Source organism: Synchiropus splendidus, chromosome 6, assembly GCF_027744825.2.
Source record: "Synchiropus splendidus isolate RoL2022-P1 chromosome 6, RoL_Sspl_1.0, whole genome shotgun sequence".
NCBI lineage: Eukaryota > Metazoa > Chordata > Actinopteri > Syngnathiformes > Callionymidae > Synchiropus > Synchiropus splendidus.
The window spans coordinates 9,649,865-10,219,731 of NC_071339.1; the positions used below are offsets into that span (position 1 = coordinate 9,649,865).

General features: G+C 43.0%; 29 protein-coding genes and 1 long non-coding RNA gene across 108 annotated transcripts; 15 read left to right on the top strand and 15 right to left on the bottom strand.

Moving 5' to 3' along the window:
• Window positions 1-4,139: 4,139 nt before the first annotated feature.
• On the bottom strand, window positions 4,140-13,314 carry suox (sulfite oxidase). The gene is made up of 5 exons (XM_053869059.1): window positions 13,214-13,314; window positions 8,601-8,671; window positions 8,094-8,256; window positions 7,518-7,790; window positions 4,140-6,616 (listed from the first exon to the last, which is right to left on the bottom strand). The coding sequence occupies exons 2-5, from the start codon at window positions 8,657-8,659 to the stop codon at window positions 5,399-5,401; spliced, it is 1,713 nt and encodes a 570-aa protein (XP_053725034.1). The 5' UTR covers window positions 8,660-8,671; window positions 13,214-13,314; the 3' UTR covers window positions 4,140-5,398.
• A 4,178-nt stretch (window positions 13,315-17,492) lies between these two features.
• mcrs1 (microspherule protein 1) lies at window positions 17,493-22,088 on the bottom strand. Of its 2 annotated transcripts, none has more exons than XM_053868497.1 (14): window positions 21,864-22,088; window positions 20,848-20,999; window positions 20,616-20,754; window positions 20,335-20,469; window positions 19,304-19,413; window positions 19,111-19,219; window positions 18,880-19,018; window positions 18,617-18,692; window positions 18,510-18,538; window positions 18,351-18,443; window positions 18,200-18,282; window positions 18,045-18,132; window positions 17,847-17,974; window positions 17,493-17,787 (listed from the first exon to the last, which is right to left on the bottom strand). In XM_053868497.1, the coding sequence occupies exons 2-14, from the start codon at window positions 20,997-20,999 to the stop codon at window positions 17,701-17,703; spliced, it is 1,368 nt and encodes a 455-aa protein (XP_053724472.1). In that variant the 5' UTR covers window positions 21,864-22,088; the 3' UTR covers window positions 17,493-17,700. The 2 variants fall into 2 exon arrangements, with proteins under 2 accessions (XP_053724472.1, XP_053724471.1); XM_053868496.1 differs by having other exon boundaries at window positions 20,335-20,499; window positions 21,864-22,087.
• Window positions 22,089-24,127: 2,039 nt separating this feature from the next.
• LOC128760637 (25-hydroxyvitamin D-1 alpha hydroxylase, mitochondrial) lies at window positions 24,128-30,314 on the bottom strand. The gene is made up of 9 exons (XM_053868197.1): window positions 30,034-30,314; window positions 29,248-29,438; window positions 28,888-29,078; window positions 27,893-28,093; window positions 26,142-26,305; window positions 25,895-26,061; window positions 25,747-25,828; window positions 25,449-25,646; window positions 24,128-25,014 (listed from the first exon to the last, which is right to left on the bottom strand). Exons 1-9 carry the CDS (start codon window positions 30,250-30,252, stop codon window positions 24,901-24,903), a joined length of 1,527 nt encoding a protein of 508 aa, XP_053724172.1. The 5' UTR covers window positions 30,253-30,314; the 3' UTR covers window positions 24,128-24,900.
• A 12,255-nt stretch (window positions 30,315-42,569) lies between these two features.
• mettl1 (methyltransferase 1, tRNA methylguanosine) lies at window positions 42,570-53,022 on the bottom strand. Its single transcript, XM_053868332.1, has 6 exons — window positions 52,834-53,022; window positions 51,458-51,585; window positions 51,200-51,384; window positions 45,820-45,933; window positions 44,062-44,163; window positions 42,570-42,909 (listed from the first exon to the last, which is right to left on the bottom strand). Exons 1-6 carry the CDS (start codon window positions 52,911-52,913, stop codon window positions 42,793-42,795), a joined length of 726 nt encoding a protein of 241 aa, XP_053724307.1. The 5' UTR covers window positions 52,914-53,022; the 3' UTR covers window positions 42,570-42,792.
• A 508-nt stretch (window positions 53,023-53,530) lies between these two features.
• On the bottom strand, window positions 53,531-59,449 carry LOC128760776 (E3 ubiquitin-protein ligase MARCHF9-like). Of its 2 annotated transcripts, none has more exons than XM_053868432.1 (5): window positions 59,363-59,449; window positions 58,325-59,153; window positions 55,928-56,083; window positions 55,408-55,600; window positions 53,531-54,142 (listed from the first exon to the last, which is right to left on the bottom strand). In XM_053868432.1, the coding sequence occupies exons 2-5, from the start codon at window positions 58,652-58,654 to the stop codon at window positions 53,829-53,831; spliced, it is 993 nt and encodes a 330-aa protein (XP_053724407.1). In that variant the 5' UTR covers window positions 58,655-59,153; window positions 59,363-59,449; the 3' UTR covers window positions 53,531-53,828. The 2 variants fall into 2 exon arrangements, with proteins under 2 accessions (XP_053724407.1, XP_053724406.1); XM_053868431.1 differs by having other exon boundaries at window positions 58,325-59,239.
• A 735-nt stretch (window positions 59,450-60,184) lies between these two features.
• cdk4 (cyclin-dependent kinase 4) lies at window positions 60,185-69,173 on the top strand. 2 transcript variants are annotated; one of them, XM_053869047.1, is made up of 8 exons: window positions 60,185-60,387; window positions 63,397-63,641; window positions 63,720-63,855; window positions 63,919-64,086; window positions 65,476-65,585; window positions 67,383-67,433; window positions 67,499-67,634; window positions 68,511-69,173. In XM_053869047.1, exons 2-8 carry the CDS (start codon window positions 63,424-63,426, stop codon window positions 68,604-68,606), a joined length of 915 nt encoding a protein of 304 aa, XP_053725022.1. In that variant the 5' UTR covers window positions 60,185-60,387; window positions 63,397-63,423; the 3' UTR covers window positions 68,607-69,173. The 2 variants fall into 2 exon arrangements, with proteins under 2 accessions (XP_053725022.1, XP_053725021.1); XM_053869046.1 differs by having other exon boundaries at window positions 63,422-63,641.
• A 2,968-nt stretch (window positions 69,174-72,141) lies between these two features.
• Window positions 72,142-98,230, top strand: LOC128760679 (arf-GAP with GTPase, ANK repeat and PH domain-containing protein 2-like). Of its 5 annotated transcripts, XM_053868277.1 has the most exons (21): window positions 72,142-72,860; window positions 73,185-73,255; window positions 73,332-74,385; window positions 82,795-82,853; window positions 82,920-83,007; window positions 83,070-83,155; window positions 83,242-83,383; window positions 84,567-84,701; window positions 84,783-84,904; window positions 86,483-86,644; window positions 86,887-86,970; window positions 87,781-87,885; window positions 87,954-88,113; window positions 92,311-92,439; window positions 92,505-92,642; window positions 92,716-92,778; window positions 93,008-93,159; window positions 93,379-93,469; window positions 94,928-95,150; window positions 95,217-95,520; window positions 97,009-98,230. In XM_053868277.1, exons 3-21 carry the CDS (start codon window positions 73,476-73,478, stop codon window positions 97,291-97,293), a joined length of 3,438 nt encoding a protein of 1,145 aa, XP_053724252.1. In that variant the 5' UTR covers window positions 72,142-72,860; window positions 73,185-73,255; window positions 73,332-73,475; the 3' UTR covers window positions 97,294-98,230. The 5 variants fall into 5 exon arrangements, with proteins under 5 accessions (XP_053724252.1, XP_053724250.1, XP_053724251.1 ...); XM_053868275.1 differs by having other exon boundaries at window positions 73,185-74,385; XM_053868276.1 differs by having other exon boundaries at window positions 73,185-74,385; window positions 92,719-92,778.
• Window positions 98,231-99,275: 1,045 nt separating this feature from the next.
• On the bottom strand, window positions 99,276-106,880 carry LOC128761103 (phosphatidylinositol 5-phosphate 4-kinase type-2 gamma-like). Of its 2 annotated transcripts, none has more exons than XM_053869024.1 (10): window positions 106,501-106,880; window positions 106,315-106,412; window positions 104,849-104,945; window positions 104,426-104,575; window positions 103,896-104,042; window positions 102,951-102,989; window positions 101,103-101,216; window positions 100,785-101,034; window positions 100,608-100,711; window positions 99,276-100,480 (listed from the first exon to the last, which is right to left on the bottom strand). In XM_053869024.1, the coding sequence occupies exons 1-10, from the start codon at window positions 106,645-106,647 to the stop codon at window positions 100,400-100,402; spliced, it is 1,227 nt and encodes a 408-aa protein (XP_053724999.1). In that variant the 5' UTR covers window positions 106,648-106,880; the 3' UTR covers window positions 99,276-100,399. The 2 variants fall into 2 exon arrangements, with proteins under 2 accessions (XP_053724999.1, XP_053725001.1); XM_053869026.1 differs by having other exon boundaries at window positions 106,497-106,622.
• A 1,343-nt stretch (window positions 106,881-108,223) lies between these two features.
• igfbp6a (insulin-like growth factor binding protein 6a) lies at window positions 108,224-111,121 on the bottom strand. The gene is made up of 5 exons (XM_053869184.1): window positions 110,859-111,121; window positions 109,292-109,603; window positions 108,806-108,834; window positions 108,621-108,740; window positions 108,224-108,551 (listed from the first exon to the last, which is right to left on the bottom strand). The coding sequence occupies exons 2-5, from the start codon at window positions 109,566-109,568 to the stop codon at window positions 108,447-108,449; spliced, it is 531 nt and encodes a 176-aa protein (XP_053725159.1). The 5' UTR covers window positions 109,569-109,603; window positions 110,859-111,121; the 3' UTR covers window positions 108,224-108,446.
• spryd3 (SPRY domain containing 3) lies at window positions 110,884-124,885 on the top strand. Of its 3 annotated transcripts, none has more exons than XM_053869181.1 (11): window positions 110,884-111,004; window positions 111,734-111,880; window positions 112,043-112,118; window positions 113,922-114,046; window positions 114,980-115,112; window positions 115,184-115,372; window positions 120,088-120,237; window positions 123,098-123,155; window positions 123,226-123,345; window positions 123,417-123,544; window positions 123,637-124,885. In XM_053869181.1, exons 2-11 carry the CDS (start codon window positions 111,753-111,755, stop codon window positions 123,769-123,771), a joined length of 1,242 nt encoding a protein of 413 aa, XP_053725156.1. In that variant the 5' UTR covers window positions 110,884-111,004; window positions 111,734-111,752; the 3' UTR covers window positions 123,772-124,885. The 3 variants fall into 3 exon arrangements, with proteins under 3 accessions (XP_053725156.1, XP_053725157.1, XP_053725155.1); XM_053869182.1 differs by lacking the exon at window positions 110,884-111,004 and adding an exon at window positions 111,063-111,495 and having other exon boundaries at window positions 123,608-124,885; XM_053869180.1 differs by lacking the exon at window positions 110,884-111,004 and adding an exon at window positions 111,223-111,495.
• Window positions 124,737-144,861, bottom strand: LOC128761156 (LIM domain and actin-binding protein 1-like). 6 transcript variants are annotated; one of them, XM_053869135.1, is made up of 10 exons: window positions 144,775-144,861; window positions 140,436-140,578; window positions 139,291-139,336; window positions 133,210-133,623; window positions 130,149-130,203; window positions 129,989-130,080; window positions 129,541-129,619; window positions 127,793-127,824; window positions 127,586-127,719; window positions 124,739-126,229 (listed from the first exon to the last, which is right to left on the bottom strand). In XM_053869135.1, exons 2-10 carry the CDS (start codon window positions 140,555-140,557, stop codon window positions 125,266-125,268), a joined length of 1,938 nt encoding a protein of 645 aa, XP_053725110.1. In that variant the 5' UTR covers window positions 140,558-140,578; window positions 144,775-144,861; the 3' UTR covers window positions 124,739-125,265. The 6 variants fall into 6 exon arrangements, with proteins under 6 accessions (XP_053725111.1, XP_053725109.1, XP_053725113.1 ...); XM_053869134.1 differs by lacking the exon at window positions 144,775-144,861 and having other exon boundaries at window positions 124,738-126,229; window positions 140,436-140,597; XM_053869138.1 differs by lacking the exons at window positions 140,436-140,578; window positions 144,775-144,861 and adding an exon at window positions 140,165-140,287 and having other exon boundaries at window positions 124,738-126,229.
• znf740a (zinc finger protein 740a) lies at window positions 140,417-162,793 on the top strand. Of its 35 annotated transcripts, XM_053869140.1 has the most exons (20): window positions 140,418-140,652; window positions 140,728-146,143; window positions 147,465-147,633; window positions 147,797-147,979; window positions 148,185-148,301; window positions 148,840-148,960; window positions 149,175-149,258; window positions 150,937-151,020; window positions 151,969-152,052; window positions 152,341-152,424; window positions 152,777-152,860; window positions 153,127-153,210; window positions 153,507-153,590; window positions 156,122-156,205; window positions 156,454-156,537; window positions 158,541-158,624; window positions 159,009-159,092; window positions 159,650-159,733; window positions 160,089-160,207; window positions 160,286-162,793. In XM_053869140.1, exons 3-20 carry the CDS (start codon window positions 147,589-147,591, stop codon window positions 160,457-160,459), a joined length of 1,767 nt encoding a protein of 588 aa, XP_053725115.1. In that variant the 5' UTR covers window positions 140,418-140,652; window positions 140,728-146,143; window positions 147,465-147,588; the 3' UTR covers window positions 160,460-162,793. The 35 variants fall into 35 exon arrangements, with proteins under 35 accessions (XP_053725116.1, XP_053725115.1, XP_053725124.1 ...); XM_053869141.1 differs by lacking the exon at window positions 147,465-147,633 and having other exon boundaries at window positions 140,417-140,652; XM_053869149.1 differs by lacking the exon at window positions 159,650-159,733.
• A 186-nt stretch (window positions 162,794-162,979) lies between these two features.
• smug1 (single-strand-selective monofunctional uracil-DNA glycosylase 1) lies at window positions 162,980-164,707 on the top strand. Its single transcript, XM_053869183.1, has 2 exons — window positions 162,980-163,845; window positions 164,174-164,707. Exons 1-2 carry the CDS (start codon window positions 163,549-163,551, stop codon window positions 164,702-164,704), a joined length of 828 nt encoding a protein of 275 aa, XP_053725158.1. The 5' UTR covers window positions 162,980-163,548; the 3' UTR covers window positions 164,705-164,707.
• A 1,728-nt stretch (window positions 164,708-166,435) lies between these two features.
• calcoco1b (calcium binding and coiled-coil domain 1b) lies at window positions 166,436-174,306 on the top strand. Its single transcript, XM_053869178.1, has 14 exons — window positions 166,436-166,578; window positions 167,040-167,188; window positions 167,273-167,375; window positions 169,515-169,729; window positions 169,828-170,040; window positions 170,102-170,250; window positions 170,315-170,384; window positions 170,459-170,713; window positions 171,515-171,607; window positions 171,897-171,971; window positions 172,224-172,254; window positions 172,328-172,416; window positions 173,640-173,707; window positions 173,791-174,306. The coding sequence occupies exons 1-14, from the start codon at window positions 166,536-166,538 to the stop codon at window positions 173,816-173,818; spliced, it is 1,581 nt and encodes a 526-aa protein (XP_053725153.1). The 5' UTR covers window positions 166,436-166,535; the 3' UTR covers window positions 173,819-174,306.
• A 1,396-nt stretch (window positions 174,307-175,702) lies between these two features.
• Window positions 175,703-241,365, bottom strand: LOC128761190 (retinoic acid receptor gamma-A-like). 13 transcript variants are annotated; one of them, XM_053869224.1, is made up of 18 exons: window positions 241,296-241,365; window positions 240,073-240,281; window positions 239,526-239,612; window positions 232,247-232,493; window positions 224,320-227,006; window positions 224,107-224,242; window positions 223,105-223,272; window positions 222,676-222,866; window positions 221,854-222,583; window positions 218,565-218,655; window positions 197,897-198,251; window positions 180,421-180,569; window positions 180,048-180,189; window positions 179,811-179,974; window positions 179,564-179,740; window positions 179,283-179,487; window positions 179,047-179,205; window positions 175,703-178,443 (listed from the first exon to the last, which is right to left on the bottom strand). In XM_053869224.1, the coding sequence occupies exons 11-18, from the start codon at window positions 198,063-198,065 to the stop codon at window positions 178,136-178,138; spliced, it is 1,473 nt and encodes a 490-aa protein (XP_053725199.1). In that variant the 5' UTR covers window positions 198,066-198,251; window positions 218,565-218,655; window positions 221,854-222,583; window positions 222,676-222,866; window positions 223,105-223,272; window positions 224,107-224,242; window positions 224,320-227,006; window positions 232,247-232,493; window positions 239,526-239,612; window positions 240,073-240,281; window positions 241,296-241,365; the 3' UTR covers window positions 175,703-178,135. The 13 variants fall into 13 exon arrangements, with proteins under 13 accessions (XP_053725199.1, XP_053725206.1, XP_053725204.1 ...); XM_053869231.1 differs by lacking the exons at window positions 239,526-239,612; window positions 240,073-240,281; window positions 241,296-241,365 and having other exon boundaries at window positions 221,854-221,941; window positions 222,105-222,158; window positions 222,288-222,583; XM_053869229.1 differs by lacking the exons at window positions 239,526-239,612; window positions 240,073-240,281; window positions 241,296-241,365 and having other exon boundaries at window positions 221,854-222,446; window positions 222,563-222,583.
• On the top strand, window positions 229,890-239,103 carry nr1d4b (nuclear receptor subfamily 1, group D, member 4b). Its single transcript, XM_053869221.1, has 8 exons — window positions 229,890-230,423; window positions 234,586-234,897; window positions 234,976-235,064; window positions 235,174-235,318; window positions 236,678-237,246; window positions 237,325-237,510; window positions 237,595-237,805; window positions 237,935-239,103. Exons 1-8 carry the CDS (start codon window positions 230,405-230,407, stop codon window positions 238,129-238,131), a joined length of 1,728 nt encoding a protein of 575 aa, XP_053725196.1. The 5' UTR covers window positions 229,890-230,404; the 3' UTR covers window positions 238,132-239,103.
• Window positions 241,366-245,306: 3,941 nt separating the features above from the next.
• Window positions 245,307-251,771, top strand: faim2b (Fas apoptotic inhibitory molecule 2b). 2 transcript variants are annotated; one of them, XM_053867957.1, is made up of 12 exons: window positions 245,307-246,012; window positions 246,152-246,194; window positions 247,046-247,113; window positions 247,178-247,242; window positions 247,306-247,359; window positions 247,424-247,474; window positions 247,553-247,592; window positions 248,374-248,411; window positions 248,494-248,581; window positions 248,650-248,745; window positions 248,938-248,991; window positions 250,766-251,771. In XM_053867957.1, the coding sequence occupies exons 1-12, from the start codon at window positions 245,998-246,000 to the stop codon at window positions 250,913-250,915; spliced, it is 762 nt and encodes a 253-aa protein (XP_053723932.1). In that variant the 5' UTR covers window positions 245,307-245,997; the 3' UTR covers window positions 250,916-251,771. The 2 variants fall into 2 exon arrangements, with proteins under 2 accessions (XP_053723932.1, XP_053723931.1); XM_053867956.1 differs by having other exon boundaries at window positions 245,308-246,012; window positions 246,149-246,194; window positions 250,766-251,770.
• A 652-nt stretch (window positions 251,772-252,423) lies between these two features.
• LOC128760507 (RNA-binding motif, single-stranded-interacting protein 2-like) lies at window positions 252,424-283,961 on the bottom strand. Its single transcript, XM_053867955.1, has 14 exons — window positions 283,819-283,961; window positions 267,757-267,920; window positions 262,986-263,044; window positions 261,632-261,723; window positions 257,945-258,102; window positions 257,730-257,809; window positions 257,500-257,609; window positions 257,326-257,369; window positions 257,087-257,180; window positions 256,963-257,013; window positions 256,780-256,890; window positions 256,628-256,708; window positions 256,442-256,529; window positions 252,424-255,985 (listed from the first exon to the last, which is right to left on the bottom strand). The coding sequence occupies exons 1-13, from the start codon at window positions 283,888-283,890 to the stop codon at window positions 256,449-256,451; spliced, it is 1,197 nt and encodes a 398-aa protein (XP_053723930.1). The 5' UTR covers window positions 283,891-283,961; the 3' UTR covers window positions 252,424-255,985; window positions 256,442-256,448.
• Window positions 283,962-299,006: 15,045 nt separating this feature from the next.
• On the top strand, window positions 299,007-377,962 carry LOC128761168 (low-density lipoprotein receptor-related protein 1-like). Of its 4 annotated transcripts, none has more exons than XM_053869190.1 (90): window positions 299,007-299,525; window positions 313,262-313,384; window positions 322,741-322,878; window positions 325,298-325,417; window positions 325,784-325,912; window positions 325,986-326,249; window positions 332,373-332,535; window positions 333,001-333,223; window positions 334,745-334,934; window positions 335,703-335,846; window positions 336,635-336,871; window positions 337,546-337,726; window positions 339,062-339,284; window positions 339,498-339,687; window positions 339,792-339,917; window positions 340,097-340,237; window positions 341,181-341,306; window positions 341,388-341,504; window positions 341,872-341,952; window positions 342,755-342,922; window positions 343,120-343,302; window positions 344,431-344,628; window positions 344,771-345,016; window positions 346,078-346,275; window positions 346,613-346,817; window positions 346,901-347,065; window positions 347,134-347,378; window positions 348,218-348,349; window positions 349,018-349,245; window positions 349,498-349,672; window positions 351,155-351,249; window positions 351,329-351,478; window positions 352,042-352,182; window positions 352,337-352,462; window positions 352,547-352,678; window positions 353,158-353,292; window positions 353,469-353,598; window positions 353,684-353,810; window positions 353,897-354,048; window positions 354,478-354,602; window positions 355,095-355,469; window positions 359,158-359,347; window positions 359,420-359,624; window positions 359,721-359,913; window positions 360,668-360,793; window positions 361,061-361,189; window positions 361,253-361,372; window positions 361,457-361,570; window positions 361,659-361,808; window positions 361,904-362,026; window positions 362,107-362,223; window positions 362,618-362,746; window positions 362,824-362,946; window positions 363,016-363,156; window positions 363,422-363,609; window positions 363,684-363,867; window positions 364,281-364,366; window positions 364,446-364,565; window positions 364,634-364,821; window positions 364,885-365,090; window positions 365,204-365,392; window positions 365,465-365,613; window positions 365,674-365,767; window positions 365,848-365,964; window positions 366,041-366,160; window positions 366,825-366,947; window positions 367,474-367,599; window positions 367,668-367,784; window positions 368,261-368,367; window positions 368,439-368,571; window positions 368,760-368,882; window positions 368,955-369,077; window positions 369,151-369,288; window positions 369,363-369,500; window positions 369,567-369,686; window positions 370,667-370,932; window positions 371,012-371,193; window positions 371,262-371,368; window positions 371,449-371,568; window positions 371,636-371,812; window positions 371,876-372,016; window positions 372,101-372,274; window positions 372,737-372,898; window positions 372,975-373,158; window positions 373,370-373,477; window positions 373,552-373,625; window positions 373,985-374,078; window positions 374,288-374,326; window positions 375,905-376,049; window positions 376,716-377,962. In XM_053869190.1, the coding sequence occupies exons 1-90, from the start codon at window positions 299,429-299,431 to the stop codon at window positions 376,854-376,856; spliced, it is 13,707 nt and encodes a 4,568-aa protein (XP_053725165.1). In that variant the 5' UTR covers window positions 299,007-299,428; the 3' UTR covers window positions 376,857-377,962. The 4 variants fall into 4 exon arrangements, with proteins under 4 accessions (XP_053725165.1, XP_053725166.1, XP_053725167.1 ...); XM_053869191.1 differs by having other exon boundaries at window positions 368,763-368,882; XM_053869192.1 differs by lacking the exon at window positions 374,288-374,326.
• Window positions 377,830-381,333, bottom strand: LOC128761169 (uncharacterized). The gene is made up of 7 exons (XM_053869194.1): window positions 381,285-381,333; window positions 380,854-380,889; window positions 380,359-380,551; window positions 380,074-380,216; window positions 378,837-379,868; window positions 378,550-378,767; window positions 377,830-378,340 (listed from the first exon to the last, which is right to left on the bottom strand). Exons 2-7 carry the CDS (start codon window positions 380,881-380,883, stop codon window positions 378,271-378,273), a joined length of 1,686 nt encoding a protein of 561 aa, XP_053725169.1. The 5' UTR covers window positions 380,884-380,889; window positions 381,285-381,333; the 3' UTR covers window positions 377,830-378,270.
• Window positions 381,334-382,383: 1,050 nt separating this feature from the next.
• esyt1b (extended synaptotagmin-like protein 1b) lies at window positions 382,384-400,704 on the bottom strand. Of its 2 annotated transcripts, XM_053868621.1 has the most exons (52): window positions 399,964-400,704; window positions 399,286-399,327; window positions 397,012-397,146; window positions 396,862-396,935; window positions 396,715-396,787; window positions 396,473-396,562; window positions 396,284-396,339; window positions 396,088-396,208; window positions 395,843-396,019; window positions 394,534-394,616; window positions 394,353-394,401; window positions 394,185-394,274; window positions 394,027-394,122; window positions 393,522-393,593; window positions 393,370-393,456; window positions 393,155-393,304; window positions 392,842-392,946; window positions 392,596-392,772; window positions 392,434-392,519; window positions 392,304-392,352; window positions 392,103-392,192; window positions 391,936-392,031; window positions 391,787-391,858; window positions 391,614-391,700; window positions 391,399-391,545; window positions 390,856-390,959; window positions 390,591-390,786; window positions 390,336-390,512; window positions 389,496-389,578; window positions 388,456-388,504; window positions 388,299-388,388; window positions 387,926-388,021; window positions 387,766-387,837; window positions 387,131-387,214; window positions 386,788-386,934; window positions 386,608-386,729; window positions 386,415-386,508; window positions 386,153-386,238; window positions 385,966-386,062; window positions 385,681-385,857; window positions 385,520-385,602; window positions 384,956-385,004; window positions 384,804-384,893; window positions 384,651-384,746; window positions 384,503-384,574; window positions 384,342-384,428; window positions 383,937-384,083; window positions 383,732-383,874; window positions 383,288-383,419; window positions 383,119-383,221; window positions 383,010-383,059; window positions 382,384-382,793 (listed from the first exon to the last, which is right to left on the bottom strand). In XM_053868621.1, exons 1-52 carry the CDS (start codon window positions 400,300-400,302, stop codon window positions 382,766-382,768), a joined length of 5,397 nt encoding a protein of 1,798 aa, XP_053724596.1. In that variant the 5' UTR covers window positions 400,303-400,704; the 3' UTR covers window positions 382,384-382,765. The 2 variants fall into 2 exon arrangements, with proteins under 2 accessions (XP_053724596.1, XP_053724597.1); XM_053868622.1 differs by lacking the exons at window positions 399,286-399,327; window positions 399,964-400,704 and adding an exon at window positions 398,013-398,374.
• Window positions 400,705-401,356: 652 nt separating this feature from the next.
• zc3h10 (zinc finger CCCH-type containing 10) lies at window positions 401,357-404,712 on the bottom strand. 2 transcript variants are annotated; one of them, XM_053868273.1, is made up of 3 exons: window positions 404,607-404,698; window positions 402,951-404,200; window positions 401,357-402,130 (listed from the first exon to the last, which is right to left on the bottom strand). In XM_053868273.1, exons 2-3 carry the CDS (start codon window positions 404,076-404,078, stop codon window positions 401,618-401,620), a joined length of 1,641 nt encoding a protein of 546 aa, XP_053724248.1. In that variant the 5' UTR covers window positions 404,079-404,200; window positions 404,607-404,698; the 3' UTR covers window positions 401,357-401,617. The 2 variants fall into 2 exon arrangements, with proteins under 2 accessions (XP_053724248.1, XP_053724247.1); XM_053868272.1 differs by having other exon boundaries at window positions 401,360-402,130; window positions 404,581-404,712.
• On the top strand, window positions 403,836-406,212 carry LOC128760677 (uncharacterized). The gene is made up of 3 exons (XR_008414857.1): window positions 403,836-404,902; window positions 404,969-405,170; window positions 405,923-406,212. It is a non-coding gene; the product is annotated as an uncharacterized LOC128760677 (long non-coding RNA).
• Window positions 406,213-406,561: 349 nt separating this feature from the next.
• Window positions 406,562-413,254, top strand: si:dkey-28n18.9 (sorting nexin-6). The gene is made up of 14 exons (XM_053868619.1): window positions 406,562-406,688; window positions 408,041-408,151; window positions 408,235-408,342; window positions 408,426-408,486; window positions 408,545-408,669; window positions 409,285-409,368; window positions 409,438-409,512; window positions 409,675-409,705; window positions 409,796-409,883; window positions 410,650-410,689; window positions 410,764-410,850; window positions 410,912-411,001; window positions 411,475-411,540; window positions 411,602-413,254. The coding sequence occupies exons 1-14, from the start codon at window positions 406,683-406,685 to the stop codon at window positions 411,740-411,742; spliced, it is 1,113 nt and encodes a 370-aa protein (XP_053724594.1). The 5' UTR covers window positions 406,562-406,682; the 3' UTR covers window positions 411,743-413,254.
• Window positions 413,255-439,849: 26,595 nt separating this feature from the next.
• LOC128761101 (leucine-rich repeat neuronal protein 1-like) lies at window positions 439,850-453,569 on the top strand. Its single transcript, XM_053869022.1, has 2 exons — window positions 439,850-440,169; window positions 450,567-453,569. Exon 2 carries the CDS (start codon window positions 450,726-450,728, stop codon window positions 452,856-452,858), a length of 2,133 nt encoding a protein of 710 aa, XP_053724997.1. The 5' UTR covers window positions 439,850-440,169; window positions 450,567-450,725; the 3' UTR covers window positions 452,859-453,569.
• A 197-nt stretch (window positions 453,570-453,766) lies between these two features.
• Window positions 453,767-457,786, bottom strand: sumf1 (sulfatase modifying factor 1). Its single transcript, XM_053869023.1, has 9 exons — window positions 457,493-457,786; window positions 457,173-457,346; window positions 456,933-457,007; window positions 455,906-455,988; window positions 455,645-455,767; window positions 455,374-455,488; window positions 454,980-455,093; window positions 454,635-454,694; window positions 453,767-454,455 (listed from the first exon to the last, which is right to left on the bottom strand). Exons 1-9 carry the CDS (start codon window positions 457,727-457,729, stop codon window positions 454,354-454,356), a joined length of 1,083 nt encoding a protein of 360 aa, XP_053724998.1. The 5' UTR covers window positions 457,730-457,786; the 3' UTR covers window positions 453,767-454,353.
• A 349-nt stretch (window positions 457,787-458,135) lies between these two features.
• On the top strand, window positions 458,136-525,280 carry itpr1a (inositol 1,4,5-trisphosphate receptor, type 1a). Of its 8 annotated transcripts, none has more exons than XM_053869240.1 (62): window positions 458,136-458,399; window positions 458,822-458,936; window positions 464,739-464,809; window positions 472,032-472,141; window positions 472,628-472,714; window positions 473,422-473,580; window positions 474,540-474,638; window positions 474,834-474,917; window positions 475,751-475,897; window positions 475,981-476,076; window positions 476,770-476,814; window positions 477,303-477,457; window positions 477,995-478,094; window positions 478,382-478,542; window positions 478,618-478,759; window positions 479,859-480,017; window positions 480,245-480,417; window positions 480,642-480,761; window positions 482,298-482,492; window positions 482,571-482,822; window positions 482,894-483,035; window positions 483,108-483,261; window positions 483,338-483,528; window positions 483,610-483,742; window positions 483,816-483,870; window positions 483,945-484,110; window positions 484,242-484,415; window positions 484,535-484,609; window positions 484,695-484,832; window positions 484,892-485,017; window positions 485,095-485,295; window positions 485,374-485,625; window positions 486,402-486,527; window positions 486,590-486,718; window positions 487,036-487,053; window positions 487,281-487,307; window positions 487,539-487,659; window positions 487,741-487,925; window positions 487,997-488,145; window positions 488,955-489,066; window positions 489,434-489,469; window positions 498,882-498,929; window positions 500,181-500,313; window positions 502,223-502,410; window positions 509,065-509,248; window positions 509,319-509,572; window positions 510,780-510,980; window positions 511,045-511,155; window positions 511,220-511,315; window positions 511,378-511,521; window positions 511,849-511,956; window positions 512,055-512,247; window positions 512,782-512,904; window positions 516,666-516,841; window positions 517,848-518,012; window positions 518,295-518,484; window positions 518,578-518,670; window positions 519,660-519,802; window positions 520,495-520,660; window positions 523,260-523,420; window positions 523,883-524,044; window positions 524,555-525,280. In XM_053869240.1, exons 2-62 carry the CDS (start codon window positions 458,845-458,847, stop codon window positions 524,639-524,641), a joined length of 8,283 nt encoding a protein of 2,760 aa, XP_053725215.1. In that variant the 5' UTR covers window positions 458,136-458,399; window positions 458,822-458,844; the 3' UTR covers window positions 524,642-525,280. The 8 variants fall into 8 exon arrangements, with proteins under 8 accessions (XP_053725215.1, XP_053725216.1, XP_053725217.1 ...); XM_053869241.1 differs by having other exon boundaries at window positions 498,885-498,929; XM_053869242.1 differs by lacking the exon at window positions 487,281-487,307.
• A 2,623-nt stretch (window positions 525,281-527,903) lies between these two features.
• On the top strand, window positions 527,904-531,151 carry LOC128760578 (class E basic helix-loop-helix protein 40-like). The gene is made up of 5 exons (XM_053868070.1): window positions 527,904-528,248; window positions 528,324-528,387; window positions 528,558-528,665; window positions 529,098-529,221; window positions 529,290-531,151. Exons 1-5 carry the CDS (start codon window positions 528,175-528,177, stop codon window positions 530,201-530,203), a joined length of 1,284 nt encoding a protein of 427 aa, XP_053724045.1. The 5' UTR covers window positions 527,904-528,174; the 3' UTR covers window positions 530,204-531,151.
• Window positions 531,152-532,272: 1,121 nt separating this feature from the next.
• ttll3 (tubulin tyrosine ligase-like family, member 3) lies at window positions 532,273-538,954 on the bottom strand. Its single transcript, XM_053868390.1, has 12 exons — window positions 538,792-538,954; window positions 538,630-538,733; window positions 538,384-538,543; window positions 536,838-536,893; window positions 536,644-536,772; window positions 536,454-536,568; window positions 536,254-536,370; window positions 535,689-535,848; window positions 534,953-535,101; window positions 534,648-534,891; window positions 534,090-534,525; window positions 532,273-534,019 (listed from the first exon to the last, which is right to left on the bottom strand). Exons 1-12 carry the CDS (start codon window positions 538,796-538,798, stop codon window positions 533,405-533,407), a joined length of 2,292 nt encoding a protein of 763 aa, XP_053724365.1. The 5' UTR covers window positions 538,799-538,954; the 3' UTR covers window positions 532,273-533,404.
• Window positions 538,955-541,017: 2,063 nt separating this feature from the next.
• Window positions 541,018-564,214, top strand: slc4a8 (solute carrier family 4 member 8). Of its 5 annotated transcripts, XR_008414779.1 has the most exons (26): window positions 541,018-541,258; window positions 549,901-549,982; window positions 550,728-550,880; window positions 552,143-552,278; window positions 552,470-552,630; window positions 553,144-553,305; window positions 553,418-553,506; window positions 554,714-554,871; window positions 554,957-555,044; window positions 555,122-555,268; window positions 555,363-555,463; window positions 557,443-557,617; window positions 557,702-557,835; window positions 557,915-558,160; window positions 558,507-558,612; window positions 558,726-558,887; window positions 558,954-559,067; window positions 559,153-559,314; window positions 559,382-559,633; window positions 559,710-559,778; window positions 561,311-561,484; window positions 561,554-561,685; window positions 561,755-561,852; window positions 561,931-562,036; window positions 562,137-562,339; window positions 564,016-564,214. XR_008414779.1 is itself a non-coding variant. In XM_053867091.1 (25 exons), the coding sequence occupies exons 1-25, from the start codon at window positions 541,220-541,222 to the stop codon at window positions 562,140-562,142; spliced, it is 3,252 nt and encodes a 1,083-aa protein (XP_053723066.1). In that variant the 5' UTR covers window positions 541,018-541,219; the 3' UTR covers window positions 562,143-564,214. The 5 variants fall into 5 exon arrangements, 3 of the variants coding, with proteins under 3 accessions (XP_053723066.1, XP_053723068.1, XP_053723067.1); XM_053867091.1 differs by having other exon boundaries at window positions 562,137-564,214; XM_053867093.1 differs by lacking the exon at window positions 561,931-562,036 and having other exon boundaries at window positions 562,137-564,214.
• Window positions 564,215-569,867: the final 5,653 nt, after the last annotated feature.

The window sequence follows — 569,867 nt, forward strand, 5'->3', positions numbered from 1 at the left end:
AAATTCATCTTTTATCCCACCTGATTGACTGAATGTATCATCCATCATATCGTAAATCATTAGACTAAAATGGAGCACGATTTTATACACAAAAAAAGTCCTAAATTGTCATCATTATTTGCATTGTATTCATTGCAAAGTTATGGAATGCCAGGAGTGCCGGAATTATAGAGATTTATATAGAGATTTACTGGAAACAAAGTGGAAATATATTTTGAAATTTGTAATATTTGACATAAATATTGTCATCTACTAGGCTATAAGGACCTAAATACACACAGAAATAGATAAGGAAATGCATATATCCAAGTTTTTTTTCGCACTTCCAACAAGTCAATTCCCAACAACTCTTTTACTGACTCCTCTTTTTCCTCCCCACATATTTCCAACAAGCCGGAATTATCGCCAGAATTATATATGTATTTATGTCCTTCAAGGCTATTAGATGACTATATTTATGTCAATTTTCATGTATTTAGAAATATATTTCCACTTTGTTTCCAGTTATTGTCTCTATTTCCAATCCCTTCTGTATCATTTAATTCTGGCATTCCATACTATACAGAGTATACTTCTCGTTTTATTTAAAAAAAAAAAATTCTCGACAAATGATGTTAAGCAGAAACCAGAATTTGGCTAACTGTTTTGCTAGCTTGCGAGTGCTACACGGACATCATCATTTTAGCCATTGCATCTCAGAGGAGCATTTTCACATGATGTGTTTGAGTTGATAAATGTCTCCACAGCCGCACAGTTGCCTTCACATGTTTGGAATTTTGCTAGGATTAATAACGCCTAGCATGCTCTCTTGAGTCCAGCTGTGAAGTTTATGTATAAACAGAAGTCCAGCAGAGGTTCGGCCCAATTGGGGAGTCCGAGAGTCACAGCAGGATGGTGTCAATGTATCACTGTCAGTTGAACACACAACACATGGAGTCAAGACGACACGGCCGATGTCCTGAGACTAAACTCTCAGAGAGGCTGGTTGCCAGCAGAAGAGCTTCTGCCAAGCTTCAAATAGCGAGAAAAATCACATTTCCATTCCACATCTTCCACAAGAGAGAAGAGAAATGCAGAGCCCATGTAGCTGGGGGAACATCACTGGAGCCCGCAGGAGGAGGCTTCCAACACAGCCGACCAGGGTTCTACCTACAGCTTTGGTTGCATTCATCCACCCAATGTTTGACATTCAGTTAGTTCATTCATATTGCGATCAGTCAGCGGTTTCACAGCGTTACATCAAGTGAATCACAGTGCCTCAGTACTTTTAAAATACCCTGTGATGCAGCCGGTTCTGGGATATTAAAGTAGCATCGTGACCCAGCTGGAGTTATTAATAAAAAGAGGGACGGAAGTGAAAGCAGGAACAAGTGAGACACATTGTCGGGGAGCGGGACTTTAGGATGTAGCATCATCACTGACATCCTGTGGGTCAGCTTTTTTCCAGCATCTTCGTGTTGCTCAGTTTCCAGGATTTACAAAATAATACTTGAGCCTAAAGAAACAGGACGCCGTCACAATGGATTTCACAGTTAAGTTCAAACTAAGTTAAAAGTAAGTGAATTTGAAAGTCAAAAATTCAAAACAAAAACTCACAAAAAATCCTAAACTATTCTAAGCTTGGCGGTGGATTCAATATTGTTTCACCACAGTATGAACAAGGATCTTGGTTTATTGTTCCATCAGCGGTTGCCACAGCAAGTCAGCCGTCTCCGCCTTTCCCAACCTAGTTAGTGCATCCTCCCTGGCCACACCTGTCTTCTTCATGGGCTCCTTCATGCACCTCATTAGTCTTCTTCTCCTTCTTATGCTCGCCACTTCATTCTCCATCCAACACGTTCCCTGTCTCTCCTCTGCTCAGGTCCAAACCCTCTGAGTCTGGCCTTCATAACTTGGTCTCCGGTCTTCACCATGAGTTGTCCCACTCATATTCAGAATCAGAATCAGAAAACTTTATTAATCCCTAGGTAAATTGTGTTCGTAACATGCTCTGTACACAACATATCACAGTAAATGAAAAAGAAATAATATTAGTGAAAAAAAAAGCAATACTAAAGAGCTTAGAAAACAAGAAAATGCAGTTCATGAAAAACATGACAAAGAATCCTGCATTGTCATTTTTTCAGGGATGAACTGTACAGTTTTATTGCTCGGTCTTTGAGTTGGGCAGTCTCAGTCTGTTCATGTGCATGTGCTTCTGTATTGGACCAGGAGTGGAGGGAGGGGGTGGGTGATGTTGTCCAGGATGCTCCTTAGTTTATAACCGTCTCCAAGGAGTCCAGTTTCACCCCACATCACCAGCTTTGCGGATGAGTCTGTTGAGTCAAAGCTGGTTCCTAATGAAGTCCTGAGTATCTTCAACTTTGATGAAAGATCTGCGCTTGTCTACTCACCTGACTTAATAAAAACCAATCCAATTTTTTATTTTTTTTAACGCCGACTTGCCATTCGGTGGCTGGATGGGTGAGAAGATCTTGTTTCTTAACAGGCGCCTCCTTGCGGTTGCGGGAACCTGATTTGGAAGCTCATCCTCAGAAGATGAAGATTCTTCTCGGACACTGGAGCCAGTCACTTTCCAGTGTGTCCTTCAAAACAGGCTCAGAAATGCTAAAATAAGTTCATAAATGTAGCAAGCTTATTGTTAATGTTCTGTTGTGACATTAACACAGACTATGGAAGAAATATTTTATTATTCTAGCGCAATAAAAATAATTGAAAAATCATAGTTCTACTATAAAAAACATTTAAAATATCAAAAAATATATTTATAATGAAAAACGTACACATTGATCGTTTCAGAAAATCTAAAAAAAAATCTACTTTACATTTTTTTAACACTGTATTGCAGTTACAATAAACTCTGGGCAAATGTTAAAGTCATAAATAAAATGGGAGGAAACTCATGATATACCCAAGATAAAAAGATTTTTAAATCATGACTCTGAACCAATCCACCAACAAAATAAATGGTTTCCTCCCTCAGTGCAAAATCTAAAAGCAACAGCTGAAGAGCGCAGTAATAACAGGACTGCACTCCTCCAGCGCTTCAAGAGCAACAAGTAGATGAGAAATAGAGTGAAACCACTCACTCTGACTCAACCATAAAGGCTCACAGCTCTCATCCTCCATCCAAGCGTGAGCAGATGTGTGGTCTTCTTGCTGACTCTGCATTCCTACTGCAGTCATTTCTCTGAAATCCTGGCTGTGCCTCCCCCAACTTTGTGTCACAAAACATCTGCATCTACTGCAGAATTCACTTGTGTTTTCCGCTGTTTACGCATTTGCTGGCAAATGGGAAGGAATGAAATAGGCCCACAGCGACGATGGTAAAGTAATTATTCCCACTTTTTTATTCACAGGGAGACAACTCAAGTCATCGCTGGCGGCTTAGCTCTTTAAGTTACACTACAATCACTACATTAACAGCGTCGCATGACCATAACATGTTACAGGAGGTTGTTCCCTCCAACAGCACTCAAGCTTTTCAACAAAGCGACCTGACTTGGGGCTGCACCACATCTTGTTTCTATTGTTGTCGTTGTTTTTGTTTTATTGTACATTAACCGGAAACGCCAAGAAGACAGTGGAGATGATCATGGACTTTAGGAGAGTCACAGTTTCTCCATCCCCTCTCATGTTGGCTGGTTTACCCACTGTGGACTCCTTCTGCTTCCTAGGAACCACCATCACTGAGGACCTCAAATGGGAGCCAACCATCCGGTCCCTCACCAGGAAGGCCCAGCAGAGAATGTTCTTCTTGAGGCAGCTACGATAACTAGGGCTGCCGACGAAGTTGCTGGTGGAGTTCTACATGCAGCCATCATCCAGTCCATCCTCACCTCCTCCATTACTGTCTGGTACAACAGCGCCACCTCTTCAGGACCTGTCTGTCTCCAGGACCCAGAGACATGCAGGTTGGATCAGAGCGGACCCTTCTCATCCTGGTCATGGACTGTTTGTTCCTCTTCCCTCTGGCAGGAGGCTGCGGTCCATCCAGACCAGAACCTCCCGTCATAGGAACAGCTTCTTCCCCTCAGCCGTCAGACTGTTGAATTCATGATCAGCATTTGTTTATTTTATTTTATTATTTATTTTATGTGAGCACTTTATTCCAAAGCACTTGTTGATCATGGCAATACATTGGATTCTGATTAACATTTGTATTTATTGCACTTTATTTGTTCTCTTATTCAATAATGCGGTGGTGTGATCATCAAATCTAATCTAAAAAATACACAGACGTTGTATAAGGATCTAAAAACTCCAGTTTGTCTCTTCTTCATGTTCAGTTCTCGCCGAAACATCAACCTCGCCGCAATAACGCAGTCACAGCTGAAGGTGGCGCTGCCTGCGCTTCAGCTACCGACCTCGACAGCGTTCACTCTCCAGCAGCAGGGGGCGCACTGGGTCAGATATGATTGAATTGACCTTGAGGAACATTAGTAATTATGCGAGGCAGCCAATCTAAATCTTTCACATTTCGGGAGGTGTGAAAATGATTTTAGGTCACGGCTCATCTGGAGCTTATTTCTTTTTTAACACAGTAAAGTGTCCTGGTGACCATAACCGCTGCTGTTCAGTACCGGAGCAAACAGTGTGACAGGTTCGACCCCTTGGCAGAAAGGAGAGCAAGTCAGGTAACGAAAAGGTAAACATCACACTGTCTCCACGACCAGCTGTCAGCAAACCGCTTTATTTTCATTAAAAAAAAGAAAAATCCAGCTATTAAACGTTCTGTTCCCTTCTTTTCTGAACGCATGTAGTTTGCGTTCTGTCGCTAGAAACCATCTGTACTCACCTGCCCGACCCACTACTGTAATCTTCATGGAGGTTCAACAACGTCACGTGTTGGTGGTTAGGGTTTCACCCACAGCCTCGTAGCTGGACGATGCTAACAGCAGCGGTATGTCCTCATGACATATTCCATATTAATTCAGACTGATGATGATTTGTTCAAGTGCAAACATGATATAGAAACATGAGACGGAAATAAAATGTGCATGGCAAACATGATGCTACACAATAGACTCGGGTAAGATCAGGGAGTTTGAACATGCTCTCATTCTGAAAACCTCAGACCACACTATGAGCAAAGCTTGCTGTGTTTTTCATTGAAAATACATCCTAAAATGGCAGCTAGTCATTCCTCTGCTGGGCGCCAGATCAGACTCACCAGCGATCATTCAAGTCATGTGCATCTCTCAATCAGGAGCTTCTCATGTCACACATATATGGAGGTCGTCACCTCACGTCTCACAATATGTTCAATGTACTTAATTCACCCACTGCTGTATCCACAGCATTTGGTCGTGCTCAATCATAAGACCTGAAGAAAAAAATCTCATTCAAATACACTGCAGTTTTTCTTATATGTTCTTCATTACTGACTGAAAGGCTTTCAGTTTGTGGTGTCTCGGACCTTCACCCTGACTCGGTGCCATGCGTTATTCAGGACGCCCCGTAGGTTCCAAATGGGGGCGATGGTGTCCGGCTGCATGTTGTAGCTGTTGTCCACTGCCTTGCAGATTATTTCCAGGTCCTGGGCTTTCGCAGGAAGAGGAGCGGTCACCTCCCACAGCTTCCAGGCCCAGGCCTGCCCCAGATGAGGAGAAGGTTCTGGATCCTGACCCTTCTCCCCACTCCTCAGCTCAGCCACATGCCACGTCTTCCCTCCATCCAGGGAGACGTCCACTCGTACCACCTCACGACCCCCTCCGCTCCAGGCGTAGCCCTTCACCGTCACCTCCTCCTCACTTCGGTCCACCATGGCGCCATCCACTGGTGTGGTGATGGCAGACTGGATGGGGAGCTCTTGGATGGCTGGTGCAGACCTGAAGTCCACCGTGTCCCAGTCCGTGCCAGGGGAGAAGCCCTTGTAGTCGTTCTGCTGCCAGTGGCTGTTGCTCTCCTCCGCACTCACAACGATCTTTCCCAGCCACTTCACACTGCGGGCCCCCACTGTTCCGGGGACCACAGCCCGGACGGGGAAGCCGTGATCTGCCGGGATGGGCTCGCCGTTCATCTCATAAGCTAAAATGACCTCGCCCTCCTCCCTCACGGCTTTGCTCAGAGGAATGGAGGCCCCATACATCGTCCCCGTCACGTCCTTGTCAAGTCCCTCAAAGTGAACATGATGAGCCCAGTGGGCCACGTCTGGACTGTAACCAGCAGCCAGAAGAACGTCTCGCAGCCTGGCACCGCTCCATGTTGCCGTGCTGATGGCGGCGATATCCCAGTTCAGGCCCTTCACCTGCTTCACCTTGTTCATCTCAGAGCGCCGGTTCCCGGCACACTGCAGCGTGACAGTCACTGTGTGTTTGGGGAAGCGGGTCTTCAGCTCCTCTAGTGAGAGCTTTGTAGCCCCCGAGGGCAGGCCCTCCACCTGCAGCTGGTATGTGTCCAGGTCCACTTGAGGAACAGGCAAGTGGTTCCTTTTGAAGAACAGAGCTGAAGGAGTGATGTAGCTGTCAGTCAGGATTTCGGGAGGCGGTTCGGCGTTGAAGGGCTTCAGGCTGTTGATGCGCAGGACAGGATGGCGCTCGGGGTCCGTGGAGTACGGGTCCAATGTCTTGACAGCCTCCTGCTTTTGCTGGTCCTCTGCCCTCAGCTCACCCACCTGAAAGAGCAGAAGTGTTTCAGGTAACCTTCATATTCATGTGTCTTCTCAAACCCCTCACAGGAAACAATTCTCAGTGCACCTCACGATACAATGTGATGTCAACACCATCAACGACAAAGGAGACGAATGAGACTGTGACTGGTAAATTTAAATTGGTAAATTCCTCCTTGATGTTTAAGGTGATGCGCACTTCAGTGTCAAAATATCAAAGTGTAATTAAATGTGGTAAGTTTATTTTTTATGATCATATTTTTTGTTGAATTACCTACCAGTAGGTCTGAGTTTCAAAATCAATTAAAAAAAATCAATAGATTTTCTTTGCTTGACCTGACATTGTTCCATGAAATCCTCAAATCGATTGTTGAACACAGCATCAGCAGGTACAGCGTGGAGCTTGAACCGGGATGTTAAAATCAATACTTCCACATCATTGGTATCAAACAGAGGGTTCTTCTACAGCATGAGACAATCCCTCCCACAGTCAAGGAAAAGTGCAATCGTGACTCATATCTTCAACCAAATCCACATGAAATCGGATCGCGAATCAAACCAAATCTGAATCAACCCCAGCTCCACCAATGTGAAGCTACACAATTGTGAACGAATGCATATAAGACACTCAAGTAGGAGATTTCATTTTCATGAGGAGGCTAGAGTTTCGCTGAGGAAATGCTTCCCAGAATATTCCCAGGGAAACACGCTGCATCATATGCAGGTTACGCCACCAATATTTACCCAGCAGATTAAGTTGTTGTCTGATCAGATGACTATCCTTAAAGCGCTGTCTCTTCCTCTCCCTCCCACTACGTCAACACAGTGGGTCGAGTCATCAGTAGCCAAATGCCAACACGTTTACATAAAGCTGACGTCTTCCTGGCAGGACTTCAAACGCTCCCACCTTGTACTCCGCCAGGATCTCCAAAACATGCTCCTGGTTGTGCACAGCGTACAGGGACCAAAAGGGTTCCAGAGCGCCCCCTGCTGCCAGCATGATCTTGCTACCACCGGGATGGACGCTGACAAAGTCGGTGATGTCATACACACCACCCTGGAAGGTGACCCACACCCTGTCTTCCAGGGAGCGGTGCTTGGTGACCTCCTCCTGGCTGAAGACTGGGAGAACAGAGGACTTCCGCACCATGTCAGGGGCCATGCTGTGGGACTGCTCCGCCTGTTTTGGAAGACAACCTTGTGTTAGTGTACTTCTGCAGCAGGGGATAGAGCTTATCTTCTCTGAGTGACTCCAACTACTGTGTCAACAACACACAAACATAAAACGCTCCATTCATAACAATAAATGACTGCATTTGTGTTCACTTATATTATTTGATATTTAATATTATATTTAAAAAAACAGAACACCACACCACTGTTTGCCTACTCAACTAGCACTGATGAGTCAGCAGAAATCATTGACGTTTTATTTAAGGGATAAAGTTCTTGAACCACACATGTAACACATGCGCAGTTTCACCTTGTGTTGGCAAAGGCCGTACGCCAGAACCACTCCAGAACCAGCCAGCATCCCGGCCACTAAGCCTCGTCTCCATCGCTGCCAGGAGTCTGACCGCTGGTGTTCAGTACTGTTGCTCCAGAGGCGGACAGCGAAGGACGACACCGCCGGGGTCACTGGATGTCTGCGAAAAGATTTAGGGGCAAAAAAGACATCAGGATTTTTCTTATTCTAATGGGTGTGACCACAGTAAACCTCTAAGTCACCACTATTCTGATAGTTGACCAGTTACCCACTACCTTTACGACTAGTCGGCATACGTGTGTGTTTTTAACAACAATGTATTATTGAGTCAAAAGGAACCACAAGTTTTACGGTCAAACACCTCAGCTGAGGAAGACGCTGAAACTCAAATAAAAATTTGAGCCTGAATGTCTGTATTTCTCACATTCTATCCTGATCTGAGGAAACTGATCTCTGACATGATGGAACTTCAAATGACCCTAAAGGTTCTCTTTAATAAAGTACCTTTGGGTGTTGAGCACCCCAAACTGGATCAGACATTTAGAGCGCCGGAGCAGCAGCATCGCATTAGTGTTCTGTGGACAAAAAAGAAAGTTCATACATTCAATTCTAATCACAAATATCTCAGTTCACACTTTTTTTCTGATGGCAACCACACAGAAGAACCTAAATTATTCTTGTTGACCCAAACCCAAGTAGCACCACATGCTCCAGCACAGAATCAGTTGACATCAGCTGAAGAATGAAGCAGGCCCCAGCAGTACAAAGCACTGCAGTAAACCATATTGTGTCAACCTGTGGCCCTAACAGTGGATTGGCAAGCAAAGACAGAGTTACAACGATGAGACGCCATTTTAATGAAACACTTCTGGGAATGATTAACAGTCAAACTGCTTATCTTTACAAAAATGCTTACTACAGAACCCAGTCCGGCACACTGTGGCCCCTGACAGTAAAAATAGATCCTGTTGTGTGTCGAGCCGCTTGAGAAATTCAGCCTTAGCTACTGCCCTTTGTAAAGCCAGTTCTTGTCCTTGGGACATAAAAGCACTTTTATAGAAACCCAACCGCCCTGTTAAACCTCACTGCACGTCCTAATCTGACCAGGGGCAGAGGAGGCCCCTGGCTGAGGAGGTGTAAACATGAGGGGGAGGGGGCTCTTTTGCAGTAGCTCCACGAGCTTTGTGCAAACATAAGTTGATCTTCAATGGGACTGATGCTACGGCAGATAGCAGACTGCATTCGCTTTAGTTTAGTTAGCTGAAAAAAGCACTTAAATGTAGGATGTGTGCCCCTTGTGAGAACCAGTGGAGAGTATATGCCACAAGAAGGCTGGCTTGGTCACCGAAAATTCCCACTCCAGGCCCCATTAGTTGGGCAGTGATGTTGCAGTCACAGCGTACAGAAACACTGCATCCAACACTCACTTAACTGTTCTTGGACCTGTGCAAATGGCACTAACAGGTCGAGTCAAACTAGCTCAATGAGACCAGTCTCTTCCTAGTAAATCTATTCCACTGTTTGCAGACAGCAGGGAAGCACTGAGCTCCTCTGGGGCTAACCAACCACAACATGTCAACTGTGTGGAAGTAGTTGACACTAAAAACAGACAGCAATGTGCAATGTTTGCCAAGCCATAGCTCTGAGAGAAATTCCACCACAAACACTTGAAAAAGCACCACATACTAGAGCAGGAGAATAGCCAGGCGCCAACAGATGTTAGGAGCAGAAAGAAGGGGTCTATCAAAATGAAAATGTGCAGGTGAGGAAGACCACTCTTTCCAGTGTGTGGGGTGAAGTCTGAAAAAAACAACTTAAACATGAATGGGATATGGACCGAAAAACATGATAAAACCTTGCAGCTCTCAGGAACTTATTTACTTGAGCTTGTTATCTGGGAAAAGATGAGCTGGTTTCTGATCATTCCCCTCTTGGTTGACCACTGTCTTATTGTGTGGTCGACTGTGGAGCAACAGCAAAATCTCTTGATGATGCCTTTTCATAAAGAACCACACTTGTCAGAGCGACAGGGTCTGACTGAAGTCCAGATATCCAGTTAGGAGGTTTCACATGTCCCTATAATGTTGGGCAAAATGATCCACTCTAAACTTCAGTCCCTGAGTTAGAAACAGCAACTTTTTATGTTTCGATAATCCGTGCACTGTTTTTAGCACTTTGTTCTTCGGTTGACAGCTTGTATTGGTGGAGTTACAGAGTTGCTCTAAAGAGTAGGGATTGACAGACCCATGGATGAGTGTAAAGCAAAAGCATGTCAGTGACCTCAGTTGGTTAAGTTATGAAAACAGCAAAATAAAACGGCCTCCTTTTTCACTGACATCAACGGAACACACTGAAATGGAAGATGTACCATCTTGGCAAGACGTTACTGTATTTCAAGCTAGTGTAACATGGAAACAGGGTGACGTGACACTACCCAGCAAGACAATGATTTGAGGAGCCCTTACACAGTTCCGATGTGTGTCCTTATTCCATGGCAACATTCCATGAACAGACTTTCATGATGTCAATTTTGTTATGCAAAAGGAATCAGCGAAATGGAGCAATTTGTGTTTGTTCTTTATAAAAGATCAAGAACATCATTCTGTCACACTTGTGTACGTTAAGGTGACGTTTCATCTTGCTAACACTGGATAACTCTCAAAACATAGGAAAAAAAATCAAATATGGTGGGCCTGCCAATGTTCCAGTAAAATGAATTGAAGTTTATCACTCCTGCAATGTTTACTTATTGATAGTTACACAAACACAAACCTTCTGTCTACGTCAAAGCCTAACCTTCTACTACACTTGGTATTTGCAGTTTTTACTTATCGAAACATTTGACACTGGAATACCTCGATTTGCTGTTGCTAGAAGAGAAATTCTTTTTAATTTGTGCTGCAGATGACATGTGGACTTGCTAAATATTGACAGTCAATTTGAAACCTTTACAGTTACATATTTGTTTTCAGGATGGGATTTCCTGTCTTTGTGACCTTTGAGTTTGTTACCGCCTCATACTAAAAATGAACCCATTTCATGACGTATATTTTTATAAGAAGAAGTCATAATCAACTGTTATTTCCTGTCTAGCAAGTGTTCAAAGCGATAATTCCCCCCTAATCTTTGTACTTATCTCTACAAGAAAATGCATAAAGCAAACTCTCGTTCAAAATAGCCCCGATGGTCATTGTCTATGAACAACAAAACAAACTGTGAATGGCTGTTGAAGACGAACTGAGAAAGAAAAGCTCTGCAATTACACTTATATGACCGCCATTAAGTCAGGGCTATCACAGGGGGTCATATAGGTTTATCAGCTGATTGATAAACCTATCAGAGTCATTAAAGATAAGAGGGGTTATCTTACATAAACCTTCCCACTGCTACTCCTAGTTTGAGTCCCGGTAAAATTTGAAAAAAAAAGTCTGAGCAAACGGTCATTTAAAGAGTGGTAGTTAGCCACAAGTACGCACAGAAGACATGTCCAAATACAATACGGACTTAAATGATAATAAAAAAAAGACAGCAGATAGAAGTAGCAGTGTCAGGTAGGACACCAGTGTCTCCCTAAATACAAGTTCTGAGGTCCTTCAAAGAAGCAGCTGGTGACTCATGAGGAAATCAAACCTCACTCTCAAGTCCAAAGAGTCTACAAGTTAACAAGACCTTCATCATGTGAAACTTTAATATGGAAAATATCAGTCTTCTTGTAAACTTGTAGCAGCCACAGTTTAATAGATGAGAAAATTAACAGAACATAACCATAGCAGTAGTTACAACACGACAACACAATAGACTTTTATGACTATAAACTGCTATTTTTTCTCATGATCCGAACCCTGAAGGTTACACGACTACACGTCTAATATATGGATTTTTACAACCTAAAGAATGTCATGCTGCCAAAATATTGAGCCTCACCACATCAAACCGAAAAAAAAAAACTGAAATCAAAGGTGTTTTATTTACCTTCGAGTAGTCAAAAGGCGCCATGTCTGCAGCTCGGCAGCAAAAAAAAATGCAAATAAAAGTTGTGAAGAGTTTGTGTCTCAAGTTCAGAACATTGTCGAGTTTGTCTCATGAGTCAGTCTTGATGCTTGGACTCCGTTTTCAAAACTAGTTTACAAGTGTTCCTCATTCATTTTTAAAGCCAGGTGCACTAGTAACATTTCTATAGTGCAGACAGGACCACTGCACCCTTGGCTTAAATCTGGGACATACATATCACAGGAGCTGTCATGAGTTTGAAGATACAAAAGAGATAGAGCCAGATAAAGGCGATCTAATCTAATCTAGATGGGAAAACGGACAGAACAGTCTCAGTACTTAATAATATCACGACACAGATTTTCCCACCGATTTATCCATCTGTTAATATAGATGTCATTTATATTACCTGGTAAACTGCATAAAAAGAGAAGAATGACTGAAAATCTCAAGGTCTGGTCATTTATTTAGACTTAATGTCATGTTAAACTTGCTTTATGTGTTGAATCCACAACAGAGGAATGAGCTTTCCGCCTTAGCTGTAGGACAAAAATGGGCTCAAACTAACTTTTAAAGTCAACAGAAAAAGTCGTTTTTCTGCCACAACGCATCTCGCCAGTGAACAGAAGGAACAGATTCATTCATCAATAATTCACCAGAAGTAAATACACTTAAAAACACAAGTTGAATATTGAATTTAACTCTTTGACGTCAACGACGGTGTTTCATAATCGTTGAATATGCGTTGCTAACTACCTGCGTAAACGCTATCTTTTTCAGTTAGCATGCTTCCTTTGGATGATGAAATTGAATATTATTACATTTCTTCTTGTAAAAGCCAAGTACTAATTTGACTTGTCACCATCTTATTAAGTATTAATTAATTTAAGTATTTCACCGCACGATATCATTGTGTTATTTGCTGTAGTTTATAGACGCTATATCACTGCACATTGTATATTTTCAGCATGTAACCCATCCAGCTAACGTAGCTAACAGGTTAGCGAACGCAGTGCGAATATAAAGCAACCACACAGCAGCTTGCGGCCCACATATCACCGCAAAAGACGCGTGTTGCATGACTCAATTACATAAATTAAATGCGGATACAAAATGTAAACACTCACATTCCAAGAAGCGGTTGCTCAGTTGTCGCCAACACCTCCAACAAGAAGCACAAGTGAAAGAGCCGAGCTGCGCTGAACGTCACATGCAGCCAATTGGAAAGTTATATGTGATGCGTTCACGGACGCCGCCGCTGCCTCGGTCGTGAAGCGGCAACAAAGTAAACATTGACTCTTCGTTCGAGTGACTGCAACATTCTGTATTGTGTTTGAAATCAATCGTATTCTGAGTAGCAAAAAAATGTTTTTTTATATGTTTTTTTAATCTCATGCATTACAGTAATTTAATTATAATATGTTGGAAATAAAATCCATTCACTCCCAGGAAAATGTGTTGTATTAAATCAATTTGTCCTCGAAACAGATGAAGCAGTACCCATAAATTATCTGGTGACACAGATGTTGAAAACCAAGTCAGAAATCTTTTGGAATCTTGTTTTCCCTGGAGTTCTGTTCATACAGTTCATGTGTTGTATATAATGCAGCAGTGGATGTTGAAAGCATCCTGCTTCAGTGTAATTTAATTCCAAGACAAAGGTGGCTGCATCATGAACTTGAATGCAGCATTTGGTTTTTGAGATCGGCTGGAGTTTGTGAGTAACTTACCGAGAGTCTGGCAACCACATATCAAGTGCATTACACTTCATTTTCCAGTGACAGTTTTACTGCACTTGAATAAACTTTGTAGGCTTTTCCAACTGCACGTCACCAGAGAGCACAAATCACTTACTATAGGCAAGTGTCAGGTGCACAGAAGATGACTGAAGCTTGCTATTGTGGCAGCAATATCATCTTAACATGTTCTCAGTGTTGCATAGGTTGTGCAGACATACTGTATTAGTAGCTCACTTGCCCTATCTCTCCAGAGGGACGACACTTATTTGGGGCTCACCCAGGTGGAGAACTAGTGGACGGGTGCTGCTCAACAGTGACAGAAGATAAGCAACGAGTTAGAAGCAGAAGTGAGTAATTCCAACTAAACAAAGAAAAAGAAAGATTTTCAATCGACTGATGGGTTTGAGCCTCATCTAAAGCCTCACATTTCAGAACTGTGTACCCGATGATTTCATCTTAGACATGCTAACAAAAGCGGTGAGGGAAGATCCTGAGGGACAAAGCGGACAAGACAAAACTGTTGGTGTCAACACAGTACAGCAGGTTATAGGGAAGGAAGCAGCTGGTCAGATGCAGAGGGTCTTCACGCTGTTGCCATACTACAAAAACAAAAAGTAGACCAGATATCATGTGTCAACAGAGTATAGCACTAGGAAATGAACTGCACACACTTTCTGATGTGGGCCAATGAACAACAGGATGTTGAGCAACTCAAAAAGGTCTCTAAGGAGGGACGGATGCATTGACTCACAACTTGGAATAAAGACGATCGACAACGAACAAAACATTTGCAATGCCATTCCCTTCACACGGAGAGAGAAGACTATGGACAGAACCTTGTGGAGAGAGGGTGGCTCAGCAAGTCTGTGTTGGCACTTTCATCCCCAGTGGTGTGTGAGAGCTTTGCATCCCTGTCTAAAGTAAGCAAATGTTTTCTAGAACACATTAGCTGGATAAATACACCAAGAAGAGACAAATATCTGTATATGAATAAGACTCATTTACTTTCTGTTTGGCAGTGAACCTGAACAAAGACATTAAATTCACCGGGGCTTGATCTCTGAAACCTTTACAGCGGCTTTATGAGTTGATAGTCCTGCCATCGCCGAGCGCTGACATGGCAGCTGGGTTATGGTGTCTGATCTCACATTGGTCACCATGGAACACACACAGGGTGCAAATTCCCTCTTTATAACCTGAGGCCACTCCAGACATTGTCCGATGGTACATCAAATAGGCCTCTAAACAAGTGACTGTTTGAGGTGGTGACATGATCTGATGGCACCAAGGACAGTTCGTTTTGCTCAGAGTTTGTTTGAGTTTTTGTTTTTCCTGCCACTCTTTCCGCCAAAAAGAAACCCTTTCAAGACGTTGACCATCTTGAGGCACCCTATACAGATGCAATCACCCCAGTAAATGAATGAATGACCATTCTTGTGTCCCTTCTGGTTGGTATGAAAGGCTGTTATCTGCTATTCTATGAGGGCCTCCGAGTTGGTTCAAAATGCTATAATCCTTTTCCCTTTTCATGAGTCTCTGGTTGGGGTTATGTCTTTCATGCCATAAGTTCATTTGACATGTCATGAATTTGTTTGATGTCAGTAGTTATATACGTTACCTACGTATACGTGTTGGATACATCATCATAATTGACCAGACGCCACCAATCCGGCAAAGTATGTTTTATGACAATATGATATTCCCTATTATTATATTCCTCTATTAAGAAAAAAACACCCGCCCCATAATTCACTGCAGCAAAACAAAACTCATTCCTCTCTCATTGAATTGTGTGATCCGGACCAACCCTACCAACTAGGAGGCTCATTTGTTTGCGTACGGGTACGATAGAAACTGTCCATTAAATGAGTTGCTTTAGTCTGTATCGGGTGCTCGAGGGCAACAGAGGATTTTTGAGATTTGCTGCAGAGTTATTGGTTAATCCCAAACTTCGATGTCTTGTAACAACCGTTGAAGAGAATTGTACTTCATTTTGCAGTGACGACTTTATTACATTCAAATAAACTTTATAGTTGTCGATGCGGAATGGTTCATCTGGCTCACAGACTAGTTAAACATTTGTTATCATAAATATATAACAGTCAGTATAACAGTCATTCAGATTATTGCAGTTTACCTTCATTTGTTTGATTTAATGGATTCCATTTGTTCACGATCGCTGAGGTCAAGGGCAATTCCGAATGAAGGTCGCTAGACGGTTGTGATGAGTACCTCAACGTGCAAGTCCGCCTCATCATTCTCCCCTCATACATTGTAATTACATTTATATGACCTACACCCCCCATATTATATATACAGTCAACGTTCCCTATTTTCCAGAACAGTAGTCTATTCTTGTGTCTGGTCCTTCATCGTAGTGTTTTGTTTGGCTGTCAGCTGCTTGTGATCTTTGAAATCTCTGTAGCTCTTTGGTCACATCACAACAGAGGACAAACAAGTTATTTTTTTCTCTAACATTTTTTTCCAAAATGTTTTTTAAATGGATTTGACACATTTATTTTCCGCTGTTTGTTACTTCTCCCTGTCCCCTGTGCAGGTTCCTTTTTTTCCTCTCAAAAATCCATTCAAAAACCATCCATGTAGTTTCATGCTTTAGTCAGGTATAAACCTGGAGCAAAGAGTGACATCCCTCTCCTGCGGACCTCCCATTCTCCATGGGAAATAACAATGGGCCAACAAACCCATCTTATGCAGCATGTGCTGGGTCTTGCCACTCAAACAGCTGTTAATGATGTTGATAGTGGTGCACTGCTTAATACTGACCCCTAAAAACACCACAACTGGATCACACCCTGATAAGGCTGATGCCCAAAGCTAATACTGTTGTTTGAATGTCAAGTGACTGAAACATGGCCAGCATTGTAGGAGAGTCAGCGAGCCGTGTTTTAGGAATGCTGCCACAGTTTCGGTTGCTATGGTGACAACTGAGTCATTCACCACACATGAATATTTGGATGTTTGCCTGTGTGGGGGGCCAGAAAGGAAACTGCAAATGAAGGGATGTCAGTGGAAATAAACTTGATTGACTGAAGATCAGCAATGCATTGTTGGTGCCGGAGCACTTTCAGTCCAGAGTAGAACGTCCCACACGGTAACAATGAACTTCCTTCCAACTTCCTTGCTGGCATCCGCTTGTGAGCAACTCATTTTTATTTTGTCAATTTCAATTTTCCTTCAACCTTTTCTAGTCACGGCATCGACTTGCTCCGAGGTTTTGTATTTGGACTCTGATTCTAACTAGTTAATTTGTTGTCAAAATAACTCACAAATGGACGAACGTATATCACTGAAAGTAAAAATGTACTATCCAAGATCCTCGGTCGTTCTGCTGTGTTTTGACGGTGCTCCGTTACGCTCTGCCACCTGCTGTCTAACTGCGGACATACATACAGCCATCGTTAGTTAACCACTAGGCCCCCACCTGTAGGACAACGACTTTAAAATCTGTTGTGTGGCCTGGTGGGGCCATACACAGTCCTGGTGCCTTACTAGTTTCATTAAGTCAAGCTGTACAAGTGGACGTACAACAGCTGTGCTTTCATTTCAAATTAAAACTTACATAACTGCATGTCTTTTCTGAATTACTTTAACTTTTTAAGAACGTGATGGGCTATAAAAGCGGAACACAGCCTCACATGTACCGAACTTATTTCAAAAAGCTTTATTTCAGAATTTAAATACAACTCTGATCACTGGAAAAAATGTGGCTCTACCAAGAGAGAATCTACATCACAACATGGAAATGACAAGACACCAAAAAGAAGAAGCAAGTCTTGGCAGCAGAGGCAGGACCCGGCCTGTGTAAGGCTCAGAGGTCAGTCTGACTCTGGCACAGTTTGAGGGGTGGCGAGGGCTCACTGCTGCGCCATCTTGGCTGCTTCTGCTTTGATGAGCGAGATGAGTTCAAGGTTGATCAGAAACACAAATCGAAGTCCTGCGATCTGTAGGAAGACAGGAGCGGTCAGATGTCATCACCACTTTTTTGGCTGTCGTCACTCACCTCCACCACCGAGTTGTTGTTTAGCTTCCATTTGTTTCCTGTCAGAACCGGTCGACCATCGATGTACATAGGTCTTCTGCCCTCGTTGGCAATGAAGAAGTCCCCGTTGTTCTTCAGCTTTATTATTCCTGCGGAGCAGCAAGACAGTTCAGCACACACAGAACATCCTGGGAATACACTTTTGCCTTATGTTATGACCTTGTTTTCTTGAGATTTTCCAGGCCGGTCCCTCTAAGGACAGATCTACATCTATCTGTTTGTCCTTGGTCGCTCGTCCCAGCGTGATCTGAGTGAGACGATGATCAGCGTCACAGGTGAGAAGCCCTCTGGGAGAAACCTGCATCACGACTCACCTCACGAGACCTCATCAGGTAGCGGACCATCCGCCCTCGAAGGGCCGCCAAAGTCTGGTTGTCAAAGTCCGGCATGCTCATCCCTGGAGACACGAGCCACTTCACTCTCAGGGATTTGGAACAGTCAACCCACAGAACACATTTAGTTTACCTGTGATGGTGTCGACCAGAACCTGCCAACGAGGCAACTCCTGCTCCAGCTGCCTAATCTCTTTCTTCTGGTGACGATCAGAAATCATCAACTCTAGAAACAAACACGTAAATTCAAAACCTGACATAGCCGGATCCTGGATCTCCTGGTGGCTCTTACCGTGTTCCAGCACTTCGTCCCTGCTTTCTCTGTGGGCATAAACACAAGCTGGTGAGTTTAAAACTGCTACTGCCCCCTGCAGTTCCTGAGAGGGAAGAAGTCCTTACTTCAATTTGACTTCTTCAACAATCTGCTCTGCATCAGAGAAGTTGAGGACCTGGTCTCCTTTGGGAAGAGGCTGGACTGTATGAAAATAGGTCATTAATGTTGACAGACCTCCCACCAACTATAAGTCGCTTAAGACATTGACATTCTCCAAACACAGAGGTTTCATTTCCTCAGGGGCCAGGTTATATAGTGTGACCGTTGGGGGCTGTCAAACCCAAAGAAAGGAAGGGAAGATATAATCAACCAACTTATCTCAACTCACCGCTCTGGTCATCCAGAAGGTAGTATTGTTTCAGTAGCTGCCAGTGGACTAGCAGACTTTTTGGGGTGCGAGACTGGTGAAAGACACTTGGGTGTTTGCTCAGAAGATCCTGGAACACATCCAGTTTGGGCTGACTAGTCTGATTGAAAAAATCAAGCAAACAATAAAGAAAGAAATGATGACATAATTCCATACAACTGCAGTAAGTGTTTAAGGAAATGAGATATTTACAGAACCAATCTTGGCAAGTAAGGCTTCCTCTGCTTGACTGAAGAGAGCTTTGCTTTGGATTGCTGCTATGGCTTCAGGGTGAAGCTGGCGCATCGCCTGCCAGGCCAGTCTGGGGGGTGGTGAGGACAAGAAGCCTCGTGTTTAGGCGGGAATCAGTGCAGGATCTGTGAAGGGTGTGTCGGCAGTTTCTTACTTTGAGATGACAGGATCGTAGAGGAGAGCATACCAGCGCTCCTTAATTTCCCGAAGGGTGAAACGACAGCTGAACTTGACTCCTAAATGAACTGAGGTGAGGTCTGTTGTCTGGAGACAGAAGAGGACACACTATTTAATGATATTCTTCCTGCATATGGACAGTACACATATAAAAAAATGTAAACTTAGATCGCATTACATAAATACATGAGAAAAAGATAAGTACCAGAGATTGTTATCGATACAGATTTTGACAGCCGACTAGTCACAGACAACCTTAAAGATTAGTCAACTGCGTATGACAACAACACACGCCAACCTGTCTGATTGTAATGCTGTAAATAGTAACAGTAAATATGGATGTAAATTGTTGTAAGTGTTTGTATTGACTTAAATATTGTTTTGAAACATTAGATTTGAATTGCTCAAAATGTGGCGTGAAATGTACAAGTCCTGCTTCGACAGCGATGACGTCACAACTAAGTTGACTCACTCGCCGCCGACTATTTTAATAGTTCATTATAGTCGACTGTGTCGACCAGTCGTCGCCGCCCCAATAGTCCAAAATAAAACCTACTAAAATGAACTTAAAGTGGCCTACTCACCAATCTGGAGTATATATACTATTATTTTACATAATAAAAATATAATAATAATTATAATGACAATAACTTACCAAAAAGTAACCAAGTTATCCATTTGCTCCATATTGATCCATATAGAACAATAACATAAGGATGTGTATTGTATATGAAATTGATTACATGTACAATATAGATGAGACCAAAATAAATATATCAATTTTAGGAATTAGGATTCTACCACCTTTCGGTCATCACGTGAACTACATTACTTATGAAACCGGCCATGGTTCATCATTGAAATTATGACAGATAATCCAAGGCATTCAAGCACCCAGCCTAGGGCCAAAACTAAACATTTTACACCACCCCTATATTTATTCCATTCATTCTTGCAGCTGCTTTGGTCACATGAGTTACTGTACAACACACTGGCTTTCACACCTACCTGTAGCACAGCATTTATAAGCAGGAGATCATCAGTGGGCTTCCATCGACCCAAATCTTTCGTGATATGTAGTGGCTGTTTACTTTTCTTCACTCTCTTGGCAAGAGGAGTGGGGTTCATCATCATCATGAGGGGCTGCGACAAGGACGTACCCGTTTTTGTCAACTGTTGAAAACAGAATATGAAATATAGAATGTACCGAAGAATATATAGATTAGAACAGGATAGTAAAGCACTAAATTCTACTTGCTTTTGAGTATCTACTTCAGTCGAAAGTATACCTTCTTTTTCTCGCTGGAAGAAGGTTCACTTCCTGGACAGCGGATGGGCTCCATGACAGGAGGACCTTTGACTCTGGTGGAGGACTTGACAAGGCTGCTCTCCACTAACTCATCATCAAATTTCTTTCTCTTTATCGACCTGAGGCAGAATTGAACTCAAAGTCAGACCTCACTGAAATACCCAAGGTACCCAAAATGTATCCAAGAAGAAGAAAACATGGAATCATCCTACCTGGACGAACTTCTGCGTTTGGGCACCACTAGTCCAAAAGCTTGTGTTGCTGTTCTCTTCACATCTTTAACTCCTAAAGACTCTTCATCCTCAGACCGACTTTGAACACCAGCTGCTATTTGTGCACCGACACCAGGGTCACCGGCCTGCATCTGCCCATCAACAAAATGAGACGGATAAGTTAGAAATGATTGTTTTAGTATTTTTTTAAACATACCGTCAGTCAGTGCATTTTTTTTTATCTAGGAAGAGCAGAAGAGTAGCGGCTGCATGCGTGATTAAATAACAGGACACTTCATTGTTGGACATAGAAAAGCCAGCATACAATTTGGACTGAATTAAAAAAACATACTGTAGTGCAATATCAATGTAAAGGTCCCAGAAATAAGCATAACGTGGGACGTTTTTGAATTTTAGAGGAAGAGAAAGGTGGTAAACATCGCAGCGTAAAACATCCCCAGGTTTCGCTTATAATGAAACACAGAACATACAACATTTTTCATCTATTCTACTAATATTACATCCCAAAAACACGGAAATAAAAGTGACCACTAACTGCTCTGTACGATCTGCAAAGCAGTCGAACAAACGTAAACATTCACCCTGCTGTAGCTGCAGCACGGGGCCGAAAACAAACCCTAGAAATTGCCTCGGACAGACGAAGAAATAACGTTCATTAATGAATACAACCAGCATAAAAACACTGATTTGACATTACAAATTAGAAAAAAAATGCATACAAATATGCATAATAAATGAAACAAAGCCTAAGAGAGTTGACAGCCCTCTCTGTTTACACTTAGCATTAGCAACGAGGCCTGAACTGCTACCTATCACACTTTCTACATTAATAACAGTTAAGGAAGGCCTGAAAAACACACAGGCGTTGCTATAATGTGTACTGCACCTCCCATTCCACTAGAGTCTCGCTATATTAACTGCAGATTGGCAACATTTATCTTTAAACCACTGGCGTAAGTAAGCTAGCAAAACCACCTTTAGCAAAAACGACTCACTTTTTCTCATTAAGTCTCTCGATGGTGTTATTTGGTTGTCAGAGACGAATCTGTACTGTCTTGAACTGGCCCTTGATTACACACAATATCGCTTCTTCGACTTGTTTTTGACAGTCCTTCAAAACCCCATTTCTAAACGACACGAACAATGCTAGCATTAGCTCCGCAGCTCCATGCTCGCTCGCCTGGGAAAATCATAGCGATGTCACGCAGCTGTGGCGCAACATCGCCATCTTTAGGTTAGGAGTGAATTTGCATGTCCTCTTATACATCCGTCCCCTGAAGTCTACGTCTAATAAATCCACTGCCTTTCCTCCCAAGTGCACCACGGTTGACAGGGAAATGTAATTCCAATGCTGTGTGTGACACTGAAAAACTGATCATCTTAAATCTTCATTTCGTCCTTCAGTCTCAATTGAGCCATTTGTCATTGGAGGTCTCGCACAAGGCTGTAGAAGAGTGCGCATGAAGCCACTGGGGCCCTTTGTGGAAAGGTTTGCACATCCCTGACTTCTTCTAAAGTAAATCACAAGGCCCGATATCACTTGTGTCAGAACATAATGCATGAAATCAAATGGTGGTGTAATAAAATACAAATTAAGCCAGGACCCAAACTGTCTCAACATCACATTAATACTGTATACACGACATTATTCATATAATTAAAGGCACATTCTATTGGCTAAGCGCCATTGTTTAAACACTTTTGTATAGGTATAATCTTTTATGAGCAGTCAGCGGTGCTGGTTTCACTTCCCAAAGTTTAACAGGAGCCAAGTCAGGACATGCTGTACACAGTGCGCTGACTAATAAACTCCTCCGCTACAGATCATTGAAGTTTACTTTACTATAATAGTGGCTGTGGCTGTGATCGTATTAAACTGTTTCGGAGCGAGCAGCATTACCTCTATTCTATATTAAAAGTAGAGTCTGAACCCATGCCAAAGATAGAGTAGACTGGAAGGCGCCTATGTATATGCTGGGGATTATTTTGCCTCATTACCTGCGAGGATAAAGACAACTGAAGTGACGTCACACTTTCAGCACTTGCCCTGCATCTTGGTTTGGTTAAAGGCACAATAATGAGTAGAAGGTGTTCCCCAGAGTTGGTAGTGCTAGGAGATATTGTGCATGCACCTTACTGCTATGGTCAGCATTGAAGTCAAGGCGAGTATCAAGATGTGACATTCTAAAAGGCATAAACAAGGCATAGTTGTGAAAGACGTGTATTTCAATCGCAGATCAAACATATAACTACAACACTCCTACTTCAATGTGATATGAGGGATCGAAAAGTAGAAGAGAGCAGAATGTATCTTAAATCTGCTCCATTCTTCTCCCTTTTTCTCCTCTGTATGAAGTCCACCTTGAAGTAAGCTAAAGTAAAGCTTGTTAGATAAAGTAGAAGCATATATTGAATTACAGTGGTGCCTCGGTTTTCGAGACAAGTCTGGGACAGAGCGTGACTTGGTTTATGACTTTGTCACAGCCAAACTGCACAGAAGCGCACATTCAGAGCTGGACACGCACCGGGCACCTCTTCACTTCTGGAGAGACGTCACTCACTCGGCAACCCCTCCCACATGCAGCGGCCACACACATAGAGGAACAGCGCACCTGCAGCAGACGCTCTACATTCACTCCTACAAAAGACTATTTTAAGGCTTGGAACGCATATATATTATATACTCATTGTAATGGGAAAAATCGATTCAGATTCCGAACAAATCGCTTCTCAAACAGCCGTCTGGAATGGATTGTGGTCGAGAACCGAGGTGCCACTGTACTTTAAAAGTATGAGTGAAGAGAAAGAAATAAAGACAAGAAGTGATATCAAACTGGAGCTATGACGTTCCCACAGACCATCACGTGTAAAAGAAACTATTGCTGCTACTATTCCTCGTTTACTTCACAACAATCAGCTTAAGCAGCTACTGGTTGATCTACGGTGGCCTGCAGTGGACAAAAATAAGTCACATAAGACATGTAATAAGCCTGTATCACAGAAGCCTATTCTAAAGTTATATAATCATGGCACTCCCCACTTCTCAAAACAGGCGGAGGCCCTTGTTGGTACATTTCCTCAGCAGGGAAGCTTGCATCTGCCTTCACTTCCAGGAATTTCTTTCTTATTGTCTCTGTTCTCTGTGTTTACAGACATTTTTTCTGGGTAATTGTGGTCGAATGCTGATCCTTCTATTTTCGCTCTTATCATTGTCTTGTTCGAAACACAGGCTTCAAATTTTTATTCACAGGTATTAAATTAGAATACACAGAGAATTACAACATACGTGAAGACAAAGGCAACGGTCAAACATAAAAATGATAGCGTACGGTGTCACAGATGCATCTCAAAAACCTTGATAGACAAAGTGCAGGAAAGATTCAAAGCTGCCATTTTGTGAAGATTTAAAAACACCTATGTAAGTCTTCTTCAGTATTTCAGTGAGCCAGCTGGACATTTCAAAAGAGAATGATTCAGAAACATTTTCAAGACCCAAACAAAAGCCCAGTTGCCGTGTAAAATCCAGCACATTCCTGTACTCTGCTGTTACGAGACTTTACTTCAACAAATGAAGGTTAAACAGAATGCCAACAATCAGTCCACTTGAACCTAAAACCTTCAGTTAATAGAGAGTTACTGCTCCGGTTTATACCAGCACAATCAAGCACTGTAAAGGCACAATCGTCCAATTCCTTCGACTCTCAAATACAATGGCGAAACAACATCAAAAACTAACATCAGTGACAAAAATACACTTGGAGGAATATATTAAGGAGTCTTCTGGCGTGCTCCTCATTGTGCAAATAAGCAATAAAGGGGCAGAGGGGTAGGACTTTAGGGCTCGGTCCTCGGTCCTGTTCGGGCAATTGCAGCGCCTATAAACTATACACAAAAGGCCTTTGGTCCCCTGTGAGTTGAGATATATCTGCTCGGTCATGATCCAGCAAGTGTCACAGTTCCTTTGTGAATGGCTGCTCCTGTCCGGGTCCACAGAGGGGCTCACGTTCATTTCACCAGAACTGAACGGGCGGGTCATCGTTCAACAAACTGCAGGTTAATGACATTTGCAGGAACTAGAACCATCCGTGTCATGGGTTTCACAGTCGCTCCTTCTGGGTCTGGCCTGACGTCAAACTCCATTAGAATCTAAAAAAAGCAAAAAATGGGACAGGGTTAGTTTTAAAAGACTTCCTGACATCTACTTTCATTAGAACAGAGAGCCTTATTTCCTATCGAGGCGAAACCCTTGTTTGAAAAAATGGGTTAGGTCACATATTAACTATTACTTGTTTGTTTACAGTTAATACTTGATAATTACGGTGTAATTTAGAGCAAACGTAAGTAAACCCAGCAAAGTTACCCAGATATTCATTCATTTATTTATTCATATATATATATATATATATATTCTGACATTCCCGAACGCACCATCCGAGACAGGTAGGTCAGCGCTTCACCTGAGAGAGCGAAAGATGAAAAGCTGCGGAAGCTAAAGAAACCTATTCCTTGTTTATTTCAGCCTGACCAGTTCAGGCAGGTAGCGCTAGCGGCTTGACCTACGGGTGTTGAACAGAGCTCACCCTGGCAAGAGCGAGGTAGAGCTCCAGCTCTGCGATGCGACGGCCTATGCAGCTGCGCTTCCCCACACCAAAGGGAAGAGAGGCGTAGGGGTGATGCGTCTGGTCCTTATTTAGCCAGCGCTGGGGCTGGAACCGGTCTGGGTTTGGAAACACAGCTGGATCTCGTGATGTTGCAAATTGGCAAAGAGTAATCAGAGTCTGGGGGAAAGATTTGACAGTCAGATCACTGTTTTATAATGAAGTGTAAAATAAAGCTCACACGGCAGCAGGAGTTACTTCACCCTCCCCTGTGACTCACGTTTTTAGGGATGAGGTAGCCTCCAACCTGGATGTCTCTTTCACTATTGACTCTTCCATTGGCAGGAATGACTGGATACAATCTGGAAAATGACCATTTTAATGCCTCAATGATCCAGAAAGGAAGCAGGGAATACATGAAACTGTACCTCAGCACTTCTTTGACGGTGGCCTTGAGCAGAGGCATTCGTGCTACGTCTGCGGCAGCTGGCACACGTCGAGACTCCAGGACATTTAAAACTTCCTCTCGGATGGAAGCCTGCAGCTCGGGGTGACGGGAGAGTTCATACAGCGACCAAGTCATGGTGCTGGAGATCTGACAGCAGGAAACACAACATTCATTTACAGGCATAAGTCAAGTCCAACAACAGCAACATGTGGAAGCATTCAGCTCACAGTGTCAACTCCAGCCAGCAGCAGCTCGGTGACGTTGCTGTAGACCGTCTTCATTGGCAGCTCAGTCTGGGACAGAAAGTAGGTGAGATAGCGGCCCTCCACTTTCTCCCCACGATTGATTCTCTCCGCCTCTGCAGTCAGACGTTGATCAATATGTCCCTTAGCTGGAGGTGCAGAGAAGACGGAATCAATAGAGTGGAGAGCCAGCAGAAGCTCACTCACTGATGGTTTGAAACAGGCCACTCAGCCAAAGGTCTTCTGAGGTGATACGTTTACCCTACCGGCAACTGCACTAACCAGTCACTAAACGCCAGAGATGAAGATTGTTTAAACGGCAATTTACCCCTTTTTATGAACTGACCACAGGGGGGGCCAAACTCACTCACAGCAGGGGCTGAAAGATAAACTATGAAATAAACCCCTTTCATGGGAAATGTGTGACATATAGAGTGTGGCTCCTGGCTCACATGCTGCACTTTACCCTCATTTATTTGGACCTCAAAACTGAAATTTATTTTGTACAGACTTTCATTTATTACTAATTTAATAGTAACGCATTAGCTATTATTTTTAGCTTCTAGCAAAATGTTACAACAAACTCACAATTCAAGAGATTCATATTGAGATTAAAATGCATAAAAACTGCAATAAAATGTCATCAAATAACAATGTATGTAATGCATAAGTATGATTTTTGTTTTAGTTTTATAATAATCTAGTAAAGCTTAAATTCAAGAGTTTTTTTTCTTCTGTCTGTCTTTTGGCATGACAACCTCCCACTATCATCACACTTGAGAATACTGTATAAGTGGCCCCTTAGAACGTTTAATGGCACTTAAAATTCTCATAGGATTCAATGTTGAGTCAACTATGTGCATTTAAAGGTTTTGCAGGGGTCTAAAATTCAACATACCAGACGTTGAAGCCTTGGCTTGGCTGGGCCACAGACCAGAGTTGTTTTGCAGTTGTTTTTAAACCAACTGAAGTGTTAAATGCAGTTGAAGAACAGGAGGCTTATTGGTCTTCTGACACCACATCTTACAGGATCATAATCTGCACCTTCAGTTCAGGGATTAAACTCACTTTTTTCATCGGTTTTCTGACATCTCGCTTTGGATAAAAAGGCTGGGGCCACACCCATACTATAATTGGACAACTAGTGGCGGGCCGTCGAACTGCATCCTGAAGCCAACAAATGGCCCACGGGCCGCGAGTATGAGATCCATGGATTAGCCCATAAAAGTGTATGTTGCTTGTAACAGCTGGGTTAACCTCGTGTTTGCTCACACTCACCAGCACGGTCACACATCTTTCCGGACTGGGTCTTCAATTAATTTGGATACAGACAAAAATAATGAATTGACATATATGGTAAACAGTTTATTCTCATATAAGCTGTGTTTTTGTAGTTTTCAGTGCAATAATTCCAGGTTCTCCGCATGACACAATGTGATGCTATAACCAAAACATCCATGATGGAGACGAAATGAGATTGTGCTGATGGATGGAAAATAATTAAAAAAACTACAGGAGCGTAGCTGAAGAGAAAAGTGTCAGTGGAGCACTCCACGCTACGTGAGCAGATCCAACTTAAATATGATCATTCTGATGTCAAATACTTAAATGTGATTCATTTAAATACTTTTAATCGAGTCCCAGCCCAAATTTAAACATCCCACCAGGATGTTTGTGAAGATGGATGTAAAGAGAGAAGAAGATCATTCAGGATTCGCAGAGGAGGATCCACCTACCGAAGTTAAATATGCAGTCCCAGCTCTTGCAGAAGCGGTCCCAGGGTCTAGGGAAGAGCTGGTGGAGCCATCGCGGCATCACCATGGTTGGAAGCGTCATGCAAAACATGTTGTTGATAGAACTGATGAAATGCTTGGTTTCTTTGGGAACAACCGGATCCAGACACCCAATTCTGGACTCAAAGAGCACCGAAGAAATACCTGAGGAGGAGACAGGCGTCTGTGTTGGGTAGGGCACGAAATTTAAACAGGAAATTGACTCAAGCTGATAAAAGCAGTAGTACACTCATAGTACCTGGGGATTAAATGGTGATGTGATACATTGAGTTATTATAAGAGGTGTTACTTGAGGTCAGGATGAGAGGGGATGAGAGGGGAAATGTCATGTATGGGAGGGAGACTTGTGTATGACTAGAGGGCAGTGGTCAAGTTTACTGTAACTGATGTACAGGTGACTGTAGTGTTTCTCACGATGGTGCAAATAATAACTTTCACTTCAGCCTCAAAAAATGTTAAATAAATATTGCAGATTAACTCATAATTGTTGACAATTTAAGACAGATTTCCATGTGGAAAACTTGGTGAGACCCGGGAGTTCCAGGTTCAAATGGAGCACATTTTGAAAGGCAGATCTCTGCAGGTGGGGAGGAGGAGGAGAGAGGGGAGGAAAAGTAGCAACCTGTTTAAGGTCCAAAGGGACACATAAAGCCATTTTCTTGTCTGCTTGCTTAAGACTATGGTGGATGGCTTTGGATAGAGCAAGAGAAATGGTCGAGTTTCATTGATGAAGGTAAATCAAAATGACGTTGTAGGTGTGATGATGTGGTGTCTGGACGAGTGAGTCATTTGTGGAGTTTCATTCATGGAAAGTAGAGTTGTAAAAATCCGTCTGGTGGACAGGAGAACCTGATTCTGATTACCCAACCCGAGTCAGAGCAGCACAGTGATACACGACACCCCACAAGCCCACAGCGCCTGAATTCACTGAAACTCACCCTCAAGACCAAAGTAATAGAATTCGCTGGCGATGTCCGTGATGAGGCCTTGAGGTTGTCTGCGGAGGCGAAGCTTGCTTATGAGGTCACTGACCACGGCATTTAAGGTATGATCGTAGGCTTCCACTGCCTTGGGCCGCAGCATGTGCTTCCCCAAGAGACTTCTCACAGCCTGCCACTCCTCTCCCTCACTGTACACACAAATCAAACACACATGTGAGGACATCTGTGCACACGTCTGACTGAATACATGCTCCGTATCCAGGACAACCACGGAGCTAGTCAAAATTCATCTGGATTTTTTTAAGTTGCATCAAGTTCTGAAGAATGCTTCCTTCAATAAGAAGGCGGGACACGTACGACGTCAGGAGTCCATAGTGCTGCCCTCTGAGCTGCCGGTAGTCCTTCCAGGAGGAGAATTCAGAGCGCATGGGGTGAAGACCTTCCTGCCTCATGACCTGCTCGATGAGAGCCGGATCCGCCACATGAACTGTCAGGATGGGACCAAACCGCGCCTTCCACATGGGGCCGTACTTCTGCAAGCCATTCACCTGAAGCAGGAGAAATACATCTCAACATGAGGCTGGATGCAAGTTAGCACGGGATGATCTAAGCCATAAATTGATGGGCATTTCTGAGACAATATTTTTGTGAGAGGAAAAAAAAAAATTCTCAGTGGCAAGGTTCCCATCCTTGACTTAAATGCATGTCAGTTCCACAATTACTTGCTCATAAATAATTTTCGTCTTTTTAAACATATATTGATTCACAATACAATCTTTCTTTTTCCTAATTTAATAGAATAAAGTGACAATGATAGAGAAAGAAATAAAAGATGCATGCATAGCAAGCCCCTGAATGAAGACATTGACATTGTACATACATTCAACATCTACAACTTCAATTCCATGAATATTTAACATGACAATATGGTCGATTTATTTGATATGTTCGGCTCCTATAAATGTTTTCTTTAAAAAAAAACAAAACAGGAACGTTCTGCGCATGTTCAGTGGTTCAGGCTTTCACGACTGAAGAGTCTAAGCGTAGAATGATAGTTGAAAAGCGCGACACCGTGAGAGACAGTGATGATGCGTGAAAAAGTTGATCTCTGCTGTAAAGAGGAGAGTTCGCTGGACGTCCTACCTGTAGCTGATGCAGCTTGGTCATCCCTCCTCTGGCGAACAAGTCCCAGGCGAAGCTGGCGATTGACGGTCCGGGCATTTGGTCCAGGGTCCTGAGCACGGTCCCCTCCGGACCCCTCGCTGCGCTCTCGGCCCACTTCTCCATCCACTTGAGCAGGGGGGAGGCGGTTCTGCCGGACACTCGGAGAGCTTGCTGCAGCATCTTTCTCACTGAGCTCATGGAGCGATGCCGACACCCGCTGCCATCCTGCTCTATTTATAACACCAGACCTGCGGTTCGAACCCTCCGAGATAAAGCCCTGGAACCCTGCCATTCTGGGCCGATGACGGGTGCTGGGTCCCGCCCCCTCGTGAGCTCGGATGGACGGAAAGGTGTGTCCAATCAGAGAGCAGAATGCGGACCATCCCCGAGTGGCAACACGTGGAGCTGCAGGATAAATAACACTTGCCTCCCGCGGTCTGGTCCGGCCTTATCCAAGCACTTTGCCCTCTGGACCCACTTATTCGGGGCCGATCACGCACTTGGGGATGTGTCTTGAGCTTAAAGTGGACCACTTGCCCTCAAGGCCAATGTTGTCGTGGATCCTCCATGTCAAAGTGGGGAAATCGGTTCTGCTGATAACAGGGTCCGAAAAACACTGAAACAAAATCATTGCTCCATGATAGCAACTAAAGGCGTCACTTGCGACACTTATTACATGGTTTAACTGACCTACAACTTTCTTTTTTTTTACTTCTGTAAATTTCATGGATCCCTCTTTATTGACACCTTTTGTCCACTTCAGGCCACCATAGCTCAAGCTAATTGTTCTACCCGTTTGAGCTGATCCGGATATAAATGAGGGTTATGTTTCTTTTACATAACTTTGATGTGCTTTTTATCATTTCTTTCTTGCTCAGCTGAAGTGCTGACCTACTATCTCAGATGCCTCTGGATGCGTTCAGGAGAGTCGGAATTTTCTTTACTACTTAAAATAACTGTGGATTCGATAACTTACAGGTTTGTGTTTGATCAGATAGCAAGACAAACTCTCATGCTTAAACTGTCTCTTAAATGCGGTCAATGAAAACAAGCAGACTTCACATGTCCGGAATGAGTTCAGTATGAATCAGAGTCAGAATCAGAATAGGATTTATTGCCATGGTCAGTGGGGGTTCCACCAACTAGGAAAGTGCTCCGAAATAAAGTGCTGTTAATTTAAATAAAATAAAATAACAAAGGCTGATCACAAATTCAACAGTCTGACGGCTGAGGGGAAGAAGCTGTTCCTGTGATGGGAGGTTCTGGTCTGGATGGACCGTAGCCTCCTGCCAGAGGGAAGAGGAACAAACAGTCCATGTCCAGGATGAGAAGGGTCGGCTCTGATCCCACCTGCATGTCTCTGGATCCTGGAGACATACAGGTCCAGAAGAGGTGGCAGGCTGCAGTGAACGCTCCGTTGTGCAGTTAATATTGTAGCGCAGAGAGAGACTTGTCCAGAAAGAAAAGCAGAGTCACAGTCACATGCATGCCTTCATCCTAACTGGATCCATTCATCCCTTTCAGACAATCCTCAGAGTGTGGTTTGAACTTCAAGATGCACACAAGCATGAGGTATGACTGTCTCATTGCTGCTTTGGAATGCAGAAAAAGATACCACATTCTCATGTTTGGATTATGATTTTGTCGAGTCAACAATTTTAAATACAACAGTTGAAATATACTTGAGATGTTTCTACAGGCTTAAGCACCATGTGAGGGGAAAGCAAGACGTGGTGACCCCAAAAGAAGAATAAGTGAAGGCGATCACCTGACTAAGAATGAAATCAAGACAAAGCGAATGAATGCATTTGGCCATTCAGTCCGCTGATCTTCACTTTGGTTGGTCAGTTTACTAGGTATCCAGAAAATCATGACCTGATTTGAGGTGGAAGTTGTCCAAAGCACCATGTGTGCGGACTGTTAAGTAACGTTTGCTTCCATCCTCTGTGTGCTGGGAGCTGAAATCTCAGGTCACCCGCTTTCACTGGGACACAGAAGATTGACTGGTAATGGCAGCTTTGCAGTAATGAGCTCCGAATGGAAGGAGCGGTTTTTTCTTCTCTTTTCCATGATTTAATACGCCACGAGTGAAGCGCTCCTGCTGCCGTTTATGATGTTTGCATAGGTGGATGGGTAATGTAAGACTAATAGCCACCCTTCAAGCTTATATGGGCTGTATATTATGTCGAATTATAAGCTATGATGACAAAGTTCCAGCCAAATGTTCAAATCCCATAGGCGAATGCACGAATATATGAGGCCTGAAGGTGTGAGAAAAATAAATGTGGGTTTGAAACTGAGCCCAGAAGCCCAGTGAGGCCTGTGCCAAACATTACATACTGGCTTCAGTGCTGCTGTGCTGATTTGAAGTGCACCAGCTGAGCGCTGGGAGCAGAGCCAGTCCAGTTCGCAGATGGACAGTCCTGCGAGCGTGATGAGAGCATGACAAAATAAAGTCGGACACCATCAGAAACTTTTCAAAAAATTCCTTTAATGTTGCGAAGGGCTTTCAATACACTCATGAAAGCGTATTAGAGCTTCTGGTCTGTTAATGTCTGGTATTCTTCTGTGGATCTTTTGGTCTGCAGTGTTGATATTATGATGAAGCACAGGGTTCAGTTTTGCTGATATTCGGGAGAATAGAATTGTGGTTCACTTGTAGGGCTTCTGGTCGCAGCTGCTAATGTGCCAAGCTCTGCTCAGAGCTAACTAAAGATGGTGTATAAAACAGCCAATAATGGAGCCTCTAAAATCAATAATTTAGTGCGATTAATTGAGATTAAAAATTGAAATATATTGATAGCCCCACGTTGAACAGTGGGGTAACTTTGCTACAGCAGTGTCACTTGAGGTCCAGAAACCTGCTGTGACCTCAGTGTCTTGGGTTCCAATCCAGTCCTGTGAACTTATTGAATTAAAAAAAAAAATTTTTGCAGATAGGCAACGCCAAACTTGTAAATGTAAATGAATAACTAGTTGAAATAACTTGTCGCTGTGTATTTAAAGTCATGTGAAATCCGCTCCTTGGTAGGCACTGTCTCGCTGCAAAGCTTGTTTCAAAGTGTTTCAAAACACAGTTAGTCAGGAAAGCACTGAAGGAATGGACATGTTTCATGATATGCCATATATGTGAAATGTGTTCATGCGGCGGGTGACAGTTTGGCCAAGATAAGAGGACTGATCCTCAATAGTCAATCAGGGGTACTGGCAGTGAAGGCATCACTCATCCATGTCGACACACACACTGGCAGGTCTGTGTTCATTTAGGAACCAAGAAAAGGTCTGACTGTCAGTTCCTCACCAGCGCAGGCATCAAACTGAATCATAGAGAATAAAACTACCAAATTTAAACCTCTGGCCTCGTAACTCCCATCATGAGAAACTTGCTATGAGTGGCTGCGGTTGCTTTTGACCATCGGAAATGACATTATAAAATGATGTCACGGGCCTCGTGTTTCTATATTTTTGTCTAAATGAGTGCACAGAAAGCAGCATTGCAGCATTCAGAACGCAACAGTTTTGATCACATGCTTCAATGTGGTTGTATCAGAGGATAGTACGCCACCCGGGGCAGAGTTTCCTGATTTATATGACTGATATATCATTTTATTATATTGGTTTTCTTTTGATCAATGAGGACAGAAATGGCCTGCAGCAGGTGCAACATGTCATCACCTGACAGCGTTACATTATGTTTCACAACATCACCAATGAAATCAATGGAAACACTTGACCACGGCTTCACGTGTGAGGATGAACTAGTCACGTGGCACAATTATTGCATTCATTTTTAAACATTTCAATGAAAAACGGGGTCACTGTTGAGATGTGAGGGTGCGAGTGAGGCACAGGGCGAAGATCAAATCTGACCCTTTCTGAAAATGTCTATAGACGAGACACAGTTCCGCGGGACTCCAGGGAAGAAGACGCTGAGTTATCTGACTCCAAGATAAACACTGACCTCTGAAATTTACATGAACACATAAACAGCTTTTTAACAAGGTCACCCATGAAGAGTCTGTGCTTGCAACAGACAATTCAAATACAGCTATTGACGGGATTACGCAAGTACTTTTCCATGGAGCAGGAGTTTGTAAAATTAAGTGTTTAAATTCTACTGTTCTACACCACAATATTCGGGCTCATTGTCACCTTTTCACCTCGCTCGCTGAAGCTGGAGGCCACACAGGAAGATGAGCCCCTCAAATCAGAAGTGTTCGAGAAAGGAAGATTAATATTGATTTTGAAAACCAAAGCAATAAGAAATCAGGTGAAAGGAAACTCTCTTTGTCATGTGGTGTGTGGTGAACTGATGTGGCTCAGTTGCAGATCATGCAGGGGGATCGCTGGAGAGGTATTTTCCCTCACCGTGCGGGCACCGAGCCAAAAGGGAGGGCTGCTATACTGCAGACTAGTATGCTAAAGTTCATGGTTGCAGACTGTCTGTCTGACTGGACTCAGCACTCAGGTCCTTTGTACACACGCACACACACACGCACGGGCATGTGTGTACGGTGGTTGTCTTTCCTCTGTGTCAGCAGGCTGGTGATGATGTGAATTCACACCAGTAACTTCTCATTCAACAGAGATATTGTTTGGAAACATCTACATGATTATATAAGAACAGTCCATCCATGTGGATAGTCCTTAGATGCCACATTTCATAAGAAGTCAAGCCAGAAGTCAAGCAGGGAAGGCCACTTCAAGTTCAGCAGGAAGCAACGGTTGCTTGCTTTGGTTTCATTTTTGAATGCATCTCTACTGTCTGCACTTAAAGCATCTTAAAAAGCATTTTACTCCCGGACTACAGAGCGCACCAGAATATTAGCCCCATCCACTACATTTAAGAAGGAAAATAGATTGTTCATACATAAGATGTGTCGCGGATGCAGAGGTTCCCGTCGGCACCGTAGAAAGGTCAGTGGTGCATCTGGCTTAAAAATGCATGAGTATCACTTTGAAAATGGGGTCCAGCATGGAGACTGACTGATGAAACAAACTGGGCAATGTTCTGAACTTGAACCATGAACTCATCACATCTTTTTTTGACATTAAAGCACTTTTTCACCAGTGTGTCAGACGTTCCAACACCACAGCTGGTCTCAGCTGCTGCTTCTCGTCTGTGGTCCTCCAGGAGATTGGCTCTGTTGGCACATTTAAGCTCTTTAAGGTCAATAAAAGGCCTGTGGTTGAATTGGCTTGATGTGACGAGGCTCAATATTTTGCCAGCATGACGCTCTTTAGTCTGTAAAAATCCATATATTAACCGCATCGTATAAGCTGCAGGGTTCAAACCGCAAGAAAAAATGAAAAAGATGTTAAACATGACTTCATTCTGCCGGCCAGTCTGTGACATCACTCTGCGGAGCAAAAGCAGCGTTAAAGTACAGGACAAGCCACTGAAAAAAGTTCTTTAGAAAAGGCTGACACAGGCTCCTAGCCCTCACAGGTAAAAAGACGCTTGCTCACAATAAAGTCTGCTCAGAGCGTCACCAATCCCATGATCCTTTTCGCGACATCACAAAGCGAACGGTGGGGTAATGTATCGCACATCTTATTTTTACAGCTAAATGACTGAAATGGATGGACATGGATCTTTCTGTCTTAGATAAGGTGACATTTCATCTTGCTAAATCTCAAAGCACAGGATGCCGTACGTGGTCCTCTTTAAGGTGCAGTGAGGAGTATCTGCTGAATAGAAACACATCTGGGCACCACATGCAGGAAGGAGCGATGTACGTCCTCCGCGGTGGGAGCGAATACCGCTGACAGGCAGCCACGGTCTCTTTGTTCCTCCACCATGTGTTGATACACTCACTGTCTCAGATGGATGACTAAACTGAAGTGCAGCGATGATTCTCTGCCCGGTTGTTCACTGAAATGTGTAATAAGATGGCAAGGAAACAAACAGTTGTGACTCAGCCGTTTGTTCATTCACCCGGCAGTAATGCGGTCAGCTCAGTGGATGTGTTGTTTAAAATATGCCACCGCGAGAACACGTTGAGCCGTTGCACGTCAATAATCTTATAAAAGCCAGATTAGCATTTCCTTCAACGTTCTGTTAATCAGATCCACTTGTTTTCTATCCCCCCCCGGCTCACTTTTTTTCTTCTGCTGACAGAGCTGAGGACGGACTTCTCTGACTGACTGTGTCCCAACACTGCTATCACCTTCCTGTCCACACACCCGTGCCTTTGTGTGGACGTCCTCCTTCACTTGCTGGTGACTGGACCTCATCTGAATGTTGTTCCTGAAAAGCTGCTGAAGCTCAGCAGAGTGACAACAGATGTATCCATGAGCAGCCAATTTTTTTATATGGGCTGATCTTAAATAACAAAGCTGTTATGATGTCACTGGCAGCAGGTGCGAACAGTTAAGGGGGCTGCAGCTGCTCCGCGCTCCCAATAGTTTTCTCACGCATCACTTTAAAAGGCTTGAGATGACGACAGTTCCCTCCACGTAATGCATGGAGCTGGGACGAAAATGGAGTGTTACAGCTAAAGGGTAGGGTTCTCTTTAACAGCAACAAAGCATTAGACTAGTTGGACATGTAAAGAAAAGAGCCATGGGATGCGACCAGAAAATGAGGAAATAAAGCCAATTGTTTTCCCCACAATAGTAGCTGAAGAGAAACTCAGACATAAAGAAAAGATTGATCGGGTTGATAGAATGAAAAGGCCATAAGGCCTACAGAGAAATTACATTTATGTGCTGAACAATGCTGAAAATTGTGGATAAAATAACCAAAATATAGATAGACATGATCAATATAAAGGAATAAATGTGAAAACAACATGAGGAAAAGTGACAGCTATTAAGACAAAAATTGACAAAATGTAAGTTTTACAATAACAATGTGAAGAAACTGACAGAATAGAAGAAGAAATTGAAACCGCGTGTAACAATATATTAAAGGAACAACAGAAAGTAAAAAAATACTGGAACTAAAGGTTGTTGCACTCTGATGGACATGCCAATAAACGGCCGGAAATTGTGAAAAATTCTGACGTGAATATTGACTGGCAGCTATTCTCCTCCAAATGTTCATAATCGTCATTCTACTTTTTACACTTGGCCTCAAAAAGATTCATTTCCCATGAAAAATGTACAAACATTTACATACATACATACATTTACAAAACCAACAATACTGGTATTTCTGGAGTATCGTATGGCTTCTCATTACTAGGCACAAACCCACATATAAGTTGCTTAACTTGACTTCCGCAAGTAGATATATGGCTAGAAGTTGAGGTCTCCACAAGAAGAAACATCTGGAGGCTGGTCTGGCCTTTGCTAGAGATCATCTGAAGCAGGATCCCAGACAGACGAGCCTCCAGATGTTTCTTCCCGAGGAGACCTCCGCTGTGCTTGACCTGTTTGGTGCTAGAGCGTGATACCTTTGTCCCTGCCTGGTGAAGTGATTCAGTCAAGGCCTCGGTTGTTGTCCTGGGGTTGTTATTGACCTCTCGACAGATTGTCCTGGCTACTCTGGGGGGCACCTTGCGCATCCTGCCACGAGGGTTTTAAGAGTGTGGAACTTCTTGTGCCTGTTGATGATGCTCTGTTTAGCCACTCATTTGTGGGTTTGATGCCTAAGATGCGCAGGAATCAACAGTATAATGTTTGTTGAAGAATCTAAAATACAATGCTTTTGTCATTGGGTATGGATATTTTTGAGGCAGAGTGCATGTGTTCTGTTGTAAAGAACCGGGTCTGGGATTTTAGCACAATCAAGCATGATGAATATTTTGGTATGTGACGCGTCAACAACTTTGACATGAAACATGAAACATACATGTCTGATATGCAAGGACCTTAAAAACCAAAAAATGAAGGAAGAGAATCAGGTTTGCAACTTAAGAAATGACAACGAGAAAGAGAATTAAGACGACATCGGTATAAAAAAAAAAATCCCAGAAAAATCAAAAGTATCATTGTTATATCCTTGAAAACGTGGTGACAAGACGAACACAAGTGGAGGTTTTTTCCCCCCCCACTGCAAAGTGCACCCTCCAGCTGACGGAGGAAAACCACAACCTGTTTAAATGAGCAGACCAGGATCACATTTGATCACGGTTTCCTCATAAGGTCTATCACGAGAGAAAGAAACAAGCGGCAATTGAAAGGAAATTCCTGGAAGCACTGGCTTGTATGAAACTTGTATGAGCTCAAGATAGAGGTGAAACTTGCTAAAATCCAAGTGTATGCTCTGCTTCATTCAGAATGCTGAATCCCCTCAGCACTGATCGGTAAAGTGAAACCACTGAGGGAACCAGTTTCAGTCCTCCCATTAGTGAACATGACCCCAATATTGTGGGAGAAGAGAGTGTTCCCTTCTCTTCCCATTGAGGCTCGGAGGTCCTGATCATCATCATTGCCAAACTTCACACTCCGATAGAGAGCGTCCTGTGAGGGCTGCAGACCACCTACTGCGGAGGTTAACAGGACCTAACCATCTGAAAAAAGTACAATCGCGTAATCAGATCCCCGAACTACAAGCCACAAATGCATCCAGTTACAACAAGAGTGAGTCCCACCGCGGGTAAATATAAAGCAGGTAACAAAAGACACTTCAAAGTAAGTCTTCACATCAGACCCTGAGAACACGGCCGACGCCCTTCCACACAACCTACTAAGACTAGGGTGACAGTACTGCCACTGTTTCTCAGAGTACTGTATATGTGTACTTAGAGATGGTTCCCTATGTTCAACATATAGCCTTAGGCGACTTAACATAAGCTGCCTGACCTCCCAAAAAGCACTTGACATTGTCACATTTTTCTAAAAGAGCTTTCCCGATTCACAGTTATTGCCATTCTTAATATTCCCCATAAACCGGGGTTAAATGGGGGCAAATGTAAAGGAGATTAATCTTAAAGTGGTAATCCCTTCATTATAGCGAGTCAACAAAGGTCGCTGACTGTAGTAGGGTCTTGAGGTTAGGGTCATGAATAATCCCAGGAAGGATGTTGAGATGATTTGGTCGAGAAAACGCGTGAAAGTAATTCACTGATAAAGGTTTTTGAGGTGATCACTTTATGTTGGTTTAGATTTTAAGCAGTCCAGCTTCAGGCAAGTTTTGGGGTGAAAGACTAGTGGCCTGTCCTGGGGGGTCCCCCAGCTCTTGCCTCGAGGAGTCATGACATGCCTCCCGCTCCATTAGGGGACGAGGCAGAGTCTTCATGCTCAATAAAAGAGCCAAAACACACCAATTGTGTTTCCCTTCTTTCATAATTTAAGTGGTCATTTTAACTCATATCATGCTTATTTGGGTTCAGGATATCAACCCATCCTCACTCCGATGGAGTTGTACCGGGAAATTCCTAGCTATGCCCCCTCCCGACATGTAGCTTCCCAGTCAGAAGGTGGGCAACTTCTCACCACCCTGAGCTTGCATTCCAAGATGGATGCCTGCAGTGTCAACAGCGAGGAGACCTCCAGTAGTGTTGCGTATATATATTCCATTTCTAGCTATTATTTCTTTCTGTTCCTGACAGGGAGTGTTCCTCGTACAAGGACCACAGTGTGCTGGACAGCATGGGGTGGGAAGACGTTTGGAAGCTCTCTTGCCTGAATGACATTGGATGTCAGTTGCTATACATCTAGAATATATGTATATAAAACTTGTTACATGGCTCTTGGCTACACGGCGGCTTAGTGGCCTAGCACTCTCACCTGTCCAGGGTGTATTCCTGCCTCTCGCCCAATGACTGCTGGGATAGGCTCCAGCACTCTCCACTACCTTGAACAGCACTAAGCGCTGGTTAACTTACGACGTATGTATGTACATGGCTCACCTCCTTACAGACAATGACTGAAACGCACAGCCGTTTGGGGTGTTTTAAAAAGCAATTGACAGGTTTAACATTTAGAACGAAAGCGGCGCCATCCCATGGCTTATCAGACTCCAGTGTGCCGCCCACTGCGTCAGGATATGCCACGGCAGGCAGAACACGTCCTTCATGTTCCCATTTTCATTTTCCTCAACTTTCCCAACATCAATATCTGGGTCTCAATTCCACTTTTAAAAACTCTTTTTAGTAATTTTTTACCCACTTGTATTGTAACGTTTACCTACTGCTACCTGTACAGCACTTTAGTCAACTTTGATGTGTAAAATACCCCTCATAAATAAAAAGCATCAGATTTGACATGCCTTTATTTTTATTTTTCAACCAAGAAGGAATGAGGTACTTTTGTGTAGTTTCAGAATATCGATTCAAAGAATGGGCTGCTTGAAAACAAAAAAGTTTGGTTACCGACTAGCGACTTTGAACAATACGTTTTCTTTCTTGTTGCTCCTTGCAACTCAAAGCACAGCTATTTCAGAAGACACAAGGTCTACATTTGCCCCAAACAGTCTTGACTTATGTGCATCTAAGTGTGAGCTATTGATGCACGTGGTGGAATTGGAAGGTGGTTCTAGTTAAACGCTTGTTTAACTTGTGAACATTTTGTACTGAACTGAGGCTCCTTGGTGCAGGTCTTTCCCAGGGAAGTCCTGAGGGAAGGGGGTTCTATCTTCGCAACACTGCTCGTAAATCTGACGACAAATAAATGCGAATCAGACTGAGATGTGATTAGAGGGGAACCACATGGAGACCAGCTGATGGTTTAAGTTGGCGCCTATTAAGTTTGACACATTATACTGTGCGGCCTTGATAACATGTACACTCCAGTCCAGCTGGAGCAGCATACCTGCAGGGCAGACTGGAGATACTTTCTCCCACGATCAGTCACCAGGATTCATGCAGAGTTGAAGACAACACCGACACACTTTCTTCATGATGGGATCGCAGCTCATACCGAGTAAATCAGCGCTGAATGAGGGTGTTGGCTTGTCGAGGCGGACATCCAGATGAAGCGATGGACCTTAATAAATGGTTAGACGGTATTTTCATGATACACCACCAACAAAGCAGGACAGCTGCCTCAATAAAAGCCAGTGAGAAGAACCAACTTTAACCTGACGTCCAGATGCAAGAAATGCTTTTCACATGAAACACAAGGAAGCACCCGGATCTCTCTACAAGCCGCCTCAAATGCTAGTCATTAGAAGCTTTTTTTCCTCCAGCGAAGCCTCAACAGCGCATTTAATGAAACCATTGTTTGATGACGTGATGGAAGTAAAATGTTCTCACACCATCTGCACATGAATGAAAGTAACAGATCAGCAGCTGACAAAACAATTATGGCCTATTTCATCTTCAACGAACAATGCATGGTGAACCAGCATGCTGACCCTCAGCAAGAGGGCCATGGGTTTGAATCCCACGTGAGGCACTTGTGAGTGAAACCTTTTTGTGTGGAGTCTCTACAGTCTCCCCGACAGATTTCTTTGAGCACTCCGATTTCCTCCCACGGTCACACATGAATAAAAAGATGGAGGTTAACTGATGACTTGAAGACGTGACGCGCTGTTCATCCGTGTGCGTCCCTAAACTTTCCACTGCATTTTAACACTAGATACAAGTATGACATATTGTCTCACCTAAGTTTTGTACTGGTAACTGCTTAGACGTAAATGATTTCTTGGATGCTCATAGATTTAGAGGAAAAATACATTTCTAGTTCTTAGAAAGGTTTACTACCTGATACTAGGCCATTTAACCAATTGTTCATTCCAACATTGAGTTGTTCCCGATATGCGTCGTCGTACAAAAATCATCAGATTCTTAACTTAGAATAAAGTGACGTGCAGTAGATAGCAGATCGCTACTGTTTGACAGGGAATAACTTCATATTCTCATGCAACCCCCTCACTATTTCACAGGATCACACACACTGCCTCACTCTGCCGTGAAGTTGCCCAGATGTAACTTGCTTATTTCCATTTTCATATAAACAATCTAACTCACACACGATAACAATAACACACACATTTCAAATGCTTTTTGTTGAGGAAACATGACTCATATGAGAAATCTGTGGTCCTGAATATCTCACGTGCGCCAAGCCAAGCACAGCTCCAGACAGAGAAGTCAGATCTCAGATCCAGACGGCTGATATGCTGACATTTACATCTCTCTTGAAAAACCGCTACCTGACTGGAGTCGGTGAACACGAGCCGTAGCGGGACGATCCAAACTTCTGTCAGACTCTCTTCCCACCCCAGAGTAATCCACCCCGGACTGATCCAATTGTAGATTAATATTTCAACATGGTGCTTGATGAAATTCACGGTTAGATCTCTGGCCCTGATGGAAAAGGCTCCATCATCCTGAGGTCAGCAGTTCTAGTCGGCACCAGGACAAGACAGGCTTTAAAAGTTATGAATGAAATAAAAGTCGAAAGTGGACCGGGAGCCGGTGGTTCGTTCCTTGCCACCCAGGTGAGTTCTGAACCAGCATATCAAATGATGAACAAAACCGACCTCCTCTACAGAAAATTAAAAAAGCTTTCCACACATTAATGGAACACGGTACCGACCTAAACCTATCAATTATTGCCCCGAACCGATGGGGGAAGTGTTAAAAATGTGAAAAAGCAAGCAGAAGAATGAGCACAGCAAATAAATCTCAATCATTTTACTAAAATGTCATTTGTCTGTACAGCCCACGGTAAACAACAATGTATGACACAAGGGTAATTTAAAAAGAGAAAAACACGTTGAAATGAAATGAAAGAACAACAAAATTCCTCATTGACTGAGGTGAGGCTGAACTAGAAAATAATCTGGAGGTAAAAATAGAATTGTCCCAGCATCATGGCCATAGCGGATCCAGACTTTTTATCCTAGTTTAAATCATCAATCCTCCTAAAAACAGCCAGAAAATTCTTTCCACCATTTCTTTTCACTTTCTTGCCTTCTTCGGTGCAAGTGCCCAATCGACTTATGATGATGTCATCAACCTGCAACACAAAATGGATTCATCTACATGTTAATGGAGCGACATCACGTAGGCATAACCATCAATTGGACTGAACTTCAAGGGAGTAGCATTTTCGACCCTTGTCGACCTTGTTGCTGACATAATAGCTATCATGGGCTCATTGAAAATTTGGGAGGAAAAGAAACTTTCCTAGATACTATCTCCGTTTTCTATCATTTAATATAGTTGATTTAACAACACCAACACTGACACAAGCAAGAAGAGAAGAGGGAGGAGAAACCAGAAAGCTGCTCTCAGCCAAATTTACATTTCTGGTTTCCAATCGATCCACTCCACTGGATGATCATGGATTGGCTACAGGAACATGAACTACAGGGCCACGATTGGATTATAGTTGAAGGATGAGATATGGCCATTGAATACGCAATATCCTGTATGTTGCTAGGCTACATGTGTCAAGCAGTGAATGGTTTATTGATGACTTCAGTTATCGATAAACTGATGGCCAGGACACCCTGGCGGCCCTGGGCAGCACCTCGGCAGGCTCATCCACCCTCGCTGCACCACGGAGCGATTTCAGCGCCCCTTTCTGCCCGGTGCTGGCAGGTGTACACTAAAAGCTAAAATCTAGATGGGACTGACTGTCCATTGTTGACTGTTGACCATTTGTTTATTTACTTTTTTATACATGTTTTACATAATTTCTTATCTGTGTGTTATCTATTTACTTATAACATTTTTTAATGTATAACTTATTTTATTTATAACTATTTTATATTAGTAAACATTTATTATTATTCATAACTTTTTATTGATTTACTTTATGTATTTTATGTATATACATAATATTTGACTACATATTACTGGTGTTTGTGTTGCTTGAAAGCGTGATTTCACTTTATGTTTGCTGATGCTTTGTGGACGTGTGTGATGTTTGTTGTGCATCTTTAATGTCTATGGTATGTGTCTTTGGCTGCGTATGTGTCTTTGGCTGCTGTGACATGTTGAATGTCCCCACTGTGGGACTAATGAAGGCCATCTTATTTAATCTAACCTAAATATTTGTAAGTAACTGCAAGTGAATTACTTTATCCTGTATGCTGGGGATATTTAAGTACTTCTTTAAAGGCCCAAATATCTCCACACTATTCTTGTTCAAAGGTTGACGTACCAGCTCGTCGTCCTGCACACGTGCGAAGAGTGGATGTTCTGTGAAGTGCTTGACCATCCACAGGTGAACTTCCTCCACATCAGTGATGGTATAGACCAGACCCTGACAGGAGCAGACAGACACAGGCAGGTCAGTCGCGCCACTGCTCCGTGCCGTTACCAAGTAATGATAAAAGGAAGACTAGGATCAGAACTTTTCATGTGGATGAGGGCTTATCACATCTGAAGCGCCATGCAAATGTAAAAATAACACAAATGGGAGACACAGAGGTCGCTCACCGCTGTCGCTGGAGTTTGCTCAGAAGCTAAACAGATAATGTTACTAGAACGAGGAATTCCCAGAAAACCCAACATTGGCACATATTTCAACATGTCTCGGCTGGAAACATTCTTTTTCTTCTGCAGAGCCAGGATTAGAGCATGTCATCTGGGTGCACATTAATGTGTTCGGGTAAATGAACGGGCGGCCTGTCGTGCCACCGGCTCTGTTGTGGCACTGCGCCAATTCCCAATGTCCTTGTAAAGCCGCACACACACACACCTTGGGAAAAATGCCAATTTTAAGTTCAAATTTAGACACAAGGCCTTTCATTGTTCCTTCGTGAGAGCTCACACCATAAGTGGGCCGCTGCTGACGTGATGGCTGCGACAGGCAGCTGTGGGCAAGTACAGACATCGACCAGATGCATGACGGCCGGCTTGCTCAACCTAGCGTCCCTGAAATCATAGATTAACTCACACGGCCGCAATCGTTGATCATAGTTGACTGGTAGGAAAGAGACTGCAGGTCAAGAGCTTCGGACAAAAGTGAAGCTACACCTTCATAATGATATTCACCTGACTGCTTACACACTGGATGACGTGTTCGAGGGCTTTTTAAAATCCAAACCAAAGAACAGGGCGATGTGAGAAACGATGTGCCTTTTTGGATGCTGGAGAAATCAGTAGTTTTATGTGACTTCTCATGACTGGGAACCGACAGTTTTGAAGTACTAAGCACAAAGATTAAAGGACTGGCTCAACCAAAGAAGACCAAGGGAACCAGGGGCGCAAGGGTAAACAAAAACTTTCAGACTTCAGTTGAAGACTTCAGTATTTCTTGAAGACAGATTCCAGTGATGCTGAGACCACTGACTGCTGCCTCCATGCTCACTGTTATGCATTTGTAGTGTGTCTCGGTGGCTGAGGTGACGCCACTCTTCCATCAGAGTAAACACATGCTCTGTGTGGATAATGACTGATCTGGTTTGGAGTATGTATGTTAGATTTATCACACCATGGGTAGCTGCAAATTGAGGTCCGGTGACATGGGGAGATGGTGACACAGTGAACTGCTGCTATTGAGAAGTGTCCTGGTTTTATCGACAACACAAACAATACTGATAACTCTTGTCATGCACCTCTCTCAGCTCTGCCACCCACACACATGAACACAACTCATCCAGTGGACATGCACTCAAACGGTTTCCAAAAAGCTGGTTTACAGTAGCCTTTCAATGCCCATAGTGCACCAACTACCACGCAATGTTGCAATCCTTGTGTGAACTGGGCTCAGTCACTGTAAGAGAGCGTCTTGAGTGGGGTTAACCTGTTATTACATTGACGTTACAATCATCTGAAATGTTACTTTGATGCGAAGCTACAATATCAGTACGTGACATGTGATCTAGGGGCCTTAAAAGTGAATTTTGCATCACCTCTTTGATGCATGTTCTAAACAAACTACCTACCAAGGTAGAACCCAAGATTCCGTACGTACCCCAATTCTCAGCGTGTATGCATATTCCGCCAGAAGTGTGGAACTAATGATCCTCCACTTGTGTTTGGTCTTCTTAAAATGTGGGTCTGGAAAGAGGAAGAACATCTTACTGAGCTGAAAGACAGAAGGGAAAAAAAACAGTTAGCGAAACACTCAATATCTCTCAGCCGCACAATGTTCGGACCATGGAACATTTTCTATTTTTACCCACTGATAGCATCAAAATAAATGAACATCACCACCCAAAAGAGCTTCACATAATAATTTGTGTTTGGGGCTGAACGTTGCGGTTTTGAAAAAGTGGAATTTCCCTCCCATTTTTCTTTCTTCCATAAAGTTCCCGTGTCTCTGTCTTTGACAGTGGCGGCTCCATTGACACCCGTCTGGCTGATGCATTAAAAACAATCCCAGTGACTTTTTATTAGTTAAAATAAATAACGTCAGGTACAGACTGAACGATGTGGGGATAATAACTGGGGGGTGCTGCAGCCTCGGGGGCTGGTGCACTGATGATGGAAGACGGAAAATCTTAAACACTTTCAATTATTATTTGGGATGGGGGGGAGCAGAACATATTAAAGAGGAAAAAAATACTTGAGGTCGTGAAAATATGCCTACTCAGCATCTGAGGACCGCCATGCGTGGGTTTAAAAAAAAAAAAAATAAAGGCAGGTTTGGCAGCAGTCTAGGTGTGGGTCATTTTATTATGTAATCACGTGCTAACCACACGGACGACAATTTCATCAAAACTCCCAGCTGGATAGAAAACTCAGTGTTTGCTTTAGATTATTAGAAAATACAGTCGTGTTTGTGGGACTGAGCTCGTCTGAACATCAACCTCTTAAGTTCAACTGTGTTGTATCACCCTCCCGTTTCATCCCATAGAACAGAAAGAAAAGAGCTTTCCATCAATCGTGCCTTTCACCTTCACCATGGTGATGAATATAATGGCTAACTGAGAGGGTTCTAGATAATGGCTGTACACTTACAATTAGGTTTCACACTGAACTTTATTCATGCAAAACTGGTTTACTGTTCCCTTCGTGCCCACACGGAGTATCTCTCAATCACCATGTGATCTGGAGAGATCTTGGCTGTGCGCGGTGCTGTGTGGCCCTGCATGCCACCACTGGTGGGACAGGGTGTCAGCTGTCATGGCTCCACGCAGCATGGCACTAGTGGAAATGAGGGGTAGATTTCGGGCTATAACTCTTGAAATCTCGCTGTCCAACTTGACTTTTGACCCTCACATTAAAATCACATTCCAGTCCAAGTCCAGTCCTGTTTCCTCCAGTTGAAAATGATCTCTAAAATCAAACCCAAACCAACCTAATTCACGTCTTCCTATTCTCCCCCCAGAGTACTGTATCCTCACTGGCTCTAAAAGATGGCAGCACATCTCTACACTTGTTCCATGTCCACTTTAGAATCTACTTTAAGATTCCATTGATAACTTTTAAAGCCTGTCTCGACTATATTGTAGAAGTGCTGAGCCCCTATGAGCCAGCCAGGTGGGTCTCTGCTACTTGTCCTAGAGGTGACCCAGCCTTTTCTGTGAGGGCTTCTCCACTCTGGAACAGTCTGCCTGAGGAGATCCCAAACACAACATGCAACACCGCCACCTTTAAATTGCTGCTAAATGTTCACGTTTATAGGCTGGCATTTGTCTAATATCCTAACATTTTCTCAGGTCTAGTCTCTGAAGGTCTAGTTATCTACCTTGGTGAACAAGCAAGTGCAAACATTCGTCACTGTTTTGCCTGGAAAGCACTTTGTAAACAGCGTAACCAGAAAGTGCTATATAAATAAAGCTTTATTATTATACATTTTGAGCCTTTCTCTGCAATCTTGAATCGTGAATGTCTAAAACTACAGGGTTCTGAGGGTAACTCCCATCAGAGGAAATCCAAACAGAATCAAGGTGAGAGCACACCTTGCTGGGTGAATTTGTCGCTCACAAAATGCACTGTTTATGGTGCACAGGATCGGCGTGTAGTGTTGTAGTCAAGACCACACCAACCGAGAGTTAGACGTTACCAAGACTGAGACAAGACTAAGGTATGTGGAGGCTGCGACCGAGACAAGACTAAGAGAGGATATATAAGGGGTCTCAAAATGAGCTGTAGTGGATGCAGGCACACATTGGCTAACCAATCAGGTGTCAGCAGAAACAGCAGCAGTCTGACAATTCAGACACCTTATTGGTGTTTGGGTGTCCTCCTGTTTAGTTGCAACAAAACCCGGCACCCACTGTGGACCGTTTGTGGACCAGTTTTAGATAGATATCAAAGGAGAAATGCAACAAAACTAAACAAACCTTCACGGTGTTCGATCGGTCTTGAATACAGATCCTGAGAGTCCGCGACTGAGACCAGACCGAGTGAAAATGAATTAGAGACCAAGACTCCAAAATAGTGGTCTTGACGCTGATCTTGAATACAACAACACTAGCAGCATGGATACCCTGGCTCACTCGTGATCACATGACCACAGCATCCCAGCTACATCAGTCTTTCAGATGAAGCTAGTTTCAGGAGGACATTGAGGTGCTGTACCAGGAAAAAGAGAACAAGACTGCACCGACTGCAGTTCAACAGTGAAGTGCATCAAGTCGTACATTACGCGAGAGAAAGTCAAATCTGACCTGCAGCTTCAGACTCCTGGATAATGTTAAATACCAGCCACGGTATGTGATGTTTTCAGGCCAATTCCCAGCTCTTAGATCTCTTGGTTATTTTATGTCAATTGGACTAAAGCTTAGCCCGGTTCAAAACTGTTGGTGGCCTCTGGACCTCCCAAGTTTGGATTAAGCCTTCTTATGTTTTTAAATGTCTGGCTCCAGTATGAAAGGCAAAAAAGAGATGATTCCTTGTACATATATAAACAGAGCTACTTAGATTTATTTGGTGTAAAAATTGCAAGAGAGCACAACGTGATACTTGTGTAGTGTGTGACAATGTATGACCCTGGCCTTGTTCAATTCAGCGTCCACACATACAGAATGTAGTGGGCAGAAAATAACAAAAATTAAAGCAGAGTTTCAGCAAACACACAGGTGGCCCCAGACTTCCGCCACTGCAAAAGCGTGACTAACAAATATGAGTGACCTGCATGATGCATGTGATTAGTGAATCACAGTTGGTCACTAAGACACTTGTGTAGTTGCTCTGGCACGCCTCAGCAGTAAACAAAAATTTGCTTCACAACACAACAAACACTGAATGGAGTCGAGAGCGAAAACAAATACGAGTAATTAGATTCAAGTGAACTGACCTAAATCAAATAGGTTCTGACTCAAGAGTTGGTCTCAAGAGATCAAACAAAATTTCATATTTCAGGCTTCTCCGCCAAATTTGTTTTGGTCGACGTCCAGATGAAAACAATACCCACCACACGCCATCAAGACCAGGAGCACAGATTTATATTGTGAAACACAATTTTTTAAAAATTAACCCGTTTCCTTTTGGCACTTTGGGCATCTGAGGTGAGCCTTTTGTGCCGGGGCACTAAATTAACCCCAGTACAATAAGTCCACTGTGAGGCCTGCTGCAAAGTCATAGTATACGCAGCTAATTGGAACGAGGGGATCAAAATTTGGCTCCCACTCAGCTGATGTGATGCCTGAAGTGTCCATCAATGACCCCATTGTTGGAAAAATCCAGGATTTATTAAGCAATCCCTATAAACTAATTTAATCCATATGTTAAACATGGGGAGTAATTCTTTTGAGAGTGAAGGTCAAGGCTGAACTCACTTCCCACCTTGGCACTGCCAGCAGACTCAGACTCCAACACATGAGACGGACCTTTGAGGATTGAGGTTCCTCGGGGTCAGCACAACATTTCGTATGTATGCTGACTTTTAGGGAATTACAGATGCACTAAGAGTTCACATTAAATAATCTTTTTCATTTTACTTGGTGAGAGAACTGTTGTTAACATGAAAGATATATATATATATATATATATATATATATATATATATATATATATATATATATATATATATATATATATATATATATGCACTTGCTTAAATTGCCCACCCCTTTCTGGAGACATTTCAAACAAATACATTTTCTGCCACGTTTCTGGAAATAGCATGTATATAATAGCCTAGTGTCAGTAGCCACTATTTTTCACAAATTAAAAGGGATTTGCTGCAGGAAAGGAAGCACAATAGTGCTTTGGCCAAGGTTCCTTTGGTGGGCTGCCTCTGGATTTTTTTCAGTGAACGAAGTCTGCCGTGTCTTTAGGTGGAAATACACTGAAATAGACATTGTGATGAAGCACAATGCAAGTTTTGAATCGCACAGGCTGCAACTTAAACAAAAAAAGGTAATCCTGGCAACCCACCCCACAAGATGTCTGGCAACCCGCTCCACCAGTCGCAGAGTGACTTCAGCAGTGACAGCACCCTCTGATGACCAAGCAGCAGCAGTTCAACAACAGGATTTTCAGAACCCATGTCTCACATGGTAGTTCTTTATCTGATATCCTCCCTTGTTCTCCGTTGCGCCAACCATCAATCGCGGCCGACTCCGTGGCCACACTTTAGTGTAAAGTTTGATTCAAAGTCTGCATACAGTGTTAAACTTTACAGTTCAATAGCACAAAGAAACAAAAAGTGTTATTCATATCAATATATGGATCAGTTCATTGCATTTCATCAAAGTATGTAAGGAAAAAGTGTGTTTATATGTACTGTAGCTTGTATCAGCTTTCTGTTTTGTTGTATTACTATAGAATGACTTTTAGTGGAAAATACAAAAGAAACAAATAAAGAAAACTAAAATTGAATGGCTGTACTGTTACGGAAATAAATCCCAATTCAATTTCTTCATGAAATGTTAAGTCCTATTCTCTATAGCAGTGGTTCTTAACCTTGTTGGAGGTACCGAACCCCACCAGTTTCATATGCTCATTCACCGAACCCTTCTTTAGTAAAAAATAAAATATGATACACTAACTGCAGACTAGACTGAGGGGTGGACCTCTGCGGCGGAGGCTCCACCGAACCCCTGAGACCGACTCACCGAACCCCTAGGGTTCGATCGAACCCAGGTTAAGAACCACTGCTCTATAGATACCACACATTTGCAGTCGGCCTTGTATTCTCTTCCTGATTATTGTTTTGGACCAAGTGAGCTACTTTGCTGACTGAGCTGACCTACCAAAAGGTTTAGCATCTAGTTTTTCTTAGTTATCATAACACAGGCACAGCAGATATATGGTGCAAACACAATAGGCGCCAGAGGAAACTGCATTTGAGTGATAAACTAATGTGTTTGAAAATCCATGTCTTACTGGCACTTACATACAATTGACAGAGACATTAACAAAACATTCTGTTCCTTATATTAAGCTGTCAGATAACTCACCTGCCCTTTACTGAAAAAGTTGGGGAGGTACTTCATTGCATTGCTGCGGAGACAGGCGATGTTCTGGTAGCCTCCTGGTTGAGATTCTCGTAGCGATTTGATACGATCCTGCACATAGTCCGAAACCTTCACTCGAATTTCTAAACCTAGCATGAGCTTATCTGGAAAAAGTGGAGAAAGCTCCACTACAAAGACAAATAATGAAGTGAAACAATGCAGCAATGAACAATGTCAAACGATGAGTTTTGAAGTACCGACCTAAAAGACCTCCATAGCCACAGCCAATGTCTGCAAACTCCACTCGTGGTGTCGCCTTTTCAGGGGGGAAGTTGGCAAAGAATTCAGGGTACAGCTTCGACCAGTCCATTTCGTCAGGACACACCGGGCTGAGCAGAGACACAATGGATAACAGAAAACCAGCGCACCGTTGGAATTGCAATTGACACAGAACAAATGTGATGCTTTATCATGACGGACAAATCTATTAATATATTAAAAGACATTCACCAGCACGTGTAAAATGTTGAGGGTCCGCTGGCTGTCACAAATAAGAAAACCTCATCAGACAAAGCTCACAAACATGACATTAAATGGAGATAGTGAGCAAAACTAAATTGATTATATAGTAACTCTTTTCTTATAGGAGTAAAGCCACAGTTTAAATCAAATTTGATACTTTTCATTGATTCTGCATACATTTATTTACATTTTTAGGTACATATACGGGTTGTTGTAAGTAGTCCCTGTATACACTGCTGTGAGATTAAATGTGCCTTACTAAATCATTGTTGGGTCACATGCATCTTCCACACAAAAAGGCCTAATACAAGGCCAACATACATAGGATGGAGTAGGGAGTGAAACATACAGGTATAGGATGGAGTAGGGAGTGAAACATACAGGTATAGGATGGAGTAAGGAGTGAAACATACAGGTATAGGATGGAGTAGAGAGTGAAACATACATGTATAGGATGGAGTAGAGAGTGAAACATACAGGTATAGGATGCAGTAGAGTGTGAAACATACAGGTATAGGATGGAGTAGAGAGTGAAACATACAGGTATAGGATGGAGTAGGGAGTGAAACATACAGGTATAGGATGGAGTAAGGAGTGAAACATACAGGTATAGGATGGAGTAGGGAGTGAAACATACAGGTATGGGATGGAGTAGAGAGTGAAACATACAGGTATAGGATGGAGTAGAGAGTGAAACATACAGGTATAGGATGGAGTAGAGAGTGAAACATACAGGTATAGGATGGAGTAGGGAGTGAAACATACAGGTATAGGATGCAGTAGAGAGTGAAACATACAGGTATAGGATGGAGTAGGGAGTGAAACATACAGGTATAGGATGGAGTAGGGAGTGAAACATACAGGTATAGGATGGAGTAAGGAGTGAAACATACAGGTATAGGATGGAATAAGGAGTGAAACATACAGGTATAGGATGGAGTAGAGAGTGAAACATACAGGTATAGGATGCAGTAGAGAGTGAAACATACAGGTATAGGATGCAGTAGAGAGTGAAACATACAGGTATAGGATGCAGTAGAGAGTGAAACATACAGGTGTAGGATGCAGTAGAGAGTGAACCGCGTGAGAAACGTGGCGAGATGTCCAGCACTTACTAGTCAAACGAGTGATGTGCCATCGGATTAGAATGTGCTCTCTGTCTGTAGTAGCGCTTCTGCGGCATCGTTGTAGTCATCTTGACGTCGGGGCGAACGAATTCACTCAGAATTGTGGAAATACAAGGAAAGCTCTCCGGTTTAAGTCAACATCAGGAGTCACGCTGGTTACTAGGAAGTTTAGCAGCAGACAGTCGCAGCGTTTATACGTCATCGTACAATGGCCGAATCCGGTTTGTTGCTGTAAATGACGTCACGCACATACTCCAAAACTATAGGACGATTTGTTTTTATGTTTTGTAAAATTAGCGAATTATTTTTTTGATATGAGCATGATGTTTTCTTCCACATTCAGCTCTGCACACTCTACATGCCTGTCGAATTCAAGGAAGGGAACTAAACGGGCTTTTCAATGTACTTTATGTTATTGCCAAGAAACGCTTTTACAACAAGGAAAGTATCAACCAAACACAAGTTCTTTTTCCATTTGTTTCATTATGATTCCTGTGCTGTTTCCGCAAAAATATTTATGGGAGGTTTGTCTGTCTTATTTAAGACACATGAACATTTTAATGGATTAATATTTTAAGTGTTATTATTATTATTACTATTTACATGAATTTACATGAAAACAGCTAATTGGAAGGCTTGAAATAACAGTTGTCATTCCAATAATATGCACTATGTTTTGGGTAATGAGAACAACAAACGATCCAGAAAATAAACAAAAGAAACAGTTTCATACTCTTAGGACAGTGAGGGAAACATGAAACTTTTATTTAGTTACAATCACAAAATCAGGATCAGCGGCATCATCTTAAGTATCAAATTTAATTCAGTTTCCATAGAAAAGAAGAGCAGTAACGTGGAAGTAGAAACCTTGAAGATATAAAGCTGCAGTCGAAGTCCGAATCCAAATATCTTTTCCGACGAACATGGTGGAGAAGATAGTAGAATTTGGATTGGATGGATCTCAGGCGAGGCTGAAGTCGCGCTCAGACAGTGGTAACTCTCATGACCATCTCACTGTTGTTGCTGTGAAGGTTGTTTGTCCTCAGCTGGCTCAGGATGTGTAGGATGGTATAAGCACAGTGCTGGTTCAGAAAAGTCCTGACGTGACGGCTCATGTTTCGATCAGCATTTATGGCAACGCGCGGGGAATTCCTCTCCTCCACACTCTTGCCACTGAAGCCCAGCGTGTCGCCAAAGTCTTTCGTCTTGTCATAGTTCAGAACCTTCCACTGCTGGTTCACTGCCTGCCATCGCTTGAATATCCGGTACACAGAAGAGCCTTCGTGTACTATAAGGCCTGGAGCAAAACACAAGAAGAAGGCATGGTTACAGGACTGTTGTGGGAGAGACAGTGAAAAAGAATGCCTACGTGAAAGTGTATGTATTCATGCAAAGGTGGGGATGAAACATTGAGCGGTACAGATAAAAGGTTTTCATAGGAAAGAGCTAATTTATCTATTAATATTCATTCATACAAGAAAAAGGTTTGATAAATTGGGTGAAAATATAGAGACATACAATAAAATATTTCATTTGAAGCTGTGGTGCAGAATTACATTTCCACATTATATACTGGCAAGAGAGGCTGTAAAAATAATAACTAAAAGAATAAAGGGTCCAAAAGCTGTTTTTTTTTCTGTCACAGAAAATTGATTGAAAATAACAGTATATATAAAAATGACAATTAATACTCTAATGCTAAGACTTTATATATGGTTAAATGATTGTAAACATAAATAAACAAGGTGTAAAAAAGCAAACAATATAGAAGAAAAAAAATCTTCCAAAACAAAAGAAAAAAAACAAAATCAAGATAATTAAAAAAAATGTTTTCTGAGATTAGATTATTTAATATTTGATTGATATCGTGGAATAAACATGAAAAGACTTAGAAAAGAAATATAAGGGACAAGAATTCATAAAAGGGTCAATAAAAAATATTTGGAAAAAAGTTAAGTCTTCATAAAACTGTTGTAAACGTTGCAATATATGCACAAAATAATATTGAACAAGAGTCAAATAAAAAAGAAATCATCAAGATCTTAACTATTTATATTGATAATTCTATATATTAATGTACCCAGAAATATTGACTGAATTATGTGCCATCTAACAATCATGAAGCCTCCTACATTAATAGTTTTGCCCACCTCTCATTTAAATAATAAATATGTATCGCAGTAAAAAATAAATATAAAAAGTGCTTGTAATCCCAGAAACTAACCAGAAATGTCTGACCTGGTCATCTGATATCTGGTCATCAATTCTCCTGGAGTGTCAGACAGTGGATTGGCACATTTCCAGGTCATAATGCATGTTATGGTGAGTGTCTGACGCTACTGGCAACCTCGCACAAGAATGTCATACTAGAGACCATTTACAATAAAATGCAAATAGATAAGTTAATTCAAAGTATGTTATTCGTGGATCTGTAATCTTGAAATCCTATCAAAATATCTCGCTCTGTTATTTCATTCAGTCTTGTCCATTGAATGATTCAATAGACACGAGTGATACATTCAAAATTGTGATTTATGAAATGCAGGGTCAGTTCAGTCTTACCCAAACAGACTATGTCCATGAAGCCGTACATGCCGTAGCAGATCTGGAAGAGGAGATCCTGCCTCTGCCACTTTGCTGACGGGCTGAGTGAAGACCACACCAGCCAGGAGATGCTCGCCAGAAGGAACAGGGAGCCCAGGACGATCGCCGCGATCTGCACCCTCTCGATCACCGTCAGAGAAATCGTCCGCCACTGCAAGAGTCAAGGGAAGGAGTGTGAACTGGAGCCGCAGGTACAAAGAGATTGCTGACTGATGATGTTCTCGCAACTATACTCATGATTCCATTGCAAATTGAAAGAGATACTACACGTCCGTGATGGAGAGCTCGATGTCCCATCAAATGAAAATATTAAATGCAGTATGATACACGTGATTTAATGTTTTTATCCAAATCTATCTAGGAGAAAATCAACTTTACTCGTGTACTTAGGCAATATTAATCCACTGCGGTTGTTTGATATGAATTTGACCTCTCATCGCAATGATGTCTCAGAGAAGAAGACCAGCAGTTAGTGCACCTGCAGCGGGTTCTTGGTGCTGATGGCCAGGACCTGGTACTTAAAAAGGCAGAGCTCGCAGCTCCAGGAGCCCCTCTCACTGATCCAGCGGATCAGACAGGTCTGGTGAGAGCAGCGAACCGACCCGGCACATCGACATGGGCTCAACAGCTCCCCCTGCAAGACAAATGAGAAACTGCAATGAGATGGAAAAAACAACTGCTTTCTTTGTTTTAGGGTTGTTTTTTAAATAATATATACTCTCATTATCACGTTCTTCTATAAGTATGCACAAATAAAAATCCACATTAACAATCTTGACTAAAACTAATTATTCTTGTTACAGTATGGACGTTTTATAATTCATTCAAACATTGAAATTATAATATTTTTTGTAATTATTTTACAGAAAATTTTTTCGACACCATTAAAAATGCATAGTCACAAAAAGCCGAATTGTAATTACAATGCACAAACAAATAATAATAATTTTGTCAACTAACAATAACATTAAAACAATATTTAGGAAAAAGCGACTGTACGACAAGTGTATTTCCAACATGACAGACTTGATCTAACCAATATAAATAATAGCAGTCGATAATAATAATAATAATAGCTATCTATAATAATAGTAATAATAATAACAATAATATTAATAATAATGTTTTGGTGAGTGCTGGATAAAACCGTGAGGGACATCACACTGATCGGTCCCAGATTTGCTCCAAACCCCCGAGTTAGAATGAACCCGAGACAACTCTGTGGAGTGAGGCAGCAGCACCAACCACATCATCATTTTCACACCAAAATCACACTTAACTCGAGCTCTTCATAGAATAAGATCTTCCATTATAAATGACGATCTCTTGTTTTATGATCTAAATTTAATTATCAGAAAGATAAAGGGGACACTATTCAGGCGAATCATGAAACTGCATTTCTATCTATAAACACGTGCTTTTAGGAATTGGGAAGCACACTTTTATACACATGAATTCCTATTCTATTGCTTTAACTGGAGCAATTGAGCCACAAGGGGACATTTTATGTGACTATCCGCTGGCATGCAGCAATGACGAGGGATCAGGGCCGCATCGATCTGTTGTGGTGAAGAAACAGCTGACCCAAAAGGTTGTGATTTACAAGCCCATCTTCCTTCCTGCTCTCACCTGAGGACATGCCTTTCACATACCCATGCTCCTTCAACATCCATGTTCACAGCAGCATCACTGAAATTGAATACACGGAGTCCTCCAAAAACAGAATGTATCGATATGTGGAAGGATTTCACAGCTTAAACAGCTCAAATTATTCGAGAACCATCACCGCAAATGGTCAATAGAGGATCATCTAGAGAAACTGAAATGCAACAAGAGAGCAGCATTCATAGCTGAATTTCAACACTGAAATAAAGGACACTTCCTGCAGCCTGAGGCGTTCATCTGGACATAATCTGTTTCCCCAGAGACGTTGCTGCTGCTAGAAATCACAGATTGTGATATATAAAACAATGGCATTGTCATTGCTATAATTCGTCTTTGTAATTCATCCATTCCATTGGTGATACGCACATTAGTCCTTGATCCACAGCAAAACACGTTCCACAGTGTCACCCTCCATTTACACCCACATAGACAGCAGAGAATTATTCAACATATTGAGCAGGAGAGGCAGCACCTCTGACAGATTCAGTTATGATCATAAGTGAGATCGGGAAAGATTGTCTCTGATGTTGGTTCCTCTGCATGCTTCTGTGTTCTGTCTCCCTCGGACGAGTAGACTTTGACTTGCACAAGGCAATACAATCTTTTGACTCCTTTTGTTTCCATTGTTGATCCCTGAGTTGTCATGACACAAAACTCCGGGATATGGATCTTGCACCATGAAAAAGGATGTTATGGAGATAAATGTACGCGATAGCATGATAGTTAAAAAGACAATAACTTATGCCGGCCAGTACAGTATTATTTTATGGACACACTAGCAGAAAAATAAACTGAATAAGCACATTTGGACGAGATGCAAGATTTTATCTTTCACTCAGAAAAAAAAGGTATTTAGGGAAAAATATTAATAAACGTGGAGCAAAGCTGAGACTGTGGGTGGCACCCATTAAGAATGTGTTAAATAGTCTTCACCACATATTTGTTTTTCTGCCATTCACTTTGGTTGTAGTTTCATTTTCATCACATATCTTGTCATTTTAAATATTCTAACAATGTATTTTGTCCAAGCAATGATTTAAATCTCACTGTTTTCTTTGAAAGGGAATATTTATTTTTTGGCTTTCAAAATACGGGTGAATCTCTGGTTTCAAACTGAAAAACAGTGTTTCAATTTGAAGGCTTTCTAACTTAGTCCGGCTGTTGCGTGCCATGTTTCCAGCTGTCAGTGAACTGTCGGGTGCTTGTTTACCTTCTCTGGTCCCTGGAAGCAGATCCGACACTGGGGCGACCTGCTTCCGCTCTCAGCCAGACTGGGCAGTGAAGCTGACTCCAAGCTCCTCTGGTAGCTCTCTTTGTCCTCAAAGGCAAGGCTTCTCGGCCTGGACTCAGAACCATAATATTCCTCGGCGTCATCGCTTTGAGAGCAACTCAGAGGGGGCCAGCCGCAACCCCCGAGCCCGAGCTCGCTCCCACTGGAACCAGGCTCCGTCCCAGGTTGGGTCCTGCCACTGGTTCCGGAACGCATCAGGAGCAAAACTTTAAGTTCATTAAAAAACAGCCTGATCCGATATTTGAGCATTCTTCAGCAGCGTTGCTCTCCTGGTGAGTCAAATGGCAGCATCATACTCCGAAGTTGGTGGTGATTCATTTCTCCATGGTGGGTGCATGTTATTGTTTTGTCAGGTCTGGAAGGCTGGCATTCATCACATACTGGTGAACCTCCATCCAGCGAACACGGAGCCATCACCTCCACAGACCAACGTGAGTCGCACAAATACCACTCAGAAAAACAAAAACAGCACAGGCTGAGGTGATAACCCTCCTGTCACACCTAAAGTCCAGAGCGAGGACCTGTGCTTTCAATTGAACTCATAAAAAAGGCATCGACGGTTTGGAAATTCAACATTTAAAGGAGTCAATGAGGTTTAGCCACGAACCAGGTGGGACAAGAGCTGGAACGGCGAGCATCTTTTGTTGTCTGGCACCATCACTTCGGCAGCCTTTGTTTCTTCTTCTCCTTCTTCGATGCCTGGATGAATTGCGCCCTACATCTTCCTCCAGCCGGCGGACTCGGAACGCTTCGTTGACAAAGTTAACGGTTCATCAGCCGGTGTCGGAGACAAAAAGCAAAGTTAAACTGGCAGGTGTTGTTTTCAGGTCGTGCCTGCGACATCCATCAGCAGAAGAAGAAGAAGAAGAAGAGCAGGAGGAGGAGGAGGAGGAGGAGGATGTGAAGATATGCAGCGAGAGAAGACGTCCCCTTCCCGTTCTTAAACCAACACCGTACCTGGCATCATTGGTGACAAGAATACACGCACTGCTCATCCGCATGTCGAACCACTCCGTCCTTCTCCATGTTCCTTCAGATCTAAACGACACTACAAGCAGAGGCGGATGTCCGACGTGTCGGTGGTCACGTGACCGGTACACCATGTGTTCAAAATACCTGCAGAAAATATAAACGTACTGTCTTTTATCACACACGTGTATTAAAAATACGCCGACCTTTGAGTCATGATAAGAGGAGTATCGAACATTAACATCTATCTTTTAATCAAACGAAGTAACTAAACAAAGAGGCGTAAAATCCAAGCAGAAAATACAGTTATTAATTAATGTTCAATTGTCTGGTCTAAGAGCATAATAAAGAGCAAAGTGATTTATTAAGACTACTTTTCCCCGTTCTTATATAATAAATTATACCCAAGAAATTAATTAATTAACTTAATAAATTCATCAAGTTTATACACATCTTTTTCGTATAAAATATATAACAAATAATCGCTGTCTAATCTTTTTAATTGTAGCAGTTCACGCATGAAATAACAACAAACAAAAAACAGCATTTTCTAGGAGCAACTTGACAACACGAATAATTTCGTTGTATATATACATTTTTTTTAAATTGGAGTAACTCTTTCGCATTCGAGTATAAAACAACTAATTCATTAAAATAAAATTTAATACAATTTAGCGAATTTTCTCGCTTATTACAGAAGTCGACAAATCCCAGTGAACGAAAGACGCGCTCGAGTCGACAGAGCATCTTGACTCAAATCAAAGCGAGTGTATTTGACGCGCTACTGAGGAGGGACAGTTGAGGCTCCTCCCACACTGAGGCAACAGGAAGCAGCGACAAACCCCAAAAACTGTCCAGACTGGAGGTGGAGGAAAGAAGCGCTGGAGGATCAACGCTTCCTGTTGAGTCTTCAGAACCAGAATCTGCCCGATTCAGCGCAGCGCCTCCTCGACCATGCCCTTCTTTTGAAGTGGACAGGAAGTTTACCTGCCTCAGAAACGCAGCCGTGCGAGGTAAGTGGGCCAAAGTTCTCGAGCTGGACGTGACAGCGAGACGAGTGGGTTCTGCTCTGTGTTCCTCATGTGGAAGTGGAGTGAGTTTCCCCTTGCTTCTGTGAGAGATTGTCGCCGCCACGTCAGTGGCCATGTGGCCGCGCGGGAGCTCGTGTCTGGCCTGCTGGTTCCATCTCCTTCTGGCCTGTTTAATTAACAAAGAGGCGCCGTGGAGGAGAACCACGTGTCCGGACGCACGGAGTCCATCTGTCGGCTCCTCCCGCCCACCGGGGCCCAGAATCCGCGGGTGCTTTCATCAGAATCCAAGTGCGGATCTGTCGCGTCAACAGTGTCAGGCCGGTGACCTGTGTCTTGACTGGACAATAATAAACTGACCAAGGAAGTGGGGGAGTCAGGGGCCTTCCTGTTGGAGCCCCCTTGACAGAAGAGCCGCCGCCCCCAACAGGCAAACTACATTGCAAAGGTGGAAGTGCAACCAAAAATAGACCCTGAATGAAAAGACCACAAATGACATGTCTATTCATTTTAGCATAGGCGTCAGTTTGGGGGGGACAGAGTTTTGCCAGTGGTTGTTTTGTCCCCACCACACACAAATCCTGTAAACCATCATAAACCTGCTCATTTATAGTAGTTTAGACAATTCAAACACTCCTGAAAGCACCATCCGCATGGATCCGAGATGGCTAGGTCGGCGCTTCACCCTAGGGAGAAGAACAGGAGCAGACATCATAGCTATGACGTGCGTGGACCTTCACGTGTAAAAGTAACATTGTTTATTTCAGCCTGATCAACTTGAGCTGCTCGCAAGTAGCTTGATCTATGGACAAAAAAATATTTACTGAAGTAAAATAAAGCTATATTTCACTGTATCACAGATACTTTAATACGAAACGAAGCACATAACCTCCACCAGGTAACTTATAATAACTAATAATTTCCTTCTTGACATTCTAAATAGTTATGTATTTCCTTGTCGTCTCTTTTTCCCCAGTAACAGAAACAAATATCTGTATATCTTTTTTGAGTTTGAACGAGCCAGGTGTTGACATTTCCATATACTGGCATCTGCAACGCAATATTATTTTTTAGAAACCAAAGCTGCTGAACATCTAGTCTAAGTGCCCCTCTGCTGTAATAGAAGTTTCCTGAACCACGGCAGGTTATAGTGTTTTCCATCAACGTCCTCATCTGGGGTGTAACTTGAATGTACTGATCTAAAAGGTCATATAAGTTTCATCGTCTTCCCTGCTTTTATTCTCTCATCTGCAGACGTTGTCCAAACTCACACACACCTGTGTACGTGTCGTCCTTTCCTCCCTTCAGTTTTCTTCAATTGGAGCAAGGTTTATCAGGACAGGTGCTCATCACTGTTTGTGACTAAAGGCTAAACGTCAAATATGGATACAGACAGAGCCTCCTGCATTAACTTAGCACCACTGGAAACCAGTGCTGTTGCTATTACTACCCAATGTGAGGCACAAAGAAGACATAACTGGCAGAAATTCTCCATCCTCCAGTGGAGATATATTTCACAGTCTCACTGACCCCATCCTCCTACAACGCTGCCTTCGTTTTCCTCTTTTGTGCTACATGATCAATACTGACTGTGGGCTGCTCCCCCTGATGGATATAGTGGTGAACAGCAATACTAACATGAAAAGCGCATGGGAGCATGTGATCAGTGATGGTGACTTTGTTTGAAACGTACATGAACGGAGCATACAGCTTGCATGCTGTGACCTTCTGTGGGATGGTCTGAGCTGGTACATGACTCAGTCCTGAATGATGATGCAACAATCTTTCACAAGGTCTGCAGCAGACAAGATGTTTGACTTTCTGTGTGCTGTGAGCTCTACTACCCAGCATTCTTTGATTAATGAGTGTTGCGTGAATTGGGTTTACTGCTCGCTCTCATTCATCTCACCGAAAAAGATAAGAGGAAACTCAGACAATCCCTAGTGACACATAGTGAGAGGCTGGTGCTGTCTTGACAGATCGGCTGCCCATAAAAGTAGTGAATGAGGCCAAAAACGGAATCTTCTTTTGTGTTCACAGGGTTGTTAGATGGAGCGTCTAGTGACTTGGCACACGTAGTTGGGAGGGTGAGATCGTGATGAATAGCAGTCATGGGCATTATAATAAATTTGTATAAATTACTGAATGGATGACGAATGTATTTCTTGGCACTGGTGAGAACGTGTGAAGGCGTGATGGAAGTATAATTTCTGTGAAGATGATATAGAAGTTGTTTTTTTCTTGTCAAATGTTACAAAGCTAGAAGTTGTTTTTTTTCTTCTCAAATGTTACAAAGCTTGTCTGGATCATACAGACAAGCCCGAATGTGTGATCTGTGGTGTAACTAAATGAACAGCAAACAAAAGGAAGACAACCTTGAGCAGTGAGAAGAAGTGAGACGGTGAAACCCAAATATACTCAGAAGGCGCTGAAACAACCAAGCCTCTCATCGCCTTACACACCTTTCTTTCTTTATTTTTCTACCCACCAGTATCACCCTGCATGTGTTATAGCTGTAAAATTCATGATAAAAATGTCGCGATGACCTCAAATGGACAGCAGGTGGCAGTATCGTTAAGTAGCGCCCATGTAACACAAACAGGGGAGGGGTGAAGAAGAAGCTGCACAGCAAGGAAGAATTAGATAACCTTTATGAATGACAAGACTTTGGTCAAAACATTGTTTAAATTACATTTCGTCCCCATCATCTCATGAAAGTTAATTTGTACAGTGATGTGATTGTATGCTATGACGTGTGTAAAGTTAAAATGTTCACCTTGTTCTCGACTCACCTGCGTCATGTGCTGAGGAGGAATCGGTGGGAATTTTTCAACAAGACTTGCCTTTTTTTCGTGGTGAAATTTGGTGATGAAATGATACAGTTATAATTCTGACTCAGCAGTGCAACTGGTGATGGATAAGCTTTTTATCTAAGGGATGTAAATATTGTGTATCACTGTGGTGATCTCAGAATTGATGCCTGTCCCCCTACAGTTACGTTCTGGAATTGTGCTTCCAGTCATGGCTCAGGGCGCCAGCATCCAGTACGAGCGAGTGGCCGAGATTGGAGGAGGGGCCTACGGGACGGTTTATAAAGCCCGGGACACTGAGAGTGGGAAGTTTGTGGCTCTGAAGAGTGTTCGGGTCCAGACAAACCAGAATGGACTCCCCATCTCCACGGTCAGAGAAGTGGCTTTACTGAAGCGGCTGGAGCAGTTCGACCACCCAAACGTGGTCCGGTATGTTGCATGCGTGACGACGTTCAGTGCCTCACTGTGGTTCATGTCCTTACAGATCTGGGTCTTCTTGCTTCACAGGCTCATGGACGTCTGTGCCACTCAGAGGTCAGACCAGGAGACGAAGGTCACACTCGTGTTTGAACATGTGGACCAAGACTTGAAGACCTATCTTGAAAAGGCCCCCGTTGCTGGTCTATCCCCCGACCACATTAAAGTGGGCATCAATAAACGTGCTTGTCTCAGACCGGTCAGTTGATGAGGGACTCTTGTTTTGCAGGACCTCATGAGGCAGCTGCTGTGTGGACTGGCCTTCCTGCACTCTAACCGCGTGGTACACCGAGACCTGAAGCCGGAGAATATCTTGGTGACCAGCAAAGGACAAGTGAAGCTGGCTGACTTCGGACTGGCTCGCATCTACAGCTGCCACATGGCTCTCACGCCCGTGGTGAGACCCTTGCTCTCTTCATTATTTACTCTCTCCGTTAATTATCACCTAGATACTGGCGCCAGGCGCTTCACAAACTTGACTAACAGCTTCATGCATTAAATGTTAAATGTTGCTCAAATACACGGGTGGGAAGTTAAGACTTGACTTCTCCTGATACCAAGCCTGCCATATGTGAGGGTATGTGGATTTGTTTTGATTTTCTGGGGCACGAGATCAAAGTGTATCAACAGTACAGTTACAGCTTTTGTCTGCTGCTAAAATGTTACTGAGAGGTGGGGATGGGCAATAACTTATCGTACACGATATACCGCCAAACAAAATCTCCACGATGATTCTGCATCTGACGATGAATTCAATAAACGCGCGGCTCACTCTCTGCATTGGACTTACACTCGTGAACATGACGCGACTATGGCGGTGCGCTGTGCTCTCCGGCTCCACCAGCGTGTGACAGTTGTGGCACTGGTCGACTCGGAGTCTCTGGATCCGTGCTGGCGCCGCGGCGAAACACCGTAGGGTTCACTGATCTTGGACACACTCTCATAGGCAGCGCTAATGCTGCAACCTGGCATCAGTTGGGGACCATCAACAAATTCTAAAACGGTGAAACTGTTAGTGAAATCTTCAATATGGCAATGGAAAACAACTGTTTTAGGTTTTTCATCACACAAGACAAAGGACTGACATATAATGATTTGGTTTCTATAATGATTTGGAGAATAGAATATGACTAAATGATTATTTCTTCACATGATTTCTAATATTTCTTCAATAGCATCTAGGAAATGTGTCCAGACTGGTCCGTAGTTCAAGTCAACTGTTAAGAAACATGAGATACAGCAGACCGATGGTTCAATTTAACCCCTAAATAAAGCTGGCAAAGCAGTCTGTCAGACACCAGAGACGTGAAACATTGAATTTCTCATCTCTACACATAGTTAACTATTATATTGAAACATACACAAATGATGATGTTGGAGACAAACTCCACTAATACGTTTCATCATAAAGCTGTTTCAAGAGAGACTGTAGTGTCCAACACATGGAATAAAATGAGAATGTATTTATTGTGATAATTATCGCCAAAATTACAACATTTGCCCATCCCTACTTAGAGGCCTTCTATCGTTCTGACACTCCTTGTGTTGCGTATGATGCACTTGATATATGATGCCTGACATCATCTGAGTCATCTAAATTCACAGGCATTTTCATCCAACGAAACAGCATTACATCCTTTTTTTCTCTCTCAAAAAGTGTAATTCTTGGGTTTTGTTATGTGTCATTGATGTCAGAGCTGCAGTCATGTCTTCGGTAGAGCTCAAAGTCTCTCGACCTAAAGCGTTATTGACAATTTAATCCGTGATCATTGGTGTTTTTTGGTAGGTGGTGACTCTCTGGTATCGACCTCCTGAAGTTCTGCTCCAGTCCAGCTATGCCACCCCTGTGGACATCTGGAGCACAGGTTGCATCTTTGCAGAGATGTTCAGGCGCAAGTGAGTTCATGAAGGCATTGACAAAGTTAGAGTTTGTTGTTTTGGGTGTACATGAAATATTCAAATTCCTGGAACAAAAGGAAAACTGAGGGATGATTCTCAACTCAGAATGTAGTGTGGTAGCCCTACTCGTACTGTCATCCCACTCGTGTCCATGAAAAGGGTGTTTCTGTCCGGTAATTTCACTGAATATGATCGCAATTCGCCAATTCTCAACCTTTTGCTCTCTGTCTCAACTCAAGTGTGGAGTTCTCCACTACAGAATGGCCTGCCACGATAACAGTTTTTGCTGGTCCTAATAATCGTCTCAGAAATTATTGCAGATAAACGTTATTATAGTCAACGTTTGAGATCAAATTAACCAATAATGTAATGATGTTATTTCTCATCAATAGAAAGAGTTTGACTTTAACTACTGTGATTCATTGACTTTTTGATTATTGTGAATTAAAATCTGATATCTTTGAAATATATACAATGGTACCTCGGTTTTTGAATATCCTGGACTTCGAACAAATCGGAGTTCGAACAAAAATTTCAAGATTTTTTTGCTTCTGATTTTGAACGAAAGTCCAGAACTCGAACGCCTCCGAAAAAAGCCGGAAAAAACATAACGTGCGCGGAGCGATCAGCTGACCCACGACTCGCTCCGTTATTATGTATAACGCAGCCTCTGTATGCAGACGTGTCCCGTTAGCTACATTTACTGACTGTTCTTTCTTCATATTGAGGTGTAAAACCTTTCCTGTCTCTGACCGTGGTAGAGTGTCACAGGGGAGGTGCTCGCTCTCTACACCTCCGAGGCTGGAGCGCTCACTCCAGGGTTTGACCAGTTAATTGCTCCATAGCATGCGACTTATTGGGACTATTAAAATAATATATAGTTGCCAGTTGAACACTGTACTAGGTTTCAGAGAATGTAGTTTCATGGAGCGCTTTTCTCCACCCTTAATATTGTATTGTGATTAGTCAGAAGTTGAGTGCCTTTTCTTGCTCACCAATCTGTCAGGATGAAGTTATCACGATTGTATTATCGACATGCCAACAACTGACAGCACTTGCTTTTTCTGCAGTTCCTCTGCCTTGGTCTCATCGATAGGTCATGTTTTTGTTGCCCACTTTCATGTGAAAGACAGACGCAGTCAAAACAACTCTGTTGGAACCTAAGTGCATGACATTATTAAGTTGACATCCACTAGGAGAGAAGTGAACTGTAGATCTTCCCAGATTCAGAAGGCATTCTGAATGCAAAGTTGAGGGGAAACAAGTGATCAAGTTTCAGTTCTGCATTCACTGGTTGAATAAATGACTCCTAACGGATGTCTCGTCTCCACGGCGGAGACTGAAAAGTTTCCTCTTCTCAAGGTCAATCCGCAGGGTCAGAAAGTTTCGATGATGACAGAAGTGAGCCTCTCCGCTGCCACACTCTTTCAGAAGAAGTTTGGACTCAGATGTGCAGGGCTGACACACGTCAGTCGAGGGAGACCAACAGGCCCGTGTTTAACATTGACTGGGTCCTATCAACAGGGAGTTCATTAGCTTGGTGTCATTGACCTTTGCGGCTTGATCTGTGGCATTTAATTTCTCAAATATCCAAACCGTATAACAAAAGTATTTAATATTACTATGTATTAAATTGCCCAACCAAACCTTAAGATGCCATGGTGAGACCAGGCGGTTTCAATAGACACTGCCCAGAGGAGCGTTTCTTCCTTGCGCCCTCTGGTGGTAATATAGGCGCATTGCATGTCATTTGGCTGTGAAACAACCAAACCGGCAGCGATCTCTGTGTTTCAGACCGTTATTTTGTGGCGAATCAGAAGTGGACCAACTTGGAAAAATATTTGAGTGAGTACAATTTGTTTCTTCAAAGTCAGACATGCAACAAGCGTCATAATTCATTGTGTTTCCAGGTTCATTGGCTTGCCACTCGAGCAGGAATGGCCGACTGATGTTACACTGTCCAGGAAGAACTTCCCCCCAGTCACGCGCCGGCCTGTGTCAGACTTTGTCCCAGAGATCGACGAGCAGGCGGAGCAGCTGCTGCTGGTGAGACACGGGCTACACTTATCAGTGCAAACGCTTGTTGTGTTGCTGTCTGCAACGGGCAGCACGCGCTGTCCTGCCTCAGTCCATCTGGCACTGACTGGAATTTGAGTTGCTATAGAAACAATATCCACTTCATCATGCTCCCACTTCGCAACCAAATACTTCTTCAGTCAAATAATTTTTCAAAACCTTGCATCAAGTGTTTCCTCGAATCGTTTGATGCCATCAATCTGGCTTGTAAAAGCTTGGAATACATTCCCCTCTGCAACTCTGACATGGTGACCACATCTAAAATGAAATGTAATGACATAAACTCTTAAGTCTATGAGCATCCGCTCCCCTCGGGTGTTTGACATGAAAGCCAGAGGGGTGAAAGTGTCTGTCTGATAATGACCCTATGAGGGAGGCGGTAAACATCGGTCACATTGATGCACCAAACTGTTGCTGTGTTTGAACTGTAAATACTGAATTGAAGCGTGGTCTATGTTGCAGTTTTCATTCCCTTCCTGTCCACGGACCTGGCGTGTATAGGCAGCTAATTCCACAGGGGTTCAACTGCAAAATTGCATTTTTGAAAGAGAGACATCTCTTCCCACAACTGTATCATATTTTAACATTTCATTTTAACTGATAACAGCGTTGGGGTAGCAAGAAAATGAACAGAAAAGGAAGGCATGACAGGGAAATGGACTGTAGGGATGTTAACATATTTGAACAGAATTTCCTGGTTTCAGTTGTCGAGTGACTGCACCTCCTTGTTTGACCAATGATTTTTGACTGGTTTCTTGCTTGTTCAAGTGACCTTGAATGTTGAAAGGAAATGCTGCTTGGTTTTGTTGCCGCTGCCTTCATTTCCCCTTTGTCTGTCTTTGACAGAAAATGCTTACCTTTGACCCCTACAAGCGAATATCTGCACTGAATGCACTAGACGATGCATATTTCCACGAGGACGAGACACCGACGAAAAGCTGAAACGATGCTGAGGAAAGTACCGTAAAAGCGTCTCAGTTTGGAGCCGACCTTGATCGATGACCTTCACTGTGTGTATCACTTTACACAAGATGCCGTACACTGAAACGGAGCAGCTTCTGCTGCATGGCTGGGTGTGGAAAAGAAGGACCAGACTTGAGCGTCACTGCCATTTTTTGTATCCCACAGGACCAACGTTTGTAACTTTAAAAATGTTTGCTTGCTGTCATCATTGTCAGCAGGGATTTTACTGGCACACAAGCAGAGCTGTTGACATAATGTCAAATACTCAAGAAACAGTAGCCAGTCTCTGCCGAGAGAGGTGTTAAATTGTATTTTTTAAAACTGATTTTTTTTTTTTACAGTGAAAACGCTGCCACAAGCTTTAGCCTTCAGACATAAAGAATAGGTGAGAACACACAAGAAACAAATGCCTTCAGAAAGTCGGGAGAGAAATCCGAGTGTCTGTTTTTAGATGACTGAAGGTGTGTTTGTTTCATGTTTGGTCTTTTTCATGTGCCAAAACCATCTTCACTCAAGAGTATAAATAAACCTCGAATCACTGCTGAAGTCTGAACTGTGTGCTTTTGTTCAGTTGGTTGTGAAGGGACAAGCTGCTGCAGCGGGTGGACCAGACACTTTCATTTCTTTTTTTCACTGTGGAGGTCTCAGCATTTGATTTACCCTTCAAATGTAAGCTTCATCGTCTCAATTCACTCCCAACACTTTGATAGAAACATGCCCTCAAATGCAGTTCAGAGGCGTGTGCTATTTACTGGTGCAAAGTAGCAACTACATCAGGGTCCATATTAGGAGCTTGGCTTGTTTATATGCCCTCACGTTGCCTGTTGCAATTTTTTAAGGCGGGTGACTAAAGGGTTAAAGAGCTCTTATTTTAGAAGCAGACACTTTGCCCGCGTGCAGCGTCTCTTGTCTTACAAGACCACTTTGTCCCAGTTTCTGAGGCACATAGTGATCACCATTAAGTAACTGCTCTCAGAGAGCAAACGTGTCTGAATTAAAATGATTTAATGGTTCGTTTTTTTCACATCATGTACACAGGCGGTCGCATCATTTTGAGAGTGTTATATATAAATATAATGATGGACCCATACATACATTTAAACAACAACATATTGTTTATTTTGCATCAAGTTTTTATATCACCTTATTTAAACTAAAGCTCTTTTAGTGTCTTGAAACCATTGGTATAATAATTTCAATTTTATTAGAATTTCAAATCTCCCTGAACAAAAGCAAACAGAAGCGTTTGTTTGCTTCTGTTCAGGGATTCCTCCATGTTTGTTGTTGTTGTCATCATCCTAGCTGCCACGTGTCTTGTGCATCAGTGTGATCAGTGGACCAGGAACTCCTGCACTTACAAAGGTTCCCTGTTGTCTGGAGAGCAAATTTAAATTAAATTAAAATAAAACGATTAAATGCAATTAAAGTAATGAATGTTTTTTTACGATTAATTGTGTGTGTGTGTGTGTATGTGTGTGTGTGTGTGTGTGTGTTACAAAGGTGGAAGCCGTATTAGATTACAGATTTCTTCCTACGTTGATACCTGAGACATTATCCGACATCATCAATTTGACATTTCAGGAAATGTCATCATTTGGTCCCCTGCTGATGTCAAAAGAACGTCATCTGTTGGAAACCATCCGTCGTCTGCTGCTTCTCACACGTCACCAAACTTGATTATCTTGGAAATGAACCTCGATTTGCGTGTCACCGACTGCCATTTTAAAGACACATCCTTTTATACAAGATGATCTTACGTTCAAGTCCAACTATGATCCTTTGTTCAACAGGTATATTAGTTAGGGCAGTCAATCGATAAAAATCTTAATCTCGATTAATCGCACTGGGTTAACTGGCGACTAATGGTGAATGAATCCTAGATGTTGCATCTGCTCTAAATGTTGCTTAAAGGAAGCTGCTATCAACACCAGAATGGCCACATGTTGAGCCTCTTCAGAGCCTCTGAGGTGATGCTAAAGCACGGGTGTCAAACTCAACTTGATAGGTTGGAGCAAAAATCCACACCCACTGTGGCCCTTTCTAGCAGTATGGAGACCCCTGTCCTTGAGAGTATCTGTTCTGTTAAACTGAGGGAAGCATTATGTACGTGTGTTGAAGCTAGGGATGCTCCAATCAGGATTTTTGCTGCCTATCACTGATACCCATCTCATGGATTGACAATGAATTTGTAATCCAAATAATGGGACCTCCAGAGTGCGTAATGTGAAAAAAATGAACTTTACATCATTTTAATTCAGGCATGTTTTTGTATACCGCTGCATTACTCTTGATCTCATTTGTGACCAACAACCATATTTAATCTACTTGCACATAAACAAACCAAAACCTCATGAAATGACATGAAACCATGTGATCAGTGCAAAGATATTTATTTGTCATCGTCATGTCATGTTCGTCAAATTTACTAAAGAAAAAAAATACACTTGATGCAAAAATAAAAATAAACAAAAATAAAATTCTGAACAAAAATAAATATAATTAAACCATGTCTAACTCATATATATATATATATATATATATATATATATATATATATATATATATATATATATATATATATATATATATATATATATATATACATATATATATATATATAATTATTATTTTTTATTTTTTATTTTTAGTTTTATTTTTTTACTGTTGGGGGAAGCATCACTTTATCATTTTTTTCTTCTCAAGAACTTCTCCATAGTTGTTAACTGTCACAGATTTGCAGCTGTCAAGTCAATTCACTGACACACTAGTGCCACCATATGTAGCTAATTTATTAAAACAGAACGTCTGGTGGCCCAAAGGTGTAAAACTGAAAAACCTTTAGCCGTCTAGGAGGCGCGTGCAGGTCAACCATTCGGTCCATCCGGTCCTATGGTTAAGAATCACTGCTCTAAAGGTCCATAATGGAGAACAAACCGTCATCACAGTCACAAAACTGCTGTACACTGCAATAAAGCAGCACTTTCTGAATTTAGATTTCAACTGTGTGTGTGTGTGCTGTGGTTGCTGGATGTACCTATTTAGTTTATTTTATTATCTTATTATTCAAGTGCCACATTTTCTGCCATGACAAAACCATGATTCCAGCACTGTTTTTTGGAAGTGCAAACCATTGAAATACTGCGTCTCCAGCAGCTTCACCAGTTTCTAACCGTACATCTTGGTACAGCGCCTGCACTCTGTGGTTCCGGCCTCTGCTGTGCAGAATTTAATGTGATCTCTGAAGTGCACTCAAACGGGGTGGTTAAAAATATTCAGTCTTGTTGATGCCCTTCCAAAGAGACCTGTCTTGGTGGTTTCGTAAAGGTGAACGACAGGCGTCTAAAACCAATCTGGCTTCTCTCCTGCATCATGGTTTGATGCCAAAGTGCACCATGCAGCTGTTGCTTTTCCTTGTGTCGATCAGTACCATGGCTGGAGTGATGCTGAGGCAGAGCGAGGGGGGAGAGAGAGCCGATCATAAATCGCTTCAGAAGGATAGAGGAGAGACAGAGCTGGCGACGGAGCAGGAGCACTGGCAGCAGCAGAGCTGGAGGTTTTTTTTTCCTCCTCTTCTGCCTTCCTTCTGCCTCTTTTGTTGTGTCGGCATCGATAAGAATCTGATGAGCGAGGATACGGACCACCGCCGGCTTCGCTGCAAGGCTTCATTTCCCTGCTCGGTTTACCGGAGCAGCATCCGGTGGCTGTGCGGCAGGATCACCGCTGTCTGGCTGTTTCTGAGGGGGTGAGAGACGAAGGGCTGCAACGCAAAAGGAGGCAAGAAAAAAGGCTGCGGGGAGGGGCTGTGGTGAGCTGGTGGGCTTCCTCAGCCTCACAGACACATTTTATTGACTTGCTAATTGGATGAGGCACTCGGAGGAAGGGATGCAGTGACCGAGAAGAGCTGCTACCTACAGGAAGGATCCGGGCAGCGGGAGGTTCCGCTGGGATCGCTTCACATCATTCGATCCTTTTTTTTTTTTTTTTTTTTTTGTACATGACAGCAGATGTTTGTGCATCTCCGTGACCCTCACTGTGCGATCTCATAATTTCATGCATGACATTGTCGAATGGAGGCTCCGGCAGCGTGACGCTTCGTGACAAGTGAATGATTCCTCCTTTTCAGACCTGATTTTTTGTACTCCCTTTTCCAATGGACCGTCCGTCTCTTCTTTGTATGAAGTGCCATTCCGTGTTTTGAGCGCAGATGGGAAGGATATTCATCTGAAAAAGGAGGTATGTTCTGCGAGGTACACAGTTGGGATCTATCGACTGTTGCATAATTCCACCCAGTATATCGGCCTGAGAACCAGCCAAGACGTCGTTTGCCCATAAATACGCATGTTTCATTGGACAAATATGATATATCAACGGATGTCGAGAGGAGGTCTTATGAATGGAGCAGTGGTGAGCAGTAGTAGTGGCCTGCATGGGTGAGGAATAATGGAGGTCTTTGAAAAAGATCAGTCTAGACTTGCATCAAGTGAAATTCCATTTGTGTTGAACGTGTGGATGATTCTGAGTGGAGGATGATGGTGTCATGTGTCTTCTCTTCTCCAGTCTTCTCCGGGCTGTCATGACCGAGACTCAACAGTCTGACCAGGTCAAAGTTCAGCGACCCTCGTACTGAGGTCAGTTGTACCAATGAGCAACACGGTGAACCCACCGAAACGCACCACCTACCTCATTTCCCTCACTCTGGTGAAGGTTGAAGCCGTGCCAGAGGATGTTGAGGAGGACCAGGCAGAGAAAGACACCCTTCCTGAGGGGGAAGGGAGCCCTAAAAGGGAGGAGGATAGAGAAGAAGAGGAGGACGGAAGGGAGGCCAAGAGGGAAGAGGAAAGACAACTCATGAGCAAAGAGGAAGTGGAACAGGTGCTGGTGAAATATGGCAGCCCCAAAGAGAGCCAGGGGACGTCAGAGCGGAGGGAAGCTCTTGAACTGGCTCGGGAAATAATACAGAAAGACAGCATGCTGGTCAGCAAGGGGAAAGACACGTCTTTTATGCATCAGCCTATGAAGCAGATGGTGAAAGTGTATGGAGGGACGAGCTTCGATGGCACGGTGCGCAGAGAAGGTCCTCGCTCCGAATCCCTCCGGCCAAAGACGGAGCTCTACCGTGAGCCGCCCATGCACTTCCTCAAGGGTGACAACGAGCTGGGCAGCCGCTCTCGCACCAGCCTCCCCTTCTCTGTCCCCTCCCAGGCCAGCGTGAGGCCGGAGGTCATGATGAGGTCACACTCAGGAGCCAACACTGCGTGCTGGAGGGACAACAGAGAGGCCAACACCAGCTCCTACCACTCTGCCAAGACGCTGGACAGGAGAGATAATCGTATGGGGGATCAGTCCCCCCTCATGGCAGCGACGACTCTGGGCCCCTACAGGGCGTCCTGGGCTGACAGTGAAGGCAGAGGAACGCTGATCCGTCCTGGAGTTCCCAGCAGCGGAGGGTTTTCCGGCATCATGTCGCGGGAGGTCTCTCAGGGGGACAGATTTAAGATTGTCCTGCCAGCCAGTGACACGGCCAGAGGCTTGAGGAAGGACACAAATCGTACTCTGGACAACAGCGACCTGCAGTCTCCCGCTGAGGAAATGAAGAAGGCCAGAGATGGAGCGACAATCCAGAGAGCTCCTCCCAGGGACCGCAAGATGCTCAAGTTCATCAGTGGAATTTTCACCAAAAGTTCACCTGCACCACCTCCTGTCACCACGCCACCTCCGCTCTACCCGGCTCTTGAGAGAGCCTCCAGTGAGGAGGAAGGTAAGCCGCGGAATCACGTTCAAAATGATTTCACAACAGATGAGATGAATCCTCAATCTACATGGTTATGACTCCTGAGTGCAGATGACAATCCACATCTAGTATTCAGCGTGGAAAGATGCTGCTACACTACTTCTACATCACATGTTGGATTGTTCCACCAGGATCATTTAACATCTAATTTAAGTCTTAACCCACTGATGGAATGTTATTCAATGTGGTTACACAGCATTACATATTAATTGCCTTTTGCAAACCCCCTCCTGAGTCTAAGTAAGACCAAAACCGAGTCTCCTCTAATGCTCTTACTTTAATTGACTCAATATATCTCTTAAAAAAACACAGCAAATGAAGAAGTATTTGCTCATGTCTTGAGGCTTGTTTTCTGCAGCTCTATTTTTATTCACCGCTTTAGTCAAATGGTGCAGTTTTGGCGTACTTTGTGATTGTAGCATTTATTTAAGAGTATTGCACTTTGGGGTTACCGGATACAAGCTGCTCTGTTAGGGCATGTATCAGAAAAAATACTCACCATTATACTATAAAAAGCATCTCATGAATCATGTAGTTTTTCTGTCTCACACCCGGATCAAAGTTGTGTGGCTCCGCATTAGCCACGCAACACATTTTTAACTGGATGTCTAACATATCTAACTGGACTCATTGTACCCGGTCACACCTCAAGTATTGAAAAATAATTTTCGGAACCCATTATTAATTTCCGATTGTTCCTTACTTTGGCTAATTATCAACATCCCTAATGAGTTTGAGGCCAAACAACAGCCGCAATAATACAGTAATAATACAGTGGTACCACGGTTTTCGAACGTCCCGGAATTCGAACTAATCGGAGTGTGAACAAAAATTTCTAGATTTTTTTGCTTTGGATTTTGAACAGAAATCCAGAACTGGAACACCCCCGAAAAAAGACGAAAAAACATACCGTGCGCAGATCGACCAGCTGACCCACGAGGCGCTTTGTTATTGTGTATAACGCAACCTCTGTATGCAGACGTGTCCCGTTAGCTACATTTACTGACTGTTTTTTCTTCATATTGAGGTGTAAAACCTTTCCTGTCTCACTGGACCGTGGTAGAGTGTCACAGGGGAGGTGCTCGCTCTCCACACCTCCACTCCAGGGTTTGATGTCCTGTTGTGGGCTGGAGCTGGGACAGGGATGAGGCGAGTCTGGGACAGAGCGTGACTTGATTTATGACTTTGTCACAGCCAAACTGCACAGAAGCGCACATTCAGAGCTGGACACGCACCGGGCACCTCTTCACTTCTGGAGAGACGTCACTCACTCAGCAACCCCTCCCACATGCAGCGGCCACACACATAGAGGAACAGCGCACCTGCAGCAGACACTCTACATTCACTCCTACAAAAGCCTATTTTAAGGCTTGGAACGCATTATTTCTTTTTCCATTCATTGTAATGGGAAAAATCGATTCAGATTCAGAACAAATCGCTTGTGGAACGGCCGTCTGAAACGGATTGTGGTCTAGAACCGAGGTACCACTGTATATGGATTTGGTGTCAGTCCAACTCCGCCACATTAACCTCCTGCTGATATGCCTGACCTGCTATGTCACTCCCCATGAAAACCGCAGCATCCTCAGCTCTGACACTTCCCTCTCACTCTCACTCTCATTGCCACCCATTACTCCATCTGTTCCACCCTGCCTGCACTCTCCCCTTCACTTCTCTAATCGCTGTAGTGACTGATGCCAAACTCAATTCCCTGCATCATCTCAGCAGTGGATGCTGTGGCTTCCTTGCCCTTGTTTTCAGTTTCTTCTATCTAAAACTTACTCTGCTAACAAAGAACTTCTACCTTCTGACAGCAATTCATCAAACCTCTCGGAGGTCTTACACATTAACACAATGGCTGACTGCTCCTTAAGAGGAGAGCTACAACACTTAACTGTGCTGAGAAGATTCATCGTGACATAATAGCTTATGATATAACAGTCCGAAGGACTAAGTGCAAAGTTAGCATCTTTCTAGTCACCGGTTTCATTGCCGCACTAATCCCACCTGAGGGAGCTGCTTAGCAACTATAACTACAGTCAGAGCGGATCTAATGAAATGGAAACATTGAAGTGCAAAGGTCCACCAATCTACAACTGGCCACCAGAGGGATTTTCTCTTCTGCTTTCTCAAACAACCTGCTGAGGAAGTTAAGCTATCTAGCCGAGGAGGAGCCATGATACCATTTTTTCCTGGAATATAGGAGATATTCCAGTGGGTCTGGAGTTGCGTTATACTGTTGAACAGCCGGTGAAGTTGACAGCGTGGTAATGTCAGACAATGATGATGTCTGGTCCGAGGTTGAGCTATGCATGGTTTAGCTGGGGAGAGGTCAGGGTCTCTTTCAAATACAGAGATCAATATGTCACTATTTGCAACACCATCTGCAACATCTGGCATTATTAACCAGATAGAAAAATACTCACTAAGGGAGACTGTTAAGTATTTTTCTAGAGGGGTGAATGGGATAGGCTCCAGCACTCCCTGAAACCCTCAGCAGGACTGAGTGCTGGGTAACTGACGGTGTATGTATGTATGTTGTTCTCTTCCTATGACATGTTTTTGTAGGTTACATTTCACAAATCCAGAGTTATGAACAGAAAGGACAGTAGTGTTACACTACATGTGTGCGTGTAGTTCTCTATACCCAGCTCCAGTACCAGTACAAACTCCATGACTGATCTGTGAGTCGCTTCTCTTCTTTACAGTAGGTTTGGATTTTCTGGGTCAGACTTTTTTTTAATAAACACCATCTCTTTAGTTGGCTGTTTCATCTCCCTTGTTAGTGAGTCCCGCATTTTCACTCTAGTCATTTGTCTGAAGGTGGTCCGAGCAAGTTGGAAGCTCTCTCTCCTTCTGTGATCTTACCTTTGTGCATTTCCTGGGAGTGCTCCATTTTCTGGCTCTGGACATGGAAGCCACGTCTCACTTGCTGGTTGGCACACAGGACTCTCCAAACCTAGGACAGGATGATGGCTATACTGTAGATGATGTGGCACAGCAGAGGCTGTTGCTCTTGAGATTCATACGGACTAATCACAAGTGTGGATCAAACCTCGAATGAGTTCAGTGAAACTGCCTTCGGTGGTGGATATGAACTACAACAACTCTGTGAAAATAGAACTCACCCAACACTTGTTTACTGGGGTTAAAACTTGGTGAGACTAAAAGAAACAACTGACTTCTTGTATTTTTGTGCTGAAGTCTCCATCTTGATTTGAGCACTTGAAGAGTCAGCAACCTTGAGTTAAAAAAAAAGGCTTGTTATTGTCTGTACTTGAATCATGAATGGCGATGATGAATGGCTTACGTTTTTACCTCCTCAGAAGAGGTTACGATTTCAACTGCATTGGCTTGTCTGTCTGTGTTCAAAATGGCTCGAAAAGTTATGGATGAATTTGGATTAATTTTCAGGAAACTTGTGAAATTGGACAAGGAACAAATGACTCAATTTTCAGATATATATAGATATACGGTATATTAACATCTATGGAGATCATTGCTTGAATTCTCCATGTATTAATTCATGTTCATTGAAGCAAAGCAAACACACAACAGGCTGCTGTTACTTTGCGTGTTTTAGGAGCAGATCACAGTTCTAGTTTGGAGAAAGGAGGCGGTGAAGATTTGATCGGTTGAACATACTTCCGATGAGGGACTCTGCTTGTTTTCAGGATCAAAGATCATCGGAGTTAATCACAGCTTTGTTAGCCAAAAATGATGGATGGCACCCTGGACGACTGCAGACGTTGGAGCTGTGAACAGAAATGCGCTGTGGCACTTCACTCCTGAGGGCTTTGATGAGACGTGAGATTTAATGATGAACAACTCTTGAGCTGTGACCGAACTAGATACATCAGGGGTTCTATTGACTTTTGAATTGAAATCGGAAAAAGAGAAAAACCGGTTGAGATTTCACAATACCCTGAAAATTATCCCAGTTGTGCGTCAGATAAACAGATTGAGAGCACATGAATCTCAGGAAAAATTATCACGGCAATTTCAAACAAACATTTCAAAGGCTGTTACACGCTCCTCAGATTTTAGGAATCCATTTCAGACAGTTTCCGACTTCATTTCCACATTTATTGAATTAGCTGAGAAAACTCTTCATGCATTATTCGTTTTTAAAAAACACGCTTTTTAGAAAAGAAAAGAAAAAAAACAAAGCAGCTTTCACCGATCTTTGATTTTCTACTAAAATATTCCAAAAATGATTATCTCTGACAAGAGATGTGGGATCAGAGTAAGCTCTGAATAATTTGTCACAAGTAAGTGGGACATGAATAATTAAGTTTGGGATACACAGAGCTGTGTTGTGGCGTGGGGGAACCTGCCACTTCCTGCTCTGTGCGTGTGTGTGTGAGTGCGTGCGTGAGGCAGCCTCCCAATGGAGCCCTTTCATTCTACGCTATATTTGTGGGAGTCAGGGATCGCATGAACCCCTTAACTTAAACATTGCGCTCATTAGTATTCCAGCAGTGGATGAACGCAGCTGAGGAAATTGAGAGACAAAAGGGGGTCATCGATCTGATATCCTCTCCCGTAAACAGGTGGCCGTCATCATCTCGCTGCAGGAGCATTTATTATATAGACACCAGGAAGCTTCTGGAAACTGTAGTTTCCATGGCAACAGCAAGCTGTGAGAGATGCTGTTGGGTCTGTGTTGTGACCATGCCGATGTGGGTGCGTGAATAGAGCAGCTCTCTGACAACTGAAGGTTAAATTCTTTGTCCCTCAGGAGGCGTCCCTGTTCGCCCCAAGTCACAGAGCAGCGTGAACCTGTGCGTGACATGAAGGGTCATCGGCGTCACAGGGCTTTAAAGACTCTGTTTTTTTTTAAAGTCTGCCGAGCATCTGGCGGTTCTGTCTGCAGCAGGTTCAGTGATCTATTCTGGATGTTTTCACCTTATTTGCCATTCCATTGTATTTGATGTTTACAATGAAATGTGGAATCGACAGAACTAAAAAGCAGAACTCACTATTGCAGCGCCTTCACCACTATAGGGGGCGGACGTAAGCAAACATGTCTGACTGTGACACTCTACATCGTGACCCTGTGGAACATGTCAGCGGTTTAAATGAGCTGCTGACCCCACCTCTCAGACATTTTTTTTAATTTCTTGTGTACATTTTTTAGGGAACTTTGCGCCTGAATTACTTACTGCATTTTACAAATAAACATTATTTGTTAAAATCATTTCAGCCTGGAGATTTTTTAGGATTAAAAACTATTTTTTACAAGCTGATTTGCTAAGGTCCATATTTCCTGTTGTCAATCACAACTTTCACCACAATTTTCTTGTTTTAGAAGTACCACCAAATCAAGTATGTTTGACTGCAATCGTTTTAAAAACATGAAATAATGTAATTTTCTTTTCAAATACTCAGAATCTTGCATTTTGCTCACACATTTCCCGTATTCAAATTCAGTTCCAAATATTCACTGATAAAATCATCTTGTCTCCCATCTCTTCCACGAGGGGTTTCAACATTTGGACTGTATTTTCCTGTTGCACATTATTTCCAATTGAAAAGTCAACATGATGCATTTTTAATCATGCAACTTTTGTGTTGAACTTTATGCCAAAAATACACTCACGCAGTGGCATTAGCATTTCTTGCCGCTAATTGCGTTTTTCAGCGCACAAGCTTTGTAGTTCATTTCATCATGCAGGTTAAAAATAAAGATCAGATATTGGCGTGGAGAGCGGTTCTCTACGCTGCATAGCAACACAGTCTGTGCGCGCTTCCTCCAGGCACTCCGGTTTCCTCCCACAATCCATAACTCTAAACTGCAATATCTGTTACCACTTTCCACATTGAACTGGGATCGACATTTTTTCTTCTTACTGTTTCATACAGTATTCATTTAGACAGACTAATTTAGACTCTGAAGCTGAAGCCCCTGTTCTAAAAATAAATTCCATGTCTCACTTCTAATTATGTTTTTTGACAGACACTTCGTAGGTTCTGTTTGTTGGCACCCACTATTGGAGACAGGTTGGGTTCATTGTTGTGGCTGCCGGCTCAAAATAGAGAAAAGATCTGATGCAAATCCAAGGTTGGGCCAGAGGGCCGGCAGAAAGAACCAGAAGAATCTTCATAGTAAACACTCCAAGCTCTGTAATACCAAGGCGTCCTCAGAAAAAGCATGACGTGTAATCCTTCCAATCTATCCTGAGGCGTTATCGGAGGGCCCGGCGTATTCGACAGTCACGCCTGCGAAACACATTGGCCAATACATACTTGTTACAGACCAGATGCCTCAGACACAGTCGTCTTCTATGTCTCCTCATCATCAAAAGGACTGCATCATTGATTTTTGGATGAAAACAAATACTTAAAATAAAGCCACAAACCCTATATCGGTGCGACTTGTTATGTTACCGGTGTGTTGTTTATTCCATGGGCTGATTTGCTAGAGAGCACCGAGGTTCTTCCAAAACTGCCCTAGTTCCAGCAGCACAACGCTGTGAAAGCCCTTGATCTGAAGAGAGTCCATGTGTTTTCTGGCTCCCCACCAAAAATAGGGTCGGAAAATAGATGGATTTGTGAGGTTTGCAACTTGCTGAGTCTTTCTGTCAGCTCAGTCCGGGACAGACTCATACAGGGTGCATTTGACTTGCAACACAGCACCAATCTCAGACTGCCTTTCACTAAGCAATGGAAGCCGTAGAACATGGGTCACCAGGACTGCATCATCTGCAAAAGGCAGCAATGAGACCATCCAGTCACCGGCGAGCAAGACGTGTCCCGTTAGCTACATTTACTGACTGTTTTTTCTTCATATTGAGGTGTAAAACCTTTCCTGTCTCCACACTGGACCGTGTCAAAGGGGAGGTGCTCGCTCTCCACACCTCCGAGGCTGGAGCGCTCACTCCAGGGTTTGATGTCCTGTTGTGGGCTGGAGCTGGGACAGGGATGAGGCGAGTCTGGGACAGAGCGTGACTTGGTTTATGACTTTGTCACAGCCAAACTGCACAGAAGCGCACATTCAGAGCTGGACACGCACCGGGCACCTCTTCACTTCTGGAGAGACGTCACTCACTCGGCAACCCCTCCCACATGCAGCGGCCACACACATAGAGGAACAGCGCACCTGCAGCAGACACTCCACATTCACTACTACAAAAGCCTGTTTTAAAGCTTGGAACGCGTTGTTTCTTTTTCCATTCATTGTAATGGGAAAAATCGATTCAGATTTCGAACAATTCGCTTGTCGAACGGCCGTCTGGAACGGACACCACTGGTACCACTGTAGTTGTAGAGGATGTGACAGCCAGCATCAAGAACTAGATGACAGTTGAATTTGAGATAACTTTTCCACATTTCTCCACTGACCCTTGAATAATGTTAAAGACAATGATCCTGTCATGACTCCCACACAAAGTATAAACTCCAGCAAGAAAGCTTCTTGCCTGCGTTGCAGTGGCCGACCCTCATTTATTTCAGTCTCATCAGTGTCACACCAGATGAAGCTTCACTCAATAAAGTGACAGAATCGGCGAATGAATCCAAACAGCTGGAGGATCATTAGAGTAACAACTGCGCTATGAGCTGGAGACTCGGCACAACAGCTATTTATCAACATGACACTTGCAGCATAATGGGATTTTTTAATATTAACACCCAGTCATCATCTACAGCGCAGGCGTTTTTGATGAAGACAAATACGCTGAAGAATATGAGCTGTTTTTCGCTACAGTAAATGATTCCCCGGGTGAAATCGTCTTTTATATTTACCTTTCCGTAAACAAGTTACCACAGTGGAAGAGGCTGTTAACAAAATTTCACATGACGCAGATTAAATCACATTAATTTAACAACCAGGACGCAGGTATGCAGCCCACATGAGAACAATATGGCGGCGTGAAACTACATTGTATTATGTTGACTTTTATGGCTTATGTTACTTTTATTTAATGGCTATTTGGTGTCACTGGCGCCAGATGAAAAAAAATATAGAGGGCTCTAAGCCAGTTTCACATTGAAAACATCTCAATACATATAATTTAACACAACACCAACAAACAACTAAAAAGTAATTATTAAGAAGTTAAACAGAGTAATTATTTCGTCTATGACGAATATTTTCTGTCCACCTCCCGCAACCTGACCTGTCAGTCAGCCACACACGCTCCGACTGAGTCGTGAGAGAGGGGTGATATGTAAATCCAACTCTATTCTGGGTGCAGGTCATGACCCCGGGGACCCCGCCAGCTTTTGTCGTGATTAAGTTTTGAATCAAGTACAGCAACAAAAAAAAAGAGTGGTGATTGAACAGGATTTACTTGATATGTATATATATATATTCAAGTTGAATATTTGAAGGTGTCAAATGACTCTGCTTTCTTCATCTGTGTCCTGCTGTAGTGACGTGCACCAGCAGTCAAGAGTGGCCCATCAGCCAAGCCGTCCAGGAGCTTCACTTGGTGAGTATGTTCAGCCTGACACGACACATTAACATGTATTCCTGCTAATAACTGTGGATTTTTCAGGGTGTTTTGGGCGGTCTTTGTAGCGGCAAGTCTGCTCTGGTCCACAGGCACCTGACAGGAAGTTACCTGGCTGTGGAGAACGCTGAAGGTCAGTGGACATTACTAACTCAAGTGTTTTCTTATATCCTTCTCACTCACCGTGTCCTTCAGGGCGCCAGTACATTAAGGACGTCCTTGTTGATGGGCAGAGTCACCTGTTCATTATCCAAGAAGAGACCGAACTCCCGAGCGCTCAGGTGAGAAGAGAACAGACCACGGCCGGGAGAGTGTGGCTCACTACCGGAGAGTATTTCCACGCGCTCTTTTTCTGGCTTCTCCTCAGTTTGCCAGTTGGGTGGATGCGGTTATTTTGGTCTTCAGTTTGGAAAATGAGGCCAGTTTCTTGGAGGTTTACAAACACTACCACCAGCTTGCAATCCACCGACCCATCAATGAGATTTCCTTTATTGTGGTTGGCACACAGGGTAAGTCACATGGTAAACACACATGGCAACCTACAACTACAACCTGCTACCATGCGACTATAAAGACATGCTAAAACGACTCATCATTAAAAAAAAAAAGACAGAAATGAAAGGCCATTATTACATGGCTAAATACCAATAAAGAGAGTCGCCCTGAAGATAATAAAAAATGATGTTGTTAAGTCACAAAGAGGCAAAGTCACAAATACTGCTCTGTAGAGCATCATGTCAAACGCAGGACACTTTCATTTGAGGGTACACATTTTGTGCTACCGAAATTCCAGACAAGGTAGTGGTGAATATTTAACATATTCCTTTAGTTTGTCAAGAGTTCAGACTTGGAACTCGCTGATTCACCGTCAGAGTAGCTGCAATTCAAGCATTGTTTGTATTAATAATGAATATGACTCAAAACATGTTTAACACCCACCCACCAAGCACTGACTCCTTCTTTAAATCCTCTAGATAGTTTTTTTTTTCCTGTCCTGACATAACTGACTTTACCTTTGCAAACAGCTTGCAAATTTTATCTGCAAAAATTGTACTACAGTACACTTCTGATTTACTGTACTGAAACTTTATTGATGCTGAGTCCACGGTGAGAAAACCCACACACTAACCCTGATCTATTTAGCAAAAGAAACAATTTTAATGTCATGCAAATGGGTCTTGGGTAGTCAGTGCTGCCAGTCATGTGACCAGCTTCAGGTAAATATTGTTTTAACAACACAATAAATGTAGGGCAATAATCTTTGGTTAAAAACAGTCACAATGTGGCTGAAAGTTAGTGGTTAATTTCAGTACCGTACAAGTTGTTTTACTTTAATGTAGAATGACAGATAGGTGGAAATATAGATGACTAGGTGCTGCAGAGGTGCTGAGCCTGTGTGAGGATGAACATTATTCAGACACTCATGTGTCTCTTGTGTTGTGAGAAGCTCATGTGGACAGGACTGACTCTTCCTCCTCTGTTAAGGCTCAGACTGACCACATCTCTGTAGATCACTATGTTCGCTAAAGTCCTCTCATTCAATTGCTGTTTCTTCATAAATATAAAAACAAATCAAAAAGTCAGAATATTGCTTTGTATTTAGGTGATATGTCTTGACTTCAGGTGAAGTTTTGGTCCCGAGGATTTTGAAATGCGGCTCAGTGAAAGTGACAGTGCTGTGTTGTGGTGCAGATAAGATCAGCAGCAGTAACCCGCGGGTCATCGATGATGTCAGAGCCAGACAGCTCTGCTCCGACGTGCGGCGCTGCACCTACTACGAAACCTGCGCCACTTACGGCCTCAACGTGAACCGAGTCTTCAATGACGGTGTGTGCCACTTTCAGACCCAACACCTCACCGGATCGCTGACATTTCTGAGGGCATTATGTGTGATTGTTGTTTTGGCAGCTGCTCAGAAAATCATGACTGCCAAGAAACAGGCTGCTCTGCTGGCTTCCTGTAAGTCCCTTCCCAACTCGCCCAGTCACTCCGGAGGCTCCACACCAGTGTCCGGCATCTTTCCAGGACAGGTACATCAGCAGGGGGCGGAATGTTCCAGGCACACACTTCGCAGTGTTTCTCCTATACACAAAACACTGGAACAAAACGCACACCCACTCGCACTCATGAGATTCACACTCAGACAAACTTCCCTTTTGACTTAGCAGAGCTGGAGCTTCTGTGACTCATAAATAAAACCCAAACACACACAGCGCTTTTATATGTCTGGTTCGAGCGACTGTTACATGAATCATAACACTTCAGCTAGATTTTCTTTTTTTGTCTTCCTATCTTAGTGAGGACCGTCATTGACATACATTGACATAACCCTTTCCCCAGCCTCTCCCCCTAAACCTAACCATCTAAAACAAATGGCTTAACTGAAACCCAATTATAATAACTAATAACTAAAACTGAGGCTTGACAAAGCGAGCACCAACCAAAATGTCCTCACTTTGCGAAAATGTCCTCACTCTGTTGATTATAAACAGGCTCTCACAAAGATAGAAGTGCAAGAACACACACACACCATTTGTATTTCTATCCCTGTGGGGACAGTGTGAGGTTTCTCATTGCCATATCCCTTTCCCCAGCCTCTCACCCTCAACCTAACCCTCCAAAACACATGGCTCACCTTAACCAGGACTCTGAACCAAACTGAAACCCAATCATAATGACAGTTATTTTGAAGTCCACACAAGCCCACACACACATATCATGTCAACACATACAGCACATTACAGCTTCTGCATAAGTCAATATACATTCATTTTCCATTCTTTTTTAGTCTAAGTTTAAGTATTCAGAAGCCTCAGCACGTCCCTGTGTGTTTCCTGTGGGAATGTTTGATGGACGTGCGCAGGATGGTGTTGCTAGGCGACAATCAGAGGCGCATGGCATGGCCCTGGACAATCCAGGATGAAAGATATTTCTTTTTAGTTTTTCTAGCCGATACAGTGTTAGATAGTGTGCCGCCATGCAAGAGAACACATGGAGGAAACCATCCACCATCATGAGCCGGCTTCTTGTTCTAGACTTGGTTGTTCACACCAGAAATGGCTGTTTGTGTATGTTTTTTTTCCCCCACACCTGCTGTGGCCTGCGCAGCTCCAACACACCCGCTGCCAATGGGTTGGTTCTGAGTTAGATAAAGACGGAGAGATTATAAGAGCACAAACAAGCGGCTACTCGCATCAGTGCACCAGCTGGTTGTCCTTATTTGTCACTGTTGGACCAGCTGTCATCTCATCGACCCTGGTTCTAGGAAGCTTCATTAATATCATTTAAATGTTGCTTTGGGAATATCAAGCGGGACTGTTTCATGTCCTCATTTTAACATGGTAATAGAGCAGTAACGCTGTGAAGACTTAATCCTCCCTTTTAACCTGAACAGTCTGGATTTGACGGAGGACTCGGTTAGATCCCTCCAATTTTGGCTGTTAATCTGAACAGCATTGTCCTTTAATCTGAGCTCTTTGACAGTCTTCATGCTGCTGTTAAAGCCCCAATGTCTCCACCCAGGGGATCAATACAGTCTTATCTCCTCCTATCTTAATCACCTCCGCGCTTTGCTCCATCATCACTCTCCACTTCCTCTCGTCTTGCAGGCCAGTAACGGTGGGCAGAGCAGCGACTACTCCTCGTCGCTCCCCTCCACTCCCGTCATTAGTCACAAAGACATTGGCAGAAGTGCAAGAGGGGAGAAGCAGGACGGCACCACGCCTGGATCTGTGAGCGGCGGCACCCGAAGGTGCAACACCCGGTTCGCGGTAAATAAAAATCCCATGCAAAACACTCCTATCATCTTTTAAACCGCCTGCTCAACCAAATCCCAGAGTGAATTTCCTGCTCAGAACCGTACCCCAACTGTTTGAGGCATCTCCACCATGGAGTTGACGTGCGTATTGCTTAAAAAGATTCTTTAATGCAGCAGTGTATCACAACATATTGTGATGAATCAGTTTCGTAATGGATCATAGCATATCAAGTGTTATTTCATGGATGTGCGCAGGGCCGAAGAGGCAGCGACTCCAACAGGCGGAGCGACGACTGCAAAGGTGACCTCGGGAGTGGTCGCTCCATCCCTATCAAACAGGTACACACTTCTCCTGGGTCACAATGAGCATGTTCACATGGCAGCTCAGAAAACCGAATTGTTGCATTGCGAAATTTCTATTTGTCTTAGTCGGACTACACAACTTGGATAATGACGTTAATAGCTTGACTATGGTAGCATATAGCTGAGTAGCTCGACTATGACTGGACTCGGTGATGTGTGGCGGCGCGAGCTTGAGCTGAGCAGCAGAAGTAAACAAACTCCAGGACTAATCATGGTCTACTGGTGTCTAATACCTTCTATACAATGGAAAAGTCATGTCGATGTCAGGTGTCAGCCATTCAGGCAGGCCGTTTTGATTGTCTGTTCTCACGAGAAGATTTGAGGATGTGATTCTTTGGTTTTAGGAGACGACATTACCTCCATGTTAGCAACCGTTAACATGGTGGATAAGCTAGCTCACGCTGGTGATCAAAAGCGCTTTAGTTTACTGAACATCTATCATTCTTGCGATACAAAAACAGAATCTCTTGAACATTTCATTTTACTCAGAAACTTACAATCACTCAATCGCTGTGTACGGAAGACAATGTAACAGTCTGAAACGGCTCCTCGCTACCTGTCAGCTTTTCTTGTGCTTCTTCTACTGAACTCCCAGCGCCACCCCTTGTTACAGAGGTGCATTGCTGAGTAATTTGACTTACCTCCACTGCATGTAAACAGGGAGAACATGACACAATAGGACTCGCCGTCTTTATCGAGCTATTGCCTTAGACGGGCTGCGCTCTGCATGTAACCGTCACTCACTGTTGTGGATCTCATCACAAACATGTCGGCTATTTTCACCAGGGGATTTTGTTGAAGCGCAGTGGGAACTCCCTCAACAAAGAGTGGAAGAAGAAGTATGTCACTCTCTCCAACGACGGCATCCTGTCTTACTACTCCAGCGTCAATGTGAGTTGGTCCTGCGCTCCGATGGGAATTGGTGATGACAGCTGCTTGATGCTGTTGTTTTTTGGCAGGACTACATGTTGAATGCTCCGGGGAAGGAAATGGACCTGCTGAGAGTGACGGTGAAGGTGCCGGGAAAGAGGCCACCTCGAGCTGTGCCAGCCGGCGGCCCTCCAGTGGGACTCAACGGACGAGTCAAAGATGTCCAGGGCTCCGATGGTGCCAGCTTGGGTCAGACCATATTTTAATATTGAAGACTTCCATCTCATTTCACTGAAAAACACAACCCACCATAACAGAAAAAAAGTTCAGAGTTGAAGTGCAGTTATACATTTTTATAATAAAATCCAATGCTGTTCATGTGACTGCGTCCCATCAGATTTCAAGTGTCATCTCACCTTCACATGTTGGCTCTTTCTACTGTCGGAGCCAACTGTGGTCACGAGGTCGGACTTTGATACTAAAGCCACAGTAGATCACCTCCATTTGATGCCAACATCCTGGCTCTCAAAGATAGCAGTATCTTTGCTTCTGCTCCTGACAGGCTGTTTTCCAGCAAGCCCAGATTCTAAATGTCAACACTTGATCTGCAGTCAGTGATACAGATGGATGGTAATTTGATGAAAGACCTGTGTGGCCACTTGTGTTATGAGTCAGTGACCAACCTCAGATTTATTCTACCTCAGTACAAAATGGGCATTTACCCACTGAGAGACTGTAGTTCTGATGAGTGTCTATCTTATTTCCACATTAAATTAGATTGGATTAGACATCCTTTATTGGTCCCACAGTTGATAAATTTGACTTTTATCTGAAATTTACAAAACATATCTTAACCCTTGTTTATATCAGGGATACCATTATGTCACTTGGTGCTTCTGGGTTCTTTCCTGGGGGATTCTGGCCCTGGTCTTTCAAGATCCATTGAGGTCTGAAAACAACCTTTGTTGAATGCTCTCTTGGAGGTCCTTGAAGAATAAACTGCTCTAGTCCCTCATAGCAGAATTCATCTAAACTTAGAGCTCTTGGGGCACAGAGATGTTGCTTGCACTTGGTAAAGAAGGGTCAAGTTTTCAAAACAAACCACATGGCTCCCACTGTCAAGCATGGAGGCGGGAGCATATTGCAGGGGGGTTGTTTCACAGCGAGAGGGACTTGGCATCATGAGGAGTGGCAGCACATCAATAGAGTACCTCAAAGAAAACATCTAACTATCTGCTGCGGACTTGGTCTGGGCCCACATTGGATCTCTCAACAAAACACAAAGACAAAATCAAATGTTTTGATGTGGCCCAGACCGAGCTCTGATCTCAACCCTGTCGAAAATCTGTGATGGGAATAGAAGGTGGAAAAAAATGGAAAGGAACTCAGCCAGTCAAGAAGAAAGACAGAGGAGCGTTTTGTCACTTACTGAACCAGTGACGGAAAAATGCAAATTTTTAATCATGAGAAGTAAATCTGCCTCCAACCCAAGCTGTGCATCTTTTCATATGTATGGCCGGAATGTGCGACTTGAGTTCTGCAAGCAACGGACTTCAGTCATTATATGATGTTTTTTGGGGGATTTTTCCACGAATTGCACTGCGATAACAGTTACGTTCAAAACCACATCCATGATGTGTTATCCATTTGTTTCAATGTTTCCTCATCATTTTAATACGTTTGATCACGTGAGATCAAACGTATTAAATGACAGATCATTTTTCTGCTCTCATTTAAGCCGCAGTGCACCGACACGCTAGTTTATATGTGGCGGAAACCCTCATTTGCAAAGTCACATTTTCTGTGTCGGACAGACTCAAACAAGACATTTTGCAGACAGCGGCACAGGAATCTTGTCTCTTACCACAATCACACAGCTGCGCCATTGTGCCCGTCATAAACATATTAAACGTGCAACATTTGCACTCACCAAGGGCTAAGACTGCGGTAGTTGTTTGACTGGAACAGGTGAACAAATCCGTTCTCCGTCAGGCAGGGCAGAGAACTTCGCAATAAGCGGTCGAATGTCGCTAAACATCTGTGATGTCATTGGTCGGAGGCTTTTTGACCATCAAAATGTTTAAGACACTGGGTTCAGAGAGCAAGAAAAAAAGTTGTGGTTAGTCCGGAAATGGCTGGTTAAGTACAGTATTCATTCACAGGATGCGTACAAGTCACGTTCAACGTGAGGCCTGCTAGAAGGCCTCGCTGTCCCCAACTCGTGATCTGATTGGTTATCACAACTATCCATCAACTACATGTGGCCATTCACTCAGAGGGCGCCTGCGCCTGCGCTGTTGATTCTGAAGGCCTTGGACTGATTTCATGCAACCTGGCAACACAAGCTGCTGTTGCTGAATTCTGTTTGCATAAAAACTCTAACCTAGAAAAACAACACTGGGATGCACTATTACATGAATATGATTATTATATATACTATACATAATATTTGGGATGCTCCGATTGATCGGCCGATTTCAGCGTGACCAGTGCCTGATGATCACTACCTGTCACTGCCGAGCACAACAACTGATCACGTGTGACAGCCAGCGCTCTGATGAAGCCCCGCTGGTTGTGATGTGTCCGCTCCTCCCGACTCGCTGCTCACTGGGCAGTGGCATGTCTTCTGTGGAGCTTTTTTCAATCTCTTATGTAAAGTTTGCATCCTGCAGCACATGCACGGGAAAATGCTGTGAAGCGTGTTCAAATTAAATACACTATTTAAAGCATCAGCACGGAGCACAGAGAGTTTTCTGGGCTCATGAAAGTGAGACCGCTGGTTCCTCAGCAGCAGGCTGTAAGCACAGCTGACACTTAGCTACACCCACCGGTCCGAGCGTAATAATCATTAATTTCACCTAGCTAGATGAGCAGCCCTTTTCAGGTGTCGTTTTTGTGGAGACGAAAACGACCGAATCTGTTGCTGTGTTGGAGTCGGGTGGCAGGTTCGTCACCCACCTGAGCCAGAAAATTTTGAAAAAGTCCGGAGTGGAAACTTTCATAAATGCAGTGCTCTCTGTCTCAGAGTCCCGCTAGAAGCAGCTCGTATGTAAATACTTCACTGACATATCAGAGTCACAAGAGATTCACCAAACTGTGACGTCTCGCATCAAATTAAATGTTTTTCACTTGTCCTTTTGACAGAATGGTTGCTGCATTCTGCAAGGTTTTTTCTTCTATTTTTTGCCTCCTTGAAGAGGAATATTGAAGTGTGTCTCAATTAAAATGAATGCCCTGGTGGCTCACCACTGATGTAACAAGATAAAATGCCTCTGAACACAATGTTTTTTGCAAATACAGCGGTACCTCGGTTCTCGACCACAATCCATTCCAGACGATTTTTCCCATTACAATGAATGGAAAAAGAAACAACACGTTCCAAGCCTTAAAATAGGCTTTTGTAGGAGTGAATGTAGAGTGTCTGCTGCAGGTGAGCTGTTCCTCTATGTGTGTGGCCGCTGCATGTGGGAGGGGTTGCCGAGTGAGTGACGTCTCTCCAGAAGTGAAGAGGTGCCCGGTGCGTGTCCAGCTCTGAATGTGCGCTTCTGTGCAGTTTGGCTGTGACAAAGTCATAAACCAAGTCACGCTCTGTCCCAGACTCGCCTCATCCCTGTCCCAGCTCCAGCCCACAACAGGACATCAAACCCTGGAGTGAGCGCTCCAGAGGTGTGGAGAGCGAGCACCTCCCCTGTGACACTCTACCACGGTCCAGAGACAGGAAAGGTTTTATACCTCAATATGAAGAAAAAACAGTCAGTAAATGTAGCTAACGGGACACGTCTGCATACAGATGATTGTTATTGTGCATTATGCACAATAACAAAGCGCGCCATGGGTCAGTCCGCATTTTTTCCGCCTTTTTTCGGGGGCATTAGTTCTGGATTTCCCGTCGAAATCCGAAGCAAAAAAATCTCTGGGACGTTCGAAAACCAAGGTACCACTGTATATGAAATGCAGCAGAAATACTTGTAAGCTTTTGATTGAATTTGTTGAAGAATGCAAAAGAAAGATACTGAGGAAGCCCCTGAATAGAGTTCACAGACTAAGGGAGGGGCAAGGAAGAAAACAAAATTCAAGGAATCTTTAATAAGAGCTCCTCCATACTCCACTATATAGGCTTCTTCTTCTGTCCTCTTAATCCCTTGAGCTGCCTGACATCTGTCCAATCCATCTAAACCCATAATGTATCAGAAACAGTCCTAGTGTATCAGAAACGGCCCAGTTATTGACTCGAGAGAATTTGAGTCCGGTAATATGGCTTCCTGGTAAAATGTACTTTCCCTCCAGTGGCCTTGTTCCTGGACCTCACGTCTCCATTGACTTCATTCTTGTGATTCATTATTCTAGTAACTAAACTTGAGTGAAGCATTATGGTCCAAGAAACCTTGTGTCTTTATTTGACTGATACTCCGTTAAAAGCAAACACCCTCCATCTGGCTGCTTCAGTGCCGGTCAGTGCGAGCGGGCTCCTGCAGATGGAGGACATGGAAGGAATGGGCGGCCCACTCTTCCTCCGGACGAGTCGAGGAGTTCAGCGATGTGCATCGACGCTGTCCAACAACGCCCAGAGTGTTGGTGAGCGGAACTCACTAGACCTGTGATGCACATATCTGTGTTTAAAATATCAACTCCTTTTCCAGACTCAGCAATTGAGGGCTTGTCCAGCTCTTCTTCCACCAAAGAGGTAGGCTCCGCCTCCCCAGTGGCTGACAGGAAGAAGCAACGGCGAAAGAAGAACATGAACCAGAAAGGAGATGCAACGATCGTCCAAGCTGATGGTGGATACCCCTCTTCTTTTCATAGCAAAATCTATTTGTATTTATTAACTTTGTGTGTGATGTTTGTCTTAAGCAGCCAAGAGAAAAATGTGGAAACTGAAAACATTTGGCAGCTTACGAAATGTCAGCAAGACAGGTAACACATGTTGCTGTTGCCAGGATGAATGTAGTCAAAGCAGCAAGATGCTTTTTGAGAGATGTCACATATATTTATGTAAATTTAAGCACTTAGCATAAAAGAGATGTTTGTTTCTAGTTTAAAGACGCTGTGAATTTTTAATGCACAAGACGCTTTTAAGTTGTTAATGACTGCTTTCACTGAAACATCTGCGTCGGGCTGACTTTCTCTCCTCCACTCCTCCCAGATGAGGATAATTTTGACTTCCTGGTTGTGTCGAGCACTGGCCAGACGTGGCACTTTGAAGCCCCCAGTGTGGAGGAGAGGGACTCGTGGGTCCAGGCCATCGAGAGCCAGATCTTGGCCAGTCTGCAGCTGTGCGAGAGCAGCAAGAACAAGGCAAGAAGCACACGCAGTCTGTGATGCTATACTAGTGTTGCCATCAATTGGCATCAGTTGCTGCTGTGCTATATTTAGGCCTTCACAAAGTGATGGTGTCTGACTTCTGAGGCCATTCGCAGGGTATATATTAGCATCTGAAAACTGCTCTAGTATCAGTCAGCTACCAACAGACAAAAGCATGTTTGATGAACTGGGGTTTTGTTTTTTCTTTTTCAGACTCGAAAGAACAGCCAGAGTGAAGCAGTGGCTCTTCTGGCCATTCGCAACGCAAAGGGCAACAACTTCTGCGTGGACTGTGACGCTCCAAGTGAGTTGAGCAAGTAGTCCAGTTGTAAAAAGACATTCAAGAGGGATGGTCAATTTTTTTCACATCAAAAAAAGGGTGGGGCCTGCGATCCTGATGTGATGGGACAAACACAGATATGACACCGAGTCTTGCTCAAGCCCTTTTTCCCTCTTTTCCTTGAACCTTGAACCCATCAGATTTATGAGAAAAGAAAGATACTCTCTTCAGTTCCACGCATTCATTCTAAAAGTCTCAGGCAGGACGCAAACTGGAAACATTTCGCTTTCCATCCGTCATATGCAAGTGCGCTCCACATGGCGAAATAAACACATTAAGGTTGATGATTTCTGTGACCACGACAACAACAGTGTTTGTTCGTGACGTGTGCCGTTTCTTCTGGCTTCACCGTCAGCAGTTGTCAGGGTGTGTTTTCAGCGGGCATTTGTGTGCAGTGTTACTGAGCCTCGCGCGTTGCTGTGTTGAGTCGATTGATGTTGATAATTGTCGCTACAGTTTGCCGTGCGGAGTACAAGGCGTTGGAGCGATAACAGACAACCGCTTGTGTTGATTCCTTTTTTCATCTTGAAGATTGCTACAATATATTTCCAGCATTTATTATAAAACATGGAGGTATCCAGGCACCGATGATAGACTTTTGGAGGTGTTCTGGAGTTTCATCTGGACCCAGGAACCTTTTTCGTCTTCACTTCTACTGTACATCCGTGTGTTGTACAAGCAAGTTCTCACACTGCCACCTGCTGTCACTTTCAGTTTATTGCAATCATCAATATTTGCAAACAAGTGGGCCCTTTCCTTGTATTTAGGCCGGAACAAAACTACAATAACAGTTTCATTGCTACTTGACATCTACAAACAATCATTTAATATCATTATTTTTTTAGGTCCGTATGTTCCCTGTTTCGTATTTCTGTTTTCCCTTCCTTGTAGTGACTAATAACTATACTGACAAGTTAAGTAAAATACATTTATTGCCCCTCAAAGTAAATAAATATATGATGCCTGGTCATAAAGAGCCTTCCTTTAAGTGTTAGTAGTGTAACTAAGATTTATCACTGGAAAAAGATCTTCCTTTTGTGAGAGGTTGGTAAGAAGTGAATATAACTAAATAACATATTGTTATTGCAATGTCAGGGCGTGATTACATTTTTCCCATTTCCTCCTTGTTTTATAATATTTTTGGGGCAAAATTTAAGAGACATTGCTAGACACCCTTCTGTTTTTTGGCTTGCCAGCCCCTACACAACAGTCACAGTCGGTAGTGTGGCCCCTTAGGAAGTTTAATAGTCGTGATCATGGACAATAGTGAATACTTTTCTACAGTTCATAAAGAACGACAACTGTTTGTGTTCATCCTTTCCGAGTGAAAATGAATGAGTCCAGCTTATTTTCCAGCTGTTTGGTGAATAAAATGTGAGTTCTTTCTGTAATGCAATGGTCCTTTCTGTGCTCCTCTGGTAGATCCCACCTGGGCCAGTCTCAACCTCGGAGCTCTCATATGTATTGAGTGCTCAGGAATCCACCGAAATTTGGGGACCCATGTGTCTCGCGTTCGCTCCTTGGATCTGGACGATCTTCCACGGGAACTCACGCTGGTCCTCAGTGCCATAGGGAACCACATGGTTAACAGTATATGGGAGGCTCGCGCCCTCGTTCACCGGAAGCCCACACCGGATGCCACAAGGTGAGATCCTCCACGCCCGTTGCTGAAAGAATGAAAGGGTTCATCTGAACTGCTGTTTTGCCACAGAGAGGAGCGGGAGTCATGGATCAGGGCCAAGTACGAGCAGAAGCTCTTTGTAGCACCGCTGCCTCCGCCCACGCCCAACGAGGGCCCAGACCTCACGCTGTCTGGCCGCCTATTAATGGCGGTAATGGATCACAACCTCCCCAAACTATTGCTTCTTCTGGCCCACTGTACCAAGGAGGACATTAATGCCCCGGTCAGCTTTGCACTCTCCTCGAGGTCCCTGTTAGCGCTGCGGCTGCCAGGCTGCGCTCTGCACGCCGCCTGTCAGCAGGGCAACGTGGTGATGACGCAGCTTCTGGTTTGGGTGGGTATCTTCCTTTTTCATCATCATGGTATGGGGTTTTCACTTGTGATCCCCGCACGATCAAGCTCATATTTTAGTGCTCTGCTTTTCAAAAAGAAAATGTGGAGCTTTACCAATGGCTTGTGAGGGGAAACAATAACGTGACTCAGCAAACTGGGATGATATTTCTGTCACACTTTGTTGAGATCATTGGCTTCATGAGCTTCCCTGCAGATGCTGACTGTTTGAGCTCCTCAGTTGCTTTGTTGTGGTACTGGTATCACTGCTCCACCAAAGTGAACATGAATACCAAGACAATGTTCACGTCTAATGCATCAAAAAAGCCAATGTAACAAACTGCTAAATATCTTTTTTTTTCGGCTGAACTTCAGGTGGTCTATTAGCAAACTGACCACGTTATAATGGAAGCTTCATGAAACGTTGCGAATAGGACTTAGAATTGATGACTAAATTGGTATGGCGCTCTAGAGCAGGGGTTCTTAACCTTTTGGATGTCGGGGCCCCACGTTTCCCAGAACAAATGGTCCTAAGGCCCATTCAATAGAACCAGCAGCAGAACCAGGTGCAAGTCACAATCATCAAGTTTACTTAAGAAAAAAAATACATACTTGATGCAAACTGTTGGGAACGTTGAAAAAATATAAATAAAATATATATAAAATAAATAAAATTCTGAATAAAATAAAACCATGTCTAAATATTATAAAATAAAAATAATCTATTTTATTTAAACTCCCAAGAAGATATAAGTGTAAATGACAGCATCGCCATAAAATGTTCTCATTCAACTGCTTCAACAGGTGCTTTTATGAACAGTGTTTACTGTTGGGGGCGGCATCGCTTTCTTTATCATTTTGTCTGTTCAAGAACTTCTCCATAGTTGTTAACTATCACAGATTTGCTCCAGTCAAGTCAATTTAGTGACACACTTCTGCCCTCGTGCCCCAAAGGTGTAAAACCAAAAAACTTCTAGTGACCCTCTAGGGGGCGCTAACAGTCGAACCATGGGCCCTGGTGCTGTGGTTAAGGATCACTGCTCTAGATTACCATCTGGATCCACATGGAGTTCTCTGTGTACAGAGGCCTGTGGCATCGGCTCTCGTCTTGTGTTGTGCTGGCAAGTTGTGGAATATTCCTGACCCCTGCTGTCTCATTGAGCACATTGAGCTTGAAGTAGTTGGACTCCATGCCCAACGCTGCGGTCAGGATGGCGGGGTCCTGTGTTAGCGTGAGCGCTAACAGAGCTAGCTGAAGACTGCTTCCACCAGTTTGCTGCTCTGTGAGCTACGTGTCTCTGTAGACGTTGCTGCCATCAAGTGAGCTCTTGTAAACTGTGAGAGATTTGTTGATCTAGCAGGGGTGGGCTGTTTTAAAAATCAGAAATGCATCAGATATTCTTGCAAGAAGGCGTCCTATAGAGCTGGTGGTGCACTTGCCTTATCTCAAGCGCTTTGAGATAATCAGTTTATCTGACTCTCTTCTCCTCAGTATGGATGTGATGTCCGATACCGCGACGCTCAAGGGCAGACGGGTCTCACCCTGGCCCGCCTCGCCGGCTGCCAAGAGTGTGCCGACATCTTGCTTCAGCACGGGTGCCCCAACGAGCCACTGCCCTCCAACACCAACACCACTGTGGGCTTCGCCTCAGCATCGACCGCCAGCTTCCCTGTTGCCATGGCGCCCAGCTTGACCATTTCCACCACCATGAAGATCTCCAACAAGAGCGCCGGCACCACCTTGAGCTACAGCACTTCCAGAAGAGCCGTGTCGTAATCACATGGCGTGAGTGAGTGCACGTGTCGGCTGGTTCTTCTGACTGATGGGGCTCGAAATCCCGAACAATCAGATGTTGCACTCCCGAAGCCTGAAGAGATGTGGTCGGAAGAATGTGCGTTGAAGAGAAGAACAAGAATGGTTTAACCAAATTAAAAATATATGTTTTCCTACGAAACGCTTTTTAAGTAGAGTTTAAAAAAATGGACTTCAAGACGCAGCTCTGGTGGATAGTGAAGTACTGCGCTGCGTACCGTCCGGCATCGTCATCAACATGCGTTAATATTTATTCCCCCGCACATTTTCTGAAAAATAAAAAGGCTTTTCTGAGCATCCAAGGCTCAGGAACTGCAATAAGTTTATGATAGTATCGACTGATCATCTTCATCTGCTTCTCACCGTCACGACATTGTCACTTTTGTTGAAAGAGAGTGTCTCATGTTTGAACACAGCTGAGCTTCAGCGAGCTGTTTATAGAAAATACTGCATTTGTTGATTATTCAAAAAAAAAGTACTGTGGCTGTTTTTTTAGGAGATAAAAATAAGTGGTACATAGAGAAGAGAAGGCAAAGGTTCTATAATTAGCAAAATAATTGAAAGTGCTTCGATTTATTGAATGTTCTTGTATGGTTTGTATTGTTGGTTCTGCCTCAAGAGGTTACTGTGAGATTGAAAGCTTCTTTTTAAACAACGACCCGAAGACTGATATTTCTACGATGTTTTGCTTGTATCACTGTGTGCGACATAATCACTGTATATGTGTGGGTCCGTTTCCGCAGACTTGAAGCTGTTGACATGTACATGAGCAGAAAGAAATGCCTTGATCATGACTGAATGTATAAAAGAACGATTGTTAAAATGTTCTGATCCTGTGTTATCCAGGGCTGTGTTCCCTCCATATTTCTGTGGAGTGTCAGGGCCAATAAATTATATAATTTCTGTCATCGCTCGATAGTCTCGGTCATTCGGGCCTCGGGATTTGCAGCTGCCTAACTTTGCAATACGTAGTTCTTTATTTAAACAGCCGGAGACAGACGTATTTCAGGGGGAGTGGGCACAACACCCTCATTCCCATGGTAAAATGGATGGAAAGTTGCCTTTTGCATCTTATACTGATGCCTTCAGTGTTGCATGCTGACACACTGGCAGCACGACGCGAAAAATGAAGATGGAAGTTGCGGTGAGACTGCGTTTTAGTCACGGTGAAAACTGGACTAGTGGGTGGTCTGGGTGTAACCCTAGATCTATGAGTTCATGCTTCGCTTACTGTTGGTGCTTCCCTTTCAGACGTCCCAAAAATCTTCATATACCCTCAACATCTTCACATATGCTCAACGGGATGAATAAGGTTAGCCCCTTATAGAAACCCTCTGCAACCACAAATCACCCTTCTTTTTGAAACTTAACAATGGAGAGCTGGGCAAACAGTTTTATTATATATATATATATATATATATATATATATTCAAAGGAAGCCAATAATTCATGTTCTCAGACTCCCATTTTAGATCAGAATTTTTTTTTGTCAGCGTTGTTGTCTGTAAAGTTTAGGATCTTATTATTTTGAGTCATGATGGGCAGATGAAGCTTCATGCAGTAGTGCCCTATGTAGATTCATTCGTTCATTCGTTCATTTATGCTATCTTGCTTCTCAACTCAGTTATGACGCGGATCTAATTAATAGTCGAATAATTGATGAAGTTTCTTTCACACTGCGGCAGTACTGGGGGTGAGGGGTAATATGTTGCGTTCTGATGACTGTTTGATGTATATTGAGGATGGTCTGGTCGCTGATCCATCACATGAAGTGGAAATGCCACAACAGTGATGTGAGACAAGGATGGATGGAAACTCTCTTTGATCAAGCGTGGTGAGTTTTCTGATGACGCAAGCCTGTGCAGCTCAGTCAACACAGACCAGGGGAAAATAAAAACTGCAGTATTGTAGTAGATGAAGCTGCAGAGTCCATATTTAAACATGTTTACGCTTTTATTCCATTTGAATCACTTCAACATCTGAAGATCATGCTTCTGGTTTTATCCCAATGCAGGTGAACTCTTTCAAATCGTAAGCTCTTACAGGACCAAGCTAGATTTTCCTTCATGAAATTCATTTCATGAAGGAAAATATACATTTCAAAGAGTTGAAATACTACAGTTTTTAAAAAGATGCAACTTTGATGGTATATACTTTGGGGCTTAAAAAAAGAGAATCAAAATATTTGATGAAAAAAACGGTTTCAGTTCATGTAGTTGTAGTTGATTTAGCATTGAAAACAGTTTCCAGATAAAAGTCCATGTCTGAATTATTAAGAGTTTGACCAGCTAAGCCTAATGATAAGACAGTGCATAGTTCAAAATGCTTGATTCATATAAATGATGACAAAACATCACCAGTAAAGATCCTGATGGAAAAACAAGAATATTATTATCCACAAAAACAAGAAAAGCATGTTATTTTTGTTTGTTTCAAAACTCAAAACTCAAACTGATTTTGTGGGTTAAAACATCTAAATAGTTGGATTTAAGTTTTGGTCCTGGTTAAGGTCAGCCATTTGTTTGGATGGGAAAGAGTTACAAAGATAGCGTGACAAACGTGTGTGGGTGTTTGTGTGTGGGCGTGTTATGCCAAGTCTTTACAAGCCACCTTCTTGTGAGGACCTTTGGCCTGTCCTCACAAGGTTTGGAGGGTTAAAACATCAGTAAAAGTAGTTCATTATAATTGGGTTTCAGTCTAGTTCAGTTAGCCATGTGTTTTGGGTGGTTAAGTTAAGGGTGAGAGGCTGGGGAAAGGGTTATGGTAATGACAGGTCCTCACATAAATAGTGAAAAACGGTCATAATATTTGATCTAGAATGATAGAATGGAGCACCAAGAAACGTTCAGTTCAACTCAAGTCACCCTAATATGGAAATTATGTGCGGAAGGAGAAGAGTTTGTCTGCTGCTACCTGTGTATTTCCCACAGTACCAAAGCAACATTCATGAATCTTGAACACAAGTCATTGCTGTCTTGTGTTAAATGGGCGACACCAACATGTCTTTTGAATTCGATTCATGGCCATTGCGAGTCTGGTTCTTTGGCTACACCTTGCTATTGGCCAGCATCTAAGCAAATATGCTGGCGATGAACTCCTTGAAGCGTTTGGCGTACTGCTCCGGGTGCACCGTGGAGATCTCTGCTCCCGTCTGCAAAAACACAAACAAACGCAGCAATATCTAAAGCAGAGTTATGAAAGATAATAAATCATTCATGGTGACAAACATTGGGAGTGAAATGTAGCAACGCTAATGAATCCGGAGTCTTATCTCTCACCCCATGTTTGACAGCTTTGGCAGCGTGAGCCGCTTTCTTCTTGGCGTCGTATTGCGTCAGCACATCGATCAGACCCATGAAATACACTTCTCTCCGCGGCGCCCCTGTTTGATGACACTTTCGATTTCAGGAGCTATCCGGCTGACACGAAGCGCTCGCGCTTGCCACCCGTCTCACCTACAGCACTCTGAACAGCGTACATGTCCACGTACGGGTCGAACTCCCCCGGACCCATGGGTTTGAAAGAGTTCATGTAGCCAGCTATGCCCTCTGGTGAAGTAGAGCCAAGAGGCGGGCTGCCTTCATCCTCCTCTTCTTCATCACAAGATGACTCAACCTCCTCCTCTTCCTCCTCCCTCTCAGCTCGATCCACATCGTGGATGCCCAGCAGCAGACTGTAATCCATTATCCGCATGCGAACTAAAAACTGCAACGAGAAAAAAACTCTTGACCAAAACGCATATGATAGACATTTGTTTCTGTGACTTGATTTACCTCGAGGTCTCTGCTGAGATGATCCATGAATCTCTCTTTCTCCTCGTCGCTCACGTGGACTTTCTGCATGTTATTCTTGAAGTCTACATCCTTGAAGGTTGGAAGTTCCTTCACCTGGAAACACAGACTAATTCGCACCTAGCTCATGTCCCTGACTTCCTCTTTGGAAGTCTTTCAACCTCAACATTTATTTCCTTCTTCTTACTCCTGTTCTCCATGGTGTGAGAGGAACCCGGCACAGTCCGTTGCAGGGCGCCTATTGTACTAAGACAAATCTTTAGGGTCAGTATCTTAAAGACAGAGGACCCAACACTAGGGTTACATGCAGAGCATAGCCCGAGTGAAGCAATAGCTTGATGAAGCCGCCAAGTCCGATTCCGTCACGTTCTCCCAGTCTACATGCAGCGGAGAGTTGGTCGAATGATAATCGAGTAATGCACAACTGTGATGAGGGGTGGCGCCAGGGAGCTCTTCAGTCCTTCAGCTCTCAGTAGAAGAAGACCAGGCAGAGCTGACAGGTAGTGAGGAGCCGTTTCAGACCGTGACATTGTTCTCTGTATACAGCGATCGTGTTGACAGATCAACTAGCTTAACTTAAGAGCCAGGAACAGAGCATGCATTTTCATGCATGAGCTGTCACGCATGTTAGAGTTCATGCCTCTAATTTCAATGCAAACATGCACATTGCCATGCTTTTCCAGCTATGTTTTGCTAGTTTAAATGTTTGTACAATCGTCTCATCAACACTAAGTTACATCAGTCGATTGATGTGGAGCTAAAAACATATTTTCTGACTCCATAATTGACTTCATCAATCCAAATAAAAATCTAGTCTTCATTCTTGAGGTTTACTTTCATGCTCTACTGCTTCAATTATGTAGACCTATTTGTTTACATATCAAATGACTAAACACCCTCTTGAGTCTGACAACTCTTCCACCAGGAGGGTTGACACCAGACTCAGCTTCCCATCCATCGTCATTAAAACTTGACTCAGAATAACTGATTCCCACTCATTTGTCATTTAAACAAGCTCAGCGACAACAGCGTTTCCGCCGGGATGTCAGACTTGGTGTTTATATTATGGATGCGACAGGGCTTGGCATCATGGATCTTTAGTCTTGCACCTCTTGATATCTGGGTCACAGAAACAAAAGCGCCGCCAGAGAGATCGTCATGAGGTTTCTGTTGTTCAGTGACGTGACGAACGTCAGCAAGACTGAAGTCACATTAGGCTCATAGCAGGAGCATAAACATGGCTCGCTCTGATCCTCATTCTGTCAGTTCACATGAAACAGTGGGGAGACTTTCATGCGTCTAGACAGAAGCATTGATGTCGGCCTGAAATACAGCTGAACACGTGCGGCATGCAGTGCGAATGTGCACCTCCACTCTGCTTTACATGTAGCTTACTAAATGCAGCACTATACAGAGCTATGCTGGGCTTTCACTCCTTTGAGTTAGTACATGGCGAAAGTGAAGAGGCTCACAAGAAAGGTGATTTTCAGGTTGTTGTTTTTTTCAATTGTTAATGTAGAAGGAAGGGTTGGGCGATCTGCTACCACCGAGAGGCCAATAAAGCTGTTCAAATTCACACTATTACTGGCTGTGATATTAAATCAGGATCAGAATCAAATGTATTGTCATAGTCAGTGGGGATGCCACCAACTAGGAAAGTGCTGTCAACAAAATAAAATAAAATAAAATAAAATAAAATAACAAAGGCTGATCACAAATTCAATAGTCTGACGGCCAGGTAAGTATTTTGTACTTGGAAATTAAATCATTTCAAGCTGCCGTGTCTCCACTCTGCCTTGAAAGTCAAATTAAATGTGGGGCTAAGCTTACCTTCTCCTTACAGCTCGCTTCGCGGGAAACCAGAGAACCCTGCCAGAGGAAGAAGATCAAAACATGATGTTGGGATGTGGACTTTTGTGTCTTATACTGACACGGGTAGTAACCTTCGGCAATGCACAGTGACGCATTAAGCTGTTTCAATTGTGTGTCTCAGTCATGGTGACTCTGTGAAGACAGTGTCTTAATGCCTTTGGTGTCAGTACAGGACATAAAAGCCAACTTTCCCAACATCAATATATAACTCCATGGGAGTGAGGATAGGTTGAGAAGATAGGTCACAATTTCAAGAACCAGAAACAACACTCATAGTCAATGTTTACATCCCATAGAAAAACTTGATGTGAACATGTTTTCAGTCATATGAATACAAGCATCAGAAAGCTGACATTGCACACGACTCCAATACAATCATGTTGTCTGAATCTGAAGTTAAAACATATCTTCATATATTCAAAGGAAAAATGAAGCTGATGCATAACTATGACTGAAGATTGGGTCGTTTTAGGAACATAAAGTTCAAGATAATAATGTAGTTTTTAGCATTTAATCGCTACCCCCGCCGAGGAGGTGATGTTTGATTTGGTTTGTCTGTTTTCAAAATAACTTGGAAAAAAACATGGATGGATTTAATGTGCATGAACTGGAACAGGGCACAAGTCAATTTTAGGAAAGGACTTTGATTCTGCCAAAACAGTTCAGTTAGAGCGTTAGATAGAAGATCTAAAGGTCCCGGGTTTCGCCAGTATCGCTGTGGATCAGTTTGGTGTAAGCTCTTTGGGTAGAGTTTTGCACTCTCTGGGTGCTTTTCTAGTTTAATGAACATGTTCCTACCTTAATGTTTGCGCTCTCTTTGTTTTGTAGTCCAGCATTTTTGAATAAGCAAAGCCCAAATCAAAGAGGTCAATGTTGGAACGAGCCAGCTGGACCTGCCGCTACCTTCAGATCGTACTTCCGGTGGACGCCCAGTCTGTGACTGAACATGTTCCTCATCACCAGCAGGTAGGTGTCCTCGCTCTCCACTGTGACTCTGTACATGGCCAGGAACTGAGGCAGCAGCGTTCTGCCGTGACAGGTGACAATGTGCTGCAAGAGAAGAACGGCGACAAAATGAGGAGGAACATCGGCGCTGCTCGACACTGTGCTTCAGTGAGTCTGCTGATGGCTGCTTGAATGCTCCCTGCTGACAACTGTCAACATCACAGACAGGTTGTCCGTCACTCGTTCATACTGTTCCCTGCCAACTGAATAAATACTCCAAAAAGGACCATATACTGTTTTAAATAACTGACACAATCATCACCAGCAATCCATGATTCAGGACCAAACTCTACCTCCAGTTATGTGGGATGCAGAACTTGAATCTCAGCCTCAATATATGCAGTCTATGGCATATAGTTACAGATGACTGAGAAAGACAAGTGTCAGTCATGAGGCGGCAACAGAAGGGACACCTAGCTCCTCCCCACCTGGTGATACTCAGACAGTATGTTGTGCATTTCTTCCACTTCCTCGCTGGAGATTTCTTTCAGCACCAGAGTGTGGTCATACGAGGTCAGCAGCAGTCCCACACAGTGACCCTCCTCAGCTCTGAGTGGTGGACTCTGAGCCAGAGACACCTGCAGATGTATGTGAGTCATCAGCGGCACAATACATCACCTCATTTGTGTTCCCTTTTAAAATGCAAAACACTTTCCCCCACAGAATCAAAGTCATGCAAATCTGCAACAGAGTCTGAAGCTCTACAACTGAACCTGAAAACAGCAGTTTCTCACCAGCATTTAGTCAACAGAGCTGTCAGAATCTTCTGCACATTGTGATAAAGATGTTGTGAGCTGGATCTTCAGAGACATACAAATGCACCAACATGGCAATCATGACAGAGTTTTTACCCGGTAATCCTGGTCTTCTATGCCAAAGCGTTCTCTCAGGTTCCTGAAGACTTGTGGACAATATTCTTTAAACTTAAACTGTCCAGGAAGATTCTCCCTGAGAGGTAGAACGGATTCATTAGGTACTGTGGATAACTGATGCGTTACAAACTTACATGCACAAATAAATATCTATTAGTTTCATATAGAGCTGGTAAAGAGATTTATTAAATTAAATTATTAAATTACATCATAGCAAAACCGCAATAAAAAACAATGTGCTTTTATACAACTGTACTTACATATTACCTTATTATTACCTTATTTATGAACATAAATGGAGATCAGAACCATTATACAATAGTTATTAATAGTTAATATGGATACGGATATATATATATATGTGTGTGTGTGTGTGTGTGTGTGTGTGTGTGTGTGTGTGTGTGTGTGTGTGTGTGTGTGTGTGTGTAGATATAAATAATAATAGTTGGCTCTTATGATGTGAAGCCAGTCAGACAATAATGCTGCATCCTTAATTATAACAGACTAAAAAAAGGTTTATAAAAAAATGGCTGCTGAGGTCAAAATCTGTCTATAATATCTATATTTTCTCACGAATCCCGGTTGAGTGAACCATACTTTTTGTCCACTTCAGGCCGCCGTAGAGTAGGGTACTTGTGCTACCCGTTTGAGCTGACCAGGTGAAAAAAGAAGAATGTGTATTCTTTCACACGAAACGCTGTTATCACTGTTAAATTTGTCTCAGTGTAGCTGCTTTCGTTGCTTTTATCCATTTGTCTCACTCGGTGAAGCACTGAACCGGGTTTCTCGGACGCTCGCGGATGGTGCGTTCAGTAGCATCGGATTTTTTGATACTGCTAAAAACCGGGCTTACAATTTCTTGCAGGATTTGTGTTGGGGACAAAATCTGAATATCTAGGCCAACAAAATTAATTTAAACTTACAACGATAGTTATGTAGCCCAAGATTATTATCAGAGATATACAATTGATCTTGACAAGCTCAAATACTCAACCGTGTTCAGATAAATCACATGCCAAAACAGACATGTAAAGCTCAAATGTACTATTCACACAAATAAAACTGTTGACAGTTGAAGACATCTGATGATTATATGGACATAAAACAAATTTAACAGCTACGTGTCCGATGGTATACCACTAGAAAATGATCATATACTATTATTGCCATTTTCCTTGTGCACAGCTTCAACTTAATAAAAGGTTAAAAACAAAACTTGCCAACCACAGAGGGGTATTTGATTGTTCTCCTGCTAAGTCTTGACATGACCTGCATTCTTGGATGGATTAGAGGATTATTGAAAGCCACTCCGTTTTCAGAACTTGGGCTATATAGAAAGTTCATGACACAAACTTTTAACCGACTTCCTTTTTCCCCAGTGCACAGTATAAACTAGCAAAAGCAGAGACGTGAGAGCGGTAGTTTGAGTATCGAGGTCGAGGTACTTGTTGAAGAGATGGTTGTTGACTTTGATCTTGGTGCTGGCTCGGAAGTCGTCGGGCAGCAGCATTACAGGCACCGGCAGCTGACACAGGTCGTTGATCTGATCACAACAACAACAACAACGCACCGTTCATTTGGACACACGCGGACATCATTGTCCATGGACACCGAGCATCTCACATACCCACCGAGTGATTGACCCCCCAGATGAGGACGCTGACCACCGGCTCGCTGGCTCGGAACACCTCAACCTTCTGGTGCACAAAGTGTTTCTTCTTGGTTTTCCTCTTGTGCGTCCGGGAGCGGACCGGGATGGTTGCCCCAGCAGAAGACATGGCTTTCCTTCCTGGGGGGGTCTACTCACTGTTTCATGAGAGCAGATCAGTGCGTGTGAAAGTGAGAAAGGTCCGCTGCTGCAGCAGAGCAACACCTCCCGCTCCGAACGTGTCTGCGCCTTCTGCGTAAAGCGCGCAACCGAGCTGCGCTCAGCAGGATTGTTGACTAATAAAGATCATGTGAAGCTCGAGAAATTGGATTATCAAATTGTTAAACGCGAAAAGTCAAACTGGGTCACAATCTGTGAGTACCGCGACATTTACAAACAAGTTTCCTTTCACTATCTGTCTGAGTTAAGGTGCGAATGAAGAGTATAAGAGAATAAAGACACTCAAAATAGACTCAACATTCTCTGCTTACAACAAAAACCTGTGTTAAACCAGCATCCAACTTGAGGTCCACAGGCTTAATTTTGTTGTCCTTGGTGACATGTTGTCAAGCACCTGATGGAACAATATATTTGGGTAAAAAAGATAAAAAGAATTCAAATAAAATGAAATATTCCCTTTTGATATCACTATTTCAAAAGGCTATGGTTAGAAATGAAAGCATACTGCAAATCCGAAGGATTTTCAGCGTGACCCAAAGATTGGGATGGGGGTAAATTCACTCATTTAATTTCTATATTATGACGTCCCCATAGTGCATTACATAACTTTTACAGATGTTTATCCTTAAGAGACATTTCTCCTCATTCCCCAAGCATCAATGATGATGATGATGCATGGATGATTTCAACTTGATGGTAGTAAAGTATGAACTTAACCAATCCTATGCTGCCGGCGCAGTCCATTTTCACTCCAGCGGTCCTTGGAACTCTGAGGTTTTTATTGACAGCGCAGGTCCAGTGGAATCTGTCACTGAGCTGGACCCTGTCTCTGCCCTTTCAGACTGCTGAAGGGTGAAGATGAAGCGGTAGAAAGAGACATGGGAGTACAAGCTGTAGATGGCTTTACTGTCGTGATCCTTCACAGTGGAAATATTTTGTTTATGATGGCTACAGCTGAGATTAATTTAAACTCGATACACAGAAATTCTTTCGGCACATCAAAATCAGGGTGGACTACCAACAGACAAAAATGCCACGTTGTTTTTTTTTTCTTCCCAGCCCTGGTTTGTAGTATAATGTACATCATTGTGGCAGCAATATTCTTTTCTTACCCTTAAAGTAAAGTTGTCACAGAACCGCCTAAAGTTGTTGCCACAACCATGTAAGACAAGTTTATTGAAGGTAATTTAATGCCATCATAAAGATTACAAACGACAAGTAGTGATTTGTGCGTTCATTTTACCATGACATTGAAGTATTTACTTTTATTTTCACCTGTGTAGAAAGTATCTTAAAATGGAACATTTATAGTCGAAATGATTGCTCACACAGCGTTCATAAATCATAGCAATGCTGCAATAAAATAACAATGTGCTTTTACACAACCGTAGTTACATATTACCTTGATTGAAGTCAAACAACATAAATGTAGATACAGAACCATTATACAATAGTTTTAAATATGGCTACGGATTAATATATATATATATATATATATATATGTGTGTAGATATAAATAAGAATATTTGGCTCTTATGATGTGAAACCAGTCAGACAATAATGCTGCATACTTAAATATAACAGACTAAAAAAAAGGTTTATAAAAAAATGGCGTTGTTGGTTCAGTAGAGGCTGCTGAGGTCAAAATCTGGCTGTTGAGGTTTCCAGAGAAGTATTTATGATGTCATTCTCTCTGGCTCTGTGATGTTCCTTCATCATGATTACGCAGTTCGTAGATGTAAAAAAATCTTAGCACGCCAAGGTTCCTTTATGTTTGCTGGGTGAGGTCACTGGCGTTCCATCCTCGTCCACACACCAACACTTTCCACGTTGCTTCCCTCGGGACGACCAGCACTGCACACACACGCAGTCTTGGATGTGAATGAAACATCTTCTGTATCATAAACCTCGCTGCCAACGTACCTGCTTTTTTTTGAAGAAACCTTGCTTGTCACAGTTTGGGAGGTAAACTTCATGATGGGGTTTAAATAATTGACCGTCGAATCCTTTGAGAAGCGCCATGAGCGCTTTCCGACATGGAGCCTGTAATGAGAACCATTAGGGATCAGAACTGAGTATCATTCTCTTACAAAAGCATAGATCCTTACCTCTTCTGGCACCACGGTGGTTTCTGAATCTGAGACAAGAAAACATGAATTAAATCGTGCCTTCAAGTCCAACTATGAAAGAGAGCACAAAGCAACAGAAAATGCCCTGAAGCAAGGCAGTCTTTTTTTTTGTAATGATTCAAAATCTTATACTTCTCCCTTCACAGCTGAATTCCAAGAGTTTATCCTAACACAGATGTAAATGCTTGATGGACACCTCAACAAGAGAGGACCTCGATTCAACACTTTGCTTTGAAGTTTTTATGTTAAGACACTTCAAAGGAAGGGAGGCATGTCGTGCCAGGACCTTTCACTCGACACAGTTGCCCTGCTGTTAGGAAGCTATTTTCTTTCAAGTGATTGAGAAGCAGTGGAGTTGCCATATTAAACCCAGCATCATTCCACTCATCAATGAATGCTTCGATTTGATGTGACTATTGTTACATACACAAAATGAAAAGTGAATTCTTCACAATGGCACCGTACCTTCAGTGAGGACCGCTGCTGTTGACTCTATGCTGCTGATGTTCCTGCAGGATCCTTTGCCATCCAGCAAGCTGCGGAGCGGTCTGGGGTCATCTTCAGGAGGGACGCAACGCAGACCTCTGGCACAGGTCTGAGTGTAGACCCCGCATGGCTCTCCATCAGTCAACAATGATGTGTCCAAGTCTACATCCTTGTCTTTAGTAGACACTAGAGGTTTTGCCTTTCCGAGGTTTGCCAGCAGGAGCAGCAGCAAGATGGAGCCCAAACGCAGCAGCATGTCACGAACAGCCAGCGTATTGACTTGATCTAACTCTGAGGGCAGGACAGACAGAATGTTAATGAAGTGCAACTGCCAGCGACTTTTAAAGAGCAAAGGGAGGAAAGGTGTGGAGGGAGGGAACGGCATGGAGAATATTAGTTTTCACTTCTCATTTCCAGACAGCGCAGCACGCCCTTTTAGTCAGTGACACACACGGGCGCACACACGCACATGCTCAAAGCACAGAAGCGAGCACAATGACGAGGAATTGCCTGGACTTCTCTGAGTCGAACCACATGCTTCTTTTTTTTTGACCAAACTTCCTTCAAATTAAGTATGAAAACATTCATTTTAGCGTTCATGCTCAAGAGTAGAGATGTCATGCCAGAAAAACATTAAGGAAATTCAGTAACCTACATCAAATGGATCCTTATCCATATAAGATTTTTTTTCTCACTGTTGTTGTATTCTTATTCTTATTCCTTCAGTCACGAGTGGCAGCTCACGGGTGGCTAAAATAGTATGATAAATGAATGATCATTACCCTATTGTTTGAGTCTTTTTAAGGGCAAAGACTGAAGTGACAGTTTCTTGCATTGCCATGTAAGTATTTTATCTAACTGATCTACTCAGATGATCTCAAGTCTGCAGTCAACTGCTTCTTATCAGATGGGTATCAGGGTTGGCAGACTTGCACTGAGGTTTGCGGCAGGTACAGACATCCAGGTCTACCACACACCTCCACCGCAAAGTCACTGACTACACTGCACATTAACATCACATTTTAAAAACAGGCAAAAGGTGCTCTTCATGTTGAAGACACTTAGGTTTTGGGGAATAGAGGGATGCAATTGAGGAGCAGTGAAAGAGACAAAGGAGTGCCACTCAAGTTGGATGACTCAGATAGCAAGCGCCACCCTGAAATTCCTGTGGTTGTGACTCATGAGCAAATCTCCAAATACTGATAACGTCTTACAACTTGAGACAAACATTAATCTTCCACCTGGCATAAATTCTGAACTACAATGGGAACTCCTCTGGTATCTGCCAGTAATGATGCCAGACATATGTGGATACCAACAAGGAACTGAAGATGGTGTAAAATGTTACAATTATTTTTGATCCATCTATATTTACTTCTGATATATATTAGATGGTTGTAATATATAATGTTTCAAAACAAGTTTTCACATATAAGCACGTCTAATTATGTAAATTATAATGATTCGTTCACATTTTACTTTGGTTATAAACAGCATAAAAAAACCAATAGAACTGAAGGCGCTTCACAAAGATCCGGCAACGCACAGGTTAAACGCTCCACTTGCTGCTGTGATGTGATTGGCTGAGGAGGCGGAACTTCCGGCTGCGCAGGTTGAACGCAAAGTGACAGACTTCGCCGCTTAAAATTTGGAGTAAACACCGACGAACCTTGCGTAACATCACATTACACAGTAAGGACAAAACGACGTTTGTAGTTATAGGACAGTCAAACGGGCGTGTGTCGTGTTTACGGTGTGTTTTGCCCATGGTTGAGGTGTCCCTCTGAACTAGCTAGCCGACCAGCACTGTCCTCTCTGCGGTCTGGGAAGTGCTTCGGCGCTGCGTTTGGGAATGTTCGTAGTTACGACATCCTCGGAAGTTACGCTTAAAATACCTTTATTACCGACCACTATCTAGGTGCTAGTTCTGTGACGCAATGACAAGTGACTGTTCGTTACGGGCGTTCTATCTGCTGTAGCTTTTGTCATCTGCACCTGTGTTTTCGCGCAGTCACCGGTGTCACCGGGGAAATCGGCCGCTCTACACTGTTGTTGTTGTTCATGGCGTTCGGCCGTCACTGAACCTGATGAACTCGAAAAGCATCACTTGGAAACTACCTGAGTCACCGGGATTGCACAACCTTCCTCCAGAAAAGTAGAAGTAGCTGTACGGACATGTTAAGGTTAAGCTGGAACGTGACAAATCCTTCCATTAATGAGGCCCTGGACAAAACAAAGGGAAACTGTCGCGTCTTGAGTCAGTTCCCTGCAGGCATCAACTGTCTTTCACCGCGGCTGATTTGTCAACGACTACTCACTCAGGATATACTTGGCAACTTGTTAAGCAATGAAATCTGGCCTTTGATGCCCCAATCTGTTTTTGGATGGTGGAGCGCTCATTTCCTTTTATATCTCTTTCAGAGTGTAATGATTTTCCAACATGGACGACATCAATCTCCACTATCGCTTTCTGAACTGGAGGAGACGTATACGAGAGATTCGTGATGTTCGAGCTGTAAGGTATCGGGATCGGATAAAAAGAATGCTGAGAGATGGAGACTGTCTCAGGTAATGCTGATGAAAGTTTGGAATTTCAGCTCTCATTATTTTTATCATTACGTGCCATTGTTTATGTATCTGAGGAGTAATATGCATGATAATGACAACTATGTCTGCTGTTACCGTTCCAAGGGTCTACAGTACATTGATCACATGACACTCTTGTTGTAGGTATCATGGAAACTCCGATGAAGTCGGCTGTTTTGTGGCAGCGAGACCGTTCTCCAAACGAAACCGTTATTTTGAGGTTAGTGGCTGTTGTTTTCTTTGTATTTAGAAGTTAGCACTTCATTGAATATAATAAATGTCTTTATTGCGTCTCTATGTCACTTTTATAAAGTAAAAACAAATGATGTTGCTTTAATTTCAGCGCCTGAGAACCCTGAAAAACATTTGTTATCCTCAGTTATCTAGTGTGTTTTAATCATTTTTCTTCACCTGAAACTGGAGTGTTACTGAGTCATCAGCCAGGAAGTGGATAATAGATAAGGGCGCTCCGGGTTTCTTCTAATCAAAGACTTAAAACCATGTCAAGTCTCCTGTTGGTGAGATTGGTGAGACCACTTATCTGCTGACTACCCGAAACAGGCAGGAAGTGAGTCTTAGTTTCTTCATGTTTTATTTACATGGTGACTCAATCCCAGTTCTCTCATGTCAATCTGATCATTTCAGTCTGCTGCAAACTGCTATCAGCTCCAGATGATAATGTTTTTTTTTTTTTTTTTGGTTCCTTGTATCGAGACAGAAATATTTCGAGACTCAGTCAGAATTGGATTTTATTTCAGCTTCAAAATGTATTTTGAGTCTCTTCTCTTCTATCATTTTCTCTTATATATTTACCAGTGTGGTCAATGACTTCTTGGATTCAGCACTTGTTGTGTTACTTTTTCTTCCTGTCTTGTATTTACCCCCACTCAGCTGGGCCTTTTCGCATTTAATAATGACATATATCTGGTGACTGTGGCGTGAATGTAGTGAGTTCTTTTCATTCTTTGATTTCTCTTTGTTTTTATTTACGTGTATAGTTGAAATCTGCGTCTGGAGAGACACAAATGTGATTCTAAAAAATTTGGTGTCTCACTCACTGGTGACATCATTATTTAGTCTTTCTTGTATTTGGATATGTTCAAAAATATATTTTATGTTTCCTCTGAGAACAGCCTCTGTAGAGCAGTGTGGATGGGTTCATCGCTGAATGGGCAATGGTTTCAGGCCAACGTCCGTGTGTCATGTGAACATGATATGTTCAGTGTGTGTGACTGGGGTGGATGGGGTTATTGCTCAGCTGCTTTCAGTGTGCTGTCAAACACTCTGGAAGTTTTGTTTCATCTAATGGTGTCAAGTGGTTGGTCATACCATTTACTGGATTTTGCAATAAAACTGTGAGGCAACCGTATGATGTGGTCCTTATACGTCATTTAGCGCAAGACATGAACAGTTATTCAGTAACAGTAATTTCCCTTATGCTATGTTATTATCTGGTTTTTTTTTTTAGAAATGACTGAATTATTATATCTGGTATTTGGTTTGAAACCATTTCCTCATGTCTGTTCATCTTTTATGATGGGCTGTGAGCTGTTTCCAGCCGCTCATATTAGGTGGTCCCCAAGTCTGAATGCACCCTGTCGATTGCTTTTATGAACGCTGATAAATATTTTCAAGGGTAAGGCCAAGCTCCAGCAGAAAGGAACACTCCCTCTCAAACCTGACAAGCAGTGTTGATGTCAGGGGAAAGAACCTAAAGTTTCCTCTTCCTCTTTCTCTGCATTTGCCAAACGTATGTTGGTGAAGTGCTCTACAGGGATGATGTCAGTTGTGATAACAACATTACAGGCCAGTTCTGGCCGTGTGGGTTTAACCCATTATGTAATGTTGTACAAATACGTACTTGACGGCTGTATGTTATTCGGAAAAAGAAAACCAGCGTCAACCCAGAAGCGTAATTCCTTGGTGTGTAAGTCACATGATGGGGGCATTCGGGGACAGAAGGGAGGAATCCAGTTCTGTTGGAAACGCTGTTGTGTGGTTAACAATGTTTGTGTTTTTGAAGGTGACCATCATCGATACGGGAGTGCGAGGGATGATTGCTGTTGGTTTAGTGCCTCACAACTACAAGCTGGATCATCAGCCGGGATGGCTCCCAAATTCCGTGGCTTTCCATGCTGATGATGGAAAGTAGGTGTTCCTGACAGATGTTTTCATTGACACCTATTAAAACGATGCCTCACATGATGACTATCATCCTCGGAGACAGTGGAATGTCCTGTTATCTACCTCGTGCATAGTTGCATGAAGTTCATCGTAAGGATGTCCCGACACCACTTTTTGCCGACTTACTCCCGAGTACTTTCCCAGCAAAATAACAATAGTTAATAACACCATAACAACCATTTTAAAGTATGATGTTGTTCAGCGCGTGCTCCCTGAAGCATGACAGTAGTGCCACAGATTTCACTATGGTCATTTCCAATTTAGCCTAGACAACCCATGTATATGCTGATAGAGAATATCTAAAGTCCTGGTACTGCATACCCGTCTACATCGTCCCCTCATTTATCACAGGGGTTACGTTCAGGGATCACAGGCAATAGTTGAAGCACCAGTATGGTCTGAAGGAGCAGCACCATAATGTAACCCCAGGGTTAGCGCGGGCTAGAACACATCATCATATCAAATGAGCCTTTTTCTTGAATTAAAACACACTATGATCATGATAATAAATCCTCCAGTAGCTGATCTCTGATCGGCTATGGTATTACACAGCGCCGATCTGCAGTCCATGCCATCATTTTCCAGTTGCTCTCTTGCAGTAAACGGCGTCCAATGTCTCCACATTGTGTTTTATTATCGCATGTTCCTGGATTCACGTCACTTCTAATGGCTGATTTTCTGTCTGAACGTCCTCTGTTGTGGGAGGAGCTCAGTAAAAACCTTGACCATGCAAAGTACCAGCCGATGATACGATATGATGCTGGTGGAGCTGGGGCATCCCTGTTTCTTGGACTGTAATGAAATCCAAAAGTCAATCGCTATGATATAATATATAGTTTTTTTTTTTAATCTGCAGTACTTTCTTGCCTCTGAACCTGTCCCCTTTTACTTGTTAAGGCTGTATAACGGAAACACTGTTGGGCAGCAGTTCGGTCCAAAATGCTGCAGAGGCGACAGAATTGGTTGCGGAATATCCCTGGACTCCGATGACGGACAGCTAGTTGTATTTTTTACCAAAAATGGGAAAGAAGTAAGTGTTTGTGTACAGTTTACCCACGTAGGCGTTGCTTGTCTCACCAAGTGCTATGACTGTGTGTTCAGGTGGGCTCTGTTGAGATCCCGGGCTCACCTGAAGCCCTCTTCCCTGCTGTGGGGATGCACTCTCTGGGAGAAGAGGTGCTGCTAGACCTGAATGCTGAGTGGGGCACGGATGAAGAAGAGGGGCAGATGATCGTGGACACGCATGAAGAGGACTGGGCTCGTCTGCATGGTGTTAAAGTCACTGGCACGGTGAGTGGACTGTGGGGCCTTCTAGACCTGATAAAATAATGGGACGCAGCAGTTCAAAATAATCAATGTACAAAAACTATTAAAGTGTCAATGTGGCCGACATCCCTTAATGTAAAACATGTTAAATATTAACAGTGGAAACACCTGTGTGTGTGGCAAACCGATTAAGGAGTACATCTTACACCCCTCTGCCACCATCTTAACTGCGCTCAACTTCCACTTCTGTTTCGTGAGCGGTGCTTGTGTCCTTCATCATGACGCAAACAACTAGGCCATCATGTGACCCACTCTTCTCCCTCTTTAAATGAGCGATCATCTCTGGAAGCAAAAAAGATGCTCAGCAAATGCTTCTCTTGTGAATTATGATGCCCAGAAGAAGACATCCAGAGCACACTTCATTGGCCCCTCAGCTTCACAGGACAGTTGGTATGCAGTGTTGCTGTTTGACTCAGACTCCAATGCACATTTAAACACGTGTTGATGGATGGTCTTCAGGTGGAAGATGCCCCGAGGCGAGAGGAATGATTCTCCTCTTGTCATAAGCTCATCTAATTACCCCCTTCTTGTATTCTTCTTGTGCTGTGAGTGAAATGTTTGGTGCTGTCAGACTTGCAGACAGTTTTACGATGTGTCATTTCCAGCTAAATGAGAATCACTTGAATTATAATACATTAAAGTGATGTGTTTGCACAAAGCAGCGTATGACGGGGCCGGCTTTCTCACTCCCACTGGGAATGTAGTTAGGATTCGACTTTGTTAGCGTTATTTGGGTTACCCAGTCAAGCTCGCGTCCTCATCACTACCCAAGTGTTTTGAGTGTAAAAAGAAACATGTGTATCTAATGCTAAGTCTTTATTCACTATCACTGCTGGTGAGTTGTTGTGGCAAGTACTGAATTTACTAAATTACCTGAATTATAACTAGTTTTTTTACTTCAACATAGTCTGCCTGTTTGATGCCGTAATTGTAGTGAAATACTTCAAATGAGGGTTCTCTGTCATGGTATTTAAAAAATACATTGAATATTTTAGGTATTTAGAGAAATAACGCAAACGTTAAATGCATATGTTCCCAAAAAAACAAATCATTCTTTACTCTGAATCTCATATGTAGGTCATAATATATTATTGAAACAGATCATTTTTGATAAATAATGAATTCTATAGAACTTATACAAAGCCAAAGAGTTTCTCTTTAAATAAGGGATTTGTACCACAAACACATACTCAAGCCTCTGCATCGCTGATTCTCAAAAAAGAAACACTAGTCTTTGCTCTTTGTACCGACCCATTTCGCTTCTTATTGTTGATGTGAAAACCTTCTAAAGCACTCTCAAACAGAATTGAAAAAATATTGCCTTCAGTTTATTTATTTAGGATTCATCAAAATTCGTCATCCCATCACAGATGTAGGTAGATTACTTGGCATCATACATTCTCAGAAAACTTGGATCAGTCCTGAAATGACTTCTTTAGATGCTGAGGAGGCACTGAGTGGAGTGGGGACACTTACTCTGCACACTTTTGGGAAACAATTGTTTGTTGGATACGTTCACTTCACTCTTCCCAAAAAACATGTGTGATGACTGGTAGCCAACAAACTACCTTCTCCCCCCCATTTAGAGGGAACTCATGGTTGCTGACTGCCCCCCTGTTCTTTTTGCCATTGGAGTTGAACCGTTATGTCTCCCTAAATGTAATGCTTTTTTCTCTGATGTTTAAAAGAGGGAGCACTGGCCATAAAACATCCCTATATGAAGACCACCTTTGGCTCTGTTTCTGACCCATTATAGTCTCATCCCTTAATCTGACATACACTTAAGTTGACTTTAGTTAGTTGTTAGTTAAATATACTGCGGAACAGTAAATACTTCCCTTTAAACTACCCATACATAGATTTACTTTTTACACTAGCAACTACATGAATGAGTAGCTAAGATGGTTCCTCAGGACACGTTGTTGTGAAGTGATGCTCGTAAGCTCAGCAACCATAACAGATAATGGAAACTCTGATCTCAGACCCAAAATATGCATCAGTGGGGCTGCATTCCAGATCATGGGAGAAGGCACCATGTAGACATGCCACTCGCGCTGTAAACGTGACTTTCACTTGTGTATTAAATGTTCAAGAAATAAAAGCTTTAAGGAGATGTATACACTTAAATGAATACCCAGAGTTCAGTTGTCCATTCAGGTCTTCCCACACTATGTTCCATCTAGTTTTTGTGTGACCATGTTTCCATGGCTAATAGTTTTCCTTCTGCCAAGTGAGGTTATGTTTCTGTCTGTGCTTGTCTGTGTGTTGTTAGCAGATAGTTCTGCGCATGTTTTCGTCCCATTTTTCTGGAAATGCTGATGACAGGACAAGGAACAGGTTGAGGTAGAGCACGTTTGAGAGAGTGTGTGTTCAGGATCCCTAAAACCTGCGCTCCCTGATTAATGTGATTAGACTAATACGGCTCAATCTACTCAGGATGAAAGGCCGCTCAAATTAATCGTGGATGCATCAAGCCATGCTCTGCTGCTTGATGCACGACTTAATCTGTCACGGACCTCGGAAGTGAAACAGAAAGGATGTTAATGTTGCTGCTCCACTGTAGGGAACTGTAGGGACGCGTCTCCTCTCAGGTCTTCTTTGGTCATGTTATAGCTGCTAGCCTCATAGCCTTCCTCTCTACAGGACAAGTGCTGGGGTCAAATGTCACCTGTACTCACATAGTGCAGGGTTCTTAACCTTTTCTGATCTTGGGGACCACCTTTCCAAGCACAAATGGGCCCCAGAACTGATTCATTACAACCATATTTAATCTACTTACACGTAAACAACCATGTGACATGAAACCATGTGATCATTGCAAAGATATTTGTCATCAAAAGTCCAAGTCATATTCATCAAATTTACTAAAGAAAAAAAAGACACTTGATGCAAACTGTTGAGGACATTGGAAAAAACTTATAAATAAATAAATAAAATGCTCAATAAAATAAATATAACATAAATAAAACCATGTCTAAATATTCTAAAATAAAAATTATGTATTTTATTTAAACTCTAAGAGATATAAGTGAAGTGTAAATAAAAGTATCACCATTTCAAAACTGCTTCAACAGGTGCTTTTCATGAAGTGTTTTCTGTTGGGGCGACGACATCACATTTTTTTTATCACTTTTTCTTCTCAAGAACTTCTCCATAGTTGTTAACTCTCACAGATTTGCAGCTGTCAAGTCAATTCAGTGACACACTACTGCCACCATATGTAGCATGTGTAATAAAACTGAGCGTCTCGCAGCTCTCAGGGCCCCTAGGTGTACAATAAAAAAACTTCTAGCAGCCTTCTAGGAGGCGCTAGCGGCCCAACCATGGGCCCCGGCCCCATGGTTAAGAATCACTGACATAGTGTGTGTGTGTTATAGTTGAGCTCCAGATGTGCATCAGTGAGCCTTGCTGACCAGTCTCTGGGCTTCATTCAACCTCTTTGATGGCATGTTGACCACTCTGGAAAAGCTTGGACCAGCGCTGCACTTTTGTCCCGTCAACTTTAGATAGCTACCTTTTTTTTTCATGCAGTCCTATATGGACTGTGGAAACATTGAAACAAGCGGATGACACAGAACGCACTGTGGAGGTGGACAGGAACGTAGAAGGTTTTCGATGTGTTTTTCATTAAAGAAATCCAAACAGAAACGGAATAGAAACAGAAACGTCACACTTTCTGCTCAGACTTATGTTGTTGTCTGGTAGTGTGTGACCCCGATATAAACCTGAGCTAGATACCTTACGTCTGTCTTTTGCTTAAAAAAGAAAAGGAGAAGTGCAGTTACACCACCACTGGCACGTATTACATCACACCAGGGTCTGTCAAAGTGTTCTATATTAAAAGTTATGAAAATACCTCTCTATATGTGCAGCTTATGTAAAGCCTGGGTGATTTACTTATGGACCAAGTGATGTAAGGTGTATTGACGCGCCATTTTCCGTGCAGTGACCACTCTGATGTCCCTCGTTCATACGCAGAGAGTTGAGATTCGCTGTTGATGCCGCCTGTTCTCACTCAGGTGACAGTTCTGTCCCAGTTTCACAGAGCGCCGTGCGACCTATTTTTCATCTCCTCATCTTACGTCCCTATTAGGCTGATCTGTGAATAAAACATGCTCTTCTTGTTGGAGCCCTTGGTTTTCCAAACCATTGAAGGTAGAAGTCCCCGCTGATATTTAAACTTCAGGATTTCACAACCTTTCAAAAGAGCTGTAAAACTCATGATAAAATGTACACAGACACTTCATCCATATCCATGTTTTCCATGTCATTATTCATGATTATGTTGCACATATTATGAATATGTAGAAGGCTGTAAGCATTAACTAGTATAACTTGTTCATTTGTTGATAGGTATTTGTACACTATTACGGGGACAGCAAGTAAAACAAATAGTCTCCTGTTCAGTAAACCCGCAGTCATTTCGTGTTGAGCGTTTCATTTGTCAGAGTTATCTTTGAGCACGATGAAATAAAAATCTCCTGTTTGTTGCACACTACATCAATAATGCTTCACAAATGACGTAGACAAGCAACATCATGGCGTGAAGCTAAATCTCAATTTAATATACTGTCTATATATATACATGAATGGACAATAAGCTTGTGGAAGAAAGCGGCTATATGAATACACGAGTGCATGTTCAGTTCCATGATGTAGCCTTGTGTCTTTCCCCTCAGTTGCTGGAGTACATTGGGAAAGGGAAGGGCATAGAGGACGTAGGTCTGGCTCAGGCTGTCCGACCCCTCAACACTCGCTTCCACTACTATGAGCTGGAGATCACAGACGCTGGAGAGAAGTGCTACATTGCTCTGGGGCTGGCACGCCGGGTAAGATTCCCCTGCTTTATAAGTCGTCTTGGTGTCACCACGCTTTAACAATGGATATAAATATGCCGTCTGAAATGATCATATAACTTCTACAAAGGTGGTTCTGCTAAATGGCAATGCAAATAAGTGTCAATCTAGTTCTAAGTGAATCAAATTCAGAGTGATAAGAACCGGAACCAAGCCTTTTATGAGGTCGCTGGAGGTGGATCCTGTCGGCGCCTGCATTAAACTGCAGGTCAAAAAGCTCTTCAGCCTCAGGATCAGAGGAGAAATGGCGAAGCGTTGCATGACAGCTGGATGCTCCAATGGAGCCGGTGAGCAGGGAAGCTGTTCTTCTAACCAGAAGATGGAGAGCGTCATAAGAAACGGGTGAAGCAAGTTTAAAGAATGAGGGACAAGTGGCAACCGTCTGTGATTGGCTGCTTTGCAGGATTGTTTTGCCCTGAAAGTTTGAAGAAAGATTTGAAACCAAGTTCAAATGCCCAGGGTTTTCCAATGTAAACACACGGCAAGTCATGATAGCGACCTGTCAAAACAGCAGAGAAGCTGTCAAAAACATGAGTGAGGAGGTGCCAATACTTCCCACTGTCACTCCCACTGTTGACCCAAACACATGACCCTGTCTGGTACTGCTGACCCTTCTGAGGAGAGTTGTATATTCCTCCTACATTAGTGTTCAGTGTTGCCATCCGTCTCTGATCCGTTCAGACACTTCATCCTCTCACAATAGTCCGAGTCCTCGCTTCCACACTGATGTGGTTGGAATCAAAACAAGTCCTTGGTTTACATGAACCTGCTCTTGAAAAACTGTTGACAAATCCCTCATTATTGGCTGATATTGCTGCTACTTCCACCGCTTCGGTGCAGAGTACACTGGTGTTTTGTAGCTCCAGTGAGGTCACAAGATGGCGCCGGCGTTTCACCCACTGATTAGAATTTTATGGTTGGAGATGGAAACAAATTCTATTGAATGATGTTATGTCCATGTCATGGTAACCCAGTATTTTCCCTTCTAAATATGTGGGTGCTGGTGTCGGTGCCTGCTCTATCACAAACACCATTTCATAGTGTTGACTAAAGTCACCACGTCCTTCCTGTGGCTCACGCCTCCTTATTCCTCCATCGTGTGCTGGCTCACTGTTTCCAGTTGAAGTGACGGATGGCCTGAAGAGGAAAAGCTATCAGCAGAATAAATATTGTCTCATTTTACCCCCACGTCTGGTTTTCCATGGAGGCTGTTTCTCCATTCACACCTTCATCTTCCACAATAAGTTCACACTCGCTTTAACTCGCGCTTGATTCTTCACCAGTTTTTAACCATGCAGCTTTTCTTACAGCTCGTGCAGCGTTACAAGGAACCAACTTGGTTCATGACAGTTCATGACAGGGCATCCTGCTCTTGATGCCGACTCGCTGCTGCCCCTCCGACGCTGGGTTACTGTGACCTGGGCGCCGTCCCACTCGACCTTCTCACTCTTCCTTGAGCTACTGCTGATAAGCTGGTCACTGCAGCTGTCTGAATCGCAATTCTGCAACAACATCAAAATGATTTAGGCAGGGATATATTTCATAGTTTGAGCTTGGTGTCCTGCACTAAAATCCAACTGAAATCCAACTGGATTTTCAAGTCTTCAAACGAGTCCCTCCTGAGATTTTCTCAGACTCTGTCAGTGAAGCAAAGACTCTTGATCTGCGATTCTGCCAATCTTGGGGAGAGCGAGCCTCAGGAGTTCTTAGGGTTCACTGGGTGAAACTTGATCCATCTTCTCACAGGAAACTTTGGTGGGTAGCAGAAGCAGGCCACTCAGGAGCAGTGTAATAAAAGGATGTGTCTCATTTTAGTAGGTGTAATTGGATCCAAACTGATGGAGCTTTATTTGGATATTTGGACATATCGACTTCGGATGAACAACATTCCAAACCAGGCCTACCATAAATACTGGACTGTAGAGCGCACCGGAACATTAGCTACACCCACTAAACTTAAGAAGGAAAATAGATCTTACTCATACATAAGTGGCGTCGGTCTATAAACCGCGGGTGCAGTGGTGCTGTCTGCACCGTAGAAAGGTCAGTGGTGCTTAAGGATGCATGGGGATCACTTCTAAACTAGTTTGGAAAACGGGGTCCAGCATGGAGACAGACTCATGAAACAAACTGGGCAATGTTCTGAACTTGAACCATCAACTCCTCACCTCTTTTCTTTACACTAACTTTAAGTTAAATAAAACACCGGTGATTTCATTGGTTTGATGTGATCCACACATATCTGCTTAGTTGTTGTATAAGTCGCAGAGTTCCGACCGCGAGAAAAAAAGTAGCAGCTTATATACCTTGACTCTGGATGGTGTGAGTTCCCCTGTTGTGTCCGTCATGTGGATGTTGAGTCCACAATCTTCAGATGGAGTCACAACTACAAGTATTCTATTACTAATTCGCATCAGTTAGTTGGAGCACTGTAGGACGAGTGTGACACCAAGGTGCTGCAGCTTGCAGTGAGTCATCTGTGTTGGGATTTATCAGCCAGTCACTGGTACTGCTATGCTTGTGGGGACCTCTCATGGCCATAACCCTTTCCCCAGCCTCTCACCTTATACCTAACCATCCAGAACACGTGGCTCAGCTTAACCAGGACTCTGAACCAAACTGAAACGCAGTTATAATGACCTGGTTATTTTGAAGTCTTCATCCTCAAATTGAGGCTTGGACTTGTGGGGACCGGCGTTAGTCCAACATCTAATTTGCATTATTTTCAGAGCTTGTTTGATCATGTTTTGAAGGAAAGAATGTCAATTGTCCAACTGAAGCTGCCTTAATAAAGCCTGTTGATGCTGAGTTCACTGTCGCTTCCGTCTCCCAGGACTACCCTAAAAACAGGCACCCGGGCTGGAGCAGAGGCTCCATCGCGTACCATGCCGGTGAGTGTGTTGCTCAGTCTCTGCCCCCCCCTGCTCTCCACTTGGATCTCAAGGCAAAACTTTTTTGCAGACGATGGCAAGTTGTTTCAAGGCAGCGGCGTGGGCGACGCCTTCGGACCACGCTGCTTTGAAGGAGACATTATGGGGTGCGGGATCATGTTTCCGCGTGACTACAGTCTGGACGCTGGAGGTGAGTTTGGTTTCCAAGGAGGTCAGAATATGGCCTTCTTACCCGGAGACTTTAACCTCCCGTGTGTCCAGACGACCCGGAAGACGTCGACCTGGACATGGGTCCAAAGCCCCGACAAGTTCAGAACGAATTGTATGCAAACTACCAAGATGAAGACGAGGAGGATGAGGGAGAGGAAATAGACACGACCAAAGTCACGGTGAGTCTGCAGCTCCTCTGACACAACGTCTGTGTAGCAGTGCACGGATTTACTCAACAGCAGGGCCACTCGCCGCCCTTGTGGTTGGACAGGTGTTCTTCACCAGGAACGGAAAGGTGGTCGGTCGACGGGAAGTTGCCGTGCCGCTCGGCGGCTTCTTCCCCACCATTGGAATGATGAGCTCCGGAGAGAAGGTCAGAGTGGACCTGCATCCTCTGAGTGGCTGAAGATGAGGAGCGAAACACGTGTTGCCTCCACGCTCACAAGCCTTGGATACTTGAAACATTGTCAACATAGGAATGTTAAAGAGGCCTCTGTCTGATCCAAACTCTATATTCCAGTGCCAAAGCGCTCAAGAATGTTTGGTTGTTTTGAACAAATTCAAGATTTAAAAAAAAAAAAATTTGACAATCATTCATCGCTTAGGTGGTGAACTGATCCAAAATAGTTGGAGCGTGCAGCTTATCAACAACACATTGTTGTTTGTTCTTTACTGACACCTAGTGGAGAGTGTCGCTTCCTGCAGCTGAGCAAGAGAAAAAACAGGCCCCTTAAAGATGCTTTTTTTTTTTTTTTTTAAGTGAGGTCAATCTGAAGTTTTTAGCTTTGATCAAATGGAGTTAACGGTTTTAAAAAGGGAAGTGGAAAACTGTATTGGAATGAATTCAGAGCTGAAGCCATATGAAACGCTGCTGCTCTCAGGTATATTTAAATGTACAAGATGATTACTTTTAGGCTTTTATTTTTTTACTTTGATCACTTTCCCCAAATCATTTCAGTCACCGTCGACTCATGCTGCCCTCAAAATCTCTGGTGCAATTCTGCGTCATGCAACCTCAAATGACAGGCAGGCGCAACCTTTGCCTGCTTTCGAATGTCACTTTGGAATATTATATTGCTTTATTGATATTCGGTTATGTAAAGAATGTAAGTTGAACTGGTCATGACCAAAGTGCCTCACTGGGTTTGTCATGGACTGAGCACCTGGCAGAAGGTCGGTGCTGGAGCTGAGGAGGGTCACCTGGAAACACAGCGCCACCTGTCGGTCGGCAGACCCTGATCCTGGAGGAGCATTTATCCAAACCTCTGAGGCTGTCCAAAGACTCCTGATGTGAGAATCACTGCTGCTAAAACACATTCACATCAGCTGTTCTGTTCTCTCGTCATTTTCACTCCAGATTTGCCAAAAAAAAAAAGGCCACCAGATTTGTTTCACATTTGTGTTTCAGGATCTTTAATGGCATATGTGCAACCATGTACTTAAGAGAAACCCTGGATCTGGGTTGTAAAACGTATCATGAGATGTAAGGTTTACACTAATAAAGGTGATTTATATTTTAACATTCCTCTGTGGACGCCATTATTTTACAGGTCGATTTCTTTCACCGGCTGTGCTGGCGGTGGGAGGGGACACCCTGGAAAGGAGCTACACCATGAAGCCGTAGCAGCCAGGGAATACTGTGACTGGAGCCAATTCCCAAACAAAAATTAGCGTTTTATTGCGTTTAAATCATCATATACGCGTCCAGTGTTGAAGGATAATCTAAAGGCCAGTACATACAGAGACTGAAGTGAACCCCTCCCTCCACTGTAGAGATGAACGGCACATGTAAAACAGAGTGGGGAATCAAGGCAGCTATTGCGACAAACAGCACGTATAAACCTAAAAAGTGGCATCTCCTTTAAGACAGTAAAAGGAAGCGTATGGAGACCGAGGAGGTTTAGGAGTCGGAATCGTCCTCGTAGTAGCGGTTCCTCTTGATGAGGTCCTCTGCACTCACCCCCTCGGTGTCGCTCTCCTCCTTGTCCTCCTCCCAGAAGCCCACGTCTTGGGAGGTGCGCTTCTGCTCCGGCTGCAGAGGAGGAGATGGTGAGCTGTAGATATCCGGGGAGGGGCTTCGAAGAGACCCCTCTTCCACCGCCTTCTTGTACGCAGAGACGTTCTTGACGATGGCGTCGCTCCTCTGCTCTTTGCGTTTCGTTTGCTGGTCGGGTTTCTTCTCCTCTGTTGGTTCTTCAGAGGAGTTCCTCTCCTCCAGGGATGCTCTCCACTCCAGCAGGGGCTTGCGAGGGCGACGGGGCTCCAGGCTGGGAGCAGGGCTGGGCTTGGCTGTCAAGGTGAAAGGTCGACTGCGCTCCTTCAGGGAGGAGCTCCTCCTCAGGCTTTTCAGTTCCGCTCTCTCTGAGCTCTGGAATGAGGACTGTGGCACTTCATCCTCGGGGGGCCACTTGGCCTTCCAGGCCCGGACCGCCGGGACACCCTCGGTCAGCGGACTCAGCTCTCCTGTCGCGGCTCTGCCTTCGTCGCTGGAGGGAGGAGGCCAGGCCACCCTGAGTCTCCGTGTCTCAGCTGGTTTCTCTGAAGCTGGCAGCTTCTCACCCACGTGCCTCTGCACCCGGGTCTCCAGTTTGGCGGTGATATCTGTGACCTTCACCGGGCTGGAGTCTTCCTCAGAGGTGGCATCGGCACAGAGATCAGCTGGCCGTGTCAGCGCTGCCGGTTTCACACGCTCTGATCCGGTTTTCACCTCTTCCTCGCCGTCCTCTCCGTCAGCTCGGGGCTCCCACAGCTCCTTGTGGGGCCGATGGCCAAAACCTTCATCATAGTTTCCTTTGGCTTTGAACAGCTGACTGAAGTGAGGTTTGCAGTAGACGCTGCCGTGCAGGGAGGCGTAGTTCCCCAGGCTGGAAGCACAGAACAAAAACAGTCAGGGCTGCGTGCCCATCCTTGTCTGGACCTCAGAACCGCGAGACATTCTGGAAATGCACCGAGTTGCAAGAGTTATTCCTGAAATCATGAGTGAAATCTCATTAGAAATATAGACTGAGGCTGATCCGAAGCATCTCCGCTGTCACCACGTTTAAATCTCAACTAGGGATCGATCCTTCGATCGGGGTTTTTGCTGCCCATCTTCGATACCAATCACATGGATTGACAACGAATTTGAGATCAAAATGATGAGACCTTCTGTGTACATGATGTGAAAACATGAACTTTAAATCATTTTAATATTCCTCTTCAAGACGGCAAAAAATAGAAAAAAAAACCTTGCAGAATGCAGCAACTATTCTGTCAAAAGGACAAGTGAAAAACATTTAACTTGATGTGAGACGTCGCAGTTTGGTGAATCTCTAGAGACTTTGCGATGCCCATGAAATATTGACAGACTGTAGCAAGACTCCGAGACAGAGAGCACTGTATTTATGAAAGTTTCCACTCTGGACGTTTTTAAAGGTTTCAGATTCAGGTGGCTAATGAACGCTGCACCTGACTCCAAAACGGCGACAGCTCCAGTCCTTTCTGTCTCCCTTAGAAAGACTGGTCATCTCGCTCGGTGAAATGAATAATTATTTCTTATCATTCTGAATGTCACGCTCAGACCGGCTGTTGCCAAGCGTCAGCTGTGCTAACAGCCTACTGCTGAGGAACCAGCGATCTCACTTTCATGAGCCCAGAAAACACTCTGTGTTCTGTCAAGTGCTGGAGCTTTAAATGGTGTGTTTAATTTGAAGGCGCTTCCCTACACAGCATTTTCCTGTGCATGTGCTGCAGGATGCAAACTTAACACGACGGATTGAAAGAAACTCCACAGCAGACATGCTGCTGCCGAGTGAGCAGCGAGAAGGGAGGAGTGAACGCATCACAACCGGCGGGGCTTCATCAGAGCGCCGGCTGTCACACGTGATCAGTTGTTGTGATCGGCACCGATCGATCAGAGCATCCCTAATCTCAACTGAATATTTCGATATTATTTGCAAACAAAGGACTAGGTAACTCGTCTCCAGCGCTCACGCCACTCCTTCCCTCCAGAGTGACACGGAGCTGGCGTGTTCCCTGCAGTCATGGGAGCTTCACCTGCTATTCACATTCTTCATTATTGGTTTAAGAACGCTGAGCACAAGGTGGGATGACATTTACCGTCACAACACAGCCTGTTGACAGACGCCTCATTTAAATGGCAGCGAGAGTAAATATGTGTTTTCAGACGAGACAGCTGATCCACAAGATTTAGTCATCGCCAGTGTGTTTCCAAGACGCACCTCAACTTGGCGCTGCAGTGAACACAGCGGAAGCAGCTCTTGTGGTAGACCTGCTTGTGCGCCACCAGTCTCTCCAGGGGATACACCGTCTTCTGGCAGGCCACGCACGACTCCTTCACCAGCGGAGAGAAGGTCTGTGGACGACAGAGACGCCGTCAGTTCCGCAGCACGTGTGTGTGAGACCGCACTCTGCCCCGGTGAACTCACCCTTGAAGCCTTGGGCCGCTCATTGCCGTCGTCTGTAACAAACAGAAAAACACTTTTTCATCCAGCTAGAACTAGGACTGGCCATGCTGCAGTGTGGACACATCAACTGAGCAGATCAATGAATGAAAAAGAGGATTTCAAGGGTCTCGCAATCTCAGTTTATGCAAGAAAATCCAACACAAAATACTACAAATACAAAAATGGATTTTGGACCTCGGTGGGTTCACACAGGATAATGGTAAAATGAGAGCTTCAAATCAAGTTGACAAGTTGATAATTCCTTTTTAAAAAATATATTTTATTCCAAATATTTTTATTGTGTATTAATAGTCATCGAATACAAAAATGTATGTATTATGTCATGCTTTTTTCCTTTTTTTCCCCTTTACAACTTACAATAAATAAAATAGAATAATAATAATAATAACAACAAAATAGATAAAAATACAATTACAAAAACTATAAAACTATAAAAAACTAATATCAACCCCAAAACAACCCCTGCAATGTCACTGCCGGTCTATCCACCATGAAAGTTAATATCTGCACCGGTTCCTCGGGGTCTTAAACAGTTCCATATTTCATGGAAGGTTTTCTGGGATTTAGTTACAGAACATCCGATTATGTAGACGGGGCAGCGTCCTCACACCTGAGCAGAATCGCCCTCCTGGGCTCCATGTACAACTTTAAACTGAACTAAACTGTGCCGTGCACAAAACAATGTTTTCTTCACCAATTTTAAAGTGGAGTTCCAAATGTTTTCATTTAAGGAAATGTCTAGATCCTAGATAATTCCTCTTTCAGGTTAGGTTTTCAATAATCCATTTATCTTAAGCACTGAAGCCATTGTGCTGAAACTGATATATGTTGGAAAACACAATCGTTCCTGCAGCAATCCTGAAAGTAGGGTTGCCACAAGAACCGATCCTTTGTGCTAATTCGTAACAAACATGAAGAAAATACAATGAAATACAACAAACTCTTGAGTACAGAAAGTAATTCTGCCATCTTTGCCGCTTCACAGCACACGCTGTGTGCGTGTCCACTGAAACATTCGCACCAAAGAAGAAGGCCGACCGTCTTAGAAAAACAACGGAGGTGCGGTGAAAACACTGCACTTTGGCTTATCCATAAACCAGGTTGTAGGATGTGTGTGTAGAGAAACTTTACACTCATAGGTGGATGGATGCAGAGCCTTTTTCTTTCCACCAAAAGATGGCAACCATGGCTTCAAGGTGAGCTGGTTTCAGTCTATTATCACCTGCTAAGTTAGGCTTAGCAGGAACAAACGTTCTGCTGTATATATATGATGGTCTTTGTGCTCGTCATTTGTATTACACTTTTTTTTTGTTTCCTTTGCAGAATCAGTCTGAGGACGTCTGTGACCAGAAGAGTCATACAATAACACAGCCAAAATGACATTTTTGAAAGGAAAAGAAAACATGTTCAAATGGAGCCGTACAGCCAAATATGAAGGGCTATCTCAAGTTACACCTGTGTTGGGAACTGGCATCTCCACACGATGAAGGCACAGAATGACTCCACACTTATTCTAATAAGTAGTGAATTTGAAGTCTTTTTGTTTTGTGGTGTTGAACTGTTGTGAAAAAATCACAGGTATTGGTATGAACAACTCAAGTTCTGGTATTGTGACAACCCTACCTGAAATAATAGCTGGAAGGAAAAAGTCTCTCAAGCCTCTCAAGTCTGCCTGAAACTTGGCTTAGTGACAAGTGGCTGTTACTCACTGACAGCGTCGGGTGCAGGTGTGTGGTTCTGGCTGGCAGGAGCTGATGCTTTGGTCGGTGCCACGTCTGGAGCCACGCCCTGCAGGGAAGACGTGGAGACAAAAGAAGGGTCACGTGATGGCACTGTGCCGTAGAAATGAGTGTAGAAGACTATAGATGAGGACTGCGGATGATCTCACTGGCCACCACATGAGACACAAGTCAAATGGAATCGTCTCAGCCCAGAACTGCTCAGTACCTTTTGGCTTAGACACAGCTGAAGTGCAGGCTGTCAAGAGTTAGTCCAAGCTTATTATATTAACCTAAAACAAGGGAAGTCACGGGGGGATCATCCCAAAACTTCTCGTGTGGTCTCATCTCATCATTATTATATTTCTTGATGTCATACAGGAAACATGAGCAGCCACTCCGAACACAGTCAGTCACGAGTGTCTCGAGCCAAACTCACAGCTCGGGGAGGTGCTTGTTTGGAGGCAGCAGCCTGGTACTTTGCCATCTTCTCCTTCAGCGACAGCTTCTCCAGAGCCCTGTCAGACAGACCTGAGGGGAACATGGTTGGCTGGGTCGCATGACGTGTGTGTGTGTGTGAGGGTGTGTCTGTTTCTCACCATGTTGTGGCTCCATGTCGTCGGAGGAAGTGCTGCGCAGTATGGTCCTGCCAGCCTGGGGAGAGGACGCCGATGATTAGTCCACCATTTATCATTGTGAGCTCAGTACTTCATCACTGTGGGCCTCAGCTTTACTGCTTTCCTGCCATTCACACATGCACAATCCTCACTCTGAACTCAACACTCCCGTGCAACACAGACTGAAGCCGATGACCTCAAGTGACCCAAGAGTTTGCCAGGGACATTACTTCTACACAATGAAACCCAGATGACTGAGAACATGAATCAGTTTGTTTTACTACCATCTGAGTCGTCCTTATGTCCTGGCTGTTAGTATCTCACTTCTGCTCTGATAGATCAGGAAACTCTTATCACGCTTGACGTCGCAGGGACAATGCTACTGTGATAATTCATTGGCTATCAGGGAGGATCACTCCTGGCCATAGACCGGTCTGGCCAACCACATTAGACACTTCTGAACCTTTAAACAGAGCGAACACTGAGCTACCTCATTTGCTTACATTTCCATTCATCTCTTTCTCTCTCTGTTGTTGTTTGACTCGGGACGGAGTTTCAACAGGAAGTGATCCAGTCATTTATCAATGCGCATCAATTTTCACCAGAATCTGTGGGGGCAACTCACGACACGCCTCTCTCCCCTCACACGAACTCAAGTCTCACACTCTCCAGCGCAGCAGTTGCCAAAACTTAAGTGTGTCTGTCCAAGTGTCAGCAACGTTTGGGGTGAGCAGTTCTGAGTACTACATGTACTAGAGGTAAATGTCCACTTGTGGTTTTCTGTCTCGCCATGTTGCCGCAGCGAGACAGTTTTTCCTTCATAAAACGTTGCAGCTTGCCGGGGCGGGCGACAAAGAGGGGAGAAGAGATAAAGGTGGTCTGAAGAATGGAAGTGAGGAATGTGCGAACATTCCTGAGTGGCAGAAGGTGAGAAGAGAGAGGCTTGTTGTTGTGAGGAGGAGGAGGAGGCGGAGGACTCAAAGGGCCAGGATGGATTCCTACAGAAAATGACATCACAGATGAAGCGCTAGCGCCGTGTCCCTGAGCAAAGTGAGAAGAAAAATCCCACTTTTAGAGAAATATTTCAGCAAAATTTCACCTTAGTTTAGCGTAACAGCATATCTGGTTATTTTGTGAACAAAGCTCAAACTAAAACGTTTATTCTCACTTCAATTTATCACCTTGAATCTATTAACATTCCTGTATGGGACGGACATTTCCTTTATGATCATGACAGCATGCACATTATTTCAAAATATTTCAGTAAATGTTGCTTATATTTTCATTTAATTTCTACACTGCTGAATATTTTAGTTCTTCAAAATATTTCCTGTATTTCATCTTCTTATCTTCTCATCATGTAACATCAGGGATGTTATTTTCATGTAATAATAAATGTTTAGTAAAAGGACAATAATAATTCCTGTATCCTCCGCGGCGACCCATGCTATAATGCCTGGAACACAATCAAAGAAACAGCACTGTGAATAAGGCTGCAGTATCAGCGGAAGGCGCTGGAAGTACATATTTCACAGCACACGACCATGAGTTTGACACAAAGGACTCGTTGTGATTTGACAGAGGTTTTTGCATGTCCTGTGATGTCATCAGCCACACTGAGTCATGAAGAAATTCCTCCTCATGCGTGCTAGACTTCCCACCATCCTCTACATCTCGCAGTCAAAATGGGCGAGGTCAGACTCGCAGATGCTGCTTGATCTTTAATGAGTGAACCTCCATGAGCAGAAAAACCTTTGGTACATTTAAGTCATTGTTTAAATGAGAACAGTCTTCCTCAGAGAGTGTTTCTGAGACGCCAGTTGCTGGAAGGAATAAATACATCACTAAAACACCACTTGGAGGAAGTGACTGCACATGGTGAATAGAGAAAATAGAAATAAAAACTTACATCTGGAATAAAAGTGAAATATTTTCAGGGTTGAAACCTTTGCATAGAACTACTTGCATATGGCATGATAGTGACTTCTGGGACACAATACCCTTTGGTCATTTAGTGCTTAAGCAATGAAGTTGGGACAAACAACATTGTGGCATTTAAACAAGCCAAGCTGCAAATATGGAGCCCGATGTAGTTGTAACTTCAATCTGAGCAACATTTGTGGACATGTTCCTATCGAAGTTTTTGGTAAATTCAGTTTGAAAACTGGCCTCTAGTCGAGGAGGCGAGGGAAGCTGTGATTGATAAAAGGGAGCAAGAGGGCAAATTTAACTGACTCAGATTCAGAAGACGAATAAACTAACGTAGATATGTAGACCAGAACCGTGTTCAGGGGAGCTCTTATTTGGAAAAACAGAACGGAAATTTGGGATTCTGTGGAGGAAGATATTGAGAATAGCGGTGAAGACAGTGCAGGTCATTGCTTGAGAGATGAGGAAGAATATCACGAGTGGATCATGTAAGCGTCTGTAAAAGTTATGTAATTCAATATGACCGCCACTTGGTGACGTCACAAGTTACAAATTAGATGAGTGAACTTTGTATCTCTCACCATTTTGAAGCTACAGAGCTTTGAAAGAGTGACACTAAAGTTGAATATTTTCAGTGTAAGAACTCTGGCTACTGATAACACTCTCTGTCCCATCATGCACTGCAGCTGTTGAAGCTCTGACTGTAGTTAAATTTGGCAGAGATACAATTGTTTCAGTCACTTAAACTGACCCCTGGGACCCAGGTGAAGCAGAACTTTCAGAATACCTTGTAACATTGAAAGATGAGCGCACACATAGGAAAACAACAGAAGCTCCTCCTGTTTCCCAGCTGTCTCACAAATGATTTAATCTAACTCCAAGCACAGACCTCATTCATTAGAATGCATGACTGTTGTGTGAACCTGAGTCCAACTCTTTGTACATAACATCTGATCTGGACTAATGTGCTCTCCGTGTGTCTTGGTGGGAAGAGGGAAAATGTAAGATTAGGATCTGTCTGGACTGTCGACTATGGCAAGCCTGTTCATGTGGATCTTTATTCAGTGAGCTAAAAGACCCGGACTGTGGTTTTGAAATATAAAAATGTCTTCACCTTGCCAGCTGTTTCCTCTGTCTTCTCAAACCTCATCTTCAGGTTGTTCAGAGGAACTTTGGGTTTTTCATAGGATCCGCGTGGACTTGTCGGAGCTTGCTCCTCAGGCTTTTCAGGTCTGGTGTTGTGAGTCAGCTCATCTCTGTCCATCCCTCTTCGGTCCAGCCTGTCTGCAGAGTGCCGCTGGACACCGTTGGCCTGAGGAGGAACCTCCTTGACAGTGGGCAGTCCTGGACTCTTCATTGGTGGGGGCTGGTCACCATTGGACGCCTGTCTGGCCAGGGCTGAAGAGCCTCGAGAACCAGCATAAGCAGGAGAGGGCTTGCCTTGCTCGAGGTTGCCTGCCTGCTCCCAGCGCTTCTTCAACGCATTCAAGTTGCTGGACCTCATGGAGGCTGCAGATCCCTCGTATGACTGTAGGAAAGAAAGACGTGTCAAGACAAACTGTTCATTTGAATCACACACTGCACAGACCAGTCCACAGTCACATGGAAGTCACTGACCTGACTATATGTATATTGTAATGTATAAGAGGGGAAAACAAAACTTCAGAACAGTTGAACTGATACGTCACAAATGTATTCGGTGGAGATCAACAGGTGGAACTGTACTATAACACTTCACTGGAACTTGAACTTAATATGTAGCATATTAGTTGGATCACATGATTATTTCAGGTTGGAACTGGGCCACTGGGTTTGAGACAACAGGTGAAAGAATAGACCGGTTACCACCTACATTGACAAAAACACACACACTAGAGTAATGTGTTTTCCACATGTGACAAGACAGTTTTTTCAGGAATAGGAGGAAGGTGGATGGATGTGATGTGAACCTCCATGGTCAATAATATAAACTGAGAAGATCTAAAATGGACTTTCTTTCATATCTTCTCACCACATCTGACCGTGTCTGTTCTAGACTACTCACCAGAATGAGTGGTTGCACCTGAATCAGCTAACCCACATCTGTCTATAACCTGACCAGCAGCTCATATGTTTTCCCTAGAGGCTAGTGACTAGTCTTCCTGACAGATTGCTGAGTCAGCCATAGTGACTACATGTCACTGAGCGACTAATCATTCTGGACTGTGCTTTATCACTGATTTCAACCTCACCAGCCACCCAAGATCTGAAAAGTCTGCTTACTACCAGCTGAGGATATTTCTAGAAGCTGATCATATCCTCAGCCCAAACAAGATCTTCATCTGAAGCAGCTGAGATCGTTGACAGCACATTTTTCACAGGAGTGAATTAAAGCAGATCAGAAGACTTCAGAACTGAGTCTTGCCTCACAGCAGGAACCACACCACATCGCTTCTTAAATCTCTTCACTGGCATCCTGTGAGTCACAGATCACACTGTTGCTCAACCAAGCAGCTCTGAATGGCTTGGGACCTTGATGATGTTCGAGTTACTTATGAGATGCCCAAGGCACTCTGGCTGTTTCCACAGACAAAACAAGTAAAGCAACACTCAGGCTCAAATACGGAAGAACCTTCTGCAAGACACCAGTTCAGCATGTGTTTTTATCATTCAAAATAATGAATCGAATTCGCCCACAAATGTTGCCAAAACAACGAGCGCTCACTTCACGCTGTCAGCCCCGGACACTACTCACTGAACATCGCCATAAAAAAGATGGACTTATTTTATGGTCATTATTATTTATATACACTCTTATTTGTGTTCTTTGCACTTGAATTACTAGTTGCCTTTTTGCACTTTTTATAAGGGAATTTGCAAGGTCCTTATTTCATGTCACGTTGTTCCAAACCATAAATGATCGTAACTTGCAATGCATTTTTTTCCTCAACACTGGCTGCAATCTCAGATTCCAGATTGTTTTCATTTCATAATAACAGCAACAACAATAATAATAATAAGAGATTGAAGGCTAGACTTGGTGACTACGAGTAGAGATCCATCTGAGGATCTGAGGAGCCTGGTTGGCTTGCAGGGGATCAGCAGTTCTACAATGTGGTCTGAGGTCAGGCCTAGACTGGCTTTAAAAGTTTTCAATGAAATCTGAAAGTATATTCTAAGGTGGACAAGGAGTGAGTGCAGAGAAGATAACACTGGAGTGATTTGTTGCTGTCTGCTAGAGGCTGTGAGAAGTCTCACTGCTGAGTTCTAACTAGCCGGAGGCGCAAGACAGTCTTCTTCTTCTTGTTACTTCTGAGAATCATTTGCAAAGACAGTGCACAGCGTAGGAAATGAATGAGTCCCAGCTAAGTTGAGATGATCTTAGCAGCTGCTCGGAACTGGTTGTGACTCCGGTTGCTGGCATGGCTGAGCTTGCAGGCAGATATTTGAGCAACATTCCAACAACTTTACCACTTCTGAAGACCCAGAGGACGTGTCTCTTGACCAGTCAGAATAGGGCAACAGGAGGCAGCTCATTGCTGCTGTGTATCCTGCAAACACTTCCTTTATTCGGCAAAAAGAGAAATGACAAATTGAAAGGGGATCTACATGTGTGAGTAAGTCACTCCAACTTCAGTGGAAAAAGTCACTGCTTCAGCTATTTAAGGAGAGACGAATTCTGAATGAAACAATCAAAGCACAATAAAGGACTCATCCGAGATTTCAAATTTTGCCTCGACTAGATTAACGTTTCTGGCACACAGTTCACATACAAAAAACCCCAGAAATGACTCAACAATTTGATCCCAGCATGGATAAAAAAGCACAATTACAGCCTTTGTGACCAGAAAGAATTGGACACAGACTTCATTGTCCGCTGATCCAGCCATAAAAAAAAGAACGTCACCCCTGGAAATAAGAGGAAATGACCAGATGAGAAATGAATTCTACGTCACCAAAGAAGCCAGAGTCCACTGGTGTGTCCTCCTTAGCTCGTCTGCGTCTTGACAGTCACTGAGGGAAAGAAAGTTCTCCCAGATGTTCGGCCTGAATCTGCTCTTAAGTCCAGCCCCTTTAACACCAGGACACAGCCAGAATACCCATAAAGCAGAGGAGGAAATGATACACGTAGGAGGAATTAACTCTTTGTTTACTGCGCATTAACGGGTGACCTGCTTGTCTCAGTGAAAACAATGCTCCTGATACTTCCTCAACAAACTTCTGTTGCTGACACACCTAAAAAAAAGGTTTATGAGATTAGCTCGCAAGAAAGAATATTTTTTTAACTTTGCATCGCAGACAGCGTCAAACCCCGGGCACCACAATAACCTCTGTGCTGAAAAACCACACGCAACAGATAAGGCATTTTTCTCTCTTGACCAACTTCCTCACTCAAATGTTAAATAGTCCACACTTTAACCCCTTCAGTAAAAATGACAGCACAGGACGGAAAAATGGCGGTTGCTTAACCATTTTCTCAGTGATCTGTTGGCAGTCTGCTCAGAAATGGATTTCAATCGAAAATATTGTGAAATATACACAAGCCTGTTGCCTTGCAACAGGAATACACAGAAGAAAATTAAATTGCTGGATTTTTTTATTAAATTGTGACTTGGCTCTGCGTGGCTTAATGTTCAATTTCATGTTTAATGGTAATTAATGCTATGATGTAAAAAAAATGGAATGGAATGGAAGCCTTCATATACATTATAGACAGCAAAGCCAGTTGTATTTGGGATGATTCAGCTGTGTGTCACTGGATTTAGTATTAGAAGTTACGTGTCACTCAGCAGGGTTTCCGCTACATGTTAAGGATGGTGGCGAGCCGCCATGGCTTAAATGACAGCTTCCATGCCTTCAGAAAAAAAATTCTTTTTTAAAAATTGCAATCTTATGCGATCAAACATATAAAAACAAGGTGGAAACATCGGAACTAGCGGATAATACAGAGCGCACCATGGCGGCGAACATGAACATGGCGGTTTTCTGCATGTTTTTCACTGAAAATCGAGAAAGAAACTCCATAATGACTGAGGTCTGCAGCTTGCGGAACTAAAGTCACACATTCCGGCCGGACAGATGAAAAGACAGACTTCTGTCTTTACTTCTCATGATTAAAAACTAGTGTTGTATTGCCACTAATTCAGTAAACGTGAAATCAATGATTTGTTTAAAACATTTTACTATGCGACCGACTCCAAGGTTCAATGAACTCACTCCACACTTGTCTTTGGAAACGAATCACATATTGTCTCATGTGTTTGAGGAAATCTTTGGGTCTTGGTAGGTCCAGCGCACAAATTCTCTTCCCATCCAACTGCGAGTGCCATTTTGCAGAACAAATATTGACTGCATCAGACTGCAAATGGAGCCTAGGCCTCATATTGCTTTGTTTGTTTAGACATAGTCCCATTTTCTCATTTTAGGAAAACATTTCACTTTATCATCTGCCACCATTTTTCAGACCAGTGTGATGTGGTATCCTGTCTAGTCATCCTTTATCCTAAAAATCTGTTTCCATAAAAGTCTAAATTTCCTTTTATCGATACTCAATCAAATCCTCCACTTCCAAAAAAATTCCAACCATTTTGGGGCTGTAACAGTAACCACAGTTTGCTGTCCAGATACTACAGTAAGGACATCGGAAGAATTACTGGTTGCTTCTATGTATACAGTAAGCTCGGGGTTTTCCGGTCGATCGGCCACCGATGATTATGGGCCAATTTCAGCATGATCGGTGGACGCCAATCACTACCTGTCATTGCCGATCACAATCAATCACGTGTGACAGCCGGCTCTGATGAAGCCCAGCAGGTTGCGATGCGTTCGCTCCTCCCTTCTCGCTGCTAAATCGGCAGCAGCATGTCTGCTGTGGAGGTTCTTTCAATTTGTCATGTAAAGTTCACATCCTGCAGCACATGCACAGGAAAATGCTGTGCAGGGAAGCGTGTATAAGGGCTTCCTCAGCAACAGGCTGATGCTTAGCAACACCTGCCGGTTCGAGCGTGACATTCAGAACGCTAAGCAAATTGCCCAAAAAAATATTATTAATTTCACCAAGCTAGATGACCATCCTTTCTCAGGTGTTGTTTATTGGGTGCAGCGTTCGTCAGTCACCTGTGGAAACTTTCATAAATGCAGTGCTCTTCCAGTGCTCAGTGTTATTACTGCATATTCATGGACATAGCAAAGTATCTAGAAATTTGTCAAACTGTGACGTCTCACATCGAATTAAAGGTTAATGCATTCTGCAAGGTTTCTCTGTTTTTTTCCTCTTTTAAGAGGTATATAAAAATATATAAATTTTAAAATATATAAAAATTTTATTTTTTCATATCATGTACACACACAGCATTCTGATTACAAAATCACAGTCAATCCATATGATCGGTATCAGTGATCAGCAGCAAAAATCCTGATTGGAGCATCCCTACAGTAAGCTCATCATCTTTGCGTCCCGACAAGGCTTTTCCCAGATTGTGCTACAGAGATGTCCTAACTAATGCTGAAACAAAGTGATATGACAAAGAGCGAATCATGCTCCAAGACTATCAGAACCTTGAGTTTCCTAACTTTAAATTGGTCCATGGCGGTCTTGTCTGAAGTCCCGCACTAAAACTTCTGCCATCACTTCTGCGCACCCACACCCATACACACAGTCAACACCGTCCCTGTGGATGTGAGACTACCGCCTCACTCAGAATTCTACAGCACACTCACCCGCACCCGTGTTACACCTCAGCTGGCATCACAACAAAGACTCCACCGTCTGTCGTCGGCACCCAGAACATTAAACAACGACAGAACAAGCTTTCCGCCCTGCTGCCTCACGCAAATAACACATGATGGAGTAAACACTCGTTCAAACATTACCTTCAGTGCCTTCATGAAATGAGCAGATCAATTATACACTTAATCTCTTTTCGGTGACTTTATCAGTCTTATCTGTGACAAAGGAGATTGCCTTCTGCGGGAACTACGCAGACAATTGCAGGGGGATTACATTCAAGCAGGATTACAGCAACAAGTGGCCAATGGGATGGCAGGGCAAAGCATTTTAGCCAGACAGTATGTTCTTAACATGGGCTGCATGTTTGTGTGTGTTGAAGCATGAAAGGCAGAAACCAATTTAAGCAGCAGAATGTTCAGTTAAACAATAACGTTGTCCTACACTGCTGTTGAGAACTCCATTGCTCCTTGAAGGAACAGAACTTACTCCTTTCTTCCTTTCTGCACTGGACTCCTCAGCAGCTTTCTGGTATCTGGGAAAACATGAAAGCAGAGTTAAAGCTGGACCTAGGGCCAAGTGTCATTGCAGACATTCATCTGCTGAGATTGCAAACTCCTTCCCTTCACAAATGACCAGATTATAATAATTCCTTGAGTCTTTCATGAACTCAAACAAGTTTGAAAGTTGAAATCATTTGAAACCAACTGAACTTGCATTTTTCATGATATATGTTATTAAGCGAGCAGACTTCTATTCTAATTGTCTATCTGTGAGCAAAGCAACTTGGAAAATTGTAATTCATTTAAATGAAATACATGAGTACATTCAGATCCAAGGATTTTTTCAAGTAATCAACTGACTTGTATTTGACAGGTCAGACTGTATGTTATACATGGAAGTGCCAGGGACCACACGCAGGACAGACTCAGGTGGAGGAGGCTGACTTGCAGTGACAACCTCTGATGCTAAATTACCAGGCGGAAACACCCTTTTCATGGAAACCAGTGTGATGACACTACAGTATGAGTAGGTCATGATACAGGCACTAATAATCTGGAATTTAGGTCGCCCTGCTGAGAAAAACGGGGCGTCCATTTTTTCATGTTTTGAGGTAAAAGGTGTCTCCAAGATGCCCTCCTGGCTAAAAGCCTGATGCCCATCATTCCTGTCCATTACAGAAGGCGTATCATGACCTGTAAATGATACAGTAGCACTGAAGGTGACGCACCAATACGCTCATACTGACAGTCATTCCTGACGCTACATGTCACCTAGCAGACCTTTTCAATATGAAGATCAGATCAGCAAGATCGGCCGAAGCACCAATTCTGGTTACCTCACTGGGATTCAAACTCCTTACCTTACGTCCTACTCTATTGCCCAGTTAGTGAGATGATTGTTCACTTGAGCAGTAATAAAACAAGAGTTTAGTCTGCGCATTTCACATCAAATACTCAGAAGGTTACGACAGAAAGATAGAAATAAAACAGTTCACCAACAAAGCAACTAGGTTGCAAACCTTTATAATAATTCCTTTTCTGAAATGTCCACAGCATTAAAGGCAGCTACTGTTCTGGATTTGTTCTATTCATCCTCCACAATCTCACAGAGCCCCACATAGTTCGACTCACTTGGAGAAGCGCTCAGCAATGGCATTGCTTCTTCCTTTGCCGCCCACCAGTGACAGCTCTTTGGCAGTGACGCGTAAAGACTGTGTCGCCCAGGCGCGTCGGTTGAAAGGGCCGCTTTCCATCTCAGTCAGTGTCGTGGATTCCTGGTGCACAAGCACAGAAAAGGCTTCAATATCATTAGTCAAAAACAGAAGACAGACTGAGAAGATTCAGGCAAGTTTCCTCTATGTTTCTCTCAAATGTCACCTGAATACTTGAATTATATGGCACTATGGCTTTCTCTTTCAGTCAGAAGAAGAGAACAAAGAACAACGAACTTTCAATTGAATCAGGACTTTATGGCATTTCAGATTACAAAATTTAGATAGTAAAATCATGTTGAAACCAAAAGCAAGTCTGATTTTGTCCCGTCACCGGACCATAGGGGTTTTATGTAGAGCCATATGTAATTGCGCAACAAAACATTGGTTGAAAATGATGAACAAAAGAGGAGAAAACTTCAGGGCGTGGCTCTCCGCGTGAGGCTTTATGACTTCATCTGAAATGTTGACTAAGTGATTGCAGCCTTCCTCCAAGATTAACACTTGTGATAGTTGTGAAACATGACGTGTAACCCTGTCATGACCCTACATGACCCAGTTGCAACACTCAAGCCCGTCATCACAGCATCCTCACTCCTTCTCACTGAATCTCTCTCTGATCTGTACATAGTAGATTGTTTCAAGAGCTCTTACATTTAGAAATCCAACATCAACAGGGCTGTGTATTGGCAGGTGTCCTGCGAAATGATACGTATCCCAATACAGGAGTGGTGACTCGATACATTGTGATACATTGCCATATTGTTGGTTCAGCAACTCTGATAATGCAGTACAATATTAAGTGCATGAAAACAGGTTTATTCTTATGAACTCAGTTTAGTTAGACCAAAAATCCAGCAGTAAATGAACAGCTCCCTTAATCAACAGCATAATTCCAGTGTCCAAAAAGAAAACGTTATTAGTACTAAACACGTCACAAATGTAGCAGCATATCTAAGTATCTAAATCAATATAGCTGACTTCAAATATTAAGACAATGTCACAGAATCAAGTGTTGTGACATTTGATTATATCGACATTTCCTTACACATCAAGATCACTTCAGTTTTTGTTTCAGATACTCATTGTTTCTGAGGAAATTAGAGTTGTTATTCCCATCAAGCAGTTTTTGAAGTTTACTTTGAGCTGTGTGATTATGAGCAAATCTGATATCAGCCGATATTTGTTAATGTGTAACAGAAACACGACCCATAAACAGGTGAAATGGCTCAGAGCATCATTTCCTGTCCAGGTTTGTAGAAATTCATCAACATGAAGAGTCGCAGTGAGACTACATTCATAAATATGTAGCTGTTCACCTTCAAATAAGCTGCTGGCAAAGAGTTCCCAACATTCCCAGGAAAAGATGAGTGACCTTGGGCTGCACATACCTGTGCACTTGTGCATGAAAACATACACAAGAACAGAAACTGTAATTTACAAACCAAAGCCTGTATTCCAACAGGTCCGAGCTTGAACTGTGATATTACTACACCACAGAAACACTAAGTCGCGTTAAACAACAACAGATAATGAGACAAACTGCCAAAGACAAAAATACCTATCTGTCCACTGTATTCAAACATTTTACTTATCAGAAGCTCATCAGCCAGGAAATGTACTGTAGTGTTTTTATTTGATAAAATAACGATGATGACATAGAATGTTCATGAATTATCAGCCGGTATTACAGGACGCCATGGTGAGCTTCTGCTTGACTGCGGCATTAGCATGATTCCTTTAATTGTCTTAAGCCTTGAAGCACTTCTAAAGCTCGACTTGTTTAAAATCTCTGGATTATGGACCACATTTACTCTCTTATTGTCTAATCTGGACAGATTTGTAAAGTAGTACAAGACTACTAAACATAATAATTTGCTGCAAACTATATCACATCCGAGTAAATTGCCTGACTTAGATATAGATTATAAAGCAAGATGTGAGTTTTGGTTACAAAATGTCCCAACAAGCAGCAGTGAGATCACACTGCTGGCATGGCTTGTTTAGTAAAAGCTACTAAAGAACCTACACGTGTTGCGTTGACCTAAAGCCAAACCACCATGACTTTTTTAACTATTCATGAAAAACAAAACATAATTTTTTGATAGTTGTATATATCAAAACTTAATAGATATGTATTTGCTACTGCATTTGTGGCATGTTTAATACTACCTTTTCTTTGTTTCTGGATACACACTGGCAAATTTAACATTGAGAAATTAATATTTCATTGCTTCAGCGTGACATTTTTGATGAATCTGCAGCTGATTATGTGTCATCAAAACTCATGTTCTCTGACTTGTTCTGTGATGTGTCACATGATGCACCTCCAAGCATCACAGTGAGGTCACAAAGTGGAGGAGCCGAAATGCTGAATAGTGGGTGGAGTACAGTTTTCAGGTGAGTCCAAAATAAAGCCCAAAATAATTTGGCTTATACAGTCGCTGCTAGAAACTATGACATGCTAAGAAAAAAATAGGTAACAAATCTTAGCACCTTTCTGGCAGAAAGACACAAGGTGCGTTAAATAGACTCAGAATTAAAATCAACATGAAGGATGTGACATTCAGTAAAAAAAAGCACAAAAAATAGATCAAAACCAGGGAAATACTCAGAGAAACAAATGAGAATAAAATGTTGCGTGCCAGTACAGCTGAGAAAGTAATATTCCCATCTATAAATTCACTATGACATCACAAAAACGCCTGTAAAATGTGTTTTTACAAGAGATTTAAAAGAAGTATGTTGATCTCCTAAAGTAAGAAACCACAGCCAAAAAAATTAACAGTACGCATATGTCAAGATCCAATGCAGAAAGTGTCAGAATTCTTATCAAAACAGAGAAACATCGAGCCTAAATAAATACTACTTCTCCTGGTCCTTATCTTATTCGGGCTTGTGAAGCAGCTAGATTATTTCAGGCATCATTGACATACAGTATTAAAAACCATGTGTGGTATTAACTTGCACTAAGGACATTTTCACAGGAGAGTGTACTCTTATATAATCTATTAGATGCAAAGTGATTTTGCAGATGACCGATCGTGGACTTTGAACTGTAGCAAAAGAACATTTTACTTAAAACACAGCACAGTTCAGATACAGCTCTCACCTCAAATGAGTACAGAATTCAATACATTTATTTTTATTCTCAGTATCTTCATCTTCAGAGTGTTGATATTGCTGAGAAACACAATGCCCTTTCGTTATCTTCACGCGCGACACTGTTGAAACTTCATTGTGATGTAGATTTAGATACCTTCAGGTGAACTGGTTTACACTGACTATTGATCTGCTGTAATGTGTAAACAACTGAAAGTGCATCAGGTTGGACCACAAAAACACTCAAGACAGTAATCATGACTCAGATCTGGATAAGAATAACCACTTGTTTCACCGGGATTTAAAGCATGGTTCCTCGACAATATTCTTGACATAATAACAACATGACAAATAAATGCTTAGCTTTTTTTAAACAAGGTGTATATTCAATATGCATTCCATGCTTAATATTTTGGCCACATTTTCTTAAAAGACCTGGAGTGTGAGACGGAAACGCAGTGACAGAAAACATTTCACTGGGAGAGTAATATAAGATCATGTAATCTTATCTCACATTATCAGTTTCATTCAACTCTTTCAGGCTCATCAACCCCACGCCTTTCGACAAGTCATTTTATGTTTCCTATATTATCCGGTTCAATCCCGAAGACAACGTAAACATCAATATACTAATAATAGTGTTGGATTATATTATATATTTCACGTGGAAGTTGCTTCAACCGATAAGATCAAATAAAACCTGTCACTTTTTAATCATAAAGACAGACAGCCTAGTAACCTTTAACCCCCACTGACAGTTCCCGGATGGCTGACAAAGTCTACCGTGAGAAGAGGTCACAAACATGAAATTCTCACAGATATTTTTCCTCAACTTTATATCAACACTACTCAAATCGACGACGGAGCACCTAAAAAGTGAAACCAGGCGAACGAGCCATGACTTCAGTTGACGAATGTCTCAAAACTTTAGCTGACATAACGTGCCCGAGGAACTATTTCTGGGATAGTTTTGTATGTTATACACACGGAGTTAGAATATCTGAGCATGCGCACATCCCGACCGTATAAACCACTGTAACATGGTTAAAAGCAGCATTCCCTGCGCTCTACTTCTAAATAAGTCACTTTTGACTTTGGCAGTGAGTTCCAGAGATGACTTTAGACGCCTAATTAGCGTTTTCCGAGTCGTGTCTTACCTGCGCGTACTTCCGTGGGACCTCTTCTCAGGTAAACCAGAAGACACCTGACACTTGCCGCCAGTCAGTCGCCGCCCGGTGTCCCTTGAAGGAGGCGGGGCTTGCCGAGAGCCCGCAGGTTATTGGCTGAGCGTGATCACATGGTCCCTCGTCAGCAGTTACACACTAACCCTAAGTGATACTGTGCCATCCTCCGACGCTCCTTAGTGCTTTGTGTGTTCTCTGTCGCTTATTCTGCAGAGAAGAGTTCAGCTCCGAGTGTTTTTGGTCAATTTGATATGATTTAAAGAAAATTGGAAGTTTTTAGAACTGGATTGGGATTGGCAACGAAACACACCAATAACTATTGTTGGAAAATATATTATTATCGCTCCCATAACTAAAATAGCACATAAACCACCACTATTGAGTATGATTATTGATCACTTGTTACATATTACAAATATTCAGCTTTTTTTCAACTGTTAAACAAGCTAGAAAAAAAGTATTATTTACGATTCAGGGTTCAATGATTTTCTAAATATCACAACATAAATTAATACACAATAAGACACAATAATAAGACACAAATATATAATATTTTAACAAATATATAGATTAGACAAATATGGACAAGGACATTTTAACAATTCTGTGCATAAAATAAACATCTCCAACTGTCCAATTTTTGCAGATAAATTACCCTGTTAACTTAAAAAAATAAATCCGCAATGTAATGATAAGCATACAGTACATTATTTGTTTTCTTGTAGGTGACAATAATAAGACAGAACTGGATGATCCATCCTTAACAGTGTAACTGAATGAATAAGTATGCTGGATCCACTGCAATAATTGTCCCATAAAATATTCTTTGGACAATAGCGACACAGTTCATTCTTAATTATTATTTTGAGTACTAGATCGCAAACGAGTACTTCATTTTTTGGTGTTCATCTTATAAATATTGGCGATAATTAATACCAATACAATCAACTATTACTGTATTGTTGTGTAACAACAACAATAGCAATCCCAGTAATTCAGCCAATCAGATACAGATGCAGCCCCCATAGCAACCGCCAGAGCTAATGCTGAGCGCCCACTCCTTTTTCATCGTCGTTCCTTCGCACGTCGAGTGATCTACATCGGCACCTTGGCCATCTTCTCCCCATAAATATGTTTTCGTAGACGCCTGATATGCTTTGGGGCATGTTGTTCGCCGGCCAACGCTCAGTGGAACCAGGAGCAAGTGGCAGAAGATGAGCGTTGTCTCTCCGCTTGAGGAGGCTGTACGGCTGCTGTGTGGGGGAGTGTAGAATATCCTGTGGCGTTTCCTGTGTTTGTAAACTGCATGGTTTACCAAACGTTGGACCACTGAAGGAACACGGTAAATACATGTACTTATTCACGAATTCAATGCGATGCAACGAAAGGCCGGCGTATGCAAAAGCTGTATGTAGCAGTGAAAAACTCGGAAAAAAGGCTCGTAAATTGTGGAAGCTAATACATTAGCAATGTTAGCTCGATTGTCAGGAGGGGGAGGCACTCGACGGCCATCACGAACGTCTTTATCTCGGTGTTTCTAAACGCCTGCTCTGATATAAAGTATAACACAACGAGCGCGTTTGGTTATCTACAAAAGAAAGCGCATTTTACTTCGTTTATTTATTCTGGAATCGTGCATGGAACGGCCCGGTTTGTCCCGTGCTAAACATTGTAGAGGGCGAGGGCGCCAGCAAGCGGCTAACTAATGTTAGCATTATCAATACAACTAGGGTGAGAATTTGGCCCACCGACCGTGGAGCAATAAACAACTCTTAAGGGTCACACTTGAATGAATACGCTACTCAGACTCCAGTTAGCTCATATTGTTATTGCACTTTATGGCAAGGTTGTTTTTGATCGTCTGCAACAGCGTCAATTACCGATTCACTTCAGCCTCATACAACAATCGAGCTTACTGTTCTGATTTTATTTTACTTGACTTAAACAGATGTATAATTCAGATTTTAATAGACCTAAAAGAAATTATAATCTCCAGCTGCAGGTAAAATGAAACGCTGCGGAAAAAGTAAAATAATTGGGGATTGCATATATTGTAGCTATAAAGAAAGTGCACCGTGCTTAATTTAACTTATTGGTTTGGTTAAATGAACGCACCTAAGTTGCATTTTTGCACAATTTCTGAGACGAAATGATTAACTGCAAATGTGATAAAACCAAATGTACTTTTTGAAAGTGATGATTTGTTTTTCTACAAACTGCTGTATCCGTAAACCAAATTACATTCTTTGAGAGGTTGTCATAGTCATTTTAATTCCACTTTTCAAATTTGGGCATGTCGATAGACACGCAGTTAGAGCTAGAGCTTTATTCATTTTTGTGAAATGTCACCTCACAGCACCATTTCATACCCATGCTGTCTGTTATCTTTTTATTGACGTTTTTAAACTAGTTTTCAGTCTTGCGGTGGTTATTACAAAGCATTGAAAGTTTGGGTTAAACATCTGTGTGACATTTTTCAAAATGAACTTCTGTGATATTACACCAAAACTGATGTATCGTTCTTTTATATTTCAAGGAATGCATATAATTAGACACTTTTGTGAGGAATACAAAATACTTTTTATTTATTTTAACAAATGCATCATGTGACAGTGTAGTAATTTCATGTTTGTCTGTTTCATCCACATCTTCCTTTCCTTCAGTTTTAATACTAGATGAGTGAGGTGGGTGTGGCTTCCCACCATCCTGACCATCCTGACTGACGGATCTCTGGATGACCTTGTCCCTACCCCTCTCCCTGAGCTCACACACACGGTTACCACAGCCATGTCACATCTGCCCAGCAGCTCAGTCCGCGACCATATGAAATGGGTTTGTTTTTTAACAACAGCAACCTTAAAATCAATCTTATTTACAGTTTTTTGTCACTCAGGATGTTGTCGTTGAAGTCTAGTTTAAGATATTTTGTTTGAAGAGAATTTTTTGTCCATTGTAAGTATAAAATTGTTAAGAAATCTTTTCTTTATTTTTGTAGGCGGGTCTGCTTGGTTGCGAGGCTGTCCTCTCCAGCATGGCTTTAATGCAGGCTAGCACCATGGCCGCACCTCCCAAAAAAATGATGGCTCCACTTGGCCATGGCCCGCCACAGAGAGAGGGGCCTGACCGACCTCCGCAAGGGCATATGATCCTCCCATCTGGAATGAGCTGTCCACCACTGGTTAGGACGTGTTTGTGAATTAGATTAGATTTAATGATGGAACAGAGATGACGTCCTACCACCTTAGTATTTGATACTTTGTCAAGATTATAGTCAGCATGTTCTGTCGTTATATTATTTTCTGGTTATTAGTAGCATAAAGTATTTTTTTCTTTTCATCTCCTAATGTTAATGTATTGATTACAACCTTTTGTTTTGTGTTTAGCTAATTCGAAAGGAAGGCGATTTCCAGGCTCCACGCTTGCTGGATGAGAAGGAGATGAGGGCCAATGAGGACATGCAGCAGAAAAAAAAGAACAGGAAAACAGTGACGCCCTGTAAAGTGAGCGAACAAGAGGGAAGGGGAGGGAAGGTCAGTGGCTGTGATTGTAATGGGGGGATAAGTCTCGTCGGTGCCTGTTCCTCTGCCGTTGCACAAGATGAGGCTGGTTGGACAGTTTTTTCACATCTTCCTTTTGAAAGAATGCTATCCCTCATGTGGGGCCTAGTATTTGGTGGCTTGCACACTTTGTTTGTATGGAGGTGGGGGGAGGAGCCTGGAGAAGATGTGGAGGGGGTGGAGGATCTCTTGAGAGGGAAGAGGGGGAGGGGTGCAGAAGAAGCGGAGCACAATAACTGCAGTTGTGTGCATAACAGGGGGTGTAGTAACATGGGGGCAGTGGGCCATTAAAAGTGGGTGTAGGCCTTAATTTAGATTTATGTGATTAAGCCACTGCTTGTTCAGTGAGACTCAAAGTCCTGTTGTAGATCCATAACATTACCTTACATTTACAATACCTCAGACATACTACTTCTGTTCAGGGCTGTTTTTGTACGTTGGGTGCATTAATAAAGTGTTTATCTGTTCTTGTCCACTCTAGGGGACAGGCGGGGATGAAAACGGACCTTCATCGAAAGTGCAGAAAAACTTCATTTGTGATCATTGTTACGGGGCATTTAGGAGTGGATACCACCTTAAGAGACACATCCTCATTCATACAGGTATGAATCATGCTTGGAGCAGGCTTGAGTTTACTGCCTCAGCAGCTGTAATTGCTTGAATTAAATACATGACTTGTTGAATTCTTGAATCCATAAATGTTGTTTTGCATTACTGTCAGCTTTATAAATGGCCTAATTCATCATAGCTTTTGCCTCGCAGATTAAAGGTGGCATCTGTGAGTATATGAACTAAAACTGGTGCTCTTCGGTTTAGGGGAGAAGCCGTATGCTTGTGCCGTTTGTGACATGAGGTTTATTCAGCGTTACCACCTGGAGAGACACAGCCTCATTCACACGGGTATGCGTCCTTTAACCGTACCCATATGTCATATCTGACTGAAGTTTGACTGTCCAATCAATGGTCAAATGCTCAGGTTCATCTTGTCAGTGGACAGTTTCCAACAAAGCCCCAAAATTTACTTAATTCAAAGATCAAACAAAGCATTTGCAATGCATTCCAGTTCTGCAGTCCAAAGTCCACTATTAAGTCTCTTGCTTTGTTGAAATTTGATGTCCAGTCGTGGTAATATTACATATGAAGATTTTATTGATTTTTACATTAATCTTTATATTGATTCAGTTTTGTTTGTGTTAGTAGTACAAACCATTATCATGAAAACAAATTATTGAGCAGCAGAGTTTGACTCATGGTTTCTGTGTGTTAAAAATGTGTGCTCCTGCTGGAAAATGTATAAAGAAATTTTATCTGAAGGGTACACAATTATTTGTCTATTTCAAAGGAGCAAATTATAGCACTATCCACCAGTTTGTCTGTTAGGTTATGCAGTAGTTTGGTGCCTTAACTATAATGAAGTGTGTTTTCTCAGGCTAATATTAAATAGCTAGAAATCTTTTTTTTTTTTGTGCCTTTTCAAATGTAGGTGCAAATAGATGAAATGTGTTGTGTCAGGAATTTTTAGTGTCACTGTGTCTATAAACAGGAGAGTCCCTAAATAAAGCATTTGGAGTCTGGAGCAAAACATTAAAATGCCATGCACCATAATTTGAATAGGAGTGTCTCCAGTGTTTTACACCGGTTCCACAGTGTTGGGACAATCTTGGTAAATTATCTTATCATAATCTGTGGTTCACTCCCTAGAAAAAAAATCCTAGATCCGAGTCCGCTATTTATTTAGCATGCAGAAACAGGGACCTTTGACTGTCCGAAGGATCCTAGTTCCCTTAGTAGTCTTCAGAATCAAGTTATTGTCCTATATTTTCATTCCTGATGGGTTCACAATCAAGGTATTACCTACATGTCAGAATTTGCTCCTGGTCGTAATTGTATTTTAGTTTAGTTTTTTTTTGTTAATATGTTTCAGTGAAAAAATGACGACTGAGGAATGAAATGGAATTTAATATGTGGTACGAGAACGTATTATCAGTTTAGGTGGACCGACCACAGAATGAAGTAGCTGAAAAATCCTGGTATTATTCCTGGTAGAGTAAGACTGAGTTTGATAGGGTGGGTTGACATTGACATGTAAAGGAAATGGGATTTCTATACAGATGAAGAGTAAAAGTTGGAACCCTTTGTTGCTTAATTTTCTGCACGCTCTTCCTCTTTATGTTACCTGTTATAAAGGAAGCTATATAGGATATGATATGTGACTTGAGCAAGTTTGACTCAAGTCTTTTTTATTAGTTTTTAAATGTCTGTGCTATGATTTTTTTTTATCCATCCAGACTTTTTTTTGCAAGTACTCCTGATAGTGGACTTGACAATGGACTTCCACACTTGGACTTCACTGTGTGGGACATGAAACACACTCCAATGTGACATAAATAATGGTAATAGGGACATCAAAGGACTATGGTGAACGGGATCAAAATACATTTCCCACATCAATGACACGGCAGAATATTTTCCCATGTGTAAATTGGGTCATCATGCTTTTATTCTCTGTCCTTTTTTTGTAAATGAAATCTCTTTCAAATTAGCTGGTAGCTAATTATGTTATGCTCTGTGTGTGTAGGGGTGAAGCCGTTCGCTTGTTCCATGTGTGACATGAGATTTTTCCAGCGTTACCATCTGGAGAGACACAGACTCACTCATACGGGTATGCGTCTTCTCACGGTACCCTGTCTGACCTAAACTTTATGTACAGATAATCCTATCAATATAGTTCACTACAAACCTTATAAATTACCGCTCACAGTCTTCTGCTTTTTTGTGTTTAAAATTGACTTTCGCAGTAAAATTAAAATGATTAAAATGATTCATAATTATCATAGTTCCAAACAACACCCAATGCTTTGAAGCCAATTTTGTGCAATTAATTTTTGTAGCTGTCTACATCAGTGTGTAAATTGAGTATTGAACAGCCTCTGGTTGTTGCATACCGTGAGAAAATATCAGATGAATTTCTAAGGCCAGATACTCATAGATTTCTGCAAAACATCAACATGGAATCAAGGACATTTTTTTTGACTTATTTTGTGTTGCTCTCTGCTACTATTCTCTCGCTTCTCAATACCATTGTTGTTGTCTGATTTGGCAATAGTCCTTTGATGTCCGCGCCTTCATCGTGTGCACCACATATGCTTATTTGTATTTTTGAATAATCCAAATATTATTTTGCTTTCAAATGTAAGGGAGTTGGTAATTATACAAGCAGCCTTTCCTCATGTTGTGCTTGGAAGCAAAGCTCATCACCACTGGATCAACATTGTGCTTATATTCTGCATCCATCATGCTCACATAGAAAGTGGTGAACTATGCAGATGTATGTGCTTCTGCTGCTGTGTGATCACCTTCTCTGGCATCTACATTCCACTTTGTCGTTTTGTCTTAATCATGCTTGGCTACTTCATTGCTTCTGGGTGTCATGGTTTCACTGTTGAGCCAGTTTAAACATATGCGCTCCATACCAGAAGGCACTTGAGCCATTTAGTGTGAAAACAACTTATCGCATGAAGCTTCAGCTTCTCCATGTGATCGTTTGACTATAATTGTTTCGATGCCAGCAGAGCATCTTAGCTAACGTGATGATACTTTGTGTATGTAGGGGTGAAGCCGTACGCTTGCTCCATGTGTGACATGAGGTTCTTCCAACGTTACCATCTGGCAAGGCACAATCTCACTCATACTGGTATGCGTTCGTCTGAACTAGGTAGTTGAGTCTGATGAATCTTTAACATTAGTGGTGCAGATGGCCTCCATTTTCAAATAATTCATGTATCCAGACATGTTAGAAGGAATAATACATTTATCTTAAACACCTCCTCTTCTTGTTCATGTGTAGTGTGGTGTGCCGTCTCACTCAAGATGAAATTTTATATTTTCACACTGAATTTTACCATGGTTTCAAGGGAAGAGCTGATGGATGTTTTGGGACGTTTCTCACTACTGTTTCTAGCTAACACTTCTATGTGTGTAGGGGTGAAGCCATACGCTTGCTCCATTTGTGACATGAGGTTTTTCCAACGGTACCACTTGGCAAGACACAGCCTCACTCACACGGGTATGGGTCCTCTATTATTTACTTACTACAGCGAAGCCCGACTACCCATTGGCCGTTCAGTTTTTGTGCAGGAGTCAATATGATGTTTACTTTGATTCCACTTCAGTCTGGATTTTGTATGAACAGGGCTTTATATATTTTCCTGTTCCAGCTTTTCCATCTACTGTTACCGCTGGGTTATTACCCAGCTTGAGTTGGAAGGATAGTTTGAATGATGTCTGAAAGTGAGCAACAGTTAAATAAAACCCAAAACCAAACCCATGTCACTGTGTTTGGCATGTCTGGATACATAAGTGATTACTGTTCACTCTATTTAATCATATTTCTCAAAAGTCGTTCTATGTGTGTGCAGGGGTGAAGCCATATGCTTGCTCCATGTGTGACATGAGGTTTTTCCAACGATACCACCTGGCGAGACACACACTGACACATACGGGTACCCTTTTTTTGCTTGATTCCTCCTGCTGTAGGCCTCTAGAAATTCAACCCTGTTTAGCCATAAAAGTCTTGTAGTTATCAATGTGGAATTAGACTTCTTCTTTTTGAAAAGGAAGTAAAAGCTCATTCCTAATATCTTGTTTTTATTTCTTTATTTACATTTATGTGTATAATTTAGTTCTTATGCATCTAGGTAGTGCCGTGTATCATTTGTGTTCAGTTGTCTGGAACAGTTTACTAAAGCCTGACACTCTATACGTTTAGGGGTGAAGCCGTACGCTTGCTCCATGTGTGACATGAGGTTCTTCCAGCGTTACCATTTGGCGAGACACAGCCTCACGCATACTGGTATGCATGCATTAATTCACAATTCACATGCTGACAAACTCTCGACAACTGCAGTGGAAGTCTAATGCTAAATTTTCCAAAACAAACATTTTCAATTGATTCTAGGCTTTGTTGGAAAACTGTCCACTAAAAATGAGATTATGGATTTATGCCCACTAGTGTAATGTTAGTTCTGCATGTTCAGTGTTGCATATTCAACATAACTTGTTTGAGTAATGTCTGCATGCTTTTTCCAAATGTGTCTCCTTCTTGATGTTCACTGTTAAAATGCTGAGAAATATATTTGCTTTCTTTAGGGGTGAAGCCATATGCTTGCACAATGTGTGATATGAGATTCATACAGCGCTACCAACTGGAACGACACAGCCTTACTCATACAGGTATGTTCTTTTTCATATTGCGAATGATTGCAGTCTGCACTCGTTTAGACAACTGCTCCAAAGTCAGGTGTACAGTTGTCAATGTGATGATTGTGTGCGCTGCTCAGTAGCCTCATGCTCTGTATATGCTATGGTATACAGTGCATGATGTAAATAAACTTCTATTCGTCAGGTGTGAGTCAGGTTTCAGCTTGTTGACCATTATATCTTGACATCAAATATTAATGCCCCACAACATGACGACTGCTACAGAAGGGGCTTGTTCATGAATAATTGGCAGACAGAAATTTGGTGGAGCCGATTGTGTCTACAAACTCTTTCTTTATGTGTAATTTAATTCCATTGCAGTGCTGAAACGCTGCTTGGGCTGACAGTAACTTCATATTAACTACGACACAACACTGTAGGTGCATCACATTTGATGCTAGAAGTTTATTGAATCCATGCTGCAATGATTGTGAATTGTCTCTGATGGTTCCATGTCCTCTTTCTCCTGACATTATTAATCTTTCTTGATGACATCTGGTTGAAGTATTTTTGATATGGTAATATATGGACCCCCCTTTGCATACAAACTCTGTCATCTCCCTGTCTCTAGTCTCTAGTTTCTAGTATCTTTTCTATGCTGACGGTTATAAAGCACTTTGTGAACAGCATTCTGAAGTGCTACATAAATAAATTAAATACATAAAGCCTTACTACTATGTTTTTTATCTTTATACTTTTATGTTCACATTCAGCGTATTGTTATCATTTCTTTTTGTTCTTTCCTAATTCAGCAGTAGATGTCTGTGTCACACAGTTTACTGAAACGGATTTTGATTGGCAGGTAATATTTAGAACTGAAAACCTGGCCGCATGAAAACAATTATAAATGCTGATTTTATTGACTCAGCATTGTAGTTTGGGCGAATGAGGCATCCAAAATAATTTATCTAATTTTTTTATTAATTTTTATTTCTTTATGCCAATTCAGTTGTTCTTTGCCAATTTTTCAAACAATGCTTTACTTCTCCCCTTTTCTTTCTTCCTGCTCTGCTGGTTATTTTCATCCTTGATGTCGTTACATATACATCTTTATCGTTTATTCTTGTTGACTCGCCCCTTCTCTGTATGTAAAGAGGGTCTTTGTTAATGCATCACAACATTTGCAAAATGTTTTAATTTCAAATTCATAGTTACTAGGAGCAAATTATTACAGTTTAAATGGTTGGATGTTTTTGTTTTATGTTCAGTTATCTATCCAAGTTATCTTATGGTTTGCAATTTCATGAGCTGTTTTTCCAGCTATGGAACATTAAAATCCTAATACTCAGCTCAATCGCAAATATGCCTATAAATGTATGACATTCTGTGCAAAGCTGTTTACCAACTGCCTAAAATTGACTTTTATGGGATCAGCGTGGCAAATTTAGTCAGATATTCACATGAGCTCGAGTTTTTGTTTGGATCGGCACCAGAAATGTGGTTTATTTAGGGCTTTTTATTCTTACTGTAAACTTTTGAAGTAGGGCTGAACGATTTTGGGAACAAATTGAATCGCGATTTATTTTGATAATATTGTGGTTCAGAATACAATTTTTGGGGGCGACGGGGTTCAGTAAGAGCATTAAATCATTCTATAGTATGGAAACACGCAATCTGATACAGTCCTCCTTCCTGTAAGCCAGGCCCACCAATTATCATGAAATGAGATGAATTGATACATGTATTGAAATTAATATCTAAAACTATTGATCTGTAAAATTAAATAAATGAATAAACATTCAAACTTTAATTGCTGTACAATATTGACTTCAAGCCTTGTACATGTAGCATAGTTATCATTCCCAAAGGAAAAAAAACAGTGTTATGGGGAAACCAATCCCCAGACATGTGGAACTTCTATTTATTCTTCTTTCGCCAAGACTTGGTACCTGGTAAGATAATGGCTGTGGTAGAAAGTTCAACAGCATATGCAGACTTTGCGCCACACTTCACATTGAGTCGTCACCATGACGATGCAGGCTGCGCTAGATACTTAACACCATGGACACTGAGGAAAGTGATCAAATAAAGATCCAACATGAGAGTCGTGTGTCGGGCAGTCTAGGTCATCTTGACTCTTGCAACCGCTCCTGCTTGGTCATCAAACGGCGCTGAGCTCACTGCACTGTGCCTCTGATGGAGCGGGTTGCCAGTTGGATTACCGCTGAAACGAGCATTACATCGTGATGTTGATTTGAATTGAAAAAAAATCGTTCAGGCCTATTTTGAAGATATTAGATTTTGGTTTTTGGGATGGGGTATTTTGGTATCCACCAATTCTCCCAATTTGGACATTGGCTCTTGACTTCAATAAAAAAAGATGAACCTGCTTCAGACAGAAGTTTGGTACAAGCAGATGTAGACAAAAAAACTCTGACGAAATTCCTCTGCAAACAAAGCGCTGATGAGTGCATCCAAACTTTACTAAGCATTTAGTAAAGTTTAGCACCAATAGTTTTTGGCAGTTGAGTTTTTATGCTAAAGCTGGTACTTTGTGTGTATAGGGGTGAAGCCGTACGCTTGCACCATGTGTGACAAGAGGTTTTTTCAGCGCTACCACCTGGCGAGACACAACCTCACTCATATGGGTACGCCTCTGCCAATCCTAACCCTGCAGCCAGATTAGGATGTCGTTGTGTGTTTGATCTGATCTTTCGCTTGATTTTTCTGGATGAGCTACATCTTATTGTCAAATGCACTTCTGAGATTTCAATACTGTTGCGGCAAACGGCAGCAAAGATGGGGTGTCTCATTGGTTATTAACCACAGGTCAATTTCTGAAATGGTGTTTTCATTCATTACCATATTAATAACATTCTCGATGCTCTGCATTTAGGTGTGAAACCTTATGCTTGCAACATGTGTGACATGAAGTTTTTTCAACGTTACCACCTGGCGAGACACAGCCTCACTCATACTGGTATGGGTCCGCTCATCGTGCCCTGTGCATTCAGTTGTAGAAGTCATCGTGCACATTTCAGCTTTGTGTTCGGACTTATTAGTTTAAGAGTCAAGCATGACAGAAGGATTTACACAATGTCATTTTAGCTTGGTTATCTTTACATTTGTTTTATTTATGTCTAAAAATGCTAAGCAGAAATAGTTTTAGTTTGCATGTCAAACATGTGGTTAATAACCAATAGGTTAGACATGTAGCCCTTCGCAAAACTCAACACAGAGGCAATACGACATTAGTAGTTAGGTGTGAAACCTTTTGCCTGCACCAGGTGTAACCAGCCAACCTCACTCATATGGTGATGTGCCAGCCTACGTTACCAGCGCGCACCTTGATCAGGTCATAAACAGGACTGTCAGATTTTCCAGTCAATTGGAAGAAGTAGAAATATCATCAGCTCATATGTGTTAAGCTGTGGATTTGAAAATGATAACGCAATCAATCAATTTGACAAGTAGAAGTTGAGCAAGTGCAATGTGGTTAACAACCCATCAACCTTTAAAATAGTCCATGACCATCATTATTAGAGAAGAAAATATTTATGTTGAGGAAAGAGATTCTTCGGGGAAACCGGTTGACAACACAAGGTTTGTTCAGCACTACCAGCTGGTAAACCAGCCTCACCCGTCAGTGCACCTGCCCCTCGTGATGTCCAACAAGACGCCCTTTGTTGTGATGTGCTCCGACACCAGCTGATTAAAACTGATGTCATGACAACCACACAGTGGCTGGAGTTAAATCTGATCCCTTGCCACAGGTGATCTCCGTATGAGATGAGCGAAAATGAAGCACTTAGTAAAGTGATAATATGACACATTTCGAGTGCTTTTTGAAGTTGTCCACTGTTCCTCTGCTACATAGTGTTTATTCTCAATGACGAGTAGACTCAGTGCACTTTGCCGTATGATGTAGTGAAAACATGTCAGAACAGTCATATTTTTCTGAATGTTTCAGGTGAGCAGCATGTGGCGCTCAAACTATAGAGTGACCTGAGAGGAGCAAAGAAGTAGCTCCAGATAGGATTTTGTTTAATTATTTTTATAGTTTAGTTATTTTCTATAATAGAGTCATTTTAAGAACAACATGTTTCCCTCTTATTTAGAATAATTACAATCGCAAACAAAATTGGCCATGTCAGCATTAACCCAGGGTTTTGTGTTTAACTAGCGTTGGGTGTCGTTTGAGTTTTAACATTTCCGGTTCCGCATGTCGATATATTCTGGGTCAAACCAGATCAAATAACACAAAACCTTGTCAGCACGAGTAGTTTACCGTATTGCATATAACTGTCACATGAAACAAGGTCTTGTTTAGAACATGAGCTTCCCTGTCGTCCTAGGCAGCACAAGGACATTCTTCTTCTCTAGTTGCACTAATTTGTCCAACAGATTTTGAGTTAAGATTATTCAAAACAAGTGTTTCTACTGCCTCCAACAATACAAAGCATGGCTAACTGCTATCTGAGCAACGAGCAGCAAAATTAACCCATGGCCTAACCGCTGAAACACACTTGACCATTCCTTCATTTCTGTGCCATGCTGGCTCAAGGTGTTGTTCAAAGCGTCTTCGAGGACAGTGTAACTGGCAACAGGCAGCACTAGGGCTGTCCTCATCTTGTACTGCACATGCCCAACCCTAATATCTATTTACTGTGCGCATTGCTTCTATGATTATGTTACCCCATCTGCCGAAACTGATTAGAAATCCACCTGATAGCTGACATGATTAATGACCCGAACCTTAAGTCCTTGCACATTTTACATCAGTTTGAGTGTGACCTAGTTATTTAAAGTGACACATTAATAGTGTCAATAAGTTTTCCCCGAGAGTCGGTTCAAAATTAATTGTGCATGATGTAGAATGCAGCAAACATTTTTGGATAAGTCAGCAAATGTGTGGTTAATAACCAATACGGTGTACTGTCAAGTGAAAATGTAGGTGATGTAATACTGCGACTCTGCGTTTAGGTGTGAAACCTTATGCTTGCACCATGTGTGACAAGAGGTTTTTTCAGCGCTACCACCTGGCGAGACACAGCCTCACTCACATGGGTATGCGCCCGCCCACCTTGCCCACGTCACTGACATCAGACTGCACCTTCAGCATGTCTTAAACACCTGCCTAGTTGTTGTTTAAAGTGAAGGCTGCGTATAGGGCCCTTTTCCTCTCAATCTGCTGAAAGCTTTCTAACAATAGGTGCTGTGTGACATCATCAGCTCATGCAATGTGTTTAGCTGTGGATCTGAACTGATGTTTTTCCTCATTTAATTTGCTGAAGGTTTTATAAAAAAGAAAAGCGAGTAAATACAACCCACTAATTGGAACAGCGGTGAACAACCCATCATTTCCTGATCCATGTCAATCAAACAGTAATCTCAGAGATGTATGGCCGTACCAAAGTCTTTGAAAATAATGTATTGATGCTTTGCATTTAGGTGTGAAACCGTTTGCTTGCAACATGTGCGACATGAGGTTTGTTCAGCGCTACCACCTGGCCAGACACAGCCTCACGCATACGGGTATGGGTCCGCCCACCTGCCCTTCTCACCAGTCACCACTAGGGCTTTATTTGGCGCACTCCTTCAGCCCAGTCTGGCCTGAAACATCTGATTTGATAAGTCACCTGCTAAGTTTGCTAAGTTACCTGTAAGTCCTTGGCATTGTTAAGTTTTGTTTTGTTTGTTAAAGGCTTGGTACAAGTGTTTGTAAAAGGATTTATTTCACAGTTCATGTAGCATTTTAGCAATTAATAGTGTACAAGATGATACAAAGGAGAGGGCATTTGGCTATCAGAAGTTGAATTTTCATTTCAACAATATGATGTATAAATTGTTCACAATACTTGAGCTCAATTCCTGTCCTCAAATGTGTCTAAAAATGTTGATGGAGCACATCTCTGCTTAGACATAACTCAAATATACAATTTTTTTTCTCATATTTTAATGTTTTTGCTTTTACCATCTATAGTCACACTGACATAGTTGCATGTTTCAACCGAGAGTTTTATAGTGATTGTATTTTAGTGGTACTTTGATGGGCGGGGTTAATATATTGCTGTGTGTGTGCGTGTGTGCAGGGGTGAAGCCGTATGCTTGTTCCATGTGTGACATGAGGTTTATTCAGCGTAACCACCTGGAGAGACACAGCCTCACTCATACGGGTATGAGTTCTTTTACCGTACCCTTCATGTGAGAAAGGCTCAAGCATTGAAAACTCTAGTTTGGGTTGCCAAGTCATTTGATGGGATGTTGAACCAAAAAACCCCGACTTTTGGGGGGCTGCTGTTTGTTTTAGATCTGGGCCGTGAAAAAGAAATTCCACTCTGATCTACACATAATGAGTTGATGACAAGGCCTTTAACATGATGCTGAGCTACTGGTTAGAGTTTAGCTAACTCATTGTGTAGTGTTGCTGTAGCTGTTGAAGAGGTAGACGTCAGGATAGATGTAAAACACTTCTCCTTGTTTATGTTGCCCCCTCTGCCTGAACTGATTATACATCGATGTGCTTTTTAGGAGAGAAGCCATTTGCTTGTGACATGTGTGACATGAGGTTCATCCAGCGCTACCACCTTGAGAGACACAAACGTGTCCATAGTGGGGAGAAGCCGTACCAATGTGAACGCTGCCAGCAGGTTGGTACCACATTCGTTTACTGATGTGTAAAATACATGCAAGTGACGTCATCTTCTAAATATGCTCTCTTCCTGAAGAACTTCTCGCGGACAGACCGGCTACTGCGGCATCGGCGATTGTGTCAGGGCCGCAGCGTGGCAAAGGTGGAGAACCAGCCGTGCTGCGAACCACGGCCCTACCAACAAGAGCCCCCACCCGCGCCCCCCACCTGGAGTCCTATGCACCCTGCTCCAGGTCGGCTGGCCGTCTGACATTCCCTCCCGTCCTCCACGCAAGCAGAGACGGGACAAGCAACTGGTTCTTCTCAGCTCCATGTGGAGTGGCGCCACACTCCAGCACAGTCGGATCTCTGCTCTTTGGATCGTAAATGACTGAGGGCGGTTTTTCTTTTAACGTTCAGATGTTTCTTTTGTGTGCCCTCACATATTTTTTATAAGAAGACATTTCAGTGATGTCCTTTTTTGTACTTTGTTTATTTTTCTGGGGTGGGGGATCAGTCATTTTTTACTGTTAGAATATATCTAAGTTTAGTGGTACTTGGGTAGGTCCAGCGATGGGACCTGTCCAACCTTGCAGCAAAAAAAACGAAAAACAAAAAAAAGATGCAAACGTGAGAAACCTTTTTTGTATTCTTACTTAATTGGCATATTTTGTCACTAAATAGTTGCCACTTAGGTCTACGTTGAACTGAAATCTCAACTATGGTCGTTTGTCCAAACCAGATCTTGTTGGCCTTCATAGGTGTCTGTGAAGCACTGTATGCTGTCACATGTTGAGACTTTCTTCTTGGCCAACGGTCTGGTCCTGGAGCAGGGTGTGTCTCTGAGCTGCTGTTCGGAAGAATCTGTAAATAACAAGGTCTTAACTGGCACAGTGGACGAGCCAACAAAAGGGTTTGTCTGCGATGCAGAACTCTGAAAAAGGACGATAGCCAAAGTCCCGGACTTCCAAGGAACGGACGGTGCTGGCGATGGGACTGGCTCCGCCCGCTCGCTTGAACAAGACACTGGTTTGATTCTCTCTCCCATGTTCTCTCATGTCGCTTGTACAGATTTCTCACGTTGTGATTTCAGTGAGGAGTGAAACAAAATCTTGTGACCTTAAACGTGCTTCTTTTGCCTCTTGCCTTTTATCTCAACTGTTTATTATTGTGGATCAGACATACTTCCCTGGAGAACATTTTCTATTGCTTTTGTCTCCTGCCAAGCCGTCACCATTACGGAATGCTGACGGCCGCCGCCGCGACACTCGAACTGAATCTCCCATCTGGAGAGCCTTTTTGGTGAATTTTTTTTTTTTTTTTTTTGGTTGTTGTTACTGATTAAATTTTAACACATTATAGATATATATGATATATAGATAGATATATATGAGGAGCCCTCAGAGTCCTTGTGAGAGGTCAGTCGTGCTGAAATGTTCCCACTGCAGTGCTTGAGCCGATCACAGGCCACAGCAGAATCCACACTCTGCTGCTCACTAACAATTGCCTTCTTAATGCCGATCTTTTGTGGTTGTATAATGGATGTCTGTCATGTCAATGGGTCTAGCCTTAAATGCAGATACACAAATAATTGTGGAAGATAATGCTGTAATGAATGGTCTGTTTTAACTATGATGATCAAACAGTAGACAAAGTCTTGGACTGTCTGGAAGCGAAACGCAGCTGGAACCATTTCTGATCTTGAGCAAAAACATGCTTGTTCTGAAAATGTGTGGTGACGATGCACCAATTGGAGCCTTAGACTGAATGTGGAGGTGTTTTTTTTTCCCTTGTGTGATTATTCAAAATGTTCAATATTATTTTTAATTGACATTTTCTACCAATGGTACCAGCCGTACTATCCTAATGTTCAGATAAGACAGGAGTCAATGACGTGTTCTGGTAACTGCAGAAGAAACAAGCACCGTTGAGTTAAGGGCGACAGTATATACTGAATATCACGTGTCTATAACGTTGTTTTACAATTCTCAGTCTTTGTTTAAATGCAATAGAATCTTGTCGATAAGATTGAGGTGCGATGGGTCAAATTGGTGAGTCTGAGACTTAACCATTACATTTTTGATTGATCCTTGGATATATTTTCTGATACAATTGTAAACACTGGAGTGAAAGGAAAAAAAAAATACTTCGGACTGTACCACGTTAAAGATAAAGCCTGATCATTTCTCCTGCAGGACCATTTGGATCAGGACCGCCCCAGTAAATGTGCTCGATTTGGACACGGGAGCCACAAGAGAATACTGTCCTGTTCTCGTACAACGTCCCTGGTTTTGTAATAACTTCTATGGCCAATTGTACTAGACGAGCAACAGCGTATCAGTAGCTGTCACAGACTACTTCTATTCTTTTCTTTCCTTTTTTTTTTTTTTTTTTCTTAGTCTTGCATGCAGAGTTCCGGTCCTTGGTTAAAAAGGGATCTTGATTTTGTGTAGGAAAACGAGAAGAGTAATTTCCTAATTTAAACGCAAAAGTGACAACATTGTGAAATGGGCGAATTAAAGTGTACCCTTGTGATCCAAATAGTTTCAACTGTAAGAACAACAGGAGAGGCTTCTTACTATCATGCTAAAATAAAAGACTTTGTAATGGACTCGATGTTGACTGTGATGATTTGGGGGGTTTAAACAGAGAACTTTGGTGGAGAAATCCATCTCTAAGCACTAGGATTAAAAAAAAAACGAGCACGTTTATTATCGCGAAACTGGACATCAACACAAGGTTGAAGCTATGTTTATTTTGCTTTGACAAACAAACACGATTTCTAAGAATTATTTAATTTTCAGTAAACATTCAATTGTATAGACAATTGGTGAGCTGCGACAATTGCGTTGGGTTTGGAAGGAAATTAGGCTTTTTTTATACGTGAAGTAAATGTTATTGCCGTTTAATCCTCAACCACGAAATGTTTTTCAAACATTTAAACAAGACTCTGTTTGAAAAAGGCCGATTTATGATCAGTTAGCTAGTAAACAGCTAGTTAGCAACACTAAGAGCTGTGGGGATTGACACTCTCAGCGAAATTTAAATACAATTCCTAAGGGGTTAAAACTCCTGTAAAATCGAGAACACCTTCTCAATTTACTGGCGACGATTGTCTAAACGTATGAAGCGAGAATAATTCAAGAATTGTTTTTGTTTTCAAGCGGCTCTGACCGCGTCAATGAGCTCCAGTCCAGTAGGTGGTGCTCACACACTTGCTTGTGAAACTGTCATTCGAATCGTTTCAAAACAGAAGAACGAAGAAAGGGAAGGAAAATATGGCTTATCTTCGAATATTGATCTAAAATATGAGTTCGTTGGGTTTTTATTTGAGAAAATACGATATACTGCGGACCTAAAATGCTGAACGGCACCTCTGCTCGGGTGAAAATGGAGGAGAGCACTCCGTCTTGTGGGGGATTTAAACCCGCAGCTGAGCTCGGCTTGTCTCCCACCGCCAGGTTTCTGCAGGTCGAGCTGGAGTTGAACCTCCTCCTTCGCCAGCTGAAGTTCAGTGACCCAGTACAGTATATTTACTCGCCGCTGGAGTACGCCTGGGACACACACCGGTGCTTCGTGGAGAAGTACTGTCGCGCCGGACAGAGCGTGCTATTCCTGGGCATGAATCCGGGACCCTTCGGCATGGCTCAAACCGGGGTGAGCGTCACTCATTGATGGTGTTTTTTGTCTTCTTCTAAAAAGGACAAAGTCTCTTCCATAATGAACGGTCAGATACGTTCTGTTCCTGTAGTTGTCTCTTTCATTTTGATTTATTTTGTGAATTTGGAGACGGGGGCTTTTTATGTCTGTGTTGTGAAATGTTCAAATGAAAATAGAATACATTTTACAAAAAAAATGCAAACATAACACAACTATTTATGATAATTTATAGTAGTAAACTACTTTGTGAGACTTTCCTCCATCTGTCAAATTTAGAAATGTGCTTTTTCCTGGTGCAGTAAATGTACAGTATGTGTTGTCTCAGGTCCCCTTCGGTGAGGTGAAGTCAGTGGTGGACTGGCTGCAGGTGACAGGGGAGGTCAGTCGACCTGCTGTGGAGCATCCAAAGAGAAGGATCACTGGACTGGCCTGCACTCAGAGTGAAGTGAGCGGCGCACGCTTCTGGGGATTCTTCAGGAAGCTGTGCGGTGAGCCTGAGCTGTTCTTCCGCCACTGCTTCGTCCACAACCTCTGCCCTCTTATCTTCATGAGTGCCAGTGGGAAGAACCTGACCCCCCCGGAGCTGCCTGCAGGTGAGCGGGAGAAGCTGCTGGGACTGTGTGACGCTGCTCTGTGTCAGGCCGTGCAGGCTCTGGGGGTTTCCATGGTGATCGGGGTTGGACGGGTTGCAGAGCAGCGGGCACGCCGTGCGCTCTCTGCTGCAGGTGTGGATGTGCGAGTTGAAGGTGTCATGCATCCCTCACCCCGAAACCCACTGGCCAATAAAGGCTGGGAGGCTGTCGCTAGAGCCAAGCTGACAGAGCTTGGTGTGTTGACACTGCTGAGCGACACGTGAGGGTTTCTTCTTCACAATCCTGTGACTCTTTATCTTCATTCAGTGATTCCTGTTTTCAAATGAGAGACCAGAACTCTGACGCACCACTTGGAAAGACCTCCGGATTGAAAGCAATGACTCTTACAAGATTCCATTATTAGTAAGGAAATGTTAAAAGCAGGGTATTTTATCTCATTTTGTCTGTGAACATTATTTAATTCAGAATGTACGACTCTTCTCTCATCTATTCATGGATAATGTTCATTTTACCACTGTTTTCTGAAGTGTTTACATTTACTCACCTTTGCGAGTTGCAAAACATGATTCAAACATGATTTGAATTTGATTCAGTTGAAGTTCATAATGTTTCCACAGCGCAGTAAAACCATCCTTGTAGCAACATCACTTATTGTTCTATACTCTTGGGTGTTTCCTGGGGCCCACATGTGGCCTGCTACATCAACTTATCTGGCTCACGTGAGGTCTTTTTTGTATTGATTTCTTGGTACAATAACTTTAAGTTTGTGGACAAACTTGAAGTGTGTATATATATATATATATATATATATATATATATATATAAGTACAAGCACGCGGGGACTGCAGGAAAATTACTTACAATATATTGAATTGGACAGTGGCGGTAGTTCCATCAACACACACTGCCAGCAACTGCCAGAGCAGCCATGGACGACTGTGAAAGCCTCTGAAACATTGATAGTTTGTGACATGAAAGTTGATGTACTCCCATGACTCGCTGCTATGTTTTAGAAAGGCTGGATTTCTGTTGCTCGACTGGCGCTGGTTATGCGAGCTGAGCGTAGCAATAGACATTTCTGGTTATGTTTGACCAGCCTAATAGGTTTCTGTCCCACCACTGTATTTACTGTTAAATATTCCAAGAGCAATAACCTCAAATGGACAGCAGATGGCAGCGCTAGGACAACTGTGAGGCGTGTAGAAGAACCCTCTACACTGGGAATGATTGAGAAAACATTCACAACAAATGTCCCCTCAGTCACATGGAAGTTGGTTTACTACGGTGATTTACTTGTATGTTGTATCAATGAAAACGTCAGCTTGTTTTAACTGGAGCAGGTCATGTGACCGGATGTACTGCCCAGTAATAATCTATGGGGTAATTATAGAATACTTGTATACCCTATGTTTGTTCTGTGGTTACTCTGTTTACAAACAATCATTCAAAGTCCAATAATTCAGATAAATAGTTGATGGATGAAGGAAGTGTTCATACATGCGTATATAAGAGGGTTTCCCTGCAATCTGATCGATTAGTATCCTCAAAAATCCATAATCACAACCTAAAAATTACGATGGCTGAGAAGTGCATAACACATTTACAAATTTTAGAAAGAAAAAATTGAAATCTAGAGGAGCAAGTCTGTGGTCAATATGTGTAAGAGTTGAAAATGCAGTATGTTTTTCTTCCAGTATTGCAGGAGGCAACATTTGGGGGGGAAATGGGAAACGTGAACAAAGTGCTGCTTTATTCTTACAATCATTCCTAGACTTGTTATTATCTCTGAGGGTGAGCTCAGTAATGTTCGTCCTATGATGTTCTTGTTGCCCTGCTGGTTGCTTGTATGACCTTGATTTTGATGTCTACTTGCTGAATCTATCTCTTGAGTTTTTGGTTTTAGAAGGAGGGGAATGGGATGTTCAAGCTTTCTTGGATTGTGCTGAGTGGACAGTCAAACACATGTGTGTCACCGGTGATGTACTGTGACTTTAAAAAGCTTGCTGCAGCGAACCCACGAGTCAGCCGGCATTATAGCACACGAGGTGTTGCGAAACTCTTCTATCTGACAGGATTGTTGTCAAGCCTGCACACATGGATGAAGTGCTCAGCGACACTGGGACGTCAACACAACCAGGTCAGAACTTCTCAGACCTTTCACACTGAACTAGTTTTCTCTGATGATATCTGCGTTACTACACTGAGTTTGATCTTAAGTGCATGTGTAGCCCTAGATATTTTCCAAATATTGTATGTAAATGAGCTGCACGTCCACCAGACTGTTCATGACGTTGCTTGGTTGTAGAATTAGTCTGTAATTCGTGTGGTTGATGAGCAAATCCATCATGTTATGCTGCTATATTTAAACTTGAATTGTTTCACTGTGTTCCCCTGCAACAAGCCGGTTCTTCTTGTTCACGTTGCCCTGTCCAACTTGACTTGTTATTGAGTGAGGTTTCTAAGAGCCATAGGCGACAGCAGTGGGGACCACGCTACATTCCTCTAACAACATTGCGAGATCATGTTTCTTCAGCTGCCGGGGTCCAGGACCAAACCAGAGCTCATCTCAAAGGACTTGTGTGTTTGCCTCTTTGACAGCTCGTCTTACCTTCGCCATGGATAAACACACCAGTGTGGTGTTTCGAAACGTGGGGCAACTTTATTTCCCCCAGATCAGGGTGGAGTGTCACTACAGCCTGACCTCAGAGCACCAGTGGAGCAGCAGCGATTGGATTGGCATTTTCAAGGTTCGAATGGTTCTGAAATCGTGCCCCTAAATGAAGACCACTCTGTGTTTTGGGCTGTTTTAAAGTGATCAAATGATACTGCAGGTGGGCTTCTCCTCCATCAAGCAGTACCACACGTACACGTGGGCCCAGGTTCCTGAAGGTTACACGGAAGGAACTGCCGTCAACTGCTGCACACTCTTTTATGGTAAGTCATCTGCCGCCCCGTCAAAGTCACATTGTTTTTCAGTCGATCAGAGGCATCACATCTCAGGCACGTGTCCAGACAGTGCTCCGACAGAGCCGCTATATAGCCCGAGGTCAAGACCACAGCGGTGATAAGACTAGTGTGTTGCAGGGGCAGCTATGAACCAACGACAGGTTCATAGGCAGACGCACGTGCACAGAGCTGGAATATTGATACTGTATTTCAAGCCTGTTTGTAGCAGTCGGAAACGGAACTGAAGTAAATCACTGACCAGCTAGTTTTCATTGTACTGTTCTACCACTTTCAATTAAACACACTTCACATCACATATATATATATATATATATATATATATATATATATATATATATATATATATATATATATATGAACACCCTGCGATTTTGCAAGTTCTCCCACTTAGAAATGATGGAGAGGTCTGAAATTTTCAATGTAGGTGCAACTGTGAGACATGTGATCTAAAAAAACCCTCCAGAAATCACATATGATTTTACTATCAATTTCTTTGAACACCTGAGAAAATCAATATTAGCCTTTGGCCTACAGTAGCCAGTCAGTCAAACATGTGCTTTGGGTCATCGTCATGTTGGAAGACCACAACCAAACTTTAATCTTCAGTCATGTTTTCCATTTTCTAATAATTGCTCCAACAGTGGACCTTTTTTCACCAAGCTCCTTCCTTTTGCCAACCCCCTTCCTGCCTTGTGGAGGTCTACAATTGTGTCTCGGGTGTCTCTGGACAGCTCTTTGGTCTTGGCCATGTTAGTAGTAGTGTATGGGACGGACAGGTGTTTTCATGCAGCTGACCACCCCAAACAGGTGCTTCTAATTTAGGAGAATAAGTGGAGTGGACATGGGCTTTTTCTCTTTGAGGCTCACAATTCTAGCTAACAAACACATGTTCAAATACTTATTTGCAGCAATATCATACAAATAAATTGTTAATAAAATCATACACTGTGGTTTCTGGATTTTTCTTAGATGATCTCTCTCACAGTGGACATACACCTACGATGAAAATTTCAGAGCCCTCCATCATTTCTATGTGGGAGAACTTGCAAAACTGTGGTGCAAAAAGTGGTGGGACTTAAACGAGTTAAAATATTTTAATTGCATTTAATCTTTATGATTTAATTAAGTTATGTTTAACAGTTTGCTCTCCAGACAACAGGGAAGCTTTGTAAGTGCAGGAGTTCCTGGTCCACTGATCACACTGATGATGCACAAGACACGTCGCATGCTTTTCTCTACACAATGGCCAGGGTTTCCACTACTCTCAATGTACTTGAAATTCTTATAAAAGTGAAATTCTTGTACCAATATTTTCAAGACATTAAAAGAGCTGTAGTTTAAATAAGGTGATATAAAAACTTGAATATCGCCACCATCGTGATTTATTGTCAAACTGATGCAAAGTAAACAATATTTTGTTGTTTAAATGTATATATGGGTCCATCATTTGATTCAGTAATATACCAAATTCATTCAAGTTTGCCGCACCGTCTTTGGGGTCCGCTCATTGACATAATCCTTAGCACAATCTTTCATCATAAAACGCTCCCACTAATGCCTAAGGGCCACACAGGGGGGTGTTTTCCCCGATATTGGACCTCACTTGGATAGATATGCTTTTACACACACAGACCTGTTTGTATTGCTATCCTTTTGTGGGGACAATGTGAAGTTTCTCATTGACCTCCAAGCTTTCCCCACACTGCGCCCCTAAACCACACCAAGCAAAACACATGGCTCACCTTAACCAGGACTCTGAATCAAACTGAAACCCAGTTATAATGACCCAGTTATTTTGAAGTCTGAATCCTCAAATTGAGGCTTAACTGTGTGGGGACCAGCAAGAGGTCCCCATAAAGCCAATGCTCCCCACAAGGATGTGCGTGTTTTTCCATTAGTTGTTCTCCTGACGTATAGCTATACTAGTTTACCACACTCACACACACATTTTATATTTCGAGTCGGACACGGCAGAATGTCTGCTTATTAAATGTTAAGATGATTTAATTATGGTTATCAAAGACATTGTTTTTTCTGGTCCATTCTTGTGCAAAGCCGATCTGTCTGTCTATATCCTTAATAACGTGCAGTTGACGTTCGTTGCAGCGTTCTTCCTGCCTCGACCCAGTTCTGACGAGTACCAGTTTGTCTATGTTGACAAAAATGGAAAGATTTGTGCCCAAAGTCGCTCCTTCACCTTCTGTGCTCCGAAGCCACTGGAGGAACTGGAGACGCTGAAGGAGGAGCGGGATGAGGAGGAGGACGAGCAGCGGGAGGAGGAAGAGCTGCTTCTGGTGATTCCCAGAGCTCAGCTGCTGCAGGTAGGACCTCTGCGTGAAGTTGACTGGAGAGCAGACCTGGATGTGGCCTGACTGGCCTGAAGATGAAGCATGTGAACAAGGTTGCTGTTGATGTGCAGAAACACCTGGAGGAGTCTGTGAGAGATCGGGCCAAGCTGCAGGAGGCTCTGACCTCTGCACAGAAGGAGACGGAGAGACAGCATGAGCGCTTCAGAAGAGAGAAGGTGGCATGGGATCGAGCAAGACAGGCCTTGAAGGAGGACATTTCTGAGCTTCAAGGACAGCTGACGATGAAGAACGGCATGCTGAAGAAAATCGAAGGAGAACACAATGTAGGCGAATATCTCGCGCTGCCAATTGTGACCTTATAACTCCATCTTCTCTGTATTCAAGGATGTGAAATTCAGCCAGGAGAACCTTAGCAGTGAGCTGAGTAAGCTATTGGCTGAGAAGGTGGACAGTCAACAGAGAATCACAGACCTGGAGGATGATGTCAGGCTTCTGTCCGACCGAGAAGAGGAACAGAGGGTGGAGCTGGAGAGGTGAGGGGGGGCAGTGGCTCACAGGAAGGTGATGGATCAGTTCAGTGATGAAGTTTCTCTGCAGGCTGAAGGAGAGACTGAGGAAAACCGTCACTCAGATGAAACATGAGGAGGAGAAGAGGAAGTCTCTGCAGGTGAGCTGGGACCAGCCAAAGAACAGGCAGGAGCTCCCCACCCCTGCTAATCCCCTCTCCCTCCATCCACACAGACGGAGATGGAAGCCAGCCAGTCTGAAGTCCATGTCCTTCAGGAGCGTCTGGACGCAGGAGACCACTCGTCCGAGGGTCTGCGGCGGGAGTTGAGGGAGCTCGGAGCCCGGGAGGCGCAAGTCCACACTGAGCTGCACCAGGCCCGGCTGCAGGTGGCCCAGCTGAGTCTGCAGTTGTCAGAGGAGAACCTGGTCCTGAGAGAGGAGCGAGCCAGCTGGGCTGTGGAGAGAGACGCCTACAAGCACGCGGCTGAGGTGAGAACACAGCTGACGCGTGCAAAACTCATCATGATGCAAGAGGTCAGAGGTTATGTGTATTATATGTGCTGTATATTCTCAAACTAGAAAAGAAGGCTGCACTCCTTCAAACTTCCACACCATGACATTATCATCATAAGCCATAGCACCCCAGAGAGCCTCTGACGGTCAAGGAACTCACTCCACAGCTTTGAATTTGGGGCCAATAATGTTCATAGTTTCTTTTGAAATCATTGTTAATATAGACCCACAGACCTATCATCTCACTATCTGGCATGGACATTGAGTTGTTGTCGCTCACTCACTCTTTTTTCCATTTGTATGGAGACTTTGGCTGAAGCACTTCCTCAAAATGTGGAATTATAAGGAATAAAAGATGAAAAACAAGTTGTTAGACTTTTCGACGCTTATATAATCTGTTTTTTTACAAGGACAAGAAACAAGTATCCATAAAATCATAAAACAGATGGAAATGTATGGGGATTACTCTGGCTAAAACTAAACTGAAGAAAAATACAAATTCTGACATTGAATGTTGTCCTTGATGAAGTGGACCTGGCGGTGACATATGGCTCAGCTGTTCTCCAGGTCCAGCTGTTGCACGACTCCCTCTGCACTGTCCAGGAAGGCTTTGGCTCAATAAGGTGTTAGTGGCGTGGAACACCTCACCACACTGTATCAGTGGACTTCAAGCAGACATGAAACAAGAAGAGAGAAATAAAAGCACTGAAAAAAAGACAAACAAATGCATACATACATACACCTAACAACAAAAGGGGGGGTTCTGTTTTCCTGCAGATGGAGAAGAAACGAGTGCAGGAGCTGAGCGCTGAAGTGCAGAGGAAGGACGAGTGGCTGCAGGACGAGAGGATGGAGAGGGAGAGGCTGGAGGTGAGTCCGATTTTCTTAGTGAATATGAAGGGAGGGCACTTGTAAACAAGCTCGCGCTGGGGAGCTGATAAACGTCTCGGGTGACGCTGAGGTAAATGGAGGAGTGGGCCAAAGTTCAGTGACCTTGTTTTTGTGCTCCCAAGACACAAATAGAACAGACATCGAAGAAAGTGAGCAAACATTTCCCTGTCTCCTCTCTGGACATGAATAAACGGAGCCAGTTTAAAGTTCTGACATGTGTGATTTTGTACCTGTTCCCCTCAAACGTGCGGCCGGTTCTGACCCACAGGTTCTGCTGGACGACACCAGATCGGAGCTGCAAGGTCTAAAATTAAGTCTGAGGAAACATCACAAGCAACAACAGGCAGGACTTTTCTTCCCTTTAATTCATCAACTGTGACATCAGAGGAGGAAAACTCTGATCCTGCCTTGAGCTGTCTCGACCTTTTAATCATGACTTCCTGCCTGAGCAAAGATCAAACCACAACGCAGACAAGGCTGGAGAGCTTGACTTTCTAAAGTGTGTGAAAAATAACACGGTTGTGCTGTGACTGGTGAACACTTCCATGGAGTGAGAATAAAAAAAAATATTAAAATGTCTCCATCTGCCCTTCAGCCCGAACACAACTCGGAGTCGGAAAGTTCTTGTGAGTAGTTTACGTCTTCCACTTGGTCTGCTGTTCCAGGTCACATGACGTGAACTCTTCTCTTCTGTTTCAGCTGTGAATGAAGAGCAGAGTGTCACTCATCTGGATGGATTCACCGATGAGGTCCACACCGAGGAGAACACACCGGACTTGGACACAGAGGTGGGAATGTGGCAGTAGGGGAGCGGACGAACTGTGTCAAAGTCTTTATAGTTTGAAGAGAGATGTGACCTGACACTGGACTGGCATGAAACCCGTCTGTGTCTGAGGTGCCATGGTGTTGAAACACATGCAGTGGCATCAGTCAATCTCATGGCATGGCGCGGACATTGAAAAAAAAAAAAAAAAGCTACCTTACACGTAGACCTTCAGGGGGCGCTCAAGAGCTGCCAGAGTGAAAATGCATGTAAACGTATAGTGCATAAATAGAGTACAGGATATGTAGTTAGTTATTGTGACACTTTATCTCCTGGAACCTTTGTGATATGTAGTGATGACAAAGATCCAAGCTTCAGTTCTTCAGTTGAAAGCACTATACAGTGGTGCCTCGGTTTTCGAACGTCCTGGACTTTGAACAAATAAAAAATTTCGAGATTTTTTTGCTTCTGATTTTGAACGAAAATCCAGAACTGGAACGCCCCCGAAAAAAGCCGGAAAAACCGTAACGTGCACAGACCGATCAGCTGACCCACGACGAGCTTTGTTATTGTGTACATTTACTGACTGTTTCTTCTTCATATTGAGGTGTAAAACCTTTCCTGTCTCTGCACTGGACCGTGGTAGAGTGTCACAGGGGAGGTGCTCGCTCTCCACACCTCCGAGGCTGGAGCGCTCACTCCAGGGTTTGATGTCCTGTTGTGGGCTGGAGCTGGGACAGGGATGAGGCGAGTCTGGGACAGAGCGTGACTTGGTTTATGACTTTGTCACAGCCAAACTGCACAGAAGCGCACATTCAGAGCTGGACACGCACCGGGCACCTCTTCACTTCTGGAGAGACCTCACTCACTCGGCAACCCCTCCCACATGCAGCGGCCACACACATAGACGAACAGCGCACCTGCAGCAGACAGTCTACATTCACTCCTACAAAAGACTATTTTAAGGCTTGGAATGCATTATTGCTTTTTCCATTCATTGTAATGGGAAAAATCGATTCAGACTTCCAACAAATCGCTTCTCAAACGGCCGTCTGGAACGGATTGTGGTCGAGAACCGAGGCATCACTGTATATTAATGGTGTTCCTCTCAAATACTTGAGATAATTTTGGTGTAGCACAAAAAAAGCTGCTTCAACTGCTCTCCGCCCCCTGGTGGCCGCTCTCTCACACTCAGATGGGCCCTTAATAAGCTAATGTGTCTTCTCTGGTGTTGCTGTGTTGAATCAGGAGCAGTTAGAGGAGCCCACTGTGGGGAAGCCCTTGGTCCAGCCTGAGCTCATCCACATGGTCCTCAGGTGAGTGTGGGGAGGCGGGAGGGGGCAGGGCTTCCCAACAGAAACAACCCTGGAGCTTTGCTTTGTTCCACTTCCCTCTTCAGTGATTTGTCCGGCTCAAACATGTGGTAACGCTCCGGCTCCACCCAGAGGCAGCGACAGGAAGCGAAGTGACATCTGTGTTCTTTTTATATCATTGTGTTCCATGTGCTAACGTTGGCTTGCTCACCCCGACGAGAGTTCCTCGCATGTCGCCAGCGCCGGCAGATATTTCCTGCTCTCTTAGTACATGTGTGTCCTTTAGTTGATAAATGGAGGCGTCGGCCTTCAGGTCAGCGGCTCTTGTTTTTGTGGCACACAAGCTCTGCATGTGAGCGTGAGAGTGTGTAAAGTGGGTGGGTGTGAGTCACAGACACGTGTGAGATGTTCCAGGAATCCAGACTGTATTTATTTGTCAAACGTCCGTTTGTTCTGCCTCTTTAATAAAACCTTGGTGATCTTGGTGGGCTTCATACTTTCAAACACTTTCTTTTCTGCCTCCATCGCGCCAAATTTAAAACTGTCAGCTGAGCTATTTAATGCAGAGTGAAACTGGCAGTGAAGAAGAAACAGGAAGTGGGAGTCTAAATAGAACGCGACATTAAACTGTTTTTTTATTTTGAGAGATTGATATTAATGTGAAACATGTCTGGCTAGTTTCAATGCAGAGAAAGGGCTCATTCCTTTCCGCCCCCACGGAAACCTACCCATTTGTCAAAAGTTTCAAATGTATTTTGTTCAGTTCCCAGAAGCAGTTCCACTATCAACACCCACTGTCGGTGCCACACTCTCAAGGCATCAAATAACAACTATTTTCTTGTGACCTTTGTGTCCTATAACATGGTTTCTGCAGCAAGTAAACTCTCACTTAAGTGAAGGCCACCTCACCTTCAGGACCTTCAGAATGATCCCTTTTTTTAAGATGATATCTCACGTGATACACGTGAAACTGCCGGATAACACGCAGCGCATCATGGAGATGGACATGAACATGATGGTTTTCGGCGTGTTTTTCACTGAAAAATGCCAAAAGAAGCATCATAATGGCTTTTGTTGCTCGCAGAACTCAAGTCCCGCCAGACAATATAAGAGGCGGACTGTGCGAGGACTCTGGAGATTGGAGCGGTTCACTTCTCATGATTTCAAAACTAGCGTCTTTATTGTCACCAATTCAATAAATGTCCAAACTTCCTCCCCTTCTTTTGCCTACTACTTCCATTTTTAACATTCTCCGCCCGCCATGTTTCCTGTCTCTCCTCTCTGTGTGTCAGAGCCGCCTGAGTCTGTTCTCTCTCTGCACAGGGGAGGAACGTGATGTGAAGCTTGAACTCCACCAGAGTTGTAGCTGGAAACAGAGTGGACTCGCTGTAGTGTCACAAGACAGATATCAGAATCATGTTCATTGGAGTGTCTTTAGTGATGCATGTGGACCTAAGACCCTTGGCAGGATTCAACCTTTCACAGAGGACATTTTCAACTATTTTCATGTACTTGGTATAGTACATAAAAATGCACTTGAGGCCTCGCCTGCGTGTAGTTTCTTTCAGTGCCATTGTCGTGGCACAGTTTAAAAAGATGCAGAGGTGACACTAAAACCCGTCTAGAGCTGTGAGTGTTTGTGTATTGTTTTCCTCATGTCTTTTCCCACACATAATACGGAAGCTCTGAACTGCCACGGTAAGTCCCGTCATCCCACATTGGACGCACAAATGTGTTTTTTTCTCGTCCGAACGAATTTTTTTCTTGTACCGTGTTTTTTTCTCGTCCGAACGAGATAATACATAAGTAAAAAAAAACCTACCATGGCAGTTCAGAGCTTCTATATTACACACACACCACAGTGTTTAGCTAAATAGGACTTGTTGCAGTTCTAAATTAAAGTGGGCCAGAGGTAGATCCTTGAGAACCCCACGTGACTGAGCCGGACGCTTTCCCCACCCAATCAAAACACAAGACATATGAGAACGAAAAGCGCCTTTATCAAAATACAAGAACATCAAATAACTTGTAAACAAATCATCAAGCAACAAATAAGCAAAATAGTATTTTAACTTGGAATAACCATCGTAACAGATGCGCTCGGCCGGTCGGAGCGTGTGTTGGACCGAACCTTTGCTACAACTCAAACATGAAGGAAAGGAATAAAATAAGGCACAATGTTTGAGACAACGCTTCCAGCTGTGAAAGTTCTTTGAGACACTTAAATATCCTCCACTACAGACGATTCTGACTCGGGTGTTTGTTGACCTCTCGCGCACGTCTATGTACAGAGCCTCGGCCGCGGCTTGTTTATTGCACCAGCTCCAACCCAGAACCAGAAACACAGACCGTAAACAGGAGTCCAAGCGAGAGCAAGTTTGGAAATCCAAGGACGACGGGAACGTCCGAGACACACGTGACGAGGACTGAGAGCACTTTGGCTGAAGACTTCTTCCTCCATCCTCACTTTTATGGCTTCAAAACTTCCTTTGATTGCAGACTCAGCACCGCGCCAGAAACGATGGACTACAGACAAACAGAACTACTTGATGGCTTCACATCGCGTCGGTCATTTTCACTGCATCCACAGCTCCCTTTCATACCATAATATATAGCTTACATTCACAATTCAAAAAATGTCTTTTGCAGATGAACTGTCACGGAGCACGGCATCCATCCTCCGATACACAGCGGGTGGGATGAGTGACGGAACGCTGGATCATGTGACCTCTTTCTAGGGATGGAACCAGTTGGGTTTATTCCTCGATGCTAACAGTCACCATCTTTTCACTTGTGCACAGAGTTGGTGAGTTGAAAGCTAATGCTAAGACAATGTGCTTCCAACGGGGAGATCCATACGCTAGTGCTCCGTTTGCTAGAGAAGATGCCGAGACGCTGGGGTGGAGGTGGGGTGTGAGCTGCTTCCAGGCTTCTGAATAGCCGGACAGTTTAAATGTCCACTATATGTTTGACCTGCCATAAAAGATCCAGCAGGAATCAGCTAGCTCGGAATGTAGCATCAATTGATCGGCTAGCTGTTGAGTCAACGGTTAAATCCCGACTGCCATCTGAAACAACACGTTTATCAACGACCAAACAGCAGTCAGTCAAATTTAACAAAGCTAGCAACAAAATAACAGTCATTTTAATGTTTGGATAAAAAAGTCTGGAAGAATCGTCTGTATGTGTGTGACGTGACGTTGACAAATCAGAGTTTTTAGAGTGTTGTCCAGGGCGTTACGATGCGTCGTAACAATTGCCGATGTAAACAAAGCTGCTCACCCGATAGCAAAACGTATCTGGACGTACTATGGGATCCTTTTCAGATCCGGGCCGGTTGCCGGATCCAGAGCGGATGTGGGCTGGATCTGGCCCGGAGTAGCAAACTCAAGTGAATATAGGGCCCAGAACCAGGCGAGATTCCAGAAAGCAGCACGAGTGAATGCTCAGCGGCTCTGACGACTGGTCGCCGGACCGGCTCTGACTGCTACCGGGCCATGCTTTGGGAGCGTCGCCGGATCTTTGCCACCCCCTCTAACACTGCCGGTCAACATCGGAACAAGCTAACAGATTTTAAACAACAAGTATAGCAGAGGGTTCACTATTTGGCAAGCAGCACTATAATCCCAGACTATAACAGACTACAAAGAGCGCTGACCTTGAGTTCATCTCAACTGTGTGCTTCTGAGTGTGAAAATACTCCCAATGTCACACCATGTTTCCGAGGACACGCGCGCGCGCACACACACACACCTGAGGTTTCCTGTGGTGTAAATATGTTTTTACAACTAATGTGAAGCTAAAATACTGAAGTGAGCCGTGACCCTGATAGAATCGACCTGAGATTAGACGTTAAATCTACCCTGCAGATTCTTTAGTCCGCCTTTTTGTTTCAATGTTTCATTTTAGTGCATTTGGTTAAAGAGACTTTTTTTTTTTTGGATCGAAGAAGCACTGGTGTCCGAAATGACGTGCTCCTCTGGCTCTTAATCTCCCAGCATGTGCTTGTGAAGTTGCTAGTTTGAGTCCTGCTCTGTCAGTCATGTTGCTTTTCACCGCGTCAAACAGAGGAAATGCATCGAAAATAAAACAAGAAACACGGGAATACGTCCAGTTACAATTGGTACTAAAACGACACAGAAAGGACAGAAATGTTTACATGCTTAGAAAAACAATACCATACAAAAATAAGTAGAATATCTTGGAGCTGTAATAAAAGAAATTCTGAGAGGGTTTGTGGGCGACCACATATAGTTCTGCTGTAACATTTGACTATCCATTTTGTACAAAGCCGAGCCCTTATGAAGCGGAGGAGTGTGTTTCCTTCTGTCCTCCGGCGGGTCTGAGCGGACCAAACACGCCCAGTGATGCTCCATCGCGCGCTGGTGTTTAGTGCTTCAGAGTCTTGGTCTAAGAGCCGGATTCTCTATCTCATTGGCTTTTCCCGGTCACTCCTTTTTTAGGTGGCGTGTCTCCACCAAGCTCCCCGTCACTGTCCACCGCGCGCTCCTTCTCCTCGTCCCAGTAGTCGTCCTCCTCCTCCTCTTCCTCCTCCACGGCCGACTCGTCCGTCCCCTTCTCCTCCTTCTTGATGGCCTGGATGGCGGGCGGAGCGGCGGCCGCGCTGTCTCCGGAGTCGCTGCTGTCTTCAAAGGCTTCTGGGTTCTCCAACATCTCCCGGATCAGAGGAGGCATGGGACCGGGAATCTCTGTCTTCAGAGTGACAGCCCGCTCTGCGCCTGCACACCCACACACGACAGGTTGGAATATGGAACGAAAGCCAGCAGGCTGAACTTCAGTGAATGAGGTTTCATGACACAGTGGCTTCATTTTCAGCGGCCACTAGAGGGCCCTGCCTGCTGTAAAATGTTTGGATCTCGACACCATATTGATGATGTTTTTTTCAAACATCGAGAACCACCCGGCCCTCCGAATACAGGCATGAAGCTTCACCAGCGCATCAATGTTTCTGAGGTTTCATGACACAGTGTCCTGATTTCCAGACGGCACTGTCTGCTGTATTATGCACTAGGACTTGAACTAACTAATACTGTGCCTGGCGAGACCCTTGGTCTTAGGAGTATTGGGACACACTGCACAGACACGTGATGCGAAAAACGTAGTGTTAAGGTGAGAAATTGGACACAGCCTAATGCTAAGAACTGTCATGTCATTTCCAAACCAACAGCACCATCTAGTGGCCTCTGAAAATTAGGACACTGTTTCATCAAGACTGTTTCATGATACCTTGTCTACCCATCACTATATCACATATTTCATTCTATTTTAGAAATAAATAATCTAAATAATCATTATACAATTTCAATTTTAAAAAAAAGTACCTTTAGTGCTGATTCCTCTGAGGTCGGTGACTTTCATGAGCATGCGAGGGAACATGTGCGGCTTGTTTGGGCGTCTGCGACGAGTGTAGATCTTCAAGGCCTCCAGCAGCGGCTCTTGCAGCTTGTCCACCTTCTCCGGTTCCTCCAGATCCATGCGGTCTGAGGGCCACACGAGACCGGTGAGTATATTGACTCGGAGTGATGTTCCCGGAGGTTCATGTTGTTTGGGATCTTACCGCCACAGATGAGGCAGATGGCGCTGAGGAGCCCAGTCTCTGTGTCGTCCATCTCCAGCGGCAGCAGCTGACCGGCAAAGGCGAACACCAGATCCGTAAGGGGTCCGAAGCCAGCGTTGTGCATCTGAGTTCTGTTGAGGGTCAGACCGTCCGAGAAGGTCATGGTGTCCTGCTCCGGAGTGTAGCGAGTGCATATCCTCAGCATCTGGACAAGTGGTGGTGAGAGTGAGGGGAGTGCAGGAGGAGCATGAGAAGGGAAGGAAGGCGGCCGGAGCACTTACCAGGATGTCCAGACAGGCGGACTTGAGTAGGGTGATCTGGTCAGCGATGGTCAGCGTGGTGAAGCCCGGCAGTCGTTTGGCAAACTCCACGATCTTGATGATGCACTTGGTAGACAACTCACTGAACTTGTCCCACAGACCCAGATCCAGCTGCACCCTGTGGTCCGCGCTGGAGTTCTGAGGGACGCACTTGTCAGTGTCACATGACCTCACCGGCAGAGGAGGAGGAGGAGGAAGATGCACTCACTGTGGTGTACTTGCCCAGCTGACAGAGGGAGGGAAAGGTCTCCTGGTGGGCTTTGCTGACCTTGTTGACCAGCTCCTCCAACTCCCCGCTCAGCTCGTAGTTCTCCGGCAGAACCACCTCCTCCTTCACCTCTTTCTTCTTCTTGTTCCTGTCGTTACGCACCGCTGCACACACACACACGCCGGGTCACAAGACCGCACAAACAATCAGGCCGAGGGAAGAGACCCGGGTTCTCACCTTCTTTGGACATTCCCACCTCGAAACACTTCTGCAGCCGGCAGTACTGACAGCGGTTCCGAGTCACTTTGTTGATCTGACAGTTCTTGTCTCGGTGGCACGTGTACACCATGTTCTTCTGGATACTGCGGCGGAAGAAGCCCTGTGAGGGCAGAGCAGAGACAGTCTGATGAAGACGGTGACACACACAAACTGACAAGCTTCACCTTAACTGTTGGCAGTGGCTCAGCCACTCACACAAGTTTAAACTGCTTCACACTTGTTCACCTATCACTTCCAGATGTTCCTCCTCTCTCTGGTGGGTAACAACGCCACTGCTGTACACTAGGGGGCAGCACGCCGCTGTCAGGGGGGGCGGTCAGCTGATCCTTACCTTGCATCCCTCACAGGAGCTGACTCCATAGTGATATCCGGAGGACTTGTCCTGGCACACAAAGCAGGGCTTGTAGACCCGAGGAGGAGGAGGAGGCGATGGAGAGCTGGGCACCATCTCCTCAGAGCTGGTGCTCTGAGTCTCCACGGCTGCAGAGAGACAGAGACAGAGAGAGAATCAAAGATAGAATTCACACGGCTCATCACAGAGGTGGTCAGCAGGGCAGCCCTCGCTCCCTCAAAGAGACTTTTAAGAGGAGAAGGAGGGGGACGCTGACTGACAGGGACTTAAAAGACACACAATTAGCTGATGGCCAGATGGCCCTGATGATAAAACGCTGATTGGCAGCTGAGATTTGATTGGCTTCTAGGTTTACTGGTGACCAGAGGGGTGAGGGAGGAGGGGGGGGTCAGCATTCCTCTGTTGACTTTGAATGACATCTGAATTTGGTGTGTGTGCGCAGCCACAAGTTCAGGTTTTTATTTGAAGGGCAGTGCAGCCAGACTGGCCGTATAGCGCCAGCTCCATGTGAACAAACAAAGGCGGGATGTTTATGAGGCTCTGCTGTCTCTCTTGGGCGCTTCTCACCGCCGCGCTAAAGAACATGGCACATTGTATCACACCATTTGCTGGCCACAAGCGCCCACTGCCAATAAAAACATTCACACAAACAGTCCGAAATAGACGCGGCGGGCCAGCGCGCCCGAGTCCTACAGGTCGCTCCCCGCGTGAGAAACGGCCCGCATTCAAAGGTGACGACTGAGGAGCAACCAGATTCCCTGGAACATGCCTTTCAACTTTCACCTTCAGTCACCCCAACTTCACCTTCCTCTGCCCAGTCACACCCCCACCCCCTTGTTTCCTGGCCCTAAATTCCTCAGTGCAGGCTGGACAGAGTTTAATAGTGGCCCAGGCTCATAAGCGGCCCTATAAAGGCCGTGTCCAGGGTGGGGGCAGCGCCCCGGCCCGGCTGACGGCCTCTTTATTGGGATCCAGTCACCTTGGGCAGCTATTCACGTCAACAGCGCCATCCTTGGATCCTTGCCTTGTAAAAATAAAGAATTCAGGGTCAGAAACTCAAAGTCACTGACCCTCTGGTCACGTTCAATTGATACCACAGGATCGGACCAAATGTTGCCCCCCACCCCAGGCCCAGCGAAGCAACCCCAACCTGAACCCGCAGCCTGTCCTTAACAAGAGCGCTAGGGTTTCACAAACAGAAGGAACGGCACAAAGGAATAATCTAATAAAAACAGAGAGCTGGGCAAAAGAGAACGAGGTGAACAGAAGGACAGAAACTTCCCAGTGGACGAGAGGTTAAATAAAACCGGAGCATTTAACTTTGACCTTGACTGAAGATGAGCCACGCAGATACAGGCTTGGAAAACAAAAAAAGAAAAGTCCACTCCAATATAAAACAGATTTTTCCCCTTCAGGTTGTGACGGCACCATTCCTGACTCTCCCTCCAGTCTGAACCAGTGATCAGGCGACTCGAGTGATCAATCTGTCTGAGCGTCTCTCGGCTGATGGTCCAGCCTCCTGCTTGCAGTCAGCTGATGGTTTCCTCACACAACACATGGGAGAGGAGCTGTGCCACCTACTGAAGCTCGGTGCAGAACCATCATGAGGCTGTGACTGCATCTTGTAGTGCCTCCTTCCCGTGAGTGAAGCCCAACAGTTTTAGTGTTTGGACCCCAGCCACAGAGTCCCTTCACCAGCATGACTCATGTGAATTTGGGCCACTTGGGCGAGACTAGGATGCAGGGTTATAATAGTTTTTGTTGTTTGTTTTTGTGATTCTAGAGTTCGTTGTTCTTTGAAAAATGGTTAGTTTCAGTTTGTTTTTTCTTCTTTCAATATGGGGTATTGAAGATGGGAGTACGTCACAAAAAAATACTCAGTAGTGAAAACACCATTGAAACATGTACGACGACACCTTCTGCCGACTTCCACCATCACGCTAGTCAGCGTTGTCAGGTCGCCTACACAAATGATGTCACGGTCCCTGACGCACCGTACCTGTCTGACAGCTGTTGTGAAATCAACTCTGCAAGAAAAAAGGATTTTAAATAGATCTCAAAGTGCTTCTTTATCAAATAAACAATGACAAAAACAAAGGAAATTTGGCTCTAATTTAAGTTTGCTCAGCTTTGCAAACAACACATTTTCAGTTGTCATTTTTTTTAAAGACTTTCATTTATATTTTTACGTCAGTTAACAAAAGGGATTCACAATTCTAGTTTTGCTTTTTTGTGAGTTTTTGTCAACTATAATAACCGCATCGTATGTTGACGCATTTCATTTGAAACACATGTTCCAGGATGGAGGTTGGCTTTAGGTAAGTCATGGGATGGAGCTGCTTTGCATATGACAGTCTGTCAATTGCGATTAAAAGCCCCTCAGATGGCTATGCATTTCAGCGACGGTGACTTTCTGGGGGTTAAATAGCAATAGCAAGTGAAATCCTAGGTAATTCGGTGAAGACAACTTTTACTCCATTGAAATGCCTATGCATCGACATGCAATGCTGAAGGCTGCCTGTGGCGGCAGTATTGGACGCTAAAGTCCACTTTCGCAACTCCAGCATATGACGCCATGGGAGTGAGGATTGGGTTGCACATTGAAGTAGTCGAAAAGAAGTCAGTGAAACTTGACTGTCAAACTCATGGAGCTTTGGAGTTTGTCTGCAAAACAATGGCCACATTTGTTTTTCATTTATCTGCTGTGTGACCCAAGACACAAAGAACGCCGCGAGATGCTTGACATCCAGTCCCTGCTGAGGTTTTCATTGTCTGTGGCGGAAAACAAAGCAGCAGATTTGGGATCTCATGGGTAAAAGCAAGTCACTGAGGTCTGTTGGAGGCGCCAAATGATTCATGGGCGATTAACACATCATGGAAATGTCTCCGTAAAAGCCTGCAGGTGAGAGCGAGCTGTGAGCTCCTGAATTGTTTGGCATTTATAGGCCAGGTGATTCTGGAGGGTGGAGCCCGCTGAGTGCCTTCGTAACTGGATCACTGTTTTGTGTTTGTGTAGTAACACTGACATTGTTAAAGCGTTCCTGCGAGAACAAGTGGAAAATAAAAGCTCCTATTGAAATGGAGCCAGTGCATCTGGCGCCAGCACAGGGGTAGTGACTGACAGCGTCTGAGAACGGCGAGAGAAAGGGGCGAGCTTCTCAGAAACATGACGGAGGGGCAGGGTGACGGGGGGATGAAGGTGCTGAGAGAGCAGGCGGGGGAGGAGGGGTGAGGCTACCTGGCGTGGAGGAGTACGGAGAGGAGCCAAAAAAGTGTCAGCGGCTGTCATCACCCTGAACTGAGCTCAGCCTCTGAGGCTCAGGAAAAAAAATACCGGTCCCTTCTTAACCCGGCAGTCACCCCGCAGCGTGTCACAACATCAATCAGCACACCTCGGCTACACAGCACACAGACAACAGCCGCCTGTGAAGCCTCCGCTCATTCAGACATTATCTGCTTACAACCGAGTCACAACACACATCCATTTACATGGGGATCCTGGCAGCCTCTCAAAGAATCCTGGGCTCCAATATGAACTCTTTCTTTGTTTCTCACTAACATTCCTTTCCTGTCACTGTTTGGGCCATAAATCATCCCAGATATTGCCTCCAATCCCTCTAGAAATATGGGATTCAAGAGCTGCTTTCAGAGCAGCGAGGTCCGGCGAGTAAAGGGAAAGCTTCGGGACGGTTGTGTTCCCAGGATTCCCGTTCCCAACTGAGGAATGGGGAACCTGATATCTCTCCACCTGGTGTGGGGTCGTGGTTTCCCTCAAGCTGGATGCTCAGGTGAGCCAGACAGAAGACTTGAGAAGCAGAGACTTTTCTGACAGTGACTACCGTCCTATTGGCTGTTTATACCACATGTAAATTTTGTTTCGATTTTTAGATCACCGAGAGGTTCTCCTCTTCTTGTGCAAAATGTCTGTCATCATTTGTCAGAAATTGATTTGTCTATTAACAATAAACTGAGCGGATATTGACACTAAAAAAAACAATGGTTGGCTGGCAGAATGTGACAGGAATATCAGGTGATATTTCTGTCCCTCTCATCATAAGCAGTGAAGAGCTGCCACAGGGACTTGTGACAGCGGGGCTGATGAGTCTGCAGGATCGGACCAGCCTGTCACTCCGAGTTCACAAATGTATGAGAATGAAAACACAGTGAGTGACGCCATGTGTCACTGAGCTGCTGAAGTCCGTACACAGCACACAGGCCGGCTGCACACCCAGCAAGCGGTTTGTTTCGCCTCGATATTGAGGACTCGCGCTTGTCTGCTGTGGACTCGCCGTGACATATGGCCTTCAGAGCCTGCAGCCAGCTCCAGCTGCCAACTTCACACATTTCAGCGGACTGTCCTCTCTCCTGAGGCTCCACACTGTCTCACACTGCACCGGGTTGGAAGTTGAAGAAGTCTGTCTCCTTCCAGCGACGCTTTCAGTGAGACCCTCAGTCTAAGAGAGGAAACCTTCGGCCAGATATTCACAGGCATAATAAATAATCTCAAAATCAAAACCAATGGAATGTTCAGCCTTTCCATGAGCAAATGTTCCCACACAAATTCAAATGAGTTTGCAGGTAGAGAGGATAAGAATCATCTCCATCCAAGAAGATCAACACAAGTATCAGTGATCACACGCTCCACCAAAAAACTAGCAGAAAAATACTGTGAAATTTCAGTTTTTAAGGCAGTCCAGACCAATACGCCTTATAGAATGGCAACACTCCAAACAAAATACAAAACACTCCTCCTCACTCAGCAATAGCTAATAATCGAGATGACGGAAATCTCAAGTTTGGTCCTTTCATGTGGCTCGTTTGAACTTGAAAATGCAACTTGTTCATTCCAAATTCAACTCAAGTGTGTGTGTGGGCATGTTTTGCCATACTTGTGAGAACTAAGTTGTGACAAGCCACCTTCTTGTGAGGACATTTTGGCCTGCATTCACAAGGTTTAGTGCACTAAAAGGCCCATAAAGGTCAGCGGCTTTCAGTTTGGTTCAGAGTCCTGGCTAGGCTGAGCCATTTGTTTTGGATGGTTCGGTTAAGGTTGAGAGGCTGGGGAAAGTATTATGGCCATGAGAGGTCCTCGCAAAAATAGAAAAACATGAGTGAGTGTGTGTAATGGTATAGGTATCTTTGTGGGGACTAATTATAGGAAACACAAGTACTTGCTAGGACATTTTTCTTTGTGGGGACCTGTCCGTGTGTGTGTGTGTGTGTGTGAAATACAAATGTGTGATTTTGTGTGGTGGTGTGTGTGTGCATGCTTGACTCAAAATTGGGGACATTTTTCAGAATACAATTAGATAAGCTTCAAATTGAGGCACCAAACTTCAAAATAACTGGATCATTCCGAGTCCTGGTTGAGGTGAGCCACGTGTGTTGGATGGTTAGGTTCAGGGTGAGAGGCAGGGGATGAGAAACCTCACAAAAGGAGGAAGACAAACGTGTGTATTCAAATGAACTGTCTTTTTCAGTTACTTTAATACGGTTCAAAACAGGCTACATGGAGCCCCACTTGAACCGCTGCGAGAGCTGCTCCCAGACGTGAGCTGGACCAACGCAAAACAGAGGAAGTGATGAAACCGTGACATGACGGATCTAGAAAACTATCAACATACATGGCTACGTCAGAGTGGTCTGAGTTATGAAACCGGTGGGTTGTGTAATGTCACTTCGCAGGTTGAGTCTGAGCTGCATTCTCTAAGTGCCAATTCTGAGCCTCCTCAGAGTCCAGAAGTACAGTGTGGAATGCGTGTGCACATGTGAACGCAGGGCTGTGTGTGCGGAGCAGGGGGGCGGGGGGAGGTCCTCACAGCCAGGACGGCGGTATTGTCATGAAATGTGTGCTTCCAGATAAAAGTTACTGTATCATGTTGAGATTCATGAGCCCAGAGTCGGAGGGGGTCCGCAGCCTCAAGTATGCTGAGTGAGTAATTACCACGACAGCAGGGAAGAGATGGGGGAGATGCAAGTGACGATCCCTTTCATCAGCTGTTCTAAGTTCAATACCAACTCCCCCCCCGTCCCTCACTAATAACCCTCTTCCCCCTCCGCGCTCTCCTGCCTTCCTGCCCTGACAGGAGGAGGAGTCCTTCCTGTCACTGGCTGAGTCTTTGAAAAGACAAGTTACTGTCCAAGATGGTTCCATAAAATCTGGAGCACCAAACACTTGAAAAGGAAGTAGACAATCTACACGCACACACACACACACACACACATCCTAAAAACAACAACTGCCAACAAACCCTGCCATGTGCGAACTCCACCACCAAGGACGACATCCTGCTTGAAAGGCTTTTCCAAATGACCCGCAAACCAAACGTCGTCGTGGGATTCAAGTCCAAGTGTGAGAGCGAAAACTGGATTCCTGCGTCATTTTTAACAAAGGCTTCAGAATTGAGGATGTGACCAAGGTAGCGTGGGGGATGGTGTTTATGGGACAAGTAGTTAAATGTGGCCTTGTCCCTCCTATTCATCGGCATGCATACAATACATCCTCTCTCTTTTATAACAGCCAATAAAAACAGCAGCAATACATGAGATTACACTGAGAGCCGAACCGTGGGCCTGAGAACACGCGGTGGAATATGAAGGCTTCAAACTTTAGAGAGGAAAGTCAAGCAGTCCTGACCTGAAGTGGTCACATGAGCTCTGCTCTTAAGTTCAATTTTGATCTTCAGCTAAAGTCTACCAAATGCAACCTTCTACTCACTCTGCCTGTGACACCACAACATAGTTTAGCTCCCCCAAGCTCCCTGGGTGAGAGTATGCAGTGGAGATTTGTGCTGCTGCAAGAGGTGCGCAACATTTGAATCGTACTAGTTATAAAGCTTGGAAAATACAAGACTGTTTCGCTAGATCATTTGCTAAATCGATTGAGGAGATGACGGCGCTGTGGCAACACGATAATTCGGAATTATTCAAAGTAAATGTGGAATGTTGGAGACGTGACTCCGAGCAGGAACAGTCCCAGACAAGTTGCAACAAGACTCCCAGAAGCTCTCCAGCCGCTTCAAGAGAACAAACCGACCTCGATTCAGAATCACCGTTCAGCTCACTTGAACCACCTACAAGCTGCTCACCGTGACGGCACCAACCAAGGAGGTCACGCGTTGTTCAGAAAATCCAGAATGTGGCATGACAGGTTTTTATTTTTACAACTCCGGCGTCATGAGGGAATGTTGCTGCTCAGAAACCTCACTTGTGAAGCCAGCAGCATCACAACACACTCTTTTACCTGACAAACTGTAACCAGAAACCCACTCATTTGTTACCCCCCACCACCAGAAAACAAAGATAAACAGTGAAATCTTTTTAGCCCCAAGTGAATGCTGCGGTTCACGTGAAAGGAAACCCACAGTTCCACGGAGTGAAACAGGGCTTTGTGTCAAGATAGAACGCAAGAAAGTCTTATCTTCTGGAGTCTAAATTCTAAGAGCTGCGGACAATAGCACAGCACATGTGATACTGGTACCACAGTGGTAATCGGCGTGTTTAATTCTAAGAAACTGTGAACAGGAGCTGTGGCTGTGAAAACCATGGGCACATGCTCTGTGGGTCTACAGCTCCTCTCCCGAGTCACCAGAGTCTGGCTGCATTGTGGAAGCTGGTGTTTCAGAAAAGAGTGTCCCATTGAAATCAGATAACCACTGAATGATAAGGCCCAGAGTGTTTCCCCTCCAGGCCTGAAACACCAAGGTTCAAGGGGTTCCAGTGGGGGGTTTAATCCCCCCAAACCCATCCACCATGCACCTCTGCAGCGCATAATCTCTTAATTGAGCCTTTGTAATTGTAATTGAATCATTAAAAGCTCTTGGTTACACAACACAATGCATGTAAACCGAGCCATGTGTGAGCAGAGCACAAACACACTATAGCTGCGGGAGGAACTCACACACACACACACACACTCCTGGAGGGGCTGATGGAAGGATTCTTCAAAAGAGGGGAGAGACAAATGTCGCAGAGGGGAACGCTCCCCCTGAAATCCCTCTGACACGCCGGGTGGACAGACTTTGGGCCCTAATCTCTTCTGACAAGGTGTTGATCTCTTCCAAAAAGTAGCGGTAATAGTTGTTAACACACACCTGAGGGGTCGTGTGTGGAGAGAGAGGCGCTGAGTGCGAAGCTAAAAGTGATCAAGAGAGGACAATTTTGTGTCGGCTCGACAAGAATAGCAGGAGCCCCTTGGATCATGTGAGAGTTTTTGCCTCTTAAATGTGATAAAAACACAGTTTAAATGTGATTTTTGTAACATAACCTTCCCCTTTAGTGATCAATATATATATATATATATATATATATATATATATATATGGGGGACTGTTGAAATCAAATAAGAAATCTGTGTTATTGCGCTGCACAAGTTTCAGTTTGTGGTCATTATCGTGTGGAGCCTAATATTTTGTCACTCACTACAGCAACACATAGTTCCATGAGCCATTAGTCCATTCAATTGAGTGGTGACTACTGAGGCACTTGAAGGTTCAAGACCTGTGTCCCCTCGTGCCTGGCTGCTCTTGTTTTCCAGGAAACATTGAGATCCTTAAAAGCGTGATCGATACTGCACTCCAAACCTCTCTAAACTGGGGTGTGTGTGAGGGGGGGGGAGAAACCTGAAGAAAACAGTTTGACGAGCGCGTGATGAATGGTATTTTGGGGGTATTTGTCTTTTCGGCTGGCATCTGGTGAAGCTCCTTAGCGAGTTGAAACAGGCCCTGCTGTGGTGTTTGTCATCCTGACTGCTCATCTATCACCATTAGTGAGTGGCCGGACACCAGGCCGCTGCATGGCTGCGTATCGAAGTGATTATGGAGGATTAATTGACATTAGGTGCGTCTCTGAAATGTGACTCTCACATGAAGCGGTTTAGCAAACAAGCTGGCTTTGGTCGAGACGCCTCGATCCTCCGAGTTGCCGCACTCCATCTTGAGAAATCTCTGGTGAAATGTTCGACAGCCTCTGTCATACGTCGGCCAGCGCTTGGACGTCAGCTGATTTATCGTGACTTCTTTCGCCTTGGTGTCATCCGCTCCTCGCAGATGAATTGAGATCATTTCCTCCAATCATGGGAGCATGAGTATAAATCACACGGGACATGTCAGCGAATCGCTGTATCTGCGAGCAGGATCAGCCTGCCAGCATGTTGAAGTCATGTCCACATTTTGCTGAGAATGATTTACAGCCAGCTCCAACCAAGACCAGACAGAAACTGGATCAGTGACAAACCCGCGAGCACCTGCTCTCTGTCCCGCCTCTCACCTGGGATCACACCCCCGTGAACTTCTCAAGTGAAATCAAGTCTGTCCTTTCCAGCCTCCTGTGTTTGGGCCAGAGCGGCTGCTCTCAGGACGCACGGCCGGGTCAGGTCCCTTATTGTTTAAAGGGGCTGTCAATCATGTGAAGTCATTCATAAAGAAAACAAACACGATGATGTATAAATACACACTCCCCGGCTCACTCACTCACACTCACAAAAGCCCACTAAGCACATAAACAAACAAACGGCAGGGTGAGAACGGCGACACAGAATCGAAAGGAATCTGCCTCTTCCTGTGGAGAGAGCTCAGAGATAACAGAACCAGCCCTCCGATAAGAGCGCACGCAGCCCCGCTGACGGACAGGAGGTACTCACACTGAATGCTGCCCGTCCCGGCCCAGGCGAAGGGGTCCAGGCCAGAGAAGTAAGGGGTGGCCTTGGCCAGCATGCAGGACCCTTGTCCGGACACATCGAAGAGGGGCCTCGGGGCCAACCCCAGAGCCTCCATGCAGTCGAACATCTCCAACAACACCAACTGAAAAGTAACTCAATGCCTTCTCCAGGTGTTCCCTGTCTTCTCCGTGGTCCTGCTGCTGACCCTCTGGCTGTCCTGTCTCTGCAGCTCCTCCTCTGTTTTTCTGCTTCACTCTCTGCTCTGCCTTCCCTGCTGTAACTGATCTCCCTCTCAGCAGCTCTCCGGGCCTCTCACACCAACTCTCTGCATGCTCTTGGGCTAGGAGGAAGAAGGGGGTGAGGTCCGGGGGAGAGAGGGAGGGGCCTCACAGTCACACAGAGGGTGTGTCCGGGCGCTCTCATTGGTCACGCAGCTGACTTTCTCTCCGGCCCTCCATACTTTTTCCTTCAACTTCTCCAAGTGGCCTCTTCATATTTCATATTCAGCAAATGAAAACAAACGACCTCACCTCCTCTGCTCCCTCCTTTTCATCTTCCTCCTCTCCTCTGCATTTTCTCTCTTTTGCTCCTGACACGGGTGAAATATCACCTTTTGATCTACAATTCAAATGACCAGATGAGATTTATGTGTTGCAATGCACATCGGCTCCAATTCCAGACTAGATCATCAATAGATGCACTAGAACAAAGACAGAGGACGTGGAAAACACTTTATATTTTCCTTTCTTTGACATAAGTTAGAGGGAAAGACGGGCTCATTTATTCCAATAAATCATTGCTAAAGGTGTTGTTTGCTACGGCTCACTGCATCCTGAGGTGAGGCCACCATACATAGGTGACTACTTGACCCGGCTATAAATCTTTCCTTTCATTGTTGCTCCATGTTATTTTGTATCACGGCCTATTTTAGTTCTCCTCTCTGGCTCATTTTCTTGGCTCCTCTCCAGTGTATCATCAGGGCAGATGTTCGCTCCACACAATGGAAGTCTGGTTTTTCTCAACGTTTCTTCTTCTGCTGGTTGCTGGTTTGATTTCTCGGCAAATGATTGAAAACAACTTGAAACTAAAAGGTTCAGTCGCTGGCACTGCATTGAGTGCTTGTGTGAACATTTAGTTCCTGAATCCTATTTGGATTTTTGTTTTGTTTAGAGCCAATAAAGTAAATGTTAAATAAAATGTAAATGTTGAGCAGCTGTAATAACTTGCCTATTTAATAAACCTATTTTAATTTTTCGCACCTGGACAGTTCCTCACGTTCATGAAGGATCGCCTTTCATTCATGATGTGTGCTGGTTTCAAAGCAGAAGTGGATCAAGGAATATGTTTGCCAAGTTTAAGAAGTCATTAGGCAACAGACTGATTCTGGTGTCACAGACTTTCTTTTAACATCCTGTGTTGCATCATGCATTATTAACATCATTCACATTCTACCATTTATTTTCAAGGTATTGTAACCTATTCAAGAGCGTGTGTGTTTTGTACATGGTTTAGCTGCACCAATTTTTGGAAATACCTCCTTGTGGGGGCATTTTTGCAGGTCCCCACAAGGTCAAGTCAGAATTTGAGGGTTGAGACGTCTAAATAACTACATTATTAAAATTAGGTTTAATTTAATTAAGAACCCTGGTTTTTATGTGTGTGTGTGTCTGGTTTATCGTCACTTGTGAGGACCAATTCTTGATGAAACACCTCCCTGTGAGGACCATTTGGCCGGACCCCACGAATCCAAGCCTCAATTGGAGGATGAAAACTTCACAACAACTGGATTAAAATTGAGTTTCAGTTTGGTTCAGAGTCCTGGTTAAGGTGAGCCATTCATTTTGGATGGTTGGGTTCAGGGTGAGAGGCTGGGTAAAGGGTTATGTCAATGAGAAATCTCACCATGTCCCCACAAGCATATAAATACATCTGTCTGTGTGTGCATTAGTGTACAATTGTGTGTCTTGAGTTCAATTGATAATGTCATTGTAATAATACAATTATACATGTTTATTATGACGAACATGACATTGTTTTGTGACTTACACGAGGTTAAAATGATACATCATGAGATTCCAATTTTTGCTCCGAGATATCATGATGTGACGGGAAACACGGGGCCTCAATCACTCACATTTATCATTGAATTGACCGAGACTTTAACAGAGTTGAATGTTAAATAAAACAGATATTAACTGGTGGAGACAGTCTTTAACAGAGTTGAATGTTAAGTCGAACAGATAGTATTAACTGGTGAAGCAATATTGTGCAGCTTTGGTTATGAAATATAACATTTGATCCATGATCCACCATTTTTTTATTATGTTTCATCCAAACGCCTTTAACCCAGCAGATGAAGCAGTTGACTACAGCAGGCCTGTTGTCTGTTGGATCCATGTAGTTCAGTGGATCTTTCATGGTGAGACTCATCACTATAAGGATCCCCACACACAGCATGTGACCAGAGGAAGCTCCCTCGCCTCCTGGGATAACAGGGGCCAGTAAACATGGAGCAAATAAAAGCACTAGACCTCAGAATAAAATCATGAATAAATATTGTCCACATCTATTGGCTCCACTAATTGGGTCAATTAATGAATAATGCACTTCCCCTATTCTTTGATTCTTTTGATACAAGCCTTCCCTCCTCCAGTTATTTGTTCGGAGCGAGATGCATTTCTCACCAAGCACGATTTATTTCCACAGTGGGCTGACATGTGCAGCTAATTAAATCCTTTCATCTTGGTTCAAATGGATAAAGTTCTTGGATATTTCAGTCAAACAGACGTGTGACTCCGCTGCAGGCGAATCACATTGACCGGAGTCGCGCTGGTGTGTATATTAGACAGCTCCGCTCCCCTGCCCTCCTCCCCTTCCTTCCCTCGTTCAAGAGAGATGAACTCTGGAAGAAACCCCCACTGGGGCTCTAACACCCCCCTTCACACACACACTGACTTCCAACTTGTCCTGCCTTTGGCTTTGCACACGTTTGGAGTTTTACAATTCCATTTTTTTTTTGTTTTGTTTTGCAGCTTTTGTTTGTTCCCAGCTTGTGTTTGATCCCGCGCCGGAATCCATAACTTAACTCTTGATGGTTGAAAGATAATGCCGATGTCTTGCTCAGATACTTTCATGGAAAACTACAGAAGGGCCTCTGTTGGTTCTTCTGATCGGTTGCTTACCTGTCCCCACACACACACCTCGCCGACACACACGGCAGGGAGCAGCGCTGCACAGTATCAGCCTGCTGGGGTCTGCCCACACCTTGAGACAATTACGCCCCCCACCCCCACCTCACTCCGCGGCAGTGGCCCCCTGTTGCTGCTTTCTCAATACATACACAGAAATGAAGGGGAATTTAAAATGAAAAAGATCTATGTGTTTCCCTTGTTTTCCACAAAACATCATCTAGATTCTAGCTATTAGGGCAAATTATAGAGGGTGTTCTTTGAAACCGAAAACACGGGACTCTCCAGCCGGACACTTTCTTCCCTCTCTCCCTCTCACACACACACACAACTGGAGCGAGTCACATTACAAGAACTCACAATCAGGTTCTTCAGCTATTCATCCTGTCGTCATGTCTGACACAAACACAGGGACCAACAATGGCTTCTCTTTCAGTCTCGCCCTGTCTCTCTACCGGCGGCTCCTCCGGCTCAGCCGCAGACATTTGCACACGGTCGCGCCGCTCTGGCTCTCCAGCAAAGTGTGCACATAAGTCACAAATATGAGGCGAAGAGCAGGAGGCTGCTGGTTTGCGATATTCATGGGTGTTGGAATGTGCAGCCTACAGAGTGGAAATATGTGTGTTAGTGTGTGTGTGTGTGTATAATGGCGCACAATTATGTGTGTATGTGCTTCAACAGAGTGCCTCTGATGACAGACGCAAAGAAAAACACACAAGTTCCACTCCGTGCTTTTAGGTTCAAGTTACTAGCATCACACACATGCCTACAGCCGCACACACGGTGAAATGCTGTTCGTCCAGGAGGTTGTTTAAATGTCTCCTGATTGTGGAGGAAATAGAACTACTTAAATACCAATCGCTCTACCGCACTTTTGTGAGTAAGAGAGAGCTGAGCCAAACCCGATCCACCGATCAGTTTTGGCACCGGCCCTTAGCTATAGGTCATGATGGAAAGAAGGAGATCCTGGAAATGAGTTTCCTTCGACGGGTGGCAGCGTCTCCCTTTGAGATAGGGCGAGTCACTTGGGAGAGACTCCGAGTAGAGAAGATGCTTCTCTGTGTTAAACAGATGAACAGGGATGACACCAGAGCGCCTCCTTTTGGAGGGGTTTCAGGAAGCTCAGAGGAGACCCATGGGTCGACCCAGGACCAGGTGTAGAGATCAGAGCTCTTCACTGGCCTGCGAGCTGCTGCCCCAGCGACCCAGCTCAGCCAAGCCCAACACATTCAGGTCAGACGAATCACTCAGTATATTTCTGGACAGTGGGAGGAAACCGGAGCAGCTGATGAAAAGAACTGGGAAAAGATGCAAACTTGACAATCTAAAACTGTCAGACCCAAGTGACTTGCCACATTATCTTTGCTTTACTCTGCATTGCAAACAAATGGAATTTTGGTGTGAAATAAGCATTAGAATGTCAACAGGGTGCAACATGTGGAGAATGAATGAAAAGTGCAGCGCGGTGAGGAACATTATGTCTTGGATGAGGCTCTGTCAGAAACACAACAATGAGACGGGAGACTATATGAACGCTGTGGCCGTGCGTGAAGGAAATGCAGATGTTGTCGCACTAACTGCTCCAGAACTGAGGCTTTAATTTCCCCCGCAGCAAGCGTTTGAAGTGGAGATGCACTCATTTTAAGTCCACTAACGTTTTCTGCTTCCTCTCATTGGGAAGCAGAGCGCCGCGTTTGACTCGTGCTGATTGGAACCTGGCTTGAATTAATTTGCTAAATAACAGAAGATTAGTCATCATTGAAGTTCAAGAGCAAAGCTGCTTATTTACAAGGTCGTTTTCCTACTGAACATAATCAGCAGTGAAACCGTGGCTGTGGGTTCACAGGAGATGTGACAAGCAATATCAGAGGGAAGCAATCACAGCCACCAGACTCCACCAACGGGCCTCCGCAATCTGGAGTCACAGTTGCAGCTGCTTCAAGTGCCGCACACTACGAAACTGTTAGCAGCAAACATGTAATGACAATGCATGTACTTGTCCTTACATCTTCAGTTGACCACGACTTACTCCTTAGCAGCTTAGTCCATCGCAGGGCGAACACACACACACACACCTATGTTAGAGTGTCTGTGGGAGGAAACCAGCGTATCTGGAGAAACCCCACACAGGCACAGAGGGACGACACAGGAATCAAACCCGCAAACCTCTTGCTGCAAGACCAAAAACCACTGTTCATTTCAATGACTCAACTAATAATCATGTTTTAATAGCAATTCACAGCTAAAAACGTGTATTTTATACATTTTTATTATCGTATTATGTGGTTCTTTACATAATAATAAGAATGTTGTGGGATGCAGTGGCTGATCCATGCGTTATATTCTGTGTTTTATTTTCTTCTGTGTGTGAAACTGCAGCATCAAACACCAAAAAAAAATCTCACACAAACACCTGGATTGTCTACATGCAGCCACTGGATCACGCAACTCATTTCACTTTCTTACTGTAAACTTCTGTGACAGTAAGAAAGTTGTAGTGGCCCAGCTGTCGCGGGATGCAGTCAAACCTCTCAGGATTCCCTTGTTATTTCTCATTAGTCACACATTAGCGGCGCTTAAATTGAGTGCTATCTACTGTGAAAGTAAATAAGTGGCTACAACCGATTTTCTTTTCTTTCACAAGTGGAACAATGTAGGAAATAAGGCTCTGGGTCACAAGATCAGTATCAAAAGTGCTCGACTTGACTTCAGCTCAGCGGAATCTGTCACTTGAAGAGCGACAAATAGATGTTGAAGAAATGCATCAGCACTTTATGCGCCTCAACTGGAATTTCGTGGCTGGAATAAGAACGGTGACTAATATCAACCGGACTTCTATTCAAATGCAAGCAGCCCAGGTTGCTCAAGGAAAGCAGCAGACCAACCCATGAATAGAAAACAAGGTACATTTGAACAGGAAACCAGCATTCTCTCCCACAGCAGTTTTCTTTTTGCATGAAGAGGAACTTCATCTAAGTGTTATTTTGCTATGCAGTACTCAAGTTAGTTCCAGATTATTCATTAGTTGTTCAGCATTCTGGCTGCCGGAATGTTTCAGAATGACTTCACCATCCGAGAAGACAGCATGTATCACATGTGGACAGATGTGTTGATGGTTTCAGACTGATGGACGCATCTAGAATCATGCACAAATGACTCTCTCTACTTGCTGCACAGTCTCTGTTTTGTAAAGGAATGTGATCTGCAGCTTTGTTCATTTCACTTGCATTGCTTTGAGGGTTTTAAATGCTACTACTATTCTCGAGGAAAGACTCTCTTGGTGAGTGCAGACACTGCAACGTTGCCTGAAGTACTCGACAAGAAAACCAATTGCAGACTTGGTTATCCTAAAGGTGGAAGTTATTCTTGACTTATCCTTTCTAAAACCTCGGCTCCGCTAACATCATCAGCAGCTAAAGAGTCTTTGGGGAGTCTTAGTGAAACAAATGCCTCAGTTACCGCCTTATGAAACACCTCCCAAACCAAAACACACAACTGTGACTCCACCACAGATCTGTAGATACACGAACATAGCTTTAATTTTTCACAGGCCTCATTGTCATCTCTTGTGACTGACATAAAGCGAGGGCCTTGAATCTTCCTGTCCATGTGTAATAAAATCCCAGAGGCAGCATGTCACAGATGTAATCGCACGTTGAGTGCTACTAGCCGCCTCAGCTATACGCTGTTACAGGCTGCAGAGGGACTGGAGATCAACTGATAACTTCAGCGCATAGAACCCACAATCCCTGCACACTCACACGCACCCGGGGCAGAGTGTGTGGCAGAAAGTTGCTGAGTCAAATATTTGATTTGGACATTGCACAATCTCTCACTTTAATGCAATCGTGTTCAACCCATTTATAAAATGTAGTAGAAATACTGCAACACGACTCCTGCAGCCACTTGATCTGCCTGATAAAATAAAGTGATGACTGGAAATGAACAGGAAATAACAACACAACCTCATTTCGAATCTTTGAAACCCACAATCTAAGCAGAGATCCACACTCTAAATAAAAAAAAAACAATTTGATATGCACCTTTTTTTCATATCAAGTGACTCAATTTAGTTTCTGTGACGTACAATATTTTAGATGTGAAAATAGGACATTGCTTCATTCAGTTACAGCAAAGGCTTCTTTTTACATTCTATTGAATGGTCTTTAAATGAAGATCCACCAAATAGGTGAAAATACAACAAAACTATGAGTAAAAATGTGTGTTCTTTTCTTCAATTTTCAGCAATGAGGATCAGCAGTCACTTCTCACCAACAAAGAAATACAACAGCGCCGCCTGTGCCTCAAATGATGAACTACTCTGCACCCAATTAAAGAACGTGTAATATCCCACCAGTGTCTGGACCATAAAAGGAGTAATGCCCGCTTTGTTGTTGTCAGGCTTGTTTCCCTCTGTTATTTGAACTGTTTCCAACAGGCCTCTTGTTCTTTGAAACCCGTTACACTTGGGGCAGAAGTTATTGACTTCCAATTAATTGAAGAAAATGCAGCGATTATCTGTCCTACTTTAGCCTGCCATGTGACACGGAGCTTCAGAGTGGTCTTTGTGTGCTCATGCAACAGAAATATGAAGAGAGTGATGACTCACACAAAGCGGCCATCTCTTTGGGAAGATCCGCTCCAAAACGACCAAAGAGGTTGCTGCTGGCCAGAAGGTCGAAGGGCGAGTGGCTCCGCATGGAGTTGAAGGTGAACGGGTACATGGCACGGGGGAAGCCAGTCATGTGACGCAAGTGATGCTCCCTGTTGGTGGCCATGTCACAGGTGATTCTGATCTCAGCGTCTCACGGTGGCTCTGTTCTGTCGCGCTGTCCTGGGGTGGGGGTGGGGTGTCAGAGGCCTCTGATGTGGTCGGGAAGGGCTGCTGCCATTCAGCCCCTATCACCAGCTGGAACTCTCTCGCTCTGCAGCTGATGCTGAGGAGATGCAGACAAGTCCTGAACCTGCAGATGACAAAGAGACACCAGTTCACAAGTTTGACAGCGACAGCTAACCGACGCTGTAGTTGAAAGATCCAGGATCGGCTCGGGGACGGACACAAGGCATGCGGAAGAGTGAAAGAGAAGCGGGTGCACCGCTACGCCAAGTGCTGCGATGATTTCAGGCGATGCCATATGATTACAATCAGCAGCACTGTATTATAAAGGCTCTCTGTGTTCCCTCCGCCAGCTTGACTCTAGCCAGCCTGCCAGGAACAGCCAGCTACAACACGGGTGGAATTAACCCTTGGTAACAACAAACAGCGACCGACACTCCGACGGTGTCTGAGGGACGGTTTGAGCGCTCATCCCACCGTCTTGGCTCGGAGGATTCACGCTGAGCTCCTGTGACCCTGTCAGAAAGTTATACGAGGGCAGCCCTCTCTTGTTTCTCTATCACGCTCTCCTCCACTTCACTGACTTCATGAGTGGGTGGAGCTTCGCTCTCTGTGGTAGAGCTGTGGTAAAATACTGCGCGGCCAAAGAATGTCTTGTTGTTTTGGGCCGGGTTCAGCGAGTGAATCCGACACACAAAGTGGACGACCGGTGCACTGATTTGTATTTATAAAGGTCTTTCAGCGAACTAATACCAAGGCCGTGCCAGCTGGGCAAAAACACACACTAACTTTGGAGTCAAAGCATCATTCATACAGGAATCAGTGGGCCTGACAGCCATTTGTGCTCTTACACAAACTCACTCAGTACCTACAGCAACATACAGTCTGTCATATATACTTGTCAATTACAGCGCTGCAACTCAGAGTCGCCCCGTACCTGATTCAAAGTAAACTGTTCCACATGTGGAGAAATATACTAGCCAGACCAGAGCCCCTTTATAGAGTCTCTCTCTCTCACACACACACACACACACATGCACATGCACACAAAACCCTTTCATTAGAGAACTATTGTTAACCAGCTACGGATCCATCACCGTGTGCTGCACTCAAACTCATAAAACTGGACATATATGTTGTGCAAATAGGTTATTTTGAGGTAAATAAGAAGTAGATTGTCAATAAACAAATAATCCTCTTACACAGGCAATGATGCAGGGTGAAGCTATGCTGTGTTTCTAATGTCGTCATTCGGGTTACATTGAAGAAAAACTACTGTGAAACTGGGCTCATTAAACACCACTGCAGTGGATACAGCGGAGCCCTCTTTCTTTAGCTCCTCTTAACACAGATGCAGCACCTGAGTCAGACTGGGGGGCGAATGTGGCCCTCCTGGAGTCTGGAGAGTAAAACCTAACATCGGAACTTTTCTGACAATTTCATTCTGTGCATTTTGTTCCTTGTTTCATTTTTTAAATTGTCTTCTCAGTTGACTATTTCAGGAGTCTTTCTTGGCCTTTAAAATACATCTATTGTGGATATTTTCTCATAATGCAATTTCATAATTACACATAATATGCTGGCTGGCGTCTCCCTCAGAGATGGGGTGAGGAGCTCTGTCACTCAGGCGAGACGCTGCTTCTACATGAATGAAGCCAGTTGAGGTGGTCTGGGCATCTATGAGGATGTGCCTCCGTTTAGAGGGGTTTCAGAGGAGACCGAGGGACCCAGGACCAGGTGGAGGGGTTATATCTCTTCACTGGTCGCGGAACATCTCAGTCCCTCAGTCAGAGCTGGCAGACGTTGCCTGGGAGAAGGACGTTAGGTGCTCCATGTTGAAGCTGCTGCCCCCACGACCCGGCAACAGATAAGGGGGCGAGGACAGATGGATGTTTTCTCGTTCCCTCCTTTCTTTGGGCTTTATTATATGAAGTGCCCCCTGAGAAAATTAATAAGTGAATGCAAAGGTAGTTGGATAGAATAGCCCCAAAACAACAGAAAGCCTTCGTCCCAGTGTTGCTACTCTAAGTCTCAGGGGAATGGAGGCCCCTCACCAGTAATATGTGTTCCCTTCCACAGAACCGTACTCCGTGTAAACTCCCTGTTCCCCTCCCTTTACGGCTTATGCATTGAATCAAACAACTTCACAGGAAGTAATAGTGCTTGTTAATAAAAAGTGATATGAATCATGGTTGTGTCATTCCCGTCATATGCATCCTTTTATTGGAGAGGTGTGACAGAGATGATTCAGGCCAACGTCACTGAACCTCATGCTTGCTCTGTATTATAAACAGACTCCAGTTTTGCAAGTCTTTAAAGGAGAGTCAGAAAACAAGCTCTCTGTGTTTCAGATCCTCAGCTGAGCTCGAGCGTTCTGCTGCTGTAGAGGAGGGTTTGAATCCCAGCTAAATGAGGTAGACTGGATTAGGCATCAACCTGGAGCGCTGGCGGAAGGAGTGAGAGCCAGAAACACATCATGACGCCTTCTTTGAAGTCTTCTTCAGCACACAGAGGAGTACAGGTGCTGGTTTGTGTTTGTATAAATAACACCTAAAATGCAGCTGTTCACTAGTTAATGGCTGGCGTGGTACTGGCTTAAAAGCCCTGAATATCGGATGTCTAGAGGCTTGAATTCCGCATCATATATGAATCTCAAATTTGGTTTCTTGTCAGCTCTGTAGCTTGATTCTAATCCTTCACAACTGAAGAGGACGCAAGACAGTGCTTGAACAAACAAACTGCCGTCCCATATTTACTGGCACTTGACGTCATGCTCACTTGTTTACCTTAAACTCCAACCAGGAGTCACGCCACCTCTCTTCGTCACCTATACTACTCGGACAGGAAGTGACTTCAAAACACTTGCACATTCTTCACTCCTATTCAGCGCTGAGTGACTTTAGCGTCTTGAGAGCTTTTGACGCTGAAAGGCAGAACGAACAGGGCTCAGCTTAAGAGGGGAAAATCACAACCTGGCAACTGTAATGTAAACAGGAATTTGGTTTAAGGCAATTTGACAAAGATTTTATTTTCTTCATCCATGTCTGCTAAGCCTTTTTGTATATCATGTTGCACACGTGGCCCAAGAAGGTTGTTTTTTTCTTCCTCATAGTGCCGCTTCTGTTTTTACCATCCTCTTCAAACTTCTCAATTTTGCAACAAGTTGGTTGTCCATTTACATTTGAAAATATTGACGTCTATATGGGTGAAGCGAAAACAGAGAGATGACTGGCTCATTCACATTAGAAAGTGAAGATGTGGAGAAATGCGTGACACATTCAAAGTTCGTCCACAATTCTGCTATGCTAATGTTTTAAAGCAAGAGTCGCGATGGGTCGCACTGTTTTCAAACGCTAAATCTCGCTTCAAACTTTGGGATAGCACTTTCATTTCACACTGGGTTTCAAAAGTGGCACAAGACAAGAATTCTAAAACACTTCTGAAAGCAAATTAAAATCTTAGTGACAACAGATTTGAAATCCAGCGAGACAAATGCTTTCATGTGTTTGAAACTGAAACTGTCTTCGTGCAGGCTGTTAGAAAGTCTAGCAGCTTTGCTCACTTTTACATTTAGACGATGATTGCAAAAAGTTCTAACTGACATATTTGTACTTTTACATCTCTAAACTCAGACAGTCTCCTTATTTGCACTTCATTGTTCTTTACTGTTAATGTGTGCCAATATGTGGGACAATGGAGTGACATGGAACATCTACTGTAAGCCCTTCTGCAAAGTTGTTGTGATATTTGCTCTCGTCTAAGTCCACTATATTCTGCACTCTCACCGTTTACACACACACACATGCTCACACACGCCACATGCTGAAAGCCTTCTCTGTTTCTCAAGCCGTTTCTCGAGATCAGACCTGGGCAAAGTGCGGCCCGGGGGCCAAATGCGTCCCTTTGTCTGTGTTTTTGCAGCCCTCAAGAGGTCAGACTATAAAACTAATAACTAGGTTATTTTTCTTGTAATGTTTCTTTTTTGGCCATTACTAGTACAACAGGCAGTATAATGGAAGGTTACTTAATGTAATGAATGAAGATTTTCTTCTTCCTCAAAATAGATAAATGACTTTTTATCTTTGTTAAACTTCTGTTCCATAGTTTTGATTTATATTGAAAAATAAAAAAACATAAAATGAAACATTTCAATTGGTTTCATGGCTTATTTACACTTCCTTATGTACTTTTTTTCAGTGCATTTTGTCCTTGTTAAGTATATATTTTGGATTTTCTTCTGTCATGTATTGGAGTCATTGCCGTCTTTATTTTGGCATGAAGCCCCCTCACAACAGTTGCAGTTTGTATTGTGGCCCTTTAGGGACTCTAATTGCCCACCTCTGCTCTGACTACAATACATCGCTGAACTTCTGAATTCTACGGAACTATTTTTCAGAATTGACAATATACTTTAAACTGGCTTTGTTCTCTAACTTCCCCTAAACAAATGCCACGGACTCAGTCTCACTGAAAAACAATCAAGTCGCCCGTCTCTCCTTGTGTTATTTTTTGAGTCGTTTCTTCCCATAACATACACACACACACGCAAATACATATTCCACATTCACACACAAAGCCACAAAGTCAGCACTGTGAGTGTTGTTTTTAAAGTCATATTTCCCATATTGACATAATTTCTGTTACTGCTCAGCGAGGCTGTGGTTTTTCTTCACTGTGAGAGCCAGTCGGGGAGAGTCCCGGCCACTATTTTCACAAAGAGCGCTTGTGTTTTACGATCAAAGTATTTTAAACACAGGTTGCACAGAGCAGGCGGTGATTAAAAAGTTCTCACATACATGTTTCTCGCTGGAATGTCGCATTGAAAAAAAAAAAAAAAAAAAAACATCGACAGACACATGGCCACATAAAAAAGGCAGAGCCGTTCAAGCACAGACACGTAGCTGGCAAAAGTGAGCGCACACAGATGTTCCGCGACTTTAATCATGTTCATGGGCGAGCAATCAGTGGAGTCCACGCCGCGTTCACACACGCTGAAGCGCCAATGAAGGCTGCAATTGACCTTGAAGAAGGGAGGAGTAAATATAGGATGGAGAATCCTTCCACAGATGGAGCTTCGGGGTCACTCTGCTTCAAGTTTGCTCTCCGACCAATCAAAAGCCACCGAGCGAAAACAGCAGTATGAAAGCCAGATGTATAAAAGGCTCACGACGAGGGGGAAAAAATAAGGCTGAAAACAGGGATGGAAAAAGAAAGAAAGAGACATAGGAAGTAGTTTAAGGCATCTGGCCGGCCATGTGTAAAGAGTGAACCGAGAACTATTCATTAGAGCCATACTGGAAACTCGGCTATTAGAGGAAAGAAGAAAACACTGGTACAGCAGCAGGGCGGGAAAGAAAGAGAGCGCTGCTCAGAAAACATACACTAAAATAAAGAAAGGCTTTGATTTCCCCTAGTAAACTATGAAACAACGCGCAGCAGGCGGAGGAATGGTGCGTTGCTCTCTAATGAGTAACACCCTCCTCCGCTCCCTTGCTTTGCCTCCAGGGAGAATACACCTTGGGCAGGGCAGCACAAGCAGCGCTGTGTCTCTGGGCCTCAATGCTACTTTTATGAGACCAGGCTGGGTTAGGTCAGACTGGGTCACCTGGTCCTGCTTCCACTGACATACACACACGTTGCTTTTTCTCAGACAAAGGGGATTAAAAGCAAAAGCGGGATCACCGTCGCCTTCGCATGAACAATACAGTCCTTTACAGCTCGTGTCTGAACGTTTGTTGGAAACCGTCTGGCGTGCGTGTAAATGGGATTCAACTTTACAGTCTTTTTTTTTTTTTTTTGAAAAATCAAATTAGCTTGAGGTTGCAGTTATGAAACCACACACGCCAGCACACGCACACAAGTAATTACAGCGAGTCACACTGAGTTGGCGATGTGTGCCCCTCTGGTGTTTCAAGTTGTTTTCATAGAGCTCCACGATGAGTCACCCGATTTTCCGACATTACTTTACATTTCTTGGCAGACATTTTGATTCCTAAAAATATGTTTGATGGCGACGTTCAAGGACAAGGACACTTTGTACTTTGTACCGTCAGGAGGGGGCAGTAATCAAAGACTCAATGAGACTTTCTGGGATCAACTTTAAAGCAAAAAAAAAAAAAAAAACTGCGGTCTGGTTATTCTCAAATGCTAATTGGGTGGTTCTGGTTTTGGTCAATGTAAACAAATAAAACAAACCTTTCTGTTGAACCTTTTTTTTTAGGCTGGAAAATTATGACAAACATCAAACTGTTTTCTGAGATAAATAAATGGACCTGATTAAGAAGACCTGCAGCGTGATATTTTTAACATATTTTCAATTCAACTTTGATGACTCCAGGCGCCGTGCACGGATTCTAGGAGCCTGCAGTTCATTAGATACATTTGGAATCATCTTGTGAGGACTGAGAGTCTGCTGTTGATGGTCACTGGATGGAGGCGACTCCAAAATGTGCAGGTGAACTCAGTAGCTTGTAGGGACGGTGGTGTCTGACGGGGATAGTTCAACCAAGTCTCAGTCTCATGAAGCACAGCATGAAAGAGGCTCTAAAGTGTTAAATGTCAAGATGGAAATGCTGAAATCGCGTCAAAAGCAAAAGCACTCAAGTGACTTTTAACAAGATTGAGCTGTTATGAACGCTCCGCTCCAAATCACACAATGGTGCCCATTATCTTATTTGATCATGTGGTTGATAAGTTCCAAATGTTAGCGTATCAGATGGATTAGAAGATGATGTTCCTCTGTCCTCAAAAGTCTGTTCAGCACTGTGCTTGTGAAGAGCTTTTGTCTGCAGAAGCGTCTGCAGCTCCTGTCTCCGTTTGCCCTTAAAGAAACGGCTGAACTTTTAATGCATTTAATGTTCCAAATGTACAGCTGTGTGTTTCGAATGACTCAAGTGGAAACTAGGCAGAGCTTCATAGTAAGGTGCTAGATGCCTCCAATTCAAATTCACTTTTTCCGCCGTCCAAGATGTTACGTTTTAATAGCTGTTTGTCTGTTTGTGTGTTTGAACAGAGCAACCACTGAGCTCAGTTTCAAGAATCCAAGTGAAGTCATGGAGCAACGGAACACGGAAAGCTTTTTTGGTAAATGAACCCTGACAGAGGGCTTTCGGTGTACACAAAGATTTGAGTGTTTAGAAATTTTTACTGTTGTGCCGCTTGTTGTATCTTTTCCATCATGAGACCAAGCAGTTTGACTTACAGTACTTTTTAAAATTTTTGTCTCAGAGTCAGGGTTGAGTCTGGTCACCAACCCAATGGTATGAGGTCTAGTGCATTTCACTCGCAGTACACATCAGTTTAATAAAGCTACATAGGATTGTAGTTTGTAGTTTATCTGGTAAAGAATAAAAGCAGCCCATCCTTACAACAATATAATGACACAAAGACAGCGGCCTTTTGCGTCCTATACTGACGTCGATGGCAGCCTTCAACGTTGAGTGTTGACGTATTCGGTCTTCAAGTGAAAAACACATTCAGACAGCGCGGCAGCGCGTCACGTCAAAGAAGGTTGGGGTTAGAAAAGCCATGGGATAGCGCTTCTTTGGTTGTACCTGTCCCTATTTAAAGCACCTCAAACAGCCGTGTATTTCAGTCACGTTGTCAGTCAGTAAGTCACTGGCAGCAAAGAAGAGAGCCATATTACAGTAACACATTTTACTTCATTGAAATGACTATGTGTCAACACACAGCGCTGAAGGCTGCCTTTGGCGTCAGTAAAGGACGCAAAAGTCCACTTCCCCACGTCAATATATTACACTACAAGAGGGAGGATTAGTGGACTATCCGCATGCACGTGAAACCCCTCAGTCAGCAACTACCAATACAACTTTGAATTAACCAGTTATGAACTTATGACTCTCACAACTATTGATTAGGAAACAGTGTGATCATTTAATTCCTAAATAATGAAATGAAATGTCGTTGTTTGAATTTAATAACCAACCATAATAACAAAAGAGGTTTGAGTCAGTTGAGTCAGTCATACAAGAAACTCTATTAGTTTTGTTGTATGGATATCAACGCAACTTGCTGAACGTGACAATGGTTGCAGTTATGACCAACCAAAGTTACTTCTTCTTCGAAACACTTGCAATTGCACACTTACAGTTAGTGACGTGTCATGCTCTCTCTATCGCATTAAAGTTAAAATGGCAAAACCCATCACCCATGTTTGCAGTTCTGTATCATTCTTGCCGATCATTCAATGTAAACGGAGCGAGGAAGCTATTTTGCAAACTCCAACTTGTTATAACGATTAGCTTTCACGCATTTTAATCTTTATTTATGGTGTGAAGCAACTATTAGCATGTGAGATTTGATAACTGCAGAAACAAAACTGGACGATGGATTTCCTTCAAAGTCCTTACAAACAAAGCAGTGCTGTATACTATAGCTTAAAGTGGTGTTCAACACACTGTATCTAAAGCTGTTGTCAGTAAAGCTACTGAGCAACACTTCCTGGTTGTACAACACACACGCCAAACCTTTATTGTTGCTCTCAAAAAAGGAGACAGATTTCTCCTCCCATGGCTGACTTCAGGATTAAGCAATGCTATACAATTATAAAACACAAATGACTCACTGACGCACTGTTTCTGACACTTGTAGTTTCAGTTTACAGCCACAGAATGAACCTAAAGACCCTTTCCAGTCCAGTGGATGAATGAAGAGAGACAACCAAAGACATGACTTCAGATGGGACTGTAAATTGTAAACCATAAAAACCACAATTCAATTGGGACGAGGTCCACAGAACTATAGAAAGAGGAAAATCTTCCCTGGAACATTTCAGATAACCAAACTCCTCCACGCACGTAATGGCAAGAAATGAAACCAGTGAGGGAATCTGAAAATAGTTATGTCAGTTTAAACACAAATGACTGCGCTCCTTACCCGATCTTGATCATATGTGGTCTGTTTGAAATGTGTCTTTAACAGTGGTTTTGCATTTATACTTTCAGGTGCGCATCTATAGTTGTTAGCTGAACACTGTTTACCTTGTTGTCCTCTTACGAATCTGACCAAACTTAAATTAGCATTAGTTATATTTGCTGCAGAGAACTCATATTCTCTGAAAGTTTCATGTCCAGCTAGAACACTCAGTTCCGTCAAATCCACTACTAGGAATCTGTTGCAGAGTTTTTTTCCCCCAATAAATAAAGTGGAACAAATTATCCATCCACTCTTTGAATTAGTCTTTCTGCTGCACGGCTGGAGCCAAACCCACCTACACGCCATAATGACTGGACTCCAGTCAATTACAGGGAAGGAAACAATTAACCTCTATGCTTTTTGGAGAAGGCAACGCTGGGATTTGTGAATAAAAAAGTTAAATGACTTCAGCCCAATTGAAACACAACAGACAAAGAGCGCTGTGTTCCAGTGTTTTAAAACGTAGATGGTTTTAAACCGTTTCACAAGTGTCAGGTTTCATTTCATCGCTGCCAACATGTTTGTGACACTGGTCATCTATACCCCAAGTATAGCATATAGATATCCTAGCAGTCTCATACATTTCCTTTAACCATTATATAATCAGAATAAACGGAAGAAGCAATGACCAACTGATGCTGCAACAGATTTGGACGACTGAGAATTGGAGAAAGGAGCTTTAGAAATTGAAGTTATTCTCAGGTTCTCTCACCCTTTTAAAGTGCCGGGGCCAGATATGTCGGTTATGAGATTAATATAGTTTTAATAACACACACCGGCTCATTGCGAAAACTGATTTTGTGTGCGTTACGTTTCATAAACACACAATGTTGTCATTATGTGGGGCAAACTCTGTGGGTTCCTGGAGGTCCCCAGGTCGACGTCGGGGTCAGCCACTGTCGCTCTGGGCTCAGGAGTCTGACCATGGGTCAGCACTAATTGTGGCATTTGGAAGGCAGCTTTTCATTTAGCAATTAAGTGAAAAGTGAGTCCAAACCCCTCCGAGCTATCTTTCAGCTCACATACAAACACAAAGATGCCCACATACACACACACACACACACACACACACACACACACACAGACTCAGTGGGATGAGCAGCATCCCCAGGCGAGGATTAAACGCAGTGAAAGAACCTTTAAATACTGAGACACATTCAGCCTTGAAGTTTCAGAGCAACAGTATGAAATAAGACTGTGACTGTTGCAGGGACATTCCCACAAAAGCAGAAGAAAAGGACAGTTAACTTCTGTTGACAAAGTGTAAGTGAGAGAAACACAACTTTAACAACTGATATGCATCACAAGAGTGAGAATATTCTTCTCTGGAGAAAATAAAGGAGCAAATGAGCCACAGACAGTGAGAGGAGCCAGACAGAGCGTCCAGCCTGGGGCTCTGCCATTCTTTCCAAGGCCGAAACAAAGATGGGGCTGCAGACTTCTAATAATAATGAATGAAGAAATGCAACATTTTTAAGATGCAACGTGTCAAACAGAATTGCTTTGAGCTCCACCTTAAAATATACGTCTTTGACTAGAGGCAAACAATGCTCCACGTCTCTGTGTCTTAAGAAGCCCTACAATTAGTTGCAGCAACACAAAGTCACAAGTCAACAGACATTTCTTGCAGCCTCTAATTTGGGCCACTCAACTTGTCATTTATGTCACAGCACCTGAGTTAACTGGCGGAAATGGACCTGCATCATGCAATCTTCAAAATGAACTTTAAAATGCTAATAACACCTCTTATGGTCAAAACCTCCAAACCGAAAGCAGAATTATTGATGTAAATACGGAAGACAGCAGTTGCAGTGAACAAACATCACTGCACACAGATGAACAAATATAATTCCACTCGATAGCTGTTTACTGAACATAATTAATCCACACACACCAAACAAACCCACAACTACGACCAGTTTCTACCCTTATACTTCATGGTTGGCATCAGAAACACAGACCAACCAGGTTCTATGGTTGGAGCGTGTTGTGGATCCAAACCACTGGGCGTCCTTTCTGTTGGTTTAGTGAGGTCAAGCACAAGTTGGTTGGGCCAGAAAGTCTAGCTGGGCCAGTCACGCAAAATGAGAAATTTTAAGTTAAAACAAACAAATGTTTCCATTTTAAACATCTTTGCATGTACACACTTTCAAAGTCTGACGTAATATACAGTCCCTCCTTAATTTCACTGACTTTTTTATCGATTATTGTGGGCCTAAAATGGTGAAATTGGCAGGAAAGTCGCAGCGATTGGACAAATTTGCAGCGCCTCGCAGAACTCACGGCAATTGAATCGCCATCTCCTGGAGGGACTGAACAGACTTCTTTCCATGAAAGACATCCCGGAACACCGTATGATAAACATACCCTGCCATGAAGTAAACTGTCAGTTAACTGATACTAGATTCCATTTAAATATAGTGTGGCAAGCCACCTTTAATACAGCATAGAGCAATGAAAAAAACTTGCCAGAGAAAGAGCTGTTATTCCAGTAAAAACAAAATGATTCAGAGCTGTGGCCAAGTTTGGCATAAACTGTCCTGTAGGCAACTGCTGTCTCTCACTTTCTACATACACAGTTTACATGGAGCCGTGGATTTCCTTCGTATCAGCTCACCTCCCGTTCTCCTACCAAAAAGCATTCCATCTGGCATTGAGGGAAAATTAATCAGAAATATTTTTGTCTGCCGTGTCAGAATAGCCTGTGGCGTGGACCTAGCGTGGCATAGAGAGTCACAGTCAAACCACTCGACAGTGTGGTGTTAGTGGTCGGCCTGAAATAGAACATCATCTGGGAAGAAGCATTTCACATCTTTATCATGGTCATTCAACAAAAATACTATAGTTACGTGTCACATGTCGCACAATCGGTGCTACACGGAAACATTTGTGGACAAAATGTGCAGACACATCCACAACTCCGGGCATCAGCAACGACGACGCACAACAAGTCTTGTGATTGTTCCAGCAGGCCTTTTACCGCTTACTGTCTCTTATGCAATTGTGAGGATGGAAACCTGTTTACATAGTTATTCAGGAGTAAGAGTGGTAATGGCGAGCGTCGAGCGTGTACATACTGGGCTACACCAGAGCTCCTCAGCCATTTGTGAAGCTGATGGAGTGATCCATCAAAGCTGACAGCCAGCCGGTTGGCAGAGAGCCTGTGAGCTAAAGCAACCACTTTGTCTGCTGCTGGAAAACTCCGATGCTTCCCCAGCTCACCTGTCGTGTTGATGGGATGTCAGGGCTGCGTTGAAAAACGGTCATTCATGAGCTGTTTGGTTTTGCACTTCTGGGAATATTGTAAGAAAAAACCCAGGATGACTGGAAGGTGAATGAATCGATTTTGGACTTTCCATGAGAGGCCTGAACGGATATGTTTTTATTCTGTCTCTTTTGTTACGGTCTGATTCATACCTTAATATGAAAACACTTCCTAGACTAAAGAAAATCTTCCACTTAAACCAACTTTTGAATCCCTGAGATGACTAGCTTTCAGGATTCATTCTACCCAGACAGGAGCTGAGCTCCAAGTCTCAAACTGACGTCCAAGCTCCCCTCCTACTATCAATACTTCTGATATTACTGATAATAATGAACATTGTAGTTATTGTACATAACTACATATATCTTTAATCTCTAATGGCTAATACCTACAATTTAAGAGGGGCATTTATAGCACAAACTATGCAAATTTGATGCTACACACTACTTCGCATGCTTCCAAAGAAACACAAAAACACACGCCTTCATATGCTGATATATTCTGAAGCATCAATCATCCTGTGGAACAACTGAGGAACTTCTCACAAACACACACGTAAGTGTTCATCTTCTCCCATGGAGCAGCGCTGGAGCACATGCAAGAAAACTCTGATCAATTTTGGTTCCCCTCCTTAGCCGTTTCTGTTGTTCTTTAGCCCTCTCTTGAAATCTCTGTTCTCAATTAAAGCTGTCCTCAGGAAACTCAATCTCTCCGCTCATGCTGTCCCACAAACACATACACATATGGGGCGAGCAGCAGAGGGAGAGAAAAGGAGAGACATCTCACTCATGCTCTGACATGTCTTCTGTCTTCCCCTACGTGCCACAAAACGAAGAGAAGTTAAATAAAGTTCTAGGAAACGCGAGGAAAGGAGGACTCACCGGCTCTTTCGGGCAAGGCTTGGCACAGTCCAGCGATCGGTGAAGGCAAGTGAGTGAAGAAAGGAGCTGAGAAGTTTATGTTTGTCAGTCAGAAGTCCCTCTCACAGCGACGACTCAGTTCAGCCTGTTGCATTCCGACTCTCTCTCCTTTTCCCAGTCTGCCTCTCTCTCTAGCATAAACCTCCCTCTCTCTCTCTCTCTCTCTCTCTCTCTCTCTCACTCACTCATCCTGAAATCATTGTGTACTTTGATTCACAAACCCTGCCTTTGTCACGTGATCCAGCACTTCAAATATACTGCACATTTTTACCAGCCACAGAATGCCCGTAGGAAGGGAAAAACAGGGTCCAGAAAGCTTAGGTTTCAACTTGCTACCCCCCTCCTTTTCCCAACTCTCTCTCGCTCCCTCTCTCTCTCTTTGTCTCACTCTTTACCTCCACTCCTCTACATTGTGCTCACAGTCAACAGTCCTTTGTTGCATTTCAACTCTTTGACTGTTTGTTTTGCATTTGTGAATTTGTTCCTCCACAGCTCACCATCAACAGACTGGCCTGCACCAACACACAAGCTGAACACACACTCGTGAAACACACCGCCACGCTAATGAAACAGTCATTAACTTACAGACATACACAAACACACATGCGGCAGGAGGCTGCACACCTATGGGGATATCAGTAACAGCCCTTGGCTGTTGCTTTGTATTTTCAATGCCTTGACTTTCAAACTGCCAGCCAATGTGGCAGTCTGGGGCCTGGAGCCAATCAAAGGCCACGTGGGTCTTTTTGGTACCAGCCGGGCTCTACAGCACAATGGGACAACTGAGTAATTTGACAAGACAGCAGCAAACCCATCAAATTTCATGCCATTGCACCCATGAGGAAAACGTTTTAAGATGGAGGAGGAACTGCTGAATTGGTTGATAGATGAGTCGGACCACCCTTAATGGACTATGATGTTTATGTATGATATAGTGATGTGAAACACAAGTAAAGAACGGGTTGAGACAAGCCAAGACAGCATCTTAGCAGAGAGCACAGGAGGATTTTTTTCAAACGAAAATCAGCAGAGGCTTTAGAGAAAAAAGGCTGCAGAAGAACTGAACTAGCTATTGACTTTTTCTCGAACAAAGAACTTTTTACAGGCCAATAGTCTAGTGAAAAGAGGATACTTGTTACCATATCATCTTGTAATTGGGCCACACAGAAGAAAACAGAACCTTAGGTGTCTAATTTAATGACAAAGAAGGATGAAAATAATAATCTAGGACACGCTATTGCCCTGTGTTCATCCATACAAAAGTCTAGGAATCCTGTGAGTCCCGAGTCAGGTGACAGACTGATCCAGAAGTCAATTATGGTGTGAGAAAGATTAATAAAACTCAAGGACAAGTAAACATTCAAAAATCAATCACCATTAACTGTATGTAAATTTGAAATGCTTATAGATAGAAATGTATTGAAATCCAAAAACACAGCATGCCAACAACTCATCAGCTAAATGTACAACACACTATGAATGATTACATTTTCGGTCAATTGAGAACTTATTTAAATTCTGATGATAAAAATCAACATTGTTGACAGTTGAACTGGTTTAGCAATCGTTCTACACTTCACTGTTCACTGTCAGGATCTGACCTCCTGATGGTGACCTGGATAATGGCCTGAAGATAAGCAAGACCACCAAAAATATAAAGGTCATGTTCTTGTAATTTTGTTTCAATATTACACCCATGCAACTCTGTATCTTTAAGTATGTAAGCATTGACGTACTTACACTTCCTTCACTTGTGTGTATCTGACGTTCCAAGCCATAGCTCAATTCAAGTCATGGACAAGCACTGAAGTGTATCAACTCTTGAATGTAGACACCTCATCCAGAAAAGACCTCCAAATGGCAGATGAGCTTTGGAAATTATGGATTTATTTGCATAATTGTGCGGAGAAAAACAAAACTGATCTGCCTCATGTGATGTGAGAGCAACACAAAGAAGGTTTTGCTTTCACGTAAGAATGGAAAATAATGAGCATAATCTATAAGGCGTAATAATCCATTTGAGAGGTGCGCAAAATATGTTTTCCATTCTAAATCCCAAATATAAGATTGTGTCAAGGAATGTTCTTGAAAACCTCTGGAATCATGTGACTCAACCCAAACGCTTGGAACTCATGCTTAACAACGGGTGAACAGCAAAGTGTCAGACAGTGACACTGGCAATATCTCAGAAGGGCAGGAACCATCTTTCATTACTCTCATCACTGCTTTGAACAGATGGAAGATGACAAAGAGGAAGAGATTCGATTTTAAGTGCCATAGACAGTTGAGCCAAAAATGATGCTTGTCTTGACTGCTGCAGTGACCAGGACACTGGCGTGACAGAGACAGTTGGAGGGGAATTTCTCTCTTCACAAAAAGGAAATTGGACGGGAATTTAATAAAAGAACACAAAGACTGGAATATTTTTACTGGCCACTTAAATATAAAGCTATACACACTCATGTAATGTGTGCTCCGAGACTGACAAAATGCCAATTCATGACAAAAACAAAAGTTTTAGGGGCAACTAGATGATATATATCTGAATCTGGATTTGAGACCAGCACATGCCTCTCGGGATACAGTTATCCACAGGCAATGTATATCAGTCCTGACTCAATTTACATTGAAATGACTGGAGCAGAGATACACTAGCAGAATGTAAATGCAACATGCCACAAGTCATTTCCTCTATGGCTGCAAACTATACATGTACATGCACACAGCAGAGAGTTGTGGAAGCAGACTCACTTTGGCTTGGTTCTTCAGTATAAAAACCAAAAGATCAACCAAAAAGGCTTTTAATTTTGCTCACATAAGATGGTGCAGAGTGATGAAAAACAGACATAAAATCAAGACCATCATGATAGATACGCAACAGATTTTCAGAGTTTCAACAGATGATGTGTTTTGTCACCGTACATTTTGTATGCTAAACTTCTGTCAGACTGAAGCTGTCTGTGATTTTTTTATCTGATAGGTTTGGATTCCTCATCCACATGCTAAACCATGTGATGGCATATAAAAATACAAGATCTAGGTATTGAAGTGGGCGCAATCCATCTGACCAATTATATGGGACGGAAATATTGCTAAGTCTTTCACATCAATTTCTTATTTATAATGCCATTAGACCGTCTTCATGTCTGAAGAACCGTTCCTTCCACTGCGTAGCTGAAGCTCGAGCAGCCACATGTCACCCAGTCTGGTCACAGTCATGCTACATCCAGCTATTAAACCCATTCTCAAGGTTGTGCAGTCTGACTAAGAGACATTCCAATTTCTCTCCAGTAGTCAGACTTGTCTTTCTAAATGCATATTAGAAGGCCCAACCTAGCTGGACTAACATGGTAATTCAGTTTTCTGGGCTGTCGTGGGTCTGCACTCAACAACAGAAAGAGGTGTAAATGGAAAGGATATGTCTCCAACTTATTATTAATTTCCCTTTTTTTTATAATCAAACCTCAACAGGTTACTGCAGCTAATCGCAACAAATCAACAGAAAAGGTCAGTGGACATCTCATAAATCCTCATAAATCTCTACTTTGGCCCTAACATGAATCCATAATTGGACACATCTTCTTATTGTTTATAATCTGAGGAATTGCAAAGCAATTTTTTCCACACTTTGCTATGTCACGTATCCCTCTCGACTCACCTACATCATAAAACGTTGAATAACAATTTTTTGCCGAAGCTGCATTTACGGGAAGCACTTGTAATTACAATATTGTGGGATAAAATTTGAATTCCGAGCAACAGGCCGACTTTTGGGTTGTTTTAATTGGAAGTTTTAATAAGCCGAAGCAGTCAAACACCTTGATGGTTAGTTGGCTGGAAACACTGAATAATCAAACAAAGTGTGAAGCGGGAGTCCAGCAAGCTATTGATAAAATCCAGGAAGAGTTGGAAGAAGGAACAGGATGAAGCCAAAAGACGCCCTGTTAGTCTCTAATATGACCCAATACGTTGTGCATGTTGGTGTTGAGTGTCATTGCGCCCAAAGCCAGGCCTGAGGCGACCCTCGCGAGCGCTGCATTCCAGGATGGCTAGCAGACATTTCCCGGGCAAAAAAAGAAGACGACGCAGCTAGCAGTGCATCACAGTCTGAGCTTTCAGCCCCAGGGATTCCTGTCTTTTTTTAAACTTACTATTAGCCACACTTAACGACACTGCCTGCACCCTCTTGTTGTGCTATCACAACATTACCAGCAACTGAATGAGAAAAGGATGGCAGTAAAATCAGCCATAGACTACAATAGCACCTTAAGGAAAACCAAGCCAGATAAGAAAAGCAAGGCAACAAAGTTGACATGGCAACCTCATTCAGAGGAAAGGGAACAAGACTCCGGCGCATCATCCGCCATCTTTTGCAACGAGAAGCTAACTTGACCGCTACAGATGATTATTTGGAAAATAGTCTGAGGATCTACCAAGTGAATAAATGATAAAAAAAAAGGATGCGGAAGTCCACCATTCACCAACCATCACCGGGAATGAACTTCCTAATAGAGAGAGAGCACATTGAGCAACAACTGCCAAGCTGAGGAGCCCTGACTCCACACTGAGATGGTGGTTACGTTTCTGGACTTTTCCACCAAAGAAGCTGTAATTAAACAAGCTTGCAACCAAAGAAGAGTCCTACATAAGTACATTCAGTATCTACAATATCTCCAGCTTCACATGTCATAGCAGTAACAACGCTAATAATATCAGCTGTATTCATAAGATCACTGTCCACAAACAAGGCCATTAACATCTACTCGTATACAGACAAAGTTCAGTTTCTTTATCACGTCCTTCTGATGCCATAGAGCAAAAAGAAAATCTCACCTAAAGCCCCGGTGTTCAGAGGTCAAATGCCATGTTGTGTATACAAATTGAAAGGTTTTGTATTATGCACATGAACAGTCACAGCAAGGGCAGTCTTTAAGGAACCAAACTGGGACATGACGCCAAAGCAGCAATTAAATAACAAGACGAAAATCTTGTCTTGCTGTCTGATTCAGATTGTTTGTTTTTTTTAACCTTCACCGGAATACATTTATTGGGATTTGGAAAAAGAATGTGCAAGTAAGTTCAGCATTAAATGATGTACACTATGACTCTTATTGTATATATATATTCTTTATATGTGTAAGTGTCTATACATGTTCAAAACGAGAGGACTTTATTGTTCATCAATGTTTTTTTCTCTCTCTTCTTGTTGGCTGCTGAGTTGATGAGCAGCAGGGATGATAATTCTGACCACATTCAACAGGATGCAACAATTTGAAAAGAATCTGTGTAAAGGCAGGTCAGTCTAGATCACAGGTACACGTCAGTGTCTGCGAGTGTGACACAATGCCACTGCTTTTGTTTGTGTACCTCCGACAGAGCAGCATCACCCTCAGCGATACTGTGATGTGTGTGTCCACACTGGTATTTATATCCTCATAATGTTGAGTTACTTGAAAGAAGAATCATCTGAGGAACTCCAGAACGGTGTTGATGATCCCTGTAGGGAAGTTGATGGAGGTTTAGCTTCAGTTAAAAATAGTCTGAAGATGCACAAAGGAGACGAAAAGCACAAAATGAAGAGGGAAAACTGACAGGGAAAAATAGGGGAGCTTATAAGTTTCTGCAGCGCTCGAAATGGGGCCCTTTTTGGCAACAAGCAGCGGAGAAACCACAGAATGGTGCGACTCTGGAGTTAGGGGTAGGGAGGCTGGAAAGAGGGGGTGCCGAGGACAAGGAAGCAGGCGAGTGCAGCGAGGAGGAGAAGAAAGAGCGAAGGGGGTGCAGACGGCAGGTTTTAATCAGCAACAGGCTGTTGGTAATGAGATCACTATCCCACTGCTCTCAGATTGATGTCATGTGAGGCTCTGTGATGCACGGAGAGGCATGCAGAAGATGACAGGCATGCTTGACCAACTCACTCACTGACTTCGGCGCACACGGGACGGCAAAGACAAAGTTATACTCTTATGAAAACGGGTAAATACCAACACGCCTATAAACTGGCACCAGAGTACGCGCACACACACCACACAAATGCAGAGGACACAAAGAACCTTTAATGCACCACAGCTCCCTGCTGTTAATTTTCTTGAAGCGAAAAAAAAAAAGAGCTGACACAAATATACTCACAGCCGCACATGCACCATAAACACATTTTGGGTCCCAGGGCTCCTTTATGTCTTTTCTGTCTCTCAAACAGCTAAACATGCCTACACACAAAGAACATACTGTACCAGTGGCGAGGGCTGGCTAGACTTGCAGGCAAAAAATAGGGAGCAAGGAGGGAGAGAAAATACGGGCGGAGGGGGAAAAAAAGAAATAAAAGCGGGAAGAAGAGACACTCTGGTAGCAGTTGTCGAGCGGGGTTATAACGTTTAACGCACAGAAATGAAAAGGGCTCTTTCACAGAGACAGGCGGAATATGGGTAAATCATATGCATAAACAAAGTTGCGCTGACGATAACACAGGCACCCAAAGAGAAATACAAATTTGCATATTTGTGTTTATTGTGGGCAAGTTCAGAAAGAAACAAATAGGGTGTGAGAAGAAATAATAAGTGGAGGTACACATGTGCAGCCAATGAATAGTGAATAATTTTCCTATATAAATGCTCCCCAAAACTCAACGATGATGTCACCATGAACCTGTCGTGAACTCGACACTGTCAACTACCATTACCGTCTCCTTCCCCCCCCGCTCCCCTGCCGCCCCCACCCGCCTCACCGCACCACACCACCTCTCTAACTCCATCCACCGTGTCCCCATCGTGTTCTTGGACTTCTACCCTTTATCTTTCACAATGTGGTGTTGTCTGACTACATTTTTCTTTTCAACAAAAACTTTGCGTGGCCTCGTGTGTATCAACCCCCAGCCCTTCTCGCTGCTCGCAAGCCACTTGGAAAGTTTCTGGTTATAACAAGGACAGTTTTAATCAGAACAAGCTGGCATATTTTGGCCAAGACCTGCACTTATGGTAATTCAATCAGAAAGAAGGGGGAGAGAGGGAGAGAGAAAAGTGTAAAGGGGCACACAGAGTGTGAGACGGGGAAATAAGAAAAACAGAGGGAGGAAAAAGGAGACAGTGGGTGGATAGGAGGGTGAGGTAGGGGTTGAGTGGTTGAAGGAGTTTGATCCACATGTGGAAGTGATTGTCTAATTACGGGAGATATGTACGAAAGTTGCTGCCTGCGGGACAGATGGTGATTGGAGGGGGCAGCATTACAGAAATGAGATGATTGGATGAGAGAGAAATCAAGACAGGTAACTGGAGGCGGAAAGCATGATGAAGAAAGAGTCATGGTGCCTCCTGCATAATCTCACCGCTTCCTCTGTACCACCACATGCATGTTCCATTCGGGGCAGAGTGGCACAGTCAACGGAGCAGCTCGACACAGTTTCAAATCTTTGTTTCCTGAAACAGAACTTTACGTTAACTGAGAAGCAAAAAGCCGGCGGTAAAACTAGGGAATGCTCAAGGCGTTATTAGGAATGATACACTGGTGACCTGGCCACTGTGTGGCATCGGGAGTATTGGGTTCAAGATGATGGAGAAATAAATACTTTTACTTTTGGCATACTTCGCTGCAGATGAATTTAATGAAACTATAACAAATGTCCAAATCCTTCATTCTTAAAATGGTTCCGAGCAGATTTTGTTTTGTGTCAAGCTAAGAAGCTACAGACTCCAAGAACAATGGAGTCACTGAAAGCAGAGTCATTGATGTGGAAAGTCCTGATGGATAAAAGGAATCTGTTTTCATCTTAACTTGTCACAGATACTATAAAGAGAATAAAACCACACAAGGATGTGTAATTAATGCAGAAAGACTTAATATAAGGAGCCAATTTTTCCCTTCATTTAATGCACTGTTGCAGTCAAAGAGACACAGACATATGAGAAGGGTGAGACTCAGACCAAACTGAATACAGAATACAGAAGTATAAGTCCATCAATATATTGTAATTTTTTTCCAAAATAAATCAGCAACTGAATACTATCACTGCAACAATTTTTGGTTTTATTCCTGGTCTCTGTATGTTCTGGAATGGACACAGTCTTGGCTGCAACACAAATGTAATATACGTATTTAAGACAATTGTAGTATTCATAAAGTGTAAACATAAACATAATATGTAGTGTAATTGAAGTAACAGTATTGAAAAGTCCATGGCAACCATACCTAAGCACAAGCAGACAAGGAGTGACTGTCGTGGGCACTTCTCATCCTCACTCTACATCGCTGAATAAAATCTTTTAGATCATACTGCAGATTTCAATTTATAGTTACAGATAAGCCCAAAACCTTCTGGGTACAGGGCAGTAAAATGTTTTTATGGACAGAGAGAGAAATCCACGAATTTGACTGGGATTCCAGCCCTATAAACATCAGATTAGGATGTGGTTATGAGCGGAATTGATAAAAGATCACTCATTGTGACTCGCCTTTTATACGTGGCTATCTATTAGATTATCCAATCTGCAGCGTCCTAAAATGTAGCCTGGTAATCACATGGGAGTTGTTAAATGTTGGGGCGTTACAAACTTCTTTTCCGCATCTGCTGTATCAAGATGTTGTAGTCAATGCTCCACTGCCTTGTGAACTTAGCTCTCTGCTGTATTTGAGTCACTGGCTGGAGGAATTTGTGTGTAACAAGGTGGTGCAGGAAACAGCAGGTATGTGCTGTGCCTGTTCACCACTCTGCCTGTTGGTGATGGAGCCAGGGGGGTAATGTCAGTGGGATGATATTTGGGAGAGGTGTGAGAGTCGAGTGGGCCATTCCTGGCACGGTTATGTAGCACTGTTTGCTAAGGAAAAATCAGGTACAAGGTGAGGGCAGGGGAACTAGCTGATAATAAAATTGTATTAAAAATGGCCACTGTGATCGAAGAAGGTCCATGGAGGACCTGAAACAAAGATGACAGAACTTACTTTTGCTGCATCTTAAAATCACAGAAAATATATTACATATATTACTTCTATTGCACACACAAACATACACACACACATATATATATATATACATACATACATTTATGTATATATATGTATATATATATATACATACACACACACATATATATATATATATATATATAAAAACATACATACATATATATACACACATATATATATACATACACATATATATATATATATATATATACAGTGGTACCTCGGTTTTTGAATGTCTCGGACTTCAAACAAATCGTTCAAACAAAAATTTTGAGATTTTTTTGCTTCGGATTTCAAACGAAAATCCAGAACTCGAACGCCCCCGAATTGCATAACGCACAATAACAATCATCTGTATGCAGACGTGTTGAGTTTGCTACATTTACTGACTGTTTTTTCTTCATATTGAGGTGTAAAACCTTTCCTGTCTCACTGGACCGTGGTAGAGTGTCACAGGGGAGGTGCTCGCTCTCCACACCTCTGGAGCGCTCACTCCAGGGTTTGATGTCCTGTTGTGGGCTGGAGCTGGGACAGGGATGAGGCGAGTCTGGGACAGAGCGTGACTTGGTTTATGACTTTGTCACAGCCAAACTGCACAGAAGCGCACATTCAGAGCTGGACACGCACTGGGCACCTCTTCACTTCTGGAGAGATGTCACTCACTTGGCAACCCCTCCCACATGCAGCGGCCACATACATAGACGAACAGCGCACCTGCAGCAGACACTCTACATTCACTCCTACCAAAGCCTATTTTAAGGAAGGAGGAAAAAACAATTCAGATTCCGAACAAATCGCTTCTTGAACGGCTGTCTGGAACGGATTGTGAAGAACAGAGGTGCCACTATATATATATATATATATATATACACCATTAAATATTCTGTGTCAATTAGGATGGAACAGAGAAAAAAAGAAAAGCGAGGTGACAAAAATTCTCTTCCTGTCGATTTTTATCTGGTACTGGTTATGCAATGACGGCTCTGAATCAAATCTATTCTCCCCAAAACAGCAAGCCTTTTCATATGACCATAAAATCAATAAAGGGATGAGAGAAGCACAGTTTAAGAAAATTTTTAAAAAGTTGCGCTTTCAGATGTGAAAACAATGGCTCTGATGAATATTACTTTGTGGTTATTAGCTGGTTAACGTGCCTGTGTTACGCGTACAAAACAACTATTTACATGGAAAATAACAGCTGATCCTGTCTGAACTCGTTTAATAGAAAGTACCGAGACAGAAACATCACTGAGGAGTTTGACAATAATCCACGTGATATATCTTAACACAATGTCATGCATGCTGTCTTAGTTTAAGAGATAGTTTTTTTTTGCCATAAAGATAAATACTCGATAATCATTTGTTTTCCGACACTTTTAAAGTGCATTAATCACAAATTTCCATCATTTATGGCACGTTTGGTGCCATAGTGAGCAATAGTAATAGTTAGCAATCAATTAAACAAGTTTAAATTAATTTGAAAAGAATAATTGTATCTAAATTGCTCGTGGTTCCCAAAAGTTACTGTTATGTTAATGTGCAAAAAGAAATAACGATAACAATTTGAGTGATTCAACTTCAAAATTATACGCAATAATCGCGTATTATGTTCCTTTTAAAAAAAAAAAAAAAGCATTTCACATGAACATACTCACCTGGCCAACACCGCCACCGTCTGGACAAAAGCGCTCCAGCAACACGCCAAACATCGATGGAGATTGCTGGGATTTGTTGACTGTCGTCCTGAAATAAGTAATTAAAAGAGATTCAGCTGTAGAAATACTGCCCTGTCCTTCGATAACAATGGCAATATTAGTACAAACATATTCATTGTTCAGCTGACCCATTTCTAAATCTATTATTCCTAACAAATGCAGACATAGAGTTGAGTGTAAATAAAACTCACGTCCATTCATTCATCTTCTACCTCTGATGTCTGGTTCCTTTAATGAGATTGTGGCTACAAAGAAAATAAATTAAGAGTGCAAATGGTCTGGATTTCTGTCAGTTGTTTTGCTTCATAAAATAACTTGTAAATGATGTGCTCTTTTATTTGTGCTAGCAACATCTGCATTAAAGGAACCAGGACCTTCAAAACTGTCCCATCTTCTGAGCTGGGTTTGTGGAGAGACTTCATTAGTAGATGCTTGAACTCAGCATCAGCATCCGGCGACACCTTCCTCCGTTGCTTTCTTCCTTCGGTCAGCACATAATGAAAGTTGAGTTCCATTACCTCCCGTAGAAAAATCTGTATGGGACAGCACTAGAGTTAACCTTAACCTAAAGCAAGGAGGAAGGTCCATCAAGAGAAGTTCCCTCCTCCTCCTCCTCCTCCTCCTCCTCCTCCTCATATACATCACCAACATCATGAGTGGATCCATCCTCCTATCATTAATGACAGCATAGCATGACTACATTATTGTACAAGCTATACAGAAAAAAAAACAACACAGCAAGCTACATACATACAAACCTACCTGCTACCTTGCTGCTGCTGCAACTGCTGCATCTGCAGACATGCTCGCCGAGGTCTCTCTTGGACATGAAGGGCTCCAGAAGAGAGAGGACGGCGAACAACGGTCACTTCACGGCACTAGATAGCGCTGACCATTCCGCTCCTCGGTCACCATCCTCCCCTCATATAAACAGACCCTTCAGGACGTTTCATCTGAATTATATTAAATCAGAAACAGTAATTATTTACCTCGTCGCCATTCATACGTAGTTTCTACAGTCGCAGCAGTACGTTTGCCTCGTAAACTAGCTAGACATTGCGGTTAGGCGAATATAACTTAAGAAAACTTAAGTAAATAACGGTCTCAACTCGCCACCGTTGTGGCGAACTTTCCCTCCGGACAAGATTCTTCCTATTTATATTCCAGTGGAAATTTTAAAAAATCACTCACGACAGGATGGCGGAAAGTCTGCATGTAAACAATTGCAGCGAATAGCTTCTCATCCTCCTGCACATGTCAGTCGGGGATCTGGTCTCTGGTTGGTCAACGAACGGGGATCTGGTCTCTGGTTGGTCAAAGAACCGTGACTGGCCGCGTCTCCTGGGACTCCAGGGTTTTCTGCTGACATAGTAGCGAGTCTGTAAGAAGAAAGTTAAGGAGGAGCTGGAAGTACAGTAGCAGCAGGAGGTGAGAGGAATCAAAGTGAACCACGAACACGTGAATAAGAGAGCAGAATGGAAGTTGAGAGTATGCAGATTATTTCGATTCCTTTTTTTTATGGGAGTGATGGATTAACAAGAACCAGTATATCAGAGGGACAGTTGCAGATTGGTTGGAGGCCAATTTGGGGAGGCCAGACTCAAATTGTTTGGAAATTAGGTGAGGAGAGACAGGGAACATGACAGAAGATGAGGACAGAAGCGCAAGACTTGATGTGCTCTTACTATAGCAACCCATAATGGAACGTGACAAAAAAATATTAAAATGTAAACATACAATTTACTAATAATAAGAAATCATAATAAGAATGAAATGCTTAAGAGAACACTGCCCCAAGTGTTAGGGTGGTTCTCATTATTAACATAATAATAATAATGTGAGCAGAATAAACGTAAGTTCAGCAACCAACCAGCAGGTGGTGCTGCTGTACCATCGATGGCAGCTGGTTCGTGGCGCATATCCCGCTCAAAAGATTCATATCATTTGGGTTTGTTCAAATTTTATTCATCGGAACCTCCTCCCCGTTTGTTCGTGAATACGACCATACATTTGCTGGTCAACAGAAATAGACGCAGTAACTCAACCGCTACGAGCAATAATGATTCATTGATCGATGTACCTCGTCCTTAAATGTAAGCTGGGTGATTAAATTAGTGCAAAATGGCGGCTCTATCTTGAAATGGTGTCAACACAGCACAGAAAGTAGGTCATATATCAGATGAATGCACATACTTGTGAGGCTAAACTGTACACAGGCCTGGCTGGAGAGAAGCCCCGTGGTACAAATGGCGTGGACGCAGCATTTTGAAGCCTTGGACGTCGGGGTCACGTCAGGTGATGCGCCATCACGGCGCCTTGGCCCCGATTCCTGAAGTTTACACGGGCAGATGTTTGATGCAGCGCACCTACCAAGAACAACAAACAGGTCGGGCTTTAAATACGCACCAGCCTCCAGCGTTAACAACGTGACCCATATTCAAGTTGGGATGCGCGTTTCTATGCGGACGCGAAGATTTTGGGCTCATTTGGGGTTCTTTTTTTTCAGGCGCTCATGTTTGTTCAAACAGCTTCTGACCTACATTCACGCAGCTCCAGCCAATCTGCAGCGATAGTTGTGTCTTAGCAAACACAATCTGGAAGAGAAAGGAAACGTGACAGAGGGGGGAGGGGGAGGGAGTCACGCTGAGCACCGCCCACTCCACACGTGCCAGCTCCGGCGGACAAAGATCGTATAGAGACGGAGAGGGGTCGCACTCCTTCGCTTCGAGGGAAACACCTATTCATGCAAACGTCTCGCTTCTAGAGCAAAACACAAACGCATATATACACACACATGCATCTATATGTACGTGTTTCAATACAGCTACTCGAAAACACTCGACAAAAACACCTCGATGACACAGTTCACAGCTTCTCGGAGCTGTCAGCATAATGAGCTCTTTAATGATCTTCAATGTAAATCTACTCCTTTTCTAGGGAGCAAAGATTCTACTAAAAATTAAATCACAAAATCAAAACAATACAGTCATCAGTTGGAACAATGATGCTAATATGGTTGCTGAGAAGTAGAAACTAGCAGCGCTGATGATATGATTAGACATAGAGTTCATTGTATGAAAAGTAAAGTCACAAGATTAAAAAAAAAATGGCAGAGATGATTTTGGCAAGTGACACATAACCTCTGTTTAAAGGTCGAACTGTAATCGAGGATATCTGTCAGTCATTTTCACACCTCCACCACACGTTTCAGAAGACGGAAGAGCAGATGTAACACACCTTTCATTCTAGCAAAACATTCTGGCGACAATGAGACACAAAAGGAACATGTAATAAATTACAATGACTGGCTAAGATATTATGTTCCAGACTAGCAAGCTGCCATCTTTTATTTGGTCGGGAAAATAAATGTAAGTGGCAATACTTTGGCAGAAAATAAACAGAATGAACAGAGCACGAACATCCACCTTTCCTGGATCCAGTCCGTGATCTGGATCACTCCCAAAATTGAATACGTAGGTCCTTGCCCGATTCCACACATTTCATCCCATCTTTAACTTTCACGTTATTTTAAACACAGGCAGACAGACAGCCAGAGGAGATTAAAAAGGTGTCTGTTTTAATTATTAGAGGTTTAATTAAACGCATTTCCATTTTTAGTTTTAAAATATACCGTCTCATCCTTCACCGGTGACTTCACATCCTAACACCTGCATTTCAGGTTTTCAGTTTCCAGATTGTTGACATTTACAATCTCCACTCGAGAGAAAACACAATGTCAAGAGACCAAACTTCTTCATGGCGTTCCCCCACAAAAATATCATGCTTTATGTTAATTTTAATTATGACTATCTTTATTAAAAGAAAGAAGTTTTTTTAACATTGAAATAATCTCTGTGTAATTAAACTTTCAATGAGCAAACTGAAAGGCAAAGTGTGTATGTCTGCAAAAATCATTTAAATGGCCACAGTTAAATGGCCATCTCTGTGACAATAAAGTCTATTGTGGCGTTGGTGATGGCAGCGTTTGTTTGTTTTACTTTATGGCTTGCGAGTTTCTTATGACTCAGCGGGTGTTTGGTTGTACTACAGCATATCTTTGGAAGAGGTTTTTGTAGCGGAGCCATGCAGCACCACATCTTCACTGTGCTCCTCTGTGTGGCTGTTACACATCACCTCCATGCGAGGGTTACACTGACCCAGGGCCTTAGTTTGTTTAAGAAGAGGGGGGGACAAGGATTATCATGGGTTTTACTTCACTGTAAAAGCATCAGCGACGCAGGATCACTGCATGTTTTCAGTGAAGTATAATTTTCTGTAAATATTCATCCTTGAATCCCTTGTCAGATAGACTTTTTGTCCACTTAAGGCCTCCATAAATCAAGCTACTTGTGCCACCTGCGTGAGCTGATTTGGTTTGTTTTCGCTGCTGGTCTTTATTTCTACCTCTCTCTTGAGTGAAGTGCTGATCTATACATCCTGTAATGCGCAGGGATGATGCATTCAGGAGCGATGGAATTTTCTATACAACTGAAAATAACCAGGTTTATGATGGCTGCTGGATTTGTGTGTGATGCGGACAAAATGCCCCTTGCCATGTTTGATACAGGTGTGTTAAGCATGTAGAACATGATACAGGTGTGTTAAGCATGTAGAACAGTTACATGGTTGTGTATATCTGAATAAATATATTCACACATGTTGGACGCTGTGAATTGCCTCCATGGAGGCTGGGAAAGCTTCAGGAATAATAAATGAGACAGAGACATGGTATTGATTTATGATCAAACCAATAATATGAAACAACAGAATTATTTTTTGCTGAGACATTCGTTATTTTCCCTTGAGTTTTCTTCCATTTAACTTCCATTCTTGCCGACCATCACATTTTTCACACAACCTTTCTCATGACCTCCCCAAAGCAGACGTTCCATTTACCATTTACTCCCTGGCAATGCTTTGTTCCACGTGGAAACACGTGACAAGATGTGGTGCAGACGTTTTTGTTGAGATGGATTGATTCATGCCGAGTTGTCACCATCCCAGTTTGGACTCTTGATCACAATGTTTGACTCACGGGCTGGGGATAATCATTGATTGGTCTGTGAAATAAAGCCATCCGTTCAACTGCCAATCTGTCAACACAGAGAAGCAATAAACTTTAATCTCTGTGTAAATAAATCTGTTTTTTAGGAATATAGTCAACAAATAAGACCAGGACAAGACCACCAGACTTCCAGGTAGTAACAGTATCATGATAATTTTACTTTTAACTCACAGAACTCAGCCACAATATTCCGCCCGAGTGGAGAGGGTTTATGCTGAGTGGACACAAGCAAACTGTTTTATTGTTTCTGTTTTTATGAACCCAATAAATGACCCATAACTGTCGCCATATTAAACAGTTATCTAATACAAACAAAGGCTAAGTTTCAGGTTAAAATTAGAAGTTTACATAACTGACTTCTTCCTAAAGGTAGTTGTTTATTGGTTAACATCTACCTTTCCCTCCAGGAGATGTTGCAATCGCAACTATTAACACAAGTCCAATCCCTTCAAGTTCTGTGAGGCGCTGCAATTTTGTCCAGTCACCGCAACTTTCCCGCCAATTCCACCAATCATTTTAGTCTCCTTTCGCTCACCCCTCTACGCGGCATGTGCGGCATCATATCCCCTCCATTCTTGTTGAGATGAAGGAGCTTTTCACACTGGGAACTCTGCGTTTTGCTCAAAAATCCGATAGGTGAACACAATTGGTGTGGACTTGATCCCGTCTGAAGAGCTGCACCTCGTCCGGGGAAGCCGGGGGGTGAGCTTGTCGCCTCAGGCGACTCGGAGGTAGATGCCGGAAAATCAGTGGACAGCGCAACTCACACAAACATGATAAATGCGGAGCAGTAAAGCTTCTGATCGCTGTCTGGGAAGACAAGATCATTCAAAAACCGATTTTATTGACACACAAATTAAAGTACATGAATAATGTTGGGCTCTAACTGCTTTTACTGCTGTGATCTTGTGGTTGCGCAACTGTCATCACGAGGAGAGCAGTGAGGAGGAAAGATGCAGTTTTTTCTGAAGTTACTGATGATCACCAGACTAGTCAATGATCATTTTTGATGTCTGCATCTGTACCTTCTCTGATTAAAATTGTTCTCGATCGCCAGTAACCTCTCTCACTTTGTTTTCTACGTGATGCGAGAGTAGTGTGGATAAAAGATGGTCCATATTGCACAGCATGTTTTCCCTATATTCTTCAAAAATAAACATGATAAATCTCTTTCATGTTTACTTTTGGCTGTGAAACTACACATTCTGTTAGAGCCAAGGCGGAGGGCCATCATCAGTTAACATCTGAGGTGACGATGACTCGTAATGTCAAGAACTGACAGAGAACGGGGGTGGTCAAGCTGATTGTGGTAAATAGGTTCGGGCTGGTGTTGCTCAGCTAATGACGACATCCTTATGACGTGCTTTGTCGTGGATCACCAGCTAATTTGCGCAGAGCACCGCCAGCTGAGAAGGAAAAAAAACAACGTCGCCTGTAGCGCTGTGGTACAAAGCTGCACAGCGGAGTGCGACTTGGACTCAGGCCACCTCAGACAAAAAAATCTGCAGTGTGAAAAGCCCTGAAGTCATGTGTGACGCCAAACGCTCACATTTCCCCACAAATATTGTTGCCAAGGGTTCAGATTCAGATGTGAACGATTCTGAATCCATTCATAAATGTCCAAATTCCCATGACTGAAATGTTGAAGACTAGCAGACCGTCACCCGAACACTATACGGGGCGGACGTAAACAAACATGGCTGACCGCGAGATCCATCACTCTCCACCCCAATTCTGACGCTCTATATCGCGACCCTGTGGAACATATCTGCAGATACTGTTGTTATTGGCTGCATTAATGTGCCAGAGAACAACTCCGGTCACACACATTCCCCACCTTTACCTCTCAGACTCTGCCCATCCAAACGTCTGTTAATGTCCGCCCTTGTGAGGAGCTCCGTAACAAAACAATGAGCACTCACTACACGCTGTCAGCCCGGAAACTACTCATGGTACACCATCATGAAAAATATGTATTTAATCTATCTAATCAACATTTTTTATTTAGCATGTACATGTACATGCATGTTTATTGTGTGTGGTCTTTGCACTTGAAACTTTGTTTTTATAATAATTCTGGAACCATAAATGATCTAAATTTTCACCACTTTTTTTTATCTGCCACAAAATTAGGCATTTTTGGCTGCAACAATCAAAACAAAAAGTCTGCAGGCACTGATGGACACGCAATAAATCTGTTTACCAGAGATCAGAGTTAGAGTTTCATTTGAGCTCTGATGGCATGGAATGGATGACGCAAGGGTGATAGATGAATCATCTGAAACATATCAAGGCTAACCCGAGGCATAGGAAGCAAAAAGGAACAGCCAAACAGTTTTTTTTTTAAATTTAATGAAATGACCTCTGTAGAACCAATACTTCCATCTCTTACTTCACTACATATTTATTTGACAAGTACTTGTGAATTTAGTGAATTTTAGCTTTAATAATCCAAGAATCATATTCAAATAAATGTTGTTTTAACAGAATGATCCATTCGGTATCTAACCTAGCGAGAATGAGGTTCATCTGAGGCCAACCAGATGGTTTGGGGATTTCGAACGTTGAAGGAACATGACAGACCCAGAGTCACACTTGAATCATGATGATTCATCCCTAGAATTTATGCCTGCTCGCGCTCAACTACAGCGGACGCAACAACGAGTGAGAGCTCTCGCCGAACGTTCCCATCACTCCCTCGCTTCCCCGCTCACAGCGGCGCCCCGACAGCACATTAGCATAAAATGTGTGTCAGTAGGGCAGCGAGCGCTCACATGCCATGCGCACATGCAGCGGAGCTCACAGCAGCATTCCACAGGCGAGCGAGCCCAATGTGCCGAGTCCACGCGGGCCCGCCAGCCAATCACAGCGCGAGGAGCGCTTAAACGCGCGGGTGTGTGTGTGTGTGTGTGTGTGTGAGGCGGAAGGGGCAGTTCCGAGAGAGACAGCTTTGATACACAAACAAACAGGCGGTTGAAGCGACACACAGAGGGGGGAAAAAAACCGGTCACATTTCTCAGGCACTCGACAACGTGCTGGTTATTTTAGGACGCGTGTTGCTTATTGATGAGCAGGCAGGGGGCGTGTTTAAACTACTTCCACTACTGACATGTTTTCATGGTGACTGGCAGAACGCTCTGTGGGACTCTCTGAATCGGTCAGCACCTGACTGTCTTTTCTGCTCCCGTGGATCCACCTCAAGACCTTTTCTTGATCGATCAGCTCGCTCTTTTTCTCTCGAGACCTCCGATGCCCAGCGCACAGTCCAGCTTGTCTGATCTGTGGGATTCGCTCTCTATGCCTCGGCAGTTGAGGACTCTTTCACCTGTTTCTACCAAACTCCTCTGTGGTGAGCGCAAGCAGCTCGCGAACACCCGCGACTAGAGACCGCACAGCAGAAGACAAGCGCAGCAAACACTGGACAACATGGACAACAGCCCTGGAGGTGAGCCGGCTCCATTCTTTAGACAATAGAAAACAGTGGAACAAACAGTGTTCAGCTCCAGTGTTCAGTTGTAATCGATCATTCTGATGAATGTTTGTGTGCGGGTATTGTCCTTCACTGGGATCGATCTGTCTGCGTGTGGCGTGGATCTGGCTCGTGCAAGACAGTGAAGCGCCACCAGGGTGAGTGAGGGAAGTCCTCCTGTCAATCTTGTTGGCAGCGCTTCCCATTCTTGACATGTAAACAAACTCACGTGAAGCGCGGCCCATCTATCTGGCAGGACCCCTTCAAAAAGCACAGCCCCCCCAATCCTGGCGCTGATACACGCTCCGCGGACGGTGACGTTTGCGTGACAGGGGCGAGCAACACAGCGGCGGTGAAATGCCAAATACACACTACTACAACAACACGCTGTCACGGGTTTGAACTTCCACCACACCTGATCGCCTTGAACAAAGGCTTTTCTCCCGGTGATCCGGGTGAATAAGAATGTAATCTACTGTATATCAAACGGTGTTTGAGCGTTTCACCGTTATAGCAGCGCGGACGGCGACGCGATCCCGGTGCGAGAACAGTAAAGGTAGTCTCATCATTTCAGAATATAAAGAATCATGATAAAGCTGGACTCGTGCGCCCGGTTATTATCGCGCAGGCGCCCAGCCTCGAGATGACGGCACGTGTAAACAGCCTCAATGTCCACGTGCCGCGCATGATTCTGCCCCCGCCCCGCCCCTCCCCGCCTCCTCCGATTGGCTGCTGCGGATGCCTGCTCCCGCTCCGCACGGGGATTCCTCTGGATATAGCCTGGTCAGTGGGTCAGAGAGCGAGAGTCTCTCTCCTGCGACACAATGTGACTGCCTTTAAATCCCGGCAGCACTCGGCGCCAAGCTGAAATTAAAAAAAAAAAAAGTCTCTTCCATCGTACGCATAGAAAATATGAAAATATAAAAATATTCTTTCATAAGGCAATAGTTTTCAGATAAACATAGGCCAAATATGCAGCCCTATTATATATATATATATATATATATATATATATATATATAGATCATTTTTGATTTGACAGTTTAACACGTTCACCTGGAAATTCACAGAAAAGGGAATTGGTTTTCCAAGGATGCAAAAACAATGTCTTTTGGCAGGTGAAGAAGCATCCTTTGAATAGTTTTGGCAGTCTCCTAAGTAAGTCACCTGGTCACCTTCGCTTGGTGGTTTACACACGAACTCAACTCTGGAGCGCGAGTCATCTTAGCACCAAATAGAGAGAGATGACTCTCACGTTGGCCTCCTCTTATTTCAGATACCTCAGGTGGTTGAGGTGTAAATTGTGTAAAAGGAAGTCTGTCGCAACCAAACTGATCCTCAGAGATTTGCGATGAAGATACTGACACTAGGTGTTGCATTTCGGAATTACATTGTCACTTCTTGTTCTCTGAAACCCTGCTTTTTTTTGGTTGCTTGATGGAGCGTCTATTGGACTGAACCAAGAATTCCACCAAGACTTCACAAAAATCTTACATCAAGAATTTTGGGTCCAATATTATTGGTATGAAACCATTGTGATGCTTGTAAAAAGAGGTGGTCACAGTTGTCTGTCGATGAGTGAACAGAGGGAAGACCTGAGCCTGGTCCTGTCTATTTTTAACCGTCCATGATTTGTTTCATTTTGCCATCACATGTTTAGGTTCGCTCGCAAACGTGTCGCAGCTCCGTTACAGGGTGCAGGCAGGTGATCTAGCTAAGTCAGCTGTTAGTCCTCCCCCAACATCCTAGTTAAAGGTTAATCTTATTTAATTACTAAAGTGAGTGTGTGGCTCTCTTACCTCAGTATTGTGCCTGCTGGAGGGATGATGAGCGTGACTGGTGTGGCAAGTGCTTTTGTGGAAAGGTCACAGTGACCCCGCTCTTGATGTACATACAAGTTTGATGGATGGTCCTGTGAACTCCCTCTGACAAGGAGGATGTTGGAGCCTTGCTCACCTGGTCAAGTTTGACAGTGCTGCATGATAGACGTCAGCAGGATCGAGGGGAACCTGAAGTATGAGGTCTGGCTGAACTCTGGTGTCAGTCCTGAAACAGGAGAAATTCTGGCCGTCAGCATCGTAGACACCAGATCACACTTGAACAAGCTTGATTCAGATGTCAGATAGTGTTTCTATGCAAGGATCAAGTGCAGCACACTTGGTTTAGAACATTATATATGTATGAATGTACCCATAAGACCTTTTCTAATATCACCTACTGTATCTTGATAAAACTGGCACATGAGCCCAGTATCTTCACGTGGAGCTGCCCTCACTGCCCATGCACAGTTGTAAACGTTCACATGAGAACGGGACGAAATGAGGTTAACACGGGGCAGACATGACATGAACATGATGTTTGTACAGTTCGCCTGCCATGTATGGATGCCCGGGGTTGGCTATCCATGAGGGGGGAGGCATGGATGACTTTCAAGGGGAGGGCAGAGCAGAACTTTGTTTATACAGTAGTGCTTATAGTCCCGGTCACATGTTTCAACCTGTGCTTGGACGATATTCCCAGAGCTCTGTTTGGCACCCTGTCTGACTGGATTCCTGGAAATGTTAACATGGGGGATATGTGGTGTTTATACAGCTGAGCAACAAGGATGTGATGGTGAATGTAGGGGCGGGTGTGGATTCCGTGTGACAACAGGGTGTGACCTCCACAGGTGACTACACATGACCATAAAACCTAACCCAGTCATAGAGAGACGGCGGAAACACATGCACATGCAACTCTCAGGGTAGAAAAAAAAAAAAAAGTTGGAGCCTGTCTGTCACTGAGCTGCAACACACGCACACATCAACGACACGTGTTAGTAGTATTATGAAGCACTTAAGGGCTGTGCAGACATGCAGCACATGTTTGCTCAAGGTGAGTGCACAGGAGCAGAGATGATTCAAGGATTTAAGTGGAACCCTAAACAGAAGGCTATTATAAACAATTCAAGGGTAGTGGAAAACATTTGCATGAGAGCGCACTCTCTGAAGTCACAGTATGAAAGTTTCAAGAATGTCTGACAGTTATGATATTTACACCAGTTCTGACATTCTCATTTCCTACAAACACACACGTAAGGTTTTTATGTTCAGGTGTTCAGAGATTCTTTTTTATTATTTAAATATTTTCCCTGTATTTTCTATTTAATATTAAGAGCTACTATAATTTTGTTTTTCTACCACCGACTCTGGTTTGATGAAGTCACTCTGATTCTATTGAAGAAGAATTTCAGTGAGATCCGATGGCAACGTGACTGTCCCGCTTAACCTACTGCAGGCCTGGCAAGTGAAAGTATCTTTGCCCTGCTTGCCATCCTCTGTGTCACAGCATTAAAGCCCTCTATTCCAAACGTGATCTACCCCACAGCCTGTTATTATACTGCTGCTGTTGTCTACACGAGACTGCAGCAAAGAGCCTTGTGAGCCGGGCGGGAACTGTGTCAAGAGTCCATGTGAGCTCGCGGTCAGGTGGCTGGCGGATAGATGGGTTTGTGAGCCTGAAGCCACAGAGGGGAGGGAGGAGGTAGGAGGGGAGGATGATTGAGAAGAAGGGAGGGGGCAGGAGAAGAGAAGCGTTGGAGCAGAAAGCAGCAGACAGGGAGTTGGCTGCCTCGGCCTGCACGTGAGGGGGAGTCTTTTATCTTGCACGGAAGATTGCTGTGTGCAAAACAAGGGGAGGGAGGGGGCTCGGCGGGTACTGTATTGATGGGTAATAGGGCATTTCCGAGATGATGTGACAGGCCCTAACAAAGACTGAATTGTGACAGCAATATGCTGAAGTAAAAGTACTATTTATTATAGTGCCTTCAAGTATGCATTTAGTATCTTAGGATATTTAAGGTAGGAAACAGCTCTGCCTATATTAAAGCGGAAATCCTCTTCACCATATTGCAAGACGCATGTTGTCAGGGCTTTCGCTCCGGTAATCAGGTCAGTTTTCTTATCGTCGACACTATCCTTTATTTCCAAATATTTTCACAAGATCACATTTCTGTTGATGCTACCAGGAGCAAGATTATGAGAGAGAGTCTGCCACTCAATTGAATGGAAGTGGAGCAGGACGGCACACCAAGTGCATGAGAAAAGGTGACTGGATGAGGATGAGTGAATTAAGTTTTTGTCCCATTGTGTTTATCCAGGTGGTGTTATCCTGTACGCCGGCTCGTCTGGCAGTGCCAGCCCAAGTCCTGGCAGTCCCTCAAGTGGATACCAGACGCAATCGCCCTCCTCCCACTCACAGCCCTCATCCCCAGAGGGTGTCTCCTTTCAGGAGATTGGGGCCCTGAAGCAGGGAGGGGAACAAAGAGGTGGAACGCCATCTCCGAAAATGGTCTTCCAGTTTCCTGAAGTAAACAATGCTCCAGTTGCCCAAATTACAACTGCATCATCAGCAACCTACAACCATCCCACTGTTGCCAAAAGACCTTGTGGGTTCACCGGAACCTTCACTAGTGAGTTCAAGCGAATACCGTCTATGTTTACCAAACATTGTTTGCAAGCGCTGACAACTTTTTCTGTTTGTCTCCCAGAAACTGGGGGCATGGTACTCCTGTGCAAGGTGTGCGGTGACATCGCCTCTGGCTTCCATTATGGCGTGCATGCCTGCGAGGGCTGCAAGGTGAGACTGCCTAAACTGACAGAGCATCAGAAGTTATTGATTTTTTTTGTTTGTGGTATGTTAATGTTGCCAGAAAATGTGCTACAAGTTTAACTCCTTCTCTATTCAGGGTTTCTTCAGACGCAGTATTCAGCAGAACATACACTACAAGATGTGTGTGAAGAATGAAAACTGCCTCATCATGCGCATGAACCGAAACCGATGCCAACACTGCCGCTTCAAGAAGTGTCTCTCCGTGGGCATGTCCAGAGATGGTAAGGAAGACTGACCACAGATCATCAATTCTACTACACAGGCTGAAGTGGGGTTCAGCCCTGATTTCTTCAAGGATCTTAGAACAGACATTGCCAATCGACCAAGTGGCACAGCATGTCGCTGCTCTGACCAACACCCGGGAATTATGATCATGCCCACTTATGTCAAAGGTGCATGAGTCACAAAAAAAAACAACAGAATTTAAACTCCCAGGAAGCGCTTTTAAAAATATGCTGTACAAAACACAATGTTTTATTGTTGGGCTATAAAGGAGCTGCATGTAATTTTCCAGAGCAGGTGTCCACTTGTCTTGCCTCTATTTTTAGAACGACCCTTTGTGTCTTTTGTTCTCCTCTGTCTCACCCACCTTTGGTGTGATTTATGGCAAAAGCAGATTGCGAGTCCCTGTTGTCATCAATCAAGAAGAAAGTGTGTCTTATATTTGGACAATTGGGGCACAAAAAGTGGCTGATTTATGCGCTCACAATAAGGCACAGTTAAACCCTTTATTTACATGTAGAATTTGGGGCACGATTTTATTCTGTCCTATAAATCATTGAACTGATCCGCCTTGCATCGAAAACTCGTGGAACCTATATTATTCAGCGAAGCTGCGCAGCAGCAGCAGCAGCAGCAGCACCTCACCGCTGGGCCCTGATCTCAAGGGATGTTGACGTGTAGGTGATAATAAATCATCTGGATTTTTTGGGGGCAAGCATTTTTTTCACTAACCTAAAAATGTCTAGATGTTGGATGTGCCCCTTGCAGAAGGTGTAATGCTCATCACATCATACTGGGGTTACTCAGGTTTATGAGTCGCTTGAGGTCAGGAACCCAAAGTCAAGAAAATGTCCTTCAAAAGTGCACCACAACTTTATCTTTAAATTATGTAATTTTCTCTGTGTCCCGGTTGTTCGACAGACACTGGTACCTGCCTCTCATCCTCATGACCTTATCCACATATGACCAATCTGTCACTTTACTAATGACATCATGCTTAGTGTTGACCCAGTGACCTACTTCCATGGAAAGAGAGAGCAGGAGCTAAACAGAGAGAGGAAAGGAGCTTGGGGGAGGTGGTGTAGCATAGAGCATACTATAAATAGGACTGTCAGTGGAGGTGCTGTATTAAAAAGGGGGAAGGGAGAAGGAGGCTGTTTGATGAGTTTTCTGGCTTTACAGTCCATATCGCAGTCATGCAGCAGGGACTGTCAGAAGAGGCCGCAGTGGTCTTTAATCCTCAGTCCTGTCGCCATTGTTAAAATATGATGCATATCCTGTCGTTGACAGTCTACCATGAATGGAAAGCTTGCATTAGAAGGAAAGATTTTAACCTGGATTTTCTCAATTCTCCTCAGCTGTGCGTTTTGGCCGTATACCCAAACGGGAGAAGCAGAGGCTTCTGGATGAGATGCAGAGCTACATGAACAGTCTAAACGAATCAGCCTCGATGGAAATGGAGATGTCGCCAACCACCGACACTCCCTGCAGTCCACAGAACCAGTCCAGTGAAGGAGCGGGCTCCATGTTGTCGTCTTACCACAGCAACCTAATAAACCCAGATGAGAAACCATTCAAGATGGCTGCCAGCAACGGCAACATTGCCGCTTCGTCTTTCCAGACCAGCTCTGTGCAGGAGGCCTCACCTTCACACACTACATCCCAGGCACAGCACACAGTCCGGTCCGAGGTGACACCAAACTACCCCGTACACCCCACCTGCCCCAATGCCCCCACCAGTAATGAAAGCTCCAGTAACGCCAACTCTGCTGCCTCAAAGTACCACCTCTCCGGTCAAAGTCAGTGTCCCGTCACTGGCAGCTCCTCATCTCAGTCCTATGCTGCCAATCAAAACAGTTACAGAGATGCTACTTTCCAGAACCAAAACTCCTGCCCTTGGAAGCTGAGCGGCGGAGCCAAAGTGCTGGTGAGTTAAAATTACTTGACGAACCTGTGTCTAGCATGGACAATGGAAGATCCTGAAGTATGCTTCCTCTCCACTCAGGCATGCCCGCTCAACTCGTGTCCAGTGGCACCAGCCAGCCGCTCCAGTCAGGAAGTGTGGGAGTCTTTCTCCCAGTGCTTCACCCCAGCAGTTAAAGAAGTGGTGGAGTTCGCAAAGAGCATCCCAGGCTTCCAAACCCTCAGCCAGCACGATCAAGTCATGCTGCTCAAGTCTGGCACTTTCCAGGTACGTCTTCTGCTCCTGAGGTCACACAAGAGCTCTCTGAAGAGTTTGTCAGACGCCAACATGTTTATCATCCATTTCCAACAGGTGCTGATGGTGAGGTTCTGTTCATTATTTGACCCCAAAGAAAGGACAGTGACCTTCCTGAATGGACAAACCTACTCCCTGGCGTCACTAAGAGCTCTGGGCATGGGCACTTTACTGGACAACATGTTTGAGTTCAGCGAGAAGCTGTCGTCTCTAGGGCTGGAACCAGATGAGATGGCTCTGTTTATGGCTGTGGTGCTGGTTTCTGCTGGTAAGCATAATAAGGTTTAAGACAAAGTGAAAACAAAAGTCATCTTTGGCTCATCTCAGATGTCATTTCTCGACGGGCTGGTTTGAGAGCGACTAATAACAAAGGACGTGTGCCTTTCTCTCCCCGTAGATCGCTCCGGTATTGTGGACATGGGCGCAGTGGAGCAACTGCAGGAGAACCTCATAAAAGCCCTGCGCTCCCTCATCAGCAGTCGCCGCCCTGACGACAGCACACTCTTCCCAAAGTTGTTGCTCCGCCTCCCGGATCTGCGGACTCTCAACAACCAGCACTCTGACAAGCTTTTAGCATTCCGCATAGATCCTTGAGCGAAGACGGCTCATTTCTCTCGTTGTCACGGATCTTCCCAAGCAAGCCAGGTCAGCCAGGTTGCTGGTCTCGGCGTGACGGACCATTCTTGTAGGAGCTGGGCCAAGTTAGACGAAGCGCAGTCTGAAGTGGACGGGCGATATCGAAGCAGAGGAGGAGGAGGCCCTTGAACTCAAGCCGATCCCTCCGGGTGCTTTCAGGATTGCCAAATTACTATTACAAACCTAAACTGAGTTCTTCCTTCCGTAATCATCATCATAGCACCAAGTCATCACCTCACCTTTGACATCCTCTGGAGACTTTGACCCCATGCACATGCTCGGAGAAAACAATGGCGAACTTGCACCAACTATGATTTCTTTCATGCTTCGAGTGTAAACAGCACTTTCTATACATTAAACAACCTCTTAAGTCGATGTGTATAATATAGCAATAGAAATGTCTGAGCTCTGAGAACAGTGTATGTACGCCCTGTTGATAAGACATTAGCTATTTTCATAACATGTCATTATGAAATCTTTATTAAAATCACCCATTTGTGATTGAGAAATGTATAACATTTTCAGAAATGAGAGTAAGTTGCATTGTATTGGTATGCGGTAATCAGGGAGAAAATAGTGGTCATTTTCGACCATGCCTGGTGGATTTTATTTTAAGATGATCTCTGTAAAATATGTAAATATATATACACTTTATTCTTGGTTGGTACCTATGTTAGTTTGCCGAGTCTTGGATATGTAAATGAAGTACTGAAAAAAATGTATATGTCAGCATCATGGATGACAACTTAAATTGCTCTACAGACTGCAAATAGATTGCAGCCTTTGAATTGTGCACTCTGAGTATGGACTTTTTATTGGAGAATATATAATTGAAATAAATGTATTGTCAAATGACTGTATCACCTTGTGAATATTTTGTAACTGTTTTGTGGTTACACATAGAAAACCATTATTAAATAATGTTAATTACTAAATTCCATTTCCTTGTTTTGTTTTTTTTTTTCTTCCTCCGAATGTGATGCTGGTACCAGTATCACAGCAGAACACGTTGTGTTACCTAGCAACAGGGACACTCGGAGGATCAGTTGCCAAGTCTGAGAGGCACCAGGGAAACAAAGGCCCTCTAGATGCTTGAGGGAGTCATTCATAACAAACTGTCATTTTCAAGGGTTATTACTGAGTAAAATACACAGGGCAAATGTGCGCACGGCACCTGCGTCGAGTGCTGCATTTGGATGCCAGAAAGGAAGAATGTTAGTCCAGTTCCATGTACAATCGCTTTTGCCAAGGCCTGGAAAAATGTGTAAACTGAATAATTTGGAAACAAGAAAAGGCAAAAACACCACCGCCTGACCCCAGATGACCTTTCTGAGCATCCACCTTCAACAAACCTTATTCTGCTCCAGATTGGCATCAGACCACACGAACCAAACAGCAGCCAGTTTCACAACTTACAAACGTGATCAGCGAAGGCATTTCTGAAAAAAAAAAAGGTATAATCACATTGTGCAATATTAACGACGCACTCTAAATTATGTTGTCATAAACAATGGTAATTAATGAGGCACGTAAGTGATAAGTATCAACTCGCTCCCATTAGGTCTCACACGGAATGATTCTTCTGACACCTGCTGGTCACATTGATAACTGCAGACGCATATGTGGGCCACCTAATTTCACCTTTTTTTCTTGCTAAAATTAGAAACAGACTCACTGGGTAAGCTGGAAGGGCTAAATCACGCAGCGGACAAGGAAGTAGAGTCAATGACAGTGTCAGTCTAATTCTGTGGCCCCAACACTAAGAACACTTCATCCTTCAATTGATGAGGATGTGAAGCACCTTCAGATGGAAGGAACCAACTGGTGAAAACCCTTGCCCTTCGTTGTTATGGTGGGAAGAATACAACGTACCAGCATGAACAAATGAGATGCACGTACGTTCTGCTGAGAAGGTGATCAGTTGCAGCCTGCCACCTCTTCAGGACCTGTATGTCTCCAGGACCCAGAGACGTGCAGGTGGGATCAGAGCCGACCCTTCTCATCCTGGACATGGACTGTTTGTTCCTCTTCCCTCTGGCAGGAGGCTACGGTCCATCCAGACCAGAACCTCCCGTCACAGGAACAGCTTCTTCCCCTCGGCCGTAAGACTGTTGAATTTGTGATCAGCCTTTGTTATTTTATTTTATTTTATTTTATTAACAGCACTTTATTTCGATGCACTTTCCTAGTTGGTGGAACCCCCACTGACCATGGCAATAAATCCTATTCTGATTCTGATTCTGAATGCTAGTTTGATCGTTCCCACAGTGGTAGTGGATCACTACTTCTGGGGATGGAGAACCAGAGGGCTGCTATATTGTGTCCCCAAATAGTCCTTTAAATGGATCTCTGGAGCCAAGTTCTCACATCCTGAGCCCTGTTTAGGTCCGCAGGAAAACAAAAATCAGCAATATCATCTAGTATTTTCTTTTAAACCTATAAGTCTAGCGTTGTTACAATGTGCACTATATAATTGTACAATTATGCATTTACACATCCTAAGGCAACAACCAACTTCTACTATTGTAGGGTAAAATAGAATAACATTTTTGGGCTACAAGATCAGGTGAGATAGCCCCAAGAGGTTATGAGTGGTTATCTATAAACAACAAAAAAAAAGCTTTGCTTCGTTACAGTTTAAAAAATAATTTGCAACTCGGGGCCAAGTGACTATAAAGCAAGGTCAAGTGGAATGACAGTTCTGACGCGTCAGAGCTGTGGCGGGGATGGAAATGTTGCCCTGTGCTGCCATCTAGTGGCGCATACTTAAAAAAACTAAACTACAGTGTTGCTCAGTCGAAAAAAATGAATAATTTAAATGTTTGTTATTTTTGTATTTTAAAACTACAGGTTGTTTAAAATCGATGGGGAATTAGTGAGAATTCCACATGGTTTGATTCCAGAGTAGAATTGCGTTTATCAAACACCTGGTTGATAAAATGGACGACTGAACACGTAACAATAATAAAACAGACTGTGAAACCACAGGCTGTTTTGCTGGAGTTCAAGTGCCTCTTCTTGTCAATTCAGACTTGCTCGATGCTCCAAAACTAAACCAGCAACATGAGCTAACTTTAGAGGAAATTGTAAAGACGTGAATAATCCTGGAGAAAACGACTCACGTATCAACTCAGCGGAATTCGACATGTATCCTTCCGCATGGCTCTTGTCTTCCGTGCCTGTTGGTTGGGTTCCAAACTGCGAGTGACAGCGATGGATTTCCCAGAATCCACTGCGGCCAAGCCGACAACAGTGGGGGACAAATACCGACCACTGAAGGTAAGTCTTGTCAAGTGGTTGACGATCAGAAGAAAGCGCTACATTGACAAATGTTGATCAATTACTTTGTTGTTTTATATAGCCGTTCTCTCTCTCTAGCTTAACTTGGCTCCTTTACAAGATGTACACCATGTAGTGCAGTTTCCAACTGTGCATCTTGTCAGGTTCCCTTCATACCTGTAGGTGGAACCTCAACAATGGCAAACACATTCTGTAGGAATTAGACGCATGTCGCAACATGCACGCCGAAGTTTATTTTTGTTGGACTAGCTTACAACGCCATGTTTCTGCCGAGCATCCAGGTAACTCGGTCAGGATCAAGTCTTGATCTACGTGCAGCGGCTCCGTCAGAACAAGGCCAAACACACGTGGACTTTGTGTATTACACTTGGCAGTTTATTACAGGCGCAGGCACAAACAACCAAGTCTAAACAAGGAGCCTCTAACTTTGACGCATGGTCGAGGAAAAAAAAAACCCGCAGGAAACCAATGGAACCAGAACTCATCCACTTTTCATCCAGTCTATAAATATTTCTGTGTTTTTCTGTTGTTTTTTCCAACAACAGCAATAAGGACTGAGCCGTGCCACGAGGCATAGTTGGCACGGTTGAGTCCCTCCTTTTCTGTGGAGCTTGATGGAGTGCATAGACATAATACTGTACAAAACATCATCTGTTTAGAAGTGCCACAACCTGGAGTAAATCACAAGTTATGCATCATTAAATCTAAAATACATAAATCATATATAAATCAAAACCAATATATAAATCAAAATAGCATTTGAAATAGCTTTATTAGTTATTTAGTTTTTAGTTAAAAAAACTGACTAGTCGACAAAGACACACAATCCCACAGGTCATTGCAGATATGTAGCGACTCCTATGTTCCTGTTTCAACTAGGGATGGACAATGTGGACTAAGATGATACTCACCACTTACCATCGGCTATGTATCATTCTAAAGTACCACGTAACTCGTGCACGACTAGTTATCATGTATTCCTAGTATCAACAGTTATTCATAGCTGGGACTTATGAAATCCAGAAACACACTTCCTCATTTTTCCGGAAAAAAAAATTAAATTTAATATATGTCTTCCCTTGTTCTTCATCAGGTTGAGCCATCAAACCCATGTTCCTGTACTTCAGTTACATGAACCACCTTGGTCCAAGTGACATCACCACTACTGTACTCCAGCAAACAAAGCGTTTTGGGTTGTCGTATGTTTAAGGATTGTTTTAAAAGCTAAATTATTCTTCAATGCACGGGCAAGTTTTATATCCTGATGACGGCGAAAAGGATTTTTGAATGCAACACATCCGTGAAGTATTAACTTATAGACGCCCACAACAGACTGAAGACGCTACACTGTTGACTAACTGAAACACCAGCCAGAGATCATGAGCTGGAGTTCTTGGCACATCATCCTGTCCTCTGTGAGCAATGAAACAGAAGCAATAACAAGTGTTTGGAGCGTCAGTAGCTGCTAACAACTATTTTGAAAGTTGACTAGTTACTATTTTAACAATTAGTGGACTTGTCAGCATACGACGAGCGCCACTGATTGTAGAGTTGTAAATAGTTAAAAAAGGTAAATATGTCTATGTAAAATGTTATAAACACTTGAACAATTTAAAAGTCGATTGTAGACAACCATGTTGAATAGTGTTTGCAGCCCCATTTGGATCCATCAATTGAGAAACATTAACGCTGTCCTCAAAACAGCAGTGTATTTTGTTTTCCCTTGTTACAGTTTAGAAATATGAATCAATGTGACTCCGCTATCCCTGATACATTCGCTTGTTGACCCTTTATTCAAATAAAGTAATATCATTGCAAGTGTGTAAAAGGTTTTAAAGTGATGAGCAGTTCATGTTTTATTCAACTGAGTGATGTAGACAACTACTGCCTCCCTTTACAGCAGTGCTGCTCCATTATTTTCTGTTGTGCCCCACCCAGGAGGAAGTAAACGTTTGCACCCCCAACCCCTGATGCCTCTGTAAATATATCATTTAGTAAATAGTATAATTTATGGTAGAATCATAGAATTAAGTACTCCTCTGCATAACATCGCCTAACAATCACACGGAAGAGGATTAGGGCCAGTGAATTCTGACTTTTAAAGTGAGAATTCTGACTTTAATCTCAGATTTATGACTTTGATCTCAGAATTATGACTATGAATTGTAGGGAGGGGAAACATCAGACTGCTGCGTAGCTGTGAGGAGACAACATGTCATCATGTAGTGAAGTTCATAACTAACACAACACCATAAGTGAGAACATCATTGTTTACAAAATATATCATATGTATACTTTTTGTCAGACACTACATTATTTCAGTAATTGTAAAATATGATTGGTTTCTTTATTTTCTTGTGCAGATAAAGTGACCACAACTCAACACAGTGTTGGCTGAAAAGCCAGATTTGGATGACTTCATCAAGTTGTGCCTTAGACTTTCACTTAGTAATAAAGTAATACAGTTGCACCTCGGTTTTCGAACATCCCGGACTTTGAACAAATCGATGTTCGAACAAAAATGTTGAGATTTTTTGGCTTCGGATTTCGAACGAAAATCCAGAACTCAAACGCCCCCGAACGCAGCCTCTGTATGCATACGTGTCCCGTTAGCTACAATTACTGACTGTTTTTTTCTTCATATTGAGGTGTAAAACCTTTCCTGTTTCAGCACTGGACCGTGGTAGAGTGTCACAGGGGAGGTGCTCGCTCTCACTCCAGGGTTTGATGTCCTGTTGTGGGCTGGAGCTGGGACAGGGATGAGGCGAGTCTGGGACAGAGCGTGACTTGGTTTATGACTTTGTCACAGCCAAACTGCACAGAAGCGCACATTCAGAGCTGGACACGCACCGGGCACCTCTTCACTTCTGGAGAGACCTCACTCACTCTGCAACCCCTCCCACATGCAGCGGCCACACACATAGAGGAACAGTGCACCTGCAGCAGACACTCTACATTCACTCCTACAAAAGCCTATTTTAAGGCTTGGAACGCATTATTTCTTTTTCCATTCATTGTAATGGGAAAAATCGATTCAGATTTCCAACAAATCGTTTCTCAAACGGCCGTCTGGAACGGATTGTAGTCCAGAACCGAGGTGCCACTGTAGTTGCAGTAGTGGCACATCATGCTCAGACTGTTATGTGTATTCTGACTCTGAAGAGAATACGTCGAAGACTTGGTTTGTATCGAAGAAAGAACCTCAGAATTCTGACTAAAAGATTAAAGTCAGAATTCTGAGATTTAAAGTTGGAATTCTGCCATTTAGTTTTTTTTTCTTCACTGGCCCTAATCCTCTTCCAAATTCCTCTGTACAATCATAAGTTGAACTTCACAAAAAAGCATGCCACATGTGCCCCTCGTCTAGTGAGGCTATTACTTGAGAAGGACTGCTTCACAGGGACCTCTCCTTCCCATCAACATCGAATACTGAAAGGCGTTTTCCAGGGGAGACGAGAGCTGCTCAGGTCAAGACAAGTAAACTGTGCTCCGCTATGCCGCCATCTTGTGGACGACATTTCGTTTACCATGAAGTAAGCGAAGTGGCCGAGACACTCAACAGGTGAATCGGGATCTCACCCCTGAATGTTTCCGCTGGTTATGAGTAAGCACACCTTTTCTCTCCTTGGAAATGTAGTGACTGTCATCATGATATCACGATATATATATATATATATATATATATATATATATATATATATATATATATATATATATATATATATATATATATATATATATATATATATATATATATATATATATATATATATGAGTTACTGCTATCACTGCTATCACTGTAATTCTAGAAATGTGATTAAAAAGTTACAAAACTCAACAACAGTCCACCAATTTTCATAACTATAACCTGAACCTTCCTTCACTTGCAGCAATGAGCTTTAAGATGTCAACACCTTGTGAGAATCTTTATTAAAAAATTAAAAGAAAACACACAACAGCACAACAAGAATAGTGGTAAAGGTCAGCCCCCTTTGGTACATCCCATTATTGAACAGTGTGTGCATCTTAATGGTCTTAACCTCCATCTCATTAGCCTGGAGAGTCTGTTACCAAACTTATGAGTTACCAAACACAAAAAGATGATGTCATGCTTCCAGAACATGCCTGTAATCCATGTCGTCTGGAAGCAACTGTCAGTAGTGTACACCAATGGATTGCTGCGCTTTCTTATTTTGGGAGGAGCCAGAAGAGAAACACCCCAGTTTCTGCTCCTCGGTGGTTTTTGCCGGCCGGTCCAGACTACCTGGACATGACCAGAAGAGATTCATCCTCCAGAGGGGGAGGGGAGATCAGGGCTAGAGCGAGATTAACCTCATGGAGGTCTTTAAAAGCTGCAGCGTAATCCTCGCACTGAATACAGACTGTGAGCAGCAGCTTGCCACTCTCTGTTTGAGGACACATCCAGCAAAAGAGTTTGGAATCCGACCGCCTACTCTTAGTGAATAACAAGACTCAGGTCCTCGGGATTACGTCTGAATTCACAGGGGAACACCGGGGGACAAGATGAAAAAGGGAAAGGTATGTGCTTCGGAAGCCTTCTTCATCGTATTTCTGACCTCAAAAGAATTTCATGATAGGCTTTGGGTCATGTTGGTGAATATTTTATGATGTTTGCCATGTAGCAAGTAACAGAATTTAAGGCTTCTAATCTCAGCAGGTGATGGACAATGAACCTCCCAGCTATCAGGAGGCGACTGCAGGTAAATGTAACCCCTGCCCATCATCATAGACGCTCCATTTGGCCTTCTAGCCTTCATACACAAAAATGTCCTGTATAAAGATGGATTGATGTCAGTTCGACACAATGTGAAATTATATTAATGGAGTCATGGTGATATTTTTGAGTGGTTGTAGTCGAGCTTTTAAATTCTTCAATAGTCATATTGTAGGATTGAACTACATATGTAAAACACATAGAAACAAAGAACACACGCACACTTGTGTGTGTGGTAAAAATCCTCACCACATTTCAGCCCCTTCAAGAATTCATAGACCTTTTTTGCCGTTGTTGTGGCCCAAAATGCGTGATTTTGCATAACTTTTTTTTTTAATTGCGGTGAAAGTTGCGAGCATTTATGGTTCTACAACAGCATAACGGGAATAAGGAACTAAAAAATATGCACACAAAGAGAATAAATAAATATACGTACTATTTTTATGGTGATGTTCTGTGAGTAGTTTCCGGGCTGACAGCGTGTAGTGAGCGCTCGTTGTTTTGTTACGGAGCTCCTCACAAGGGCGGAGTCTGATGGACGAAGTTGCTCACGTCCGTCCTATATAGTGTTTGGGTGACGGCGTGCTGCACAAGTGAGTTCCGCTTTTTTAGTTCCGTCTATTCTACACATCAATGCATCGCCATTTCCTGCAGGGACCGACGTATGTACAGTTGGTTGAAATATCCCCCACATTTTATTTTGGGATTACAATGGTTAATTTCATTCACTACGGGAAGTTGGAATGGCCTCAAGTGTCCATAAAGATCTTGAATCAACCTTTCATCTTTCAAATTGATGTTTTTGCGAGAGGTTTGTTGACATAATGTGTGTTTCAGGGTACGAGGAGATGGAGGCTCAGTTTGTGTGGGATGACAAGAACATCAGACGGACCTTCATCAGGAAGGTAAGCCTTCATCAAGTCCCTCTTCTCACAGGAACTTCCCTCAACAAAAGCCATCACCTTGCAGGTCTACGCCATCCTCATGGTCCAGCAGCTGGTGACTGTAGGAATCGTTTGTCTCTTCACGTTCTGGTAACGTCTTATTCACAAGTCTCTTTGGTAAAAACGCCCTTCGAACATGCTCTCTCTTTACAGCGGACCAGTGAGGTTTTATATTCAGACCCATCCAGGCTTGTACATGGCTTCTTAGTGAGTATAAAACACACCACAAACACGCCATTAACCCATTGACTGACCGTGTGTCTGTCTGCAGCATCATGTTCTTTGCCACCTACATCGCTCTCTCCTGCTGCGGGGAACTTCGGTAAATGTCCTTCACCAGCTCCAGCTGGAGCTGCAGCGTGACTTTAAAGCGGACATCATTTCTCTTCCTTCTCAACAGGAGGCAGTTTCCTTGGAACGTGATTTTGCTGGTCCTTTTCGTGAGTATCCCGCTAGTCTTTACAAGCGCTGTTGTGACAGGGCACCATTTTATCTTCGATTATCAAACAGACACTCAATAAATCTGAGCGTGAAAACTGAACCACACCTTTTACTTCAGCCTGAGCTACTAAAGTTGAAGGCAGTACTTTATAAAAATCCAATCTGTTGGAGAAAATAAAGAAAAAAAAACTTTATTTTTCAGTAGGAAATAAATACACATAAGTAATCTCTAATGTTTGTGAGGATAGATGCAAAAATCCGAATCACTATTATCAGACAGTAGTGATCGTCCTCTATGTCTGCTGTGAAAGGTGTTTAACTTATCATCTCTAGATCTGCAGGTGGGCGAATGTGGGGGCTGGAGCTTTGGTTAGTTCTGGGTGTAGGAACGTTGACGTTGGGGAGCAAATGCACGGTCGAACCTCCAAAGCTGCTCAAGTAGCTTGATAGGAACAAGTCAGTGCAGGTCTGGTGAGTGAGCGTGTTGCTGGTCGGTTGGTATCTTGGGTTAGAACAGGAGAGGGATCCCAGGGCTCAGAACCACAGCTGCTCTACGGCGCCTGGAGGAGCTGTGGCTCTTTTTGAAATACGTCTAAAAACTACTGAACCCAATAAAAAATGAAGTGAGACTGGCAACACAACACATCTCCATGTCCACTGAACCCTGCGGACTACAGTGACCACAGTGTGAAAGCCCGTAACTGTGAGGAGAAATGTCACTTAGAAACGGTGTATTGTGGTCAGAGCAAAGACCTGAGCTTTTCCTTCCTCCTCCTGCAGACGCTGAGCATGGCGTTCATGATGGGCTTTGTGTCCAGGTGGGTGAGAACCAGAACCAGCTTTTAATTCAATGTTTGTTTTGTATTTTTTTAACCTGAACATTTTGTCTTCCGCTTTCAGTTTTTACAACACAAAGTCAGTCATCCTGTGTTTAGGAATCACGGCGCTGGTCTGCTTTTCGGTCACGGTCTTCAGCTTCCAGAGCAAAGTGAGCGAGACATCACTGTGATGAGCGAAGCTCTCGCCAGGCTCATCGAGCTGTTGCTCTTGTTTCAGTATGACTTCACTTCCTGTCAGGGAGTCCTCTTCTCCTTGTGCATGGTCATGCTGCTGTGTGCCATCACCATCTCCATCGTTGTTCCTTTCGGATACGTAAGTTCCTCGGAATGTTTTGGAGACAGTCCAAAATAGCCGCCACTGTGTTGAACAACAATTGCAGGATTATTCCTTTATAGCAACCAGTAGAGCTCAGCTCGGCACATAATCCACTCTGGCAATGTCTGTCTGAAAATAGCCGCTCACCATCCGTCTTAACGGAGTTTTGTAACACTCCTCCATCCACAGGTTCCCTGGTTACACGCCATTTATGCAGTACTGGGCGCCATCCTCTTTACCCTGGTGAGCTGACTCATCGCTCTGATGCATCCTGGTTTTGCTTCTTCATGCTTCATGGTTCAACAAAACTGACCCTTTTAAACTTTAAGATATGATTTCTAACAATGAGCTGCCGAGTTTGGTCATGGCTTTAGATCAGAGGTGGGTAAAGTGCGGCCCAGGGGCCACATGCGGCCCATGGCCTGCATTAATGCGGCCTACACCAGCGAAACCACTAAGACATTCTAAATAGACACTCATTCTTTTTTTTTTTTAATTGAATGAGAGAAGCTAATTTAAATCCTTTTTTTTTTTGTCCCGGAAAAAAATCGATGTATATAATATTGTTTCACCCATAGTTTCCAAAATGTTCACCACTCCAAAGGAGCCTCCAAAATCTTCTCAATTTACTTTGAGAATCTTTCAATGAAATGTACACAAAATAAGAAAATCTATATAATCCAATAACATATTTTAAGCATAGAATGTCCTGACATAATACACTTCTTTATAATATAAAGAAAAAATCTAATTTGCGTTTCACGTTATTTAAATGCAAATTAAAATAGATGAAAATTCATCCACATCAACTGACAAAGGATCTGTTTGCCTACTAACCCTGCAAAATTATAAATAAAAAAAATATTATATTATATCATATTATATTATATTATATTATATTATATTATATTATATTATATTATATTATATTATATTATATTATATTATATTATATTATATTATATTATATTATATTATATTATATTATATTGTATTATATTATATTATATTATATTGTAACGATCTTGAGCGAGGAATTCGGAACATCAATTTGGAGGTTTTCCTACATCTATTAGAAAATTTAATTCAATCTATTGTATGTTCTAGATAAAGACTTGATATGGATAATAAAAAAAAAAAAAAAAAACAATGAACACAACACAACACATAACTAGGGCTGTCAATGGATTACATTTTTGATCTCAGTGAATCACACTAATGCAGAGTTAACGTGCGACTGATGGCAAATGAATCCCACATGTTGTGTCTGGTCCAGATGTAACATAAAAGAAGCTGTTGTCAGCAGCAGAGTGGCCAACAATGCTTTCCTCATGCAAACGTTTGTTTCCTCCAACAACATAACAGAACAGATACTGTCCAGAACATTCTTCAGAATAACCTCAGAAGAGGCTCAACAACATGTTCACAGCAGAACGTTGGAGACATTATTGGCCACTCTGGTGTTGAGAACAGCTTCCTTTAAGCTACATTTAGAGCAGACATGTGAGATTCATTCGGCATTAATCGCGAATTAAGTCAGCTTTAGTGCGATGAAATAAAAACACAAACCTATTGACAACCCTCTTCATATAATAGGTAATTGACTTGAAAATTCTTATTGCTTTTTTTCTCATTGACTTTAATTTGAGGGAGAGAAAATCATGTGAAAAAGAAACAAGAGAAAACCAGGACATTAATAAGTGTTTAGTGCTGAACTAGTGACGTGTCACTCCAAACGAAACGTGCCTGTTAGCATGGGCCGCAGCCTCAGAGCTCAGTTCCATCTCACAGGGCCAGATTTTGTTGTTCTAGTGTGAGGTTTACTTTTGTGTTTGATCCAGTGTAAGAACAGAAAACAGTCTTCTTCTCCTTTAATATTCCTCTATTGATCTACTTGGCTGTATATTCACGTACGATAGCACGATTGTTCTATATTGGTGTGAGAGAGTTCCGCGACACAGAACGGATGCTCTCTGTTTTTAACCCACTCATGTGGCTCGTGCTTTGGTTGTTGCAGTTCCTGGCGTTTGACACTCAGCTGCTGCTGGGAAACAAGCGTGTGAGCATAAGCCCTGAGGAGTACATCTTCGCCACCCTCAGCATCTACCTGGACGTCATCTACCTGTACACGTTCATGCTGCAGATCCTGGGCGGAGGGCGGGACTGACCTGCCCTGCTCTCTTCCCGTGCGAACGCTGAACTCTGAATCCTGTTGATGTGTCTGCAACACAGAGCACTGCAGCAGCTGGAGTTTGCTTTTGACTTCACAGGGATCTCCCAACGCAGGCAATGTTCAATGTGACACGTTTATTTGACTCACTGTTGGGAAGAGAAATGCTCCCATTGGGTGTGTAGCAACAAACCAACGTTCAGGGAATGTGCACTTTGAAACTCAGCAGGATTGAGTACTTTTTAACTACCGGAGTTGTACACAGCATTTCTGTATTGTTTTATACTTATAGATCGTCATCGCTGGTTTAACATCATAGGTTTGTAGACTTCAATTCCTTCACCCACCTGGTTTCCTGTACATGAGTGAAGCATTGCAAAAAGAATGTCTCTTGAAATGTGTACAATTAAACCTGACTTCCAAAGTATGATGATGTCATTTGATCAGAACACTGTTTGTCATGTTGCAGTCACGCAATGAGGGTCAGAATTAGCTTGTTGTACAACACAGTCTCAGAGTGGTCCACAGAGAATTATATTTCTGGTCACTGTTTTGACCCCAAACACTTGCCGCTCTTATTTTGTATCATTCAGTTTAATGATAATATGTTTGCCTTTGTGACGGAGCTGGGACGTGCAGTGCTACACTGTGACTGATGGGGTTGAATGCCAAGAGAAATATTTGACGAGAAGAGAGGGCAACATTTTATGCTGTGAAAAGTTTGAAAACTTTATGTTAATAATAATTATATTATTATTATTATTATTATTATTATTATTATTATTATTATTATTATTATTATTATTATTAATAATAATAATAATCATAATAAACTGTTTAATACTCTCTACAATGCAAGAAAGTATTTAATAGAACGAAAGTTGTATAGAAGGGAAAAATGTTTGGTCAAGTTCATGTCTGTTAGGTTAAGTTTTGAATGGTGCCAACATACAACATCGCATCACTGTAATAAACCAGCCTTATAACGTGACTATAGTAAATATTTTTCCATGGTTTGGAGGTTACGAGTGCCAGCCTCTCTGAGACATGGGAACGCTATAGCGCTACTGCCATTTGCTGTCCGTTAGATCATTACACTGGGAATATTTAACACGAAATATATTGCTAAAATATGTGTAAGACTATGATATTTGGTGACAGAAAATTTGGGTGGCTAGAAATGGGAGTCGAGACATAGTAGCTATATTGTAACGTTTGATATTTCAAATGATCTGTCATACTTATATGCATACAACATATGCGTTGGGATTCTGTGATTCAAGTAGTAGGTACCAAATTCCTTGCTGGATGACATTCTGAATTCAAATAGGACAAATAAATATATTTTAAAATAGTACTATAATATTAAGACATTATAAAAAGTGAATGAAATTTGAGTAGTGCTACAGTACACGTAATTGAGACAGATAAATCAGCATCCTGCTCATGACAGTATGCGACTTTACTCTTTGATGTTGTGGTCATGAATGACAGAGATGCAACCATTAAAACAAGGCTTTTATTAAAAAAAGGAAAAAGACATATTGAAATCCAAAGAGAAAAAGGAAAAATATTCTGAATCAATCAATAAAAAACATAAAAGTCATAGACAATTTAGAAACTCTGGCACAGGAAGACAAAAGTAGCCACGTGGCTTTGCAAAATAACCAAATATCAAAACCTCTTTCCTCTAACAAATCTGTACAAAATGAGTTGTATAAATAAGAAAACTTTCCAAAAGTGAGATGAGCCGGCGGCATTTTCAGAATGTCCGAGATTCACAACAAACTTGGTTGATACAGTGTTAAGCAGTGAGACAGTGAAGCGTTGTAAAACCTACAGATCAGCACAGTAGTTTTCCACTTCAAACTCGACGTTCACTGCGTTAACCAAATTTTTCAAATGACATTTTGAAAATCCTTAATTGACAACATCCAACCGCGCATTTGGAAATCCTGTTTTAGCAGCAAAACATTTTGAAACTACGAAACAAACCATGAAATCTGCAAGCGATCAGAATTGTCGCGCTTCAAAAACACCTCCACGGACGTATCGTAAGTGCATGGACGACAGTTACAGCGGGAAACTAGCTCCTGGTGATGTGCAGCTCGGTGAAACCCTGCTTTCTCAAAGGTGTCTTGAACATACAGGTCATCAATGCTGACTTGTCTGACCAAATAAATAAACACTGCACTGTAACAAGGGTCATTTCATAGTTTCAAAATCCTTTTAGAGTTGTGTTTAGTGTTACAAATGATGGCTGAAACATGGAATATCATTTCTCTCAATATAATATATCAAACAATATCCATGACAAATTCCTTCATGGCTCCTCTGCTCCTCGCTCTGATATCTGGACAGACTTTGAATTTAAAAAAAAAATGAAATAAAAAAGAATTTGAAACTCACAAAAAACAGAAAACAAACAAATAAAAAAAGTGTGAAAGGTGGAAGAAAAGTCTATTTACAAAATCAAGTGTTGCATTCTGTGTGTGTGTGTGTGTGTGTGAATGTTGGCTGAGGCCGAACCTCTGCACCTTGAGTCGGGTTACATGGACCCCGCCCTCTGCACCGACTCTACATCCACGTAACTTTGACCAGTTGACCGTGTTCCTGTAAAAATATTGTCACTGACTCCAGTCAGAGAAGGCATCTGATATTAAAGGACAGACTGGTTCACGGCGGAAACATTCACAAATGAGTCCAAAAGGAAACTGAAGAACCCACTCAGGCACGAGCAGAGCACGAGCGCACCACTCACGGCCGCTTGAGGGAGCGATGGCCGGGGTTCTTCTTATCGACGGGTGGATCAGTCATTGTACTAAAGCAGTTGGAGAGAAGTGCCACCACTTTGCAGCGTGTCTACAGAGATAGCCGAGGTTGACCAATGCCAAGTCGCTGTGACTGGAATGCTCACTTGAACAAGATGCACTTTAGAGACGCCTTGCTGCCGCGGCTCAGGAATTCTACGCAGAGCAGGAATGTTGACTACGAGCTAACGCCGGCAAGTGATCATTTTATTTAGGGCTGGCTCCCACAGGCCTGACTCACTTCTTCGCTCCTGGTCATCAGAAACACAGCTACTTTTGGGCTTCACAACCAGGAAAGGAGGGGGAAGAACTATCCAGTTAATTGGTCAGTGTTCACTTGACGTTTTCTATGCCACTGAACGCACCACACCTGTTCCGATGGTACTTGTGAATCAAGCCTGAACAAGACATGGTGCTCTTGACCAACCCCAATATCTTCCCTCATGCCGCTGCATCCAGTTGAATTTCTAGGGACACCTCTCCTGTACACCTGCCCTGTCTACCTCTAGAGGGACTGTACAACCGGAGTCTGTGGTTAAAGGCAGCCTACCTTGCCTAACTGTCTTAAGTTGGACTGGCTAAACTGGTGAGGCATTGGTCAACTCTATAGCTGCACCTGAGCAAAGTGGCGGCCCAGACTCCTGACACAGTGCCCGCACCAAGAATCGACGTAGTGTGTAGGTTGGTCATGTCTCGAGTGTTAAGGCTTAAGGATTGGTTTTTGCATGATTCGAGATGCCTCACGAGTTCAAGGAAACTGTGACAGGTTCGTCTTTAATGGCACTTCCAAGCTCAAATGTGAAGTATCGCGGTAAAAGCACTGACTCTTATCTACATATCTACAGCATCTTGGTGAGCGTGTAAAAGATATTTGGACTCTGTGCATGAGGTGATTGTTTTGGGTGAGGCATGGTTTGGTGAACTGAAGTGACACAGATGAGTAGAAAACAGAATGTGCACTACAAAAACAACAGCGTCAATCTGTACAGAGTGAAAACTAAACTAAAAGAATCTACGTTTTTACAGCTAAAATCTACCTCAAAGGAAATCAATAATAAGGAAAAATGAAGTGACAGACAAAAGATCCAAAAATAAAAATCACAACTTTCTATAAAATCAAAATCAAAGAAGGTGACAGCAGCAGCATTGAACCAAAGACTCACAGTTCCCATTCAAACAAACTAATCTCAGGGAATTTGTTTGTCTTCTCCTTGATTTCCCGAACCTCTCACTAAACTAATTCATCTAGTCACTGCACTGATCTTTGTACATAGAATCGAACTGCTCACATCAACAACAAGTTCACCTGGTCCCCCAGCAGAGGGACGACTGAATGATCTGAAGAAATGCCACAACAAAAACCGCTTAAAACCACTTCTCATGGACGTCACGCCAACAGTGTGAAGCTTTCCTACGGTGCAGTCGGGAACTTGGAGGCTCCCAACATTCAGCTTATTGATCCAAACCTCTTCATTTTTACTGGTATTTATATACTACAGTATTAAATAGTGTTTCTTTAGTAAATGTAAGTTTCAATGTCCTATAAAGGTTCAAAAATAGAACTTTAATTCAAATATAAATAGAAATGATTGATTGTCTTCTCTTCACTTGTGAAAGAATGTTTGACTTTGAGTAAACTATGAGCATGAACATATGTCTCCGCAGCAGCCAGAGGAAGAAGTAGCTTTAAACGGTTTGCTTCCAGCGCTCACGTTACCTCCGTACGCCAGACCAGCAAGAGTTTTTTTAAAAACTGTACAAGAGAGACCCCCACTGCTGCAAGCAGGATGTGGACAACAAGAAGTCAAAACAAACGTTTGCATATTTTACAAAGACAAAAAGACACTTCCTTAGTCTCACTCTGTAACATCCAGAACATGTTTTATCACGTGCACACAAACGTTTTGTGTCTCGTCCTCCTTTTTTTTTCCTCAAAGCATCTGGTTTTGTTCCTTATTTTCAGATATCAAAATAGAAGAGGACTCCCACCTTTGGTTATGAAACTCTTGAGGATGCGAGTAAAGGTCCTGAAGACAAGTCTCAAAAACAGAAGAAGAAGAAGAAAATAAAAACACAAACATGCGCGCACACACATTCAACCCTTGAAGACAGGAACACACACACACACACACTCATGATCCTTTTGCCATCCATGTTCAAGTCCATGTACTTGGTGATGGTGTGGAGTACAGTTCTGTTTCAGCCTGAATCCTCTTTGGTAGGATTCATGTTGCGCCCTCGGCCCGCTGGGCTGGAGCTGGAGACACAAAGGAGCTTGTCTCCATTTAGAAACTCAAACATTTTAGCATCTTTACATAGACTTTTTAAAAATACGTAGTTTGTGTTTAAAGGTCATCGCAGATGATCATCGCATTGACACTCTCTCTGCCTTTCACCATCAGCTGCCTTAAATCTACAGAGCTACTAGCACAGCAACGCAGTTGTTGCTAACCTCATGACAACAAAACAATACTGCACGGGTTACATCTTTTTGAAAAAAACTACAACACAGAATCCAGTCAATGACTGTAAATGCACTATGCATCCAGTTAAAAACAAATGATTCGGTCCAGGTCACGCTAAAATTGTAGATGAGAGTTAAATGCTCTGCACTTAAGAGAATTGTATTATCGGACATGGCTTCAGTGGTACAAGTGAGCCATGAGCCGGTATCTAGAAGGTGAAAGATGAGTGTCGACCAAAGACCCAGTACCTTAGCTTCACTTGGTGTGTTGGTACGTGTAGTTTGTGTGCTCGGTGGGAGTCTCCATGGCAACCTGTTGCTGTTGACTGCCGTTCTCCTGAAACCAAACCAGGTTGGAATATCCATAGGTGAAACAGATGGTATGCATAACAATAACTCAATTGCACAATGAAAGATGATCTTGACAGCTTGTACCTCGACTGGGACACTGGAGGGAGGCACTGGGGTGTACTGAGGGATGTAGGTCCCCTGCATAGTTGTGTTGGCCGGAATATACTGTTGAGAATAGTGTCATTTTTAATGTATTTTTTGGGGTCAATATGAGCTGCAGTGTGACCAAGACTCACTGTGCCCGCGCTGCCCAAGGACAGGTGACTTAGCTGCTGGGTGAGGGGTCCCATCATGGACGTGGGCTGGATGGACATGGCGTGCTCCATTGTCGGGGTGAGAACTGTACCCTAAAAAACAAGTATAAATGGAATCCCAAATTTAAGCCATGTGCATCACAAGCAGAATGGGTGTCTACTCACTGCTGGCTGCATGAGGTATGACTGGTGGTGCATCCAGGATGGACTGTGTACCTGCAGGTGAGATTACAGACGTCGTAGCTGGAAGATTTCATCACCCACAATTCTGAAGCCACAGAAGCCTCACCTGGTACGATGAGACGGGAGAATGCATGTACGGCGAGAGGGAGGTCTGGGAAATCATTCGGTTGGGAGTGAGGCTGTAGGGTGAGGAGTAGAAGCTGTCAAGGAGAAAAAGGCAGAGTGAGGAGGACGCATGGGGCGTATCTTCCACGACCATCCAGCAGAGGGCCGTCATGGACCAGAGTAGGAGAATCCCAAGAGCGCTGGGGCTGTTTTCTGTCTGAGCATGCATAACACTCTCACCCATTTTGCAGGGCTGCGGGGTCATACGCGAGTGTCATTCCTCCCTGGCAAAACAATACACAGAATTCAGAACCAGTGAGGTCATGCGGACCCCAGCAAAGACTTGAGTAAGCCTTTGAATAAATCTCATATGAAACGGTAACGTGTTGGAGTTGATGCAGGAAAGTCACTCACGGTTTCCCCATCTCTGGCCCAGGGCCTTCCATTCTGGAGGTACTTCCCCTGGTTCTGTCTCTTCTTCTGACCCCCGTCTGCAAACTTACATAATAATGGCTCGGTGGGCACTGCAGAAGATCAAACAGGAGAGTGAGTTGTGTGACCTCAGCCGGGGGCCCAGAATCCGATTTTGGCGCCAACAACAGCAGTATCAAGTTTCTATAGTCCAAAGTAAACATTCCACACACCAGGTACTCCCGGGGGAATCTTGATAAATTTGCCATTGAAATGCTGAATTATGGCCTCACACTTCTCTGTAGATTCCATTCTGCAACACAATCAATCACAACATGCAGTGTTAGTTTTGGATTCTACTGCAACTCAAGAGTACGTGAGCATTATGAACTACGCTAATGACGTCCACTCCAAATGAGAGGAGAGAAATCTGACATTTGGCTCGGACCTGGCAAAGCCCACACCGCGGCTGGTCCCATTAGCGTCCCGCAGGATCCGCGTGGAGATGACCTGGCCGAAAGACTTGAGCATGCTTTCAAGCTCTTGCTCGTCCATAGACACTGGCAGGTTTGAGATGTAGAGGTTGGTGGGATCCTGCTCTTGTTGCTGCACAAAGGAAGCAGAGTAACGTCAGCTTTTTATGTCACAGATAAATGTAATCTCCTTGCACACATTGCCCGCAGACACATGAAAGAGAAGTCGAGGCAGAATAACACAGTCATCATTTGAGCATGTATTTAAGTTTAAACATGAGTCACTGGTCCTGAGATGGTACACTCACGATCACACACATGCATTTGCACCGCTATCTTTGTGAGGACCGCCCATTGCAAAAACCCTTTCCTGTTTCTCACACTAAACCTAACCAGCCACAACAAATGGCTAAACTTTACCAGGACTCTTAACCAAATTTAAACCCATATATGACTCAGGTATTTCGAAAGTTTAATCTGTCCTCCAAAGGAGGAGTGTTTTCAAGAAATAGTTCCCACGTGGGTAGCTATGTAAATGCACACACACACGCACGCACACACACACACAAACACATACACACACAGTTACGCTTGGACTAAATCATATTTGAAAACACACATCAGGTAGACACACTACTATGGTCTTGCAACAGACCATAATACACAAGATCATGATCTCATCACGTGAATGTGAATGGGTAGGGCTCTGTAGGCTTGTGGCTGACGGTTGTCAGATTCATGAACGCATCATTAGTGTCCATGTTTTCATCAGCGTTGCTATGGGAACACACAAACATGAATGCTAAAAGTCTCGGCGTCACATCTCAACAATTTCCTCGTTCCTGCAACGATTTAAGTCCTTTTTTGGAAAGCTTCATTTTTCAATGATCGGACTGAAGCCTCTTGTTGGCTACAGCACATTTGAAAAAGCTCAGACAAATATTAAGACAGTGAAAAGCCTTGTTTCATCTGTGACAACAAGCAAACAACGATCACTTTAGAAAAGCTGTGATGTTAGTACTGCATTTTTCTTATGCTGTGAACATAGTACTACAGGGAGAAGACTAAATGTTTACAATGTTAATATTCCTAATGTCATTCGTCGAGAGTCACAACCCTGATATTAATAAAACTCTGCAGGGATCTAGCGAGAAAAGCTGATGGCAGACTTCGTATGGCAAATGTTTAGCCTCATTTCTTCAGGTAGTGTGAAAGTGAAACCCAGTGAGATGAGGCAGACAGGAAGCCGGGGCATTAGGTTAAAGAGTTCATGCAGCAACAGGAACCTGGCAACCAGGAGGAAAGAGGCCGGGCTAGAGGAAAGGAAAACAAGAAGCAAGAAGGAGGAGAGGAGTCATGGAAGGTACAATATGTTTATGGGTGAGGGAGGAGTGGATGAGATAAGGAGTGGAATTCGAAGAATCAGAGTAAAGAAAGGAAAGTGGAGCAAGCTCATTCTTAAAAGAGTGAGGTGACAGCGCCACCCTGCTGCAGGTGCCCAGTCAAATAGAGACGTTGCCTCTGAAAGGTCATCTGATGGGGAGTCTTCGCCAAATCAAACATGTGGTCCGGCTTTTTGGCAGAGGTACTACTTCGATCTGTTCTTGCAGAGGGTTTTCAAAGCGGAGCAAAGCAGTTACCATTGGGCAACATCTGCATTTGTGACGACCACTTTTAGGGGGCATCCTAACCAAAAGATTGGGGTCAAGCTCCTTCTTTGAAGCATCCTAAATTCTGCATTATATGGTTGTTAAGTTGTTGTCCATATACTGGTCCTGAGTCATGATGATGTTACCTCTAGAATCATCTCTTCAGTATGATTCTAGATGATGATTCTCCCAGTGGATCACAGTACTAAATAGCCTTTAACAATATATATGTAGCCAATATGCAAACAAAGAAAAAAAAGTACATAGCTAAGGTGTGTTAAACGTGGTGTGGTTTGTTTGTCCTATCCTAAATTAAGCAGTTATTGACTACAGTTTCACAGCAGGGTGAATGAGGGTCTCATACTGAGCTGTGTACTGGGCCATTTGGCAAGTTGTTTTGTGTCCCGGTCGTAAACATATTCCACAGAAAGCTACACGTTTTACAACATGAAATGTGACTCAGTGCCCCAATTAGTCATTTAAAAGTGAAAAGAAACGAAAGAGATCACACTGATCACAGTTATTCATCAATATTCATATCCGATATTCATCCGATATCCATGGTAATTGAGCTTGATAGGGGACATTAAAATGAGGTAGCTCAAGTCACACACTGTGGGACCATGAACGACCAAAAATACACGAACAATCTAAATTTAGAAATGACAGTTAGCGTCAAGAAACACAAATATTAGTGATGAGGGAGAAAAAAGTTTACATCAAAAGGTTCACAAAACATAACAAACGTGTTGCGTGATGTAATGCAATATATGGGGCAATTAAAGGTTCAATTAAAAGCCCAGTGGCTCCAACAATACATAAACTATCATATTTTGTGGCGAAGCACAGAGAAGCCGTGGAGGCTGCAGCCCTGATCATGTGAGAGGGATTTACTCCGGCACATTTAGCAATGTCTGCTGAGGTGTGTCTGTGTGCTTTAGAGTGTGGAGCATGTTAGCTGACATCTGAGTATGAACAGGGAGGTGCTCAGAAGCAGGAAGGCTTCTATTTTTAACAGGCATTGTTCCCCTGGCGTACACTGCTGCTGCTCCGGGCACGCCGCCTGGAGGCTGGGGTGGCCCGTCCAGGGAGTCCACATTCGCTACAGAGGGCAAGGTGTGGCTTTTTGTTTGTTCACAACACTGTCATTGTGAAGGCGTGCACAGTCAGAGGTGGCCTGTCGATTGCTAAAACTCCTACAAATATAAGCGTGACCTGAAATAACCCAGAGGCAGCTGTGTATATTTAGGGCTTTATGGTGGTGATCAACACCACTGACTGAGCACATGTTGTCCGGGGGTAGTCAGGGTGTCTGGTTGCGCTGGTCGGGTATTGAGATATGTGGGATTGTGTGGCACTCTTGCGGCATAGACGCACAGCTTTGGTTGCACCAGACTGGTCCAGGTCAGTTGGCAATGGAGATCTGTTTCAGTTTCCAGGCCTGAGCAGCGAGCCCAGAGTGTTACATTGCACGGGGTCTGTTTGGGTGCAAGACGTAGGAGAGGCGGGGACACTTGGGTAGAGGGTATTAAATGGTTGGTGTCAGCCCCAGGCCTAGACCCAGACGATGGACAATGCCAGTCCATTGTGCCTTCCCCATTGACACTTGGTGTAGTGGCACCCTCCCCTGGGTTCCCTCAATGGGGATCCTGAGAGCCAGAGGGATCAGCTTAATGGGCCGACAAGGGTTGCTTTGACTGCAGACACTTGGACAAAGCACTCGGAACAAGTGCTACAACAGGAGCAGGTTAGCAACACGTACAAGCAAAGAGGGGAGGCGTGTGGGAGAAGGAGAGGGGAAGGTCTTGCCAAGGTCGACGGAGAAAGAAGAGACAGATGATCAGTGAAAATGGGGCTGAAACCAGACCATGACTGACAGGTACAGTATGAGGGCTATAAATTCTTCATGGATGAGCAGCACAGCGTAGAGAGCTGTGACTGGACAGAGACCAAGATGATTCTCTACATTTGGGAGGTCACTGGGAGAAAATATTTCAAGTTCAGAATACTCACTTTGGCCATCTGAGCCTGGACGCCACTGGACTTCAGCGCTGTTACAGCTTTCTGTGCTGCTGCCGGACTGTCGAAGTCCACGAATCCATAACCTAGAGACACAAGTGTCAGACTTCAGGGAGATACTAATGGACATGATAGTTTGCCAATGTGCTTGAACCATGTGTTCAATTTCAACTTCAGGATCAATCAAAAGAGGTCTGTGGAAACAGCTACCAAGGTCATTGACCCTGGCCCGTGCACATCAACTTGCACTGAAATGTTACCTCATAATTGGAGTTACAAATCAACTTCATCAATAAGGCTACATTCAGACAGCAGGGCTTGATACTTTTTTCTTTGCATAAATCATATTTTTTTAGTGGTCATTCTTATTTCCAATGAAATGTGACTTGTATGTGTCTCCAGTGTGAACTCAAAGCGGCCCCAAGTGTCCAGCATGTCCATCGGAGGACACAACGATGTCACACACAGCAAGCGTGACGTGTTTGTCAACAAGGATGGTAGAGGTGGTGCCTGTCCAGCCATTTTTATGGTTTTTTTTATTATACTTTTATGTACGTTAGTGAGCGCTCTATCATGTGTAGGTCAGATGGATGCCACCTGGTCGTTCAGACTGAGGTCGCATGTCAAAAGACTGGATTTAGGCCCACATATCCAGGTGGCTTGGGTAGCATTTGAAAAAAAATGGATCTGGTTCAGACAATTAAGGGGCTCACATGTGATGCTAATAGCTAAGTCATAATGTTAGTCATGCAGCTGTTTACCTCGAGATTGTTCATATCCAAAGGCCCAATACTTATTGGTGCTGTCTCTGATTCCTGGTCTGCTCCTGACATTTCGGCCAGTCAGACTGATCTCCTTTAATTTTTAAACATGTTCATCTATAATACACTCTTCATGTTTATCCCCATAAACAGCTCAGCAGATGAATGAGACCGGAGGCTACATCTACATGGAGTCACAACTTTTCCTATCCGATATTTTGTCCGGATGGTAACAAGAAGAAGCGGTCCGTAAAAATGGTGCCATGTCAGGCGTCCAGAAAATTGAGCGTGAAGTGACGGAAAACAATGTGTTATTACACATGCCAAGCCTGCATGAGGCATTGTAATTGTCACAAAACAAAGGACATAGACGGCTTGAGCCCTGTGCTACAAAAACGCGAGCCTGGAAATGGATGTTGCCGAGTTGGAGCTCAACTCAAGCATAACTATAAATCAATGTGTTTCTCAGGTATTTCATTCACCCAGTTTCAAAAGGCTCAGGATCCAGTAACATGCAAGACTTGTGTGGAGAATTTGCCTGTCCGGAATGCAACTTGTGTGGATGTCTTCGACGTCATTCTGCTCACCTTTGCATTTGTTGGTGGTTTTGTCCAAGATGGCCTTGGTTGACACGATCTTGCCATACCTGCGTGGAAACAGCAAAAGCACCTCAGTTACAAGTGAAGTGACTGCGGGGCAAATGCAAGAATTTGCTTCCACCGCTTGCATACTGATCTCGCCACACTTCCCTCTGACAAGATGACTGCAGGTGTAAACATGAATGCCTGCACATTCAGTTTTGTGTTGTGAATGGAGAGTGTTAATTAGGTGTCACTGAAGACTGTCTGCCTCCGCCCTTGTGTCTTTGTACACTTTGTCTCTTCCTTTATGTCCTTTTTGACAGGAGACGTCAGGCTTTGGCTGTTCTGTCTACACGAGGCTGCAAATAGATATTTGTACGGATGCATATCAAGTATCTTTGCCCTGTTTGGCTAAACAAAAAGAGGAATCTAAGCAAACGCAACTCAATCCTTCATCTGAAGCTTTCTCGTCTGCAGCGCAGACGATGAAAACTTGACGCACAAATAGCAGTCAACTGGTGTAGATGCAATCATAAAACATTCATGGAATGAGATTGAGCTAAAAGCGGTCAATGGTAGGCGTTATGCAAGACGCCTGTGCTAATGGAATGTTGTGCTATACCACATCAGCACTACAGTGGTATAGACCAGCCCTTGTCTGGTGAGTTCAGCTCAGAGAGCGAGAGAGAGAGGCAGGCTTAGCTGAGCCTGGGCGACATGACGTCTGGGTGGAATGTAACCTGACGCCTCTTCCCTTCCTTTCCACATCCCTCGCTCTGTTTTTCTTTCCTCACATCCGCGCACCGCCGGGTCCTACACTCCAGACCTGTTTCAGCAGACATCTGCTCGGATGACTCACACTGTACACGCCTGTTATATCAATGATGTTTGTGGTTGATATATGGGTGTCTACACAACCTAAATGCCTGGTCTATTGCGAAACATAACAAATATATTCCACAAAAAAGCCTGCGTCAAAAGTCGAACGCTGATTGTCTATGAATTTATGGGAATACACTCAACTATACAGCACATCTTTTAAAAGAGGCACTTAAACATTGCACTTAAACTAGTCCCAGGGTAAGGATATGTATAACCATATTGGAAAAGGAATCCCTTGTTTAAAAGATAGCACTGGACATTCAACTTGGTTGCACTTCATTTAAAGGTCTCATCTGTGATGCATTTATAAGGCTTTACAGAAGACATTATGAATGTTTAGAATCACAGATGACAACAAGGTTTATTAAATATTATAAGGTGCAAAATTTGGGAGAATTGTGTTTTTGCAATACTGTTTATTGTATTCAGCTTGGTTAGGTTAGGGGTTCAGGTTAGGAACTCTTGAGTCTTTAGAACTAGTTTACGTTAAACTTATAATACTTAATAAACCTTGTCATAAGTTATTATACATGACTATAAATTTAGCGTTATAATGTCTTCAGAATGTACTAATAATTCATTACAGATGAGACTTTTAAGTACTACCCAACATGTATGGAAAGAATCAAAACATTTTGCAGCATAAATGCTAACACACTGCTGAGAGGACTGCAGGCCTTCTCTCTGGCAGTAGCCTTACTATTAAAGTAATATTGAATACTAACTCCTTGCCTGTACTGCTAATGGATTGGCACCATTAAGAAGCATAAACACCTATAAGCCTGGAGAAACAGCAACCACACCGCTCAGGGAATGGTTTTCCAAGGAGATTCCCAAACCATATGTAAACATCTCAGTTTGAGACGAAGGTGCTACGTGTGTGACTCATGTATGAGGTTTCTGTGATGCTGTCACCAAATATTTTGTTTTTGTCCAATTAGAGTATTTGTGTTTGGAGTGTATTTTCCAACCCAGTTATATCTGTATGTTTGCATGGCAGCCCAGACAGCACAGGACAAACATGAGGCTTTCCTCAAGACAAACACACTCTTGGGAAAATAATGGCTTGTGACTGCCCAAACCAGAGTCTGTCGCGGAAATACTTTTGAAATACATTTGAAATGCTTAAGTCATCTCCAGTATTTCAAATCAGCAGTTACAGTGCAGCTTAACTAACTTCAACTTTAACTCTTTCTACAGTTTCCTCCTCACGTTGGTGGATCATAATCACGAAGCCAGCCAATTCTCATATGGATTACCCGCATCGAGAAATGGACGTTAATGGCTGTTTTCTTGCTGTGGTCCCAGAGCGGAGCATGTTATGGGAGGTGTCAGTACTAAATGTTGGTTAACATCTCCTGAGAAGAATGAGGGGGGTCCTTCATTTTGAATAAAATCTCTGTGTCTCCAACTTGAACTTGTACTTCATACATCTCGACTTAAGTTGGGATTACTTTTTACGTAAATCTGAACAGAAATATTTGGTGTCTACCACTAGATGCTGAGGAGGTTGTCAAGACGTTTCCCGATACATATAAAAGGCACAATAACAAACAAGGAAGGAACCAGCATTCAGCACAACAGAACTTTTGCCATCATGAGCCACCATTGCAGTGACAATTAAAACATTAGATCCCTTATTTAATCAGACATATTGACATAAACTTCATCAGTTCTTCTTGATTTGTGACAGAGCAAAGGGAAACCTAAGCCGTGTTTAATGTGCGTGTTTCCCTCAGCAGTCACATCAAGCGGGTTCAAAGGTTTGCGAGCGTTGACTGTGTGACCCTTCACTTACCTCTGCAGCCGTGCAGCGGTGCACATCGCTGCTGAGGCCAAGGACTTAAAAGACAACTATGACCCACATACGACTGCCTGACATTCTTTCTCAGTGGGCCGCACTACTCTTTTCCCACTCATTTGAGCTCCCCCCTTCAAGACGCCACCCCACCACCCACCCACATTCATCCGCCCCTTCTCCACAATAACCTCTCTGTCATTCTCCCTTCTTCACCCTAATGTTCCTGCGTCCAGATAAAACAGGACCACTTGACTTCAACGACACAACGTCAATGTGAAACACTCCATTATGGTAAACCGAAATGTACATGTGACTTCCTGAGTTCTGGAACACTGCAACACAGTAAGCTGTGGCATGTGATCACAAATCAGATCAGTGGCATAACAGTGCTGCATGCACAGTGTACATGTCGAGTGATTGATGGCTGTCGTCACTGTAGTTGGAGGCGAGTTTGCTTCTGCTGAGCCAATCCGGACTCACCAGGAGGAGGGTTAGATCAGGACATGACGAGACAGCATGTTCTACCCTTCCTGGGCCTCCTCCCTCCCCTCCTTCACGCTTCTTTTTTCTGTTCAAAGGCTTTCGATGTATACTTCTCTCTGATGTTGTTGGCACTGACCCAGATTTCTAGCAATGCGTTTCTTGCATGCCGCATTCCAGTTGTCCTTGGAACTGGGAAATTCCCAGCTCTGCCACCATCAGACGTTTAATATCCCAGTCCCAAGGTGGGTGAATTGTCATCACCCTGAGTTTGCATTCTTTCTCTAAATCGGTCTAACATATAGCAATGTTTGACGCACATATAAAGAAAATTTCCTCCCTTGTAACTTTAAATGCTCATGCTTGTATACCCAAACTACAATGGTGGCTATCGCTAGCCTGGTCAAGCTCTGCAACATTGTTTATGGAGTGTCTTCCTTTGGTAACGTCCGGCGTCATTCCCAGCTCTGACATCATCTGAAACGCAGCAGAGATTCCACCGAACGTACCACATGTTAGCAACATAGGTAACGCTCAGCCATGTGATGCAAATCCTTTAAATCAACAATCAGTCTTGTTTGAGAGAATCCGAAGACCGAACTATATGACGGTGGTTGGGACTGAAATTTAAGCATCTGCAGATCACAGCCATCCCAAGCAACAACATGACAGAGGACAAGTTTGTGTCTTCACCATAAACATAGACAAAGACTTGCAAACTAATGCAGCATCATAATAATAATAATACACGTAAGACATTATTCGATCGGTTCTTTACAACCTGAGGTCTATACGCGCTGCAGACACTAAAGCAGGCACAGATTACCTGGTCCAGTCGTAACTGCCCAATTAGATGGATTCACAAAAAGACATCTGAAGAGGGAGCTGAGTCACAAGACAAAGCTCTCGATTTACCGATCGATCTACGTTCCCACCCTCACCAATAGTCATGAGCTTTGGGTAATGACCGAAAGGATGAGACCGCGGATACAAGCGGCTGAGATGAGTGTCCTCGGCAGGGTGGCTGGGCGCACCCTTAGAGATAGGGTGAGGAGTTCGGTCATCCGGGAGGAGCTCGGGGTGGAGCTGCTGCTCCTCCACATCGGGAGGAACCAGCTGAGGTGGCTCGGGCATCTGATCCGGATGCCCCCTGGAAGCCTCCCTGGGGAGGTGTTCCGGGCATGTCCTACCGGGAGGAGACCCCAGTGAAGACCCAGGACTCGCTGGAGAGATTATGTCTCTGATCTGGCCTGGGAACGCCTCGGGATCCCCCGGGAAGAGCTGGAGGAGGTTTGTGCGGATCGGGAAGTTTGGGCTTCCTTGCTCCGAATGCTGCCTCCGTGACCCGACACCGGATAAGCGGCAGAAGAAGGTGAAGATGAAGGTGACACCTGAAAGGACTGTGGTACTGAAATGCCATTCAAAACTTATTCTTATTCAGCTAACAAGCTAAATATGAAAATCCTATTCCGCTTCTGTGGAAGGAAAGTAGCATACCACACGACATCATGGAAAACAGAAGTCAATATTTGTGTTTTCAAAGTATCACACTGTGAAACTAAACTGTTAACTTGTTTCTTGATTTCTAGACCTTAATGTGTCTTGTTTACTTACGGTTGACAGAGCTTGACCAGGTCCTGGTCTGTAGTCCCCGGGTGAAGTCCTCGTATATAGAGGTTAGTTTTACTCAGCTGTTCCCCTCCTCCACTACTGTTGCTGCTACTGTTGGTGTTGGGACTGGGGGGCGCCATCTGATGGCTGGGGGACACATAGGCCTGCTGTGGGAAAGAAAGAGCAAATGTGATGTTGTGGACAACTTCACATGTGTATCAGCGCAAGATGGCCACAAACAATTTCAAAATGAAATCAAACAAAAAGAGTAAATGAGTAAATAATACATATTTCAGAAAACTGGAGGTCAACTTGTTATTTGAGATGCTGTATTACCATAAACAACTGACTCTCGAGTGCTGATGGGATGAATTTCTGTGCCATGTGACAGTTTCATGTCTGTGTCTCTCACTAGTGCCACCGACTGTCCCATTGAGCTCATTGATATCAATGATTGTTTTAATGCAGGGTTCTCAAACTTGCAGCCTACGGTCCAATTGCAGCCCTCTGTATGCAATACTGCAGCTGGCCACTAGTTGTCCAATCTCAGCATGTGAGATGGTTTGAAAACACTTCCTCTGAATCGTTCAATAATAATAATAATAACAACAACACAAATGTGTCAAGGTGCAAATGAGTGGCTTAGCAGACATCATTCCTAGTCTCATTATTTGATCGCAATACAATGCAGTGAAAATCATTGTTGAGTAATATCCACAGTCAATACATATATTACATGGATTAGCCAAAATACAGACTACAGAGTTCTGACTTTTCATTTAAATGAACCTCACTTCAGCTAAATCTAAAGGTGGGCCGACTTCAGAAGGGAGGGATGGTCACAAAGCAAAGACTGAGGAAGGTGAATGCAGATCTGACAAATAAGTTAAGAGCATTGAAGACCAAATCCTGAATGTCAAATCTTAAACTCAATTATGAAAGACAGAAGCAGTCAGTGAACGATGTGCTGTTCTTCTGGACGAGAGCAGTCTGAATCCCAGTGGAAACAAAAGGGCACATACATAAACAGCAGAAACCAGACTCCATAATACAGTATTGCTAAAAAGAAATAATGCATTGTGACGCTTTTTAGAAACAAATGACGACTCAAGGAACATAAAACATGGAAAATAAAAGTCATATTAGATATAAATATGTATATAAGTATAATGATATTTTTGATCAATGACCAGATGTGTTTGACTAAGAGACATGCAGAGACAAAAACACTTTTTCAAAAAAGAAGGAAAACGATAACTAAAATCTGAATGAGACAATGTGGTTGCAGCGAAAAATGATATCGCACAGGCCTCATGTCAACACTCCTCAATACTGCATTCTGAGGGGAATGTGGGGCCTCTTGGCTCACGGCTCCATATAGGGAAAAAGGGGGCCTCTTACGGTTTCACCATGTTGTGACGGGTAACTACTATTTCACTACGGGAACCACAGGACGATCTTGTGGTGCATACCAAAACCAAAAATTGAAAGAGGCAACAGCAATATTTATATAGTTTCATTGACCTGAACTGAAACTGTCTCAGTACATTCGGACGACGGCAGGTAACGTTCCCTCCATCAGGTTCAAAGTGAGCACAGAGAAAGAGCCAATGAGTTTAATCACCAAGGAAAGTCGAGTTATTAAAGCCACGCAGAGACAAGCAGGAATCAAACGGCAGCGCAGCAGGAATTCATTTGACTCATTAGATTACAATGTTCATCAACATTCTCATGTTGCAGCCATCTGCCAGGATCAGACCGCTCAATGAGCGGCTATCTTGCACAGTGGAGCTTTGAAGATTTCTGGATTACACAAGCGAGATTCTGAACCAAAAAAAAAAAGAATACTCAGGAGTCATCTTTGTATTACAAGATGTGCAATAACTAAAGCAACAAGTCGCGCTTTAAATCACCAGAATGAGCCTTGTCTAATTCAGCAACTATGCTAACGGTTGCTAACGTGGTGGTAATGTCGTCTCCTTAAACCAACAAATCACATCTTATCTTCTTGTGAGAACGATCAAAATGACGACAAGCGAAGGTGGTTGAAGACAAACGTACACATCTGCAGATAAGCATCGTTGCAAGTGATAAGTTGATGTCAGGTTTGCGCTTCTCAATTGTATAAAATGTTATTCACGTCTGAGGAGCAGTTTGTTGACTTCCACTGCGTAGCTGATGCTCGCGCAGGCGCACATCACCCAGTCCGGTCATAGTCGAGCTACTCCGCTACATGCTAGCTTAGTCCAGCTTTTAACCACATTACCCAGGCCGCACAACCGACTCTCCAGTAGTCGCCCGATGCTGTTTACATGCATTTTAAAAGTCGGAACTTAGCCGAATTAAGGCAATAATTCTGTGTTCTGGGCCGTCATGTAACCACGCTCATCTTCTCTTTTCATTTCAATGGTAATTAGTTACATTTGCATCACCATAGACTCCATCTCCATCAACTTTGATGACAAAAACATTGTACATATTTTTCCATAATACCAGATGTAAAAAAAAATAACCGGCCCCATAGTACATAATTCAGTCTTGTGGTGCTAACCAATTGATCACATAAAATAAAGTCAGTGTTTTTTTTACTTCTGCATGAAAAGATTTATATGTTATATGCAACTAATATTTCTGCGCCTAGGTAGCATTACCTCCACGACAACAGCCACTCGCGTTCTTTAGCTGAAACACACCGCTTTGACCAGCAAGTGAAAGTCGTCGAGTTTCTCTCTTTATATACTGTATTCTGCATCAGAAACGTCGGTGATAAGTTTTGACATTCTCTGCTGCAACGCCGAGCTGATGGTTCCTTGACAGCAAGTAAGCGTTTCAAGACAACAGTCATCTCTTCCTCCAGGAATGAATCTGCTGGCGGTTCTCCAAACTAGACGGAGGCAATAAAGCGCTACGCTGCAAAGAGCGCCAGCCCACCAGGAGAGGAAGATTGTTGCTCTGTGTGAGTGTTTGCTCGGGGGGAGAGTTTACGCCATTCAGCTAACAGCCAGATGTTTTAATCTGTCTGCATATGAAAGGATGGGAACACGTCTGCTGGCCGTGGGGGTGCGACTGGTGTTTCACTCTAGCGAGGTGACAAGAGGGACAATGGGTTAATGAAGGTACAGATGAAAGGGTCACTGATTAGACTGCTGTTTAGGAAAAGCCCAGCAGGGGACCGGAGTCACACCAGGACCCCCGGCAACATCAAGCCATCCTGCTAATTAGACACCGTCCACGAGGAGCCCTGGCCCGTCAGCGGGGAACCTCTGACCTGTGTTTTGCCAGCAGATTTAACAAAAGCACAGCTCAACCCTGAAGGATCATCTGGTGGGTCACATTCATGCCTGACACAGGACAGAAAAGTGTTGGCCGTCTGCTTTTTTAAAAAGTACTTTTTGACCTCTACCTTATGGCTAAATGCCATATATGCACCCCCTTCAAACCAATGGCTAAAGAAGAATATGTATTATTTAAAAAACACACTGGCTCATATAATGGAATGTCCTCTTCGTTGCTAGAAAGCATTGATGTTTGATAGACGGACATGTCGTGACTGAAGTACTCAATCAGGAAACAGCCTGGGCAGCGGGCCAGAGCTGCTGTCACATAAAAGTGCTGTGTCCTGTTTGGCTAGAAGCTGGCAGTCTCCAAGCACATCAGCTTGGGTCGCCTTTCAGTTGTAACCCACAAGTGGAAAGTCAGACAGGAACATGCAAACCTTTATCAAGCCAAGTTCATGGGCTGAGGTGATAGAGTGAAAACATTGTACAACTTATCAAAATACTGACAAGAAATGGGTCAAAACTTAAATCCAAAATTTCCAGTAAAACAATCAGCAGCAGCACTGGAAGAGTCACAATGTTTGAGTTCAGTTGAGTTCACAAGAAGAGATTTTGGAACAATTGATCAGTGTGATTCCCAGACTGTTTCACATGCAAGGGGAACTCTACCGCCCACAAAAATCCCTCCTCTAGTACAGCCTGCGGGTGCATCAGTCCACGCATAATAACACAACAACTTTTTAAAAATCCTTCTCAACACACTTAAAATATCCACAACTTTGTGTCACATACTTTTTACATTATCCATGTGCGTTCCAAAGTGTCAGACAGAATACCTTTTTTTCAAAATACGGAGAAAGATCAGAAAAAGAGAGAAATATCTTCATCAGAAATGAGTGATACTATATTTACTATCATAATCAGATGAATAATTAATAATAATCTATCTAATCTCTTATTTATTTATCTTTGTTAACAAGGCTAGGAAAAAAATGGGGTTGCCTAATGATATCACAGAAGTTGTTAACCGCAGTTCCATTTTAATTTTATTTATTTTTGGGGGGAATTGACTTTTCTCTTAGCTTATATTGCTCTGATGTGTTCATAATTCGTTCGAGGCAAATTCAGTAAAAAGATCATTGAAAGAAACAATTATGAGCAATCTTAATAAATTGAAATTACATTGTGAGGTGTGTGATTTCACCACATATTAACTAGTAAACACATTAATAATGGCTAATAAATATCACACATTATTATTATTATTAACAATAATAATAACAATAATAATCCAATATAGCTGTGGAAATTGTCAGCTATTCAGGAGTAGAAGAAAAAAAATGTAACTAATATAGTGCTTTATTTGAGCTGACATATGCTTGTATGCTGGCATTTTATATCTATTTGATTTACTACAATTATATTACTTATATTTGATTATTTCATTTGGTTATTGCCAGGTGATTTCTTATTCCATTTTTCTAGCTAACCTTTGTTGCCTTGTGTTTTTCGTGTGTTCATCTATTGTTAATCATGTGTTCAACTGTTGTTAATCATGTGTTCATCTGAAAATTAAAATACTATTTGAAAAGGATATAGGAATTATGAAATAGTCACATCTAAACACCAAACGAGTGTATCAACTCACAAAGGCAGACATGGAGGAAGCACTTTGGCACGACTGACCACATCAGTGACCAGATCAGAGCGCTGACCAGGGGGCGCACCAACCCAGACAGCAGCACTGAGGTGAGCATAGGCAGCGTCGCCCCTGTCAGCAGCACCAGACCGGGCCCAATGTGGGTGGCCCCAAGTCAGGAAACACCAGAGGAAAGATAGAACCGGACTAAGTCGTACTGTAGTGCTGATCGACCGACTGGCACGATGTTCAAACCCAATGATGGAAAGTGTTTGTTTAACCTTGTCCGACTATTTAGCCAGTATCCTGCATCCTTGTGATATAAGCTACAAATAAAACCAAGGAAACTAAATGCAAAGCATTTCCAGTACTGTCTGTGAACACAATTGCTAGTTATTACAGATGAAAGTGTTACTTACATAATCACACCTAAAGATGTGTGAGAATCCTGCTGGCTGATTTAAATACCTCGGTGTTTGCAAATCTCCTTTTGTTTCTTAAAATTCAACTCTTCACTGAAACAAAGAGCTGAGTTCCAGTGGAAAATGCAAAAGGTGGCTGGCCAGCGTTTTCTGCCTGCAAGTGTTTATGTCTGTGATGAAAAAGGATTTGGGGGCGGCTAATTTGTGAATGAGAGAGCAGGACAACAGAGACCCGTAATCTGGTTCATGAACTTCTTTACTAGAGTGCCAACTTCCAATCAAGCTCCTGACTCGACTGGGACCCGGTGGCAGCAACAACACGCCTTAATGACCAGTCTACAACCACACAGGCCTTCAGAGTAAACACACACGTCCACACAACATTCTGACAGGACTAATTGTGACAACACAGCAGCATTTATCTCGTGTTAGTGAAACCTGTTTGGGAATATAATTGGGTGTTTATTTAGAATCACATGAGATCGGTTGTCCGGGGTTTATGACATTCACCCCGCTCTTGGATGGGCCAAAATTATTTGCATAGAGTTGTGGTTAAGTCGTGTTAATGCAAATTCCGAGAGGTGCTGCACAAACGTTAGGACAGTGACAATGGTTCAGTGATCACATCTCTTGACATGACGTGTTAAAATCACAACACACAAGTTACTGTTGAGTCCAAGGTTGAATGCTTGACACATCCATATTTCAATTGTTGTGTATTATTTATGCAACAGATCATAAATCAAAGGCGATATGGTTATTACCATCTACTAAATGAAGCATGACCTTTAGAGCCCAGCTCCACTGTTCAAGCTCGAATAAAGCGCTACCTTTGCACCCAACGTCATTTGTGGACAAACAAGGCACGTAGGCCATAAAACAAATCGCTCTATACTGTTTTAATTTGGACAGAATATCAGAGAAGGTCTTTGATCACATCAACCTGCATTTCATGTGGGGTCTGAAGAGCTTGCTTATGTCTCTCAGGTGCACGTGACAGCGTTTGAGAAAATGCAAGGACCGACTTGAAGAGACAGGGACGAAGGTCGGTGGAGTGAGGGATCTGGTGGTTTTGCCACTTCTCATTTGTCATTTTGCTTCATCCAAGGGACATATTTGTTGGCATATAAATAATACCGGTAGGTAATTCCACCTAATGTCAGTGGGAGCCTCTTGAAGATCTATAGAAAAAAAACGCCTTTAAAAAGTCCTAACACAAACATCTGGTGTGGTCTCCAGATGTCCCATCATGCACTGCAGGACTGAAAGGTTGCACTAGACGTCTGTTTGTTTTCTATCCTTCTGTATGGACATCCAGCTCAGATGGGGTAAGAATAGCAGTGTTTTGATGCCGTTAATAGCAATAATAATTGGTGTTTTTGCACTGTAGTCAAGGTGCTCCCAAGGTGAAGCCAACTGTCCTCCGTTGGAATGCACTTATACAGTGTCCTCTAAACATCTAACTTTGGGGGGAGATCTCAGAGGGGGCGCCCCTTCAAGGCCACTCCCAGGCTAAAATTTGGCAGGTCGCATAACTGCACCCAAGGGCTGCAAATGGCCTTTGGGCCGCAATTTTGAGACCCCTGACCTACATGAATAATCCTGAACAGAAGCATTAATAAAAGAAATTAAAAATATCCACAGGAGCACACTATTTTCTGTTGATATATATATATATTCACTGCTTAGATGCTGATTACAAACGTAATGTCTCTATTGTTAATCTATTGCCACTATGTAATGTGCTATGACTTCATATCACTGGTGAGATTGAGACCACACGATTTATTATGTGTATATTTTGCCCTACAGCTGACCCCCAGTACTGTTTACAAAGACATTTTGGACACTCAGAACATTTCTGATACAACCGCACACAACCAACTCAAAAATACCTAGTGTTATTTATGGAATCAGACTACAGCTAAAAATGAAGTCAGTTATAAATAAATTCACCTCTCGATATAAACTTAATGGACTTTGAAGCTGCCTGTCGTGCAGCTTTAGAACCTGCAACTCCATCAATACGATTGATGATAAAAGGCTTCAACTCAGTGTCAACTCAGGCGTTGCCCAAGAATAAGACTTCCACTGCGCACATAACCCCTTCTCCTCGACTTCCGCTTTCATCGACGTCCTTCTGCTCTGACTGACCCTTGTTTGACCTTACAGAATTACATGGATTTCCTCTCTGTTGGGGAGTCCACTTATGTGGCATAATGCAGGAAACACAAACAGATCAGCAGACCAACAAGTGAATCAGATTTATAGACATGCCGACAAGAAGTGGAACACCATGCATGTGGTCTCTGGTGACACCACAGCTGCTCCAAATATCAAGAAACATGACCAGAGAATGACCAGTAACTGCAATCACTCACAAGTCTTAAACAAAAGACTAAAATACAAAAACTCTCAAGGAAGATGAGCTCACTTCCCCGACATAATGATTCATTGTCTGGATTTACCTTTTGAGAATGGCACGCTTGGACATGCAGAGATTAGAATAGTTAGTTGGGCTAGAAAATATGCTTGACTTTATCCGTAAAGAGTGGACAAACCATGCCATCCTCACTCCCATGGAGTAATATATTGATGGTGGAAGAGTGGACTAGACTGACATTTTTAGCGTTGCATGTTGATGCATTAGGCTCTCAGTTAAAGCACATGTTCTGCCTTCAGCGGCATGTCCTGATGCCGTGGGCAGCGCGTCACGTAAAAGAAAGATGGAGGTTGGATTAGGTTAGCCAGACGCTCCTTTCGTTCCACACTGCTATTTAAAGTCCTTCAAACAGCCGTGCCTTTCAGTTACGGTGTAGTAGGAGGATCAGAGCCACATAAGGGGGCATAAATAGCAAGTGACATTCAGGGCTCATCAGTGAAGAGTGTCTCCTGTGGCATTTTGAGTCAACATAGGATTCAGAAGGCTGCTTTTGATGTCGGTACGCACAAGTCCACTTTCCCAACATCAACATATTGCACCATGGGAGTGAGGATGGCTCGAGATTGGCACACCTCTGGCACATCTCAACATGGAGAGATGACCACCTCTGTCAAACTAAAACTCCCGGGAGAATGAATGGGGCATGCAACACCAAAAGAAAAGGTGTCTCTGAATTGTTTAGATACCTTAAGATGGTCAGGACTAGTGCCTGACTAAATGCTGTGAATAACAATATTCTCACAAATGTGGAATACAGACGAATAAAAAATGAACCTGGTTTTGCACAGTTTTGCTGTCCATGGATACTTACAAAAAATACATAATAATAATAATAATAATAATTCACATTTTAATGGAATATTGAAACAAATAAGGCATGAAGTTGATGATTATATCCAGATATTGGTTTCATGTTCATGTCAGTAGAACAAAATGAGCACTCACTATTTTAGCAGTCACACTTGAGGGAGTGGAATATGGCAGCAGACAGGAAATCCTCTGTTTCTGGTGCAGATCTTATCAGACAATTTGTGCGAGGAGCTCTGCATTCCAACCAGGTGACAGGGACACTAAACTCACGTCCAGACTCGTCCATGAAGCCTCTCTGCTCTATCTCTCGGCTCCTTTTGTCTTTTCTATTGGCAGACTAATGCATCCTTCAGTCTCTGGGAGCACACCGACATTGCAGACTCACATGTGCACCTAACTTTCATGGCGGCTCAGATGGCAGAGGCTCAAAAACAGAGGGAAGGTAAAGAGACTCCGGCCTACAGCTGAGCCGGAGAACAAAATGTGTCTGGCATCACTGCAGTATTCGGTGTCAAATTTCAGCAAAGGTGCTTTCCTCAAGGACTTTGTCTCCCTTGATACCTGTTTACAGCAGCTCTCTCGGTAGAAGTGATAGCTTTTATTGAGACATTTTCTCATTGAAACCTGTGGATGTCCATCCAAAATATCAGTAATAAACAGCACCACAAAAAATGTAGTGATCTACTGACAGCACTCACAGACTGGTACTATAATTAGAAGTACACACACATTAACAGCATGCCATTACAAATGCATAGGGAACACGTTTTTAATTACACAAGTAATGTTTTCACAGAGGAAGCCATCGCCAAATCCTGATACTTTACCACACATATTGAAAAATAACCTTTCACTAGGAATGCTTCGATTCGGTTTGATGCCACTGATCAGCCACAGTCGCTTACCGATCACATGGATTGCATATCAATTTGTTTTGAAGATCCAGTTACGGTGAGTGCTATTAAATACATAATGTGGAAAAAATAACCACAAAAGCTCCTCACTTTATACAATCACAAGTCCCAATGTACACAGTCTTTATGATCTTTTTTGTGCCATTCTACACAATGACTGTCTCCCTGCATCTTGGTCGAGCAAACTGTCACATTATACGTCGTTCACGATTGACGTTTATGATACACCATGTCACACTGTGCTTTTAAAGACTTTCCATGTTAGTTGAGCACATCACCCGCACAACATGTCATCATGACAACATGCCAACCAAGTTCCGGTGTTTCACTATGCAATGGACTCTGCACTAGTTGTCATGATAGCTGTCTTCTGTGCGGAGAAAGGGAAGCAAGATGACAGTCGGGTATCCTCAGTGGGCAGCTGCAATAACTCCACTATCTCTTGTCTACATCAGTCCTTATGCAGCACAATTTGCCAAACGTGTCACTTGGAACGCAGTATAGCTGCAACCTTGACGCCCTAAATGTGTCACAACGCCCTTCCATACTATAGCGATAGTTGCACATAATCGCAGCGCTATATTACATTTACCTTCTATGTAAATCAGGCTTGGATCATGTTTAGTGTGGACGTAAACTTATGACTGGCAGTTTGAATATAATGTCCATGTCTCCTTCATAGAAAGAAATTGGATTTCGAACAGCTGGATGGTTAACTGGAATCAGTGGATTTCTCACGTTGGTCTGATGTACACAAATCATTAACCAGCAACCATAGTTCCATATCTCACGTTGATAATATTCTTGTGAAAGTAACGTGTGTCTCAGAAAAGCAAAAAGAACATTTTAATTAGTTAACATTTTTTTTATGTTGTTTCAGGGTTTTGAAAGCTGTTGTGGGTAAATACACATGGAAAGTAGACTTGTAACTCACATACCAAATCTATTATTTATAAATCCTATAGTAGAGTAATGATCCAGAGATTCCATGTTTTCAGATCCAGAGGATCACATGGAGCACATACTTCATACAAATCAAGTCAAACCCCAAGTTTCACAGAGCCACTTCAGCAGCATGATTAAATATGAAAGATAGTTGTTCCAAGTTCAGTATGCTTCAGTTGTAAACTTTAGAAAATCTTGATATAGCAGTGGAATATCCTGCATTTCCACTGTTTCTCTTCACACAAACTGAAAGTGCTGATAAAAAACCAGGTCGACAGACTTATTCCAGAGTAAGGGCTTGGTTGTGTTTAAAAAAGCCTGCTTCATATGATGTGCTGTGTTTATCGCCGCCCGACACAAACAAACACACTTGAGGGAAAATCCTGTCGTCACAAGCTGGGCGATTTTTCTTAATGGCTGAATATGCGAATAATGGCTGCATTTACTGGCAGACTCTTTCCTGGAAGGAATTTATAGCATGGCACATCGTTACGCCGCAGCAGAAGCTGTTGTGTCCTGAATGAAAGCAGGATTTTAAGGAAAAGTTGCTCCTCGCCAACCTCCTAACCTTTACATGACAGACACATGATGTCACGTCTGCATCGAGGACTCACTGTTACGAGGACAAACTTTAGTTGCACTATTCAAATGTTCAGGATTTTTCCACTTGATCTTGTAATTCACACGAAAGCAAAGCCTTGGTGATGATCCACCTTAATTATATTTGGTGTGACTTAAACGTGAATTTGTGTCTTGCTTCAAGCTCTCTACTGACTCCGTCAGGTCAGGTTTGTTAAAGAATAACTATGGTGGCAAAGTAGCTTGAGCTGTGTCAAAAATAAAATTGGATCAGGACTCGACACTAGAATGAAGCAGTGAGTAGCCTTCACAGGACGAGTCACCATTTCCTGAACATAGTGTTTGTTGTTCTAAACATATAAATAGTTCTGCGACTAAGATATCTGTAACATTCCATTGAACCATAACACCCTTTGACACACTATTCAGAGTGGATTAGTAATCTTAACCACACAACGTCCGTCTGGGAAAATGACCCCAGGTGATACTACTGAACATGGGCAGATTTACTGTTTCCAACCTCCGGAATAGGGCACTTCTTACTTACTGTACATATCCAGCCAAATTTTGGATTGAGTAGTAGTAGTTTCACTGGCACATTTTTCTATGGGAAAGTAATGTTCCCCTCCAAATGTAATAGGGGTGCAATAAGGCATCGATACACTCAAATATCGAGATACTTGATTGCACAATATTGTATAAATATTTTAGCAGAAACATAATACATAATAATATTGAATTGTGAAATATTGTCTCGATAATTTCAGTCTCATATATCAATATTCAATACATAAATAATCACTGTATTGGTGAGGTGTTTAATACTAATACTACATTTTCTTTCTGTTCTCTGTAGTTATTTTGTTGATTACGGAAGAGTTAATATACTAATATACTAATGGAGGTGTATACATTCTGCAACAACTGAATCTTCAACACAGCGATCCATTTGTTCACACTATCTAATAATCAGAGCGTAAACCTCATTTGAACATGTGATGAGTGAAAGGGAAGCTCCGTAGTGAGACGCTGTATGGCTGAGAGATGGCAGCTCTGGCACTAAAGCAGGAAGCAGAGTTGGAGATGCTCAGGTTGAGGGAGTGACTAAGAAGGACAGGAAACCAGAAGGCACATGAAGAAGATAGAAGAGAATCGGGCCGATGAGCAAGATGGTTTTGGACGACTTGCTTTGGCAACCTCTGACGGGAATTGCCAAATGATAAAGAACAATCAAAAAAGTTTGGATTACAAAAGTAACAGGCTTCTTCACCACAGCTGCCATTTTGTAGCAGTTTTTTTGTAGCACACGAAAAACGCAACACACTTTTCACTGGCTCTTAATATCTCATTGCTCCTGTTATCTTCGGATCAACTAAACTTTCCTCGCACCTCGCACATGATTGACGCCTAAAATTCCAGTTTCCATTGCAGACGACAGTAGACTGTAGCAACAGGTTGATTATCTCACACAAGCATATTCTACACTTTCAATGTGTTAACAGGCTGGAATATATTTGCTACACTACACTGCTCACTACAAATCATGAATGTATTTAATGGCTGTCTTTATTTAATGAAAAATATTTTCAGTGTAGCCATGAGCACAACTGAAGAGCGACATACAGTTTTGATATTAGCTTAAATCTGAAGGAAAGCACCAGTAGGAGGCTACGCCGAAGCCCTGAACCAGACACATGATGCCTTGTGAGGCGACAGACCGACTCCTGTTACTTTTCCATTCAGGAAGCTTTACACAGAAAAGACCAAATTGAATTTCGGGACATTAATTCTTTCTATTTAAGGCAGGAAATGAGGTGCTGAGTCAGGGGCGGAGTCGTCAGCTTTTGGCGCGACAGAAACCAAACGTCTGGCTCCTAATCACACACACTCAGAGACGTATAAGCACAACCCCTTTCTCATCCCACAATGTGTTCTCTTTGTGTTGAGAGTTTGGTTTGTGTACCTTTGTGACTCAGGTATGACAGAATGTTAGCGGGAGACGGATAGAATGATGTGGGAGGAGGAAATGTAGGAACCACAATGGAGCAGATAAACCTCACTGGGAACCTTTTAGCAACAAATTCCTGAACAATTTATTGTGTTCAGTCTGTCTTTTACTTTATCCCAAAACAAGTTACATTTCAAGTGACCTAAATATATGACACAACACATGTCAAGTCAGCATTCTTTTGTGTGTGAGAATCAAACTCAGCAGCTGATGAATCAGTCTAAAGTCATGCGAAAAACACAATCTAGTAACAACAATATTAGCTCAACTGAAAATCACAAGTCATCAGTGGTTTGTGCCTTGGTCAAGGACTCTATCTGGGAAACAGATAATCAGTTATTGGATCAATATACTTTCCTAATTAAAGGACGCCCACAAGAACCCAGGTCAACATCAAATGTCTGTGCTTGCTGCATTTGTGCCAGCATTGATTTAGAATCGGAAGGAAAAAATGAAGAGGCAGCGGATTATTGTTCCTGAAATAAGTAGACTTTGTATCTGAGTGTTTGTGTCTTGCCACTGGAAAAGACGGCAGAAGAAGCCTTCAAAAGAATCCCAACAGAGACTGCAGTGATGCATTTCCACAGCATAGAAGATCCACTTAACTAAAATTAGATGCCTTATCAGCGTACTCTTAAAACTGTAGCCGCTGGATATTTGAATGAAACCCACAAAGCTGCAGACCAAGATTAAGTCTGTGTCCCTTCTGTTTTCTGATTCAACATTTGAGTCGCTCAAATTGTTTTGATAAACTTGGGGGACTGGCTCGCTGTTACTGGTGTCACGCTGGAACGCTCAATCGTGGACTTTGAATGTGCTGATCTGAAATCCAACCGTGGACTCACCTTTTATTTGTTACGAGTGCCACGGCCCAATAACTTCTTATCTTAATTGCAGGATAATGGCAATAAAACGGAATCAATGTAAGTCAACTACTCTTATCACCATTTCTTCCCCTCATGCTCCTTCTTTCTATTAATATGACTCACATTCTAGAGGGCTTTTGGTTTATTTATAAGGAGAGAGAAATTAAATACTTTCCTGCAGCCTTTGTTTTTCCAAAATTGTTCACTAACTTTTCAAGTGAGAACTTCATCTACATCTGACTTTCTTTCAGCCACGCATTTCATTTAGATCAAGCAGCTCCAAAGTCATTCTTTAGGAGTCCGACTAGAGTATAATAACCAAGCGCATATAGTTAATTTGGGGACTATGCATGAAGGGGTCAATGAAGCGACTTGATGATTTTATTTATTGTTTAAATCACCACGTGAATGGTATGAACACTCAATAAGGGCTAAATGTTCCTTTGCATTTTTGAAATGAACTTGGCTATGGTGGTGAAATCACCATCTGAGCGGACAGCCTGTGGTATATACAACAGCAAAGGCGACCCAGAAATGATTTAAGTCTGGTTAACATTTAATACTGCAACAGTAAATTATTTGCTAACCTTTACAAACCGCTGCTGCTCAATTGCATAAAACCTGCATCAATTTTGATGCTCGTAAATCGCTTCAAGAAAACGGTGGGTCATCGAATTGTAATCCAAATTTTTGTGTTCTCACTGTCGTGTTTTAGAATCCTGGCTTTCAACTGAACTTGAGTCATTGACTTGTTTGTGGCATTTTGTGAGGATAATCTGCAGCTCAAAAATAAACTCTGGGTCGAAGAGAAGATTATCTACTGTGCATAATAATCACACATATTATGTTGCATACATCCAAGAGGTATCACTGCAGGTAGCTGTTAATGGGATTATTGTTACTTAACATATATTCCATAATATTTTCTAATTTTTTCTTCATGAATGTCACTCATTCATTTACACAGAATCAAGATTTAATTATATCTCAGTAAATGACAGTATTATAGAGCTGAAATTACATCTATTTGTTTCAATTTCAAAACAAATATTCAGGAGTTTAGGAAACTTTATGAAAGTAATCTTTAGAAAAGAGCTTTCTTATTGGCTCAAATTTGGATATGCGACTATAGGACAGACATCCATACAATACAGCATCAAGAATATGATCTCCTTTTACTGTTAAGTTGTACTTAGCTATTCATACAGTTTAGCCCAATTTACACTCACCTGCTTTCTGTTTTTACCAGCCAACAATTCAGACAACAAAGACTCTTGTCCACCACTGACCTGTCCTCCGTCTATACCCCGCCACAAACATGAATGTACCATCACAAAACTGTATTTTACTCATGAGCTTAACTTGTTTCTCAGGTTGCTATAGGTATATTGTGAAATATATACAGTATTACATCATGCAAAGAGCATCCGCCGTCACTCGGCCCCAGGATTCATAACTTGTGACTTTGGTATCTAAAAAAAAAAACTTGTAAAATTAATAGCCTAAACATTCGGTGTTGCTTGCGTCACAGAGTGATTGTGAAAGACATCATGTAAACAGAGAATTTAAACACCAGGACTGGTTTCATAATTCTGGGAATGTTTTTCAAGGGGTGGGGCAGATTCCGCTCAAAGATGGGAGACTGGGAGAAACTTTGCAGACTCCCTCGCTCGGGTGGACAACAAAGCCGAAGTGTAGCTGTGAATTTCCGAGGAAGAGGCAGGAACCCTCGCGCTCCGTGTGTGAGAGTGAGCGTCCCGAGCCGGCCTGCCTGGCTCCCTACCCCCACCTCCGCACACACATCCCGGCTCAGACTCGCTGCCCCGACTCGCTCCAGTCCCCCACTAAAAGTTGCTCTCCACCATTGACTTTTTTTTCAAATGAGTGAGCAGAGTGGTATCGACATCCTCGCTGGAGTAAACCGGGCACAAACAAGACAAAAGCAAAAGCTGGAACCGTCCCAGCCGAACATTCCCCGCACGGACGAGCGTCGGCGGCGGCGGCTCTGGCTTCTCTCGGCGGCGTCTGAAGTTAATTTGAGCCGCTGTTCAAGGACACTGCAGCTCCCTGTCATGATCCGTCCATGTCGCGACAGACGCCGCCGTCTTCCCTTACTACAACCGGTGGCGTTTCAAGTCAGGAAAAGGCAAAGGGCGCTTACCTTTTTGCTGTTTCTGTTGTTATAGCCGTTGTATGGGTTGATTCCTGCCCTTGGCGGTACGGAGAGCAGCATTTTTGTCGGCGCTATGTCCGGAGCGGCGAGCTCAGCCCAGGCTGCCAGCTGACGTCAGCAGCTGGGGAAGTGAGAGCTGGAGTCCCGCTGCTAGACTGAGAGTGGTGCTGCTGCTGCTGCTGCTGCTGCTGCAGGACAGGGGCCCCTGCTGCTGGCCCCTACACTCGCTGATCCAGGTGGTCCGCGCAGAGAGGCAGCTCAGACCCAAGTGTGTTTCCGCACACACTACGAGGCCGGGCTTGAAATGTGATCTGTTGAGACAAGTGTTCACCGAGGACCCCCAAAAATCTGGACGGCCACCTATGTTTCTGCTTTTGATGGTCAGTCTGAGCCCACCTCCAAATAAAAATACACTTCTACCGGTTATTCTGACAACAACGGATACACTTAAACACTTACAAAACTTCTAAACTATGTGTTTGGACGATCATTCAAAGTAATTTAAGATGAAAACAGAAGGCAGTAGCACACATACAGCAACTTTTCCTGATCTGCTTGGAGTTTGTTCTTCCTCAAAACACATAAATTGTGTCAATAGCAAGATGTTCAGTACGTAAAGGGAAGTGAGCGCAGTGCAAATGATCTCTGAGGAGGACTGAAGCGTCCACATTTATGACCTGTATTTGTGGAATGGCAATGTCTCTCTGACACCCATCCAGAGTTCTGTGCTTCCTTCAAGAAAGAGATCCAGGCACATCAGCTGGACAACACCATTAGATCTCCCTGTCTACTCTGGTACATTGAGCCGTGACATATGTTCAAATAGGATACATGATATGATTAAACTTGGACAAATCTGTGAGGGAAAAGTCCAAGTATATTCCTGCCTTGGTAACAAACAAGGAAGGAAATTCAGTTGGAACCAGTTTAGTTGACTCACGCTGCGATTTTCAAAAACCGAACTGATCGGACTCTTGAGTGTCGAGGAGGGGGTCGAGAGACAAAGGTGGACAGAGGCCTGGTGAGGATGAGCTGGGGCTGTGGAAAAAGGTTGATTCTGAGAGCACAGGAAGAATCCTCAGTGGAATAGTGTTCCACTTGACATTTATACGCCCCAGAAGTGAAAAGGAAATTCTCACATGAAACGCAGTAGATTTGCAGTGCAGGACAGTGCTATTACACATCTTGCTTCTGACAGCGTTTGGCGCTTCATTTCTACAGCCGTAAATATGTGGCGAGCAGCCCCTGAACTCCTTAACCCGGCCAGATACTCTGAGTACGCTCTTTGGTTTGGCTGCTAGATTTGCTTGTGTAACCTTTGTGGCTATTTATATTGATTCCCAGAGAATCGTTGAGACTTGTAGAAATCTGAAGAAACTCAAACGCTGCATCACTTTCAACCACTTCAAAGCAAAGGCCTCTCTTTTGTTGTGTGTGGATCGGCTCCAGAATGTCGAAACAGAGGCAGCAAAAACAACATTTCAATGCTTTCTATGTTTTGATGTTGAGAATAAATTAAGCTTAGAAGACGGATATCAACAACATAAATGAAAGACAAGCAACTTCAAATGTGAAGTTGCTTGTCTTTTCTGTTTTTCATGTCTGCCAACGGATATCTAATAGACTGCAGCATCATAACATCAGTGTTTGCCTCACAACGCCATTATCTCATTCAGACCTCTTAAGCTGCAAAAGGCAGCAAGAAGCTATTATAGAGCCCAATCAATATACATTGTTGCTCTGCCTCTGGGTAATGGGCTGAGATCTATACATAGGTGGTGTTTAGGGAAATGTATGTTTTCTCACCATTGTTTAACTAACAGTCATGTCATCATTCAGAAACATTTCAGTTGTAGATACTATTTCAATACTGCATCATTTATACAAGTAACATCCGACTTACAACAAGCTTGACTTACGTCCACCCGTACTTACGACCGTAGCAACGTGTACGACAGTTACGACAGCACAGTATCCCAGCATGTCATTCTCACACATCTACCACTACAGTTGTACCTATAACCCTCACGTCGGCTATTTTGAATGGCATTCAACTTATGTCCAATCTGACTTACGACCCGTTGGTCGGAACCGATCCCGGTCGTAAGTCGGATGTTACTTGTATTGTCCAATCTGACTTACGACCCGTTGGTCGAAACCGATCCCGGTCGTAAGTCGGATGTTACTTGTATTGTCCAATCTGACTTACGACCCGTTGGTCGGAACCGATCCCGGTCGTAAGTCGGATGTTACTTGTATTGTCCAATCTGACTTACGACCCGTTGGTCGGAACCGATCCCGGTCGTAAGTCGGATGTTACTTGTATTGTCCAATCTGACTTACGAACCGTTGGTTGGAACCGATAGGACGTGAAGACAGAAGGAGAATCGAGTCAGGTGAAGGTGGAGGACTCGCTTGCTGACAGTGATAGTAAATGACCGAAGAAGAAAGTATCAGATAATGTGCCCTGTGAATCCCTGATATTTGTCAGGTCCACCATCACCATCATGGCCTTCATCATAGTCCTCCATCATCATCATGGTGCACCATCACCACCAAGGCCTTCATCATGGTGCACCATCACCATCACAACCTTCATCAGGTCCATCATCACCATCACAACCTTCATCAGGTCCATCATCACCATCATGACCTTCATCATGGCCCACCAGCGCCATTATGACCATCATCATGGTCTTCCATCACCACCATGGCCTTCATCATGGTGCACCATCACCATCATAACACCATCACCTGGACAGATTTGGATGAATTTTTCAGAAAATGTGTTAAATGGGACAAGAAATAATTCCATTTTGGGAGGTCATCAATTCAGGTACTCAATACACAAGATATATACACTTTGACCATCTCCATACTCCCTTGTAGGGTCGTTGTATACTGCCTTTGATTCCCGGTCAGGGAATTAAGTTTTATTTTTCTAAAGGATACTTTATTGGTGGAGGTTGGATTTTCATGTTGCTACTGTAGCTAGTTTGCCACATTTGATGACAAAACAAATCTTACATCATTGTTTCTATCAACCACCCTGCTGGATTATGGATTATGTTGGAAAACCAACCTGGTGAGACGAGATCAGTGGAAGAAAAATAACAATTCTAAATGATTATATTTGTAGAGGGAATGAAAATATTGGGGGATATCGATCAAATGATGGGTTGCTGGAGTGTGTCAGAGGCGTGTCAGTTGAATGAGGTTTCTTGATAATTGTATATTGCTGTTTTTGCGGCCAACTTAATCTCTCCCCATCCTCTGTTGAGAACCTCTAGACGTAGGGTCCATACGTTCCACTTATCTGTCATGTCTAGCAGGTGAGATATTCTGTTTATATGCAAAAACATTCAGAATATTTTTGTTTACTTGTGACGACTGTAGCCATTTGCTAACATCTGAAAATATTCAGTGTGGAGCCTGAGAGAGGATTAAAGCCAAGTAAGGTCCCGCTGCGACTCTCTTTCTCCGACAGCTGCCTTCCTCCATATGACATTTCCTCCAGCAATTATTCCATTAATTATGCAGCACAAATTTGATACAAAGAATTTTCACAACCGCAACAGTAGGCCAGACGTGGAGAACAATGCAAAGCGTTTTTAAAAATCTGGTGTGAATGTGCATTGATCCTAATGGGAGGTAAATGTGCAGGGCTGTTGTGATGCCTGGGCCCTGACCAAAGCCCCATGGCATTGGGTGCAAAGCCCTTCCTGGTCTTATTTAGAGCAGTTTCGGTGGCAACTGCTTCCTTATCTGTCCTTCCTGCTATATTCAAAAGGCTTTTAACCCTTTAACTCCTGTAGCTAGAGACTGGCACAGAGAAGAATCAGATGAGAAAATGAACTGGCAGCCTTCTCTATAGCGATAAAGATCCTGAAATGTGTTTTTGCTTTTTCACAGGAGAGTTGCACCTCTTGTTCTGAAGGAATTCATTTTAAGTCAGAGGTCACACGTGAATTCAGGTCTGTAAAAACCCTGAATGTCCTTACCCTCACTCCTGCTTAGTGTGACGTGCCACAGTCCCGTCTGAGATTCTCTCTGACAGAGTACTTCATTCACCAGAAAAACACCCTCAGTAGGATGAAACTGAGAGCTACTGTTTTTAATAGAGAACTTCATGAGAACACGTCATCACCAGACAAGTGATCTGTGCTTGTGACAAAGCAGCACACTAGAGTTGTTTCAGTTCACCACACTGCTTCTTTCTCCACATTTCTTTCACTCATGAAATTCACTTCACAGTTGTTTCATGCCTCTAACTATTTCTGACTGACTTTCTAGCTGACCCTTATTATATTTTCTATCTTATTATATGTAAAACTGATCTAGGCTGTGCTGCCCAAAACAAGCAGTTGCTATGCCTTGCACTCTAGTGCAACATTAGTTGTCTCTGTTCCTAGAGTCGACGGACAGAATTTTGAAAAAGAGCTAGTTTTGCTGCCCCCTCTGGATGGAATAGACAACAGGCTAAGCTAAAGCTTTCTGAACCGATTCCATTTGAAGCCATTACCATACTGAAGGATAGACAAGAGAGCATTGAACAGTGGTTGGCTTTTTAAATTATATGTGGTTCGTTGTAGTTGTCAAAGCTCCGGCACTGTTGAATCTGTATGTTTATACCGTCACTTCCTTGTAAGTCTGATTAAATAAAGTTTATAGGAAAAAAAGTCTTAACTTTCTAGATCTGAATAAAGAAAGCCACCGTGCAGCTTTACCAATTCATTTCAATGAATCTAAAGCTTTGTGTAGCCTCACACCAAGAAGGTCCCTCGGTCATACATGATCTTCCTGTATGAAGGTGGTATGTTCTCCTTATTCTTCTGTGAGAGTTTGTCTAATTTCCTCCCACGATCCACAAACATAGAGGTCAGTTGAGGTAGTAGAAAGGGCATCCCTACTTCTTTACCCTTGGCAGACACGCCCTTTCAACGCCTTATCTACGATGTTACGCTATACAAGTGAACGCTTTCCTCTCTGTGCAACTTGTTGAGAGACTTTCAGGCAGAACCTGGACCAGTATAAGACTCACAGCTCCGGTGAGATTTGGGTTCCTTCAGTCAGAAAACCCCAAAGACTGCACGATTACATCAAATCCCTGACGTGCCTTTGAAGGCCGTGTTTATGAATTAGCTTTGTGTTTGCAAGTTTCTGTCCCTTCCTCCATCTGAATCTAGAAAGCCACATACGTGACACAGTCACACTCAGCAGAACCACAGTCCGCCACAATCAGTTACTTTGACGACACCAACGTTGTTTTGACATCAACAAGCTGGTTGCCTGGTTACTCGTCCCCTCCTCTTCATCCCAAGAGGACGGGCTTGGGAATCCATACTTAATACCTCCAGGTGGTTAAGCTGCGCGTGTTGGTTAATGTGTGAAGGTTTGAGAGTGTAAAGAAAATATGGGAACATCTGTGCATGTCTGAGTCACACGGCTACGGAATATTGTCTGATTATTTATGCTGTGTTATAATTTAGGCCGTGCTGATCCACTTTCTATGGAAAACCATCTTAAAGAGTCCACCACGTTACCTTTTTTTAAATGAGTTAAATGTAGAACATCTCTCAGACTTCATCTGAAGCACTGTCGGACAGTGACTGGGACTGTGCTTGCTCCCACATTTCAGTCCATCCATGGCCTTTAAACAGCTGCACACTGTGATCTCTGCTACAGTCCTTGGGACTTGAGCGTAATATTGTTTTACAGTTGTAATGGGGATGCCCTCTCAATTTCAGGATGTTCCCACTTGGTATTCAGGACAAGATTACACAACCCTGAGTTCAGGTCCAGATTCAGCTATTTATGTTCCTTTTCAATCATTATATAATACTACACTCTTCTTTCACCTTAAATCCAGTACTATTATCAGGCGTATTCTCTGTACACGGTGAGGTTAGACTCAGCACTTTTCATCGTGACTGAGAACCTTTCGATGAAGATTGTGAAGACAACCTGAGAGACGTAAGTCAGTCATTCAGGGTGTAGCTTCCATACAACCGGAGGAGATCGAGTGGGTGAAGAGAAAGATCCAGGTTTGAAGATGAATCCAACCAGGAACCTATCTGGCGAAATATGCCAAAGTTTAATTGATACTGTTTGTTCACTCTTCCCTTGACGAACAGAAATAAACCAAAAATAACACAGGAATCACACACAAATTGTCATGAGGCACGATAGCTTGACAGTCAGCGTAAAGTCGGCCCACAGAAAAGTGTAACACATGCATGTCCCAATTTAGATTTTAAAACACGTTTGTATCTCTTGCAGCACTCGAAATAGGCAGATAATAAATTGAACCGCGTCAAAACTTCCAACAAAAGAAGCTTCCCACCACACACAGAAGTTCACGTGGTCAGGAAAGACTTCCCTTGTCTCTGTAAACGCACCCTTCCTCCCCAACGCACATTCATACACACACGTAGTATTTGTGGGGGTGAAGCTCCATCATCAAAGTGCTCTGTTGGGAGGGGAGTGTGTGTCTGTGTGTGGCTGAAGGAAACTGAATACAACCAACATCGACGAGTTCAGGGAGTTCATGTGTGTGTGTCAGAGTCGGGTTCAAGGTCAGAATAGCTTCGAGAGCGGGAAACAAATCTGCTCCGAAATCATTGGATTGAACTGAAAGTGAATGAACAATATAAACAGAAACTTAATTCATAAAAGTCAGAGAGAGAAAAGGGTCTGGCGCATGGTCACACGGCAGATTATCTTCATGAATTAAACAAACATCGCTCGCTCACATCAGAATGAGGGCACAATAATTCCTCAAAATGATCGCCAGGTGAAGCTTTTTTTTTTTTAATTCAAAATGGGGGCAAACAGCAGGAGTGCATCTCCAGAGGGCTGAATTTTTGGAACCAATTACACTCCTGGAGTCATAAATCAGATGCAGGGCAATGATGTGTGTGAAGCAGCACAGACAAACAGATGGATGGACTCACGTGAGAGCAGTCACTTATGCACCGGCCTGAACACAAGACCACACACACAACATCCTGTCACACACTCAGACGATCAGTCAACCATTCCCCGCGGTCGGAAAGCCCAACGTGTGAAAGAGGAAGTTTGCAATGATTTTTGGAGGCAAACAGTGAATGTGATAAAATGATATACAATCAATGGGAAGGGAGGAATTGATCGTCTCTGAGGCCAGAAATAGTGTCAAATGTCTGTGTTTCGTAACTGGACAAAATGTGTTTCCAGTAATTCCCGCCCCAAATCTACTCACTTGTTGTTGTATGAACACTCGGATCCACCGACATATTTGGCATTTCTGTTTTTTTTTTTTCTTTGTGATTGAATTAGTTTCAAGGATCATTTGTGCGCACTGTTTAGTCGCTTTTGCAGCTGGAAGTAATCTGAGCAACAGATTTGAAGAGACAGAAGGAAAAGCCCGGTGATGGAGTGGGAGGAAAGGAGAGAAGGGGACAAGGGCGTGGGGGAGGGCGAGAGGAGAGGGGAGAGAGCTGAGCAGATGGGGGAGGGGCTGTTTGTGCATTCTTGGAATTCTTTCGCTGTTATCACCGTTGCCTGCTCCATAATGGTTCATGTGGAGAAGGAAAAATACGACAACTATTTCAACTTGGGACATTGACTCAGAAGGGTTCTCACTTTTCAGTGACTGAAATGGTGCGTATGAGCAGTGGAGAAGGACTGACCCTGACTTATGATGCTCTTCAAGCAGTCAAACGTTCACGCGTTTTATCAATGTTAAAATCATCTGGGTGTCAGTTGTCAGCGATGGGTTCAAATAATTTCAATCTGTTTCAGTAGTTTAACAACATTGATTTTCATGTTCGTCTATCGCTTAAAAACAATTTTCATGGATAATCTGAAGTAAGCTGGTCACCAATAATAATGACAATAATGAGTTGTTCTTCTATGAGCTTCATCTGTCCTGGCTTCAGACAAACATTGTTATGGTTGTTCAGTTCCAAATCAGTGAAAGCATGGAACTCACTGGATCTATTCTGGTGTGTCCAGGACAGCAGCTTTCATATTTGATCTTGCACCCCATCACAGAGAGGACAGTGAGGAGGAAAGACACTGATTTTTCCCAAGTCACTGAAGATCACCATACTATTCATTGATCATTTCTGACGTCTGGATCTGGACTTAACTGACTAAAACCTTTGCGATCGTCAGTAATCTCTCTCACTGTGTTCAACGTGTTGTCAGGCCGGTTCTGGTTCAATCAAGACGCTCCGTATCACGCAGCTTGTTTCAGCAATTTCCTTGTGAAATAAACACGACAACACTCCTTCATGTTTAGTTTTGGCTGTGAAACGTCACATTCTGTTATAGCCGTGGTGCGGCTCCGTCATCAGTTCATATCTGAGGTGAGGACGACTCGTAGTACTAACAAGTGACTGAGAAATAAGGAGGTCAAGCCGATGGTGGTAAACAGGTTTTCAACTGTTCGACTGTCTCCCCAGCCTCTCCTCCTAAAACTAAACATCCAAAACTAACCTTAACCAGGACCCTGAATCAAATTAAAATCAAACTTAAATTTAATTCTAATAAACAATTTATATATTTATATACAATAAACTATTTTAATGGACATTTTAACCCTCTAAACTTAGTGAGGAAAGGCCAAAATGTCCTTTCAAAACAAAATGTCCTCACAAATGCATGGTAAATATATGGATGACTAAGTTTCATAAACCCAGTCATGTTGACTGAGCGTACATCTGAAATCCAACCAGTGCAAGAACCATGATGAACGTCTATTGCGGTCCTCTGTGGACCACCACCTGGCTTCCATCACAGCTGCAGAGAAGTGGGTGGAGGTGCATCATGGGCCCCCGAGACTGACGGATGAAGTAATTGTCCCACTTATGGCATCAGCCAGATGAGGAGCGTTCTCACTCTCTCCACCATAAAAAAAAAAAAAACTCCCTGGAAAATGTGCGGGAACACTCGTGGAGACAAACTGTAGCTTGAGACCAATGAGATATTTTAAAGTAGTTCTGAAGGTAAATGTCAAGTTCTACTGTCACAACTTGTGACTAGGACTTTGTGATTTGAAGCAGCTTTTTTTGGCTCAATAACTTGAGTGTTTCATCGCTCATTTTACAGATTGTACGATCCTGGTAGTTTCGGGTGGCAAAGCACAATCTTACTACAGATTAATACTTCAGATACTGAGTAACTGCTGTGATCTCGTGAGAAATGAACATTAAATCCCAGTGCAGTTCTATAGTATGTTTAGTGAGCCAATATATTCCATAAATCTCACGTTACCATCAGTAACATCATGGACAAACTGCTGGATATTATGGACAACGCCAGCCACCCTCTGCACACTGTCATCAGCAACCAGAGGAGCTGGTTCAGTGACAGGCTGCTGCTCCCCAAGTGTGGGACCAACAGACTCAGGAACTTTTTTGTACACCACGCCATCGTACTCCACAACTCCTCACTTGGGGGGTGGAGGTAGCAGGGTACGCTACACTACATAGTAATGGACACTTGTTCAATGCGCAATAACCGTCTCGCTGGTGCAATAACCTATTTTAATCTAGTTTAATTTTTATTTTTTTCTGTGTGATGCTCTTCCTGACTGCGTGCCCTTTCTTGCCTCTATTGCTGCCAGTACTGTAAATTTCATGGAGGGAGGGGAGTCATCCCAAAGGGATCAATGAAGTCCAGTCTAAGTAAATAAAGAAAAAAAGACCCAACATTGAATTCGAAATCTAAACGGCTTCACAGCAGGGTGCAATCAGAAATGGATGCACAGTTTTATTCCCACATTTAAACGCACACCCAGACACCAAAGACGCAAACAAACGACCAAACGTAGCCAAAGTTTAACTTTCTACGGGACCTTAAACGTATTCTGATCGTTGTGTGGTATTTTTGTGCTCTACTCCCCTCTGCTGGCCGAGTGGAGTCAACACTAGTCTGTAGCCTGGTCGCATAGTTTAATGGCTACACTTACTGAAACCTTGGTGGCAATAGTGGGCGTGTCTCAGTAACTAGTGGGCTTTTTTTATTACCTCGGAGTTACCGCTCAACATGTCTGTCGTTAGATCCGGAGTCAAAACCCAGATAGGAACACAGTCGAGGCGTCAGTGTCGCATGTAGTTCCATGTAATCCCTCCTCTGAATATCTGTTTTGAGTTAAATCACGATCGCGCGCAACCGTTTGAGGGCAGAAAGTCAGCTTTCAGTTACAGGGTTGCGAAAGCGTTGCCTTGGAAACCTCAGAGCACGTACCAAAACGAAGACTGGCAAGTGAAGAAACAATGGACCGACATCAAACGCAGCAGAATTCAAGCCAAATGGGAAGCAGAACTTGAAGCTTTCACTACTGACACGCACTGTCACTGAAACTTTTTTTTAACCATCCAAGTTTTGTAAACACCCATTAATAGAGGTCGGGACAGTGCGTGAGGAATTGGTGTCGACACAACCAAATTGGTGATACACTTCCAATTTTTCCACTTGCAGGCGCAGTGTTTTTGGCTGCAACAGTGGAACAGTGAATGAAAAACATGGGGCATGTCATCATCTCCGGCAGACGCAGGGAGAACAGCGCCCAAAGTTTCAGATGAAAGCGGGCACTTGTGGATGAGCTAAACAAGGATTTAGGATGCAAAAATGTGTTCATCCGAATTGACTGTCAATAATGCCAACACATGTATTTATGAATGACTGTTACTGTACACCTGGGCAGTTTACAAGCTGTTCTGCAACCGCACTTTCAAAGCTTATAAACGACAGAGAATTCATCACCATACATCACCAACGCAAAATAAACACACAAACAGGATAATAAATCACGGCGTAATAAAACATGAAAATGAAAAATGTTTTTCAGCAGACTGCATTGAAAGTTCCGCACATAAGGCATTTTCATGTAAATTTATTTTCATGTCAAAATGTATACCATCTTTGACAATTAGATGTATACTTCAAATGTTATCAACATTTTGTTTCGAGTTGGTTGCGCACTGACGTTTCTGAAACTCCAGGTCTAGTTGTTTTTATATACTGACGCACTAGGTGTCGCTGTTTCTCAGTAGTTCGCGTGTGGTCGCGCACTCGTACCCTTGCACTGTGACGCAATGGTTCACTGAAAATATTAAAATATTCCAGACAATAAAACACTCTTCATCATTCACATGCTCATGCTACATGCGTTTGAATCACAGTTCTAAAACATCAAAACATTTGGACAAAATAAACAATTTAATTCACAACGAAGCACAAACCAGTTCATTGATTCAGTTCAGAGGTGAAATATTAGTTTGAGGTAATCACATTTATTTCTTGATCGGAGAAACTGTGGAAGGTGAGAAATTAAAATTACAATAAATCAAAAAGTCATGACCCCTTAAAGACTAGAGAAGAGCTTACACAACACTAAACTTCACAATATTTCTGACTTGAAATATGAACTTGTCAGCAAGTTCTCTTAAATTTAGCGAGGGAAGTTCATAGTTCAGATCTAGATTTGATTTTGCAGAAACGAGAACACGAACAGGGACACATAGAAACAGATGGTTTTTACACACGCACACTTGCCAGGAGTGGAAATATTACATGACTTGATCCAGTCTGAGCATCATGGCAACATTGAGGAAAACTACATCTGAGCTGAAACCGCATGAGAACCGAACTCAAGTTGGGTGGCCACTCTCACTCCGTTTGTCGCAATTTTGGCCCATTACTCTTTCCCTGCCAAGTCAGAATGATTAAACATGGATTAAAATTCCCTTTCTATTTCAACCCAATAACAAACCACGTCAGTTTGTTTGAACCATGAAAAACATAAATGTTTAGCTGTCCATTCAAAAACTCAAAAAATTTAAGTACACACAATTTTTCACACATTTCTTGTCTCATCTACTGGTTTTCAGGGGATCTGTGCTTTGGTATTGTTTTTTTTTTTTGCTATATTTTTTGTTTCATATTTTTCAATAGAGAAAGACAAAACCACAAAATGAAAGTAGGAAAAGGAAACATCACAGAAATGGATGAGCTAAACTAGTAAATAAAGCGCTAAAAGATTTTACAAAACACATGGACAGAGAAACTAATACACGCACAAACACAAACACTGGCTGCAACACGCAAACAATCAGAGAAATAAACAAACAAAAAAGACTACCAGTAACACAAAACTGACTGCTGTTCCTCTTCAATCTCTGTATCATGTCAGAAGAAATATTGACTAAATCATGAGTAATGTAGCAATTAAGAAGCCATGTGATAGAATGCTTACACACTTGTCATATTACATGTGACTTGTCATGCAACACATTTACAATATATGATTATTATATTAGCATTCACATACATACATATGGACAATAGCGAAGCCCGTTAGAGGGCAGAGCACGTATGACGTACAAATGCTGAGTTACCTAATGTAACTTCAGTTCTATGAATACGAGCGATGCCCTCTGACTAGCTGCCCAGCAAGGCCTTGTTCAACGGCTACGTTCAAAAGGAGGACGCATAAAGGCGAACAAGGGGTCTTATGGGGAGAGGTGGAGCCTTTTATATATATATATATATATATATATATATATATATATATATATATATATATATATATATATATATATATATATATATATATATAAGCATTCATTCATTGTTAGGTACCTGATGGGATGAATTTGTACATTAAAAAATTGAATTAATGTGACATGATGCAAGCTATTTCATATTAGATTAGATTAAATTAGATGTCCCAGACAACATAGTAGGTCTTGAATTGTAATAACATGGTAATTATCATGATTTAGCATTATATATGTTCAATACATAATGATAATCAGGAAGAGACAAACCGGTATAACAAAAAATATATTATTATTATTACAAACTCTAAAATTGCTCTAGGTGTGCATGTGTGTGTCGAAGGTGTGTGTGCCCTGCGATGGACTGGCGGCCTGTCCAGGGTGTATTCCTGCCTGTTGCCCAATGACTGCTGGGATAGGCTCCAGCACTCTCCGCAACCCTGAACAGGACTAAGCTGTGGTTAATTGATCACAGAGCGGGATCACAGAGCACAACACAAAATGACATATAACTGCAGAGATAGAAGACTACTGATGTTGCGATGGCTGTATCATGAAGGACGAAAGACCTGCTCAGTGACACACATGCAAAGAGACCGGTTCTTCAGTAAAACTTCCTCCTACCCAGAGTTAATCCGAGGACAATCATCAAGATCCACATCCATTTGCTTTTTACGTTGAGGTCAGTCCTTACTGATGGAAAACAAGACATTCAACCACAGCCAAAGCCGTGGTTTCGTCTCTTCATTTCATTCCTCCCCAAGCTCATATTTTGTCCACATGCAGTCGGCTAAAACAATTTTTATTTACTTCCTGTAAACCTTTGGAGGACATATGACCCTCATTAAAAGCCCAACATTAAATACTTTTCACTCTTTATTTAGAACTCAACTCTCACGAGTATGTAATTTAAATGAACATTTCATAACAACGGACAAAATAATATAAAAATCCAACTGCGACAGAAGGAATACTCAGACAATTGTATTTTGGAAAGCAGTGTGATTATGTAATGACAGAGGAAAACTATGACATCCTGAGCGTGTATTGAAAAATAAAATTCCCCAAAACCCTCGAGTGTCCCAAATCAATTTTTCCTCTTCAGAACCCAGACAACTGAGGAAACCATGACAAACGTTTGGAGCACAAATGGAATTCAGATAAATGGCCAACAGCATTAACATGTCACAAAAGTTTCCTATTATGGCCTTATTCAGTTTGATTTTTCTTCAGACGGTGCACGAGAGAGTCTGAATGATGTCACACCTTTGTCAACTCGAATCAGACTGCAGACCATAACTTACTAAATAGGCGGAACAAAATAATAAATGGGAAAACGCCAACTTTGCAAATGTTACGTAAAATGTATGAATGGTCGTAAATCATTTCCGAGTGTTTCTGAACTGTGAGTGCTGTTCTTATAAATTGGAGTCTAATTCATGGCAGAATAGCAAAAGAAAAATAGCGTAGTGCGTCTACGAGCACGGTTTCTTGCGTGAGCATTCTGGTCATGTTTGAAAGACATTTAGACCCCATATGATAGTGTGTTTACCTCGGCGCTGCCTTCGAGGTCAGGAGTCACTCTCATTACAGCTCGCTTTTCTAGTACCAAAAAGGTAATGTGATGATTTTCGTAAGGGCTTTCATCGATGTCGCGATTTCAATAGCAAACCGGATGTGCGGCCATATTGTTATTATTCAATGGTAAACACAGGGCTGGATGAAAGTGAAAAGTGGGGTGCAGAAATAGCCGAAACCCAAACAAGACGCAAAGACACACAAGGAACAACTTGGTCCACTGAAAACCAGTATTCCTTTAACAAAATCGGTACTCTGAATACAGCGATGTGTTGTCTTCCACCTAAATTAAAAAAAAAAAAAGTGAACTAATGTCCATTAATCAATGGATAGAGAGACATATTTATTTCATTGACGATGCAGATGTCCAGATTTTTGCTTCGTAAAACCTGGTTTGGCTTTATTATCTCCACTTACATAGGACAACTTTTAGCATTATTCCCCCGATTGCTAATAACTTTTGTTTTTCATGGACTTACCGACCGTCAGAGCCAAAAACACGGCGATAACTAACTATTTCCCCCCAAAATTCGAGCTCTTCTTCAGCGCAAGCTGTGTTTACCTGGCGAGTGCCCCCAAGATGGCGACTTCCGCTTTTGGTGACGCAGGGAGAAACCCTTAACGAAAAGTGGTTCAAGCCGTTAGGTGTTTTCTTGTATTTTGAAATGCACAGGATTTTTTTTCTTCCAAAAATAGTAACGGGGTATCTTTTCGGGCTGTTTTGGTGAAGATTTTACAAACCTAAAATAAAAACTTAAATCTAAAGTGGTATTCTCATCTTTGGAATTTTCCGGAAGTGCTCGGTATTCTCCGTTATTGCTCGGCGCTCCGGTCACTGATGTACCTCATACGCGCACCCCCGGACTGTTGCTTCTTCCTCCTATAGTTTAAGGTTGGCACTGCACTGAAGGTTGACGCTGGAACAGCGCATTCATTGAGGATGGGAAGGCAGTGAGCGACAGAACCCAGGAAGTTTTCCCGTTGGTGGGAGCTCGGTTGGAGGTGGACGAGGGTGCCGGGGGCAGGAGAGGGGAGGGCCGCTGCGACGTCACTCAGCAGCCGCTGACTGACTGACTGGAGCGCAAGCTTCCAGCTCAATCTTCGTCCAGCGGCGCAGGAACGTTGGGTTCGTCGTCGTCGTCGTGTCTGCACCGGAGAACAAAAGACGTTTAACTGCACGGTCCCAGTGGCCGGCTCTTCATCACCGCTAGCTTGATGCTCCCCGCAGCCTGCTAGCCTTTGTGGCGGCGCCGTCCATGCATCCGGGGAACCCCTAAAGCACCCTGGGCTGGGAGAAGCCTGCCTTGCTCGCCTTGACACCGCGAAATACCCCTTGAGTGGCTACCAGCTGCCCTACACCGAGAGAGGAGGCATCGTCACCACTACCATCGGCGAGATTCCAGTGTTTGCAGGCTCCAGATTGACACACCAAGAGGCGATTGATGAGTAATATTCCCTCCAGATAGAGCACAATGTTGCGCACCACGGCCAACATGCTGGCGACTGGATTGCTTGTCTTGGGAATGTTGCACAGCTCGGAATTATTCACCCCACCGAGACCCATTGATGGTAAGCAGACACCCAGTCTTGTTGTAAAGCGCTTGAATAATGTCTGTCTGCGTGCGTTCGCGATCATGACAGGCTGAATAACGCAACGTGGACCAGATGAAACACAGAGCAGACAATTAAAGCGGTCTTTTGTTTCTGCCACATGTGAATGCTGCACTGTCACATAGGTACAGCTCACATTTTTCCCCCTGACACTGATGAAATCACGGCACAGGCCTTGCTGGCGTTTACTGAGCTCACTCCACGTTTAAAAAAAAACCCAAAACTATCACGGAAACAGATGTCACAGTGCATTGCTTTAGTGGCAGCAAGGGCAAACCCATTGGTGTTTGTGATGTGATACATCTGGACAACAGTCAAGATGATCAACAGTTTTCAGAGACCGCTGCTGGTGCCTTAAAGAATTACAGTGTAAAAACTAAACTACATTTATTCTATGTGTCATCAAAAAAGTACTCCAATAACAGATCATGAGACATATAGCTATATTTCATGTCTCTCCACTGTAACAATTGAATTATAGCAACTAAGTTTTGTGGTAAAAACAGTTAAGAAATAGCTTCTTTTTTTGTCAAACACCTTCTCAGACTGGAACAACTTCTGGAAACTATTAAGCATCACAAGTCCTACTCACGCACACCTCTGTTCAGACAGAAAAAGAGGAAAGGAAAGAGAAGGGCGTTATCGCAGTTGAGTAACTGCAGACAGATTGATTCAATTCTTTGCAGGTGAAATAAGAATGTGAACTTATGGTTCACCGAATTCCTGAGTCGACATCTGGGATGTAAATCAATCCAGAGATGACTCTTTAGATGTTTACTGTAAAAAAGTCATGGGCGCCAGTTGCCTGCAAAACGAATTACTGTTCTAAAATTGACATTTGATTAAATCTTGGGGCACTTTAAGAGTCTACGACCGATTTGAAACCACAAGCAGTGTTTTTTGAGATTCATCGGCAAAGCCATAAATGCTTTTTGGGCTTTGAAGTCTTCTCATGGCACTCCAATCTGCTGCAAGGAAGCACAAGCCAGATAAATTGCCACCTTGAAGATAGACTTGAATAGCCTGCAATCACCTGCAGTTTCCTCCCTTCTCTGTCTGCAGAAACAACAGAGAAAACAGTTTCTCTCTGTCGTAATACTGTGATTTGATGAGTCAGCCTTGTGGAGAACACCTCGGGGACTTGCCAAACCTTTGGAGTGTTCCAAACCTCCTTGAGGCAGACATTTTAAACAGTTTACAAGTGCATGCTTTAGTTGACTTGGATATATGCTGAGTGAAGTTTTCCTTGTTTTTTTTGTTGTTGACATATCGCTCTCTAGATTGGTTTTTAGCCAGAATTTTTAGGTTGGTTTTGCCCCCAATTTTCTGGTTGTCTTTGGTTTTTCTTTCCATCTCTTGCTGTGGCCAGAGCAAAGGCCCTGGGCCACCATCAAACCAACACGCTTTAATTGGTTCTAAACTGGTCTTTGTGTCCCAGTGGGGACCTCCGTGAACAGTCACAAATTGTTCAGAAAGCACTGCTAATTGGAAGCTTAGTGAAAAGACTGTAATGAACAAATTCCAATTGTTTCACTGTATGAAAGTATTGTCATTGCAAAACAACCTTGGAATGAAAAGCTTGAGTTGGTTCGGTCTGATTTATAAGCAGATGTTCCCTGTTTGCTTGCCCCTTTTCTCACACCTACTTGTAGCTGTGCATTAACTTGAATAACAAAAGTATCACACGTTCCCTTTTAATTGATTCACATATAGTCTTCTCTGGCATTTTCCCCCTGCAGAGAGCCCACTGCAACATTTGGTAGGCGGACCAGCATTTGCTTGTTAGTGGGGTGATACTGCCAGGAACAAAAGGTTGCCCCCTTTCTTATGTGCTAACTATTGATGAAAATGGAAATGATTCCTTTTTTCTTTGAAGAAGGAAGTCAGGGCACTGATTTTATTTGTCAAAAAGAGAGTGATATCAATTCCAGTGAGCAGTATGACGGGTTCTTGACTAATTTTAATGGTGACTCGTGTTGTGAAACCAAACAAACAGTATGACGCCACTGTGTTGGATCCTTCTTCAGCATCAATGCTTGATGAATTGACTGGGGAGGGGTATCTTCCTGTTCCTCAAGTTCATTTTGTCTAAGTCATTTTACTTGACAGGCTTCTCTGTAATGGCAGTTTAAAGTGAGTGAGCATCAAACAAATACACCATTACCTTTTGTCTGCTAACCCTCAATGTCTAATAGAAACTGGATGAATGGATATGGCACATATTTCCACACACATTTTATTTAATATTTATTTATTTTTTGTCTGAACTATGTTTCCATTCTGGTTATCTTGCTAATTTATGATACAGTATGGAGACCACAGACTTGTCAGTCTGAGTCATAGCAAGAGACAGCCAAAGGAATAACTTGGATGCTTAAAAGATGGCAAGGAGTAAAGAAAATTGGTTGTCCTGATCACGTCGTGAATTCTTGTCCTATTGCTTTGGGACCTGAGCGACACCAAACAAAGAGCAAGCTCATTGGCATGGAAGTCACTGTGCATACTCAAAAGTGTGACACTCATTGGTATTATTCGCCCTCTACTCCCCCCTGCCAAACGCATTCTCACACTATGCGCATTTTCACATCCCTAACCCAACTTCCTCACCGGGTCAGGCTTGATCAGTCTTCTAGGCTCTGTCCATGTTCTAAAGGAGGAGGAGGAGGAGACGTTTAAAAAAACTTGGTCTAGAACTTAGCTGTTTACGTTTGAAAGCCATATAATAAATAACCTATGAGGTAGTAATATATGAAGTAGCATGGATTATGTTTGCAGGAAGCTCGGCAAACGTCATTTATAACTGTGGTGTTTTGCCATTTGAAAGGGTGTCACACTTCTGTGAGACCTTGTGGGACAATGAGCTCTCTTCCAGCTTCATTCATGTTAAAGGCAGTCAGTGTATGGGCCAGGTTGGGCGACTTGTGTTGACCCATTCACACCAACAGCAAACATGGCTTGAACTCGCTCCTCTGTGCCAGTCTGAAAGAAGTGTTTGTGTAGAAGACTTCATGCTATGACCTGATTTGCCAGGTTGCTTGCTTATGTAACGCACCATGGAGGCGGTAGTTCATTGTGTGGTTGAGACTTAATCAGAATTTCCATTCATTGAGCCTGGCCATTAATGCAGGAAGGAGTACAAGCCTCAGATTTCCTATTTTTTATGAATATTTATTGATTTGGAATCCATCTCTGGACGGTGATGATTATTTTCTTCTTGTAGTGATACAAATTCTGACTCCTAAGATATGAATTCTGGCTACACAACGTACACTTGTGACACATTTGAGCTATTCCTGGAGTCTGTATAAAAGTCACATTTATGGCATACATTTTATACCAACTATTCCGGGTAGGTGCTGATAGCATTCATCGTGAAAAAGAATGAGTTAATCATTGTCTTCACGGTCCATTGTTGCAGTTCAATGTCCATAGTTTTGTCTTGGGACTTCAGATGTTTAATCTTGGAGCTTTAGAATATTGTTTTCTTTGAATTAGAAGTCTCTGTGATCAAGTTGGCCATGTTGTTGGATTCAAGGCGTCTGGTTCTCTCATGAAGTTCCTTTTGAGTTCACAGTGAATTGTATTGACTTCACAGACAAGCTGCCGTGTTTTTGCTGCACCCTTTGATCTAATTTGATCAACTTGACCTTCAAAATGTATTAACGTTCAAAAAAGATCTTAATAAAAATCTGTTTTGAGCTGCAGCAAGTTACATTTTCAATGTGTTGACAATGCAAGTAAATATCACACGATTTACTTCAGCTCCGCGAACAGGGGATGTGTACCTGTCATTTATTCATACAGTCAGTTTTTTAGTTTTTTGTTTCTCTGGTCCTCTGAGTTAAACTCAGTTGTGACTTGTGTATATAAAAATATAAATTGATATGTTCTTAAATGTTTTTTTCACACTGACCAACATGACCAAGGAGTAAACATTACATACTGTATGTTCGTGATGCGCCACGATAATCTTTGTTTTTACAGTTGAGATCTCTGGCTGCGAAGACGAGCTTCTCGATTGGTGGTCAACGGCAGATCTTTTTGTGCTTCCTTGGTGAAATGCAGTTAGACTGAAAAGGAAGTTATTTGTAGTGCAATGTCATTTGTTGAATACAATTAAAATGTACGATTTATGGTCCATTAATGTGCACAGATGTAGACTTTATATTCCGATGAATGATTCATACTTATAATTTACATTTGTAATGTGTGCATGGCAGCCTTGGCAGTGTGCCACAATTGTGTACATGCAGTGGATATGTACTGCATATGGACCTGCATATGGAGGGCGACGCAAAACATAAAAAATATGACCGAAATTCAGTTTTTCAACCCTTTTGCTGCTGTAGCTTGGCCATCGTAGTTGCCATATTTGTTTTCCGGCGTAATCTCATACTTATCCGCATTTTGTGAGTCACGGTATGGAAACGCTGTTATTGATGGGATGGCTGACGTGATGACAGGAGGTGACAGCAGATAAGTTCCAAACTGCAAACAAATGTTTATAAAACTAACTCAAAGCTATTTCATCAGAAGACCATTTTAGCGTTTTGTTTTGTTTTTTTGGAACAAAGCCAACTCCCGAGTGCAGTGCAGCGAATTGCACCGCTCCACGGAGCAGTTCCCTGCACGGCACACAGCACTTGCTGAATGTAAGCAAAATAGGTTAATGGGGATAAAATTTCAAGTGGTTCTATTTTAATCAAGTGTATATTTTGTTTGAATAAATTAACACATTTTTAAATGTGTGGAAATTTAGAGCAGCTGATACAACTGCATGTGAAATCTGTGTCAGTATCCAGGAGGGATATGAGCATTTTTCTTTCGCAACCATATTTTAAAGAACCGAAATAAAAACAAAATTCTTTTTTTTTTTGTGCATCCATCTTGCGGAGATGCCAGTTTCCAGCACAGGCTGGGCTTCTTATGGCGCTTCATATATTTAGCTTTTTTGGCTTTATTTGAAGCAATATTTTCTGTTCCTACCCAAAATTGTTATATTATCTGACGGCAAGGATGGTTGATTCTGGCATAAATGAAATGACACTTAAAGTAAACATATTGCCGGTTAAAAAGTTATTTTTTTTAGGGATGCTCCAATCAGGATTTTTGCTGCTGATCACTGATACCGATCGCATGGATTGACAGTGAATTTGTAATCAAAATGGTGAGACCTTCTGTGTACATGATGGGAAAAAATGAACTTTAATTAATTTTAATTCAGACATGTTTTTGCATACGTCTTCAATGTGGCGAAAAAAATAGAAAAACCTTGCTATACAGCAATTATTCTGTCAAAAGGACTACTGAAAAACTGTGACATAGGTGAATCTCTAGAGACTGTGCTATGTCCGTGAAATATTTACGTACTGTAGCGGGAGTCTGAGACAGAGAGCACTGCATTTATGAAAGTTTCCACTCCGGATGTTTTCAAAAGCTTCAGATTCAGGTGGCTAACGAACGCTGCACCTGACTGCGATGGATCTAGTTGTTTCTATTTCTGTGTAAACAACACCTGAGAAAGGCTGCTCATCTAGCTCGGTGAAATTAATAATTTCTGAATGTCACGCTCAGACCGGCGGCTGTTGCTAACCGTCAGCTGCGCTGATAGCCTGCTGCTGAGGAACCAGCGGTCTCACTTTCATGAGCCTGGAAAACTCTTCGAAGTGCTGGAGCTTTAAATGGTGTGTTTAATTTGAAGGCGCTTCCCTGCATAGCATCTTCCTGTTCATGTGCTGCAAGATGCAAACTTCACATGACAGATTGAAAGAACCTCCAAAGTAGACATGCTGCTGCTTCGTGGGCAGCGAGTAGGAAGGAGTGGATTCATCACAAGCAGTGGGGATTCATCAGAGTACCGGCTGTCACACGTGATCAGTTGTTGTGATCGGCAGTGATCGGCATTCACTGATCGGCCAATCATGATCAGTGACTGATAGATCGGAGCATCCCTATTATTGTTGAGTAAAATTTAAACGACTCAGAAAAGCCGATAATCTTTATTATCTTAATTTTATTTCGGTTTTTAAAACTTTAAAAGGTTGTTATGTAACGTCTCGCGGTGCCTCGCATACTGCAATCCACTGGTTGCACTCTGTCTGTGAAAACTCAACATTAAAGTTCCAAATTAGCCGACTGCCCTCCGCAAACATCAGATATTTATTTTAGCAGCAGCTGAGGAAACCGTGTCTGCTGCGCAGATTATTTTAATGTAATAGAAGCTTTCATTTCAGGGTCTCATTAAATCACTGGGACCATAGTGAGAGAAGCCATCATGTCTTCACTGTTGAGAGCTGCTTCCTCTGGCTGTCAGGAAAGAGAGAACATTCTGGAATTAATCAGGCTGTGCATCACTGTGGGCTTTGCAACTTGTCCTGATCTTTGCAAAGGCACAGAAGAATTTCATATGATGTGCTTTTATGTGTTTCCGCCTGCTGCATACTAAGCAAGTGTAATTGTCTTTTTCATCGTCTGCGACAGCTCATGTCACATGCTCTTCCAGTCTGTGGCAGAGGGATTTGTCTGACCTATAAGATGATAGCAAAGGATCACACCTACAGGTTTGCTGTCATGCCCCCCACGCTGGTGTAGAATGAATTCAAACCATATGTGGCTATAAGGTCATAGGCTACCCCTCCGAGTTCCAGTTCAGATCTCTGGTGTTAAGACATGGTTAGATCTCAAACCAAGAGCTGTTGAATTAATTTCATTCCAGCTGCTCAGATAAAGTGGTCAGCCTCAACAATCTGACCTGCGAAACAGATAAAGTGACTGCTATTTGCGTGGTGGTGTTTTTCTGAGCTCTATTTCATTTGGCAACAGCCACCAGACATGAACACATTCCTGATGTTAATGTTGCTCCCCGTTCGAGCACAGCACTCACTTATGCTAAGCAGAGTGACGCACAACAAGATGATGGTCCTGGAAACACAAGCAGCAAAACCCCCCCAAAACGTTTCAGCTACACATTCTCAAGTTGTTGTTATAATGTGGTTGACTTGCTCAAAAACACGAATCGTCGTTTTTCATGTCTGTTTTGCCACCATCTGTATTTATTCACTCTGGACTTCACAGCTCCTTCGAACTCTGCCGGGAAGGTTTATGTGAGAGGCACAGCTGGGGCCTCTTTTTCTGTGTTTTGTAACATGACAAAGTGGAGATTTTTTTCACCCCTTCCCCGCGTCTCACTCTCCTACATTACAAAATCTCAAAGAATTCCTTCCCTGGCTGTGGAGGAGGTGTTGGGCTTCGACCAGGTCTTTCCAATATGCTTTCTCTGCTTTTCCGAGGTCACACAGATCGATGACTGCATCTCTCCCTGCATGATGTGTTGGGAGGTTTTACAATTGATTTATCTCAACTATAAATGGGTTACAGATAAGAAGAAGAATCGAAGACTAAACTACATTGCACCGTTTAAGTAAAACATTCCTCTATGACTGATGTGATGCAGTTATATATTGTAGCGGCCCACATTCTTGGGAAATGATGACTGAACTCTCCTTTTACATTTTTATTTAACTGTGCTTTATTGTTGTTCAGTTTTGAATGAATGTTAGCATAATCCACTGAAACTCTCCAGAGGTGGAGAATGGCACCGTGCTAGAGGGTTTGTTGAAACAGTCGGTTAATGATGTGCCATGAAATATCAATCCCTAGCATGTTCATTCATCCATGAAATCTCATCTCCATAACAACTCAGGAAAGTCTGCTAGTTCTCAGCACTAGATCTGTAGCTCTGTACCTTTCTAGATTAGTCTTTTTCAGCTCTTGTTAAGGCAGGCTCTTCCAGTTCCCATCACATTTTCCTGTTTGTACCCAATGTTTCTTTTTAATATCACAGACAAATAAAGTTGTCCTTTGAAAACCATGTTTATTAGTTTGAGTTAACTCAACACAGTTCAGTAATGTTTTGGTTTACAAGCAAATTTTGTATGAATGGACTCTTGTATCCTAAAATGCTTGTAACCCAAAGCCATTTTTACTGTAAAAAATAATATAAATACCAAAGTACCGCTGTATTTTATTACTAATTTGCATCAATTGTGAACATGTGTGAAATATGTCATTTAATGTAGTAAGATGTTTGTGGCACTTATGTCATTTGGTCAAGTCATTTTGGTAAGGATTTTAAACCCTCCCACGCCATGATGGTAACATTTGCATCATGCATGCAGAATTTCATTTAGGCCTGTGCGATGTGACAATATTGGATGGCGAACAATTTGAACATAATGGCAAATGACAGCACCAGTAAAATGTGAATCAAAAAATACATTCTTGCTTTAATTAACTATGCCCATAGCCCTTGCTTATATTGGCCTCAAATGTCATCTGACTCTGAAATGGTTTTGATACGGCACATATTATGTGATCTGCCATTATGTACCTTCCTTCAGTTCATGTGAACTGTGCGTATACAGTAGGTAAAATGCAATTCACTCGTCATTCTACCTCATTTACTTGTTTTCATTCTGCGAACTTGTTAGGACTAGTCCAGGGCTATGAAGAAAATGTCACAGAACACACCAGCCTCCTACTGAATTATTAACCCGCACTACTCTATGTGACTTTGTTTGTCTCTCGATGGAACTATAAATAATCCTATATTTGTCTGTCAATATTTTTACTATTCTGTATGTGGTCTTTGGATTCTGTCACACGATCACATATGCAACACGTTTTATAGCAATCCCAGTGATTTAGTTCACATTTTATTGAACAGAAACAAAATTTAACAACACTATTGTGAAATATGTTCATGGTCAAATCAATGTTTTTAGTTTCATGACATCTTCAGTGGTTTATTTTGTGGTTGTGAAACTGAACTCTTGACCAGTCTTATCGCAGTGTCAACATTTGAAGCTTCCGATCATCAGAATGCCTGTATCCAAATACGCAAGCTTTAGATGTCACTGTCGCTGAGACTTCATCTTAAGGAAACACTCCATATGAGTCAGTCACTCCTGACAGTCTTTCTCATTCACCAGTCGGTAGTATTTGAGTGAACAGTGTTCCGTTCTTGAAGGGTTGTTTATCAGCACAAGTACACACTATCTCCAACAGACTAAACTATAAATATTTCCCCAGCCATGACACTAAACGTTCTGCCAGTTTCTCAGTCAATGTCCTCACTCGGCACACCCACCTGGTCCTTCTTGTTTTTCCTAGCTGCCAACTTTGTTATCCCCACTAGTTTTGGATGAATCGCTGCCAGTTACAATACTTCTGAAGCTGGAGGGGATCATCTTCTGGGATCAGGGCGGATGTAGTCTCAGGATGTTTATTCTGTCTCTCTGGAGCAAAGAGAAGCAGACATTATCATGTAAAAGCAGTGCATAGAAGTAAATCCAGGTCAGGTCTGTCCAAATGAACTTTACATTGCAACGGTTGAGCTCAAAAAAAGACAACAGGTTGGGTAGGCTTCCATCCATGAGGGAAAATGGCAGTCCTTCTACTTCTAGGTGGATGCTATGTTTTGACTCATAATAGAATCCACAACGTACAAAATCTTATTATAGGTCAAATCACAACATGATGTATAAACCTTGAAATCCCATTTTCTGCGTGCATTAGGGGTGTAACGGTCTTATGGTCCCATCGGCACATGCACCGGTCAAGCACTCTTGAACCAGTGTTTTTCAGATTTGATGTGAATTAAATGCACTAACAAAAAGTGGCATTGATGATCACTAAATTGAACAAGATGCTCAAGTTCGGTTCCTCATATTCTTTTCAGTAAACATGAAAACAACAACTGTTATAAAGAAAATGTTCAGGTCAGAAGCACATCACAATTCAAACAGAAAACTTAAGACTCAGAAACCTCAAATATCAACTTAGAGCGCTAGCCACCACTAATAACAAAGCAACCATCATTGGTCACTGGACAGACCAACATCATCTATTAGTTTAATGTAGTTGGCCCTCATACATGCTCAACTTAGTTGAGTGTGATGCGGCTGTAGTCATTGTGTCTGCTGATGCTTTGTAGTGGATTGGTTGATCACAGAGGGCAAGCCAGCTTATTTATAGCTCTGCCGTGGGTGTTGGAGGAAATGGGTCTGTGGCTGGGGGAGAGAGAGGCATTGGTGTCTGCCTTTAGGATAGGACACTTCCTCCAGACGAGACTGGACTCATCACAGGGGCTGGGCAGACTCGGAGTCAGAGAGAGAGAAGGACGACAGATACTAATACAGCCCAAATGGAGATGACCCAAATTTTTCACTCTGCCTCCACTTTGGTAAACACACAAGCAGCTCATTGATGGCATGTGTGACATTCCTCCATCTCATCTCAGTATCCCAGCCCTGGCTCTCCTCAGATATTCTGGCCCATTTGTAACCCTGCCCCCCTTCCACTTGTTACCCACCTCACCTCTCCATTTGGTGCAGTTCGTACTGTGTATTCTTGTATTATCTATTCATCATTTCCCCCCTCTGTGTTAATCTTCCCTCTCTGCTTTTGTGCAGCACAACACACACTTAATCGGATGAAAAATGACAACTTTAAATTGAGCGCACTGATTGATGTTACAGTGCAACATATTTCAAAGGAGATCTGGCTGAAATAGTGAGGTGTGCCAAATGTGGTCTTGTTGTGTGCTCTTTCACAGGAATAACCTGAATTTTTGTTATCCCTAAATAACACGTGGAGATCCTTGTATGTTGTCTTTATGAGATGCCCAACTGGCTTTCTTCCTCTTGGCTTTCTTGGCTCTTGTCCATGTCTCCCGTGGCAGACTGAGCTTAACATTAACAGAAAAGCAATCTGGCCATGGCGAACCTGAGCTCCCACTCAGAGTTCTAGAGAATGAACCCAGCAGTCTACAGCACTATGAAGCACTATGTTCCCCTATTTCCTCACATCCTGTCTCTCCATTTACAACTAAAGGAATCTCGAATTGCAAAAATGAAGTATCAGCTGATGTATTTGCATATACATTTGGCGAAATTCCAACAACATAAATTTATGCATTTCCAGTCAGCATTTGGATTTGAAGTTAGGGTGTACTCCTCAGACTGCCATCGTTGGATGCCAACATCCCGCCAAGCAAAGCACATTGGTGTTTAAGTAATCTCCTGACAACAGACAGTGTAAGCAGCTGCTTGCTGTGGATGGTGTTAATATGTCAATACAAACAAACATGTTCCCCTCAAAAACCAGAGATGAGTTGCACGGGGGGCCTACATGAGCCTAGTGGTTTTCTCATGAATAATTTACAACCTCGTGACTTCTGAAGCAAAAAGATGCCTCATGGCTCACACACATGCAGGTGGATAAGTGGAGAGTGTGCAGCAATATGTCGGGATGGATTCGTAGTATTTAGGTTAAGCTCCATGTCAAGAGAGAGTTGATGTAGATGTAAACACTGTCATCTACCGCAGTTCATCCTATATTACACCCCTTCCTGCCAGCCAGTGTACATCCCCAAGTAATCCTCAATTTACATTCATAGTTCTCATCCCTGTTATGTAATGTTCCGCATGGGAAAATTCCTTCGGAAGTTTACATTGTACGTCATACAGGGTCAAAAATTTCATGCTGGAAAAATGGAAAATATACATACATATATACATATGTAATATACATTTCTTGCTCTTTCTCCCCAGCTATGTCATCCTTGATGCTTGGCTATTACATTCTTTTGTCCGCTGATCTGCCCACCCTAAATCACTTGATAAATGTGTAGCCATCCTAGTGTGATGTGTAAGGCATGTTAGAGCATGTCAGTGAACGCAACACCTGCAGGTAATAGTTCACCCTGGCCATAAAAGAGACGTTGGCTTGAGGGGACCTGTGTGAGCTAGACCAGCACAAGGCAGCCTAGGGTTGACCTCAGCCTCTGACTGGGAGGGAAGCGATGATTCCTAACTCAAGAGGTGTGCTGCGGCAGGGAGCAGAAGACTGTCTGCATTCGTGTCTGGAACTTGTGGTGGGTGACAGAACCACAGAGCAGTAGCAAGTGACAGAGTGGAGTGTGCTGTGCACCATGGAAAAAGGTCTATTTTTATTCCTTGAAATCCAGATACTCCTGCTGGCCATCATCAGTGGCGCAAAAAAAGTTGACAATGCCTGCTGTGTACTTCAGGGTTTTAGGAAGGTACCTTAATATATAAATATGCTCAATTCATCTTCACATAGCAGCTCTTGACATCGTCTCTGGAGGCCCTTGATTTAAAACTATGGCTGTTTGATTTTTGGAGGAAATATGAAAGAATCACATACAGTGGTGGAAAAGGGTTTTCGGACCCCCCATCCATTCTAGAATGGGAACTGATTGAGAAGACCTGGGGTGGGCAAATACATTTCCTAAGGGGCCGCTTTATGCTGCTGTGAGGTTCTATTGGTTAGGTGATTTTCCATATATTTTGTTGCTATAATAATATAAAAAGCAGAAAAGTTTAATTAGGCCATGATTTTATATGCTTAAAATTGTTTAATTTTCATTTTGTTTTGCACAAATACAGGCAAAGGGCTGTCTGTATTACATCTACGATGCAATCTTGTTGAGTATTTTTTTGTCTGGTATTAAACTTTGGATCAGGCCTGAATAAAGGAGATAAGGCAGATCTAGTGGATTTCCCTAATTGGATTGTGTTCTTCACACAACAAAGCTGGTTGGTTTGACATGGCACTGCCAGAAGATCACAATTCCTTGATTGCTCCTTAAAAAATCCACGCCAGAAAGCTGTGAATGACAGAACTACTGTATCGGTTGGTGTGTTTGTAGCTTTTTCTATGTCCAAGTTGAACCTAAACAGTTTAAGTGTGAAGTTTGATTTTGAGACTGACTGATTTCTTCATTGTTAAATTAGTGGAACCTCTTTGCGAGCGGATTTATTTTCAGTGTTTTGACAACACTGTAATAAACGTGACACCCTCTGCTGCCTGTGGCTTGTTTGGGATTTAGGTGAACCTCACTACTGAAAATCAATGAGGAGTGCTTTCCTTTATTTTGCTGCAAATTATTTTCTCCCTGTAGATCGAGTTAATCCGACACTACTGCTTGTGACATCTTCACTTATAATGGTGGAAATTTTCACTTCTTGGCAAGTGCTCCACGGCTGACGGCTTCTATTACTGTTTGCATTGTTTGCATTTCCGTGCAGTAATAATCAATATTCGATATCGTCAGCTTCAGTTGTAGTGTCTACATGTCTTTTTTCCTTCTAAATAACTTGAGGTTTTACAGTAAATCGAGGAAATGCTTTGGAACCTTCCTCGACGTTTGAAAGATTTGATTTCATGCCCAATTTTTCAGTGTGAAAGGAACTGGCTTCTAAAATAAAAAAAGAAGCCCTTGGAGTGGCTGCATGCTTTTGTTCTTTTTTCCCCCCACAGCTTTCTTCTTCCCTGTTGTGAACAACTTCCAATCTAATGAGGAAAAACACAGGACCTCTATTGTTGACCAAAATCATAGCAACCCCGTGAGCTAATCCATATGTTTTCTTCAAGTGACCTGATCAAGTAGTTTTGTTTTAGGTCGCTGGTTTCAAATGTCAATACCTTGCCTACTGTGTGCCTAAAAAATGCACATTTCAGTTTTCATAGTCATTAACATCCTATAAATGATGTATTGTTTTCCTTGGTGCACCTTAGGTCAGAACTGTCTTTACTTGCCCCACAAACCACAGAATAACAAATGAGTCATGCTTTTCAAAGTAGTTTAAGCACTTTGTTTTATTTTTCAGCCCCAAAGACGTGCAGTCCAAAGCAGTTTGTGTGCAAAGATGGAGTGACCTGCATCTCAAAAGGATGGCGCTGTGATCGAGAAAAAGATTGCCCAGACGGCTCGGACGAGGAGCCAGATGTTTGTAAGTGCCAAAAACCCCAATACTTTAAATAGTCAAGTTCTAGTTTTATCTGGACTCTCTTTCTGTTTACACGAGGCGTTGGTGTCCAAGTGCATGTGACTGCACTTTGGCTGGCATTAAACAATTCAGGTTGCCTCAGTGTGGCTCCAAAACACGCATGACACCGTCATCCTGACTGAATATAGCTTGTTTTTTTTTTTTTGAGAAGCCATCAAAATAGATTGAAGTTGTTGCTGGGAGGGATGTCAATGAGTGAAAGCCTCCATATGGGTGTTATAACCACTCGTCGTGTCTCACTTAGTGGTCGAACAGGCCGCACGTGGACACAGTAAAAGACGGTTATACAACCCTCTTATGTTTATTCATCGCGTCTACTTGAAAGACCTCTCGTGTTCTAGCTAGAACTTAATCAGACAAGTAGACGTGTTTGATCAGACATGTTGACTAACTGGCTCAGAATGATAGCCAGTTAAATTCATCTGGCCACTGTCTCTGGATGGCGAGCCAGCAAGGAAGGTCACTCTGCCTTTAACAGGCTTGACATGCACATTTAGGAGATTAACATAGTTTATCTTTCTCTGATAGATGTGACTTCCTTTCACATTTAGATTTAACTTTCTTTTGCATGCAAAGCCGCAGGAGACATGGTGACAAGATAAAAAGTTACTGAAGTACAAAAAAGGCTGCTTTTGTTTGAAACTCTACGCTTAAGTTGAATTGCTGAAATGCAGACTCCCTGGAGAGGTATGCTACAGCAACGGGCAGCTTCATATGAGTGTTGGCACTTTCACAGTTGACAATGCAGTAGTTAAGTTTTGCTTTTCAAGGCCCAGCTAAATAAATGAATGAATGAATTTTGATCCCTGTTAAACTAATTGCTCGCCAGGCCTGATGATAGACCATAATATAGGCTGTTCATGTGTGGAATGCATTATGCATTTTTGGCTACATAATGGTTAGGTATTCATCACCACATATCATTTCACATTACCTAAAATGGTCCCTCAATTAAACAAATGAAGTGCTCTCGCTACATTGTTTATTCATACTGGCATTTTGCTTTTCACGGCAGTTGTAATTTATTTTTGGGTAACTGATTTGTTTAATGCTCTGATCTCTGGCTGTGATGAGTTATATAATGGGTTTCAGTCAGACTGACTCTTATTTTGTTAGACCTTAGCAGTAACATACCATGTATGGTCTCACAAGCTGATGCTAATCTGAATTTGGGATAGAGCAAAAATAAGAACGGCACACGTGTCAAATGTCAAATTCACATCAATGTCCAAGTTGATATTTAGTTGGGACAAGTATGTTTGTATTTTTGTCTCACCATTGGTAGATGCGCACAGTTCTATGTTGATTTAGAAAGTGAGTGAGAGACGGTGAAGAAAGGGTGCAGTGGCTACAGTCTAGACACAAGTACTGTAAGAGGGAGTCTGGAAGTCATTAGAGACTTGCCCGAGGGAATGGAGAAACCTCCTGTTTTTCAGAACCTGCTCTTTCCTCCCTCTCATCTGCGGGTCAGCCCCCTTCACTCTGTCTATCTGGGACACAAACAAAAAAGATTTCCATTATTTGTTACATTCTGCTTCACATATCCTCTATCAGACCTCAGAACCCTGGCAGTAGAAATATCTTCTCCAGACCATAGAAGACATATACTGTAGCTGGTACATACTTTAAAAATTTTAATTTAAAAAAATGTGTTAAAATGCCCGGTACCCAGACTATTCACTTCCATCTGTACAGGCGTGCTTTACAGAATGATATGCAGCAATATAGTATTTTTGTTTCGTCACTTAAATGTTTTTTCTTTATCGAAAGTGAATATTATTTGAAATTTTCCGACTATGTTTTTTGCATACCTCTGCTATGGAGCCAAGTTCACGCAACTATAAAACATGGCATCACATGAATAAAACAACTTCTGTGATTTAAGAGTTGTGTTTGGTAACAAATACAGTTCAGAATACTTCAAGTTACGACAGACACCAACAATCAATTTCTTTGTAGATGTAGCAGTTCTGCTTGCCGGTTTTAATAAAATTGACATCTTAACATTTTGGCATTCCAAACTGAACAATATCTATTGATCTATGCCTTTGGTTGAAAGATGCTGTAGAAACGAATCCCTCGTATGGATGAAGCTTCACAGTGGCCTTTGTTGGGTGTTTGGCTATTGCCAGTGAAGTCAGCCACTGTCCAGTGCAGCTGCTTTGCCCTGCTGTGTTTCACCCACAATGCACTTCTTTGTACCCAGAGGCTCTGGGACAGACTGGCATAGAGGGACACTGGCAGAGGAAGATGAAACAAGTGGCACATATGAGTTGTTGTACATGCATGATGTACATTGGCAATTGAAAACTACAGTATTTAAGCTTATATGAAAAGGTTCAGATTGAGTTAGCTCTTGGGCTTCCATACCATTCCTGCATAGTGAGGGTGGCCTGGAAACACAGGAAGTGTCCATCTGAAAATGACGTCTCTGCTCTGGCCCTGTAATAAGAGTCTTTGACAGATACTTGTCACCAAACCTGCAATTAACACGTTGGGAATCATGCGACAAAACTGTCCGTTGTGCTAGTAGATGGTAGTCGCATGAGGTTGACTTGGTACTGAGTGTGCTGTGGGAGCTCTTTCTCAGACATGGAAGGATGTCAATTTCAGGACACGTCATCGGAAGTGTACCTTTGAATCACAGGGTGTTGTGGCCTTTCAACTGGTAACAAACACTTTCTGACACTGATGTCATGTGTTGCCCAGTGGCGATTCCCACTGAACTGACTGAAAACACATACGTTTATTTTATTCATAAGTGCAGAAAGTGAACAGTTTCTACATGTGGCAAGAAAAAGGGGCCCTGATTGGAACAAAAGAACAGGTGTCTAGCACCTTGTTTTTACAACATTGGGCTGCAGGTTTGAGTGGAGATGCACCTGCATTTCAGTAGTTTCCTTCCCTCTGAAAAAGCAAACAGAACTAGTCAGTGAGTAGACTCGAGTTAGACACTTATACCCTAATAATGGCTGGCCAAAAACGTTGCCAAAAAAGGACTGATCGTAATGTTTGATAGGGCCGTCTCCAGCTTTGATTATAGCACACATCCACTGTGGTATAGTTCTGATCAGCTTCAGCAATAGTACATTATTTCACCAAGATCTTGTATTGATGATGGTCCAACCACAACACAAAGTCTTCTCCAGTACATCCTAAAGTCTATACTCTGCTTACCATCCATGTGTGAAAATCGTTCCATGAATGCTCGTATCGTCCTGCCTGCGTCCACCATTTGAGCTCAACAAATACACCTTTATTTTTGACTGCATCATCTACTGTAGTTCAGAAATATTATTGTCAATCATGCACAGAGCCATGTTTGGCATATTTTTATGTTTTATTCAGTCAGTCATCTGTCCATCCATTTTCTTGCACTTATCTTCAACAAGCCTGCTGTTGCTGGGGTCATTCCATTATCAAATATTGAAATGGTGCAAGGGGAAGTTGGCACTAACCGTGTGAAGCCAAGAAAAGCATGTCTGTGGGAGATACATTTTTAAGAAATGGCGTTATGTAATCAAAAGGACTCTCCCTTGAAGGTTTGGTGAACGCTATAGAGGGTGTCAGTGGACGGCCTGAACTGAACCAAGGGATTCAGATGGGAAATGACACATTCTCAAATAATATTGATTAAAATAAACACAGGACAGCTGACTTTATCCCTGGAAACGTCTCCTCTATGCTGAATCAGTTTCAGTTTGACTTGCACTGGTTAGAAATGGCTACTAACGGAAGTTTTAGAAAAAGGGATGTGTTCACTTTTGCACTGGTTAGAAATGGCTACTAACGGATGTTTTAGAAAAAGGGATGTGTTCACTTTTGCGATGACTGCTGGCATCTCCAGCCCCTGTAGGCCATCACTGGGACTTGCATGCATATTAATATCTTAGAATTAAGACACTCATGCCAAAAAGATTTTTTATGAAAATAAATGTTTGGAGAAGGCCTCTGCTCTAAATTTGCAATGATTAAACCCTCTTATTTTTTGGGGGAATTAACCCAAACAGACCTGAAGATATTTTGTCTTGTGATATTTATCTCTTTTTGAGGAACGCCTGTTGCACTGTACAAACTTACATGAAGAAATTAAGGCTAGGTGATAACATAAATGGTGATTAATATGTTGCTTAGAACAGTTGCATTACAATGGGAGAAAAACACTATGACTGGATTCCTGTTGGCTTATCTAAAATGTCCACTGCCTCGTAATCATAACAACATTTGGATGATGAAACAACAGTGACTTTATTGACGTTGGGAAGTGGACTTTTGTGTCCTACACTGACACCAATGGCAGCCTTCTGCATTGCATGTAGAAGCAGAGGCGTTTTTCAGTTCCAGGTGGGGCTCATGTCCATTGGAATTACGTTGGAAGTCAACGTGCCTGAAATGCACAGCTGTTGTTGACACATTATTATTTGTGGAACGAAAGGGGTGACATCCCATGGCTTACCTAACCACAACTTCCGTCTTTCTTTTACGTGACATGCTGCCCAAAGTGTCTGGGTACGCAGCGGATGGGACAAAGCAAAATGCTTCTCCTGTGGTGTCAGTATAGGACGCAAAAGTCCGCTTCCCGACGTCAGTATATTATCTGGAACAACCATAATATCACTGTCAATGGTAGTTGTTTTGACCATCTCCAAAAGGCAGTTACAGCATAACAATATCAACAGTGTCACTTTCAGTGGCAGTTGTGAAAGTTACAACTTCATATGAGTGAGATCTGAAAAGCTGATTATTGTGACCAGGACACAACTGCTCAGTTTCTATCTAATTGCTTAACTAAATATTTGATGTAAATACTCAGTAAAACCTTAATTCCTTGGCTCTTCTTGCCTCACAATGACTATGTACAGTATGGAATGTTCTCTTAGCTTAGGATGTGTTTTGATGTTAATTCCTCTCAAACTGAACTAGTGGCAACACTTGCTCAGCGATTTGCCCTGAACGGTGGTTGTGCTGTTATGTTCCGATAAGACTTAAGTTTGTTGTAATTTTGGGAGCGTCCATGCTTAGCTAGTCATCCTGCCACTTCCCCAAAAGCCCCTCATGAAGACATCCTGATGTACAAAGATGTCACATGAAGTGAACTCTCAACAAGTGGTGTCATTATTCAACACTGGGATACAGGGTGATTTTTATATTGTCCCTCGTTCAAGGACAGCTCGTAACAATGGTCAAACCTTTTACCTTTTTCTCTCATTGGCTGGAGAATTATTGCTGTGAACTCAATGTGAGTTCAAATATTAAAGGACTCCTGCTTCGCATCGGAAAGCATATCCTCAGCAGGTTTCGCCAAAACTGAGTTCAGCATTTGTTCATCTCTGTGACTATGTGCTACTTCCATAAAACCAAACCACAGTGAACTTTGTGTTGATTCCTCTTCAAGCCTTTTCTGGTAAGTTGTCAATCTCTGCAAATTAATTTGCAACTGTGGCAAGTTTTTCGAGACATCCCACGTGACAGTTGGGTGGGAAGTCTTGTATCACAAAGGGACAACCTGGTTATCATGGAAGATGTTGTCGTTTAGAGACCAGGTTCAGGGTTTCTGCCAGGATTTTTTGATTCTGTGGCGCATTACAGAATGCAGCCAAGACTAACTGAATTGGCGACAATATGATATACAATACAAAACGCTAGTTTTTAATCATGAGAAATAACTCTCCCTCCAGTCTGCACCTGTCCTCACCCGGTCTGTCTCTTCATATGTCCAGCTGGGTGTGCGACTTTAGTTCAGGACCAAAAGTCAACATAATCATGTCTGCTTCATGCAAAATTAGATTTTTAAATAAAGAGATCTTTTTTTCTGAAGGCATGGCAGCTCTCATTTAAGCCATGGCTGTGTGCCATGATCGTTTACATGCAGCTGAAACCCTGATGTTAGTGTGTTAAGGACAGTGGAACAACCATGTGCAACATTCTAGACTATTGCTTTTAAACCAAGGTTCAAAGCAAGGAAATATTTCCTCTGTATAAATCCAGTTGATCAAGGCTTAATATGACATGACTTTACACACGCTCCTTGTCTTAGTTTTTGTTCTCTTAAGGGTGATGGGTCATTTTCTTTGAACTTTACATTGAGGACAAGTAATATAAAACGAAGGTCTTAGCCGCTGTTGCAGCTCATTACATGCCTGACACGAGTGCTTCTTGTTCTGTTCTAGGTGTTACGAGTTTTGAACAGTGCAGCCTTGGAAGGGTCATCCAAGAATGTGTCTTGGAAAGAGCCGGTTTCTGTGTGTGGACCTGACCATGTGATGCCTTTTTGTGAATAAAATAAAAGCTATAATTTATCTGATTAAAAAAACAACAACAATGGAGCTCTAATAATTTGGCGCACTTTGCTTTTATATTCTATATATATATGTTTGTATATTTTAAATATTTGTTTAATTTTGGGGGATTTAGTACTTCATCACCGCAAACTATTTAGTTCTAATGAATGGAAAGTCCTCACAGTCTAACAAGCAATTGATTCAGACCCTGATTGTGAAAGCCTCCGCTTTTCATTATGCCCCTGCAAGTGCCCTACTTTCTAAGACTGGAAAGGAAAGCTGGGCTGCAAAGATCTGGCATATGTAACAATGATGTGTCTTTTAAATTGTAAAATACATCATTTTTATCATCCGTTATTTGTCTGAGACACTGAGACATTGCTGCCTGTCAGTGTGCCATAGTTTAGGTCAGGGTTTTAGCACGTGATGCTGCTTGCAACACTGCAGCTCAGGCTGCTTTGGAAGTGGTCAGAGGAGATTTATTTTTTAAACAATGGCCTTACTTCTTTGCCCCCTCGCTCCCTCAGACTGAATAAGACCATGTGATCGACCGCTATGCTCTTATAAACGCTACTCGTGCAAGGTGTCTGAAATCCGTTATGCCACAAGCCTGTTTTGATATATGATTAGAAAGGAGAGGCTTTTTCGGGGATTAATAGTGACTCAGTTGCTTGAACAATAAAATCCATCTCGTGTTGGGGCTTCATGTGCTTCACTTTTTCTTGAAGCTTGTAGAGTTAGACTCCTGGAATAAATGAAAGTGACCCCGGTTTCTGCTGACGTTCTGTTGACGTCTGTAGCAGAGAATTTAAGCTTTGGAACAATCCCGTTCTTAGTCGGAAAAAAATAGTCAATTCTGCAACCTCGTTTTTAACTGTTGGAACTGGCATACTGGATCAATAATGGAGACTACAGGAACATTCATTTGCACACACCCTTGAATTATGTTTGACATTTTACTTAATGTTCCATTTACCAGCCTCTTGCCATTTTTTTCATATTTGATAAGTAGCACTAGTCCAGGACTACAGAACTAAGGAAGAGGAACAAAAAGAGAAATCCAACCTGCTTACCTGGTATGCTCTCGTGGATATTGAATAAAACAGTCATGAAATGACCAATGCCTTTTCCACTGCAGCTCTGCCAGCTTCCTGAAATATGGGGCTCTGTGGGTGTCTGTCCACTTCCTGTGGATGAGGTTCTCCACCTTTTTATGTGTTGTCTTTGTTTTCCTCCTTTCCATCTTTTCTTAGATTTGTTCTATTTTTAATTTGCTTCTTCTATAATTTACACTGGCAGCTTTACAAAAGCATCTTTGATGAAATTATTGTCATGTGTTGTGTTTTTCCAGATATATTTGGCTCATTGATTTCTGGGTGCGATGTGCCCTTTGTTGGGTGAAGGGGTTAATGTAGCTGCCGAAAGATTCTCTGCCTGTTCTCTGAAATTGGCCTTTGAGATGTAGTGTCACAGTGTTGTTTTTGGTGTCTATGGCCTGGTGGCAGGCATGCACTGCACTGCACACCAATGGCGTCCTACACGGGGCTCCGCTCGCTTGGCCACTCTGGAATCTTGGGGCGAAACTAGTCACCATTTTTTGGCCAAAGTCACAACAGGCCAACCTAACGATAAACCCATAATGTGACCTTCATTCATCACTTGTTAAATAGCGGAATATTGACTTATATCCTGACAGACCGCTCCTCTTTTCGTGGACTACATGTTCATGGAATGAGTATATGGTCTACTTTGACGTCATCTTTGCTAGCACAAGTAGAATTACATACATACATACATACTTTCCACTCAAAACTGCTGTGAACACACCAGTGTGTTGAGTGATTGTGTTGGATGTTTGGAGGTCGTGCAGATTCACAAGAGATTCACTAAACTGCGACGTCTCACATCAAATTAAATGATTTTCAGTTGTCTTTTTGACATAATAGTTGCTGCATTCTAAAAGATTTGTTCTATTTTTTGCCTCCTTGAAGAGGTATATAACAACGTGTTTGAAGTAAAATGATTTCATCATGGTTACTTTTTTCACATCATATACCCAGAAGGTCTCATCATTTTGACTTACAAGTTCATTGTCAATCCATGTTATTGGTATCGAAGATCGGCACTCTGGCTGAATGGTATCAGTGATCGGCAGCAAAAAACATCCCTACAAACAACAGTGGATAGTGAGAGTGAGGAATCTTAAAATATTGGGCTGTGGTATATAGCATCTCAACTTTGTGTCAGATAGTGTCCATGGCAAACCTCAACTGCACAATTTGCATTCTCCTTTCTTTGTGGTGTCAAACTTCATTTCGACTCTCGGGGCTATGCGCATGTATCTTTCATTAGAGCTGTCTCGGACTGCAGTGACGACCAGTGGGTAACTCAGCAGCTGTGGCTAACACATAAACCCAAATGATCTAAGAGGAGAAGTTGTGCTGACTCATTAACCTCTTTCTCCTTTGAAGATGAAAGACTAGCCAGAGTGAAAGGCACCCTGCTTTATCCAAGAAAAATAAAACATGGAGAAAAGGCTGCCTATTCCGACAGAGACATTGTTTTCTCTCTCTCTTCGTCTTGGCCTTCTTATGCAAGGTGACAATTTTGTCTGCAAAGGTCTTTGTTGAAGGCATTATAATACGTCTGGATGCCACTTGATTGGTGTAGTTATTGTGGCTCAAGGGAAGGTAGTGATTTGACTGGCCCCAGTGAGAATGCTGGCGTGTTTGTTGCCCCAGTGAGATTCACTCGTGGTCATTTTTCATTGCCACAATACTTCTTTGGGTGACTTCAGCCGGCGACAGACGATTATATACTGTCATCTACAAGTGCAGTTTTAGGCGCTATTAATGTGTCATTCCTTTTTTTTTTTAAAAAAATAATCTGCATTTGGTCACCCTCGTATCTGAGGCCAGGTCATCTTTGTTTTTGCAAAGGTCATTGTAAATGATGTCAAGTTGGATGCTGACTATTTCGACATTGCATTTGACCATGTTCTTTTTTTGATTCCGCTAGGTCCACACAGTGCCGTTTCCCGGTGCCCCCCCAATGAATACCAGTGTGGTGGGACAGAGCTCTGCATCCATATGAGTAAACTGTGCAACGGTGTGTCAGACTGTACAGACGGCTGGGACGAGGGACCACACTGCCGAGGTACCAGTGACACACAAATAGACTTACAAAAGGGAGAGGCTGTCATTTTGTCAACACAAAAAAACGGCTGTAAGAGCTCTTGTAAAAAGCTATTAGCCTGGTAATTCTTTGAGTACTTGAGTACCCATTTTCACGAGTGAAATGGAATCTTATTAATATGACAGGTATTTTGCCAGGATTTTTTACATAATTTCAAACAGTTTCCTCAAAATTAAGATTTCAAGATTGTGCTTGACAATTGTTTTATGACATGGGAACCTTGTTTTTTATTCAGACATAGATTGTCTGTGGTTCTCTAGTATAATTTATTTTGACAGTAGTGCAATTGTGATTTAGCATGTGATTTGTTTTTGAATTTATCTAATCAATATAAACGGTTCTTCCCTGTAAGCCAGGTCTAATAATATGATGTCAAACAATGATGCATATATTGATATGCATAACGTATCTATATTAAACTACTGAACTGTGAAAAGAAAAACCTTTAGTCACTGTACAATATTGACTTGAAGTCACAAAGCAATGCAGCACATGAGAAACAAATGTATAAACCCAACCTTAGTCACAGTGTTGACCCCCAAAACTCCCTCTTTCTCTTTCCATGTCTTGAATGTGTCCTGCGTTAACATAGATGGATTGCTCCAGCCTGGTTGTCAGGTTTTCTACTGTGGGCTTGCAGAACTGAAACACTTTGTTTTTCAAATCGCTACCTTTTGGGAGTCGGAAATTGCATTTATTATTACATTACGATGTTAATTCGAATCAGTCTCCAGTAAGTACAGGACGAATTTAGGAAACATTTTATTTAAAAAATGACTATTTTGTAGAACCAAGCCGAACTGGAAATAAGCTCTTAAAAATTCTCAATAGTAAAAGCTTGTATTAGTAAAAGTCAGTTGTTTACATTGTCAGCCTTCTAAATACATCTCTGTCGTTCAGTGCTCAGACTTGTTTTGGAAAATTCTGGGCACGTCTGTAATTTAGACGGCGGCCGTCCCAGCAAGTCTCAGGAGAACTGCTTGAAGTCCCTCTGCAGAATTTTCCATATCGTAGTTGAACTGGTTGAGTGGCAGTTTTCGTCTGTGACTCATCTTTCATCACACCAAGTGCATCATCTTATGATGATTCAAAATATACAGAAACAACAACTCGTGTCAAGACAAGACAGTGGAAGACAAACCTCCAGTGATGTCTGATGAGCTTTGATCCCGCTCTCTTGTTGAAATTGCTGTGTGAGTGTGAACTGCTGCTCGCGTTCCTGGCTCAAGTGAATCACTCATGACTGACTTTCGACTGGTCGAAAGAATATTTTTTTTCCCTTCTCCAGTGACTCACTGTTTTCAGATATATATCTGAGTAGATATAAATGCCTTTTCTGAAGACTGAGTAGCAATAAATATTGAGGTGTGATTGTAGTGGATCCTCTATTCTTTCTGTGATTCATTTTCCACCTCAGATGTTGTCAAGGGCGAGCAAGGTTCAGTACAAAACAAAATTGATTTTTGTCTGGAGTGGCTGCCCCACTATAAATAAACGATACGGTATTGTTTTAAAGCTAAAGAGTACATGACATGACATGACATGGCATGGCAGCAGTCATTGCCTGTAGCTTGTTTTAAATGCAACAATGCTAACAGAACTGGTCCAAATGGCGACTCTTCTTTATGCAAGCTGAGCATGGCCATGGATTGTTTTCCATGTGACTGAACCTCCTAAACCATGTTTCAAGTGAAGCGCAGCGCAGCCTGTCTGCACAGCTTGTGCGTCATTTGGTGGACCCATACTAAACTGAGAGCTAGTCAATCGGCAAATCTAGAGTGCAATCATCATACTTGCTAATAATTATGTGCACTATCGCAAGAAAACAATCTGTTACATTGAGCGGAGTCATTATCACAAGATAGCTGTGCTTAAAATTAAAAAAACTCAAAGCTGTTCTCAGCTTCTGTTACTCTTTCTACAACTGTGTCTGCGTTCCAACTCATACAACTGCTCCTACAACAATTTATGTGACTATTATTTCTACTCTGAGTACTACCTCTGCTTCTATTACTCTTGCTTGAGTTACTATGTACTTGTGTGGCATCCATCGTCACATTTGCTTTTGCACATTACATTTTTTTGTGTAGCTTAGTGCCTGTAAACGTTGAATTTCATTTTCCTCCACTTGCATTACTTTTTTTCTGGGCATCCTTTTTCATTTACTAGGTGTGTGCAGTAAACTAAACGGATTTGGAAGATCTTGTAGTGACAAAATAATGATGTACACATCCAGTTATGCTGGGATTCAGCCTCTGTCACTGTTTTCCGCCTGAAAGCGAGTTTAAGGGATGTGAAAATGTTTCCTACTCAATGACCTTTGCTGTGCCAGAATCTCATTACAGCAATTTCTTTCCCCCTTCATCCCTTTTCTCCACAGAGTTGATATCCAACTGCACACTGAAGGGCTGTCAGGGCAGCTGTGCAGTGACTCCAGGAGGTGCGGCTTGTTACTGTAAGAATGGCTATGAGATCAGCCCAGACGGAAAGAGCTGCAAAGGTAAGTGCGGCTCAGTATATCCCACCAGGCTTCATTAATGCAAACTGATGTTCCCAATCATCGCATTAATAATCTCTCCATCATCTAACAGATGGTTCAATGTCGGATTGTCCGTTTATGCTCTCATACACTTCAGATTTGAAAAGATGTCAGACATCGTATCTAATATTGTACGCAGTAGGTGCTGTAAATGGCTACCTATTGTTGTTCACTGCACTGTGCTGCTAAGATAGAATTGATCATCTGCAGCAGATCACAGATCGAGCCAATATAATGAGGAGAATCGCAGAATGACTTCAGGCACCATCTTAATTTATTGCATGCTCTGCTTGAAAGATGCCCTGATATCCCTTATTTGTGATCTAGATTTCGACGAGTGCAACGTCTACGGCACCTGCAGTCAGACCTGCACCAACACAGATGGCTCCTATACTTGCTCATGTGTCGAAGGTTACTTGCCTCAGCCGGACAATCGATCCTGCAAGGCAAAAAATGGTAAGTGCTGATGTTACATTCTTGAGCGTAACAACATTGCCTGACACTTGTTTTCCTCTGAATACATCTTCAGTTCCAGTCGACCGTCTGCCCGTGCTGCTGATTTCCAATTCTCAGAACATCCAGGCGACCTCCCTCAGTGGAACCACAGTTCACAGCCTTTTATCAACGAGCACCAAACAGACCACTGCCATGGACTTCCTCTATGCTCAGGAGATGGTCTGCTGGATCCACATGGGAGACTCGCCGTCATCCACGCAGCTGAAGTGTGCCAAGATCCCTAATCTGAAAAGCTTCACCGAAGAGAGAGCCATCAACATCTCCTTCAGCTTACACCGTAAGAACATTCACAGTTACTTATCCTGTCACCAAAATTTTCACGTCTTTTAAGCTCTGATTACACCTCTTTAAACATAAACATTTGAATGGAAAATGTTGCTTGAGTCAGCGCTTAGAGATTAAGAATGCTGCTGGTGTATTTGGGCCACAGGGTGTTTATAGGAACATAATATTTTGAGTTGTTTAGCTGGAGGAAATTCTTGTTTACCAAATTCCTGATGTTTATCAAGTTCCCTGTATAAGATAGAAACATATCAATTACTGATTTATTCAAATGGATATTTTAAAGTGTATAGTCATATACAGTATGAAATTATTCCTTACAAATATGTAGACTGTGAAGTGTTCATTCAGTATATAAGATGTTTGAACAATAACAGTAAATGTCATGATGTAATGATTAGTCTTGGGGGTCTTGGGTTCAACTCATGGGTTCCTCTCTACGTGGAGTTTTGCATCTATGAGTTTCCTCTGGGTGCAGTGGTTTCCTCCCACAATCTAAAAAACATTACTATACATTGGAACAGCGACAGGCTGGCAACCTGTTCAGGGTGGCCCTGTCTCTCCCAGACAGCTGGGGCAAACTTCATCATGACTCTAGTGGGAATAAGCGGAATTACATGAGTGGATGTTTTGGTGAAGCTGTGCGATACTGTCTTACTCTGATCTAGCACGACTCCCTGAACCTGTTCACTGTGATTTGGGTGTAATTTGCGTCTGAATCACGCACAATGAGTCACAAGTAGAATTAAATCATCTTAAAGCATACTTTTCTGAACTAAACAGAAAAGTTAATATTGTTTTTAAATTATTGTAATGTCTAATACATCAAATGGCTGAACACAATCATTCCAGTCCACTGAACAGATCTTCAGACCTCATGTAAAGCTGGACTTGCGCATAGTTGAGCAGAGTCAGTAAGAAAAATGAACAACTGAAAGAGATGTGTATTCCATGATGTCAAATAGTTCTGTGCCACTCTTTCTGCTGAATACAGGACCGGAACCCTGCCTGATTTCTTTTGTGAAGAACAAATGGCATCTAGTCTAGAATAGTTTGTAATTCGTGCCCATACACCGCCTTAAGACTTGTATCACAAACGTGAATAGTGCAAGGCAGAGTACATGCTAACTCGGGAGCATTAGCTGCGTTCCCTTGAGAGCAGATCGGTGGGGAATAGACAAGGGACAGGTTCTTGTTCCCCTTGAGTGGAACGGAACAAATCACTTCACCCCATGTCCCTGGTGAGAGTGTGCAGATAGAAGATCAAGGAGAATTGGAGACAGCTGCAGATGTGAAGATAACAATGTAGTCCAGACCTAAGATCTAAATACAGAGGGCGAACACGAGAGAACAGTCAGTCCTCAAAAGGCCAAATATTAAATCTTAGTTTAGCAGATCATTTTCGCTGGCAACCTGATGTTGTGTGATGTATTGAGGTGACTGAGACCATCAGTCTCAAGCTACTGTCAATATATAAGTTTAATGGAGTAGCGAAAAAGAGATCTCAAGTTTGAATTAAAGCGACAGGACTATTTCAGACTTTTAAGATCCATGTAAACTTGACTAACTTTTTTTTAACTTTAACATTTAAGTCCTTTGTGAGTCACATTCAATATGCCAGACCTTGAAAAGACACTCAATTGACAAGCAGGGTGGACTATCACAGCCACAAAGTCCTGAAGCTGATTTCCACATCATCCATAAATAATGCAGTGATACATTTCAAGCGCAAGCAACTGACCAAAAATAGTTTACGTAGACGCGGCATATGATGAAACCAGTGGACTCCCTTCTAAGACACTAGGGGAACTGGTGGCATCGAACGTGCTGTTAATGCCATCAAAACAAGTGCCCACACTACTTTCGTTTATCCATCTGAGTGGAGGTGTGGTCGCGTCAGCTCTATGTTTACAGTCACCATATGAGATTCAGTAATAACCAATCACATGGCTGAACATTCAGGAAATGATGCTGCAGTGGTGAGAGTGACTCATGAACTTAGGACGCCGCAAATGAGCTGTCCAGATGTGACTGCGCCACACACACACAAACTCAGATTCCCACTCACATTCCTGCACAAACATCCTGAAACACGCATTCACAAACTTCATTTATGTAATAGTTTCTTGATTTCCTGTTCCGTAAAATAGATAAGACGGTGCCGTTGTTTTGTAAAGGGGTTAAGAATCTGTGACTATAAACGTGAGAATATTAAGTAAATTTGAAGAAGCCCCTTTTTGTGGATCTTGCATTCACTTTTTTCTTTGTTTAAAATATCACTACTTATAAAAGAGAAAAGTTGGACACGAAGTTTAAGCAGGGCATGTTCTGTGGGATCAGCATGGTGAAAAATGTGATTGATTAGTTCTGTCTGTCCCGAGAAGTAACAAAGTTGGTAAAGGCTTTAAAAAGTGTGAAAGTAAAGCTGAGGCGAACCTGTCAAAAAGTCTTGCCGTCCTGCTCACCTGCACTAATGCTGGATTTAAATCTTACATCATAACAAATCAAGAGATGATCAAAGATCTCTTCATATTTTAAAATACTTCTATTTCTTAGCTGGACTGTTTTCACCTCTGTCCTTTACATTAGCATCAAAAACAAGTACAGGCCAAGCAGATGTCTCCTAATACTTTATTTTTCTCCTGGTCGTGATGTAACACATGATTTGTTTATTCACTCTCTCCACCCCGATTCTGCTTCCACCAGATGCATGTTTTGGGGCGAGATTGACTGTGGGGGTTGGGTTTCTAGAACAGTGAGCGTTCAAACTTGTCACTCCATTGAAGCAAATGGTAAAGGCTTCATGTCAATTCTTTTTAGCTTTAATCATGTGCATCTCAAATGCAGTTTACTCATTTGAGATGCAATCATTGATGTGTTAGCATTGCAAAGCGTTCTGAAAACAATTTTATAGATTCACTGCACATCGTTGTGGTTGCAGTGAGACAAACTGGAAAACGTGTAGATGAGAAAAGAAATCATCTGAAGAGGACACATGGTTCTGTTTTTTTTAAATTATGCTGTTTTTATTGCTTGGTTTCAAACAAGACCAAACTGTAGTTAATGAATCCAGACTGTTCCAGACTGGAACAGACTACGGGAAGGAATAAGGGGATGATACATGGAGGAGGAGACAAGAAGGAGCTTAGTTGGATCAGTGTTGGGGGGAAAATAAAATACTGCATTCCAGACAAAAGTAGACATTCAACCTCTTAAGCATGTTGCACAATATCCTCTTTTTTTTTTAACCCTTATTCGTCCATTTCTTAATCAGGGAATGTGTTGCTGGGAAACTGGAGGCAGTCAAACAGAGAGGTCTGTGTAAAAATTAAAGCACCTTTGGGAGTTCAGCACCGACTTCCATAAACCTCAGAAATGCTCCACAATGGCCAAGTTTCCTCGGTGGAAATCAGACCGTTCTTTCCCTCCTGAGTTTCTTCTGTCTTCTTACTTTTTTTCCTCACATTTTCTTCTGTCCTTTAGCTTCGCTCCCCCACCCCTTTATTCATTCCCTCTGTTTTACTCCTCCCTAAAACATCCCACACAGATTGTGTAAGCTACGACATACTCCTCTGGAGTTACAGCCAAGGTCGTTGGTCCCCGGCTGACTAGCTTTCACTCTGTGGCCCTTTCAATTTAGTTTTGAGCAGAATAATCTGCTTTCTGGTTTTCTCCTGAAGAAAAGGATTGGGGCATTAATCAATCGGATGACATGTCTTCGAAAACAAACTGTCATATCAGTTCTCAACATGTAGCTACGTGTGCTGGGCGACCAAGTTATTCATCAGTACGACCTTGACTCTGCAGCCAATGTGTTTGTGTGTTCGGAAGGTTCCGGGGAGCGCAGAGTTTGTGGCAGCTGTAAAAATAGTGGTCCTGTGGCTTGTGAAACCCCCACCCCTCTTTGCTTTCTCTCCCACGCATGTTTTCATCTTTAAATACTGAGAGTGGTGTAAATCTCAGCAACACACTTCTTCCAGTGACGCGTACCACTTCAAAACCTTGAGTCTGGTCATCTGAAAGAGACCTGCAATAGCTCTCTTTTTTCACATTAAAGAAAACAACGATGGTGCGATGGCTCAAGTAAGAGGAAAAAAAGAAAAAGGACAGGAAAAATGACCCACGTGATTCAACATTTTGGGATGTCAAAGTGTTCCTTTAATTAAGAGTGGAAGATATTTATAGAGATCAGATTGTGTTGGCCGTTTTTTTTTTTCTCAGACGTTATTGGCATTTGGCCTTAGTGATTGCAGTTTGACCTTATTTGCGTGTCGTATATTGCATCTACTGTGAAGGAATAGTGAAAACAGTGTTGTAGATTCCCACTTGCAGCCAAAACAGTCCACTTAATATATATTCTTTACTGTGTTGTGTTCCTTGTCAGGCTGGAGGTATGAAGCCACTGCAATGAACTGTGACATCTGTGTCTATTAACTAGAAGAAGACATAAACTTGGACATCAAACCAGGTCACTGGAGGACACCACTTGTGTAGGATTTATTTTGGGGACAAATCAGTAACACACTCTAAGCCTAGGGCCAAATGGAGTTTCATTCATTTTAGGTAACTAACTACACCAGAGGTTGGCAATTAAATTCCCTAAAGGGCAACATTAGACAGCGGTGACTCCAAAACATAACGGAAAAATATCCCAAATATGTACTTAAGTAACAATGACTAAATGAACCTAAAAAGATTAAATGTAAGTAAGGATATACAGAAGTGTAAATATGTAATGAAACCTGTTGAAACATTTCATTTCATATGCACTTAATTTGAATGTAAATCAACATAACTATAGACAAGATGTTCAAGATAAAAATGCAATTTATTTCACGATATATTTTCAATATTCCTTCAGTGTATTTTGAGGAACAATATCAGAAACATATCAGTTATAGTTTTAGTCTGACATCAAAAGGGCCATGAAAAAACAAGCATCGGGCCGCATATGGCCCATGGGCCACACTTTGCCCCTGTCTGAACTACATAATCATTAACGCAGTTTTAATTAAAACCTTAGTTTGGATTTGAAACTGCTGCAATGAGTTAAGAGAATTGTAATGGAATGGAGGTAATACAGTTAGTCTTTATAATGATTTTTGAGCAACCTGCTCTATGCTTATTGTTAGAGTTGGTGGGTATCATTGAGGACATGAGGAGTATGGTGCGGGTGTGACCAGAGAGGATGAGCTGAACAGGTTAATATGGCGACCCCTGATAGAAATGGCAAGAGACAAGAAGAAGATCGTCCATTCTGTAACGCAGGAGCATCTAACTGGTCCCCATGGAATGGGTTGGAACAAAAACTTACACCCACTGTGGCCCCATTGTGGATCAGTTTGAGACTCCTGCTGTAATATCATTGGTTGAAAAAAGCACATCATACATGACTTGTTTGTGCGCCTCTTCTGAATGCACTTTTATTTCTTTGTATCAGTAATGTCTCTAAAAACACTTAAAGGATGTGAAAACGGAACATACGTTTTTGCTCGCTGCGCATTACAGACATCCTTCTGTCTTCGTGCTGCAACAGAAGCTTTTCTTCCTTGTTTGGCCAAATAAAAGATGAACTAGAATTGAAGCTAAACAGAAGGACAAGGAGTCGTAGTCAGAAAGGAGCCCCTTACGTTCATCTAATGTCCGTAAAGACACTCTGGTGTTGACTTGTGTGTTTGGTGAGCTAAAGGTCTGTATTGTAGCGTTTGTTTTTGTCAGAGTGTGGGATAAGTGAGTTCAGCAGGGGGATCTATTGGATGCCACGCACCTGCCATCAATTAGTCACGGTAAAAACATCCCACCCTTCCAAGCTGCAAACAGCGTGCCTCATATCCTGTCGGTCAGTATGACTTTGACGGACAGATGAATTACATTTGCTCGCTAATTGGGGGTTTGCTGTCACCTTACATCCTACTTTTGCAAAACACATCCTTGTGAAATATTTGAATTGAAAACAGCAGTTTCCTCACCTCTAATAAATGACTAATAATCATGTTTGGTTGTTTAGCAATCACTAATTCCAGGTCTTCATTGTCAGAATGAGCTACAAGGTCAAGGAAATTGTTTTGCTTTTCTCTTCACATCCTGAGTCTCATCACATCCCTCCTTCTCTCGGCAGATGTGGAACAGATGGCCATTGACTGGCTAACAGGAAACTTTTACTTTGTGGATGACGTGGATGACCGGATCTTTGTGTGCGACAAGGATGGCCAGACATGTGTCACTCTGCTGGACCAGGAGCTGTACAACCCGAAAGGCATCGCCCTGGACCCCACCATGGGGTCAGTTTAACCACCATTCTTGTGCATTGAAGATACCCAAAGCTGCTGTTATAAGTCAACATCTTCAACATCAGAGATGCTGACATTCCAATGAAACCTTCAAGTATCTTCTTCCTGTATTCTGATGTTAATGCTAATGTTCCCAAATTTAAACTGCAAGTGAACAGAGGTCTGGGATGTTTGTGTAAGTGAGAACAGATGTTCCTCGGAATGCTGTCTCAATTTTGGGTGTAAATGTATTGCGTCAGCCCTTTTATGGTAAGAAGCAAAAATGGCTTAAATTCTTGAAGTGAAGTGTGTAATTTTGTGGTACATATTTGTGCCTTTGTTAGTTGGACAGATGTATGGAGACAGTAACATAAGCTGTAGGTGTCCATGTATAGTACATGTTGTGTCTATGGCTTTGATAAAAATATCGTTTTGAGGCACATTAAATAAATCTTGCATCTTCTTTTCTTTCAATAGGAAGGTGTTCTTCTCCGACTATGGTCAGATCCCTAAGGTGGAGCGCTGCGACATGGATGGCCAGAACCGAACCAAGCTGGTGGACAGCAAGATTGTATTTCCACATGGCATCACGCTGGACCTGGTCAGCAGGCTTGTGTACTGGGCTGATGCCTACCTGGACTACATTGAAGTGGTGGATTATGAAGGGAAGAACCGACACACCATCATTCAAGGCCTTCTGGTAAGAAAGGCGCCTGCTTAGCTCATCTGAGAGATAATGGATTATACATTTACCATCCCTATAGTTTTGACTAAGTGAACTTTAGTAACACTGCTGCCCATATTTACGGTTCCCTGTATATCTGTTATGTACCTTATGTCTCTCTGCGGTGGCCAAGCTGAGATACCAGGCATTTGCCTTTTCATTGGAGCTGTTGATTAATTGCGTTTAATAGTGGTCTGCTGCTGTTGCGGTGTAAAAGCACAGTGGCTTTTACTGTGGCTTTTACCGTGATATTTGGAGGACTAATGGCTTTCATTTACTCACTGGGCCTGAGGGCCAAGAGGGCACGCACACCAACAAGGCACCTTCTCTGTGTTTGTGCTGCTTTTAGCTTCATGGTATTTAGGATCTGTAAACCTGACATTTATTGGAAAGGGGATATTGTGGCGTTGGACTCTCAGCCAATTCACCAGAAGAAAACAAAATCAAACTTGGTTTATTTCATGACCTTTTTAAGGATGGATCTCTTAATTGCAATATTTCAATTCTTGTGTCAGTGTGAGTGATGGTTTATTAAATATTGTATTTAATAAGTGGAGGAATATCTTTGCTGGCAATGACATTCCACTGAGTGCTAATAGCATCTAATTTCTGTCAACATTTCAAAGTTTAAACTGTGAGTGATGGGAAGTTTTGGATGTTTTAGTAAATGAAAACAGATGTTCTGTGGGATGCTGTCTCACTTTTGGTGTAAATGCTGTGTTTGCGTCATGTGTTTAAGAGAAGAGTGTCTTAAATCTATGCTTTATGCATCACCACAGTTTGTGATCATTTACATTCAGCTTGATATTCAGAATTTTACTGTATATTATTGTATATTAATTGGTTTGAATAGGGTATCTTTTCAGGAGCTTGTTTTATTATTTATTAAGTCTTGTGTATTTCTTTTCTTTATCGACTACATGCAAACAAGTTGTAAAAAGAAAAATTAAACAAAGAGAAGAAGAAAACGTATTTTACTAACCTGGCCAAAATGTGTGTTCGTGTATTAGTTGTATATGTAATAAAATGTTTATAAGTGGAGAAAAGAAAAGCATCTTAAATGATTGTTGCTGTGAAAGTTCTGATATTCAGTCGAATTATTGTAACCAGAGCCATCATGACACTCCCCTTGTACTTTCACCTTCACCTCCCTGTGAGGATTTTCTTGTGTTTCCTCTTGCTGCTGCTTTATGACCCAGTTGTTGCTATATGAATTAAGATGAATCAATTTGTTGAATCACGGAAAGAAACACGTCTAATAGTCATGTAGTTGTATAATGCGGACTGGCAACAGTTGATGTGAGCAGTATTAGCCATTATAGATGTCACCTGTTTTAGGAGCATGCCTCACAGGCCTCATTAGACAGTGTGTCATGAATTTGTTATTGTGAAACTTCTTTGTAAATGATTATTAATCTTGATTGTTATTATTGTATTTTCACTCTGGGGTGTGTCATTTTTTAACTCATTTGTCCTCTTCTGTATTGTTCAATTTAGATTGAGCATCTCTACGGGCTGACTGTGTTTGAAAACTATCTCTACGCCACCAACTCGGACAACGCCAACATGCAGCCTAAGACCAGTGTCATCAGGGTCAACCGCTTCAACAGCACTGACTACCAAGTGGTGACTCGGGTGGACAAGGGTGGCGCTCTCCACGTTTATCACCAGAGGAGACAGCCTCCAGGTGGATTCATTCATTCATCCCAAGTTACAATTCGATGAATAGTCTGGATTCTGGGAGGGATTTAAAGGAACACCCCACCTCTATTCTGTTAGGAAACATGTTCTTACCTGATCTTAGACAAGTTGATACATTCCTCTCTTGTAGTTGTGCAGCGCTATTTGGCTAGCATTTAGCATTACAAGTGGTTTCATATTCATTAGGATCCAAAGCACCACTAAGTTATGTAACATATGCTGCATTCCAGTTGCCTCGGAAGTCGGAGCTGGGAATTATGTCACAGCCGAGTTCAGCTTGTTCCAGTTACCAAAGGAAGACACTCCATAAACAGTGTCGCAAGCGTTGAGCAGGCTAGCGATAGCCGCTGCTATCACTAGCAAGGTGTTATAGTCCTTATTTATCTGTTGAAAAAGTTGCCAGGTTTTATTTTGTCCAACCATACTTGAGCCATAACCACTCCTTATTTAAACTGGAAAAAGCTATTTGAATTGATGCTTATCACAACCAAGTTAGATGCTTGGTTGCTTCTAACTTGGTTGTAAATGCTAAATGATAACAAAATAACGCTGCACATTGGAAGATCGAGTGTACGCATAAAAACGAGGATGCACCAATCCATTTAAGATAAGGTAAGAACATATTTCAGAGGTGGCGTATTCCCATGAGTATTCTGGAGATTTGTGATCGGTGGCCATTCCACAGAACCAAACTTAAACAATCTGTTCTATAGTCTGAATGATGGATTATATTGTGTATTTTGTGTGTGTCCAGTTCGTAGCCATGCATGTGAGGTTGACCAGTTTGGAAAAGCCGGAGGCTGTTCCGATATCTGTCTACTGGGAAATGGCCACAAGACCCGGACGTGTCGTTGTCGCTCTGGATTCAGCCTGGGAAGTGATGGGAAGTCGTGCAAAAGTGAGTCTTTTTTTCATGCTCCAAAGGGTTCAATGCTGATTAATAGAAGCGCTACAAGCACACACCCATCAGCCAGAGGGATGGGTTTACTGGGCCAAAGTCAAGGCCTGCCAAGTTCCGATGCAGTTTCCTCTTAGATAAAAATGGCTGTACAATTCTTAAGTTCCGTCTCACAACTTAGCTGTTGTCAGTCTGACTCGGCCTCACTTTTTATTTTCTTTTATATATCAAAATTTCATTTTATTTCATTACCTGAGCCCATGATAATTGCATTGCATGAATATTTAGGTTTTCTGTCATTGGGAATAAAACCCCTGCCGTCTCTCCCGTATATTACCTCAGGTAATTGGATCAGCCATATGAATGTGTTTAATAAATAAAATGAATAATTCATAATAATATAGTGCTTGAATTGACTAGCTGCATTTAATTTATTTGGGTGCTTTAGGCTGTAGCTGCTCCACTGCCCCCACATGAATGCACCCAGTTGTATTGCATTAGGTCACCATAGAAACGATATATCTGCCTCAGGATGCAATGACAAACCTCTCTCCTGGATAATAAGCCAACTCTCAATATTAAAAAGATCAGTCAGTAAACGTCTCTCTAATTGTCTTCAAATCAAAGGGGTCTAAATTAGATCTCAGGAAGCTTCGTGTAGCTGAGTACAATGGTAAACTGAGTTTGTGTCAGTGAAGCTTTTTTTCTTGAGCAATATTGCAAATGCATAACAAAAAGTCGTGCCTAACAATGCAAGTTAATGAGCGCTGTCTTGTTATTTGTGGCAGAGCCTGAGCATGAGCTCTTCCTGGTGTATGGCAAAGGTCGTCCAGGGGTGATCCGCGGCATGGACTTGAATGCCAAGGTGCCTGATGAGTACATGATTCCCATCGAAAATCTGATGAACCCCAGAGCCCTGGACTTCCATGCTGAGAGCGAGTTTATATACTTCGCTGATGCCACCAGCTATGTCATTGGACGCCAGAAGATTGATGGAACAGAGAGAGATACAATTCTCAAGACAGGTGGGTAGCCTGGATGATTCAGGGAGGTTCATCTGTGAACATTTGGGGGGTTTTCTGATATGAGCAAGTGGTCTACACGTGTGTGTTCAAGCTGTATGGACATGACAAGAGCAGTACCAGCATTTGGATGATTCAGTGGTAACAAAACATTTGCTGTTTGCTTGAATAGTCTTGTCTTTAGTCATCTCTATGTCTGGTGCATGTTTAGATCCTCCCGTCACATAATTTACTGTTGGGTTGTTTCTGGAAACAAAGAAATAAACTAGGGATGGGTCTCGCTCAAACAAAATATAATATTTAGAGGTTTCATTATTTAAACTAATGACTAAAAAAATGACTAAATTTACGTTGAAGCTGTACACATAAGCTTGAATATCACGGTGATAGTGCCTCAGTCATGAGCTAACTCTTGGCTGCATAAACGGCAGAGAAGAATTATCATTAATATTATCATTATTTGCTTTTTTCCCTTTATTTTTTTCTTCCTTCATCATGGATATTTTGGTGACAATATACAATTGTATCATGTAATGCACCTGGGGTTGATGATCTGTAAAATGTGCCTACCTTTCGACTGGACTCACCACAACCCAATTTATTTTTTCATTCAGTGTGCTATTGACAATGTTTGGACTAGTAACGTGCACTAACACCCACATCTAACTGCTCCACAGGAATACACACAGTGGAGGGATTAGCTGTAGACTGGATGGCAGACAACTTGTACTGGACAGATGATGGACCCAAGAAAACCATCAGTGTGGCTCGTCTGGAAAAGGCTTCACAGACTCGTAAAACTCTCATTGAAGGGAAGATGACTCACCCCCGTGCAATTGTTGTGGATCCTCTGAATGGGTAAGAGCTGCAGGGGGAGTGTGTTGTTTATGTTTGTGGGAATTTATTTGACAGAGATTTAGCTTACAGTTGGTGAGCTGGAGCATTAAGCAGCTGCGGGGGATATGCTTTTAAACTATTAAATGATGCGTTAAGGGCTGTGACCTTATTTGTGGTCATTCAAAATCCAATAAGAGTTAATGAGGGGTATTTATTTCATTTGGTCAGTTCTCTGGTGATTCTGAACATATACTTTAGCTGCTGATTCATGGAGTCCCTGAGCCGACTCGCATGTCTGTCCACTTCCTATCACGCATCTGTTATCGCTTTTATTGGCATTAAAAAGCGATTAGCGGCTTGGGAGTTTGAATTTTCCGTCACAGTGCCTTTCATCAAGTTTTATCTTGGCTGAGCTCCATTTCAATTCCAAAATGCTCAGGTCCCTTTTCATTCAGTGATTTGTGAACATACTGTAGATGGTGCATTTAGTAAATAACTCAATAACAGATCTTCTCCCAGAGTTTATTCACTGCCAGGTGTTTGTTGGCCTCATTCAAATGGCTCTTGATCTCGCTTTGTATGGCTGTATCTCATTGTTGCGACCTCCAGGCCTCTCCACAGAGAAACACGCATGCACACGGTTCGGATGATCTGAGTGACAGGGTGATGTGTGTCCGTGCAGCTCCCAAGGCGAAGGCACTCGCCTTCACTAATGCCTGTGGTGAATCAGGCTCATGAGAGAAGTGGAAGAGAAAAAAAAAATGCAAATTGGAATTAAGAGGAAATGATGATGGATAAAAAAATAAAATAATTTGAATATTTTGCAGACAAGAAGTGAACCTTAAATAGTAACTTGCAATATGGGAGTGTAAACATTTTACGTGGAGATGATTTTACCATGTTGTGTTGCATTTGCAGTGTGTAAAAACAAAGTGGGTGTCAACATTGTCGTTGACTTTAGGATGGGATATGTTGTGTCAATTTCGCTGAAGATGTTATTCTTTTATAGTACAGTGTTTGTCAACCATTTTTATGCCAAGGCACACTGTTCATTGATAAAATCCCGAAGCATTTTTTTTATTGGAGCAGTTTTTGGATTTATGGAGGCTCTTAAAATGTATTGTACGTATGATAGAAGCTGTGCAGTCTCAAGTGCTTCCCATTTAGTCCATTAAGTCCAGTTCATTGTTTAGTTCCTAGTGCAAAATCAATTTTTTCATGCTTTTTGTTTTATGGGATTGTATGGGGTTTTTTTTTCATTTTAATTCCAAAATATTTATTATATTTACTTCATGTTTTTGTTCAAGTTGACAATGGAGAATTATTTGACATCATATCGTACCTTCGCTTTTCCAGGTGGATGTACTGGACAGACTGGGAGGAGGATCCTAAGGAGAGCAAGCGTGGTAAAATTGAGCGGGCGTGGATGGATGGGTCCAACAGGAACGTGTTCCTGACAAGCAAAACCGTGCTGTGGCCCAATGGTCTGAGCCTGGACATCCCTCAGGGTATTCTCTATTGGGTGGATGCCTACTATGACCGAATTGAGATGGTTTACCTGAACAGCTCAGAGCGGAAGGTCAGAACTTACAATTAACTTTTTTTTCAGTGCAGTTTTGAAGTGGGCTTTATTAAGTTGTCTTGTTTCTTGTTATGTGTATATGCTGGTTTGTAGAATTTGATCTTCTGTGTAATGCATGAAGTCATGTTGGACCAAGAGGTTTTGTACATGTCCATGGGCCTTTCGTCAGAACACGTTTTCACCATCTTGTTGCTTTCCTCGCTTCACTAGACTGTGTATGAGGGTCAGGAACTGAACCACGCCTTTGGTCTGTGCCACTATAAACACTTCTTGTTCTGGAACGAGTACCGCAGTGGTAGCATTTACAAGCTGGACAGCACCACCGGTACTGCAACCGTGCTGCGCAATGAGAGGCCCCCCATTTTTGAAATCCGCATGTATGATGCTCAGCAACAACAAGGTATCAGGCAGAATACTTTGCATGCTACTTCAGACAATGTTTTGCTGTATCGCTCCAGAGGTACTAAATGTTGAAATACCTTCTCTGTGTCTGATCATCTGCAGGCTCTAACGCGTGCCGTGTGTACAATGGAGGCTGCAGCAGCTTGTGTCTGGCCATTCCAGGTGGTCGGCAGTGTGCTTGTGCTGAAGACCAAATACTTGACCCCACTGACAACACCAGCTGCAAAGGCAAGTCCCAACACATTTTGTGTTGCATATCTGAAGACTGGATTCTTCAGAGTGTGTATAAGTGCAAAACAAGTTATTCTGATTGTATTGAGGGATAACTGTTTTCTGGATGCTGTCACACATCTGACACTGACAAGTCATTGTTTTTAAATATTGTTTTTTAACCCTTTTCTTTAAAGCCAACCCGTTGTATGTGAACCCACATCAGTGTCAGCCAGGAGAGTTCATTTGTAAGAACAACCGCTGCATCCAGGAGCGCTGGAGGTGTGATGGAGACAACGATTGTCTGGACAACAGTGACGAGGCTCTCGACCTGTGTCGTGAGTTACAACACGTGCACACAGACACTACAAGGCTGTCAATAGAGTTAGATTTTTAATCTAAATTAATCGCACTAAAGCTGAATTAACTCCCAATTGATGGCAAATGAATACCACATGTTGCATCTGTGCTAAATGTAGCTTAAAGGAAGAGGTTCTCAACACCAGGGTGGCCAATAATGTTTCCTATGTTCTGCATGTTGTTGAGCCTCTTTAGAGCCTCTGAGGTTATTCTGAAGAATGTTCTTGACACTATCTGTTCTGTTGGGTTGTTGGAGGAAACAAATGGGTTTTTTTTTTGTTTTTTTTTAATCTATTGACAGCTCTGCGCCCACACACACACACACACACATTGACAACGGAGATTGATGAGAAGGACATTTCCACATTGGTTTGGCAACATCTTCACGTCTAGTCTAGTCAAGTTCGACTAAAGTGCCAAAATCTTTCTGGCGTGTCTGTCATAAAAGCTAGCTAAAAGCCCAATATACATTTTGTTGAATAACTTGTGGCAGATAATGCATCTTTTTGGTTGTTGGTCTGTAGTATACGTTTTCATATATTTACACTCATTTTCACAGCCCTTTTCCCTTTGATATTGCAGTTGCATTGACACCCTAAGCTTGCCAATATCAACACTTGATGGCTAATTAAATGTTAAAAAAAAAATAATAATAATGGCTTAGATATCAATACCTTTGCTCTACCCTTATTCTACTAAGCAAAGTAACAAGTCAAATTAACCCCTGGGAGCCGTTTGCCATTGTTAAAGATAGGCATACATTTCCTCGTCCAGTCACTTCATCCTCTCGATGAGACACATCTAAAGTGCATTTTCACCACATAGTCTGTACAGACAAACTGTAGTTCTCTCAGACAACCATCCTATCCCCACATAGTTCCTCACCTTCTTTTCTCATTTGTCTTCCTCTCGTCCCTCCAGACCAGCACACTTGCCCCACTGACAGATTTAAGTGCCAGAACAACCGCTGCATCCCCTTGCGCTGGTTGTGTGATGGCGACAATGACTGTGGGAATGATGAGGATGAGTCCAACACCACATGTTCAGGTACTCGGTCAAAATGAATACTGAAGAAAGTACAAAGACAAAAAGGGAAGTACCTTTGTCTGACTGTGGTTATACAACCAGCTCGGACTTGCCCACCAAACCAGTACTCATGTGCGAGCGGACGCTGCATCCCTGCTTCTTGGACCTGTGACCTGGACGATGACTGTGGGGATCGATCAGATGAACCAGCGTCATGCGGTTGGTTCATATTTTCATAATTAATAATTTCACCATGGATAAATATGAAACTGTAGTTGCTTTTTTTATTGTTGGGGTTTTACCTATGCACATATTCAATTGAAGCAAATTGATTTTTTTTTTGCTACAGTTTAAGATTATTTGATTTAAATATAATTATTTTACTGAAGAAATACCTTTAATTCCTCTTAAAAATGTGATAGCATTTTTGCTTGTTGTTTTCTAAATCTGCAAATCTGTATGCCCCAGGAGTACGCTTTTTCCAGTTGCGGATTCTTTTCTCAGATTAAATTGGTTTATATGTTGCTGATGACAATACCTGTTTCCAGTATTGCTTTTTGTCACAATGTACTCTCTTCTTTTGTAGCGTATCCTACTTGTTTCCCCCTGACACAGTTCACATGCAACAACGGACGCTGTATAAACATCAACTGGCGCTGTGATAATGGTTAGTATTTACCTTCAATACCAATTGTGTCTGTGTGTTGTCGCCTCTTTGTCACTGTATTCATACATGCTCAGCTCACAGCATCATGTTGGCACATGCTTCTTTTTGTTGCTGTTTGTGTATGGTTGGTCTAGCCATTGTTTCCTCATTTTTTTCTCTGTATCTCTGTTTTGTTGTTGTGTGTCGTGGCTTTCTCCGACTCTGCTGTCTTCCATTGGTTCTGTCTTTCAGAAAAGGATTGTGCTGACGGCTCTGATGAGTTGAATTGTCCAAACCTGACCGGTTAGTGCATAGATCGACATGCACCTCAAATGCCAAAACGCACTCCTGCCTTAGTCTGGCAAGCGCCAAGAAAAAAGTTTGGGCTGCTTCTGCTCATTGAACTGGTCTGAGAACTGGGTCAGAACTGCTGCCATTTACTGTATAATGTTCTCAAGTTTGGATGTTGGTATAAGCCAGGTCAAATTAATATATTAAATAAAAAAACATCAATTGGTTGCAAAGTGTGTAGGTTTTTCTGGAAGTTGCACATTAATAGCATATATTTTTTTTGCTTAAAAAGAATCGCTTGTAATGCTCTGCTGCCAAGCTCAATGTATCAGCGCTGGGTACATTCCCTCATGGTGCATGGTCCGATCTATGCAGTTTCTGTCATTTTTAAATCCATCATCACTCCCACTGTGTTGTATTTTTGTCCTTCTTTGTGTTTGAAATAAATCCTTTTCAATCCATTTTCCTCCTTTAGGCGTCTAATAATGTCAGTTGGCAGGTCTTTCTTTTGACAGTTCGATTTATTTTCCAGATAATGACTGTGGGGACAACAGTGATGAGGCAGGCTGCAGTCACTCCTGCTCCAGTGCTCAGTTCAAATGTAACAGTGGCCGTTGCATTCCGGATTATTGGACCTGTGATGGCGATAATGACTGTGGGGATTACAGCGATGAGACCCATGCTAACTGCACGAACCAGGGTCAGTACTGAATTGTCCGATTGTTTGTAGAAGACAATTGTTCATTGAAAGTCACTCTGTTTTGCCCGCTGTGTCTCGGTCATCTTCATGTGTTTTGCTGTAGAAATGGAAGCAACCCAAAATTGCAGCCTTTGTTTATCTTTGCTGTATTTGCTTGTCACCTCTGGTGGTGTATCATGTATTCTGTGTTCCCATAGCCACTCGTCCACCTGGTGGCTGTCACACCGACGAGTTTCAGTGTATGATGGACGGCCTTTGCATCCCCTTGCGCTGGCGCTGTGACGGCGACACAGACTGTATGGACTTAAGCGATGAGAAGAACTGTGAGGGGGTCACACACATGTGCGACCCTGCCGTCAAGTTTGGGTGTAGAGACTCTGGTAAGTAGATCTGTGCTGCAATCATTGCTAACACCAGTGATATGAAACATGTTCAACATCGTCCGATGTATTCACACACGCACATCTGTTTTAAAAACACACTTCTTCTTGTAATATTGCACCTTCATTTGATGTTAATCTAATGCACTGTGTTATTGGATGTTAATCCAATGAAGACTCCTTTGGCCTCTAGTGTGTCTCCTGCTATTTCTTTGTTTTTTTTTTTTTTTGTTTTTTTAAACATTGCCACTACCTCTGTCGCCATTTTTGATTGAGCCCCCACCACTTTCTGGACACTGCACAGCACCAGTAGTTGCTGCTTGTGGGCTGATCAGCAACTGAGCGCTGCTTCTGATGGTCTTCATCACAGTGTGAATATTCCCCTTTGGAATCTGAGTCAGTCAAATCTGCTCTCCTGGTCGCTGTTATGCTCCTACCAAGAGACTATTACCCGCATATTCACCCCAAAACATTCATCTAAACATGCCCAGATAGAAGTTATCGTTTACCACCTTCTGCTTGTGTAAAGCAGTAATTACACCAGCCTATATATTTACAGCATGACTTGTTTAAATGCTGTGATACTGCTAGTTGAAATTTTGCAACTTTGGTGTCCAAAAGGTGAAAGGCTGTTTCTGAATACATGTAATTGAAAATTTCAGGAAATGTTGATAATGGAGAAGAGACATTTCAGGAGTGTTCTGATGTTCAATATGGATTCACAGAGGTTTGCTGCCATTATTCACCTATATGGCATCTTAACTGCTGCTGCTACCTGCTGTGTCAGAGCCAGCAAAGAACGTGGAAAATGAGATGTCATAAAACCCAGCGTCTAACTGAATCGCTGAAATAAGTCAACTTTCATGTCAATGTGGTGGCTACATGTGTTATTGCTAGATTAGTTGAATGTTGAGTGAGGCCTTGTGGTTTGTACACTGCTCTCACCCTCATGACTCATCGAGTCACTTCTTATTTCCCTTGAGCCAGCACAATTCATGAATCATACCAGTTGGGATTGACCAATTATTTCTTGACAGATCTTTAAGATTATTCCTGTACTTTTATTATGTGTTTGTGTAGTACTTGATTGTCTTATAAATGGCCTAACCAAGTGCCTTGTCCTGACAGCACGGTGCATAAGCAAAGCCTGGATGTGTGATGGAGACAGTGACTGTGAGGACAACTCTGATGAAGAAAACTGTGAGGCACTGGTGTGTAAACTCTCCCACCATGTTTGTGCCAATGACTCCACCATCTGCCTGCCTGCGGAGAAACTCTGTGATGGCACTGATGACTGTCCAGATGGCTCTGACGAGAAACTCTGTGGTAAGAAACAACAGTAGAGTTTTTTTTCCCTCGGTCCAGGGAACAACAACACAGCATGAAGATCTCTGCATTCTCAATCACACTGTCAAAGGCTCAGCAACAGTTTGTAAAAGCTCATGCATTGTTCTTCTTTCTTTCACAGATCTGTGTTCACTTGACAATGGTGACTGCAGCCATAACTGCACTGTGTCACCTGGGGAAGGTGTGATATGTTCATGTCCCCTGGGAATGGAGTTGGGATCTGATAACAAAACCTGCCAGATCCAGAGTTTCTGTGCCAAACACCTCAAGTGCAGTCAGCGCTGTGAACAGGACAAGTTCAGTGTGAAATGCTCATGTTATGAGGGCTGGGAGCTGGAGCCAGACATGGAGAACTGCAGAAGCACAGGTAAAGATTTTGAAACTGAATTGACACTGACAGAGTTCATACTTTAACAGACATAAAACAAGAAGATAGAAACGCAAATGCATACTTACATGCATGCATACAGACATGTAGAAACAAAAACAAGTCCAATATTTCCCAGTGCTTTGCATGTCTCTCTGCTTTCAGTTCATCTCAGTTGTTTTCCATATGAAATATGTCATGAACATCAACAATGTTCAGTAACTCATCCAATCTTGGAGATTCAATTTCTAATAATTGCTTTTTTACAGGCTAAAGTTAGCATTTTAAAGAGATATACACATCATTTTTATTCATAGCTGCCCAAGGCTACAATCCAAGGTATGGATATTCTGGGTTCTCGGGAATCTTGTAGCCCAGAAAGACATAATAGACAAAAAATATACTTTTAAACACCTATTAAATGTGTTTGATCTTGTGATATTTCACCTTTAAAAAGATTTTTCTGAAGTCATGGTAGCTGTCATTTGAGTCGTTCAAAGTCTCACCATGCTCGTTTACTTGTAGCGGAAACCCTGATATGTTTTTGAGCAGATAATTTTGAAGTTTAATGTAAAACATTCCATGATGAAAAACAACACGAGATGTTTGTTAGACTTGGTGAGAGGGCATCATGTGTCGCCGGACAATAAAGGAGCCTGAATTGAATCACCTTGATAACAAAATGTCCCGTCTCATTTCCAGCAAGTAGTCAATTATTCTTCTCTCAGCTACTGTGTCTCATTGTGTCGTTGATTCAATTCCCAGTCCGGCTGCCTGCTTCGTACAGATAACCCCGATTTCATTCATAGTGTCTTTTAATTAACCAGGATTAGAACCACGTCAAGCGCAACCTTGCTCTTATTAGATGAGTCATACATTTCAGGGAAGCGCTACGTTTCAGTGAGTTTTCTGGCTGTTTAGTCGCAGAAAGGGTGCAGTGTTGAACTCTGGTTCCTCTTGAGACCAGTTAAAGGCTTTATGTATGACACCTAAATGCGTACTTGGATGAATGAATTCATGTTATGGTGTGGGTTTGACTGCAGTCATCTCTGTCTCCACAGATCCCTTTAAGCCGTTCATTATCTTCTCGAACCGCCATGAGATCCGCCGTATCGATCTCAACAAAGGGGAATTTAGCGTGTTGGTGCCTGGTTTGAGAAATACCATTGCCTTGGACTTCCATCTGAGCCAGAGTGCGCTCTATTGGACAGATGTGGTGGAGGATAAGATCTACCGTGGGAAGCTGTCTGAGAATGGGGGTGAGCCTACAGAAACTCTTGCTACCCTCATGTGCTGAACATAAACATGGTAGAAGAACCTTGGGTAAATGGTGGTCAAAAATGTCTTGAAAATATGTTTTGAAATGGAAATTGTGGCTTGTGTCCAATATTTCTGTATAAGATCTCTATAATTCTGTATAAGATATAGGTTCCTAAAATGTATTACATACCATTATCATAAGTCGCATTATCAAGCAAATCAGTTTGACTTTCACTTAACCCTAACACAATTTAATCATATTATATATGTGATAAAGTGGTCATTTTTACATGCATATTTAATGTGCTGTTTAATGTTTCATGTATTCTTCTATAGCTCTGACAAGCTTCGATGTGGTGATCCAGTATGGACTGGCTACCCCAGAGGGCCTGGCTGTGGACTGGATAGCAGGAAACATTTACTGGGTAGAAAGTAACCTGGATCAGATTGAGGTGGCCAGGCTAGATGGGACCATGAGGACCACGCTGCTGGCTGGAGAAGTTGAGCATCCTCGAGCAATTGCCCTTGACCCTCGTGACGGGTACTAACTGCGCTCTCAAAATGTGCCATCTGTTCTTGCACAAGCACAGGTGAGGTGTTTAATAATGGGCTGTGACTCTGCAGGATCCTCTTCTGGACTGACTGGGACGCCAGCCTGCCCAGGATAGAAGCAGCATCCATGAGTGGTGAAGGCCGGAAAACCATCCACAAAGAAACTGGCAATGGAGGCTGGCCAAATGGACTGACTGTTGACTATTTAGAGCGCCGCATCCTTTGGATTGATGCCAGGTCAGACAGACGTTAACTTTTGCCGGCTCCTGAATTCTGTCAGATCAACTGAAACTTTGTAAACACAGGTCTGATGCCATTTACTCGGCCAAATACGATGGGTCAGGACTCATTGAGGTTCTGAGGGGCCATGAGTACCTGTCGCACCCCTTCGCTGTCACCATGTACGGTGGGGAGGTTTACTGGACAGACTGGAGGACCAACACACTGGCAAAGGCAAACAAGTGGACCGGCAGCAATGTTACCGTGGTCCAGAGAACCAATACGCAACCTTTTGACTTGCAAGTGTACCATCCGTCCAGACAGCCAGAGGGTAAGCTGAAGACACCGAGTGATGTAATTGTGTTCTTGGGTTCAATGGGTCAGCTACATGGCGATTATTGTTAAATTTGATGCAAAAATCAATATTTTTAATGTTGATCTTTAACGTAGATTTTTTACTTTGAAAGTTAAAGTTTGCAAGATGGCCGCCTCTTTTCAAACACTCGTGGTGTTCCAGTTACGTCAGAAGGAAGTGTCATCTTAGGGGGTGGAGCTGAGAATTTCCCAGGACAACTAGAACGCAGCATCGGTTCCCATGGAATGACTGACAAAAACTGTGAAGAACTACAAAAATGGATACCGAGTTGTACCTGCAATTTAGTTCTGGGTTCAACTGATCACAAATATCGCAAAGCATTTAAATTAGTTTAAACAAACCTGGCGCGACATTTGTTGCAGCACTCCCAACGCTTATTTGATAAGCACTGTTACTTTTTATGTGTGGAAATGCTCTATTCCTCCCTCACTTCATGTTTGTTCTCATTCTTGTTTTGGACAACATTGAGTTCAGTTTTATTAATTGGTGTCATAGTATATGTGTGTGTGTATATGTGTGTGTGTATATATATATATATATATATATATATATATATATATATATATATATATATATATATATATATATATATATATATATATATATATATATAAAACAAATGTCCATGACTATTGACTGTGCCCCTATCCTGAGCTGTCCTTTCATATCACATGTATTTCTGTAAATAATATTTGGTAAAAAATGTTGATACTTGACCATGTTTTCATTAGATATGTTTATTTCCACTGGTGGAAACGGATGATATTCACTCCTGATGTATCTATCCTTCCCAGCTCCAAACCCATGTGCGGCCAAAGATGGCAAGGATCCATGTTCTCATCTGTGCCTCATTAACTATAATCAGACCTTCTCCTGTGCCTGTCCTCATCTCATGAAACTCGGTCCAGACAAACGCACCTGCTTCGGTAAGTCTGAGCAAATCTTCACGTAGGTTAGGGAGCCTGATCTTTGTTCACTGTTGAACTTTTGCTGATCATGCCGTCTATTTACTTTCCTGTGAATCCAGCCTTTTCTACCTGAATTGTTTAGTGGTGTTCATGTAGTTTGTATGAGTCCGCAGGAGAAGGTTTTTTTTTTCACTTTGAGTTGCTGTTGCTGTGACAGCTTTGGTGCTCACTGAAGTATCTGCCTGTGAAAGGTGCGAGGGAGCTTGTTAATTCAGCCAGTGAGTTTAGTATTCAGGTCAACACTTTCTATTATCTTCAGGGGTAATGGGTTGGAGAGTCCTTTTTGTGAGATGCAGGCATCAGCAGCAAACCTCCACATCCACCACCCCTGTCTGGCTGTACTTGATACTGAGTGACACTGTTATTAATGTTCTCTTATTCCCCTCTTTTCCTGTCCATCATGATGGTAGATGCATTTAAATAATGATAGGGCTGTGGAGCCCATTGCTGTCCGGTCCAGCTACACCGAATCTTTGCACTTTGGTTACTGATGTGGTTTTGATAGCTACACCACTATTAGCCTGCGATGCAATTTCAGATGACCTTGTTGTTGATTCATATCTGGGATACTATGCTGTCTATGTCATCACATGTGCATGTCTGATTCTATTTCTTCTTCCCCTCAGAGTCTCGTCAGTTCCTGCTTTATGCTCGCCAGATTGAGATTCGCGGAGTAGACATCGACAATCCCTACTACAACTACATTATCTCCTTCACTGTTCCGGACATCGACAATGTGACCGTGGTGGACTATGATGCCCTAGAGCATCGCATCTACTGGTCAGACGTTCGAACCCAAACAATAAAGAGAGCATTTATTAATGGTACTGGAGTGGAGACCGTCGTGTCTGCAGGTAACAAAACATTGATCGTGATGAAACACATTTTTATTTTATATTCATAAGAGGGAAATAATTATTGTTATGCTTATCGGAATTTATTTATATAGTCATAAATAAGCTGTGAAGTCCTTTGTGAGAGTGCAAAGTGTGACTTGTACTTGTGTAACCCATTTAAGAGCACTACCATGAACAATTTTCACACTTTACCAATCTTACTCTGCTTCTGAATGTTAATTTAAACATGTATTTCCGTGTCCTCCCCAGATCTCCCCAATGCTCATGGTCTTGCGGTGGACTGGGTGTCCAGAAACCTATTCTGGACCAGCTATGATGCCAACAAGAAACAGATCAACGTTGCCAGACTGGATGGCTCCTTCAAGAATGCTGTGATACAGGGTCTGGACAAGCCGCACTGTCTTGTGCTGCATCCAATTCTGGGGTAGGTCACACACACATACAGGCACCCACTGTAAAACTGTCGCTCAGTGTTAAGACCTCCAAAGTTTGTCTGGTACTCTCTCTTCTCTTTTCACCTTTCAACCTTTGAGACAGAAACACACATGCACACGCACGTGTCCGTCAGATGACCGACAAGGTAGTTTTGTAACGCTGTTGTTGACCTCCACTTGGGAAATGGATTTGAAGGTTTTATAAAGTCTCTAATTTCTCAGCTCTTCTGTTCTTTTGCCTGTTTGTCTTTACGAAATAAGTCTGTTGTGCCCAGGAGACCTAGATATCTGAGCTATTTAAAGGCCATCCTTTGGCCTTCCATCTTGCAGAGAGGACACCCTCGTTTCTCCTCCTGCTTTTTTTTCTAGAAAATCCTCCTCTGCCCTGAAACAGAACTTGGTCGACCTCTCGTCTTACCAGCAGCGCAGACAGTCTGTCTCTATTTATGTAGACCATTTTGTCAAGTGTGAGTGTGTTCTTTTGACTGTCCACGGTGGATAAAGAACGGATATTTTCTTAGGAGTTGTTCTTGTTTACTTGTGTGTATGTGTGTGTGCGCATGCTGTCCCCCTTTGAATGACTTAGCCTCCTTAAGTGGAGGAATGTTTCCAATCGAAGCATTGTTGGCATGAGGGAAAAATGAGAAACAGATGCTGGATGCATTTGCTGGGGCTCCCTCCTTTTTTCTGGCACACAAACACACTGGCCAGATCACATCCAGGAGTGGGTGGGGGTATGAGTGCAGTCAGAAGCACAGAAATGGAAGCGGTTAAATGTGCCGCCATTGCATCTGTTTGCATAGGGTGTGGTAGTGAGTCAGTAAGTGATTCAGCACGATAGGCAAAGGTAAGTTCTTTAAATGAAGCAGAGACATTAACAACAGAGTGTACTACTCTCATAAGAATACTATAGTGGGCCAGAAACAAAACTAAGCTGTGGGAGTTATTGATATGAAGATTAACATTTGTATTTCTAAGTTGTTATAAAATAAAGTGACTCACTTATTTGGGCTTGATTATGTAATTTTAAAAACAGCTGTGCACAAGATCAAATATTCGCAAAAGTGCTTCATCAATTAGGGAATATGTTCATGAACCACTACCTTGCTCTTTACTGCACCCCAATAATATATCTATTCACCTAATTACCTGGACTGACCAACAGCTGATCTGGATCAAAAGCACTCAGATGTGGAACAACTGTAAACCTAGTTTTGGCCCGTCACGTCCATTTTTACGTCACGTCCGTCTTTTTCGGGTCACTTAATTGATGGTGTGTGAAGCACTGTTATAAAATGTATCAGGATTGACTCTAAGCAGCGTTTGTCACAGTCATACAGCAGCCGGTCTGGTAGTATCAACAGTAAATAAGCTGAAGTGGAATGTAGTCTGTTGGGAAAGGAACACTATTCTGTTGAACCAATTTACAGCATCACGTGGACTGACTCCTCCCTCTCTCTTTCGTCTTTTAGGAAGCTCTACTGGACAGATGGAGACAACATCAGCATGGCCAACACAGACGGCAGCAACCGCAGCTTGTTGTTCACCAACCAGAAAGGCCCAGTTGGTAATGGACGCACCTTCTCATGTGGCAGCATTTAAAACCCAGCACACTTTTGACATTCCACGAATTCTTTGGTTCCTAGGTCTCTCCATCGACTTTGACACTGAGCAGCTTTACTGGATCAGCTCAGGAAATAGCACCATCAACAGATGCAAACTGGATGGATCTGGACTGGAGGTGCTAGAGGGAATGAAAGGAAAGCTCTCTAAGGCTACTGCCCTGGCCATCATGGGTAAGTCTTTTCCCAGTAATACTTGTATTGTTCCTGAACACGAGCGGCTGTGTTTAATGCTGAGCGATCAAGCTCACTCGCCAGCTCAGGGATTAATACCTGAGTAGTCACATGTAATCACTAACTTTGAAATGGTCCACGCGCAAGTCATCATGACAGACTCTCATACCAGGTTTCAAAGGTTTTGTTACGCAACGGAAGCCATTACAGAGACTACAAAGGCATCTTCAAGTGAATGAAGTCAATAATAACTTTAAATTGCATAACAAAAATCACAGAAATTCTGTCGAATTCTTCTCTGTTTCAACCTGACAGTCTCTGTAGACCAGTTGTCCCAAAAGTGCAGCCATATTATCTTTTTGTAGAAGCAAGTTGGCACTAATATTCATGATTCTGTTTGGTTTCCTTATTTTCAAGTGTTAAGAGCTGAAAAGTTTTTTTTTTCTGGCCGATTTCATGCATTACAGATACACAAAACTTTTTTCCTTACAGCTATAAAAAGGTGTGATCATTATGAACACCTGTGCCTGTTGCCATTCATCATCTCTGCTGTGTTTGTGTAGGAGAGAAATTGTGGTGGGCAGACCAAGGAACAGACCAAATAGGAATCTGTGACAAGAAGGATGGTGGCAATTGGAAAGTCTTGAGAAACAGCACTTCCCCGATGATGCACATGAAAATCTACAATGAAACTGTTCAGAAAGGTACTCGCATCCTTTCCTACTTCCTCAATAATGGTGTAACAGTTGTGGACGGATACCAATGAAAGTTTGTCGCTTGTTTATCGCAGTAAAATCCCCTTTGTTTATTTCACTCAGTCGTTTGTTTTATGTTTTCCTCATGCTTTTGTGTTTCCAGGCACCAATCTGTGCAGCAATAACAACGGAGACTGTTCCCAGCTGTGCCTCCCCACCTCCCCAACCACCAGAGCCTGCATGTGCACAGCAGGGTACAGCCTTCGTAGAGGCCAGCAGTCTTGTGAAGGTTAGAAGTAAACTTTATTATTTCACTCACTGAAATCCAACGATAAGTTTTTGAACCAAATGAAATGGCAAATATCATCCACAGGTGTCGGCTCTTTCCTTTTGTATTCTGTGCATGAGGGGATCCGCGGCATTCCATTGGATCCATCTGACAAGTCTGATGCCCTAGTACCTGTGTCAGGCACTTCCCTGGCTGTGGGCATAGATTTCCATGCAGGTAAGACACAAGAGTGCAACCTGGGTGTCACAATTGGCCATTGTCAGATCAGAACTAAACTATTTTTTAGGCCTTTATTTTCTTGTTTCCCTACATCTGTTTTCCTTCCCCCAAATACTATGTACTGTATATTGAAATGTTAAACTAAACTAAGTTAACATACGTAGATATATCGTCAGTTAACCAGTGCTTAGTCCTGTTCAGGGTTGTGGAAAGTGCTGGAGTGCTGAATTTAAGGGTGTCCAACAAGCATGAAAAGGTCTTTGGGAAGAAACTGGAGTACCCGGAGAAAACCCTTGCAGACAAAGGGAAAACATGCAAAAAAATGATATTTCTTGGTGGTTATCATCTCTTACCAAAGAGAATAGAGACATATTTCGTCGAGATGTATTAATAGCATAAAAACAAAAGCTTTCAAGCTTTCAAACTAAATGCTTTCTTCAGTTCTTCATAGATAAATATGCCTTCCTTTTCCCCAGACAATGACACCATCTACTGGGTGGATATGGGCCTGAGCACCATCAGCAGGGCCAAGAGAGACCAGACCTGGAGAGAGGATGTGGTCACTAATGGCATTGGCAGGGTCGAGGGCATTGCTGTCGACTGGATAGCAGGTACACACTTAATATAGAAGAAGAATGAATGCTTTGAGCCACATACTTAGCTTCTACTTGTGATTCCACTCCTCTAATTTCTCTAGTCATTGTCTGCAGCTTCACATCCTTCTTGAAGCCACTTAGTAGCGCATCATTAAGGTCGCACTGCCATTACTCTCCTTTGTTATTCACAGGGAACATCTATTGGACGGATCAGGGCTTTGATGTGATTGAGGTAGCCAGACTTAACGGCTCCTTCCGTTATGTGGTGATATCCCAGGGCTTGGACAAACCTCGCGCCATCACTGTGCACCCTGCGAAAGGGTGAGAGGCGCACATGTTTATTTAAAATCTGCTCATGTATAGTTTTGATATCCGCTACTGAATGTCTGTTTTTGATCTTGAATAGCTACTTGTTCTGGACGGAGTGGGGACAGTATCCTCGCATTGAACGCTCGCGTCTTGACGGCTCGCAGAGGGCTGTTCTGGTAAATGTCAGCATCAGTTGGCCCAATGGCATTTCCATCGACTACGAGGTACAATCACATGTTGACATGAATCATGTTGAAAATGTATTTGAGGAGAAGAACGATCACAAACATGACCATCTGTTTGCTTGCAGGATGGTTTGTTGTACTGGTGCGATGCCAGGACTGATAAAATTGAGCGCATCAACCTGGAGACGGGAGAAAACAGGGAAGTGGTGCTTGCCAACAACAACATGGACATGTTCTCCGTGTCCGTGTTTGAGAGCTACATCTACTGGAGCGATAGGTCAGTTGGTCTGATTCTAGCCCCTCGGGCAGGGACTCAGTGCATGCCTAGTTCCAAATGCCACCATCATATACAAAGCAATGAATCCCAAAACTGCAAGGAATAAAGGGAAAACGGAAACAGTGGACTGCTGGACTGAAAAAAGAAAGCAACAATTGTGTACATGTAGCTCCTTAATCTGTTGCTGTGTGGTCCAGACCTGAGCTAATTTAAAGTTATTGCTGCATAACATTTAAAATGGATGCCAATTTGTCAGTCGATTGTGAGTCTCTGAAGTCTAAGTACACTTTTTTTTTTTAGGAATTTAAGACAGCATTGTTGTGAATTACTGTGAGGTCACAGTGTTTTGTCTATTTGTCCTCTTCATTTTGATCACTCCTCACTTGCTCACAGAAGCTTTCCTTTTGTGCTGGTTCTTTTGGTATCCAGGACTCATGCCAACGGTTCTATAAAAAGAGGGAATAAAGACAATGCCACAGACTCTGTATCTCTGAGGACCGGTATTGGTGTTCAGCTCAAAGACATCAAGGTTTTCAACCGGGCCAGGCAGCAGGGTAAGCAGCCACGTGTTTGCTGAGTGATGTGTGCTTTCATTTCACAAATGGAGGAGGTTTGCTCAAATTCCATTTCTCGCTGTTTAAGTGCCTGTAAATGTACTGTCTACCTTTGCTCAACTGTAAAAACATAGGTGCAATGAGATGATGTTCATTCTATTATCTCCAATATCCAAATGTAAATCTCAGATGAAATACTGTTGAGGAACTTTCACATCTAATACCTCCGACTTAACATCTGGGGAGTTCAGACAAGCCCTGAATCAGAAAACATCAGTTTTACATTTAATTGAAAAGAATACTAAATATTTCTATTTAAATAATAATGAGATGCTGAAACATATTCATATTTAATGTCTTATTTTAGCTGTGAGATCAAATATCTCTGCCAAAAACAGACTTCAAGTACTACACAATTAGGTTATCATTATAAACTAGTTCAAATAATTAACAGTGTGTTTCAAGTTTTTTTCCTTTGCTTTACGTCCAAAGGTACAAATGTGTGCAAGGACAACAACGGTGGCTGCCACCAGCTTTGTCTTTTCCGGGGAAATGGACAGCGGACGTGTGCCTGTGCCCACGGCATGCTGGCCGAAGATGGCCAAAGCTGCAGAGACTATGATGGCTATCTCCTCTACTCTGAGCGAACAATACTAAAGAGTGTTCATCTTTCGGATGAAAACAACCTCAACGCCCCGATAAAACCATTTGAGGACCCTGAGCACATGAAGAACGTCATCGCATTGACTTTTGACTACCGAGGAGGGGGAGGGAAAGGAGCCAATCGCATCTTCTTCAGCGACATCCACTTCGGAAACATCCAGCAGATCAGTGACGATGGCTCTGATCGCAAGACTGTAGTAGAGAGTAAGTATTCTCAATGTTTTTCCTTATGGTTGTATTACAGATACTTGTGACTTACCAGCCTTGATCGTGATAACCAATACAGTGGATACCAACTTAGGGTTGTATTGAATATTTTATTATCAGGCAACAAAACACACTTGTTGAATTTGCATTTCAAGTTTCATAAGTAAGATTTCAGCGCAAATAATCTCCACACCTCATTACGAATGATCCCAGAGATCGAGAAGAACTGAAACCTCTAAATTATTGGTACACGTTTGACCCAAAGCCTATATAAACTCCCACTTCCTTCTCCATTCTAACTCAACTATTCTATTCTCAACTAGAAGACAGGAGTGGGTCACAGAGTTGATGCATTCACATCCTCTCATTTTGAATGACAGTGCCCTGTGCTACTTTACTTTTTGAAAGTTTAAGACTCCACTTGAGTCCATATGTTGAGGTAGAAGTGATTCAGTAATTTTATTTAATTTTTCGTGGTACTTGGAAAAAAATCTGGCTGGAGCTTTATTGTGTTAAAAAAAACACTTTCTCTTTCTTTCACTATAAATTTTCCGGGGATGATAAAACGCTGGTGGTGCACCAGATTATCATCATGAGTTTTTTTCTCCATTAACTGTGTACCTGAGTTCCAGAAAACTAATGCTACCTGCTCTCCAAATCAGATACTTAGTAATGATATGAGTGATAAAAATTCCAAGTTACATAGATAAAATAAACAGAGTAGTACATAGTGCGTTTGGGTGAAAACCACAGTACAGCCAGAAATTCTGTGCTTATGAGTGCTTCTCTAGTTGATATATTATTTGATCGTGCTGCATAAAGGCTAAATAGTGAACCACCTTTTTAGTATATAAGACTGAGGAGTCTGTAGAAGAACCAAAAAGGAGGAAGGCGTTACTTCCACAATTTCATGAATTGAGGTCAAAGAACTGTAATCTGTGTTTTGACAATGTGGTGAACAACATGGTGAACACAAACTGCCAAGAGGAACGCCAAGCTATTTCCTTATCTCTGCTCAAGGAAACACAAGCATGCAGTTAATGATTGATTAAGATCTTTTATCTTCAATTGCCTTGAGTTCAGAAGTATGACTAAGGTTTGTCCAGGCTACATTGACAAGCCAAGATGAGCGTAATGGACATTTTGATTGCAGATGTTGGTTGGATGGCTGCTGTCATTCCCAATAGTCATCAGTTTCCCGCTGCATCTGCTGTTTGTCCTCTTCTCTTAAAGAGCTGCAGTAGGTCCTGTCTGAACTTCTGAGACATCAGCACGTAGAGAATTGGGTTTATCACAGTCGAGGAGGTGGCCATGATCCTTGCAAAAACACTGAATGGGCCATAACGTGGTGAAATGCCAGTGGCTGCAGAACTTTGATCTGCCAGCAAGGCCAGAGTTAGGCCGTAAGAGGGCAACCAGCTCAGAGTAAAAGCTAGGACAAGCATCACTGATGTCAATGTTACCTTACTCTGGTAGCGCTCTACTTGTGGTGCTGTGCCAGCTTGCCGACTTGTCCATAGGAACTTGTAGATGCTGCCATATGCCACTGCTATGGTGACCAATGGGAATAGGAAGGCAAGCAGGAAGTGCAACACTCCGTAGACTAGTTGGTCCTTGTGTGACAGAAAGGCGAAACAAGCTTGACCATTAGAGGTGTCGTATGAGGTCCCTATTGTGCGGAAGACCAACTGAGGAACAGCTAAACAGGTTGCTGGGACCCACAGGAGCACAGCAGCTATGGACACTCTGCGAGTAGAGAGCAGCGCGTAAGCTCTCGCAGGTTTGACCACGGTCATGTAGCGAGAAACAGCGAGCACTGACAGTGTGAAGGCACTGGCAGCAGTGCTGGCGGTGCCCAAAAACCCCACCACACGACACATGAAGTCTCCAAAAGGCCACTGCTGCGTTGCTATGGCGACCGTATGGAACGGTATCACAGAGAGCAGAAGAAGGTCTGCAGAGCTTAGTGCAAGCAGGAGGACATCTGTCCCTGTACCAGTCACTGAACTTTGAGAGCTGATCTGGCCCCTCTGTCTTTTGCATAAAATCAACATCACCAAACTATGCCCGCACACTCCCAGCAACAGGATCAACGAGTCAAAAATGGGAACCAGGACTTTCTCCACATTGCTGCTGTGAGTGCCATTGGCCGGCGTGTCCTGGTTATCTGTGGAGTTGAGCACCCACATTCTTCTGTCCTCAGTGTGTTTGAGTCATACTGCCACTGTAAAAGCATAGTGAATGTCTCAATAAATATGCACAAGCCTGCAATAAACTGCTGATAATACAAGGAGTTGAACAGTTGGTTGGAACTCACTAGCTTTTCCTGAAGTTTCCCATAAGAAGTTGACAGATTTGCTTGTCATGATCCAGGGTCCAAGGACTTTCCTTCCACATACGTGCACAACAGCAAGATTCTTCATAGTCTTATTGGCCAATCCCGCAAAAGGTTGATAATGTCAGGTGACTTTTCAACCGCTGCCCCGTTTGAGAAACATTTTTTTCCACCAGGAGTACAGTTCACATCCTTAAATCCTTGAACGGAGAAGCTCTTGAGCTCAGTGAAGGCGGAAAGGAAAAAAGAATGGAATAGCTTGACAGCCTGGAACCAGCAGGTGAACTCTGGACAGACTATCGGAGAGGAGCCGCTAGATTGGCTGGCCGGCTTGCTGTGGGAGGTCCTTGCAAACTCAAACACTGTTTTTCCCAGGGTCCTCCATTTCCGTTAACATTCACAGCGGGGCTCTTTCCTGTATCTGTGGTCTGTTTGCGAATCTCCATACACTGATATGGCTTATACACATTAGTAGACAGAGAGAAATGGGGCCTGCCATCAGCCAATCAGGGTCATTATTTACATCACTGCTGATAACACGGTACTGCTGTCACACGTCCTGCCAATAACTGCCATAAAAAAACATTTGGGAGTAGCCTTATCTTTCTGTAAACCATGCTGGTCTTTCTTAACCAGGAGCCGTTGATGAAGGATGACATAACTAACTTCAGTGCGGAACGAGGAAATGAGGGTGGATGATTCCTCCATTTTCCAGTCAATGGTGTGTGAAGCTAAAGATCATTGTTTGGGGGAAAAGGCCACTGCTCTCTGTGGAGAATGCAAGTCGGGTCTAGGTGGTGCAGTTTTGCCATCTGGTGGAGGGATTTGCTGGTTCCAGGCGCTGAAGTAGTTGGAAACGAAAGTTACTTGCTGTACCTACCTTGAACAGCCCACTTCTTCCAGTACTTTTGCGAAAATATGACTATTTCCAATCATTTGGTCTGGTGTGGTTAAATCGGACTGCCTGGAAATGAATTCATATTGGTGTTTATACGGTTTCTCAGCAGCCCAGCAGCTGTTCCCTATTTGCCGCCTCGGAACGTTGTGTTACTCTGTTTCTGGCTGACTCATGATTGTCCTCTGGCCTGTATTCAAGCATGCAGCTCACAGGCTTGACATTTAGCCCCTCATCTGTTGATGAGGTATTTCCATGAAAAACCGTACTGCTGCAGGTTTACTTGGACTTTCTGGTGATGAAGTTTTCGGTTTACCAAGTCATTGCTACCAAAGTGTCTGCTGCACTCCTGACTCTAATGTGCTCCGATCACTTTCCCTTTCAATGCCATTTTGATGCAGACATTTTTTCTTTTTGGGTTGTAACAATGCACTCCTGCTGTCATGTCTTCCCAGATGTGGGTTCAGTGGAGGGTTTGGCGTACCATAGAGGATGGGATATGCTCTATTGGACCAGCTACACTACCTCTACTATCACCCGACACACTGTGGATCAGAGCCGTTGGGGAGCTGTCGACCGTCACACTGTGGTTACAATGTCTGGTGATGATCACCCCAGAGCCTTCGTCCTTGACGAGTGTCAGAGGTCTGAGCTTACTTCCTGAAACATGACATCACAGCAAAAATGTCTTTCTAAAATAACCCTTTTCTGTTTCAGTCTGATGTTCTGGACCAACTGGAATGAGCAGTCTCCCAGTATCATGCGGGCCACTCTCACCGGTGCCAATGTACTTGTAATCATTGGTACAGACATCCGAACTCCCAACGGCCTGGCCATAGACCACCGTGCTGAGAAACTGTACTTTTCCGACGCCACTCTTGACAAGATAGAACGCTGCGAGTATGATGGCAGTCGACGATATGTGAGTCACAGCCACCTTTATCGTGTCAGAAACCTAGACACCTTGCTTCTAAAGAAAAGTGCAAGGTGAAGACTGTGGTTATGCTTCTGCCTGCAGGTGGTGCTGAAGAACGAACCGGTCCATCCGTTTGGCCTGGCTGTGTACGGAGACTATATCTTCTGGACTGACTGGGTGAGGCGAGCTGTGCTGAGAGCTGACAAATATACTGGAGGAGACATGAAGGTTCTTCGTGCTGACATACCCCAGCAGCCCATGGGCATTGTAGCCGTGGCTAATGACACCAACAGCTGTGAGTTTCCTATGTTGTATAAATGGTTGAGAACAGGTTTACATTAATGTTTGTCAAGGAAAGTTATTGTTTAGGCGATTGAACATTTTTTACTTATGTTATGTTTTAGATGTGGCTTTTCAAATAACTGTGATAATTTAGAAAATACAAAACAAATTCCCAATAATAATAATAGGCTGATGATGTAAACAGAAGGCTCTAGATAGTTTGGTCGAACACTCATTGCAAACTGCAATTCTGTTCTCGCTCTCCAACACTTAACTGGCAGTGCTAAATACTTAACAGCATAGACAACAAAGAAATGATCAAATTAAGAGGAAAATGTGTGATACATGGGTCGGAAAGCCAAAATTATTACACATTTTTTCGTTTAAAAAACACACTCGCGAAAATCATTCAGGCTGCTCTGCACCGCGTTTGTTCGCGCCAACACGCCACTATTCGAATGCTGCTTTGGCTTGTGTTAGCAACTGTTTTATGTCAAATGTTTTGTTATTCAAGTGAAACATTTCACACTGTCAAAGTCAAGCTCTTGTAGGTGCAAACCTCATTTATGGAGGAGGTGCCTTCAAGTGAGTCTGGCACTAGTCAGCTCCAAAGCCACTTTCAATTCATTTTCATAACCACCTTCTCACTTGATTTCACTGTCATGGCAGCCATGGGCACATCAGTGTGCACCATCACTGTGTATATTATAATTGCCCTTCATTTCTCTGCAGGTATTAAGGCATTCATTTGTTTAATATTTTTGCAGGTGAGTTCTCTCTATGCCGTTTTAACAATGGAGGATGTCAGGACCTTTGTTTGCTCACTTCTGAGGGAAGGGTTAACTGCAGTTGCCGTGGCGACAGGAAGCTTTTGGAAGACAACACTTGCATAGGTAATGTGAAAGGAATTATGGCACAAAGTTACCATTTACTAAAAATATGAATATCAGCCATTCGATCTGAACAAGCCACAACCATCAAGTGAAGAATACATCAGGCTTGAAATAATTGTTATGATCTGAACGGTTGTCTCCTTTGTATGTATGAGGTGGCTGTATTAGACAACTGGGACAGCTCCTGAACTTGTGTCTTTATCAATGTCGATTTTACGCCCACAATCAAAGGTGTTTATGTCTCAAATGTTTCTACCGTGTTTGCAGCTCAGAACACAACTTGTAACGTCATTGATGAGTTTGAGTGTGGAAATGGAGACTGTGTCAATTACACCCTGACATGTGACGGCAAGCCCCACTGCAAGGACAAGTCCGATGAGAAGCAGTCATATTGTGGTGAGTATTTGAATGAGCGATGAAAATTCAATGCCAACCTCCTAACTTCTTTCTTCTTTCTAGCAAACCGTGTGTGTAAGAAGGGCTACAGACGCTGCACGAATGGCCGCTGTGTGGAACACAGTGTTTGGTGTAATGGGCATGACAACTGTGGAGACAATTCTGATGAGCTCTTCTGCAATGGTAGGCCTCACCTCTGAGCTGAGCTGTTACAGTAGCTTTCTTGTGGGTGTTTTTTAATAACCTCCATTTTGTCTTGTGTGTCAGCCTCCTTGTGTTCGGCTGATCAGTTCCAGTGCAGAGGTGGTGGCTGCATCAGCAATTCCAGCAAGTGTAACCAAAAAGTGGACTGTGAGGATGCCAGTGACGAAATGAACTGCTGTAGGTTTACACAAGACATCTCTTGAATTTGTCAACACTATGTCCTGAGGTCACAGTTGACAGTCATATGTCTCTCTCTTTTTTGAAGATGCTACTGACTGCTCAAGCTATTTCCACCTGGGCGTGAAGGGAATGACATTTCAGAAGTGCGAGTTTACTACTCTCTGCTACGCCCCCTCCTGGATCTGTGATGGTGCAAATGACTGCGGGGACTTGTCAGATGAGAGAAACTGCCCAGGTTTTTTTCCTCGACACACTTTTCCTATATATGGCAGCTGCATCTGAGACTTTTACTCACTCAAATCACTGATCTTGATTTCTCTTGTGCGCCAGGGAGTGGAAAAACAAAGTGTCCGCCTCCTTTCTTCGCCTGTCCCAGCGGTCGTTGTATCCCCATGAGCTGGACCTGTGACAAGGAATATGACTGTGAGAATGGAGCGGATGAGGCTCACTGTGGTAAGTCTGTAAACCATAACAAGTCAAAGGGCATCAGAGCATAACTTTGATTTGAAAGTTGCCTTTCTGCTTTTCTTCAGATAAATTCTGCTCCGCCTCTCAGTTTGAGTGTGGGAACCACCGCTGCATTTCCAACCGCTGGGTGTGTGATGGAGCCGATGACTGTGGTGACGGCACTGATGAAGACAGCAAGTGCAGTGAGTGCTTTTTGTACAGACAGATGAGATCATGTCTGTTCTTCTGGTCCCCAAAGTCTTTAGAATTAACAGAGGATCAGAACATTGCCCAGTTTGCTTCATGCGTCAGTCCCGATGCTGGATGCTGTTTTCACAACTAGTTTAGAAGAACCTTTCTACGGTGCAGACAGAACCACTTCACCCGTGGGTTATAGACTGGTGCAGCTATGTGTGAACAAGATCTATTTCCGTGTTAAATTCAGTGGGGGTAGCTTACATTCCAGTGTGCTATAATCTGATATTTGTATTGTGTATAAATCTCAATTTAAATTAATTGTATGTCTTTGACTTGTGGATGCAGGTTGCTTTGACTCTTGTTTTCAATAACTATATTACCTTTCTGTCTGGATAACAGAAACAAAAACCTGCAGCCCTGAAGCGTTTCAGTGTCCCGGTTCTCACATGTGTATTCCACAACACTGGAAATGTGATGGAGACAAAGACTGCCCCGATGGAGCTGACGAGAGCGTGAAGGTTGGCTGCGGTAAGTGTGTGCAGTTGTGTCCACGAGTGTCATCGGAGCAGCTCTTATTCCCATCTAAACACTACTTTCTCTTTCAGTCTTCAACAACACATGCAGCGATAACGAGTTCATGTGCCAAAACCGCCAGTGTATCCCCAAACACTTTGTGTGTGACCACGACAAGGACTGCAGTGATGGCTCGGATGAGTCACCGGAGTGTGGTGGGTTTTCATTTGTGCAGATTCATTTAAACAGGATGATGTTCATGCATTCTGTTTTTTCCCTTGAAGAATATCGAACCTGTGGACCCAATGAATTCCGCTGTGCCAACGGGCGCTGCATCAACCAGAGCTCATGGCAGTGCGATGGAGACTTCGACTGTCATGACCGTTCAGATGAAGCGCCCATCAATCCACGCTGCACAAGCACAGGTTTTTCTTTTTTTAACTTAACATTTCATTAGCAATTTACAACACTGCTCCTGAAATACATAGTTAAGATTCAATCTACAATGCTGTATACTCAGTTAAATAACAATTGTGGGATTGCATTATCAAGAACTGATTGAATTTAGAATATAATAATAATAACATTTCTCAGAGTATTATATTGGGAAAAATGATTTTGAAAATTGTATTCATCAGGAAGATATAATAGTTTGTGTTGTCTTTCTTCTATGTCCTGAACCCGGTGCAGACAAGAAGTGCAATGACACAGCATATGCCTGCGCCAACGGCAACTGTATCAACGAGACACTACTCTGTGATCACAAAGACGACTGCGGGGACGGTACTGATGAGCTCAACTGCTTCATCAATGAATGTCTGAACCACAAGCTTAGCGGCTGCTCGCAGCTGTGTGAGGACCTCAAGATTGGATTCAAGGTGAGTGATTTGCCACTGCATTGTTTTGCCTGCAGTGTGTTTCTTCACCTCCTCTGTGCGTTGCCCCCTCACAGTGCCGATGCCACCCAGGCTTCCGCCTTAAAGTGGATGGAAAAACATGTGTGGACATCGATGAGTGTACAACCACCTACCCGTGCACGCAGCGGTGTATTAATACACGCGGCAGCTACCACTGCATGTGTGTGGAGGGATTCCAGATCAGCCCAGAAAACCCAACAATATGCAAATCTACCTCAGGTGAGAGCCACTTCTACTTCCCATCATTCTGCCTGTCTGTAATTTATCGACTTGTATGCAGATCCGTCTCTTCCTCAACGCGCACTGATGTTCAGTGTAAAAATGTGTTTATTTTGTCTGTTCAATTTATCCAAGAAGTACTTTTTTTACTTGATGTACATTAGTTGTCTGCCTAGATAAACAGCATCAACTGCTAAAGGAAACATTTTTAAACTCTAGTGAAAACAACAAGGTGTAACATTTACCGCTCTACTCGACTGCGCTTTATGCCATGCTGGTTTCTAAGTCTCTTATTTGTTTAACTGCTGCTTACTTTCACTCAACCTTTAGATATTTGTGCGGTTGACTTGTCTCTATTTCTGTTTAACAACAAAACAACTGACATTTTCTTTCTCTTGTCTGTCATTCACCAGATGAGGAGCCGTTCCTGATATTTGCCAACAGATACTACCTGAGGAAGCTGAACTTGGATGGTTCCAACTACACACTTCTCAAACAGGTAACATATTGAAGATAAGAACATGTGTTATCCATAGTTTTTGGCCACACAAATGTAAGCTGCTGTTGCATCTTCACAGGGCTTGAACAATGCAGTGGCTCTGGACTTTGACTACCGGCAGCAGATGATTTACTGGACAGATGTGACGACACAGGGCAGCATGATCCGACGCATGCACATCAATGGCAGCGATGTTCAGGTCAGGAAGGGAGTGATAAAGGCTGATAAAATATTACCTTTTTATTCACTCATGCTTGTGTGGTCTAGGTTCTTCATCGCACATCACTTAGCAACCCAGATGGACTGGCAGTTGATTGGGTTGGAGGGAACCTCTACTGGTGTGACAAGGGGCGGGACACTATTGAGGTCTCCAAGCTGAATGGAGCGTACCGGACCGTCTTGGTCAACAACGGCCTGAGAGAGCCTCGTGCTGTAGCTGTGGATGTACGCTATGGGTAGGTGTGACAGGCGTCACAGAGTGTTTTTTTTCTGGTCTCCTTACAATGATTCTCCACCAGGTACCTGTACTGGTCAGACTGGGGCGACAGCCCTCACATTGGGAGAATTGGGATGGACGGCACGAAAAGGAGTAACATCATCGAGGATAAGATCACCTGGCCCAATGGCCTGACTCTGGACTTTGTCAACGACCGTATCTACTGGGCGGATGCCAGGGAAGACTACATTGCTTTTGCCAGCCTGGATGGAAGCAACAGACACACTGGTAAGCTTGTATTATGTGGAAATTTCTTTGGTGCAGCCGACTTTAACACAATCAAAACACAACTTGGATGCATGATTTTGCTGCATTTTTGCTGCATTTTTCTCTCCTCTCAGTTCTGACTCAGGACATCCCCCACATCTTTGCAATGACTTTGTTTGAGGAATACATCTACTGGACCGACTGGGAGACAAAATCTATCAACAGAGCGCACAAGACTCTTGGTATCAACAAGACGATGTTGATCAGCACCCTGCACCGACCCATGGACGTCCATATCTACCACCCGTACCGCCAGCCGGACGGTATAGTTGGTTCTCATCTGTCACTTTCTTCCTTGCTCCACTCTTCTGATACTCACTTTTCTCATGCCACAGTTGCTGACCATCCATGCCAGATTAACAACGGAGGGTGCAGCAACTTGTGTCTACTGTCACCAGGAGGTGGCTACAAATGCGCCTGCCCAACCAATTTTTACCTGGCAGCGGATGGGAAACAGTGTTTGTCAAACTGCACCGCCAGCCAGGTATTCTGTTTTCTGGTCCGTGTGTGCTCAGCCAACACCACTGATGCCTTTCTCCTATAGTTTGTCTGCAAAAACGACAAGTGCATTCCATTCTGGTGGAAGTGTGACACCGAAGACGATTGTGGGGATCGATCGGATGAGCCCGCAGACTGCCGTGAGTCACAAGGGCGATTCATCAGCACATCTGCGATTATTCATCCTGCTTTACATATCCTGTTGCATTTGTCTCCGTAGCGGAGTTCAAGTGTCGGCCAGGCCAGTTCCAGTGCCGAACAGGAATCTGCACAAACCCAGCCTACATCTGTGACGGAGACAACGACTGCCAAGACAATTCTGATGAGGCCAATTGCGGTACTTCCCTCCTACTGATACATACTTTCAGGCAATTTGGCTTCCCTACAGTCCATCTGTTGTTTTCTTCCTGCAGACATCCATGTGTGTCTGCCCAGCCAGTTTAAGTGTACTCACCCCAGCCGCTGCATTCCCGGCATCTTCCGCTGCAATGGGCAGGACAACTGTGGCGAGGGCGAGGACGAGAAAGATTGCCGTGAGTTTCACACTCGCTGAAAGCCTTTAGTTGTTCTTCCATGTCAGACTGTAGCACTCCATCAAACCATTTAAATGAAGAAGTGGAAGCAGTATTTTCGAGAAGCACCCAACTTTTCAGCTCTAGCAAATAAACATTTTTGGTCTCATCGTCATGCACTTATTGTCGTTTGACACTCTGTCACATTCTGACCTTTCCTTGGGCTGCATTGTATTCTATAATATAATCACCATGACATTGGCTTGTGAAACGATTCATTTTACACAGAGAAGCATGATGCAGTTCTAAGGTCACCGATGTGTTCTCTATTTACATATCAGCTCCTCCAGCTGTCTTTAGAGGTCACAGGTCCCCTGGTCAAGTAAATTAATTCATGCACATCCTCATGTGGGGCCTTTGGAAGTGAGGGGACTTGAGTTTTCTTAGACTGAAACAGGTGAAACATCACTAATGTTGAACTGACTTTAAGTCCAGATGAGTTGGGCTGACACCTCCACCCTCTGTCCCAGTGCTGGCCAAGCTTTATAGCTGACTATAGTCACTCATACATACAAGAAACTAATGTAAAAACAAACCTTACGCTGCTTGACTAGAACAGAATTAAAAAGGGATAATAACAATAATGGTAATTTTTGAGAAACTAATTTCAGTGTCTCTTGTGCAGCGGAAGTCACCTGTGCCCCCAACCAGTTCCAGTGTGCCATTACCAAGCGCTGCATTCCTCGTGTCTGGGTTTGTGACCGGGACAACGACTGCGTGGACGGATCTGATGAGCCGGCCAACTGCAGTAAGATGCTTTCTTCTTCATCGATTAGGAGAGAGCGTTGGATGATTCAGATGCTGCAGAATTTAAAGGAGAGGCTTGAACACCAAGTGACGCAGCTTTCGGCTTTGACGCCCCCTAGCGGTGTGGGAGAAATTACGTAACATGCCCAGTAGTTCATTGATTTAAAAAAGGGGAAATTATACAGTTGATACAGGAATTGAAAATGAAGTAGAAAAAATAATTGAAATGGAAAACATCTAGTATGATAGCAAATCAAAAATAAAGTCATTCACATTATCATAGATACTGTGTATTTGACATGGCACTACAACAACTTTGAATTTTGAAAAATGGATATACATCGTTGTGCTTATATATTCAAGTTTATACGGTGGAACGGACATTGATGTTGAGGCTGCACATAATTGCCAGCCAGAAGTGCCACTCGTGTTTGATGCACTTATCGCAGAGATGTTTGTGGATTACTCCAAATGTGACGCTAACATCATGATCAGTTCAGTCAGTATGAAATCGTCATTGTCTACAGCTCAAATGACTTGTGGAGTGGATGAGTTCCGCTGTAAGGACTCAGGCCGATGCATCCCGGCGCGTTGGAAATGTGACGGAGAGGACGACTGTGGAGACGCTTCCGATGAACCCAAAGAAGAGTGTGGTAAGAAGAAAGTTGCATGTCATTTGAAGAAAGGGATGTTGGGTTTCTCACGTGCACTCTGTGCTCAGACGAGCGGACGTGTGAGCCGTACCAGTTCCGCTGCAAGAACAACCGCTGTGTGCCAGGCCGCTGGCAGTGCGATTACGACAATGACTGTGGGGACAACTCTGACGAAGACAAGTGTGGTAGGTTCCCCTGGCTGCTCACGAGTTCTGCTGTCAAAAGACTGCATCAGGTCTCTCTGTTGTTTGTTCTACTTAGTCACACACATAGTTTGAGATCTGTTTCACCAAAATATGTTCCTTGATCATCTCATATCATCTCATGTCTATTTTGTATTTCACACTGGCCTGTTGCTGTGAGCCAGAGGTAGGTGTTTTCATAGTTTCACCTTCATGTGACCCCCCCAGCCTGCCTTTTCCTTTTCAATCCTCCACCTCATAGCGCTGCTATATCATTCCCGCCTCTGTGCCCCATGAGTCATCCCTCTCAAACTGAATTGGCAACCTGTTCAGTTTATGTGTTTCCAGCTCTGAACAGAGCAGCCTTTGATGTTTTGGCCTCTACTTCCTCCTCCTCTCTCCTACTTCTCCTCACCTCTACGCTGGGCAACCTTGACAAGTATCCCACAACCCTTTTAAATGTTGCGTTTGGTCCGCAGTGCCTCGCCAGTGTTCCGAGAGTGAGTTCGCCTGCACAAATGGCCGCTGCATTGCTGGGCGCTGGAAGTGTGACGGAGATCACGACTGCGCCGACGGCTCAGATGAGGTATCGCGCAAGCATTTGACTTCTGAGTGATGACTATGAGGCGGTGGATGACATTTTGTTTGTCATTCCAGAATGGCTGCGATGTGAAGTGTGACAGCGATCAGTTCCAGTGCAAGAATGGCCATTGCATCCCAATTCGCTGGCGGTGCGATGCTGATGCGGACTGTATGGACGGAAGTGATGAGGAGAAATGTGACAGTGGTGGTAAGAATATGTTCTGGAAATTTGGAACCTCACATTTAATGTCTTAAATCAAAACACTCCAGAGGTTTGTAAAATTAGGTTTATGTTCATTGTACACTGCATGTGGCAAAAACAAATGCTATGATCAATTAAAATACCTTGTTAAAGTAATGAGCTGCTCCTCAGCAAGGCCATCTCTCATGTTCTAGTAGGTAGACACTGCCCCCTGGATGAGTTCCAGTGCAACAACACTCTGTGCAAACCTCTGGGCTGGAAGTGTGACGGTGAGGACGACTGCGGCGATAACTCGGACGAGAACGCGGAGGAGTGTGGTGAGTGTGCCGTCTCTGCAGACACAACCATCACATTCACACACATTCACACTGGCCTCTTTCGTCTTCCAGTGAAGTTCCAGTGCCCTCCCATGAGGCAATTCCGCTGCCACAATGACCGGGTTTGTCTGCCCTTATCAAAGCGCTGCGATGGTGTCAACAACTGTGGTGACAACAGTGATGAACTCAACTGCTGTAAGTGTGCTGGCTATTCTTATGTATTTTCTTCCAAGTCTGAACAAAAACATTAATTATTATTTTCATCTAGTGCCTCCTTCAACTCCAATATGCCACAAGGATGAGTTCAGGTGCTCCAATGGACGCTGCATTAGCTCCATCCTGCGCTGCAACTACTTCAACGACTGTGAAGATTATGGTTCTGATGAAATGAACTGTAATAAGAAAGGTCTGCTGCTGCGAAGAAAGAGACTGTCTCACGAGGGCTGTCCTGTTCGAGGCTCACTCTGCCTTTGTCTGCAGACACAGTGCTCAACGATTGCAACAGCAACCGAACGGTGTGTGGGGATGGAGATGAAGCCCACTGTGTGGTGAACGGAACCAGCAGTTTCTGCTCCTGCAAGCCTGGATTCCAGTCTAATGGACGCAACAGATGTGAAGGTTTGATCATCTCTGCCCTGGACGTGAGTGTGTTCCGTCTCTGATGTCACCCGTCTGTGTTGACAGATAAGAATGAATGCAGTCAATTTGGAGTCTGTTCCCACATCTGCAACAACACCAAAGGGTCCTACAAGTGCATCTGCCACAAGTACTTCAGCCGAGTCAATGACACCTGCAAAGCGGACAGTGAGTCTTTCCTCAACCTGTACCTGAAGGATCATGGGCAGCTTTCAGATTTCAGCACAAATCTTCTTGCTTGAATACTCCATTTTCTTTTGCATATGTACATACATGTATACACACACTGTCATTTCTGGACGAGGCTCAATATTTTGACAGCGTGATACTTTTTTACATGTAAAAATCCATATATAAGCCACCAGTTTTGACTGTGAGAAAAAGAAGAGGCTTATAGAAATTATGGTTTATATATCAACCCCCTATACTTGCATACAGGTCTGTTATGCTCTTTACACCTGTGAGTTTTTGACTGTGAGGTGACATAAAAAAGAGAGAATTAAGCAACTGGATTTTTCTATTTTCTAATATAATAACTCTAAAATGACATGAATAAGCAAATGAAGAGGATAAATAAATAGGTCTCCTCAGGTGTGTTTGGACTGAGACCAGGGGATTTTCACACGTTCACTGACAACCGCAACGTGAGTGAGGTTGATGTTAAACACATGAAACAACACTCCCAAACTAGCCATCTAACTAAAATCAAATCGTTTTTTTCTGCTCTAACTGAGACTCAACTTGTATTGCAATCATGATTTAAACACTTTCAGTGGCAATGTTTTTGCATGAATTTAATTCATATGTCTGGAAATTAGATCCTGTCTAACAAATGCTAATGTTGAAAATATAAAGGTTCATCTATAAGACTATTTTGACAGCCTCAAAGAGAAACTCCAGGAAGCTCTGGCCCAATGAGCAAGGCTGCACAAACATGTTTAGCAGCCACTTGCCAGAATCATACAGACTAAAATATGGCATTTTAAGAATAAACAATGAAGTCTAATTGTCTCTAAACGGCAGGTTAGGCTTCATAGTACTTGGTGATAACCTTGGTAACCTCTGGTTCCTTTTAGATGGTGTCCAGACATGGAGCTCCATTTCTGAGTAAAAATACTCACGGTTTAACTCACGCGATGTTTTCCCAGGCCCGAGACAAGTCCTCTATATTGCCGACGACAACGAGATCCGTAGCCTGGACCCTTTCATGCCGAGTTGGCGGTACGAACAGATCTTCCAGGGCGACGCCAACGTGCGCATCGATGCGATGGACCTGCATGTGAAGACGAACCGCATTTACTGGACAAACTGGCACACTGGTCGCATTTCTTCTTATGAATTACCCTCGTCCTCGTCTTCGCCCAACAACAACCGACACAGGCGCCAGACTGACTCCAGAATCACCAACCTTGAGGTACAGCTGACTGCCTGCTGTTCACCTTGGATGCTATCCAGTTCTGACGTTGTGACGTAAATCCTCTGGCACCATCCAGATTCCTGACCTGAAGATGCCCAGAGGTATCGCTGTGGATTGGGTGGCAGGAAACCTGTACTGGACAGACTCGGGGCGGGATGTGATCGAAGTGGCTCAGTTAACCGGAGGACGCCATCGGAAGACTCTCATCTCTGGCATGATAGACGAGCCTTACGCCATCGTCGTCGACCCCCCGAGAGGGTGAGACTGTTCTTTCAGTTGTTCCATTCATCAGCCACAACTTCACTTTCCAATATCACGATTTTCAGGAAAATGTACTGGGCTGACTGGGGAAACCATCCCAAGATAGAAACGGCTGCGATGGATGGAACAATGAGAGAGACTCTGGTCGAAGAAAACATTCAATGGCCGACAGGTACAACATGCAGTCTTCCATCTTAGGTTTCTTTTCTCCTTTTCATCTCCGGTGATTATTCTATTTTTTTTTATTTTTAGGTCTTGCCGTGGACTATTATAACCAGCGACTGTACTGGGCCGACGCCAAGCTCTCTTTGATTGGCAGCGTGCGTCTGAATGGCAGCGATGCTGTCGTGGCTGCGAACGCCTTTAAGAACAGTTGAGTGACTGAAATCTGTGATGTCAGAGATTCGAGGAAGATGCTTACATGCCGTTTCACACGCAGAGCTCCACCACCCCTTCAGTATCGACGTCTTCGAAGACTACATCTACGGCATCACCTACATCAACAACTACGTCTTCAGGGTGAACAAGTTTGGCAAAGGTCATGTGGAGAACCTCACCACGGGCATGAATCACGCCACAGATTTAGTTCTGTATCATCGCAACAAGCAGCCCGAGAGTGAGTCCCATGCCTCTCACCCTATTATTTGTTTCATTCTATTGATTACTGTGTTCCCTTCAGTGACCAACTCCTGCGACAAGAAGAAATGCGAGTGGTTGTGTCTGCTCAGCCCGAGTGGCCCAGTGTGTACCTGTCCCAATGGACGCACACTTGACAACGGCACCTGTGTGGAGCTGCCCACGCCCACACAGTCTCCTGTCTGTGAGTAGTAATATCTGGAACATCCGCTTGAGCATGAAGTTCTGTATGACTACAACAACCCCCCCCCCCCTCCTCTGGGTCCAGCTCCTCCCAGTGGCCCGTGTCTGGTCCAGTGTCTGAACGGAGGAAGCTGCTTCCTGAACGCGCACAAACAGCCCAAATGTCGGTGTCAGCCCAATTACGGTGGGGACCGCTGTGAGATTGACCAGTGCAGAGACTACTGCAAGAACGGAGGGACTTGCACACCGTCCCCTACAGGTGAGATGTGAACATTACTCTCAGGTTGAGAAAGACCTTCTTGTGGCGCTGATGTGCACAGAGTTGATCTGTCACCATAGAATTTTGGTTTATTTTTTGACGCTACCGAGTCAGGTTTTTATTGGGCGTGTCTACAAAGGACAAGATTAGAAACCAGTTTATCTGAAAGTTGGCTCGTGTAGAAAGGTTTAGAGACATGTTTAGTCAGGGCAGGCTCAGATGGTTTGGAGCCACGGCGGGGAGATGTGGGGAACATGTTACACAAAGAATAGATAGTGCCAGCCTTGAGGTTTATGGATGTTATGAAGGAGGATATGAAGACTTGTTGTTTATTGTTTTTTATAAATGGGTACAGTGTGACATGATTTCCAATTTTGTGCTGTGGTCAGTTTACAAAGGTGATGGTTTGGCGTTCCTCAAGCTCATTCCTCTCTCTCTCTCTCTCTCTCTCTCTCTCTTCAGGCTCTCCCACCTGCCGCTGCCCGAGGGGCTTCACTGGACCGAACTGCAACCTTAAAACGTGCCAGGATTACTGCAAGAATGGAGGCAACTGCACCGTCAGTGCCGGAAACCAGCCGACTTGCGCTTGTCCTGCTGATGCTCTTGGCGATCAGTGCCAGTACCGTGAGTGTCGCTGTGCTCTGCGATTGAAAACGTGCCTTTTTGTGTGTCTGACGTGTTCGTGTGTGTGTGTGTGCAGGAAGCTGTGAGGGTCACTGCCTGAACAAAGGAACATGCCTGCAGACGGCCACGGGCTCCAAACAGTGCCGCTGCCCACCACAGTACACCGGCAGCACCTGTGAGATCGACAAGTGCCACTACTGTCGAGACGGCGAGTGCATCCCCAGCAACAGTTTCACCACCACGGGAGGCTTCACCTGTCGGTAAGATTGGTTCAGAAAGAGCAATACTGCACCTGGTTGACAGAGGGTGCCCCAGAAAACTAGCACGTTACACAGGTGGTCATAATGTTACAGAGATGGGGTTTATTCCGACTTGTAGACAGCCCTGAAGGAACTGTTCACTGTCGTGCTAGTCTAGTGTTTGGAGTGACAAGTAGCGGTTGATCGAACCCGATGTTTGTGTCCCGGACAGCTGCTCCAACGGACGCATCCAGCCCAGCTGCTACTCCTGCGACACCAACGAGTATTGTGCAAACGGCCAGTGCTCCATCAACCCGCTCACTCACCTGCCTGAGTGCAAGTAAGATGCTCATCATCTACAAGTGCTTCATGACTGAAGGGACAATGGAAGAACCGTCTCTGTCTTGTCCCCAGATGCTCCCCAGGCTGGATGGGCCATCGCTGCAAGGCTGTGGCCACGAGCGAGGGCGCTGCAGACACAGGAGGACGTAAGTAGTGCAGTACTGAGGCGCGGCCACCTCCGGCAGGCTACCTCCTAACAAAGGAGACTCTGAACACCAGTGACACTTTAGATTATCAAGCATGGATGAAGTACTATTTACTGTTACCACTCAGTGAGTATAGGGTTTTAAGAGTGACCATTCCTGGGTGAAATGCAGCCAGGCCTTATCAGAACTTTATGATGATTAATTACTGTCTAATAAGATGCTAATACACATATTCCGTCTATATGTCACTACAGATTTGCTATTTCTGCTCACCTTACCTGTTCCTCAACTGATCCGCTTTTGAAGGTGTTGACTGACGGACAAACCTCTTAACCTTCTTCATACTGATGTGTGTGCAGGTACCGCCTCCATCCTGATCCCCGTGCTGCTCCTGCTGCTGCTGCTCCTGCTGGCTGCTGGAGCATTCGCCTGGTACAGAAGAAGGATGAGAGGGTGAGTCGTCCAGAGCTTCTGTCACATGACCTAAGCTAGCGCCGTGACGGTCCAGCGCAGAGAAAAAACCAAGCAACCAGGAAGACGTCAGCTGTTACTCAGCATTTTTTTTTTTGCTACAAGCTGTGCAAGAAGCTTTTCTTTCTGTTTCCTCTCTTCTCTCTCTTTCACACTCTCCTCCCGGTAATGGCGTCTCCTCTGCTCCTCAGGTCTAGCCGGCCCGGCAAAACCGGCTCCAGACGCTTGCGGTAACTGTTGTCGGGACTGCCACTTCCCTTCATGACCTGCATCTTTAAACTGCTCTCTCTTCCTGTCTTCTCGCTCCTCATTCGTTGTTGTGCTGTGCTTCTGGTCGATGGTTGTTGCATCATCCCTCCGGTAGCTGTGACCCTGCAGAGTCGCTTCTCTCTACCGCGTCTTTACCACAGCTGCAAGGCAGATAGATCTATCGACCCAAGCGCTTTGAATAGATCTCTGTGTGTGCTGGATGGAGCTGTAGATGTGTCCTGTGACGTATCGTGCCGTGTGCTGTTTCGTGCTGTTGACCTGACTGTGAGGGCTGCCTGTGCCATCTCCTGGCACTTGGAAGATGATCCTAGAGAGCAGTCCATCATCATTCAGAGGTGGACGTAGACTTGGGCGAAGACTCTTCTGTGTGACTCGTGAACAGCAGCCAGCGGAAACAGCGGAGTCTCATTTATACAAGTGTGACGGGCTGTAGACAGGGGTTCTGAACCTTTTTGATCTCGGGGCCCACCTTTTCCTGAACAAATGGACCCGGGGCCCATCCAAGGAATAGAAGTGATTCATTACTCTTGATCTCATTTGTGATCTATAACCATATTTAATCTATGAACGTGTAAGCAAACCAAAATCTGGTGAAATGAAATGAAACCATATGATCATTGCAAAGATATATATTTGTCATGGAAAAGTCCATCTAGCAGAACCAGGTGCAAGTCACGTTCATCAAATTTACTAAAGAAAAAAAAGAAAAAATGCCCTTGTTGCCAACTGTTGAGAAAATTGGAAAAACTGAATACAATTTTGAATAAAATAAATATAATAAACCATGTCTAAATATCATAAAATAAAAATTAAATGTTTTATTTAAACTCCAAAGAAGGAATAAGTAATGTGTAAATGGAAGTATCGCCATAAAATCTTCTTATTAATTTTCAAAACTGCTTCAACAGGTGCTTTCATGAACAGTTTTTACTGTTGGGGGGGTGCGACATCACTTTCTTTATCATTTTTTTCTTTTCAAGAACTTCTCCATAGTTGTTTACCATCACACATTTGCAGCTGTCAAGTCAATTCAGTGACGCACTACTGCCACCATGTGTCAAGTGTGTTAAAACCAAGCATCTCACACCCCAGAGGTGTAAAACAAAGAAACCTTTTGTGGTCCTCTAGGGGGCGCTCACGGCCCAACCATGGGCCCCGGCCCCATGGTTAAGACTCACTGCTGTAGGAGACCGTGTACCGCCTCACAGTAGTGTCACCTCACCCAGCATGGGACCAGCCAGTGCTAGGATCATGGATCGTCTATCTGCCAGTCAGGTTAAAGACCTAACAACTACTCATCATTAGTCAGGAATAGTAGCATCAGAGCTTCAGTCAGAGGTGACTGCACCAATAACACACTGTCAACACACACACACACCAGTCTGTTCTCCAGACTGAACACACACGCAGGTTGCTTCAGGTCACGCTCTTTTATAAATGAGACTGTGCATCTGTCCTTGGCTGAACCGATGCTGCTGCGACGGCCGGCTCCGCCACCCGCAGGCTAGTGATCAAGCTCCGCCTCTGTCTCTGTTCAGGGCCAAGGGCTTCCAGCACCAGCGGATGACCAACGGAGCCATGAACGTGGAGATTGGAAATCCGGCCTACAAGATCTATGAAGGCGAGCAGGACGATGACGCTGGAGAGCTGCTGGACGCCGACTTCGCGCTGGATCCCGATAAGGTGACTATCGGAGTCAGGATCCGTCTATGCCCCCTTTGCGTACGAAAATGTCACTGACCTCAGACTTCTATGTGTTCTATTGCTGCTCACCAATATATCCACCAGGGGGAGCAGCTCAGAGTCAAAAGTTTATGACAACAACAAACTCCAAAACAAACCGTGATCATGCAGCTCTTACACTAAAGGGGAAAACAGAGGCAGCGTTGTAGGAGGCGGTGGTCAGTGAGGGTGGACTGGAATGAACCATCAAGACAAAGTCTCTTGAAATGGATTCAATGTGACTATTGTTTTTTTTTTCCTCAGAGAATTATTATTAACATTATGGCTCAAAGTGATGTAGAAAGTTGTACGTCTGCCATTTGCTAACTTCAGCTGTCAATCACGAGCAGGAAATGAGTGCAAAAGTAAAGGGAGAAGTGGAAAACTGACTGAGGAAATTTGCGATATTAGCATCTCGAAGCTCCGCCCTCACCCTGCATTCTAGCACCAGGTGGGAGGACATTGCGAAGGTTGTGCCTGTTGTCCCCGAACAGAAGCGTGCAGTGGAAAAGCACCAATAGAAAGGGGGGTCTAGATTCAGGCTGCCGCTCCTCCCACAGATCCCTGGATACTGACCGGTTATGAGGCAGACTACCGCAGGATTCTGACATGGTTCTCTCCCCGCAGCCCACCAACTTCACCAACCCGGTGTATGCCACGCTCTACATGGGGGCGCACAACAGTCGCAACTCTCTGGCCAGCACAGACGAGAAGAAGGAGCTGCTGTCACGTGGCGATGAGGAGCCTCTCGTCGACCCGCTGGCGTAGACCCGCCCACCACCGCCGCCAACCCTCGGATCACATTACTCCAAACATGTCCCTCTTCTTGCCTTTTAAGAAAGATTTAACAAAAAAAAACTGTCGAAAAAAATCCACAAAAAGCCAGAAAATTAAGAAAAAGTGTGAACACTGTATAAAATGTACAAAAATGAAGGACTACTTTTGTATGTGATTGCAGTATTATATTTTGTTCTTTTGAGATTCCTCTGCTCAAAAATAACATTTTCTATGAGAGATTTTTAATTTACACTTGTCCCGCACCCTTTACCTAAATAGTCACTACCTCTGTGCAAAAAAATGAAATGGAAATAAGAAAATTAGAATCATCAGAGCAATTTTAATTTTTTATTTTTGTATGAATTGTATAGACGTGAGAGAGAAGAGTCATGATTCCATTTCAGCAGTGCCAACGTGTTGTTTGTATGAGCTTTGAGCGGGGAAGCAGAACTCGAGGTGTTTTTTTTCTAAACCGGTACGCGTGTTGCTGAGGTCGTGTTGGGGTGAAGAGGGATGGAGTCGTGACGTTCAGCACCTGGTGGCGACTTGAGGTGTGTCGCCGGCCTTGCACAGAAGTCATGTTAGGGTTCAAGTCTAGTTAGTTTTTAATCATATCGGACGAAGAAGTGTGGATTCAAACATTCCAGCTCGACGGCGGACGAACATTCCCACGGCGAATAAAGTGGGGTTGAGGGGAGTGTAGCGGTGCGAGTAAAGGAAGTGGTTCAGACAAAGAAGAGAGGCCTTCACTTAGTCTTTTCTTTTCTTCCGGTCCATCGTTTCAGTGTTTTCCCTTCCGTGGATGGAAGTCTGTACGCCGCAGTTTTGTGACGACTCGTCGTTGAAGTGCATTATGTTAGTTCCTGTCCCGCTGCTGCTAACGCCGCCATCCTGGTCCGTACGCGGTCTCGCCTCGGTCCCCAAATGCTGCTTCTGTCATAAATGTGTCAGCCATATTTTAGTGCATGTTAAAAGAAAAGAAAAAAAACGACGCCAATCCTGAATATAATAGCACGTTTTTGTGTTGCTTCTCCTGTCGGCAAGTGTTACTTTTTTTACAATTTTTTTTTTTTTTTTTTTAATTGAGAAAAGTACAATCATTCTCCCGGAAGAACGTTTTACAAAATCATTCATGCATTTCTCTGATTTTTTTTTTATTTTAATAAAGTGACACTGCTTTTATAGTACACACCATGCATGGAGGCTCAGACTTTCTCCTGGAAAGAGAATCATGTTTAATTTTGTTTTTGCTGGAGTACTTTAGAGACTAAATAACAAAATATTGTTATAAATAAAATTTTAAAAAATTGTACAGACCATCATGCTGTTTGTTCTGATCACAAGGACAGCTCAAGTTTAGAAAGAAAGGAAAGTCAACCATTAAAGACAGAAACCCGGGTCACCATCACTGGATGCCTTTGGCCTTCAGCTCTTCCTGGACTCTTTTCAGGTAGTCTGGATCCGGATACCCAAAACTGTGGGAGCACAGACAATAAACTAACTACACAGCACTGAAACGAAATGATGAGCAAAGTCTGAGTTAGGAGGTGGACCGGCTATTTAAGGTGTCCCATGATCAATAAATCCAAACAGTAGCCAAGCCGGCCTGTGATGTTCACCGATCAAAACTAAAAGCTAGAACTCTTCCCACCTCTGAGTCTCAAATAGCTCTCCAGACACTCACCTCAGTGGTCCTCCTGTGACACTGGTCTTGTGGTGGATGTCGTTCCAGGTCACTTGGTTGTCCTTCCCAGTGGTTCTGGACACTCCAACGGTGAAAATGAGCTTCTGGTCAAACGCTCTCTTCAGAAGGTATAGCACCTCCCTGCCTTCTGGAGTGTTAGGCAGGAAGGCTTGTCTGGTGACTCCATCATAGTACTGACCCGGGTGGGGATGCTTGACCTGCATCAGGAACCAGGAATAAGAACCCTGGTACAAACCTGTGTCTTGCTGAGTAGATCACAGACTCACCGTTTGTATTCCCCTTGGAATGTCATAGGTGATGACTATGGCTCCAAAACCTTCATAGCCAGGTATCTTCATCGTACGTTTGACTTCAGAAGTCATGGTCCCGTCTGGCTGGTCTCCCACCACCTGACCAAACACATCTTTGCACATGGGACAAGAACTTCCCATGGTTGCGATGGACATGTCCAGGCACGTTTTACAGAACTCGTGTTTGCACTTGAGCTTGGTTTTTTGGGTGAAGGAGTCCAGGCAGATGGGACACTTGTCCTCCGGGTCGTCGTTCCCCCCTGCACCACCAGGTGGCGCCCTCTCATGTGAGGGGTTCGACACACCTGTGGCGCCTGACACCAACCCATTAGAGAGCTGAGAGCACGTTGTCGCCCTCTTCTGGTACAGACGCAGAAGAGCTCGAACGGCATGACTCAGCGATGACACGCAGCCACCAGGTCCTCGGTTAAAAACCTTGACGTTGATCATTCCCTGGTTGACGGCGGACTCTTTCATCTCCACCCCAAACGTAGACTTCAGATGGTCTACTTCCCTCTGGACGCTCATCTGCCTCCAGATCGTCTTCTGCATGTCCAGCCCTGCATCCACCAGCGGATCCTTGATGTTCCGCCCCGACTGCCGCCTTGGTTCCTCCCCTCGAGCCTGCGGCTGGACATTCATGAGCGGGTCCCACGCTGGACTCGCACCAGTGACCTTTGCTTGGTCAGAGCAGAGAGGCAGGTCGAACTTGTGGTGCCTCTGGGGAATCTGCAGAAGGTCTGTCTGCTCTGCAGACCTGCTGTTGGCCGCTTCACTTCTGTAGTCGCCTAAGCAGGCCTGAGTGAGGTCGGTGAACTCAGAGTAAGCCTGAGTCGGGTTTCCATCCGGGCCTGCAGCTTGAAAAGTGACCTTGACCTCGGTGATGATCTGCACGCTGTTCATGGAGGCTATTCTGCTCAGGTCCCGCTTGTGTGCACGAGCCATGTATTCAAAGAGGCCGAAGGGAAGGACACAGGCTTCAGGTGGGTGTTCCTGCTGCTCCCTGGGCTGCAGGACACAAACAAAGCCTTCAGCTTGATCAATACCAGTGATGGGCACATGAGGCTTCATGAAGCAGTGTCCTCACTGTGCTCTACATTTTAAAATGATCAACACGGCCGAACAGATCCTAGGCTTTTGCAACAGAGAGTGCCCTCTAGAGGGGACGCAGTGTCATGAAGCTTCATCAACCCAGGACGGTCACGTGACCTACAGGCTGTTTCGCCGTGGTTTTCTTCCGAGCGGTGGGGACTGGTGCGTCCACACCTGGAGGGGTGAAACTGTAGGCCTCCACCCTGATGCCTTTCTTGTCCTTCTCCAGACATTTTCCCACCAGTTTGTCGAAATCGCTTGCATCTTGAAACAAGCGAGGAGAAGGATGTCAAAAGGAAACACACTCAGAACGGTAGCTACGTGAATCAGCCGATGGAATTTTTACATGCAGAACAACAATTTCTAAATGTAGAGTTGAATGACTTGGTGCGGGCGCTAGTCAGACCTGGAGCAGGAGTCACCGTGACGATGGCGGTCTTGTCCTCAAGCACACGCTTCACGCGGCAGCTTTTCTTGTCTGGCTGGCCATTGAACCACGTCTGAAGTCTTTTTTCCAGCTCTCTCTTGATGTTCTCCCTGAAGTCAGAGTCCAAGTAGTGCAGGGTGAGCCAGACCTCATCGTCGCGCTGTGACAGCTGCTGGAAACACAACAAGGTGCAGCTGTGAGCGAATGCTGGGCTGAAGAGGCCTCGTGACACAGTGTCCTCACTGTAAGAGCCCACTAGAGGGCGCCTCTCTGCTGTACGATCTTTGGAGCCGTACAACCACACTGTTGAAATCTCACACCACTTCTAAATGTAGAGCGCCACCCACTGGGCTCTGAGAATGAGGACACTGTTTCATGACTACTTGAACCTGGTGAGTATATGATAAACAACATGAACACATACACAAACGACAGTACATTCAGTGACAAGCCTGATGGGTGGCAGTGACTCACCACTTCCATGGGCTCCGCCTGCTCTGCCATCGTTGTCTGGGGGTCAGAGGCAGGAAATAAATACATGGAGGGCAATAAAGTGAGGGCTGGAGCCAAGTAACCAGTGTGCAGCTCGACAGTAAAATGGTGGAGTCTTGTGACCAAGTGCAGGTGATTATGTGACGGGTTACTATCAAAGGATCAATGACGGAAGATGTTCAAGTCTGATAAAATATTCTCAAAAATGACTAACAAGAAGAAGAAATACACCTTTGTAAGATCGCGTGAATTTAGTTTTACTTTCGTTTACTCTGTGCAAACGTGAGGTAATTTGACAGATGTTGGCTCGACTTCTCCAAATGACATGGTCAAAGACGCACTTGAATATGTTGTTCAAAGGCAGCTTCAACCATAACTTACAACTGATGCGACAGAAGTTCGAGTAAACTTACCGCGATCTGGAGCTGACGAGACTCGCTGTCTGCGAGGAAACCGAAAGCGTTTGTCTGTGACGCGTGAGTGACGTCATCACGCTTTCACAGTCGCTCAACAAATACTTTCGAATATATCTTTTTCAAATACACAATCAATGTAAGTTTTGTACTTTTTATGAGATCAGAAAATGTTAACTTTATTTTTTTTAATGAAAAGTGTTACATTTACTTTCTTGCTAAACTGACGTTTACTAATTGAAATTTTACATATATATATATATATATATATATATATATATAGTAAATTACTTGTATTGTATTAGAAATAATATCTCAACTTGACTAACTGTGTTTACAGGATCGTCAACGTTTTGTCTATTTAAGTAATACACCATGAAAGGACGAACAGATTTTTAAAAAAATATCAGGACATGTTTCTATTGGATGAAGAATAGATGACTATATTTTGTTGCTCTCCCAAATGACCATTTATGAAAACATTTGGAGTTGAGCAAAATGGAATTTTATTTTGTCTTAGGCTTCTTCCTCCCTGTTTTCTTCCACATCAGCCTCTCGGCGTGTATTATCCTTCAGAATAAATTAAGATGTGAAGCTAAAATATGTTGACAGTATGTTCACTAATCTAATCTAAGATATATACAAAGAGACTCTTTAAATAAAACATGTATTATTCTCTGAAATAAAATATAAAACAATAAATAAAGCTCAGGTACTTTTCCTTTTTTAGGTTTCCATTTGTATTTAGGATGTGTCAGCACCTCACAGTCACACTCCACTACACAATGTGGCTCCTACGGAAACTTGGGAGAGCTGCTGCCTGTTTGTGAGTTGTGGTACGCTACTGCCACCTGCTGTCCCATTGATCTTATTGCGATCCACAGTGTTTCAAATTCTGAAAAAAAACAACTATCTTTTATAGATAGAAAGAATGAAGAAATGTATTGCACAAACATAGGTACAGTGGCTGAAGCAAGCTAGTACGCACAGGTGTTTTGTTCGAAGTCAATACACACGTTTGTACTCCAACCTTTGTGAGGACCATCCAAACACATGGCTAACCTCCATCAGAACACACACACACGGGACAGAAGTTCAAAGATGTGTTTTTATTCCTGCCACTATCTTTCTGTCGTGTGGCTCCATCGATCAGTCACTTCTTCAAATATACAGATTAAGCTGTTGCAACAAACACAAATCACACCAGAGATAAAAAAAAAGGTTGATAATACTGACATGGCATTAAGGTCCATTAAAACCAGATTCTGCAGAAGCGAAAACCTTCTTGTCTAATATATATCTTCACATGTTCTTCATCTTGCCTGAGCAGAGAGAGCATCATCACGTCCAAGCAGCGAGGGGGCGGGGTCATGGGGGCAAAGGCGTGTGTGGCTACACTCGTGCACAGTGGAACGCGTCAGTGTGACTCGCAGTGATCGTCGAAGGCGTTTGTACCGATGACATCGTCCCTTCTGGGACTGCTAATCTGCCTCATCTTCGAGGTCGAACCTGGAACAGAGCACAGCACTGGTGACCCCAAGGCTTCATTCAAACACATGTTGAGAACAGAAATGGTCAATCTGGATGAAGTGCTCTGATAATCCCCACAATCCAACCTGGTCCTCACTGAAGGTCCTGGAAAGCCTCACAGAGTGGATGACTTAGACTCTTTCACCAGAGCTTCCAGAGTTTTAAAGACAGACTCGGCATGGACCAAGCACTTACCACTGGGTGACGCCTGCACTGAGGTCCAACTGGCCCAACTCAATCTGCACCTGGTGAGACACGGAGCGTGAGCCGCACCAGACAAAACCCGCAGCATCATTGAACTGACCTGTCCAACCACGTCCCGCTTCCTGAAGGAGGCTCCGTCGTTCTTCACCGACACACTCAGCTGTCGGAAGCGCAGCTCGCCGGAGGGCACTTGGAACTCAAACCTTCCGTGTTGCAGACAGAGAAACAAAGTCAGACCTGAGACCGGAAGCTTCCCGACGGTCGGCTACCTCTCGTTGAATTCGGGGCTCAAGTCTCGTTTCTTCACCGCCGTCTTCCTCTTGGCGGACTTGCTCTTGTCCGGGAGCAACGTGAGGGACACGTAGCTGTCCACCCCGTCTTTACCCTGAGACACCAGACCCCTGCACACCATCACACATGCTCAGCAGGTTCCACAGACTGATTCATCTGTTCAATTCACTCAAGGAAAAATCAGAAACACGGCGTAAAATAATGCCACGACCAGCAGAGGGAACCATAAACCTGTGAATACTTCATTCAGCTAAGGCTTGTTAATGAATAAATAAAAAATAAGCGTCAAAGTTAGATAAAGTGCTTTCCTGAGCTCTTTTCTGCAACAATATTTAGTTCAAGCGTCGACTCCAGCAGCCCAGAAACCTGGCAGCTTCTCAGTCACGCAGTGTTTACGCACAAATATTTGGAGACCAGCCCACCTGCAGCCATGGACAACAACCACGAGCTTCTCCTCCTGCGCAGCACAAGACAGCGACAGCTTCACCTGCCCGTTTCCAGATCCATAGCCAGCACACGGGAGAGTCCCACTGCTGATCAGCTCCACCATTTTGGATTCCAAAATCTGGGGAAACAACCGCTGTAAAATAGCTTTCCATGTCCTTGGTGTGTCTGCGAACCACTCACCTTGAGCTCCGCCCTCAGCAGGATCTGGCTCTCAGGGGAGGCCCCGTCCAGGTCATACCACTGATCCTGAGTCAGGCCAGGTTCACGCAGAACTTCCCTCAGAGAAACCACCAGTGACCCCACTGGCTGGTCCCAGCCGCTGGAGAGCTGCAAACAGGCACTACAGTCAAGGCTCATTCATGCTCAACATTACGGATCCTTCTGTCCATAAATGAGTCTGGGAGTCATGTTTGAGGAGAATGAAGCAAGGCCATACAAATGTTGGTGTTACTGAGGCGTGACATTTAAGATTCTGCTCACCAATATCATCATATGGTCTACATCTAGCTGGGATCCCGATTCCAAGTGAACCTGAGACCAATGATTTTGACATTGTTCTGAACCTCACAGCAAATGAAAACTCACTTTCACGATGAGCATCTGACGCTCCGGGTCTCTCACACGGAAGCAGAAGGCCTCGCTCCACTCTGGATTTCTGCTGCGATCGCACATCTATAAATGAACAGAGAGTGTATTCAGCCTGCGTCACTCCTGCAGAGTTTAAACGCTCCCATCAGGCGCCTCACTTTGCTTTTGTAGCTGGTGTCGTCCAGGACCAGCTCAGCGCAGGCTTTGGGTTCCTTTCCACTCTTCTTAAACTGACGGTGGAGAAAGAAAAGCACTTTGCTCTCAAAGTTTTTCTGTGGGTGGGTGACTTGAAGGCAGAGAACTAACCGGCAGTGAGTGTGCTCTGTCAAGGTGCACGAAGAGCAAGGCGGCGCTGGGGACAGTTTTGTTCCTGAACGACTGCAGCGACTGGAGCTGGAGGACCTACGAGGGGACTTGGCTCAGCATCCTGCACCACGGTGAGAAATGTTGGGCCGATACCTGTTCCAGTCTGAGCGTCCGTGACACTGTCGGGACCCACTCCAGGATCAGATGGACACGGCCGGACTTCACATCGTTCAGAGTGAACCACTGCAAGGTTTCCAAGACTTCAGCCCTCTTTTCCAGAGACGGCCATGCTACTGTAAACTCACCTGGTCCATGTACTGCTGTCGGATGACCTCCTTCAGTTTCACAGAGAACCTGCAAAGCAAGTGCTTTGGACTTCACTTGACTTCAACCTCCGGTGTGGACAGAGTTTACTTTACATTTTAAACTGGTTTCTACAGATATTAAAACATCAGATTAAGATTAAGATTAAGAATCTTTAAGTGTCGCGGGGTTCTAGTCCACACTCCAAAAAAAATGACGGCGTAGTCAAAAAAATTCAGAAAAAGGTGCAATTTATTGTGGTCTTCTCCCAAAAGTGCAGTGATCATCGAAGCTATTTACAAAAAAGTGGAAAAAATGCAGCAAATAGGCTATTTACAAAATTGGAAAATTGGACAGAGTTCCACTAAAACAAGGGAGTCAGCTTTCCAAAAACAGAAAAAACACACGGGTTTCCTCTCCAAACAATACAAAATGGCTTCCTTAAATACCTCTCTTCCCCTACCTACTATTAAACACAGTTTCCAACGTCTCACTGGCTGCGGTGAGTTTCATGTGTTTGGGTCTGACTAGTATGTGGGGGGGGGGGCAGATAAAAGGCAACTCACCGTCCCAGGAAGTCGTCAGAGTCCAAGTCTTTATCGTAGGCTTCGAAAAGAATATCAGCCACGGTCGGTTCACTGAGTACCAGCTGAGGAAAATATTGAAAATGAGATCCAATTTCTGATATTCTGGAGCACAGCTTCACCCTGAAGTTGCACTGCTTTACCTCATACATCTCATTCCAAGTCGGGTTCAGATTCTCCTTGATGACTTGGCTCTTAAACACGGCCGTACCAATGTTGACTTTGACATAGGGGTCGCTCTTGCCCTTCACCATGCCGCCCATCAGGTTGTCCTTAGCAACGAGGCTCTGAGCCTCCAGCAGGTGAATCCTCAGCACCCCCTACAGGTGGAAGATCGAAACTGGGCTGAAACTCTGTCAATAACTTGGTAGCAAAAACAATAAAAATGGACTCATCAGAGTCATTATCTGTGCATTGAAAAACCACACCTCTGAACCGAAATCTTGTGCGGGGCTGGCGTGACGTGGGAGCTCTCGTTCAGGAAGACCCGTCACTGTGGCGTGGACCAGGTTTGCCAGATTGGCACTGTACAAGCACACAGTTGAGGCGACACGAAACAGGTCTCAAATGAATTCCTGTTCATCTTAAACTGAATCTCCACAGAGTGCGTCTCACCCTTCCGTTTCCTGCGTCTTTGGTGTAAAGTCTGCTTTGGCTGTGGTCCCTGTTGGCTCCTCGTGATCCGCCGGTCCAGCTTCCAACTGAAAACAATAAAATACACGTTGGAACCATTGGATTTTGGGCTTTTGAGTGGCTTGTGTATTTGTAGCTGCTGTTCATTACAACTTATCTCATGTATTCAGTTGGACCTGCAATTTCCCTCCCCAGCAATGAAAGTCATTCTGATTGTGAAATGATTAGAAATCTCATGACATACTTTCACAGGGACTGGATCAGGAACCTCGTGAGCGGGAGATGGAGCCAGAGGAACAGCTGGTTCCACGTCAGCTGACTGCTTTAACTGGACCGGCCTGAAAGGAAACCTTGTTATGGCCTCTCTGATGGACTCTGACACACCAATCATCTGGAAACATTCAGTTTGATTTTGAGGTTTCAAAAAAACAACATACTCCTCTGGAGGAAGATCTGAACTTTCTTCCTGCTCAATGCTGGATGAGATTCTTGGATCCTGAAGCTCCTCTTTTTTGGAGCCAGAAGATTGAGGGACTTCAGTCATCCTAGAGCTTAAAACCTGTCCACAAGTCATCCTCACTGGGCTGCACTCAACGCGCATGTGTGGTGCTACCCACCTTCAGTTCAGCCCTCAGGAGAACCTGACTCTCAGCCAGGGCTCCATCCAGTGGCATCCACTGATCCAGGACCAGCTCTGGCTCTGAGAGAAGCTGCCTCACTGGGAGCACCAGGGATCCCATCGGCTGGTCCCACGCACTGGACAGCTGCAGAGACGAAGCCGGAGACGCTTTCGAATTATGAGAGTATGAAATTTTCAAGACTTTCCAAGTTTTCCAGGCATGACAGCCAACCAGGGACAGAACGCTGCATATCCCAACTTCATACACAACTCACAGACTCACGATCCACTTCACACTAACAGACAAGGTAAAACACCCCGAAAAAATTCCCAGAATTCACCTTCACGATGAGCATCTCTGCAGGATCACGAACCAAGAAGTAGAATCCCTCCTTCCACTCCGGGGCTCTGGAGCGATCACACACCTGTGGAGGAAAAATCTTTATTGAAACTATTGTTAGCTGGCATTTTTTTCATCATTACCACCACCTTTGTGCTCATTATGTTTTTCATATTAAGGGCTTGCTACCAAACCTAGCAACAGGTCAGAATTATGACACAACATCCTCTCACCCAAAATCAATCGAGAGCTCCATAAAGTTATTTCAGTTTGAACCCCAGACAAAACCACGACCTTTATAACCAACTAAGTTCCCAAATGCTGAAATAGGTGCCAGCGTTCGCCTCAGACACTAGAGGGCTCACCACTCTGACTGAGAGAAGCCTCTTTCAAGCATCTTTTTGGCTTTCAAGAGAGCTCCAATTCACCAACCCAGCTCCTATAAAGCCCCCCTCGCGTTTCATCAGCGTCATTCAGCTGCTATGCTACTCGTGCGAGCCCGAGGACGTTAGCTCTCTGAGGTTCACAGCATTTCAGGCATGCCTCTGAAGGATCCTCCAGAAGAAGAGCAAACCACAGAGTGTCCTACATAAAACAATACATTTTCAAGGCCGTGTACCTGAAGGGTTTACAAACCTTTGTTTTGCAGGTTGTGTTCCCTAAGACCAGTTCAGCAGCTGCTTTTGGCTCCTTGCCACTTTTCTTAAACTGGAGACGAAAAGACAAAACACTGTCATCTATTCTTAATTATGACCAATTTTGTCATGATTTTTGTGTTCTTGTAAGAAGCACTCACAGGCAAAGAGTGAGCTCGGTCCAGATAGACAAAGAGCAGGGCTGCAGATGGAACTGTCTTGTTGTGGTACAACTGCAGAGCCTGCATTTGCATCACCTACGGAAAATACATAAGCACTAGCCTTGTTAGCATCGCATGAAACGCATCCACAGCTGGGAAAATAAATTCATATGTGCACACGCGATGCTCACGTCACTGTGAAAAGAGAAAACACACAGCACACAGCAATAGCCAGAGGCTGGAAGCACAAGACCAAACAAGCACAGTGAACAAGTGAGCCAGAGTTTTGAACACAGGTCGGCTCAGTGAATGTCAACAACACCGACCCAAAGGTTGTTATGAAGCTGTGCGATCATGAGAAAAGAGCTCTCACTTGGTCCAGTGTGCCGTTATGAGAGAGAGTCGGGACCCACTCCAGAATCAGACGGACGCGGCCCGACTTGACGTCTCTTAGGGAGTACCACTGCAGGACAGATGGGATTAGAACTTCTGCTGTGACAACGTTACACAGGAAGCTGAGGTACACACACCTGGTCAGAGTACTGGGAGTTGATGATGTCTGACATGGAGATAGTGGCTCTGACAAAGAGGGGAGAGAAGAGATCGGCTTTAGTCATGAGAGGAGAAGATAATGTAGAACTTCCAAAATGAATACTGACATCAATCCTAATATACAGTAGACACACTTAATCTGAAATATATGTTTGATTTGTATCCAAAACATTTCATGATAAACCAGATTTCTATTTTTTACTTAGCTAGTTTCATACATTCCCTGGACATTTTGTTTTATTTTCACATTTTTTAAGGACTATCAGGTTGAATGAAGTCTGGCTCCAATAGTGACAAATTAGGGTATACAGGAAAGTCAGTTCACATAAATAAAAGTTACATGAAACAAGGCACGAAAATCTCAGCGCATCATGATACTTGGCTCATGCAATATATTACTATATTGTGATAAAAAAATAATTATCACAATATTAACAAACCTATTCAACAAAGTATTAGGGCCACAAGAAGAAGAAAAAAAGTATATTCATTTTTTTTACAAGACTAAAGTTCTAATTAATTCGTTTTTTTTGTTACTATATTTGTCTTGTTACAAGCTACGTGATTAATTTTTTTTTCTTCTTTATGTGGCCCTAATACTGTTGTAAAATTGAAAGGACAGATTTGATGAAAAATAGATTTAATTACACTAATCTTAAAAACATAAAGTGCATCAAAAATGTAAACTAAACAGCTGTGACTTCAAACGATTGCTGCAAAGAAAGATCATTCCTGCGTTTCCTTTGACATCAAGCTGCAGTGCAGCTCACACTGTCATTGAAAAGAGGAGGAACAAAGCGCTTTTCATCAGTGACAGGAAACTGTGCAAAGGAGTGACCTTTATTTTTCTTCGTGTCACATGATACACATGCAAATTGCGTTGAGATAAAATCCTATCGTACTATATTTTGTTTTCCACATGATTTACTCCACTACTACTGATTACAAAATACAGATAAATATCGAATGTATAATTCCTCCCGGCATATGTCACAATGTGTCGCCGGCCCCTCCTCACCTGCCAAGGAAGTCGTCTTTGTCCATATCTTTATCAAACACCTCCAGTTGCACCTCCTGGCCCAGCTGAGGTCTCAGCACCATCTAGAGCAGTCAAATCTACAGTTAGAGGAGGGGTCGGGAATGAGCTACCCTTCTGTTAACCGAGTCTAGATCTTCATACAGTGACAAGCACAGATTCCTGGCTTCGCTCAAGCTTACCTGGCTGACACTGCTGTTTAATGACATGCAATAGCTTTGTCTAACTAAGACAGCTTGAGAGGTCCCATCGCTCTCTTCATTAAACTCAGTTGAGGTGACTAAAACAGTTCCTATGATGCCCTGCAGCTTTGGATTTTCATAGGCAAATGAGCTTCATTCATTTTGTTGTCTTATTTAATGCTCCATGCACAGCTCTGTCTATGTGTATTCTCACTTCTCTTCTGTTCCCAGTGTGATGAGCAGCTCCAATGACTGCTGCGAAGGTGGGCTAGACTGCAAAGCATCAACTATTCAAGTCAAGCTAACTGATACAACAAGCCATCCTCAATACAATCATGGCCGACACGGGTGGACTGCAGTTGTGGAAATAGCTTCTCAATAGCAGCAGAATAGGATGAGACATTGGAGAGGAACACATAGTTTACAATAGAGAACGAAGTGCGTCATAAAAAAAGATTGCCGTAATTACTTGGAGCAAGGGCAGCGTGTTCCACTAACATAATTACTAAATTGAATTCAGTCTTATGAAACTCCAAAATCATTGGTCTTACTTTCAGTTGAACTCTGTATTTATAATATCTGCCCCTCATGGACTTAGAGAAACCATGCAAAACGCTTGCTGTGAGACCACAGATCGCACCTCATACATCTCGTTCCAGACTGGATTCAGATTCTCTTTGACCACATTGCTTTTGAACGTGACCTCTCCAGTGGTCAGCTTCACGTAGGGGTCGCTCTTGCCCTTCACCATCCCTCCCATCATGTTATCTTTGGCCACCAGATTCTGGCCCTCCAGCAGAATCATTCTCAGAAGACCCTAGAGAAGTTGAAAGCACAAGATCACGTTTCAATTCAACATCAACCCTACGAGGCTTTAGAAGCTCAGGCTCATTACCTCACTGGCAAAGTGGATATCTGGAGACGTGTGAGTCGGTCGCACCACGTCTGGAACAGATGACTCTTTTTCTTCGCTCGCCTCAACAGCTGCTTCTTTGTGTTCAGCGGGATCATGTGTAATCTTTGAAGTAGGAGCCAGTGTGATATCCAGAGGGTCATCGTTCTGAGCAGCATGAGCCTCCATCAAACCGGACCTGAAATCAAAGCAAGTGATGGCTTGATATACAGGTACAATAGAGAGGGATGTCCAGCAGCCGTCTTACTTCAGAGTTGGGTCTGCCACTCGCTCTGGTTGGTCCACTTTGGGTTTCTCAGAGGCCATTTTCACTGTCTCGCTTGCTCCAGGACATTGGTGGGGAATCAGCATCTGCAACAGAATGAGACCTTATTTCTGAAGGTGAACGTTTCAACCAATGAAATTCTGATTCAACAACACCATGATGTAAACCTGGTGTATCAACAGACCAGGTTCTTGTCTCTGTGAAAGCTAACATGAGGGAAGGCAAGCTTCAAGAAATGTGGGGCATAAAGTCTTGTAAAAACTCAGACACAGAGGGTGGTTATGTAATTGCATTTAAAGGTAACAATAACATCAATATTTGCATAACGTGAAAACTTAACTGAACTATTTTCTGATGATACATTAGTGTAACACCAAGATATGAGCCAAAACTTGAGTGTCTTGCGCTGGGAAGAGACTCCATCCCCAGGAATTGGTGAACAGTATCTTCCCATCACAAACCAAAAAGGGCAACTATCACAGCCCTTATCAAACCTGAAAATCTGCTTCAACAAAAGTGACCCACCTTGAGTTCAGCCCTGAGAAGAACCTGACTCTCAGGTGACGCTCCATCCAGATGGAACCACTGGTCCAGGACCAGCCGTGGTTCTGAGAGTAGCTCTTTAATTGGTACCACCAAAGAACCAATTGGCAAGGTCCAGCTGTGGGACAACTGAGGAAACACAAATCCCAATGCAAAGCTTCAGTGAGAGCAAAGTTGTTACCAAAATCAATTCTTACTTTCATAACCAGAATATCCTCTCTTGGATCACGAACCAGAAAGCAGAAGGCCTCATTCCATTTAGGTGACGTGGTGCGATCACACACCTTCAGAAAGAAGACGTTGGTTACCAAACTTGAGCAATGTACTGACTATAAGAACTAGAAGTAGAGAAGAGAAGAACTAATCATACTGTTGTTTTGTGGGACATTTTCCCAAGGGTAATTTCCGCCCCCACTTTTGGCTCTTTTCCACTCTTCTTAAGCTGCACAAAGACACAAAGACACACAAGCTAAGCACACATTTTTTTTCGCTCAGTCACCCGACAGGCAGAATTCGTACCGGCAGGCTGTCTGCCTGGTCCAGATAGACGAACAGCAGCCCAGCGGAGGGGACAGCTTTGTTCTGGTAGGACTGTCGGGAGTGATACTGAAGGACCTTGGTGCCACAGAAAGAAAAAAGCAGTTGATTTCATGACTGTTTTCAATTGTATGTTTGAGAATACTGACCTGATCAAGTCGGTCAGACACTGAGAATGTGGGCACCCACTCGAGCACCAGGTGAATCCTGCCTGACTTGACATCACTCAGCGTGTACCACTGACATAAACGGGACAGAGAAAAAAAATGCTTGTTAAAGTTTGTCCAAATTCAGCTGCAGCACCTTCATGAAAGAGAATAATTCAGCTAACATCTAAGCATTCCTCTCACCTGGTCAGTGAACTGAGAATCAATAATGTCTGTGAGACTGATCTTCAGCCTAAACATGCAGAGAGTAGTGTCATTAGTGGAGGTTGACCACACATCAGCTTCACAGAGTACAGACAGGAAGTGGCCTCACCTGCCCATGAAGTCGTCTTTCATGTCCATGTCTTTATCAAGTACCTCTAAATGGACATCTTGACCAGGCAGTTGGGTCAGAATCACCTGTCGATTTTAAAGGACCGCTTACAAAAGGACGGCCTCCATTTCCACAGAGGGCAGACGTCTGCTTGCAGCCTACCTCGTACATCTCATTCCAGGTGGGGTTGAGATTGGCCTTGATGACCTGGCTGGTGAATGTTTCCCCTCCGATGTTGATCGTCACGTAAGGATCACTCTTGCCCTTCACCATTCCGCCCATCAGGTTGTCTTTGGGCACCAGATTCTGACCCGCCAAGAGGTGGATTCTCAGGAGGCCCTAGAGTTCATTGGGTGTGAGGATGTGTTGGGGAAAAGAGGTACAGAATAACATGAAAGAATGCTTTACCTCTGTGGCGAAGCTTGAATGCGGCGCCGTCAACTGAGGGCGCTGCACCGACTCCAAAGTGGAGGACACATCCGCAGTTATTTTCTCTTCATCCAACCACAGTACCTAAGAGAGTTTAAATAACAAACAGAGAAGAATTTATCTTTCACTTCACTGCTATCATCGCTATATCACTATTACAGATATCAAGAAACAGATTGAAGAGTCAGAGAGAGTCAGTTAGTGGCTTCACCACTGATTATTTTCCTTTACAGTTCCCTACACAGCATGAAGTGATGTCACACAGCAGCGTGACAACGTCAGTGGCCATTACCCTGAGAACGGTGTTGATGTAGATGCGACTGGCTTGTCCGGAGTTTTCCAACTGGAACCACTGATCAAGAGCAAGGCTGGAAGTGGACAGCAGACGGGACAGAGGGATGGACAAGCTGCCCAGCGTCTGCACACGGTCCGCATCCTTCACCTGGAGGGAGTTTTCACAGCGAAAGTGTAACGGTGCTCAGTGTGAGTCATCTGAGAGGCTGGTACCTGAATGTCTATGTCTTGTTCACGTGGGTCCTGGATGAAGAACGTGAAGGCTTCTTCCCATTCTGGATTGACTGTTGTGTAACAGGTCTGACAGAAAGATGCAATAAGGCAGTGCAAAACAGAGTGGATAGTGTCCATCTGAGACGAAATACCTTGCTCTCTCTGGTGATGTCTTGCACCGACAACTGCACCACAGGACTGGGCTCTTTATTTCCCTTCTTTAACTGAAAGGTAATGAGCAACAAAAGGACGGAACATGAATACGCAGTTAGGCATATGGGCATAACTCACATGCCTAACAAGCCAAAATAGGCTGACAATATTTGGTGCTCAGGCGACACGTGATTCAGAATGAGCACAGTTTCCATGCCAACACCCACAAATAACAGACAACATAACCAGGAAGCACATGATTCATAACCACAACAACTGATTGTTCTCTTTTTTAGGCCTAGGGAAGAACAACCATGTTGGCAAGGCTGTGCTGAACAGTTGCTGATAAATTTAGCCACAGTTATTCAGACTGCTGCTGTGGAGGGTTGGAGGCAGTGATAACAACTTTGTGGAATGTGAGACAGATGGTAGAGTCAGTTTGGCCTCAGTAAAACCCCACACAGGAAGCAACTCAAAACTTGATGTTGGCAGAGAGACACTCACAGGAAGTGCTTCAGCTTTGTCCAAATACACCACTAAGATGGCAGAGGAAGGCGGATCAGCAGTTTTACTAGTCAAGCTCTCGTTGCTCTTCAGGACCTGGAAAGGAAAATATTGATTTATGAATACAGCAATTGTAAAAAGGAGAGGTAATGCTCTACCTGCTCCAGTCGATCTGTGTTTGGAAGGAGAGCCAGCCACTCCAGTCTCAGATGGACCCGTCCGGACGGAGCATCTTTCAGGTTAAACCACTGCGGATACATATTATCGATCAAGACACGACTCACACAACGTTCCTAACACAACTCACAGGTCCAGAGTTGGCTTACATTGTCAACAGCAATGGATTTCTTCACAACACCCAGGTCCAGTCTCGCCCTGCGCAGAGAGAACAGTGATTCATTTCAGTTTCACGCTGCAAGTGGTTCTCTGTCCAACAGAAACTACACGACTGATGAGGTGCGTATGCTTTTTAGATTGGGGCACAAAGAGATGAACATTGGTCTGTACCTGCCCAGGAAATCATCCTGGTCTGGGTCTTTGTCATAGACCTCCACCTCCAGTTCCTGACCAGGCACTTCATGGACAATAACCTGATGTTCCAGACACACACACACAAGGACATGGAGACTTACAGAGAGGAGGATGGACGGGTGAGAAATATGGACACACACTATCCATCAAACACAGATGAGCAATGAGTCTGGCTGAAGACATAAAGTTACTCTACACTCTGTAGGTGCAACAACTTCATTAAGACACCACGGAAGTATTTTAGACTCACATTTTGACACAATCATTACAGACTCCTGTCAATGTGAAGCTTCACAGTCAGCCCTAAAACAATCATGTCTCCTTGGGTTTTCTTGAGTCATCGTCTCTTTTAATACTTGGGAGTCTTGGAGTGGCCACAAAGCAGATCGAGATGAGAAGAGGAGCCTGGTGAAGAACAGGCTGAGCAAGGACAAATCTATCTGAGGTGACAGCGGAGCCTGAGAGGGTGAGTATTTATCAATACTAATACATTAATACCTTGGGTTATTTATAGTTTATTTTCTCTCTCGCTTGGCTTACTATTGATTATTAAAATGATTGCAACTATGAACGCAATTCCAACCAATCAATGAGCCGCTGAACAACTGCGGTCACACACTCAAAAACATTCCCCACCTTTATCTCTCAGACTCTGCCCTCATGAGGAGCTCCGTAACAAACCAATGAGTGCTCACTACACACTGTCAGTCTGGAAACTACTCAGGGTACATCATTTTTTATTTATAATTTTTATGCATTTTTTGTGTTCTTTGCACCTGAAATACTGATTTATGGAGCTTTTTTTAGGTGAAACACTGACACTAGTTTATTACAAGCTCATTTGCAAATGTCCTTATTTGCTATCATATCGTTCAAGAACTATAAATGATCACAACTTTAACCACAATATTTTAAAAATCTACCGCAAAATCACATATTTTTGTCAGTTAAGGTCCACAAAATCTTGGCGGGTCTGAAATCTAATGTTTAAATAAAGGGAAAATCAAGCTTTCCATGAAGACCCCAGTGTCCCCCTGACCGCCTGACATGAGGCCCTGGTACTGAATTGCAAACCCAAATTCAGATTTGTGCAGCACAGTGTCACACAGCACCTCTGAAAGCTCAGGTCTGGTGTGCATCAAAAGTGCACTCTTTTGTTTCACCTCCTCTCGGTTAAGATCCTATTGCTTCATGGAGTTCTGGGTCTGTTCACACATTCTCATTGCAAGCAACTACTTTTGACTAAATAACGCGTTATGAGTCCGCAATTCACCCAGTTACTCACCTCATACATCTCACCCCACTTGGGTGAGTCAGTGTTGTCAACATGTTTGGAAGTGAAGGTCTGAGGTCCGACTCTCAAAATGGCGTACGGGTCAGACAGACCTGCCATTACACCTTTCACGTAACTGTCCTTAGCAGCAAGCTTCTGGGCCTCCACCAGGTGAATGCGTACCACGCCCTGAGGAGCAGTGAGGAGGTAAGTCTAGTGTTGTTGACTTTAGCAGCCGGTGTGTACTTAGGATTTACCCTGGGCAGTGGCGAGCGCAGCTGCGCAACGTGAAGGTCTGGAACCAGGGGCACGACCAGACGGTTGGGCAACACCAAAAATGAGGCAATGGCGTCCATGATCATGCTGTCAGACATGACACTGAGACAGGAGGTGCATTCACAGTCACTATTCTCTCTCCAACACGTTGCTGCTGTTGAGCTCTCTGTCACTCACTTGAGTCCCGGGATGTCCAACAGATTTGTCAGTCCCGTCCAGTTGATATCAAGTTTCTGAGATAAGAAAGTGGAATGTGCTGAGTCATGAAAATCAATCAGGCGTGATAGAGAATCAATAGTTTCAGGTCACGTGGCGTGAGACACACTGCTCGGATGAAACGATGAAAAGAGAGGAGATGAAACTCACTGGCCTGCGGATGAAAAACATGGTGACTGCTCCCACGATGGGCACGTCTCCTATCAGAGGCTCCAGAATCACTCGCATCATGCCATGCAGCTGAAGGCACAACAGCAGTAGCAAGACAAACAAACAATTCAGAGTGTTTTCACTAAAGGGGCAAAGATATCTTGCCAATTTCCTTATTTGAGAGGAGGTGCTAGACCGAAACCTGATCCCTCCATACCTCCAGGCTCTACGTACAGACACACCTGTATTCCTTTGACTCCAGCTTTGCAGAAATATCTCTTCACCTCGACATTGATTTCCACGTTGCCAACATAGCTGGGAGCAAAAAGGGAAATGTCAAGCATGTTGATTCTTCACGAAACCTTCTACTCAACGAGGGTTGGACTCACCTGATGTACAGATCTAACAGGACTTGTCCCTTATCGTTCTCCGTGTGGGCCTTGATCCCCACAACCTTCATGGCCTGGAAGCACAGACGTGTACTTGCACAGACAGTTCATGTGAATTATATATCTTGAACATGACATCAAAAGCACCACCTTGTCTCCCATGTCCACTTTGGTGAAGCTGAGGGTCTGCAGGTGAGTGCTGGACGCCCGAATCGAAGGGGCAATGGTCTCCACCAGAAGCTTCTCCAAGTACTGGCCGACAAAGGGCCACACTTGCTGCAGCACCTGACACAGACAGCAACGGAGGAATCATTGCGCATGTCATCATTTTACTGGGTTACAGTTCTGCTCATTTATTATCAGGTATACCACAGAGCAGAGAGACAGACGGATGTAAATAACACCAGTGCCCCAAACACGTTAATAATAATAATAATAATAATAATAATAATAATAATAATAATAATAATAATAATAATAATAATAATAATAATAATAATAATAATAATTACAGAGAATATCACCTCATTAGGGAACATATAGCTAAAAATAAACAACTTTTTTGTGTGTGTATTAACAGCATATTAGCCAGTAATTCATCATTCTGACATACTTATTAATATGTTATTAGTAGTGGTGGGACTTTAACATGTTCATTATGATTAATTATAACATTATTGCGATTAATTAATTACAACAAAATACTTTAATTTAATTTAATGTAACAGTTTGTTTGAAATTATTACACAAATATTTTCAAGACATTAAAAGAGCTTTATTTTAAATAAGGTGATATAAAAACTTGAATATAGCCACCATCCTGATCTATTGTGCTATTGTCAAACTGATGCAAAATAAACAATATTTTGTTGTTTAAATGTATGTATGGGTCCATTATTTGATTCAGTAACATACCAAATTCATTAAAATTGAAAAATGTGGCTTCTTGTGGAAAATATTGTTCTACCATTGAACTGCGATTAATTGAGATTAATTCATCACAAATTTTTTTTAAACTTTTTAATCGAATGCCACCCCTAGTTATTAGGCCTGACAACATTGGTCAACAAAATCTTGACTCTAAACAATCCTCCTCTGCTACACAGCATAAAGAGTGGTGTAATTCTCATTTTACCCTGAACACGTCTCACCTTCTCGATCAAGGATTCCTCCCCTCTCTGTTCATCAATTGTCTTCATGTGGTTTCATTTTTAATCTCTTAAGAACACAAACGCCTCTGATTGACACTAGTGGATTAATATGGAAACATTCTGCTGATGAAGTCTTTGCAACGACAAATGCATTGGATCGACTCCACTAACTCCAAAAGTGGCTGCAGTGCTTTGTCATTACTCACTCATTCTTTAAGCTTTGCGCAGAGACCCTGAAATAGTTTCGCCTTTCATTCCTTCAGTAAGAGCGTCCTGTCTAGGCATTTAGAAACACTTCATATGACTTCAGTACAGTTTCCATTTTGCTACTTTCTGACTGTTTATCTAACTTCACCTGACATCAGAAGTCCGATAAAGAAGAGTAGAATGTCTGAAATGTTCCTCTGCATGGTGGAATAGTGGTTTGTGCTGCAGCCTCACAACAAGAAGGTCACTGGCTTTGATTTCAGCAGAACATGAAAGTAATTTAACGTTTTGTTGTTATGACTGCTGCAATGCACTCTGGGACTAGTGGATGGGCCATTAATGCTGGCAGGACATTGATAATAGTAATGGCATTAGTTATTACATTATTATAATCACACTGCTTTATACTTCTTCCAAGTGAATTTAAAAGCTATTCAGGATATTTTTTGATCGATTAAAGTAATACTCAAACAGGAAATGTGTTGTGTTTGTGCACCACCTCAGTGCAGGGTTGGTGAAACAGAGAACTTTTTTTCACGTGAAAAAGCCACACAGTGATCATGGGCATAATTATAGAGTGAGTCATCGGCCAAAGGAAGGAGTGCACCACCGAATCTGCTGATCTTTCCCTCTAGCAACTAGTATTGAGGCTTCACTTTGCACGACACAACACTCTCATGGGGATGTTTGGTTAGTTTGGGTAACTTCCCCAGCGCTTTAGCAGAGAAAGAATGGACAATGGCTGCAGCTTTGTGCAGTTCAGACTGCTGGAAAAGCTCCACCTCTTTCCGTGTTCCTGTCGTGAAATGGAAATGTTGAGCACGCAGACTGGCAGTGGGCTTGCTCTCTGCCGCACTGTACTGGCCTCACTTGTGGGGGTGTGGTCTTTCAGGAAGCAGCAGCAAGCAAGCAAGCGCCACATGTCCGTGAGGCAGAAAGGACTGGTGTCAATCTGCACAACAGCTGAGGCCAGTCATTGACTGGACTGTGTGTGTTTGTAGTGCGTTAACAGAGATGTAACAAAGGGCACTTGTTCAAGTGGAAATGAAGGAGTGTGATGTTTTACCTTATTTAGCCACTCCACTTTCTCGACATCTGGGAAGTTAACCTGAGCGTGGATGAGAGAGAAAAGAAAATCTTCAACAGGGTTGAACTTAAATAGGATTCAACATCAATCACATGAATGACTACGAGAGGAAAAACATTGCAATTCCCACTTTTATTGTTGCCGTTAACTTCACACCACTGACTGTATGAAGCTGCACTGCTACCCAGTGAGAAACGCAATTTAATACACCCAAACTGAGACCAAGTCATTTTGATCTAGGCATGATGATGCAGTGTTTCAGGTGGTTGGTGATGTCACATCTCGAATGGCGCACAGTTTCTCATCTTCAGCCAACCAAAGACAGCTTTGAAAACCAAGCGGTTTTGGGTCAATCACTTCAAATGTCGTTTGACTAAAAATAGAATTGTTAATAGAAGGGTGTGGCAGAGTATGAGCATGTGGGTCTGGACCGGACCATGTTTGGTTCTGTTATACAAGATCATGGTGTCATTGTATCAACTAGTGATGACAGTTATGAATCCAATAGCATGCAACTATATTTTTAGCTTTTGTGAAGGAGATATTGGATAGTTTGGTGCATTTTATTAGAGTGTGTTTGTTTCCAGGGAAGTGTATTTGTATACCGCGGAAGTTTGATGGCAACATCAGTGGATTGAGAGCCGGGATTTTCCTTACCCACGCAGGGAGGTCTCGCTTGATCTTGGAGGATTTGCTGAAGGTGTACTCCTGCTCCGAGTCCATCAGCTGGATCGCCGACTTGAGTCGCTCCTCTTTGGCTTCTCTCGCATGTTTCCACCCGGTGTACACCATCATGCCGAACACAAGCAGGCTGGTGCTGACCCGGTAGTACCCGGCCAGGTAGACGGGCAGTAAAGCACCCAGACATTTCCCAAAAGTCCAGAGAACCGCGACAGCTCTGGCTCCTTTAGCTTTAGGAACTAAAGTACCGTCGGTCACCGGGTTCTTCGTCTCGCCGTCACGGCTACTCGGCCCACTCGACTCAGATTTCTCCATCGCTTTAAGCTAACACTCGGCGTTTACAACAAGTTTGACTGCAACCGCTCGAGTCGTTCACCAGTAAATAAAGTCGATTTACTTTGAGAAAGGCTGCATTCGGTGTTTGCTTGTGCGGGAATTAGTCGTACCGTATTACTCTGTCTGGAATCCCTGCGACGCAGTCACATAATTACAGTCCAGCCACGACTGTCCTACCGACGTGAAGTAGATTTCTTCCTCTCCACGGTGGCGACTCAGCTCGGCAGAGTCCCGTTATCTAAACAGAAACACGCCCCCAGAAGCAAAAATGCATCCTTGACTCTTTACGTACTGCGACGGGACATCACAGTGCAGTCGTCGCAGCTACCGTAACTACAGCAGCAAGGGCTCAACGGTTTTTCTGGGTGTCGTATAACCGCCTTCAAGCTACCCACGAGTCGCTTAAATGAACATAGAACTAGCAAAATGGGTGTTTACATTAAACATCAGTACACAGTATTTAGCTGGTACTCGAGTTTTTATTGTCCCCTTAATTTCACTAGATTGGAAACTATTAGTAGCTCTACGGTAAAACCATCACTCGTGTCACATAAGTGTAGAATGTAGTTTCCTGACTGCTGGCAAATGTGAGCAACCAACCTAATGCACAGGACTAAACACGAATCGCACTGCTTCCCATTTCTGTAAGGAGTTCTGTGACTTTACCTCTTTCCATCAGTTTGGTGTCAAGTCAATATTTGCTGAGTGTTGGAGGCCATTATTCAGGTCAGACTTGTCCGTATAAATATAAAAACAACAGGAAATGCAGTGTTTTTATGTCCCAAAAATCCATCTTGGGCCAGAGATTAAACTCCATTCCTCAGCATTAGTCCACATCTAGGAATCAACTGGAGCAAAAAAAAAACAAAACTGTTGTACTCTCAAAACTAATATTGAAACAGGGAGACTCCACCCAAGAGGCAGGAAGAGCAAACATGTCAATAGCCAATTCTACACCATTTTACATGTGTAAATGATGGAAGTACGAAGTCACACCAAACCGAGTGCCGTTTACAAGTCAATATACAGTGAAAACTGTCCCAGACAGGTAGAAATACTCATAAAACGTTTATTTCCCCAGTAGGATATATATAAAAATTGTTCTAGGTAGAGCTAAAAAAGAATTAAACTCTTGGAAAGACAATGTTTCTTTTAATACGTCACTTGGCAGAAACATTTTCAGATGCCACAGAACAGTCTTCACAGTCTATCTTGCTCTGCAGGGGGCAAGCGTGTGATCAAACATCTTATCAAATGTGAACATAAAATCTTCAGGTTGTTGCAGCCTTGATAGTTAATGTGGCAAGGTGGTGATCCTCATACTCTGACTGGCAATGGGGTACGATACCATGGGCGTGGTGGCGTGACTCATAGTGATGCCAGGCAGGGGTTGTGTCATTGACACAGCCACTGGTGCCACGGAAACCGCCACAGGTGCCATTGACACGGGAGGTGCCATGCCTTGAGCTATAGTCTGTGCCAGTGCAGCTGAGAGGGGGGTGATCTCGGGGTTGAGGTGAGGCGGGGGTGCAGTGGGTGGCGCTGCATTAGTAGGGGGTGCAGCAGGGGCTCCTGTGGGGGCTACAAGATCCTGCTGAGTAACTGGGCGAGGCTGCAGTCCTGCACTGCTCAAAGTGGTGTGAGTCTGTGCAATGCTGTGGTTGTAGGAACTGACGGCCCCCACCGGGGGCGCCAGAGTCTGCTCAGTAGGTGCAGGCGTGGAGGACAGCGTCATCACTTTGGCTTGGCTGCGGAACTGGGCGTTCTGCTCCAGAAGAACCTCGTTGGTCGCAAGCAGATTTGAAACCTGTAAAACACAGAGTTACTGTATCTTAGCAGACTATTGTCATGGTCAGCGTGTTTGCAGCTGTCTTGGTACGTTGTGGTTTAACGGGATGCCTTAGCTTCTGAGCTTCTCCAGCTGAGGCTTATGTTGTGAATGTAAATGGACCCTCAAGACAAACTAGCATCAACACAGTTGCTCTTTTTTATAACAAATTATAACCAAATTCATTTCATGCAACTCTTTTCAAGAAGTTTTAGACATATGCCAGGCACCTTTACCGGATAATACAGGATATCTAATCTAATCTCACTCCCATTTGCAAGAAATACTTGGATTTAGCAGTTTTTCCAGACACATCAAAGGACGAAACTGCAGTAAGTAACATATATAAGAGAAAAAAGGCTTTCTGGTGTGAATGACAAACCAACTGAGGACAAACCGGTTTGAAAGTAAGATGAAGATCAAAACACAAGCAAAAACACTTAATACTTTGAATTGCATAAATGGAAATGACATATGTATGTTGGACCCTAAAGCCTGAAATGCTGATTCAAAAATAAAGACATAGATGATCAGCAAGTACACGCAGGCTAATAAAATGATCATTATGAGCGAGTCTTTCCACACAGGTTTGTTGAAATTAGTTTTATTTAGCAGGTGTTGTTTGTGTTGTTTCAACACACATTTGACTGATTTGATGGCGGCAATACTCTGCTGTTAGCATGTTGTTGAGCCTCTTCAGAGCCGCTCAGGTTATTCTGAAGAATGTTCTGGACAGTGTCTGTTATGTTGGGTTGTTGGAGGAAACACGTTTGACAAAAAACAACCATTTCAGACCCACCTGTTTTTTCAACTCTTCCACGCGTTTCCGAAGCAGAGAATTTTCCTCTTCCAGTAGTCTGTACTCAAGAGGACGAGGGACCAATGTGGGCTGGACGCCGAGCTCATAGTGCCCGGCTCCACTTCCGTCAGCCAGACGCAACCCTTCCAATCGACGTCTCTTGATCTGCAAGTCCACGGAGGCCTCCAGCGAGCCAGCGTCAAAGAGTCCACTCTCCAACAGGGGATCATATACTGAACATGAACTCCTGTCATATCGACGCTGGCCTGAAGTCCCAATGGAGAGACACCCACCCATCCCTCCAGGTCCTACTCCACCAACCCCTGAGATGATGGGATCTCGACAGCCGCCCAAACTTGGACAGCCCATACCCATCATATTATTTCCACCTCCACCTCCAACGAGTCCTGGCATTCCTCCACATGTGCCCCCACCACCTCCCATCCCTCCACCTGCATTAATTATCCCACTATTATTGGTCCCAATAACACTTCCCACACCGCCCCTCGAGGGGTCATATTCAAAATCTTTTTGGACGTGGCGAAATTTACACTTGTGGCCCCTGACACATTCGCCTTTTAAGAAATCTCTGCAGATGGGGACTTCTCCACGGCTGTGGGGAAGATCCATAGGGGAGAGACCAAGTCGTGCTGCAACCTTCCCCCTCAGCCTGAGTGGCAGCTCTCCAGTTTTCTTGTAATAGTCCTCATCCTCCTTAGATCCATGCACAAAACGGCAGTTAGCTCTAGTGCATTCTTTGTTCTGATGATCATGGCAGAAAATGAATTCGTTTTTTTGCACCCCTAAATCCGGCACCTCATTGAAGTATGGGTGCTTGAAACGGCAGCGTTTCCCTCTTTTACAAACATTGCGTATGAAGTCCCTGCAGACACCATCCAGTGCTTGTCCTGCGTTCTGCCCTCCACCTCCGTTGCCACAACTGTTGCCATTCCCTAGTGCCCCTCCACCCCCCATGCCCACAGCACCAGAGCTGCTACCACCTCCACCTGTACTTCCCCTGCCCTCTGCCGAACAGCCAGTCAAACCAGACGGCTGTCCTCCCTCCTCTATCAAATTGCCTCCACTACCACCACTACCTGACAGGTAGGAACTGTCCCGGTCAGGCATGGCGCTGGGCCCAGCTCCAGGAGAAAACCGCACTCATGTGTGTGACGGATTCTGACGTGACCTGGTGAATGTTCAGGGATATATCAAGGGAAGTAACTTCAAGGGTCTATATCTTCAGAGTTCTGCAAACAATGAAAAATGGAGACATGTCAGGACGATGAGATAAGAACGGCACATTAAATGAGTTAGTTAAATGTCCATGTTGACCCACAAAGTCACACAATATCAAACCTAGCTACTACAACACTAACGTGTTTTCATTATAAACCACGTAGCAATGATTCACATAAAAGGTTAAACATACTAACTGTCGTAGTTTCAGTCAATACGACAATTAATAGCAAGACGAGCGGCGTTTGTTTACAAGCTAGCTGACGATAGAAGCACATGCTAACGGCTAACACGGCTATATTTCTTTCTAAAGACAAGCATCCACGGGAACAACAAAATAAGTTCATATCAGCCGGCTACACACTACACACGGACAAACATGAGCGCGCACCTTCCAAACGGTTATTGTTTTCATACATATTCGAGGGCCCAGGAGCTGCTGTTCACGCACGTCCCTTCATCCATCTTCCACCACCAACGAAGAAGCCCAGCAGTTTTACCGCCATCTAGCGCTAGAAAGGGGGAACCGCAAAAACATCATATTAAACGCTTCAATTGTATTTTTTATTAGGTATACTTTGTCTTATACAATTCATCTGAAGACACTGTGTTTTCTTTGCAAGTGGATAGACTAATAAGGAGTTTATAAACACGTTGTTAAAAGCAGACGGAAGTGCATTTAATTTAAATTCGACTGTCAGGTGGCGTCGAAGGTAAATCTACATAGTCGTGTTTTGCCCCGGGTCATGGCAGTGAACTTAGTACGCCATCATTTACAGCTTTGTCTGCTCCTGATGTTCTGCGGGTCAGTGTCTTGGGCTCGTTCTGCAGCCAGCAGAAGCTACTACGACAGCCTCCATGTTGAACCGACGGCCACAGCCAGAGAGATAAAACAGGCGTTTCGGAAACTGGCCATCAAGTACCATCCAGATAAGAACAAGAGCGTTGGAGCCGAGAAGAAATTCTTAGAAATTGCAGAAGGTGAAGTTGATTTGATATGGCTGCTTGCTTTATGTCTAGACAACGCTCAAGGAAATGGATTTCAAAATGATGTTGTAGCATCTGAATAAGCTTTCTTTGAAGGTTAATGTTACGCTTAAAATAGGAATCTTTTTTGTGACACCTGCACTGTGAGTCTCTTTCAGATGAGATGTGAAAACCCAGTGAATTTGAATGTTATCATGTGAGGGCCGGAATGAAAAATAACGTTTGGCTCTAGTTTCTTCTCATTATAATTAGGAATGGACATGACTTAGGTTATTTTGCTGAGACTGAGATGTGTCTTAATAACTGCTTTTTTTGGGCACTAAAGCCTGATGACAAATGGAGGAAACATCTGCAAAAATGTAGGGATGAAATCCTTCAGTTACAGCAAACAAAACTCTCAACGAATGCGTTTTGTAATACTGTCCCTAAGAGTTTGACAGACAACTAGGTCTGTGAACAGTTAAAGTCAGTTAGGACCATCTTAATCAAATATCAAATAAGTCTCTGGCAGGTTCATAACTTACCTAGTTCTGATGTCATCTCTCTCCGTAATAGGCTGAGAATATGTGACCATCGTGACCCTAAACATTCAAACTACAGGACACATTTCACATCACATTTCGAGCTTTACAAATTGAAATATAAAGTTTCAAAACAACATTTTACACTGTGCATGTGCTTACAACTATTCACAAGTATTATTATTTACATTATTATTATTTCAATCTTGTCCTCTGCTCTTGAAGCCCACAGAGTGCTGTCCAACCCAAAGATGAAGAGGCTTTATGATACTTCGGGTCAGAAGAATTTCCAGTCCTCGGCTGAACCCGATGACTCCACTTTCCTCTACACCTTTTCTGACATTTTCAGAGAGACAGAGCAGCATGTACATGAGCCCGAGTTTTACTGGCGTGATCATCATTATAATGATGAAAGCTACGATGAAGAATTCAGCTTTCATTTTTAAGAGAGACGGGGAAAATGAGTGACAAATGTCTATGTATCTCCTCTTCACTATGGTCAAATGCTTTTATGTTTTGAGACCACAATAAAATGTTTCATTATAACTTTGTGTAGTCTATGTTGAAATTTAACAAGTGGTGTCATTGCTGAATAACTTGCCTGATTCAGCAGTTGCTCGCAAGTTTGCAAGGCTGTAACGTTTTCACTGAGGAGCCTCATTGGATGGTTTGGTCTGGTTTGCCAGTGAGGGGCGTGTCCATTGGTTACTCACTAACGCTCACATCATTTACTCCTTTTTTTCCCCTTTGCCAGCACTTCAGATCAGGCACCGTTTTTCACATTTCTTCCAGCGGAGCAACGTGCCCTTTGACCAAGAGGAAGTCCGGTGCTTTCTCAGCAGTTAGACCATGTTACAGGGAACACGAAAAAGGAAGACTTTCTGTGGAGCTTTATTTCTGTTTTACAAATCAATGTAGGGAAAGTTTTGTTGACCAAAAAAGGAGGAAATAATCAGCACGGGAACCTTTACACAATAGCTTGAGAATGATGGTAAGTGGTTTAATATTTACTTTGCATTTTGCATTTACTTTGAAATATGTTAAATGAAAATGCAGATGAATGAATACAGATATGTTTCAGAAGCACAAAGGCCTCAAAAATTACAAGCTTATGTGTTTCAAATGATGAAGATGAGAACATGCAACCTTGTTTCCTGACTTATTTTATACTGTCATGAGCATTATCAGATGGCCCTTTAAGCATCATGAAAAAAACAGGGATGCAATAATAATAATAATGACAATAATGTTATGCCACAATTATCAAAGCAAAGCATGTACATATGCAGTAACTGAGGGACACATCTGTAGTGAAGTAGAAAGGTAGTGAAACTGCACACCCACTTTTTTTAAAAACCCAAATCGTTGTCCTATATATGAAGGCCATCTAGTCTAATCATTTATCAATCTAATATACATACTTCGCCTGGTAACCACCGCTTAGTCCTATTCATGTTAAATAAGTACAATGAGTGCAAACGGACAGCAGGTGGCAGTAGCGCGACGAACAAAATTCCGACACTCATGAAGGCACCATCCACACGCAACCTACATATTAGATCAGCGCTTCACCAGAGACAGAGAAAGGAATGAAGAAAAGCAGCGAAAGTTAACCGGAACTATGTCATGCGTGATCCTGTGGTCTGACATGTAAAAGAGTTCCTCGTTTATTTCAGCCTGATCAGCTCAAACAAATGGGAAAAGTAGCTTGAGCTACGGCGGCCTTAAGTGGACAAAAGTAAATCTCACTAAAGCGGGATTCATGAGAAAGGATGAATATTTTCGGGAGTAAAAAAAGAAAGTACTTCACTTGTAATCACATGTAATAATCTTATGTTGCACATGTTTTTTTATAGTAGCCTAATCTAAAGTAAAACCCATGATAATCCACCCCCGACAACCGCTCACTTCTCCTAACTAACTGATGCCATTGTGAGTGTCGGTAAATGTACTCCATCCGTTACATGAAAGTTGATTCACTTCAGTGACTCAATTGGATGTTGTGCTACACTGTTTCTAAATGGGATGTCAACATCTAACTTCCACTTCATTTTGAGGTTGACGCGGTGTCAATTTGCTACTCAAACTGTGGACTGTATTCTGGCAGAATAAGAAATATATTCACTCTATGTTTGTAATTCATAATGTAATATTTATAAGGGTGCTATGAAAGGCAGTCTGAGGAGCATCCAAGGTTTATCCAATTATTGCGACTCCAAGACACCCGAGCATCTTCTGCACTGCTGTTCAGTGCCCTGCCACCGCGCTCCTCCACCCTCTGATCGAATAGAGATTATTATACATTCAGTTTCTGTGAAAACTTTAACAGCAACTGTATTTTAGGAAGAAGTGAAAGAGGCGGCATCTTCTCTGAGCGTTCAAGGTGATAGCATTGCCATCACTGAGGTGTCCAAAGATGGAGACAATCTGGTCTTTATCATTGTTTCTCAGAAGGTGAGCGAGTCATTTCATTGACCGTTTAAGAGATTTGTGTTGCAACTACTCGCTTCAGAGTTGTTTTTGATGCTGTGCTTCAGCTTTCTGGGACTGGAACGTACATGGTGGACCGAACCTATGATGACTTTGAGTGGCTGCAGCAACATCTGTTTTCTCAAGAGGAAGTGCCTGGATTACAAGGAGTCATAGTAAGTAGTTCACCTTAAAATGAAACAAACTCCAATTGTTATATTTTGCTGTATAAAACATATGTTCCTCCTTTCCCTCCAAGTTCCCTCCTCTTCCTGCCAAGGCTCAGGTGAACCCATCTGCCAAGGTCATGAAGCAGCTTGGTGAGTTATCATGTCTCATCGTTCATCGCTGTGTGGTGTTCAACAAAGCGGTCTGCAGGCGTCCTGGCCCTGGGAGACTGGAGGCCGTATGCTGTAGCCCTACAGAGGTTCCTCCGCCAGGTTGCCGCTCACAAGATACTCAACAAAAATACTGCGTTTGAGACTTTTTTAACCAGCACAGACGTGAGTACACAACAAAACATTCTCCCTTTTCAGCCATTTAACATTATAGTCACATTTCAGAACCTTCATACATACGATTCTGACTAAATTATAGAACAAATAAGACTCATTTACTTTTGTCCCAAGTAAAAGAACATATTTAAGCACCATAAATAAAGAAATATATTTGTTTCAATTGTTTCTTTGCCAACTTTAGGCTCAAAAAGGTTTGCTACTTCCAACAATACAAAGCAGCATAGAGAGCTGAGCGAAAAGGCAGAGCTCTTCATTTACATGACCTTCACGTATAGTCATGAGTTTGGGGTCATCACAGAAAGAAGGTCACCCCAGACACAAGCGGCTGATATGAGTCTTCTTTAGAGATAAGGTGAGGAGTTCTGTCACTCGGGAGAGACTCACAGTAGAGCTGCTGCTTCCCAGTGTTGAAAGGGGCCAACTAACTGAAGATTTGGAACCTGCTGTCAATGCTGAATTGAACATATTGCTGGTACAAAGCAACAGTTGTATTGCTTATCACCGTTAACTATGCCTCTGAGGCTGGTTATGTTGGTGTTAATCTGATGAAAAGACATGTATCCACCTACTGAACGTAATGTTTTCTGTCTGTACACCAAGCAACCAGGCCAGCAGAGATCCAAGAAAAACCTTTTCAACCGCCTGAGTCAGGCCATGGAGGAGATGAGAAAAGAAGGCCACAAGGTGTCTTGACCTCACCTGTTCACAAACCCTTCATATCACATGAGATCACACATTCTCTTCCCCACACAGGACGTAGACGACTTCTTTCAGTCCAAGCGAGATCACAATCATCTTTTGACCAGCTACACCAAGAACTCAGCGGAGGTGAGGCTGTTGGTTTCTCATCCCTTGGTGATTTAGCTCCAGTTAAAAATGTCCACGAGTTCACAACCAGATGAAACCAAAGCACTGAGCTACAGATACGGCTGACAACTGTCTGCCATATACTAATGACAAGACGGACTCACAGCTGTATTTCTCCTGCAGAGATTCCTGGATATGGTGCAAACAGAGCAAAGTGAGGAGACTCTTCGAATGACATTTATGTTTGCCCCCAAAGGTCTGCTCAAGGGCTGACATAATAATACATCTTTATTGTTGTTCATAGAAATAGCGTTGGCCTTCGCACACTTCGCTGCATCTCTTCATCTCTGTGTGGAACCAGGAGACGATCCAGAAAAAAAAGCTTTTTCACAGTGAGACTTCTGTGATGTGCCTGAAAGTGTCTCCCACCTTTTCCTCTGGAGCAGGGGATCTTAACCTTTTTGATCTTGGGGCCCATTCATGTAATAGAACTGATTCATTACTCTTGATTTCATTTGTGATCAATAACCATATTTAATCTATTAACATGTACACAAACCAAAACCTTGTGATATGACATGAAACCATGTGACCATCGCAAAGATATTTATTTGACATCGAAAAGTCCCACCAGCAGCAGAACCAGGTGCAAGTCATAATCATCAAATTTACTGAGGAAAAAAAAAGGAAAAAATTCCCTTGATGCAAAATTGGAAAAATTGAACACAATTCTGAATAAAATAAATAGAATAAAAACATCTAAATATCTTAGAATAAAAATAATATATTTTATTAAAACTAAGTGTAAATAAAAATATCGCCATTTCAAAACTGCTTCAACAAGTACTTTCATGAATAGTGTTTACAGTTCATCACTTTCTTTGTCTTATCTTTTCAAGAACTTCTCCATAGTTATTAACTCTCACAGATTTGCAGCTGTCAAGTCAATTCAGTGACGCACTACTGCCACCATACGTGGCTAACGTATTAAAACTGAGCATCTCGCAGCCCTCACGGCCCTAAAGTGTAAAACAAGAAAACTTACAGTGGCCCTCTAGGGGGCGCTTGTGGTGGTTAAGGATCGCTGCTCCAGAGGATGCCATTGCTCCACTGAATCCCGTCTCTGGTTCATTGTCCTAAAACGGTTTTCTCTCTCAGGATCTGTGTGAAACTGTCAGCCGTCTTTGATTCCATGAAGGTACTTGTGTAAATCATCTCTGAAATTCACTTGCTAATTTCAACTATTGCAATCACGACGCAATGATCACACAGGAAAACATGTCGAGTGTTGCGGACAACAGCGTCTTTACTCTTGGCCTGGGCCTGGACCTGGAGTCTCGCTATCAGGAGGCTGAGAAGGTTTGCAGTGTGCCCCAACCAAGAACAATAAACACCTCTACACAGCCAATTCTTATTACAGGAAATGCTGTTCAGAAGAACCTGTAAACTGGTGGAACTGGAAACAGCTAGGAGAAATGCAGAAAAAGCCAAACCTGTCAAGAAGCCAGTCGTGAGTGGACTTTCACACACGGTGTCTTTCCGAATGAGCTTGTGTGTACTGTTGTAACTGTTTTGTCGGATAAGTGTGCAGAAGTAGGGATGATGTTTGTGACCTTTGTGACACTGCTTCATTCTTCAATTGATGCAAACAGTCTTTCAGAACAGAACTTAATGTAGAAATAAATTCATTTTTGAAATAGATTTTTGATATTAAATTTACACTACATTTCTTGCTACTGAAATCTCTGGTTATACTCACTGTCAACGTGAAGATAAACTGTCACTCATGATGATGTTATTTTTAGGTCATTCTGAGGGAAGTGAATTTTAGATGCATTCCAAGTTAAAAAAAATCCACCAGTTTATAGGTGCGACTGGTGCGGATGCACAAGACGAATTGTTCAAGCTGCAGTCACGTTATACAACCAGCAGATGACACCAGCTACAGTCGGTTCATTATGAAATCCATTCCTGCTGCTGCAGATGGAGGTGGTGAAGAAAGCAGCAGAGGAGGAGTTCAACCAAGTCTCCCAGGTTGCCAAGAAAGAGGTACTGTCCAAATCAAGACGGATCATGCTTGAATGTGAAAACCACTGCTGTTTTCTTTCAGATCGCGCGGTTCGAGGAAGCACGTTTGTTGATGCTGCAGCAGGCGATGGTTCAGTGGTGCGAGAAGCAGCTGGAAACAGCTCGAAAAAGTGCTGAGGTGTTCAAGCAGCACCTGGAAGTGTTCCGAGCCATGGCCTTGTGACTCCAGAGGTCAACGTCAAGGTCATGCCAAAACCACGCCCACTTAGTTCAGACATACGTCTCATCAAGCGATGCGCAATTTTTGCATTTATTGGCAATGAAACTTGCAGTCACTCTGTTTAAGATGAAGCAAAACAATGATAAAAGCTGTGCAAACAACAAAAAGGTGGCGTGATTGTTTACCACCAGAGCAAACGGGAGTTAATTGGATAACAATTGTAGTGGGAAGTTCTTGAGTCAGTTCTTGAGTCGCATTTTTATAACCGTATTTTAGTTTAGTGACGCATCGATTTCAAAAGTAGCGCTTTCTTGTCACCCAACATTCACTTTGAAGAAGCTTGTCTTCCTTGAAGGACAACGGCGACGTGCAGTGAAGAGGTTAAAATCTTCTCATCATCGGAACTTTGAAGCACAGTCGCGGGTTGCATAAGAGATTTATGAATATTAATCTCCAAAGTTTTTCTAATGGCTTACTGGACGTTGACATCTTTGTCCTTGACGACTCACTGGAGTAGTAAATCTATTTTCCAGCATTTAGCGGGTCTGATCGAGAAATGCAGTCTTTAAAATTCTTTTCATGTGATGGAACAAAGTTCCCCACAAAAGTACATTCTGACGGCAGGAGGTTGTTGAGATGCGCAGCGTTATTAAGCTCTGACACACTGCCATAAATTAGTTGCATTAGAGCCGACAGTTTTCAGAAAAAAGCTGCCAATAGATCAGGAAATATGCCCCTGGAGCTATAATTAAGAAATCACAGCGACTTGTGTCTTTCCTTTTTAAATGTCACAGTCCTAATAATGTTTGGATTTGGCTGGAGGAAACTCCAAACAGGATGTTGCTTGAAAGCTACAATGAACTCTGCTTAGAGTGAGGAGCATTAGCAGTGGAATCGACATTTGAAAATGAAAGTTTGACATGCATCTAAATCGAACTCAAGAGACCAGGAGAGTACTGGTGAAGTGACAGCGGGTCTGTTTAATGTGGAGACGATGACTTGACAAGACGGGCCAGAACTCGACAAGGCTATTACTTGAAGCTTGAGTAACTTTGAATGACGACAGACTTGACAAGACTGGTCTTGATCAGTTTCTTGACTTGATGCAGAGTCTCGACTTGACAGGGCAAGACAAGGCAACTGTTTGACTACAAGAGACGGGAGTCGCCCAAACAGTTTCTTGACTTGATGTGGAGACTTGGCGGGGTGAGACGAGACAATGACTTGACTAGACGTGATGGGACTCAACCAGGCTGTTACTCTGCTTGACGTGGAGACTTGACAGGATAAGTCGAGACAATGACTTGACTAGGAGAGACAGGAATTGATGAGATGGATACTTGACATGGAGACTTGAGTAACTGGAATAGAAGACATGACGGACGAGACAGGACTCGACCAGTTCCTTGACTTGATGCAGAGTCTTGATTTGACAGGGCAAGACGAGGTGATGACCTGACTAGACGAGACAGGCGCAGACAAGACAAGACAAGAGGAGAAGGCACTGACACTGGAATACAGGAACCCCACCAACAATAAACAGGAAACAAACACTTCACGGACTCTTCACGTAGTTTTGACCTCTGCCGTCGACTCTTCAGCCACTCTTGCTCTTCTGTAAAATAAAGTGTGTGAGCTGTCGCCCTCTTCCTTCTTTGTGTGGCTCTTTTCTTTATCACAAACTTCACCACACTGCTTGACATCTAACAAGCACACACCGGCGCTCCTCCATATGTTCTTTAATTCCCCATCATTTTGTGTAACAGCACACCTTGACAAAGAGAAAGCCCCACTCAATGTCATCTCCCCCATCTAGTTCCCTTACCGGCTGCAGCATCATTTCTCACAACTGCCGCGGGGATCATCTCATCATCTGTTCCAGCCTGTGATCCCTCCATTGGCTAAAAAAGAGGAATGGTTCCCATTTGGGATGATGACTCAGGGAAAGATGGACGGCTGGTATTACTGGAGGAGAGGCTGGAGACAGGGAATTGTTCATATACCGATGGAGCTGTCAGCAAAGGACAATAATCCCTGGGAGTCTCCAACCTGTGTTGATCAGTAGAAATAAATCTCAAACTGTCAATGAATGTTTTTTTTTTCAGGACTCTTCCTTGTGAAGACCCCTGTGTGAACCTTGAATGAGTGACTGTGGGCTTGAAGCTCATGAATATTGCAGACCAAATATGATTCTGAGCGGTAATGGACTTTTATTTTAGCAAGAACGGAGCCCAGGTCTTCAGCGTGGCAAGTTGAGGTTTATGTTGCAAGGGTTTGTTCTTCATATTGAGGTGTAAAACCTTTCCTGTCTCCGCACTGGACCGTGGTAGAGTGTCACAGGGGAGGTGCTCGCTCTCCACACCTCCGAGGCTGGAGTTCACTCCAGGGTTTGATGTCCTGTTGTGGGCTGGAGCTGGGACAGGGATGAGGCGAGTCTGGGACAGAGCGTGACTTGGTTTATGACTTTGTCACAGCCAAACTGCACAGAAGCGCACATTCAGAGCTGGACACGCACCGGGCACCTCTTCACTTCTGGAGAGACGTCACTCACTCGGCAACCCCTCCCACATGCAGCGGCCACACACATAGAGGAACAGCGCACCTGCAGCAGACACTCTACATTCACTCCTACAAAAGCCTATTTTAAGGCTTGGAACGCATTATTTCTTTTTCCATTCATTGTAATGGGAAAAATCAATTCAGATTTTGAACAAATCGAACAGCCTTCGATTGTGGTTGAGAACCGAGGTTCCACTGTATGCATATTAAGTCAATTGGCTAGAAAGGCCAGACAAATGAGAAGTGTGGCCTGACAAAAGCCTCTTTTCCCAGAGTTTTATGAGAGAAGTGGCAGCCCTGTGCTAACATGTTAGTGCTCAGTATAGCTCTGGAGGATTGTAGAAACTGGCAGATTTAAGATTTTTTATGCTGACGTATCATATATCAGAAAAGAACAAAACACCAGTACACCCTCTTGAAATGTGGAACTGTCAATAAATGCGAAGGGTACAGTCAAGTTAAAGGTGTTTAGCTGAGAGCTCAGCAAAGGGAGCTAACTCGATCAATTGTTAACGTTACTCGACGACTGGTACGGAACAAATGTTGACTCATCCATCTTCAACTACTTACGACTGAACTCTGTCATAGATGATCGCTGCCAAAATTGGAATACTGTCGCGTTGCCATTCCATCTATTCCCATCAGCATCCGCGGACTGTGACTAATTCAAATGTTTTGGTCTGTTGAAGGGCGGCAGGGGGAACAATGGAAACGAATGCAAGACCAGGCAAGGACTGACTGGCAACGCTGACACATGCTGAAACACAGCTTCCACTTGCATGAATCTGACATGCTGTACATCATATATAGTTCTAGATCAATATGCAGCTTTAGGATTCAGGACTTGAGTCTTCAGTCATGTGACCATGGAACTCAAAGACTGCTTACTCCACATCTGTGTTTATTTGTGCTAGCAAACCTCTTTCACTCATCATAGGAAGGCAGATAAGTTCAACGTCCACACCTTGGCAACTCGGCGCTTCTTACTAGCTTAAGAACATGTACCTTAATAGATGTCAGAATTAGAATGTGTATGAAAAGAGGAGGAGCAGCTGTTGCCAGGCAACCTGAGCGCTATTAATGAATGAATGAATGGTCAGATGGAGGTGGATTTTACTGCGATGAGACGCCTACAGTGAGCAATAGAATGGCTGTGATCCACTTGGCAAGCGACTGCAGTGTTTCTGTTCCAAGCTGGCAGGAAGCTCATTTGAGGCACTTACAGTGTTGCTGGCCAGTTCCAGTTATTCCAACCTCTTTCATTAGCTCCTGACAGCGTCATGTCGTCTGTCCATCGCCACATCGCTCTGGGGAGCATTATCCTATATATGCCTTTATTTCTGCTCCTTCCTTCCTCCTCGTTCCTTCCATTCTCTCACACTCCCTTTCTTCCCCCATTCCTTCCTTTCTCAATCCTTCCCCCACCTGTTATTCCTTCCTTCCTTCCCTCCCCCATCGACCCTTTATTCCTTTTCTTCTTTTCTCTATCCTTTCCCGACCTGTCCTTCCTTCCTCCATCTCTCCCTTGCTTAATCCCTGCCCCTCCTTCCTTCCTTCCTTCCTTCTATCCTCCCGTCCTTCCTTCCTTCCTTCCTTCATGGAAGTGACACTGAATAAATGCTTAAAACTCCTCTCTGATCTGAATTAGAAAATTATCTTTATTATGTCTCGAGGTGTCACTCCATCTCAACAACAGAGGTGTAAGAGGGACACTGGAGGAGATGATCTGTGTCTCATGCTGTTCAACGACAGTCATCACAGACACACACAGAGACAACAGAAGATTCATTGTGAATGCCATTCATTTAAAGTTCACTGTTGAGAGATGTTCATGGTAGTGTATCATTTGAATTTTTTTTGAAGGATACTTGGTTATTAGGGGATTGTGTTGGGGAGGAATACAGACGCTTGGTGGAGGTATGCGCTGTCTGAGTGCTTTTGTAGCTCATGTCTTTGGTTGCTGCTGTCACTTGGAGGCTGTTACAGAGGAATAGTTAGTGTAACGGTTATTTTTAAATGCAGATGCCTGAACTTGCAGGGAAAATGTGCAGAGTAGTACCCACGCTTTTTAAGCATTCTGGGGACAACCACTTAAAACTTTCTGATAGAGACTATTTTGAAGTTCTGAAGCTTGCTACACACTCCATATATGCTGGTTTATTCACATCAAATGAACTAGCAGACAGCAGTGTCAGGGTTTTCAAGGGTACAGTTTAATCCTGTCTATTCGCATTATAAAAACAAATTGGTCATTAAATCCAGAATTAAATCTATTTTCTCCTTTATTTCCATTTAATGAGCGGAAATAAAAGTTAAGAGTGAAAAGTTTATGAACCGAATGATTGATTCTTGCAGCTTAATGTATCAAACCAGATGACATCATGACCACAGCCATACACAGTGTCTCCATATGTTCAGTGTCAGATTAACATTCTGAACCGGTTCCACTGAGCTTTCATGAGTGCGCTCACGCGTGAGAGTTTCACACGTGAGCACCACGACTCGTTCGGTCTGTTCATTAGGCAACGCTCAAAGTACCATGGTGATAACCGATTGACTGGGACTGCGGGAGGAACATTGCTTCTATGCTGCTGGTACTTATGACTCATCTTTGAAACAACTCATGTGTCCAAGAGGATGGAGGAATCCATTTTTTTTCTCCAAATATATCAAGAAGTGAAATGCTTTCATTGAAACAAACTAGTTGTTTGTTCTGTGTTCAGTTTTGTCTCAGTTTTGGTCTTGACTCGGGTCTCGACTACGACGTCAACAGTCACAAGTTCAAGTCATTTGCTCATGCACAACACCAGCTCCTCTGGACTTGATCTAACAACACATCAGCACTGAGCTAATGTTTCATTGGCAGCTCAGTGATATGCCTTCATTTAATCCAAGGTGGGGTAGGTGGGGGGAGCTCTCAGCTCTCACTTTATGTATGAAAATGTACCCGTTGTTTCCAACCATGTTTCAGTCACTGCTCACATGTTTCCATGTGTTCTTTACACTGGTATTGCTGTTCACCAATATATCCACCAGGGGGAGCAGCCCAGAGTCAAAAGTAAAAAACAACAATTCCAAAAGAAACTGTGGTAACTGTGGAAGGAGTATTGATCATGTACCTCTTGCACAAAAGAGCAAGACTGAGTCAGCATTGTAGGAGGCGGTGGTCACGACTGGAGGATGGAGAATTTCCAGCATTGTTGTGTCTTCTTCGTGTCTCATTGGAGCTACGTATCAAGTAGTAACCGCAACACTGCCCCCCACGGTTTCCAATGGTACTGCTCTCTTTGGTCCTTATCTGTCATATTTGTGGAAACTTGCAGAAATACAGAGGAAGAGTCCCTTTTTATTTGTTTAAAAAAATGAACTACAGTGATCGCCGTTCATTTAGCAGCTCATTTCCATCCCAGCAGAATGGTGAAACTTAACCAGAGCGAGGGACTTTATCTGTTTGGGGGAGGTCTGGGGATTAGTCATAGTTTGTGGGTATGGATGGGAAAGGGATGTTTGAAGACGCTTCTGGCTTACAGTTGACAGTCAGGATGAAACTCGATTATTGCTACTCGCTGCAGTTATCATTCCAGTCTCACGCTACTGATCTGGGAAAAAAAACTGTTGAGTTCAAAACTTCAAAACAGGCATTGCTTTTCAAGCCATCCGACAACTGCCAGCAGCTCTGAATAACAGCTGAATAAGTAGCTGCTTTTTATTCAAGAGGGTGCAGGTGTTGCTGTTGGAGTAAAGTTTTCCTGCAGATTATGATCAGTCAAGTTTTCTTGCAGACGTGGTTGTGATGCAAGAGGTATCAAGGATCGGAAAACTAGAGCACTTCAAAGGGTTCCAGGTGATGGGACGACCTCCATCAGGTCCTACGGTCAGCCCGAACTGCCGATGTAACGTGCTCGCTGACAGACAGCAGTGCTCTCCAAATGTTCTGTCACCAGCACATTTCCGGCCTCATGTTCCTCCCGCAGTGAAATATTACAGTCCACGAGACTGCATTACAGCAGGCGCATAGCTTGGAGTGGACACTTCCACAAACACAAATGCACCCATTAGTGTTGAATCAATTATTCATCAATTTTTCCAGCAAGTCTGACTGGAGACGCTCCAACTCACACCGCAGAGGTCATTTTTGTCACATGTCAACAGCATGTGGCCTCAATCATCGACATGATGCGCTGTTCCCATGGCAACAGCTCCTGCACACTTTTCCACACCGACTGCAACAACTCTCATTTTCTTTACCACTGTATACGGACTCTGGAGTGACTGTTAATGAAAAAATAGGTGCACATCAATAAGTCTAATTTGTATTTGATGGTATTTCAGATGTTATTTTTCCCATCATTGATCAGTAAGCACACATTTAAAAGAAGAATGTGTATATTGATCATCCGGTTTGACAAAACCAAAGTAACCATTCTAACGCAGGGGTCGGGAACCTTGTGAACCTTGGACAATGACTTCCCGTCACTCTCAACAATAAACTCACTCGCAGTGACTTAAACCCAAGCAGTTCCCCTGATGCTTTGCAGTCCAGTCACCTAATCCCAGTGGTTGGTCACTGCAATAGGGAGCCGACAGTACAATAAGTCTCCGCCCTTTCCAGTTGGTCCAAGGGACCAAACATAGGGAAAAAATGAATGGAAGTTTATGGGGTGTTGGAAATACACCTCCTGTGTATCTCTGCGCATCATTTTACTTGTGAGAACGACTACCAAGAAAACAACAAGTTACATCCAAGAAATGTATTTCCAGGCAGAGGAGTCTAATAAATCCATCTCTCTTGGTCAGCAGCTACACCTGACCGGAGATTGTGTTCTTATATCTAAGCATAAAACCAGTTTTCCTGGCCGTGGATGGGGTCATTTTTTCTGCACAACCTCAGCTGTTACTGTGAGAATGTGTTGAAAGTAGACCCATTTTAGTGTCTCTGCCACCCACCGAACCCTTGCCCTTAAAGTGGTTTGGACATAGATGGGCTTTTTGGAGGAAATAGTACTCAAGGTCTCATAAACAAGGTTGTTCATGGTGTCACATGGATATTCATGATTTCACATTTCTCCAACTCCGCCCCACGGTGGAGCTCACTCTCGCCTCGCTGTCTGTGCAACTGAGACTTGGAGAGAACAAACGGAGAGAAGTCCCCTCCGCGGCTATAAAAGTCCACTTTCAGTTGCTTCATTCTTATTTCTAATTAATCCCCGTCAGAGATAATGGAGGGGAGTCTCATCGGGTTTGATTGGCCCACACAGAACCTGCCATTAAGTTGTTTTTAATCCGATGCTTCCTGCTGCAGAGAAGTCTAAATGGGCTGCTGAAACACAGGCAGCTGACTCAGCACCAACACATGCCTTTATCTCCAAGGACGCAGTCAAATAGTGCTACATTGTTTTTGGAGTTACGAATGATTATATGCGGGTGGATTACAAAGTTGTTCACTGTTGTCTGTCTGCTGCAAGAATGACTGTGCAGACCAGTAATAGGCTTTTCTTATTCAGACAAGGTTTAAATTAAACAAACAAAAAAAAAGGTCTCAACCAATGTTCCCTCAAAATGTTCATGTCCAAGGCCTTCAGCAGCAACAGGAGGAGGTGACCTCAGAGTGAACGGACACATATAGTTGATGCAAGGCCTACTAGCTGGCCTCACGTTGAACGTGACTTGTACGCGTCCTGTGATTGGATACTCATACCGTCATTTCTGGACTAACCGCATATCTTTTGTCGCTCTTGGGGCTTAAATGTATGAGGATATTTATGGGCAAACTAGCTTCAGAGCCATGAAACCACAGATGTTTGGTGACATTCCAGCATGTATCGCCCTGTTCTCAGCCCCTACATTTCCCCGGAATCTACAGCGGCGAGATTATCCGAGGAAGAAAGCTCGCCACTTCCAAGCGAGCGGCTACTGCAGGCTTATCTTTGGTGAGTGCAAATGTTTGAGATATTTATTTTGTTCACCTTTAACGTGTTAACAACGGAGCGCACCGGCGCAGCTCTGTGATCCTACGCTGACATGTTTCTTATGCCGCTTTCGGCAAACTGTGGCCCTCTGGTTGGAGTCTTTCTGAGACTGTGCAAACAAGTGTACAACAGGGCTTCCACCACGTAAATTGTGTACAACAGGGCTTCCACCACGTAAATACATAAATATTTACGTGGCCCTGTTGTACAATTGTTTGCACAGTTAGCTCAGCGGGCAAACAAGATTAAAGTCAGAATTCTGCCAATTTTTTTTTTTTTCTTCACTGACCCTAATCCTCTTCCATTTTTAATTCAAAAAAAGAAATTAAATATTTTTAATGTTAATGTTCTAAATTAAATTACACCTTGAAATTAATTAGAATTAGAATGGAACAAGACAAGTTGAAAATCTGAGACAAACTGGGTAAAGATTGAAGTAAATTATTCTGCGATAGGAGATCAAAATGGTCCCACATGGCAGACAACCTGCTGCCTCCTAGATCCACAAAGACATTCACAAGGAACCGTGAGATCAGATTGTTTCAGCAGTTACATCCGGTTGACAGATGCGCTTCCTTATAAACGCGTTTTTTTCTGAGTCGACACAGTCACATGATTGTCTTAAAGCGGTACGCGCACCGACGCAGGGATTGCTCTTTGAGCTCGCCGCCAGCGCATCGATGTTGCAGGATCCATCACAAAATGTTGCCATCATATAACAGTAGATTCTTGCGAAGTGAGAGCTAGAGATGAATAGAGTGGGGGAGAGAGTAGCGTGTGACAGAGGCAGTAACAGTATGGATCCCCTGTGGTGACCCCTGAAAGTGCCCTGATCTCAGAGCTGTCGAGGAAATCCCTGCTTCCCTTGGTAGTGAGGGGCTTCAACTCTGTTCTCACTTGAGTCTCATCGCTCGCACTCACTCCCCTGATTCCTCTCTCAGTTGCTGAACATGATGGCTGGAACTGTCGCTGCACTGAGAAAACGAGCTTGATCGTTTAACAATTGTCCAATTAATATCCTTCTCTCCTCCGTTCGGTCCCCCCACATGCCTGCGTCTTAGCTCCCACCATGGCCGAGTTTAATTAAATTGGGGCCTCAGACCAGAGGAACAGTAATGATGAGGATAGATCTACAAAAAGGCGGCACAGCTGCTACTGTTTTCCAAACTCTTTTTCATTCTTGCCTCTTCTCGTGCTCATGTTGACCGTGCTGTGACAGCGTGACGTCCAATAATTGACACATTGAGGCAAAGGTATTTTATCTTCAGGAGACCTCTTCTGCTGAAGCATCTTCCCGCTGTACTACACAGTAGCATTTATAATCAGATTTGGCTTGTGTTATTAAGTTACCAAGCACTCTGTCTGTTCCCTGGCTCAGCTGCTGTGGAACCGGAAGAGAAAGGATCACCCCGGCAGCAGGTGAAAGAAGCAGTAGAGTCACAGGACGTGAACAGGAGTCAGCGACTCGCAGTTTAGTTCAGGTGCAACTCTCAATGTGAAAGCAAAAATGTTATTCCCTCTCTTCTCCACATGAGCCAATACACATAAAACAGACTGGCAAACAAGGGAGGAAACATCCAGGGATCATGGTTCTTTTTTCTTCTCCAACCATCTGCTGGCGTCTCTGAACTGAGATGAAATCCAGCTCGCACCATCATCTGTTCCTTTCATCGTTGATCCTTCTCCAAGATCAGAATAAATATTTGTTTCCCGACAAATGCAGTACGACTTTGTCATGGCAGGTATTTTACAATCATAAACACCTCTGGTTAAAAAAAAAAAGCATCTTTACGTCTCAGTGAAAGAGAAGAGATTATGTTTCTTATATCACAAGCAAGACTGAGCCTTACGCTTCGGCTTCTCGGGAGCAAAGCTGCAGTCTGTGTGGAGGAGCTGAGGCAAGCCTCTCTTACGTTCTATGTTGCAGCAAGACTGCGTAGATCTGTCGAAGTATAGCAGCCAGAAGCAGGAGCCAGAGCAGGATCAGAGTTTAACCATGGAGTTTACTCCAAACAAGGGCGACGCGTTATGTCAACATTCACATTTTCCTTCAGTCCATCTGTATTATGGCATACATTTACTGCTGAAGCTATGACTCTTCATCAGACAAGTAGAGTCAGACACACCCTCATAGATTCATGAAACTCTTGGTGTGATAACATGCAGCATATACATCACATATGCTGATCAATGACTGACCCTGACTGCTGTAGCTTTCCGCTTTCAATGTGTTGACCTCAAATGTCCTCACAGTCCCCCATCGTTCTTGCTTCACAGTCATCGTTGACACGATGTCACAGCTTTTCCATCTTGAGCCAGTGTTTTTATTTGATCAGAGCAAAGCCATGTTTTCTTTCCTTGGTACGCGTCCTTTTAAATTTCGTCCCTCTCTAACCTGACCTGTTTTATTTCAATGTCAAAGATGTCTGTGCACCGTTTGTAAGGGATTGCGATGGCAACTGCAGCGTGTGGACTAAACGTGGCCATGACATCAAACCCGGATGAATAATGAAGTGTAAAGTTGACAACAAAGCAGGGTACGACAATCCTCCATCACCTCATGTCAGAGGGTGATCTGCAGAGAGCCCTAATCTGCTCCGTGCAGTTGATGATGAATATGAATGAGAAAATGAATATAGATGAAGAGAAATATTAATATTGATGACGGTGGTTTCTCCTCCCTCCGAGCGCGGACACGGGTGCGCCGAGTGGAACCAATCAATCTTCATCCGTGTCTTCAACCGTGGGATGAGGGTTCACTGCGTGTCGGTGTGAGTGTGTCCCTCAGGGTGTGTGTTTAACTTGCACTGAGCTGGCTGAAACCTTGCCCTCCGATCATTCTGATGTTGCAATACTTTTTGGAGATGGACAAAAACCATGACAGTTCATCGCTCCTCTCTTTCGTTTCTGAAGTTCGCCAAATGAGAAGTCTATTGGTCTCATTTGAGGTTGAAAAATTATATTCCGGACTGTGATTGAACCATTGACTACAGTCATGTGATGACGGCTAAAGTGTCTGGAAATTACACAAGTCTATTTTCATGGGTTGAGGGTTTTATTTTTTGGACAAGTTTTTCTCCGTGGAATTTTCAGGAGGGTTCCTCTTCTCACAAGACGTAAATTATTGTTTGAGGACACAAATGAAATGGATGAGCACCATGAGCAGCAGATGAATCAGATGCACTAACCAGCAGGTTAGTTCATTTAAGTTCAATGGGGAACATGTCTACCGCTACAACAAGACAACTTTGTTTACCCGTATCTTATCTCAACTCACTCTTGTACTGGTACGTTAAACTCTAGTGGTCTAACTCCTTTTTTTTCATCACTTCAACTCAACCTCCAACTTTTAATATTTACATGTATTGTTTTACTTAGGATTCCAAGAAATACAAAAGAACAAAATTGTATCTCACCAGGGGGGTCAGCCCAGAGTCAAAGGTTTATGACGACAACAAACTCCAAAACAACTGTGGAAGAAGTATTGATCACGTGCCTCTTGCACAAAAGAGGAAAGCACTGTAGGAGGTGGTGGTCAGTGAGGCTGTCAAATACAGTGGTACCTCGGTTTTCGAATGTCTCGGACTTTGAACAAATCGCAGTTCGAACAAAAATTTAGGGATTTTTTTGCAGCTGATTTTGAATGAAAATCCCGAAGTCATACGCCCCCCAAAAAAGCCGGAAAAACATAACGTGCGCGGACCGATCAGCTGACCCACGACGTGCTTTGTTATTGTGTATAACGCAGCCTCTGTGTGCAGACGTGTCCCGTTAGCTACATTTACTGAGTGTTTTTTCTTCATATTGAGGTGTAAAACCTTTCCTGTCTCCGCACTGGACCGTGGTAGAGTGTCACAGGGGAGGTGCTCGCTCTCCACACCTCCGAGGCTGGAGCACACACTCCAGGGTTTGATGTCCTGTTGTGGGCTGGAGCTGAGACAGGGATGAGGCGAGTCTGGGACAGAGCGTGACTTGGTTTATGACTTTGTCACAGCCAAACTGCACAGAAGCGCACATTCAGAGCTGGACACGCACCGGGCACCTCTTCACTTCTGGAGAGACCTCACTCACTCGGCAACCCCTCCCACATGCAGCGGCCACACACATAGAGGAACAGCGCACCTGCAGCAGACACTCTACATTCACTCCTACAAAAGCCTATTTTAAGGCTTCTTTTTCCATTAATTGTAATGGGAAAAATCGATTCAGATTTCAAATAAATCGCTTCTCGAACGGCCGTCTGGAACGGATTGTGGTCGAGAACCAAGGTACCACTTTATATCGCCACTGTAGGACGGAGAATGGTAATAACAGAAACACTGCCCCCCGGTGGTGCGGGTCCATTTGCGCCGTCTCCATAAGCTTCGTGGAAATGTGCCAAAATTCTGCCGAAATGAAAGCAGAGCATGGACAGAAGGCTCCCACTAATCACGAGTGAAGCTGATAATTCAACATGATGAGGCACAGGGCAAATACACCTGACCTTTCAGAGCAGCTGTTTATTTCCAGCCCACTCCCCAGCCTTCTCACAACAGCAGGCTTTTCATGTTATACATTCAGACCTGGCATTGTCACTGTTTTGTTTTGGCTGTAAGCTATAATATAATAAAACATCAATGTCAATACTTCGACTTTGTTGTGATAATAAGAGCATTTTCTCTAATGCTTTAATTCTCTTTAAACTGATTGGGTTGGAAGTTTAATGAGACATGCCAGTCAAACGGCAGAGGAGAGTCACAATTTCATATTGACCTGTTACAATTCAAGCACTGTCAGGCACTGTATCAAGGTTGGAAGATGTCTGGGAGCGCTTCATTTTCAGTTAGACACAGATCAGTGTGGAGAGCAGGCGCTTCCTGGGGGTCGGGTCTCGGAGCGCTTCATTACCGCACTAATGCAGCATCCCTGGTTCCTGCAGCTGGGGGATCATTTAGCACCACTTCACCTTGTGATTCTGCTCATCTGCCTAACGTCCCACATAATGACTGCATGGATCATGATGTTCCCCACTCCTGCTTTGGAAGCCCTCGGCCCTCGCTCACCAGATCAGTGTGTTTATGAGGCAGGAAAGAGTGAAATCCCAAATGATGGACCAGGGATGAAGTCAGTCCCTCAAACACGGAAATTTTACCATTACTTTAGAATAATTCAAAAGAATTACTTTAAAGCGACAAAATGTTGAGCTGCCCTGAAAGTGGTTTTAAAGTCCTTCTGATGACGTGGTGTTCATAAGCAACAATATTATTCAAATGAAAAGTTCGGATGCTTTACTGGCAGAGGTCGGTTTATGAATGTGATGAAGGTGACAACAATCTTGACAGTTTGGATTTTGAGACAGATGTCCCTGCTGAATTTTGCAAGAGCAGAGTCTGTATTAAAGCATTGGAATTGCAGTTGTAAGAGTCCAATTCTTATTCATTAATGACAGACAAAAATAATCTATTGGCCCAAAATAACTTTCATTGAGATATAAGATATAATATTGAGGTCATAACCAAAACATCCACGATGACGGAGACTGAATGAGAATGGGCTGATGGATGGAAGTTTAAAAAGGTTCAGGACACAACTTCACTCCCACCCTCAGTTCAGGTGTTCAAGTTCATCATTTTTAAACATGATCATCATGGTAAAATACTTCTAAAACCTAAAATTAATTAATTGTTTCTTCAATCAGATGCAGGATTGTTGTTTAGCACTGGTTTTCCTACGACATTCTGTTGTGTTTACATTTCATGCACTGCTAACATAACTCCAGTCACGACCCACCCTCCCAGCCTTTTATTTGCTTTGTTTTGCTGCCACCCTCCAAGATGTTCCACCGTCTGAAAAGCTCTATGAGGAGCACACATTAACTGACTATATTAAATCATTGACTGAGACTTTTAATTGGTAAATGTAAGTCTTGGAATGACAAACTGTGTTTTTTGCTCCCCATGAATCAAGTCTCCCTTGGCTGCACTTGGGCACTAATGAGTCAGATGGATGTCTATCTGCTCTCTGGCTCCTCTACCGTCCACATAAACACCTCCTAGCTACAGCAGACTGAGCTGAGCAGACCTGAATAACATCGGCAATGAGGAATCCACCTGCCATCACAGGAGTAAAACAGTTACAACTCAACCCAGCCGCTCTTCTCCCGCCGTGCGCTGCAATAACAACATGCCTGCATTAATAATAAATGCCTCCGCACTGACATCAGTGGCACATCGCAGCCACATCAAACTGATGAGGCAATTGAGTATTCAGCATCTTAAAAGCCACTCCAGCTGCAGTTATTCAACCAAGACCATGTTTGACCGACTTAGAAACTATTGGAGCTGCGGCCCTGTTTGGCCTGCTGCAGAGCTTCAGCAGCATCATGGAGGAGGCAGAGGAGAACATGTGCATAGTCCTGCTGTTTGAAAATGGAGTCGTGGACACCAGCTCTACTGCAAGACGTCAACGGTGGATCGGAAACAGTGTCACAAATCCATCAGGTGATGTTCCCTGGTGAAGTCCATCCACTTTTCTGTTCATTTATCCCAAAAATCTCAGGGACTGAAGCATTCTTTACTTGTATTTTTAATTCCTCGTTGATGGTTTCCAGTTATTCAGCAGTTTTTCATTATTCGTGATTATTTTTTCATGTGTATTGACTCCGTTTCAGTGCATTTATGTATACATATTTCATTTCCTCTTCATTCCTTCCATCTTTATTTCAAATTCCGCCAAAATAAAAACGTATGTGATGAGTCGTTTTCTTTTTCTAATGCCATTTTGCCAACTTGAACCTTTCTGTGATTGATTCTTGGTTAAAAACCGAACTGTCCATGTATTGAAGTGCGCTAACCGTGGGCTAGATATTCCCTTAAATATTCACCTCTTGTCTTGTCCAAACAAGTGTGCAAGCATCTTGCAGAAGGTCAGAGTTCACTGCCAAGCTCTTGAACATGGTTGACATCACCACTCTGATCCCTTGTATCTGCTGTGGTGTTCCCAGATCCCAGCAGCCTGCAGGACCAGGGCAGATGTTCCTCTGGCTAGAGAAACGCCCCGCTGGAGCCTGGGAACCCGTGTGAAGGCTCGTGCGTTCACACACATCCAGTGTTTCATTGACTGTGGGACCGTCAGTGGGGGTTGGTGTGTGTAGGGTGACGCCTGCCCCTGTGTCCCCCTTCATGTCCTATGGGTGTCCCAAAGAGTCCAGGTCAGAGGTCAGCCCTTCAGTGGTGGCAGGGTCAAACTTCATCTCATGAATATGGAGGACTATTGGGCTCAGAGGACCATCTGGACTCCTCCATTGGAAGTGAAACAAATGAGCCTGCTGGGAGGACCCCGTATTAGTGTAATTACGCTGGATTTCCCAGGACGGGAATCCGCAACCTCAGCAAATCTGTCCAACAGCTGAGGTATAAATAAATAAACAAACATTTACTACATGGTTTTGGATCTTCACCGCTTGCTAATATCACGCCCAGTCTAGCTAATCTAAATACAGTGGCATTTGGGAACACGTTCTTGGGGAATTTGTCACACATTCATCTCTGCAAACAAACAAAAAAAAGCTGAATCATCACATTTCAAACTAAAAGAATTGAACCTTTCCTAAGCATTCTCCCCAGAGTGTCACCTCCTCAGGAATGATATACCTAAATATCATTGATTCTGGCATCGACCCCGCGGGGGGTGGGCAGTGGGTCCTGCAGCCACAAAAAGCTGAGTTCAGAGTTTTGTTTCAGAAAAAATAACTGGAGCTTAAATCGATCTTCTCCGCTTCAGTTTCACCGACTCCATACAAGGTCCATATAAGGAGGTTCTTCATCCTCCGCCCTTTGTTTACACCAGCCATGCTGTCACCATGCTGAAGGTCAGGTGGTCTCCATAACACCCACCATCAATCTTATTATACGTGTTTACATACGCGACATGTACAGTGTACATTAACCATCACTTTGACAGTGACGTTCCTGCAGGGACATTCATATCTTGATGCGATCTCTACTCAGGTTTGCACAGTGGACGTAAATCACTTATCGAAGGCTGCTGTCTGTCTGTGATAAGAATCCCAGTGCTGTTGTCGCTGGTTACAGATGACTTTCACCAGGAGTCACATCAACGTCTCGTCTCTCTGCCCTCCATCATTCCCACCTCCAACACCCACAGTGCCCCTCTTTGTTTCAGCGGCTGTGTTCATCTCGAGTGTATTTGATCGATGATGTGAACAAGTGGGCTTCTTCATTTGCATCGCTCCGATTCTGGTGGGGTCAGATGAATAGACTGCACTGGATGGCCATTCACGGTCATGTGACACTGTCTCAGAGGTTGATGCTCTGAGAAAGGACGGCTTTGCGCAAACAAATTAGGATTGGCACCAGCATGTTTACTAAGCCGCAGTGTGGCAGCCTGGAAATGTGTTCCGAACATCAGCATAGTAAGTGATCTAAGGCAGTGTTTTTCAACCGGTGTGCCACAGCAGTCTAGTGTGCCGTGAGAGCCATGGGAAATGATCCAATTTCCCTCACACTCACAGCAAAGAAGCCAGTCAAATGCACAACTTCCAGTTGTTCTTAAACCTGATGTGACCCTGACTTGACCACACACCTTCATGACCGAACAATGGAGTGTTTTTTTCAGACCTGCATAAGAGCTTGTAATAAAATCGAAACAGTTATTTAAAATACATAAATGAAAATAAGATAAATAATATTTTAAAAATATATAATAATATGTATATTTTTGCCGTATTGACCACCCCTTTCTGGTGATGTTTTTAAACAAATAGATGTGTAAAATATGTGAGCAAGTCAACTGGTCAAAACTATTTTTCAATGAGGTCACATCAATATTGTGCACAAATAACAGCATGAAAAGTTAACGTGACGCCACTGATATAACGAAGAACATCCTGCAGCTGCCTTCAGTTTACCAGCGCTTCGAGACCCACATCAGCGTTGACAGACGAACACCCTGCAGGGATGTAAACTGGGTATGGGCTGCATGATGGCGTATCAGAGCAGGTCGAGAGCATTTGATCTGAACCTGGAGCTCGCCTGTCAGGGTGAGCCACGCTTAAGACCCACCGCATGAATAAATCACGCCAGTTTGACCCATTTAAATACCAAATGGAACGCTTCTTTCCACTGGGGAGCCGCAGGCATGCTTGAGCTCACTGCCTCATTTCCATGATCTAAGCAGGATCCCTCTCGCAAACTTGGGGAGTCACCGTGCTTTCCAGTCGTGTGAGGAGGTGGCCTGCTTTTGACTGCAGTTCACCCAAATTCATTTTGGTATAGAGCCTCAGATTTCATCATCATCTCACTAGAACGTTTCCCAGAAGCCATGTAGCTACTGTGATTATTATTATTCACTTCGTCCTCTGATTCACTGCTGTTCCACACCCTCTTGTCATGGCTGCCCTCTCAACCACATATCTCTCTTGCAATATATGAGCCCAGTGAACACATGACTGTCCGCCACCGTCTGCGTGACAGTCCCAAAGTGTGTGTCTGGTCTTGTCTGAGGTCTCCATGAATTTTTAAATTCCATGTTACTCTGGCTGTTAGGTGTGACAAGAGGTGGAGAAGGGAGGAAGGGAAACGTGTCAGTCATGGCGTAAGAGGGCGGTCAGTGGGATTTAACAGCCTGTCTGAGGGTGATACCAGGAGAAGTTTGGTTTTCTCCAGAGAAACGCCACTTGCCTGTTAAAGAAGAGATTAAAGAGATTCTTAACACACAGCACTAGCTAACTTTTCATACATTTTAAAGCAACTGATTAAGTTCAAAAGATTTTTTCACCACAGACACATACTGTACAAATATGGCCGCCTCAGAGTGTGTAAATGGGTGTCGTCTTGGTAAGATGTTTTGCAGGATTTTTCCAATATGTCAGCGCAAGACCGGAACCGAGCCTTTGCATCACTGGAGGTGGATCCTGTCTGCGCACCATTAGAATCCAGGTCAAAAAGCTCTTCAGCTTCAGGATCAGAGGAGAAATGGCAAAGCGTTGCATGACGTCTGGATGATGTTCTAATGCAGCCAGTGAGCATGGAAGCCTGTTCTTTTAACCAAAAGATGAAGAGAGTCATAAGAAACAGGTGAAGCAAGTTTAAAGAATGAGTGACGAGTGGCAACCATCTGTGATTGGCTGCTTGGCCGGATTATTTTGCTCTGAAAGTTGGCCTCAAACTGCAAATGCCCAAGTTTTTCCAAAGTAAACAAAAGGCAGGCCATGATAGCAACCTATCAAAACTGCAGAGAAGCTGTCAAAAACATGGGTGAGGATACAATACTGGCCAGTAAGTGCCTCTGTCGACCCAAACACATGACCCTGTGTGGTACTGCTGACCTTTGTGAAGAGAGTTTTACATTCTACATTAGCGTTCAGTGTTGCTGTCCGTCTCTGATCCGTTCAGACACTTCATCCTCTCACAATAGTCTGAGTGATGACAATAGTCATCACTTTCCCAATGACATGGTTGGAATCAAAACAAGTCCTTAGTTTACATAAACCTGCTCTTTCTCAAAAACCGTTGACAAATCCCTCATTACTGGCTGATTCTTCCACCGCGTCTGGTGTCTGGCACATGATGGTGTCACATGATGGTGCCGGTGTTTCACCCACTGATGCGAACCTTGTCAAAATCACAATGTATGGTAGGATAAGGATACAAGTTCTTCTTATTATGCATTTGTTGATTGAGATGTCAGACATAAAAACCTTTAGTCTTTCACCTACGAAGGTCAAGTTTTCATGTCTTTTGCTTCCACCCAACGAGGTGCAATTTCTCGCTTGCCCTTTCTCTCCCAAAAATCTGCTGGATTTATAGGGTCTTAGAGCGACCCACTCCCTTCACGCTCCTTAATTTTGCCTCTGTAGATGAGTCAACCAGGAAATAGAGCTAAATTATCCCTTTCACCGGGTGACTTTAACACTCCATCGGATTGACCCTCTGCATAAGAGCGGCCCGTTGGTGTGGATCGAAAAAGACAATTGTATTTGTTACTCTCATGTGACATGCCATTGTTTTTCACTCACTGGTTGTACAAGAATTAAAGTCGGTCGATGAAGCAAAACAGTGGAAAAACCATAGTTTCTGGGAGACAAGAAAATCAGGGCAGCCTCCCCTTCCCCCTCCCCAAATAACACCCTCTGCGAGCAGACTGGTAAAGCCTTTCATCAACCTCGCCTTATATGGACACGTCTGGGTGGAGCTGCTCTGATCAAAAAAAATTCCACCAGTCGTCTTACTTTTCATCTTCATGCAAATCCTGCCTTCGCTGTCACACCATTTCTGCTCATTTTTGCAGTTCATTTCTTTTGAAGAAATGTCATGTTTTAATACCAATCTTTGACTGAAAAAGTGCAACAAATCTCGACGATGCCAAGGATGCACTTAGGCGCATCAGAAATGGAAGGTTTTGAACACAAAAGGTGGAGCACTTGAAGACGACGGCTGCCTCAGCTCTTCAGCACTTAAGAGGTCCAGTGGGAACAAGGCCGAATATTATATCTCAGATTAGACTCCTCTCATTTTCACTTTCTGCAGACACCCACGTCAGCACCGATGTCGCTGGCTTCGCCACCAGTGTGGCTGAAGATTCACGCTGACTCGGAGTGATGCTGGAGTCGGAGTATGCTGCCAAAAAGAGCAGTTGTCTTTGTTCAGCTGGCGCAGGAGAGTTGGAGGGTAAACAGGGGGGCGGTGGTGCAGTGGGTGTGGGGCAACGATGGAGGATGGGAGAGATACTGACTTTCATTCTCTAAGCATGAAAGCGAAATGAGCTGGTGGGCCAAATATTAGCTGCAAACTCAAGCTATTCTTCAGATGAAGGGACACGTGTTTCCCTCGTATGGGACAAATAACAGGGCCAGTAAACAAGTCTGTCATTTTTACACTATAAAATGCTACTTTTTTCCTCGCGGATTTTCACAGGGTAAAGAGCGTCATGATGCCAGAACCTCGTCACATCAAACCAATGAAATCACTGGAATTTTTCTTTTACCTTAAAGTGTTTGAGCGCTTTAATGTCAATAAAGGAGTTGATGATTCAAATTCAGAACATTGCCCAGTTTCATGAGTCAGTCTCCATGCTGCACCCCGTTTTCAAAGTTTGGTAGTGATCCTCATGCACTTTTAAGCTGGGCGCACCACTGACCTTTCTACGGCACAGACAGCACCACTGCACCCGCGGCTTACAGACCGTTGCGGAGATCTATTTTCCTTCTTAAATTTAGTGGGTATGGCTAATATTCCGTAGCTCTGTGATTGACTGCTACACCTATAGTGTAGTCTTTTGGCAAAGAGAAAGATTAACTACTTTTATTCGAATTAACTGATGACTAATATCAACATTTTATAAAGAAAAAAACAAGACCAAAATATGACAACTTTGTTGAAAGTTGAATGGTGATGGATGGTTTGCTGTCTTTGACAGTGTTCAAAGTAACACTGAAGCAGCTACATCTGACCAAACTATAATGCCAGGACTTTGTCCATCTCTCATAGAAATAACTGCACACTAGAAGACTGTGAGAGCTTCAATAAAGCTTCTAGAACTGGCTAGCTGTGGAAGGAGGGCCAGTTTTGGTCATTCCACCTCTCCATGTGGGACGGTGGTTCTGCCTTGTTAGGCATATGATTCATTTCATGACCCTATAATAGTCTATGCATGACCCTATAGAGCGCCTACTGTATATACAAATGTAGCCAACGTGCCGAAGGATTCCTGTCTTTTAGTTTCTGTTCTCATCATTTTCATTGCAGCTCCATACACAACTCTTTGCCTGTATTTATGTGGCCCTTGCAAGGTCAACTTGTGAAGAACCTTTTTTCAACATATATTATTCTGCCTATTTTGTGGGTCCCTTCCCAGCAGCTATTAATAATTATACTGAAAAGTAGCATTTTAGCAGTTTTTCTGGTAAAGTAACGTTTTCCTTCGGTCCATCTGTCTTTTTGAGTGACGGACCCTTACAACATTCAACAATGTGGCCCCTTAGGAGATTGACTTGCCTGCCCCTGTGCTAGCTGTATGATGAACACCTCGGCAGGTTTCGTACACTTCGGAGAATGCAGGATACATTAGGTAACTCATCCAGGCAATACTTTAGGAGGAGTTTGAAAAATAAAAATAAACCTCTACTTTATTATTTAATGCACATGTTTCTTTGGTTTTGTTTTTTCACTCCATCATCTCAACTTACTGCTGTTTTATTCATGACATGATAAAAAAAAATCCCTGTGGCTTCAGGACTGACTGAGGATTGGATTTGACTTATTCAGCCTTTTTAAAATACAAAAAAAAAAACAGGATTTCAAAACAAACATCAGAACGCAGCAAGATACATTTTACAAGATTCTAAAGCATATAGAGGAAGCAGAACGGCCTGTTCTGGACACAGCCAAACGAGAAGGAGTCTCAAGAGTGTGGAGTAAATTGATTTGCTCAAGAGCAATTAGAAGAGGATCTGTTGATTTTGTTGTTAAGTGGCTGTGATTGGCTGCAGAGTGGCAGGCTCTAATGTGGAGACTAATTCTAAGTGACAGATGCAGCAGGAGGAGGAACGGTCCTCATCACCTCTGCAGCCACTGAGAAACACACCACTCAAACCGTTTCATCGCCCCAGCAAGAACAGATCCTGATCTAAAGATTACGTTCTTAGACATTCATTTACTTGTCTTGTCTTGTCACTTCTCTTCAACATCCAGCAACTATAGTATATTTGCCCCAAATCATATTGTTTTAGGGGCAATAATGATCTCAATGAGGTTATAAAGAAACGTTTTAAAGCCCGGGTAGACTGTTGTTTTTGCCACTCTCAAGCTTCCAGCTACAACCCTCCTGTCTGAACACAAAACACAGCAAACGTCCGATCTATTTTAGCTTTAAATTGTGAGATTGTAAAACAGTTAAAAGCTTTTGTTGCGTTTTGATCACATTTCGAGCAACAAATGTACTCTTTATTTTCATGTTTTCCCACTCAGTGTATGTTTATTACGCTTAGTTTTTTCGTTTTGACCCAGATTCTTTCGTGTCTCAATGCAATCGTAGTATTGTGAGGTTTGCCCAGCTGGCCAGCAGTTCCACTGCAAATTGCTGGGTTTTAAAATATCTTTGTTGTTTTTTACGTTTGGACCCAGATTCTTTCATAGGACTCAATGAAAACGTAGTATTGTGACATTTGTCGATCTGGCCCATAATTCCGCTGCAAATTGTGGGATTTTAAAATAACTTTTTTACTACATTTTTCTGTGACACTGGGCTGACAAACCTCATGATGTTTTCATTCAAATTAAATCTTTATTGACATAATGTTCATGTTCATCTTCATTGTTGCGCATCTGTGGTATTTTTATTTGATGTATTTATTTATTCATTATTTTTTTAAGAACATATAATAGTGTTCTTTTTTTACTTCTGCAGTGTTGACTGAGTTTTCACTTAGTTTTCAATGTCATTGATGCTTCTATGCTGCTGTGACAACCAAAGATTCCACATGGTGGGAAGAATAAAGGCAGTCTAATCTAATGTGAAATACATCCTTGATAAGTCCACTGGAATGAATTGTGACCATTTTTCAGCGTGAGATTTGAAGTGAACACACAGGTTTGCGGTGAACTGTTTCTCTTCATATGCTTGGCAACAATTGACAGACATTATTGAGAAGAACAGGATGTAACGGTTCCTTTCAGCACTTCCCAGCCTCTCCACAATAATCTGATTTACTTTAGTCTGATCTTCCTCTCCACTTCAATAAAAAATGATTTGTAGGAAGAGTGACAGAGCTGTTACAGATCCGCTGAACCTCCTCAGCGCTTCACCTTCGAGGTAAAGTGCAAGAGATGATTGGGACATCAGCTATGAAGAACTGGCATAAATCTCTGCAGATGAATCCCAGACAGAAAACAATAAACCCTGCACACGCAGTATGAACCCCATACATCAACTCAGCAATAATTCAGCCCCAGCAAAGCTCATAATCTTGTGTTTGTGTCGGTCCAAGAGTCGCTGATTCGACTGCGGCGGATGATGGTTGGGGCTGCGCCGGATCGAATTAGGTGTGTTTATTTCCGGCGTCTATCTCTGCAATCGGGTTTACGATGTTTGTTTTTCTCTGTGACTCACTGCGAGAGAAGAGATTGTTCCTGGAAAAATGACGTAGCTGATTTAAAAAAGATAGAAACGACGTGTCCGATCAGAGCAGCGTGTTTCACCGCATCACAAATGGCCCACCATCTGCCCAATGATGGTGATGCAGAACAGACGGAACTAAAGAGCAGAACTCACTAGTGCAGCGCGCCGTCACCTGAACACTGTACGGGGCGGACGTAAACAAACATGGCTGACCGCGAGATCCACCTCTCTCCACGTTGTTTCTGACACTCTACATCCCGACCCTGTGGCACACATGAGCAGTTACTGTTTTAATTGGCAAACATTCCCCACCTTCACCTCTCAGACTCCGCCCATCCAAACATCCATCAGACTCCGCCCTTGTGAGGAGCTCCGTAACAAAACTACGAGCGCTCGCTTACACACTTTCAGCCCGGAAACAACTCACAGAACATGCTCATAAAAAAGATTTTTATTGAACATAAACACTAATTTTTGTGTTCGTTATACCTGAAATACTGGTTAAAGATATTGCTGCCAAGAGCTATTTTTAGGCTAAAAATTGACACTAGTTTTTCTCAAGCTCATTGGCAAAGGTCGTCATTTCCTATCATGTTGTTCCAACTTTCGGCACAATTTAATAAAAAAAATCTTCACACAAAACCAGGCATTTTTGGTCGCAACAATCTATAAAAAAGTCCTGGGGGATTGTAGCAGCATGATTCAATATATAATTTACTGTACTGTAGCAGAGAACAAATTCATGCTATTTCCCCATTCAAAAAGTCACATTCCATCCAGGTATATTGCTTTTTGCGCCATTTAAAATGCATCCTATGATGCCCTCACAGTTTTGGATTCAATGTTGAACCTTTATCTCTTGATATAGTGTTCATTTCCCCATAGCAGCCTTCACTGCTCTCCTCCCCATTTAACACTACAGTAGGAGACATGACAGGTGACAGCTCTTCTCCACCTCAGCAGAGTCAAATCTGACAGATGGATAAGACGTGTTCTTTGTGAAAGGTAAAACAGGGGCCATACGTTTCTGTGCCACTGGTTTTCCCATACGGCCATGTGGCAGGAGCTTTGTGAAAGCTCTGTGATCGGAGATCTAATAATGGGAGGATGTGCTGCATCGCCTTTCTGGGGAGGGAGTTGTTGCTATGGAAACCACAACAGAAGCACTGCAGGTTAGCGGTGGAAACTAGAATTTGTCAGTGGGGTCTAATAGAGAGAGTAAAAGCTGAGGCAAGGCAAGTTTCAGCCCACTTGGTGGCTGGGCACAGATAGATAGTAACCCCACTGAGATGCTCTTCAGTTCACCCTGGTTTTCCTCCCCATGCCAGAGTTGTCATGCGTTTCATATCGACTCAACTTACTCACTGTGCAGCATATATAATCCACTTAACATTAGTCATCTCACTTTTGTCAGGAACCTGCCTCTGCTTTCATCTTGGCTCTGACATCTAAAAGGATAAAAACTGCCTTCTGTCTTTCAACTTTATTATTATTATTATTATTATTATTATTATTATTAGTAGTAGTAGTAGTAGTAGTGGTAGTAGTAATAGTAGTAGTAGTAGTAGTAATACCCTCTATGAAATAACTAAACTTTAAATAGTTGATAAATATAAAAAATGTAATTTCACGTACAAAATCAATTGAGTAACCACAAGTTAAATAGTTGAGTAGGCTTGGGAATGTTTGTGGGGAACACTCCTACTACAAGTACTACTGCTGCTAACACTCTACAAACTTCATTTTGATGAAACATTTTTACACTTAAAATTATTGAGTCAATAACAAAGACATATACGTTATCGATTAAGTAACAAGTGAAATAATGAGCAGATCTGACTGATCTCATTTAAAAAGATTTGAGTAAATATCTCAAATATCTAAAAACTACTCAATTGGCTCGAGATCACTCAGATCTACTCAATATTTAACTTGTTGTTCCATAATTGATTACATATACAGTATGTAACACATTTCACGTCTTTCTTATTGACTCAATAAAAAATGTTTTGTCAAAAAAAAAAAAATTGTGCGGCCCAGTTTCAGTTTTTAGATTGTAGTAGTAGAGTGGTAGTAGAAGTACTACTGGTAGTAGTAGTACTGCTAACCTTTTCCTCCCAAACATTTCCAAGCCCAAAACAGAAAAATTAGAATACACACAGTAATCACAATAACTGCATCTACATAAACCGATATCTTATTTAATGAGCAGAAAAAACAAGTTACTCATTTATCAGTTCTCTGAAATAAAGAGACTGGCTGTAGCAACTTTTAATTTTTATATATACCCCTCATTATAAGAATAAATGAATCAATCAATGGGTGAAATTAAATCTTGTCCTTCAAAAATATGTGTTGCCAAATGAGCAAATGCCACAATAATACAGATTAAACAACAGTTGAATGCTTAGTTATTCCTCGTGAATATTAGAATATCGATCTGCATTTCATTTTAGCATTGTATAGTACAGATGAGTCTACTGACTGTATGTGATTATGAAGGTCATATGTGGTCAGTATGTCTTCTGCATCTTATTATTGGTCCGGTATGAGCCAGAAGGGAATACAGTATGCTCAAAATAAGCATGATTTTAGTCCATGGCAACAGATCTCTGGTCTTAACAACAGCAGTTTACCTGCTCAAGAACAATTCTTCAAACGTAATGTGCCTAAAGAGCCTAAATTACGGTGGTGAAGATAACAAAAAAAAGCTCATGTAGAGTCCTCGTGTACTTGTTTGTTTTCTCTTCAGCTACTTCATGTTACAGCCTATTTCCGTCCTCTGGCGTTTCATCATGAAACATGATGATAAGGCATTTCCTCACCACATGTTTTATTGTTTTCATTATCAGCGGTTCTATTGTTAGGTTCCTGTGAGCAGGGCATGTGTTTGAGCCTGGTTTTGCTGTACTTGTGAGGACATTTTTGATGGTCCCCACAAGGTTAAGGCTCAATTTGAGGATTACAACTTCAAAATAACTGGGTCAGTATGACTGGGTTAAGTCAGGGAGTCCTGGTTAAGGTGTGTGTTCCACTTGGTGGGGACCATTTTTTGACAAAACACCATCCTTGTGAGGAGCGTATGACTTTGTGGGGACCAACTTTTTAATGATAGAGATATATAGAGATATATAAGTATGTGTGAGTGTGTGTGTGTGTCAGAAAATGGGTCAAGGTGGAATGGGTTTTTTTTTTTTTAACTGTGTTAAGCACATTGTTCTGATGACTTGCTGATGTAAGCAAGTAGCAATGGAGAACAGAAAACGTCAATAGGTTCAGAACTTTTAACATCACTGTGTTGGATTAATAATCTTATGTTGCATCGGCGCTTCAGATGTGTACTGCTACACTATCACTGATAACAGTCGGGGAATTGTATCTTTTAAGAAGAAGATACACTAGACATTTATGACAAGGGAGCAGAGGGGTGAGTTTTGACAGCCAGTGAAGTGATGACGACAACAACACTCAAAAATAGTCTCCAAAATAGTCGGCAAAAAATCATGTATTCGAATGGAAAATACGCAGAAGTCCTCAACAAGCTGTTGGATAAAGTTCTCTTCCACTCTTCAGGTGGGGTTTCCCCACTGAAGCCCCATCTGATGTGGAGCTGGAGATTTTAGAGAAATTTCACTTTTCAATTTCACGAAATGATAATAGGATCTTAAAGGCCATGTTGACGCAGGATTATTTTTCTCAGACTAAATTGCCCACAGGTGTGAATATGTGAGCAAATGGTTGTCTATGCTGCGTTGCCCTGTGATGTACTGGTCCCCCACCTATTGCCCGTTGATGCTCAGGTTGGCTGGGCAAAGTGAAGTAGAAGATGCATGGATGTATGTGCACAAATGCAATGATATTCACTATTGCAGACTGGTTGTGGATCAGGACAAGTATTTCGCCTAAGTACAACTGAGTCAGGGTAGCTAACTTGTGTGAGGTTGGAGTGGCTTCATGGTGTTTCTGGGGTCCCCGTGTTTAATAAAGGGGGCCTATAATGCTCTTCCACATTTTGAGAAAACAAGCCTCACACCACCAAAATATTGCCTTTCGGAAGATCAAACCAGAAAAAAATCACAGATATTTTATTCACCTTAAAGCACTCAAAATGTAGCAATCTTGCCAGCGTGTCCGAAGTTCCGCCGGAGATGCGGACACGTGGGCAAAGACAGCACACATGTCAGTGATTTTTTTCTGGTTTGATCTTCCAAAACTCAATATTATATGTGATATATATTTGACAGTATTTTTTAGAAATAAACCTGCACAGTCTGTACAGTACGTGATCATATATATATATATATATATATATATATATATATATATATATATATATATATATATATATATATATATATATATATATATATATATATATACCGTGAAATCTTTTAATATCATTGTGATGCAGCACCACAATGCCTGCGCAGATTCCATCACTCGCTCGTCTGTAGGCGGGCGTGACTTTTGTTCTCCAGCCGCTGAAGAGTGAACAGATGGTGAAGCGGCTTGTTTGGGAACCAAAGTCGATGCCACATGCGTCTTTGGTCCAGTCCAGCTGACCTGCAGCAGGCAGCTGCAGCCTCCTCGCTCCTCTTCAAGATCTCCACCTGCCGGGACCGAGCGATCTTCTCCTCCCAGGCTGCCTTTTTTTCATTTCTTTTATTTATTTTTTTAACTCCTGTTGGAGAGATTGATGGTTTCTTCTTCTCGCACCGCAACACTCCGCGGACGCTGCGTGGGTCACAGCCGCCTGCAGCGGATTCAACGCCGCGTCTGCGAAAGGTGAGGGTGCATGGCTTTCTATTCCTGTGTCTGTCTGTCTGTCTGGGTTGTGAGGAACTCAAAAGATGAAGTCATATCGTTTCATTTTCAAAATTTTTCTTTCAAACAAAAAGCATCTCTGCGTCACGGGTGAAGGAGCTGCAGCAAGAGCAGCGTTGTGTTTTGGACAGATGTAAAAGGCGCAGGGTGTCTTTGTGCCACGGACAATACACACGGAACTGATCCATTGAACTTCCATGCAACACTGGGGTCACTTCATAAAATATGGTGGTGCTGTGGTTAGCGATCAGAAAGCAAAGGATGGATATTCACGGCTCGCCTATAGATGGGTTGATGCTGAGCACTGACTGCCGTTACACATGACTGCATGATAAGCAGTACTACGCGCAGAAATATTGGCTTGTATGGACGATCTCGGCAGTCGACTCTGCCTCTTACAGCACAAAGGTCAATTAAATATATATATATATAATAAAAATAAAAAAAATTATATATATATATATATAGTAATCAACCATAACCATAATCAATTTAATTGAGCAAAAATAGTTATGCTAATCATGTTAATTATTATGCTCATGAAAATACTTATTTTTGTTTCTAGCTTGTTGGTGTTTTATTTTAGTGCTTCACAACAGGTTGCAACTATGTATATGGTTAATCCACGTGTATTTCTTGGGGGTTTGTTATTGTTTTCATCTGAGCTAAAACACCAAGAAGGCTGTTTTTGTCTCCTTTCAAGATACAGGATGGTAAAGAATCTGCAGAATACCCAGGTGGCCACTTTTACAATATGTTTCATAATACAAAAGTAGTAAATGTAAGTACTTAATAACTTCAAGGTGCTGTTTGCTTCCAGTTGTTCTCATTCATATATTTATTTAGAGATATCAAACATATCAATTGAAAATGAAACAATGTCACACATATATGTGTGACTTTATATTTTATTAAATTGCAATATTGTAAATTAATGATGAATAATGTGAATTGGTGGTGGTTTTGTTGCTAGAACAGCCAGTGTGGATGCTGCTAACTAAATGTAAACTTTCATCATGGGCCCACTGTCGTGGTACTGAACTCATTGTCCAGGCTATATTTGCACGTGGCAGTGTTTCCAGTGTAGAGCTGCGGTGTGAACAAGGGGTCAATGCTAATCTATTGACATGTTTACTGTGGCTGACCGCTGCATTGGTCAGATCATTGGCAGATGAATGTGCATGAGAGAAGGCTGTGTCGATGGGGTCACTGCTGTCAAATGATTCCAGACAGGATGCATCAGTGGCCCGACGCAGAAGTACACATCAACTTCAGTGAGAGTTGCGACATGATCCGGCAGGCATCACGCAACATATCGCTTTCTTCTGGGGGTGAAAGACCAACCAGATGTCTCCTCACTGGCAGATGATTGAAGGCTTTCTCTCGGAGTTTCGAGTTCCTTCCCCCTACTTCTCACAATGAGCACTGATGTGGTCCGTGCCACAAGGCTAATGAGAAAAGTGAGTGAGTCTGGCAAAACAAAGACACGTCCCAGGGTGTCTGTGTGCTTCTGCTATGAGAGGAGAAGTGCCTGACTGCTGCGTGGATGTCTGCGCATGCAGGAGGGTGATCGAGAAGGAAACAAAGAGACACAATGAAAGGTTTTGTCAGTGTGTCTGAACTGGGTCAAGTGTTTCATCGCTTGCACCCAGTCATGAATTTTGTCAGTGTTAAATAAGTCTACTCCTCGTGGCAGAGTGTCCTGTATGTTAGTAGAACTAGGGACCTGTGTAGGTGCTACGCTACACGCAATGTTCTTAATGCCATTCCATTTCTGTTCATGTCGATTAAAATACCATAGTCAAAGAGCAGTACTTTATTGTCTATAGCAGATGACACCAACACAATGATGTACCGACCATAGACATGCTAAACAAATATTCATTTTTAAATATATAGTGCAGAGGCCAACACACAAGGCTGTAGAAAATACCTTTTAATTTGAGGACGGTTGTAGCTACTGACACGTGGCTATTTTGCCATGCATGAACAAATTGCAGAAAATGTATTTGTTTACAATGTCTCCAGAAAGGGGTGGGCAATATGCCAAAATGTATCAGGATTTTCTTATTTACTTACTTAACTTAACTGTTTTGATTTTATCTCAATCGCTTTCGCATCATTATATTCGGGTTTGCTGAGTTTCCAGACAAACATTCTTTGCCCCAACATGCTTCATAACATTCGGTCATTTATTTCAATGCATCAACACATTCATTTTGTTGCTGCATGTAGTTTTTAAGAACTCACTTTTAAACCATGAAGCAAACTTGGACAGTCACTACACACAGGAGAAAAAACAAATCAAGTTGGGCATTTATGACTTGATCTCAGAAAGTCGTTACAGATTGGTTAATCTTTTTTTAAAAGCCAGCCCTTTTAAGATTCTTTGCAAATAATATAACTCGGATTCCATTGAAATATTTTTTCACATTTTAGAAGCGACAAGTTGCCTCGCACCAGGCTAGAGTCAGACACCAGCTTTGCATCTTCTGTGCCAGAGTTCAGACCACCGTCCCACTGAAAGCTGCGAAAAGGAGCTGATGATGCTTCTTTGGAATCTGATGAGCAGCTACATCATCTTTGACTTCAACATTGTTGAGGATTGTCTGACATCAGAGGCTTTCCCTGGGCTTTAGATGACAGATTGATGATCTATTGACTAAATACTAGCGTTTTACTGTGAGTGAAATGAAAAAAGCTCAATAGTGAGGGCCATTTGGGGAGAAATGAAAGCGTTAAAAGATAGTTTGTGACTCAATCCGTCTCAGATCCAGAGGGAAATAAGGACATCTGGTGGTGCAGTAAAGAGAAATGCTGAAAGAAAAGGCCACTATTGAATCCTCAGAAGAATCAGGGTTTTACAAGTCGAGCAAGTTTTGCTCTCATTCTGAATTACAATCCCTAAAACACATCAACAGACAACGTTAGATTGAACTGCAGTGTTATATTTTTGTTTGTTCAGCTGAACTGAGTCAAATATCCGGCAGCTTTGTGTTCTTTCTTTCCAGCTGGATTATTGAGGGTGTTTTCACTTCTCTTTCCTGACCGAGTGGTGATGTCTTCTTCTGCTGGGCTCTGCACCTCTGCCATCAGCAGCTGCAGCAAAGCTTTGTGTGATGTGAAGTGAAACTCTTGCATACTAATGGAGTGGAAATAGGATTTCTTTCGCGGCGGTCAGAGCCGTGAGTGCGGGAACAAAAACACACCAGGCATCACTTCCCAGGTTTTATCATAACGTGAACGACTCAGCCGTCTCATGGGTTTGTTTAGAGATGAGACGTGAAGCGGAGATGCGCTGTTTGTGGAACCATTCGGATGCACGGGATGCTGCGCTGACTGATAAACTTCAGGTCATTTCATCACGTTTTACTCTGGTTTTGACCTTTTCTGCTCTGAGGCAGCTACACACTCTGCCATCACATGTCTCATTTGGTTATGAAACAGACGTGCCCGTGGCATAGCCGTTGCCATGGTGACGGCATGTCTGTGCTGCAGCTGATTCAGAAACACTGCTCACATTTTTCAGCCGGTGAAAAGGGGCTTAGTAACAGAAAGAGGGAAGTGCCGTATGAAAAATGATTCCATCAAGCCATGTAAGCATGAGCGGCGCTCTGTAGCGTCATTACAGTTGCACTTGTTCGCCAAAAATGTGCAATCGAGGAGACAGAGGGCAGCATGCCAAATCTCCAAAGCAAAAACAAAATTATGAATATTAATATCACAGAGAGACACGAATAGTAAAACCCCTTCTGAAGTGGTCGTGACTTGTGTGGAGTTCACGAATAACAAAATAAAGTTGTCATCGAGTCACTGTAAAGTTTAAAATGAAGTTGCAATGTGCAACATTTACATTATGTCTGTGACTCTTCCCGGACTCAAAGATGAAGAGGGGGCTCATGACAAAACATCCACTGAAATTAAAGTCCACAATGTGTCCATATACAGTTAAAGCGTCTACATCATCTACATACTGTGTATCATCTACATCCCATTTCTTAATCCCAAATATTTTGGCTTTGGCACCATTAATGGCATGGTAGGCAAAGTGATGCACTACTTTGAGTCATCTCAGGACCTTCAGCATAATGTGTCCAACTCAGTTACGGAGACGATAGAAACGGCATCTTTCCTAGTGTGTTCATTTGAATGTATGACAACTACTACTACTACTAATAATAATAATAATAAAGCTACCCAAGTATTTAGGATTTACCAAGGACCAACAGAATAAATGTGACTCAACACAAACAATTGGAAATTAATAAGGTTCCTGTTGCTCTCCATCCCCCCAGGACCGGTGGGATATTTCCCTCCAGCATATGCTATTAACTCAATTCCAACCAACCCCTGCAAGTTCTGTGAGGTGCTGCAATTTTGTCACCACGACTTTCCCACCAATTCCACCAATCGCTTTAGTCTCCTTTCTCCCACCCCTCTACGCGGCATGAGCGGCATCATATTCCCTCCCTCCTTGTTGAGGTTGAAGTCATGTGTGACACTCGCATATTGCTGCTACGGGTTGCGATTCAGACGTGAACGATTCTAAATCTATTCATAAATGTCCAAATTCTCATGTTTGTAGTGTAGAATAGACGGAACTAAAAAGCAGAACTCACTAGTGCAGCGTGCCGTCACCCAAACACTATATGGGGCGGACATTAACAGACATGGCTGACCACGAGATCCACCTCTCTCCACACTATTTCTGACACTCTACATCCCGACCCTGCGGAACATATCAGCAGTTACTGTTTTAATTGGCTGCATTAATGAGCCACTGAACAACTCCGGTCACACACACACGAACCCCCCACTTTCCCCACCTTTGCCTCTCAGACTCCGCCCATCCAAATGCCCATCAGTCTCCGCCCTTGTGAGGAGCTCCATGACAAAACAAGGAACATGTCAGGATTACGTAGGGACGAGGGAGCTAAAGCCACGTAGGAGGACGTGACCAAGACCCAAGTGCGAGTGGTGAAAGGCACTGGAGGCAGGACGGAGTAAAAATTAGATATTTAATAATTAAACAAACAACTGAATCACAACTGAAAGCGTCACCGAACCGGGAGAAACTAAGCACAAACTGAATATCAATGAACAGAGAATAAACTACAAAAGGGAACAAGAAACACATGGAGACTGGGGAGAAACAAAACACTAAGCTCAGGGCACCAGGGTTAAACAGAGAAATCCAAAAACTAGCTAACAGAACAGGAGAAGCCGAACACAGGAAGAGACACGAGAACCAGGAGTTAAACAAGCTAGCTGCACACAAAACAAGAAGCTTAACAGAGAGGGAGCGAAACGAGAACCGGGAGTTAAACGAGCTAGCTAGCACACAGAACAAGACAGAACAAAAAGCCGAACACAGGGAGAGACACGAGAACCAAGGAGTTACCACAGGGAACGAGAAGTCCAAAAAACACCGGAACGAGAGGAATAATCACAGGGACTTCCGGCAAACACAGGGAACAAACAATGGGATCAAAACGGTCTGGCACACGTTGCTGGAGCCCAGGTGTTCTTGTAGACCACCAGTCATTAGAGGTCAATCGGCTCCAGCCGTGTGCCAAAGGAACAGAGGGGAAAAACCAAAACCAGGATTCGGAGCCTGGAAGCGGAGCCATGACAGAACACTCACTACACACTGTCAACATCATCATAAAAAAGATGGACTTGTTTTATCATTCATTTTATTTACCATGGACATTTATTTATTTATGTATTTTGTGTTGCCTGTTGTTTGCACTTGAAATAAGCATATTTGGTTTGTAAAGGTCCTTATTTCCCTTATGTTGTTCCATAACCATAAATTTCACTGCAGTTTTTAAAACATCTTCCACCAAATCAGGCATTTTTGGCTGCAACAATTTAAAAAAAGTATTGAAGGCACTGACTGAAAAGTTACCTCAGCACTCCCTAACAAAGAAAGTGAAAAGTTACCCAAATCTGCAAAATGTGTGTCATGTAATGCTTCTAACATTTAACATTTTAATTCAGGAGAATATCGAAGAACTGGTTTTTAGGAAGGTCAAAAGTGGCATCAGCGACAGCAGGAATGAAGTTTAGTGTGATTCAAATGTGTAATGACGTGTTGGATTAAAATCTCATCAGGATCAAGTGAGCAAAGACACTAAATCCCTCCTGCTGGAGGCTTGAATTCCGACATTCAGTTGGGATAAGGCCAAGCTGTTGAGGGGTTTAATTGCTTCTCACAGCCGATTGGATGCATCTTAGAAAACAATACCTAGGAGTGACAGATGCACTGTAGTTATTTATTTGGACAGGTGCTGGGACACATTACCAAGAGCTACAAACGTGCGCCTGTTTTGCAAAACACAGAATTGAAATTGCTCTGGCTCTGCTGTAACTACTAAGATACTGTCGAGCTGTAATAAAAAGTAATCTGTTTTGCTTTCAAGTCACTATACCCCCATATAAGACAGATGACGGTATTGCATTCATAGTTACTTTGGTACGTGTTCCCCCACACCTCGACTTGGTGGAGTAAGTGTGGGAGTATCAGTGTACAGTGCAGTGTGGGAATGTCAGAGTACAGTAAAGCATTCTCAACGCCCGCTCATTCAAGTAGACATACACAGCTGTCTTGATTAGTGATGCACCGATATCGGATATCGGTCCGATGTTGAGGCCATGTTCACTTACACATTCAGCACCGTGAAATGAACCAAGAATCATTGTTAATTTACCTCAAAACAAAATGAATTATTTTGGAAAGTTCTTAGCTGTGGCCCATAGGCAGATAAATATAGGCTTTACGTGTTCAAGAGTCAAGCTAGCAGCAGCAGGCATGTTTACATGTTACAAACGTGAATGCGTGCGTGTGTGTTTGTTCAAGATAAAGCGGTTAGTTTTGAGCTGTTGAGTCATTTTTGTCGAACCTAAATTACCTCAGTAAAGCTGGTCTGCAGCCAGCACTCGCTGTGGGGGTCCTGGAAATTTTAATTATAAATTTAAGCACTGCAGTGATATGGAGACTCGCCATGATTGCAAACAACATATGTTCGCAGCAGACTGTGGCAGGGTCAAAGAGGTCGCCTCATAAACATACAGCGTGATATTTGGAAGCTGATTCAGGCCTCCACGGTGCTGCGAGTCTGCCAGGAAAACCTGCTGCCAGGTGTCTGAGGTTCATGGTCTCAGCAGGAAATCAGTCATTACTGCGCCTGTCTCCTCCGATTTCATGCACATGCTGCAGCACATGGAGGTGAATGCATTATACACGCACATATCGGCAAGGAGGCGTCACTTTATTGCTCTGCAGACTTTAAACCAAAGGGTGTGAGCATGCTTAACTGAAAAGCTGAGGCTTCAAGTTTCCATAGATCTCAACAATGATATCTGTGAAATCCTTCTGCAGCTATGACTTTGTCACAGCCAGGAAACATTTGAGTGTGACAGCCCTTCCACACGACGTGTAGTTTCAGTACACAAATTCCATTGATGGGTGTGTGTAAACTTTGGTCGGTGATCACGCCGTCTCAGGTACCAGGATATGATCTGCAGATGGGAAATTCAGGAGCGTGTTGAACACTTTGCAACGATGGAGATTTCTGCACTGTTAAAAGTCAGTAAGTAAGTCAGAGGTTTTATGCCCTTCTCCCAGTCAACATCCCGAGACGCTCCCAGGCAAGTTAAGAGATATAAGCCCTAGACCAAAGGGAGTGGTGCCCCGGGGGGCATCCTCATGAGATGCCCAAAACCACCTCAACTGACTCCTCTCAATGAGGAGAACCAGCAACCCTATGACTAAGCAAGATGTCTGCCAACCTTTGGAGAAAACCCATTTGAGCCGCTGGTATCCAGGATCTGGTTCCTTCCTTAATATACTCTCTAAGCTCGTGCACATTTGCGCACTGCTGATATGTTCTCCACAAGCAAAAAAGAAAAAAAAATCCATCCTGAATTGAATATAAAATACCATAATTACTGGACTATAAGTCACTGCTTTTTCTCTCATGGCCGGAACCCTCTGGCTTAAACAATGGTGAACTTCAAACAACTAGCGTTCTTGCTGCCTCATCACATCAGACCAATGAAGTTAAGCACTCATTGCGGTGTTTTCGCCTTATGTATTCACGGCTGGCATTCACAACAAGGCGGTTTGTGGGACCTGCTCGCACACGGGTGGGAGGATGATACACGCGGCTCAGTTCCGCACAGGAGAGAGGGAAACGAGAGAGAGAGGACAGTTGCAGTGCAGGTTTTAGAAACTACATGCTATTCAGGAGAAGAAATTGAGAAAAAAAAAGTGATAGTGTTGTCTGTCAAAGAAACATATTCCTCGCTCATCTTAGCCCAAATTACACTGACTGACTGTTTCATGAGGTGCGGTTAGGGAATACAGTGGCCTCAAGTGGACAAAATGAAGTCAGTTTGGAAAAGGATAAATATTTGTAAAAGTTGCTTCAGGTTCTTTGATAGATTGATTGCCTTTCATTTCTATCATTTCTTTTACCTTCTTTTGCGAATCCCCAAGCCTCCCTGGCGCCTCGCACCATGAGCAACACCAGAGAAGGAAAGAGTTCAGCCCCTGTCAAGGAGCTGGTTCCCAGAACCCAAGCCGTCTGGGGAAGTGAGCCCCACCAGATGCAACTGGCAACGCTCCATATCCCGCACCTGACTCATTGGATGATTCCCACAGGTGGTGGTCAGTATTCACCTGTTACTGAGGGCTGAAATTGTCCACAAAATAAATTGATATTTATAATATTTATAATTACCTTGACTATTGGGCTGGGCGACACAGTCACGGCTGATGATTGTGGAAACATTTTGCTCATCTGGACTATCATTTCTTAACTCATTGGCATCTTGGATACACCTCTCTTCCCTGACCACCAGAGATCACTGTGTTCTGACTCTGACCGATGTGTCAGGGTTGACCCAATAGCGTGTGGTGACTGTCAACAGGCAGACTTGGACCATAAGAGTAAACTCAATCAAAGACAGACAGAAGGAGAACCAATCCAGATAGCAGCTGGTTTCAGGCCAGATCCTCCGGACAGATATCGTGCACAGAGTCGCCTGCTGTCTGGAGTTTGACTGGCATATTATGCCTGGATCTGGGCCGGACCCAAGGAAACACATACAAGCAAATCAGAACACACACTGAAATAAAACAAGAACTGAAACACACACAGCAGAACCGGGAGCCAAACACACGGAGCAATAGTATAAAAAATAGAACAGACAATAACATGGATGTCAGAGCACTTGAGCAATACAGAAAAAATAAAGAAAATGCATGGAACTAATCTATTAGAATAGTCATTTGTTAGTGCTTTGGCAACGGTCGCAGAGTCTGTTTGTAGTAAGCTAACCCATTCCGTCACAATCTCAGTGTGTGATTGGGGATGTTTATTTTATTTTATTTCTGTTGTTATATGTTTTCAATTTGTTACGTGGAGATTTTTCTTATTTTGTTGCTATATTTTTGTTATTTAATATGCTTAAATTGAATACACTGCTTAAATAACTTTGAAAGTACATTTCTCAATGGGGAATTCTCATGAAACAACTTGAAAAAATGAAACATGCTTTCTTTTTATGAACAAAAAGCAAAATATCATTCAGCCTGTGTAGGACTTATGTTGCTAAAGTATGTGCTGTCTGGTGTGGTTGGAACATACTGTACATTGCCACTGGAGACCCATTCAAACAGCCTTTAAAGTGCTTGTTTTCAACACTGATGCAAACTCCCTTGCTCCTTTGTCTCATTAAATCTGGTCGATTATCTTGTACCAACTCAATGATAAGGACCCACAACACATTGTCAGAACTCAGCTGAACACATACTGTGAGAGTGTGAACGTGTGGGTCTGCAGCAGAGAGTGATACGCTCCTGGTTTATTAAGTCTGTTGTGTAATTCTGACTGCGGTGACACTTGTGATAGGGCAGTCAGTAAAACCAGGCTCGACGGCTGATAATCTTTCCAGCCATGCCGAAGATCTCAGAAAAGCAATGCATGCCAAGCATCAATGATGGTGAATTGTTTCATAACAGTGCAGCATTAACCCAAAAATTCAAGAGAAGCGCATACAGTTTCCATCATTCCTCACTGGATTTTAATACTTTCATTTTGTAAATTGACTTTTAAGGAGGTCTGAAGCAGAACAGGGGGCGGGATTCAGAAAAGCAGAACACCGCCTATCACAGTGCAGCAGCATCTTTCCTCACAGCGCCATGGCAACATGCAAAGCTGCTCATTACTGGGTCAGAAAGACAAACACTGAAAACATGTTTGCTTCTGCTTCAAAGTCCCATTTTCTGCTCATTGTGCTTGTAAATAAAGTTTTAATTGTTCTTCTTTTTCTTTCTTTTCCATTCTTAGGTTGAGACACGGTTCCTATAAAAGGACGACATCATCAGAGGTCAAGACCAGGAAGCATCATTTAGGAGCACAGCGGAGACACAGCTAATGATCATAGAGTTCTCCCTCCACTCTCCAGCCTCTGATCTAAGTCTTGTTTGAGGAGCAGGAGCCGACACCATGCTGCACCAATCTCTAATCTGGCTGTGTGTTGGTTTGACTCTGTCCTCGATAACAAAGGTACAGGGCAAGGAATGTCCACACCTGTGCGTTTGCGAGATACGGCCCTGGTTTACACCCCAGTCCACCTACAAGGAGGCAATAACGGTCGACTGCAATGACTTGAGGCTCACGCACATTCCAGTGAACCTCTCCACGGACACGCAGGTGCTGCTCCTCCAGAGCAATGCCGTCTCTCACACAAACGGGGAGCTGAGCAGGCTGGTCAATCTGACGGAGCTGGATCTGTCACAGAACAACTTCAGTACTGTGGAAGCAGTCGGCCTTTTCAACATGAACCACCTAACAACGCTGCATTTAGAGGAGAACCAGATCAGCCAGCTGCCGGACCACTGCCTGGGAAACCTCACAAATCTGCAGGAGCTCTACATCAACCACAATCACATTCACTCCATATCCGCCAAGGCGTTTGCTGGCCTTCACAACTTGTTAAGACTCCACCTCAACTCCAATAAAATTAATGTCATAGAAAGTCGATGGTTTGAGGAAACCCCAAACCTGGAGATCCTCATGATCGGCGAGAACCCAGTCATTGGTCTTCTGGATATGAACTTCAAACCGCTCAAAAGTCTGAGGAGTCTGGTTCTTGCTGGAATGAATCTCGTGGATGTCCCTGCAAATGCTTTTGTCGGTTTAGACAACCTGGAGAGTATTTCCTTCTATGACAACAAGCTCATCAAAATCCCTCAACTGGCTCTGGAGAAGGTTCCCAATCTGAAGTTTTTGGATTTGAACAAAAATCCTGTGCATAAAATCCAGGAGGGAGACTTCCGGAACATGCTGCGTCTGAAAGAGCTCGGCATTAACAACATGATGGAGTTGGTTTCCATTGAACGTTTTGCCCTGGACAACCTACCGGAACTGACGAAGCTGGAGGCCACCAACAACCCGAAGCTGTCTTTCATCCACAGACAGGCCTTCAGAGACATGCCAGCGCTGGAGAGCCTGATGCTCAACAGCAACGCTCTCACTGCGCTCTACCTGCACACCGTGGAAGTGCTGCCCAACCTACGAGAGATCAGTCTGCACAGCAACCCACTGCGCTGCGACTGTGTCATTCAGTGGATGAGCACAAACCGGACCACGGTCCGTTTCATGGAGCCTTTGGCGATGATGTGTGCCTCCCCGATTGAACTCAGAGGCCAGCGAGTGAGGGAGCTGAAGGTGCTGGGTTCCACGGAGCAGTGTATCCCCCTCATATCCCATGACACCTTCCCCAGTCACCTGAACCTCAAGATAGGCATGAGTGTGACCCTGGACTGTCGGGCCATGGCTGAGCCAGAGCCTGAGATCTACTGGGTAACTCCTCTTGGAATCCGAATCGACAGTGAAACTGTATCAGAGCGGTACCACGTTAGCAGGGACGGCACCTTGCAGCTGTCTCATATGCAAGTGGAAGATTCTGGCCATTACACCTGTGTGGCCCAGAACGTCGAAGGGGCTGACACTCGGGTTGCAACAGTTCGTGTGAATGGGACTCTGCTGGACAATGGCCAGGTGATGCAAATCTACGTCAAGCAGACGGAATCTCACTCCATTCTTGTGTCCTGGAAGATCAACTCTCATGTCATGTCCTCCAACCTGAAGTGGGCCTCAGCCACGATGAAGATCGATAACCCACACATTACCTATACAGCGCGCGTCCCAGTGGATGTCCACGAGTACAACCTCACACATCTCCAACCTGCCACTGAATACGAGGTGTGTCTCACAGTCTCCAACATTCACCTGCAGACACACAAGTCGTGCGTCAATGTGACGACGCTGAGCGCTACCTTTGCCCTGAACCTTTCGGACCAGCATCCCAGTGCAGCCGTGATGGCCGTCATGGTGACTGCTCTTGCCTTCCTCAGTGTGGCCACCGTGGCCATCTACACTGCCCGTCGGTGGAGAAGAAAAAACTATCACCACTCGCTGAAGAAATACATGCTGAAAACCTCATCCATTCCCTTGAATGAACTCTACCCACCCCTCATTAACCTGTGGGAGACGGAGGGAGAGAAGGACAAAGATGCCAGTACGGAGGGAAAGCCTTCTCCTGTGGACACCACGCGTAGTTACTACATGTGGTGAGGAGTTAGTAGCGAGGCCTAGTTGTCTCCACAGTAGCACAGACACACTTTTGCCATTTTGGCGCAAAAGTCCATTGAAGTTGCAAATGTCTTTTTTTGTATTGTCAGCTTTGCTATTAACAGGCAGAGTGATTGAGCACAGAGTTTTCTTTACTATAGCGTATCGCATTATGTTGGACTCTTTCTACTTTGATTTGTTTTGGGCTTTCCAAAATGGCAGATCTACTTAGCCTGTCTTAGTTGCAATGCTGTTTCTGTGGTGCAATCTTAACTCACTTTTGTTCGGGTTAATAACACTGCAGCAGGGACCGAATGTCCCGCAGCATTGGTAGAGCAGTGTTCCTCTCTGTTTGGTAAAACAGGTAATCTTCTGTACACTGATAGGTCATGGAGTTTGTATAAACTCCGAAGTAAGAGCCGACAGTGGAGTTTAGACTTGTTCAACTGTCTACTGAATGTTAGCAATTGTGCAGTAATGTTGTATCAACTATACCTTCAATCTTTTCTCATTTAAAGCGGAAGAGAATAGTATTTTAGTAATCACTATACTGACGTGTTTGATTTGCCATCTGTAATTTCACTTTTCCTTTACGTTAAAAAGCACATTAGAATTTCCCTCTTATTAAGAGATTGTACGTAAGGGGACTAGAATCTTTTCAACATTAATTAGAGCATTATTTTTCATGTATATTGACATCAGTATAATAAATCTTTTGTTCTTTTGCTAAGCTTGTGTTTCTTTCTCTTCAGTGTCATGACAATGAAGCAAACACCACATTGTTGCCTCGAGTTTAATCAGAATGCCTGAATGTGCAAGGGTCAAATAAATGCATCAAATTCCAGCATCTTCCGACGACAGAAGATACAATTTGACAAAATACAAACTCTTAAATAAAGCATATATTCCCAGTGGGAGAAAGTTTGTCGATCTGAAAATTGAAACCTTTCCTTTTAAAAACAGACAGAGATTTGACTATTCTGATTAAAATGCATGACATTGAGTCAAATACTAGGTTAAAGCTCCTTGTTACAGGGACAAACAGTCGGCACGTGTCCTTTCTTCTGGTTTCATGTACTGTACTTCTAATTTCTCCATATAGACGCTAACGTAAAGGTCGATGACATATTTCCTGAGAAGTATAAAAACGGACTGTCCATAATCTGTAACTGAGCTAATAATTATGGTTGCAAAAAATGAATTGCAAAACTATATAGAGAGTAGGTCTGGCTGGACGAGCTCTGACGAACGTATTAGTTTGTGCTGACCTCTGGTGGACGGTTTTATACATACTTATTCAGTATTTCGATGCAGTACTGCTGCCCACTGTCTTAAAGAAAGAGAAAATACTTTGTATTTTACAATGTATTTAATATTTTTAAAAGATATCATTTGACCAACTTCTACTCCTTGACCAGTGCCGCTCTTAAAAACATTAAGATTTCCTCTAATGTGTCCAGTTTGGGTGGGTGAAGGGAAGGTGTTCCAGTACGTCCTCTCATGTTAGTTCTTGAGAGACACAGCGGAAGCCAAGATTAGAGGCAGAACTGTCTGGCGTGTTCTGACTTCGTGCTGCACAACGGTACCTGTAGCAATAAGACTGGAGAAGAAGAGAGGATGTTAACGTCAAGCACCAAAGTCTAAGCCAAGATGCATTCATTATAAGATCATCTACATTTGAATGACAACATTAAAGAAACTACTAAATATTACTTTCATATACAGCCTTCAAATTGCATGAAAATATATCAAGAAAGAGAGCAGACTTTGCTTCCTCACCTTGTGACACATGTATGATCCTCCCTTTTTTACCTTGTCTGCACCAGAAGGAGGACCGGTCTGTAAAAACAAATGTTTTTTTCTTTAGTTCAGTCTTATAATTTACATCACAAAAAATGAAAACAATTTAACAAAACATGATGATTTAATAGCTTTTTAACAGGGCTCCTAAAATACTGTTCATGTCTTTATTCGTCCACTCATCTGCATCACCGCCAACAAAAAGTGATTTCTGAACTCTCATGATATTGGGGTTTCCTACAGCGTCAGTGATCATATCTAACCACACTCTAACTGCACATCATTGGCCCGCCTGTATTATACTCTCAAAGTTATCTGTCTTACAGGGTTGTGCTGCCGGCTGGTGGAGTGATGCACAGTCCACCAGTCTGAAGTCCATTCCCACACATTTCCCACCATGTCATACAGTCCAAAACCATTCGGAGGAAAGGACATCACCTACAGGACGCGAAAAGAAATGCAGTTAGTCGTGGACATACTGTATCTATCAACAGCCACCTTAAGCCAATGTCTTGTGTCACTTAAGACTAACAGATAAAAAGTGAATAAACAATAAAATTATGGTTGATTAGTGAAATACATGGGAAAATAAAATACATGTGGCTTCAACTATAATGCCCACACTTCCTGTAACAGTAACTTATACTGGAAAGCCTTTAACAGAAGGTTTGGGTAGTGGAAGTGTTTGCATATCAAGGGACATGTACGTGTTAGTCACCGGAGATGTTCTGATGTAACCGTCCTCTCCACTATTATGGTTTGGAAACTCCCCCTGCCAGAGGTTTGCATAGTGAAGTCCTTTTGGGTTCAATCGATTTCCCCAGGGGTAAAGTCTACATGCAGAAGAAGGAACAGATACAAAGAAATATCTCATCATATTTTTCATAACAGTTGCTGAGGAGCAGTTAACCACCAATCGTGAGCTTCTGAAATTTTAAAGCATTTCTACAATGCGTCAAAATACTCTGAACGTTGAAAAAGAATAGTACCGGTCTCTGAGGCCACCCCTGCAAGCATACTCCCATTCTGCCTCAGTGGGAAGTCTCTTGTTGGCCCAGGAACAATAAGCAACGGCGTCAGCCCAGGACACGTGAAGAACGGGATGCGTCATCCTGCCCACAGAGATCATTCTTTTACTCAACAACTGATCAGGTTTAAAAGATTGCACTGAAACTTTGCATAATTTCATGGTGTGTGGTTATCCACGATGAAAGTGGTAACACAAATATGGCTATACTAAATCACCTTACCTATCTGCAATGTTGCTGTCTGGTCCCTCTGGATGTCGCCAGTTTGCGTTTTTGACTGGTAACCACCAGGGGGCAGCAGCCACCTATGTATAATTGTTAAAAAGCAAGTCCATTTTAGGGCATTCATTTTTATTATACAATTCCCAGTTGACTTTTTTCTGTCAGTGCCATCATGTGACATCTACATGCCTGCCCTCGTTTACAAAAATAAAGATGAGGCTCACCCATGATGCCCACCCACCATATGTGCACGCTGTTCATTATGATGAACAATGTGGTTGACTGACAAGTATGAACAGCTACCAAACTGGATCTGTATTATTTGATCACGACCATAAACATGATGTGAACTTGCTCTTCAAATTTCTTGTTAAAAGCGAACTAGCAATATTTTATGTGTCTTGCACATTTAAAAACATTTCTGTTTCGTTGTTAAACCTTGTTAAAGATTTTATTAGCTCATGATCTAAGTAGACATGCGATCAGGTGCAAAATTAGTCATCAAGGCAATAAGCATTTAAGAGTCTTGCTAAAAGACATCCAGAAATCCCTAGATGATGCTTGAACCCATTTTAGAACGTACTTTCAAAGGACAGCGCTTTTGACATTTGAGCAGCAAGGTCTGATGGTTGGATTTATACAACGCAATTCTGACAAAATGAAATACAATTTTACAGACATGGCGGTTCAACGCATCCTCAATAGAAACACATTTACCCTGCTAAACAACGTTGAATTAAGAGACTATATTGCAGTTTTCCTTTCAGCAAGTGAGGTTTCCTCTGGTGCCAAGTGTGAAGCAGAAACAACACTGACTGATTAATCGTGTTTGTGTTGTAGTATTTTTTTTAACTGTAACGTGTTGCTAGTAACAAAACATGTATTTGAACTTTCAACTACTCCTCTCTCCCTCCCTCTCCAACTGGGTACCTGATTCAGCTGTAAAAACATCTAAAAATGAAAATACACCTTCCAGGTTTTCTTTAATAGCTTGAGATGCTTTTGGTGTACATAATGAAAAACTTACCACTTGATCAATCTGACTTCTGACGCTCTCACTCAAAGCTCCTTCAAAGACAAAAGAGTCTCCAAACTTTTCAGCCTTAAAAAAAGAACAGTGATCTATTACCCCAACTTGCAAACACGCAAACTCCCATTTACATAGTAAAAAAGAGAAATGCATGTCAAAATTCAAGTCACAAATACATACATCAAAATCATGAATCATTCAGAATCACTTTGACTTGTGATCATTGAGAAGCTGTACCTCAGTCACATAGCCTGTTGAATTCACAAAGCTCTGGAACTGCAGATTTGTGACCTCTTGTATGTCCATATAAAAGGACTCCACATGGACCGGCCTCTGAGGACCCTCACCATCTGCAGGGATGCCTGGGTTGTCTGTGCCCATCAGAAATTCTCCTCCAGAAATCAGCACCATCTACAAGTAGAAAAAAAAACACCTGTTATAGTCAGTCAAGAGCACAGCATCACTCAGTCATTTCAAAATGTGGACAGAGAGGGCCCTGCATACAACAACATACAACGGTATTAAAGTTCAGAATGGTGCATATGCACAATTATTACCTGGCTTTTTGACGACTTTCCATCTCCTAAATCATGTAACGGCTCTCCATTTACACTTCTTGAGTATTTTTCAGCCGGGTCTTCGAATGGTGCGTGTTCATTCAGAGTCGTTGCTCTTTTCAATTTATCGCATCCACAGCTTGATTCTTCCGAAGCCGGTTCCGACAGAGTCCCATCCAAACACAACACTTTTATTACAAATCCGACCACGTAAAACAAAGTGGAAGCGCGCACCATGCTCGCCAGGTGTCAGTCCGTAATGTTCAGCGCCACAGTTCGATTACGTTGTTTACAATTCACTTCCGCATTGGTCACGTGGTAAGTCATCTGACACTATGTTTCAAACGTAACCCTTTCCTATCTGATTATTACTTATTTTTAGACTCTTTTTTAATAAATAAAAAGGATTGGTTCAAATGTTAATGTAATTGTTAGTTGCTTACTCGCTATTATATTTTATATAATAGCTATTATGAATATATTACAATATTTGTTTGTATTTTTTTTGTTTGTTTTTGTTTTTTTTGAAAGTTTGTGCCACAATTAAAAAAAACGAAAAGGCATCTCTGTGGATGAGGGACCTAGCTAGTGTTTCCTCTGTACAGCGGGTCCTCAAGGACCTAGCTACCCAGACATCATTGGTCCGTGCGTTTGAGAAGAAGTGGCAACCCGCCAGCGGCTCAGAGGACCGCTCGCCTGACGAAGCAGTGCCGGAGAGAACCGACAAGCGCCAGAGGGTTGTCGAGCTGACAGAAACACTGGATCATTGTCGTCGGTCTGACGGTCGGAGGAGCACCGAAACAAACCAGAGGGGAAAAGAGAGGGAGGGAAACGCTGAAGAAGAGCACGAGAGTCGGCGTCATGTTGTTGTAGCTGACCGCCCGAACACTCGTTTTACACAACCGAGGTAAAGTTGAACTTTTACTCTCGCTTAGCTCACTTCCCCTTTTACATCTCCTCACCGCTTGCGGACAGTATCTATTCCATTATTTGAAGACGCACAATTCGACTTCTCTTGCGGTCACGGTGAAACGTCTGCACTCGTACTTTAAGCTCGAGTTTCACAGACTACAAGAAAACAGTGTGAATACTCGCATTGTGCAGTATTAAGTTACTTCGACCAGCTAGTTGAACTCGCTCATGTCTCCTGAACTGTAACAGAGGCGTTGCTTTTCACATCTGTCGCATGTTGACCTGCTGCAGGTGCATTTACTCCATGGGTCCCTGAACTGTAACTGGTGAACGCCTCGGAAATCAATGCTCTGAATGATGGGAAATGTTTTCCTGCTCTGTCGCGCACATCTTACGTGTTTGTCGCTTGTGTTTCAGGTGCTCCCAAGTGTGAGGCTAACATGTCAGATAAGATGTCCAGCTTCCTCCACATTGGGGACATTTGCTCTCTGTATGCAGAAGGATCCACGAATGGATTCATCAGCACTTTGGGGTATGTTGTTACAAACTTGTGCAGGTCCTGGTTTTGAGCCAACGGGAAGGAAATGGCAACTGCTGCCAAGATGTTTTTCAAGGACTGTTATCTTTAGTCAGAGATATTTGTTTTGCCTCCTCAGACAAAGATGTTTATTCATGACCTTAATTGCAAGTAGTCGGAGTTTAGTAATTGTATGATCTACATATTTTATTATTCTTGGATGTGATTACCATCCATCCATCCACAGCGGCCTCCAAGTCTTGGGGGCAGCAGCCCCAACAGGGAATGCCAAACTGGGCAACATCTGCCAGCTCTGACTGAGGGGTCCCAAGACGCTCCCAGTACCATGTGAAGAGATCACATCTCTCCACGTGGTACTGGCTTGACCCCTCTGTCTCCTCCCCACTGGCCATTCCTGAAATGCACCAGGGGGCATTCTCATGAGATGGCCAACCCACCTCATCTGGGTCCGTTCAACGCAGAGAAACAGCGGCTTTGCTCCGAGTCTCTCCTGAGTAACAGAACTCCTCATACTATCTCTGAGGGAGACGCCGGTCGCTCTTCGAAGGAAACTCATTTCAGCCACTTGGATCCAAGATCTCCTCCTTCTTCCCGTCATGACCCAAAACTCAAGACAATTGATGAGGCTCGAGATCAAGTTTGCCTTTTGGCTCAGCTCTCTCTTACACACAACAGTGCGGTAGAGCGATTGCAATACCCTGCTTATCCGATTCGTCAACCAGTCTCCAACTCCCTCACCCTCTCACGCGAGAACAAAACGCAGAGATACGCATACTTCTCCACCTCAGGCTCAACCTAAGGAGAACAATCATTTGAGAACCTTGGATTTAGAAGTGATGATTCTCATACGAGCCACTTCACACTGAGATGCAAACCGATCCCGCAACTACATCACAACTAGGATTTTTTTTTAATCAGCTGGTCAAATCAAATCTCAGGAGTTTTATTGTTCTTGGCAATGTGAATGTTGAATGATATGAGCTAATCAAGTTTTTAAAGGCGTTGATTCATTTCTTGAATTATTATCTGAGGATTTTTTTTTCCTGAATTAATCGTTGGAGTCTCTCACTTTTTTTTAGACATTTCTGAAGATTATTTCTGCAATGGTAACCAACAACTTAAAGAGCAGTTGGATGTAGCCACACACCAAGCCTTTAGCGTGGATGTTGAAACAGGGTGTCCAAAGCCCTCCCAACATGCAATGACAACGACTGACAAATAAGCTTGCTTCGTAAAAAAGAATCTGTAAACATCTATTTGTACAAAAATGACTTAATAAACATTTGTGATGGTTTTCTAAACTTTCACACATTTAAGCATTCATTCATGCACACAATATATATGCATGCTTGCTGCTTGTATGAATAAATAAAACCACTTGGCTAACTAAATCCAAATCGTCAGATTAAAAAGTTTGCAGTTAGTTTTATCAAATAACCTGCGGTTTCCTCCTGTCATCAGTGTCAAGCCTCCCATCAACAACAGTGCGCTTCCATGCCGCGAGTGTCGCCCCTTGCGAGATGTCGATAACCACAAGATTATGCCGGTGAACAAATATGGCGACCGCGATGACCAAGCTATAATTGAGAATTGGCAAATTCCCATCATATTCGGCGAAATTACTCGACAGAAACACATATTTCATGGAAACCAGTGTGTTGACATGAGCAGTGTGAAGAGCAGGGCATTATAAAGGCACTAAAGACATTTGGGGTGTCCTGCAGTTTTGCAGTTCAGTGCATCCCAGAAGCCTCCCTAGCTAAAAGCCTGCTGTGCTTCCAGAACAGGCTAGAAGGATGTGTCAGAGTCGCTTGTTACGTGAATCCATTTTTTGCACATCCCTGGTATCAGCACTTTAAAGCAGATCAGCCTGAGGTCCTGCTTTTGTTCCAGAATTCCCATTTGACAGTCGTTCTGTGTACATCAAGCTTATTTCAACCTGACAGACAGCATTACTCTGCGGCAAGGAAATATTTACATTGTCTATACAGTTCATCTCTACGCTCAACAGCTATCATTTTTGCAATGCAAAGAAAACCAGAGTCTCCTCTAAGTATTTAATTGTATTTAAAAACCTGTGAGTTTAATCCAGAAACCTCAAAGGAATGTGTCCTCCAGTGTGTGGACTATGATGACTGGTCCATGATGGTGTTGAACCATCGCTCTGATGCTACAGAGACCTATCTAGCAGTCTGAAAACCTCGCTGCCTGCATGCTCTTAATGTATTGACAGTTGAACTGGGAGGACTCGAGCTCTCTGCACCACTGCTTGTCACAGAGGTGATATTACTCCGAAGTCAAGTTATCCCTCCGCTGCATATAATCCGGGAGAACACTCTGCAATGACTTGGCAGCTTCATTGAGGTATTGTGTTAGTCCGGCTAGGTTCTGACTTTTAAACAGCATAGTCAGATTTTAGAAATTTGAATTTCTTGTAGTTAATAGCTCAGCTAAGCTAGTTGAGCCGAGTAGGTCGACTATGGTTGGACTGGGTGATGTGCGGCGCCGCAAGCTTTAGTTAAGCAGCGGAAGTAAACAAACTTCTAGACTAATCATGGTTGAATTATGTCTAATAACCTACTATACCTCATGTGCAGCCTGAGTGTTCCACGGTCTTAGCCGATATCTGTGGTAAACACATAACAAACCTGATATCAGCTTTGTTTCGTGACTTGTAACAATGATGGTCTGCAAGTCGATGTGTAGATTTGTCTTCACCGTCCTTCTCTCAAATGTGATTTGTTGGTTTAAGGAGACTATATTGCCTCCATCTTAGCTACTGTTAACGTAGTTGCTAAAGTTGTTGAGACTCATGCCAGTGATCAAAAGTGAGACCATGTACTTAAGATACTCCCCATCTATCATTCTTGAATACATAGACAACACAATCTCAGGAATACTTCAGTTAGGGTTATACTCCTTACAGCGGGGGGAAAACGCAAGTCATGCAAAATTTTACACTCATTTCAAGTCATGGGCTTAAAAAAGTCTATTAATTCTTGTGTGCTAATTTTATCCTCTCTAAGGGCTAGTTCAACACTGACTCCACCTCATAACAGGAGAGCAGTGCAGTGGCAATGGCCTGTTGCACAGTGAATCCTGAAATACGCTTCGTGAGCAGTGATATCCAAGTGCTTTGGAAGTGAGTGTGGAAGTTTTCAATGCACTTTAGGCAATGTAATGATCCGATTTTGAGCCATTTGACACATTTGCATCAGAGAATTTGGAGATTAAACAACAGTTAAACAGAGACATAAAAAAGTGAGTCATTCCTTTTTTTTATTGATGAATGCTTCAGCATCCGCAGTTTATTGCTGCTGCATGTAAGTGCTGTCAAAGTTGAAACTGCTTGATTACTAATCCAAGGTCCCACGCTGCAATAGAGAGGTCCAGGGAAGGGCAGTATGATGAAGGCAAGAGCATCAGAGAAGTATGTGAAGGTTGTGCAAGATAACCATGAGGACAATTAGACAGTGGTTTGCTGCAGTGTTCTCCATAGACCATGATGTTTGCTGGTGATGTAGTGATCTGTAGTGAGAGTGAAGATCAGTTGGAGGAGTAGAAGAGGCGTGAAGCTCAGTCCTAAATGGCAGAGAGAGGAAGTAGTCAGAGGAGAGATTCTCAAAACAAGTATTTGGTATCAAGTATTTGGTATGCTGCGTAATAAAAGCGGTGAAGAGAAGAGGCTTTTATTTGACACAAAGACATGAGGTTAGAAGGGGTTGATGACGCTCTGAGATTCAAGGATGTAGCAAAGGAGAACATGAGTCAGATATACATGAGGCAACAAAATTAGTTCTCTATAAACTCTCCTCGGCTGATTGGATTCATGTAGTAGTATTACGGTCCCTGGAAGTGACTAGGAAGATTAGAGACAAGTTTATCAAAGGGACAGCTCATTTGGAGATCAAGTTAGGGAGGCCAGAAACTGTTTAGACACATCCAGAGGGGGGACTGGGAACATGTTAAAGATGTTGATACCAGGTAAAAGATGGATGGCAACCACTGAGGTCCAGGCATTTGGTCTGACATAACATGGGAAGATGTCACCGAGAATCCCTAGAGGAATAGACAGATGTTGTGAGGATGTGTTGTAGCTGTTCTGTCTAAAATATCACTTATCGTAACTAGGTTTTTGGGTTTCAGTGAGTATTCCATTTGGATTGGTTTAAAAACATGCATTTTGACTCATTTGAATTAGTAGATGAATTGTTCGGAACACATTTTAAAATCTAGCTTTTTCAGAAGACATCTGTTGTTTTCATTGGAAAGAAGATTAAATACAAAACCAATAACAATTACTTCAATCATTATCTGTTTGTGATCTAATCTAAAACATGCCTGTATTAGTCGTTTTCTACTATAACAGGCAAAATGGAATGCGTTTTTACTACTGCAGAAGAAAGTGGTTAAAACAGTGGGAGGCCTTTGAAGTGGTGCTGTGGTCACGACTGACCTCACTACAGAGTGCGGGGAGAAAAGGAAGTATAGAGGAGGCAAGTGTACTCCTAGCCATGCAGTGTTTATGTAATGAGTGTGGCAGGAGGTGACGTGGGAACATTGATGTCACGCAATGCAACAAAAATTGTTAAACTCTCGAAATGGTTGTCTGCCTCTGACAAAAAGAACTGGTTAATTTAGAGTTTCGTGTGTTTGAAAATCAATAAATAAACACCACTACCAACAACTAAAGGTTATGTAATGACTCTCATTCTAACAACACTTCCCTCAGGAGTATCAATCAGAATTGAAAGTGTTAATGAATGAAAGTATCAGGACTACGGGGGATGGCAACAGAATGAGAGCATCCTGGCTCAGAACAACTGAATGTCATTTGTGGCCTTTGCAGCGTTCCAATGCTTCCCACGTCCACACAAACACATTCACTCACAACGGTCGTGACACTTTTGGCCCGGAGCTCTGTTCTCCACGCATCAACACCAACTCTGCAACATTCTCCAGATCATCTGCACCATGAGGAAGAAAAGTTGAACTAGTCATGCAACTGTGTCTCTGCAAGACAGGTCAACCATGTTTATAACCCACTAAAATAGGACTAAAACGATGTTGACATTGTATTAAAATTACGACCATTATTAAAAGACCCGGATGTTTCTCACTGTCTCTTAAATTTGTTGATGTGTTCCCTCTGGTACACAGACTGGAAGGCGGAGCGGGTCTGTTTGGACAACTGTTGATTTTCCCTGCGCAAAGCTCTTAAATAGATGTAGGGCCTGGCTCTGGTCCAGTGCTGGACTGGATGATGATAATATGTCAGGAATTTTAAAAACATGCTTAAACCCTACTTTTTTTTAATTATTGCTAGCACATAAACGGATCATTTTCATGCACCTGTGTGGCTGTGTGATCTCATCAATAGTTTTTCTTGCTCTGGGTGGATGGCAAAAACCTTCAGGAGATGATCCATGTGTCTGCGGACCTGGAAAATGACACTTTTCTGTCAGACATAATCTTTCGGTGCGACAACTAGTCGTCAAGAATCGACTATTAAATTAGTCGCCAGCGGGTCCATTAGTCAACTAGTCATGACGTCATTGTTCTCTTAGCACAAATACTTGTATGGCTCAGGCTGTGTGACCATTGCGACCCAGGACGTCTAAAGTGTGGGACCATTTCACAAAGGACACACTCCTCCAACAGCATATTTTGAGCTATTAAAATGAAAAACAAGAAGTGCTATATAGGGATGGGCAATATTGACTCAAAGTATATCATGATAACTGCGCTAAATGTTTGATGTTTCTAATTGATAATTTACTGTTTCCACCCCCACAGTTTGGTGGATGACCGGTGTGTCGTGCAGCCGGACGCCGGGGATCTCAACAACCCTCCAAAAAAGTTCAGAGGTAAGCCTTTAAAGCTGTCCTTTTGTAGCACATGCTCCATGAGTGGCGCTGTTGAATCTGTTAAGCCTTGTTTCTTTGGTGACAGCTGCATAATATCTGCTCTCCTGACTTCAAACAGAGATTCCTTTCAACCTCAATTGCCTACATTTGTGTGTGCACACGTGTGAATATATTCATTTTCCAGAGAGTGAGTGTGTGTGCACATGTGTGTGCTCGCTGGTCACAAACGATGAAGATGAACTTTGAGAAAATGAGTGTAGTGGAAAGCAGCTTTCTAAACAAACGCCTGGAGATGACTGGTTATTTTTAGGTCTCGTACAGGAAATAGAACTCATGACCCTCAGTTTTCTGGTCTGTTGGGAGCAGACTGGCTCAACACTGTAAATAGACCTTTTTGTCTTTTGCTTATGTGCTTTTATGTGACACAAGTGTTTTCCTTCATATAGAGTTGACTTTTGCTTTCTTGAGCAGATGTGATGAACCATTGTTTCCAAATAAATGTCAAACTACGGCTGTCAATATCAACAGATTTAGTTTTTTGCAGGTTAACTCGTGATTAATGTGAAATGAATCCCACATCTGCATCTTTTCTAAATTTATCTTAAATGAACCTGTTCTCAACAGCAGAGTGGCCAATAATGCTTTCCTCATGCAAACATATGTTTCCAGATACTGTCCAGAACATTCTTCAGAATAACCTGAGAGGCTCTGAAGAGGTTCAATAACATGCAGAACATTGGAAACATTATTGGCCACTCAGTTGGTGCTAACGTCTTCCAAACAGATAAAGTTTGTGTGATTAACTGTATCGTGAGTTAACTCAGCTTTAGTGTGATTAGTTGAGATTAAAATGTAATCTATCGACAGCCCTATGTAAAACCTTTTCTTTTGGCTCATAATGCACAGAACATGCCATTCTTTTTTAGTAATAAAAAGACTTTAAAGCAACTGTATCTGCAACAATTGCATTAATTATTGGTTAATGATTGTTAGATTAGTGTTAATTCTCCCTTTATCAGACATTAGCAGGTGGGTCATTAAAACAGTCGTAATTCATAGAATTCTTTTTTTTTATCTTCTGCTGACCTCTAAAAATATTATAGGAAACAAAGAAAATCATTCATAAGAAGAAGAAGAAAAGCCTTTCCTGTTCTCACAAATTAGCGAAACATTTTATGAAATATCTCAACAATTCAACTAAACTTCATTCATCATTTGGTGTTCCCTTCCTGTTCCATCCCTGCAACATAATATATTCATTATCAGCTATATAGTTCTCAGTGGACGTTGTTGTATTAATAAATGTGTGACTGTATAATGATCTAAATTGGTGTTCACCAAATGACAAAATTAGTATCATGAAATAAATCCTGGATTGTTTTTCACAGCAGTTCAGGTTCACATAATCTCACAATTAAACGTAACCCGATTTATCTGTCAATGGAATGTGGGCCAGCATTTCTGTCACGATGCATGATGATAAAATGATATAGGACCATAATATTGGGTAAAAAAATAGTCACATGGTGGGGAGAAATCTGCTGCATTGATTTGACTTTTTGATTTGTTTACTTGATCAGACAAAGACACCATACTACACAGTGTGCAGTACACATTATGCTATGTGGCATTGCATTAGTTTGTCTTTGGAGGTTTTTGATTTGCGCACCCAATGGTAGTAAATGGTTCCCTAATAAAAACTATTACTCCTTTTACCGAGATACTCATAGCTAGGGATGCTCCGATCAGGGTTTTTGCTGATCACTGATACCGATCAGCCAGAGTGCCGATCATCACCGATCACTGATACCGGTCGCATGGATTGACAATGAATCCTCTTCAAGAAGGCCAAAAATAAAATGAAAAAACCCTTACTGAATGCAGCAACTATTCTGTCAAAAGGACACACTTTCCTATGTCCGTGAAATATTTACATGCTGGCTGCTTGCAGCAAGACTCCGAGACAGATAGCACTGCATTTATGAAAGTTTCCTCACCGAACGTTTTTATAAGTTTCAGATTCAGGTGGCTGACGAACGCTGCACCTGACTCCAAAACTGCGACGGAACCAGTTGTTTCCGTCTCCGCATAAACGACACCTGAGAATGGCTGGTCATCTAGCTCGGTGAAATTACTGATTATTTTTTGGGCAATTAGCTTAGCGTTCCGAATGCCACGCTCGGACCGGCAATGTTGCTAAGCATCACCTGCGCTGCTGAGGAACCAGTGGTTTCATGAGCCTGGAAAACTCTGTGCTCAGTAAAGTGCTGGAGCTTTAATGTCACATTTTATTTTAAAGCGCTTCCCTGCACAACATTTCCCTATGCATATGCTGCAGGATGCAAACTTTAAATGACAGATTGAAAGAATCTTCACGGCAGACTGCTGCTTCACGGCTGCTGAGCAAGCAGTGAGTCGGGAGGAGCGGACGCATCATAACCAGCGGGGCCTTATCAGAGCGCCGGCTGTCACATGTGATCGGTTGTTGTGATCGGCAATGACAGGTAGCGATCGGCCTTCACCGATCACGCTGAAATTGGCAGATCACGATCGGTGACCGATTGATCGTAGCATCCCTACTCACAGCTATATATTTTGTTGTCCTGTCTGGCCTTATCCAACAGAACAGTTCCAGCTCCAGAGAAGTCTCGTATCACATGTTCTTATTGTGCAGTTTGGTGAGAGAGCATTCCAGACTGGCTTGCTCTCGGTATTTCGGATGATCTCCTGGGGGAGAAGAAAGGAGATTGGGCAGTGGTAAGAGAGTGGAAAGCTTTCATCTGTGTAATGTCCACATAAGTCAGCACTTCACTTTGGCCTTCAATGTCCTGTGATAGTCAGCCCTCAGAAAGAACCCCTTCACCATGATAAACAGGCCTGCTTTCTGATAGTTTATACGCCTGCTGTTACATGTACAAGGAGAGAGATTCTCTCCATATTCTCATGTGCGGTATCAGTAGATCCTGAAGCTGTGCCTGAACTGTTTGCATCATTGTGTTGGATCTCCTGCTTTCTTCAGACGTTTGAGTTCCTTTGCATTGCTACACTACTGGAATCACGTTTGCTGCTTGAGTTAGTGCCTCTACTGCTCTTCCATCCTCTTGCAAACAGCGTCTTCTTCCCTCCTTTTATTTATTTATTTCTTTAAACAAACTACATTTTGATAACAGAAGAATACCGTAATGACTATTTATAAATAATAAACTCAATTCATCCTTTCCTCATCTAAAAAGGTCTGAGCTCGGATGCTTTACACATAGTGAACAGCTGTCAAAACAGCATTCAGATTCAAATTAATCGCCTTTGTTGTCATTGTTGTTGTCTACACCGGAAATAAACTATGCATTCATGTGTGTATTAGCAGCTTATTACCCTGTAGTACCCGGTAGCCTGATTATAATCCACCCTGGACTGGTCATTCAAAGTTCGCCAAACAAAACCATAATTACTGAGCAATAACTGTAAATAAGGTCGTAATTCGTTTTTCAATGGTTAATATGTGTTCCCCAGTGTGTGGCCTTAATTTTGGTTGCATATAATAGAAGAATATAACATATAAATATACTTTATTTTATTTTATTTCATTAAAACGGAAGTCAAATGGAAGTCAAGCTATAGACCCACCACCTGAGATCTGTTGACAGTTACTGAATAAAGCATCATTTTCATTGAATTAATGAGTTATTCTGGTGACACCTGTTGCAGTTCAGAGCACACCTCTTGTTCATTATCTGCCCGCCTGCTCATGTGCCATCTATTCATGCCTGTAAGGTACTTGTATGTCATACGTGTGGACAATTAAGTAACAAATCAGTTTAGTCTATGTCAACAGTTCTTCATAAAGCACCTGTACTGTGAACCACATTGACCAAACTTGTTGATCCCGTTACACAGACTGATCTGTGTTCTTGTTCCTCGCACATACAGGATGAGTGTGTTCTAAGTGGCTTTGGAAACTGTGGCTCTGTCAGCTGGCATTGATCAGAACAAGCCTTCATGTCATTGTGAGAGTGCTCTTGATGTGGAGCAGGAGGCAGATGGAGCTGCAGATGGATCCAAGTGGGTGATACAGAGCACGACCACTTGAGAGGTTTATGTTTCAGTACATTATCTACAGTGGAAGTTTCTCTACTGAAAATGTGCACTACACGGGCAGCAACTTAGTTGGTGTAGGCATTCATTTCATGCATATATTAGCCATTACATTTCAGATAATTCAGCCCAGAATGTGTTTATTCCTGTTTAGCCCCTTGTGAGGTCAATATAAACTTTATTTATCATGTATTATGAATTTGTATACCATTTGCTCATCAACCTTGGTCCCAACTCTCACCTATGGTTATGAGCTTTAGGTCATGACGGAAAGAAGGAGATCTCAGATACCAGCGGCTGAAATAAGTTTCCTTAGATGGTGGGTATCTCTCTTAGAGATAGGGTTAGGAGTTCTGTCACTCAGGAGAGACTTTTAATAGAGCTGCTGCTTCTCTGCGTTGAAAGGAGCCAGTTGAGGTAGTTTGGGAATCTTATGAGGATTACCCCTCCCTTTGTAGGGGTTTCAGGAACAGCCAGCTCTGAGGGGATCGAAGGATTAACCCAGGACAAGATGGAGAGATGAGATCTCTTTATTGGCCTGGGAGCATCTGACTCCCTCAGTTGTTTGGGAGAGGGTCGTTTGGCGTTTCCTGTTGATGCTGCTGCCCTCGCGGTCCGATGATGGCTGAGCGGGCGAGGATGGGTGGACTTAAAAACAAATGCTCACTGTAATAAGAGATGTAAAGATGAAATAGAAATGCTGAAATCCGAAGAATAACTTAGTTGGAATATTTTTTTTTTTTTTACATAAGCTCAATGAATTAATCTGTTAATTCACGATCATCTTATCATAGAAGTGAAAGGATGTCACAGCAACACAAAGGCCTTCCCGTCTCCACAAGATGTGAACTGCTACTGAGCGACCCACATGTGCAGCAATGGAGGACTCAGACTGTCCCAAGTCCACTGGGTCTCGTTTTGTCATTGCTGAAGTATTCTCAACATTTCCTCCTAATGTAAACACTGGCCAACTTTCACTCATGCAGCCTTTAAATAAAACATCAAGACTCTCCAAAACTTGGTCAGAGACTCAGAATACAGTGATCGGCATACGGCATACATTAACATTGTAAGACCTTTCATTACAAGTGGTACACCCACTGCTTCTTAAAGTTGCACAATGTGTTTTTGTTTTAAGGAAATATCATTACCAGTTATTTGGGCCTGCATGTGGCTATTCACTATATAACAAACTGTGGGGTGATGAACAGCTTTTGAAATGGCTCAGTTTCTGCTAAGTACCTTTGTGTTCCAAAGGCAGTGATTGTGTTAAAAACTACCGGTACGCTGTGCACTGGACCCATCAGTTCTCTGGCGATTGCCCCAGAAGGGAATTTGACCCCTGAATTCTGCTGGTGTAGACTTTTTTTTTCTTCTTCTAAATGCCCTACACATTCACCACTGCCCTTGTCTGGACACAAATGGATGATGACGTGCTTGTTGGGCTCTTAATTTTCCTCCATCGCAATCTCTTAAAATCATCCTCCATAAATCACACACACCCATTCATGCCATCAAGCACACACACACAGACACTCTTATCAGCAGTGTTCCTCACTTCACATTCCTTCTCTCTTTGACTCTTTTCTTTGTGTTTGTCTGAACATCTGTTAAATACAACATAGACATCAGCTACTAAGTGAAAGTTAGATCTGAGAGCTCCTACTATGAGACAGATTTTGACAATCAAGCGCTGTCTAGAAAGATAAAGGAGACCATTTAAGAGGAATTATAGGGAGTCCCCACCCTCTTCGTTCTCCCTCGCACATCACACTCCCCGGCTCGCTGCTGACCTTATTTGGTCATGTAATCACTGGAGGAGAGGGAGTGAACTGGGACAGAATGGATGCCGTCTTTATTTTTCTCCTCTTGTTGCCCTCCTTGTTTGAAGCGCTTCAGGGAAGAAGCACAGACAACTTTTTATTTTTAATCACTGAGGATACTGTATTGTGTGTGAAATGTGCTTGCTGTGCTGTGTGGGAAGAACAGGAAGTGAAACTGTGACAGAAAAGTAACTGTTTTGTTTTTTTTTTTGCCTAACTTTCTTTCATGCATATCACATCTCCAACAGTTTCTTTTATCAATGAATAGAATATCAGTTTCAGCTATTAGATGCTTGATACCATTTTCAATACATCATAATCAGAAATGAATAATTACCAAAAGATAAGCAAGACTATCAGATACTAACTTGCAAATACAGTACATGTGAAAATAAAGAGACGCGATAGATAATAAACATACGATAAACGCGATAGATAAGCCATGGTTGATCTTTTTTTGTTTAGAGTTGGGTCGTAGTTTGACTTCTCACTGCTTCAGTCTGTGTCTTAAAAACATGAGTCCTGTCTGTGAATTAAAGGCTGCTAGCCATATATAACAGAACTGCATTGTTCCAGCAGCAGCAAAACTTTATGGTAGTCTTTCCTCTTGGGCCAGTTTGGCTATCGCACTTTGACCTCTGGCATCTGCGAAGCATTTTTGACCAGGGGACTGCTGCTTACTAGATGTTTTCTCATCCGCCAAGCATTCTCTGGAATTCTTCAATGTTTTGAGAATCAGCAGGGTGTCGTGTCAGATTCAACGCAACTCAGATCATATTTGGAATCTTGCAGGTCACTGTGATCTTCATGCTTAAGTACTGACGTAGAAGTATATACGGCAACATGCAGTAAGATGAGTGTGTTGTCCCTCTAGTCATTTAGAACTCTGAAAGTTCTGTGCTGTTGCGTCAAATGTGACAAAAGTGTCTTGAATGACGAGACACCTGCAGTTAATTCTTCAAATGAAAAAGCAATTGTACACGTTTATTTTCCCTTGCAAAGGAATGACAGGAAGAAAAATGAATGCATGTATTGCAACTTCTTTCATTGCATTTCAACGCTGAAGTGTTTTGTTTATTCGTGGGCCACATTGGTAATTAGTACACTTTCATGTCATATATTCTAATTGTGCATTATATTTCCAGAGAAAATGTATTTTGATTTATTCTCCTTCCTGAGGCTCATTTTTTTTGTTCCTTCTCTACACACACTGTCTCACCTGAATTGCGATGGATACTGTAATGGTGTCTATAAGTCTTCCTTGGATTCTTTTGATCGCTGCTAGTTTCACTCATCTCTTTGTGCAGACTGTCTCTTCCGGCTTTGTCCTATGAACCGCTACTCGGCTCAGAAACAATTTTGGAAAGCAGCGAAGCCTGGGGGAAACACGGACGCCGTGTTGCTCAACAAGCTGCACGTGAGTGACGCGACGATGAGGTTGATTCTCCACCCCACTGTATCTATGTGGTCTCAGTCCACAGACCCAACAACTGAGAGTGAAAGGTTGGGTTAAAATCAAAAACAGTGGAGCAGATTGCCAACTCATTTTTGATCAAAGTATTCGTCACACCGCCTTTCGATGGGTTGGTGTTTATTTTTCTGAGTAAGAATTCTATTGTTTCCTTTTATAGACTACTCCCACTGGTTGTACCATGCTGAACATTGTCTTCTTTCTTCTCCTGCGAGACAATACCATTTAAAGCCATCTGACCACACTCATAAAATGCTCAAACCAAATCTCAGCCATGTTTCCATGGAGATTTGTGTTTTGGTTTCAAGAACATCCACTTCAACTGGACCTTTCTGGTTTTAATTTACGCTTCTCGAGACTCTTGAAAAGATTGTTCAGAGATGCAGACGTTGTCTGTTGTTTTACCCCTAACTTCAGAGTTCTGCCTTCCAGCATGCAGCAGACTTGGAGAAGAAGCAAAACGACTCTGAAAACAAAAAGCTGCTAGGAACGGTGATTCAGTACGGAAATGTTATTCAGGTTTGTTCATTTTGACCTTCTGTGACCTCCTGGTTTATGTTGAGGTTCCCTGATACCACATTTTTGCCAACCATGTACGAGCACTGACATTTGAGTACTTGCTCAGTAGCTATACAAATAAATGTCATACCAACAATTTAAAATTAGGATATTTTTGGAGGGTGGGCGGGGGTACATGTTCACCTGACCCCTTGTATTGAAATCATGACTCCATGTCTGCACTTTGTGGACACTAGTGGTGCAAAATACTAATATGCTCAAACATCTCAATAATTGATAATTGATATTATATTACTATTTTCACTGAAATATGGCAATACTTGATACTTAGCTACTTGGACATTCTGCTGTATTTGTGACATTTTACTAAGTATACCTGGACTGGCTTCATAACAATAAACTTGTTTTCATGCTTGTAATATTGTTCTGCATTATCTGATTTTCCCCCTTAAAATGATGGCTCTTGTAAGCAAATAGTGGCTCGTACTTATGTACTTCTCCCCTTCCAAATTGCTGGTTTCTGGAACATCTCCAACAAGCAGTCTGTTCCTGTGAGGTTCTGATGCTGAAATAGAGGCTGCCATTCTACTTCATGAATGACTGATATTGTTTGTTAAGCATTTGTTTTGCATCCAAATATAGTTTACCATGGATATTTCTACTTCAGAGGGTCATTTGTCTTTGTCCACTCCCCATTATCTCATCAGCTCCTGCATCTAAAGAGCAACAAATATCTGACGGTCAACAAGCGTCTGCCGGCTCTGTTGGAGAAGAACGCCATGAGGGTGATGTTGGACACGGCCGGGAATGAAGGTTCCTGGTTCTACATCCAGCCCTTCTACAAGCTGCGCTCCATCGGGGACAGTGTGAGTCTCTTTCTCTTATTAACAATGCTGTAGTGAGCTGCAGCCGTTCTGAAGGAACAGTGGCAGCACACCTGCGCTCTGTTTTGTAAACCTGTGCAGTGCACTTAAACCTACTTCCTGTATATGACTTACTTAATCCCACCTGTTTGTATTCAACTTGTGTACATGCATATTGTATCTCGGGGCATTAATCGCAATGCCATTAGTGAGATGACAGTGTTTCCTCTCATGCTGACATATACCCGAAGAGTCACATCACCGAAATTAATCTGAAATGCGAATCTGGTTTTACCGAGAAAGAAAAGTGGATTGCCGTGAACTGTAACATCCCCAGTCTCATGGATAAATAGTCAGGGAAGACTATGGATATCAACATTTTTCATGTCAGTCGTAACACATTTCCTAAACTAAACCTAAATCATCAACTATTTTACACTGCTGGATCTGAGTTCTGAATTAAATCACACGTACGTGCGGACAGAGAAACTCTGCGTGTCCAGTCCATGTTTGGGCTTCAGGAATCTCTTTGATCTCACTGCTAGAAGACTCCTGCCAACATTTCCTTGATTTTACCTGATTACAAAGCTGCTTTTGGCACTGAGAGTTCTGGACTGGTGCCCAAGAGCACCACTTTTGAGCTGTTCACCGTTGGCTCTGGCTTGGGTGTAGCCATCAGCGTTAACCGGCAGACTTCTCATTGAATACTATTTATGGATTGTCGCGACTTATATTCAGTTATTTGAACAGTTTAGTTTGACAGTTAAAATAGCTGCGTGTTGCATGCCGCAGTAATTTGAGGAGCTAAGGCTGCATAAGCTCTTCCATTTTCTTCTTGATTGACCTTAATCCTGCTCAAGGCATCACGGCTGCCCGCGCTTCCTGTGCTAGAAATACCGTGGTCCTTCTTATGTGCAACTCGTTTGTGTCAGTTATTGTGTCTGTGTGTTTGTGTGTGGCAGGTGGTGATTGGAGACAAAGTGGTCTTAAACCCAGTGAATGCTGGTCAGCCGCTTCATGCCAGCACTCATCAGTTGGTGGACAATCCTGGGTGCAATGAGGTGCGTTCCACGTTCATGCAGCATCCCAAATCAGATTACAGCTGCATGTCCTGCACATAAAGGCAGCTGACCTGTAAACATGAGTATATGTCCAAAATCATGTTTGTATTTCCTTACATTGAGCATCAAGGTGTTTATCAGCGTAACGTAGTGTTGTAACCATTAAATATTAATATACCACATTTGTCTGTCCAGGTGAACTCAGTCAACTGTAACACCAGCTGGAAGATCGTCTTGTTCATGAAATGGAGTGACAACCAGGAGGTCATCCTTAAAGGGGTTTGTGCTTATGAACAATTGTTTGTCTTAGTCTCCTCTAGTATATTGTAATTACAATGCAAGTACATTTTGTCAACCTCCCTGTAGCTCATTGATACATTGCATGCAGTGAAATCAACATTTTCCTCAAACTGCACAGAGATTTAAAAAGACCAGAATGAAACATTGTTGATAAACAAACAAAACGTTTGTTTATCAACATCTCATTCAGCCCCGCAGAAGACCGCAGAATGTATTCACGATGGCTTCATCAATGCTCTCATTCCATTGATCTTAAACACTCTCCAATTGATGCCAGCTACATATTTAAAAATGTCTCTGCTCTACCACTATCCTGTGCAATCATCATTGCTCTGTGTTCATATACAGGTATGTGACCTGAAAGAAAGTATTAGAGTGCAGCACACTTGTTGCTAGCATAACTTTAGTCGTCTTGTTGTCCCTTTGTGTTGCGGACAAAACAAATAAAGTCGTATGAATCATGGTTGTTGTAACTATGACGACAAACCACGCCACCATCCCTATATTCATATATGAGAGTTGGTCAGAAAAGAGTGACTTGCCTCTGAATACATGAACTCACTGATGTGTCAGGACGAAACACCCCGTGATTTATGTTTGTGTTGCATAATATTCTTGTGTGTTGAGTGGGCAGGTCGCTTTGTATAGTTACAGATCAGTAGCATCTGCCCACTCCTGTGCAGGTTATTGGTCAGCTATGATGTTAATTTATCTACATATTATTTTCAGTTAAAGGGCAAAAGCTTTTCAAAACTCTTGCTTCTAAGCACACGTCTGCTCTGTTTGGATCATGACAATGGCATGTTTCTCAGGGGGACGTTGTGAGGCTGTTTCACGCAGAGCAGGAGAAATTCCTCACATGTGATGATCACAGAAAAAAACAGTATGTATTTCTGCGCACTACTGGACGACAATCAGCTACCTCGGCAACCAGCAGCAAAGCCTTGTGGGAAATAGAAGTAAGACTTGCTGGGGTCTGGAATGAAACGGTGGCCTTCCACATTATCTTTCACGAGTCTGCTTGTACGTGCTCTGCTACCAGGTGGTGCAGCATGATCCGTGTCGAGGCGGTGCGGGATACTGGAACAGTCTGTTCAGGTTCAAACACCTGGCCACAGGGCACTACTTGGCTGCAGAGGTGGGTTCGACTCAAACTCACTGGCGCCACTTGCTGATGAATGAAAGTGGGTCCGATAAACCTGCTGTTACAAGTATGATGCAGCATAATGAGTCATATGTCACACTTTTAAGTGCCCATTTTCAGCTTTCTATCTCCCAAATAGTCAGTAAATTAATTTATTATTCGGTTCTACTTTGCTTAGAGGTCTCCTGCATTATGCATATTTACTACACTCAGAAGACATCAAAGTGGATTCATGAGGCTTCAAAGAAGTTCTGAATGTTCATAATGATGTATGGTGATTTATAACAAGGCTTACTCAGCATTGTAATGTCTAGCATTTGAAAGAATACTCTCATCTTATCTCCAGTATTATACTGTGTGGTTAACAACTCTTGAGGCCTTATAACTAGTTAAAGTTAAACTCACGATTAAACCTCAACATAAGTCATCATACATGATTCTGAACCTTCCTATCATCTTCTGTAAGTCTAATTAATGCATTACAGTGTCTTATGAATGTACTAAGGATACATTGTATTATTTTTCTTTCTTTCTTTTTTTTTTTTAACAAATAATTGTACCCCAATAATTGTATTTGTACAGACTGTCTTACCGTGGAAAAGCTATATTTTATGTTCATCTTTATTGTTGTGAGGTTTGCTGCCACTGAGAAATTCACTTCACTCTTCCACTTTATCATATTTCCAGGTCAATCCAGAGTATGAAGAAGAGTGCCTCGAGTCACGCTCCTCTGTAAGTACAAGTTCATGTCGAGTGTGTATTGAAGTGTGAATCAGATCTGAACAATTCAATTAAGTTCCACATTAATTTTCTATTCTAACTTAACAATAACGCACTCGAGAATGGTACAGGGAGAAGAAGATTTTTTAAATACTCGAGCACCGATGTGTTTAACCTTAATGACCAGCAGAGGGCTGACTCGGATAGCAGCACTGTTGCATGACGTTGAACGTCTTAGATAAAATGTGTGAAAAAGATGTCAAACAAAGTAAATGTCAACGTAGACATTTAAGCATTTATGTTGGTTCTTTTTGGCCACGTGTTTTGTTCCATCAAATTGTTGATGAATATACTGTGTATTTGCTTATTCCACGCTATAGCTGTATTATATAATAATAACAAGCAAAGGAAGTCAAAACAGAGCAGACAAGCTGCCTTTCTCCTGAAAGCGTTTTTACTGAGTTAATTATAAGTGTTGTCATGAGTCTGTTTTCTTCCAGCTGGACACAGAGCAGGAAGCCTTAAGAGCCCGTTTGAGAAACACTCAGGATAAAGTCATGTACACTCTGGTGTCTGTTCCCGAAGGGAATGATATTTCCTCCATATTTGAGCTTGACCCCACCACCCTGAGAGGAGGAGACTCACAAGTACCAAGGTTTGGAGTCCAGAATGTGACACAACTGTAGCTTACCTTATTTTGAGTTGACATGGCTGATATTTAAATGCGGTCAGTTGAGTTAAACGTAAGAACTATGGCTCGTGGTGTCACTTGTTCACCAGAGTCTTGCTGGTTAGTATTCAGACAAGCAGCTGTGAAAACGTATTTTTGCCATACTGTATACATAACATAAAATGGCAATTAGATTTGGAGCCTTTCTTTCTGTGGTTGATAAGCATGTCGCAAGTTTTTTTATTGGGTCAAAAACAATTGTTCATGGACAGCTGCGATCATGAGACCTTTTATTTGCACAGACTGCCTTTTGAGATGAGTCTGCAAGCTATCAGCTGGCCTAAATAATCCTGTTTATGCAACAGTCAGGGTCACACTTTCTTTTAATAACAAGGCATGTCAACAGACTGTTTAACGTAGACGTAGAGAGTATGGATAGTCGTAGGGAAAGTATAACTGCACTGACACAGTTGAAAGCCTAACATGCAAATAAAGTTATGTCACTGTATATGTGTTTTTTAGGAATTCATATGTTCGCCTCAGGCATCTGTGCACCAACACCTGGGTTCACAGCACTAATCAACCAATTGACAAGGACGAAGAAAAACCTGTTATGCTCCGTGTAAGTCACTGCCACAGTTTGTATCTAACAAAATTAAGCACTGCGCAACCCTCCTCCAAGCAACTCAGACGCAATACAATCTCCCATTGACAAAGTGTCCTTCAGAAAAACTGTGATTCGGGAAACTCCTAAAACTGCATCATTTGTTTTTGTCCCATTCCACGTATTTCCAAAAGATTTCTTCCAAATCCATTCATAACTTTGCGCATAAAAAGACAATGCCAACACAGTCGAAAGCATGACCTCCTTGGCAGCGGTAATAATTGTACTCCATTTTTTCATCACAGATTGGCACGTCTGCCTTGAAAGAAGACAAAGAGGCTTTTGCCATTGTTCCTGTTTCACCTGCCGAGGTCAGAGACCTTGACTTTGCCAATGACGCTAGCAAAGTTCTGGCATCCATTGCTGGGAAGCTGGAAAAAGGCACCATCACTCAGAACGAGAGACGGTAATAAACACACAGTGTGTGGCTTAAAATGGTGAATGATTTTAAGAGCTTTGGGTCGTGTGACTTTCTTTTCAGAGCGGTTACCAAGCTGCTGGAAGATCTTGTATTTTTTGTTGTTGACATACCCAATAATGGACAGGATGTTCTTGAGATCATGGTCAACAAACCCAACCGAGAGAGACAGAAGCTCATGAGAGAACAGAATATTCTCAAGCAGGTATGACAGTCATTGCATCTTGATCCGTCTCTAAAAATCTTAGTGAAGGCCGACCTGGTGATGCATTTTATCTTGGTGAACATAAACGCAATGAATTCAAGATTCTTGGTTTAATTTAAGAAGGACGGTAATGTCCAACAATTTGTAATATTCTGATGTTTATTTTACTTGGTGAGAAATGGACGAAACAAAGTGTGCTTGGATTCTAAATTATTGTTTTAGCTAGTTATTTTTTCTGGATAGCGGAAGCTCCGAATAAAATGTTTTGTGCTGTTTCTGCCCATTATAGTCATATTCCATCATCCATCTTCAATTAACCACCGTTATAATTTTTTTGTTATATATAGTTGCAGGAGACCTTTGAGGGTATGAACATAGGGTCAGTTTGCCAAGGGTCATTTTATCCCCATTACACACAAATCCTGCTTGTATTCAGTCGCATAGAAAATTCAGGTGGCCCTGAACACATTATCCACACGGATCCTAGATATCATAGATCAGCGTTTCACCCAAGAGAGATAAAGCAAAAACAGTGAAAGCAAACTGGAGATTTGACATGCGTGCTCCCCCTGACCCCTGAGCCTTGTGTGTTAATCATTTGAACATTCCAATTCTATGACGTATGAGGTTGGATCCTATGTAGGTAACCTCTTTTTGCCTTGTTGCTGAAGTCTTGGGTGATTTAGAGTATGAAATGTTATTCAGTAAAGCAGTAGCTAACGTCACTGTTGAGCTGTAGTGCTGAGACTGTGGAGAGGTGAATCAGCCGATGGAGAATGAGCTAGACCTGAATCATAAACTTGTTGTTCATAAACATGTTTACGCGGCACACACATCTGAAAACATATAAGAGAGTCCTCTGGTGGTAGGACATTCTGAACTGACTTTCATACTATAGCTCTCTTGTTACACATGAAGTGCTGCTGTTGTGTTTATTTACACATAACCTAATTATTAAAGGGTTTTTCTCTTCCCTATGTGTTGCGGTGTGGATGCGACACGCACAAAGACTTTGACAGTCGTTTCACCTCACTACAAAAACACAGTCCTTGTGAGCTCTCCTGTGATTCCTGTTGTCAAATATTGTTCTTGTCATCAGATATTCAAGCTGCTGCAGGCTCCATTCACAGACGGTGGTGATGGGCCGATGCTACGACTGGAAGAGCTGGCCGACCAGCGTCATGCCCCGTTCAGACACATCTGCCGCCTCTGCTACCGAGTTTTGCGTCACTCCCAACAGGACTACCGGAAGAATCAGGCAGGTGTTGTCAGGCCCAATAAGCTATGACCCACTTTGTATGCAACATCTTCACATTGTATTTCATAATGGCAGCACATTGTTTATTTCTGTTTCACTGTCTGTTCTGTTTCTATCTCTGAATTGTCAATGAAAAATATTGAAAGTTAGTCATTATAAATGAGTTGTTGTCAGATCATCGCATTCTTTAAGGATGCATGTATTTAACCCCTCCTTCATTCTCGCAGGAATACATTGCCAAGCAGTTCCGCTTCATGCAGAAACAGATTGGCTATGATGTCCTGGCAGAGGACACCATCACAGCTCTGCTCCATAACAACCGCAAGCTGCTGGAGAAACACATCACTGCTGCAGAAATTGACACATTTGTCAGTCTGGTCCGTAAGAACCGCGAGCCCAGGTTTGTGATGTCCTCACAACACGCAATATGTGTAGAGTCAGACTGAAAATGTCTTTTTTGACACAATTTTATTTAGTGTGGTGATTTGGTAAGGGGTCTCCATCTGAACACATTAAATTTATCACATTAATTTTCTTCATTCTCAGGTTTACAGAAAGTCTTAGTTTTCAAGGTTAAATATGTTTTTAGGAACAGATACCCATACTGTTTTATTTTCTGCACAGGTTCTTGGATTACTTGTCCGACTTGTGTGTGTCGATGAACAAGTCCATCCCAGTCACACAGGAGCTCATCTGTAACGCAGTCCTGGACCCAGCTAATGGCGACATCCTCATCGAAACTAAGTAAGTCCGTTTAATTTTTTATTTTCCAGATAAAAAAAAAATCACTTTTCTACTGTAATTGGACATTGTTACTGAAAAATGAAGCACAAAACTATAAACAACTTAAATGGCTCTACAGCCATTTAGAGGATATTCTGCTGCCGCTTCATCTCTAGATGGTCTTTCTGAAGGAATAATGCTCATTTCAATTATTGATAAATACCTTACATGACAAACTATATGACATTTCTTGTTCATTATTGTTACGTTATACTTACTATTCCGTCAATATTTCTTCTTCCGTTTGACAGAGAGGAGCATAGGGAAGATCACTTCTTATCCTATCTTCCCCTTCTTTCCACTTTCCCTATTTTTCAGAACAGCGGTTGTGTGTAACTTTGTCTAGCTCAGTGTGAGGCGATTATTCCTCCACCTATATGTGTCAGATATCCACCCCATTTGCTCAATGTAAACGCACATTTTGACCAATCACGCGTGACTTCTACAAAAAGAAAATGAACTAAATCCATAAAGCGGCTTGTGTATATACCGGCATCACTCAGTGGACAGCGATTTAAAGTCTTGCATGTTTTCTGTCTCATTTGTCAACGTTCAAAATTATTCATATGTACACCACATGAATTAAAATTATGATTATCATGATTATTGTTGTTATTATTTTGTTGTTGTTTACAATAGAAACTAAAATAACCAAATTGTTGACGGCTTGAATTGTTGACATGAAAGTCACTAGAACAGACTTGGTAACAGAGAATGTGTTTAAATCTGAAAAAAATAAATTAATTAAATTATTATGTAATAGTCCTGCCTTTAGCACACAGCAGGATGCATGGGCTGTTTTCTCCACGACTGGTCATTAAATGCTGCTGAACAACAATGAAATATTGATGTCCTTGAGTGAAAACTAGAATTACCAAAATAGCTGTCATCTGATAGCAACATGGCATGAAGAAAAGGCCAAAAACAAACTTAATGGAGGATAACTCCTCTTTATATCACGGCTTCCTTTGAAAGAGTAACTGTCCAAACCCAACTTTCCTGACTCACACAAGTCCTTTCATCATGATAATGTGCTGTTTTTAAATTATTGCTTTATAAAGATCTCTTTAAAGGGTAAAAAACCTGACTCCGCCTCCAGCGCTGCTCTGACCCCGCCCACCTCCTGAGTAGATCCAACCATGTCTGCTTTGCAATTTTGTTATGCACATTCGAATGTAAATATCTCAATTCGTAGATTTTTGTGCATACAAAGAACAGATCTGTATGTGTTCTTTAGGGATCCAATGTCACATTAAGAGATACTCAAATGTATAAGTTATGACACTTATTGGAAGTGTCACTCCACATCTGACGGGAAAAACATTTGGGATTGTCATAGTTGCTCAACTCTTGTCTGACTGAACACGGACCACATAAAGCTCCCTGACCTGACTTAAAACAGCCCTTCCTTAAATTACATGATATTTTGGATGTTGTTTTTGGTGTTCAATGTTGATTGTGTTGTCTCTCATGACTCTCATTGGTGTCATTTTTCAGACTGGTGCTGTCTAGATTTGAGATTGAGGGCGCACCTCTAGGGGAAAACTCTGTCGAATCCGAAGAGGACGAGGAAGAGGTGTGGTTGTTCTGGAAGGACAGCAACAAAGAGATCCGCAGCAAAAGTATCAGGGAGCTAGCACAAGATGCCAAGGAGGGCCAGAAGGAAGACCAGGAAGTGATCAGTTACTACAGGTAGCTGAATGGAGTTATTTTTTTGCAAAAACTTGATGTTTGTCAGCACTTTCATTGATCTTTTGCTCCCTCATTTAGGTACCAGCTTAATCTTTTTGCCCGGATGTGTTTGGACCGACAGTACTTGGCAATAAACAAGATCTCAGGTCAGCTGGACGTAGACCTGATTCTGAGATGCATGTCAGATGAGGACCTGCCGTATGACCTCCGTGCTTCATTCTGCCGCATGATGCTGCACATGCATGTGGATCGTGACCCTCAGGAGCAGGTCACTCCTGTCAAATATGCCCGACTTTGGTCTGAGATTCCGTCCGAAATTGCCATTGATAAGTAGGTTTGAATGTCATCAACCATGTTTGGTTTCTGCTCAGTTTTATTCACCATCTCTCGCTTCGCTGCAGTTACGACAATGATGGAACTTCGAAAGATGAAATCAAGGAGAGATTCTCTCAAACAATGGAATTTGTGGAGAACTACCTCAGAGACGTGGTCTGTCAGAGCTTTCCCTTCGCCGATAAGGAGAAAAACAAGCTCACATTCGAGGTCGGTGAACAAGACAGACAAGTGGATAACAGACAAAAGGGTGAAGTTACACAGTCCTTCCCCTCTTTTTAGGTGGTGAATCTCTCCAGGAACCTGATTTATTTTGGATTCTACAACTTCAGTGACCTGCTGAGACTCACAAAGATCCTTCTGGCCATCCTTGACTGTGTGCACGTCAGCAACATTTTCTCCTTTAACAAGCTGGAGAAGGGAGATGAGACTAAAAGTACTAACACCATCAGTGATATTTTAATCTTTCCTCTGTATTTCCTCTGCATCACCATGCTTCTGTGTGTTTGTAGGCAGTAATGTGATGCGGTCCATCCATGGTGTGGGGGAGCTCATGTCTCAGGTCGTCCTGCGAGGAGGCGGCTTCCTCCCGACTGCTTCAGTCAGTAACAGCAGTGGCAGCGCGGTGAAGACTCAAACAGAACCAGAAAAACAGGACATACTTGTCATGGACACCAAGCTCAAAATCATTGAAATTCTCCAGGTGCTGGATTGTTAGCTCCTTTTTTTTGTTGTAATTAGAAGAAATGTGATTTTCAATATCACTTTTCTCTTGATGCTCTAGTTCATCTTGAATGTGCGCCTGGACTACAGGATCTCCTGTCTGCTGTCCATATTCAAGAGAGAATTTGATGAGAGTAACTCGCAGAGCGAGTTCCCCATTTCAGGGAACATTGAAGGTCCAAACAATATGCCAGGTCAGATAAACTACAGCTATACCTCCGTCTGTCATCTGAGAAATTATCAAATGTTCTTGTATATGTGGTTTAGGTGCTCTTGATTTTGAGCACATCGAAGAGCAGGCAGAGGGAATATTTGGCGGGAGGTGAGTGCACTTTAATTACTGAAGGATATGTGTGAAGTTGGTGCAGGAACTCTCACTGTTCTTTCTCTCTGAAGTGAAGAGAATACTCCTCTGGATTTGGATGATCATGGCGGCCGCACCTTCCTCAGAGTCCTTCTGCACCTGACCATGCATGACTATCCCCCTCTGGTGTCCCGAGCTCTTCATCTGCTCTTCAGACACTTCAGTCAAAGACAGGAAGTTCTGCAGGCTTTTAAGCAGGTACCAAGTACCACTGGTCAACTTTATTGTCTTCAGAGCATGATCTGTGCTGATGGACTTAATGAAACAAAAACATCATCTAAGATGTCATACAAAAGGATGAACAAGGTTTTTCATTTCTGGCACTACAGGTCCAGTTGCTGGTCACCAGTCAAGATGTGGAAAATTACAAGCAGATCAAGTCAGACCTGGATCAGCTGCGCTCCATTGTGGAGAAGTCGGAACTGTGGGTGTACAAGCGTCAAGGGCCAGATGAAGGCATGGATGGAGGGGAGGGGCTTTCTCCTGAGTCCGAGCTTAAAAATGTTGAGTATACGGAACCAAATCAAACTGGTAGCTTAACCATGTGATGTAGGAAGCTAATACACTTTAAAAGGAAATGTGTCTGTGAATGAGCAGTAACTTAACATCACTGTGTTTCTAGGGCGACTCTGGAGGCACAGCCAAGCCCAAGAAAGCAGAAAGCACCAGCAGCTACAACTACAGGGTGGTTAAAGAGGTAACAACCTTGTTTGGGTAAAGAAATGTGTGCATGCATACAATCAGAACCCCGGTATTTCAACTTCACTGTATTGACCTTCCAGATCCTTCTGCGACTCAGCAGGCTGTGTGTTCAGGAAGGGCTGTCAGGCAGGAAGAGCCGAAAGCAGCAGCAGAGGCTCCTGAGGAACATGGGTGCCCATGCTGTGGTCCTGGAGCTCCTCCAGATTCCATATGAAAAGGTAATAATCACAGTGACGCCCAGTGAGTAACTCTACATGTCAGCCATTGTTTTTTCCAGGGAGAGGATTTGCGAATGCAGGACATCATGAAACTAGCTCATCAGTTCTTGCAAAACTTCTGTGCGGGAAACCAGCAGAATCAAGCTCTTCTACACAAGCACGTGAATCTGTTCCTCAACCCAGGAGTGAGCTACATTTTTTCCCTGTGACTGAGCTCAGTTCTTCTACCAAGTTCTTCTTTAACTCTTGAATTGCTCTGCAGATTCTTGAAGCCATTACCATGCAGCACATATTCATGAACAACTTCCAGCTGTGCAGTGAAATAAATGAGAGAGTGGTTCAGCACTTCGTCCACTGCATCGAGACTCATGGCCGCAACGTCCAGTACCTTAAGTTTCTGCAGACCATCGTCAAAGCTGAAAATAAGTTCATCAAAAAGTGTCAGGACATTGTAATGGCAGAGGTATTGATCAGCTCTCGATCATCAATCATGTCTAACCTCTTTAATGTTTGGGTTTTTTTTTAATTTTATTATTCTCAGTTGGTAAATGCAGGTGAAGATGTTTTGGTCTTCTACAATGACCGAGCTTCCTTCCAGTCACTGGTTCAGATGATGAGATCAGAGAGGGATCGCATGGATGAAAACAGTCCTCTTATGTACCACATCCACCTAGTGGAGCTCCTGGCAGTCTGTACTGAGGGGAAAAATGTCTACACTGAGATTAAATGTAACTCCCTTTTACCTCTGGATGACATAGTGCGAGTGGTGACCCATGAGGACTGCATCCCTGAGGTGAGACAAGTCAACAACCAAGGTGGTGAAAACTGTGTTGATATGTTGCGACTGCTGCAGCCATGCCGGTGCAAGTGACCAGAAGATTATGACAACAGAACATTCTTTAGAATAACCTCAGAAGCACTGATAAGTCTCAACGACAATAACATTGCAAACATTATTGGCCACACAGGTGTTGATCTTCATCCATCTTTCTTTAGTTACTTGTGGAACAGTTACCAAACGTGTGATTCATTTCCCATTACCTCAGCTTTAGTGCTACTAATTGAGATAAAAAATAATAATTTATTGACAGCCCTAATTATATTATTTTATTTAACACAGAGAGTAGATCAAATTTCAGTTTAATATTATACCAGAGGATGTTGAATCTCCCCATGGTGGGACTAATGAAGGTCATCTAATCTAATAATCTTGTCTCAGGACAAAACTGATGTGTGATAGTTGCCATCATTTCTGTCACTGGATGTTATTAGCAATGAACTCCAGAGGGTAAAACAAACGCTTGACGTGACAGCAATGATATTAATGTTCATTATGATGCAAATTACATTAGATGAAAATGGGAACTACTGTACATTGGTGACAAGCAGATAGGAAGTATGATCACATTAATAAAGAGGTTGCATTGCAGAGCAAAACGGAAGTACTGTTGTGACTAATACTAATATGAGCTTGTATTCTTTAACAAAGAAGTGTGAGGTGATATAACTTGATGTGGTGTGAATTCATTAGTTATGATGATGTGATTTTTATTTTTTTTTTTTATTCAGGTAAAGATCGCTTACATCAACTTTCTGAACCACTGCTATGTGGACACAGAGGTGGAAATGAAGGAGATCTACACGTCCAACCACATGTGGAAACTCTTTGAAAACTTCCTGGTGGACATCTGCAGGGTATGCTTGAAAAGGGAAACTCACTTTTGACACATTCATAAATTATGTTGTTTTGCACATAGGTCTGCAATAACACGAGCGATCGTAAACACGCAGACACAATCCTGGAGCGTTACGTGACGGAGACGGTCATGAGCATAGTCACAACCTTCTTCAGCTCTCCATTCTCAGACCAGAGCACCACCCTGCAGGTGTGTAGCCTCTCTGGAGTCTATGTGACATACTGTACATGGTTCGTACTGCTCTCAATTAACACAAATATATAGTATATCTCTCTCTTCCCACAATATTACATAATAAATATGCATTCGATAAATATGCATATTTATTTGCCACGAATTTTGGCAGACAGGAATGTGTCATGAAGTCAGTATTCCTGGCTCTGGCACACCCTGTTTGTTCAAATGTTCAGTCCAAATGGCCTAATTTTGCCATGTTCCTTGAGAATTTCCTCCTATATATCACATTAATGGTTGACATTTGATTCATTGCATGTTTCCCTCCTTAGAGAGCCATCCAAAATAATGTAAGTACTACTTAGACTTTTGACCTTGCCTAGTTTAACTACATGTTTTTGATAGATTTCAGCTTAAAGTGACCCGGTGTTGTCTTTGTCTTTCTTGTGAACTGGCTAAACAATGTATTCAAGTGGTGCTACTCTCAGAGGAATACAGTATTGGCACGCAGTTATGCATACTAATTTATGGGTTTAGCCTCGTTTTTCTCATTGTCTTTGTCTCCTCGCGGCTACAGGCCTGTCTGTTGGGACAGTTGTTTCAGGTATTTGTTATTGTTGTCTTCACCTGTGTTTAAGCACACATTTTGGTGTCCTGGGTTTCTGTGGAACTGTTTTAAGAAAGATTTAGCTTGAGTTGTTGAGAATGGTCAACAGCACTTCATGACAAGGTTGGAGATGGGTGTCCATTTTATCTATAATTTAATCCCTAAATCATCTTATTAACTGAATCTTTTTGATTATTACACAACAATGTTCATGCTCTTTCTTCTCAGACCAGACAGCCGGTCTTTGTGCAGCTGCTGCAGGCTGTGTTCCGGGTCTATCACTGCAACTGGCTTGTCCCTGTCCAAAAAGGCTCAGTTGAGAATTGCATCAAAGTCCTCTCTGATGTCGGTACGATCCATTTGAAACACTCACAGCACTGCCAGGACGATCATTGACCTTAAACTGACTGGACATGTGTCTTTGTCTCAGCTAAAGGACGCGCTATAGCTATCCCTGTGGATCTTGACAACCAGGTCAACAACTTGTTTGTGAAATCCAACAACATTGTCCAGAAGACCGCAATGAGCTGGAGGCTCTCTGCTCGCAACGCAGCACGCAGAGACTCAGTTGTGACAGCCTCGCGAGACTACAGGAACATCATTGAGAGGCTACAGGTGAGGCTTTTGTGCGTAGTCATCTGTTAAAACACACTGCAAAGAAGTTCTAATGTTTTCCTCCAATTCAGGATATCGTTTCCGCACTGGAGGACCGTCTCCGCCCATTGGTCCAAGCTGAGCTCTCTGTTCTGGTGGATGTTCTGCATCGGCCTGAGCTCCTCTTCCCTGAAAACACAGATTCACGGAAGAAGTGTGAAAGTGGAGGCTTCATCTGCAAGTAAGCAATATTGCATGCTTTCCTAATGCAGTTTAGCAAATCAATGAACTCTGAAATTGTATTTTCATTGTTTGTGGTTTCATATGACCAGATGGACTAAAATCTACTGAGAACATACTTAGAGGGTATTGTCCGTTTATTCTTGTACAGCATAATGTATTCAAATATGATCCTAGGTGGTGACTGCTGTACCAAAGTGCCCTTTGAAGAATGAAATTTATTTGCAACTTTGCAACTGGGGGCAGGGCATAAGTTCGGGCCCTTGTTACAGATTACACCTGGTGACATGTCGGTGATCCATTTGGCAAATTAGAACGTAATAATAAAATAAGAAGAAGAAGAAAGGTGTATGAAGACTATAATCAGCTTTGTCATTCTAGTGCTGATTGTTTCAGATGACGCCTGATTGGTTAATCGGAGTGTGTTTGTTTGGTTGGAACAAAAACCTGCAACCACTCACTTTTGTGGAGCAGTTTGAGACCCATGAACTTACTGAGCTGAGTGTAATTGAACTTGTACACAGTACAGTCCTGTCATATTGTTTCAGTTCCTTCATGGACAGTGGATAGCGGGGAACAAAGATACTTTGTCAGAGGTCTGAGCTCTCCGAGTGCTTTTCTAGTTTGGTTTATGATCACACACTTTTCAAAGCCTGTCATTAAAAAGATCAGGATCAGTGTCAAAATCATGTGTGATCCAGTCAATCCTATTTCTTTTGGATTTGGAATGTTACCCCTTGATGTTATTTTGAAAGATGGTCCACAAAGGTTGCACAGTTATGCATTGATTTAGTCAACATGTCCTCACAGGCTGGTCAAACACACGAAGCAGCTGCTGGAGGAGAATGAAGAAAGACTTTGCATTAAAGTTCTGCAGACGCTGCGAGAGATGATGACCAAAGACCGCGGATTTGGAGAGAAGGTAGGAGACGAAGCGCTGACAAACCCCAATATAAATTCTACTTTTAAATTTGGTCTTGTGTGTTCTTTGAAGGTTGTGACATAATCTTACTTTTATAACAGCAGCACAGTTTCTGCTGTTGTGTTTGATGCATCTTTATCACAATATTCTAATTTTCTGAGACAGTCCTGTAGAGCATGACAGGTCAGCAGTGATCAGCTTTGAACTCTCAGAAGCTTCTCAGAAATCTCATAAATTCCATTAGGATTTTGAAGTTAGTCCACAGAATGGACTTATTTACCGAAAGCCTCACGCTGTTCCACTGACCGCTAGCGTTGCTTCTTCTTCCCCTGTTATCTAACCCCTTGAACGTTTTTTTCTCTTGCAGCTCAGGGCCTTTGATGATGAGATGGATTTGCCTAAGGTTGTCTTTTTCCTCATTTCATGCCCCTGTGTCTCTGTGGTGTCTGTGTAACGCTGGTAGTCTTTCTGTAGCTGCTGTGTTAGTGTGACGGGCTGGTTAGCTAGATCAAGGCACATGAAAATCCAGATTATCACATGGTCTTAAATTAGAGGACGTTGACAATCATGGTTTGTTCTGTTTTAGCTGCACTGTTCTAATAAAACCCACAATATTAGTAACATCCATAGTGTCATGTGAGGCCATCAAACACTGTGCAGAGCAACCTGAATGATGATTTTCGCTTGAAATCAACAACGGGATGCAAAAGTATGTGTTATTTTTATACAGAAATGGGCCATAGTGATGAATCCTGCCCTGCTAGACCTCTGACAAAACTCAACAACCCATTCCACCATCCTCAGAGGCACCATTGGAGAAACCTGGCAACACAATCCTCCACTTTCAGTGGCCACTGCGCCGACTCCACGGCTCACTGCTCGCAGCAGTCGAAATGATTTTGAATAAGGATGCACTGTATTAGAAATTTGTGGCCAAAGAAAATTTAAAATGTTTGGCCAGATAATAACGAGGCTGATAATTTCAACAGAAGGTTCTAGATAGTTTGGTCAACACCGTATACAGACTTTAGATCACACTCAGTACTGAAGTGAAACCAGCAGATCTTAACACTTGCCATGATGGACAACAAAGAAATGATCAAATATAGAGTAAACATGAGACATTGGTTGGAAAGGCAAGATCATTTAGACTTGTGTTGGACGGCTCTTGTTCGTCACCAGCCTACAGGGCAGCAAGCCACATTTCCTCTGTATGTGATCGTATCTTTGTTGTCCATGGTATCAAGTATCAAAGCATGGCCGGTTACAACCATTGTCATGGCGACAATTGGCAAGCAAAGTGTGATTCAAAATCTGCATATATTGTACAACTATCTAGAGCCATTTGTTTACATTATAATACGTACAACTGTTCATTGTGCCTAGCATAAGTTGTACCAAAAGCACTAGGATTAATTTTATCGTGGGATCTGCTTGAATGCATTTTTAGAATGCATGTTTTGCTTGAAAGACTAAATGAAAAACATTATTATGCATTTTTCTAATTCAAATATTCAATAATCAATAAAATATTCAGCCAAGCATTTTAAATTTGACTCTGCTTCAGCCACAGTGCATCCCTAAATATCAAGCCTCTCTGAACCTCATTCACTTCCATATTTCTTGAGTTGATGTCAGTGATTCTAGTGCCTGATCAGGCATGTTGTGCTTCAGATACGCAGGACACCATTATCCTCTGCTAACAATCGACACAGTTGTTGACAGGTTGAGTCATACAGTTAAATCCGACAACGCCTTTTAATCGGTCTTCTAACATCTCAGGTCAAGCCCAGATGCCTATTTTTATGCTGCAGTGAGACATCGATTAAAGAAATTGTGTCTTGGTATGGTTCTGGCTGACATCCGTCTGGCCCACTTACTGCCACTTTGGTTGAACAGATGGGAACGTGTCGATTAGCTGGGCATTTCTAAGAGTCGAGTGGCTTGAAAATTGTTGTTGTGTAACGTTGTTTTTCAGAGCCAACAACACTTCTGTGATAAGTAACCGGTTTTTAGGGCGGGGAGGCATCCATATTTGTTATTATCATCACAGTTTGTTTACAAGAAAGAAAAATGTTGTGACATGACGTGCGGTCAGAATGATGAGATTCGGTATCGCTCACATTAGATTCACATCAACCCCTGTGAAAACAATGCTGCAAGTTGGCTGCTGAGTTGCTCATGTTAAGAGTGTGTTATACAAACCATGCAAGTTTTGAGGAACTGATGTGACATATGGCATGACATACTGTGTATTCTTTGAACATTTTTTATTCATTTTAGGATGGATTATGTCTACCCATTTGTGTACGTGGTTCACAGTACAGTACAGTACAGTACAGTACAGTACAGTACAGTACACAATGGTGTATAACTGTCCATGTTCTTAAATTACCATTGGTCATTGCTGACATGGTGCATTAAACCACGGTTACATGTTTCACCATAGGTACAGTATCAGTGTAGGGGGGAAGTGAGACAATACTTTTTTTGCCAATCCTGGAAGCCATCATAACCCTGGTTATTTTCATTAGTGCAGAAAATTCCGATACTCCTGAATGCATCATCTGCACACGAGATGCGTAGATTAGCACATCAAAAAGAGTGAAAAAAATGAAGAAAAGCAGCGAAAGCAAAACCTTTGATGCACGCACTCCTGTGGATGGTCACGTGTAAAAGAAACATATTCTACATTCATTTCAGCCTGATCATCTGAAGAGTGTATCGCTAGCAGCTTGACGTACGGTGGCCTGAGGTGGGCAAAAAGTAAGTCTCACTCAAGATGGATTCAAGAGTAAGGATGAATATTCACAGAATATTTATCCTTACTTCTCAAAAGTCACTTCTGCCAATAGATTTTGTCCCCCCCCACTTCTCAAAACCAACTGCCAATGTTGTGTTGGACACTTGTTAAAATGTGTAACCAGTAATTAACTCTGAAATGATGACTTCAACTGTAAAAGCATCGGAGCGGCTGATTCATGCCATAGCTTGTTCTTAAGAGCTTCAAATGATTCATGAACTCATAAAAACCAGTTTTCTAACAACTGCTCGGAAAGGTTGAAACAGAAACAGGATGTTGGGAGGTGTTTCCCGATCAGGTGCTCAAAGCACCTGTAGGGGGCGCTGTGGGTATGTCTGCCACGTGTGAGTGAGTATCTATGAGTGTGTGGACCTCTGACGAGTCACTCAGGCTGTGTCCTAGTTTTCCTTTCCTGCAAGCTGCACGATTACTGGGCCCCCTCCAACTCTGTGCTGAGGTTACATAACTGCCAGGTTTTTTTTTTTTTTTCCTGGAACTCAGCCCCTTCGCTGATGTGTGACCTTCAGCTGTAATTGTGGAGTGTGTGTGCATGCGTGGGCTCATTTATCCTACTTTGTGGGGGCCAGGTCTTGACAAAACACTATCCTTGTGAGGACCACATGACTTTCTGGGGACATTTGGCTGGACCCCATGAGGTTAAACCTCAATTTAAAGATGAAGCCTTCAAAATAATTGGGTCATTATTATTAGGTTTAAGTTTGTTTCAGAGTCACAAGGTTAGCCACTTGTTTTCAATGGTAAAAAACGTGGCTGACTCTTCACACTCCTGGTGCGTGTTGTATCACTGTCACTTTGCCCATGGAAACCAGTTGTAATGCAAAACTTCCCTTGCATCCATCTGCCGTATCACCCTCCAGATTGCTCTTACTTTCCCATTAATCATTGCATGGATGTTCCAGCTACACCCAGGCTGACTCTGACCCCCCGAGTGCACGCTTGGCCGACTCATGGAGTTGAAGTATTTACATGTATCTCCTCTCCTGTCTGAATTGTCCAGGAGGAGCAAGTTGTGTGTGTGTTCCATTAATCATTAATTCACAAGTTCAGACAATATTTAAAATGACAGCTGCCTCAGTGAACAAAGCTGCTTATGGGCCAAATAGCACGTGACCTAGTTTTGTGTGCTGAGAGACGTCAGGAGGTGATTATCACAGAAAGTCATCACTTCTCGACTCTCTGTTATGTAAGATGGAGCACACACACACACGCTGCTGGGCTTCTGCTGCTCTCTTCACCTGGTCTCATGTGTGTGTGTTCTTGTCAGGGCAGTTATATAAGCTTTTCCGCCGGGACCATGTCATGTTTCCTTCTGGTTTCTTATAGCAAACACAGGCCTGATCAGTTTGTGTTACTGGCTTCAGGGGGAGCAGTGCACAGTCAAAAGTTTATGACAGCGACAAAGTCCAAAACAAGCATGGCAACTGTGGGAGAAGTATTGATAACGTTCCTCTTGCACAAAAGAAGAAAATGGAGGCACCGTTGTGGGAGGCAAGGCCATTAAACATATTGTGACAGGAGGACAGAGAATTTTCACCATTGTTATGTCTTCTTTGTGTCGTGTTTATTAGCACTACATATTAGGTAGTAACAGCAACTCTGCCCCCCACGGTTTCCAGTCGTACTGCTCTGTATTCATAAACTTGTGGAAATGTGCAGAAATATGGACGAAATGAAGGCAGAGCAGGGTCAGAAGGCTCCGTCCTTATCTGGATCTGTTTGTAACGTTGAGCATAAAGCCGCCTCTCGGACCCCACAGTGAAGGCTCAGTGGATACTGATTTTTAAGATGGCAGCTGCAGTACACATACCAGCATTCTGTGCAGTTTCGCTGACATGACCGGCTCAGGGTTCTCCCCAGAATTCTGTCTCAGAGTTATTTCAATATGCACCAATTGTCTACAGTTGTTTGTGTTCCCTTGACAATCGCCACTGCCAACGCACAAGGGAGAACCCTGCGGCTGCAGTACAGGTTTTGTTCAGAACCACTCATGCTCAGTCCAAGAGATTTTTTAAGACTGATACGCCAATAAACTCTTCTTTGATGAATATAACCGTGAACTTCATGGTGTCCACAAGAATGAGGACTCTCATGAACTGAGGGGGGAAGAGAATATCTTGAGTTTGTGTGTTGTCACATGGAAGTCAGCATTGGTTTTGTTATCAGGTTGTTTTAAGATGATCTAAACGCTTTGCCAATATTTTTGATCAATCCAAACCAGCCATTTTGTAGTACTTTAGTAGTACTTAGTGCTTTTTCAACCTAAAGCGGAGGATTTAGAGTGAGACACCCATTTTGTTATCTTTACAAAATGCTACTACAATACAAAGTAACTGTGTTTGTATATCAGATTTGATAACTGAAGAAATAAATTACACAATAGGACCCATTTAATGGGACTTAACTAAGCTTTTCAAGTTGTCAGTTTTAGACGTTAAGTACTAGCTTTAACTTAACCAATATTGGAAACATCTTGAGATCATCTTGTCTGAAATACACTCAGACAGCACACTCTTTTTTTCTTTTACTTGAAGAAAGTGCAATACTGATGTGTAAGGGTGTAAACCTTTGTTCTCATTGTCATCATTTGTTATAGGTATAAACAAAAATTAAGCACAGCAGTGATAAATGGCTTAGAATAATGATAATAATCTTGTCATTGAACACAGTGAGAAGATAATTCTCCAAGTATTGAAGATTTGGCTGAGCATGTGAATAATTCAAGAGTTTATAAATCAGTCTATAAACCAAATTTAACAGTACGAGCAAAGTATGTGTTAGAAGTACAGTATGCAGTATTTCATCACAGAGTATGCTCTCTTTTCAATTCCAAAATGTCCATTGCAAGTGTATCCCTTTTCAGCTTTCACAGCAATTATGATGTGCACTTATACATATGAAAGAATCTACAATTTAAAACAGAAGTCCCCAACTTTCCCTCCAAAACTACATTGAGTACTTGTGGGGAAGTTACGGACCGTTAAGCCCAGGTGAGCTGTTGTGGAAATTTAGACCTACAAAGCTGTATAGTCTGGTGAACCACAGTGTCATGTGAGTCGCTACTCTGTTTCAAAATCGACTCAAGTCGCTGCTGGTACACGCAGAGAGATGTTTTGCAGCTGACGCACTTTCAGAACAAACTGAAACATTATGTCGAAGTGGAACACATTTGCAGGAGCAGGGAGGGTGATGAGGGGTTGTCCAGGGGAGTTTCCACTTTGGCGAAGGCTGCTGTCGTCAGTGCGGATGTGGCAGCTGCATGGGTTTAGTGTGGTGTCTGTGGTCGGACTGGGGGTGAATATTAATCACTTAACAGCCATTTGAAACAGTACTTTTCACTGTGAATACGCTCAGCGAAAAGATGCTTCAAGAAAAATTTCTTGATGAGAAAGAAAGTGAGAATGAAAGTACTCAAAATGGATGAATTATCTTTTGCAACATTGAGCTTGAAAACTGATTCATAAATGGTATAGTTGTGAATGAATGAATGAACACTCTTAACATCAGACGCAGGAGTATTGGTTAAATATATAATAATACTGTCATTTTGTATACGCCATATACATGAAATACTGTAATAAAGGTAGACTGTTTATACTGGAGGAAGTTTGGTCCTGCCTTATTCCTGTTTTTGATTCTACACTTGAAAGTCTAATTTAATGTTAAATAATATTTTTTTATCACTTTAGAAACAGATGTATTGCCAAAATAAAGCTGTGGATTGATAGGATGACCTTGTAATTTGGGATAGTTCCATCTGTGAAAAAGAATTCACGACCATGTTGTCAAGTTTGGTTTCATGGACCGCAGTGGGATTTCCACATGGTCTAACCTCACCGGCACATCTGTTCGTCTCCGTCTTTGGTTGAATGTTTTGATGTGACATTACAGTTCCAACCAGGTCTCACACAAGCTTGCGTCAAACTAACTCACGATTCAGCTGATTCAGATTTCATGAACTCACCCCAAAGTACAGTTGGACAATTGTCATCGATTTAGGAGGGAATTGTTTTGGTTTAACAAATGAGGAAAATATGGATTTATTATAGTGTGTTTTAGTTGAAAACCAACTCCAAATTAGTGGGACATTTTTAGAAAGGATCACTAATCAGTGGATTGATTTTATTGTCAGTTTGAATTGCAAATGTTCCCTTTTACATTTGCACTTAACATATTTGTCACCTAAACAAATTGAAGTGGAAAAAGTACAACACGACAGCATGAAGTGAAACAAAAACACATTGACACAGAAGCGCAGGAAGCAAACAACTGAATGCTCTAAATACCTTTCAGTACTGGAAAAATACACAAAATAAAACATTTGTTGATTAACAACACCATAATAACAGTGATGAGTTTTAGATATAGCTATAGAATAGCTTAAACATAATAAACAAAGATCTGAATATAATTAGTTAAGTGTGTATCTGCACAAAATGCATATGGGCAACTGGGTCTGATCTGCAACAGCTCATTTCCAAGGCAGGTCAAAGTCCACGCCGTAGAGTAGGCCAGCCATGATGAGTGAATTCCCCTGATGAACTCATTAAATATCTCTTTCAACAGATGTGACGTTTAACTTCCTTCTTTCTAAAACCTTCCTCTTGCTAGGCAGTTCAGTTCCAATTTAAGCAGGAAAGTTGGTTATATAAATTCTGTGGAAGGTCTTACAACACTCTGGCAGTTGTTCAGAAATAAAAATGACTGTTGAATTTGGGATTATTCATGGAAATGTCTTCTAAGTATCCAGACATGGAGTATGTATTTCTAATGGGGGTGAAGGAAAAGCAGTATGGGTCTTTTTAAAGGACTTGGCATTGTACCAAAATGAATTGCGGGAATTTCTTTCTGTCTCTTCCTTGTTCCTGAAAATGCAATTGAAATGCAGTCAAATGATTTGAGTATATTAAGAATTTGGAACTATAACTCAGAACGTTACTTTTTTTTTTAATTCACATTGAAATACAACATTTGTTTGATATATACAGACCATCTTTACAACTCAAAACTGTCTAATATGATTACACATATTACAGGAATAAAACTCATGCCAGACTTTTCCAGACAAAATGGAACAACTGAAGGTTTCCCTACCTTTATCAATAAGAGACCGACAAGAACAATATGAAGATGTGTAATCCCAGCTGTATTAGTGTTTGATAACAGAAAATACTAATGAAACCAAGTGAATCTGAATTGTCATGGTGGTTATTTACTGTTATTGGTTCTGCCTAAGGTACAGTGTTTTATACTATAATTTATTTGTTAGCTAGTGATGGGCTGATGAGGCTGCATTTAAAAAAGATGTCAAGAGTTCATGGGTGTGGTTGTACTGAAGATTTTACAGTACAGAGTGCCATCTAGTGGGCTCTGACAGTGAGGACACAGTTTCATGAAGCCTCATCAGCCCATCAATACTTGGAAGTGGCTTGACTTCTGTGAGAGGCCTGTCGTTTCGTCGTGAATGTATGAACCCTTAAAGACTTTCTCATTATGTGTAGTGTGAGCGCCGGTACGCCACCTGATGTCCGATAGAGCTCATTGCAGCCGGTGAATTTTCTTATGCAAATAAATCAAGTATGGCTCAGATGGTTGAGTGGGTCATCCAATAACCCGGGCTCTATCCCATTTGTATTGGCGGTGTCCTTTGACACCGCCAATACAAATGGTACCGTACACCTTACTCACCTTGCCTTGTATCAATGATGTAGCTTCAAGTGTAGTCACTGGTGTGACTGAGGTATGAATGAATAATGGGTTCTGTAAAGCGCCTTGCAAAACTCTATAGAAATCTAAGCCATTGTTATGATTAAATGGGCGCATGGCGGCCTAGTCTCGCCATGCAGCAAGTGCATGTGCCCTGCGATGGACTGGCCACCTGTCCAGGGTGTATTCCTGCATCTGGCCCAATGACTGCTGGGACACTCCCCGCCACCCTGAACATGACTAAGCGGTGCTTAACTGACATTCTATGTATATATGTATTATGATTAAATGTAGAGCCATAATGCTTAATGCTGCTTGGTAGAGATCTGCGCTCTCTTCAGTGCCTTTGTTGTTCAGCAGAGTTTGCTTTTACCTGTCCTTTTTTTACCTTTGTTCTACACTTTGCTGTTGTATTGAGTACTTTCTCAACTTTGGATTATGTCACCATTGCATCAGTCCCCTGCTACAAATAGGCGCTGTCTTTCTGAAATACTGAAAATGATAGATTTTTTTTTTTTTTTCATGAAATGTTAACTTAATATCTACTGGAAAGATGATGAAGTATAAAGAGGTGAACAAACCTTCCCTGCCTCCAACAAACGATGTCATTCACAGAGCATCCATTTAAAATTGCTGTGACTTTATATTCAGAGATTCTATTGACACGATCTTGATCGCAGCTAGAAACAGGTTCAACCATGTGATTCCTCTGTCACTCAGTGCCTAGATGTCTCACTCTCTGTGTGATTTGATGACAGATGGTCATTGTGAGCGGCTCTGCCTTGCTGGTTTAGTGACCTGGTTTCTTTTACATCCATTACGTAACCGTAACCCTGTTGCCCCGGGCCTGTCGTCAGTTCAGCCGGCCCCTCCCTTTGCTGCTTTTTGCATAACCATATGGAGCAGGCAAAGCATGTACTGTACACACTGACTGTACAGGTGCTGACTATCTGTAAGGGAGTCGAGTGTGTGACCTCAGATGCCATTGTTGATATGACAGAAGTGATAGCAGGTTTCATGGTTTTAGGTCAAATTATTGTCCAGTCGCTCAAGAAACTCTGTGAAACCTTTCAAGTTAGACAATATGACTACTCCTGCTACACTTCAGTACTTTTGCTTTTCTGCTTTCAAGCGCTGTCTCCGTGTCCCATCAGCATGTCTTTCACCCCGATCGAAACACTCACTGTCGGCTGGCTTGTGCATGGCTTCCTTTCCTTGTGGTTAATTGTTTCACCGTCTCCATATTAACCCTGTGATCTGTTTGGCGACACGCTCCTCACTGCACCAGCAGCTGGATCAGAACCAGCCTGAGAAGCTGTTGGAGGACCTGAAGAGGGTAGGTGTTCACCCTGTCACCAAAGCTTCACTAAAAACTCTGATGCCACTTCCTTCCATTATGGTTTTTAAGAATGTGCTTTGCCACACCTTTCCAGTCACTGCCTGGAGTCTCATATTCAAAGCAATAGAGTCGTTCACTATTACAAATAAGCAGGTAATGTTGGCCAAATAGGAAATATATGAAAGAAAAATAACCTAAAATCCCGGTTAGGAAAATCAAAGTTTGAAAAAAAAAACTTCAGGATGAAGACTCAAAAATGGTTAGAGTTCTCGCATCCCTGGAGCCTTCCACTCTTATGTTTATACTTATGAGTACAACTTTTCTTCAACTAAAATTTAATCATTCTGGTGTGAAATGTCATGATTAATCAAGATGAATTATGAAACCTCGAATCAATTTGACTTATTTTTCAATCAAACGCCTTCTTAATGAAGGCCACGTCTGCTGATCCCACTTTCCTGACTCATGCATATGTTCAAAATCTTGAAGTCCTCAACATGTTGATGCTCTGTTTTGAAGTTATTGCTTTATAAAGTTCTCCTGGTCATGATGGTCATGTCACACGATATCCTATTATTATTATTATTATTATTATTATAGTGTTGTGTGTGCACATTAATAACACTCACAGTCCTGCGTGTATGTGAAATGATCTCTAATAAACTTCTAATAAACTCTGTCTTTTCAAACAACACAAACACACACACACATTTATATATATATATATATATATATATATATATATATATATATATATATATATATATATATATTCTTATGAAATCATTTTTTATTGGTTAGTAGCTCACCTCAGGATATGTTTTATTTATACATCCTATTAATTAAAATTTCACCGCTTGTCTATTCTTCAGTGGTTATACAAGGGCCACCAGCCGTTGAGTGATGGCACTGAAAAATCTCTCTTTTTCTTTACTTATTCCCATGGGAGGTCTTTCAGGTAGCCATGGGAGGTGGTTGCCATGCCGACGCCAATGTCGTGCGTCTGCCTGCTTGACAGTGAATGAGTCAGAATGTGCAAGGGTTGGAACCAAGACCGCACACTGTCAAAACAGCGAGTCACTACTGCTGATGAAATGACAGCATCATGGTCTAAAAGGTTTCCGAGTGGATAACAGTGATGTTGCAGTTCCAGTGTGTCGGACTGCGATGGTGGCCGTTCTCCAAAAATGTTTTAGCAGCCTCGGATGAAACACCACTGTTACACAACATCTTTCCTGTCTCCTACAGGGTGAGGCACTGAGGCAGATTCTAGTGAACCGTTACTATGGCAACTTCCATCGGAGTGGTGGGCGGAGGGAGAGCTTGACGTCATTTAGTAATGGACCCCTAAGTCCTGTTGGACCCAGCAAGGCACAATCAGGTTTGTCACGACTGAAAATTCATGTCGATCTGAAACCCACTGGTCTGAGCCTGTCATTTCCATTCACTGAGAAACACCACTAACAAGGTCCAGAATACACACGCCCTGCATGAGGTCAGACAAAAATGTTTCAGCCCCTGATGGTGTAGTAAAGCAAGGCTTTTCTTAATGTTACGCAATGATGGACGACTATCTCTCTGACCGTGGGCTTGTTATTGCTGGGAGAGTGCTGGTGTAAGATGCACTTTGACCATGGTGAGCCCCAACACTTATCTGTGTCTGATAACACTGTCAAAGTGTGACTGTCGGCAGCCATATCACTGTCACCAAGTGTTTCTCTTTCTCTTTAAGCTAGAGCTGCTGTCGGCGTAAAACTGTATTAGTTATATGCATAAGGTGTTTCTGTTGAATGAATGTACAGTAGATGTTGCTTGTGTGCTGCAGAATTGAGATTATTCTGCAAAATCCAATTTGATCTCAGAATCAGAATCAGATTTATTGCCATGGTCAGTGGGGAGCCACTGACTAGGAAAGTGTCTTGGAATAAAGTGCAACAAAAAACAAATAAAATAAAATAAATAGAATAACATAACAACAAGGCTGTTCACGAATTTAACAGTCTGATGGCCGAGGGGAAGAAGCTGTTCCTGTGACGGGAGGTTCTGGTCTGGATGGACCGTAGCCTCCTGCCAGAGGGAAGAGGAACAAACAGTCCATGTCCATCTGTTGGCCTTTGCATTACAGTCACACTAGCCAATGACTTTTATTTAAGTTTTGCCCTCTGAATCGCATCGATGCTGAATACAGAGACTTTTTTGTCACATTGCAAAAGTTAAAAGCAACAGGTGGCTGAAGTCAATTATTAAACCACGAATACGAGAGATTCCTTTTTGAGATTAACTTTGACCGATTAGAACAACGTTCGTCAGGTTTGCCGTGGGAAGTGAGTCCCCTAAATCAGTCACCTAATTTATCAGCTGATAGCGCTGGCCAATATGATTACACTAAATTCTGAACAAGTACGTGTTGAGGATTCACCAACATGAGGAGATGACATGGATTCGGTCACATTCTTTCTATACTCTATAGATCTACATTGATGCGCTGATCCGTCCATCTGTAGCAGCGCTGTGCTCCTCTTCCCACACGTACTCACAGCAGGTCAAATGTGCAACTTTGAGTTGGTTTTAAACCTGATGCACCTCTAACTTGAACCCATGCCTTTATGACAGAATGATGTGTTCCTTGTTGGTCCTGTGACGCCAAAGACTGCTAACGTGACATCTCGCTTCAAAACTTTTCGTATACCATCAAAGTTTGCTTTGTGGTTTAAAAGTGGGTTAAAAACTAAATACAGCCCTAAATGAATGCGCTCATGTGTAGAAAGAAAGAATGATTGTTGTTTTGAAGGTAAGGCAAATAATGTCAAAGATTTGTCAGAAATGTCCCCTAACTAGAATAAAATCATGCAAAAGATTTTTGCATAACATCGAAGTAGTCATTTCAAATAATGTAAATAGTATGATAATATATATTATATTATTATATAATACATAAATGAATCATATCATTTTCCCATGGTGTCCACCCCTTACTGGAGACATTTTAAACAGACATTTTTCAACTTGTTTATGCAAATAGCATTCCAAAATACTGTCAGTAGCTCCAGTTTTTCACAAATTAAAAGGGATTTTCTGCAGGACATTCGACAAAGCACAGTTGCTTGTTGGCCAAGGTACCTTTGGTGAATAAATACAAAATAATATGAAAGTCCAAATGAAATGCTGAGCATTAAAAAAGAAAAAACAATATAATTGAAAAAAAATCCTAAAAGAAGCCCATTGATGCATCCTGTCTTCTATGTGGTTTGTGCATCTGATTAAGTGGAATATATGATGTCATCTGTCAGTGCTGGGGGGACCAGGAGGCTTGAGTCGCGGAGAAATGACTTTGGCAGAAGTCCAATGTCACCTGGACAAAGAGGGAGCCTCCGACTTGGTGATTGATCTCATCATGAACACCACAAGTGACCGGGTGTTCCAGGAGAGCATCCTCTTGGCCATCGCCCTGCTGGAGGGGGGAAACACCACCATCCAGGTCAGTGGGGAATTTATTTCAAACCTAGTGTGATATAATTCATTTTAACTGGGTGCCATAATGTCTCCCTCTTATGTCGCAATTTACATGCATTTAGAATATTGACTTTTTGAGAATGGTGTGCTCAGGTCGCCACCAAAATCGCTGCTTCAACACAAGATGGCCTTCGCAAACAAGGGCTGTAAAATCCACAGAGTAGTGTGTCACTATTAATAACAATAGGAAAGACCATGCTCAACTACACTGACAAAAATGATGGTGATGCATGATGAATAAAAATTAGAGGAGTCAATTGTCCAAACTAAAGGAGAAAGTACAAATGAGAGAAAACTGCCTAAATAAAAAACATTTATCAGAATTCAAGTTAAGATTTTCTCTTCGTTCTCCCCCCTTTTCAATCCTTATAAAAATATGTTGAAATTCAAGAGCTGTTTGGGATTCAAACTAACTTCTTTTTGATGTCGAATCAGCATAAAATATTCTCACTGCCAAGTATGGGTCTTTTTTCTGCTGCATAATCCAGACTATATGGGTCAGTGTGCCACCATGGCTGCACATGTTCATCCACATGATGTCTCCTCTCCTCCACCTTCAGTGTTCTGTCGCTGCTGCTGAAATGCACAGTATTTATCTCATTATTTCTACAGTGAAGAGCTAGTTTTTAATTGTATCTTGTTTCTTCACTCCGTATAATGATCCTTCCAAATTTCCTTCAGCGTGTCTGTCTGTGGACTGTTGTGTAAGCGTCGAGCTTGCATAATCAGATTAGAGCGAGGAAGGCGCTGTGGTGGAGATAGCGCTCCCACGGCTGCTGCCGCACTGCGTCACGTGATCAGCCCATGTTACATAAGCCTGAGTGAATGAACAATGAGGAATGTCTCAGCCTTCAAAACATTCCTGCCTCTTCTGGCGCTCCCCTCGCACTTCTCCTGCAGACCCAAACTGGGTCATGCTGGGCCTCCGGAACTGGGGCAGTGGGGAGAGAAGGTGGCGGAATAAGGGGACACAGATGGGAGTGAAGGGAAACCAGACCTAACCTTACTGTGGCTTTCTCTTTTGCTGTTACCGGAGCAGATTTTCACTGCAGGAAAGCACTTCATAAGTGTATTTGAACTGTCTCCTAGCTTCAATCCAGGCACCCTATTAGTCTGTAAATTCAATCTTAAAAAAAAAAGACATTTTGCAGCAGGCTAAGAAAGAGAATAGCTGATGAATGCTGAAGTGAATAGCTGACAGATGACTGCACAAGTGGACACTGGTCTTCCGCCGACAGCAGGCCAGCACCTGTCCGTTCTTAGACACCTAATATCCAGGCACCACAGTTAACTATTTACTCGTGACCTACTTAGCGGCAATAAACAACAAAAAATAACCGTCGGTTGCGCAGAGTCATGTGCTGACGTTCAGTGTGAGTTCTCAGGGCGTTGTGTGTCAAGCACATTTATGTAAGTAATGCTGTCATGATGAGTGCCATTATTCCTATAATTATCACTCTCATGGCAGTCTTGTTGGGACTTGTGACATTTTTACTTGTCAGGACTCTGCCAAAATCTTTCGCTGTTGGATCAGTCCTCAAGAAGAGGCTCATTTGTCTAATGTTTAAAGTGTGGTTAGTGAATTCCTTTAATCTTCAGGAAGCCAGGCAGTCCAACATCAGTGTGCTAGACCGGTTTCAGCTCGGTGTGGTTTGCATGCCGTGCTACCTGACGTGAGCAGGAGGCTGCTCGGGAGGGAGAGCTCAAGTATAAATAGCTGTTGCATAACATCCCTTTGTTGATGCCAAGTCGTGGAGCGGAAGGAGAGAAAGGAAAGAGCTGTGACCTTGTTTTTCAGTGTTGTCCGCCCCCTCCCCGCACCATTCCTCTATGTCTCATTCCACTCAGGATTTGTCTCCATGGATACAGACAGGCATTCTGCTTCTATTTCTATCATTTCATACTGTCCCTCACCACGATGTGTTGTATAACATAATCTCTCCTTCAGGCCACTTCTGTCCTTGCATCTTGAGTGATATCTGAACGCAGATTGTGTGTTGATGTGGTGGCAGCAATGGCATGGCATGACAAAAAATCCTTTGTTCGATAAATGGCTTGCAGTCTCTGCAGAGTGAGCTCTGATGACCACTATGTCTTCACTTCACAACTATTATGTTCTGTGTTTGCATCTCCTCAACTTTTAAAGGTAAATATTGACACTTATAGTGTTTCTGTTGACACCAATATGCACGTGTTTCATTGACTCATGTATGTTTTCCGTGAGCAGGAGCATTAATAGTTCAAAAGACATTGAAGGAATATTTTAATTCATAATGCTACGTTGATCACTTTTCTAGTTCAGTATCCGCAGGCCATCGTCTCCAACTTGGTGTCTTTGCACGACATTTATCTTGCAGTTTCATCTGTAATTTCGTTGAATCGTTTATAGAAACAGCATCTGTTCTTGTTATTATGTCAGACTCAGAGTTACTTCACTGGCTGAAGTCAACTGGTGTGGGGTTTCCTCCTGCAGTTCAGATTTCAAACAAGCCATCCTTAACTACACATGGCACTCTCTAACCAGCACAATCCAGACATGACAACTGCCGCTTGATTAAAATGTATGGGCACTGCCAGCTCTGTGTTTTTATGTAATCACTGTTCAGACCAGAATGGTGTGTTGGGAGGCATGTGTGAAATGTGGGTGAGCCTTGTAAAGATTGGCATGTGGCTGAGCGGGAGACGGCTGACCTAGTTTTGCTGTTTGTGAAAGGCACTGGGTGTGTGAGCAGACACACTCTGCTGCTTGTGTGAGTATGAGTGTTATGTAATGGTTCAAAGGTGGGTGGGGGTGTGATCTCGGAGGCCCTTCTGTCCTCTGGCGTTGATCGGCTTGTGTTATACTGACCCGGATCATTACATCTCACCTGCTGTTCCCATTGAGGCGCCTATCTAATGGATTATGATGAGATGATAAAGCTCAAGACCATAACCGTCCTGCCTGCTTCTAGAATCCGCCTGCTGGTGGAGACGCCAGGATCAACTCTGTCCTCAAGTTGTTTACTAGGTGATGGCCTTGCTTGCCCCACTTCTGCCCCTACCCCACCCCTCATCCGTGACTGCCGGCGGAGTGTGTACGTGCCGAGCTGCTGCTGTTCAGTGGTGGACATTCTGGGTGTGGCTTGGGGCTGTGGAATCTGCCTCAGGATTCAAGTTATGTCACGCTGTCTTTGCAAAACTGTGTTGCTGCAGCCCGAGTCGGCCTTAAGATCTGACTGAAGGACTTGTTTAGGCTTGTTGAGAACAACCGAGACCAAGGGAGTAGCCCACGAGCCATTGAAAAATAACAATAATAATAATTTTCATGTTAATAAAGGCAGTCTAATGTAATCTAATAACCATCTTATGTTTGATTTATTTATTTTTTTTCTTACACATACACATTGATAACTATTGTGGAAAAAGTATTTGAGAGGATTATCATTTATCATCCATTATATATCATGTTTCAGAAGTGTGCAGTAGTAGTAGTTTGCGGTTGCCAGAAGGTTGTCTTAGAATAATCCACAGTACAAAATTAATTATTATTTCAAATGTCCCCTTCACTGTCTTTAGTTTTGCGACCCCAAAACTGAGACAGACCCCAGCCATTTGCCAAGGGACACTAGTCTAAACCACTTGTATCTAAATGATCCCGTCTTCTTAAAGGTAGGCGTGGGTTGGGGAGAGAGTTTATTTGTAATTAGAGACCTTGCCTTCTTGCGCAGAAGAATTGTCTACATTCTGACTCTGTAAGGTCCAAACAATGCCCGAGCATAGAGAAGCTTGACATGGGAATGCTAATTCCTAGTTTAAAAATGCGATCCGAGTGAAACCTTCAGCTCTCAGAGGAAGTACGCAGAGTAAACCACTAGTGTTCATTTGCAAAAAAATTACCATATGTTTACTGTTCAGTTAAAGTACACATGAGAAAAACACATTTTCATGTTAGTTCCAAATAGAACCAGTGGCTTCCACAAGTATTAATTCTCAGTTTAAGCAGTAAACTTCTCAGCATTGCATGCTCGGAGTTGGCCTCTTATCAGGTACTACAGGCATAGATTTGCTGACAGTTGAAGTCAACATGACACCGTCATCTGGTAAAAGCGGCGATAAGACCTTCCCGAGCCACAACCCACCTACCTGTTGTCCCAAAACACGAGGAATAGGGTCTGTGACAAACGCCTGCCCTGACTGTGACTACAAACAGTTGCATACCCTGGTAATCCCAGATAATCTTCTTCCACACCTTCTCTAAATGAAAACATGCTACTGTCCAAGTCCTTCAGATTTTTTGCTCAGCAGTTCACTTGTAATTGTTGTTGTAATTTCATTATTTTTTTTTTTTGTCTTTCATCAGCATGGTTTTCCCCACTAGCCCAGTTTCACATTTAACCTGGAAAGAGAGTCTGTTATGTAACAAACCTTCAGAACTGCCCTACTTACAGTCTGATAGTGTTTCTCTTCCTCCCTTTCATTTGCTCTTGTTTTCCTTTCCACAATCATTTCGCCTGCTTGAATATAAACACTTATTCCCACATTGGTGCGAGTCTTTTGCCTCTTCACCCGTGCTGTGTCTCTCCCTTAAACTGTGTAACTAGGCCAGGCTTCTCCCTGTCATGTCATTTTTCACCCCTAGCGCGTCGGCTTGCGCGGGACGAGGCCTTCCCAAGGCTGCCGCCGATAAGAGCTCTTACATAACCAAAACAACAGCTCTGTGGGTTGGGACACCGTGTATGCATTTTGCTGGCTGGCCTGAAAGTGTTCTAATTCAGCGTGACCCTGTTTCTCAGCAAAAACCGATGCGCTTAGTGGATCCAGATTTGAGTTGCATAATAGTGTCTGGTCAAGATGGTTTCATTCATTTTGTGTTTTTTTTTTTCTTTTTCTTTTTCCTCCAAAAAGCTTGATAAGATGAGACCCCGTGAGCCGATTGTTTGGTGTGGACTGCTCCAACACTTGGCACAGAGAGCTGACTGACGTCTCACTTGTTGCGTAATGTGTGTTGTGATTTTTGATGATCAGTCATTTTTTAATGAGGCTACTCATTATGAAAGTGAGCCATGTGAAGTTTGCAAATTATTCCTGTTCCTGTCTGGCTTCCTCTAGCTAGACCTTGCACAGCAAAAAAAACACCGTTAATTAGATCCTATTAATACCTTTGAATCAGCGAAACCTTCGGTGTTGAATAACATGTTTTATTAAAGCCACAGCTCTGCGTTTGTTTTGTGTCACTCAGCACTCACGTACGCACATGCTGTGCTGTGTGAAGTCGTTGGCTGCTTTGTTGCCTTGTTTTCGTTTACCAGGGCATGAACCAGGATGTGAACCAGCTCACTCTTTTGATGACATAACTCACTGTACAATCATTCAGTTTGGACCGCACATAATTGGATGACATGACAAATGAAACTGAAATCCAGGGTCTGTCCTATCTCCCCACAGGCTTGCCCATGACAAATATTCATGACCCATCTCAGCTGGTTTCTCTTATGCGGGGCCGCATCTGTAGAAATTTCCCCTCTGTGGGACAAGTATAGGGATCTCTAATCTACCGTGTATCCGTACCCATGACAATTGTGCACTCAACCCATCATCCGGAGCTGTGATAATTCTCTTGCTTGACTCTGGTCATGAGGGAAGGAAGGAGATCTTGGATACAAGCAGCTGAATTGAGTGTCCATTTACGGGTGGCAGGCGTCTCCCTTAGAGATAGGGTGAGGAGTTCTAACTCGGGAGAGACTCAGAGTAGAACCGCTGCTTCTCTGCGTTAAATGGAGCCAGATGAGGTGGTTTGGGAATCTCATGGGGATGCCCCCTGGGCGCCTCCCGTTGGAGGTGTTTCAGTAACAGCCAGCTGGGAGGAGACAGAGGGCTGGACCCAGGACCAGATGGAGAGATACTGGCCTGGGTGCGTCCCCAAGTCGCAGTTGGCAGACGTTGCCTGGGTGAAGGATGTTTGGCACACCCTGTTGGAGCTGCTGCCCCCGCAACCCGATGATGAATAAGTGGGCAAGGATGGATGGATGGATGGGTGGATGAATGGATGGACTCTTGCTTCCATCAATGATGTCGATTCACTCTCTGCATCCTTTACTGCCAGACTGAAAATCCCAGGTTGGGACCTTGGTTTGTTTAATTAGATGGCCTCCTGGTAGAACTCAATACTTGGTTTATTGGTATGTTTGCTTTGGCCTCAGCTCCCTCTTCAACTTGCACTTGACACTGCAAGCCACTTCCCTCACTCTTGAACGTGTACCTGAATATCTACAGGAGGAGGAGGAGGAGGATTTCATTCCCTGAACTGAATAGGTGACAGTGGTGCAGTCATGGAACAGACCTTCAGACGTGCTTAAAGGGGCTTCTTTCTGCACTTAGTTTCCGATGCTTCCTCAGCCACTTCATCCATCTTTGGCAAAGGAAATATGGAGGTTGCGTGGTGAACTGTCTGCTGCTGCAGTCTTACAATTGGCTTTGCATTTATTGTGTTTGCTCTTGTTGCCAGAACAACCATTAGGTAATGAACAAGTACATCAATCAAGCTGTGCGTTTCAGAGAACATTTTAAGCTTCATCGTGTGGTGCTCTTTACTGCTGCCAAAAACGTGCAGCTGATCAGTATTCTTTTCTCCTGCATTTAGCGTTCATTCTTCAGTCGTTTAACTGAAGACAAGAAATCAGAGAAGTTCTTCCGGGTCTTCTATGATCGGATGAAGTTGGCCCAGTTAGAGATCAAAGCTACCGTGACCGTCAACACGAGCGATTTGGGAAACCGAAAGAGAGACGACGACAGTCAAGAAAAAGATGTCCCTGTCCGCAAAAAAGGTGAGAAAGTCTTTTTTTTAACACCACCAAATGGGAAGTAGCTCTGAGTGGAATTCACTTGTCTTGACAGCGAGAGAGTCTGCTGTTGTCATGACGGAGGATGTGCGAGAGCAACTCCTGGAGGCCTCATCCGCCACCAAAAAAGCCTTCAACTCCTACCGACGGGAAGCAGATCCCGAAGAACATTTCTCAACTCCTGATGGACAGCCCACCACAGGTGACAAGAACCAGGACGATGGAGAAATGAGCTTTGTGATCATCATCATGCAACCCATCCTCCGGTTTCTCCAACTACTCTGTGAGAATCACAACCGAGACCTGCAGGTGAGGCTTTTCTCACACACACACCTGTCACAGTTCTGTTTCCTTTCTTTTCATTGCTTTTCCTATCCTCTGTATGATGCACTGTCTATTTCGCTGTTATTGCCAGTTGTTTCTTTTGTCACAGTGCATTCATAAGATGTTATGAATGTTCATAATGCTGTGTGGTAACTTATGACGAGGTTTATTAAGTATTATAAGGTGCGGAATTTGAGGCAATAGTTTAATTATATTTCTAATAGTAGCATACTATGTGGTTCAGTTAAAGGTAGTGGTTAAGAGCTCGTGAGCATATAAGATCATGAACATTCATAGCATCATCTATAACGCCTTATAAATGTATTATTCATGATGCCTTAGATAAGACCAAAGTGTTACTTCTCCTGCTGTTTAGATTAGATTAGATGGCCTTTATTAGTTTGTTTCTTTAGTTATTGACAAGTCCTTATTTTAATAGAGACCACTGATGCTTAGAATGTCATTGTGGATGGTGGGATGCTCGTGTGCTTGGTGTACTTTTGCCCACAGGTCAATATCTGCATACAGTCACCCTGCAGGGTAAAAGTGATGGACCGTTTACATTTAAGGTTCTGTTCAGGCCACCCAATTTCACCAGTTACTGTAGGGCTGCTTGATTAAAGTGTGAGAATGAATTATAAAGAATTCATATAAAGGGGTTCAGCACATATATTTGCATAATAAAAGACAAAAAATGCATGGTAGAGCAGCTTTGCTTTTCCTGGTATGTATTTTCCTGTTGTGAGTTCAGTCCTCCCAGTCTAGCGTGATAAGAATGAAGACTTGGACACGTACAGAGAAGAGATTGGCAACATGTTGGACAAAAATTGTTGACATAGAGGTACCGGGGAGATGAAGGAGAGAAGGAGTCGTTCCTGGATGTGGTAAAGGAGCACTCGAGGAGGATTGTGTGATCCACAGTGAGGTGGAGGGAAGTGGCTTGTTGTGGTAGCCTCTCACAGGAAATCCCGAAGGCAGAAGAAGTGCCGAAATATGTTGATCAATTCATGAGTGAGCCTCATGGATCAAACAGTGCTGGATTGTTGCATTTGTTGATTTGTTTAATTTATAACAGTGGAAAGTGACAGTTTTTTTTACCTGTCTTCCTTTCGCATCAACCTTGACCTTCACATATTTGGATTTTTTCTTCTTCTGAAGGTCATGTTCTGAATTGAATCCCTGTATTTCCCAGAACTTCCTTCGCTGTCAGAACAACAAGAACAACTACAACCTTGTGTGTGAGACTTTACAATTCCTCGACTGCATCTGCGGCAGTACCACAGGAGGTCTGGGGCTGCTTGGACTCTACATCAATGAGAAGAACGTGTCGCTCATAAACCAAACCTTGGAGAGTCTCACAGAGTACTGTCAAGGACCGTGCCACGAGAACCAGGTTCCAACATTTTCAGCCTACAGTTCAGCAGGCTGCAACTGAACCTTTGATTCCATTCTAATAGAACTGCATTGCCACACATGAGTCCAACGGGATTGACATCATCATCGCCTTGATCCTGAACGATATCAATCCACTTGGAAAAAAGCGTATGGACCTGGTGCTGGAGCTCAAAGTTAGTCTTCACTTAGTTGTCATTTCTTTCTGCTCTTGTGTAAATTCTGCCTTTTCACTTGAAGAACAACGCTTCCAAGTTGCTGCTTGCTATAATGGAGAGCCGTCACGACAGCGAGAATGCTGAAAGAATCTTATACAACATGAGACCAAAGGAGCTGGTGAGAACGACTTGTCTTGTCGGGTTTGGTAAGCCTTGATTCTCACATACTTTTCTGTGCAGGTAGAAGTTATAAAAAAGGCTTACCTTCAGGGGGAGGTGGAGATTGAAGACACAAGAGAGGAAGGGGATAATGGGGCAGAGGAGGAGCACGATGCGGCATCGCCGAGAAATGTTGGCCACAACATCTATATCTTAGCTCACCAGGTTTGGAAACACACTTCTCTTCACTTCTATTGGGACCAGGACTCATGCTGGAGCTGGTGATAGCTTTTTTGTTGCCATTATGTATACTAGTCATTCTGGATCCCATCAGTTCCTGATCCACGATAAAACATATTGAAGACTGCACTCACAGACGGTGATGTGCTTGGTCCTACACTATTGGGGTTACACTCCTCCAGAGTGTGAATGGCGAAACAGGGATCGACGATCGAAGTTTTCATTAAATAGTGATTAATTCATAAATCTGAAAACACTATGTGAGTGAGTGAGGTTGTTCATTTCAAGCTTCTCTCTTTTTCCTGCACACAGTTAGCTCGTCACAACAAGGAGCTGTCGATGATGCTGAAGCCAGGAGGAGCCAGTGGAGAAGGAGATGAAGCACTGGAGTTCTACGCCAAACACACTGCACAAATAGAGGTTTCACACTCAACCTATTCCCTAAAATATGAGCCAACAAAAGTCTATCAAGTGATTTGAATTCTACTCGACGGTGACTCCAACCATTGTTCACACAGATCGTGCGTCAGGACCGCACGATGGAGGAGATTGTGTTCCCAGTGCCTAACATCTGTGAGTTCCTGACCTCAGAGTCCAAACTGCGGATCTACTACACCACTGAGAGAGATGAGCAGGGCAGTAAGATCAATGACTTCTTCCTGCGAGCAGAGGACCTTTTTAATGAGATGAACTGGCAGAAGAAACTGAGAGGTAAAGAAGTGCCACGTATATTTGTTGTTGTGTACTGTGTTCACTGGGGCCTCTATTCAACCAAATAATTCATACATGAACTTATTTACATTGACGTGCAATAATGCATGAATTTAGGTTAAGTTAAAATTCCCCATTTTTTTCTGTGATAGCTGCCTTCATGTGATTATCTTGTTACCCACATCTGATGCCACGCATGCTGAGAACTGTGTAGTGACAGGAGGAAGTAGTGGCTTAAGCATTTTAAATGAAGAATCGTGTCCTCGTATGAACCACAAGATTTTTGTGAGTCACCTAACATGCAGCTCATTTTGCCAGTCGAACTTTCCAGGACTTTCCGCATCCAGGAAACCGTTTTTTTGAAATGGAACACTGTAAAAACGCATTTGACTTCTTTCAACACAATGTGCTCTGAAATACACTTCCAGATGACTTAGTCTTTCAAATTGGTTTTTATGTATTTTATTTTATTTTTTCAAATTTTCTGTTGACAAAACCGGCTCCTGTTTATTTTATTGTTTTTATTGCCTCCAGCACAGGCGGTGTTGTACTGGTGCTCCAGAAATGTTTCAGTGTGGAGCACAGTCTCCTTCTATCTGGCTGTGCTGATGAACCTCCTGGTCTGCTTTTTCTACCCATTGGAGGGAATCCACGGAGGTCAGTATTAAGCATCAGACCTTAAGATGCCGCTGTCGAAGTCATGTGGTGGTCTGTTTTGAAAAGAACAGATTTCAGTGAAACAATCAGGAAATGTTGAGGGATTCTGTGTCTGGCTCTCTGTTTTTTCACAAAGGGACTGGAGAAGTTGGTCTCTGTTGGCCTGGTGTAATACCAACTCTCGGAGCCTTTTCCTAGTTTTCTTTGTTATGATCACACCGCTGCAGCTCACACGCTCAGTAAATCGACTTTCAAAAGCCATTATTGTTTATTAGACATGATGTTTTAGAGTTAGGCCAAGTGGCGGCCTAGTGGTTGGCACTCTTGCTGCACAAAGGTTGCGGGTTTGATTCCTCCCACAGTCAGTCCCCACAGGTCCAAACCTCAATAGGCTCCAGCACTCCCCGCCACCCTGAACAGGACTAGGCGGTGGTTAATTGATGATGTATGTTTTTAGGTTAGGTTAGGACAGGACAGGACAAAGACGTCCACAAAGTATCAGCATAAAAAAGTGTAGCCACAAACTATCTAACAACACAAGACAAATCAATAAATACCCAGAATATATAAACAAATATCGTGATGAAATAAATAAAACATAAGTAAATAAGTAGTTGTGAGCAAATAAATACTACATAGATAATAATGAATATATAAAAAATGTATAAATAGATAAATAAACAAACCAATAAACAACCAAAAAAAACCATCAGGTTTTACTGTCGAACAACCTGACAGCGCTGGGCAGAAAGAAGCGTCTAAACCACTCCGTCGTCCAACACGGGTTGATCCGCCTGTCACTGAAGCGCTGCCCTGTGCCATCAGGTTGTCCTGGAAGGGGTGAGACAGGTTGGCCCCAGTCCTCAGGTTTCCCACCTCCTCCGACGAGTCTAGAAAATCAACACTTAAAAGTAGACATTTTTGTTCATTTTCAACAAATGTCATCAATTCAGGTTATATTTTTGCAAATGACTTGAGAAGCTGAATGGTTCCAGGCCCAGAAAGAGAACCTCTGTACAGAGAAGGTCAGATGGACTTACACTCGATCTTTGTGGATCCAGCGAAAGCCAGATACAGTTCCTACAGAATGAGGAGGTCAGGAGCGTCAGTATGTGTGGGTTGTGTCGGATATGTATGAAGACAGTGGTGAGTTGTCTGAGGGAGAGCAAGTTGGAGCTGGAACACAAGAGAAGCATAGGAAAGTATACAGGCAGAATTGATATCTGCACACACTGGACTTAATAATGATTTTTTTTTAAACTGAGGAATAAATAAATATTACATGAAATGTCTTCTGTAAAAAAATGAAAATAGATGCTGTACTTCCTATCAATCCTAGCAGGTATAGTCACTTTTGCCATGAGACTCAGTTGTAATTCATCAAAGTTTAAATAAATTTATTTATTTATTTATTTATTTTTAAGTCTCATGACTAACATGATGCTTGTAGGACAGGCATGTATAGACAAACCAAACGCACACGCATCCACTATATTGACCTGTGGGAGGAAACCCAGATCATGGGAAGAGCAAACAAAACTCCAGACAGACAGGACACAGGCTCACACCCTGAGTCGGAACCTACGACCTTCTTGCTGTGAGGCAGCATCTATAAGATTAAAAAGCATTGAGAAAGTCATCAAACAACCAGTGGCTTTGTTTTCCACTACGTGTTACATGACACTGTTTGACAAGTCAGGGTTGGACAAGAAAGAACAGTCTCGAGGTGAGGCCTCACTCAGATGAATCACAATCCTGACCCACTGATCTCCTTTTCCTGTTATGCTCTGACCTGCTGACTTGACTCACCTGATCGGGATCAGAAACTGGACCCAGCAAGACCTTTGTCTCATGAATGGCACACCGCAGATAAAATCTACAGCACATAAAGATTCACTCTGTGATTGAGCGTGGAGAGTTTTGTATAACAATGTCTACCAAATCCAAATGGCATCTATTATTTTAACTGGGCTACTTCCCTTCCATTTCTCTTTTTATTTATGTGTTTAAACATGTGTGTTTGGGTTACGAGACAAGTCTGTTTGAATAATGCAGCTCTACGTAACACTAGAAGCACATTTCACTCAATAGCTTTCGTGAAATCTGGATTCAATGTTTTATTCCGATTTAGGTTGAATTATATTTTCCACCATTATTAATTCCAAACTGTTTGAATCAACCAGTTTAAATTTTTAATTTCATTAGTGCCAGTTAAAAATTGAGAAGGTTCTGGAGTTGCACTGCAACATTTGGAGTCAGCATGAGGAGTGTTCTTTCTTCCTCCTGTGATGTTTGAGTTTGCTCGGCAGGATCACGTGAAACTCTTGCATACCTTTCCTCCTGCTTTGCTCGGGGCTTTACAATTGGGGTTATAAGAGCAGCAGAACTAGGTCGGTATGTTCTACAGCCATGCTTGCATGCGTGACTGGCTGGCCTTTGATGAATAGTTTCAGTTCACACAAACGCTCACACTGCAGCCATAGGGGCGATTCTATATCAGTCCGAAGTCTTCCACTAGAGTGTTAGTCGCCCAAGTTCACCAAGTGCATGCAGAAGCCCCCTTTGCTCCATTCGCTGCTCCTCTTCCCTCATGAATCTTTCAGCCTTGGTATTTTTAGAGAGCGCTGTTATGTAAGTGGCACCTGTCACATGATCTCCGCAGAGATTGGGAGTGGAGGAAAACTAGTGGACTGAATTGACACAGAGGAGAGATTGCAAGTCAAGTTTATTAAGCACACAATTATTTTCCTTTCTAAGTTCAGAGTGTACTGCAGAGACTTGGATAGAAATGCCAAATGGCATGTGTTGACACCCAGATTCAGATTGGAGAACTCTAATTTATTTACAGTTAAAACTCTGTAATTATGGTGTTGTTTAACAGTGACTATTCCATTGTAAGATCTAGTTAGTCTTTACATGATGCTAATCCATATTTAATAATGATTAATTGATGGATAATATGCTGCAAATAAAGTTGTTTATTTTGCATAATAAATGTTTCCTAATCCAGAGTAAATTGTGAGGACATGAGAACATTTTGCCAAAACACTAATCGGGAGACAGACTTTGTTCAGTCAGATAGAGATGGGGTTGAAGGCTGATTCACTGCCTGCAGCTCCAGCAGCAGCTGGGCTGGGATGCAGAGAGGGCACCTCTGTGATCTCGCAGTTCTGATGAATCACCTCTTGGTTATATTTGGGTCCTGGTCCATTGTCTTTCTCAAACATTTCAAACTGTCAAAAACTGATATGAAATGCGTTTCCCCCCAGGAACTCTGGTGCCCTCCCACTGCCCAAAGGCATAAGAGGCAATGTTTCTTAGATTTTGAGACCTGTAATTTAGGTTTAAAACATTTTGAAGCATTTTGGTTGAAATTCATTTTTCATTTTTCGTTCTTGCTTTTTTACCTCAACAGTTTTCTCTGTCCAGCTGATATCAACCTACTTTTTGCCACTCCCGTGTCCTCTCCCGCCCTCACATTAGCAATATGCAAACAAACCAGCAGGTTTGGTTTACTGACCAATGTAGACCAGTCAAACCGGGCCCAGAGCTTATCCTAGATTTACCTCCAAGCCAAAGAACGGCCAAGCAGAAAGCATATTTACCCTTCTATGACAGCTGCTCAAAGTTCAAAGTCTTGCAAGTGACAGTTCGAGTGTCACTCACAGCTGGTCAAATTTCAGTTGTCGGTTGCTGACACGCCACTGAACTCGACCATGCAATAACCTGCTGACATGTGTGGGTGTGTATGTTCTCTGCAGGTACGCTGGATTCCCATCTGTCTGCCCTGCTGTGGATGGGGGTCCTAGCCACACTGGTGATTGTGATCATCATGCCCCAGCCGCTAGGCATCCGTGCCCTCGTGATTGTCACTATCCTCCGCCTTATTTTCTCCGTTGGCCTGGAGCCCACACTCTTCCTTCTGGGTGCCTTCAATGTGAGCCCCTCTCAAGTTCATCTCTCTTAAAAACTATTGAATATTTATTTAGATTGGCTTGTTTAAGTGAACAGATGTGCACTTTTTTCTACAAATCTCAAGTTATGTTTTTGAAAATGAGTGAGCAACTGAATGGTTTCTGGCAACGCAAGAGAATTTATTTACAGAGCAGGTCAGAAGGAGTTGCACTGTGTCGTTGTGGATCCAGAGAAAGCCTTTGACATGGTTCCTAGTGGGGAAGTTCGGGACTGGAGCATCAGCAAAGTGTGTGAGGGTTGTGCAGGATATGTATGAGGACAATGACACAGTGGTGAGGTGTGTTGAAGGAGTGACAGGGATCAACTTGATCTTGTTTGCTATTGTTCTGTGCAGACTGACAGATGATGTTAGGGAGGAGTCTCCCTGGATCATGATGTTTGCTGATGGTATGGTGATCTGTAAAGATGAGTCGGATGAAGACGTTTGAGGGGGAGGATTTGGCATCAGTTATTCATGGACGGACAGAGATTAAAAGAGGTGAAGAGGAGAGTGTAGGCAGGGTGGAGCAGGTGCAGCAGATTCTTTAGAGTGATCTCTGACAGAAAGGTCACTCAGAAAGGTGGGTTAGAGACAGTAGCACTGAGTATATCAGAAGGACAGCATGTTGGGCGAAGGGTGTTAGAGATGGAGGTTTTAGTTAGACAACCAACAAGGTTCCTGGATGAGATCAAGGAGTAAAGGAGGCTGACTTGCAGTGACGACTCCTGATGGTAACTGCAGAAGGAAGAAGCAATTGTTTCAATTAAGGAGTAGTTTCACGAACATCTGGACACGTTGGTTGAGAATTTACTTTTGATTTTTCATCACAACAAATGTTTGGTATGAATAGTCACAAGGGAGATCATTTTAAGCTCATACAATATTTGGAATTAATCGCAATGAATGAACGCTATAGCCATGTAAGCTGTTTAAATACTTGACTAATGATTTAAGGGAAGTGTAAGACATTTTAATTTTACCATTCCAGGTTTGTAATAAAATAATATTCCTGATAAGTTTTTTGGGGAACCGTGGAACCTTCACCCGCGGATACAAAGCCATGGTGATGGACTTTGAGTTCCTCTACCACTTCACCTACCTCATCATCTGCTGCCTTGGAGTGTTTGTGCATGTGTTTTTCTACAGTCTCCTGGTAAGAGTACATTCACACATGCGCATAAAATACGCAGCATAAAAGTAGTAGCAGTAGTAGTGAACAAATAAAATGTTTTTCATTATGCAAACAAAAGCCTTGAGTGGCATTCAAAAGGTTGAATGTGTCTTCCATCATCCCGTGAACCTGGCATCAATAGCACTTTTTAAGTTACTTAACAATGTACCGTTGCTGTTTTTTTAACCTATTTAAGTGCACGTAATAGATTCTGCTATTACGGAAGCCTCTTTTATAACGTGCTACTCTTTTTTGTCATTGCAGCTGTTTGACTTGGTCTACAGAGAAGAGACATTGCTGAATGTAATTAAGAGCGTAACTCGAAACGGACGCTCCATTGTGCTGACCGCAGTGCTCGCCCTCATCTTGGTTTATTTATTCTCCATTGTCGGTTATATATTCTTTAAAGATGACTTCATCCTGGAAGTGGATCGGATCCCCAACGTCACTCTGAGTAAGAGCGCTTTTTCAAATGAGACCTTCAATGAGACCTTTGTTTGAAGTTTTTACTGACTGTTTTCCTAAAATGTCCTCCCACGTCTTCCAGAGAACGGAGACAGTTTGGTGGATGGGTTTCTGTCTACAGGAACATGTCAGGCAGGCGCCAATGAGAGCTGCACCAGCAGAACCCTGCCAGAAGGTCTGTACAGCATATCCAGTCATTATTGTCGCCTACTATTTTTAGTTGTTGAAAATCTTTTGCGTTTTACTGAGCTACACTATCATTATCCATCAGCTTAAATCTGCTATTGTATCATGACGGTCACCATCTTGTTCATCCCCATGTCTCACATCACCTTCACCTTTTCTACCATTGTCATTCTCAACAATATCGCCCACCTCCAACATCATGACATTTTTAAGTTACGTCTCACTCAGGGAGTTGACGCATTTTTTGATAAGAAATGTTGCAAAATGCCAAAAAAATGACGTGGCAAAATAAAAAAAGGTTTTTACATGTCATCCAAAAACAAGACAAAACAAGCCATGATGATCTAGCTGGCGTCTGTCACCTGACTGAGTTTGGAGACATTTTATGGCAGTTTCATGTGGTTGACAATAAAATGTAATGCAGGTAACGCTACTTCTGACCAGTCAAACTAAATTTACTGTAATGGACTTTCATGAAGTACAAATCCTCAAAATAAGTCCTGGTTTATAGATCTAAAATTTGTGTTCAAATTGATCCCAGCTTTATGTTCAGATGTCCATTGATTTGAAACCTGACTAAAGTTGAAGCCAGAGTTTTCATAGCATTTATGTTCGAAAGATAATTAAATAAAAATAACCAGTGAAATAGGTAAATTAAAAGTTGTTTTCCTTCTGTTTTTTTCCTAATTTGCCCAGCAAAACACGACCAGAAAAAAAACTATTTTATGGATATTTCGCATTGTGGCACTTGTTTCACATCGTGTCATTTCAGGTTACAATTTTGTTTCACTCCCCATCACAATTTGTACCCCCCAATTAACCTGCAGTGTAAGTGTCTCTAGATGAGGTCCAAAAAATGTCAAGTGATTGGCAGTTGTGTTCATGGGCCATTTTCAACCAGGGAACAATGAATAGAGTCCGGTCGGTGAGGACGTCCTCATCTTAATAAATGTTCAATACTCCACTCATCTCTCTCAGCTGCAGATGCTCGAGGTGACAGTGAGGCCAGTGACATGGAGCGAACCTGTGACTCCCTCCTGATGTGTATCGTTACCGTGCTGAGTCATGGCCTGAGGAGTGGGGGAGGTGTCGGCGACGTTCTCCGCAAACCATCCAAAGAGGTGCACTGGATTAGCTTTGAGTTGTGTGTGTGTGTGTGTGAGCGTGTTGCACTCGTGGAAGCCTGCCCCTCATTCCTTCACTCGGGTCGTCATGTTGTTTCCCATCCTCAGAGTTATCAGTGAAGATTACCCAAGAGTTCTCACTTGTTTTGCATGTCTTACTTACTCTTACTTGTTACTTGTGGTTGGCAGGAGTCTGTCCTGGTTTTCTGCACAAGACTCTCATTCAGGCTCGACTCGTGACTTTTCCTCCACTGAAAGTCAGGTGGACTTTCTTATGTCATCTGGCGTGGGCTTTGTGTTAACACTTAGTTGATTAAAAACATTCAAGATTCTCCTCCTGAACAGAGGAGAGTAGAACTTCCTGAGGGCCATATCCGTGTGCAATATAAGTATTCATAGCCATCTCCATTAGTCATGGCCTGCCAGCAAACGGCACTCCCTCCACTTTTAGTTCAGTCTGGTAATAAAGCTCAAAAGAAATAAAGCTCTTTAAACAAACCTTCCAGTGGGACACACTCTATTGGCAGGGGATTAAGAAGTAACATGATAGTACAGTATATCTAAAAAAAAGCATTTTGTTGGATATTGTCGTCCATGTTGGAAAGTCCTTAGAAGCCTTTATGACTTTTTGACAACCAATCTTCTGCATCTATTCTAAATGTTTACTGTTGTCTTGCTTCGCTTTGCAGGAGCCTTTGTTTGCTGCCAGAGTCATTTACGACCTGCTTTTCTTCTTCATGGTCATCATCATCGTCCTCAATCTGATCTTTGGCGTCATCATCGATACTTTTGCTGACCTGAGGAGCGAAAAACAGAAGAAGGAGGAGGTTCTGAAAACCACCTGCTTCATTTGTGGTGAGAGCGCAGGGTTTACGCTACGTGTAGCGCCACGGCTTGAATGAGAGCTGCCATGCCTTCAGAAAAATGTGTTTTCTTTGTTAAAGATGAAATCTCTCAGTGGAAACATTGAAACAAATGGAAAACACATCATGGAGATGGACGTGATTATAGGGAACATCATAATAACTAAATGACAGGATATCAGAACAGAAAGTCAAGCACCCGGCCGGACATATGAAGAGACAGACGGCTGCAGATCGGAGAGAGATTGACTGCTCATGACTGAAAACGACAAATGTCAACTCCCCCCGCCCCTTCCTTGTTTCACTGTCAGATTGCTTCCTGATGATTGATGGCGATTGATTTCTTTTTTGATGATTTGATGGCTGGGGTCAGGCTCGATGGTGATGTCAATAGTGTAAGATCTCTTGGGTCATGAGTGGTGGGAGCGCTTCGAGCAATGTTCAAACAAGAGTCTGTTGCTTAATAGCAGGAGAGACTGTATTAGTCGGGGAGTTTGCAACCCTGAACAAGGCTGTATGAAGCTCCATCGAGAAGTACACCCCGGTTTGGACGGATAATCAAAGGTTGAAGGTCAATTTGTGGATCTATTTCATTTGCAGACCCTTATTGCACGTCTCTTGAACAGGCACTTGCAATTGTCAAATCTAAGGCCAGACTTTTGTAATTGAGGGAAATGATAGATCAAGAGTTTTATTCTGCTTGTTTCCTCCCTGAATTTCCCTTTTGGATTTAATGTGCATGATATATTCAAAAGCATCCATCATGCTTTGTTCTGCCCTGGGACTCCAGCATGAGTCATCTGGATGGCGTCACAGCACTGGTCTGCTCACCTCTGCTGTGCATGTCTGCTTCACTCACTGGCACCCGATTCTTCCGAATGTTTCTGCCACATATTACACAGGCGCTCCCGTTCCTATTGGGTCAAGCTGTGGCGGCGAGTTGCGAGCCTATGAAATGAGAGCAGTATTACATCACCAATCCCGCCATCAACTCTGACTCACAGGTGTTAAATAAGGCCAGGCCACAGGGGGAGCTGCTGTCTCTATGGTTTCCAAAGGCACCATAAGGAGATGTGTTAAGAAACAACCTCTACATGCTTAAGCACCTCTCCGTCTTCTGGCTCTGTTTCATAAGCTATCGATCAGCTTCTCTTCCCACATACCTTCCCCAAGTCTAGAGAAAGACAAAGCCAACAGAGACATCGTCTCTCCAGTACGTCCCAGCTGGATGGAACCCCGTGTCCTGAAAAGGTGCTTGGTCAACCCAAACCAGGCGCAAAGCATACATGTTTCTGCTTATAATTTCTCCTATTTCCTCGACACATCCTCACTCCCCTGACATTACATATTGACATTGGGAAGGTGGACATGGGACCTGCATCCTATACTGTCACCGGAGGCAGCCTTCAGAGTTGCATGTCGGCAGTGCGTTCACTACATTTCCTTGGAAGTTACTGTGAATGAAATGCACGGCTGTTGAAAGGGTCTGTCTTTTACATGACACTCAGTATACATTTCCCATGTTAAATGTGTGACTGCCCTACCAACTGTTGTGCATACGTCACTGATAATGCCAACAATGTCAGCACGGTACAGCTCATCCAGCCATGCTGTTCCAAGGAGGCTTGCTGCGCTCAGCACCCGCTTGCTTGTGCTCACACGTTGGCCCTGGTGTGACCCTGCCCTGAAGGTCACTCATGAAGAAGTCCTGAGGATACTTGATCTCCTCCACCTCGCGAGAGAACACCGCCACCTTTTCTGACGGAGAACCACAGGCTCTGACTCAGAGTAGTTGATCCTCATCCTGCTTCACATTCTGCTGAGAATGAAAGATCTGCCCATCAAACGTGTAAACTGAACTCTGTCTGGTCCCATCCTCACTGGAGACAAGCTATTGCTGAGGAGCCACCAGCTCAGGTTCACTGCTCATGCTAACCTTCAAGTCACTCCAATAAACCCCATACTCGGTAACTCAAACCACAAGGCAAAATATTTCCAAGTGGAAGTATCCCGCTGCTACAGCAATGTTTGACCCCTGAAGAAACCACTTGCTAACAGTACAGAGGTCATGTCTGACTGACTTATTCTTTCACTCACTTCTCCCTATCTGGGAGTAGTAAAAGAAACTTAGGAAAAATGTTTAAGCATAAATCAAGTCTCATTCCAGGAAGGACGCAGGTTCACTCCTGAGTTGCCTCAAGCTCAAGAGTCAAACCTACAACCTTCTTGCTGTGAGGCAGGAGCACTGACTACACCAGCATGGTGGAAAGTTACAAATGGCCCATTCAAGTTAATGTGTTACATAACCACGAGGAAAACAAGTCTCCTGCTCATCACCAACTTATGAACTTCTCCACGCTGGTTCACAAATGAGGAAGAACGCAAACGTCTTCGAGCAGTTCAGTAATCCACAGTGATGTTGTGTAACCTGCTGAGTTGCATTTGTTCTTCACTCGTCTTTAATTAGACTTTAAACGTGTCGCACTGCTGCCAAATGAGCTTGAGCAATTTGGCCGCACCTTATGATCTCGCAGCGTTTGTATGAATTTTTGTGGTGGCTCTTTTCCTAACTACCTGCGATGCCGTCTCAGGCCTGGAGCGCGACAAGTTTGACAACAAGACGGTGACGTTTGAGGAGCACATCAAGGAGGAGCACAACATGTGGCATTACTTGTTCTTCGTGGTCCTGGTGAAGGTCAAAGACTCGACCGAATACACGGGACCGGAGAGCTATGTGGCCGAGATGATCAAGGCAAGTATGGGCTCGCTGTCGAACAAGTCCAAGTCAGTTTGGAGGAGAATTAAACCTCACCTCAGTTGACCTGCCTTCTTGGGTTCTGATATTTGAACTTGTTGAACATGTGTAAACAATTAAATTGCTCTTGCATTGAATCAGTCTAAGGTACCTAAAACTGAGCCGATAGTAAACATGACTACTTGTGTTCAAGCTAGTTTTGGCTCCGTTTCATTTTGCAGACAGTCAAGTGTGTGGGGCCTCCGATGAGTCAATATTAGAATGAAGTATTTCTTATGTTGTGACCTATATTCCTGACCCCAAGACCTCCTCTAGTGTCCTGCAGTCTTTGTTGCACAAGGACTGCAGGACATTGGTGCAAATGTCTCTTCCTCTTTGTGAAACGAGAGCAATGTTTAAAAAGTCATTCATGAATCGTTTGAGGAGTGACTGACTTCTCCTGTAACGGCTCATCTTCAGGAGCACAACCTGGACTGGTTCCCACGCATGCGGGCCATGTCGCTGGTCAGCAGCGATGCAGAGGGGGAGCAGAACGAAATCAGGAACCTGCAGGAGAAACTGGAGTCCACCATGCGCCTGGTGGCCAACCTGTCCGGTCAGCTGACCGAGCTCAAGGAGCAGGTAGGTCAGAGGTCATGCTCTGTGGAAGCCCAAATCAAATACTTGGACTGGGACACTACTGTTTGTTGTTTAAAAACAAGGTTTGATGGAACTGCTTTCAAAAAACACTTTTTTTCCGAATTATTTAGCATCTTGCAGGAGTTTCCCCTTCCACAGCTCAAAATGTTACTTTTCTGGTGTTCGAACCTGTGAATCCTTGTCTGCTTCATCGCTGGCTTTACGTAATATTCATGTGATGAGTGCAGAAGGTGGTCACCTCAGCAAGACCTGAACCGCGACCTTCTGTCCAGAGGTCGATCTTGTTCCAGTTGGTTAACCATTTTACTGTTAATTCCATTTCTTCATGATGTAAATGATGCACTAGTGAGTTGCTCATGATGGGAAGCATCGTATTACCTTTCGTAAAGTGCCACGCCCTTTGGCACGACAGTCCTCCCAGCTGGGATCCAGACTCTCAAGGCAGGGATGATGTCCTCAGCCCGCCTAATCCCCCGATGTGACCTCCTGCAGATGACTGAACAGAGGAAGCAGAAGCAGAGGATCGGCCTGCTGGGTCACCCCCCTCACATGAACATCAACCCCCAGCAGCCAGCGTAACCCTGACCAGCCGCGCCTGTTCTCCGACGACGAGGCGCCGAACATGCCAAAGAAAGTCCCTCTCCTGCGCCTAGGGATGAATGACTGTGACTGTTTACTTCACAAGGAGCGATAAGTGTGTGTGAAATGAAGCTCCAGTGGGAGCGTGGTATGAGTGGAGAGTCAAGTGCCTCTGGACCTTCAGTGCCTTCTGGAAAGCAGCAGGTTTCTAACCCCTTGTCCTGTGTCACTGTCAACCCTCCATTTTGCATAAAAGGTCAGTTGCGTCATCTGACCGCACTTTTTAAAAGCATATTAAAACAACACAATCAGCTGCTTAAAGAACATTTAGAAATCATCTGAAGAGTCCACAACTGAAGTCATGTGTCAAAGAGCGGAGCTGCCTTTGTCATGCTCCAGGATTTTCCTCTTCAACAGGAAGCATCATTGTGAGCAAGCTTTAATAGCATGCAAGAGTCTGCTGCAAACACAACCAACCATCAAAAGTCATTTGAAAACAAACTTTGTATCTGCACTGAACTATTTAATCGTTCTTTGATGTTATAGTCCTTGAGCACTGGTTTCTTCTGTAGCACATGAGTGATGGTTATCTTTGTACACAAGAGTGTAAAGCAATAAAGATGTTATTTTCAAATGCTACGACTGTTGACTGGCTCACTCACTCTTAACATTTAACTGATGCGGCGTCACATACTTTTTCAGCAAAGTATTTTTTAATAGTTTCTTTATATTTTAATGGACTTAATAACTAATGCCTGACAGCTTAGCAATACAATTTAGGGGTTTTACCTAAAATGATATGAAGTGCTGTAGATTTAGAGTGAAATTGTAATCACTTTAAAGCTGAGTTAACTCACTGTTAGGATGTTGTTGAGCTTCTTCAGAGCCTTAGAGGTTTTTCTGAACACTGTTCAGGACAGTATCTGTTCTGTTGGGTTGTTGGAGGGAACACTTTGCTGTTGAGAACAGCTTCCTTCAAGTGACATTTAGAACAGATGCAACATGTGGCATTCATTTACTATTAATCCTGCCCTAACTTAGTATAAGTGCAATTTATTTTTATTATTTTTTTTTTTTAATTGGGCAGAAAAAAAACAAAAATTCAATATATTCACACATACAGCACATTATTCTGTTGTTTTTTTTTCTTTTTCTTGTTCTCTTCAAATACCCAGCCATCATCCATCACAGAGAAAATAAGGATATTTAACCTGGGTAAACCATGAAATCGAATTGAAATGAACTAAGGAACGAAAAATAATGATAATACAGACGACACCGAAACAGTTATAGTTGAACCACAGAAAGCTAAACGACGCACACCTGCCCAGTGGTCGAGTGAAAGATCTGTTAGTGCGATCAATTGAGATTAAAAATGTAGTCTATAGATGACCCAATGTAGGACTGTGCTTACTCAACTCTATGAGGCAGGTGTTCTGATAAAGGCCGGGCTGAAGGATTTAATCTGTGTGACAAATTTAAAAAATAGACCAAGACATCTAATTCATTCATATTTGTAATCCATTGTTCGGTTCTCTTTATTCTCCTAAGCAATTTCATGTATAACTGAACCATTTTGCTTTGTTTACTTGGAACTCCATCAGTTAGTCATAATGGAAACTGGTCGTTGTAATTTACGTCCTTCGCGTAAACAGCGTATTTTCTCTGCGGACTCCATGTTGTTAAGGCAGTTCTCTCTGCAGGTAGCCATGAGGAGGTCAACGTGACGGCATCAGACACAAATGATACACGCACACATACACACACACCGGTCCACGTGGAGCAACCATGACTGGACCACTCTGGAGCAGCAACATGTCAGTGAATTGTGTCAGCTATGAAAGACAGCGTGTCTGTGAATATGTCCTCCTTACTTAATATATTGGACCTCAATTCACAAACACCTCAAAATATAGAGTTTCTGTATCTGATTCTGCCATAACTGACCTCAGGGAAGTTATATTCTTGCTGGCGTTTGTCTGAATGTGAGCAGAGAGGAACCAATTCCAATGGTATTTTCAGATGGAACATGGGCCAGATGGTCATACGGAGGTGATAGCTGGAAGTCTGCGCTCGCTGAATACTTTTCTAGTGGCCTAAACATTAAGAATATTCTCTCCCTCTCTTTATTTCGGAGTGACTGTGCAGAGGTACACACACATAACTGCACAAAAACTGACTAACTAGTCCTTAGTACTTTTTAATTGTGCATCTTTGCATAACTTCTGAGTCACTCATAAAAGGGCTATTGTTTGTCTCCTAGGACGGATGACTCTCTCATTCCAGTGGACCCTTCATTAATGTTATTTAAACTCATTTAGTTTCAATGCTCTTAATCCATATATTAATTATCTATAGCCTTTGCCTGTAATATCTTTTGTTTTAATTGTTTAATTTCAACCCGTAATGTTTGTGACGTCTTCCAGAAAAATCTAAACATCCAATATAATCGTAGACACAGTCTTCCGACAATTTATGGAAACGACTACATTTAATAGAATATGTCAAATGATATTTTAAAAAGAAATTATTAATTATAAAAAATAGAATTGAATATGAAATGACCGTTTTTGTGCAACTGTGTTAAACATAAAACATCAGGAAATAAAAATACAAGTGCACTGCACAAATTTAAGAATGTACATAGTGCAGCAGAAAAGTACGCTCAAGTGTCCATGTATATATTCTGTAACTAAAATCAGCTGTGTATCATCATATTATGATAATGCAAAATCTTATTAGACAAAAAAACGATACATGCAAACTGACACGTCTTTCGTTACTGATCGTAAAAGCACTAAAAACACCTTTAATTAATTACACCTCAAATAAATAAAAAATAAAATAACGGTAACCGGAAAGTCAGTGTTCATAATGTCGCGCCGACTTTTCTTTGGAGGCGAAAAAAAAATAATTATTATGATGTAATTTAAGTAATTATATTAGCTTAAAATCGTAGCTTTAATAAGCGCCGTTTCCGTCCTTGTCGGACGATGTTCGTGTGGATAAACACACTTCGTCCAGAGACGCCAGAAGACACCGGGGCGGGGATGCTGGAGGAGTCCTGCGCTGGTGCGGAGCCAGCACGTTCCGAGCGCCGTGCACCTCTCGCCTTGTTTCCATACACTTCAGCATGGAGGTACACGGGATCCGCAGCGCCCCGCCCAGTCTGTGACGTACACGCCCGTCCTCCCACTCAGGCGCCTTATCCGGCTCTGGTGGGCGGAGCCTCCGCCGAGAATACAGCGCCTTTTAACACGTGAGCCTCATGTGACAGAGGTAGGTCAGTCCGAGCGGAGAGTCAGAGGGTTTATTTAACTCGTCGCTCCGTCCTCCCCCATTTCCTTCTGCGGCGGGACCACGACTTAGATTCAGCGACGCCACTCCAGACACCTTTACGACCATTTTCTCTTCGAAAGACACCAGCCTTTGTGGCGGAATTCTCTCATTGAACTTCACATTTCCCCGCGACTCCGCCGTCTACTGATAAATGCGTGTTTGTCCGTGACAACTTGGGGAAATACTCGGAAGAAATGGAGCGGATTCCCAGCGCGCAGCCTCCTCCTCCTCTGTCTAAACACCAGGCGGACCTGTCAGACATGCAGGGGTAAGCGAGGGCTTTCATTCCGAGCCGGGCGTCTGTGCTCGCCCGGGTCTAACGTCTCGTTTGCTGTCTGTGAAGGATGGACTTCCCGATGTACGTGTATAAACCGCGGCGGGGCATGAAGAGGAGCGAGGAGAGCAAGGTACGTCCCGCAGAGCAGCGCTCTCAGGGCGGGAGCGGCGCCGCCAGTCTCTCGCAGTCCCATAAATGGTTGACCTAATTCCGCTATGACATAACAGCCGGAGTCTTTCCTGGCGCCGGCGGCTCCGCGCCCCGGTACTGACTCAACTTTGTCCCCCGCTTCTCTCGCAGGACACCTACAAACTCCCCCACCGGCTGATCGAGAAGAAGAGACGCGACCGGATAAACGAGTGCATCGCACAACTCAAAGATTTACTGCCAGAACACCTCAAACTCACGGTAAGGCGGCGTGAGCGGAGCGTCTGAGAGTGTGGTGCGCCATCTTATTGTCAGCTCGCGGTATTACACCTTCAGTGACTCGCGCGGTCTCTCGGAGAAATTCACCTTACTAGCAGCGTCCGTTTATCGTAGCGAAGAAATACATAATGAAACAAAATTGAACAGATATGATGTAAAATATTAGCTGGAACAAATGTCATAAAAATGTCTTTTTTTTATGGTAGACTAGACTAATCTGATGAGGGTGTGTTGCTCCCCATTTACATGCACTGTACACCCGAGTCTTCTATTGTTCCATACAGCTTATTATGCAATGTTTTACTTCGTCTTTATAATAATTCTAATAATTCTTCTCACATGATTAAGAGATTGGAAAGGAGCAAACTGTTCATCCCAAACTCTTCAGTGCTGACTTGGTCTTGTCCCCGGCAGACTCTGGGTCACCTGGAGAAGGCGGTTGTTCTTGAGCTGACACTGAAGCACGTGAAGGCTCTGAGCACTCTCCTGGAGCAGCAGCAGCAGAAGATCATCGCCCTACAGAACGGCATGCCCATTGGTGGGTTATTTGATGATGGCGTGGTGACACGTGTTTACGCGTCTGACCTCGGGCTTCTGTGTTTACAGAGCATCCTCCCGCTGTGAGTCAGGAGAAGGCCGAGGAGACCTTTCGATCTGGCTTCCACATGTGTGCCAAGGAGGTTCTCCAGTACCTAGCCAGCCATGCGACTGAGAGTGACTTCACCCCGTCCCGTGTGGTCAACCACCTCCACAAGCTGGCATCCGAGGTGCTCCAAAGTCCCGTCCGACCTCAAACTCCACCCAGCCCTCAGCCGAAAGAGATTACGTCTTACCACCAGCACCCAGCCCAGAAGGAGATCCCCACCAACCCACCCCCGAAACCCAGCGAGGGCTACAGGCGGAACTGCGTGCCTGTCATCCAGCGTGCGTACGCGCCACAGAGCGGCGAGCAGAGCGGCAGCGATACCGACACAGACAGCGGTTACGGCGGGGAGCTGGAGAAGAATGAAGCTGGAGCATCCCAGGGACGGCCCGTTTACTACAGTCAGGAGAACCAGCTGAAGCACCCGCTGGACCAAAGGCAGGCTTCCGCCGTCAAACGGGAAGACGGCTCACCGCGGCACAAGCGGCCACGCATGGAGTCCTCAGAGGATGAGGTTCTCTCAGGAGGGGAGTCGTCGTCGTCATCGAGCGGCTACGACAGTTACATGAGTACTTCACCCAACCCTCCACCTGCTTCACATCCCCTCTGCATGCCGTTCTACCTCATCCCCCCCTCTGCTGCCGCCTACCTGCCCATGCTGGAGAAATGCTGGTACCCTGGGGCCATGCCCATGCTCTACCCTGGCATGGGTGGCGCCACCCCGATGCCCAACGAACGACCACCACCACCTCAGCCTTTGTCGTCTCCCAGAGGAGGCTCTCCAGCCCCAGCCATATCTCAGACCCCAATGGACTCCCCCGCCCTCCTTCAGGCTCTCAAGCAGGTACCTCCCCTCAACCTGGAAACCAAAGACTGAGAGACGGTCAAAGGAGGAAAAGACTTATCAGTTCCTTTAATCCATCCTCATATTACTCCTCCAATCTGAAGGTATAGCTGAAATTCAAACGGCAGAGGTGGGGGCTGGTTGAATGTTAAATACTCAGTGAACACATATATATATATATATATATATATATATATATATATATATATATATATATATATATATATATATATATATATATATATATATAGTGGACCTGGCCTGCACATGCACCTGAACACAGACCTGTGGTTGAATGTAAAGAAAGAGAAAATGTTGCCGATGCTGCTGTTAAAGTATAAATGCTGATGACACGACGCGTCACACTTGTACTAAAGAAGTTGTTGCACCAAAATGTTAGTGATTTGTTTCACCCAAAGTTTGTTGCCTACGTCAAGCTCATTCACCGTCACTGAACTGACCTTGGAACTGGACACTACAACGACTGACCGTGGACAGAGGCGCGAGCGGGCGAAGGGGTGGGCCGCCGCACGACCATGCTGAATGAGACAGATGGATTTACTGTAATTAATGTTCATAGACCTCTTGTACATTTCTATTTTTGATACCTATCATTGCTCTCTGTGCAAAGAGGGGGCCGAGAGGACGCTGTGTACATACTGTAGCACTGTGCTGACCTGGTCTGCATACTCGACATCTGTTTCTGCTCAAGTCAAACCTGGTGTTTGTTCTTGCTGTTGCCTTTTACTTGTGAAAAGCTGATGCGCATTCTCTGTGCTGCGTATGAATCCTGGAGTGGAGGAGACGAGACGTGAATGTAATTGTTTTACCAGAGCAGATTAGTTTTCTATAGAAAGAGGTACTTGAGATTTTATATTTTGGGACCTACATGAGAGATGTTTGTTGTACATATTTTGTCTATAATTGTTGATATACATGTTATAAGTGTATTAATAAAGTTTTTTTTTTTCCTGTGGAAAATTGCTTTGGGTGTTCCGTTCGCCTGTTTCCATCAGCAGGCGCTTACATAATGCAGAGCCACGGCCCAGGACTCCTGCTGAGACGCCGTCTGTGGCGCCTAACATGACAGCAAGTAAACAGGCAACATTGCATGCAGTCCTGACAGCCGTGGATCTACATTTCGCTCTGACCAATACAGTTCAAGTTCTTACACAGAACCAAACACACCACACCCTTTATATGTGTTGTGCATCTATAGTCCACTCCTGTGCGTGAGGACTCATAAATGGGTCCATAAAGAACCTGTTCATGAGGTCGACTCTGACTCAAAAGTCTACGCTGGACTTCATGGAGTCACTCTTCATTTTTACTACTGTCTACATGGTAGATAGAGAGCGAAGATATTGAATATATGAAGCAGGATATATGGAGTTATGGAGCAGAGAAAGAAAATGATAATAACTCTAAATATGTTATATACTTTAGATGATTCATAATTTGCCTCCATTTGCTTTGACAGGTTTCATGAAGGAGTCACCGGTTGAAAACCACGTCAGGTGACAACCTCATGAGGCAGTCGTCACAGCAAAGGCTGGCTGAAGAATCTAAAATATGAAAGATATTTGGAGTCATTTCACACTTTTCTGTCAACCCCATAATTCCATGTGAGTTCATTCATAGTTGTGACGCCCTCCGTGAGAATCTGCGATGCAAATAGCCACGAAAACATAAGAAAAAGGAAATAAAATAATAAATACCCCAACCATTACAATTAAAACTCACGTTTACCAACAATGAATCCTATTCAACCTTACATAATATAATTATGCGAGGTCTTTAGCGTTACAACATTTGGTCTGTGTCGCCATCTGCTGTTTTGACCAAAGAAGGCGATAAAAATCTGCAAAAGCACATCATCGTTAAACCTCTTGCAGCTGTGTCGCGGAATCAACATGTTTTCATGGTTATAATTTAGTTTTGTATATATGCTGTATCATGTGCAATATAGTGTTAGTTAGTTTGTGTATTAATAAACAATGACCTCAACATGTTCTGCATCAAGATCCGTTTATTTTGGATGATTTAATATAGCCAATCTGTATCATTATTATTACCTCACCATTATTACTCACCATGTTAGTTCACTTTTTTGTCAAGGGTCACCACACATACATCCTGTAAATAAGTCATCCTAAACCCGTTTATTTTCAGTAGTTTAGAAATATCCGACATCAATGAACGCACCATCTGCAGGCATCCGAGAGACGCAGATCAGCGCTACACCCGAGAGAGAGAAAGAGATGAAGAGAAGCAAAGAGAGCAAACCATGACGTGCGCGCTCCCGCGGATCGTCACGCGTAAGAAACTGTTACTGATATTCCTCGTCTATTGAGCAACTCAAGCAAGTGGCAAATAGCTTGATCTACGGTGGCCTGAAATGTCTGTCTGTCACTGAAGAGAGATTCGTGAGAAACGATACATATTTACAGAAGTTAAAAGAAAGTTGTATTTCACATGTAATAATAAGGATGAGTTGAAGATGCCTTTATGATATTTAATTGAACATTTTGCTCTTCAGACAACAGGGAACCTTTCTAAGTGCAGGAGTTCCTGGTCCACTGATCACACTGATCCACAAGACACGTGGCAGCTAGGATGATAACAACAACAACAAACATGGAGGAATCCCTGAACAAAAGCAAACAAAAGCTTCTGTTTGCTTTTGTTCAGGGATGTTTTTCGCTACACAATGGTCAGGGTTTCCACTACTTTGAATGCACTTGAAATTCTTATAAAATTGAAATTCTTATACAAATATTTTCAAGACATTAAAAGAGCTTTAGTTTAAATAAGGTGATATAAAAACTTGAATATAGACACCATCGTGATTTATTGTGCTGTTGTCAAACTGATGCAAAATATTTTGTTGTTTAAATTTATGTGTGGGTCCATTATTTGATTCAGTAATATACCAAATTCATTCAAATTGAAAAATGTGGCAAATATTGTTATACCATTAAACTGTAAATAATTGAGATTAATTAATCACAGATTCTCTAATTAACTACATTCTTTTTTAATGGAATCCCACCCCTACTAAATAGTGCTTTTTATTCAGCAACTCAGTCACACAGGACAAAGATTGGAATTCACCTTCATTCAAGTGCTCTTCTGAAAACCATGCATATCTGAAACTGATGTGACTTCACAAAGACTTGCTGGAGTGTTGAAGTTTCAGGTGTGTGTGTTTGCTCTGACTGCTGAACAGTGTCCTCACTCTCCCTTATATTTTCCCAAACTTTGCCTCGGGTGCTGCCTGTGGTTAATGGGGTGCAATGTCTTTAGAGGCGGTAGTTGACACCCCCGATCTGAAGTCCTGCAGTGAGGTGCTGAAGCTGTCTGCGCCGCGTTCTGCACTGACGTGCGAGTCTCATGTCTGTGTTTGTTCTGCATCTTTGAGTCTTGTTTGCTCTGAGGAGGAATGAGCGACAGAGACAGACTGCGTGGGACCAGAGTTGTTACGTTGCTGCCGTGAGCTAAACCCAAGCATCGGGCTTTGCTCTGAGGCTCAGTGTTCATGACCAGAGGAAGTTCGGGGCCAAGACTCCGACTGAACCTCCGAGTGCAAGACATTCGACTGACCCCAGTTCTGCCGTGTTGATCTCTTTTTGGGGAAGATGTCAGCTGCCTTTTTTCACCTGTGGTCCTCTGTTCTTCACGTCTCACCGTGTTATCCTCTGTCTTCCCCACCTCTGCAGCTGCAGAGCCATCAATAGAGGAGCGGAGAGTTGAGGTGTTGTTGGACGGAAGAAAGCATCTGCGTCGTCCGATAGGGGCGCCTTCCACCTGCAGGTTTATTCCTACGTACCGCGGAACTTTAATTTCTGGCTAAAGAGGACGGTCAGAAGCAAAATACAGGTCAGTCATAATGTAAACAGGTTTTTAGAAGTGCTCTAACCTGTCTGTAGATGAGTCGGAAGTTCCCTGTATCGGCGCTTGGGTCGGACTTCCTGTCCAAAACAACCTTGAGGATGTCCAGCTGCACTGCAGGACACAGACGGGCGGTCACGGACGTGGAGCACGCCATTGTTGGGCTGGAGTTGATCTCCAAAAGCCAAGGCCTGAGATCGCTCCCCAAAATAAAATCTGCCCCGTAGAGCTCAAAGCTGGCTTTCCGGGGCTCAACCAGATCCTGGGCTGTCTGCAGAACATTCACCACGGCCTTCTGCATGCCCGGGATCACCACGCAGTCCCACTCCGCCTCCCGGCCCTGCTGCTGCAGATAGGCCCGGAACTGAGAGCAGGACCACATGTTCTCCGTGGGCAGTCCAGGGTGACGTTCAGACGAAGGGTGGAAGTGCCTCTGGATGGAGTTGTTGCACAGGTGCACCGAGCTGAACGACACAACGCTGCGTTAATGGGTGATCAAGCTGGAGCAAGACGAGGGATTGCAGGAGTTGAACTGTTTTCAATTACTAAAATGAGAAATGACGTCGATGTCATGTGACTCTCTCACCTGTCCAGGGTCTTGGTGGAGTAAGGCTGGGTGGAGAAGCGCACGTAGCACTCCCCGTAGAACCAGACGGTCAGAGGGTTCCAGTCGGTGACAAGGAACCACTGCCGAATGTCAAACTTGGTGTTGTTTATTAAAAAGGGCCGCTCTATGTATTTCTGGACCACCCACTTGCTCTCCTTTGTCACGGCTCGGTCACTGTCCACCAGTGTTAGGATCTCCTCCAGGTGATTCATGCACATGATACCTGACTCAGGTGGTGAGAAACGCAGAGCTTTTTTTTGTTCACAGCCAAAGAAACACCTCACCTCTTCCTCTCGACAAAGCTCCTGGCTTGATGATCCAGATGTTGCTCACGCCATCCGTGTCCAGCTGAGGAGACACTTCCTGCAGTCGGTCCAGCATGGACTGACAGCGTTCCACCAATGAGAGGCTTCCCTGGATCATTGCACCTTTACTGGAGAGGAGAGGTTTGGGCAGATTTAAAGTGTTGCTGATACCAACAGAAAAAGGGATTACTGGGTTTTCACACCAAAAGACCAGTGTAGTGTAAAACAACAGACTGCAGTATTTCTTTATTTTTGAATTGTACTGTTGATAATGTATAATACAATATCAAGTGTTTTGTTGTGGGTGTTTTTTTTTTACCTTAAAAGTACCTTTTTATCTCTATCTCTCTATTTTTTTCTTTGTTTTATTCAGTTAGTTTTTCAGTTGATCTGTTTGTTTGTCGTAAATTCATTTTGTTGTTGTGTCACTATTGTTGAATTCGTGATCATGATGATTTCTGTTTATTTTACTTTATTTTATTTTATTCAGCACTGTCCTAGTTGGTGGGATCCCCCCTGACCATGGCAATAAAGTTGTTTCTGATTCTGATTGTCTATCGATGAAGACGAAAATAAAGTATGTAATTTTTAATTCTTCTATATATCAGAATAAAGGAAACCTCATTACAAGTGGAACTGACTTATCTGAACAATCCAAACGCCATATGTTTTAAAAACAAGTACTGTACTTGGCAGAAGAAAACATCAGCCTTACTGTACGATCTTGTAGTAGTTGTGCAGGAATTTGTCCCACGTCGGCTCCTCTATCGATGTGGTGGTGTCTGCGGTGCGATCAATATCTCTGTGTTCCAAATTGTCCAAAAACTCTTCACACACTTCCAGAGCTTTGTGGATCACCTCAAGACCCACCACTGCTGTATTGTGAAGAAAAGTTTTTTTTGAGCAGTTGAACAGAAGTGTCTTAAAATACTGAACATGAACTAGTTTTTATTGTGACGTCAGCAGTAAAATCTACACCAAATTATGTTTTGTCGCCATAGAAAGTGGCCGGAAAAACAATACCGTCCCGTGTCACAGAAAAGCACCTGCAATATAAAACAGGAGTCGCGATCTGCTTTTATTTTGATGGTAGTCTTTCCTGTTTTCACCCACGCTTTACTCCAACTAATGGTGCACACCTGGAGCTCGGTGTGTCCAAGAGGAGTCACTCCGTCGATTCACCCAAAAAGGATTAATATTCCACTCCTCTGTCACAGCCATTGTAATTGTTGACTGTATTTTCAATCCACGTAATAATGTATTTATGCAAGATGTTTTACCGTGAGAAGTCAATTTCTTGTGCTTATGTGGCTGAACTTGAGTCTCATCTCTGCTCCTTTTGCTGGATTCCACGACATAGGTCAACAGGCTGGAGCACGCTGTCCTTCTGAAGTCGTCTTTGTTAAAGGAGCAATGCAGGAAATCATGAATATCTGGTTTTAAAAAGTGACAAGGGGGTTTGCGGGTGTGTTCAACAAACCGATGAACGCTTGCCTCTCATCTGCAGCACCAAGCTTGTAACATCTCGGGAAGAAGGTGTCAGGATCAACTGTGTCGAACCACTGGAGGTTCCTCAGATTCACGCAGAGGCCCACCTAGCACAAGGAAGACACATGAGACAAGTCTAGTTGTTTTAGGTAAATTATTAAAATACCATTTAAAAAATTGACCTTGGTGGTGAATGTGCCACTGTTGGCAAAGTGATTGGTGGCCTGGTCGCTCCGCAAAGAGCGCTGCTCCATAAAATCCTGCCGGGTGGTCCAGTAGAAGTAGGTTCTTTCATTACGAACCAGACGAGACTGTACAGTGACACACCCGATGAGATGAGCAGGATGGTATTATGGTTACCTCAACATCATCTCACCATGAGTTCATACATGTCATCAAGGTTCTCGACTTCCTCGCCATCACACAGCACCTCTGTCAACAAAGGAGTCGTTGGTTGGGTTTGGTGACCTCAGCGACACATGATGATGACAGCAAATTTGAAACAGTTGATGGGATTCTCCCCTTCATGAGATTCTCAGATCTTCCTTTGTGATATTTATTTATTTATTTAACACAATGCAACAACCTTTGTGCACTAAGAAGCATCTACTCCATGCTGTTTAATGTGTTGCATCCATGCTAACGTTCTCGCCCAAATTCCCACAGAACTACATCTGAGCACATCTGAACTTGTCAGACCTTTGTGCATTTCATCTTCCAGACGTAGTTATGAAGATGCTATTTTTTCTTCTCAGAACTTTAAGTTGATCTTGAAACTGATCTCACGTCATCAAACTGCTGGGTGTGTGAAAGGCTAAGGGTCTATGTTGAGCTATATGTAACATGGCTCAAGGGTGAATTATTGATGAGGGTATCCACTTAACACTTGGTCCGGCTGCATGGTCAGTGTTGCCACAGTTACTGTGAAAAAGTAATCCAACTACCGATTACTCCCTCAAAAAGTAACTTTGTTACTATACTGATTCCTTGAATCTAAAAGTCACTAAGTTAGATTACAAGTTACATTTGGCAGCCGACTATAGCGCTCATTGCCTAAACAATATATTTTATGTCACATTTGAGGTTGGAGTTCTTGGGGGTCCAGCGGTCATTTTTTTAGCACAATCTCAGTTATATGAATGTGTACAGTCAATTTTGACGCACTCTAACCCACTGTAGCAAAAATCACACACAAAAAGCAACAAGTATGAAAAACAAAACAAAGTGATTTATTGCCATTTATGTAATAAAACGTAGGGAATGCCCCATTATTTTTTATTATTATTTTCTTTTTTTTGTTTTTTTTTAACTACGAGGCAAAAGTTTAGTTTAAGTCTCAGTGTGTCACTTCTCCTGTTGGCCACCCGTAGGCACGTTACTCGCCTCTACGCTCCGTCGCGCCGGAGAATCATTTTATTTCTGACTTCCGAGAGAAAATGCAACATCAGCAGATCACATCAGTACCGTTTCTTCCTGCACCAAAGAAAAAATCATCAATAAAAGTCTAAAAAAAATCTATCAGAAGTGTCGTTTTATTTGACCTATCAAGAGCATTTTTTAAAAACTGGTACATAGTTTTTTGAGTCCGCACTTACGTCACATTTACGAGGCTCCTTTATTTTGCTCTCTTTAAACTGTGATTTCTGTGCGTTGGTGGAGGCTGCAGGGTTAATACTGTCATCTATAGCAGACACTAATTCAAAGTAGCGGCTGTATCTTCAGCTACAAACGTGCATCTCTCTCCTCACGCCTCTGTTCTTTATTGCTGTGTAGCCGGCAGCTTGTTGAAATCGTGAGTGGCGTGTCCCGCACATGACGTCATGCCCGAAGACACAGTTGTAGAAAGCGAATGGTAATATTTCTACAATAGTAGAGCGTTAGATTATTCCTCACTGAAAAAGGTTGTGAGCTCTGAGTCTCACCGACGAGCGGATCATCTCCGTCATCGCTGTCCTGCTGGCGATCGTGGAAATGACGAGGTCTGTGTCCGGAGCGAGGGAGGCGGCGCTCCACCCAGCCCCTGGCCCTGAGAGCAGCTCGAATCACTGGATACGGACCCTGCACTGAAAACACTTTCTTCTTCTAGGGAGAAAACAAAACAAAGTCAGAAGGCCTTTCATCTGAAAAGAAATGTCAGACGAGGAAGAGAAAGCAGAATGTCCAGTCACCTTCACTGCCTTCTCCACCAGAGCTTTGGCCGTTTTCAGCTGGTCCGGCTTGCAGGCCGGACGGCTGGATGCACTGCCTTTGAACCGTCCCTCTGCTGGAACTACTACTAAGATCCACCGTAAGCACATCCACTAGTGTAACTACATTTCCCCTGCACTTACCTGGCATGGTAGATTAGTGTCGACTGTGACGTCAGAATCAACCAAGCATGTCTAGATACAGAGGTGTGAGGGAAGTATACAGTTACCTGGTGTGTGTGTGTGTGTACTATGTAATGAATATTGCATTAATTCTGGGATGTGTAGTAACTGCTCTTGACCTTGATTCACCAATCATTAGAATAAAGACAATTAGCATTGAATACTGCTGCGTTGAGAAAATCTTTCCAGGACTTTCTAAAGTCACGCTCCAGTTTTAACACCCAAGGCCTCCTGTTTTTCTCCAGAGAAAGCCATCACAAACAATTGTACTTACTCTTGTGAACCTACAATTAGTGATGGGCTGGTGAGGCTTCATGAGCCAACTAGATGGCAGTCTCTGCGCTACAGTCTCTACAGTGGTACCTCGGTTTTCGAACAAAAATCCAGAACTCGAACGCCCCCGAATAAAGCCAGAAAAAACATAACGTGTGCGGACCGATCAACTGACCCAATTTGCTCTTTGTTATTGTGTATAACGCAGCCTCTGTATGTAGACGTGTCCCGTTAGCTACATTTACTGACTGTTTCTTCTTCATATTGAAAAACCTTTCCTGTCTCACTGGACCGTGGTAGAGTGTCACAGGGGAGGAGCTCGCTCTCCACACCTCTGGAGCGCTCACTCCAGGGTTTGATGTCCTGTTGTGGGCTGGAGCTGGGACAGGGATGAGGCGAGTCTGGGACAGAGCGTGACTTGGTTTATGACTTTGTCACAGCCAAACTGCACAGAAGCGCACATTCAGAGCTGGACACGCACCGGGCACCTCTTCCCTTCTGGAGAGACGTCACTCACTCGACAACCCCTCCCACATGCAGCGGCCACACACATAGAGGAACAGCGCACCTGCAGCAGACATTCTACATTCACTCCTACAAAAGCCTCTTTTAAGTCTTGGAACGCATTATTTCTTTTTCCATTCGTTGTAATGCGAAAAATCGATTCAGATTTCGAACAAATCGCTTCTCGAACGGTCATCTGGAACGGATTGTGGTCGAGAACCGAGGTACCACTGTATTTCAATTTAACCTTCCGTCATTTTTAAAACAATAGCGCCACCTACTGAGCTCTGAAAACGAGAACATGTTTCATGTAGCCTCATCAACCCATCATGAGAAATATTTGAACGAATATTTCTCATGTATATTATATCATATATTTCTCAAACAAATATTTGTTCAAATCCAGCGATTTTAGAGCGATTTTTGAGTAGAACGTATAGAAAGTGTATATATATATATATATATATATATATATATATATATATATATATATAATGCCAGTAAAATACCACAATAATAACAGTGTACAATAATAATAGTACACTGTATAGTTTTATAGCATTTACTGACCTTGCTGAGTCCTGCTTCCCTCACTCACCCTGTGGACTGTTCCCATGACGACAACGCATGCTTCTGCAGATTGTTTGAAGTTGCTATGACAACCAGTGACCACTAAGGTAGCGTCTGCTTAGCTCTATCAAATCCAGTGGAAGCCTTCACGTGGTCGCGGTCTATTCTCTGATTGGTCGATTCGATAATAAGCGTTAACATTTCTGTCAGAGAACCTTTTCAAGTCATGTCACGTCTTCAAGTTTCATAGTCTCAAGTTCCACGAGGTGGCGCCGAATGCACTTCTTTCCCTGTCACTTAATTCGCAACAAAACTGTTTCGAACATCGTAGAACCGCGTGTTAAATATCTCCCGGGACAAATGTACGGAAGCTCGGAGCGTTACCATTTACCACTACACTTAAGAGGTTGCCAGTTATTAGAAATGTTGTCTCATGCAACATCAGACCATGAAATACCGTCTATTACGGAGTAATTACTGCGCTTCTATGTACTCTGCAGGTTCAATACCCACTATCGTGCCGCGTGTACATCACGTTTTCAGAATACACACTTCATTTATCAGTGTCTTTTTAAAGTTATGATGTGCTGTTGGGATCTTGACCCGAATCTCTTTATTTCTACAGCATCATTTTACTGTCGGAAAGAGATTCTGCTGTAGAGAGACGCGTGAAACACAACAACAACACAGCCAATTCCAGCTGAAAACTCGCTGTGCTCTTTCACAGTCTCCGACTTCACCGTGTTGGGTAGCAGCAGCGTAGCGTCGCGCACGTGCGGCTGCTCTGCGCACTGATAGGCTGAGAGGCGGCAGCGCTCCTCCGCATCCTGCGTCCTCACTCGGGACAGGAGGGTGGGAGCTGCAGACCGAGCAGGGCGACCATCACCGCACCGGAGGGGGACACACAGCCAGCCACACATTTCCCTGCTCGCCACAGGAGTGGAGTCAACATGTCCTCGGTGGTAGACGGGAAACGTGTCTTCTAGCGAAGCGACCAGCGACTGAATCCTCCTCGGCTCCTGTGAACCTTTTCCTCCCGAAGATGCCCGTCAGCGACCCGGAGAGCATCCTCAGCTACCAGGTAGTCTCACTCTCCTCTCTGTCTCACTCCTCATTTACAACTCCCCCATGTTGCACTTTCAATCTCCAACCGTCCTGTGGCCAACCGCATTGTCTTTCACGCACAAATTCAGTCTGAACTGCCATGACAAGTTACGTGTTTAGCAACTGCTGCTGTCCACTGGGCTTGTTGTTCTGAGAAGGAACCACGTGTAGCCACACGTTCAAGGCGCCTCGGTCGGTGCGAGTGTTGTTCAACAACACACCGGTGTGTTTAGGCAGGTAAACACTTCAGAACTAGACCCAACGTTATTTCCACTCCCGCCCTCGAATGACCTTGACGCCATCGGAGCTGCTTCCATGCAACAGAAGCGCAGCTCCAGGAGCGAAGGAGTGAGGTTTCAGAGTGGTAATTGCATGAGCCCTGATTTCCTGTGGATCTCTGCCAGCTGATGAGGGGAGTCAGTGAGGGCGAATGGACCATTGAACACTCGCCCCTGGTGCCTGCAGAAGAGTCAGCTGTCTGTGTAGTTAATAAGCAAAGTCTCTGTGTGAGATATATTCTCTGGGGCCACTGATGCAGCACAGCAGTCATTCAGAGAGGAAGGAGCTCGAGAATCCATTCAGAATAAACTAGATGGAGGTGGGTCGACTAAAATCACAGGCTTATTCCGGAGAGAAATGGGTGACATGTGATGGTTAGACAGTGAGCTGCTATCGCTTCTCTTCTCCTGTAGCCCGTGGTATTTTTGTATTTCTATCTGGGAGTAGAGTAGCAAGAAGGTCGTGGGTTCAATTCCCAGATTGGACCGGGAGTTTGCATGTTCACCCTGTGCCTGTGTGTGTCCTCCCACAGTCCAAAGACATGCTCACTAAGTAAATTGGACACTCTAAAAGTGCCCCTAGGTGTGTGCTTGAACGGTGTGTGTGCTCAGCTATGGCCTGGCGACCTGTCCTGGGTGTAATTCCTGCCTCTCACCCAGTGACCGCTGGGATAGGCTCCAGCATTCCCCGCAACCCTGAACAGGACTAAGTGGTGGTTAGCTGATGATGTATGTATGTATGAATAGAGTGAGTTTACATACCGACAGGGAACAGAGGACACCGTGTTACTGCCGCCACAGTATTGTGATACTTTTTTATTGATCGTTGCGGCCAAAAATGACTGATTTAGCAGCAGATTAAAAATTTGAAAATTGCAGTGAAAGTCAGCTAGCGATCATGTATGGTTTTGGAGCAACATGACAGGAAATAAGAAGCTTCTTCATATACATATTTTGAGTAACATAAGCATTGAAAGATGGAAAATAAAGTTGTGTAAAACACATTGGCACAACACATGGACCCTGAAAGAATTTGAGCGAATGGACTGCAGGACTTCATGAATCATGTCTGTGATGGCCACTTGCCTGAGATGAAGGTTTCCAGGTTATTCTTTGTTGATAGAGGATTCCCTATGGTCGCTCTGTTTTCAGCAGACAGAGCTGAAACATTTATGATGACGGTTCTGTAACAGTCTCTCGATTCTCTCTCAGTTGCGCCTGTTGGTGTCTCCTCTTTTTATCTTCTACCAACCAATTAAATATACATTGTCATCAGCTACGCCTCTCTCAGCTCTGCCCCGGTCCTTTTGGACCACATAATAGCTGGTCTCATTCCAGTCTTGTGCACAGTCTCTATGCACAGCACTCCTGTTCTTCTACAACCAAGTCTGAGTCAGCGGTCTTAAAAGCTCTTCCCTGTCAGCTGTCATCCTGGAAACGTGTTGGCACACATACCAGAGCAGTATACTCACTGAGCTATGGCTGTAGATACACTTGGCCTCAAACATTTTCATACGCCGTTAGATTCTTCATTTGCAAACGCTATTATACTGGTAATTCCTGTGTATCTTGTGTCTTGTCTTTGCTAGGCACAAACCCGCAAATGAGTGGCTAAAGCTTACTCTCGTAAGTAGGTATATGGTCAAAAGTTGATCCAGAATTATTATAGAATAGAGGGGAAATGTTCTGGTCGTTCTCATTTTCTGATCATTTATGGCCAAGAAGAAGGAGCTCAGTGAGGATCTGTGTCAACGACATGCGCTCAGATCCACAGTAAAGGTGAAGCCTACAAGGCCATGTCGAAGCAGTATGACGTGCCTGTGTCAACAGTCCAGAGCATCATCAACAAGCACAAGAAGTTCCACACTGTTAAAACCCTCAGTCGGAGTGGCAGGAAGCATAAGGTCCCCCCCGCCTCCAAAGTTGCCAGGAAAACCCGTTGAGAGGCCAATAACAATCACACAACAACCAAGGTAGCGACAAAGGTACTGTATCATGCTCTACCACCAAACAGGTCTAGCACAGAGGAGGTCTCCTCAAGAAGAAACTGAAGGTTGCCTGTCAGTATAGGATGCAAAGGATGCCCCTCTCCTCCTGACACACCAGGTCATCGACTGAAATAAGTTGCTTTGTTTAAAAGAAACTGCAAACAACTATTTGCACGAAAATAACTTCATAAAAACAAACATCTGAGTCAAATAATTGTTCACAGAGATGAACTCAGTAGCTGCAGCTTAATTGATGAATTAGAAAAAAAAATATATAATGATTCTTTCCCTTGCTACATGACTAATGTCTACAGTTTTGTTCATCTTTCATTCTTTCATGTATTTAGGCAAGATAAGCATACAGTTGTATCAGCTGTGTGTCTGTGATGGTTTTCTAAACTGTCACACCTATGTGTGTGTGTGTGTGTGTGTGTGTGTGTGTAAAAGCTTACCACTTGAAAATCAATAAATAGAGCCATATGAATTTTGATCCCTGTTAAGCTATCTTGCTCACATTCGGCAAAGGCCGTGTGACACCAATGGCACTGGGGAGCGGGAGGAGCAGAGGGAGCGGGCTTTGTGCCAAAAAAATGGCAAAATAGTCCTCACATTAAAAATCTATGACTTAGTTTTGCAAACAATTGTTTAAAGTTTGGAACTTATGTGCACTTTCCTCCAGTCATCAGTATCTGACATCCCACTAATAACCACACGCCTCCATGTCGCAAGTGTGGCGACTGGTGAGATGTGGATATCCGCGAGATTACGCCGGTAAACAAATATGTCGGCCAAGCTATGGCTGCAAATGTGTGAATTTTGATCATGTTCGGCGAAATTACCAGGAGGAAACACTCCTTTCATGGAAACCAGTGTGTTGACACTACGAGTTGGGCATTATACAGGCACTGGTGATCGGACATTTAGGGCGTCCTGCTGAGAAAAACTGGGCGTCCTGTTCAGAATGGAGGAGGGCATCCATTTTCTCATGTTTTAAGGCAGTTTAAGGCCTAGAGGCCCCATAGCTAAGAGCCTGGCTAAGTCTGATTTATGTGTGGCTCTGCCACATATGTGGCATTTCTGTATGAATTTATATTTTAATCTTTTCCTGAAGCACTTTGGCCTCCCGCCAAAAAGGCTCTCCATTAATTATTTGACTCTCCTGAAGTCATTTCACCGCAGAAATAATGCCACTCTTGGTCAGAGAATTCAATCACACGGAAGAACCTCTGTTTAATTAGTTTGAAAGGTTACGACTGTGAGCTGTGGTGGACTCAGGATAGTGCAGAGGGAAAAAAGTTGGGAGCATCTGCTTCGATGATGAGTAGTTTAAAGAAACATTAAACGCAATGTTGACCCAGGTGCTGCACAAAACACCTCACAACTTGTGGCGTCTCGTTGAAAGTGGCGTGACAGCGTGTCGCCTCCGTGGAGGTGGCTCCAGACACCATGTCTGGTAGTGACAGGTGCCGTTGACTAACTCAGTTTCTAACGTCCGACAAGTGTTTATTCAGAGGAAGCAAGATGGTAGTTCCTGGCGTACATGGCAACCCTTTGTCCAGCAGACGCCATAGCTAATGACATTTGAAGCTTCTGTTTTCTTTCGGCCTGAGCGGTTTTAAACAGCCACTTGTTTTCTAGTCGCCATGCTGGCATAGTCCCTGCTGTCTCCAAATCCTAATGGTGTCGTAGCGGGAACATGTTGGCCTGGCACATCGATCGCCCCACTCAGACCAAAGTCTGATGCGGATTACTGCTGCTCTATTTGCTCAAGAGCAATTACCACCTCTGTGTTTTTCACTGCCGTGCTCTTCAACAAAACGTCTGGAAAATGAGCTTTGGGGACAGAGGAAGTCTATAGAGACGTTCATTAAATATACCTTTTAAAATGTGCCTAGATGTTGAGCCGACCGAATGCTCAGTGAACCGAGGCCTGTCTAGTGGCTTTGGAATTGGATGGTATTAGGGATGGGCGATATGGACAAAAAAAAAAAAAAGTTATCACGATATATATTTCAGCGATAGCAATAATTATCATGATAAATACATTTTCATTCTATTCCATGTGTTGGACACTACAGTCTCTCTTGAAACATGTTACTGGAGTTTGTCTCCAACATCATTATTTGTGTATGTTTCAATATAATAGTTAACTGAGTGCAGAGATGAGAAATTCAATGTTTCATGTCTCTGATAGAAGCCGCTGGTGTCTGACAGACTGCTCTGTCAGCTTTATTTAGGGGTTAAATTGAGCCATCTGTCGGCTGTATCTCATGTTTCTTAACAGTTGACTTTAACTGTGGACCAGTCTGGACACATTTCCTAGATGCTATTGAAGAAATATTAGAAATCATGTGAATAAATTATCATTTAGTCAAATTCTATTCTGGAAATCATTATACAAACTGTCAGTCGTTTCTCTTGTGTGATGAAAAACCTTTTCACAATTCTCTCTCCTAAAATGGTTGTTTTCCATTGTCTTATTGAAGATGTCACCAATACTTTGACCGCTTTAGAATTTGTTGATGGTCCCTAACTGATGCCGGGTCATAGCATTAGTGCTGCTTGTGAGAGTGTGTCCACGATCAGTGAATCCTAATGGGGGCGCCGAAGAGGACGCCGCCAATATCCAACTATTTTCACCACGGTGTTTCACCGAGGCGCGAGAAGTTATCGCTCATCCCTAGATGGTATGGTTTGCAAAGTTGCCAGGCACTGTCACTGCAGGAGTAGTTTATGGTATACATAGTTAAGTTGTGGTATCAGTCACGTTGTGTACTTCTAGAGTTTGTTGTCGACACTCCTGTTGATTTTAAGCCTCTAATTTCCACCCACACACCTGCTCATTTCTACCTTGAATGAGGTCATTTACTCAAGGACATCACGTTCGGCCATTTTGCAGCAGGTTGAGGCCAGTTTCAGAAGGCGGCTGTAACCTTTTAGCGACATTAGTCTCGGGTTATAAATCCAGCCCGTAAGCAAGACGTCCGTGGTTACCAGGCAATGGAAGCAGGTATGAAAAGAATAAATGATGGCCCCTCTGCGTAAAACCTTCCATTAGATGCAAGCATCACCTTAAGTGTTGTTTGAACTTTTAATTAGTTGAGAAGGCCCCCTAGGTTTTTTGTTTTACACCTTTGGGCTGCGAGATGTTCAGTTCATGAGCCACGTATGGTGGCAGTAGTGTGACATTGAATTGACTTAACAGCTGCATATCTGTGAGAGTTAACAACTATGGAGAAGTTCTTGCAAAAAAATAAAAACTGTTCATGGAAGCACCAGTTGAAGCAGTTTTGAAAATGTATTAGAACATTTTACGGCGATACTTTCATTTACTTACATCTTTTTTTCATCGTTTAAATTAAAAAATATATATATATTTTATGATACGTAGACATGGTCTTATGATATTTATTGTATTCAGAATTTTATTCAGTTTTTCATCGTGTATTTTTTTCTTTTTTCTTCAGTAAATTTGATGACTATGACTTGCACCTGGTTCTGCTGCTGGTTGGACTTTTCAATGACAAATATCTTTGCGAGGATCACAAGGTTTCATGTAATTTCACAAGGTTTTGTTTTGTTTACGTGTAAGTAGATTAAATATGGTTGTTGATCACAAATGAAATTGTTGTTTGGTCCCGGGGCCTACTTGATCTGGGAAAGGCGGGCCCCAAGATGTGGTCTATGATGTCAAGTATTAAGAGCAGCCCACTCAGGCCGTCATCTTGGCGACACTCCAGCGCAGCGTGTGATTCAAAGTCTGCATACAGTGTTGAACTTTTTGGACATTTGAAAGTGTTGGAGAGCGAGAATACAATTGCAGTGTCCAATGAGTGTGCAACCAAACTAAACTACAGCCTTGTATTAACCCGTTCACTGTTAACTTTGTTAACAGTGACTGTTTTTTTTGTCTAAAATGTCTCAAATAATCAATCATCTAAACATTTAATTTCTTTGAAAACATTTCTAAAAATGTATTCTGGACTATCCATGCAATATTGTTAAAAGTTGTAAATTAAAAAAAAAAAGTGTTTGCCCGAGGCCACATTTCAGACAACTGTAAGGCTGACAAATAGGCGTTCCCCAGTGAAATAAAAAATATTTAATGTACTATCTGATCTTTTAAAACAATTTGCCACTGCAATGTGCAGACGTCTCCTGAAGACATCTGACGGAAGCGTGAGTCAGCCTAAATGGATGAACTGAGAGTCACGAGTCCAATTAAAGACCCATTCTTCAGGCAATATATGAGGCTTAACGGAAAGCTCAGTGGATGGAATCCCATCACACCAATGGTGGAGACAAGCTGGTGCTGAAAGTCACAGGGAGAACAACAGACTGGGACTACAGCCGAATCTTTCTCGGATTATGAGGAGAAATTCTGGATTTAAAAACAGGCATTGGGCCAAGCACTTACTGCATGCAGCAGCAGTGTCATAATGCCTGTCTTGTATTTTTCTTCATCAGAATTTAAACATCACTGAAAAATTGAATGTATTTTCAAAGTTTTGCCATATGCTGAGTTTACAAAATGTAAGCTGTGCATTCGGTACTGGCACCTGGAGTGGCAACCTAATGCAGCCACCACAACCATCAGAATTACAGAATACTACAAAAAGACTCAATCATGTACTGTTTATTGATGTTATTAGGTGAAGTATTTTCTTCCTCCTAGTCATTTCTCTCAGTATCAGTTAATACAGAATGAACTGAGCACGACTTGGAATGAAGTGTGAATCCCATAAAAGGGATAGCATCCTTCATGAACTTCCAAATGTCTCCCGCTGAGTAATGTTAACAAACACTCCCCTGCAGCACTTCTGGAAGATGAATTGCAGTTATTACTGCACAGTGCACAACAATTGCTGCTCAATCATAGGATGAAGTGCAGCGCTTGCCAGACGGATTTAAAGATCTTGAGTAAGATTTTGTGTTCATCCCAGGAGAATAAATTGTACCAAATTGTGACATGCAAAGGGTTTCCTTCAAGCGGTCATTGTGGGATTTATTGTTTTGAAATTCATTTTGTTCAATGCTGCAGAGTGCTGCAAAAATCCAATTCCCTCCTGAGTGGCACAACAGGGAGGCCTGGAAGCTTTGGTCACGCTACGGAAGCTTTACGTTGAGAACGTGATGCAACATGCTATTGACGTGTTTGTATTTTCCAATTTTGATTCGCTGCGTTTTGTGCTTGTTTGCGTGTGCTTGCATGTGGTTATTGATCCATGGAAGCTGCTTGCTTCTGTTAAATCTGATGATGCTTTCGCTCTTGTCTCTGTGATCTTGCTTGGGAAGCAACTTGCTGTGTTTGCTGATGAAGAGCAGAACCTTGATTTCCAGAAGGGAAATGCCCCTTTCAGCTTAACATGAGCAAAGGATCAGGCTGAGAGTAAATGGTAGTTTCTTCAAGTTCTAAGGGGGACAGTATTGTGTCAAAATAATTTGCCTTAAATGAGTTTAAGCAGTCCCTTCGGGAAATGGCAATGTTGTGATCGCAACTCAATTCCAACCAATATTTGTGAGTTCTGTGAGCTGCTGTAATTTTGTCTGATCACCACGACGTTCCAATTCCACTACTCACTTTAGTCTCCATTCCTTGTTGAGATGACGTCATGTGCAACACCAAACACTCACATTTGCCGCAAATATTGCCACACGCTTCTGAATCCATACGGAAATGTCCAAATTCCCATGAATGAAGTGGAGAATAGACGGAACTAAAAAGCAGAACTCAGTAGTGCAGGGCGCCGTCACCCAAACACTATACAGGGTGGACATAAACAAACATGGCTGACCACGAGATCCATCTCTCTCTGCTCTATTTCTGACTCTCTACATTGCGACCCTGTGGAACTTATCAGCAGTTACTGTTATAATGAGCGTGGTACAACACACACAAACATTCCGCACCTTTACCTCTCAGTCTCTGCCCTTGTGAGGAGCTCTGTAACAACACAACAGGTGCTCACTACGCGCTGCCAGCCCGAACTACTCACGGAACATCATCATAAAAAAGATGCACTCACTTTATAATGAGTGTTTATTTAGCATATTCATTTATTTATTTATTGTGTCTATATGTTCTTTGCACTTAAAATGCTTTTTGCGAATAAAGCATATTTGGTTAAAATCATCGCAGCCTGGACTGCAGCCTTTTATTGGCTAAAGACTGACACTAGTTTTTTACATTGCTCATTTGTAAAGCTCCTTATTTCCCATCATGTTGCTAGAGAACCATAAATGATCTCAACTTTCACCACAATTTTTCAAATAATCCCCAACTACACGAGGGACTGATGACGGAACTACACTAATGTGCTGTACATTGGATCCTATGCGTATGTGTTCATCAGCGTCCAGATGAGGAGGTGGTGGTGGACAAGGGGGGGACCAGCTCAGTGCTCAACATCCATTATGAGAAGGAAGAGCTTGAAGGTGAGTTCATTACCTCTTGTCGCACATAGTTCTTCAAAACATAAAAAGTATTACTAAATGTAAAGTGAGCAACCACTCAACTTATGGCTGTGAGAGACACAGGGCTGGCTGACATCACAGCACTCTGAACTTTCCATTCTGTAAACACTGCACCCAAAAATCTCTTGATATCCACAAATAATGATCAATCTTGTTTCACAAACTTAAAAAGATCCAAATCCATCATGATGGTTTCGACTCCCTCTTCATGCTGATAGCATTGTCAGCAACCTGACTCTCTCGCTGCTCGCCCCTCAGTGTCAGGCTGACTATTGCCAAGTGCCAGCCCATTTTCATCTTATCAATACGTTGGCTGTAGTTTCCTTTTTTTCACCTGTGTCTTTGATATGACCTCTTTTAGTGATGCAATAAAGAATCATAAGCCTTTGCTTCCTGTTTTGTTCTGGTGTCACTAATGTGTTAATAAAAGCATTTTCCCCAAAATGTCTTAGCGTGACTTAAAAGTATAAAAGCAAGGACTGTTTTTTTTCCCGTAAACAGAGCTGTTAAATTAGGTCGTTGGCGTTAAATGAAAATATGTCAGCGTAATTTATCAGTAAAGGACTGTTTCGCTGGCGAGTATTTAATCTCGTTTTAAAAACTCTTAGTGCTTGGAGCTTATGAGTCAATCTCATAATGAATTTTTATGGTTATGACAGTAACTATTCTTGCCCACATTTCACCAATATTTTTTTGCCCTCACCAGGCCACAGGACTCTGTTTGTTGGAGTTCGAATGCCCAGGCAGATCCATCGCCACCACAAAGCCCATGGCTCTCGACACCGCAGGAGAGATAAAAGGGCGGAAAGCACTGCAACCCAACCAAGCGAGGAAAGTGATTCCACAATATCATTTCAGGGTACTGATTTTTCCACATGACTGTTTGCATGAACAAAGAGAGAAAGTGAGAGACTGTTAGATCGATCCTCTTGAACGCAAACATGACTAGGTGTGGTCATTCATGTGGTCAAAAATGGCTGCTGTCATTTACATCTCCAATCTGCCGCTGTCGTGACCCGGTCCGTTCCTTCGCATGTCTGGTCAGCAGGCAGGAACTAGCAGAAGTTTTCATGTCCTGATGTTTCTGTCAGAATTATTCTGTTAAAAAGAAATACATAAAACCACTTAATCCAGAGAAATTTGTGGCTTGACAGACAAGCGACGTGCTTGGTGCTGGGACAGAATTTTTGATGCTGTTATATATTTACTTCATTATGTACTATATATATATATTTACATATATATTTATTTGTATATTCACTTTAGAATATACATATATTTATATATTTACTTTTAACTAATTTCATTTCTCACATATGCATTTTTCACACAGTCTTGTAGTTCTCTAGATTGGACCCTGTTTTTAGGGTCTTGGTCTCGATTGCATTTTTACTTGTTCTCGGACTGGGCGAACTCGGGATTACTGTTCAGGACCAGTCGAGAATGACTGGCTGTCGTAATCACTGTCACTTTACCGTTTTTTTTTTTTATATTTCTATTTATCAGGGCTCACAAATTGATCCACTAGAAGGTTGGTTCACCAATGTGAGCTTGTTTCAAAAGAACAAAACCTGCACTGGGGCTCATTTGTGAATCCTTTTTAGATTCCTTATGTTTACTGTCTTGGTCTTGTCCCGGTCTCAGTTGGTGTGGTCTGGACTACAAGACTAATTTACAGATTTCCTTTTCTTTTTTTTCAATGACGGCGACTTGGTTTGAATTATTAATATGATGGTGACTGTTTTCACCAGCGTCCGTCTTTGTTCCAAATAACTTGAAAAGTTCTGGACGGATGGGTGGATGAAATTTTCTGGAAATTTGTGACAAGGAACCCATGACTGAAAGTTTGGAGTGATGCGGATCACCGGCTGGACCGACTGGGTGTTGTCATTCACATTGGAGGTCAATAATATGAAAGGTCGATATTGTGCACTCACAAAGTCACACAAGCCTCCGGCTAGAATTGACCAGCTGCTGATTGGGTCACAGGGAACAGGAGCCATTTGAGACCACGTGCGCTTGTTCTGTAGTGAGGTTTTTAATGAATTTTCTGCTCATTATTCTAAGGACAGGTCTTTTTTTCTCTGAAAAGTCTCTGATCTTCAACTTGTTCTCTCGAAGATACCCCTTCTCAGCGCGTCCGGTTCATTTTGGGCTCAGAGGAGGATGAAGAACATGTGGCCCATCAGTTGTTCACTCAGCTGGATGAGATTTGTGTGAAAGACAGAAGTGGCTCGGAGTGGAAAGAAACAGCCAGGTCAGTCGTTCCTGTGCTAAAGTCACATGCCAATAACGCTGCCGACTGCTATGCCACGTTTTCCCTCAGTGATACAGAGAGGGTCTAGTTTCTTTAGAGCTTCTCAGATTGATAAACTTAATAAATAACATTAGCCTAAAATGACTTCATTTAAAGGCGGCATTGTGTCTGTGTATGGCTTTATCCCGCAGGTGGATTAAGTTTGAGGAAGACGTGGAGGATGGAGGCGAGCGATGGAGTAAGCCCTATGTGGCCTCTCTGTCCCTCCACAGTCTGTTTGAACTCCGCAGCTGCATCATCAATGGCACGGTGCTGCTGGACATGCATGCCCAGTCTCTTGGGGAGATCGCAGGTGAGTTCGGTTTTAGCCGTTTGTTCCTCATTACTGGATACAGTTCAGACACAAATCTATTTGCTCCCCAGTGTTTGCAGGAGAGCTCAAATGCTGAGGAGTGTGGTGAAGTCTATTGCGTGCACAATGTGCTTAATGGTGCAGAAAACTACACAATATCCTTTAAGGATTTGGGGTTATGCAAATCATGCTGCTGGCCATTACACATGGGGCCAAAATTCTAAACGTCATCTTAAAGGCCCATTTACATTCCCTTTATGTATGAAATTGCACCAGTCCGTTTCAAACAATGTGGCTGCTACTGATCACATACTTCCAGTGTTCTTTACAGTGGCGTTGCTGTTCACCATTATTTCCACAAGGGGGCAGCTGAGAGTCAAAAGTCTCTAACAACAGCAAAACCAACATGGCCACTGTGGAGTCAATACCACTGACTGATCCACTACTGAAGTGTCTGTATTAACAACATCATGGCATTCAGTCGCTCAGATCCATCCGCCCTGTGTGACACAGACATGGTGCTGGACCATCAAGAAGAATCTCACGAGCTGGACGAGAGTGTACGCGAGAAGCTGCGCGAGGTCTTGCTGAAGAAACACCACCACCAGAATGAGAAGAAGAAAAAGATGCCCATGGTGCGCTCCTTTGCTGAGGGATCCAGGAAACAGTCTGAGGGTAATGTGATAGCTAGACGAGTGTCATGTGTCATTGACTACACATGAGCAGTTTTGCAAATTGTAGAGTACGTTGAATGATTATGAGATGTGAATTTCTCCTGACCATTCAGCTGGCCAAGCTACGTCTCCGCAGCCGACGACGTCCGAGCTTTCCAAAACTGCCGTGGGACAGGATGCTACTCCGGCTGAATTCACTAAGGTGGGAGAGAAGGATTGTGGAATTGTGGATTTGCTTACAATCTGATGTGGTCGCCTTAAAAATACATTGGCATTCGCATAGCACAGACTAGCATAGCAGCGAGGCCAAATAAAATAGCAGGTAAACCGCATGCGCTTCGTGAACAGAAAGTTAAATCTGACCTTAGTTGAGCACAGTAGCTGAAATCTTGATGATGATGATGATAATAATTCATCATCAAAAGTGTCTTTCGTATGAGCAGTTGTGACAATGCTCATAAGTGAACAACAAGGGCAGCGTTTTTCAGTGTGCTCCAACCTGCCACCGTGCTGACCTGGTCCGTTCCTTCCTAAGTCGAGGCGAGAACTTTTTCCAATGCTTATTTGTTTCAAGATTCTTCAGTTCCACTGACTCCCCTGCAGTACTGAGGTTCTGTCATGACACACTGTTCAGAAGGTTAGGGTTCCATTCCCACATAGGTCCTGCACTTATATTCATAACAGACTATTTGTTTGAAGGACACTTGGGAGCTTTTTTGATGGAGGTTTGCACTCTCTGAGCGCTTTTCTATTTACTGCATTGTTCATTGACAAGGTTCAGGCTGGAAAAACTGCATGTACATTAGATATAGCATAAATCCTGGACTATAGAGGGCACTGGCATATAAGCCACACCCACTCAATCTGAGAAGGAATATAGATCTTGTTCATACAGAAGCCACACCGGTCTATAAGCCGCGGGTACAGTGGTTCTGTCTGTATCATAGAAAGGTCAATGGTGCACCCAGCTTTAAAATGCATGAAGATCCCTTCTAAACAGGGTCCAGGACATCGGTTCTATTGGCGGAGTTGTGCACACGCGGATGAAAACAGTGCATTTTGAGCGCTTTAAGGTCAATAAAACGCCTGGGATGTTATCGGTTTGATGTGACGAGGCTCAATATTTTGGCAGTGTGATGCTCTTTAGCCTGTAAAAGTCCATATATGTGCCTTGCCGTTATATAATCTGCTGGGTTCAAAGAGTGAGAAAAAAAGTAGCAGCTTATAGTCCGGAAACTACGATACTTAATTCATAAAAATCTTGAGTGTCATAACAAGCTTAGGTCTGATATTTGTCCAATCTGGTCTGTAAAGTGTGAGTCATGAAAAGTGATGAACCCCTACACTAGAGATTTTGATCACACCAGCTGCATCACTCGCATTGTCTCTCAACGCTCCTGTCGTCTCAGGTGGATATGAACTTCATGAAGAAAATTCCAGAAGGAGCTGAAGCCTCTAACATACTGGTCGGGGAGCTTGAATTCCTGGAGAGGTCCATTATTGCCTTCATCAGGCTTTCTCCAGCCGTGCTGCTCAGTGGACTGACTGAAGTGCCCATACGGACCAGGTCCTTGTTATGCTTGGAATCCAAAGGTTTTAAGAAGTGATGCACGTCCAATCGTCTGTTCATTGACATGTGAATGATCTGCAAGGTTTATCTTCATTCTGCTGGGCCCGATTGGAAAAGCTGCTCAGTACCATCAAATCGGCCGCTCCATGGGAACTGTCATGACGGATGAGGCAAGTTATCATGCTTTGATCTAAAAAAACAAAACAAAACGTATGGACGCTCAAGTATGCCTCTCTTTCTGGACCAGATTTTCCATTACGTAGCCTACAAGGCTAAAAACAGAAAGGACCTGTTGGCTGGGATTGATGAGTTTCTGGACCAGGTGACGGTCCTGCCACCAGGAGAGTGGGATCCTTCCATCCGCATTGAGCCGCCCAAAAGTGTCCCATCTCAGGTAACCTGAGGTTTGGATTATAGCCTCATGCCTGGTTTGCTATGATAATAATGTCTCCTGATATGCTAAAGGTTGATCTCTGTTTTGGCTGCAGGAGAAGAGGAAGATGCCGATGGCCCCTAATGGCACCGCCTGCCAGGCAGATGACTTACCCCATGCTGATCACCATGGCCCAGAGCTGCAGAGGACAGGAAGGTCATACAATTTCTTTATGTACTATTCATGGATCTGCTTTGAATATGGGGGACGCTCAGGAGAGGTGTCAATTTATTGTGCCGTATTCTATTGCAATTCTGCTTTTTAACTCCAATAACTAAAAAACCCTAACTTAAAATGTGAGCTATACATGTAGTATATCAAGGATAAGTATATATAAGTCAAGTGTAACAAAAAGTGTAACAAAAAAAAGAAAAAAGAAAAAGAAACAATGAAAACAAACCATATCCCTTCCCTCCCTTTACTTACGTCAGTTGAGAGTTTAGTTTCCCATCTTTAAGCACAAATAGTTTAAGGACAAAAAAGCTAATAATTAAACAAAGCTGGATGTCTGGTTCGTACCGCTCTAAAAATATAAATATATCTAGAGTAATGTCATGTTAAATACAGATTGGACAAATAATGACGTTCAAAGGTACAGATTATAGTGTCTTGAGGTTCTCAAAATACAAGATAAAAGGTCTCCAAAGAATTTGGAATTTTTCTGGAGAACTGCTCACAGAATAGCGGATCTTTTCGAGGCTTAAACACGACATGATATCTCTCAACCATTGAGCATGTGTGGACGGGGCAGCATCTCTCCACCTCAGTAATATAGCACGCCTGGCCAGAAGCAAAAAAAAAGTGAAATCATTCTTCTTTTGTTGGTAGTAAATCTTCCATCTTCGTCTTAGGTGCCATACAGAGCCAGCAAAAGATCAGGGCATCTACTGTCAATTTTGGAGACCAGTTTGTAATGTGTGTGGTCAGAGTGACGATGGAATAGTTCATAAAATGAACTACAGTTTTGGTAGCTGCATGAATTCTGAATTGGCTCCGGGAAAGTGGTCTCCTGGGCCGAGCAGTATGCAGCAACTAGATGCTGTCAGTTATAGTGTGCACCTCTTCAACACGGGGGACGAACCAGCCAAACCACAGCAGCAGCTCCAAATCATTTCCAAAGTTGCCCTGTCCACAATGAAGTCTGCTCCAAGGCAGTCATTACTGGAATATTGCGTGATCAAGGGATGGTAGCGTGACTTACAATAGCGTCCCGTGTGGATGCAGACATGTATTGAAATATTTTGTTGTTAGATAGATAGATCTGACTGTGGCAATTTAAAATAAGTAAAGGTGAAAATCAATGAAGTTGCTTTATGATCCCAAAGACATTAAGATCGTACAGCCAGAGCATATGCTGTCCGTGTTTGTTGACTTTCCCCACTGTGTCACTAATGTCACTCTATGTGAGAATGACACAGTGCTGTTCTAGCGGCTTCATTGAGACTGCGATGCATCAAATGACCGACAGGGGTCGCAAAAGCTGTGAATCAGAGTATGAAGAATGAGTGCGAGCAGTCCGAAGATTCAACCTTAAGTGGCAGGAAGTAACAACACATTCCTGCATCTAAACAGTAGCTAGTTCTTCAAGCGAGTAAAAAAAAAGTATGTAATTTTCCACTATATCTATGACAAAGATTTTACATCGGAAAATTTGTCTTCCTCATCTTTCTTTTACTCCATATGTTTTTGCGATGAGAAAGCTTGCTTTTTTTTCTTCACAATTAAATAATGAAGAAAGAAGTCACCTCCAGAGAAAGGGTGAGAGTTGCATTGCAGACCATTGCATTTCCTGCTGATGTACTGGTTCAGGAGACAAACTAGCCCATCACATGTTAGACCTGATTCCATGATGTTTACATTTTCCAGTTTTGAAGATTCTGTTTTTCAGGAATTGTGTCGTAGATTAAACTTGAAAAAATGTAATCGACGTGTGACTAGCTTTATTAGTGCTTTGAATGGACGTTTTTGCTGCTGGTTATTTTAGGTTGCCGCTTCAGCAACAGTGGCATATATATGTATATATATATGTGTGTTCACGCCTTCACTGTTGGGTTGCTGGCTTATCTTGTCTGATGGTCACAAGATTGTCTGTCAACATTTCTAATCACATGCTTGCACCTCTGTGATTTTGTCAGGTTGTTCGGGGGGTTGCTACTGGACATTAAAAGGAAGGCTCCCTTCTTTGTGAGTGACTTCAGAGACGGTCTCAGTCTCCAGTGTATGGCCTCTTTCCTCTTCCTCTACTGTGCCTGCATGTCTCCAGTCATCACCTTCGGAGGCTTGCTGGGTGAAGCCACTGAGGGGCGCATTGTAAGAACAGTGAACGAAAAGCAAACTCAGTGACAGAAATAAAACGGAAATCCATCTCACATAGAGGCACTGTCTTCTTTCCAGAGCGCCATCGAGTCCTTGTTTGGCGCCTCAATGACCGGAGTAGCCTACTCTCTGTTTGCCGGACAACCTCTCACCATCCTGGGCAGCACCGGGCCTGTGCTGGTTTTCGAGAAGATCCTCTTTAAATTCTGCAGGTTTCACCAAAGCCTCTTGACTCTTGCTGACTGTTGATCTGTTCTGGTTTGCTGACTCCACTCTCTCTGTTCCGCTCAGGGATTACAGCCTTTCCTATCTGTCTCTGAGGAGTAGCATCGGCTTATGGACAGCTTTCCTGTGTTTGCTGTTGGTTGCCACAGATGCAAGTTCCCTAGTGTGCTACATCACCCGCTTCACAGAGGAGTCCTTTGCATCCCTCATCTGCATCATCTTTATTTATGAAGCCTTCGAGAAATTGATTCACTTGTCGGAAATCTATCCGTTCAACGCACACAGCGACCTGGACAAACTCACTCTGTCATAGTGAGCCACCAAACTTTTCTTCATGTCTCTACTAAGGCGTGATCTGGTGCTGCATGCCCTTATGACTATTCCTCTGAAGAGGAAGTTCAATGACTTTTTATCTTGTCCTGCATGAAACCGTTGCAATAACAAGGCTCCCTTTTTTAAGTTGCAAAATGAGTAACAAATATTTCCCTCGATATTTTGGCGTCAGAGAAGTAATTTTTGTATCTGAGATTCATGAATAATGGTCAGCTGGATGGCTACATTACGTGCTGCTTTTGCAAATATTTTCTTCTATAATGTGCTTGCATTGTAATGAGGTTATTGTATTCTGTCTTTTGACTCTTTGCTTCTTTCTGTGTAGCTGTAGGTGTGAAGCTCCTGATAAACCCAGTGAAAAAACAATAGCAATGTGGAGCCAGCGAAACATCACCCAGGAGAATGTGCAATGGGCCAACCTCACCGTCAAGGTAGCTCTTCCGTGTGAGGATATGTGAGACCCTTCACCTTGGTCACATAAGGATGTTTCTTGCACCTTCATTAATTTGCTTTTGAATTTTTCCTTTTGCATCCGTCTCTGCAGGAGTGCATCAGTTACCATGGGCAATTTGTTGGGACGGCCTGCGGACACCGCGGTCCCTACACCCCGGACGTCCTCTTCTGGTCCACCATTTTGTTCTTCATGACCTTTGCCATGTCTTCATTTCTTAAAATGTTCAAGACTAGCCGTTATTTTCCAACCAAGGTAGTAACTACACAGCAGAGAGAAAATGTGAATTTGGAGGAGAGTGATGTGCTTTTGTTTGTCCAGGTGCGCTCCATGATAAGTGATTTTTCAGTCTTTCTTACCATCGTCTTCATGGCTCTTCTGGACTACTCTGTCGGCGTTCCCTCTCAGAAATTGAAAGTCCCCAATAAATTCCAGGTAAAGGCACGTAACCGTTTACCGTTAGTTATGAAGAAGAACTTTTTTTGTGCAGAAGCTCACGCTGTTACATTTGTAACGCCAGCCCACCCGGGGTGACAGGGGTTGGTATATCAGTCCAATAGGTACGAATCCGTGGTGGACTGTCCTGGCAGCGGCCATCCCCGCGCTGCTCTGCACCATCCTCATCTTCATGGACCAGCAGATCACGGCTGTCATCGTGAATCGGAAAGAGCACAAGCTAGTGGTTAGTAGGGAAGAGTTGCTCAGCCTCCTTGTTGAGACTCCGTGGTGACTCACGGCGTGTTTTGCAGAAAGGCTGTGGGTACCACCTGGACCTGCTGGTGGTTGGAGTGATGCTCGCTGTGTGCTCCATCATGGGTTTGCCCTGGTTTGTGGCTGCCACTGTCTTATCTATCTCCCACGTCAACAGCCTGAAGCTGGAGTCTGAGAGCTTGGCTCCTGGGGAGCAACCTCGCTTCCTTGGCATTAAAGAGCAGAGGCTTACGGGCCTGTTCATATTCCTTCTGATGGGATGCTCTGTATTCATGACCGGAGCCCTTCAGGTTAGAGCCGCTGAGGAATGCTGCCCCCGTGTGGCACTGACGATAACTAAGGTTCTAACTGTCCCATCTTTCCCAGATCATTCCGATGCCTGTGTTGTACGGAGTTTTTCTCTACATGGGAGTGTCTTCATTGAAGGGCATCCAGGTACTGTGAACCGTGCGAGCATTTTGCTGTGTCTTGCATGGGCTAAACTACTTGAATATTTTGTGCTGCATCGAGTACTTGAAGTTGAACTTATACTTCAGACATGTGCTCTTTACTTTTCTCTTGTTTAACTGCTCAAGCTACAAACTGTCTTCATTTACAAGAACTGAAAAGGACTCTAGTCTGGATGTGAGGACGCCTCACGTCTTCAAGTCCCGTTTCCAGTCAGCACACACATTAGGCCCTCTCTACGTTTATGTTTTTCAACCTTTTCTAGCCACGGCACTCTTGGTTCATTGCAAAATCCTGAGACACACCACCAAAGGAACCTATCCTTCCCATAGAAAATCCCTATTAATTTGTCAAAAACTGTATCTACTGACACTCGGTTGTTATTTTGCCAGGCTGTTTGCAGAAACAAATTGCAGAAAATGTATTTGTTTCAATTGTGTCCAGAAAGGGGCGGCAATCTGGCAAAATATATCATGATTTATTTATTTACTTATTTTAAAAAAAACAGTTTCGATTTTATCTCTTCTCTTTTGCATGATTTTATTGTAGTTTTGAGTTTCCAGACAAATCCTCGGCATTCTTTGCCTGAACTTGCTTCATAAAAACAATGATTCTTTCTCTCTTCACATTTGGGAGCGCATTTATTTTGTTGTGCATTTAGTTTTTCGCGCACTTTTTAATCACAAAGCAAACTTTGACAGTCTAGGAGTATCAATTAAGTTTTGAATAGTGGTTATATGTCAGTTCCCAAACGTGGCTTTGAGCCTGAAAAGTTCAGCTTGCGAGTCGTGACGTGTTCAGTGTCACTTCTTCATCAAATGTAGTGTCATGCTTCATTGTTGGATAAAGCAAATAGTTTAAGGGAGGGAACCAAGACTTTCTCAGTGTCTGTGCAACCTGTCATTTGGCCAGAGTTTACTTCCCCCTGAGTGACACTTCATAGCGCCCTCCCACTTCAGTTAAACCTGTATGAACATTGGCTGGTTCAATAGCAAACAACAGGTTTTTTGCAAAAGGCCAGACACACCTCTAGTTGCAGTTCCCCCAACAGCAGCGGCCTCAGTTGGACATAAGCAAATGTATATATATATATATATATATATATATATATATATATATATATATATATATATATATATATATATATATATATATATATATATGTATATATATATATATCCCAACATGGCCATGCACATTACATTATTGGTAAATTTTGCTTCAAATATGCCTTATGTTGATTTATATAATGCTGAGTTACATGAGTATCAGCAGTTAGTAAATGCAGTAGTTTTGCAGCCCAAGAATCTCCAGGGCAGTCTTTTTTAAATGCCTTTCCTTCTAATCTAATCTAAAGATTACTGCCAAATATCAAAACAGTCTTTACATTCTTGTTGGTTTTTTTCTCCTCCTTAGAGGATCTGCAAAATAAATCGCACTGACCCTCTGTCCAGTAAATCCAAGAGCTGAAACTATAGTTTTATATCCATCATCATCTGCCTCTTTCCCATCCTCCTCAGTTTTTTGACCGCCTGAAGTTGTTTGGAATGCCAGCAAAGCATCAGCCAGATTTCATCTATCTTCGCCACGTGCCCTTGCGGAAGGTCCACCTCTTCACAGTCACCCAGCTGACATGTTTGATAGCGTTGTGGGCTATAAAGACCTCCCCTGCTGCCATCGTGTTTCCCATGATGGTGAGCCGCCCGACCCCGGCGCCTCTCTGTGTCATAGATCTGTTGGCTGTAACCTCTCCGGCCCTGCAGGTGCTGGCGCTCGTCTTCATACGCAAACTGATGGACTTCTGTTTCTCCACCCGAGAGTTGAGTTACCTGGATGATTTAATGCCAGAGTGGAAGAAGAAAAATCTTGATGACGCTTCTAAAAAGATTGTGGAGGTAGCGTTAGAAGCCACCACTGCTGCAGTGTTGAGTGCTAGTTAATGTTTGGCAACATTTGTCCATCAGGAACCAGTTGTCGACTCAACGGATGAGAACACAACAGCTATTGCGATGACCAGTCAGAGCTCTGCGCCTGAGCCACCTGAGCAAGCACATGATCCCAGGTGAGTCTCTCACATGGCGTCTGTATTTGAGCTTCTCCTGCCACTCCTCACCCTGCTTTTCCTGTCCGTGCTCCTCAGGTCCGACCCGTCTAATATTAATATTTCTGCTGAAATGTCTAAATCCACTGTGTGGATATCCCTCGATTCCAACCAAAGGGACTGTCGATCAGTGGTTGTTGAGAAGGCAAGGCCTCCCCCTCTCCTTCCTCACTCCCGTTACCCTCTGGCTCTCGTATTGAACCCAGCTTGGTGCCCTCAACTCTGTGCGTGTGTGTGTCTTTCAGGATTGAAGGGCTGGACTTCATAGATGAGTAAAGGATGTGATTGTGACTGGACCACTGCTGGAAGAGGACTCGACTGTTTCAACCTTTGGGAGCTTCAGTGTCTCTTATGCTGCTCACCTGCAGTACCAAGCAGCATCTCCGATCAGATGCAAAGACACCGACACATACGCTCTCATGTTACTGCAGAAAATAAACCAAGCCAGGTACCATAGTTATTAGCTATAACTAGCACAGACCTCTGTGTTACCGTCACCTCTTAGTGTGATTGTTTTTTACAAGTGATTTGCCAAACATTTTATTTATTTATTTATAAATGCAGTTATGCAAGTGCTTACCAAAACAAAAGTCACAAATCAAAGTAAAAACTCACGCAGAACCAGCTGTTACATACATTTAAAAGCATGGTTAAACATCCTTAGTTTAAATCGGCTGTCAAAAGAGGTGTGAAGTTGATGTAAAAACCAGTCCTCCTGGCACATATATTTATTATTGTAGTGCTAAACTAATGATAGTTCAGGGCGTCATACTGCATTGTTTTTTTCCGCCATTTATTTCGATTTTTCCTTAGATTCTTATCTAAACGTGCTGGGGGAATGTGAGGGTTCAGCATTATTTACCCAGTGTTACCCACAAAGCCACTACTCTGATCTACTTTGTGTTTTCCATTCTGTACCTTTTCAAGAAAATTAGTATGCAAAACAATTGGAAATTATTCACTGTAGACACCTCAAGAAAGCACAGCTACTGCTGCTTCAGCTGCAAGCACACAAACAATATTTATACTGCTGTGAGAGGATATAAATATGCACGTGTTTCTTTGCCTTACTTGAGAAATTAGACTGGAATATTAGTTATTGTGGGAGCTGTCTGTAACACTACATGAATCAGGAATGTATGAATTCTGAATCTTGAATATGTGTGATGGAGTGACGGTTATTTTAAGCAATAATTTGTTCAGATATAATTTATGTGTTTAACCGCTGACTGTTTTTCTACTCGTGTATTCGAAGTGTTTCAGATTTCGACCAAAAGGCATTTACGAAGTCACATTGTGATAGACAAGGAGTCAATATGATGAAAACCTGTGCTTCATTTGGCATTGTGAGTCACGTCTGTAGAAAGTAGCACTTGTCATTGTGAGCGCTGGTGCAGTTTTCTAATATTTTAGTTGAAGTAGCACTTTCTGTAGATATTAAAATTATATATTTTATTTTTCTGAGATCTATCATTTATTAGAATAATTTAAATAATATATTTTACTCAGTTTTCAGTTCATTTCCAGTGTGTATAGACTTTGTGTGATGACTGAGATAAACCGTGGCACACGACTTTTGATGAGGGGAAATCTAAACAAAAAAAAATAATAATAATAATAGCATAAAAAAATACAAATGATTCATCGTAGAATCCTTCCTCCACAGCAGTAACCCACTCTGTTACTGTCCGAAATACCTCTTCCAATATTCCTCTGGGAATATTTTTACATGTGTTTCTGCCTCGAGTTTTAAAATGTTGTCTTGGGAATCTGTTATTATAACTCATGGGCATGACTCTTGTTCTGCGGCTGCAAATAAGTGATTTGACTGGGAAGGAACTTCGATGAGACTTAAATCACCATACAGCAGCATTTGCTTTATGACATATATAACATTACATGTCTTGATCTTTACAAATTCATGTATATGTAAATGTCTGTAATAAACACAGTGGAATGTCACGACCTTCTTGTAACCAGGAAAGTCAGCTCATCTAGGTGGATGTAATGTATGTAAAGTAACACTGAACATGTGTGCCTGTCCTTCACCTCGCGTTACATTACCACGCCCTGTTCATCAGCCTGGTCAGAGTAGACTGTCACAAATGGATTGCTGTGTGTTAGTCTTGGCAGGACGGAGAGGCAGTGATGAGGAGACGGGTGAAAGAGGTCAGATGGTTGGTGGATTTCAGAGAGAAGAGAACTTGTACTGCAGGAATGTGGAGTCTGGCAGCCATAGAAAGAGGCAGGACCTGTCTCTTTCATCTGAATGTTTTTTAATGTATGTGTAATGTCCTTTTTTGATGAGAATTAAACTATTATTGCAACGTGAATGACTTCATCGTTTTGTCATTAAGTCACTTGAAAACATGATTTTTCTTCCATTGATTCTTTTATTTATAGACAGAAACAATGAGTGGGCATGTAGTTCTAGCATTCGTCCACTAGATGGAAGCAGTGCGATTTTTTTTTTTTTTTTTACCCCGGGTAGGTCGCAGTTAATGATAGAAGAAAGATTAAATAACTTCGCGATCCATCTTTCTTTACGTTCACGAGGCCGGTCACTGCTCCCTGCTGGACCCCCGCGCTCCTCTGCGCGCTCCCCTCCCCCCCGTCTTATCCGGAGGTGAGAAGGCAGCGAGCACATCTGGAGGTGATCCAGGCCGCTCAGGAGTCGCCTGTGGGAAGAGGGGTGTGGCCTGAGAGGGATGCACTGCATTCTGGATGGGGGTATCTGAGCGTGCGTGATGCTGGTGTCATGTGATCCCGGCTCCCTAAACTCCTGATGACTAACAGCTGGTGTATTGTCCCCCTCACCAATCGGAGCAGTTGATAGATGTGACACTGGCTGGAGGGAGAGGCGCCCTTCTGTAAAAGCCACGGCTGCTTCTCTTTTTCATGTGATTCATTTTTGACTAGCTGCGTGTTTTCCGCTGACCACTTCACACACACTGTCCGCACTTGCACCTAAGAATCCAGCTGCAGCCCGTCAGATCCCCGCAGCTCTGGCCACAGCAGTCTGCTTCCGTCTGGGATATTGATGGACTCTCTCACATTCTGCTTCAGATCAGCCGTGTTGTCAGACCGTGTTCTCCGTTTAGGCACGGGATGTTTTGTTTTCAACTCGCTCATGTGGTCAGCACGCAGCCAATCTGCCGAAGTCTCTGTAATGAGTCAAGCGTTGAAAGAGATTCTTTGTGCTCATGTGAAGGTCCTGTGGTTTTTGTGAAGGCCACGACAAGAGCGGGAGCCGGAATGCTGCTCCTTCATAGGACTGGGTTGAATTGAAATGTGTCGTTTATTTGAAGTATTTATTTCAAGTCAGAATTCTGAAGTTTGAATCATGATTTAATCATTCTAGAAAATCGATCTTGATTTTTTCCCCCCCCAGCTGCTGCTTTTATTTTGAAGGTTGCCCCTACCGTCCTTGAAACTGTGGACAGGAAGACACAGACCAGTAAACCAGTGGTACGGCTTTATAAATTAAAAAAAATACTGGTAGAAGTTCATTAAAAAAAAAAAAAACAGGACAATGTGTGAGCAAGGTTTGTAATAGTTGTTTCTATATTGCCAAACATTTAAGTTGGTTTGTTATTCTGAGGAAAAGGCCAAATTGGCTGCTAGTTAGCTATGTTTACTGTTTGCTCATTTGAGGTTTTTTTTTTTGTTTGTTTAGTTGTAATGTAAATTATCAGTACAAAACATCGTGAACTGTGGTCTCACAGGATTTTACTACAGTTGAGTCACTTTTAGAGCCTGATTTGAAAGGTGTATATATATATATATATATATATATATATATATATATATATATATATATTCCACGGCTTCACTGTTTCACAGATTTTTTTTTAAAACAGTGCATTGTGTTCTGCATCCTGATTGGCTAAGGGACTAACCAACATGAACAGTTTCCGCGCCTCGTCTTTGTTCAGCTTTTTGCAAATGTACTCCATGATAAAACCCACAATGTCAACAAAACGTTCTGCGCCGGCAAAGGCACCCGAGGACACGCCCAAAAGGAAGAGAAAGATGCTAAAAATCGCAGCAAAAGTTTCACTTCTGAACATGCTGAAGGAAGGTAGAAGCTATGCAGCTGTATTGCGGAATAAATGAATCTTCGGTTCGTTCCATAAAGAAGGAGGAAAATAACATAAGGAGGATGGCAGCAATAAGTTTTAACAAGGATGCAAAAAGGGTTGTAACTGTCCGCAAGTAGTTCAGTATTGAATAACTGTAAAAAATTTCACCTATCACGGGTTGTTTTTGGAACGTAACCCCCATGATAAATGAGGGTTCAGTGTATATATATATATATATATATATATATATATATATATATATATATATATATATATATATATATATATATATATATATATACACTGAATGTCTGTTTCGACCTGTTTACAGGATCAATAAGTCTAAACTGACAATGATCCAGCATAGAATGCAACAACTGACTTGAAGGTGAGTTATGGCTAGATTCCTGAAACTATATGAACTTATTTGCTGCTCAACTGGCAACATGTCAGTTGAGAAAGATTAATCAGAACTCAGAAAACACCCTTGCAAGCAAAGCCAAGCAACTGTTTCTCTCAGGCATGCCAGAGTTTTGGCACGGATACGTGTGCTGGCATGTGCCGTTTTGAATGTGGGCTCGTAAACAGGTATTGAGCCGATCACCTGAAGTGTTCACAAGGCTCCTCGGGGCGCTGCTTAGTTCAGCCACTGAAATATAGCATACATGTTGTCAGTGTATTTCAATTCCAAATGTTGTAACCAAGTTTTAACCCTGCCATTTCCCCCTTTTTATTGGGAATTGAAACATTATCACTTGACTTTAACATCAACTCCCAGCCTTCACTGTGTTCATTGGGAGCGTACACTTGTGCAGTAGGAGGTAACCTCCCGTGCAGCTGGGGAAACAACCTGACCATATTAAAAGTAGCCTGCCTGGTGTTCTGTGTGGTGTTTCAAGTGTTGGTGTTAATCGCCAGCCAGGATGAGTGCTGCCATGACTCACTGCTAATGTTAGTGGTGGAACTCAGACTGAACGTGTCCTTGTGTTTGAGTGAAAATGTTATGTTTGGAGAACAATAATACTGATTAGGGCTGCAACTATTGACTATTTAGAACTATTCAACTGTCCACCTACTACCATAATGATGAGTGGAATAGTCAACAAGTGACGTGTACAGCAACATTGTAATGTTGTCAATAGCAATTGAGAAACATTTTAGAAGACTTCAGGCTTTCCGAAAGGATTTTTTGAAACCCAGTTTGTGGGTGTGCGCACAAGCGTGGCGGCGCACCACCATTGTTTACATGTAACGTAGACCCTGCACTTGTTCAGTTTTACATGTTTCAAAACATCAAATTTGACTTTTAATTGCTCAAACTGAGACACGTGAAAGGCATGTGTCCTTTGATGTGTCCCAAACCTTTGGGTCACGATGGTCCTGCAGCCTCTGCCATTTCTCCTCTTACTGTGGATGAGACTACATGCAGTTGCTCGACTCATGAACCTGTCTGCAAGTCATTTTCTACTCAGTCCTCCAGTCGTTGCAGCCCTAACACTGGTGGTGATGCTGTGTGTGTGATTGAGCAGGGAGCTGCTCATGAATCATAAATCATAATTCAGAATAATAAAACTTTTTTAGAACGCTGTACATGAAGTACTTCATGACTCTATGCTACACTTTTTACCCTCTGTGTTCTCATGGTGGATGAGCTGTTCATTGAACTCATATGATGACGCACCTGAAAGGAATGTCAGCGTGAATTGAACGTTGCGTGTTTTACGGTTATTGGTTGCAGCTGTTTGACTGAAAACATTGGAAACATTTCTTAATCCTTAAATGATTGACCTGTTCTTTGTTAGCATCAAGTTTGAAACCAGCACGATGTAGCTGGCCTGATCACAGACAGCCCTTTCATCCTTTAATACCAGCTAAAAAAGACCAAATTATTGGTGATGCCGAACGGAACCATTGTGTTTCTTCTCTTCCTCTCGGCCTCCCTCTCTTTTTGCCTCACTGAGCTGTTGTCCTCTTTTCTCAGTGAACAGAGGCAGCTCTTAGCTCGTCCCTCCCCTCCATCAATCTCTGTCATAAATCTGTCAGGCAGAAAGAAAAGGAACTGCTGAATACAGATTTGTCAGCAATTAATCTAACTTCTATTACCAGACGTGGATATTGTGTCCGCTATGCGCCGGAACAATACGCCACTCCAACGCGGTGCACCGTGGTGTGTCTGTTCATTTGTGCGTGCGCGCGCTGTCCATGTTTGACTTTATCGTCTGAGTGATGGCGCTCAGCATTCGTCTTTACACATGAGCCTGAATGAAGCGCAGGAGGACGTGGTGGTTTGTTGAAGATTGGAAATCATTGAGACGTAGTGCTGCCGTCAGAGCTGGAGGAGACCTGGAGGACTCCGGCCAAAGTGCAGCTCCTCAATTGACAGTTTGCACTTGATGAGGACGAAAGACACACAAAGAGATGATGTGTGCAAACACACCGGCTGGTGTGTGTGTGAGGCAGCGAGTGCTCGCACGCACGCTGCTGTGGCCGTGTGTTTCACCGTGAGCCTTGTTATTGACGGCCTTCAGTGGAGGGCTTTAAGTTTGGATTGAGCCCCTCTGACCTGACAGTGATTCATACATGCCTGACAGTATGTTTCCGTGTTCGGCACAGTGTATTGATCCTTCGCTTTTAAATCACTGAATGATACTCGAATGGGAGAATCATCATCATCCTCATCATCTGTTCTCCTGCTCCCAGTGGGGGAAGAATCCTCTTCCCAAGCTAAAGTCATCGTCCGCCAAGTCTGTGCCTTTTAACGTCATGCATCTCTGAGCAGAAAGTTCTCGCTCAGGCTGTAGAAGCACATTTTTCATGAATGTGTGTTCCGTTTACAGCAAGGAAGGAGGAAGAGGAAATGCAAATATGCGGCATGTGTTTCATTTATTTTCAACTTCTACATCCTGTTTTCGTTCGAGGAAGCCATTTTGGATCGCGAACTCAGGACGGTAAGAATTCTCCCGGTCACTTCTTGTCGTTCGTCTGTCCCCATGGTGATGGGATAAGTCGACTCAGAGACAGTGCAAAGGTCATCCCTACTTGTTTGTACTTCATTCCTCCATTGGTTTTTTTTACATGATGTAGGATAAGGATAATTTTCAAATCAAGACGCACATGTGGAGAAACAGGTTTTGCGTAATGTTCTCACTAACAATTATGTGGTACTTTTTTTTTTTACGTTTCTGTTGTCTATCTCTGACAGAGGCTCCTTAGTGGTATATATTTATCAGCCAACTAGGTTCTTTGCCTGTCTGTGTTCAAAATAACTTTAATAAGGCAGATTTGGATGAAATTTTCAGGAAATGTGTGCAATGGGACAAAGAACAAGGTGATGATAATGTGCCTGGATAGAGGATTTTTTTAAGCTTTATAAATTCTGCTCCTGTAACCTGCCTAGGTTAGTAGGACTAACCCTTGAGTGCCGAAATAGCTCAGTTGGGAGAGCGTTAGACTGAAGATCTAAAGATCCCGGGTTTCGGCAGTAATGTGGGCTCTGTTTTTATTACCTTAATTTTCTGGTGTGAGCTGAATCGCTAACTGCTTGGCAGAGGTTCATGCTCTCCTTGTGCTTTACTTGTTGTTGCGATTGCTTCTTAAACAGTTTTTCTCTTATTTTTCTATTATTTAAAAACCAGCAATTTTGTGTGTGTTTATGGAAGAACTAAAGCCTCCCTACAGAGGGCCATATCAGCTTGAGAACAAACAAGCATTTATACTGTTTCCACTGTGCTGAACTCCCTGTTGTCCCAAGAACGACCCAAACAGTTGGCTCAAGATGGTCTTTTTTTGGAGGAATCGTAGCTGGCAGCTGATCTAAATCTGGAGTACTAGACGGACTTTGGTCTAAGGTTTTCAGTCACTCTCTCCTAAGTTAGTGTGAGAACAGTGAAAAAG

Coding starts and splice junctions, on each gene's coding strand:
- suox (XM_053869059.1), bottom strand. CDS start 8,659: ATGCTGCTGCTCCGGCGCTCTAAATGTCTGATCCAGTTTGGGGTGCTC. Junction 7,791..8,093: donor ACGGCCTTTGCCAACACAAG/GTGAAACTGCGC, acceptor CTTCCAAAACAG/GCGGAGCAGTCCCACAGCAT. Junction 6,617..7,517: donor AGATCCTGGCGGAGTACAAG/GTGGGAGCGTTT, acceptor CTGCTCTTTCAG/GTGGGTGAGCTGAGGGCAGA.
- mcrs1 (XM_053868496.1), bottom strand. CDS start 20,999: ATGCAGGCCGGTGACCCTGGTGTCGGTGCACAAATAGCAGCTGGTGTT. Junction 20,500..20,615: donor CTTCCAGCGAGAAAAAGAAG/GTATACTTTCGA, acceptor TGTTTTCAACAG/TTGACAAAAACGGGTACGTC. Junction 19,019..19,110: donor TACTTGCCAAGATTGGTTCT/GTAAATATCTCA, acceptor TTTTTCAATCAG/ACTAGTCAGCCCAAACTGGA.
- LOC128760637 (XM_053868197.1), bottom strand. CDS start 30,252: ATGAGCTCAGTGAGAAAGATGCTGCAGCAAGCTCTCCGAGTGTCCGGC. Junction 25,829..25,894: donor ACCGTCAAAGAAGTGCTGAG/GTACAGTTTCAT, acceptor GTCATTTTCCAG/ATTGTATCCAGTCATTCCTG. Junction 25,015..25,448: donor TCTACCTCGCTCTTGCCAGG/GTGAGCTCTGTT, acceptor TGCTTTTTTTAG/ATTCTAATGGAGTTTGACGT.
- mettl1 (XM_053868332.1), bottom strand. CDS start 52,913: ATGACTACAACGATGCCGCAGAAGCGCTACTACAGACAGAGAGCACAT. Junction 51,385..51,457: donor TGGCTATGGAGGTCTTTTAG/GTCGGTACTTCA, acceptor TTGTCTTTGTAG/TGGAGCTTTCTCCACTTTTT. Junction 44,164..45,819: donor CATACACGCTGAGAATTGGG/GTACGTACGGAA, acceptor TGCTCCTGTCAG/GGTCTGGTCTATACCATCAC.
- LOC128760776 (XM_053868432.1), bottom strand. CDS start 58,654: ATGCTCAAATATCGGATCAGGCTGTTTTTTAATGAACTTAAAGTTTTG. Junction 55,601..55,927: donor GCACCAAGAACCCGCTGCAG/GTGCACTAACTG, acceptor TGACTCTTGCAG/TGGCGGACGATTTCTCTGAC. Junction 54,143..55,407: donor CATGGACATAGTCTGTTTGG/GTAAGACTGAAC, acceptor GTTTTGCTCCAG/GCCTTATAGTACACGAAGGC.
- cdk4 (XM_053869047.1), top strand. CDS start 63,424: ATGGCTCAGGGCGCCAGCATCCAGTACGAGCGAGTGGCCGAGATTGGA. Junction 64,087..65,475: donor ACATGGCTCTCACGCCCGTG/GTGAGACCCTTG, acceptor GTTTTTTGGTAG/GTGGTGACTCTCTGGTATCG. Junction 67,434..67,498: donor CAACTTGGAAAAATATTTGA/GTGAGTACAATT, acceptor TTGTGTTTCCAG/GTTCATTGGCTTGCCACTCG.
- LOC128760679 (XM_053868275.1), top strand. CDS start 73,269: ATGAGCAACACGGTGAACCCACCGAAACGCACCACCTACCTCATTTCC. Junction 86,971..87,780: donor GCTCCATCCCTATCAAACAG/GTACACACTTCT, acceptor TATTTTCACCAG/GGGATTTTGTTGAAGCGCAG. Junction 92,643..92,715: donor AACGATCGTCCAAGCTGATG/GTGGATACCCCT, acceptor GTTTGTCTTAAG/CAGCCAAGAGAAAAATGTGG.
- LOC128761103 (XM_053869024.1), bottom strand. CDS start 106,647: ATGTCTTCTGCTGGGGCAACCATCCCGGTCCGCTCCCGGACGCACAAG. Junction 104,946..106,314: donor AACAACCATCTCTTCAACAA/GTACCTCGACCT, acceptor TCTACCTCTCAG/GGAGAATCTTCCTGGACAGT. Junction 101,035..101,102: donor ATCTCAGCAGAGACCTCGAG/GTAAATCAAGTC, acceptor TTCTCGTTGCAG/TTTTTAGTTCGCATGCGGAT.
- igfbp6a (XM_053869184.1), bottom strand. CDS start 109,568: ATGCTGCTGCGTTTGGGCTCCATCTTGCTGCTGCTCCTGCTGGCAAAC. Junction 108,741..108,805: donor CCACCGTGGTGCCAGAAGAG/GTAAGGATCTAT, acceptor TTCTCATTACAG/GCTCCATGTCGGAAAGCGCT. Junction 108,552..108,620: donor GTTTCTTCAAAAAAAAGCAG/GTACGTTGGCAG, acceptor GTGTGTGTGCAG/TGCTGGTCGTCCCGAGGGAA.
- spryd3 (XM_053869181.1), top strand. CDS start 111,753: ATGGACGACATCAATCTCCACTATCGCTTTCTGAACTGGAGGAGACGT. Junction 112,119..113,921: donor AACGAAACCGTTATTTTGAG/GTTAGTGGCTGT, acceptor GTGTTTTTGAAG/GTGACCATCATCGATACGGG. Junction 120,238..123,097: donor CTCTGGGGCTGGCACGCCGG/GTAAGATTCCCC, acceptor TCCGTCTCCCAG/GACTACCCTAAAAACAGGCA.
- LOC128761156 (XM_053869134.1), bottom strand. CDS start 140,557: ATGGAAAGCGGCCCTTTCAACCGACGCGCCTGGGCGACACAGTCTTTA. Junction 139,337..140,435: donor ATTGCTGAGCGCTTCTCCAA/GTGAGTCGAACT, acceptor ATGTTTTCCCAG/ATACCAGAAAGCTGCTGAGG. Junction 127,825..129,540: donor ACCTGCACCCGACGCTGTCA/GTGAGTAACAGC, acceptor TGTTTGTTACAG/ACGACGGCAATGAGCGGCCC.
- znf740a (XM_053869140.1), top strand. CDS start 147,589: ATGTCACATCTGCCCAGCAGCTCAGTCCGCGACCATATGAAATGG. Junction 152,425..152,776: donor ACACAGCCTCACTCACACGG/GTATGGGTCCTC, acceptor ATGTGTGTGCAG/GGGTGAAGCCATATGCTTGC. Junction 156,206..156,453: donor ACACAACCTCACTCATATGG/GTACGCCTCTGC, acceptor CTCTGCATTTAG/GTGTGAAACCTTATGCTTGC.
- smug1 (XM_053869183.1), top strand. CDS start 163,549: ATGCTGAACGGCACCTCTGCTCGGGTGAAAATGGAGGAGAGCACTCCG. Junction 163,846..164,173: donor TCGGCATGGCTCAAACCGGG/GTGAGCGTCACT, acceptor GTGTTGTCTCAG/GTCCCCTTCGGTGAGGTGAA.
- calcoco1b (XM_053869178.1), top strand. CDS start 166,536: ATGGATGAAGTGCTCAGCGACACTGGGACGTCAACACAACCAG. Junction 170,385..170,458: donor AGAAGAGGAAGTCTCTGCAG/GTGAGCTGGGAC, acceptor CCATCCACACAG/ACGGAGATGGAAGCCAGCCA. Junction 171,608..171,896: donor TGGAGAGGGAGAGGCTGGAG/GTGAGTCCGATT, acceptor TCTGACCCACAG/GTTCTGCTGGACGACACCAG.
- LOC128761190 (XM_053869224.1), bottom strand. CDS start 198,065: ATGGCCACCAACAGGGAGCATCACTTGCGTCACATGACTGGCTTCCCC. Junction 179,741..179,810: donor AGCTGGGCAAGTACACCACA/GTGAGTGCATCT, acceptor TGCGTCCCTCAG/AACTCCAGCGCGGACCACAG. Junction 179,488..179,563: donor CCGCCTGTCTGGACATCCTG/GTAAGTGCTCCG, acceptor CCACTTGTCCAG/ATGCTGAGGATATGCACTCG.
- nr1d4b (XM_053869221.1), top strand. Junction 235,065..235,173: donor ATGCCTGCGAGGGCTGCAAG/GTGAGACTGCCT, acceptor TTCTCTATTCAG/GGTTTCTTCAGACGCAGTAT. Junction 237,247..237,324: donor GCGGCGGAGCCAAAGTGCTG/GTGAGTTAAAAT, acceptor CTCTCCACTCAG/GCATGCCCGCTCAACTCGTG.
- faim2b (XM_053867956.1), top strand. Junction 247,243..247,305: donor GTTTGTCTCTTCACGTTCTG/GTAACGTCTTAT, acceptor CTCTCTTTACAG/CGGACCAGTGAGGTTTTATA. Junction 248,746..248,937: donor TCGTTGTTCCTTTCGGATAC/GTAAGTTCCTCG, acceptor CTCCATCCACAG/GTTCCCTGGTTACACGCCAT.
- LOC128760507 (XM_053867955.1), bottom strand. CDS start 283,890: ATGCTGCTCTCCGTACCGCCAAGGGCAGGAATCAACCCATACAACGGC. Junction 257,810..257,944: donor CGCGGTGTGGGCTTTGCCAG/GTCCGAGCCAAA, acceptor ATTGTGTTGCAG/AATGGAATCTACAGAGAAGT. Junction 257,181..257,325: donor CCCGCAGCCCTGCAAAATGG/GTGAGAGTGTTA, acceptor TCTCCTTGACAG/CTTCTACTCCTCACCCTACA.
- LOC128761168 (XM_053869190.1), top strand. CDS start 299,429: ATGTTGCGCACCACGGCCAACATGCTGGCGACTGGATTGCTTGTCTTG. Junction 333,224..334,744: donor CCATCATTCAAGGCCTTCTG/GTAAGAAAGGCG, acceptor TGTTCAATTTAG/ATTGAGCATCTCTACGGGCT. Junction 362,027..362,106: donor AGCGGATGAGGCTCACTGTG/GTAAGTCTGTAA, acceptor GCTTTTCTTCAG/ATAAATTCTGCTCCGCCTCT.
- LOC128761169 (XM_053869194.1), bottom strand. CDS start 380,883: ATGGCAGAGCAGGCGGAGCCCATGGAAGTG. Junction 380,552..380,853: donor AGGCGGAGCCCATGGAAGTG/GTGAGTCACTGC, acceptor TTGTGTTTCCAG/CAGCTGTCACAGCGCGACGA. Junction 379,869..380,073: donor AAACCACGGCGAAACAGCCT/GTAGGTCACGTG, acceptor TGTGTCCTGCAG/CCCAGGGAGCAGCAGGAACA.
- esyt1b (XM_053868621.1), bottom strand. CDS start 400,302: ATGGAGAAATCTGAGTCGAGTGGGCCGAGTAGCCGTGACGGCGAGACG. Junction 386,935..387,130: donor CAGAGATGCTCATCGTGAAG/GTGAATTCTGGG, acceptor TCGTCTCTGCAG/CTGTCCAGTGCGTGGGACCA. Junction 384,084..384,341: donor GTCAGATGCTCATCGTGAAA/GTGAGTTTTCAT, acceptor GCCTGTTTGCAG/CTCTCCAGCGGCTGGGACCA.
- zc3h10 (XM_053868273.1), bottom strand. CDS start 404,078: ATGCCTGACCGGGACAGTTCCTACCTGTCAGGTAGTGGTGGTAGTGGA. Junction 402,131..402,950: donor TGGAAGAGTTGAAAAAACAG/GTGGGTCTGAAA, acceptor TGTGTTTTACAG/GTTTCAAATCTGCTTGCGAC.
- si:dkey-28n18.9 (XM_053868619.1), top strand. Junction 409,513..409,674: donor ACACCAAGAACTCAGCGGAG/GTGAGGCTGTTG, acceptor TTTCTCCTGCAG/AGATTCCTGGATATGGTGCA. Junction 409,884..410,649: donor GAAAAAAAAGCTTTTTCACA/GTGAGACTTCTG, acceptor TTTCTCTCTCAG/GATCTGTGTGAAACTGTCAG.
- LOC128761101 (XM_053869022.1), top strand. CDS start 450,726: ATGCTGCACCAATCTCTAATCTGGCTGTGTGTTGGTTTGACTCTGTCC.
- sumf1 (XM_053869023.1), bottom strand. CDS start 457,729: ATGGTGCGCGCTTCCACTTTGTTTTACGTGGTCGGATTTGTAATAAAA. Junction 457,347..457,492: donor GAAAGTCGTCAAAAAGCCAG/GTAATAATTGTG, acceptor TTCTACTTGTAG/ATGGTGCTGATTTCTGGAGG. Junction 455,989..456,932: donor GAAGTCAGATTGATCAAGTG/GTAAGTTTTTCA, acceptor AATTATACATAG/GTGGCTGCTGCCCCCTGGTG.
- itpr1a (XM_053869240.1), top strand. CDS start 458,845: ATGTCAGATAAGATGTCCAGCTTCCTCCACATTGGGGACATTTGCTCT. Junction 498,930..500,180: donor TGTTGGAGGACCTGAAGAGG/GTAGGTGTTCAC, acceptor TGTCTCCTACAG/GGTGAGGCACTGAGGCAGAT. Junction 512,248..512,781: donor CTGGCAGAAGAAACTGAGAG/GTAAAGAAGTGC, acceptor TATTGCCTCCAG/CACAGGCGGTGTTGTACTGG.
- LOC128760578 (XM_053868070.1), top strand. CDS start 528,175: ATGGAGCGGATTCCCAGCGCGCAGCCTCCTCCTCCTCTGTCTAAACAC. Junction 528,388..528,557: donor AGAGGAGCGAGGAGAGCAAG/GTACGTCCCGCA, acceptor CTTCTCTCGCAG/GACACCTACAAACTCCCCCA. Junction 528,666..529,097: donor CAGAACACCTCAAACTCACG/GTAAGGCGGCGT, acceptor TGTCCCCGGCAG/ACTCTGGGTCACCTGGAGAA.
- ttll3 (XM_053868390.1), bottom strand. Junction 538,544..538,629: donor TGGTGGAGAAGGCAGTGAAG/GTGACTGGACAT, acceptor TTTTCTCCCTAG/AAGAAGAAAGTGTTTTCAGT. Junction 536,894..538,383: donor CGGAGATGATCCGCTCGTCG/GTGAGACTCAGA, acceptor CTTTGTTGACAG/AGGTGCTGTGTGATGGCGAG.
- slc4a8 (XM_053867091.1), top strand. CDS start 541,220: ATGCCCGTCAGCGACCCGGAGAGCATCCTCAGCTACCAG. Junction 557,618..557,701: donor AAGCCACTGAGGGGCGCATT/GTAAGAACAGTG, acceptor TCTTCTTTCCAG/AGCGCCATCGAGTCCTTGTT. Junction 561,686..561,754: donor CTTCTAAAAAGATTGTGGAG/GTAGCGTTAGAA, acceptor TTTGTCCATCAG/GAACCAGTTGTCGACTCAAC.